This window comes from Saccopteryx leptura, chromosome 3 (genome assembly GCF_036850995.1).
Source record: "Saccopteryx leptura isolate mSacLep1 chromosome 3, mSacLep1_pri_phased_curated, whole genome shotgun sequence".
Taxonomy (NCBI): Eukaryota; Metazoa; Chordata; class Mammalia; order Chiroptera; family Emballonuridae; genus Saccopteryx; species Saccopteryx leptura.
The window spans coordinates 15,304,470-15,881,185 of NC_089505.1; the positions used below are offsets into that span (position 1 = coordinate 15,304,470).

A 576,716-nucleotide genomic window follows, 5' to 3' on the forward strand; every position below is an offset into this window, starting at 1 on the left:
CCACCCTGTCCCATTCACTCCAGACTTTGCATCTCTGCTTTTCCTCTTCTCTGACCTAAAATTTGAGTATTTTCCTCAATATCCATTTCCCTTCTGCTGCCAATAGAATCACACTTTTCTTTTAAACGACCACCTCTCTTAAACCTCTAATCCAGGGGTTGGGAACCGTTTTGGCTGAGAGAGCCATGAACGCCACATATTTTAAAATGTAATTCTGTGAGAGCCATACAACGACCCGTGTACCTTATACATTATCCAATAAAAATTTGGTGCTGTCCCAGAGGACAGCTGTGATTGACTCCAGCCACCTGCAACCATGAACATGAGCGGTAGGAAATGAATGGATTGTAATACATGAGAATGTTTTATATGTTTAACGTTATTTTTTTTTATTAAAGATTTGTCTGTGAGCCAGATGCAGCCATCAAAAGAGCCACATCTGGCTCGCGAGCCATAGGTTCTCAACCCCTGCTCTAATCGTGCTGTTTGGATGGGACTGATCCTCTCAGAGGTGGGAACGTGACCAGGTCTGCATACGCTGAATCACAGGGAGTTGTGGGGTTGGGGACTTCCTTGCAGCCCTAAGGGAGGAGCTATTCTCTGCCTGGACTGCTAAACTGACAGGCTGGCAATCCACCGCTGCTGCCTGCCACTACTTGCTTCCTGAAAATGCAGGGAGCTTAGGAAAGCAGCATGAGACCACATCCTGATGATATCACTTGGTCTTGATCCAGCCTTCCCTGAGCTTACTTCTTGCCTCTTTAATTACGTATTCCAAACATCAATCCCCTCTCAGCCACCACCCCTCTTTTATTTTAGAGAGAAAGAGATAAAGAGGAGGGAAGGAAGAGAGAGAGAGAGAAGCATCAATTTGTTGTTCCACTTAGCTGGGCATCTATTGATTACTTTTCACACATGCACTGACCAGGGCTCAAACCAGCGACCTCCAGGTCAGCCAGCGCTCTCAGGCTTGAGGCAACGACCCGGTGCTCCTGGTCAACACTCTCTCCACTGTGCCACTGGCCAAAGCCCAGCCCAATTTTTTTTTTTAAAGCAAGTGAGCTTGAGTTTCTCTAACTTGTAGCTAAAATGATCACAACTTTACAAACTAAACCGGATTCATTCAAACCTTTAATCGTTTGCTCCAGCACAGAGATGCTCTCTCTTTCCTGAGTTCTCAGAGAACTCAAAGTTTGTGTTACGCAATTTTAGACATTGTTCTACACTTGCTACTCTTGAAGCGCTTCAGGAAACTGTGAGCTGAGTTGTTTTGTGTACCTAGCGTTTTTCTTTTCTCCCCCACCCCGCCGTCAGCCCCCATGTGTGCCACATTTACCAACGCAGGACAGGGAGAAAGCTAGGGGAGGCGTCTGCGTCTGAGACTCAAGTCCCCACTGCTGCCCTCCCCACGCCACCCCTCCCACCTCGCCTGCCATTTATCCTGAGGCCCTTGCTAGCTTGTTGCCATCAGAAAAGAGCCATCAATATTAACAAAGAACTTCCAGTTTTTCCCTTAGACCACTAAATTGCCTTTTACTCTAGGATGATTTGTGCAAACAGAGCTAAGTGGTATAGAATTGTGCAGATCATAATATTCTAAAAGGAAAGCAAAGTTCTATTTTAAGGGAAACTTTGCTGAAACAATACTGAGGCCAGTTATTTTGGGATCATAAGATACTTTCATACCTTAAAGGAGACATTATCCTGTTTCCTGTATAGTGGTTTGCAGGAAATTGTGGTTATTAAAAAAAATAAAACTGTTGTAATTCCATTGTTTTACTTTGTTTTCTATGAATAATTTTCCTAGCCCAGTCTATTATACAACTTCTCTTCCAGTGTTTAAAGTGTTAAGTTTTAGCATGTCCAAAATAGCAGATGATATTGTGACTTGCTATCAGATGACTTGTTCTCTGAAAAAGTCAGATTTTAGCTCTCTCCAGACCAGCAATTTTAGGATAGAAAATTCTGTCCAATTCGAAAGGATCTGAAGAACTAGGTGGAGTTTCACTTACAAGCATACGTGTTAAGCATTTACACTCAACCATCCCACCAAACTAGCCTTCCTCGCCCCTGCAGTCAGCCGTAGATGAAGGAAGAGGCATGGACTGCCTGCCCATGAATGAATCCCTTCTGCAGAAGCAGGAGCTGTAAGACTTAGCAACTAAGGGCTAAGGGCAAGGGTCTCACGGGTCTCAAGGTCTGGGCGACTCTTACTAAATATACTATTTTATCTATTTATTTTAAAGAGAGAGAATTATCGATTTGTTGTTCCACTTGTTTAGGCATTCGTCGGTTTGATTCTTGTGTATGCCCTGACTGTGGATCACAGCCACAACATTGGCATATTGGGACGACTCTTGAACCCACCGAGCTACCCCACCAGGACCACTAAATGCGATTGCTAAATGTTAGAATGTAGCAGGGTATTTTGCAGAGGCTGCTGTAACCTGACGAACTTGACTATAACCCAAATGGTAAATTTAACCAGTTGCCAAGAAAAAAAATCAACATGTAATGAACCAAATAGTGTATATAAGCAATGGCTAAGCCTCCCTTCAGGGAGACAGGTTTGGATGTGTATCCCCTGTCTCCTTTACTTGCTGTAAGTAAATAAAACTAATGACAACCATGTCTCGTTCTGAGGTAGAGCATCCCAAGCAGTGAACCCCGATGGAGGTACGTGGGATAGGCAAATTCAGAGTGGCAGAAAGTAGGGTAGAAATCACTAGGGACTAGAAGAAGGGGGCAATGGGGAGTTACTGTTTTACTGTTTAATGGGTACAGAGTTTGTTTGGGATGATGAAAAATTATGGGATGGACAGCAGTGATGGTTGCACAACATTATGGATGTACTTAATGCCACTGAATGGTACATTTAAAAAAACGGTTTAATAATACATTTTATACTATGTATGTTTTACAACTAAAAAACAAAATCAAGGCAAAAAATACTAAAAACTTAAAATAAAAAAGGTACTGCTAAGTTCCCCTGTCTGCCTGTCACAGGGTTACTGGGCAGTAAATGTAGTTTCCTGTCCCTCTTCTGACCCCACCCTGCCCCCACCCACACCCCCCACACTTCGCTCTCAGTATCCATTTAACACTCCAGACAATCCATATACCTCGTTTAATCTTATTGCAGAGAATGCTATTCCAAAACATCCCAGAAAGAAATGGCAAAGTAGTTGCAAGACTTCACTCAAGTAGTTTTCTTTCTGTCTCTGGTCTCGTCAATTTCCCCCTCTCTACTAGGTCATTCCCATCAATAGATACAGGACTGTCCCGTCATTAAAACCAACAAAACAAGCACCCACGCAACAACCTTGAGCCCATCTTCCCCTCCAAGAACTGCTCCAGTCCTTTGCTTTTACTCTTCCTCAGAGCAAAAGTTCTTCAGAATTGTCTGGTCTGTTTCTCCTCAGCTCTGTCCTTAACCGCTACCATCTGGACTCTGTCTCCGGCGCACAACTGAAATGACGGTGTCAAAATGACCAGCGATACTCATTTGCCCAAACCAGGGATCTGTCCTTGGTCTCACCGTGGCATTTCGTGCTGGACCACTTGCTCCTGAAACACTATCTTTTCTTGGTTCTTTTGGCTCCACCCCCTCCCAGCTTTCTGCGCACTGTGTGGACTGTTCCTTCAGTAGCTCTTTCTCCTGTGTTCTCAAGTTTGAAGCCCTTTTTCTTCTCTATATTTTTGCCCTTGGTGATCTCATCCTGTCTGACGGCTATAAATTTTATTCATATGCTGATGACTTTCAAAATTATATCTCTAGTTCTGACCTTCCTCTTGAACACTGGACTCATAAATCCAGTAGCTGATGGGACGTCTCCAAAACTGTCTGATAGACATCTCAAATGTAAGAGGTCTGAAATAGAACCTTTTATCCATCCTAACCTTCCCCCTCACAAACATGTCTTCCATCATCTCTCCCACCTTAATAAATGTTAGCATCATCCACTCAGATGCCCACACCCAAATCCTGCAAACTGGAGACTTGCTTAAAATCCTGCAGTGGCTTCCTATTGCAGCCAGAATAAAGGACACACTTTAGACGAGGCTATCAGAGCCTGTGTGACGTGGTCCTTGCCTACTTATGACATCATCTGGCACATGCGCGCCTTCTCTCAATGTGCCACATGATGGGTCTTCTTTCTCCAGTTCCTGTGACACACTAACTTAGGTCCAGTGTTCGTGCCAGCTGTTCCCCTTGCCTGGAAGGCCCTTTTCCAGATGTTCATCCAACTGGTTCTCTCTTATCTTTTAGGTCAGTGCTGGAATAGCATCTCCCCAGAGAACACTTGCTTTACTTTTAGTCTAAAGTAATGCTTCCCCCAACCCTTTCCTATTGTGTCACCTCTTCCATTTCCCAAGCGTTCTTCATTATCTGCAATTATCTTGTGTGTTAATATTTTATCTTCTGTCTCCTCCACGTAGAATATAAATTCATGAGACTGAGGATGTCCTCTCCCTTGTTTACTGTTATGTTTTTGAACAAGAACAAGGCTAGGAGTCAATAGGTGCTTAACAAAAGTCTGTAAGTGAGTCAATGAATAATTCATTCTCTAATCTCAGAAAAGCCCTTGTCCGAAGCTTTTAGGAACCTGGCACTATATTGACTTCATGTCTATGCTAAATTCAGCAGCCTAGGCAAGCGGAGTGTCCAGGCTCTTGGAGGAGCAGATCTATTATAGATGGAATATATACATTACAGTTATGTAGAAAAGGGTCTACATTTTTATTTATTTTTAAAAATGTATTTCTAATTTGAAAGAAAGAAGGAGGGGAAGAGACATCAATGTGTTGTTCTATGTACTTATGCCATTCATTGGCTGGTTCTTGTATGTACCCTGATCAGGGATTGAACCCGAAACCTCATCAGGACATCTCCAACCAACTGAGCTACCTGGCCAGGGCGAAAGGTATATATTTTTAGAGTTGCTCCCAAAAGCATGAGGACTGAAGTGAAATAAAATGTCTGGGGTTTGCTGTAAAGAGGAAAAATAAGATGGATGAAAAAAATGTGGCAAATCTCGATCATTGTTTATCTTTAATTTGTTGTACCACGCTCTTTACTTCTATTTGTGAAAATTGTCTTAATATATTTTCTAATATAACAGTTTATAAAGATTCGGGTTGAGAATAGAGTTAGAAAGGTCCACTCCACCTGGAACCCCAGGTGAGCAAGAGCCCAAGGCGACAGACAATGCTGTGGCAGGTAGGCTGGGTGGCAGGTGGTGGGTGGGCCGCCCCTCATTTCAAGGCAAAACCAGGGTGGCCTCCGGTCTCAGCTGGGATTTGAGAAAGGGGAGTTGACCCCTGTAGAACTCGTTTATTCCCTTTGTTAGATGGCTGGGAAACCCTGCGGCTCCTTCTGGTGGTCCACCCCGCTCTCCAGCCCACGGAGGGCAGGCTGAGTGACAGCAGCCTCCACTTGTGTGTTTGTGGCTACTTAGTTCTTGCTACTCTAGGGCAGGCATGTGATAAACAGTGATTATGGGTAAAGTTTGTGATGTTTGTTTTCCCCAAGATCAAAACTCTATCTCCCCTCTGTTAACATAAGCCATCAAAAGTTGATCTGTATTTAATTTTCCCTGGGTGGTCCTGGGTTGACATCTTGCCCTTTTGTCTCACCCTAGGAACTTGGGAACCCAAGCTTTTTTTCCATCTGCTTCTGAGACAGCCCGCCTCCCGCTGCTGGCCCGGTGGTTTCAGCGTGGATTCTGTTTTTTCGAAACCTTGTCTAATGTTACAGGGAACAAGAGATCCTTACATTTCATGTGAACACTGTGAGAGAAAAGCATGTGTCCTGGCCACATTCGTGCACAATTGGTCTGCATTCATGAGAAAGCTACAGAGCCAGCGCCAGGTGGAAAATGTGACCCCTCCCTGCCCCCACTTCTTAAAGGCTCCCCCCCCCCTAGAATGGGGGAGACTGCCCTGCAGCTTGAAACGTAATAAGTGAACCACACTTGGGAGCAAATACATAGGCTCTGAAGGCTAGCGATCAGTAAACAGACCCTGCCCACCCCGTGGCAGCTTCTGCCAGAGTGGCGAAGAGGAGGGGAGGTCAAGACAAAATGTTTCTAGAACAGCTTCTGGGGAACCTGAGCTCAGCGCACTTTGAAAGCACCTTTGCACACTGGAATTCCTCCCGGAGGCCACTCCTCTTTCTCCAATAACGAGCACAGGTGAGTGGCCAGTCTGACCACTCTGAAGAATGTGTTTCATAGCGAGGCCAGGCTATTCCGAGAAACGCAGAACTGTGCCCAGGCTCCGGTGCTCAGTGACCAGTCACAACTCACAGGGCCCACCCGGGCCAGCGGGGAGGAGCGCGGAAGGTCCAGTGCCCGCCCCCCCCTGCCCCGCCTTCTCGCACTCACATACTTGCTTTGTTCCTTACCTTCTGGTTCTCTCCGGGCTACAGGAAATTCATGTTGGAAACTGAGCAGTCATTTGAAACTTCTTATCATTATCCTTTTCATTTCCCTGGAAGTCCGGAGTCTGTTCCTATTGGAAATCCTCAGAAGGCTGGAAACAAATCAGAAAACAGAGCTCGTGTGTAGAAGGACTATGAGGTGGGCATCTTGAAATCATGACACCTATGGCTTTATAGGGTACACATAAAATGTATATACCAACGTGAATATAAACTTTATGCTTCATTTTGCCCAAGAGGAAGAAAAGGATGAGAGTAAATGAAAATTGTGCCCTCACATGTGCCCTGTGGTGGAGCGCCAGCAGACACTCAGGATGAATTTGGACTCCAGTTGTCTGGACAGCGCCCCCTCTCGGACGGCCTTTCGTTGAGTGCGTGCTCATGTCTCTTTGCGGCTGACAATCACGATTTAAAAGGTTCCCACTCATCAACTGAGAATCTGCTAACATGAAACCACCTCGTGCCTTGGAATAAAACTGTTCACGTTTTCTTTTTTTTTCTTTTCTGGGCTATGGATGAAACTATACATGTAAAGGTCTGGGACCATGCTCACCTGCATGTGCATATGAGTCACACCTGAGCCTTCCTGGAGATGGGTTCAGAGCTAAACTCATTCAGACATGACCGTGACATCTGAGGTAGGGAGAGTGGGCTTGAAGAGCTGCCTATAAGCAGTCTTGCTTTTCAGGTGAGGCAGAGCTGCTTGAACTTCCCGACAGAAGCTCTGATGAAATACAGGGCAACCCCAGGTCTCCTTGGCATGCCCCCACCCTTTCAGTCCCCTCCAGTTCCTTACGGTCGCTGGAAATGTCTGGATGAAATAAACTGTGCATGCTGGTTTTACGGGTAAAGTAAACCAATAGAGCTAAAACACTTAGAATGGCAATTGGCACATAATAAACGCTATACACCATTTATTTCAAAATCTGGTTTCCAAAGCCATGTGATCAGATCTGGTTGCCTATCTGTCATCGATTGAGAAACATTGGATTTGAATCCTGGTCCTGTCACTTGGCAGCCCCGTGATTTGAGGCAAGTTAAATAATCTTTGTTTGCCTCAGTTTCTTCATCTGTACAATAGAAATAAAAACAAAACCTTGTACTATTATTTTGAGGCTTACACGAGTGAATAGCAGAACTCTCAGAACAAAGTCAGCATACAACAAGTGTTAGCTTTCATCATGATTGTAGCTGGAATGACATACAATAAAGTGTTTATAATAGTATTACTGAGTGGCAGAATGATGGATGGATGACTAGCTCGTTTTATGTTGAGTAAGTTTAAGCTTCCTACCAGAGCAGGGATACATAGTTTTGGCATTCATGATCCCTGTGCGCCGAATCCTGTGCTGGGATAATAGTAGCTGCTCAGTAAATAGTAAACTCAGCTGTCAGGACGGCACTGGCTGTTCAGCATCCCTCTTCAGTGTCTCATATTTTCCTACTTAGAAGGTTTCTGAAACAAAATTAGTAAAGTGAGATGATCTAAGTAAATACCAATCAACATAAACGTGGTTCTCACAAAACTGGGTGTCTTTTTCAAGACTCCGTGTGGGCTGAGATGAGAGGTTCTGGACTTGCCCTCTCAACCGAGGCCCCGCTGTGAGCCCGAGCTCCGCGGTTCCCCATAAAAACAACAAACTACTAGTTAATCATTTGCATGTGTAGCCCAAGTACGAGTGTCGTCCTCCCCACTCCCCCCGGAATGGCAAGAAAATGAGATTTTATGGAAGTAAGACCTGGGTAGGCAGTAAAATTGGCAGATGAGAAAAATATAAACAGCAGAGAGCAGGATTACAAGAACGCATATATGGTATGATTCCATATGCATGTAAAATTACATACATAAATCTATATGTGCAAATATGTATAGAATGTCTTAAATAAAATATAAATGATGGTAATCTCTGGCTAGTGGAATTTGAGGTGATTTTTTTCTCTGGACAGACAAATATGTGAACATGTATGCTTGCTCACACACATATATGAGAAAAAATACATTTTTTTTGGTTAAATGCTCATTAAGGAAACTGCTCCGTTCAACAGACTTCAAAAATTAAGTATAATAAAAATTAACTCTAAAGATATCAAATCTAATGACTAGTAAGGTTACCAGATCTAACAAATAGAAATAGGTGTATAGGATACCCAGTTATATCTGACATTTGACAAACAATGACAAGTATATTTCACATAATATTTGGGACATCACTTTTTCTATAGAAAAACAGAAGGAAAGAGGCGACACTCCTACTATGATTTATATTTTTTTCACTTTCTTTTCTAGAAGTAGGTTTTGTTTCACAAGGTCAAAAATTATACTGTGTGTATACAGTTTTCATTCATTTACCAAGTTTTTATTGAATCCCTTCTATGGATCAAGCACTGTGCTAAGCATTGGGAATATTCCAGGGGTAACACACCATTGATTTTGCCTTTACTTATCATAAAATAATATTTTTCATTACATATTTTCTATATAAAACAAGTTAAATAAATGTATATTTAGCCACTGAATTGGAATAGTCCATTTAACTTAACCAGTCTTCCCTTGTGAGTTAATTTGTTCATGCATTTACACTGCTCTGAATTCTCTGTGTGTATAAAGATTTTCTCATGCTTTTTTGTTTGTTTGTTTTGTTTTATTTTTTTGTTTTTTTATTTTTCTGAAGTTGGAAACGGGGAGGCAGTCAGTCAGACTCCCACATGTGCCTGACCGGGATCTACCCGGCATGCCCACCAGGGAGCGATACTCTGCCCATCTGGGGCGTTGCTCTGTCGCAATCAGAGCCATTCTAGTGCCTGAGGCAGAGGCCATGGAGCCATCCTCAGCGCGCAGGCCAACTTTGCTCCAATGGCTGCGGGAGGGGAAGAAGAGAGAGACAGAGAGGAAGGAGAGGGGGTGGGGTGGAGAAGCAGATGGGTGCTTCTCCTGTGTGTCCTGGCCGGGAATCGAACTCAGGACTCCTGCATGCCAGGCTGACGCTCTACCACTGAGCCAACCAGCCAGGGCTGTTTTGTTTTGTTTTTAGTGAGAGAGACAGGAAGAGGGACAGACGAGGACGAACAAACAGGAAGTGAGAAAGATGAGAAGCATCAACTCATAGTTGAGGCACCTTAGTTGTTCATTGATTGCTTTCTCATATGTGCCTTGACGGGATGCTCCAGCCAAGCCAGTGATCCCTTGCTCAAGCCAATGAGCATGGGCTTCACTCCAGTGGCCTTTGGGCTCAAGCCAGCGATCACTGAATAATGTCTCTGATCCCGTGCTCAAGGCAGTGGCCTCAAGGTTTCAAACCTGGGTCCTTAGCATCCCAGGCCAACTCTCTATCCACTGTGCCACTGCCTGGTCAGACAATTTTCTCTCTCTCTCTCTCTCTTTTGTGAGAGAGACAGAGAAAGGGACAGACAGGAAGGGAGAGAGATGAGAAGCATCAATTCCTTGTTGCAGAACCTTAGTTGTTCATTGATCGCTTTCTCATATGTGCCTTGACTAGGGGCTACAAGCAGTAACCTTAGGCTTCAAGCCAGCAACCTTTGTGCTCAAGCCGGAGAAAATGGGGTCATGTTTATGATCCCGTGCTCAAGCCATTGACCTCGTGCTCAAGCTGATGAGCCTGTGCTCAAGCTGCGACCTTGGGTTTCAAACCTGAGACCTCTGTGTCCTAGGCCGATGCTCTATCCACTGTGCCACCACCTGGTCAGGCTATTTTCCCATGTTTTAACATTATTTTATTTTTATGATAGAGATCTAAAAATATTATTTCACTTTTACAATAGATGGAATTTCATATCAATTTGTTTAAAAAGGTTAATTGACTAAAATGACATAGTTTGCCTGTTATTTCTTTGACTACAGGTACTATGTTTGATCATCTTTCCATATACCTGTTCACTAATTTTACTTACCAGATTGTCTTTTTTTTAAGGGGTAAGGTCTTAGTGGGGTTTATTTATTTATTTATTTATTTATTTATTTATTTCAGAGACAGAGGGAGAGTCAGAGAGAGGGATAGATAGGGACAGGCAGACAGGAACGGAAAGAGATGAGAAGCATCAATCATCAGTTTTTCGTTGCAACACCTTAGTTGTTCATTGATTGCTTTCTCATATGTGCCTTTGACCGTGGGCCTTCAGCAGACCGAGTAACCCCTTGCTCACGACCTTGGGTCCAAGCTGGTGAGCTTTTTGCTCACACCAGATGAGCCCGTGCTCAAGCTGGCGACCTCGGGGTCTCGAACCTGGGTCCTTCCCCATCCCAGTCCGACATTCTGTCCACTGCGCCACCGCCTGGTCAGGCTTAGTGGGGTTTTTTATTGACTTTATGAACTCATATAAAAAGGCTGCTAACTTTGTATCATATTTATTTGCATATTCAATCTGTTGGTGTTTTATTTTTGGTTATTGCTTTTATTTTCATATTTGACCTAGAGCAATTTAACATTGTACCCAGCCAAATCTGTTCATCTTTAGATTTCTTTAACTGTTTTCAGTATAGAATGTCATTTTCTGTCCATATATTTATTATACATTTAATTCTATTTTATTCATTTTTATATTTTAAAATATATTAAAATCTTAAATCATCTGGGGTTTATTTTGGTGTAGGTTTGTAGTGAATAGCTAATAAGATTTTCCCTTAAATGACCTATTAATGATTCCCAAAGAAAACTCCATTTTTAAAATCTTTCCCAGTCCCGGTTGGTTGGCTCAGTGGTAGATCATCAGCCTGGCATATGGATGTCCTGGGTTTGATCCCTGGTCAGGGCACACAGGAGAAGCGACCATCTGCTTCTCCCCCTCTTCCCCTCTCCTCTCTCTCTCTCTCTCTCTTGCAGACATGGCTTGATTGGTTCCAGCGTATTGTTGCTGAATTGATCCCCAGCACTGAGGAAGGATCCATGGAGCCTTCACCCCAGGTGCTAAAAATAGATCCCTTGTGAAGATGGTCCCAAATGGAAAGGTCATTGGCCTCAGACGAGGGTTGCTGGGTGGATCCCAGTCGGGAGCATATGGGAGTCATCTCTCTATTTCCCCTCTTCTCACTTGGAAAAGGACAAAAAAAATCTTTCCCGTTGATTTTTATGATGACTTTCATATATTTAATTTTTCATGCAAAAAAGTTTATTTCTGAACTTCATATAATATCCGTTTGAGCTGTCTGTTCAGTTGAATACCATTATCACATTGTTCTATGTTATAAAATCTAGTGCCATTGATTATATAGTATTTTAGTATAAAATATATAGAATGCAAATTATTACAGCTTTATAACATATTTTAAAATGTTATATTATTCTAACTCTAGACTTTTGTTTCTTAAAAAAAAAGACAAGTTGTATAAAGCCTTCATTGGAATTTCAGTTGAAATAGCATGAAAGCTATAAATCACTTTGATAACAATGGAGAGACATGTCTCCACCTAGGGAAAAAGAATTTATTCAATTCTGCTCCTATTTTACATTTACCTCATTGTGCATTTCTTTCTTTCTTTCTTTTTTTTTTTTTTTCCAGGGACAGAGAGAGAGTCAGAGAGAGGGATAGATAGGGACAGACAGGCAGGAACGGAGAGAGATGAGAAGCATCAATCATTAGTTTTTCGCTGCGACACCTTAGTTGTTCATTGATTGCTTTCTCATATGTGCCTTGACCATGGGCCTTCAGCAGACCGAGTAACCCCTTGCTCGAGCCAGCGACCTTAGGTCCAAGCTGGTGAGCTTTTTGCTCAAGCCAGATGAGCCCGCGCTCAAGCTGGCAACCTCAGGGTCTCGAACCTGGGTCCTCCACATCCCAGTCTGACGCTCTATCCACTGTGCCACCACCTGGTCAGGCGCATTTCTTTTATAAAGGTTGTGCTTGAGTTCTCATATCTTTCAAGACTGAATCCCACTAGATCCACCCTGATCTACCAGATTAGCTCTACTTTTGTCTGTTTTATTTAGTATCTCTAAGTAACCTTTCAATTACTAAAGAGTTCTGTGGTTTACTGTGATTTGAAAAAAATCCCTGGACTAGTCAATGTATTTAACTTTCACTTCTGAAAGTCTTGACTTTTTTTTGATTGGACACACTGCTGCCTAGAAAGAAAGCCTGCCTTTCCTAACTTCCCTTGCAGGTCCAATGGCCGGCCCGTGAGACAAAAGCAGAAGTATGGTTTAACATTTCTAGAAAGGCTCTCCCAGAAGGAAGGGGCACCTTCCTACTTGACTTCCTCCTTCCTGCTGGCTGGAATGCAAACAAGAATGTGAATGCTGAAGCGTGAACATTTTCTGGGGCCATAAAGTGGCACGCAGGGTGGAACGGCTATGGTGGGTGGGACAGCAGGATCCTGGGCCTCTGATGATCGTAGAGCTGCCATACGGGTCCTCAAATGCCTACCACTAGTCTATCACTAGAGTTCTATTTGATTAAACCACTGTTCTCTTGATTTTAGTTTTGTTGTTGTTTAATGAGATTGAACCTAATTCTAACTGCTGTAAGAACTCTGTTATGGGTTGAATTATCTCCCACCAAAATTTTTATTTTGAAGTGCTAACCCCTAGTATCTCGTGACTCTTTTTGGAGATGGGGGTCTTCAAAGAGGTGATTAAATTAAAATGAGTTCATAGGGTGGGCCCTGACCCATTATGACTGGTGTCTTTACAGGAAAAGGAGATGAGGACACAGACAGACACAGAAGGAAGACCATGGGGAGAAACAGGGAGAATATGGCTATCTGTAAGCCAAGGAGAGAGGCCGCAAGAGAAACCAATCCTGCTGACACCTTGATTTTTGTTTTTGTTTTTGGTTTTGGTTTTTCTGTTGTTTTTTTTTACAGAGACAGAGAAGAGACAGAGAGTAAGAGAGAGGGATAGATCGGGACAGACAGGAATGGAGAGATGAGAAGCATCAATCATTAGTTTTTTGTTGCGCATTGCGACACCTTAGTTGTTCATTGATTGCTTTCTCATATGTGCCTTGACCACGGGCCTTCAGCCGACTGAGTAACCCCTTGCTCAAGCCAGCGACGTTGGGTTCAAGCTGGTGAGGTTTTTGCTCAAACCAGATGAGCTCGCGCTCAAGCTGGCAACCTTGGGGTCTCGAACCTGGGTCCTTGGCATCCCAGTCCGACGCTCTATTCACTGCGCCACCGCCTGGTCACCTTGATTTTGAACTTCCATCTCCAGAACGGTGAGGAAATAGATTTTTGTTGTCTAAGCCACCGGCTGGTCCATTGTCATGGCAGCCCTGGAAAACAAATACAATCTCTATAAAGGAAACTCAAATAAAGCAATTGACTTCCTAGTTTCTTAGTTACTTTAGAAATAGTTGAAAGTAATTTTTTTTTGTAAAAAGGGCTAGAATTACCTTCATTAATCCGTCTCCCAAATTTTTTGGAGATCTGTATTCCTGATATGCCTACTTCTTATTAACATGAACAATATAAAGTTTACAGAAACACCCAGATATATCTTGTGTAAATGCGGTTGACGTGTACTGGAGGGGTGAAGAGGCAGGGACTTGAAGGTTCACTCACGGGACAATAACCACCTACTCTTACCCGACGTCTGTGTGAAAATCTACCTGTGATCACACGATCACGCTCACATAGTCTCCAAGCACTGGAACACGTGAGACATTGTCCCTTTGAAATGAGGGGTGGCAGCTACAGAGGACAGCACTGATTCAGGTGTCCGTTCCCTGAACACAGAAAGGAAAAAAAGAACTTGATATATTTTTTGCGGTATCCCAGCCTCCCAAGAAGACTGAAGCCAAGCAATTTCTAGATGGAAAGTATCGTCACTGTCGGTCTCCCCAGGCTGCCAAACAAAGTGCACAGCTGGTGGTTTAAAAGAACAGAAATTCACTGTCTCACAGCTCTGGAAGCTGGAATTCGAAATCAAAGCTTTGGCTAGGCTCCCTCTGAAACCCGTAGGGGAGAATCCTTCCTTGCTTCCCCTCTACCTCTGGGGATGACCAGCAATGCTTGGCAATCCCTCCTTGGCCTGTAGATGCCTCACTCCACTCTCTCTCTGCCTATCATTCCATGGCTGTCTCCTCCCTTCGTATCGCTCTCTGTGTCTCTTCTTGTAAAAACAGCAGTTGTATTGGATTAAGGGCCCACTTTTATTTCAATATGTCCTGGTGTCAAGTGATTATATCTGCAATAACCCTATTTCCAAAGAAGGGAAACTATCTCAGGTATTGGAAGTGAGAACATCATTGTGGTGTTCTAGGTTTTTGTGTCTAGCTTCCAATTTAGGACCAACGAGAGAAAGCCAAATACGCTTCTAACCAATCACAATAAAACACCTGACTTCTGATTTTTTTTCTTTTAAAATATTTTAAAATTGATTTTTAGAGAGAAGAGAGGGAGGGAGAGAGAGAGAGAGAGGAAAGCACTGGGTTGTCATTCCACTTATTTATGTGCCCTGACCAGAGACTGGACTCACAACCTTGGCACACTGGATGACATTCTTTTTTTTTTTTTTTTTCATTTTTCTGAAGCTGGAAACAGGGAGAGACAGTCAGACAGACTCCCGCATGCGCCCGACCGGGATCCACCCGGCACGCCCACCAGGGGCGACGCTCTGCCCACCAGGGGGCGATGCTCTGCCCATCCTGGGCGTCGCCATGTTGCGACCAGAGCCACTCTAGCGCCTGGGGCAGAGGCCAAGGAGCCATCCCCAGCGCCCGGGCCATCTTTGCTCCAATGGAGCCTTGGCTGCGGGAGGGGAAGAGAGAGACAGAGAGGAAAGCGCGGCGGAGGGGTGGAGAAGCAAATGGGTGCTTCTCCTGTGTGCCCTGGCCGGGAATCGAACCCGGGTCCTCCGCATGCTAGGCCGACGCTCTACGGCTGAGCCAACCGGCCAGGGCCATTGGATGACATTCTAACCCACTGGGCTACCTGGCCAGGGCTAGGACATCCTACTTATAACTAGCTGCCTTTAGTTTTTTTATCAGCAGCCTCCAGCAGGCAAAGCTGAAGCCTCCCCTCTCTTCTGCCTGCCTTTGAGTCTCTGCCAAGTGCAACTCCCTTGCTATGTCAGGCTCTGGATAAATACCCTGTGCTTGTTCTCGTTGGGCTGGTCTTCACTCACTCCCACAATTTGTAAACTGTTCAAATAAACACACCAGAACTATTGTGTGATGGGTCCTTTTTTTTTATTTTTACAGAGAGAGAGAAAGTCAGAGAAAGGGATGGATAGGGACAGACAGACAGGAACGGAGAGATGAGAAACATCAATTCTTCATTGCAGCACCTTAGTTGTTCACTGATTGCTTTCTCATATGTGCCTTGACCTGGGGGGGGGGGGCTACAGCAGAATGAGTGACCCCTTGCTCAAGCCAGCGACCTTTGGGCTTAAGTTAGCAACCATGGTGTCATGTCTATGATCCCATGCTCAGGCCAGTGACCCGTGCTCACTCTGGTGAGCCCATGCTCAAGCTTATGAGCCCCGTACTCAAGCTGATGTCCTCGGCATTTCGAACCTGGGTCCTTCACATCCCAGTCGGACGCTCTATCCACTGCACCATCACCTGGTCAGGCACAGGTCCATTTTTTGTATAGTCAAAGAAATGCCCATTTATTTCTTTCCTTTGTGAGACCAGTTCACTAATCTGCATAGAAAGTGACCAATCCCCACACTACCCTAAAGAGCAATGGTCACTATGGAAGTCCCCAAGCCCATGTTGCTGAGTTTTATATGCACACTGCTATAAGAAACCTTGCCTGTTGGCCGGTTGATATCAATTTGAAATTACTCAGCTCGAGGTTGACATTTGACTTTACTAGAACCACTTGAGTCATTTACTGAAAGGATAAGACAGTATGTCATATTCAGTGTGTAACAGCCATGTTTTTCTTGGCCGGAAGAACAGACCCTGTAGTCAGCCTTCTTTAGCTTCCATCAGCCTCTTGGCCAACCTTCGATGGGCTTATCCTTTTAACTTTAAAATATCTAATTTTCTAAATCCCAGAGCTCAATTTTTCGAGACTTCCAGAAACCTTGATTAAGCAATGCAAGTTTGAGTAGTTCGCCAACCTGCTAGGATTGTCCTGGTAGGAGATTACGGGTTTAAAATAAGTTATTTAATCCTAAAGCAAAGTTCTCAAAAGTTTCAGTGGCTTTTTACCAATATGGAGTGATGTCCAGATTTGTGAGCCTATCAATCAACCGTGGCTTGATTTCCAAACACTGTTCTCCTCCCAGGATCCTGTGCGCCAGGAATGCGGAACTACTTGCCCCCAGTCCATGCCTCCCATCTGTTCTCCTGGTTTCTCCTGCCCAGGGCACCACTCTACATGCCTCATGTGGGTTGGTGGCCATATCTCTCATTCTCCAAGTCTAGCATCAGCTGTGGGAAGATCACAGTGGGGGGGGGGGTAGGTCTGTGCTTTATTTCTCAGTTGTGGGATGCTGGTCACACCCGCCCACCTTTCTGAGTCCTTTTCATCATCTGTAAACCAGGTTTAATAATAATTACCAAATAGGCCTGAGGATTTAAAGAGAAAAATGCTTATTAAAACATTCCCAGCTTAATGTTCTCTCTCTTGACATGGGTGGTTAGCCAGGCATTTGCTTTGTGATAATTCATTGAGCTGTATATTTATGTTTCTGCACTTTTCTGTGTGTATTGACGTCAATGAGAAAGTTAGAAACAGCTATACAGTCCAGCTCAGTAGGTAGAGACTTAATAAATATGATAACTATTGGCTGTCTTTCTCCCTTCTCTCTCCTGCTGGAGGGCAGATGACCCAGAGCTGGGATGGATGGCGAATGCAGGAGTGGCAGGTCAAGGTTCCCAAGAGTCTACGTGAGCCTCCTGGAAGGACTGAGGGCAATCTGATGACATTTAAAGGAATCAATATGCAGGAGGCACGGAGTGAAAAAAAAAAAAGCATTAAGGAGTGGGAAATATTCTCTAAGAAGAATGGTTACAAACAGGCTCAGAGATTTCAGCTGACTGCCAACTTGAGCTAAGTGAACAGTCTAGTTCTATGGCCCTCTTTAAAACAAACAAACAAACCCCAAACCAACCGGAACAAAACAGAAATCTCAGTACAATGTTTCCATGGAGGTGTAATACTCAAAGCCAGGTGGGAGATGAACTCACTGGTTCCTGGATCTGGCAGGTGGCACCTAAATGGTGAGCATGTGGTCATGGAAGCCTCTTCTTAATCGGGCCTGGACCAAGCGACTTTCAACTGGTGTGCTGCGAGACTTTTTAAAGCATGCGATACCTGACTATTTAGTCAAGGGCACTGACCTCTTTTCCCTTAGATTGTCAAATAAAAAAAGTGACAACAGCCAACACAATAGCCGTCTTGTATGAATGATTCAAAATCATACCCATTTTTTTTTTTTTGTCAGATCAATAAAAAACAAATTTTGGGGGCATGCCACAGAATTTTAGTAGTTAGTTTACATGCGCCATGAGATGAAAAAGGTCGAAACTCATTAGCCTAGATCAATGACCAGGTACAGAGTTCAGTGGCTAGGACCCCAAGAGGGATTTAAAACCACATCGTACGCTGATCTGGAGAATTCAGCCTTAAATACTTGGAGGCCTTAATATATATGAAATGATTTTGTCAAGAGTGGTTAAGTTTATTGTATGTAGTTTCATAAGAGAAAACTGGAATTAATAGACAAAAGTCGAGCGAGGCTACACATATGAAGGACAGAGGCAGCTCATAGCTGGGGCCCCCAGAGAAGAGAATGGGTTGTCTGTCTGTCATCAGCCGTATTTAAGCAGAGGCTCTGTGGCTATGCACCAGTTTATGTACATAAACTGGCCATTGTAGATTACATTTTTATTCTGGGTAGGTTGATAGATTATATGTCTCCTGTCATGGTTTTTTTTTTTTTTTTTTTAATTTTATTTATTCATTTTAGAGAGGAGAGGGAAAGGGAGAGAGAGAGAGATAGCGAGGGAGAGAGAGAGGAGAGAGAGACAGTGGGGAGGAGCTGGAAGCATCAACTCCCATATGTGCCTTGACCAGGCAAGCCCAGGGTTTCGAACCGGCGACCTCAGCATTTCCAGGTCGATGCTTTATCCACTGCGCCACCACAGGTCAGGCCTCCTGTCATGGTTTGAATGAGTCTTCCCAAATAATATGTTGAAGGCCTAACTCCGGGTACTTGTGAACGTGACCTTATTTGAAAGTATGGTCTTTGCAGATGTAATCAAATTAACAAGAAGTCATTAGGGTGAACTATAATATATACAATCTACTGGTTCCAATGACTGGCGCCCTTATAAGAAGAGACACAGCAGCAGACAAGGAGAATGCCATGTGAAGACACAAATGCTTCGAGGGAAGAAGGCCCTGCGACAACAGAGGCAGAGAGTCAAGCTAAGCAGCTGTGAGACAGAGACTGCCGGGGTTTGCAGGGTCAACCGGAAGCGGAAGCTGGGAGGGAGAGCGTGGCTCTGCCTGGATCTCAGGTTCTAGCTTCAGAACCGTGGAAGGGAATACAACTCATTGTTTTAAGCCCCCATTATTTATTGTGACAGCAGCCCCAGGTAGCTGAATACACCTTCCAAAATCCATTTCCATTCACAACCTCTGAATCCTTACTGATCAGAGAGCAACAATACAGGTAGGCCTGCCTTACAGGCCTTTTACCCAGACAGATGGGGGGCGGTGGCCCCTCGTAGCCACCCCTACAGTGAGAGTCTCATGGGCCAACCTTCTTCCCCTCGGTGCCTTCGCCAGCAATGCCCACGGCGGCCCAACCCTGGTACTCAGTGCCACACTTCTCCTTCCTGTCCAGCCCTGCTTTCTGACCTCGTAGAGCTCAGGGCTCAGAGTTTCCAAGTTCTGTGAGGCTCAGGGTCAAGGTCAGGGAGCTACCACAGCTCCATCTTGCTTACAGTAGAAATCAACAGGCTTTGGGAGCTCTAACCTGGAATATACAGGAAAAAGCGCTCCAAGTTGCAAAGAACTCCCTACAAATGAACTTTTGGAATACAGTCATCGGAGAGTTCAGGGACAGCCTGAGTTTGACACTTGGGCTCAGTGTAGAGATAAGGTTTTAACATTGCAGCGTACTGTAACATTCAACGGTCCAGAAACACGCTGAAAGAGCTCGTAAAGCAACTCATTTTTCCTCCCACTGAAGCCCAGGAATGTCCTCTGAGGACATTTGCTGAGATATGTGAATGATTTGCTTTTCAGAAAACTGTACATCAGGACCTCCGTGCGGTTTTCGCACAAGCCCAGCCGGTCACGCACAGAGCTGCTCGGGGGCCTGGTCCGCCTCGTGGGGCGACAGACGGGGCTGTGTAGGCTGAGACTCGGACCCAGTGAGGGAGGGGATGGAGAAGTTCTCCCCCAGGACAGCAAGTACAACGTGGTCCTCCCCCTGACCTCCTTAAAAGGACAGCAGGGACTTGAGTCCTTGACTCCCTCCAGCCCACTGTCCCTGACCTGTGTGCTCTCGCCTCTGCCCCCTGTACCCTATCAGCCACACAGCTCAACTTTATCGCTTGACATATTGGGGGTTCCACGCAAGACTGCATTATATCTTTTACTTTATTACTGATTGATTTTAGAGAGACAGAGAGAGGAAGCAGGGAGAGAAGCATTCATTTGTTGTTCCACTTGTGCCTTCATTGGTTATTTCCTGTATATGCCCGGACCAGGGATCAAACCCACAACCTTAGTGTTTCAGGACAGCATTCTAACCAACTGAGCTAACCAGCCAGGGCCAAGATTGCATTTAAAAAGACAGCCCTCAGCTAACATATGGGCGCGTGCGTGCACAAATCTGGAAACCACTCCTATGGCCAGGAAGAGCATTGCAGTGGGTTGAATGGTGCCCCTCTCTCAAAAACAGATATGCCCTTGCTTAACCCCTGGAGCTTGTAATGTTGCCTTCTTTGGAGAAAGGCTTTTGGCTGATGTAATTCAGTTAAGAATCTCAACCTGAGATCTGGACTGTTCAGATGGGCTCTAAGGTAAGGACAAGTGACCCTGTAAGAGACAGAGCAGAGGAGAATGCCACATGAAGACATACGAGTCATGCAGCCACAAGCCAAGGAAGGCCTGACCCCCAGAAGCCGAGAGAGGGACAAGAAATGGATTCTATCCTACAGTCTTCCCAGGCAGTGTGGCCTGCTGAGCCCTTGATTTCAGACTTATGGCCTCCAAAACTGAGAATAAATGTCTGTCGTTTTAAGCCACCAAGTTTGGGAACCCAGCGGAACAGCTGTGAGGCTTTGGAATGTACCTGCGAGAGGGGACACCAGCCTCACTAGTGTCTGCTGGGCCCTGCCCACCCCCGAGCCCTGGACCTGCGCCCTCTTTGTGTACACCAATGATCTCAGCATCGGGTGAAAAGAAACATTATAATCCTACTTCGGGGAGTCCATCCTGAGGAAAGGACTAAGAAAACACGCAAGGCTTGAACTCTATGTTCATCACAGTGCTATTTGCAATAAAAGAAAGTTGGAAACAATCTGAATATCTCACCATAGGGGACCAATTAAAAAAGAATGGTGCAGCCATATAAAAGAATCCGATGTAGCTATTAAAATAACATTACAGAAATGTAACTATTGATGTGAAAAGATGTTACCAATTTACTTGTATAAAAACGCATTATGGTATGATCTCATTAAAAAAATACATAAGTGCCGTGTTTGAGGAAAGCATCCTAGGAACTTGTTTGGAAAACAGGATTTAGGAGGAATGCAAAGCACCAACCCTTCGGCCTGGAGACCGGAGTTTCCCGCCTGCTGTGCTGTGCGACAGATCCGGGACTTGCCCGGAAACATCCGGCCGGATTCCCAGCCTCTCCCCAGCCCCTGCCCGCTCTAGGCCGGCCAGCCCTTCTCCATCCCTCTCGCCATGAGCCAGTTTCTTTTTTTTTTTTTTTTTTTACATTATGAATGAGCCAGTTTCTTAATCTATCCTGTCGCTGCTGTTTCTCCTGACTAACAGGGGATTTGGTACAATTGGGTGATTTTTGTATACTGACAAAAAGTCTCCTTCCTTTGTCTAAGTCTGAGGTCCAGGGGAGGTTCTGTCGGCAACCAAGGACTTCCCGGCTTAGCCATGAACGGGCTTTTCCTCCAGTTGCAACCCAAAGTTTTACACATATCCTTCTGTCCCTATGGAGGTGACCTGTACCACTAAATGTATAAATGTAGATAAACAGGATTTTACTATACACACACCCCCAAATTCTCTGTTTTGTAGATTCTACAGTGTCTAATACATCACACCCTTAAAGCTGTTCATTCATTTATCTATATATGTATAAATATATTTCAAAAATCTGGACATAAGGTCAGCATATACTTAGGCTCAATATTTAATGGTGAAATTTAAATATAAGTACATAAAATGTGAAAAGTGAGTACTACCCTCCTCAAACATACAAGTACATATATTATGTATAAATACATAGAAAAATCTGGAAGGGAATGTTAATAGTGGTTTTTCTTGAGAGAGTGGGTGTTTTGGATTCATGTGCTTCTTTGTGTTGTCTGTAAATAGCATGTAATTGATAATAATAGTGAAAGTATTATTAATAGTAAGAAGAAGAAAAAGCAATGAAGACATTTCATTTTGGGGAAGAATAAAATCTGAAACTTGTCACCAGCCACGAGGTTAGGAGGGTTATTTTGCCACTTGGAGGATTTAGGGAGATGGGTCTGAGACGGGGTTAGTACCATGATGGGGGTGGAGGGCCAGGAGTAAGCTAGAAAGCAGGGGGGACACTCAATTCGACCACTGCGTGACTTGTCAGAGCCTCTTATGTGCGGATACCACTGCCGTCTCCACTAGGCGAATGGGGTCACAATTCCCCTCCCGTCTCATGGATCACTGAGCTCGAGACATATGACAGTGCTTCTGCTCCGAGAAACACAGGGGGGAAATGTTGAAACGCTCTCTGACGACAACCAGCCCCGATGAAAAGTGAAGAGCGAAACTATCCAGACACAAAACAGGGAAGAACACTTCCCGTTGGTAATGTACTGCTGAGAAAGACGGGCTGCCAGCAGCCAGCCGTAGGCTTGAACACAAGCCACAGCGCCCTAGGACGTATCAGAGGGCTGGTGAGTGAGGGTGGGGAGGGAGGCCGGAGCAGCCTGGGCCCCGTGGCCACCTGGGCTCTGCGTTTGGGAAGGAACGCAGAGATTCTCCAGCGGGTCCTGAGAGAGCAGCGACCGGCAGTTATAGGAGGTGATCACGTTATTTGAAGAGAGCCAACATCTGAAAATATCGACAGACTTTAGCCAGACATAATCTGTGTTCAAGTGTTAATGTGCATAGAAGGAAGTTTGCCAGCAAATGACTTCCTTGTGCTGACTGGTGGGGAGAAAACCAGCTCTTCTCTCTCTCTTTCTCTTTCCTTCCTTCCTTCCTTCCTTCCTTCCTTCCTTCCTTCCTTCCTTCCTTCCTTCCTTCCTTCCTTCCTTCCTTCCTTCTTCCTTCCTTTTCCTTTCCCTTCCCCTTCCCCTTCCCCTTCCCCTTCCCCTTCCCCTTCCCCTTCCCCTTCCCCTTCCCCTTCCCCTCCCTCCCTCCCTCCCTTTCTCAATTTCTTTCTTTCTTCCTTTCTATTGACTTTAGAGAGAGAAGTATTGGGGGAAAGCACTCATTTGTTGTTCCACTTAGTTGTGCACTCATTGGTTGCTTCCCCTGTGTGCCCTGACCAGGGACTGAACCTGCATAGTGTTTTGGGATGATGTTCTAATCCACTGAGCTACCCTGTCAAGGCCAAACCAGCCCTTTTCCAAACCGGGAGGCCAGTGTGCAGCACAGCACGGAGGAGGCATTGCTCCAGAAAGCCCTGTACAGACTGCAGCCTCCGTTGAAGATGACTTACCTGACTTTCCCTTTCCTGCCCACATTGATGACCGTACTAAATGTGATGTTTCTCTTTTTTCCTCTCCCCTCCCCCTTAACTGCGTTCTTCTCTCCCAGAATGAGCCTTTAGGAACCCAGAGGCATGAACTGCATTTGCAGGTCTGTCTCAGGCTCTCGGGGGTAAAGGGCAGGGTGGCTGGAAGTCCATCCCGAGCCTGCACAGGATGCAGGAGGCCCTCGACTGAGAGGAATGCGAGGGGCCATCCTGCGTTGGTCGGACACGCTCCTGACCCTTCCCTTCCTGCCCCTGGACTCACCGGCCCCTGTTCCCCGGCCCCCCACGGCGCCCTGTCCTTTCTTCTTCCTGTTGTTCCTCCCTCTGCTCTCTCCCTCCTCTCTCTCCGTACAGGACATTGAGTGTGAGGGCGGCTTTGTGAAGGTGCTGTTTCAGTTCTTTATGGCTCTTCTTGCGTGTTCTCTCCCACCCTCCAGGGCTGACATCCTCTCTGTCCTGGGAGACCCAGAGCAGCCCCCCCTGGGGCCGACCCGCTCCCCCCACCACACTCAGACTCCGCTCACAGACATTGACTTCCATACCTCAGGCAGGGAGATTTACCTGGGAGGTCTGTGGGCCCTGCTGGGTCCCAGCTCCTCTGAGGGGGCCTACGGTCTGGTGAACTTTCTCTAAAAACCAAAACAACACAAAACACCCAAGTGATGCGTGATACAGTCACTGACAGCGTCTGGTCAGTTACATATGGACACAGCTGCCTCTCTCCCCAGGTCTAATCTCAATCCTATTTATTTCATCATCTTAATATTTCTCAGGTACGTCACCTTTATTTTCTTTTTTTTTCTGAAGCTGGAAACAGGGAGAGACAGTCAGACAGACTCCCGCATGCGCCCGACCGGGATCCACCCGGCACGCCCACCAGGGGCGACGCTCTGCCCACCAGGGGGCGATGCTCTGCCCATCCTGGGCGTCGCCATGTTGCGACCAGAGCCACTCTAGCGCCTGAGGCAGAGGCCACAGAGCCATCCCCAGCGCCCGGGCCATCCTTGCTCCAATGGAGCCTTGGCTGCGGGAGGGGAAGAGAGAGACAGAGAGGAAAGTGCGGCGGAGGGGTGGAGAAGCAAATGGGTGCTTCTCCTGTGTGCCCTGGCCGGGAATCGAACCCGGGTCCTCCGCACGCTAGGCCGACGCTCTACCGCTGAGCCAACCGGCCAGGGCCGTCACCTTTATTTTCAAAGCAACCAGGTGGATAAAACCCAAACTCTTAGTCAAGAGTATATAACTAGTATGTCAGCATGATTGTCTAAATCCGGACGCTTGAGCAAGTGACAGGGGCACCAGCCATAATTATGATGAGAAGCAGGAGTGGCCGGGCCGAGGTGGGTGCCCACTCTCTGTGTTAGCCCCTCTGAGATCTGGCCCCGCCTCACCTCTCCAGCCTCCTCTGAAGACTCTCCTCCTGGGGCCCCACCACGCCCACTCCCACAGACCCCAGGCTTCCAGTTCTGCTCGAAACTCCTTCATGTGACTTGCTCTCTCTTTCTCTTAACTCCAGAGCCTTGATAACATTGTTCCCTCTGTCACCCTCACACAGCCAGGTCCTCTCAGTCATGGCCCAGCTTAGACGTTCCTTCCTGGTGACACCTTCCCTGTCCCCTTGGGCCCTGAGATTGGGCCAGGTCATCCCAGCGTGAGCTCCCGAAGTGCTGTGCTCTACACTGCGTACCGGGGCCACGTTCCCCTGTGACATTCTGCGTACTGGGCCATGCCTCCTTCCAGGAGGCTGGAAGCTCGTTTAGGGTGGGTCTAGATTTTGTTCTCTGCTGTACAGACCATCCTGACTTATGATGGTGAGAATCTGACATGCATTCAGTAGAAACTGTAGTGTTTTAAATGCTGATCTTTTCCAGGCTAGTGATGTGCAGTATGAGATACTTTTGTGATGCTGGCAGTGGCCAGCAGCCTCAAATCCCTGTCAGCCATGTGACCAGGAGGGTGAACCACTCATATTCTACAGAGCACTGTGTTGCCAGAGTTTTTGGACATCGTGTTTTGTGTTTTCTCATCCCATCATGTCTACAAAACGCCCGCCTGCGTTTCCTGTTTCTGGTAAGAAGAGGAAGGCGATTGCATATGCAGGGACTAACTTGCTCAGTCAGGGGCCAGGACAATCACTCAGCACGAGTCTGTCTCGCAAAGCAATGTACGCAACACTATTAGTTACTCCACAAAGTGCCTTTAACAAATAGTCGTTGCGCACGCACGCACTGCCAGACGTCCTGGGGAGTCCCGGACACACAGGTGAAGGAGGGCCTGTCCTCACCCAGCTTCCTCTCCAGCCGGAGCTGTTCCTCTCAAGGGCAATTATGTTCCCTGTGGCATCTGCCCTGAGTGGGCTTCTCTCCCCCTTTGATTTCCAAATCAGAAGTGACTTTAGACACCTTTCAAGTGTTAAACACTTTCTGCATGTTGGCAAAACAACAACAGCTACAAGAACCATGAAGACGAGACTCGGACAAGAGCCCTGGGTCACAGCGGCTAAGCCCGGTGCCCTGGGCCTGGCTGCCATCGTGCTGGGGCCCTGACACATGCTGGACAAGCCGCTTAAACTCTCTGTGCTTCCGCTTCTGCGTCGGTAAAACGGGGACGAACACCTGTGCCCTGTACATGGTGAACGCTCAGGAAGCATCGCTACCGGTAGATGGTCTGGTCCATGGCTGCGCCTCTAACGTGGGACCTGCAGGCCAAGATCACGGCAGGAAATGGGCAGGCCCGTCGGGAGCCTCCGAGCACGGCGTGCAGGCTCAGCCTCCGTCTCTGTCTCGGGTCTGTGGTTGTGGAGAAACGTTGGAGCGTTAGGGCCACCTGGAAATAGCTTGAGGTTTGGGCAACAGCCACTCTCAAGTGTTGTCCCAATCAGAGCAATCTCGACACTCAACTTGGGACAAAGTAAATAGAGATACAGCAAAAGAGGCTGGGGGTCATGGGGAGACCAGCTCAGAGGATGCAGGGGACCCTCTTCATCAGAGATCTTTCAATGAGTAAAGGAACCTGGTTTCAGAAATTCTGCAGAGGGCCCTGATGTCGCCTGCCAATCACTCTCAATTCACAGTGCTTAGTGCACATTGCTTTCGCACAGAGAGCAAGAATATATATATATATTTTGTATTTTTCTGAAGCTGGAAACCGGGAGAGACGGTCAGACAGACTCCCGCATGCGCCCGACCAGGATCCACCCGGCACGCCCACCAGGCGCGACGCTCTGCCCACCAGGGGGCGATGCTCTGCCCCTCCGGGGCGTCGCTCTGCCATGACCAGAGCCACTCTAGCGCCTGGGGCAGAGGCCAAGGAGCCATCCCCAGCGCCCGGGCCATCTTTGCTCCAATGGAGCCTTGGCTGCGGGAGGGGAAGAGAGAGACAGAGAGGAAGGAGGGGGGGGGGGTGGAGAAGCAAATGGGCGCTTCTCCTATGTGCCCTGGCTGGGAATCGAACCAGGGTCCCCCGCACGCCAGGCCGACGCTCTACCGCTGAGCCAACCAGCCAGGGCGAGAGCAAGAATAATTTTGACAGTAGAAGCTCTGTTTACTGGATGAGCAAATTAGAGAATACCATTGTTTAAGGTGAATTTGCCCCAATGTCCCCATTTATTTATTTTTTTCTCTCATTACAGTTGACACACAATATTATACTGGTTTCAGGTGTACAACATAGTTATTAGACATTTCTATAAGATACAAAGTGATCATCCCACCCATCCTGTAAGTCTAGTACCCATCTGACACCATACACAGTTATTACAATATTCTTGACTGTATTTCCTCTGCTGGACCTAGCATGCATATAACAGTCATTTATTAAATATCAGTTCCATGAAAAGAAGAAGGAAGAAAGGAGGAGGAGGTGGAGGTGGACGAACAGGAGACTTAAAATAGGGGATGAAATTTGGGACTCCATTTTGTTTTACCCACGGTCACTGCACTACCATTCAACGACCTTGGCTACTTACAAGGTGTGGGGCTGGAAGCCCTGGGCCCTCATCCCAGCTTCCCGTCCACCTTCCGTTTGACTTTGGACCACAAAGCACCATTTCTGCAGCTTCCTGTTTTCAACTTTCAATAGAAGATAATACTAGGAATCCACAGATATGTGTTGAAGTTTAAATATAATCTGTATAAAATAGCTACAAAAATTCAGTGTGTGTTATAAACATCCAGAAAATTTTTTGCATGTAAGTGTAGAATTAAGAGAACTTTATAAAAGACGTCATAAGTCAAATTGGCAGCTTAAGGTAGAAGTTATGTCTGCTCCACGAAGGACCTGGTTAAGAGCACTTTTACTTGCCTTGAGCATTTTGTTGTCTGGGTCACCTACAGTCCTGGTGTCTGAAACATCCAAGGCCTGTGCTGCCTGACCAGTCAGTGGCGCAGTGGATACAGCGTTGGACTGGGACATTGAGGACCCAGGTTCAAAACCCTGAGGTTGCCAGTTTGAGCGCAGGCTCATCTGGTTTAAGCAAGGCTCACCAGCTTCAGCCCAAGGCCCTTGGCTTGAGCAAGGGGCCATTTGGTCTGCTGTAGCCCCCCGGTCAAGGCACATATGAGAAAGCAATCAATGAACAGCTAAGGTGCCGCAATGAAGAATTTATGCTTCTCATCTCTCTATCTTCCTGTCTGTCTGTCCGATCTGTCAAGAAGAAGAAAAGAGAAGAAGAAGAAGAAGAAGAAGAAGAAGAAGAAGAAGAAGAAGAAGAAGAAGAAGAAGAAGAAGAAGAGAGCCTATGCTGCTCTATGGGAAGGGGGTGCAAGTAAGAGGAGGTACCATGTTTTGCTGGATTTGACCTCTTAGCCAGAGACGTGGGAAAACACAGCCTATTGGACTGCCCCCAAATCCTCCCGTGCTTGCATTTTTAACACCATGTTACAGGAACAATGTCATAAAAAGAAAAGCATCAACACAGATTACAGGATATCAACAGCACACACATATTTTGAACTAGAAGACCTTTGACATCAATAATGAAATGAAATTCTGCTTCCATTCTCTGTCTTTTCTTCCCAATCTTTACCTCTCTGCTAAAGCTCTAGGCCCTCCCTTTTTTTTTTTTTTTTAATTTTAGAAAAACAAAGAGAAACAGAGACATCGATTTGTTGTTTTACTTACTTATGTATTTATTGGTTGAGTCCTGTATGTGCCCTGACCAGGGATTGAACCTGCAACCTTGGTGCATTGGGACGATTCTTTAGCTAACTAAGATACCCAGCCAGGGCCGCCAGGCCCTCTTCTGATTCCTACCTCAACCCATTCTCTGTAGATGACTGACCTTGCTTCCCACTTCACAGAGAAAGCAGACAAAAAAAATGCTTGATTTTGCAACTTCCGGTCTCTCATCTCCACCCCACCATGGAGTTGTCTCTTTCCACTTTCATCCTCCGCTCCTGACTCAAGGAAAGAGGTGTCATTTTCCCTGTACAATCTAGTACTTCGGCGCATTTGGGATTTTATTCTCTCTGTTTCCTGTGGAAATTCATTCTATGAAGTCAACCTTTTCTTGTGCCTTTAGCCTCTCCTGCTCTCCATGATGCCTCCCCTCAGACCACGGATGGGTCCCACACAGCTCTCTAATTACTGATCTGTTTTCTCTCTCCCTTGGGAGCTAAGCTTTTGGAAAGAGTGGCTTGCAATTGTGGTCTTTGCTTCTTTATCTTCCGTGCCTTTTATTGGTTCCCCAACCCGCTACCATCTGGTTTCTTTTTCCATCACTGCACAAAAATTGCTTTCACTCAAGTCAAGTCGTACTGGAATAGGGTGGTGTCCTTACAAGCAAAGGAAAAGAGATACAGAGACAGACACACACGAGAACACCAAGGAGCCGCAGACGCAGAGATTAGAGTTCTGCAGTTTCAAGCCAAGGAGCACCAACGATTGCTGACACTCCCAGAAGATAAAGGGGGTAAGGAAATCTCCCCTGGGGACTTTACAGCCAGCATGTCTGGCCACATCTTGATTTTTAACTCCTAAGATCCAGAAATCAATGTGTTAGTAGGACCAGGATCTTTCTGAAGGCTCCAGGAGAGGGTTCTTCTTCAATCTTTGGCGTCCTTTGACTTATAGAAGCATCATTACTCCAATCCAACCATTGCCTTCTTAGTCACATGGTGTTCCCCCTGGTGTCTGTTCCCAAGTTTCCTTCTTTGCATAAGGACAGCAGTCACATTAGATTAGAGGCCACCCTGATCCAGCATGACCTCATCTCAACTTGATTCCATCTGCAAAGACCCTATTTTCAAGTAAGGTGACATTCATAGGTTCCAGGTGGACATTAATTTTGGGGGCACCCTATTCAATCTAGCACAGCGGATTTTATTGCAGGTTATTTTATATCTTTTGAATAGCTATCTACTCACTAGGTACTTGATGCTTATTTGATGCATATTTTTTTACTTAATTGCAGGAGATTCAAAATCCCTACGCAAAACACAGCACCAACGGCCAGCTGTTTGGCTCCAACACTGCTTCTCCTTCTTTGAAGCCATGATTGCAATAATTCTGGAGGCCGTAAACCCCCTAAGGGCAGGGAAACTCTTTTCCTTACCAGTGCAACTGCTCTACCTGGCTCTCAGTAAATGTTTGCGAAAGATTGGGTATATGGATAAGATGAGACGAATGTTTCCTTTAGATTGAAATGACCTTCTGGAAATCATTTTGAGCGATGACATATTTGGGCACGAAGAATGGTGAACAAAAGAATAGAATAACTCTCATGTATATATGCTTTTCACACTCAGAAAGCCTTCTGCATACAACTTAATCTGAGCCTCAGACACACATGAGAGAAAAGCTGAATCCCAAAGAAATAAAGTTTCTTGCTCAAGTTCATGGGGCTAATAATTGGTTGGTCAGAACCTGAGTCTCCTCGCTACTGTTGGGCTCTGAGTCTTTTCTTGCTTTCAACAAGCAAGGTTCAGATGAAACACAGTCTTTCTTCTTCATCTGTTCAACCCAATGTAGCGTGAAAGAAATTTCCATGAGGAAAGAAGACCATATTTTTCTTTGAAAATGTCAAAAAAATACACTTCAACACAAGAAAGTAAAATTCCAATTTGTTCTGGGAAAATGAAGGTTTTTTCCCTAAGCTAAAAGCTAACATTGAAATATCTACATATTAAACATTTAACATTTAAAGCATTTGCTTTAAAAAATTGGCCCCGAGAGCCTGAGCAGGTGGCTGCACAGTGGATAGTGTTGGACTGGGACATGAGGGACCCAGGTTCGAAACCCCGAGGTTGCCGGCTTGAGCACGGGCTCATCCGGCTTGAGCCCGGGGTCACTGGCTTGAGCATGGGATCGTAGACATGATCCTATGGTCTCTGGCTTGAGCCCAAAGGTTACTGGCTTAAAGCCCAAGGTCACTGGCTTGAGCAAGGGGTCATTCGCTCCGCTGTAGCCCCCTGGTCAAAGCACATATGAGAAAGCAATCAATGAACAAATAAGGAGCTTCAACGAAGACTTGATGCTTCTCATCTCTCTCCTTTCCTGTCTGTCTGTCCCTATCTGTCCCTCTCTCTCTTTTTCTCAGTCAAAAAAAAAAAAAAAAAATGACTCTGAGATACTCAGATCAGATGATCTCCAATTGCTATTATTCAATGGATTTAAACATTTCTGTTTCCTACTTAGGACACCCTATCATCCTTGGTGATATTTTCTATGAAACTCTAAATACAAATAAAATTTTTCATCTGATGGTCTGTCTGTATCAGTGATTTTCAAACTTTTCTATCTCATGGCACATGTAAACTAGTTACTAAAATTCTGCACACACCAAAGAATATATTTTGTGCCAATCTAAAAAGTATTGGTATAATTTTGATTCATTCACAGCCGAGAGCTATTGTGTTAACTATTGCCATTTTTTAAAATTTGACAATTTTTAAAAATTGACAATCTAAGGGAAAGGAGGTCAGTGCCCTTGATTAAATAATGGATATTGAATGTTTTAAAACTTTTGGTGGCACACCAGTTGAAAATTGCTACTCTACCTGAGCGCTGGGCACACTGTGATCTGTAGCCTGTTTTTGTATAGCTTGAGAACTCAGAATGGTTGTTACATTTATAAGAGTTGTAATAAAAAGTAGAATATGTGACAGAGACAGTATGTGGCTTGCAAAATCTACATTTACAGAAAAATTTGCTGAGTGAGAGAGAGTGAGAGAGAGACAGACAGGAAGGAAGGGAGAAAGATGAGAAGCATAAACTCAGTTGCTGCACCTTAGTTGTTCATTGATTGCTTTCTCATATGTGCCTTGACTGGGGGGCCCCAGCTGAGCCAGGGACCCCTTGCTCAAGCCAGAGCCCTTGGGCTTCAAGCCAGCGACCATGAGGTCATGTCTATGATTGCACTCTCAACCTGGTGACCCCGTGCTCAAGCTGGTGAACTGGCACTCAAGCCAGATGAGCACGCGCGCAAGCCAGCGACCTCGGGGTTTCAAACCTGGGTCCTCAGCAACCCAGGCTGATGTTCTATCCATTATACCCCTGCCTGGTCAGGCACTTGTCATTTTTTTTGATTGGATGATCACTAAACTTGTCTTCTTGCCCTATCTGCTCTAATTTGTCTATTCTTTGAGCAGTCTCAAAATGGTCTTTCTGAAATGTAAAACTGATCCATCACGTCACTCTCCCGCTTAAAAAGCATTCTTCTAAAACATGGGGCATCAGCATTAATTCTGTGTTGCAGAAAATATGTTGTAAAGGAAATTATTTCTAAGCTTTCAAACTACAGAATTTATAGATCAGAGCAATTTAAACACATTCATCTGGGTGCCGGCTGTGCATAACCTCTCACTTGACGCCTGAATTAATGAGTTAATATCACAGGCTCCAGGTTCTACCCAGCTGCTTTACCTAATTGGATGCAAATTAAATATGTACACTTAGCAAAATGTTTTGGAAACTTTATAATCCCTCAGAGGAAACAAACTTCCCCACGTTTGATATGGCCAACCAGTTCCCTTCGGCACTAGCATGAGATAATTTTCTTGAGTTTTCCACGCTTCATCACAAATTAAGAACAATGAACTCTCCTTACACATGAGCTCACACAGGATGAAGAAACCGAGAGCCCAGCCCAAACTTAATTCACGTGAGACCAGGTAAACCTACTTTACTTCAGCAAATGCAAAACGCCAAGTTAAAATGCGCAATGTTTTAAAAAGATATCTGGCCTGACCAGGCGGTGGCACAGTGGATAGAGCATCGGACTGGGATGCAGAGGACCCAGGTTCGAGACCCTGAGGTCACCAGCTTGAGCAGGGGCTCATCTGGTTTGAGCAAAAGCCTACCAACTTGAACCCAAGGACGCTGGGTCCAACAAGGGGTTACTCGGTCTGCTGAAGGCCCCCGGTCAAGGCATATATGAGAAAGCAATCAATGAACAACTAAGGTGTTGCAATGCGCAATGAAAAACTAATGATTGATGCTTCTCATCTCTCTCCGTTCCTGTCTGTCTGTCCCTGTCTATCCCGCTCTCTGACTCACTGTCTCTGTAAAAATAAATAAATAAATAAATAAATAAATAAATAAATAAAAAGATATCTGTATCTCGGTGCTCCCTGTCAAAGACTGATCTTCAAGGCTGCACTGGGGGTCATGGGCTGGACCACTTATTTTCTTCAACCTCAGTACAAAGACCAAACTCCCAATGATTCCCGAGTGTTCCCCACTGGAAAGTAAGTCATATTTTAAAAAATACAATTTGATTTCTGAAGCCCAGACAACAAAGGTTTTTTTTTTTGTTTTTTTTTTCTGTATTTTTCTGAAGCCGGAAACGGGGAGAGACAGTCAGACAGACTCCCGCATGCGCCTGACCGGGATCCACCCAGCACGCCCACCAGGGGGCGACGCTCTGCCCACCAGGGGGCGATGCTCTGCCCCTTCGGGGCGTCGCTCTGTTGCGACCAGAGCCACTCTAGCACCTGGGGCAGTGGCTGAGGAGCCATCCCCAGCACCCGGGCCATCTTTGCTCCAGGGGAGCCTCGGCTGCGGGAGGGGAAGAGAGAGACAGAGAGGAAGGAGAGGGGGAGGGGTGGAGAAGCAGATGGGCGCTTCTCCTGTGTGCCCTGGCCGGGAATCGAACCCGGGACTTCTGCATGCCAGGCCGACACTCTACCACTGAGCCAACCAGCCAGGGCCAGACAACAAAGTTTTAAGACATGAATCAGAAGTTCTCAAAGTTGAACCTTTCTCACTGGGCCTGTTCGAGGCAGCCCTGCCCCTGACCTGGCATGTGACACTCTGGGGGTGGGACTGAGCTCTTCATCATTGTACCTTGACTTTTGCTCTTTTTTATTAAGTCTCTTGAGATAGCCACTGATGGAAATTTAACTCAAACACACAGAATGGAAAAGAGATTTCATTGGCTAGGTAACTGAAAAGTTTAAGAAATGGTTCCGCTTTCATCATGATCGAATCCAGGGACTTAAACAAATGGCCTCGGGATACGTCCCTTTCTTTCTTCTTTCTTTTCTGTTGGCTTCATTCTCAAGATGCCCATGTTGAGGTGGCACCCTGGCACCTTCAGGCTTTTTCCTACCTTCTCAGCAACCTCAGTGGAAAAACTAGTATTTTGTTTCTATAAAATCTCTCTCCCCTCAAAGTCCTAAGTTCGGCTTTCACCAGCCTAACCAAGGTCACATTTCTGTCCCTAAATCCATCCTAGTGACTGGCAGCAGTGGGTCACTAGCTCTTACCTGGAGCCAGGAATGGAGGTAGCTCCACCAGAATCGCCCAAGAGTCGCGAGATGTGGTTCCCCAAAGGAGACGTGTGTTTCTACAGATAAGAGGACAGATACCCAGTGGGCAAAAGCGAAATCTGTCCTCCGTGTTCCAGGATATGAGCTGGTGGCACATAGAAGGTGGTATGTTTATCACACACAGAAGGAGTTCATTTATGTGTGTGCATGTGCCTTTTTTTTTATTAGAAGATGGCATTTCTGAACTTTATCACTATCCATGTGCTAATTTGGTAATGAATGACAGTTAAGCTTATTTGTGATAATATGGACTGTCAAGCTTCAGGGACTGATTCTCTTCTGAAGGAAATGAGCACTAGTCTGATTGTCAGACCACTGTGACTGTCAGTCACTTCTGAAGGGCCCAGCTCCACTGCCTTCCTCACCGCGTTAGCTCTGGCCTTTCTCGGAGCCCTCCTCCCAATTCTCTGCAGTTTAGGACGGGCTGGCTACTCGGTCTGATTTCTCAGCCTTAGAAAGGAGAAGCCACAAATTGATTATAATTTGTTTGTGTTTGGAGAGTTTAGAAATGTGTTCTTTGGACTTCACACTTGGCCTAATACACCCAGTGTACCCCTGCACATGCACCCTACCCTCACCCCACGTCACTCATGGTAAGATCACCACATTCACTATTTGCAAAGTTCTGCTCTTTATAAGCGAATCATTCACATTCCTTCATCTTTATAGGCTTATTGGAGAAATCTAAGATAGGATATTTGAATGGAAATGTACCTCCAAATCCATATCCTTTCCCATTGGTTGGTTGAATCCATTCCTATCATTTCTTGAAGATGGCCAGTCAGTACTGTCCAAGCACCTCGCCTGAAATAAAAGTCACTGTTAGAGATGCCCCAACCCCTTTCATTGCAGAACAGCTCGTATTATGAAAAGAGTTCTCTCTTGCCTTGATCTCAACTTGGTCTCTCTTTAACACCTGCTGCTTCTAAGAGCAGAAAGCAACTTTTGAGGAATCTTTTCTTTGTGCCCTTTTTAGAAATGGATCAGAGTTTGCACTTCAAACAATTTTGGGTGTCTCTTTACGAGTCGAAGGCTCATCATCTTTATTTCAGATCAGTAACAAGGCACACTTCTGGAATGTGTATATGATTTTTGTATAAACAGTCCCTAAACTCATGGATCAACCTGACAAAGTCTAGACTCAAGAGTTTGTTTCAAGGAGGGGAAAAAAAGGCCATTTATGATAGAAAGAATTGCAAGCCTATAAATTGTGCTGAAGTGTGTTTATATTACAGCATTAGGGTTTAAATAAAAGTAATCTAAGAGTCAACCAAACTACAAGTCTTAGCTGTGGAAGCAACCTCAGCAGGGTCACTTGCGATGACAGGTCACACTTGCCTTGATTGTGCACACAGCAAGTACAGACTTCCTAGCAGATGGCCAGCGTATCAGGACATTGCTCCAGGGCATACAACTTTATCATTATCAGACTCATCTTGAGAAACTCGAGTCAAAGAGATAAATGACTGCCTCCAGTTAGTCAGAGACCTCGTTTCAGGGGTCAAGAATGCCTGTGATCACTCTCACCTAATCCAGGTGACAATTTACAGCTGATTCATACGAACCTGTTGACATTGGCCAGTACCTGAAAGTGACTTCCCATCTCACAAGACAGACAACAAGTTCACCTGGAAGTGGCCATACTAGTGAATTTTCATGAGATTCTTAGAGATGTCTGTGACATGTCTCCTGTCCCTACCCCCACCCCATGATTACCCAGAACTCCAGAATCATAGCTCACCATCAGTCAAGGGACATAATTTGCTCCGTATCTTTGGCTTATGTTAAGGGGTTCTGAGCAAAGCCAGAAAAGTGGGACAGAGGGACCAAAGTAATATATCCAGGCAAGGCACTAAACACAATTCCAAGAAGAAACCATACGAGAAAGTTTGTGGGGTTTATAAAGGAAATCAATGATTTATGAAATCTCACAGCCTTGTGCTAAATATAATTTGAAGGCAAACTGCTTTATGCCATATGTGTGTAATTACAAATACAAACTATATATAATGTATATCTTTAAGATCTATAACCTATTAATATGCGATGCTGGAACTACTTGGAATCCTCACTGAACTTATAATTAGACGAGCAAAAATGTACAGATGGTATGGACTGTTGGCTCAGAGATGTAGATAAATGCCACTGTCCAGACTCCTGATGTGTCTTACCTGGACCACTTTAATTAGCTTCCAATTAGTCTCCCTGCCTCTTGTCTCTCCTTTCCCTAATCCATCTTTGCTGAAAATACTTCTGTGGCTCCTCAGTGTCCTTGGAATAAAAATCATACTTTTAATATGTCATTTGGGATTCTCTAAAATCTGGCCTCAACATACCGTACATTTCTAACCCTATTTCTCACCGTGTCATCAGTCACCAGATGGATCCCATTTATCTGTTAGGATCTACCTGAGAATTTCTTGATCATGAAGTTTTTATACCGTGAAGCACATCCCTACAGATATTAGCATTAAGGCAGAATTCTGGAGGGGCAGCTTGTATTTAACAAAGACGTCCACACCTACCTATGTATCCTGTTCTATGTGAAGTTCTTAGAGTGTGGCTGACATTCATCCATTGAGAAATGGGTCTATGTTCTTTCTTCTTGAATATGGGGGAGGCTATAACCACCATAATCAATGGAGTATGGTGGAAGCAAAGCTGTGTGACTTCTAGGTTAGGTCATAACAAGGATATAACTTCTGTCTAACTCTTTCAAGATGCTTGCCCTGAATCTCAGCCACCATATTGTGAGGAAGCCCAAGCCACATGGAGAGGCCATGTGAGGGGGTTCCAGACAACAGTCCCAGGTAGGCCCTCAGCTGATAGGCAGCATCAATTGTCACACAAGAACAAGCCCTCAGACAATTCCAGCTCCTACTCTGCAAGTCTTTCAGCTGAGGACTCAGTCCTTGCAGAGCAGAAATATAAGTGTGCCCTTTCTAGGACTTACATTTTTGACCCACTGAAACTGTGAGAGATAATTGTTGCTTTAGGTAACTAACTAAGGCTTGGGGTAATCTGTTATGTGGCCATCGTTAACTAATATATATACTTACTTGGTTTTACCCATACCAGGTAACAGATCTTGGTACTTAGTAGTAAGTATCCAATGTGGAAATCTCTATATAAAGGTATCAGCAAAGGCCTTTTGAGTTATAGATTTTATAGGGAAATAAAAGAGAAAAATTTGAATTTTGACTAAAAAAGAAAGGCTCTGTGTTTGTATGTTTAGCATCTGCAATGTAAATATATATAACAATGCACAGATGCCACTGCGTGGAGTTCCGATCCAGCGATCAGTTCCTCTTCACTGAGTCCTATGAGGAGTGTTAGCCATCGGGGATTGAGGAATAAAGCACATTTAGGTGTAGGTTTCTGTATTCGCACTTGATCTGCGCCACTATTGCATTGATTGTGATTCTTTCTCCAGGCTGTTTGTTGGGGCCTCGGTTGCTTCTTGTATAAGGATCTTAATACTATTTTCAGATGTCTGCAAAGATGATTGCTCGATGTGGCTTGATTAGCTCTGTTAAAGATCTGACTTATCGTTAATGTCTACATAGCATCATTGTATGAATGTTCCAACAGTTTTTTTTGTTGTTATCTAATTCCTAGGTCGATTTCAATGCTGTTAGTCAACACATGTAAGTTCTTCATGGTTTTGCCATGTCCTATAGCAGCCAACACTCAGTCATATTATTGTTGCCTTCATTTCTTTATTTATTTTTTTTAGGTGAGAGGAGGGGGGATTGTGAGGTCGACTCTCGTAGGTGCCCCATCCAGAATCTACCTGGCAACCCTTGTCCGGGGCTGATGCTCAGACCAACTGAGCTATCCTCAGTGGCTGAGGCTATATTCTAACCAAATGAGCTACTGGCTGCAGGAGGGGAGGAGGAAGAGAAAGGAGAGAAAAGGTTAGAGGGAGGGGGAGAGAATCAGATGGTCGCCTTTCCTGTGTGCCCTGACTGGACTCAAACCTGGGACATCCACATGCTGGGCAGACACTCTAACCACTGAGCCACTGAGCCACTGGCCAGGGCCACCTTTCTTTCCTGTCTTCCTGCTTCTCTGGCTGAAGGCCACTGGGCAAACACGACTGTCCACTGTGTTTGCTCAGAGCCCTAATGATTGCTGTGATTAAGGGTGACAGAAAAGGTCATAGTTAAGACAGATTTAGAGAATATTTGAAGGTCAGTGAATCTTCACTGCATGGTTGAAAGTTAGCTGATGTCTGCTTCAGAGCAGAGACACTCAAAAGCTCGACTCTTCATTGTTTTAATGGCAGGGAATCATAATAAACATAATCTAACAATGCCTATTTTCTCATACATATTTTAATTACACTGACATGAAGATGTGTCTGGTTCTTTTGGGATTTCAAGGAGTGTAGGGTGAAATACTGAAACTCTTGCAGGAATCAAAGGAGGACAAAAACACCCAGACAACTTGATGAAGAAAGTAGGACTTATTAAAGCCGGCAGAGCACGTGAGAATTACAGCTCCAAAACACGGGCTCCTCAAAGTTGGCTTTCTTTTTTTTTTGTATTTTTCTGAAGCTGGAAACGGGGAGAGACAGTCAGACAGACTCCCGCATGCGCCCGACCGGGATCCACCCGGCACGCCCACCAGGGGCGATGCTCTGCCCACCAGGGGGCGATGCTCTGCCCCTCCGGGGCGTCGCTCTGCCGCGACCAGAGCCACTCTAGCGCCTGGGGCAGAGGCCAAGGAGCCATCCCCAGCGCCCGGGCCATCCTTGCTCCAATGGAGCCTCAGCTGTGGGAGGGGGAGAGACAGAGAGGAAGGGGGGGGTGGAGAAGCAAATGGGCGCTTCTCCTATGTGCCCTGGCCGGGAATCAAACCCGGGTCCCCCGCACTCCAGGCCGACGCTCTACCGCTGAGCCAACCGGCCAGGGCCCAAAGTTGGCTTTCTTACAGTTTATACACCTTTACAGTATCTAAGCAATGGGCATGTAACTTCTTTGCTGAAGGTTTCCAGGACTCAAGGAGAGGGGAGGGAAAGTTTTGGTGGGGTAAACAAGGGGAAGGAGTTTCCAGATCACTGGCTATAGTTACATACAGATCCTGCTGTTCTTGCTTTGTACCGTAACTATGGGATATAGTTAATTTATCACTGTCTGACTCGGTTACCCCTGCTGGCTCCTTTCCTTTGGATTCCTTTCGTTTCTTCCTTCTCAGGGAAGAGGGGGCCTGCCCCACCTTCCTCAAAACCTGTTGCAAAGCCCTGACTTTGCGAGAGCTGGCAGGTCGACCGGCTTTCCTGTCCTGCTTTCCTGCCCGCGAAGCTGCTGCATTGTCAATGAGAAGAATAAACTGAGCAGAAACGGCTTCTGGCTAGACGTAGGTCTTATTTTCCAAGCTAATAGTTTTTCCAGGGAGACAGCTCCTTGGCGGTTTGGCTCTGACATTCTTCCTGGCTGAGCAGCCCTGAGCGCCGGGCTCAGGGTCCCGCAGACCGGAGTCCAGACCCCACTTGTCCCACATGCTCCCTGCACGGGAAGAAGTCACTGACCTTTCTAAGCCTCAGTTTCTTCTCTCTCAGATAAGGATAATCATACCAGCCCCTGTGGGTCCTTGTGAGGATTAGATGAGGTCATGCTGATAAAATGAACCAGCAGAGAGCCTGGTTCATGAAATGCTTTCAATAAGTGGTCATTGTTATTAATCCTCGACTCTCAGAGCTGAAAGAGACTGTAACAGATATTTCTTTTCAAATTTCTCCTTGTACAAGTGAGGTCCCCAAATGAAGACCAGAACAGTGAGATGACTTGTTCAAGGTCCCATGACTAGTTAAGAGTAGAATCTAGTCATCAGAACCACAGCCGACCTAAACCCCAGACACAAAATGAATAAGAATGAGGTGAGGAGACAACATTTGTTTCATGTCAATCGATGTTTTGCCGTTGTCTAAATCAACATACTCTAAAAAGCTGTTTTCATTGTGGAAAATACACAGACCGTAAAAGTTACCATTGTAACCAGTCCAGCCCGGTTCTGTGGCAGTAAGGACATGCACGTGTAACCACGTGTTGGGCAGATAAAATGTATTATGCTCACTTTGTTAAAGAGGCCATTGCCCAGGTGATATTAATGTGAGTTGCGAATCCTTGTAGCCTGGGGCTTGGTTTTGGGATTAAGCCTTTCCCACCCTTTTTGATGTGGGGTGGTACAATCCAATCATGCCTCAGAGAAGTGACTTTGTATTAGAGACTTCCCTATTATGTATATTGGATTAAGGGTTTGGATTTCTACACTATAAAATGGGGTCGGAGTGGGAGCTTGTGCTCTTGGTTCCTGAGATTATCATTAGAAGAGAGAGCAGAGGAGAGCAGAGAAAAAGGCCACGTGGAGGAGGCCAGGAGAAGCAGCCAAGATGGTGGAGTGCTGAGTGAGATGCCAGTTTGTGTAGAGTTTGTATTTGGGATAAGGAAGGAGATGGGGAACAGAGGTGAATAAGTCTGGTGAGCTAGAAACCTTTGATTCTAGGTGTTGGGCAGATAAAATGTATTATGCTCACTTTGTTAAAGAGGCCGTTGCCCAGGTGATATTAATGTGTGTTGAGAATTGTTGTAGCCTGAGGCTTGGTTTTGGGATTAAGCCTGTCCCACCCTTTTTGGTGTGAGGTGGTACAATCCTATCATGCCTCAGAGAAGTGACTTTGTATTAGAGACTTCCCTATTATGTATATTGGATTAAGGGTTTGGATTTCTACACCATAAAATGGAGGCAGAACGGGACTTGGCTCTTGGTTCCTGGGATTAGCATTAGAGAGCAGAGAAAGGCCACGTGGAGGAGGCCAGGAGAAGCAGCCAAGATGGCGGAGTGCTGAGTGAGATGCCAGTTTGTACAGAGTTTGTATCTGGGATAAGGAAGGAGATGGGGAACTGAGGAGAATAAGGCTGGTGAGCTAGAAACCTTTGATTCTAGGAAACTCGGATAAGTCAGTGGCTTTGTGAGCACTGAATGTGACTGGGTTTTGGAGCCCAGTGTGTATTTTTTACTTGCCCGCCGGGTGCAAGCTAGAATTAAAGACTATGGCCCATCAGTTTTTGGCTCCGTTGTTTCCTTACCGACTGTCCGAATCCAATGCGAACCTGCATGGGCCAGGCTGCTCTGATGGTGGCCCTGGCCCTGGCTCTTGGCTTTATGCTAGGAAACTCGGATAAGTCAGTGGCTTTGTGAGCACTGAATGTGACTGGGTTTTGGAGCCCAGTGTGTATTTTTACTTGCCCGCCGGGTGCAAGCTAGGATTAAAGACGATGGCCCACCAGTTTGTGGCTCCGTTGTTTCTTTACCAACTGTCCAAATCCAATGGGAACCTGCATGTGAATGGCCACGATGGCGGCTCCTGGCCTTACACCACGCCACCATCCATCTCCAGAACTTTCTCTGGCTTCCCCAGCTGAAACTCTGGACCATTGCACAATCACTAATGGATGTTGGAGTCAGAAGACAAAATAAATTTCCAGGGTTTCCTAGCAGATCGTTATGACTTAAAATCTTACAGTTCTTCACCTTCCTCTATGAGTGGACTGTCGCACTCTTTTCAGTCACTTTTACTCAGGAAAGCTTGAGCATTTGGGGGCCGCAGGGTCTTTCTGTTTTCACGGAGACCCTCGGCTGTGCGCTCCCTCTGCCCTGGGCCGCCCGGACAGGAGCCCTCTGGGACCCGGGTATTTGCAGCATGTGTTCTCATGTCCAGCACTCTCCTCGAGTCCCCGGAATCAGCCATCGCTGTGGCGGGTCATAGAGAGGGTTTGGCATTGATGTTAAGCAATGGTTAAGAGAAGCAAGGAATGTTCTCTTGTCACAGGAAGGGGTCAAATCCTACACAATACATTGAGGAAAAGAACAGCCTCAAACCAGTAACTACAACTCACACTGAAGAGAGCAATCAGACATGACGAGGCCGTGGCACAGTGGATAGAGTGTCAGATTGAGATGTGGAGGACCCAGGTTCGAAACCCCGAGGAGCGTGGGCTCACCAGCTTGAGCACGGGGTCACTGGCTTGAGCATGGGATCACAGACATGACCCCATGGTCTCTGGCTTGAGCCCAGAGGTCTCTGGCTTGAGCAGGGGGTCATTTGCTCTGCTGTAGCCACCCCCCCACCAGTCAAGGCATGGGAAAGCAATCAATGAACAACTAAGGAGACTAAGGCACCGCAACGAAGAGCTGATGCTTCTCATCTCTCTCCCTTCCTGTCTGTCTGTCCCTTTCTGTCTCTCTCTCTCTCACACACACACACAAAAGAGCAATCAGGACATGGGGACAGCCAGACCCGAGAACTCCTGCAGCTGGCCAGGCTCTTGTGCAACCACAGGTCCAAAGCCCGAGAGGTGCTCCCCTGCCGGGCACTCTCTCCTCTCCCTGCAATGGTTTCTATCAGGCCTGACACCAACTGGGCAGGATGTTAATCAGACCGACCCAGTGGCCATTTCAAACACTTTCCTGTATGTCCTTGGGGTCTGGAGGTGGACTGCTTGGTTAAGAGGTTGGAAAGCTAAGGGAAACAGAAGGTTAAACTGGTGATGCACTCCCAGCAGAAAACCACCAGGTGCCGATGGTAACAGCAGACGAAATTACAATAACAAAAGAATAACCAGGTCCATTTGCTCACAGCTGTGATTCGAATCTGCAGGGGCCCGGAAGCTGTACTGGTCAAGCCAAGGGACCCCTGGGAAGGACGCAGCCTCAGCCTCCCGCTGGGGAATGTGCAGGGAAGCTTCCTGCCCTTCCTGAGCTCCAGGACTGGGTTTCCTCCTAACCTCTGAGCCATTCTGTAAGTTCCTGTTACAGCGACTGCAGAACTGTGAGTTCTTCTTCATCATTTTCCCCCGTTAAATCTCAATCATGCATTAAAAAGCCCTGAACTCTGCCATGATGATATTAATAAGAATAATAGCTTAACTAGGGAGCACTGTATTAAGCACGTTACAATTATAACACATTGTATCTTCATGACAATCCTAGAAAGCAGTTATTGTCATTATCATATGATGTGGAAAGTGAGGCATGGTGACGACAAGCACCTTGCTGAGGTCACAAGGCCGGAAGCAGAGAGCTGGAGAAGAGACCATGCACACTGGTTCTGCCACTCATTTTGGACTCACCTGCCCGAGACGGTCATGGCCAGGCGATCTGCGGTTACACTGGTCACGTCTGTAAACTTCTTGTATACCTAGTATCCGTGGCTGCCATCACAGCCTCCTGGTCTACGTAGGTTTGCATTTGATCGTGATAGATGGTAAGGAATCAACAGAGCCGAGAACTGGTGGTCCATCTTCCTTTATTCTAGCTCGCACCCGGCGGGCGAGAAATACACACAGCGGGAAATACTTCCTGTAAAGCCAGTAGCCACAGCCACCATCACAGCCGCCTGGCCCATGCAGGTTTGCATTTGATTCGAACAGACGGTAATGAAATGGCAGAGTCAGAGGATGGTGGGCCATTCTGTGTATTGGTGTCTCACCAAGACAGGCAAGCCACAAGAGAAGCCAAGGGAAAAGCAGAAAACCTGCTTTTCCCATAGAGGGCAAGGGATCAGGGAGGCCCCTGCAATGGTGATAGCAGGAACCGAGAGAGAGCCAACTCCCGGTCTGCCCCATGGTATAGTGTAGAAATCAAAACCTTTAATTCAATATACAAACAAGGAAGTCTCTGATACAAAGTCACTTAGGGTGGGAAAGGCTTAGTCTTAAAACTAAGCCTTAGGGTATAACAACCCTGCCGGCTTACAGCCTGTCTCCCACACCCAATGCAAACTATAAGCGAGCAAACTTATATATCATATTTACAAACTTATTTGACCAACACTTCCCTTTCCATTCAGGGCTCCCAAAGCCACTGACTCATCTGAGTTTCCTAGAATCAAAGGTTTCTACCTCACCAGTCTTTTTCCCCATCTCCTTCTCCTTCACAAACTGGATTCTCCTTCCCTTAATCCGCCATTTTGGCTGCCTCTCCTCCACATGGCTTTGCTGCCCTGCCTCCATGGGCTCTTCCTAGAACGTAATCACTCTCACCCAGAACAACATGGTCACTCCCCAGATGGCCTCCCTGATCCTCCTTTTAAAACCTTTTAGCGGGAAAGCCCTCCCCAACACACATTAGCACAACCACGCCCATCCCAAGCGAGAAGGGCACTATTATTATCACCTAGGCGACGGCTATCCACGTGGGCAGCGCCATCTTTAACAAAGTGAGCATAATATATATCTCATCTGCCTAACACTTCTAAAGGTGTTTAAAATCAAAGTTGTATGTTGGAAATAAGTGCCATTACACTGACTTTACATACAAGCCAATTATAGTCACTCTAGTAGCCATAAACAGTCATGCTAATAAAAATCCTGTTTTTTTTCATTTTGTGCCAAAATAAATGTAATATACAGTTTGCTATTTTAACCATTTTAAGTGTACAATTCAATGGTATTAATTTCATCACAATATGGTGTAACCATCATCACTATCTAACCCTAATCTCTTCATCATCCAAACAGCAACAATATACCCATTAAGCAACAACCTCTAGCCCCTGTTAACCTCCAACCCACTTTCTGTCAGTGAATTGGCCTATCACTTCATACTGCATCACACAATTTCTGTCCTATGATGTCTGGTCTATTTCACTAAGCACAATGTTTTCAAGGTCCATCCATGTTGTATCATGTGTCAGAATTTTATCTGTTGTATGTATATACATTTTGTTATTCATTCATTTGTTGATGGACACTTGGGTTGTTTCCCCCTTTGGCTACTGTAAATAATGCTGCTTTGAACATGGGGTACAAGTATCTGAGTCCCCGTTTTCAATTTTTTCAGCTTATCCCTAGGAGTAGAATCATGGGATCATATGGTTCCTCTATATTTAACTCTTTTTTTTTGCTATAAAAATAAACAGGTTTAAAAAATCAGATAGACTACAGCCCTGGCCGGTTGGCTCAGCGGTAGAGCGTCGGCCTAGCATGCGGGGGACCCGGGTTCGATTCCCGGCCAGGGCACATAAGAGAAGCGCCCATTTGCTTCTCCACCCCCACCCCCTCCTTCCTCTCTGTCTCTCTCTTCCCCTCCCGCAGCCAAGGCTCCATTGGAGGAAAGATGGCCCGGCGCTGGGGATGGCTCCTTGGCCTCTGCCCCAGGCGCTAGAGTGGCTCTGGTCGTGGCAGAGCGACGCCCCGGAGGGGCAGAGCATCGCCCCCTGGTGGGCAGAGCATCGCCCCTGGTGGGCGTGCCGGGTGGATCCCGGTCGGGCGCATGCAGGAGTCTGTCTGACTGTCTCTCCCCGTTTCCAGCTTCAGAAAAATACAAAAAAAAAAAAAAAATCAGATAGACTACATAACTGCCTATCTATATAACCTCTGTGTTCAAGTTTCTCTGTTCTTCTGCACATGGGAGACAATCTCTCCGGCAATGAAGTAACTAGACCCCACCTTTACTTGCTTAGTCACATGTCTGCTGTTATCCAGGTTGCTGCGGGCCTTCGCTCGGACTGCTCCTTGTTCTCACAGGCTGGGCTCACTCTCTGTCCTCACCAGGGAGTTGCCCTGGCTCCATCTGGGAGTTGCCAGCCCCTGCCAGGTGTGTGGGTGGTACTGGGGCCACACGCTAACCCTGACAAGCCCAGGGGAGGCCTGCATGGACACCTCGCAGACTCAGAGACCTAACGTAACCACTACAGTAACCACACAGGATGGTCTGAAATTAAAACTTTCTAACTAAAAGCAGTTCATGGTGCGTAGTCATGTCCTAGGTGTTAAGCCTAATCCGGAGGGACTCGAAACATTGAAGACACGAACAAAATCTGTCGATTCCACACCAAAGCTTTATTGTCTAGCTTGGCCAAACGGCGGCAACTCTGACAGAAATCTGAGGGAGAGCGCGCCGGCCCTTTGTTCTACTTGGTTTTTATAGTTTTGCAATCAGGAAGTACAGAAGCAAAAATTGTAATTAGGTGCCCTTTACCACTATTGGTTATAGTCATATGCCCTTTAATATGATAGGACTATGTTTAATTTGCAAGCCATACATCATTTTGGAGAAAACAAAATTTACAAGTCAACACAATGGTAGAAAGATGTCTCTTTACATATTAAAAGGCATTCCTATATTTTCTAATGTTTATCCGCCATCTCTCTGTCCAGAGTCACACACATGAACTATATGCATTCACATGGGAGAGGTAGTTTCGGTGGGGACAAATGCCCGCAAATGGCTCATTACTATAAGAAAAGGTTTATTTTGGCTTTTCTCTTCTTGCACTTGGCTAGTCATTCACCCCTTTCCCCACAGGTGTGGTGGAATGTCAGGGAATCCATGTTTTCCTTCCCTTTGCATTTACAATACAATGCCAAGGGCCATTCTGGTTTTATGCCAATCACACAGTACAGAGATTATTCACAAAATTTCTCTGTACACCTTAACCCAAATTAATAAAATGTTCTTCAAGCCTCTTAAAATATTAGTATTGATTCTGTAGCTTTTGGTACTCTACAACACCTGCGGGTGAGGTGGCGCAGTGGCTCCTCACTAGGGAGGCACTTTTTCCTAACGAAGGTCAATGCTTACCTTAATTGAGCCTCTCTGTTGTCTTTCGCACCTGCAATAATGTACCTGATAACATGTCTTTGAAACATGAGGGCAATCTTTTCCTGTCCCCTTCAGGGAAAGCATCCCACTGGAGCAGAAACCCACACTCCCTCTCATTGTTATTATTATCATGTTAATTAATTTAGTATCTTATTCCTGCCTCTGTGAAGGAAGTTTCAGAGTGCACATTTTCACTTTTTATCCAATCCCAGAGATTCGCCAACCTCTTCGCTTTCTCCCACCTCCCTAATGGATCATCAATTTCATGCAACCCCCTTACATCTTCCCCTTTGATTCTGATGTATAAAATAAATGGTAAAACGGCCATTTTCTGGAGCATTTTCTCAATCTGTTGAGATTTTGCTTCCCAGCAGTTGTCGACAGTTTGACTCAAATAAACTCATAAAAAATTCTTCCAGGTTTGGAAGTTTCTTAAGTTGACAGGTGTCTGCACAGGTGAGGACAGGCGCTGAAATCGCTGCCCCAGTCAGAATCTGCTAAGCTCTGAACTTCTCCCCCTGGGGTTCTCCTTGAGGAACAAGCAATCCCGCCCCTAACTTGGGGCTTCGTTCCTCAGGCTGCCTGCTGAGACTTCCTTAGGGTTTGAACTCAGTTTCTTTCTGTTGAGTACCTTCGCGTGTTTGAAGTGGAACAGCTGGTGGAGAAGGGGGGCCCCCTGGGAGGGGGCCACATCATGCTTTACCCAGAAAACTAAATTTTTTTTTCTTTTGTGACAGAGACAGAGAGACAGAGAGAAGGACAGACAGGAAGGGAGAGAGATGAGAAGCATCAATTCTTCATTGTGGCTCCTTAGTTGTTGATTGAGTGCTTTCTCACATGTGCCTTAACGGGGGGGGGGGGGCTACAGCAGACCAAGTGACCCATTGCTCAAGCCAGCGACCTTGGGTCTAAACTGGCGAGCCTTGCTCAAACCAGATGAGCCCACGCTCAAGCTGGCGCCCTTGGGGTTTCAAACCTGTGTCCTCCGCATCCCAGTCTGCTCTCTCCACTGTGCCACAGCCTGGTCAGGCTGAACTAATTTTTAATGAAGGACGAGAACCCCAAACCATTTACTACTTAGTCAGTTCTTGCTCCCAAACTGCCACTCGGTAGGGGAGAGTGTTCTAAAAAGTTTTTTACCCCCAGAGAAACAGGGAGTCCCGGGTGAAGGGCTGACGGTGGGGTGTTATGCCCATGCACCGTGTCTGGAGGTTCCAGGAGGACCTCAAAAGTCTCATCGATTGAGTGCTCCTTGCTTTTTTTCATGTTGGCCAGGGCTCTGGTCACTTGTGCCTGGTCGACTTCAGATTTGTCAGAAACTAGGACCCCTCCCTGGTCTGTCTCTCCCTGCACCAGTTTAGCTCCGCCCCCTCCGCCTCCTCTCGGCCAAATCCCACCCCGCCTCTCCCTCAAGCCAGCTCCCTTTGGCTGACCGATTCCAGCTGCGGACCAGTCGCTCAGCCCTCCGGGAGGGGGCCAACCCTGGGGGGGGGAGGGGCTCCTACCTTCCGTGGCCCCCCTCCTCCCTAATTGTTTAGCACTTAAATGGGTTTTTCTGTTCATCTGTTGTTTGTTGTGAGTTTCTGTCTCTGTCACTTCTGTTTATATGTATTTACAATCAGTTCAATTATCTGTACTAATGGCTAGCGAGGTGGCATGAATAATTTAAAAATAATTTACATTTGGTTTTGGAATGCATTTCTGTACTCACATTTGAGTTCGGGGGGGAGGTGTCTGATATTCTGGGAATTCACATTTCAAACTCAGTAATGAGGCCACAGTGTAAAATACCTCGGGAGGAATGGAGAGTCATTCAGCAGTTTCCCTCTGGCCCCTGAAACGTCCTTCAGCTCACAAACCCCACGTTGAGGGTGGAAAGTCGCCCTTCCCCTCGAGTTGGCTTGTTCTGGACCAGGAGAGCCTTCCCAGTCCATTCAGGGTGTCTGTCTGGAACACGTTGTCTCTATCAAGGGGGCGGGGGTGATCAACAGGCTGACTTGGAGGCAAGTTATCAGGGCTCATGTAATTATCTCAGAAAGAAAAATTCCTTAATTGTAAGACTTTGCCAAACGAGCACTCATTAACTATGGCTGCTCATCAGCGCGCACACACAAATGTAACCAGTCTGGCTGTTTTGAAAAATTGTCTTTGCCACCCTCATCGTGAAATATGTAAGCGGCAGGATGTCTGATTGGAAATATTAATTGGCTTTCAGCGAGCAGGGTCCTCGCACACAGAGATGGCCAGACAAGGCTGAGTTAACAGCTGACATGTGCGGCGCTGTGCTGGACACGGGCTCGGGGCCCTGACCACCCCATGAGAATATTTAAGCTGAGCTGATTTTTTACATAATCGCTCTAACCTCAAACTGAGCCTGGGCAGTTGGGTCCCTATCCTGTGAGCTCTGCCCTGCCGAAGCAGAGGGGCCTGTGTGGGCTGTTTTCAGACCAATCCCGCCTTTAGTCTCGTTCTAATCGTGGGATGAAATACAGTTGGCAAAGTATCCGAAAGTTGGTATTTTAAAAGCATTTCAGGAAACTGAAGTATGAACCTAGAGTGCTATAGAGAAGGGAAGCCTCACCGTGCAGTGTGCTTTTATAAAAAGGAACCCAAAACATGAATATAAACTTCCCCGGGCAGAGAGGCAAAAAGCTGCTCCCGCGCGGCCAGCCTCCTGCAGTGGGCAGAGGATCCTGCCAGCCCCCCCCCGCCCCCCGGATCCTCGCAGTGGCTTCTGGGACCCTTTCACGGGCACCTGGTCCCCAGCCTCGATCATCTTCCTCAATCCACTGAGCGGAGCATGAGCCCTGGCCTGGGTAGGCACTCCACTCATCCTGGATGATCAGACCAGATACTGGGATGGGAGATCTTGGACTTGACTGACCCCATACACTTCTTTGTTGTCCACCAAACCTTCCTAAGAGCTCTGTGGTGGCTGAGATAGCCTAAGAAGTGACTTGAGGAGGCTTGGGAGCCCAGGGAAGCCGTGTCAGAGAAGGGCAGGGGAGAAACGCCATGGAAACAATTCAATTCCTGGACTCTGAAGGGGTGTTGGGAATCATGGGGGTGCTTAACATGCAGGTGGGGCCCCCGGGGCCCAAGATGGACGGTTATACATGTTTACTCATTCTTTCAATGTGTCTGGTTAGCACCTTTTAAAAAACTTATTGATTGATTTTAGAGAGACAGGAAGAGGAAAGAGATTGAGAGAGAAAGAAAAGCATCAACTCGTTCCACTTAGTTGTGCCATTTAGTTGTGCACTCATTGCTTGCTTCTTGTATGTGCCCTGACTAGGGATCAAACCTGTGACCTCAGTGTGCTGGGACGATGTTTTATTCGCTAAGCCACCCGGCCAGGGCCTGCTAGTGGTTTCTTACATTTCAGTTATGGAGCCAGAGAGGAATCAGGACATGCTCATCTTGAGAAGATTTCTAACTTAAACCCACCATGCCAAAGGTCATGTGGTTTTTATTTTTCTCATGCCTTGGCCTCAAAGGAGAGTAGATAACCAGCTATTCTTTAAAGTAATACCTCCAGCCTATGAATGCCTCCAGTCATCATGCGCTGGTAAGCCCATTAACTAACCTGCCAAAGACCTTTCTTGCCAATGAAGACTGCTTCTCACTCAGCAGGAGTTACTCTGGTAGGTGAGTGAATGAGAGATAGTCAATCAATCAAATACTAGTTATATTACCTAGTGGAGTGCAGATGAACCCCCATGATGGAAAAGCAGATTACAGTTCCCAGCAACACCTGGATGATAGGTCCTTCAATGTGAGTGTTGAAAACTGTCCCCCATCTGTATTCAAGATGCTTTCCCCCCCTTTTTGGCGAATTGGTGAGTTGCTTGGTAAAACCAGGTAAGAAGTCACTGGTCTAAAGCCCTTAGATTAGGTTTCTAAAATCCTCCCTTTCCCCCCCATGAAACATTTTAAAAATAGAAGATGAAACTCTAAATGGCAGAGGAAATTAATAAAAACCCAAACAGCAGAAGCTTAAAAAAACCAGTTCACGCCCTGGCCGGTTGGCTCAGCGGTAGAGCGTCGGCCTAGCGTGCGGAGGACCCGGGTTCGATTCCCGGCCAGGGCACATAGGAGAAGCGCCCATTTGCTTCTCCACCCCTCCGCCGCGCTTTCCTCTCTGTCTCTCTCTTCCCCTCCCGCAGCCAAGGCTCCATTGGAGCAAAGATGGCCCGGGCGCTGGGCATGGCTCTGTGGCCTCTGCCTCAGGCGCTAGAGTGGCTCTGGTCCCAATATGGCGACGCCCAGGATGGGCAGAGCATCGCCCCCTGGGGGGCAGAGCACCGCCCCTGGTGGGCGTGCCGGGTGGATCCCGGTCGGGCGCATGCGGGAGTCTGTCTGACTGTCTCTCCCTGTTTCCAGCTTCAGAAAAATGAAAAAAAAAAAAAAAAAAAAAAAAAAAAAAAAAAAAAAAAAAACCAGTTCACGAGAAAGACTGCTTACTGAGTACATTATAGAGAGCACAAATTTACCGGGAAAACCTTGTAATCCTCAAATAGAATTCTATATATAGATAAAACACGACTTTACTGTATATTTTGGGAAGTGTACTCCCAAAGAAAGGGCAAAGATGGGGTGGGTGACACTTCAGAAATGCCCAGCGAAATTATTTGTGTGGGGACAGTCTTTTTGTGAGAAGGCTTTTTAGATAGTTTACAGTGTTTTGGGACAGATTAAATTGTGGATAAAGATACATTAACACAACTATGAGTCTATTCACAGCACAGCAACTAACGAGCAGGGTCACTGAAGGGTGCAGTACAAGAACACCCAGGAAAGAGCCTCTGGGGAGGACGCCTACAGGATGTGCCAGGGGGACATGGAAGATATTTATGGTGACTATTTTACGGACACTGCTTAGAGGACAATCACTTCTTGTTTGCTTCTGAATCCTTGGTTTTGTCTTAACTTTTATATAATTTTATATTATTATAGGAAAAAAATAAGGACAAAGAAGGTTCAGGAACCCCCCGGGAGTGGGAAGGGGGAAGGCCATAGAACATTCTTTACTGTGGAGTAAGGGTTGAACAAATGGAAAAACGTTCACCAACACCTGACTCTTAAGAGGAATTTTCTTTGCCCTATGGGACTTCAAAAGCTGAATGGCCACTGAGGTTCATTCATCGGTGGAAGAAACAGGCATAAACCCATTAGTTCTTAGGTAAGTGATGTGAATGAACTTCACTGGCACTGAGAAGTAGTTCTGGATATGATGAGACGCACTTTGCTCCAAAGGATGTTAGAACTCTCCGACAGTCGGAAGATTTCCCAATTGACCAGATATTTCTGTGTGTGTGTGTGTGTGTGTGTGTTTTCTTTTTTCCTTGTTATGTTTATAAAGAAAGCTCTGGTTGCATTCACGATTTTCCAGGAAATTGGTGTCAGGTAACAACCCCAATAGGAACAGTTACCTCTGGAGAGTCGAGTTTTATCTGGCGCCGAAGCTTGCTGGTTGGTTTTCTAAATACATATTTATTTTTAGTTCAAAGACAAAACAGAAGAGTCCAGGGTGAGAAAATGTTACCTTTTAGTTCATACTCTTTTAATCGCTGCCGTCCTCACACAATAAACATTCTCAAGTGTGAGCAGTGGGGAATAACGTCAACTCTGCAGAAACAGAAAATAAATTCGTTCCTTTCAGACTCGGTGTGGAGGTCTCTCCCTGAACACCGTGCTTGGCTGCAGAGAACGGTCTTGAAGGAAGAAATCTCTGGCCTAGTCCACCATTTCTCCACATTGCGTAACGAGTATATTTCAAATTCATTTTCTTCTCCAACTGCAGCCAAGAGGCAAGGAGTAGTTTGAGTTTCAGGAGGCTGAAAAACAGGAAAAGAAACGTTTCTGTGGTTTCAAAACGACTTTTCTCCCTGATGTTAAATTGTGAATATTTGATAGCTCTTTAAAGTTGGTTATGAAAAGAAAAATTCAAAGGCAGGTACGCGAGTCTATTCACAAGACAAGGCTGAGATCACAGTTTGCAATGTTTTTACTTAAAAGAGTAGTGGAGAATCCCATTCTGCACTCCTGTGACCAAGTCAGCATGGAATCATACGCAGCATTCTAAATGTCTTTTACTTGGGGACCTTGGAAGAAATTTCATGACTAAACTTGGGATCTATAGTCCCCAAGATCCTGTTGAGTGACAATGTTCAGGATTTTATTTTTATTTTATTATTTTTTAAAGATTTTATTTATTAATTTTATAAGGGTGAGGGGAGCGAGAAGTATCAACTCATAGTTGCTTCACTTTAGTTGTTCATTGGTTGCTTCTTGTATGTGCCTTGACCCGGCAAGCCCGAGGTTTTGAACTGGCGACCTCAGCATGCCAGGTTGATGCTTTATCCACTGCGCCACCACAGGCCAGGCTGCATTCGGGATTTTAGATTAGAAATCCTGTTGTCTTTGATTCCAGTTTCTCTTTTATAGTAAGCACAGACAGCATGCTCTAAAAAATGCATTTAGGATAAGAACGAAGTGAGTAGTCCTAGAACTTAGTGTTGTTAAAATTTGGTTGCATTTTCTTAAAGGAATATTAAGACTTCCTGCCACTGTTAAATCCTGCAATCTTTAGAAAGAGAAGTGATCAAACTGTATTTAAAAAGAACAAGGAAAACACCTAAGTTCTAGAACATAATGTGGTTCATCACTGCAGAAGAAATGTAAATGCAAGTATTTATTTACCGGGCCAAGAGTTCAAACCCAGCTGGAATATAGCAAGCTGGCTTCCCACAGATGAAGGGCGGGTCTGGAGCCAGAAAAGATGCTTGATTTGCTTCAGAACACAAGAGGTGATGGAGACGCAAGACTATGAACTGCAAATACTCCCCTAATGTCTGAGTCAAGTCAGGGAAGTAAATAAAACAGAAACATTACCAGCATCATAAACATTAACAATAAGAGAATATTGTGGATGTTGGGGAGGGAGGTTTGTCTGGTGCAGACCTCACCCCTCTGCTCAGAGACAAGGCCAACCTCACTCTGGTAAGGCTCGGTGACTCCTGGGGAGGAAAGAGGGAAGGTAGGGGCCTAAGAGAGAGGGGGGTGGGCTCTGTGGATAGAGATGACCTGAGGCTGGGACAAAGCCTTCCATCTCCAGATGCAGTGTGTGTGTGTGTGTGTGTGTGTGTGTGAACAGCTGATGATCAGCCACATAACTTCTGTAGCCCACGGTTTTGTGTTTAAAGGGGCTCAGAGTATATGGTTCCACACTTCAAGAATACACGATGGCATCATGGGTTGGCAGAAATATATAAAGTCTGATTATAGATTAAAAAAAAATCAAGAGATGTAATAGCCAAGACGAGAATGTGAAAATGAATCAGTACACACTGTTTATTTAGCGGGTAAACATTTTGGAAGATGGATTATATAAGACGTTTTATCTTGGCATGGGAACAAGAAATCTAAAAGTGCCCAGATTCACAGAAGAGGAAGAGGCAAAGTGACTGAGTGACTGACCACTGAGGCAGAGGCTGGAGTGATGTGGCCGTAAGCCCAGGAATTCTGGGAGCTGCCACAAGCAGGAGGAGGCAAGGGCTGGATTCCAGAGACACTGAAGGGAGTGTGGCCTCACCCCAGCTTGACTTCACTCTACTGATACTGACTTCAGACTTCTAGCCTCTAGAACTGTGGAAGAATAAATTTTTGGTGTTTTAAGCCACCTTGTATTTTGCTATGGCAGCCGTACGATATATACCATTAGGAGACGGGAGGATGAGCTCTCTCTCCTCTTTATTAAACAAAGAAAATTGCATTTTATTTACCCTTATAGTATTAGTGGTAACACTTGACTTCTCTTTGCTCAGGATAATATTTTATTGGTTCCCATTGTTGAATAACAGAGGTTAAAGTTAAGTATGCTACCACAGTGACTTTAAAATAGAAACGAAAAGTTAACCTCAGTAGTACTGGTCAAGTTGAAGATGACATAGTCTGACTACTTTTCTTTACACCTGAAAAGTGAGTAATTCAGAATCATTTACATCATGAGGTTCTTTAGAGTCGAGGAGAGTGTTAGTCTATTTCTCCTAGTGAAGCCACAGGGTATAGGAAGGGCGTGCTTATTAATCAGTTTGAATTCCGGTAAAAAATTTCTTGTGTGGTGCAAAGAATTTCAGGTTTGGTTAAAACTCATCCCCTGCCTTACAAGTTCTGATTTTTCTTTTCTTTCTTCTTAAAAAATTTTTTTTTTTTTTGCCATTTCAAATGAGCTGTTTTAATTCCCAGTGGTACAGAATTCGGGATAGAACAAAGACTGGACGGTGCACTTGCACAGGATTCTGGGCTGGGTTTCCTCTGGCCTCAGAGCTCAGGTGGAAATGGCAGAGCGAGAACTGAAGAGGTGAGCCACTGCACAATCATCATCATCATCATTATTGTTATTATTACTACTATTTTTACAAATGTTTATTCTTAAATATACAACGAGCTCCAGGACAACACTTTCTAGCTATCGGTGGCAAGAGATGTTCGGACAGGGAATCCAGATGTTGATGTTCGGACAGGGAATCCAGATGTTGAAACAGAGATGGAAATGAAGATCGCCACTGCCCCAGGCACAAGGAGCAGCTCACTCTGTGCCGGATTTCTAATGCCACCTGAGGCCAGGGCCCTTCCCCGCGGCCTTCGCTTTCAGCCCTCCAGTTCCTTCCGCTCCCTTTTCGCCTCTGCTCGAACGCCTTATCCTCCTCGTCCATCTCCCCGGCCTCCTTCTCGGCCACTGCAGGGGCCTCTTCTTGCCGCCTTCGCAGCCGGACACAGATGGTGCCTGTGCCCCTCCCCCAAACCCTGCCACCAGAAGCTCCACATTCTGATTTTTCTTAACCAAGTAGTAGATGATAACTAATGCCATACTGGAACGCTTATTGATTTTTTTTTTTTGTTGACAAATAATTTCTTCTATTTCTGATGAACTAATCATGTATAGATTTAGTTACTAGAAAATTTCATTTTTCCTGAGTTTGCTGAAATATTATATTCCTTGCCATATATATATATGCCATATATAAAAAATAAGATGATTAGTTTCTGCCTCAACCCCTAAAAAAGTGTCCTGGAAAACTTTCTTTAAAAGGGAATAATTAATTTTACAACTGCAAAGCTTCAAAACATTCCATTTTCATTAGGAAAGAGCTACTTGGTACCATTTTTTAGGTGTCAATAAGCTGTTAAAGATGTCATCTTTATATATATATTTTTTTCTTTGTGTTTTTCCAAAGTTAGAAGCGGGAGGCAGACAGACTCCTGCATGTGCCCGACCAGGATCCAACTGGCATGCCCTGCCCTCCAGGGGGTGATACTCTGCCCATCTGGGGCATTGCTCCTTTGCAACTGGAGCCATTCTAGCACCTGAGGTGGAGGCCATGGAGCCATCCTCAGCACCTGGGCCAACTTTGCTCCAGTGGAGCCTTGGCTGTGGGAGAGGAAGAGAGAGACAGAGAGAAAGAGTAGAAGGGGAAGGGTGGAGAAGCAAATGGGCATTTCACCTGTGTGCCCTGGCTGGGAATCGAACCTGGAACTACCACATGCTGGGCTGATGTGCTACTGCTGAGCTAGCTGGCCTATTTAGACCTAATCACCACCATCTCTCATTTAAGCCTATTTTGTCCCCTGCCCAGAGATGGGGAAGAGGGACACGTTCTCCTCAGAGGATGGCGTGGGTGGTGGGCTGAGGAAACACAGTGGTGAAGAACAATTTTTGAGCTGTTCCATGAAAAGATAGAGATTCAAGCCCCAAACCACGGAGCACAGGTGTTCCTCCAGGGAACCTCAAAACCCTGTGGTTTGCAAGTTGGGACTAAAAGGCCCTGTTCCCAGAAGGACTACAGGCAACCACACTCCAGATTAATCAATTATTAAATATCATTGAAATTTTCTGCTATAAAGGCAATTTAAGGGGAAAAAAATGAGCTGGTATACTTGTTTTTGTATGTGCAATTCAAGAAAACAAAATCTTTGGTAAGTAAGCCACATTTATATAGCAGGCCCAGAGTCATTCTGATTCTGTACTAAACGCAACTTCGCACACCAGGACAAACTAGAGTATCTGAATTCTTCACGGACCCTGCCAGAGTTTACTGTGTTCATCTGAATCCTGCCAAGGCTCAGAAATATGATGAAGGTTCAGAATGAGAAACCCTCAGGGGGCGAAAGAATGACCCTCCCTAAACCCGATCATCTCCCAACAAAGGATGCAGGATCAGTTTCACCGGGACACACAACTGATTTTAATTAGTTCTATTTGGTGACATCCAAAAGAATGACTCACAGCCCGACTGTAACAATAATGAACGCACTACAGGGAAGCCTTGGAAAGCAGGGGGCAAGGGCTCGGGTTCTGGGGATTTCCTGGCATCTCCTGTTCACACTAAGTCTCATACAATTTCCTAGAGGGTGAGGTAAGCAGGAAGGAAAGGAAGTTGTCACCCACTGAGTGTAGCCTTCTCCCACGTGGGACAGGTCCTGTGACATGTTCCACTGAGTGCGGACACCTATCGGGAGTCTGACCACTATATGAGTAAAGCAACTGACTGGACATGTCCTCTTCCCTTGCCCAAACTTGTCCAAGTTGACTGTCATTCAAGCTTGACCACTTCTATTTTACGCCTTTTTAATAGCCACAGACCTCTGACCGTTAGAAGTGGTCCCCAACGGCCGTGTGGGAGAGGCCACAGGAAATAGAAAGAATGTTTGCGGGATGGCTGTGTCGAGGAGGTCCTGAGAAGGAATGTTTATTCTGTATGGTGGTTTTTATCTTACGACACCGGATCCATTTTCAATTGTTCAAGCAAGGTCAAGTGATGGGGTTTTGAACTGCTGCCCACCAAGGCTAGACCAGGATTTGGCCGTTGACAAAGAAGAAAAAAGCTTTGGACAAGTGAGTGGGAAAGTGTCCTTCAGTGAGAGGGTTAGGTAAGAGATAGCCCTACTATACTTTGACGACAATGAGTTTTGACAGTCATTGCTTTTAATACCCGCATAATTATCTTTTGTTATTAAAAATATATACCACCTGGTTATCCCCAAATTATGGGTCTGTTCAAATAGCTGGTTATCAACTTCCAGGAAGGAAGTTCATTTATCCCGTGACTAAAATGAAAAGAACACCCTTTAGGTTTGGGGCACAAAGAATGGGGTGAGACTGAGAGGAAGCAGAGGGTTGAATTGTGGCTTTTGTACTTAATTGCTGTGCAAACTTGGGCAAGCTATTGATGTCTCTGGGCCAAAGTTTTCACAGCTCTGAAATAAAAATACTACCCGTCTCACTGGGTTGAAGCTAGCGGGGCACGTGAGAGGAGACAGCAAACTGCTGAGAGCCAGGGCTGAGCAGTGGAAAGACAGCCGTGAGGGGCGGGGCGGGGCGGGGTGGGGCGGGGGCGGGGCGGGGCGGGGGCGGGGCCCTCCCTCATCCGCCCTGCCTCCGCGAGCCCAGAGGAGGGAGCTGATCTCTCAGGACAGCACCTGCCTCCAAGGGGCGCTGTGACCATCCATGCAAGGTGCTTGGCACGGCGCCTGGCACACTGGAGGTAAGCACCGCAGGCCAGGGCGCTGACTCCCAGCCCTGCTCAAGCTTGAAATCAAACCCAGCGGAACACTCGTCAGGAAACACGACCCTCAGGATGTAAGTATGCACGACAGGAAAGCTAAGGACGTGTCCCTTGGCATTACCCGAATCTTGAATGCAATAATTAAGGTATAATTGGGTTTCTTTGACCTAGTGGGAGAGAAAAAGAATGGACCAAAAGGCTGAAAAACTACGGTCCAGGAGAAATGCAAGGGGCGCCCACACACTTGTCCTGGGAGAAGACGGCGAACGGCAGGAATGCGGCAGAATGGGCTCCTGACGCGGAGAGGAAGATCAGTCCGGACAGGGGTCAATTTCCAGTTTAAGAGAAATGATATTGTTAGTCTGCCAAGGCCCAGCTGGGAGAGCCGAGACATGCACTTATGTGCACTTACACACACACACACACACACCCACCCACACTCATACCAAACAACCAAAATAACATATCAAAATTCAAGTTTATGGGCCTATGTACTAAAAAAAAAAAAAAGTTTCCCTTAATTTATTATTTTTTGGAGTTTTCTTTTGACAGAAATATGAAATGTAGTCATGGTTAAAATTAAATACAACTCCCATGCCTCAGCAAAACACAGGCAGACGACACGAAACACCACACACACATAACCCAAACTGAACAACTCCACACCTACACTAATGTAATTTCATCTAAGTCAGGGGTCCCCAAACTACGACCCGCGGGCCACATGCGGCCCCCTAAGGCCATTTATCCGGCCCCCGCCACACTTCAATGAAGAAGGGGCACCTCTTTCATTGGTGGTCAGTGAGAGGAGCATAGTTCCCATTGAAATACTGGTCAGTTTGTTGATTTAAATTTACTTGTTCTTTATTTTAAATATTGTATTTGTTCCCATTTTGTTTTTTTACTTTAAAATAAGATATGTGCCATGTGCATAGGGATCTGTTCATAGTTTTCTTTATAGTCCGGCCCTCCAACAGTCCAAGGGACAGTGAACTGGCCCCCTGTGTAAAAAGTTTGGGGACCCCTGATCTACGTGGTCCCTTACTTTTTTCACCGTGGCCCAGGTCTTCAGTGTTTTAGTAACAAAGACTTATAAAAAGAAAAATCTCCCCATGTTGGCCCCTGGCAGCGAGGCCAGTGGAAGTGAGGGTTCCCTGTGCCTAGCCCGGGGCCACCTCTCCACGACAACGGGAAGGAAAGGTCCTCGGGTCAAGCACACCCGTCTGGAAGGCCCGGAGCGTGCGGGCAAGAGGGCGGGGTGCAGGGCAAAGGAGCGGGAACAGGAGTGAGTGGGGAGAATGAATGGAGGGGGTGCTTTGGGGGAAGGGCTGTGTCCTGAGAATAGGGTGAGGACACGTTTGATATATAGGATGGGGAAAAGCAGCTCTGAGCCTTCAGAACTTCTGATCGGGAGTTTTCCAGGGAGGACGGCTGGGAGGGTGGTCATTTTTCTTCAGGATGGGAGCGAGGAAAGAAGCCCGCAGGTGTGGCTGCGTGGCGAAGAGAAAGGGGTCCCAGCTGTGCGCCGCCTCGCCAGCTCCCAGGGAAGCCCAACCCTCGGAGGCAGTGGACAGAGAGCCATCAAGACGTCTAATTTCTGCTGCCCTGTCCAGCCTGTGCCTCACAGGGCCCTCTGAACGATACATCCCATCTTTATGTGTCTTCCCAGTGGCATTAGAGCGTCATCTACCTGTTGAACCACAGTTGAGTGTTACGGGCTGAATGGTGTCCCCCCAAAAGATAGACTGAAGTCCTGACCCTCAGTACCGTAGACAGTGACCTTATCTGGAAACAAGGTCTTTGCAGATGTAATTAAGGTGAAGCCAATGGGGGGGGGGGGGACCTAATTCAACACGACTGGTGTCCTTACAAGAAGAGAATGCCATGTGAAGACAGACGCACAGGGCGAATGCTACACGCCGTGGGGGAGACACTGCCGCTGTAAACTGAGGCACACGGAGGGCTGATGGCAACCACCAGAGGCCGGACAGAGGCCAGGAAGGGTCCGGCCGGAGTCTCAGAGGGTGCGTGGCCCAGCAGACTCCTGACTTGGGACTTCTAGCCTCCAGAGCTAGGAGAGAATAAATTTCTGCTATTTCAAGCCACCCACTTGTGACCCGGCAGCCTCAGCAAAAGAATACATTGAGATTCTCCTACCACATGATTCCAGCTCTGTAACGAAGAGATATGTGGTATATGTAGTTCATTAAAAACGATAGCAGATATTAGTTTTAATTCTGGGGAAAAAGTAATCGGTTTATAGTGTTCTGTTGTTAGGCAAAGAGATGCCTTAAAACACGTCTCCACTCACAGATGATGTGATTTGACTTTCACACCCTCCAGGGAGTGATTCTTAAGTCATGGGCTCTTATTAGGAAGAAATTCATAGTAACCAAGTCAGGAAATTATTTATCAGACCTTTCTTTTCTTTCTTTTTTTTTTTTTTTTTGGTCATAGACATAAAAAAAAAAAAAAAAAGTCAAACCCAAATAAAACTAAAGAAAGATTTGGAAAAAGAAAGAAACAGTAGAAAGCACAGCAGCCTACCTGAGCCGGGAGCCGTGACCGTCTCGCTCCTTCAGAACAAGCCTTGAACTTGCTCTGTTTCCGTGTCAAGGTCTATGTCGTAGAAGCAAGGCCGCGTGGGCAGCCCGGGCATGGTGCTCATCTGGCGGAGAAAACACAGGTGCGTGGGTCAGCAAGCGCGGCCACGTGATCGCCGTGCCTCTAACGACGCAAATTAAGTATCCAGTTCAATCCCGCTTTATCTAGCTCAGGTTAGAGACACATCCATCATCTCTTTAAACTCCACCGTCTGCTAGTTCAGTCTTTGAGGAAATGAAATGGAAAAGGCAAATGTCGACTTTTTGGAAGTTGAGACCTTCTCTCCCCCCTGACAGTCTCACAGCACACTGCAGCTCCAACACAGGGATTTTTTCAAACCTTTTGATTCTAAAGCAAATCTTAATGCTGAAGCTTCAAAAGATGAGCCCCTCTGGTTGAAAAGGACGGCGGCTGTGGGCGGAGTGGACGATGGCCTCCTCACCCCCACTTACAGTGTGTCCAAGTCACAGTTTTGTAACACAGCTCTGGGGAGTGCGGTTTACAAACTCCTGTTCTCCCGAGAATGATCCGTCTGGCCAACCTTAGCAACAAGAACTGACGTGTCCTGAGAGCTTACTACGTGCTAGGCACTGTGCGGATTTTGTGACTTATTTTTTCCTCCCAACAAGGCTAGAGATAGGTTCTTTTATTAAGACCACGCGACACAGAAGGAAACAGAGGGTTCAAGGTTCAATGGCTTGCCCGAGGCCACCCAGGTAGTAAGAAGCAGAACTGGACCGTTGACTCCATGCCAGTGATCTCAAACGACTCATTCAGCGACCATCGCTGGGGGTGCACCCTATGAGCTTTCCACGGATAACTTAAGTCTCCCCGACCCTAAGAGGTAGGTTCGGATGTTAGGCCCACTTGATTGAAGAGGACAGTGGACATTTAGGCACAAAGGCTGCGCTCAAGGACACAGCTAGTTAGTGGCAGAAAGAGGATTAAACCAAGCCTACGCTCCTCACTGCTTTGCTGCCCTGTGTCCAGATCAGAGTGCAAACCACGCTCCTTGACATTGTCATCAGAAACCCTGGGAGCGTTGAGGAAGAGACGTGTCCCCGGTGGTTCTCACACCGAACACTGGTCTTGGATCCACATGGCGAGATTCCTGGACGATCCGCTCCTATCGACCTTAGTAGTTCCTGCTGGACTTCCACACGCACTTTTCGTACAAAGGATGCTCGTAAAGCAGTGTTGCATCCATCCTTCCAAGGGAAGACACCTGGGAGTCTGCTGAGCCCGGCTCTTCTGAGAGCTAAGTGCTGTGTCAGGCAAACGTCTGCCTGGCCCGGCGGGCCAGAGAATGCTTGGAGAGGAAGCCGCACCACATGGACACTCAGTGGCCTTCAGGGCTCCCGTCTGGCAGAAGGGGCTGTCCAGAAGCAGCCAGGTGAGGCCGCTGTGATGTCACTCACTCCCCACTTCCTTTCCAAGGGGACTCGGGATTTCTCTCTCTGCCACCCCCCTCCTGCCCTTGTGATGCTGACACGCTTGCTACTCAGACTGGGGTCTATGGACCGGTAGCACCGGCATCACTGGAGGTGGTGGAAATTCTAATCCCAGATCTCCTGAATCAGAACCTGCAACTGTAGCAAGGCCGCAGGGGCGCAGGCCCAGGATGCCTCTGCCCCCCACTCTGCCCTCTCCCCGTTCCCGGTAGCACCGGGAAAGGAAGCTCGGTGGCGGGGCCGGGGGGTCTGTGCACCTGCAGGCCTCATCGACCACCTGGACCAGGAGAGCATCAGTGAGGGGAGCCATGGGAGTGCTCTGCACGCGGCCGGACGCATACAACACTGTGATAGACGGCGGCTAGCTCCTGTCTTGCTAACTGCACAGGACTGACTGTACGTTAGATATATTACGGGCTAAAAAGGCGTCTGGGACCTGCCTGGAATATAGGTACCATTTATAACACGTCTGTGGGAAAACGTGTTTTGGGTTTCGAACAATTCACTAAATTATAAAGTGTACAACTTGCTCGAAGGTGGGGACTTCCTGTACTTTAAAACTGTAGGCATGCGGATGGCTTTGTACCCTCCTGAGGCTCCTGTTCCTAGCAGGGGGGTAACATTCTTCTATGGTCACTACAGTGGCTGCACGTGTCCGAGGAGACCCCAGAGAGAAAACCTAGGCTTGCCTGACCTGTGGTGGCGCAGTGGATAAAAGCATCGACCTGGAACGCTGACATCACTGGTTCGAAACCCTGGGCTTGCCTGGTCAAGGCACATATGGGAGTTGATGCTTCTTGTTCCTCCCCCCATTCTTTCTCTCTCTGTCTCTCTCTCTTTCCTCTTTCTAAAATGAATAAAAATAAAAATCTAAAACAAAGCAACCTAGGCTTACTGCTTTGGCACTGGGACACTGAACACAAGGGACACTGGGTGGGAACTGCTCAGATTTTTTTCCTGTTGCCCAGGTACAACTCACACCAGGTATGCCACAGCACTTTTCTTGTCTAACTGCATTCTGACATGGACATTTTAAGATGCCTCCATAATCCGCACGGGGCTACGAGTTTAGAAAAACCAACCAGCATTTTATAGTTTAAGAGAAAGAAAGGGATGAACATATTCAATCACAGCAATGCTGCCCCAGCCCGTAAATCTGCTCGACGGGACGTGACCCAGCCCTTCCGACTGCCGTGTCTGAGTCTGCGGCACCAGGGCGGCACTCGGTGTGAGGCCCGGGAAGTCTAAATCCACGCGCCGTGAGAAAACCCACGAGAACCCGAAGGCAGTGCATGCGGGCGCCTCTGAGCAAAGCTACCACGGAAGCTTCTGTTGCAGCTAACACCATTGCACCCCCTGCTTGCTTGCACACTATTTTTGTAGACATGAAAATTAACTTTCGGCTCATGCAAGCCCAAGGCGGACAGAGGTGGAGTGTGACTCATGGAAGTCCCCAAGTTGGCCTACTGCAGGGGTCCCCAAACTACGGCCCATGGGCCGCATGCGGCCCCCTGAGGCCATTTATCCGGCCCCCGCCACACTTCCAGAAGGAGCACTTCTTTCACTGGTGGTCAGTGAGAGGAGCATAGTTCCCATTGAAATACTGGTCAGTTTGTTGATTTAAATTTACTTGTTCTTTATTTTAAATATTGTATTTGTCCTCGTTTTGTTTTTTTACTTTAAAATAAGATATGTGCAGTGTGCATAGGGATTTGTTCATAGTTTTTTTTATAGTCTGGCCCTCCAACAGTCTGAGGGACAGTGAACTGGCCCCCTGTGTAAAAAGTTTGAGGACCCCTGGCCTACTGGGTGCCCTGAATCAGAGGATGCGTCATGTGGCCATCCCGACTCTGCTGCAGAACGGGGAGCTAAAAGCAGCCGAAACATTAAATGCCGGAAGTGTGGAATGGCTTTCCTCTATTTACAATTTGTGGGAGGGGGTGGGGGAGAATTAATTTAATCAGAAGATTCCCACGTTCCTTTCCAAGGATAGAATCATCACTTCCCAGAACATGATGGCTTATTTAGAATAAGCAACAACAGACAAGAATCTTCAGAGATGAGGGACAACGTGCCCTGTAGATAAAGAGCCATCTCCAATAGATCAACTCTTAAAATAAATCTTCTGCAGAGCGGACACAGTATGGAATTATGTTAACAAGGCCTAACACATTCTCATCAAACTCTCTCTCAATAAAAAAACCAACAACAACAACTAATATCAAAGGACTGCAGCCCCAGACAAGAGTCAGGACAACACGACAATCAAGAACTCAGACAGCCCTTGGGAGTTGACCTCTGGCCCCACGCCTGGGGTCAGTGGTGATCTATGTTGACTTTATTTGTATGCCCTCCAAGGAGGCCTTCTGCTTAAAATAACGAGGGAGCCACTAAATTGTACTTATTTGTCACGCTGCATTAATGGATTCTTCTACAAAGGCTGAAAATCACGGGCTTCTGCCTTTCGTGACCCTCATTTTTAACTACAATGAATCTTTCAAAACTTTTAACGATTTCGGGGTAGGCTTATTTTGGAGAAATGATGACTTCTATGGATAGCCTTTAAACTTACATTAAAACTAGTAAAAGTCTCAAAAAAATTACAAGAAAAACTAATAAAGAAAATATTCAGATACTTAAAAGTAGTCATAAAATGTGAAAGTAGAATATTCTTTAGCATGAGTAAGAAAATTAAAAATTCTGCTTCATGGTGATGGAATCATAGTTTCTACTTCATCAAAATATCGTTGTAGTTAATTTTGTTGTGTTTGTGAAATAACTTCTTTTCAGACGTCTCTTTAAATCTACTATTTTTGCCTACTGAATACATCATCCAGTTTTATTTTGGAATAGAAAAGAAATGAGCATTTTTTGTACTCACATCACTTTTGTTCCTAAGTTCATGATCAGAGGTGGAATCCCTTTTATTTCTTTCCTCCTTAACTGATGAACAAACCCAGCTGATATAGAGCATCTCATTTCAAAAATTGCAAAACAGCCAACAAGAATGGTTAACTATATTATGATAGCTTAAATAAAAAGATTTTTTTTTTGATAAACTAATAACAAAAAATTCACATCCTTATTACTCATTGCCTCTTGGTCTTCTGGCTTGTTCCTTTTCTAAGAAAAAATGGGTTCATTAGTTTTACAAGATTTTCCCCTAATTTTTCTAGCTCTATAATTTTTTAAAGATTTTTAAAATTTATTCATTTTAGAGAGAGAGAGAGAGAGAGAGAGCGCGAGCAGTGGGGGAGAGGAGCGGGAAGCATCAACTCATTGCTTCCAATATGTGCCTTGACCGGGCAAGACAGGGGTTTTGAACCGGCGACCTCAGTATTCCAGGTTGACACTTTATCCATTGTACTACCACAGGTCAGGCCTAGTGCTACAATTTAAAAAAACTAATATAAAAATGTTTCAATTACAATTGATTTACAACATTTTATTAGTTTCAGGTGTTATATAACATTGGGTGAGATGTTGTTGCTTTATAAATATGAACATGAATTTTATAGACCAATGGAGATTTTAAAGGTTATTATTCTGCCACTCATTCTACCTAAAGAATAGGGTTATCAGTTATCGGAAACACTGTATTATTACATAGAATGACAGAATTTGATTTTAAGATACGTAGTCCAAGAATAAAATTAGATTAATAAAGAAACACCAATGGCAAAATTACAATGAGCTAAAACTAAAATCTAAACATTTCTTTAAACCTGGAGCCAAAATTCCATGCACTTATTATTATAATAACATATGAACTAAATACGTACAGGATTTTTTTTTGTTTTTGTTTTTGTATAAAATGGTGTGCGATCTTTAAAAGGGGGCATGAGAAATTCTGTACTTATACTGTGGATTAACATAATATATAATTTAAAAAAAAGAATTGTAGCAATGAACAGGAATAAAGTAACACATTTTGTAAGCTCAGGAAATGAAAAACAATAACAACTCTAATCTCCAGTGACTGCTCAATTATCTGCTTTTCTCAATCAAAACAAGTCAGCTTTCTCTGAACTCTAGTTTCGGCGCGTCAGCTTCTTACTTCATTGCTTTGCTCCTGACACAAGAGCAAGAGCCATTTGAAGTGCCGTGTGCCTCCCTCAGCTGCCCTCTCACTGACCCTGGTGGATGAAAGCTGCCCATGATGGCGCATGCTCACATTCTGAGAACGTGGCTCAGGCATCTGACAAGCGTCTGAGTAATTCTCTAGCATGTTGCAGTAGACTGATCCCATCCGTCCATTAGCTATTTTCCCGCAGAACCCAAGCCGATCAGGTCTGAATTTTTCATACACTTCTATATATAAACAACACAAGGCATCAATGGAGATGCACTTGACGACAGCCAACAGTTCCAGCAGCATCACCTGCCTCCGAGCTTAGAATCTGTTTTGCGCCCTGTTTTGACTAAAACCTCACGTTTACTCCCCCCTCCTCCTACCCCCACCTTCCTACAACCATGCTACCGATTGCAGTGTCATTTTTTTTTATAAGCCAAAGGTAAATCTGGTCCGTAAATGAAAATGTCATTTCAAGCACAGATGTGGTAAGATGACAAACAACGTTTATTCCACCCGCCGTTAAGACAGTGGCGGCGAGCGGCTTGGGGTGGGGATCACAGTCCCCACCGAAGCTGGGGCGGGCCGGGGGCTTCCCGGCAGCTCCCCAGCCCCGAAGCCAAAGCCAGCGGGGGTTTCCGCAGAGAGAAGGACGAGGCCTGGCGATCTGCCTGACGGAATAGCATTCTTGGCTCTTTTTGTGTCATTCCCACCCAGTACTCAGGGACACTGGGAAATAAAAACTGTTCCTAATGGGAAAGATCCAATAAAATTGGTTCTCAGGACCCAATGGGTTCTGAGATGGTTTTAAGTGCTTATTACCCAAACTTATTATCCAATGGTATGGACTCCTCCCCCATTTTTTACTTCTATATCAAAGGTTGGAAATACGATGGCCCACAAGCCAAACTGGGCCAGTCACCTACTTCTGTAGAGAAAGTTTTATTGGAAACAGAGCAACAGTCACTTGTATGTCTGTTGTCGGCAGCTGCTTCTGTGCTGTAACCACAGGGCTGAGGACAGAGACGGTATGCCTGTGCAGCCCAGAACATGTCCCGCCTGTCCTTTTACAGAGAATGTTTGTGGACCTCCGTTCTAAAAGACCATGTTACAGACAGAAGAGTTTAATAGAAACCAAGAAAATGAACTTGAGAAGGACATGAGTATTCTACAGCTTGCCCTAAAGACACTAGTTTTTTTTAAAAATTTTATTTATTCATTTTTAGAGAGGAGAGACAGAGAGAGAGACAGAGAGAGAGAGAGAGACAGAGAGAGAGAGAGAGAGAGCGAGAGAGAGAGAGAGAAGGGGGGAGGAGCTGGAAGCATCAACTCCCATATGTGCCTTGACCAGGCAATGCCCAGGGTTTCGAACTGGCGACCTCAGCATTTCCAGGTTGACGCTTTATCCACTGCGCCACCACAGGTCAGGCAAGACACTAGTTTTATAATTTGTAAAGTTCAGATGTCAACTGGAAGGGAGAGGTTGGTGATGGTACAGGAATCTAAATGGCTGCTTCACTAACACACGCGTTTTACCAAAGTGAAAGGCCCGGGGCATGAACCGGGGATAGTCTTGCATTCTTAGTTTAAAATATATTTAAACGTAAGTGGCAGGATGTTAAGTTACAGTATTTTTTACATAGCCTCTTCTTCACAGATTTCAATTTACAGAGTTCAACTTTGCAGAATGTAATTCATAAATTCTCATTCATAAAACCTCATCTGTAGAGTCTAGATGAAAGTTTTACTTCGAATCTAATTTTCTTTGGCTAGGAAAACACCCGAGTTCTTAGAGAAGTGACATCTTCTTGCACCAAAGGGCACAACCTTCTGTTTCACTTGGGACAGAAGTGGTGAACTTACCCCTGTGTCACCTGAGGGCTGAAGAAAATGGCACCTGCTTTTGCTGACTAAGAGTCAACATAGAGCAGGTCCTCTGTGTGGCTTTGAGAGTGGCCCCTGCTCACTGGTGACTAGGAGGCGTTTTCTCCGGACGGACACAGAACAGACGAGCTCTGATCAGAGAACGGTGAGATGAAAGTTGCGGCGATCCAGCACCTGCAAATGTCCTCTGAGGTTTGGCCCTTTGTCCAAATTTGGCTTGTGTGTCAAGTGGCTCCAGAGGCCCCAGTTGGCTCTGGGATAAAAGGGTCACCAGAGAGATCTTAAGAGGGACACGATCCTTACATAGGCAGTTAAACAGAACCAAGGACACGTGACGTTTACGTAAAGAAACACGGAGGCCACGGGAGGAGGGTCGTTGCTATTGGAAAGCAGGCTAGCTAATAATAAGAGGGGGGTACACCCCTAATATGAAGAACCAAAGTTATAAATGCAGGGGCAGGACTTCAGCAGGGAAACAATGCAATGGGGAATCTGGTCAAGGGTGAGGGGTGGTCAAGGGGAAAAGCAGAGTAAGCTCGACTCGACTACACGGAGTCTGAATGTAGTCCGGCCTTTGCCACGAACGGCCAGCATCCGAGAGTCCTCCGGCCTGTCGGGCCAGCATCCGAGAGTCCTCCGGCCTGTCGAGCCAGCAAGGGAGTAACGGGCATGTTCTTGCCCACGGGCATGTAGTTTAGTTATCTACCCATACAACCTGGAGGGCCCTCCAGGGGGCACCCACAAAAAAAAACAAACAAAAACTGCATCTCACTAAAAATTGTGTGGTCTCCATGGACCTGGGTTTTTGGGCCTTAAAACGCCAGTCACTTTGGAATAAAACCATAGCTAAAAAAAAATCACGGGGCAGATAGAAGTGGCTGAACTTCAACAAGCAGCCGGGACTCACCGCTCCCCCGCCCCCCACTGGACGCACCAGCCCCAGCCTCCCGGTTTGCATTCCTCATCTTTCACCACGACAGTCCCAAATTATGATTGATGAAAGGACTACAATAAAACCATACCGTCGTTCTAGCCCTTTCCAAAGTTTTAATGAAATCAGGCACACTGGCACAGGTCCACAGGAAAGGAATCAAAGCTGGATACCAGGATCAATGCTTCAGAGCCACTGAGCTGAGCTCGAAAGAGCGAAGGCTGTGGACAAGGACTGATGCTCTTCCTAAGGACCCCGGTGACCCCTCACGCCCATGCATCACTGCTGATCACGGGACGCGTGGGGGCCGCGGTCACGCTCTGACGTCAGCGCGGGCTTCAGTTTTTAGCTTTTCTACACTGTCAGGTTTAACTGTCTTCAGCTGTACATAAATGATTTTTAAGTTAAAAAATTTATGCGATTCGTAGCAGGCTGAAATATTTCTTTTTTAACTTAGAAAAAAAAAATAATAATTGGGCTGTCGACTCAAGAATATTGAGAGTCCCCCGGGAGCAGCGGATGAGAACATGAAAAGCCGGAAAAAGAATGAAGGTCAGAGAGTGGACCCCAACGGCATATGGATGTTGTAACCGAACCCTCCGTTCCAGGAGAACGTGACCCGCGGCAACGGCTCGGGGCCACAAGGAAATGCTGCAGGATCGGCAAGATCTGGAGGCGTTATTAACCATGTCCGAGAACCCAAAGTGAAAAATGATACTGGAAAATCCTGAGGTGTCTCCGTCTCCATCAAGGATAAGATCTCGGCTCAAGTTCCCCTTAATGGGTCACTGGGCAAAAGGCAGCAGTGCCTGCAAAGTCACAGTGTGGCCTTTCTACTTCATTGCGGTCCCAGGCAAGCAGGCCGGCTGCTGCAGCTAGGGCAGCTAGGAGGACCGGCCGGCACACACTTTCCTCTGTCGTCTTTTGATTTAATCACAACAGGGCTGTTGTTTACCCAGAAGTCGGCCCTGTTGCCAATGGAGTCAACCAGAGTTGTGTTATCTGTTTAGCATTACTCATCTCTTTTATGTGACCATGCCTGAGAATAAACTTGTTATTCAAATGCTACTTTCAAGTGCTCTTGGATCTCCCTCAGAGCCTCACTAAAAGTTACAAGAATAACTATCCTCTGTTCGCAGGCACCAGAAGTCCCCGTGCAACACCCGGGGCGCAGCAGAGCTCATCTGCTGGTGTCTGCCCGACAGCAGCCGAAAGGGGATTCGATGGGGACGCCGACCGGGCAAGCTGCCACCGTGTTCTGGTTTCCGGAGCAGAATGGACCGCACGGTGAACGTGGGCCGCTGGGTTTGAGAGAATTCACTCCAGGAGTCCACGGAGTTCCATATATAGTTACCTACCTGTATTTAAGTTGAACACACTCTTATTTTCAGCATCATCCGCTGGTATCTATTAATTATGAAGCTAACAAAAACTGTGATTAAAAAATGATTAAATGATTTTAACTGGCTAAACTAATATAATTTGGTTTTATAATAATCAAATTGATCCGTTTTTAACACTAATATGAACTACAAAGACCTACACACACTGCTTTAAGGAGCTGAATATGAAAGCAGTAAGATGAGCCTGACCTGTGGTGGCGCAGTGGATCAAGCATTGACTTGGAATGCTGAGGTGGCCGGTTCAAAACCCCTGGCTTGCTGGGTCAAAGCACATGCAGAGAAGCAACTACCAGGAGTTGATGCTTCCTTCCCCTCCCCTGTTTTCTCTCTCTGCTCTCTAAAACCAATAAATAAAAATCTTAAAAAAAAAAAAAAAAAAAGAAAAGAAAGAAGGAAAGAAAGAAAGTAGTAAGATGAGTAACTGTAGAAATTTTGTGGGAAGAAGATGAGAAATCCTAAATTTGAGAGGACACAGGCTTGGGGGGTGGGAGGGAGGGAAGGACTCAGGGGCTCACAGAAGAATGCACTCCAGCTGTTGACTCTCTGAAAGGGCCAACAATAGAATAAGAACCAACCCACTATTCCTATGTTTCTTTTTAAGCCAGAACATTACTGTTTAAAAGCCCAATGCTATCAGCCATTATGAGTACAGAGACCTCTTTTTGAAATAGAAAATTCCCACGGGACAATCTATTCGCCATGAAAATGCATAAGGAGAAAGAGCTCCTATAAACTGAGTGTTAGGCTTTTTAATTACTTGGTATGTCATACAAGCCAATATCTACCTATAATGAAACAAAGAGTAACGTTTGCCGCTGGGTGACAGCTGCTTTATTCACGCTGCAGATCAGGCACCAGGCACTGTCCGAGTGGCCCGGTCTTCTCGGCACGTGGAGGCCACTGCACGGTGCGGTTGGGTCTGCCCTTGTCCTGCCCTCAGGGTGGGCATGACAGTCACCCCCGGGCTGGACGTGGTGATGGGTCAGGCCTGGGACATGAAGCCAACAGGGTTGTCAGGGAACTCCCGAGTACTGATACGAGCTGGTGGAGGGAAGGTTCCTCTTCTGTCAGGATAGTGTGTCTGAAGTTTGAACTGGTGATATAGAGGGCATCACTCTGAGGGAGGCAGGGCTGAGGAATGGGGAGCAGAACCCAGAATCCTAACTCAGCTGTGCTAAAGCCAGACGGCCAGGACTTGTCATCTGGGTCAGTGTAGCCCCTCTTTTTGTGTAAGTTTGAGTTGAGTTTCTTTTACTTGCAACCAAAAGAGCGTTCTGACAAACACAGCGAGCGCCAGGCCTCACTGGTGGAATGACCACGCAGCCCGCGCCCAGGGCCCTGAGCCTGGGGACGGGGGAGCAGGCAGGGGACAGAGTCCAGCAGACGCCACCCTTCTGACCAGAAGAGACGGCCAGCCTGTCCACGCTCATTTGTGAACATGTCCTCAGCTGTTAAGACTTGATTAAACCACCCCAGAGAAAGAAAACTGTAAAGAAATGGGCTGGAGGTCATCACCACCACCTGCCGTCTGCCTCTGAGAGTCTCTTTTCCTTTGTTCATTTTGTTTTGTTTTAAAATTCCAGGTATGAGTGAAATCATTTGATACTTGTCTTTTCCCATCTGACTCATTTCACTTCGCATGATATTCTCAATGCTCATCCACGTTGTTGCAAATGGCAGGTTCTCACCTTTTTAATGGCTGGATAGTATTCCACTGTGCGTGCGTGCGTGTGTGTGTGCACGTGCGTGTGTAATACCACATCTTTATCGTGTAGTATATACACCTCTTGAACTATAATGCACACTTTTAACTTATATAATGTTATGTCGCTGTTTCCTCAATAAGAAAAGAAAATATTAACACATTTTTCAAGATTAGCAAACATTTGCTCCCTTGAAAAGTTAAAAATGATTCGGTTTAATATTTTAATTTTTTTTTTTTTTTTTTTTTAAACAATGGTGAGCATTACATCAATCTTTACTAAATTGGAAAAAAAACCCCCTCTATTTTCAACAAGTTAAAAACAATTAAACACTTTGAAAAAAAAGTATCAGGAATTTAAGAAGAGGCATAAAGAGCCCTGGCCAGATAGCTCAATTGGAGCACAGATGTGGTAAGTAGAGGTTGTGGGTTCAATCCCCGGTCAGGGCACATACAGCAACAGATCACTGTTTCTATCTCTCTCTCTCCCTTCCTCTCTCTCTCAAATCAATCAATACATTTTTAAAAGTGGTATAAAAAGAAAAAAAAAATTAAAAGAAATTTTTTGGATTTAGGACATGCAAAGTGAATTTCTTTGGAAGTAAATTCTATAAGTGAAATCAGAGTTTTTTTAAACAGACAATTCCTCAAACTGACTCTTTTTGCTAAATATGAACCTTATTTTCATCCTTTGATTTTTCCAGACTTTAAAATAGTGTACTTTTAAGACAAACAATTTAATTATGTATTTTGAGAAACTCTCAGTCTGTGAGTTCATCCAGGAGTGGCCTGGTCCCAGTGGAAAGATTCATGACAAAGATACACTGAATATCTTTTAATATTCTAAGTAGCATGTGCCGAAAATGAACACTCCCAGAAACGCTCTCTTCACTTCCTTTACCAAAGATCATGTTACACTGCGCTTCATTCAAATGGTTGCCCTCTTGAAAAGAAAAATTGGAACACACTTCAGATCTTAAAGGTGTATTTCAAACACTTCATTAACTTCCAACTTGTGGCCAGATAGTATATAATACAACAGCTGGCGTTACTTTTCGCTTCCCATTCTTGGCATTTGGATGTTTAATTATTCTATTCACCTAACTGTCTAAATATATTTGCATAAGTTTGCAATAGTATCAGATGGTAGGCTTCATGAATTTGTCAATATTATTTTTGGCTAGCTTAACAGAAAGGAAACATGCTATGCTAAAAGCACAACATTTTGAACAGGGAAATAAGCAAACTGCCCTTACATCTGCATAAGACATGTTTGTTGGTAAAATATGAAAGAAAAGAGAAAGACGGGCGTTCAGCGACATTACTCATCTTGCAAAATAATCAGCCTCTCTCCTATGCTGTGCTGCACAGCATCAATTAATCATGTTTGCAAGATGGAAGAACAAAGACTGTTTAGATGACAAAGGAGGCAGTAGATGAAGCTGAGACAGGAATAAAGATTCAAGGGAGAAATATTTTGATTCTTTTTAAATGTATATCTTGAGACTATACAAATGACTGCAACTTATTCTAAAATCTACATTCTACCATTAAGTTTGGCTTTGCACACGTTTCACAATACCGGGAGACAACTTTTTAAGGGCACCAAAGAATAAAATCCCAAACACAAAATGAATAGGCAGCAACCTCATCTTACAATTCTCAAGTTCCACTTTACCCCTTACCAGCGCTCCAGCCAAATAATTAACTTGTTTTGAGTTTGGCTTATTTTTATTTCTCATATTCAAGGGGTCGCCCTGCCCACTCTCGACCTCAACACACACTCCTCATCTACAAGCTGTCTTTCATCTCTTTCCTGGCTCTAGAATATAAGTAACATGAGGCCAAAGACTTTGTCACATTTCTCTTTTTAATAATCACAGTTGGTTGAACACGAATGGTTGACTTACAGGCTGCTCAGAAATTCCTTCCTGGTGGGGGGCCTTGCTGTGGTCAACTGGGCTTCTGACGGTCCAAGGGTCGGGCTCCTTGTGAAATAAGTCGCACTAAGCAAACTTACAAAGGGCCTGTTTTATAGTCTAAATGTCGTGTTATTCACATCTGGACCATGTATGATTTTGCTGTTCTGGGAGGTGGTACAGATGACGGGAAAGACTTGAAACAGAAAACAGTACAGCCACGCCCCATTGTGGGGGCCTCAGTTTTCTCATTCTTGTATCGGGAGAGGGGAGCTAGAGATCACTAGCACGGTGGTTTGGAAACATGGTGTGTGTGTGGGGGTGGCTTTCTCTCCGTACAACCTTGGTTTCTAGAACCATTTGAGGTGTGAATGGCCCCAGGACCTTTCATGTATCACATGGGTCTCTATTGAACCCCGCTGCCCAGTGGACATCTCCACTTGAACTTACAACAAATGCTTCACTCAACATGTTCAAAGCTGAACTCATTATTGTGCAGAAAACAAGTGAACTGAGCAGCTGAGGATGCTCTCCTCGGACCGACCCGCGAGGCTGGTGTCTGAAACCTGGATTTCGGCTAGCAACACGGTTTATACTGAACACCCGCTTTCCTTCTGGGAGTCAGGAATTTGGTAGGGGCCAGGTAGGGCGCCTTCACAATGAGCCCCCAACTAAAACCCTAGGGGCCAAGTCTCTAACGAGCTTCCCTGGTACAGAATGTGTTAGTTCACATGGGTTGTCACAGTTGGATGCTGGAGGAATTAAGAATGTCACCTGTGAGACTGCCCTGGACTTCCCTTGGCTCATTTTGCCTTGTATCCTGGTGCTGTCAGAAATCATAGCCCCGAGTATGACTACAGGCTGAGTTCGTGAGTCCCTGAACCTGGGGGTGGTCTTGGGTTCTCCCAACAGTTCTCTTCCTCTAAAAGTTGGTTTTCCTCCTTTATCTAAGGAAAGGATAACCAGACCCTCCAGGGGATCGAGTCAGAAATCTGAGCTATCTTTGAGGAAATTCCCTCCTGCCCTCTCCTGTTCATTCTACCCCCAAAGATCCCTGGGACCCATCTCCTCCTCTCATCTCCCTGCCTCTACCTCAGGGTATTTCCTGTCTCCATTCCTCCCTCCAGCCTGCTGCCCGAGTGATCTTTCTAAAATGCAAACACAGCCTGACTAGGTGGTGGTGCAGTGGATAGAGCGTCGGACTGGGATGCTGAGGACCCAGGTTCGAGACTCCGAGGTCGCCAGCTTGAGCACAGGCTCATCTGGTTTGAGCAAAAAGCTCACCGGCTTGGACCCAAGGTCTCTGGCTCAAGCGAGGGGTTACTCGGTCTGCTGAAGGCCCACGGTCAAGGCACATATGAGAAAGCAATCAATGAACAACTAAGATGTCGCAATGCGCAATGAAAAACTAATGATTGATGCTTCTCATTTCTCTGTTCCTGTCTGTCTGTCCCTGTCTATTCCTCACTCTGACTCTCTCTCTGTCTCTTTAAAAAAAAAAAAATTGCAAACACAATCATGATACTGCTCTGATTACAATCCCCAGGACTTCAGAATAAAGTCCTGAATCCTGAGCTTGACCCTGAAGGTCTTGTGTGGCCCGGGCTCATGATGGCTGAGAGAGCATGTAGAATTCTAAATTCGCTGTTGCCTGTACAGGCCATCACCATGCTACCAGAGCTCAGCAACGCTCCCTCAGCCTTCGTGCTTTGCATGCGCTGCGTCCCTGTCCCACGTCACCTGGCTGACTTCTCCTCATCCATCACCACTGGACTCGGGCGACTCCATGCCCAGCCTGACCTCCCCAGCCTCCCCAGTGCGATCCATTCCCCTGAGCTCCGCAGCACCTGGAGTCCCTCTGTCTTTCAGAGGGAAAGAGCTTGTTAAACGTCTGTTTAGTCATCCTCCGGGACCCATGGGGGACTGGTTCCAGGAACTCCGTGGATACTACGGTCCACAAATGCGCGAGTCCCTTATTAGCCCCTTGCATCCATGTGGTCCACATCTGTGGATACAGAGGGCTGACCATATTTAACTGGAGCCTGTGAACAACTCAAGGGCAAGCGCAGGCCTTTGCTGTTGTTTGGTTGTTGTTCCTCACGGCTTAGTGCAGAGCACTCTTCAATAAATATTGAATGAGTGAATCAAAAATAAGGCACTTGTGTGGTCCCACAGGGAAGCGTTCACTGAGCTAGAATGACCTAATGAATCATTACTGTTTGAGCATCAGGAGTCTATCTAAAGGACCAGGATTAGTCATTCCCAATGCGCGGACGCTCTCACTGGCCTCTCTCTGCGACGACAAGGAGACTTCAGTCTCCCTCCTCCCTTTTCTGAATCCCACGCGGTCCTCCACCTCCCGCTGCCCACCAAGGCAATGCTTCTGGTGCCGAACTATGGAAATATCAACGGAGTTGGTTTTCAGGAGGTTTATCTGAATTGCTCCCCACAAATTCAGTGCTGTTTATCTTAGAGATGTCCGCTCGGTGACCTTGGCCTGCTTTGCCCTTCACTTAAATTCTAATGTCTTTTTCCAAGTCTCTACTGTTCCCTCCCTCCGTGACATGAGGAATTGGAGCCTGGAACCGCGCAAAGCCAAAATCCATTGGAAGCATAGAGTTACTTGTAAATAAAATTGATGACTCCTCGGTGTATTATGTAATACACTGGGCAGGAGCCCTTCATCCTCTCTCACGGCTGATCTATACAAGCCCACGGGACAGAGCACACAGCCAGCTCCCAACGGAGTGTTCTGAAGGCAGTGTCGGGTACACCCGAGAAAACACTCTGGGAAAGGCCGCCCTCGGTATGGTTTGATTAGCGAGAACACTTAGTATCTCCAAATCATTTTCAGGACTGAAAATCATTTAACAAAATGCTAAGCAAAGACACTTACTACTTCAGGAGGTACCTAACAGCTTTAATAGCATTTTAATCCTTTGGTAGCTGTCTCATAAAAAGAGCAATATTCTCAAATTTTATGTTCTGATTTTATAAAAATGGAAATCAACATCTGGTTTAGAACTACAGATGCTTGGAGCTAGAAGGGACCAGGGCCCCCATCCCACCGGAGAGGAGAAGGAGCTGCTCCGGGGCGGAGGAGGGACTCTGAGGCCAGATGTCCCGAGGCTGTGTTCCAGTGTGCGCAGGACGGCACCCCCTGCCCTCACACCCCCCTGCCCTCACGGGCACACCGTCTCACGTTTGGTTAAAAAAAGAAAACAAAAAGTTCCTTTAGAAGCGTTGAGAAGTGCATAATACTATTTTTTTTAAACAGTAAAAAACAACCCTTCCACACCTCCAGATGCCCCTCCATAGAACTCACTTGGCCAGGCCACACCCAGCCACGGAGGCAGGTGCAGGAGGCCTCAGAAACCAGCGGACCAGGCCTCTGCCGCAGGCGAATGACACGGACACCCATACACTATCATTTCCCTGATACATCTCTCCCAAAATACCGGGTCAAACGGGCCTCGGGAGCTGACTGCCATCTGTCATGCCGAAAGGCTTGCAAACGTGCAACGGAATTCCTGATTCTTGCTGTCAGCCAATAGGGCATCCTTAAAGGCAAGCAAACAAAACACGCATTTCTGCAAGGCGTCCAGGCAGGCCTTCTGTGAGATCAGAACCGCAGCCTCCACCCGCAGGACAAAGGCCCCCAACGGATGACAGACCTGGACAATCAGCGCTCCCACACTTCCTGCTCTCCTGCGAACCCCAACCCGGCCCTGACCCTCCCGGGGGGAGTCAAGCTGCCCTAGACACACAGTTCTCTTATCTCTCTTGGTGAAGCTATTTATATTTCATGAAAACAGCCCTGTGGCCAGTCAGCTCAAGCTCTCACTAGGTCTGGAAATGAAACAAGAAAAGGAGTGTAAACCAAGCCCTCAGGGAGTAAGACGTGGGCTGTCCCTGAATGAGGAGGAAAATCAGGACTCTGGGCATTGCTTTCCTCAAAGGCAGGATCATGCCCCGGAGTGTTTTAATAGAGAAGGATAAGGTCAGAATACCATCCTATCGTGTGTGTCTGTGTGGATTTTTCCCCGTTGTAAAGTCTAGATCTATTAGGTCTCGGAACATTCTCAGGTAGTATCATTATTTATATTTTTGTCCCCTCATCTACTGTATGTCTTTTTCAGAAGCTGGAGGTTTTCAGCAAAGGACTTGAGGAGTCTGACCAATAAAAAAAATTTAAGAATTAGATAGACAGAAATCAGGATCATGGAAAATATAGAAACTGATTTAGTAGGACAGTAGATACGTGGGCAAGGCATCCTACACTTATAACAGCCGAGCTGTTTGTTACTGTGCAATTGCTGGGCCTGGTCTTTGGGACTCAGAGACAAACAGGATGAGGTCCCCACCCACCCAGGACTGATAACTTTCTCGGGAAACAGCCACGTACCCAGGCCTCCTCACTAGGAGCTGTACATGCTATCCCACGGGAAGTCCCGCAGGGCAGAGGGGCACACAGGGCCCGCTGGACCCGCAAGGACTCTCTTCTGTGAGCTTTCCAGAGGGGATCCCGGGTAAGTGGACAGTGTCCTTTAGTGGCACATTGGTAAGGCTGGACACTGGTTCAGAGGAAAAGACTGCGGAGTCTTCAGATAATCCGCCAGAGATAGCATTTTCCAAGCAGCCCTTTGATAAAAAGTCAGGAGGCTGGCAGTCCAGGGCCGTAGCCTCTGGGGACGGCCTGCAGTGAGTCTGCTCTATCCACTGACAGTGCGTTCCCAGGCCAAGCAGATCAGTCATTGAGCTGGCAGGGTGGTCAGTCCGTTTGTGAAGTCAAAGAACCAAATCAAGTCTCTTATCTAAAGAGATGACTAACCCATTTCGGGAGGAGGGGGGGGAGGGTCAGGACTTCTCTCAGAACACAGGCTTGGGCCAGCTTCAAGCTCATTAGCTAATGGGTGGCAGAAACGGCAAGATCCCCACTGGTAAAAGGGGCTGATGTTTTCTGGCTTAGGAGATACTCACAGCAACTTCCAACCAGAAAAGCCACAGTCAAATTTCAACACATCACAACGGAAATTCTTGCCTTTTGAGCAACATAGCTTTCTGCTAACCAACCAAAAAAAAAAATTATTGATAGTTTACTCTATGTTCTAAAATTCTATAGGCTCTAAAAGGAATGGTTAGCAAGTACGAAGGTTCTGCTCCCATAAGGGTATTGGTTCTACAGACGATAATTTGAGGCCGCTCCTTTTAATTGGATTATTACCCGAATCAAGGGTCACTTTTGGTAACACACAGCACGTGAAAATAAGACCATATATTCAGTGCGAAGGTGGTAAAGCATTTCCAACAAAGCAACGCCTGGCTTGAATCTTGGTTCTGCCACACAGTAGCTCTATGATCGAGGCAAGTCACTTATTAACCTCTCTGTGCCTTGGCTTCCGTGTGTAAAACGGGGCAGCGACATTACCCACCTGGAAGGGGCACAGTGAGAATGAAATAATACACACAGATGGCTCAGAATGCCTCCTGGCCCCTAGCAACCGTGTATAGTCAATGTTAGCTTTGACTACAGTTTCAATTTTTATTATCACTATAATTTATGTAAATACCCCTCACTTCTACTTGCTTTATTCTATGCATTTTCACATTGTTAACATTATGCTCTATACATCCTCTATACATCTCCTTCATCTCCCCCACCCCAAACTCAGTTACTTCTCCAAGCCAAACATAAACACAAAATCCCTGTGTGTATTTAGAGGTGACCATGCTGGTCCTAAAACTATCCAGATATTAGTATCTTTCCCCCCTCTTTTCAACGAATCCTCTCTAGATTACATATAGCGTTTAGCAGAAGAGAAAGGATTATTCTGGGGTTAGAAAGATGTCAGCTCAGGTGCCATACAGAAGATACAGAAAAAAAATTATACAATTGAAGATCTGTGGAAATAGGCAGAGTTTTTGTTTTTAAAGTAATAATACATAGAGAGCAGCGCCAGGAGAGGGGACGGGGTGACAGGTAAGACGCAGGGTGCACTGGAGATGAACTGGACACCTCATCACCGTCCTCAGCTTGAGCCTGTGATCACAGAGACGGGCTGGAGAAGGATTTACGGGCATGTGTTTTTTTAGTGCGCAGAGACTCCCATCATGCTTTCCACGAACCATTAACTCTTTACCGTTCAAATAAAAGAAGAATCTGTCTGAAGTCCTAATTCGTAAGCTTCATATTATTCTTCCTGAAACTTTCTGTTCTTTTCCCAGTGATGTGGTTGCAACAAGAGTTTTTTTTCTCTTTTTCTGTCTGAACTACTTCCTACCCCCAAGAAAGATGTAAGTTTCCAATTTAAGCCAAGAATGAAAAAGAAAAGTGCTTCAAAGAAGCCGACTGGGTGTCCTAGTGGAATCCCATTGTTAGGCGGTGCCGCTTTCTCTCTCCACCAAACCTCTGTCTCCAAAAGGGAGCACATTCCCTCTTTTATGACAAACTTATCAAAATTAAAATAACAACCTCCAGCTGTCAAAACCTTCAAGAACAAAGCCAGTTATGATTATTATAAACAACAATACAATGGACCTAGGAGCTTGGCCGGCCATGCTCAACTTGGAGAACTGACTTTTGTACATGAGCCCTTGTTATAAGTATTTTCGGGCCAAAACTTAAAATGGTCTCTTAGAATGAGACCTAGTTGGGATTTACACTCCCAACTTCCAAAAGAGAACTTTTCACATACCATTGTGACTTTATAGCTTCGATGACAAGTTAACTCTTTGCCACCTGGACATGTCTCAACCATGCCATAAAAAAGGGCGGAGCACAGATAATGAAAAGCTAGGCTTCTGGTTTCAGTGGATTTATAATAATTGTGACAGAACAGCAAATAAGTTGAAAATGAAGGATTCTAATGGATCGAAAATATTTGTGCAAGACAGACATATAATGTACGGTGCCTCAAAGAGAAGAGATCGGTCCCTTTATTTGCAGAACAATTCTCTTCGTTTGTGTAATGGAGTTTGAAACACCGGCTCATTCAGAAACCAAGCAGAGGTATGAATGGAACAGACTGACAGCTGTCAGACGAGAGTTATACAATATACATACATAACACATGGATACAGACAACAGGGTGCAGAGTGTTAGCCCGAGGGGAATGTGGTTGGGGGGAGGTGGAGGTGGGCCAAGGGGGAAAATAGGGATGGAAACATACCTCGCTTGGGGCCACGAGTGAACAATACAGGGTGCACATGATGTTTTGTTAAGTTGTACAGTTGAAACCCGTATGGTTTTGTGAATCAATGTCATCCCAAGAAATTCAATTGAAAAATTCAATTGCTAATATAATAAAATATTACTTATTCATTGAAAAAAGAAAAAAAAAAAGACTACATGGATATAGAAATGGTTTTTCACCACCCGCTCCACAAGGGATCCCGTTGTGCAGAAACAGCTCAGTTGTTGACGCTCCAGCCCTTCCCGGTGGCCAGGCTCTCACAGCCCTTCCCGGTGGCCCGCTCCAGCCCTTCCCGGTGGCCCGCTCCAGCCCTTCCCCGGTGGTGGCCCGCTCCAGCCCTTCCCGGTGGCCCGCTCCAGCCCTTCCCTGTGGCCTGCAGTGGGAGCCATCCTGTGGAAGGGCTCTCCCAGCCGGTGTGAGGGAAACCCCAGAAGTTTTGCTTTTTCTGCATTAGAGACGGTGGAGAATGGCTCAAACACTGCATCATGGGAACGTGGGGACTGGGACGCAGGTGACAGCCTTGCATGCCCCTGGGGGCCACCATTCACACAGAATGCTACCAGCGGTGCCCTGGAGCTGTCTGAAGCAGAGGCCTTGGAATGGTCTGACTCATTTCCTCTGCCTTCAGGGTCAAGTTCAACTCCAACCGCAGCCTGCAAGGCCCTCAGGGGTCAGGCTCCTGCCCCCTGCTCTCTGTCTGAAACGCTTCTCCCCTGCCGCCACCCCCATAAACACTGCTCTTATTTTTGGGACCCGCCAAGGGCTCTCTTCTGGGAGATTCTCTGCATAGCTGCCCCTCCCCACAGACGACACGAGCGCTCCCTCCTTAGTGTCCCTCTGTATCCTGGAACCTTGCGCACTGGCCTGCACGAATGGGTTTGCCTCTGGCAGCACTATGAGCCTGGAGGCCGGACTGGGCGTTTCCTGTCTCGGCAACCAGCGCCCAGTGCACATCAGACATGCAAGAATGTCTTAAATTAGAAGGAAACTTAGAGATTGTGTATCCTCTCAATGTCACAACTCAAATTTAGCCCTGACCTCCCTCTTGAGTTCCAAGAACTAACTTATACAGGTCTGATGGATGATGTGATGGGAAGTGCAACAGGCGCCTCAAACAACGTGCTGCTCACCAGGTGATCCCTCACCTGCGGTGCCAGTGCCCTGCCCACTCTTTCCAGGTCCTCCGGAGTCGTCCTGGACCCTGAGCCTCACATTTCATCTCGTCAGCTCCCGCGACTTCTACTGGTCTCCCGGCCAGGCACCCCTTCTTCCCCACTTCTGCCGTAACCACCCCTGTCCTGGCCCCGTAACATCCACGCAGGCCTCGGCACAGGCCCCTCAAGGTCTCCCGGCCTCAGTTTCCCCCTCCTGCAGGAGGTTGCTGCTAGGGTGGTCCTCGGCCCACAGGCTCTCAATACCCCCGTGTGTCATTCAAAGCCCCAAACTGACCACCCTTTCCCGCCTACCCGAAGACCCACCGTGGTCCTCGCTTGCCTTGGAGTTCTATTGCATTTATCACCTCTGCTTCCATTTTTTGGCAAGCAAACTATAAAAGCCATTTGTATAATTTTTCAGGCGTTGACGCCTTATTTATCCAGAGATCCTGCTGCCCCACCCCCACCCCCCCCACTCCCCAGGGCGGCATCCCATTTTATGCTTCCTTAAAGCTCAGTGCTCAGCACACATACACACTTACTAACCCACGGAAAAGAAAATGTAGCATGTTCAAAATCGAAGTTATTCCTGAGCCCAAGATCTCACCAGTCTCAGTATCCATAGAACATTAACCGCCCCCCCCCCCCGCCCCCACCATGTGGGTTACCACAGACTCTGCTCCCAGGCCTCTTTGAGGACTGACCAGTGATGTAGGCGAAGCACTCGGAGGAGCGTCTGAGCTGCGGCACAAACACCTTACGATGACGGCGCCGACTCAGACGGAAGTGAGGACCGAGACACAGGGACGTGAATGCGGATGAGCCGTTTCCATACAGATGGCCACGCTGCCAAGCAATACGAGCCAGTGGGACATTTGATCTCTAAGTCCACAGCGAAGCACGTTAATAAACATGTACAGTTTTTGGATCTGGTTTTCCAGTCTGGCCAGTTACTACTGGTTTGATAAGAAAGGCTGGGGCACTGATCCCGGAAGGTTGGAGTTACGAGCAGACAAAGCTGGTGGGAGCTTGAGCCTCTCCTGGTAGCACCTTTAAAGATATGCTTCCCCAGACCGGGACCGGAGACTGGGCTCCAGGGCTGGTGAGTCCACACCGGCACAGGACTCCTTAGAGCAGGGGTCCCCAAACTACGGCCCATGGGCTGCATGCGGCCCCCTGAGGCCATTTATCCTGCCCCTACCGCACTTCCAGAAGGGGCACCTCTTTCATTGGTGGTCAGTGAGAGGAGCATAGTTCCCATTGAAATACTGGTCAGTTTGTTGATTTAAATTTACTTGTTCTTTATTTTAAATATTGTATTTGTTCCCGTTTTGTTTTTTTTACTTTAAAATAAGATATGTGCAGTGTGCATAGGGATTTGTTCATAGTTCTTTTTTATGGTCCGGCCCTCCAACGGTCTGAGGGACAGTGAACTGGCCCCCTGTGTAAAAAGTTTGGGGACCCCTGCCTTAGAGAGTCACTTGGTCCCCACGGAGCTGGCAGGCCACCACCACTCTGGGCTCCAGTGGTAGAGTCTACACTAGACTCCCACTGTGGAAAAGTCAAGAGAACGCCAGGCATGGTCACTACCGGGAGGTGGGGGGCGGATTAATAGGAGATACTCGGCAAGCCAACACAGCGAAGACAGGACACCAGAGGGGATAGTGCGCTGGGGCAGGGGTGTGAAATGCAGTGACTGGAGGCAGCAGGTGTCTCGGGGCACCGTCCCCCTAGTGCAGTCCCGGGGGACAGTTTAGAGCTTGGGCAAATCTGTTTTCAGAAGAGAAACACAGATACATGTGGGAATTGGAAGATGGATTTTGGGAGGCGCAAGGAAGCATGGCAGGTCATTTTTCCTGGGTCCTACACTTTCCAGAGCGGATTCTTGGGGCTGGGATGAACCTCAAACAGGATATCCATGATATTATAGAATCAGGAACGTGTGTTCCTAGCCTAGCTCTCCCCCCTTTATGACAAATGGCCGGGGCACATTCTGAATGCAGGTACGCAGCGAATTCCTACAGGGGGTTGGCGGTGCGACGATGAATTTTCATTGTGGGCCTTGCAGGGACTTGATAAATATCTCCATTTGATCATTTACCCCAATACGAATTACATCCTTAACAGGACTTGTAACAGTTTTACCCTTGTTCCCTGATTTAATTAGATCTGGCTATCCTCACTGGTATAAAATGTTCTGAATTTTCAATGATAGCCAGGAGAGACTAAGGGACACCGATTCTCTCAAAAGCAATGAAAATATTTTATGGAGAGATGTAATACGTTATTTATTTTAACATTTAATCCGACACCCACAGCGCAGGATTTAATGAACACGCATATGGTTAAACCTGCGAACTGCTGTGAGTCTAGATGTTATCAATTATATTTCCTCTGCAAACAAGAATCCCAGTTTTAAACTGTGACTTGTTTTGATAATAGAAAAGCTTCTCTCTCTATGCATCCATTCCTACCACACCCTCAAACTGACCCTGATGGCCTCCGGGCCATTGAGTTTGGAAAACTGGTAGTTTGGTCTGTATTAATTTCGTTTTCCTTGTATAAATTGCTTAGCTGCTTCTCATTACATGCCTCTTAGTAAAACTGGAATATCAAAGTCTAAGAAGTGCAACAAGGAGGCACGGAAGAAAGAGCAAGTCCATGAGTACCCAATAATTTTGTGGGTGCCTTTCAGAAGGTCTAAACTGGGGTCCGCCTTGATGGTCAGTTTCATGCTCTGAATCCACACTGAACAGAGGGCGAAAACCAGCAGGCTGTGGATGGAACTGGAATCACTCAGCATTATTTCCTGGCCGAAACCGATTTCATTTAAAGTAATTTTATATTGATGCTAAAAATAACAGCATCCAAGTAGGGGAGAAAAGATCCTCTGAACCAGTGGACCGGACCTAGATAACCTTAGTGATAGCGAGGTGAACGTCACTGTCGTGAGTCACAGAGCTTCCTCTGTCTCATCTGTCTGACAGAGAGTTTCTGGAAACCGAGATGGCTGCCGGTCACCTCCCTTTCCCTTACACATGCTACCCTGAAAAGACAGGAACGGCTTCTGTCCCGTTGAACACACACGTGTGGCTTCCTCTGGACGCCGGGAAGGAACTCGTGGTCACCCAGCGATTGTACAACCTGTTGTAGGGACGTCAGGCGAAGAGGAAGCCAGGGGCGGCCTGGACCAGGGAAATGACATGTTTGGGAGAAAGCAGGAAATTCTGATGGGGAGATAAGATAGAGCAGTGGCGAAGGGACCCCAGCTGGCTGTGGAAGAGGAAACTGACAAGATGCCCTGGAATGGCGTGAAAGCGTACGGGATACCAAGACAGTGAGGCCCGGATGGGGAGGGTGGTGGGCAGGTAGGCCTGGGGCAAGTCTGGTTTACGGCAGGTGTCGGGTTGACCAGGACGAAGGAGCCCGGGAGAGAGGAAGGCGGAAGGCCGTTTGCGGAGACTTTAAAAAAATAAGCCAGGAGGATCTTTGTTAATTTGTGGGGACAGGGGTGGGAAGGCAGGGAAACGGGAGGGAAGGCAGTGAGGAGGCGTGGGTGGCTTCGTAGGAAATGTGCCCCAGGCTGAGCGTCCGAGCCACAAGTTGGGGTGCACGGAGTCCCATGGGATCTCACAGGCGGGTGGGCTCTTCCCTACACGGGGGCTCGTCCACTGCATGTCAAGTGTAGCTCAGGGAGTCCATGTTTACCGTTCTTCACTATGTCACTGGCCATCAATCTCCGGAGAAGGGGGGGAGTCATGCATTTGATTTCAACCTACAAGATCTGAAGGAATTCACCTTCACGCCTGAGCGAGTGGAGCAGGTTTGAAGCCCTGCCTCCCTCCACAGAGCCGCCCACGGGCGAAAACACCCCCCACGGAGCCTGCGGGACAAAACGTGCTTGCCCAGCCTTGGGGGCGAACGGAAAACAGAGGGGACGAACTGAGATGCAGGACAGAACGAAATGGCAGCAACAGTGCTGGGTGGGGCCACAGCTTTCCCTTTCGGGGCCCCCCCACCCCGGTCCTGTGACTCCCCACCCAGCATTAGTCCGGGATGACATCACTGACTTCCCAAACACGCTCCAGCCGTTTCCTGCTTTCCAGAGTCAAGCCAAGCAATGCATCACGGGGGAGTGGGGGTAGGGGTCACCTGCATAGAGAAGTGACCGGGTCAGGTCACACAGAGTAGGAATGTAGGCCACACAGAGGTCTGTTTGTTAAGGGACTGGCCTGCTTTAAATGAATTCCACACTGAGATGGGCCCAGCCTGCGCCTGCCTATAACAGCAGGAGGAAAAACACCTGCATGCGTCTGCAGGCCCCAGGATCACAGGTCACACCCTCTGCTCCACAAGAGCGCAGGGACCAGGGGGAAGGGTGCGGGGAGGGAGGGGCGGGCAGGCTGCCCAGTGAGGACCACAGCCCTGGACAGGCTCCGGGCCTCTGAGCACTGCCTCTTACTCCCCGGCCAAGGTGCTTTTCTCTCCTTATCAGATGTGACACAGAGGCACCGAGAGTCTATTTGTCAGCAGCCTCCGGGAGCCACCCTGACCCAGGACTGCTCTAACTGGCGCCGACCACCCCGTAAACCCCGTAAGACGCTGTCATCCTTCCTGGGTGAGGGGCCAGAGTGCTTAACTCCAAGATGCTAGCCCAGATTCTTGTCCTAACGAGCTCTCAGGTCCTGATTTTATGTCCTATGCTTGTCAATGAAGAAGACTTGATATTCCGGAAGACTTCACGTCCAGAGGAAGACTTCTAGGTTCTTTAGGAGATGCTTACTGCCTCAGTTTGATGTCAAAGGGTAGCCCTTCCTTACCCCAAGAGCTGAAGTCAAAGGGATGTCTGCTGGGAACCACATCCGGTCAGACACCTCTCCATGCCAGCTGTCTGGACGATGCATCAGTGCGTGAAAAAGGAGGGACTCATCCTCTCTCCACCCCAAAGGCGGTAGGCAAGGCGGACCCCGGGACAAAGCAGCAGGACAAACACTACCTTGTACACTGCTCACAAAAATTAGCGGATATTTTATAGCTTCATCTTCATTTTGAAATATCCCCTAATTTTTATGAGCAGTATATTTCCTTAGCTGAATTTGGGGGTAGCAAACATTACAAAGAACTAAACAAACCACACTCAGGAGCACATTTCTTTAAAAAAATAAATAAATAGGCCCTGGCCGATTAGCTCAGTGGTAGAGCGTCGGCCTGGCGTGCGGGGGACCCGGGTTCAATTCCCGGCCAGGGCACATAGGAGAAGCGCCCATTTGCTTCTCCACCCCCCCCTCCTTCCTCTCTGTCTCTCTCTTCCACTCCCGCAGTCAAGGCTCCATTGGAGCAAAGATGGCCCGGGCGCTGGGGATGGCTCCTTGGCCTCTGCCCCAGGCGCTAGAGTGGCTCTGGTCGCAGCAGAGCGACACCCCGGAGGGGCAGAGCATCGCCCCATGGTGGGAAGAGCATCGCCCCTGGTGGGCGTGCCAGGTGGATCCCAGTCGGGCGCATGCGGGAGTCTGTCTGACTGTCTCTCCCCGTTTCCAGCTTCAGAAAAATACCAAAAAAAAAAAAATAATAAATAAATAAAAATAAATAAATAAAATAAATAAATAAAGTGCATTTCTTATAGGAACATTCTAGCTCTTTGTCCTTTCTTTAGTGTCCCAAATTTAGGTGCTAAAACATGGCAAGATGGCCCGGACGGAGAGTGACCGAACACACAGCACACGTGCCGAGTCTCTTGTAACCAACTGGCCCAGTTGAGTACTCTTTCCCCCAAATACCTTCAGTTCATCATCCGCCTACTTATTGTATACTCATGTTATAAAGTGACATGTGCTCAATGTAGCGATTTAAAATAAACAGAAAAGTTAGGAGAAGGAAAAAAGTTATTCCTAATATCAAGGCCTGATGTTAAGATTTTGGTGTCTGTCTTTCTGGTCTTGCTCCATATGGCATGTAATTAACTTCTCAATAATATAATTTTATAAACTTTGCTTACATATTAATATTTTTCTGTCATGAAATTTATGCCAAATGATTAAACAGCCCTTAGAAATTATAGAAACTTACAGACAATATCAAAACAATCAGACCACAGTTCTAAGACCACCTACTAATTTTTTTATTTTTTTTTGGCATGAGATTGTTTTGGAGTTTTTTGTAAACGATTAAGTTTATTGAACACTATAAACCATAAGCTTTGAAAGAATTTTGGAAATGTAACAGAATAATCTGTAGACTATAGAGCTGGAGAATCATAAAAATAATTTGCTCTTTTCTCCCCGCAAATGTCTGTATTTGCTAAACTATTTCTCAGAAGGAGCTGTACTAAGTGGTGATGTGCTGGTTAAGAATCCGGTACTGCCTGACCTGTGGTGGCACAGTGTATAAAGCATCGACCTGGAAATGCTGAGGTCGCCGGTTCGAAACCCTGGGCTTGCCTGGTCAAGGCACATATGGGAGTTGATACTTCCAGCTCCTCCCCCCTGTCTCTCTCTCCTCTCTCTGTCTCTGTCTCTCTCTTCCTCTCTCAAATGAATAAATAAAATAAAATAAAAAAAAAAATTAAAAGGAAAAAAAAATGCTTCAAAAAAAAAAAAAAAAGGAATCCAGTACTATTTTGTAGTTTTCAACAGTGTGCTGGAAAGAACATATAAGCATAATATCATTAAAGAGAGGAAGCATGCACATGAGGCCTACTGTTATGTAAGAAAGGAAAAATCAGCCACCTACAGGAAGATGGAAAACCCTGCCAATGCGCCCTGAATGGCAGCAAGGGTCTCAGAAGTCCGTAAGCTCAGTGATCCATACTTCTATGGGCTTCTCTATACAGATAGCACGGGGAACTGAAATGTGCTAGTGAAGTATCTAGACCAGTTAACGAGTTACTATTTTATTTATTTTATTGTGGTGGTCAATGGCAATTAAAAGAGTCACTAAATAGAACACAAAATAATTAAGTTATACAGCTAAATCTGGAGGAGAGAAAGCTAAACTCTCCAGCATTTCACCACCTGATCTCCCCAAATCAGCAAGATGGCCATTATTGGAGGAGGGACTTGCTTGTGTTGTGATTCTCCACTTTTACACCTATACTAGGTAGCCAGAGGGGCACGCCTCCCTTGAGGGCACACTGAGCCCAAAGTACTTGTGCGGTTTCATTTACTACAGTCGATCATAACGCCATCAGGAAAAGCCTGATCATATCTACTGCCAGGTGGCTCACTATACCCCCCTCACCCTGCACGCTGCGGGTACAAATGAATAAATGAATGAATGGATCAACACTGCATAAAAATTGACACACCTTCCGATTTTGAGGTCTCAGTTAGGGCTTTCCTTCTGGAGTGTGGATCCATGAATATGCATTTCAAAGACACTCGCAAGGCACATGCTGAGTGATTAAGAGTCAGAGTGACTCATTATGCAGGGGTTTTCCCACCTGCAGGAGCCAGTCCCTCCAAGGTCCCCATGTAACCTCCCCTTCCAGTCATCTCAGCAGGAAATCACCGCACCAAGTCTCCCATCCGGGTGATGAATGTTGGAAGCATTTTAGCAGACTGGGGCAGGGCCCAGAATGGGGTCAAGTAAAAGTAAATACCAGCCCTATTAGGCAGGCCTGGCCTCCAGCAGTACATCTGCACCACACACACAGCTTGCGGCTGCCTCACCGCGAGCAGACCTTTCAGGCCACGGCCTCCACCGCGAGGCAGTGCCCTGAACTCCAGGGACATCTTTAGTGCTTGCTTGTTTGCTCCGAGCACCACCACTCACTGCCCTGCTCTGCTGTGGCAGGGGGGCGCTCCGACCAGCGCTAGAGCCACGAGGGAGGGGGCAGAGGGCTCTTTTCAGCAAACCCCCGTGGGCGGGAAGCTGCCCCTCTGGAGGTTCCTACTAGTCACACAGCAGAGGGGCGCAGAGGGGTGGGTGGGCCGTGCGCTGTGGCCAATGATTCTGATTTCCCAGAGCTGGTCTCCAGGGGTGGTGGACTCACGTGGTGTCATTCACAAGCATGGGAGAAGGCTCATAGTATATATTTGTTTAGTGATCTTCCAAATTTTAAATTATGATTTTTATTGAATGATTATTGAATGCTAAGAGATTGGTTGTCATTTATTGGTTCACAATTTCTACACCAAACCATTTTCTTTATTAACGGACTTGCACCTACCTCAATGAAGTGTAAGCTGCCTACAGTGGAAAGAGGTTCTTCATTTTGGGGGTGACCTGCGGGGCTGAGCACAATGCCGAAGGCTGAATGAATGAATGAGTTTGTTGGGTGAACGACTCTGGGATTCTGAATCTGTACAGGACAGGAGGACAAGACAGGACAGAGGAGAACTATGCTGCTCTCCCCTCCGTTACGTCCACTGTTCCATGGCCTTGTCCCTCTCGGTGGTCTGGTCTCGGCCTGTCTTACAGGTGACCCCTCACTCCTAAGCACACGCCTTCGACTTGAGCAATGAGGGGCGGCCGCCACCAAGGCTATTCTAAGAGGTGTTAAAAAGCAAGTTCTTCTCAGTCCACACTTTTGTTAACTGAGGTATAATTACATTACACTTAAAAAAATTCACCTGTCTTAGGGGTGTAGGTCTGTGAGTTCTGACAAATGGATATAATCATGGAACCACTACCACAATCCACATACAGAGTGTGTCCATCACTTCCGAAAGTTCCCCTTGCAGCCAGCCTTCTCCTCCCCTTGGACCACTAATCTGAACTTGTCACCTTCAGTTGTGAATTTCCCAAAAATGTCATTCAGTGCATATTTTATGTGACCTCTTCCCCCTCTATCCACACTGCTGCTCCCAGTTCCTAGCTGCAAACGCCGCCACCAGCTCTGGTGGCGTTCCCCGGTCTCCCCCATGCCCGCCATGGTTCCTTCCAGACTGCTCGAGGGCTCCTGTACCTCGGCCACCGGCTCTGGTGGCGTTCCCCGGTCTCCCCCATGCCTGCGATGGTTCCTTCCAGACTGCAAGGAAGGCTCCTGTACCTCAGCCACCGGCTCCTATACCTCGGCCACCGGCTCTGGTGGCGTTCCCGGTCTCCCCCACGCCTGCTATGGTTCCTCCCAGACTGCTCGAGGGCTCCTGTACCTCGGCCACCGGCTCTGGTGGCATTCCCCGGTCTCCCTAATGCCTGCCATGGTTCCTTCCAGACTGCTCGGAGGACTCCTGTACCTCGGCCACAGGCTCTGGTGGCGTTCCCCGGTCTCCCCCATGCCTACCATGGTTCCTTCCAGACTGCTCGAGGACTCCTGTACCTCGGCCACCGGCTCCTGTACCTCGGCCACTGGCTCTGGTGGCGTTCCCCGGTCTCCCCCATGCCCGCCATGGTTCCTCCCAGACTGCTCGAGGGCTCCTGTACCTCGGCCACCGGCTCCTGTACCTCGGCCACCGGCTCCTGTACCTCAGCCACCGGCTCTGGTGGCGTTCCCCGGTCTCCCCCACGCCTGCCATGGTTCCTCCCAGACGGCTCGAGGGCTCCTGTACCTCGGCCACCGGCTCTGGTGGCGTTCCCGGTCTCCCCCACGCCTGCTATGGTTCCTCCCAGACTGCTCGAGGGCTCCTGTACCTCAGTGTGCCCTGTACACTGGATGTTTTCAGAGTACTGTCCTCTTCTCTCTCCTCATTTCTCTGGGGCTTATCCTTGCGTCTCTCTCCCTTGCTCCACGTCTGCCTTCACTTCTCATCTCAGAACACTTAAAACCTTCCTCCCTGCTCCTTTCCTCCGAAGGCTGCGATCTGTGTTTCCAAATAATTCGCAGACTACGTTACTTATCCTGCTAACCCTCTCGGCTCTCCCTGTCCAGGCCGGACTCGCTCTGGACACGCCAGTTGGCCTTCCTCCTGTGTTTCCTCCATGGCCGATGGCATCGCCATCCTCAAACGAAAGGTGTCCCCTCTCTCTGGACGCCACGAGTAGACGGCTCCCAAACGATGTCTCCCGTCCACCCCTCTCTCTGTGTTTACTCTCCTGCGGCCACAGTGCCCACCACGACTCTGCCTCAGCCGGTTTGACTCGTCTCCTGGGTCTGGGTTGTTGCCCTCTGAACACGCCACACATTGCTACCTGGGCTTTTTTTTTTCTTTTTTTTAAACATACTCATCAGACCACATTCTTCTCCTTCTTATAAAAGTAAAATCAAGCAACCAACCGCAAAGCCCAGGTTACGCTGCCTCAGCAGCGTGCATAAGGAAGTCCTCGTTCCCTCAGAGGGCAGGTGACACCCTGCCCTGTCTGGCCAGCTTGTCCCATTTCTCAGCCTCCGCCTCCCTGTTCAACTCCGGCCCCGCTGGACCACCTGGGAACAGCACGTCATGTCTTCTGTGCCTTTTGAGTCAAAACTCACTGTTCCCGCAGCCAGAGGCTGAGCCCTCATGAAGCCGCCTGGGTTCTCCCACTCTCCGGCACATGCCCCGCTCCTCCCTGCCCTGGGCAGGACTGCCCGTGGTCTCCCTCATGCTGAGGGCATTCAGAATGCCAGCACCTCCTGCTCCATAGGCCTCTGTGCTCCTCACACCTCTCCTCTTAGTGTTCCCGGGACCCACATGCAGTCAAAACTGAAAACGTTCTGCTTAATGCTACGTGAAATGTGTGTGACTATGACCCTGGCTGAGTAGCTCAGTTGGTTAGAGCGTCATCCCAGATACGCCAAGGTGGCGGGTTTGATCCTTACTTAGTCAGTGCACATATAAGAATCAACCAATCAATGCACAAATAAGTGAAATAACAAAACGTTTCTCTCTTTCTCCCTAAAATAAATAAAATAAAATAAAATGTGTGACCATCAAGGTAAGACTTTAGTACTTCTTTTTTTTTTTTTTCCGAAGCTGGAAACGGGGAGGCAGTCAGACAGACTCCCGCATGCGCCTGACCGGGATCCACCCGGCATGCCCACCAGGGGGTGATGCTCTGCCCCTGTGGGGCGTCACTCTGTTGCATCCAGAGCCATTCTAGTGCCTGAGGCAGAGGCCACAGAGCCATCCTCAGCGCCAGGCAATCTTTGCTCCAATGGAGCCTCGGCTGCGGGAGGGGAAGAGAGAGACAGAGAGGAAGGAGAGGGGGAGGGGTGGAGAAGCAGATGGGCGCTTCTCCTGTGTGCCCTGGCCGGGAATCGAACCCGGGACTCCTGCACGCCAGGCCAATGCTCTACCGCTGAGCCAACTGGCCAGGGCCAAATTTAGTACTTCTTATGCACTTTTTGCCTATCCATTGCTTGTTTGCATAATAATAGAACCACATGGTTTATTTTTGTTTTCTTCTTTTTTTCCACAGGAGAGAAGGATGATAGAGATACTTCAGCATGTGTCCTGACCCAGGATCCACCTAGCAACCCCCATCTGGGGACGATGCTCTGCCCATCTGGGGCCATGCTTGCAACCAAGCTATTTTTTTTTTTTGTATTTTTTCTGAAGCTGGAAACGGGGAGAGACAGTCAGACAGACTCCCGCATGTGCCCAACTGGGATCCACCCGGCACGCCCACCAGAGGCGATGCTCTGCCCACCAGGGGGCGATGCTCTGCCCACCAGGGGGCGATGCTCTGCCCCTCCGGGGCATCACTCTGCCGCAACCAGAGCCACTCTAGAGCCTGGGGCAGAGGCCAAGGAGCCATCCCCAGTGCCCGGGCCATCTTTGCTCCAATGGAGCCTTGGCTGCGGGAGGGGAAGAGAGAGACAGAGAGGAAGGAGGGGGGGGGGGTGGAGAAGCAAATGGGCGCTTCTCCTATGTGCCCTGGCCGGGAATCGAACCCGGGTCCCCCGCACGCCAGGCCGACGCTCTACCACTGAGCCAACCGGCCAGGCCGCAACCAAGCTATTTTTAATACCTGAAGCAGAGGTGCCTGGGGCCGATGTGCTCAAACCAATTGAGCCACTGCCGTAGGGGGAGAGGATAGAGAGAAAGAGGAAGGGGAGTGGGATGGATGGTGCTTCTCTTGTGTGCCTTGACAGGGAATTAAACCCAAGACATCCACATGCCAGGCTGAGGCTCTACCACTCAGCCAACTGGCCAGGGCCAGCACATGGTTTATTAAGAACATCATTATGTTTCCTATTTGGGCTTGAATAAGTTTGTAACAATAACAACAACAACAACAACAATAAGGATAATGATGATTTAGAATTTTTGTTGTAAATCTAATCCAGGAGTCATGGTGAGAAGTCAAATTTCAGCCACTGATGGCTCCCAAGGGAAGACTATTTTATCATTCATTATGTGGCTACAAAGAAGCATTTTATGTTTGAAGTCTATCATCACGGATTTTTAGGATTTTTAAACGCTTTGATAAGTTTACATTTCTTTGCTATCTCCCCTCCACAGAGAACCTGAAATAACATAACAATTATCCGACAGCAATGTAGCCCATGACAATAACGTCCCAAAGGAGAACAACTCGTGTGACTCTCTGAGAAACAGGGTGGAGTGAAACACTTTCCCCAGCCCTTGGTCGGGGCTGGGCTGGTCTTGCCTGGCATGAGCAGTCCCCTCCATTTATCTCAGGCCTCAGTGAAATCTAATCATTTTGAGAGCAATGTTGTGAAAAAGACGGAGAAGCACTGTACTGAGCCATCCTACCATTTAAACAGCAGACTGAACTCTCCCACGTCATTCTGTTCTGTGTTCTCTGAGCAAATCAGTTTTATGACTCAAGCGATCTTGAACATGATCTAAAATAAATAAAGAAAGAAAACTCCAAACCACCACGGCAGAGGTGTTTTTTATGGTAGAAGAGAATGTTTAGAAAAGGAGCAAATACCATTAACTATTTCCCAATACCTGATTTGCAGCGTGTTGGCAGAGCATAAGGATTTTCGGTATCATGACGTCACAGATGCAAGAAGGTTTTTGGAGGATATTACTCACCGTTCCAACCAAAGGGTAAATGAACCCAGCGCCGATGCTGGCCCGGACGTCACTAATGGGTAAAATGAAATCCCTGGGTACACCTTTCTTGTCGGGTTGGTGAGAAAGAGAAAGGTGGGTCTTTGCCATGCAGATGGGCAAATTTCCAAAACCCTGTAAGAAAGGAAAGGAAATGTGTTCCCGGAGCAGAAATGTTAGTCCCTTGTACTTGTTGAACTTGACTCCATACAACCCTTGCAGCTCAGACTCCGGCACACAGTAGGGACGTGTTACCACCTGCTCACCGAGCGAGAAGATGGGGCAGAAACTCACTGCTCCGTGACCCACTCCCAGCAGATTGAGGATGTCTGTTATTTATTTCGAAGAATTCTCTTTACGGGAAGGCAGCATTATGTGTGTGTTTGGGGGGAAAGTCTGACTATTTGCAGGCAAAGCCGCAGCAGCAGCTATAGAAATCACTTTCCAAGGATATGAACTCAGAAAGGTAATCTGGAGAAAGGCTTCGTAATGAGGCTTTTAGTCACGTTGTTCACTCGTTCTTGGCGGCTGTCAGGAAGCAAAAGGCCCCTTTGTGTTGGTTTATGAATCATGGCTATTTGATCTGCGATTACATTATAGGAACGAAGATGAGGTCACTACTTAAGCCTCTTATTTTTTAAGGACCAAAGGCTTCGACTGACCCAGCGTTCCAAAGGTGAAAGAGCAGGAAGTCATATGTGGTGTCTCACAAAAAGGACAGTGTCCTCGCTGCCTGGTTCCGATTAAAGGGTACATAGTGGCCCTTTGGAGACTTTGCTAATTAAGGGCAACCACATACTTGACACATAACTTTTAAGGACTATTCCCTTGGTAGATAGAGATAAAAGGAATGCAATCTTCAGAATTTCTTATGATTCAACTTGGAACTATTTGAAAAATTTTTGAGTATTATTGATTGGGGGTGGGGCTCTTTTCTTTCTGAAATGCTGTAATACTCTGATGCACTGGTCAGCATTCGGCTGGGGAACAGGCATATTTGCTCTGAAACGGTGCCCAGAATTGGGGGTTTTTAGAGATCACTCAAATATTGAGATAATTAAAAAAATTTTTATTTTACTTTTCAGTTATCGTTTACATTCAGCACTATTTTGTATTGGTTTCAGATGCATAACACAGTGGGAAGACATTGGAAATAATTTTAGTAAACTGATGTCGCTTTGCCAATTTAAAATTTCGCCAGTAGGAATATTAAAAAACAACAACCAAACAAAAAACCACCACCCAATATGCCATCTACCATCGCTGCATTTCTTTATCCAAGAAAGCATGTTTTTAAGATGAAAAAAGAAAGGACCTAATATTAGAATAAAAGATAGTCCTTTAAATATTGTTAAAAACTCATTTTTAAAAACCTCACAACAATGACTTATTTTATACATTTCATTGCACAGGAGTGGCAATTTCACTGCAGGGCAATGCCTGAATGTACAACGTTTGGAATTTTTTTTTTTCCTAAAGCACAAGTCAAGGGGGTATGCGTGGAAAATTCTAAGAAAAAAATGAGTTGTCGGTTGTCTTACCAAACCTGGGAGAAAACTGGTTGGCATTGGTAGCATTTAACAGAATGTCAAATATGATTTACAAACAGGATTTAGGAGTGGGGGAATTAAAAAAAGAAAAAAAAAAAGATGATATTCCTAACCAAGCTCTTTATCAAAATGCTTTTGAAGTGCTCTGACTTCTATTGAGCAAACGGTTGGGGCAATAGAGGCATACAGTCCTTCTGCGTAGGGTGGCCAAATGCACTATGGGAGTCCATTAACCGTGACCATATTAGGACCAGATAATGACACACTGTTAAAACGCCACCACCTTCATAGCTGCTTGGCGAACTGCCTTTGTTTAGAGGTGGAAGAGGATGGAACTTTCGGTTTTGGTGAACCATCTCAGTGCTGAGCCAAAGGCCCGTCTACATCAAAAAGGACATCTCTATGCTGCACTCATACTTGCCTAACCGCGCACCACGCTCACATTTTTAAGGTAGTTAGACATCCGAAATGAAGAGGAAGCGCTACTGGTTACCTCAATTGACCTAGAGCCGCACATCTAAGGACAGTTTCAATGGTTCTGGCTAATGGGGTGGGAAACTAAGGATCACAGGATCACAGACATCACCCATATTAGACACATTGACAACCACAAAGTCAACAAGGTGTATGTCAGAGGCTGTGTACTCTTGTCATAATGTTCTAATTACAGTCAATACCCTACACCCAAGGATATTATTTCAATCTTTGTGGACCACAAAGTAGAATAAGAGAAGTTCAGCTGGTGAGATATACAAGTCCTCAAGTCAAGGGGACTATTTCAAGGGCCAAAGGTGGATTGTTTTCCCCTCCGCTAGAAGTAAAACTCTCACCTGCTGTGTGTAACGATCGATTTTGGACTGCGCGTCGGGAGAGAGCTCGATATCTCTGGCTCCGTAGACAGCCTGGGCAATGGTTCTTATCTTTTCCACAATTGGAAGCTGGAGAAACACAGATGACAGCAAAATCATTAACATTAATCTGGTCTGAGAATTGAGGGAAAACACTGAGATTTTCTGCGACTGTTTAAAATTCCCCACCAGTTTCCCGCTTCAGCAACTGTGGCCTTTGAAGCAAACACTCTTCTCCTCTGTCACCTTTAAATCCTGACATATTCCGGCCAGAGGGCAACTGGCAAATAAGAAGCCTTAGATGTTCAGCCAATTTAGAGGTTGCTTATCTAGTTCATTATTTTTATCCATTGCAACATTTTAAAAAATGTTGTATTTCCTATACTTCTTAATGGTCTTATAAGTCAGAACAAGAGTCTCGTAACTATATATATACATGTAGTGCTGATGTCAAAGCGGGTCTCAACTCCAGTTACATGACAGAGCACGTAGCAATCCTAAAGAACAGCTTATTTTTTTGTGAGTGGGAATGGGTTGAGATTTTAATATACCTCAATGCTGATGTGATCAAACATTTTAGTAGGAAATCGAAGGCTGAACCTAGTGTCACTTTAGCAAATTATGAGAAATCTTAAGAGTATGGGAAAAATCTGAGAAGACTAGATCTAGGTAAATAAGTGTGCAGGGAGAGGATGAAAAATTGCCCATAATGCTACATGGAAAACATGGATGCAGACTGCTGGCAACATACTAAAAGTCATTTTAAGAAATAAGAATGATTCATTAAGAAAGTATTATGTCACAGATAGAGTGATTCTTGAGGTAGGCCAAGCATTTGACAAAATCGTTCAGACTTTTGCTGTGGGTAAAGAATACAGGCATAGTGCAGTTCATTAGTGGGTTTATTCTTGGGGAAAGAAGCAAGTGCTGACAGAGTGGACGTCACCCAAGGAGCCTGCCTCAAGGACTTTGCCTAGCAATGGCAAATGCTACATTCGTATAAACGACTGTTGATATACATAGGAAAGGGAATTATCCAACGGGGGAAAAGAAAAGCTTACTCCACCTCCCCAATCTGATAGAACCCAAACCTGCTTTAAAATGTGGTTTTCATTACTATCGTTTTTATTACTGTCAAGTTGTTCTGTGGCCTGGAACTTAAATATTGGACGTTTCAACAAATAAAAAAGAAATGAAGATGCAAGTCATCATCATCTTTCAGTGAAGGACATTAGAGGATCCGAATCACTGGAGACAAAGACCCTGTTCGTGGGGGAGGGAACTCCATGCTGCACAGATGTCAGCTCTCACAAACAATCTATTAGTTTCCGTGTAATTCCAATGAAGCCCCAGGAGCATTCTTCGTTACTTGGCCAACAATTCTAAAATCCATCATAAAGAGTAGTGGCATAAATAGGTAAGATAACATTAAAAATAAATAAAACCAAAAGAACAAAGGCAACGGGACATGCCTTATCACCTTACCAGGTATCAATCATACTACAAAACTATCCTAAGTAATTCCATGTGGTGTTGGCACAGGGCTAGATGAATTAATCAATGAAAGATAAGAAGGCTCTCAGAAAGACACCTCAGCAGGTATGGGGCAGAATAGAGTAGAAACGGCACGAAATAGGGAAAGGGATGCCTGTCCAACTGACTTTTGGCAGGAAAAAAATAAAATTAGATTCCTAACACACACCAGGCCCCCTAATAAATCCAATATGGAAAAAGGCATAAATTTCAAAATTAAAACTCTAAATATTGGAAGAAAACATTGGGAACTCTATGGTCTTAAGATAGGGAGCAAGGTAACAACAGAATACATCCCAAAGGAAAGGATTTATAGATCTGACTACATCAAAATTTAAAACATTTTGTATAAAAGAAAAAAGGCTCTACAAACAAGGTCAAAGAATTGGGATCAATCTGGGAGAAGATACACGCAAATATTTAAGCCAAAAGATTAGTTACTAGAGTGGATTAAGAAACTCCTCCCACAAATCAAAAGAAAGACAAATATTTAATAAAGGGAAAATAGAGTATGACTAAGAATCATATGAAAAAATGCTCAATTTCATTAATAATCAAGGAATGCAAACTACAATAATGAAAAACCAATTCATAGCCTTTAGATTAGTAACACTGAGAAGTGTGAGGATTTCAAGTGTAGGTGAAGATGTGGGGAAATGATCCTTTTAAGTGCTCTTGATTGAGACGCTAATGTAGGGGTCCCCAAACTTTTTACACAGGGAGCCAGTTAACTGTCCCTCAGATCATTGGAGGACCAGACTATAAAAAAACTATGAACAAATCCCTATGCACACTGCACACATCTTATTTTAAAGTAAAAAAACAAAATGGGAACAAATACAATAGTTAAAATAAAGAACAAGTAAATTTAAATCAACAAACTGACCAGTATTTCAATGGGAACTATGGGCCTGCTTTTGGCTAATGAGATGGTCAATGTGCTCCTCTCGCTGACCACCAATGAAAGAGGTGCCCCTTCTGGAAGTGCGGCGGGGGCCGGATAAATGGCCTCAGGGGGCCGCATGTGGCCCGCGGGCTGTAGTTTGGGGACCCCTGCGCTAATGTCACTGACCATGAAAGCATCCTAACTGGTCTCTTCACTTCTAATACATTCTCCATTCTGTCGTAAGCCTAACCTTCCTAGAATATACCCAAGGAAGAAACTCAAAAAACTTCAGCTTCTACCCATGGCCTACTAAAGAACAAAATCTGGTGCTGACATTTAGGAGCTGTGTGAGATCTACTCTAAAGCAGGGGTCCACATGGTTCAAGAGTTACAAGAGACGATCAAGTCCAGGTAATGATGTGCTCAATGCAAGCCTGAGGAGACGTTTTACATGAACCTCTGATGTCACTTCAGCACAAGGAGCTGATGGGCACTGAAACGCTTGCTGGTGACGCTGCATTTAAGCCGTTCTGATCTCTTCTCAGGTCAATGAATGCCTTGCAAGAAGCAGGCCTTTTGAAGAAATAAAAGTTAACGGGAAGCCGAAAGGCATTTCTAGCACCTACACAGCAAGCACAATGACCATGCTTTGCCAGGGAAGTCGGCTCTCAGGATACTGTGTCCCCCAGGCAGTGTCCCCATGGCATCCAGTCCCTCTGCCTGTACCCCGACCCATCCTGGGCCATTTGAGCCCTCTGTGGGCACCATGGGGCAGGAGGGCTAAGAAAGAACACGATCCCCTCTAACCTCTCTAAATGTGTGTCCCTCTCCCTGACATGGGGACGTGAATCCTCTACTGATCATCGCTTTACTGCAGCACAAAGCAACGCAGAGAAAGAGCTGCAAGTGTCGTGCTATACAGAACTTAAGTGATATTATTCCGGAGTGAGGACAATAAGGCATTATGTTTTCTCTGGAAGTAAAACAAAATCACAACAAAAGAGATATTACTAGTCGTAAGGTAGTTAATGAATAGAATGCACTATTTATTTACTGCTCTCTATGATCTGAGAAAGAAGTTGGTGAGTGTAACTCTCCAGTTAAGTTAATCGTTAAAGAGCTCAATGGGAACAAATGGATGACTAGTGAAGGTATTAGTGTGAGTAGGGATTTAATTGTGTATTATTAAGTTTTAAATATGAAAATACTGTATTTCAAGAAATATTTAATTTTTTTTAAGTGACAGGAGGGGAGATAGAGAGATAGACTCCTGCATGTGCCCCAATGGGACCCACCTGGCAACCCCCATCTGGAGCCGATGTTTGAATCCACTGAACTATTTTTAGCACCTCAGGCTGACTGCTCAGATCAACCAAGCTATCCTCAGTGCCCCAGGGGCCGCCACTCAAAGCAATCGAGCTAGTGGCTGTGAGAGGGGAAGAGGAAGTGAAGAGGGAGAGGGTGGGGGAGAGAAGGAGATGGTTGCTTCTCTTGTGTGCCCTGATCAGGGATCGAACCCAGGTCGTCCATACATCAGGCTGACACTCTATCCACTGAGCCACAGGCCAGGGCCAATATATTTAACTTTTAATTGTGGTAAAACAGACATAACACAGAATTTACCATGTTAACCATTTTCAAGAGTACAGTTCTGTATTCTTTAGTACGGTCACATTGCTGTTAAACCAATCTCCAGAGCTCTTTTCATCTTGGAGAACTGAAACCCTGTACCCATCAAACACCAACTCCCTTTTCTTTTTCCGCTGCCTCTGGCAACCGTGATTCTCCTTTCTGTCTCTCTGACTTTGTCCCAGGTCCCTCATGGAAGTGAAATGATACCCAGAGAATGTATGTCCTTTTTGCATCTGGCTTTCCACTTAGCATAATGCCCTCAAAGTTCATCCATGCTGTTGCATGTGTCCAAATTTCTTTCCTTTTTAAGGCTGAATAATTTTGCATTGTACGTATTTATTGCCTTTAAAAACCCCGTTGACCCGTCAGTGGACATTTGGGTTGCGCCTACCTTTTGGCTATTGTGAATAATGCCGCTGTGACCATGGCTGGACACCTATCTCCCGGAGACCCAGCTTTCAATTCCTTTCGGCGTAAGGAAATAGAAAGGTTTTGTCAACAACTAAACTGTCTTCCTTTGTAATGTTTATCTGAAAGTGTTTTGGGAATTTCAAGCAGGTGCCAGGTTGACTTTGTGAACCGTGTGGTCGTGGTTTTATTTCCTGTAGGAAAATCGCAACCTCCCACACACGACAGATGACCGGAACAGAAGGCAGGGTGGAGAGCAGGAAGCAGCCAGCGGCCGAGGCCCAGCCGGGAAGCCTGGTTCCCCTCACCCTTAGTTTCTGACCCGACCTAACTGTACAGTCTGCACTTCGGATGCCCCAACCTAGCCTCCCTGACCCTGGAGAAGGTGCGGATGCCCCAGGCTTCCTCCCAACAAGGGACTAGAGAATGGTTTACTAGCCAACATGCTGAGTAAACCAAGGGCTGCAGCTCAGTGGAGCTAGAAACCCCAAGACCGAAGTTCTCTTGGGCCTCCTACGACAATTTTTCTTTTTCACTTACCCATACAAGTACACAAATGGGAAGAACATCTCAGTTAACCTATCTTCTGGGTTTAATACGAAAACTACAGACTGCCCTGATAAGGCAGTTCCCATTGCATACAATCTGTTTATGCTGTGTCAGCAGGCAACGGACTTCCTGCTGTTTCCCTGCTTGATTTGGGGGGAGAAGTGTAATCATTAAAGGAAAAACCAAAGCCAAGCTCAGTCTAATGATCCTGATCTGAATTTGATATTCTCTGTGGTAAACGATAGCTTCTATAAAACAAATAAATGGTGACTGTTTATGCATTAATCATCCCTGGATTTCCCCTGGCTCCCTGAATATTTACTAATTTATTTAGTCACCACATCTTTCATCCTCATATCCCTAATGACGAGGAAGGTGGCACGCACTCGGGCCACTTCATAAACGTCTGGTGAGCGAATAAATAACCGTCTTTGGCAAGTACTTGCAAGATGTCACACGTGCAAAGAACTTCAGGGACTTGGTGTACAAAGAACTCGTGATGAAGTGGGGACAAGGATACTGTAAACAAGTGTGACAGAACAGTGTGTGATAAGGGCTCTGTGTAAACATTCTATCAAAGGTGGAGACCACTGATTGCAGGAAGGCATGGACATCAGCCAAAGCAGCGCAAAACATAAAAAAGGATCCTGAGTCATGCCTAAAGGACATGAAAGATCTGAATAGGCATTGAAAGGAAAGATTATTCCACACAAAGAGAAAGGCACAAGTCAGGGTGTGAATGGCAGCAGACAGAAGGCTTATTCTGAAAATAGTGACTATTCTATTGTTGTAAAGTGGTGTTCCGCTGGGTTTACGTAGAGACACCAAGTCCAAATGAATTTTTAGGAGTTTTATTAATAGGAAGAGATTTAATATGCCAACCGCATATGGCTAACACGGGGCATAGCTGACCCAAATCATGCATGCCGCGCACAGCCCTTGGAGTAGGTTATATACCTTTGATCACATGCAGGTTGGCAGGAAAAGGAGGAGGGGGAGAGATGACACAATTCATTAGCAAGCTTATAACATTCGTCTACAGCAGGGGTAATCAACCTTTTTATACCTACAGCCCACTTTTTTTTTTTTTTTTTTGTATTTTTCTGAAGCTGGAAACGGGGAGAGACAGTCAGACTCCCGCATGTGCCCGACCGGGATCCACCCGGCAGGCCCACCAGGGGCGACGCTCTGCCCACCAGGGGGCGATGCTCTGCCCCTCTGGGGGGGGGGGTCGCTCTGCTGCGACCAGAGCCACTCTAGCGCCTGGGGCAGAGGCCAAGGAGCCATCCCCAGCGCCCGGGCCATCTTTGCTCCAATGGAGCCTTGGCTGCGGGAGGGGAAGAGAGAGACAGAGAGGAAGGAGGGGGGGGGTGGAGAAGCAAATGGGCGCTTCTCCTATGTGCCCTGGCCGGGAATCAAACCCGGGTCCCCCGCACTCCAGGCCGACGCTCTACCGCTGAGCCAACCAGCCAGGGCCTATAGCCCACTTTTGTATCTCTGTTAGTAGTAAAATTTTCTAACCGCCACCGGTTCCACAGTAATGGTGATTTATAAAGTAGGGAAGTAACTTTACTTTATAAAATTTATAAAGCAGAGTTACAGCAAGTTAAAGCATATAATAAGAATTACTTACCAAGTACTTTATGTTGGATTTTTGCTAAGTTAGGAAGAATAAATTGGTAGGGACCAGGTTGACTACCACTGGTCTATAGAATTTATAAAAATATTTCTACACATTAAAACTTACAAGGTAATACAATAGCAGAAAATGTTATTCTACATATGAAAAGATATTCCTAAATTTTCCAGTGTTCATTTGCCATTCCTCTGTCTAGAGGTATACACATTGATTACACGTTTTCAGGAGGGGAGGGGGAGTCTACATGGCACCAGGGGTTAAGCTTCCAAGAATGGCCCATCAAAGAAGGAAAGAGAGGAGAGGAAAAGATTCGCTTAATCTCTCCCTCCCCTCCCCACACCTGGCTAGGTGTTTACCCCGTTTCTCACAGAGGTGGGGAGGGGGAATCTAAGTCTCCCCAGCACAAAATCTCTTTACAATACATTGTTGTTGTCTATCCTGAGTTGGTGCAAATCACACACAAGTATAAAGAGCATATTCACAAAATCTCCCTGTATGCTTAGCCCAAATTATAAAAGGCCCTTTAAGCTTCCTAGTAAAAAGGGGGTTTTCTACACAGTATGTCTCTGCAAGCCAGAAAAACTCTCTCTTTCCTCTCCTAAAATATTAATGTTAATTTTTCCATTCTTTGGTACCTTACCACACTATTTGTATTATGCTTGACATACTAATATGCTACGCCACAAGACCTGGTGTCTAGACCAGTATCTTTGATCATTTTTGAACTAACAGCATAATTAAATCTTCATTTTCACCAAGAATATAACCCTGAACACAGTCTACATTAATGAACTCCCAAACCTCTCCAATGCATATTTAGGAAACTGAAATTGTGTGAGTGTGTGCGACAGAGACAGAGAGAGGGGCAGACAGGAAGGGAGAGAGATGAGAAGCATCAATTCCTCATTGTGGCTCCTTAGTTGTTCATTGATTGCTTTCTCATGTGCCTTGACCGGGGGCGGGGACTATAGCAGACCGAGTGACCTCTTGCTCAAGCCAGCAACTTTGGGCTCAAGCTGGTAAGCCTTGCTCAAGCCAGATGAGCCCCCGCTCAAGCTGGCGACCTCGGGGTTTCAAACCTGAGTCCTCTGTGTCCCAGGCTGACACTCTATCCACTGTGCCATCGCCTGGTGAGGCTGAAATATTCTTGAACAGAGCTGTCCAATGGGAACTTTCTGTGATGACGGAAACGTTCTATCTCTGCTTTCCAGTCTATTGGCCACTAGTCTCAGGAGGCTGTTAATGTAAGAAACGTCCAAACCGGCAAAAAACTTTTATCAATTTATTTGAACCAAAATGATGACAACGGCTGGGAATCAAAATCTCAACAGCTTGAGAAAATGCTCCAGAAAACGGCCGTTTCACCACTTATTTTATACATCAGAACCAAAGGGTTGCCCTGGCAGGTAGTTCAACTGGTTAGAGCATGGTCCCAATACACCAAGGTTGCAGGTTCGATTTCCGGTCAGAGCACATACAAGAGACAATCAATGAGTTCACAACTAAGTGGAACAACAAATATACCTTTCTCTCTCTCTCTCTTAATCAATAAATTAAAAAAAAAAGACTCAAATGGGAAGACTAAGGAGGGGGGTTACATGAAATACATCGGTGATAGATTAGGAAGGCAGAAGAAAGCAAAGTGGGGAAAGCTCTGGGATTGGATAAAAAAATAAAAGAACTGACACATACTTCTCTTACACAGGCAGGCATAGGACAGTTCACACTTAACAAAGAACACAATAACAATAACAATCAAGGGAGTGGTGGTCTCTGCTCTAGTGGCTGTGCCCTGAGGCTCAGGAGAGCAGAGCACTGTTACATCTCAAAGGCATGTTACTCTCCCATTTCCAAGGCTTGTTATCAGGTACTTTCTGTATTATAGATGCAAAAGACGACAGACAGACTTCCTTAAGGTGAAGACTGATCTTTATTAGGGAAAATACAGCTCTAGGACATGACTACCCACCACAAACTGCTTTTTTTTTATTTTTAAATTTTTTAAAAAATTCTTTATTTAAAATAGACTAGATGTTTTTACTAGCACAAACTGCTTTTAGTTTAGAAAGTTTTAATTTTGAAACTAAAAACAGTTCATGTGGTTACTTTATTAATATAAAAAAATTGTTGATTTTAGAGAGGGGAGGAAAGGGAGGGTGGGAGAGAGGGAGGAGAGAGGGGAAAGGGAGATGGAGGGAGGAAGGAAGAGAGGGAGAAGAAAAGGGGGAAGAGGGAAAAATAGAGTGGGAGAGAGAGAGAGAGAGGGAGAGAGAGAGAGAGGGAGAGAGGGAGAGAGACATAGTTTTGTTCCATTAGTTGTTTCTTGTATGTGCCCTGACCAGGGATCGAACCTGTAACCTTGGCGTATTGGGATCATGCTCTAACCAACTGAACTTTAGGTCTCTGAGTTTGTAAGGCTGTTTGTTATGTAGGCCTCCCCTGAGCTTGCCAGGTTTAGTATGTGGCTTCTAATTTGTCCACATGGCGGTTAAGCAGATGAAATGTGCCTAGTATAACTGAGGAAATGAATTCTTAATTTGGTTAATTTAAATTTAAGTCACTTGTGAGCAGTGGCACAACACAGAAAATAGATAGTTATGCCCAACTGTTTTACTGCTGTGGTGTCTCTTCCACAGAATGGGCACACCAACAGAAGTGGAGTGACATCATAAATGTAAGTTGGAGGGCATGGTGGCCTTCACGCTCCATAACATTCACTTTGTAAGCATGGCGATCTAGGCTCATGGAAGTTGAGTTACTCCACGTGAGAGCAAACCCTTCTCGAAAAGGTCTGGGAGAGCCTGCTGGAATTACTAAGCTATTTAAGACCTGCTTTTTGTGTGTGTGTGTAATAAAACTGATCTACAAATTCTAGAAAAGCAGTTACTGAAATTAATTTTTTTTTTTTTTTGGTGAGAAGAAAATGGGCAAAAATAAAGTGGAATAGAACGTGAAGTGAAATAGAAGACAGTTGAAAGCAAAGCTGCTAGAATGGAAGACAGTAGGAAGCGTGAAGGTCTCCTGCCAGTGCGGCTTCGTCTCCTCAAGGTCAGGCTCCGCAGCCAGCAGCCCTGCGCGTCCCCCGGAGGACCCCCGGGGTCACCCCACTATGCATGAAGGTCTCCTGCCACTGCGGCTCTCCTCCTCAAGGTCAGGCTCCGCAGCCAGCAGCCCTGCGCGTCCCCCGGAGGACCCCTGGGATCACCCCACTATGCATGAAGGTCTCCTGCCACTGCGGCTTCGTCTCCTCAAGGTCGGGCTCCGCAGCCAGCAGCCCTGCGCGTCCCCCGGGAGCACTTCCTGTCACCCCACTATGCATGAAGGTCTCCTGCCGCTGCGGCTTCGTCTCCTCAAGGTCAGGCTCCACTGTCAGCAGCCCTGCGCGTCCCCCGGAGGACCCCCGGGATCACCCCACTATGCATGAAGGTCTCCTGCCAGTGCGGCTCTCCTCCTCAAGGTCAGGCTCCGCAGCCAGCAGCCCTGCGCGTCCCCCGGAGGACCCCCGGGAGCACTTCCCGTCACCCCACTGTGCATGAAGGTCTCCTGCCACTGCGGCTTCGTCTCCTCAAGGTCAGGCTCCGCAGCCAGCAGCCCTGCGCGTCCCCCGGGAGCACTTCCTGTCACCCCACTATGCATGAAGGTCTCCTGCCACTGCGGCTTCGTCTCCTCAAGGTCAGGCTCCGCAGCCAGCAGCCCTGCGCGTCCCCCGGAGGACCCCCGGGAGCACTTCCTGTCACCCCACTAGCAACACTCCACTATCTCTCCATAAGCCTGCGACGCTGAAGTGTTCGAACATACGGCAGTTTCTTCAGCAGCCACGCTGAATAAAAGTTACATTGTTCTTTTGTTTGACCAAGGCCACAGCGTGGAATTCGCATGAATTAAACGTTCCTATGCCGTGATATCGGCAAAATGTATTCCAATGCCCATAAAACATTTAAAGAGAAGGATCAATGAATACACTTGTAAGTTGAATAGATATCTCTGGACGTAGTAAGGATTTCATTTTGTCTTTTAAATGAAGCATGCATTTTAAATGACCTGCAAGTCCAGTTTGGTAAATAGCCTTTCCTATACTTAAATATAAAAGTATAACATGAAACCATCACTGTTAATTTATCCGGAGCAAACGCAAGGTGCAAGCGGTTCATTACAACACACCCCCAGGGTCACGGGAGCAGCTCCGTGTTGTTACTGAGAACAACAGATCCTGTATCTTCGACACAAAGCATGTCCTTGGCCAGGAACCAGCGCATTCGAGCCTCCAAAGATGTACGTGCCGACTGCCATGCGTCGGCCACCGAGTGTGACTATCCTTGCTGGCTCGGTGACCCCGAGCAGCAAGTTCACCCAAAGGATCTCACTCTCCTAAGGCAAGCGGGAGGGGACAGCTGGGGTCTGGGAAAGGAAGAAGGCTCCTCGCTAGAAAAATCTGCATTGGTCCATGCGAAACGTTGACAAGAAGGAATTCACGCGGGTGAGCTTTCATACTGTCAAACAACAGGCCGGCAAGTCAAAGGAAAGGACTACAGCACGTCTTCAGACAACATTGGCTTGTTCATTGTTTCTGATGAGATGTGTGGAAGCTTGACTTGTGTGTGTGTGTGTGTGTGTGCGCGCGTGCGTCCACCTAGCTTTTTAATTTTTATCCAGCTGTAAACAGATAGTAGAAGTAACACAACACCCAGCACCTCCAGGCTGGCTTTCCTGACACTAAGGAAGACTGATCAATTTAACCAGCACAGACTTAGGGGTTTCTGGTCACGTCGTGCCCCGTCTGGCCACTGTTGGTCCTCTTTCCATAAACCTTACTTATAAATCTCAATGTGTTATAAGAGTGGTAGGGATCAAAACAGGTGCTGTTTGGGTTTTATTTTCAGGTGTAAGGAGCCCCTGTTTTTCACAAGTGGCTCTTTTTCTTGATTGTACAACAGGAGTGAGATTTCCTTCCCAGACCCGTTGGAGATGTGCTTTCAAAGGAAAAACAAACAAACAACAACTTGGTCTAAACGTCTCACTCAAGAGCCAAGCACACTATTTTCATGAAAGGAAAAAGACACTTTTCTGATTAAAATAAAAAATACTACTAAAATAAATCCCCAAACTTTCAGATACTGGGGTATTATGATAAGCCTGGGCTATTTTGAGTATTTTTACCCCCAAATCCTAAGGTTGTAGTCTTTTCTTCTGAAGTGGTCTGTTATATGTAGTACCTTTAATGAGAACATCTGTGATGATATTTAAATGATGCTCCTTAGTGCTTGCTCTGTCAGCTAAGAGAATGGATACTGCCCTGATGCAGACCTCTGGGGTTTCCTGAGTTTACCCCACAGGGGCCAGGAAGGAAGGGGTGGAGTGGAGGTGGAGGGTGGCCAGCGAACACCTGGGGGCATACTGACACTTCATTTTGTTTTTAAATAAAAGTTTAGGCTCTTTAGCATTTATTAGTATAGTCAAACCTCAGCACCACCCTCTGAAGCTGAGTTTGCTCCCGTTCCACAGGCACTAAACTGAGGCTCAGAGAACAGACGTGACTGGCTTAGAACCACACAGCTATTGGACGCCGGCCGGAGGGTCACCTCCACCCGCCTTCAAGAATAACAAGAACAATCCAGGCTTCCTATAGTAGCAGCATATAGTGGGGGGCCAGAGTATAATATAGTGTATACCAAACAGGGCGTGTAATCAGGACAGCACACAGTGTCTGATACTGTGCTCAGTGCGTCCTGAGCGCACACATCTTCACAACAACCCTCTGAAGTAGGTAGGATCTACCGCCCCATTTCACAGACGGTAAAACCGAGGTGCTGCCCTGGCCGGATGGCTCGGTTGGTTGGCGCATCACCCCAAAGTGCAGAGGTTGACAGTTTGATCTCTGGTCAGGGCACATACGGGAACAGATGGATGTTTCCCTCTCTCTCTCTTTCTTATTCTCTAGCTGAGCGGGATACAGAGGAGAGGGGAGGCGCAGTCCTCCCTGGAAGCAGGTTGGCTAACAGAGGGAGTGAGCGTCCTGCACAGACCCAGCAGCGAGGCGAGGCCAGGACAAGGCCAAGCAGGCCAGTGGCGGGGCTTAGGACAAACAGGCCTGAGTGCTGCAGTCAGATTAGAGTAGGGAGGGCGGGGCCACAGCCTCCCTGCCCCTCCCTGAGGCAGGGCCCTCACACCACTGGGGGCCGGAGCTAGTGCCTGTCCAGCAGGGCACTGTCACCCCAGGTGCTGCCTCCAGGTGAGGGTGACTTCTCCAGCCTTTCCCAAAAGTCTCCGAGGGCCCCTCCTTCCTCCCCACGCCACTGCGTCTAGGGCACTGCCCTTCACCCCCTGACACTTCATTTTACTCCCCTCAGTCTTCCGTGACTGGCCCACCATTTGAGAGGAAATAATTCACTTCTAGAGACTTCTGTCTTGGTGACATTCCATTTTTCACGTCAGAAGAAAGCACTTCAATGAAATGACAGGAATCTGTGCACCACACACACAAATAAAACAGACACAGAGCACTGTTTTTCTCATCGGGGGGCTACTTCTAGCACCAAAGAAGCAGAGCTGGGGGGGCTTCGCCGGAATCACACAGGGCTGAGTGGGATGTGCTGAGGAGGCGGCTGGTGCCGGCAGTGGGGTGGTGTCCCCTGGGACCTGCCAGCCGCCCGTGAGTGCCGCAGGCAGCGGCCGAGGAGCTGGCGACAGACGCTGGGCCCGAGGAAATGCAGCAGAGACCCCAGAAGCCAGTGCTGGAGAAGAATCTCGTCTGGACAGAGATGCCGGGCGAGTCTGCAGAAGGGGGTGGCGTGGTCGAGGGGGGCGATGCGGGAATCGGAGCGGATCCACGGGAAGGGGACAGGGAGAAGAGGCCCGTGAGGGCTGAAGTGGCTCCAGCTGGACGACCAGAGCTGGGTCACCAAGAAGAAAGAACATGAAGGGGTAAAGGAGGAAAAGAAATGGGTTTCTGAATAAGATGCTTAACTTGACTGGCAGATGTAAGGGGCAGCTGGCTAGAGAAGACTCCAAAGGCTGCGCTGCACAGATGGGGCGGGAGGGGGAGAGAGGGGGCGGGAGGGGCGGGGCCACGCAGACCAGGACAAGCCTGACAACAGGGAGCCAAGGGCCAGAGGGCGTCCAAGGTCCCCTGGGGGAGACGACAGTACAGGGACAAGGGCAACAAGAAGAAAGGGCATCCCTTCTCCTTGGAGGTTTCCTCGCTATTACCCTGAAATGGAAGCAACACACAGAGACGTGCAAAAAATGTCATTGTCAGAATAAGAAACAGGAAAAAAAATGTCACTGTCGGTTTTGAAATTCTATTAATTAAAACTATTTATACAGTGTGAATTTGTACCTAATGCCACAGAACTGTGCATTTAAACATGGGTAAGTCTGGCGGTGGCACAGTGGATAGAGCATCAACATGGGACGCTGAGGACCCAGGTTCAAAACCCTGAGGTCGCTGCCTTGAGTGCGGGCTCATAGACATGACCTCAAGGTCGCTGGCTTGAGCAAGGGGTGACTGGCTTGGCTGGAGCCCCCCGGGCAAGGCACATATGAGAAGCAGTCAATGAACAACTAAAATGATGCAACTATGAGTTGATGCTTCTCACCTCTTTCCCTTTCTGTCTGTCTCCCCTCGCCCCTTGCTAAAAAAAAAAAAAGTTAAACTGGGAAATTTCATTTATGTGTAGTTTTACACAATTTAAAAATACGATCTACACACTACAAATTCATGCATATAAGTAGTCATACAAATACAATTTTATTTCTTTAAAATTTGAGGCTCCAATTGTAAGACCCGGGAGTCTCACAAAAGGATCTCTTAAAACCCCACCAACTGGCACACGTTCAAGTTTGAATACTTAAGAAATATAAAATAATTCCTTAATAATCTACCCCCCCCAATAACCTCCAGAATGTCTGTCTTAAAAAGACCAGCGGAGGGGGAGACCCCCAACCATGCAGGCAGAGCGTAGAACAGTGCGGAAAGGAGGGACACCCGCCTGTGGCCCTGGGCGGAGTGCTGGGCTCCCTCCATCCAGCCCCTGCTGTGCCCAAGACCATGGCTTCACACAAAGAACAGGAAAGGCCTTTTAACAAAAACACACAGTGGCCTTTCTTACTGTCAAAGTGACACCTCAGAATGTTTGTGAGGTGAGAGGAAGGATATCGAGATGATTTTGAACCTTAACTCCTGGTTTAACAAACAATATTCAGACTGACTTGCCAGCTGACTCTCAGTGTCAACACATCCTCTGCAAAAGCAACTGACTTTTATTCTATGACAAATAGTTCTCAGTTCTAATGGAGAAAAAATGCTAAGTGCCTTGCTGTGATTTGGTGGTGCATTTCTTTCTTGGTGCACTTACAAATCTTGGCTTCTAATTCCTGGTTTGAAGCCACGTGGACAGAAAACCAGTCCTAGAATCTGAAAAAGGTACCTGAGTTGCAAGGGAATTCTTGCAGGAAGCCCTCTCTCTTTCTGAAGTGACCGTGAGAGGAAAAAGGCTGACTGCCAGCTTCCTATGTTCCAGCATTTCCCTCCAAGACCTTTATTTCATTTGGTCCTCACAGCAACGAGGGGAGGTCAGTGGTACGGTCAGGTACTATAGATAAGACAGCGGAGGCTCAGAGGGATGGGTCATCTTGCCCAAATTTGTATCGGCAGGAGATCAAATCTCATTAAGATTTTTTTTTTTTTTTTTTTTTTTTGGTGCCGTGACTCGGATACGAACCGTCATTAAGATTTGACTGTAATAGCCTGACCAGGTGGTGGCGCAGTGGATAGAGCATTGGACTGGGATGCGGAAGGACCCAGGTTCGAGACCCCGAGGTCGCCAGCTTGAGCACGGGCTCATCTGGCTTGAGCAAAGAGCTCACCAGTTTAGACCCAAGGTCACTGGCTCCAGCAGGGGGTTTCTCGGTCTGCTGAAGGCCCGCGGTCAAGGCACATGTGAGAAAGCAATCAATGAACAACTAAGAAGTCGCAATGCGCAACGAGAAACTGATGATTGATGCTTCTCATCTCTCTCTGTTCCTGTCTGTCTGTCCCTGTCTATCTCTGCCTCTGTAAAAAAAAAAAAAAAAAAAAAAAAAAAGATTTGACTGTAATATTGCATGACCCCAAAGCTTCATCCTTCTTACTCGAAGCGTCCATTTGCTATGGGGGAAGTCCCCCACCTTCTCTGAGCTTCTGTTTCTGCACCTGTAATGCACACCCACGGACTGGGTGAGGCACGCTTGAAATGAGGTGCAAAGGAGGGACGTTAGCTGGCAAAGTGCAAACACGGATTAGTTTTTCTTTCTGCTGTCCTATTTTCCTGGGTGCTTGCAGATGCGGAGATATTATAATTAGTCAACTATTAAGATGGAATTGTAAAATGTTATCGTACAAAAGAAAAAGTCACAGAGAAGGTGATTTTGGGGGGAACTCATCAGCTTCTTAAAGGGGGCTGTGGTGGTTGTAATATTGATAAAATACTGTGGAAGGGAGTTAGACACCTGCAGAGCAAGGAAAACGAGCCAGGTACAGATGTCATCAGAGCGGAAAGCCGCAGGTGCTTAGCAACAGGCAAAACTGGGAAAAGGAGGAGCAAACCCCTGGGGTGGCCTCTCCTCCTCTAGCATATCACTGGTCATGCGGTTTAGACCCCTTGACCTTTCATATCGCTGGTCACGTGGTTTAACCCTCTCCTGACCTTTGGTCCTCTGGCATATTTCTAGTCATGTGGTTTTAGACCCCCTTAGAAGAGGAACATGGGGCCAGAGAATAGCCTCATGTGACTCCCATACAAGCCCTTGCACAACCACTCCCGTAAAGCACTAGGTCCTCAGGACAATGAGGTTCTGACCAACATCAAATAATCTTAAGAGCAAAGCCTTAGGTCTCTTGACCACAGAGACAGACTTTTGGTCAAATTAGAAATGACATTTAGGTCTCAGGTGTGTTCCAGGCCCAGAAAAGCAGCAAAACCAGATGGAGTGATGCCACGGCTGAATATCAGGACCAGGTGCAATGACTAATAACCTTCTCCCCTGGGTGCTGACCAATCAGTAGAAACCAGGACCCTGAAAGGACACACCTGGAAAGCTGATGCATATTCTGTTGAAATCCTCCCTTGAAACTACAGCTAAATTTCCTACTTTAAGAAAACAGATAAAACCCCTTATGATAAAGAAAGCCAGCATGCTGCCCTTGGAGTACACCTGTGCCCTGGTGTGTACGTTGCTCTCTTTCTTCTAAAATCTAAGCGTGCCCATGAGACTTGCAATCAGGGGAGCAGTGGGCAGCGGCAGACTGTCCCAGGCTAACCCCCTGAACCTGCCTCAAGGGCCCCCTTTTCTCTGACTTTTCAGTGAGCTACATGCAGTCCTGCCTTGGCTCACTTCTATCACTGCAACTTTTACTTCTCAGTAAGTCCACACAGCACAGTGTGGCTCACTTCTTTGCTATAATGTTTCTAGACAGTCAAAGCAGAGCACTATCTAGGTTCCCTTCTGTGGCCTCTTCTATCCTAAGCTCTTCCTTAGTTTCACTGTCCCCAGCTTTCGTAAGTGTGCTCTCAAAATCACCTGGACTCGTGCTGTGAAATCTTTCCTGCAGGAAGTCAAGAAGCCACACACTACAGGTCAACCCGAGGGAGGCATGCTTTGGACCCAGCCCCTTTCTGGTGACAATATAGTTGAGATAATATGATGCACTGTATTTCAAATGAAAATATATTAATTCCCACATGTTAAGTTTCCCATGAGCAATTAGGCCACTGCACTGTATTCCATAGTTTTAAAATTAATTCTGAATTAATCAACAGCTGCCTCCAGTATCCTAACCAGAAGTTGCTTACTCTTGAATTAGGAGATGCTCTGATAAAGAAATGTGCAGAACTGTTCTCTAGAGGAGTGGCTGCTTAACTCCCATTTTCTGTCAAGTTTAGCATAGACCTCCCAGTCAGCAGTATAGCTTGCTTCTTGCTTTCACCCCAGGCTTCCCTGCTGTTGTCTGGCTTCACAGTGTCTCTGACGTTAGGTTTTTCTACTTCTCACTGTTCCTCTTTCCATGGGGGTTTTTGTGTGAGCGATTTCTACTCCCAGCACAAAAGCAATCATGCCTGGAGCTCCTACACTATTTCAACTTCCTCCAAATGATCTCAGGTGTCTTTCTTCTGTAACACAAGCCTGGGGTGGGGGTGGAGCAGGAAATAAGATGCCATCGATCCTGTACCGAATCCAGTCTTAGTGGGACAGAGTCGGGGAGGTCACAGAAGGCACACGCAAGCCCAGGCTGCACTGAGATGCGGAGGCAGCAGGATGATTCATCCAGAAGCGTTTGATCACCTCTTTCTTCCTGCAGAGCAATTCCACACTATCAAGCTGCCAAGCACCAAAGGGGTTAGTCGTGGGGGGGGGGGGGGGGACAAAGAAAGGGAATAGAAAGGGTTTCAAGAAAAACATGACTTAGTCTCTAAAGGTTCTCCAGCACAAAATATTCAAGACATCAGGGGAAGAAAAAGTATGAGCTCTGTTATTGACAGCATCAACAAGTTCCGATCTCCATACGGTTACAGGACAAGACTGGAAACAGGCTCCCCTTCTCTCTCTTGTCTGGCCCGTGTGCAGAACACGGCTCTGAGGGAGGCAGCACAAAGTGAACCAGAACGGTAATAACTCTTCCCACGGACCGACATGTAACACGAGGCGGGGAGGCTCATCATCACATAAACAATTATGCAGCTCAAATCTAATTTCTGTTATAAGGAAAGGGAGTAGCGCACGCTGGCAAAGGAGGTAAGAATCCTTGCCTTGAGGCCACCTATCAAATACAGGACTTTAGACCACATCAGTATAAATTTTCCCCCTTTCCACAGGGGAGCAGACATTTTAACAGCATTATCTCCATGAGGAATGGGAATTCAGGGAAAGGAAAAGGGTTCATCTTAGGGTGAGCGTGCACGTCTGAGACGGCAGGACTCAGACAGCATAACATCTCTTCTATTTTCCGACCTTTTCACCTGGGATGATCTCCTTGAAAAAGAGACACACTAAAACCATTCATTAAAAGCAAAGCAAAGCAAACAAACAAACAAACAAATCAACAAAGAACTACCTTTGCCCCTCAGAGGGGGTGCTTCACAATCAGAGGGTCACGGTCTGCGAGCGAGTTTCCTGTCAGTGGTTTGTGTCAAAGGGCTGAGGGTCGTGTCAGGGGCTGAGACGCCCCCACGAGGTTTCCCTGGGCGGCAGGTGCGGACAGAAACACCAGCTCCCCTGGGCCAGCCACCGCCTGGTCGGCTCCAACACGCCTGCCGTGCCCACGCGCAGGGCTGCCTCTATCCCTGCCTGTACCTGTATCATCTCCCGGGTCTGAGCACCCACAGCTTCTCATCAGAAAACACTGTTCTTCACGTTGCACCCTGCTCTCTCTCCTCCCCACGCGTGCTCTCTACCACCTCTGTAACCCCGAACGTTCTGGTCTCTCCATAAAGTGGCTTTACAACACGGCGCACCCGTTCTGGGCTAACCATCCCAACACATTCCCGAAGTCCTTCCTTCCACAAGCATTTACCAGAGTGCGGACAACCTCCCTCATTCAGCCGGGAGGCCGGGCCCACCACCGTCCTGTCTCCCCTTCCCGTGGGCCTCTCAGTTTCTGCCCCTTTAGGCAGTATCTTTCCTGTTCCTGCCCCCACTTACGAACACAGTGCTGAACTGTGAAGAAGAGAGCAGGACTATGGCCCCCATCATTCCAAACCCTCTGCCAGCTCCCCCGGTTTCGGACTACGGGACTCCGGCAGGTTATTTGATCTGTTGGTGCTTTAGTTTCCTCATCTGTCAAATGGGGAGGGCGGAAGAGAGAGCAACAGCTCCTACCCAACGGGAACGTTAGGATTAATGACGTTAATCCACAAAGTGCCCACTGCAGCCGGCACTCAGAAAGCCTTCCTCGGAGAAATCTTTGCATAAGGGTCAACGTCATGCTCCGCTGATGCCACGCTAGACTTCAGACGATGCTGCTTCCCTCTTTCCTCACTCCTGCTGCTGCTCGCCGCCCTCTGAGCAGGACAGAGGCGTGGTGTTCCTGCTGTGACATCTGAGAGACAGACCCACAGAGTCTGGGGCAGACGGACGGAGGAGCGGGGTAGAAGCAGTCAGCGTGCAGATGAGCTCTGCGGGAGAGCAAATCCAGGAGCCAGAGCTGGAGCCGCAGCAGCCAGGACGGAGACGTTCAGGCGGCCGCCGGGATAAACTGAGGGCAGAGGGGGCTTCTGACTTTCTTAGTGAAGTCAGATTAAGCTCATTATCCAGATACGTTTAAAAACATAGACGACCCAGCATCTCCACTTCTGGGTACAGATCCCAAAAGAATTCAAAACAGAGTCTTGAAGTATTCTTTTTTTGTGTGTGTGTGTATTTTTTTTTTCTGAAGCTGGAAACAGGGAGAGACAGTCAGACAGACTCCCGCATGCGCCCGACCGGGATCCACCCGGCACGCCCACCAGGGGCGACGCTCTGCCCCTCCGGGGCGTCCCTCTGCTGCGACCAGAGCCACTCTAGCGCCTGGGGCAGAGGCCAAGGAGCCATCCCCAGCGCTCGGGCCATCTTTGCTCCAATGGAGCCTTGGCTGCGGGAGGGGAAGAGAGAGACAGAGAGGAAGGAGAGGGGGAGGGGTGGAGAAGCAAATGGGCGCTTCTCCTGTGTGCCCTGGCCGGGAATCTAACCCGGGTCCCCCGCACGCCAGGCCGATGCTCTACCGCTGAGCCAACCGGCCAGGGCCTTGAAGTATTCTTACACACATGTTCATAGCAACCTGAGTGGCCAGTCACAGATCAACGGATACACGAAAGGTGGTATAGGCATACAATGGAGTATTCAGTTCTAAGAAGAAACGAGGTTCTGACATATGCAATAACATGGATGAATCTTGACATTGTGTTAATGGACTAATTTATGTCCCCTGAACATGTGTTGAAGTTCAATATCCAAGGTGATGGCATTAGGAGGTGGGGGGGTCTTTCGGGGTGATTAGGTCATGAGGGTGGAGCCCTCATGATTAGAATTAGTGCCCTTATAGAAGAGCCCCGACAGAGGTCCCTCACCCTTTCCACCACGTGAGAACACAGTGAGAAGACCCTCCCCTGACACTCACTCTGCCAGCGCCTAGGTCTTGGACTTCCCAGTTTAAGAATTGTGGGAAATCAATCTCTGTTGTTCAACTATAGATCCATCTATAGATCTCGAGCTATAGCAGAAATAGACAGAGGAGACATGACCCATGATTTCAATAGCCTGAAGAAGTTGCTCAGAAGCCCTGTTCCTGTGCGGACCCTGAAAGTGGGAGCCACTGAACCCTGTTCTCCAGAGCCTCACCGGCCCCTGCTACGGGGAAGCAGAGCATCTTCAGGAGCACCGGCTGAGGGCCGAGGAGCTGGGGTCGGCCCCGGGCAGTGTGACCCTGTCAGATGCCTTTGCCTTTCTCCCTCAGCGTCCTTCTCTGCCTGTGGGCTGTTGTCAAGACCAATGAGATGAGCCGTACAAACCTCTCAGCGCAGGCCGGGTACCAGTTAATGTGCAAGAGACGTTTGCCACCATTACCGGTGTCGCGGGACCTCACCTGGACATCGTACAGGAACTGGAAACGGCTTCTTTTACTGGCGGCCTCTCTCACAGCCCACGCCAGGTCCACCGAGCCCTTCCCGCCGCTGGACCAGTGGTGGCAGGGGACCGCATCGAAGGCGCCGGCCCGCTTCGCCAGCTCACACACTAAGTCAATCTCGGCCGGGGTGTCGGTCCTAGTGATGGAAATGGCACTGATTGGGCATCTGCATTCATTTAGCCATGTTTTAAAAGAAAGACTAACCATTTCTATAGAACTTTGTTCCCTAACACTGAATATATTTTAAACATCAAAAGTGGTTACATCGTGTTTAAATAAATCAGACTTACAGAAAAGCATGGGGGGAAAAAAAATCTCCTCCAACATGACTCAAATATTTCAAGTTGTTAAGGGTTTTATTGAGAAAATTCCATAACACATCCCTTTGATCACCCACAGCCTTTTGGACAGAAATGCTGGGTGGAATTAGAAAAAAAAAAAAAAAAAAAAAAGGCTGAAGAAGTGTAAGTCACTATATAGATTTCATTTCCCTAGTCACATCTGAGAACACTTCTGCTGAAATGAAACCACCAATCAGACCAAACCAAACAAACAGAAAGAGCAGAGGATTTCTGCATACTTCTAGACGAAGCAGAGAAAGACCAGACAGCCCAGGACATGCGGCTCGTTGGCACGGTGGCCCAGCCCCACGGCCACATTTAAAGGGGGAGGCCTGACTTACTTGAAGACATTCAGAGCCACCACGACGGGAACCCCGAAGAGCTGAGCGATCTGGATTTGCTTCTGGAGATTACAGCAGCCGTCCGCCACCAGCTGGATGTTCTGCAAGGAAACCAGACCCCGTGTGTCGCCTACCACCGCACCTGCCAATCTCAACCAGCAGTGCCACCGGGGCCTTTTTGCTCCCATCTTTGCCCACTTTATGGTCCTTGAAGCTTTTCAAGAGCATAGAACCCCTTTCCCTCTAAGGGAGATGGCTGAGGAAGGAGGCAGCTCATTTTCAAAATACCGTCTAAAATTCTTCTGAGTCCAACGGCATACTGGGCTCTTGAGTCAGGCAGTTATTTCTGCAGGTGACCAGTGGCCAGGACACAGGCAATGTGCCCATGCCTGCAGGTTGGTGGACTAGAAGGCACAAGGCCCAGGGAGGGTGCGCAGAGCTGTCCAGCGGGTCCCTGCTCAAACCCCTGGCGCCACCTGTAGGAGCTGAGAGGTACTGTTGCCAGCAAACCAAAGTCTAGAGGAGTCCAGTAACTCAGGCACGTCATAAAGCCAATGGCGTGTATTCTCTGAGAGTCAGATTTTCCCATCACCCCTAAAGACTACATGGGTATAAGCTTTGCATTTGTTTTTGTGCTGGGATCGTGAGCTTGGGTAGGGAGCAGTATAAAGACCATGTCTATCATTTCTTCTTTTTTTTTTTTTTTTTTTTTTTTTTTTCATTTTTCTGAAGCTGGAAACAGAGAGAGACAGTCAGACAGACTCCCGCATGCGCCCGACCGGGATCCACCCGGCACACCCACCAGGGGTGGTGCTCTGCCCCCCAGGGGGCGATGCTCTGCCCATCCTGGGCGTCGCCATATTGCGACCAGAGCCACTCTAGCGCCTGAGGCAGAGGCCACAGAGCCATGCCCAGCGCCCGGGCCATCTTTTGCTCCAATGGAGCCTTGGCTGCGGGAGGGGAAGAGAGAGACAGAGAGGAAAGCGCGGCGGAGGGGTGGAGAAGCAAATGGGCGCTTCTCCTATGTGCCCTGGCCGGGAATCGAACCCGGGTCCTCCGCACGCTAGGCCGACGCTCTACCGCTGAGCCAACCGGCCAGGGCTATCATTTCTTAAGATTGAAGAGTTCACCAAATGGACGGTATCCCTGCCCCTGATCACTTTCTCTAGGATTATTAGAAAAGCACTTTTCTAAGAGGCCGTGGGTGGAGGACTCCACCGCTGACTGAGTGGTTAACTTGATTTGAATGATTCTCTACTTCAGCCTTTTCAAGCAGTCACTTACCTCCTCTGTGTATTCTCTCTTAAGAGGGACCCCAGCAGTGACCTAAGAGACAAAAGGAAGAATAATCTCATTAAAAGTCTTACTCTAATTGATCAAGATCTGAAAAGAGAAAAGCAAATCACAGTCACCATTGGGGAAGGTACCAGATTTCCCCATGTATAAGACGCACCCTTTTCTGAAGAATTTGGGGTCTAAAAACTGGGTGTGTCTTATACTGTGATTGTAGTTTTTTTCCTTACATTTCTCCCTTTTTTGCACAGATAAGAAGTATTGTATGAATTTTATGATGAATAAAACTGAATTCAATAACTTTATGTAATACATTTCCCCCCCCCCAAATTTCAGGCCCCAAAATTAAGGAGCGTCTTACACACGGGAGCGTCTTATACATGGGGAAATGCGGTACCTATTAAAAGCACATTTTGTACTTTTAAAACCAGTAACTGGCAGCCCGGGCTGAGCATAAAGTCTGTGGGAAGCTTTCAAAAAACACTGATGCCTGCGCTCCACCCAGATCGATTAAAACAGGGTTTCCGGGAGTGGGACCCAGGGTAATATATATATATATATTTTTTTTTAGAGAGGGGTGGAGAGAGAGAGAGAGAGAGAGAGAGGAGGAGCAGGAAGCATCAACTCTCATATATGCCTTGACCAGGCAAGCCAGGGTTTTGAACCGGCAACCTCAGTGTTTCCAGGTTGACGCTTTATCCACTGCGCCACCACAGGTCAGGCGGGTTAGTAATATTTACACATTCCCCCCAGGCAATTCTAATTTGAGCCAATATTGAAAACTTTCATACTGTTGGCCATTACCCTGGAATAAAATGGAATTTATAATATGCTCAATACCTGATTGATACAGAGTGCACCATCATTTCTAAATAAATTCTAAATCATTTTAAAGCAATGCCATTACTATTGGGGGGGGGGCCTGGGTTGGCAGGGCAGGATACAGCTAAAGTAGAGTTGAAAGAAGGCAGGTGTCTTGCTCAAGGTTCTAGAGCAAATGAAAGCAGAACGGGGACTTCAGTGTAATAGGATTCTGAAACCCAACTGAGCACCTTCCCACAATCCCACACGGTCCGTGTCCATGGCTGCTACTGGTTTTGGTGAAACACTAGAAAACATTCTGATTTCCTGAGGACCTGGTGACTTGATCTCAGTGGAAGAGGCTTTGAGGATATTAGAAATCGTTTGGAAAGAAGTTACCCCTGTGACAGATTGCTTTTGGATAGTGTGTGCAAACAAAGTGTTTTCAGATGGGTTTTCCCAGCAGCCGCGTTCACGGAAACACTGAGCGAACTTTTCAGTCGGAAGAACTGAAACGCTAAACTGGAAATAGACTGGGTAGCATGGCTGAGCTTGCACAGATATAAATGCTGCGGAATCAAACAGGGCACAAGCAGGAAGGGGGGCTCTATGCAGAGACCAACAAGAGGGCCAACCAAACCAGAAGACGGTTCTTACAATGACTAACAAAGTCAACAACACTCTGGGAAGACTTTTTAAAAATAAAAAATGAAAAAACATGATAACTATTTTGTTTGTTTTGTTCATTAGATTCCACATATAAGCGAAGGTGGAATTTGTCTTTCTCTGACTGGCTTATTTCACTTAGCACAATGCTCTCCAGGTCCATCTATGCTGTTGCAAAAGGTAGCATTTTCTTTTTTTTTTTTTTTTAATGGCTGAGAAATAATCATGTAAATGTACCACAGCTTTTTTATTCACTCATCTACTGATAGAAATAAACTAACAAATAAAACAGAAACAGACTCAGAGATATAGAGACTAGACTGACAGCTGTCAGAGGGACAGGGGGGTTGTGAGGATTGGTGACAAGGGTGAAGGGATTAAGCAAAGCAAAGACAAACTTATAGCCGTAGACAACAGTGTGAGAACTGGGGGCGGAGACAGGTGAGGGAGGGGGAGGAGGAGAGGAGGGGAACAGATGGTGATGGAGGGAGAGTTTGACTTGGGGTGGAGAACACACAATACAATATGCGGACGACACATTGTAGAATCGTGCACCTGAATCCCGTATAATTTTATTAACCAATGTCACCCCAATAAATTCAATAAAAAGTAAAAAAAAAATTATAACTGCATAAGCTATAGACAGAGTTAATATAATATTATGACAAACTTTATTAGCAATACATTTAAAAACATTAGTAGAGAAGTTCAGAGGTGAAACTTATTAAAGCTCATTTAAAAAGAAATAGAAAATCTAGACAGTTCTTATTCATTAAAATTAAATTTGTAGTTAAAAATCTACCCCTTACCAATAAGTAACAGGCCCAGACAATGTTATAGGTGAATTTTTCCCATCTTTGAATAAACAGATTACTTTAATGTTATAAAATCCTTTATAGAGTATATCAAAGAGAAGGAATATTTTCAACTTATTTTATGTGGCTAATATCTCACTCATCTACATGTAAAGATCCTACTTAAAACATTAGGAAAACAATAAGTAAAATTCAGTCATTCATAAAAAGATATCTCCAAGTAAGAATTACCCGAGGGGATATAAGTTTCATTTAATATTTGAAAGTTAAATAATATAATTTGCAACACTAACAGATTAAAGAGAAAATCCATGTCATCTCAATTGATGAAGAAAATTCTTTAATACCTAGTTTGATTAAGAAGTCAGCACACTAGGAATAAAAGGCAATTTCTTTAAAGTGATAAAGAATATATACTAAAAATCTATGGAAAACATCGTACTTAGTGATAAGCTATTAAAAGCATTTTTCTTTAGATCAGGAATAAGAAAAGGATGCTCACTATTACATCCAAGAAGTAACCACTATGAGTCGACGCTTCCCGCTCCTCCCCTCCCCTTCTCTCGTCTGCTCTCTAGAATCAGTGAATAAAATCTTAAAAAAAAAAAAAAAAAAAGGTTGAAGCCCTTTGGGCAACAAACTGTAAAGCTTTATTAAATACATTTAAAAAGACCTAACTCAGGCCCTGGCCGGTTGGCTCAGCGATAGAGCGTCGGCCTGGCCGTGCGGGAGACCGGGGTTCAATTCCCGGCCAGGGCACATAGGAGAAGCGCCCATTTGCTTCTCCACCCCACCCCCTCCTTCCTCTCTGTCTCTCTCTTCCCCTCCCGCAGCCAAGGCTCCATCGGAGCAAAGATGGCCCGGGCGCTGGGGATGGCTCCTTGGCCTCTGTCCCAGGTGCTAGAGTGGCTCTGGTCGCAGCAGAGTGAGGCACCGGAAGGGAAGAGCATCGCCCCCTGGTGGGCAGAGCATCGCAACCCGGTGGGCGTGCCAGGTGGATCCCGGTCGGGCGCATGCGGGAGTCTATCTGACTGTCTCTCCCCATTTCCAGCTTCAGAAAGAAAAAAAAAAAAGACCTAACTCAATGAAGAGATATATCCCATGCTTTTAGAAAGATCCCCAGATTGACCTATTGATTTAATGCCATTTCAATAAAAAACCCTAACAGATTTTTCAAGGAGCTTTATGAGCTAATTCTAAAACAATATAGAAGAAAAAGGGCCAATCACAAACCAGGCATGCTCGGAAAAAGAGAAGGAGCCAGGGAGCTTGGCCTATAGACTGCCAGTGCAGCCCAGGCACTCTCACAGGTCACTAGAATAGTTTGAGTGAAAGTGGGGGGGTCCCAGAAAAAGACCTACCCTGTATGGAGAATTGATTTATGACTGTACAGGCTTGAAGATCAGAAAGGAGGGACCATGTCAGTAAACAGTGCCAGGCCAATTGTTATTAATACAGAAAAAATGAAATTAGATCTAGTCATTGCACCGTACACCAAGTATCAGCACTACTGGCGTGACGGTTAATTTTGTGTGTCAACTTGGGAGCACAGGGTGCCCAGATATTTGGTCAGATACAGCTAGTGCTCGACTTATGAACACGATTGGTTCTGACAGACCGGTCGTAACACAATTTGGTCATAAGTTGAGTAGGCTATATGTACAGTACTGTGAAATGATGTTATAAAAATCTTTAAGTCATATTTTATCATAATTTTCTTTCATTATTGTACCGAGTCTGGGATAACACTTGAAATGGTGTACGTGGAGATGGTAGCACTGCCGGAAGCTGGTCCTCACTGTCGTATGCCCAGCTGGGCAACGCTTGCGCCGCCATACGCGGAGCAGTCGTGGCTAGCGATTGTGGTCGTAAAGTTGAATGGTCGTAAGTTGCATAGGTCGTTAAGTCGATCAATACCTGTACTATTTTGGATGTTTGTGAAGGTGTTTTAGAAAGAGAGTAACATTTAAATTGGTGGAATCTGTGTGAAGCAGACTGCCCTTCACACTGTGGGTGGGTTGCACCCAATCAGTTGAAATGTCTGATTAGAACACAGAGACCGTGCAAGGGAAAATTCTCCAGTAGAGAGCCGTCAGCCTGGGTCCGGGGCTGAAACACTGGCTTTCCTGTTGGCTCACTGTGCAGATTTTGGACTTGTCAGCCTCCATAACCAAACGAGCCCATTCCTTATAATAAGTCTTTTTATACAAGTACATACCCTCTTGGTTCTGAAGAGTCCCCCTTGATACACTAGGTTTGGAGAACAAGTTGTAAAATGGAACTACACCAGAATGTTAGTTCTTATGTTGCCTTTTGGAAGACAGGATATGAATTTCAAACGACTGGGGCTAAAATGGGCAAGTTCGAGGGCCTCAGGATTTCCCACCGCACAAGTTATGGAAAACAACCAAGCTGAACAAACATAAGAGACAGCCATGGTTATTTGTGTAATGATATCAGAAAGGAAGTAGAAATTATAACGATCAAAACCATTAGCCCCGAGCTGATTCAAGCAAGAAGAAATGACCCTGAGATGGATAATAGGGAATATAGGATTAAGAAGATGAAAGCCCATTTATTATTCAACTGTTGGAAACATTTCCTGGATACAGACTATGCCAGGCACTAGGGATACACAAACGAGCAAGACACGGTCTTTACGTTTAAGGAATTCAAAGTTGAGCAGGGAGACACATATATAGACGTTCTTAAAACAGTGGTGCAGGAGGTGCTACTGAAGCCCAAGAGAGCAATGCTCCGCTCCGCCTGGCTTCCTGATCCTCCCCTTTATTATCCTCCACCTTTATCTGCGGCCGGAGCCCTGTGACAGTCAGCGCTGGCCCGAAACCATGACTTTCAGTGAAGTGGAAGACTCAGGCGAGCAGAAAATGCAACCACTGTCAAACAGTGAGCACATGCATTAAGAGGAAGAGAAATAAGGTTATAAATCATGCAGAGAATTTTTATAGGAGAGAGACTAGAGAGTGTGGAAAAGCACTGAACGAGAAGCCAAGAGACCTTGACTTTGACATCTGGTTAGTCCCCTAACTGGACTTGGGATACTAAGCAAGGCGCTGATTCTCTGCAGCTCAGTAAGCCCTTTGATTTTTATATACTTCAGGGTACAAAGTAAGGCTGATGAATTTCAAATGCATCTTATACCAGCAGAAATAGTTTTCTTGAAAATGGAGGTTGGTGCCCTGGCCGGTTGGCTCAGCGGTAGAGCGTCGGCCTGGCGTGCGGAGGACCCGGGTTCGATTCCCGGCCAGGGCACACAGGAGAAGCGCCCATTTGCTTCTCCACCCCTCCGCCGCGCCTTCCTCTCTGTCTCTCTCTTCCCTTCCCACAGCCAAGGCTCCATTGGAGCAAAGATGGCCCGGGCGCTGGGGATGGCTCTGTGGCCTCTGCCTCAGGCGCTAGAGTGGCTCTGGTCGCAACATGGCAACGCACAGGATGGGCAGAGCATTGCCCCCTGGTGGGCAGAGCGTCGCCCCATGGTGGGCGTGCCGGGTGGATCCCGGTCGGGTGCATGCGGGAGTCTGTCTGACTGTCTCTCCCTGTTTCCAGCTTCAGAAAAATGCAAAAAAAAAAAAAAAAGAAAAAAAAAAAAAAAGAAAATGGAGGTTGGGATATAGATACAAGTCTAAAAAAAAGTCAAGCTGTGATTGTAGCTCTACGTAGTATTTTGAGCCAAACCAGAATTCTTGAGGAGTTATGACCTTATAATATGTTATGTCAGTCTTTCACTTGAAAGAATAATGGAACTTTAGGCTAAAATGAATGGTTAAGAGTGGACTTGGAATTCAGAAAATGTTTACCTTCATTAGTACGCAGCTCTGCACGGTGGACAGATAGGCGGTTTGAATCTAAGTCCCAGTCTTTCTGGTCTGGCTCTTTGAGGGCCAGGTGACACCATCCATGTTCCCTAAACCCATCAAACCTCAAGTTTCTCATCTGTAACATGATGTAAAATAAAGTCTGCCTCTCCTCAGACACAGACTAGCTAGAATAAATAAACCAGGCATAGCATTTGTCTTGCCATATCATAATCGCTGAGTATATGATTTTTGTGTTCACAGTATACCTAAGAAGTCAGATTGGGTGGTTTGTCTAACAGACCGGCAGTATAAATGATAAAGCCACTCCAAACTATTTTATTTCAAAAGTGATCAATCGGTATAACACTCCATATTCTCCCTTTGTAAATACCTAAACATAAAAAAAGAAAGGAAACACACTACACTTGTGTCTGTGGAAACGAGAAAAATTTTCTCTCAGATGTGTGGAAATTCTGTATCTAATAAGAGAGGTTAACATCGAAAGTTGTTTTTGAAAGAGAGTTACAAAGTGAAGTCATAACAAACAGAAACAGAAGGCACATAGTTCCAGGTGAAATCAGTGAACTGAAAAGCTGTACACAACCTCGCCCTCCGGAGCGATCAGCCCAGTCCGTGCGTGTCCCGTTCAGGAGCCAGAGCCTCTGTCCTCCCATTACCGGGGGTCACAAAATGTTGACATGAGCTTCAGATATGAATCTTAGGGCTAAAAAGTGGCTACGTTATGCTCCTTTCCAAAATACATAACTGCTTAGCAATAACACTGAGGGTGTTACAATTTACTAGAACCTACTAAACTTTTAGCACCCTGTCATGGTGATCTGTGAAAAAAAGAGACAGTCTAGAAAGAACACTGGAGTTACTAAGCAGGTATGAGTTGTACAAATGCTCAATTCTGCTTTATCTGGACTTTCCCGTGTGTGTTTTTCCGGGACGGGGTCTGGGACTTACGCTTGGCCCGCCTCCATGCATCTTCAGAGCGCGCACTGTCGCCACCAGCACGACTGCGTTGGGTACCAAACCAGAAGCTCGACACTTGATGTTGAAGAACTTCTCCATGCCAATGTCAGCCCCAAAGCCAGCTTCAGTTACTGCGGGGAATCAAGTCGGAAATTGGCTATTATCTTCTAAAAACAACAGTGTAGGCTTTTGGCAACCATTGGAGTGGCTCACATTCCAAGGACGGCTGAAGTCCCCCACCGCCTCAGGTTACTCCCCAGCACTGCGTCCTGCTCATATGCGAAGGGACACTGATGTCCCCTCAAGTTTTAGAAAATGTCCCACTGCCTTACATTCCCTAAAAAGACGGCTCTCGGTCTCACACCGGCATGCCGTAAGGATTCTTTGCCAACGTCTAGCTTTTCCTTCCCAGTATAGCAACTCTGAGCAAAAGCTTTTCTTAGCACAGATGGGATTTTCAGCTTTATAATCAGGCTCCAAATTATTTTAAAGAAACCACTGCTAGCACAATTAGCATTCTCACTCCTTATTGCCTACATAGAATCAATCTAGTTTTTATGAAATTTTAATTTCTTTTTGTTACAGTTAATGGCATGCATTGGTTTTTAAATTGGATAGAGTTAAAGGTCTACGACTCTTGGATTGAACATAACCACAAGGCAATTAATGTTTTACAAACATCACTTTTACATAATTGTAGTTGTTTTTAAATATAAAAAAATTATTATCTGATAAAAACACCCTCTTATTTTGTTTTAAGATTGAATCATGGCTTCTACGAGTAGGCGTAAATGTAAGAATAGTCCTGACACCTTCTGTTATCTATGTGGCTGTTACACACTTCAAGGTCAAAGGCGCAATATTTTATCATTTGTAACATGTGTATATATTGCCTATTTTCAACTTCCCCTTGGTTATCAAGACAAGAATTGGGTTCATCATATTGTGTGTCATAATTGTGAGGAAATGCTTTGTGACTGGACAAGAGGAAAACGCAAAGGAATGCTCTTTGGTATTCCCATGGTTTGGCGTGAACCTAAGGACCACAGCAGTGACTGTTATTTCTGTCTGATCCATACAAAGGGCATTGGCAAGAAAAAACGGCATATGATCGCATATCCTAATATTCCTTCAGCAATATGACCTATCCCACACTCTGAGACACTCCTGGCTCCAGTTTTCATTGGTTTTATTTCTTTTAACGACTAAGAAAGTGAACATGGTGATCAAGTGTATTTTGATAAGATGCATGAGGAAATGGTTGTAGAATCTGAAGAGTCTTTTTCTGATGCCAAGCACTCATTAACCCCTCAGCAGTTTAGCCAACCCGACTTGAATGACTTAGTAAGAGATTTAGAGATTTAAGCCTACCAAAGAAAGCAGCTGAGTTAGTTAGGTCCAGGCTTCAAGAAAAGAATGTACTTCACCAGTAAGCTAAAGTATTCCATTTCAAGAAGCATGAACAAATTTTTGTGGACTTTTTTTCTGAAGACAAACACTTTGTTTACTGTCATGATATCAGTAGTCTTCTCAGCCAGCTAGGTGTTACCACTTACAGTCCAACAGAATGGTGACTATTTCTTTTTTTTTTTTTTGTACTTTTCTGAAGCTGGAAATGGGGAGGCAGTCAGACAGACTCCCGCATGCGCCTGACTGGGATCCACCCGGCAACGCCCACCAGGGGGCAATGCTCTGCCCATTTGGGGCGTCACTCTGTCGCGACCAGAGCCACTCTAGCGCCTGGGGCAGAGGCCAAGGAGCCATCCCCAGTGCCCGGGCCATCTTTTGCTCCAATGGAGCTTTGGCTGCGGGAGGGGAAGAGAGAGACAGAGAGGAAGGAGAGGGGGAGGGGTGGAGAAGCAGATGGGCGCCTCTCCTGTGTGCCCTGGCTGGAAATCGAACCCGGGACTTCCGCACGCCAGGCCGACGCTCTACCACTGAGCCAACCGGCCAGGGCCAGGTGACTATTTCTTGACAGCTCTAAACAGAGTCTGAAATGTGATCTCCTACACAACGGTAATGTTTATGCAGTGGTTCAAATTGATTATTCAACTCATCTGCGAGAACATTATAATGACATAAAAATTGTCCTCGACTTTCTGAAGTATGAGGAGCATAACTGGATCATTTCTGTGGATCTTAAAATGGTAAATTTCCTGCTAGGACAACAGAGAGGTTTCATGAAGTATCCTTGCTTTCTGTGTTTGTGGGACAGCCGAGCTCGGGAGAAACACTGGACACAGAAGGAGTGGCCGAAACGTGAAGCTCTGGAAGTAGGGATGAAAAATATTGTGAATGAACCTGTAGTTAATTGAGACAGGATCATTTTTCCCCCACTTCACATCAAACTTGGCTTAATGAAGCAGTTTGTTCAGGCTTTGAATAGAGAAAGTGAATGCTTTCAACATATTATTTCTGCTTTTACTGCCTTGTCTTTTGAGAAGATAAAAACAGGTGTATTCGATGAACCTCAAATTTGAACCCTTATATGTGACAAAGAATTTGCCAAGAAGATGAATGAGGAGGAGAAAGCAGCATGGCAGTCTTTTGTGGCAGTTACAAAGAACTTCCTTGGCAACGAAAAAGCAGAAAACTATGAATTTCTGGTTCAAAGGATGCTGTTGGCTTTCCACGACAGTGGATGTAACATGAGTTAAGATTCACTTCCTGAACAGTCACCTTGATAAGTTTCCTGAAAATCTTGGAGCTGTTACTGATAAGCAGACTACTGCTGGAACATCAAACGAGATTGTCCTTGCTCAGGACACAAATTTTTGCCTGAATAGAATTTAAATAAGTTTTGCATAAATTTTATGATTAAAAGAAGTGTTTTAATATGTTCTATTTTGAAATTGTAGACAAATTCTGATACAATCATATCTTTTAGAGTATTAGTGTATTTATTGCATTATATAAATTATTCTATTTTCACAAAGATGATGCCCAAGAAGATATTCTACTTCATTATGTTAAACTAAATGTTGAAAAGTTTACAATAAGATAAAAACCAAAAAGCTTGAATTGCAAAAAAACTGTAGCTTACTGAGAAAAACTAATGTCAGTTTTGAGATCAGCACACTCGAATAGGTAAAAACAAGTGTTTTTGTGGATGCAACAGAAATTTTTTTCCCCAGTGTAATTTATGGCTGTAAGTGGCAGCTTATAAGTTTGCTATGCTGTTGTACCAAGATTTACAAAATGTTCCCCCTCTTATGGGATATTTGAGTTGTTTCCAATATAAATAATACTATAAAATATCTGTGCAGATGAGCTTTAACCTCTTTCAAATTATATTCTTGGAATATATTCCCCAGGGTGAGCGTATGGGGCCAGAGTATGTAAAAAAAAATAAATTTATGACTGTTGATATGCTTTTGACAAATTGAAAAATAGTCCTTTAAAAATATTCAATTTGGAATGAGCATAGCTACAAGTCATTTTTTCCTTTATTATATTTTCTTTGAACCAGCAATGTAGCAGAACAATTTAAAAAAGCAGAAGTGATTCTTTTTATACAGCATTTGGGACAATTCTAGTGACTTTATTAGTGGTGGCCCAAACCAGAGATGGTTGGCAGAAACGATCCCTATGTCCAACGGTGCCCCTGGTAACACCAGCATTAACTTTAGCACGGTGGTGGCAGAGTGGACCCCAGAGGAGAAATATCCAGTTCACTTTGTCAAAGGTCATTACAGAGTAGATTCTGATTAGGGGAAAAAACCAGATGGCAAGGCCATCAGTAGTGGATTACTGGTGACTGTCCTGCCGGTCAGTATCAAAGACAGACCACAGACAGGCACACAGACAGACAGATACCTGGGATCCAGCATCCCTCCCAGCAGTGTGGTCTTGCCAAGTATTTAGTCTGTTTCAGTCTTATGTCCTCATCTGACATGTTGGCAGGATTAAGGGGACAACACATGTACAGTAGTGAGATACTCCTTTCTGGTGCTTAGTGAGAGCTCACAAAACAGTTGGCATCATTATTACCAAAAGAACAGTCCTCCCACTTGCTCGAAATCATATTAAATTCTTAAGCATTTATTGAATTCTTGCTAAACCCAAGCAGTCTCCTGTCCCTTCTTTAAGTCGCAGTCCAATCTTCAGCTCAGATGTTCCATTTCCCGGAACCTGCATGAGCCTCTCCGGCAGAGTCAGCTGCCCCTCCTGCCCAGATTTGCTCCCGGTTTGCTCCCTCCCTGGTGCACATCTCACTCTGCAAGCAGCACCCGAATTAGACGTGGGTATAACTCCCACTTGGAGCGCCAGGGACCATAACTTACTCATCGTTGCATCTCTAGCACCTAACACTGTCCCTGGGCACATATAAACGAATTAACCAAGATATGAAGAGACTATTAGAGTGAAGAAACTATTTCTCCGTTACTCAATGGAGAAAGATAGCTAGGCATACAACGCAGAATTAGACAGAATTAAGTGTTCTTACACTTCCCTATCAGACTTCTCTTTCTCTCTTAAAATACAAAACAGTTTTAATAAGAGGTATAAATGTCAAATCTGAGAAAGATAAGGCAGCTCAAATGTCTAGATAGGCCAGCTACACTTAAATTCATATTTTAAGAGACAAATTGGAAAAAAAAAAGTCATAACACAGAGAACTTCAGTTAGGGAAGAAAACAGGATGCAGTAATAAAGGTCCGGGGACTGTGGCTTCCAAATGCAAAGGAAATATGGAGGCAAATAACGTGAAGAAAACAGGAGCAAGTGCCAAATTCTTATACTTTGAAAACCGTCTGCAACTATGTAATCACGGTGCTATTTGCTTTCAAATAACCAGGCTGCTAAAGAAAACAGAGGGTGTGGAAAAGGTAAGCTGCTGGGCGATCAGTAATTACAGCAGTGAGAACACTTGATAAGGTGTCATCAACAAGTATGAAACAGACGAGGTGGGGTGCTGTGTGTCTGTGAATTAGTACCTCAGGGGGTCTTGATGTGAGAAGGGGACAAGCCACTCTTATCAGCGGGTTCTGTTTCCTAGGCACTTCCTAGGAATTGTCAACATAGACAACCTGCAAGTTAACCTTTCTTATGATCTGAAATAAGCATGTGTCCCCTTTTTCCATTCGTTGCTCTTAATACCTTATAAAAGAGATATGGGCTGAAGAGATATTTAACGTTGATTTTAACATGGACTTGTTCTTGAGTCGTGAAGCAAGCACACTTACTCGGACTTGGCGTTCCTGAAAAGCATATAATGTACACTTCTGGAAGCTGCATATTTAAAAAAGGCTTGCAAGAAAATGTTTGCACATGCCACAACAATTATTTGTCTTGGCAGTCTCTTTCAGGCGGGGGGTAGGGGGGAGTATAAGGTTATGGCTAGTCAACTTAATACGTGAATGAAAACAGGAAACCCTGCCTGATTTACTGTGTAAGCACAGAAGCTCTTAGATAGTAATTCTGTAGCATGGCTTAATTCAAACTTTAAACCCCATAGTTTGCTCAGAAAGGAAGTATCAGTGGGCCAGGATGGGGAGGGACTGAATCTGTGGACAAACACTATTTGCACAGGAAACAGAGCTTTGGGTTCAGCCGGAGAGTGAAAACCAACCTTGGACAACAGGCGGTGGGCTTCTCGTGCTGGTCCGCTACAGCACCTGCGTCATATTGTCCAAACCGATCAGAAATAACAACAAACAACTGCACACTCCTGGGAGGCACATCTGATGTCTATGAAACCCTTCCATGGGGCAGAGAGATGATTTTTATACCTCAAATTATTCTAGCGTGTCCCCAATTTGCAGTACACACAGAAGAAACTTTCAGTGACAACTAGGACTTGGATAAGTTATCAATGATCTGTTAATTTTTTAAATTAGCAGGCCTTATAAATTACGGATTCAAGAAATTCTAGAGCCATAAGGGAATGAACCTCTTCGGTGTTCCTGTGTGCCGGGCAAGTGACCACCTTGGGATAAGAGCCCACCGCGGCGTCCCCCGCCCCACAGCTCTGCTATCTGCATTACACACTTCCCGCCCCTTGGCATGCCACTCAAAAGCGCTCTTGATTAAACACACACATTTCAGAATTTAGGGAAAAACTTCCCATTCACCACTTTATTGGACTTCTGTTATTCTGCTTGGCGCTGAAAACCATCGATGTACTCGTGTCTTCATTTTGTGAGGAAGCAGTACCCTTGGAACATGACAACGACGAGAGAGATGAATTAATTACGTCCTTCTGCCCTTTCCTTTATCACTTTTTCTTGCTTGCCTTCCTCTGGGTATTTTAAAAATTAAATTCAGTTTCTCATTTACTTCTGAACGGTCTCAGGTGTTCGTACCTTTACTGAACCCATTTCTATGGAATCGCACGCCGTAAGTGCAGGTCAGCGGTTCTCATCTGGGGACAGCTCTGACCCCCAGGGACATCTGGCAATGTTGGGAGGCACTTGTGGTTGTTGTAACTGGCATTGAGTAGGCAGAGGCCAGGGATGCCGCTACACATTAAATAGTGCACAGGGGAGTCACACCCCCAAAACAAACAAACAAATCAACAAAGAACACACCAGAATTAACCATGAATAACGCCAACTGCAATTGAGACGCTCTACTGTCATTCAATCATAACAAAGGAGGCTTGAACTTTTTAGATACTATTTCTGGGAATGTTACAAATGTATTAGATGTAAAAATGAAACAAACTGTACAAGATTATGATGTTAATAATAACCTTATACACCATAAGGTCCTGATATATGAATAATCACAGTAAAAATTCTACTCAGCAGTCTCCTGTGCAGCGTCAACAGGGCACTCACGACAGCCTGGCAGTTCCTGGTGATGACAAGTAGCGTCTTGCTGGTGACAGCTGCACTATCTGCATAAAGAAGCAGGGAGGGATGGATAGAAAGAAACACAATGGGATGACACAGGTGATGGCCATGGCCAGTCTTCTCGCTAAGCAGGGACATATATGAAGGAAAAGAGCTGTTCCCCTCAGAGACCGTTGCACAAGGAGAGGCGGGAACTAACATTTACAGGCTGTTGATGAGCCAGGCACGTACGTATAGACATCCCGGTCTCATTTCACTCTCCATCACCTATGATCTCTCTTCACCCTCCGCTTACAGCTTAGGAAGCTGAGGATCAGAGCATCTCAACACGGTCACACAACTATACGATGACAGCCTGGATGGACTGAAACCAAAGCCCCTCCGAACACCGTCTAAGTGGGTGTCCTTCCCATGTGCCTGTTCAGTGTGGCCACGGATCACACAGCCTTTCTCAAGCTCAACTGCTGGTGCGTTCTGGTGCCAGTGAAAACCCTCACACCCTGTACGGCAGTATTTTGATCAGAAGAAGCTCTCAATTCTCTTCCTGAACTCTGACAGGTGTGCCCAGACTTATTTTCTAACTGCAACATGGCCCTGCTGTGACCACAAAAAGTAGGTAATCCAGAGTCTTCTTCATCATGACATGCTATTTTTCTTTTTTTTTTGACTGAATCCGGAAATTTGTTTTCTCTCTCGGAGCAGTTCACTTAGGGAGGACACATCATGGTCCTCTCTGCGTTCTCCGTCGCCGTGCCAACAGCACCGCTCGCTGGGCAGCAGCAGGGAGCGGAACTGGTGGACAAAGACAGACCTCTGGGGGGAGGAAGCTCGAAGACCTGTTCCCTCTGGGTGTGGCACCAGCTCCAGCAGAAATAGGCCCCCTGGTAAAAAATACTCACCCCACAGTCTCTGCCCCTGAGAACCAAACAGTCTCCTGAGGGCCAGGAGGCATTTCACCAGCTTCCAACCAGGTGAGTCAGACCCCGAGCCCGGACTTCCCAGCCTCCTCCACCCAGGCATCCGCCCTCCCATCACTGGCTGGGGACGGGAGCATCTCCAACTCTCCAGCCTGGGCTTTCTAATTCCCAGACCACGCGTTCCTGTTATCACCGCGAGCACGCAGTGAGTGGGAGACAAGGGAACTAATATTTTCAGATCTGAAATTTTCATTTTTGCTTTTACACTGGGGAAAATAGTCTTTGGACTCTGAGAGTTAAGTGCAAACACCAAGATAACTTTTCCTAGGGTTTCTGGCCACTGGACATGCCTGAATATCGTCACCAGAATTGCAAATTGAATTTCCAGCTTGCTGGGTCACCAAGGGGTCCTTTATTCTATGTGTACTCCGAAGATTAGAACTTTCAGGTTTCATGACCACTTTATAATGGCAATAATTTTTCTTTCCGTGATACACACAACAAACATACAGAGCAAATATAAAACACATTGAGTTTCCCATTACTTTTGGACACGAACTTGAATTTATGGACTGTGAGAGTTCTCACAGAAGAGCTAGTCCTCACAATCAGCTTGGCTTAAAATGGGTTGAGATAAGACATACATCTGCTCCAGGCAGATTCTGCTAACTTAATCCTCAGAAGAATTTCTTACGAACAGAGGGAGGAATAAAAAAAAACTGTAGTTTTCATTCAGTCAGCACTTTTAATTTCTCACGACACACCAGAAATAAAAATAAAGCTTTTGTTCAAGAAGCAAGGTAGAGAGGCTGGACTGGATTTCATTCTGAAGCACTGTGGGATATAATTCCTGAACAACGCTAAAGGCAATGGAAACTGGATTCTGCAAACTGCCTTTTCTGCCCTATGTAAACACGTCTACTCGGCTACAGCTGCCTGCAGATCAACTCAGGGAGAGTGGAGTTCAAAGTCACAGAAGCACATGAATTCTGAACTGGAGCTTAAGGTGGGCTAGCCTTTGAGGATTTTTAATTATTTTTTTTCATTTACTAAAAGGAAACTAAGGAAACCAGGATGAACCATTCAACTGATTACAAGGGAAGCTTAACCTTATTACTACAGCCGAAAAACAAAACAAAACTGCGCTTAGAACACAGTAATCTTGTGGCTCCAACTCATCTCAAGTCTATAAAATGTTACAAAAAAATGAAATCCTTTGCGGTTTGGGATTTGTCTACTTAATCTAAGCTCCTCTTTGATTTTATTAAACGTCTTCGCGTCAAATTTCCATCGAGTACACAGATCAAGCGACACAGCTTGGGGGACCTAGAGGAAGAAGAAACCAGTAAAAAACCCCACACACTAATACTAATACTAATACTAATACTAGTACTAGTACTAATACTAATATTAGTACTAATACTAATACTAGTACTAACACTAATACTAGTACTAATACTAATATCAGTACTAATACTAATACTAATACTAGTACTAACAGTAGCATGTGCCCCTCCTCTTTCCCACCATTTTGTTGGTGACAGTGCTTACACTTATTAGAGGCAGTTTGGTCCTCATGTAGAGCACATGAGAAAGTTATGGGGGTTTATTTGGAGGAAGAGAAGAAGACAAGCAAAGTATGAAAAGGACACAGGTCCACTGGAGCCATAGGTTTTTGGCAGTAATGAAAACTTTGAAAATACCAGTAACACCATATAGGTGTGTTTTGATGTCAGGACCTAGAATTTCCTCCCTTTATGGAGTTAATTAGTGACAGACACGGGTTCACATGATTTGGAACCATCATTAAAATCTTGTTTTGTACAGAGATTTTGGCCAAAGTGAAATTTAATTTTAGAAAAAAAGGTTTCAAATAAAAATTAAATTATACATGTTATTTTTTTTACTCCCGTTAGAAAAAAATCCAACCGAACTGAATTCCCGGACCTATTATCCAAAGAGTTCCCATCTTCTTGTAGAGATCATGCACATTTGTCCAGCGTGATTGCTATGAGCAGGGTTTTAACCCTTCCGTTTTCAGCAAACACGTGGCGTCCCCAAGTCCCGGCTGGAGTCCGGGGAATGCGGATGACTGCGCGGGGGCAGAGCGGCTCTCTCACAGCCCTGAGAACTGGACGCTCGGAAGATAACGCGAAACAGAAACGAAATCTGAAAAGCCCTGCTGCTCACACGCCTTACGCTGAAATGACGGAAAGATGAAACCGAACACGTTTTAGGGAGCGGTTTATGGAAATAAACCCAGGCAAGGAAGAAAGTATAAACGTCATAGCAAGTGAAACTACGACGACTGAGTTTGAAAACAGATTAAATAGACCTCCATTCCTAGTATGACAACTTCGATTATAGAAGAAATTGAGACAGAGGGAAAACATTGAACACATGAAAGTAGGCAGATTCTACAGTATATTTACTAAATACAAGCAGGCACAGCAGGGATTTTTGAATTGAAGGTAGAAAACCATTCATGTGTCACTAAATCACTGTTTAGTAGTCCTTCCTAATCCTTGCAGATACAGTCCCAGGCCCTAGAGGATGCCTGAAACCTCGGATAGGACCCCCCCCCCCCCATGTTTTCTGTTCATGCTTTCCACCCACAGATTGAATGCCTTTCCTGCTTACCTAAGCACTTATCACACCCTGGGGCCGTGACGCTTGCAGTTTGAGGTGGGACAGCAACACGAGCATGACTTTCTTTTTCCTTCTTCACAATTTTACAGATAGAAGATTCATTCTTACCATAGGCCTTAGTAACCTCAGCATACAATTTTTTTTTTCTTTCCTCATGAAGTTGAGAACTTTCACCTTCTCACAATGAAACACTCTATGTCTTCTCTTGGGCACATCTTGAGTTGCCAGCATCACTATTCTTTCTTGCGCTTTGTGGTAAGTAAAATAAGGGTGACTTGAACACAGGCACTGCGACACCAGGACAGTCAGTTTGATCACCGAGACGACTAAGTAACTAACGGGACGGGGCGTCTACAGCTGGAGATGCTGGACAGAGGGATGACTCACGTCCTGGGTAGGATGGGGCAAGACAGCAGGATATTTCAATGTGCTCCTCAGAAGAGAGAACCATTGAAAACTTGGGAACCATTTATTCCAGGAGATTTCCACTTAATCTAATCGGACCATGGTTGACCACAGATAACTGAAACCACAGCAAGTCAAACTGTGGCTAAGGGGAGACTATCATAGCGGGGTGCAACTAGCATTATGAAAATATCAAGAACGGGAGGGAAATATTGGGCTATATCACACATAGTAAGAGAAAGCAGCACTGTTTCATAAGACACTTGATTCAGTTCTTACACACCTACACACACAGTTGTGATATAAAAAGTATTTCCGCCCAAACATCCAAGAGTCACTGGCCTAGACTCCATCTAGCAGGTTTCTTATCTCGGGAGGGAAAAGACTGACCTGCTGGCCTGGTCATGTCTAGGGCTCCCGGTCTCCCACAAGAAAGATGAGTTCAGTTTAGTGGTCACTCAGGCCCCGCCCGTCTGCTCAGCACTGGTGCAAACAGCACTGCAGCCCCCAGGCACAACCCCTCTCTGCAGTGTCATCACCCAGCTACTCGTCTGAGGGTCACAGATGCCGCGTCACTCTCACGGATCCCGTGGCTTTATTTTTGGGCGTGGAGGCAAGAACTGGCCCATGTCTCTTCAGTTTGACATGGACGGTAGTGTATTTTAACCTTAAAAAGATTCAGTTTAACAGAACACATGAAGACAGGTTAAAAAACCACCAGGAACTCAGATTGACTTTTGTAAAAAAAACCCTCAAACTAAAGATAACAGCCTTGAAAAGGAGGCATGAGCATATCTTTTCTCTGGCTTATTTTCAAGATAACCTATTTCTCTCTCTTTATAAAGTGAATATATTATTAGGAATATAGTATTACTGATATATTATTGGGAAATTTGATGAGAAGAAGATCTTTTCCCCATTTTCACTGTAGTCGATGTTCCTGGCGAGCTCTCTACAAGTTGACAGAGGATTGGTGCCCTAGAGATATTCAGTCAGAGATATTTTATAAGGAAAAGGTAATAAAGCGACAGGAATAATTCTCATGTTCCCAGCTCTCCATCTTTGCCCTATCCGTAAGCCCAGAAAGAGCTAAAACCAGAGTCTGGTGTGACTCTCAAGTTGTCTGAACAAAGAACAAACCCTCATTTCTCCATCTCTCTTCCCCCCTCTTAGCGGATCCCCAGGCTGGCCTTAAGCTAGAAGGGGCTACAATTTGGGTGGTGAAACAGCTGATAAAAGTACGATTATTTGTATTATACAGGAAAATCCTAAATATATTCAGATATTTTATTATTATGTTTATTATACCGGCAAAAGGTAAGCATTAAAACAAGGGTTCATGATGTCCATCTGGCTTGCAAATTTCTGAGATGGATTCCTGAAGGACAGTCACGGGCTGTCCCCACAAAGAAAGCATCTCTGCCGACAGCTTTTCTTTTCAACATAGTGAGCGGCATGCTCTAAAGACACTCCTGTATCCCGATCTTGCCAATTAACCTAATGTGGAGCATGTCCTCAAGGCATTAACATTAAAATAAGATTTGAGATCTGCTCTCCTGAACCTTGCCTGGCCACCTGGCAGATGTCAAAAGGAAATGTAGACAGTGACATGGATTACTTGGCATTAACTCAAGTGTCTAGAAAAACCTCTAGAACAATGTCATGCTAATGGTGGATTAGCAACTCACTTTTCTATTTGAAGGAGTCCTAGAAAAACTGGAAAATGCCTTAGCTTCTCTTGCAGCTAGGTATGACAGTGTGATCAATGTTATTAATAAGATATAAACAGAAGTTTTGTATGTGACTTTGAGGACGGCTCCTGAAAAGAGAGTGTGCATTTCTTTTCTCTTTCACCTTTTTTCACTGTTGCTATTATTTGTTGGCGAACATAATTCTAACTGATTCATTTGTAAAAATGGAGCCTACTTAGAAACATTATAACATTTCTTATTTCTATCATTTCATTATTTGAACATTATGCAGTGTTCTCCTTCTCCACATTATAGTAACTCTGGGGCTGAAGTCAAGATTACAATTCTAATTTAGAAAAGATGTGAGATTTGCTCCAACTTTTGCTGGCGAGGATGCTGAAATTTTGAAGGCTGAAAATGCGGTCGTAACTCTTTGATAGATGCTACACCACTGAAGGTAACTGGGAGAGTCTGTTCACAAGCTCCAGGCACAGAATTAAATCAAGACAGCAGGCACCAGCACGTGTGTCAGTTTGCAGTAGCACAGAATACACGTGTGGGACTCCAGCTTTCCTGCTCATCACACTGCAAGGTCTGGTCTCACTCTAAATTCTACCTCCTCTGTGAGTGTGTGTGACAAAGAAATGGCTTTTGGAGGCCAAAAGCTATTTTCAAAGTAGTTTTAAACATTTTTTTTTTAGAAGTTATATCATCACAGTATAACCTGACTCTTAAAAGTAAAAATGATCCACAGTCAGCCAAAACATTTATGCAACTTCCTAAAACAAAGAAAAAAAAGGACTAAACAAGATGGGGTTAGGAATCAAAAGAAGGTCCTCAGCTGACTGGTGTTTGAAGTTTGGGATGTTTGTGTGCTAAACACTTGAACGTATGAAATAAAACCCATTTACTGGTACGTGCCGCACATCCCAGTGTGGAAAAAGGAGTATTTAGTGGGTGTGGGAGCCGTCCTTACTGCCCCTGGAGAGCAGGTTACTGTGGGAACCACTGGGAAATCTCACGGCTTTGCTCCTTATTCCCAGTTCAGTGTGCAGAGGGCACGTCTCACCCTGGCCCAGTCAGTCGGCCCGATTCCTCCCGTCAGCTGTTGTCCACACCTCCACCGCTCATCCCAAGAGACACGGAGAATGCGGGTAGCTATCTCTATGCAAACCACACTCCTGCTGGAAAGTAACCGAAAGCCGCTGAACGAAACAGGACTATTAAGATCCAGATTTAGCTCTAGCTCCAGTCAAGGCTTGGCCACATACCAATAACCGGTGCCAATCTACGGCTCTAGCCTCTGCCTGTCCCCTAGATTACGGACCCGCATTCCCTTCTCCATCCGCCTCTCCCACCACGCGTTTCTAACTAACACTAATATTCTGCCACCAGAAGAGCAGAGACGGAGCTGCAGTGTCCCCCTCCCCTCTTATGAGCCTGGTGCTGATTCAGGGCGTGTTTTCATACTTCTACGTAAGTAAAAGGCATAAAGGAAACAGTGTTGTTCCTGTGGGTTTAAGACACGTTAGACTGTACTTAAAATTCCGCAATCTGCTTCTTCATTCAGCAGTGGAAAGGCCCACAAGTGGCAGAGCAGCTCCTCCCTAACTGCTGTTGGAGTCCAGTCCGGGGAGGGAGTCCCCGCTGAATGAAACCTTGACCTCTCCTCGCCTTCACTTACTCTCTTCAGCGAATGACCTGTCTGATGGGGGGGGGGGGGGGGGGTTGGAAAGAAACACCTTCTTCCAGTGGAGTCCTGGTAACACTTTACAGAACCATTCTGGAAGTCCTCATGGATTAGAAACGCCACTAACTCTTCTCCAGGACTTCTAAGGAGGTGGAGGATATAACTCCAGTTCATCTTGTCTGCGCTGTCTCTGTGTTGACCGAATTTTCTCCCACCTCTGTCCTGCATCATTGGATTGTGTCATAAACATTCTTCAGGGGTCGCCTCATGTGACATCTCAGGAGCATCTTATTGGAACCACTATTTAAAAATTGTCAATTTATCTCCACAGGTAATTGAAAGCATAACATTTCAGATGATCATTTATTCCCCTCCAAAATGACGTCATGTCCCCATGAAATTCAGCTCCCCACATCTTCTATTGCCGGGAGACTGTCCCCCGAAGCCCCCAGCACCTCTCCCCCCACATCCGTTTGCTTAGTCTGTGCACGCTGCCTCGACTGCTTCTCCCTAACTCTGCATGTCAAATTACTTCAGATTTTTCATGTCAATTTTTTCTTTTTTAAAACAAAAGTAACACATTCTAACTGTAAAAATTTCAAGACTACTAAAAAAAAAAAGTAGAAAGCGAAAGTCACAATGAACCTGTTTCACACAGATAAATAAAAGTAATTATTTGGTATACTTCTTTCATACCTTCTCATTTCATATAGTAGATAGTTATTACATAATTAAAAAAATTTAAGCTTATTTGTTAATTTTAAAAAGAAAGTGAGAAACAAAGAAAGAGGGAGAAAGTGACAGAGAAAGAAACATCAATTTGTTGTTCCACTTATTTATGCGTTCATTGGCTGATTCTTGTATGAGTCCTGACCCAGGATTGAACCCACAAACCTCTGGCATATCAGGACAATGCTCTAACTAAATGAGCTGCTTGGCTCCTCCCAATCATATATTATAAATATGGTTTTGCAACTTGATTTCTTTAATACTAAACATTTTTTCTTGAAGCTTGAATTTTAATTTTTACATTAAAATTTTAATCTCTCTATTGTGATAACACAACTCTAAAGTTTATGTTTTTTTTTTTTTTTTTCTTTCATTTTTCTGAAGCTGGAAACAGGGAGAGACAGTCAGACAGACTCCCGCATGCGCCCGACCAGGATCCACCTGGCACGCCCACCAGGGGCGACGCTCTGCCCACCAGGGGGCGATGCTCTGCCCATCCTGGGCGTCGCCATGTTGCGACCAGAGCCACTCTAGTGCCTGAGGCAGAGGCCACAGAGCCATTCCCAGCGCCCGGGCCATCTTTGCTCCAATGGAGCCTTGGCTGCGGGAGGGGAAGAGAGAGACAGAGAGGAAAGCGCGGCGGAGGGGTGGAGAAGCAAATGGGCGCTTCTCCTGTGTGCCCTGGCCGGGAATCGAACCCGGGTCCTCCGCACACTAGGCCGACGCTCTACCGCTGAGCCAACCGGCCAGGGCCTAAAGTTTATGTTTTAAAACTAAGAGCCAGGCCCTGGCTGGGGTTGTTAGCATCATCCAGATACGCCAAGGTTGTGGGTTTGATCCCCGGTCAGGGCACATACAAGAATCAACCAGTGAATGCATGAATAAGTGGAACAACAAATCCATTTTCTCTCTCTCTCTTAACAAAATCAAACAACGGAATTAATAGCTAAATTTCTGAATCTCATTGAATCATTAGTCCATCCATTTGCCACTATTTTGAAATGTCTGTTTGAAATAATTAATTTCTACATATTATGAAACAGTCTACTTAAGGATACTCTCCAGGGTGTTCTTTTTTTCTTTTTTTTTTTTTTCATTTTTCTGAAGCTGGAAACGGGGAGAGACAGTCAGACAGACTCCCGCATGCGCCCGACCGGGATCCACCCGGCACGCCCACCATGGGGCGATGCTCTGCCCACCAGGGGGCGATGCTCTGCCCATCCTGGGCGTCGCCATATTGCGACCAGAGCCACTCTAGCGTCTGGGGCAGAGGTCACAGAGCCATCCCCAGCGCCCGGGCCATCTTTGCTCCAATGGAGCCTTGGCTGCGGGAGGGGAAGAGAGAGACAGAGAGGAAAGTGCGGCAGAGGGGTGGAGAAGCAAATGGGCGCTTCTCCTGTGTGCCCTGGCCGGGAATCGAACCCGGGTCCTCCGCACGCTAGGCCGACGCTCTACCGCTGAGCCAACTGGCCAGGGCTTCCAGGGTGTTCTTTTGATACTGGTTTTTATATATGTGTATCTATTATTGTGGCAATATTATCTTGTTTTGATCTAGAGTTAGGTAAGTCATCCATCATTATTTAAAACAAATTTTTTTTGGTCTACTCTCAATAATTTGTTCTTCTAGAATTTAGACAAATGTTATTAATTTAATTAGGAAGCTCATCTTCTTCCACAGCTTTAATGGTAACTATATAATATAGTATAGTATTGAAAAGTACAGCATGGTTTAGTATAGTAATTTTATAGTCATGTACATGTTAGTTTGAGAGAAGAATAATGATTGTTCAACACCGATTATTCCCATCCAAGGACATGGTGTGTACCTCATCATTGATTCAGGTCTTGCTCTGTGTCTTTTAATCAAGTTTTATAGTTTTTTTCTTCTTCTATACACTCATTTGTTGTTACATTTACTCCTAGGCATTTATAGTCTGAGGGATACATAAAAATAAGATATTTTCCCCATTACAACATCAGATTTTATTGCTGATATAAAAGAAACCTATTGATTTGTACATATTTACATTGCATCCAACTAGCCAACCAAAATTTTATTACTTGAAATAAGCGACTTGAATTTTTTAGCTATACAATCATACTACATATAAAAAACCTGAAAAATCTGTCTCTTCCTTTCCAATATTTATACATTGTAATTGTTCTTGTTTTATGACATTGGCTGGAACTCCCAGAATAATGATGAATATAGTGGTGATTGTAAGCATTCTTGTCCTGTTCCTAAATACATTAGCGTGCCTTGTAAGGGCTTCACTAGTTAACAGGAGGCTGACTGTCCGTTTCTGTTTTACAATTCTATTTAAATTCTTCTATCGCAGGAGGTCTTTATCATTCCACTGAGATATCTCTTGCATCCCTAAAGCTACTTCACTCTGCTTTATTTTGAACTGTACAGGATAATTCTTCTTAAAACTTTAGGTACTTTTTTTTTTTTGGTATTTTTATGAAGTTAGAAGTGGGGAGGCAGTCAGACCGACTTCCGCATGCGCCGGACCGGGTTCCAGTAGCACGCCCACCAGGGGGCGATGCTCTGCCCATCTGGGGTGTTGCTCTGTTTACTCTGGAGCCATTCCAGTGCCTTGGAGCTATTCCAATGGAGGCCATGGAGCCATCCTCAGCACCTGGGCCAACTTTGCTCCAATGGAGCCTTGGCTGCTGGAGGGGAAGAGAGACAGAGAGGAAGGAGAAGGGGAAGGGTAGAAAAGCAGATGAGCACTTCTCCTGTGTGCCCTGGCTGGGAATCGAACCTGGGACTTCCACTTGCTGGGCCGACCCTCTACCACTGAGCCAACTGGGTACAGTCTAGGTACTTTTTAATTGATATTATTTGTATCGAAGTATTGTATTAATGGTTAAAACAACACTTATGGTTGAAGCTGGTGAGAACTGAGACTTTTAGAGAGCAGTAATAATCAATGTTTCTTTCTCTACCCCCCCAAGAGATGGAAAAAGTCCACGAAAGGATCATCTATTCCTTTAGTAATGATCAAAGTCTTAATAGTTCTTGCTCAAAATTCTATTACATTTTCTTTGTGTGAGAATAGCAATACAATGTTGTAACTTTGTAGTTATGAAAACATTGTTAAAGCTTAAAAACAACCTCTTCTCACTGCAATTTTCTAAATGACAGTTTATGTATTGGGTGAGGGTCATTTAACTCTTTTCAGGCTAAGGGTCTCAGCTAAGCTGGGGTAAAAGAGCCGTCATATTTTTAATTTTAAAATGTAATTTTTACATGTACTTCTAATTTTCAAATGTACTTTTAAATGTAAATGTAAATGTAAAAGTCATTGTGCAATGGATATTTTTTTTCTTTTTTTTATTATTGATTTTAATTTATTGTGTTTACATAGATTCTAGTGTTGCCCTGAATGCATCCCTCCACCCTCATGCAATGGATATTTAAAAAAAAAAACTTCTCAAAAAGCCTATGTCATTTATGAATTTTAAGACTCAAGTTGAACCTCTGGATCACATTTTAAAGTCATTTTATGTTAACTTTCATAGCACTAATCTCTGCAAGACAATGTTTTGACAAGGGTCCTGTTTAATTCCACATTTTATGATGGTAAGCAGAACTACATTGTGAGCACATTATTACTTAGAATATATATATATAAACCATAAGTAGGGATGGGCTAGATACATTGTTGAAAATAAATTTGAATTTTGAAAATGCAAACGGTGAACGTCAGGTTAGAAGTTCAAAATGTCTTTCATAACTTTGTTCAAAACATTTTACTCTTTTTTTAATTTAATTATTCTTTTAATAAATTTATTTAATTATTGCTTTAACAAACCATTAAGCAAATGTGCCCAAATTCACCATAAAAAGCCAAGTGGAAATTTGGACATGTTTACCAGTAGATAAGTGATTCAGTAAACTGATGTGTAGTAGTAATTTTTCATGCACAAAAACATTTATATAGTGCCTGTTATGTGCTATGCACAGTGCTATGAGATGATAATACGGAATGAAAGCAAACGTTTTGAAATTGGCAAAGCATAATGGTAAGAGGAAAGTCCCTGAGGTCAGGTGCATAGGTTCAAATTCCTGGTAACTATGTCCCAACGCCATTATCACATACAAACACTGTACAGCACCAGGCAGGTCCTCAAGGAAAGTGCACTCTTGTTACTACTGACAAAGTAACAGCAAAGACTTTTCCATGCCAAGAAATGCCCCATGCGGTTCATACACATCGTTTCTGTAAAGTTGCCTTAGGTGTCAGGTCCTGCCATTTCCCCCAGCTTTACAGGAAGAACACGGGTGTGGAAGGGTTGTCAGCTCCCTGTGGAGAGGGTCCATCTGGCCTCTCTGTGATTGGGAGGGGCTGCTGGCATTTGGTGAGTGGCCCCGGGTGCTGGGCATCCTGCAGTGCGTAGGACAGTCCCACAAAGGTGGGTCCCTGCCACGCAACATCTCCCTCCAGACACTCCTGCAGGAGAAAAACCTGTTTATGATGATATAAAGATAGAACCCTCCCCCAATCGGTTTAATATAAAATGAAAAATATTTTTTCAGGCTATCGATATGTACTGGACTTTCAAGGAATGCACACACGAATGAACACCGAGGGAAGATGAACCTTTCTTTCTTTCTTTCACTTTTTTCCCAGTAACTTCACTAAGAGCTGTTCAATTTTTCAGAAATTGTATCGCCCAATGCCAGTCACCACTGTGCCTTCTGAGTTGCCAACAACACACGAATCCTTCTGCACTTGTGGCTGTCCCGTGCACTGACATATTTGCAAGCACTTGACCACTCAGAATACCTTCTAGTATAGTTGCAATATTTCTTCTGATACACACTGAAATACAAATTGTTATCACAACATATTTTTATATCACTACTAACACATTTGACTGTGTTTTTGAAATTATGGATAGAAAGTTATAGCACCAGAGTTTCACTTTAGTATTTGTATAAAAAGAGGAAATGGGTGTGTTAAGTCTGAGAACATACTGGGCTACAGAAATCGCTCAGAATCCCAGAGCTGATACGGAACAGAGCCAGGATTTGAACCGGGCGCGTCCCTGGAACCCAAGCTGGTAATTCTCGTACTTCTGAGGGGAAACTATTATAGTTTCCTAGATGGGCTCTTTGAATTGGGGAGATGTGTATTAGATAGTTACTCGGAAGCTGGGGATACAGCAGTGAACAGAAGGGACAAGAGTCTCAGTATGCTGTGGATTTATGTCCTGGAGGAGGAGGAGGGGGAGGAGGGGGAGGGGAGGAGGGGAAGGAGGGGGATGAAGAGGGGGAGGAGGAGAGGGAGGAGGGGGAGGAGGGGGAAGAGGGGGAGGAGAAGGAGAAGGGACGAGGAGGGGGAGGAGGAGGAGGGGGAGGGGGAGGGGGAGGAAAAGGGGGAGGAGGAGGGGGAAGAGGGGGAGGAGGAGGAACAGACAGCATGTGAACACACATGCGTCGGCGGAGGCAGCAGCGCAGGAAACCCGTGCGGGAGGGAGGGCCCTGTGCTCTCCGCGGGCATGCACACAGGCCCCTCCGCCACAGGCAGAGGCTTGAATGAGGCAGGGAGCCAGCCATGTGGTTATGAAAGCTCTGAGTGTGCCAGCAGCGCAGGTGCAAAGGTCCTGATGCAGACGGAGGCCTGGACCAACGTCTCCAAACCAGGCGCTAGGCAGGCCGAGGGCAAGGCAGGACCAAACCCTGCAGGGTGTGAGGGGAGGTGGGCGGGGGCTGACCGATGCTTCAAAAGGACTACTCTGGTGGCATGACAAAAACAGATCCCGTGGTCAGGATGGGGTTGGGGGTGGCTGATACAAAGCTCAGGCAGAGATGGTGGAGACGGGGACCAGGTGAGGCGGCCCATGACAAAGGTGGTTGGGTCATATCCATTCTGATGGACTGGGTGTGGGGTGTGGCTACAAAAGGAGGCAAGGAGGAGGAAACTGCCACTCACTGAGATGGGGAAGCAGGTTTGAGACCTGAGGAAATGGAATCCAAGTGATGGTTCAGGGATTTTAAATCTGAGGAGGCATCTGGGTATCTGAGCCCTGCGGTCGAGGAAAGGTCCCGGCCAGAGGATGAGTGTGGAGATGGCCAGTACAGTACGGGGCGGGAAGACAGGCAGGCGAGGAACGGATCTGAGGACGGGCCCTGGGGCACCGCAAGGTCTAGAGAAGATGGCGCTGCAGCAGGAGAGACAGCGCAGGAAGCGCCCCTGGGGGCCGAAGGCGGAGGCCAGCCGGCCAGGCTGATGTCTGGGGAGTGCTTCAAGGAGGAGGAGGGAAGAAACCCTGTCAGATGGAAAAGTAAGAAGTGACCATCATCAGAGCCTTGGAGAGAACAAGTACCCAACAGAAGGAGGGAAGAATGAGAGGGCAGCAGGAAGTGCTGTCACCAGGGAGACAGAGGGAAGACAGTGAAGACCCCAGAGGGGACAGTGGGGGTGGGGGAGGTCGGGGGAGAGCGGAACAGGAGAGAAGGTTTTAAGTTTGACTCTTTTCAGAACATTGCTCTCTACGTAAGTGCTCCAGATCAAACTGAGTAACTCGTCTCAATAGGATTACACTGTATTCCCTCATGTATAAGACACTCCCGTGTATAAGACGCACCTTAATTTTGGGGCCCGAAATTTGAAAAAAAAAAAAAAAAAGTATTAAATAAAGTTATTGAACTAGTTATTGAACTCATGTTTTATTCATCACAAAACTCATACAACTTCTCATCACTGTCAAAACTCCCATGCATTAGCTTGTCCTCATCTGTGTCTGATGATGAATCACTGTCTTCAACAATGAGCTCAAAAACAAGCGTGAAAAAAGCAGGAAGTGCAAGTAAAAATATCTATAGCCAATATATAAGACGCACCCAGCTTTTAGACCCATATTTTTCTAAAAAGGATGTGCCTTATACGTGGGGAAATATGGTAACTGCCCTTTATAAAGAAACCCACATAGAGGTATGAAAGCATTAGAACAAAATTTCAATGATCTTTGTATGAATTTATTAGCAATGACTTGAAATTTCTCTTTGGTACATTTTCTGATTCTTCTCTGAGGATGAGAGTAAGACTTCAATGAAGGGAAGTTATTTCTGAAATTGTCTTGCATTATGTGTATGTAGGCTGTTACCAACATATTTGAAATTTCCCTACGTGAAACTCTGGCACAAGCACACCAGGAGGTAAGAGCAAGAATGGTTGCTCATCATAGCATTTATTTCTTATAACACAGCAACTGGAAACAACTTAAGTATCGGTTGACAAGAGAACAGATAAATAAATGGCGGTACAGTCACAGCTGCTAGATGCAACTACTTGGGTAAGTCTTAGAAACCTGTACGTATTAAACGAAAAGGGCAGGTTAGAGAAGACACAATACCACATTATTTTTGTAAATTCCAAATGGTTTTCCTGATACTTTAGTGAGAGAAGAAGACTTTTACATGAAAAGCTTGTTTTGGTTTGTTTTCTTGCACGATGTGTTTGGCATGGTAAATATATTAGAACATATCACATACAGGTCAGCTTTAGCTCTTGGGATATTTCATGAGAACTGGTTGGAATTTAAGGGTTACATTAAAATGCAAACTAATTTAGTTTAGTTTAGTTTTCTCTCTCTCTCTTTTTTTAAATGAAATCCTTGACTTGGGCTCTTGATGATATTCTGACTTAAGACAAGTTGTAAATTCAACCACAGCAAATCACTTATAAAAGCTGCCCAAGTAAGTTCTGCATTATTTACTAACACTTTCATGGGAGCAAATCAATTTAAAGTGTAATCAGATGCTACAGTAGATGGACTTATGGACTCTATAGTTTTGGTTAAAAGTAGCATATACTAATTGACTTGGCTACTCCATTTTTGTGTTTTTTTTTTTTAAACACAAAAAGATTTGCCTTTCTCCCCTTGGCAGTGATGATCTTTTCCAAATAAGGAGCCAAATTCCCTAATGTTTTGGTTAGCAACCCTTTTGGCACTGAGCGTACATTTTAGATGTTAAATATGCCAGCTGACTTTAAGACCATATGTTATTTATTTTAAGGCCACTGCAAAGGCTCTCTGTATTTCTCAACAATTGTCATGTTTAAGTTTCTTCTACTCTTTTGCATTCCAGGGTAGAGTGAGGCGTAGGGAGAGAGAAGTGCCCTGGAGGACACCATATGCCTGTGGATTTGCTGGGTTGCAGAGTGTCTTGCTTCCTCCCTGGTAACTATGCAAAGCATGTAAAACAAGGCTTTCTACAAGGATTCCCCTGACCCAAAGGTGGGTGACTGAAGTACTCAGAACCCTTCTATAGATAATGTCCTTTAAAAGAGAAGGGACACAGTGGTAGAATGTTGGCTCGGCGTGTAGAAGTCCTGGGTTCAATTCCCGGCCAGGGCACACAGGAGAAGTGTCCATCTGCTTCTCCAGCCTTCTTCCTCTCCTTCTTCACTATCTCTCTCTTCCCCTCCCACAGCCAAGGCTCCACTGGAGCAAAGTTGGCCCGGCCACTGAGGATGGCTCCATGGCCTCCACCTCAGGTGCTAGAATGGCTCCAGTTACAGTGGAGCAACAGCCCAGATGGGCAGAGCATCGCCCTCTGTTGGGCTTGCTGGGTGGATTCTGGTTGGGCGCATGCGGGAGTCTGTCTCTCTGCCACCCTGCTTCCCACTTCAAAAAATTTTAAAAAAATCACTGCACTTCATCCCCAGAACAAGCCTTAAGGTATGTAAAGAGAAAGCAGGATCAGGGGAGGTTAAGCAACCTACCCAAGATCACAGCCAGCACATCGGCAGAGGGCAATTCAAACCCAGGAGGCTGGAGCCTGCAGTCTTTTTTTTTTTTTTTTAATTAAGTGAGAGGAGGGGAGGCAGAGAGGCAGATTCCGCATGTTCCTTGACCCGGATCCACCTGGCAAGCCTCCTGCTGAGAGATGCTCTGTCCATCTAGGGCTGCTGTTCTGTTGCTCAGCAACGGAGCTATTTTAGTGCTTCAGGTGAGGCCATGGAACCATCCTCAGACCCCGGGACCAACTTGCTTGAACCAATCAAACCATGGCTGTGGGAGGAGGAGAGAGAGAGAGGAGGAGGAGGAGAAGGAGAGAGAGAGAGAGAGAGGAGGAGGAGGAGGAGGAGGAGGAGGAGGAGGAGAGAGAGAGAGAGAGAGAGGGGAGGGGGAGGGGCAGAGAAGCAGACGGTCATTTCTCCTGTGTACTGTGACCGGGAATCGAACCTGGGACTTCCACACACCAGGCCAAAGCTCTACTACTGAGCTAACCAGCCAGGGCATGGAGCCTGCAAACTAATATGGCTGTTCAGAAGAAAATCATCTCTGTTATACTGATTTTCAATGTATTGTAGCAGAAATGAGCAATAAACTATATTGATATCCAAACGAATCCCTCCAAAATTAGTCTAACTCAGTATTACTTTAACTTAATTCGACTGAGGCTTTAAAAGATCAGGTTGTAAAATCTGATGCCCTTCAATTAAAAAAAACCAGTTCCTAAGTTTTTAAAAATGTTTATGAAATATTTGATATATACAAAAGAACATATGAAAGTTGGTAGCAATAACCAAAAACCCTGAACATCATCAGTGTACAAAATTCAGGATGGTAGGCATCCTAGTAGGGATGCAGAGAAATGGGCTCAAGGAGGGGCCATGATTTCTAATAATTTCTTATCCCAAATGTATCCCAGAAACAAAACAAATAAAAGCTAAACTTCTAATTAAAATTCTTCATTGTTTTACTACAATAAAAGGGAGTTTATTAATAGTAAGTTTGTAGTTACTTACTATTCATTTGTTCTGTATTTTTCTTCTGAAAACCAATTCTAGAAAATATATGCTACCATCGTATATTTCTTTTTGTGTTGAGCCAGATCATAAAGGCCTTCACTTCGTTATCTTGATTCTAAAGATTCTTTCTTCCTTATCACAAAAACATGTTTGGATTAACTCATATTTAATGAATGTATTAGCAACAGCATATGAATCAAATAGATAAAATGAAAATGTTTGGTATTCCAAAAAGAAATTTTATCCAAAGTATCTTATAAAAATAGAAGAGTAAATAGACAATATAGAATTTGACTATAAAATTAAACCCTTTCATTTTTCTTTTTTGACTGAGAGAGAGAGAGAGAGAGGGACAGATAGGGATAGACAGGAAGAGAGAGAAATGAGAAGCATCAATTCTTCGTTGCAACTCTTTCTTGTTCCTTTATTGTTTTCTCACATGTGCCTTGGCTGGTGGGCTCCAGCAGAGTAAGTGACCTCTTGCTCAAGCCAGCAACCTTGGGCTCAAGCCAGTGACCATAGGGTCATGTCTATGATCCCACACTCAAGCCAGTGACCCTGCGCTCAAGCTGGTGAGCCTACACTTAAGCTGATGAGCCCGCACTTAAACCCTTTTTTTTTCAAAGGGCACTTTTACGACATGTTCAGAATTGATCAATATGGGCAGGAAGAGGAGAGATTTTCATTTCTCCAGAAAGACCAGGTACCCCTGGTAGGTAATGCTAAGCATCGACAGATGAAGAGTCAGGGAGAGGTGACGCTTGGAACTCCTTCTGGAAGGTCCCTAATCTCTGCAGGTGATAAGCAGAGCTGGAGGAACCATGCTTTAGGCCTCTCTTTCTTGGGGAGGCAGAGTGGAGGGTGACCCACCCATCCCCAGGGTGAATGGATTTAAAAGCAGTTCCGGAGGCAGGTCTCAGCCGGAAACAGCTGACAGCCGCCTGCGCTGGCTTTGAACACTCTGGGGCCCAGGAGGAGGCGAGCAGAGTTCCCGAATGATTTAGATCTCTGAAGCTTCTGGCCATCCCCCCACCTTTTAGGGCTGGGGTTGACAGCCACCTCTGAAAGAATCTCCCAGGAAGGAAGATAGCACAAATTGTACGAATTAAGAAAAAGAGTCACCAAAAACACACATAAGTTCCGAGGTGATTAAAGACCTAAATGTAAGAGCCAACATTTTACAAGCTAATATAGATTAATCTTTATGACCCCAAAAGCAGGAATCATGGGGGAAAAATGTTGGAAAGAGAAAAGGTACAATGGACACATTTAAAAGATAAGTCACACAGGGAAGAAGATATCTGTAACACGCGGTGGCAAAGTCTTCCTACTCAGAATATATATAAAAAAAAACAGCTATAAAATTCGTCAGAAAATAAAACGGCCCGAAAGAAAATAGGCAATTCGCAAATGCTCTGAGATGTCCTTACATATGTTTGCATTCACAGCTATAATGAAATTCCATTTCACTCCCCTCAGATTGGCAAGGCTTTGAAAATCTAATAATACAAATGTGGGGAAGAATGGGGAGAAACCAAAATCTCATAAATAATTGGGGGTTAGTAGAAATTGGTACTTGGAAGAACAATTTGGCTTTATCTATTGATTCAGAGCATACTTACAACCCTCACCCCCCCCCCCCCACTCCTCGGTGCAGACCCTAGAACACGTTTTGTACGTATTCTCAGAGGCATGAACCAGAATGTTCCCTGTAGCTTTATTTGTATGGCCAGAAGTCCGAGGACTCTAAATGCCCTTTGATGAACAATGCAGAAAACACGTGTGTGACATGCAGCTAAGGACGAGGACGCTGGCGGTGAGAAGGGGGCTCCTCTGGTCACGGCGGCTCGGGCAAGTGCAAACAGGTAACACCGAACGAGAACAGAAATTTACGGAGCAGCCGTTGGCAGACAAAGGGCTGTAGGTTCCCATTTTTCCTTCCTTCAAAAATGTTTTTAATGTTTAAAAACAAGTCAGAAGAAGAACATCATCACATCGCATGGGAAAACGACATGCAATTCAGCGTCAGAGCCCACAACTGAATCTCTTCGGAGCACAGCCTCCCTCGGTCGTGCCTGTGTGATCTGCGCCTTATCTGGGCCCCTGCAGTGGAATTCTTGCACAGAGACGCTATGACTCACAGAGCTGGAGATATTTATTGTCTTGCCCTTGACAGAAAAAGTTTGCAGACCCTGCTAGATAGAGCACAATGCTGAGAGTAGCATTTATTAATGTATAAAATGTTAGAACATAAAATACTAGGAAATCATGCCGCCTATCCTGTGGCCCCCAGATTTCTGTGCTGAGATGCCACGAGGTACGCAGCGCTCAGAGGGGCCAGGGGTTGTGTCACAATCTGGAGGGAGACGCAGCGCGACGTGGCACCTGGCGGCCCACGCAAGTCCCACCAGTGTGAGTCGTTCGCCGTTTCAACGTCATCGCTCCGTGTGCCTTTCAATGACGTCATCATATCTTAGAGGAGTGAGATTTCTGGGGGTTGCCATGGCAAAAAGCAAGGGCTGTGTGAAAACCAACGTGGAACAGAAAACAAGGTTCGGAGTGTTGGCTGAGCCTGGGATTGAGAATCTGTTCGGGGCCCTGGCCGGTTGGCTCAGTGGTAGAGCGTCGGCCTGGCGTGCAGAAGTCCCGGGTTTGATTCTCGGCCAGGGCACACAGGAGAGGCGCCCATCTGCTTCTCCACCCTTCCCCCTCTCCTTCCTCTCTGACTCTCTCTTCCCCTCCCGCAGCCGAGGCTCCATTGGAGCAAAGATGGCCCGGGCGCTGGGGATGGCTCCTTGGCCTCTGCCCCAGGCGCTAGAGTGGCTCTGGTCTCGGCAGAGCGACGCCCCGGAGGGGCAGAGCATCGCCCCCTGGTGGGCAGAGCATCGCCCCCTGGTGGACAGAGCGTCGCCCCTGGTGGGCGTGCTGGGTGAATCCCGGTCGGGCGCATGCGGGAGTCTGTCTGACTGTCTCTCCCCGTTTCCAGCTTCAGAAAAATACAAAAAAAAAAAGAGAATCTGTTCGGTACCGCACGGGGACACCCGTCTCCTTAAGGAGTTAAGGTGGCTATGTATTAAGATTGAAATATCACTATTCTTCTTTCAGTTTATATGCATTCTTCGTTCAGACAGCTGCTCAGTCATTAGGACATACGTATCCACTGAGTTGCCTGGACCTAACGACTTCATGAATGGAAGTTTTCGGTATTTATTCCTGCCTGGGGCGCTGTGCAGCATTGCCGAGATGCCCGTGTCCCAGGCAGAGCAGGGCTGGCATCTGCTGGAGGTCGTTTGTGGAGGAGGCTCGGAAGTGACAACCCTCCCCCCCCCCCTAGATCAGGGGGGTGGCTTCTAGAGAGGCGGAAAAGGGAACGGGATCAGGGAGGGAGCCACGGGGACCTCAGCTCTGTTGCCAATGTTTTATTGAAAGAGAACTAAAGCACACAGCCATGTGTTACGGTTTTCACAAAGCTGAGTGGTGGAAACATGGGCACTTATTACACTGTTCTGCGTACCTTCCAGAATACTGTATACTCAGAAAATTCACCTTTTAATGGTGGGGAGGGCAGAAGATCAGCTGACAGAAGGAAAGAGGGCTGCACCTTCCTACAAAGCGCAGGAAGGGAAAGGTCAGAAAGGCCAGCTCGGGCAGTGAGCGGAGAGTGAGACTGGGCACCGTGTGACGCAAGAGAAGTCAGAACACCAGGGACAACAGAAACAACCTTCTCTTACTAGGTTCTCTTACTAGGTTTTCGTCACTATAGATAGAGGGTTAAAGAAACACTACTGGTGGTTACTGTAGGTTAGCGCATAGCCTTCATTTCAGCCAGGGTCTCCCACAATTCTGCACTTCTCACCCTTGACTTAACCACGGATATAATCAGTAGAGAGAGAAAAAAAATTGGAAGTGTAAGAAAGACGACGTGCAGGCTGAGATCAGTATTTCTAAATAATGTAAACAGGGCGCGGTCCGGAGAATTAAAACTTCAAAAGCTGCACGGTCACTTGACATGAGATTTTTTTTTTAAAGGGTGGACGAAATGATAAGAATGTTTAGTTTGGCACTCTTCTACCAAAATAAAGGGATATTTAAAATTTCAGAGCAATAAAAATGGAAGCAGAGGACAAGTCAGTAACTGGGTGTAACCACCAGCAAGCACAGTGTCCTGAAACCCAAGTAGGAAGATTTAAAGCTGTTTGCAAAAAGGAAGAGGGGGAGGGAGCAGCGAGGAGACAGTCCTCAGAGGGGGACTCAACAAGATGCCCTTTATTAACAGCACATCAGGGAAAGAGGTCTTGTAACATCCTAAGAGGAAAAGGAAAAAGGAACCCACAGTATTCCACAACTGTTGGCACACATTACTATGTATCAGCGCAACGTAATTATCTTGGTGCAGTTTTTAACTGTGACCATCTGCTGTAGACAGGTCATCTGAAACAAATTAGGTACTTTTATATGGAAGTGGCTGGGAACCAGATAGAGATGAGAAACATCAGGGCAGGCAGAAGAGCCAAAGGATCATCGGCGCAGGTTTGGTGAGAGCAGCCCCGAGTGATGGCAGACGTACACGTGTCATCACCCGAGCTTCAGTGGCAGCATCTGTGAGGTGGGGATCGTAACACCCACCCCTCAGAACTGGTTATGGATGGAGTGAGAGAGCCCCCGATGGCTTTAGCTTTAGGTCTCAAGCTCAGGAACGGTTCTGAGAATGGGAACATTTATAATGAAAACATCAGTGAGGCTTTGTTCCCCAATCCTACTCAGTGTGCCTTGGACTGGCCATGGCTACTCATTCAGATCTCTAAAGCCCACTCCTGACGTTCGGGGCCACGCCCGGTGTGTGATTTAAGGGTGGGGTGGGGTGGGTCTAACTTCTCTCTTCTGCTGCCTCATCTGTTTCTGCTCAGGTACCCAGGGGAACCCAGCCTGGGTCCGACTGTCCAGAAGGCAAGGAGAAGACTCCCTCAGTTAGGTAACTTCTAGACATGCACTTTGGATGGGAGTGCTCAGTGTCAAATGTGGATGGGACATGGAAGGGCACCATTATCTTCACAAAGATCACCATAAAGGGGAAGGCTAAGCAGCTCACCACGTCCGTCAGGCCATGAGATGCAGACCCTGGGCCTTTATCTTTTCCGAGTCCTGAATGCCTTTTGAGGATTGAATGAGAATTGTGGAGTTTCCCCCCCTTTTTTTTATTCAACTACGTATTCTCATATAATTATGCATTTAATTATGGGAAGGGGTATCTGGTGATCATCATCAGTTAAGAATCCCCTGGCTATAAAAATGTCGGCTGCATTCCATGGGGGAGAAGGCAAGGTATTCGTTCAAAACTGGAATCAAAACCAAATCAAGGGAACAGAAAATAAATTTTAGAAACGGAGGTTCATGTGTAAGTTTGAAATCCCTACAAATAGTTTAAATATGAGATGAGCTTTAAAAACGTAGGAACTCAACTGTTGTTATTCCTTTCTTTCTTTCTTTTCTTCCTTTCATAAAAATAACACACGACGGGGCTCTGAGGCCAGAGCAATGCTTGGTCCTGACAGTAGCAAATGAAGTTGCGTGGATTCCCTTGAGAACTGTGACTAAAGAAGTTGACACAGAAATCACAGTGACCACAGCACTTTCCCTGGATTCCCGTGAACTGTTTTGCCTTAGTCTGGCAAATTTCTGCAACTAATTAAATAAACTTTATTCGGTTTTAAGTCTAAATGGAATATTGGAATCCATTATCTTGGAGTAATTATTGCAGAGTAGACAAAATAACTCCTTATGCGTGCCGGGATGGAACAAAAAACTAGATTAAACCGGCAGTACGGGGAAAATCCTGTCGAAGAGACAGATGCTCACCACCTCTTAAGGTTCCTGGTCAATCAACGTGGTCCTTAATCTCCTCATGCGTCGGACTCACCAGCTTGAGACTGTGTTTACAGGTGTGTCCTTCACTCCATTAGAAACCACCGCAGGCTGGGGAACGTGTCTCAATTATCTTCGATTTCGGGCTCCTATATATTACCTGTCGTGTCGCAGAAGCTCAATAAATATGTTTCAAGGTGAATTATTTCAAAGACCTAAGTATTATTTCAGTTATTTCCTTCCTGGGTATTACAGAGAAGTGAACCTGCTGGATCATTTGCTTTTTCTAAGTTTTACCCAGACACTGTCAGATTGTGCTTTTTTTCTGTGAACTTGGCCTTTTCAAATCTTTTGCCCATTTCCTATTGGACTGTTTGATTTTTCGTATCACTCTGTATGTAGCCCTTGGGTGGTTTATATATTCTGAATGCTGTTCTTATGCCTCTCCTCTTTGTGAATGATTTCTTCCAACCTGTCACTTGCTTTTTAACCTTGTATCTTTTATCATATATAATTGATCTTTGTAATGTAACCCAAATTATCGATCTTTTTCTTTTGGGTTTGACCTTTTTATATCTTAAGAGAGACAGTCTCCTATTAAACTATGGCTTTTTGAAAGACACGAATTCTACCTTGGGCTTCAGGTAAACTCATGCCACTGCACATAATTTCTGTAGAAGGATGTTGAAATGGGGCTCTTTCACTTTTTTTGAAGCCCCCCAATGGTGTCACTTGCTCACATGCCAAAGCATGATGCTAGACTGCAGCACTGGCAAAGAAATTGTTGGAAAATAGATTTTTGCATCCCTGAGTCCAACAGCCGCCTTGAGGTTTTAAAGCACTGTCGAGGTTTGAAGCCAGGAGAGGATTTCTTCAAAGGGAACTGTCACGTGACGAGCCCCACCTCCCACCTTCCCGTGGGAAGGATGTGAAGCTTCCCCCCTGTCCTCGAGCTAGTGGGTGAGGCTGGAGAACGACTGGAAAGCTGAGTGGTGTCTCTGCCACAGGGGACACAGTGGGGGGCCGGGGCGTATACCCAAGTCCACAGGCTGAATGAAACAGAGGGCCGTGTGAGGACTCAGGCGCACTCCCACAGAAGGCGGGTCGGAGGTCAACGGTATACATGGTGCCTGGAGACCAGGTGTGGAAGCGGCAGGATTGTATAAAAGGGATGCTACCCAGAGGGCTTCCGCCGAGAGTGAGGGACCTTGGCTGGAAGACAGTGGTTTGTCTGAGGTTGCACAGTGAGCTGATATGTTCTGCATGCCCCATCAGCATATACCTTTAAAGATGCTTTGTCATGATAACACATATTCCATACCTACGCAGTGACAAAGTAAGGACTGGCCCAGAGGCTGAGAGAACCCCCTCAGCGTAAGACAGAGAGCTTTTCTTTCTAGAAGCTCTTATTCGCAGGGTGAATGCATTAGAACCACCACTTCACAAAAGCAGCCAGCTTTCCAGCGCCCGCCTTCACCCAGCCTCCCTGTCCATTAGCTCCACAATTAAGCCGTGATCAACCGGGCAGGTCCATTTAGACAGCACGTCTAGCCCCTCTCACGGCGGGCTTGGTTGCGAAGCAGCAAAGTGCATGAGAGCTGCAGAGCACAGACCCCTGAGGAACGAACTAGATAAACCCCCAGTTGCTCCTGGCTGCGTGTCTGAGGAGCTCCTGAAGCTGTCTCAGTAACCCGGAGTGAACTCGGTGATGGCCAAGCACGGAAGTGCCCGGCTAAGTTCCGTCCAGCAGAACCCTTTCTGATAAGATAACTCCCTTCTGAGTTGGACACAAGGCTGCTCACTGGTGTGAAAGAAGCAATCGTTAGACTCGTGGATTACAAGCAGCCGTGTGCTAAATGGAACTTACCTGTCAGCCTGTGAAAATGTGCCACTGTGGTCTCTCAATGTCAAATTACAGGTGTCACCCTATGAGTGCTTGTTTGTCTTTTGTTTTGTCACAGCCTGAACATCATGGGAGTATCTGGGACTGACTGGGTAAACTTTACGGCAGGTGCTCCCTCTCTCTGGCTGGACTGTCCAACAGAAGCCAAAGAGAAACAGGTGCCACAAAGGGGAGCTTGACAGCAGCAGAGATTTGAAGTCCCACCAGTGACAATCCCCAAGTGTACTGGCTGGGACCCTTCCCTCCATTAGACCACACGAGACACTCGGATTTGAGGAAGAGCAAACCGATTTCACTGTAACTTATTAACAATGCTATTGCTGCTAATAATGGCTGACACCGAACGAGCACTTCCTCCTGTTCAATGATACACACCATTAGACAGCACATTCCAGAAGGGGCTGAGTCTGTTCTGCTCACCACTGCATCCCCACCTCAAAGTCACGTGCCTTGCGTACGGCAGGCTCTCAATGTATGCCGAATGAGTAATCCCATTTAGTGTTCACAATAACTGAGTACAATATTGTGTTCACCATTTTACAGATGAGAAAACTGAGGACACGTCAAAACGTGTTGAGGTCTCTCAGCCAGCAAGCAATCAGAGCTCATACTCAAACCCATACGCATTTGATATCAGAATCTATGGCTCGACTAAAATATCATTTCACTGGCAGAGCCCAGACCACAGGCTTTTCCGATACCAAAACCATCTATGGAAGATGGGTCGAAAAGAATACACTTATATTTCACGTCAGTGTGGATATTACTCTATCCCAAGCCTTTTAGATTTCTTCAATACTCTGCAACAACTACATTTCAAAGAAATGACTTACCTACAAATCCTTCTTTACCCACCAGTTTGAGGGCAATTTTATCAGCCAGCACTGAAGAGTTGCCGTGGGCAATGTTGGCAAAGGGGCCGGCATGCACAAACACGGGCGTCCCCTGCGGAAGCAGGAGAACCAGTTAAAATCCCACAGGACAAAGGCGAGGTCGAGCTGGGGCACAGAAGGCGGCGTACACTGTCGAGTACTTAAAAGACTCACCCAAGCCATTCTGCTTTCCTGGGCACTGCAAATGCAATGCACAAATTCTCTCAAAGAACGTGAAAACACCCTGACTTTTTCAAAGGGCCCAGTTCCTTACGCACTCTAAAACGGTGTTATTCCACATTTCATGCTGCATCAAGGGGGAAATGCACTAAGAATCAATGACCTCCCACAATGATTTTGATAAGCCACTGTGGTAGCTGCTTTCAGTGACCATGAAATAAACTCCTTACCTTATTTCACATTACCTGGCATTATATATTTAAAAAAAATGGAATTAAGACTCTGATCTAAGAGGCTTATTTAAATATATTTTTTTTCATTAAGAAATTAACCAGTTCCCTCATTCACTGTTGGTGGGACTGTAAAGTAGTACAACCATTATGGAGGAAAGTATGGTGGTTCCTCAAAAAACTGCAAATAGAACTACCTTATGACCCAGCAATCCCTCTACTGGGTATATACCCCAAAACCTCAGAAACATTGATACGTGAAGACACATGTAGCCCCATGTTCATTGCAGCACTGTTCACAGTGGCCAAGACATGGAAACAACCAAAAAGCCCTTCAATAGAAGACTGGATAAAGAAGATGTGGCACATATACACTATGGAATACTACTCAGCCATAAGAAATGATGACATCAGATCATTTAAAGCAAAATGGTGGGATCTTGATAACATTATAAGGAGTGAAATAAGTAAATCAGAAAAAAACAAGAACTACATGATTCCATACATTGGTGGAACATAAAAATGAGACTAAGAGACATGGACAAGAGTGTGGTGGTTACCAGGGGTAGGGGGAGGGAGGACAGGGGGAGAGTTAGGGGAGGGGGAGGGGCACAGAGAACTAGATAGAGGATGGCGAAGGACAATCTGACTTTGGGCGAGGGGTATGCAACATAATCTAATGACAAAATAACCTAGACATGTTTTCTTTGAATATATGTACCCTGATTTATTAATGTCATCCCATTACCATTAATAAAAATTCATTTAAAAAAAAAATAAAATAAAATGTAAACTTCATGAAAAAAAAAAAAAGAAATTAACCAGTTCAAGAAAAGTATAAAGCAAGCATAAAAATCAATTCAATTCACGGCAGGCCAATGACCTAAGGACACTTAGGTAAATATAAAGTCTTTACATTCACAATGATAAGCCTATTATTCTGATTTTTAAAAATGCTGTTTAAGCATTTGTCATTGTAAATTGTGTTATATGTGAAAAATCTGATAACCATTATGTTTTAATTCTTTGAACAAAAATCTGTACATTTAAATTAATGTCATTTCTACACTTTTCCTTCCTCAAGGAGAACAGGCTGCAGTCCTATCCACAGCACTTATCCACACCCGTTAAGAGCGCTCAAGCTTTATTCAGAGCCCGGCCAGGGCCACCGGGGTCTGTGCACACGAAGCCTCAGCTCCACCTGTGAAAATAGAGGCCGCCCTCGCCCTGACACGGCGGGAGACGGAGTGACGTGCGGGAGGTGGGGCTGCCAGCCACGGGACATTCCCACGGCCCACGAGGGGCTTGCCGGCTGAACAGGCTTCGGAGCTGAGAGGGCTGAACAAACGCAGGAAGAAAGGGAGTGAAGGAAAAATCGCCTCTCAGGATGAAAAAGACAGGGTTTATTAAAGCCACGCTGCTGTGAGCTCTCTGTTTGCTTTTCCCCCCCAAGTCCTCAGGAGGGACAATACCAGGATCCTGATGAGGTCACACAAATGTATGTGGAAATGAAGTTGGGACTGTAAAACCCCAACACATACGTTCATGGCTATGGATATACGTAGGTCTCGTGTCTAGATCGACCCGTCTCTCTGTGTCTGATTCCTCACTTCTATTTAAAGACAAAGTGTCTGTCACCTCCCAGCTCTGCCAGTGCCAGCGTGTCGCTGTCTGAGAAAGCTAGTGCAGGGAGGACAAGGTCACAGGCTCCACCTCGGGGGGAGGGGCACTACAACCCTGACCGTGGTGGCCATCTGCCCAACACCCACCAGGCACTGGTCTCCAGTGGGGGGACAGGTGACAGGGTGTGGCATACTCAGCATAAACATAACACGATTCCTGATATGACCGCTCCAAGGACTAGATCAGCAGCATTTTAAAATTCATTTAAAATTAAAGGCCCTGGTGTTAAAACTCCCAGCATGGAGTCTGGACAGAAAGATGCGAATAGTATCATTGTTAGACATTCAACCAGGCACCTATGTTCACACACTCAGCTGATGTTTGATGCTAGATGATACAGTACACAGTTAAATACTTTGTCTAAAAAAGTGCCATGGCTAATACCAAGATATAAAACTATCTATCACAAGTTTGGTATATTTTAGGGCCTCTGCGCTGGATGTCTGTCACCCGGTCCCTAGAGGGCTCTTCCTCCAGACACCCTCGGCCACTCCGATCTCTGCTCAGGTGTCACCTGTCAGACGCCACACCACACGCCCACATCGCTCTCTGCCCCCTCCCTCCCTCTTCTTTTTCTTCCTCCATCCTTGCCACCAGTTGAGAGGCTCTGCATTGATTTATTTCCCTGTGATCTGGCCCACCTGCGAGGGTGCTCATCGAGGGCAGGGACTCCGGGGCTTACTGCATGTCCCAGCACCCGACGAGGCCTGTCCGATCACAGGCTCAACAAATAGTAAATCTCCATAATAACCTTGTTAGGTCAGTCACTGTGACTCTCACCATTTTACATGGGAGAATGAGGAGAATGAGATTATTAAAGCGCTTGCCGAGGTCACCGTTAGTAAACGGCAGAGTTAACACTCAAACTCAGCTTTGTATCAGCTGAATAGATGAATAAATGGATGGATATTCTGCTTGTCTCCCCCCAACGGGATTGCCCTCTGGTCACCTCCACTTCCCTTTGTCCCCATCACAACATGAAGGAGAAACAGATGTTTGCACCACCGATGGAATGCATTTCCTTCCAACTCCACTGTTCGGTGACATCTGGAAGGGAGCCAGAAATTGGCCGTTGTGGGAACATTTACACCATAGAAATTGGCAAATGCTACAAATCAGGTATTTCCACCCCAGAGCACTGGCTCTTAAAACACCTACCAGTATACCACTATTTCCCCAGACCTCGACGCCCACCCTCCCACTTGTCTCTCTGTCAACCCGACCCATAGACTGCCTCCTTGTCTGTACCCAAACCCTGGGTTCTCATCAGCTGGGATGAGGGAATTAGATCATCCCTACATCAAATGAGCAAGATGAGTGACTAAAAACCCTAGATGAAACAGATACTCCGATGAGGAAATGTAGGTTCAATGAAGGCAAGAGCAGGAAAGTTATACAGAAAAACACTCTCATAAGAGCAGAGCCCAGCTTACTCTCCCGGAAAACATTCCTCAGCATTTACTATGTGTTTTGTTCGGGAAAAACAAAAATTAAAACATTCATAACCTGATTATTATGGGAGACTAAGTGAAAGTAAAAAGACAAAAGAAAATATATGTAAGCATGGCTACACAATTTAGATATTAAATGGACACTGAATTTCCAAGTTTCTACTCTGGTCAATTAGTACTTCATTAGCCACAATATGAATTACATTAAAGAACATATAAGTACATTTTTAATTTTTTTGGATGACCAAGGACTGTTCTCCTGATGTTCCCGTGGGCTCATATTGGCTGGAAATGCTCATACTGCATAGGGACACACAAGCAATCTAATTAATGCAAACTGTCAATGGTTTCTATAAAAAGAAAATCACTTACTTCTAGGGTCTGCATCAGATTGGGTTTTATTGCATCTTTCATCAAAACTGTCAAAGCACCTGTCACCCCCTAAAAGAGAGAGGAAAAAACCCCGCAATTATTTAATCGCTATCAAACTATCAATGGAATTTTTCAAAGAACTATAACAAATAATCCTAAAATTTATATGAAAGCATAAAAGACCTGAATAGCCAAAACAATCCTGAGAAGAAAAACAAAAAAAAACCAAAACAACAAAAAAAAACAAAGCTGGAGGTATCACGTGCCCGAATTTCAAATTATACTATGAAGCTACAATAATCAAAATGGCATAGTTACAGCACAAAAACAGACACATTGATCAATGGAACAGAACAGACAGCTCAGACAAGAATCCATGTGTACATGGTCAATTAACATAGGACAAAGGAGGCAAGAACATACAATCAGGTCAAGACAGTCTATTTAATAAATAGTGTTGGGAAATTTAAATAGATACATGCAAAAAGATGAAACCAGATTACTTTTGTACACCATATACAAAAAGAACTCAAAATGGATTAAAAACTTAAATGTAAGGTCTAAAACCATAAAGCGTCTAGAAGAAAATACATAGGTAATCAACTATTTATAGCTCTTAATACTACTTTTTTGAACATGTATCTCCAGGTAAGGGCAACAAAAGAAAAAATAAACAAATGGACCTACATAAATAAAAGCTACTGCACACTGGAAAGAACCATCAACAAGATAAAAAGGCAGTTTGCTGAATGGGAGAGGACATTTTCAAATGATATATCAGATAATAAACAACCAAAATATGTAGAAAACTCATACAGCTCAACCAAAAAATAATCCAGTTATGGCCCTGGCCGGTTGGCTCAGCGGTAGAGCGTCGGCCTGGCATGCGGGGGACCCGGGTTCGATTCCCGGCCAGGGCACATAGGAGAAGCGCCCATCTGCTTCTCCACCCCCCCCTCCTTCCTCTCTGACTCTCTCTTCCCCTCCTGCAGCCAAGGCTCCATTGGAGCAAAGATGGCCCGGGCGCTGGGGATGGCTCCTTGGCCTCTGCCCCAGGCGCTAGAATGGCTCTGGTCGCGACAGAGTGATGCCCCGGAGGGGCAGAGCATCGCCCCATGGTGGGCAGAGCGTCGCCCCTGGTGGGTGTGCCGGGTGGATCCCGGTCGGGCGCATGCGGGAGTCTGTCTGACTGTCTCTCCCCATTTCCAGCTTCAGAAAAATACAAAAAAAAAAAAAAAAATAAATAATAATAATCCAGTTACAAAATGAGCAGAGGAGGACCTGCACAGATATTTCTCAAAGGAAGACAGGGATGGCCAACAGACACATGAAAGAATACTCAGCATCCATCATGAAACACTACGGAAATGCCAACCAAAACCCTACGCTATTCCCTTCTGCCATGTCAGAATGGGTATTATCAACAAAGAAACAAATGACCCGTGTTGGCGAGGATGCGGAGAAAAGAGAAGCCTCGTGCACTGATGGTGGGGCTGTGACTGGTGCAGCCGCTGTGGAGAACATGGAGATGCCTCAAAAAATTAAAAATAGAACTATCCTGTGACCCAGCAATTCCACTCCTGGGTATTTATCTGAAAAAAAATTAAACACTGATTCTAAAAGAGCTGCGCACCTCTACGTTCACGGCAGCATTCCTAGGAATAGCCGAAACATGGAAGCAACTTAGGTGTTCATGATAGCTGAGTGAATAGTGACGAGGTGGTACATGTACACAATGGAATATTACTCAGCCACAAAAAAGAGAATGAAACCTGGCCACTTACACGGGATGGACAGACCGACCTATCGTGGTAAGTATGACAAGTCAGAGAGAAAAAAATACCGTATGATTCTAGTTACATGTGGAGACTGAAAAACAAAACAAATTAAGTAAACGAAACAAAACGGAAACAAGCTCAGAGATACAGCGAACAAACTGATGGCCATCAGACAGGAGGGGGGAGGGGAGTCGGGCAGAAAAAGGGAAAAGGCATCAGAAAGTACACACTTCTAGTTACAAAGTAAGTCACGAGGATGTAACGTATAGTATAAGGAATAGAGTCATTAATATCCTAACAACTCTGTACGGTGGCAGATGGTCACTAGACTTAGTGTACTGATCACAAGGCATATAAATGTGGTACCACTATGTTATACACCTGAAACTCACATAACACTCACTAAATGTCAACCATAATTAAAAATAAATTAAAAAAATTTGTTTCTCCTATAAAGAAGGACACTGAGGTTGTTGACAAAAGAGGATCCATTTCTCACCTGCCCGTCCCCTAGTTGGGCATCCCCACAGGCTGCGCTACCTCTGGGTTACTGTGACACAGCACTGTGTCCCCGCCCATCTCTCCCCGCCTGAATGGATGCTGACCAGGCAGGACGTGAAGAGTGATGGAGAAGTAACAGTCATTGCACTTTTTTCAAAGCCTTCATTAAGGGAGCTTGAGAGGTCTGCCAGAAAGCAGATCTTTCAGTCCACCTACAAGTGTTTTATGGCAATTATGCTCATTATTTTGTCATCAGCAGGATGTTACTACTGCTTGAAGAAACAAGAAGGGGAAGTGCAACAAGGCTTGTTCACAGAGTGGGCATGAAGAGGGGAAAAGGGAGCTCCTTAAAAGCACCCGTCCTGGTCTCCCACAGACGCCTCCCAGCCTCTCATCCCACAGACAGGAGGCACTCCCAACACTGAGCATCTCAGGGCTTCAGCCTCTCATCCCACAGACAGGAGGCACTCCCAACACTGAGCATCTCAGGGCTTCAGCCTCTCATCCCACAGACAGGAGGCACTCCCAACACTGAGCATCTCAGGGCTTCAGCCTCTCATCCCACAGACAGGAGGCACTCCCAACACTGAGCATCTCAGGGCTTCAGCTTCTCATCCCACAGACAGGAGGCACTCCCAACACTGAGCATCTCAGGGCTTCAGCTTCTCATCCCACAGACAGAGGCACTCCCAACACTGAGCATCTCAGGGCTTCAGCCTCTCATCCCACAGACAGGAGGCACTCCCAACACTGAGCATCTCAGGGCTTCAGCCTCTCATCCCACAGACAGAAGGCACTCCCAACACTGAGCATCTCAGGGCTTCAGCCTCTCATCCCACAGACAGAAGGCACTCCCAACACTGAGCATCTCAGGGCTTCTCGTGCTGCGCCTCATGCTCTCTGACTGCCCGGAACGAGGCTGCCTCCTTCCGGTCCTAAGAAGCTCTGGGCTGGGTGCCCGCTAAGCCCCCTGCCCTGGAAAAGTAGAGAGAAGGTTAGAAGTCTAAGCACTACTGGAAAAAGTGTGTGAAGGAAGGCCACATGGTTAAGCTTAAAAAAAAATCCCTTCCAAGGTTTCTAAAGACACTGGACAAGTGTCTTTCTTTTACCCCCCCCCCCCCCCCCCCCCCAGTTTACATTAGCATTTACTTGAGGTGTTGTACATTCTACAGGTTTGAGGACAAGTGTCATTTAATAAATCAGTCTATTGTCAGAAGGCTATCCTGTGAGCAAAGGCATGTGAATATAGCTGTGAAAATATTCAATGGCAAGCAACAGCTCTTAACATCAGCGGGTAGAATCTAGAGAATGTCATCTCTCCAAAGCGCACTGGTTTATTACTTTGTCCCCCTGCGATCAGCAATAACAGTACATTTCTCTTATGTGATCAATTTCCATTTTTATGCTATTTCATCATTTAAGTTCTCGAAGGAAATCCAAATTCTTTTCTATTTGATTGTACAAAACAGGCATGGCAAGAAATGTAAGCCAGCTAGTAGAAACACGTTCACCTGTTTTATTGTAAAAGCAGGGGGGGGCGGGGGAGGGGCGCCCAGAGGGGGCGCAAAGAAAGCAGGTCTCTTCTCCTGACGCAGAGCGTGTGGAGGAGAACAGCAGTTTGCCTGCTCTTCTGCCACTATCCTTGCTTCTACCTCCTGGTCAAATGCACCTAGCTCGAGAAACTACGGGAGGAAGGAAACTCGGTGTTTCTGTCTGGATTTTCTCAGGTGGGTTGCCATCTGCTCGGATTTCCACACCGCATCTCACCTTTTGCTGCTTCTTGCACACAGACTGTTATCAAACCCATGCAAAAAAAAAAAAAAAAAAATCTTTACCACCAGGAGCATCTCTGGGGCTGTCACGTCCACTATGAGCTAGGTCACCGGTTCCCTATCCCACGTCCACGGAGGGGAAAGCTCGGACAGTCTTTAAGGGGAAGTCAGAATCAATCACCTATTCCCGTTTTCACTGCAATACCTAAATTCTCTGGACCAAAAGAAGCTGTCAGGGAGAATCTGACAGCAGAGAAGCTCTGAGAGTCTTCCCTTAATTTTCTACGGCAGACTGGCCACTGACAGTTCCAACTCAGTGAACCGCAATCTGCAGAGATCAGGCATTTTTTCAGAGAAGAAACTCAAAAGATAACTCAAGAGAGTAAACTGCGTTTGTTCCGGATCCAAGATTTTTATCACACAGAAAAAAAAACCCCCACAAAGTTTAGGGAAATACTATTTGAGGATTAAGTTTCAAATTATTCCTGCCACGTATTTATCGTGTACTTAAAGTTAATAGGATACAGCAAAATATACTTACACAGAAACTGTACTGTGTCAGTTCAGATAGAAGTGTACAGGGCTTGACAATTTTTGAAAAGCAGTACTTTTATATAGCAAGCTGAGCATGGGCTTTCTCTCTAAGCTTTGCAATAAGCTTTCCATAGAGCTGCTGATACAAACATAGCTATTTCATTTACTTGACAAAGACCTAGGAGGTGAGTCAGTCAGATACATTTCTTCCCAAGCAGCCAAAAAGTAATCAAGACATGTTGGCAAAGGATTCATAGTATGTCCCAAGCTTTTGGAATTAATGAAATATTACCTTGCCTTTCCCCTTCCACAACCGTTTTCCAATTTGCAGTGTGTATTTTACATTCCATTATTGTATGTGACTCAAGACGTGGAAAGTAAGCTTAGGTTTAGAGTAACGGCTGTTCAATAGGCCTACGTCCCACCTACGTCCTGATAAACACATACAAGCAAATAAAATAACTATACCACTGATCGGGTTTAAGTCAACAACGCGGATGGTTCTTAACAAGAACAAAACGATCAGTGTGCCACCTGAGAACAGGAACTCAAAACGCTTTACAGAAAGCAGCAGTCCACTCAAAGAGGACGTAGATGAGCGAGGCTACGTAAGGTGGGACCTGCCCGCATACTGTGCAGCCCACACTGAAGGCACAGACTCCAGCAAGCCAGGGTGCCCAGGGGGCAGGCTGGAGCCCAAAGTGTGCCAGATGAACTGAATCTTTCCTGTCACGAGGGTGGAGCCACTCTTGTTCCTTTGAAAGGTGAATTGCCCTCAATTTAAAGCAGGCAGAGGTCACACTTTTGAAAAAAGCTGTGGGCTGCAGGACGACCCACCCCAGGTGGAGCAGAGATCAGGACTGGCAAGAATCAGGAAAAGCTTATGAAATAAATGTCAGGTGCTGTGGTTGCAACCAATGACCAGCAGGGTATAAAAGCCTGTGAGAGCATTATGAAGGTGTGTAAACACACAGGCTGGTGAGGGGGGAAATGTGTGTGCCGAAGTTCTCTGAATTCCCAGTTCACACGTGCAGAAGAGAGGAATAACTTTCATCACCACATACCAAAGGAACGAGGACAGCGAGCTCTCTGGAGCTGCTGAGATGGACACACTCACCAAATCGTCTGCTGTTACGGGCTGCCCGTTTTTGTCACTGGCCACCACCATTCTTCCTAGCCGCTCCTTCATGTCCTTGAGGCTGTCGGTCAGGGCCAGCACCGCCATGATCTCGCTGGCCACCGCGATGTCAAACTGCGCCTGAAACGACAAAAGTGGAGGTAGCGGTCAGCTGCAGGGCTGTCTGGGCGGCCCTTTCCACAGGAAGCTGTATCTCAGCACTGAAGTTCCTGCAGGTCTGGGGGTTTATCCTCGATGGACCACTCTCAAGAGCACACGGTTTCTGAGCATCTCGAACACGCAGGGCCCTGGGCTTGGTGCTCTCTAGGGTGGCCACAAGCTCCTCTGTGTGCGCTGCTGGCAGGACTCGGCCTGGCTGGGCCCGTTACAGCAGCTCGTGGCACTATTTGCTTCTGTAGCACATTTCAGACTTGTAATGAATGACTCATGCGATTACCTGTTTGATGCGTGTTCCCACTGGACTCTAAGGGCCATCACGGCAGAGACCCTTTGAGGAGGGTTCACTCCTGAATCCCAGCTTGGAGGACTGAGCGTGAAACCAGTAAGCACTCAATAGGTATCGGCTGAATAGATAAACAGCTTGCTGACTATATCTGATGTTGCTCATCGTGGTGTCAAGAGGGCTGCACCTATCTGTCCGGGAAAGAGACGAGGAGCAGACAGGGAAAGAAGATGGTCCTGAGGCCAGTGTCCCAGAGTTAGAGCTCGCCCGGCAGCAAGGGTACCCTGACCTGTGTCATCCACCATGTTAAAGGAGGACACAATCAATTTTCAGCTGTCCATGAGGGCATGGCCACATCAGCCTCTGAAGAGCCCAGCAACGAACACTGGAGAGCAACTGCTTTCTGCAAACCCCCCTGGGTTTTCTTACTCTCCTGGCTGGGGACCCAGGCCACAGGCGGACGGACCAACAGGAACCAAAGGAGACACGAGGACAGTGAGCTTCCTCCTCCTCCTCATTCAGCCCCTGGACAAACAGCCCCATTACTCCGGCTGAATTCTCTCCCTCCCAAGGGGCAGGGGAGCCAGACAAGTTCAAGCTTACGTGAGAGAAAGTGGCTATGCCCTCGTGGGATCGCCTGATGGAACATTTTATCGTCCATTTCCTGTCACTGACTACAAAGGAAATGAAGGAACCAAGGAACTTTCTGGCTACTTCCTGAGTGAGATTTCATTAGTCATCGATTTAGTGAAACAATGTTACCTGAAAGTCAAATGCAACTATATTCAGTTATTATATTCTCCATAGAACCCATTCCAAACATAAGTGATTTTCCACTATGATATTTAGAATTCTCTCTACCACCATTCCATTATAAACAGTGCATATAAAAAATGACTAAAAATAGGGAGACCTTCTATATAAAACATGAGGCTAGACATAGTCTTGAAATCACCTGCATAAGTAAGAAGTGGAATTTGTAACATATATGCAAGTTCTTCATTTGTAATCATTACTATTTCAAATTTATATATATATATATATAAAAGGTCTACCGGAAAGTTCTGTCCGTTTTGGAATAAAACAAAATACAAATTTTTCTTACTGTCAATAAACTTTATTAAATAATATAATTGCCATTATTATTAATGATTTCTTGCCAGCGTGAGGGTAATTTGTATATCCCATTTTTGAAAAATATTTTATCTTTTGATGCGAAAAAATTGAACCAGTGCTTGTTTGATATCTTCTTCATTTTTGAATTTTTTGCCCTTCAAAAAATTTTGTAAGGACAAAAACAAGTGATAGTCGGAGGGTGCTAAGTCCAGGGAATATGGTGGATGCGACAGACATGCTTCTGTAGCATTTCTTTCTTGTTGAAATTCGTAAAAATTACAGTGGCATAAATGAACTTTATCAGTAGCCATGGGTACACTATCGCTTCACACATAAGACTAACGTGAATCAACTTTGTTTTAGTTAATTTGCTACGTCAGTATGTATACATTAAGTGATAAAAATAGAGAGGCACACATGCGCCAAATAAACATGTGCTTACGTGTCGAAACTTGTTGTGATAGAAATGGACAGAACTTTCCGGTAGACCACACATATATATATATATAGTTAGATTTTATTTATTGATTTTTAGAGAGAAGAGAAAGAGAGTGAGAAAGTAGGGGGAGAAGCGGCAAGCATCAACTCGTAATAACTGCTTTCTGTATGTGATTCGACCAGGCAAGCCCAGGGTTTGGAACCAGTGACCTCAGTGTTCCGGGTCGACACTTTGTCCACTGTACCGCCACAGGTCAGGCTCAAAATTTTATATCTTGAACTACATAAAAAAGTGAAACAAACTGGACCAATATAAATTTCATTGTTATTCATTTTATTGACTTCTATAGAGATGGCTGCTGATTTTTGTTTTGCAAATAAAATATTTCAAACGCATATAAATGTTAAGTGTGATTATTTTTACTGTTTATCATAAATATAAACAAAGGACATTAAGCAATGTCGGCAAGAATGGGAATTGACATGGAAATATACATCAACATTTGAAATCTGCATCCTCTATTCTGCAGTTATGGAGCTGGGAATCTGTCCCATTAGTATGTGTGCACGTTACCTTTGTGTATCAGCTTACTGATGGCAGTTCAACACTGCAAACGCCCTACGCGTCCACTAACCCTTTGAGTAGCACAAAAATTCATGTATATCCTTGTGCCACCTGACCTCCAGAGTATAATTGATTGATTTTAAAAATGTGTAAGGCAACATTTAAAAAAGGTAAATGTATGTTCTTCTGGTTTCCATAAATTGGTTAGCAAACAAACATGATTTTAAGTTAATAAAACTGTAACTGGAACTAAATTTAGTTTTTGAAATAAAAAACGCCTCACTCCTGGGGGTTAGAGAGCATGAAAACAACTCACTGCTCCAAGGGTTCACAGGGAACTGGTTAATCCATTATGGCACATCTATAAGATGGAGTATTCCATAGCCATTAAAAAGTGATCCTAGCCTGACCAGGCGGTGGTGCAGTGGATAGAGCATTGGACTGGGATGCGAAGGATCCAGGTTCGAGACTCTGAGGTCGCTGGCTCAAGCAAGGGGTTACTCGGTCTGCTGAAGGCCCGCAGTCAAGGCACATATGAGAAAGCAATCAATGAACAACTAAGGTGTTGCAAAAAAAAACTAATGATTGATGCTTCTCATCTCTCTCTGTTTCTGTCTGTCCCTATCTGTCCCTCTCTCTGACTCTCTCTGTCTCTGTAAAAAAAATAAAATAAAAATAAAAAGTGATCACATAGATTTCCCTTTACTGACATAAAAAGATGTCCTCAAGAGGGTCTTAAGGTTTAAAAAAAAATAATTGAAGTTTTTAAAATCCAATCCCTTTTTATTTAAAAACAAGTATACATAAAGCAATACAGGCTATATAACCTTGGGCAACTTACTTAATATAATATGCCTACTTTTTCTCATTTGTAAACCAGATTTACAAGCTGACTGCGCTAACCTATGTCATGAGCCTACTGATACAAGGTGTGTCGTAGGCATTCAAATCACTGCCGCTATTAGTCTTCCCTCTTTGCCAGTTACAGTAAAAACTAGGCAGAGAAAATGTGAAAGGCCCCCCTTACTACCTCCTTTCTTTCTCAAACCTCTTCCCGGATGTAACTACGTCAAAGGTTGGTATATATCTTACTGGCTTCCATTTTATGCATTTATATACATATATGAACATGTATGCTGGCTTTGCCTTAACATACACATGATTATGGTATATGAGGTTTACTTCAATTTCTTTAGCGTTGTTTTTTTAACCTTTCCATTTCACAATGGTATGAGAGCTCTATGTCTCTCCCACTACGTGCAACTTATTATTTTCAACTGCCACACACATATCTGTGACATAGGAAGAGGCAGCAAAGATACGTGACCATTCCTACTGATGAACATTTAGAGTGTTTCAAGTTTCCACTATTACAAATGATGCCGCAATTAATATCCTTAGACATAGATGTGTTTCGCACCTAGGCATATATTTCTCACTTCCTCCGTTTCCTGTGACATTTACAGTCCTGGAGTAGAAATTGTTGGGTCATGTCAAAATTCAATACCAACAAGCTGTCATTCAAGAGTCTGGACCCATTTATATACCCACGAACACTGCATAACTGCCTCTTATTTCTCTGCTTCCTCACTCACATTGAATAGTAATTTATGCTCTGATGAGCTCATGGGTAAATACTTCACCTTTTTAACTTGCGGTTTTACGATTAATGATTGGCATTTTATTTGTTTCTGTAAATTGTCTTTGACTTAGCCTATTCATTTATCTAGAAAATACTTATTGAGTATCTATTACAACCATAAAACCAAGCTCTGAGAGCACCGCGGTGAACAAGAGACAAAGACCCCAACCCTCGCGAGGCTCGTGCTTTAGGGAGGGAGGCAGAAAACAGACAAGATGAGTGAGGACAGCGGGGAAGGAACAGGGAGGACAGGCAGCCAGTTTTAAAGAAGGTGGCAGGACAGGCCTGAAGGAGAGCAATATTTGAGTGTTAACTTCTGGAAATAATTTTTATGTCTGGCACATCAATTCTTTGTTTTATCTACCATATTTTTCACTCCATAAGATGCACATTTCCCCCCCAAAAAAGTGGAGGGGAAAATGCCTGTGCGTCTTATGGAGCGAAAAATACGGCATTTTATTAAATATTTTAACACACCATTTGGTTCAGAATATATATATATATATTTTAATTTTCCTCCTGAAAACCCTAGGTGTGTCTTATGGTCAGGTGCATCTTATGGAGTGAAAAATACGATATATTGCAAGTAATCTCCCCTCGTTCTTCCTGGTCTTTTTATGTTTTCATATGCCATTTTTTTTCATAAGCTAGATTTTAATTTTTTTTATGTCAAAATTATCTCTCCTTTTCTTCCAATGAGAATAAAAGTCAAAGTGATTCTTTTTCTTTTTCACTAGGAAAACTTAATAATATAAAAGCCATAAATCTAAAACTGTCTTAAAATATAAAATTTATTACAAGAAAAATAACTTCGAGGACTTCTGCGCCTGGCTGAGAACTCACCGAAGGAATTTATATTCCCCAAACGCCATTGTCCCGCACTGGGGACCTATGAAAATCAAGGTGGACATCATAATTTATCTTCCCTGCTCTGGATTTGGGTAATAAGACATTATTATCCTTAAAAATTCCTCAGGCTGTTCGCCAAATAACGAGGTGTTCTTTTTCCCCTCTCGTTTATAAATTTGAGTCATGTGTCTGAGATTTTCATTTTTTTTAGTTGTCATGTAGATGTAGCAACAACTGGGTGGGTCTGCAATAAAATATGTGAGGAATGACATTCGAGGGACACCCTGAGTGGCTCATCCCAGAAACACAACTAAAATCACAGAAGAAAAGGACGCTAAGATGATACAGGAGACTTCCTGCCGCCTCCTGACCCCTCCCAGTCCCGCGGAGGGACCGGAAACGACACCCTGGCGCGGAGGGAGACCCGAGGGCCAGTGCAGGGAGCCCAGAACCAGCCTGGGCCGCGGTAAACCAGTGCGGCGCAGAACAGAGCTGCTCCTGGGAATCAGAGGTCACCTACCTGCCGGGAACACCCCTTCTCCGTGTTTGCCTGTCCAATCGTTATTTTTCGTAGAAATCGGTCATTTGTATCCAATACTGAAAGAGAGGAGAACAGAGATTATTCAACCAGCAAGTACGGACTGGCTGCCCAGTGTGAGCCTGGCAGTATTCGGAGGGCAAGAGACAAGGCCTGGCTTCCCCAGTGCTGACATTCCAGTGTGGGGACATGGGGAGGGACAAACCAACAGGGAAATGTCAGCCAGTGGTAAGTGCCGTGAGTCGAGAAAGGAGGTGAGGCGACAGTGTGTGTCAGCGTGTTGGGGGGGGGGGGGCGGTGAGGGGCCACTTTTGACTAAGCACATTGGAAAAGCACTTCTGACGTGGCGACAAGCTGAAACCTCAGCCCCCAGACGAAGGCAATTAAGCTTCTCAAAAGGGTGAACACTGAACCATCAGATGACCCAGCAAGTCCACCTCTACACATCTGTCCGACAGAAGGGAGAGCACGGGCTTGAACAGATGCTTGCGCACCCACGTTCATAGCAGCATCAGCCACAAGAGCTGAAAGGGGGACACAGCCAAGCGCCTGACGAATGAATGAAAAACGAAATGTGGTATCCACGTACAATGGGATATGATACAGCCAACGCGACAACAGGGGCAGACGCTGCAAACACGAGGCATGATGAAGTACGCTAGAGGGACCAACACTGTATGATTCTAGCTAGACTAGGCAGATTCACAGAGACAAAGCGGAACAGCGGTTACCAGGGGCTGGCAGAGGGGAGTTACTGCTTAACGGGCGCAGAGGTTTCGCTGAGATGATGAACAGGTTTTGGATATAGATAGTGGTGGCGGTGTAATCGTTGCAAGCCTTGTGGATGTATTGAATGGCACTAAATTGCACACTTACCAATGGTTAAAATGACGTAGGTATATTTAACCACAATAAAGAAGTAAAGGAGTTTGGGGGAGGGAGAAGTCAGCCATGCGCTGAGCAGGCACCGCGTCTCCTCATCTTTTATTTTTTTAATTGGCTTGTTTGAATTACACTGATTTGCATTTTGTTTGCGAAAACTAGATTTGGTTTAGTGAAAACTAAATTTACAACGCCAGAAACAACTCCAGAAGGGCTGAGACGCCACTAACAATTTATGTGGCTTCAGATAACAAGCTGTCCACACTGACAACTCAGACCGCCGACGGTGACGGCCAGGACGTATCTGGGGACCAGAAGCACCTGCAGGGTGGACACGCTAACCCTTCCTTTCCCGCTCAGAGCACGCGCAGACCTGCCCACCTCTGTGTCCCCTACTCAGCTGCTGCATCTCTTTATCTACACACAACACGCTCCTCCCCCACACGCACATATAAACACCCAGACACACTCACACACACACAACACTCATCACACACGCAAAAACCTGCTTTATGATTTTAAGGTATTAGCAGAGTATGTCTATACAGACAAAGCAATGCTTCTCAATATGATTTCTAGTTGGTGCAGAGTCATTTAAAGTGAAAATACTTCCTACTTTCATATGTGGTATGCATAATCTTGGCACAAGATTCACATGATCTTACTGTTGGAAATTCAGCTGTTTTGTATGCAGCAAAGAGAAACACAAGCAAGCCCCCCACCTCCACAAAGTGTTGGCAAGAGGAATTGTGACCGGTGGGTGGTCGCGAAAACCAGCCAGGGGCGTAACAACACCCCAGCGGAGCAAGGAACCTCACGTCCACACGCTGGAGAGGTCCCAGGAGAGCGTGGGGTCGTGTGACTGTGTCAGTGATGCAAGAGAAGAAACGTGAGGGTGGAATTCTGACACAGAAGATGCCAGGACATCAGCCTAAGTGAGTGGTTCAGAACTCCCGGCCTCCAACTGGCTCATTCCAGGAATGCTCACCGAGGGCCGCTTCTGTGCCAGGTCCCGTGCTAGCTGCACAGGGCTGCAGAGGTGAAGCAGCCACTGGTCTCTGAGCTGAGGCGTTTATTGTCAGAGGGGAGATAAGCAAGGTACATGTGAGGGCGGGAGGGGGAGCCATCTGTTCCTTCACTTCCTGCTCCACCTGGCCCCGGTAGTGCCGCAGTGCCTGTCTGGAGGGACATGCGGAGTGCGCCCCACCGCTGGCTCAGGGTCAGGTGGGCCGAGGTACAAGCGCAGGGCAGCCCCACTGTTCTGGTTTCAGTGGTTTCCCTGCGGCGTGGTCAGGTGCCGGGCAGCAGGAACCTGGAGTCGGTTCACTGAAGGAGGCGGCGGCTCTTGGCCGGGGGACCAGGTGTCGGGACACACGGCTGGGAGAGGGAGAGGGGCAGACGGGAGCTCGTGGAGGTCCTGGGCGCAGAGAGGCGAGGGCTCCCGGTGCTCTAGGCACAGCAAGCTGGCCCCACGTCTGCTGTGTCTCTGGCTAACGTCAAATGTTTCTGGAATATTCCACGGGCTCCTGATTCTACCCCATGGCCAAGCACACATGGCCTTTAAGCTTCAGATATGAGACCACAGGATGCAGGAAGCGTTAGAGTTCTCACACAGGCTGCAAGGAAAGGCGCGGCCATTCAATAACGATGCCTCTCTAGTTATCAAATGATAGAGGGATCTAATCACATCACAAGGGTTATCCCATTTCTAAGTCTAAGCCCATATTGCCTTAAACAAACAAACAAACCCTGCATTTACTGTCCTTAATTCATTTCATGGAGAGTCTAATATTTTATATTAATTCATGGAAATAAGAGCTAAACTATACATTAAATATCATTCTAAAGTCCTCTGGATCCAGGTGGCTTATCAATAGCAGTAACATTTTCTTGGACTTTAGTGCCTTAAAAAATAATATAATTCTAGTATTTATCTGCTGATTATTTGGGAGGTGCGTTAGAGCTGGGAAGCGCTCCCACGGTGCTGTGGACCTGTGCAAGGCGGACGCTGGAACTGTGACTGTAGTTTACAGAGGAAACTGATAAGTCATGTGTTGAAAGTTGCACAGCTTGTAAGTGGCAGAGCCAAGATCGCATCTCTGTCTTTGTCTCTGCACCACTCAATTCTTAATGAGCGGATTCCCAGAAGGGAAGTTTGCATGAAGGGGTGGGCCTGGGCTGTGTCCAGGATGGCTGGGGCAGGGAGCCGGGGCGGGGACAGCCCGGCCAGGGCAGGCAGAAGGGCGAAGGTAGGCCCCCTGCCTAGACGGGGAGCAAGAGTGTATGGGACCCCACTACAGGGGTCCTGAAGGCCGAGCCACATGATGGCAATTTTGTCCTACTTGGGATGGGGAAGAATTTTGTCTCCCAGGTAGAGCAAGGCAGTGAATGGACAACGTCTCTACAGTATGAACCAAATGAACTGGGAGATGAAAGGAAGAAAATAGGGTCGTGGGTGGAGAGGGCTGCAGGAGACAGAGACTTAAAAATATGTAGGACGAGCAGCCAGAGACGAAAGAACTGAAGAAGAAAATTCAGTGACCCTCCTTGACGTGTGGAGGGCACGGGAGTGGACGTGACTGGGCCCAGTGGAGCAGTTGGCTGAACAAGGGGCGAAGTCTTTTCTCTTAAACAGGAGACGGAGATGACAGGAGAGGATGAGGAAATAAGTCAATGGAGGGACGAAGACGCACAAGCTGGGCGGACAAAGAGAGAGAAGAAAACGGGGTCTCGGTGACACTGACCTCAGGGCTTCAGCTGGAATACCGACCCCCCCCCGCCCCACCATCTGGAGATCTGCACCCACCTCTCTGCCACGTGATGGTGGAGGGGTCGATGTTGAGACGGCAGAATTGACTCATTTCCTCTTCTGTCAGTGCGCCGGGATCAGTCTTCTTTATTCCCAGTTTCTAATGATCCAGAATAAAGAGTGTGCAAAGTTATTTTTTAAGAAGGAATAGAAAGCAAGCTGTAACCAAAATGATCCCTCTTCCTTTACTTTTCTCCATGACCAGAGAGCCTTTTTTAAAAACTGAACTGGAACTTGGAGTAAACTGTAGGTTAGGTCAACTCATATAAATAAATGCCTAAGACCCAATATCTCCTATAAGTGGAAGAATGAAATTTGTAATATGCCCTTAACAGGACGGATCTGCAAATGTCACGCTGTTGGTTGGTACCCAACGACCGCGGGCCATCTCAGCCGAGGTCTCCATCCTCCCTGGGCACCCCGTGCTGAGCTCGGGAGGGACACAAACTGCTGTCTGTATGACTGATGCTCCTGTTCATTAGTTCTTCTTCTGCAATGCCAATGCCAATAACTTAGGTAAACTCTATGTGTGTGTTTCCCAAACCAGTTATTTCTAACTCAGAGAAAAAACACTGAAATTATTAATGCATTCGTTTCTGCAAAGGGCACATTCTGAGAAAGCGGCTATGAATGAAGCAGTACAAGGAAGGAACCGGGACCACACACTCTCCACGTTGTAGCCGCTGAGGAGGGCGTTTTGGGCGTTATTCCTAACAAATCGAACTTGGTTCAATAAGGAGCAAGCAAGTGACTTTTTTAACCCTTTGAGCAGGACGAACGTTCATGTACGTCCTCGTGCCTCCTGACCATTCAGAGCACAATTGTACAAAAACTTTTCTTTTAAAAATGTGTAAGGCAACATTAAAAAAGGCAAATGTATGCTCTTCTTGTTTCCACACCTTGGCTATCAAACGAACACGATTGTGAACTCAAAACTTCTGGCTTCGACCATGTTTCTGATTTGTCTGTAGGATATTTTCTTTCTAAAGAACCGTGCACTGGAAACTTACTTTTAGCCGAGCAAGTTGAATGTTTGAAAATTCTCGGACCCCATTCACTGAAGGAACCAGGCGATTATACAGAGCCTAACAACACAAAACAAAAATAAAACCCCACCAAAGTTTTAGGGCCAACCGTAAACTTGGACAATGCACAGGATACAACCAAGTTCATTACATTTATAACCAAACTGTTTAGATTATGGAGCCTATTAAAATTCTTGGCTAAGATAAGCAATGTAGACTTAAGTTCTGTCATTTTCATAAATCTGACTAGATCTGACATAATGCACATGGCAAATAGTTTGCATAAATACATATTTCTTGATCCACAGCCTTATAACTATCAAATTAATATTTATCTGAGTTTGGCTCCAAAAGCTCCCTAGAGAGTTACTTTAATTGGAGGTAATCAGGACCCTTGCAAAAGTTCCAGAAAATCTCACTTTTAACCATGTCTTCGTCCATGCAGAGATAGCAACTGGTAACCTGTTCCTTTCAGGTGTGTATGGTCTACCTCTCGGACTGCGTGCATCTGAAGCCCTTCAGGGGGGTCTGACCTTGTTCACGGCACACCTAGGACAGCTACATGTAAATTAGTCTTATAAAGCTCTCTCTCCGATCCCTTCAGGATAGAACAGAGATTAGACCTAGGGACAGAACGAAGAGCTGTGGCACACCAACTATCTTCAAAACGAAAGACTCTTCTCAGAGAATACTTGGCTTAAAAAGCACAATTAACATAATGCTCTCAACAACTTGGCAGTAGTCCTAAACTCCCTTGAGAATCTGAGCAAAGTATGGAACCCCTCCCAAGAAACAAGGACACACATAAATTCACAAGATGTCGAATAAAACTTCAGAGAGTTTGGAGATTCCAGAAGCTTCCCCACAAACTCCTTAAGAATACAGGGATTCTAGGACAGGAGTTCCCAAACGGCCAACAGGAAATCCTCCCCCACCTTATCAGTTTGAGTGTTTTCATGCAAAATCCTCGCGTCGATGGCGGCAGCCAGCAAGTTATTGGCAGCGGTGATAGCGTGGATGTCCCCGGTCAGGTGAAGGTTGAACTAGAAACAAAATGAAAACATCTTTCTACTTGTTTTAAACAACTATGGGAGTGTTCAAGGACTTTTTTTTTTTTTTTTGTGTGTGTGTATTTTTCTGAAGCTGGAAACGGGGAGAGACAGTCAGACAGACTCCCGCATGTGCCCGACCAGGATCCACCCGGCACACCCACCAGGGGCGACGCTCTGCCCACCAGGGGGCGATGCTCTGCCCCTGTGGGGCGTTGCTCTGCCGCGACCAGAGCCACTCTAGTGCCTGGGGCAGAGGCCAAGGAGCCATCCCCAGGGCCCGGGCCATCTTTGCTCCAATGGAGCCTTGCTGCGGGAGGGGAAGAGAGAGACAGAGAGGAAGGAGGGGGGGGGGATGGAGAAGCAAATGGGCGCTTCTCCTATGTGCCCTGGCCGGGAATCAAACCCGGGTCCCCCACACGCCAGGCCGACACTCTACCACTGAGCCAACCGGCCAGGGCTAAACAACTATGGGAGTGTTCAAGGACTTTCTGAGGGAATAAAATATTATGCTGATGACATAGCCTTATAATGAGCTGAGCCCACAAAATAGCCTAGGTCAGAAAAAATCAATGTCGGGGTCTTCCACTTGACCATAAAGATCTCCTACACAGACCTATTGCCACAAAGTCTTCCTCTGGTTAAGGGTCAAGTATTCTGAGAGACTTTGTGATTGATTTCTTTATTTTGTTCTCCTTATTTTCATTTTTATGCATTGCTTTAGAAATGATACCACATCAAATATATTTTGGAATGAGGCAGGGCATGAAACAAACAGGAACAATAGAATAATATAAAATATGACAGAAAGTCTGAGAAGTAGAAAATACGTCGTTCTCACAAGTCTATTAATTCTGCTAGTTTCCTTCCAGTGCTATGTGCACAAACGACTATTATTTGCAAAGTCGGCATACTTAGAATTTGGTACTTGCTTTTTGAAAAGACTTACTATTCTGTAATAATCTTGTTTATGTATAGTTACAGTTCGTCGGGCTGTATAATTGAGCAGATGTAGCAAAAACAGTTTGGACTTCTACCATTGGTAATTTAAGTGGCATCCACATTTTTACTTTTTAAAGAAGTCTACAATTAAAAATAAGTTGCTAAGAAGCAATATATTTCTAGCAGTGTGGCTACTGGGTAAAAGGATCTTGATAATATGACCACATTGCTTCATTTTTTTTTTTTTTTGTATTTTTCTGAAGTTGGAAACGGGGAGACAGTCAGACAGACTCCCGCATGCGCCCGACCGGGATCCACCTGGCATGCCCACCAGGGGGCGATGCTCTGCCCATCTGGGGCGTTGCACTGTTGCCTCCAGAGCCATTCTAGCGCCTGAGGCAGAGGCCATAGAGCCATCCCCAGCGCCCGTGCCAACTTTGCTCCAATGGAGCCTTGGCTGCAGGAGGGGAAGAGAGAGAAAGAGAGGAAGGAAGGGGGAGGGGTGGAGAAGCAGATGGGTGCTTCTTCTGTGTGCCCTGGCTGGAAATCTAACCCGGGACTCCTGCACGCCAGGCCAATGCTCTACCACTGAGCCAACCGGCCAGGGCCCCACATTGCTTCTTGAAAGGTTTGAAGTACCACTGGAAAACACTACCAAGTCAGTCACTTCAGAAACAAAGTAACCTTTGGGCTGAAAAAATAATTTATTTGATAAAGTAGTGGCGTATTGTAAGTTGCCTTTCTTTCATTTCTTGGAAGGTAAAACATTTATATTTAGTGGTTAAAGTCTTATTTTATAACATAAAAATGTATGATCAATAAAAATATAAAAAATTAAATATGTACACATATTTTATATTTGTAATTTGAAACACTGAGATCCTAACACCATAACAGTTTATACCTTCGCTTTTACACTTAATGTTAATATGACCAGACCAGCATTTTACACTATTAGTCTTCAAAATATAGTTAATTTTATCCTGTTATTAGACATTTAAGTTTTTCCCCAATTGTTTAATGCTATAAACTGCGAAGATAAACAGGTTTTAAAATTAAATCTTTGCACCAGCAATTTTTCATTAAGATAAACTAAAAATGGATTTATTTGAGCCAAAGGGTACAAATATTTTTTTGTTTGTTTTTGTTTTTTACAGGACAGAGAGAGAGTTAGACAGGGACAGACAGACAGGAACGGAGAGAGATGAGAAGCACCAATCATCAGTTTTTCGTTGCGCGTTGCGACTTCTTAGTTGTTCATTGATTGCCTTCTCACATGTGCCTTGACCACGGGCCTTCAGCAGACTGAGTAACCCCTTGCTGGAGCCAGCGACCCTGGGTCGAAGCTGGTGAGCTTTTTGCTCAAGCTAGATGAGCCCGCGCTCACGCTGGCGACCTCAGGGTCTCGAACCTGGGTCCTTCCACATCCCAGTCCAACGCTCCATCCACTGCGCCACCACCTGGTCAGGCGGTACAAATATTTTTAAGGCTCGTGATACGTGTGTCTAACCCTCTTCCAGAGAAGATTTACCAATACTTCCCAGCAGTGTATAAAAGTGCCCTTCAGTCTCTCTCTGCTAAAATTTGGTACTATTTTTAAAAATCCAACTCTGTAAATTTGACAAGTAAAATAATAACTGATAGTCATTTTAATATAAACATTTGATTATTAGTGAAGATAAACATTCACTGATTAGTTACTATGTCTTTTCTGATGTTTCTATTGAATCCTTTGCCCATTTTAGAATTGAGGTATAAGTTTTTCTTCCCAGCTGTCCATTTGATCTCCACTTGGAGGGCCACAGGCCCCCAACAGGACTCTTCTGACGACTACCCCACCCTTCGCCACCCAATAGGCAGCCTCACACCCATTAAATCCCTGGTCCCCCATTTCAATAAATGATTCTACCGACTTGCTCCACCCAGTAGCGTGAATATCATCCCTGAAACTTCCCCTCTTCTCACCCCCCACATCTAATTCTGCAAACATCGGCAAACACGTCTGAAATCATTGTCACCCCTTTTTTCCATCCTCACGGCCACCATCCTGGGCTAAGCCACCACCATTCTTTCTCTGGGCTACTTGCCCAGTCTCCTTACTGGACCCCTAGGTCCACTCAGGCCTGCATCGATCTATTCCCGACACAGAAACCAGAGTGACTTTTAGAAAACCCTGTCAAGACTCCTTTAATGGCTGACCATGAGACTTCAAACCACACCCAGCCTCTTGGCTATGAACTTGGATGGCAGGCGAGAGCTGGCCCCTGCCCATTCCTCTACCTCGTCTCCCTCCGCGTCCCGCTGGCCCTCCAGCCTGGGCTGGTGTCCTCTCGTCCCCCCTGACAGGTCAACCTCGCCGGCCGCAGGCCTTTCCCCGAGCGGTTCCCACTGCCCGGACGGCTTTCCCCCCTCTTCCGGGGGCCGCTACCCCTTCAAGTCTTAGTATTTTCACTTTCACTTCATCAGTCCATTGGGAATTCTTTGCTAACATTTCCCCATGAACGTTTACTAAGTTTCCTCCAGTACGCACCGCCTGTTAATTGACAAGGTCAACAAACATCTTCTGAGTGCCAAGCACTGTGCTCAGACTGGGGACAGAAACAAAGATGTGGGAGGTCCTTGAATTCAAGGAACAAACTGTGTGACTCTCTGACCTACGCAACGATCATAAGGTACTTCCTGCTGTCTAACGCCCGACTCCAAGCCAGGCAGCCGAGGCCATGACAGACGGACCCCAGTGCCCTTTCAATCCTTGCGGGCTAAACCCTGAGCGGTTCTCCGGGGTATGGTCTCCACCCAACCTGGTCGGCATGCATTCATTAAAACCGGCGTTTCCGCGGCAAACTATGAAGCGGCAACAGGCAAAATCCACGAATCGCTCATAACAATAAATGCCGGGTTTTGGTTTTCAGAGCCTTTAGGACTTTGGAGTTGAGGATCGTGGGCCTGTGTTTCTGGGAGCACAGAAGTTAAGGTGTGTTAAGGGAGCACAGGAAGGAAAAGCAGTGACACATGACCCATATCCCTTTGAGACCTTACCTCCTCCATGGGAATGACCTGGGCGTATCCGCCACCTGCAGCTCCTCCTAAACAACCGAGAGAACAGAAAATGAGTTGTCGAGGACAGTGACAACGCAGATGAACAGAGCCCTGGGGACGCGGCTCCCAGACCCACCAGGGAGGCACGTACCCCCAGGACGAAATAAATACAGCAACAGGTGGCAAGAAACGCAGTCATTTATCCAAGTAGGACAGGAAGGGGGGAAAGCTCACGCTATGTCTAACTCTGCAGTTGAAGGACTTCCGTTTCCTTGTTTAAACAAAGGGTAAAAATAATACAGCAAGTGTCACTGCAGCAAATGTGAGATTCTTTTATTTATTACTAGATCTACGTGGCTATGCTTCACTCAAGTTGCACATGAGTTGAAGTTTCAAAAATTTTTGTTAAAAAAATCAATCTGATAAACTCACACTAACATTATAAATTTCAATTTATTTCAGATAATAATACATAGGATTTGCCATGGTGCTTATCTCTCAAAATTACAAAGGTATTACATTAAAAAGACTTATTTTTACTAAAAATATATCATTTCATAGCTTATCCTGTTTTGTTTTGTTTTTTTCCCTACATTACCGCATTAGGTCCTCACAGTAACCTGGTAAGCCTGACTTATGCCTTTTTACACTTTTACAGCTGCAGCTCAGAGAGGTTTTGACTGGCTAAAGGTCACACAGCAGTAAGAGACAAGTCATGAATGAAACCTTTACCTTCTTGCTCCAAGTCTAGCATTCATTCCACTGGATAATGCATGACATTCTATAAGTTACCAGTACTTAAGGAGTGAGCAGTTACTAATATTTGCAAGAATAATATAAATATAATACTGCTAAAATCCACATAGTGCCAAGAATAAAGAGTCATTAGAGCAATAGATGCTATTGTAAAGTGAGTTGGAGAATCATTTCACAATAAATCAGTGAGAGAAGAGTAGAGAATGGGACGGGGCCAGCTCTCAGCCCAACCACAGCCAAGGAGGAGTTCCAGCACAACTCTGTTCCCAGCCAGTGGGTTTCCAGAGCTCCTCAGGCCCCACCCAGCAGCTCAGAACAAGATGAGACTTGGGTCAAGCCGAAAGGGTCAGGGCTGCTTGAATGAAAAGATCTTTCATCATGGTTGGGATGCTACAACTCCAACATACATGGCAGAGTTTCAAAATTGCTTGGGAAAGAAGGTTCTGATGAAACAGAAGGCATCTGCTCAAGGTTGGACTCCTGAGCAAGAACTGTTCAGGGAAACCAAGGGGATCGGCCTCTGCCAAAACCCCCCACTGCAGGAGGACCAACTTGGGGGGACCGCCACCTACTGAGTGTGGAGGCGGGGCTGCATGTAGGGATAGAATGTACCCGTTTTTCTGATAAGTTTTAACTCCACATCTGTTGATGATGTTCTTTTTAAACTTTGAAGATCTTACTCCCCAATTTTGCTCTAAAAAACATGCTAGCTGTTTAAACAAAGTACCTTTAACTCCGAAAGTCGGCCCTTGAGAGGGCTGCCTCAGACAGGCAAAGGAGTTGATGTTCAGGTGTGCGGTCAGAGCCTGGACGAGCCCAACAGTAACGGTACTTTTCCCTTCGCCAAGAGGGGTGGGCGTGATCCTGATTTGGGAGAGAGAGGGAAAATAAAAGTGAATTTAAGACTATTTCCTAGACAACCTATGCAAAATAAATTTAAGGTACCAAAGCCAAATCAGAGGCTATTAGGAGAGAACATACCATTCCAAAATACACTTAATCAATTTTCTTAAACCATATGGTCTACCCACATCACACAGGCCACAGCTTAAGTTAAAGTAAGGATATAGACACAACTTGATCCGAGAGACAAAAAAAAAAAAGTTATTTGGCGGTGGTGTTAAGAACATCACCTTCAAGAATCCACATAGAATCATCCATCAAAATGGTTTCAAAAATTAATCCCACGTCACTTCTTGCTGATAGGTACTTTGGCATTTGTTATTCCAAGGCCATTTACTTGGGACAGAATGTGGGCACAGGGCCTAACTCAGTGGTCCGTGAGCGAGGGCATGGCTCATCTCCCAGGATCAGAAGAGATCCTAATGCCTCCACTCATCCATTTCCTTCTGGATATAGTGTCCAGGGTTGTCCCCATCATGTTTGAAAACAAGCAGCAACAGGAGCTCATGCTTCCAGGGTGGCTCATTTTTAGGCAATTTATATAAAGTTAGAAAGTCATTTCCCCTAAAGAAGAGATGCCTGCATTCCTCTAGCCTCCTATCTCTTGGAGTCAGACACACTAAGCCTCATCCCTTCCCATACAACAGCCCTGCAAATATTTAGAAAGAGTAAGTCCAGAGCTCCTCAGTGCACTAAGGAGGTCGCCTGTGCTCTGGGGAGCTTATCGTTGGCTCTAACACCCTACAAAACAAACATTACACGTTCAGATATAACAATATCACAGCATCATGTGCTAGGACAGGTGTGTATTACATTCCCAGGTAAGGCCCCATACAATTGTTCCTTAGCATATTCTAACGAAAATACCCTTAACTCCAAAATAAAGTTTTAAAAACTGTCATTTGGGCTTACAATATTGTCTTCTATGAGTCAGATGGTGTGAGTCAAGTTGTTTAGGATACTCAACCACAACAAAACTGATGATGAAGTTTTTTGACCTGCCAAATCTAGTGACGTGACCACAAAGAATTAATGCCTTTAGATACATCATCCGTAACTATCTCAGACCACCCGAGCCATGCAATCAATCATTCGTTCAGCAAATATGTATTAAGTACCACTCTATGCCAGGTTACTAGACCCCGGGGTCTAGTATGACCAAGTTGGACTCCACCACTGCCCTCATGGAGCTCATAATTAATCACAGACAGATAAACCGGCAATTACAATGAATGTGATAAGCACTAAGACAGGAGAAATAGGGCAATTAGACTGTATTATGAGAGCACATGGGAGATCTAACTAGATTTGGAACAGCAGGGAAGGCTTCCTGGAGGAAATAATTCTAAACTGAGACCTGATAAGTGAATAAATATAGCCAGACAAAATTGAGGGTGGGTTCGGGGTGGTTGGCACGCTAGCCTCTGTGTTATACTTATTGGGTTAATTATTTTTTATCCCCATTGGAAAAATGAGGAAACTGAGGCACAAGGCATTTAAGTAACTTGCCCAAGGTCACCCAATCAGTAGAACTGGAAATCAAACCCTCGCACAGGTTATTTCCATAGATGGAAATCATTAGCTAACATTAGCTGTCTGAAGCATGGATAAGATCAGCCGGTGACAGTGAATAGAGTTAGAAAAAAGATAAGAAACCCTGAGGAAGAGGCAGGGGTGTGAGAGGGAGTCTTGGAGAGAAACCGAGGAGGTCACTGGTAAGGAGCTGGTGACCCAACCTGAACACTGCTGGGTGGAGTGACCCTTAGACTCCGCCAGCCACATGATACCTGGTCGGCACAAAGACTCAACAGTTACACGAAGGTGTTTAGGCTCTGAGTCCACTCCCTTTTTAACTGAGCACTTACTGTTTGCAGAGGAACCGGGTGGTTTACTTAAGCTGCACACGAGGGATTACATTTTTGGTCCCAAGGATGTGCTAACATAGTTGCCGGAGCCGGCCAAGAGCAGACCCGCCCAGCGATGACCTCCGCAAAGCTCCAGCTCGCCCTCCAATTCCTAATTAGAAACACAGGGCCGCTTAGCTTCCTGCCAACGGTTCCAAGTCAGGGAAATCAGAGAGTAGGAAGTATTTATTGGGGGCAATAAAAGAAGAGCTACAGTAAAAACTTATTTCACCTCGTTCCTGCATATGGCATCAAAATGTGCTTTAATCGCTGTCCCCGTGTCCTCGGCTCAGATTCCAATGTATCCTGTTGACCTAGAAATCAAGCCCCGTGCCAACCAAATTTCTTTGTGTATAAGAGCTAAGGGTGTATGGAGACAGAACTGAGATTTGGGGTCATTATTTTTCTCTACTCTCCCCAGCAGACTGATCTGCTCCAATCTATTACATGTTTATCCTACAACTCTCCAGGCGGCGTTACGATACGCTTCCTGACACCTCGCCTCACTTGCCAGGCCACAAGCTTGCTGAGGTGAAGGTTTATGCCCATTCTCATCCGTACAGGGTTACAGAGGGGCACAAAACCGTTTCACAAAGCCATTTTAACGCCTTTGGCTGAGACGAATGTTTCCTGTCAACCACAGTAAAAATGGAAGTGCTCTGTGCCAACTTGGACACAGGGCGAAGTTGGTCACTTACTCAAAGATCAAAGAGATTGCTTAGGTCATGGTAAAACTGAACTGTTCTCCGAATCTAGAATCTATTGCTCTTAGCCGTGGATCTAAACATAAACTCCAAACACGATATGCTCAAACAGCCCCCGAGTGCATTTTCCTTCCAGGCATCTTCACGACAAGGAGTGTTTTTAAAAAGCCTTTTATTATCTAACGATAAACTCCTCAGTATGTTCGGGTGTGTCCCTTCACATGTGATTGAGGGAAATGGGTCAGAGGTCCTGTCTGTAGTGGTTCCTTCTAAACACCTTGGTTCTATCGTGCAGGTCACACCAATAAAAGAAAAACTCACAGATATTTAAATTGTTACCTAAGGCAGAAAGGCACAATCTTAGAAAAGCCTATAAAGCTTATTTATTTATACACAGACCAAAATAAGGGGTAGAAACAGTTAACAAAATAAAATCATCAAATCAGGTATATGGTGATGTACAGGAAAAAAGAGGGATGTAAATAATTTTAATTTTTCTTTAATGTGAAATTCAGTCTTGTCACAGACCGAGCTGGGCTGCTCTGTCTAAGCTATTCAGAGACATTCTAGAAACTTCTGCACAGAAATCAGGAAAGGGCCAATGGGGACAGCTCCTGAACACACAATCAATGCCCTACAGCTGCACTCCGAGTCAAGTTCTCAAACAAATTCCTTTTCATTAGTGTAACTGGGAAAGTATGTAAAACTCAAGAGCCCGTAGATTCTCTTGGCATACTTCCCTGAACGATTCCCAATACTTCTCCTTCTGTCAGGCAAAGCAAATAGAGTGATGTGTAGGTATAAATACCATGCAATGTGTAGCTGATGAAATACAGATGATTCTGACAGAGTAAGAAATTCTCAAGCTGGAAGAAGAGCTTTTCAAAATTAATCTGTTCTGCTCTTGGGTTATTACTAGCAGGGGGGAAAATATTAATCCATCGTTTTATCTATCCATCCCGCTGCTGATATATTTACATCGCATTTACACATACATTGAAACGTACAATAACGAATATGTTGTTATTTATTTAAAAACCACGTGGGCATTTGAATTCTAAAGCGTGGAGAGAGCTCTATGTGATGGGCTTCAGACAGAAAGGGCAGGACACAGAGTGGGATGTACAGCATGATCTCAATGTGTAAAAAGGACGAATGCACAGATGAAATCCTGGGAGGAGATATAAAAATTTCTTAACACTTCTGAGTAATGAGAGAAAGGTTTCATTTTCTCCTTCTAGTTACTCTTCTTTACATTAAATTCTTATACAGTGAGCCGGCATTATTTTCAGAATAAAAAAACACCTTCCAGAAAAAGTCTCCATCTGATGGAGGGATCATTTATATTTCCAAAGAAGGATACAATGGTTTGAAAATGTCGCTTTTCCATAACTGACTTGATCAAAAGTAAGAATATGGAGGTGATTTTTGTTTTATTAAGTGAGAGGTGGGGAGGCAGAGAAACAGACTCTTGCATGCGCCCTGACCGGGCTCCACCTGGCAAGCCCCCTACAGGGTGATGCTCTGCCCATCTGGGGCAGCTGCTCCACTGCTCAGCAAGTGAGCTATTTCAGCACCTAAGGCAAGGCAATAGAGCCATCCTCAGTGCCTGGAGCCAAATTGCTCAAATGGAGCCATGACTGAAAGAGGGAGAAAGAGAGAGAACATGAGAGAGAGAGGAAGAGAGAGAGAAGGAAGAGTGACAGAGAAGCAGATGGTCACTTCTCCTGTGTGCCCTGACCGGGAATCAAACCTGGGACATTTACACGCCAGACCAGTGCTCTACTGATGGGCATCATTTTGGGAGTATAAATAAAATCTCTGTTTTTTAAACTAATCTCAAGCATCCAGCTTTGAAAAGATGAGGTGACAAAGGCAGTTTACACACTTCAATACCATTTGCTGTGCTGACGGGAGGACTTTATTCCTGTCTTACAGAATACGGTGTGGTATATAGTTTCGAAAAAACTTCAAGCTCTGCTGCAGATGCGTATACATCTCAAAATCCTACTTTTACAGCTGTTTTTCTTCCCCAAAGCAGCTGCAAGGAACACAGCTTAATGTTTGTGCCTTCACAGGCCCTCTGTTCAGTAAGGGCACTTATACCACAATTGCAGGAAAAGAACCAATCTCTTGGGGTTAACTGTGTACTTGAGGATTCAGGTTTAATTTTCCTTTCTCTCTATGACAAGGCCGCCTGGCTTCCTCAGCTCAAGTGCACATGTAAACATTAGAGAGAGGCCGTGCAGAGCGGTGTTCTCTTGGGCGCAGGCCGGCGGGCAGCTGCTGTCCTGTTTAGCCATGTCAGTGGTCACTCTCCAGCACACGACTGGGGGCCAGGCTTCGGCAGGAGGATTTCAGGCGAAGGATCTGCTAACGATACCAGCAGAGCGTTTGTTGCAGAAGCATCCATTCTGCGTTCCTGGCGAAGGGCAGGGCCCTGTCTATACCTGTGTTTTCATTTGCCATATATATATATATATATATATATATTTTTTTTTTTTTTTTTTGTATTTTTCTGAAGCTGGAAACGGGGAGAGACAATCAGACAGACTCCCGCATGCGCCTGACTGGGATCCACCCGGCACGCCCACCAGGGGCAATGCTCTGCCCACCAGGGGGTGATGCTCTGCCCCTCCGGGGGGTCGCTCTGCCACGACCAGAGCCACTCTAGCGCCTGGGGCAGAGGCCAAGGAGCCATCCCCAGCGCCCGGGCCATCTTTGCTCCAATGGAGCCTTGGCTGCGGGAGGGGAAGAGAGAGACAGAGAGGAAGGAGGGGGGGGGGGTGGAGAAGCAAATGGGCGCTTCTCCTATGTGCCCTGGCTGGGAATCGAACCCGGGACTTCTGCACGCCAGGCCGATGCTCTACCGCTGAGCCAACTGGCCAGGGCCTTCATTTGCAATATTCAGAAGCCCAAAACAGGAAACCACAGTCACTCCATGAGAAAAAAAATGCCATGTGACTTTTTCTTGGTAAACTGAGAGTGTGTCCCCCCCCACCGCCCTGAGTTTTCCTGAAGTCCTCCTTCCATAAACGGGGTGAGGTACGCAGCAACCGCGCCCACCAAGGTCACCCAAGGCCCGGGAGAAGGAAAGCAAATCCAACGATAAGACGCCGACTTTGCTTTGGAAGTTCTCAAGGTGCCAGTGTGTTTATTCACCGCAGACAAACTTGCAGCGAGCACATGACCATAAAGTGTCACTGACTCAGTGTGTCCTGCAAACTCGGGGACCCAGAGTCCTCTCCGTCAGCTGGCTCATTTCACAGACTGGCCCGAGGGGACCCACATCGCTCAGCAAGGAGCTTTCCTGTAGCTCAGTTAGGGGACATTCGGGTTGGGGCAGGGTTGTCCTAGGTCGGAAAGGACCCTAATTCAGGCTGGAAGTCCAACTCAGAGTGAATTGTGCAGCCCGAAGAAGAAGGCTTAAGCCACAGGCAACCAAGGTGCTGCAACGAAGTACCAATCCCTTAAAACCTCCATGACTCTGGAAGACCCCGGTGCTGATTCCTCTTACAAAACAGTAACAGAAGGAGCCAGAGAAAAAGGAGGGGGTAGGGAGCGTGGAGAAGAACGAAGAGGAGATACGAAGCAATTATTATACCATTAAAGAGGTGATATTCTGCATGATATGTTGTTTTTTGGGGTACTTTTGAAACACTGAATTCACCTCTAGGGATTTTTCCTAAGAAGACATTGGATAAATGCATGAACATGCATCCCTAAGGCTGGTCATTTTGGCAGTTTATAACAGCCAAAAATGGGAGGCATGTTAGGTGCCCAGCAGTAGAGAATTGGTTAAACGAATTATGGGACATCCTTATGATGTTTTCAAATCATTTTTCTGCCTCAATTGACTTGAAGCATTAGAAACATGTGGCTGGGTCACAGCATGCTTCTCGGTGCTGGGAAGATGTAGAAAGTGGGACCCACCCTCACCCTGGGTATTTCCACCTCCCGCTCTGCTGGGGAACCCCCTTCCTTAGCACTTTATGAATCCTGGATGCGAACAGTGAAATGGTATGTAGCCATGAAAAGAAAAGCGATAATGTGGCTCTGTCTTGACTTGCACAGTCCGGGGTGTGGAACACAATGTCCAACGATCAAGTCGCCGCTGGAAGAGCCATGTAAGTGATCTCATTCGTGAATGACCGTATCTGTGTCACGATGGTCTCAAACGCTAACGGCCGTTTTCTCTGGGTGCTAGATTTGGGATGCTTCACTCCCTTGTTTATACTTTCTGTAGTTTTGAAATATTTCTACAATGACTAGGCATGATTTTTATAACCAGAGAAAGAAATGAAGCACTTACATTAATAATTAAATATGTAAAGCAAAGTTAATAAATGAGTCAAGTCCAATTATAAGAAATGTCTCCGCCTGTTTAAGAAGTTTGTGTGCCCCAAGCTTTGGCCTATACATCATCAGAAAGCTTGTGCAATGAAATTTTAAAATGTTCCCTGAGGTCACACTGAATAAATATTTGAAATCCCTTGTTTTCTATCATTTTTTTTTCCAGCTAGTGAATGTATTTCTTTTTTTAAAAAAAGAGAGAAAATAAGGCAAACACTCCTTTTCATAAATACTGTGCATCTGTCTTTGGTCCAACATCAATTTCGAAGTACAAGAAAAGAGAAATATTTGAGTTTTTATAATTCAAATACATCTGTAAGAAAATTTAAAAACATGAGCAGGAAAAACCAAAGTTTCAGGGAATTAATTATCCGTCCATTTGCCATTAAAATGCCATTTCTAAGTGGAACACAGAAACAACCTGCTCAGTTCCAAAAGGGTTTCCTTTCAATTCTGACTTTAATTTTCATCCTGAAAAACTAAAGGAAAAATCCAAGGTGGAGAAAGAGCAAGGGCGATCAAAACACAATATGAGAAACAAAAAAAATCAAGTACTGAATTAGCAACCTGTTAAACGTTACATTTTGTGGAGGCTAACTTGCTGCCTGCGCACTGAAAAGAAACACTTAAGTCTCGTCAAAGGAAGGAATGCCAAGGGCAACCGACAAGTTAACGTCAAGTCTGAGAACGGGATAGATTTGAGGGGTGTGATGACAGCTGGTCGTACAGGGAACAGTTTGATAAACACGTCTTCTTAGTAGAAAGGATTTTAAAGCAGTCTTACCCGGCAACTAAGACGTATTTTCCATCTGCTTGATCCTTTAACCTTTCCAGCAGGGACAAACGTACTTTGGCTTTGCTCTTGCCATAGATTTCAATTTCATCTGCAAGCAATCCTATCTCCTTGGCAAGGACGTCCACAGCTTTTGGAGTCTGTGCTCTTGAAATCTCTATGTCACTGGGGAGAGGGGTAAACATATAAGAGGCAAGAGTCTTTTCAGCTTAGGTGGTCGCTGCTAGAATGAAAAACAGCCACACACCATGCCAACAATCAAATCAACACCACGGCTTCATGGTCCCGTCTCCCAAGCAGCCCTAAGCACAACTGCTAACAATTAATGCACATGAGAAAATGGTGTATCACTTTAGAGCAGCCACTCCTAACAAACAGTAAAGATCCTAGAATTCTGCCCAGGTACCAGGATAACACCTGTGCCCTAGAATAGGAGGATGTATAAATCCTTCATTGACCACAGTGCTTTCCATGGTCATTGCTGTGTCTGTTAGCCACAAATAGATGGGTTACTGTATAATGTTACTCTTACTGGGCAAGCCCCATGTGTCTTCTGGCTTTTCAAAAATGTGGAAACGCTACTTTGTTTTATCTGTGTCCACACTTTCCCTCTCTCTTTCCTACTTCTAGTCCAAAATCATATTCCAAAATATTTTATTAATTACACGACTGTCATGGACCCAAACCCGAAGCTCAGTTTCAGACACAGGAGAATCTGGGCGCTCTGGGGTATCACTGGGCAAACACGCTGTTCTATTTTCTCATCTGGCAACAGGGAACACCGCTGCCCCTCCCTTCTCAGAGAGAGAGCCTCTGGGGTTCCCGAGCTTGGCCATGTTTGCACTGGGGGTCAGGCCGCCCATCTGTCTGTGAGGGAAACCTGGCAGGCCCAAGCCAGAGTGGGGGGAGCAGGCATCCTGGAGCCCGTCTTTGGGGTGTATAGCGGGCTCTGCAGTGGGGGGCAGACCCTCCTCTCCTCTGGCGGCAGATCCCTCCCTGTTCTGGTTTGTTTCTGTTGCTGTTGCTGGCAATCTACTCTCGGTCACATCGGACCCCAACTTCTTCTCCACGACCCCACGAGATAAGAGTCAAGCTACCTCCAACCCCGACTTCTCCGCAGGGTGGCAGAACAGCTGAGAGTGGGGAGAGGGCACCGTGGACCAGATGTGGGCTGAGCTCTGTGCCCCCAGCCAGGGTCTCCCTTCCCCAGATCCTGCCCATGCTCCTGCTTCATTTTCCGTTCCAAGCTACCCCTCCCCCCCAGTCTCTGAAACCAAAGAGCTCACAGTTGGAAAATCTCCACGGTTTTCTCTCTTTACTGGCTAAAAAGTGACAGTGACATCGTTTTGATTTTTTGAGTTATTTATAAATGACTCAGCCTGCCTTCCTTTCCCTAGTGGCTCTAGAAGTCAAATTTGGTGAAGCAATTAAAGCACTTTTTCCCCCAAGTAGAATTTATAATATTTTGATTTAGGCAAAGATTGTGGCGCACAATTTTCTGGAGTCCATCTCAGACATTTTTCTCTCTGTAAGTAGATTTCACTCATTTACGTAAAATAATTAAGGTCCTAGAACGACCTAAGTAACTGGAAAAGGATTTTATGAAACAGATTACAGAACTGCAGCAATGAAATTATGGAAAACAACATCCCCTGGAATTTATGCATTAATGAGCACAGAGGATGACTAAGATGTTTAGATGTTTAGTCTATTTCAGGGGTGAGAGCACAGCCTGGTGGGTATAACGGAACCACAGTGTGTAGTGACTGCCCAAGGAAACCGAGGTCAAACCTAAAAAGCAGCGGGTATGGGAAGTGAACCTTAGTCAATTACTACTGACGCTGTTTCCCAGCAGTGGCGATCGGATCGCCTGGGGCAGTGGGGCGGGGCCTCCAGCGTGGCGACAGGGGCGGGGCCCACTCCCTGAGCTGGGGCAGTCGTAGAGGACCCGCTCTGAGGCTGCAGAATGCACTGCTCTGGCTCAGCTATCTTCCCTAACTATGCTAAAAATGCTGAGACGATGTTCTCCAGTTTGTATTTCCAAATTTACAGAGAGAATATGCAGCTTACACTTCATTAAATCCCACTCTGAAGAAACCTCCATCTGTACCAGAGCAGAGCATCCTGCCAGACGGTGGATAGCACTGTGTTCTGAAGAACGCTGAGCCTGGGCCCCACGCAGACTGGTGTTCGGCTGGGGTTGGCTGTCTACCCCCAGAGTAGAAACCCTACATGGCCCTCAAAACCAAGATGGCACATGTTGGGTATTTCTAACCCTAAAAAACATATTCCAATGACTGCATTACTGTATTTGGTCACATCTAAGAGACCATGATTTCACGAATTATTAAGAAAAAAAAACAACCCTTGTCATTTAGTACAGGATTCATCAGTGACAGTAGGTACATCCTGGCTTCAGAAGTGAAAAAGGAAACACATTAGAAACGATAGGATGTGGTCAACATGTTTCATTATTATTTAATGTTGGAGTACTTATACGATAGAAAAAAAATAGTGTGGCCGTTTGATTCGAGAAAATGACCTAGCACCAAAGCCCTATACCACAGGTCACGCCCCACACTCTGTGGGTCACTGTGGAGGTGAAGGCACTGTGATGAGCTGACATCGGTACAGACCCGCCGCCCGGATACCTTGGCACTGGGGAGAGGGGCTGGAGTTTCAAGCAGTGCAGCCTCCACCTCGTGTACTGCTGTTCACGGAGCCACCTCCGGCCACTGCTGACCATGTTCTGCAGCAGGGACAGAAAAGAACACGTTAGGAGAGTGAAAGCTGGCAGGGCGCGCCTCTGAACTGTGAAAACAGTGTTCGGGGACGACCTGCCGTGAGAAGTTTATAAACTGGCACAAGGACGCAAGCGAATACCAGGCATAATTTTATTCTCGTGTAATTATATTTGTTGTTCTTTCTTAGTAAGGAAAACGTAAAAGATACAGGTACAGTCTGTGTTCACTAAGACGTCAGGCGCACAGGTTAAGATGAGAGAGCGGGTTCTGCATCTGAGTTAGAAAAGGAAAACATAAGAACGCCTGCAGGATCAGGCTGGAGGCTGCCTTCCCCAAATCTGCAGCACCATTTCAAGTACTGTCCCTGCAAATGGAATTATTAACGCACGCAAGCAAAACTTGGCTTTGGTTGAAATGTAACATGATCTTTGCATTCCATTTTGAAGTAAAAACTTTTCACTGTGCACTGCGATGCACGTAAGAAAGAAATGAGCTAAAACCCGCTTCTGTTTAATTCTACTGTGGCACGAATGCGAGGTGCAGGCTTCTGCAGCGGTAGCTCGTGCCTCTGCGGGCTGTCACCGTCACTGTAGGTGACATTCAGGCCAGCACAGGTAAGAGGCTTATGTAGTGGAGACCGGGAGATCTTAGGCTTTATGTCACATAGATGGTGCTGGTTCAAGAGTGCCCTCAAATTCTTTAATAGTCCTGTCTTCAAGCAGTGAGCCCAACTCCCTTCCTCTTGAATGGGAACTAGACGGGTGGCTCTCTTCTACTGAACAGGAAAGAGGAAGTGGTGGCACGTGACTTTGGAGACCAGGTCATAAAACATACTGCAGCTTCCTCCTCAGTTTTCCCTGCAGAGCAGTCATTCTGGGGGAAGTTAGCTGCCACATTGTGAGCAGCCCTACAGAGAAGTCCGCATAACGGGGAACGAGACATCCTGCCTATAGCCAGTGAGGAATTAAACACCACAGGCCAGTAGCCACATGAGTGCGCCATCTTGGAAGTGGATCCTCCAGCCTCAGTCCAGCCTTCGGATGGCTGCAGCCCCGGCAGACATCACTGCATATGAAACTCTGGGCCAGACCCATCCAGCTGAGCTCCTCCCAAATCTCCTATGTGATGTAATAAATGTTGGTTGTTTTAAATTGTTAAATTTCTGGGGTCATTTATTACATAGCAATAGATAACTAATAACAAACCCTGATTGGCTTCCCTGTCCCATACTTGTCATGTGATGCAAGGCAAGTAATTTCATTTTTCTAAGTCTCCATTTCCTCATCTATCAAATGGGAGGGCCATTATCTAATAGGATTGTTGCGAGAATTAAATGACATAATGTGTGCAAATTGTTTAACACTGCGTCTGCCAAACAGAAACACTTGTAAAATATTAGCCGCTATTAATCAAAGCTCCAAACGCAAGAATTTCCAAGTGGCCACGTCAAACACACCTGAATCCGCAGAGCTGCCGCCAGGAGACTCACATCATTTTCTGCGATGGGACCACTCGAGTGCATGCCCAGAGAACCAGAGCCAAGCTTCCCTGTGAAAAATTTCAGGAAAGAAAAAGACTTTCAGTATATCGTCATTTATAACCAAGTGCTCCTGGTAAAAAGTCAGCACACTGAGTCATTGATGTTCTCAGTTTCATCCCAGTAAGCTAGAACGCCACGGCAGGCGCAGCTACAGGAAGGTCACCAGTCCCTGGCACCAGCTTGGGGCTCTCGATTGGGCCACACACTTTATAGAGTTAGAATGGATTAAAATCTTGCCTCTACTGCTTCCTAGCAACTGTGACTTGGAGGCCTATGACTCGATCTGGGTAATATCCAGCTCACAGACTTTTGTGAGAATTGAGTGGGATACGGTATGTAAAGTGCTCGGCATGTGGTGTGTATGTTTAAACAGTATGTGTAAAAGAAAAGCGATGTCACTCTGGAAACGAAATATAAGGAGGGGCACTAAGCACCTACAGGAGAAGGTGAGCAGAGTGTTATGTGAAAGGTCAGGCCTTTTTGTTTTTTTTTTTAAGATTTTATTGACTGGTTTTACAGAGAGAGGAGAGAGGGAGCTGGGGGGAATGAGAAGTATCAACTCATAATTGCTTTACTTTCGTTGTTCATTGACTGCTTGTCGTATGTGCCTTGACCGGGCAAGCCCAGGGTTTTGAACCTGCCACCTCAGCATTCCAGGTCGATGCTCTATCCACTGCGCCACCACAGGCCAGGCGATCAGGCTTTTCAAAGGTTATTTTAAAAAAATCTCTATCATAAAAGTGATATGACTAACTTCCCATACAAACTGAGAAATTTTAGAATCTTAATTTGGGGGACTACCTGATTTTCAAAACAGAGAGGCACTTTTTATAAGGCTTCCACTTTTGCCCTCTTTTAGTTGGCACTCTAAAGTTTATAAAAAGTAAACACGCGTGTAAGATGACGTAGCCTACATCCCCCCTTAGAGAAAAGAAACATTTCTGATGTGACTTTTCTGTATTAAGAAACTCTCTCCCTCTTTCTGGCCACTTCACTTTTAAACGATCCATTTTGCTGACAGAGTAAGTGTTCTGTGATGTTCTATTGTCAAATGTATTAAGGGTGTTGGAAAATCATATCCCTCAGGTATTGTTTAAAGATTAGCAACACTTCAGTTTTATAAATCATATTCGGGCAAAAGCCAAGAGTCTAGCAAATGAGAGAGACTTGTTTTGTTTTGTTTAAATCACTAGAGATCTGATCTGAAAGTCTTGTCCAACCACTACAGAAAAGAAATATGCTTCTCTTGTTCTTATCTATATCTGTAAATGATGGAGACACAGGAAAAAGCTACATTCTAGGAACTGGTGGTATCAATTTAGAAATGCATGTTCCCGGAACGGAATCACAAATACCCATGTGAATAAAGAATATTTTGTCGATAGAATTAGACAGTGAATCATCCCTTCCATAATCTCAACCACTGACTTGCACACAATAGAACGTGGCTATAATCAACACAAAGATGAAAAAACACAATACAAAATACACATATATTTTAAATCTTAGAAGAATCATGTAGGAACCAATAGTTCTTTTTTGAAGAAAGTTCATTGAATTTCAGTAATGCTTTTTTATATCATATTATTTTCTTCTTCTATTATATTCCATCCAATAAAATTAAGTGCAATGCCTTTTTTGAGTGTGTGTGTCGAAAAATGCATGATGGTTATCTTAAGGTGACTGGTTCAGAGTTACTGTTATTTTCTTCCATGTACTATTCTGTATTTCACAAAATTTCTAACGTGAACACTATATTGCTTTTGTAGTAAGATCAATGCATCTTAAAACTAAATGAAAAATTCTGAATCCAGAGAATTTGAAGCAATTAAGATGGTTACTCGGCCAATTAGGAATATATCCTTACTATTAAGTTCATGGCTAGAGAGAATGGAGAAAGGAAGACATATCTCACCCTCAGCCTTTATGGAGGGTGGCCCCCATCCGGAGGGCTGTCTACACTTGGCCTGTGAGTCCAGCTAGGGTCCCTTCCCAAACCAAATGGGTCTTCTCACTTCCCACTAAACACTCCCCATTAACTCACGGCTCCTCCAGGGACAAGTCAATGAATCACATTAAAAGACAGCCCTTCACTTATAATTTTTATTATAATAACCAAACTCTCCACAATAAGAAACTTTAAGGCTAAAGTGTTATACTATTTTCCCTGGAAATCAGAACAGGCCTTTTCTGACAGGAGCTATTTTGAGTTCACCCCGGGAATTTTGCCAGAATAAGTCAAGTGGGCGGGACCACGGCAAATTCTGCAGCCTTCCTGCCATCGCTGTTATATAGAAACGTTTCCGCTTTCTTTGCAGTCTGGCCGAGGGCACCCTTCTCATCGAAAATGCACTGTATGAACCCACAGACTGGATTCTAAATATTTTCTCCCCCTTCTAGAAGAACAAGCTACCAAAAAATTAATGTGATGGCTTGAAAACAGAAAGAGCTAAAAATCACAAATTAGTATAGAAAAAACCAAACCATGGGAGATTAGTTTTTATGTTAAATGTATAAACAAGTTAATATATTAAGTTAAATACATTCACAGTAAAATGCAATAAATATAATTTTGGTATAATTGTTTTGACAATGTTCAAGAGTTTCTCACTTGTAACTTAAAACATCTGAATTCCATTAGCAAATGACTATATTACTATTTTTAAAAAGAGTACAATGTAAAAATCTTCAGAGAAAAGAATATAATTAAAATATTAGTATTAATTTATATAAGGAGCCCTTTTGAAATCATTGAATCCAAATTAAGAAGAAATTAGTACAGACTTGTTTATTCTAAATGGCTAAACCTTTTAAAAAAGTAAAAAAACATTAAATATATTATATTGAAAATGAATTAAAATGAAAAGAAACGGGCAATAATATATCTCAGGGATAGGTCTAAAATATCTAAAATTTCCTAAAAAAATAAGGAAAACGAGTAATAGATGCAATAAATTTTAGAATAATTAAAGTTTAAAAGTCATAAGCAAATATTCCAACTCTCATAGGATAATGATTATATTATATGCATGCCTAATTTCTCTAAAATTGCCTTTTTACTTTCTTAAAATCTCACTGGATTGTCTTCCTACTTTGGGCTTGATTTCTCAAATATAAACTTACACTCTGTTAACAAGAATCTGAAAGTTACTTTGTGTGCTGGTGGTGTGACAACAGTGAAGCAGAGAGAGGAAATGGACCAACACTTATTGGCAGCTATGATGAAAGAGGCATGGCATTGGAGGTGGGCATCTCATTTATTCTTTCCAATAGCCTTGCTCCCATCTTGCCCACAAGGACAATGAAGAACGGAGAGCTTAATTTATTTGCTCAAAGTCACACAGCCTGTATGTACAATGCAATTATTAATTAAACAACCAAAAAACCCTCGTAATGAACTGTCTCTCAGATCCCTAACAGTCCCCCAGGGTCCTTCAGCTCATTAGCATGAAACCTGGGATGCCGCCCAGAGTTCTGTCCCCACCCCACACTAAATATAAGTATTTTCGCTTAACATGATGCTATAAAACCATTCCGACCCACAAAGTCGCTCTTTTAATGCTGTTCTTTGACCCTGAGACACGAGACCAGTTTCTTCTCTCTCTCGTTTGGTGAATCGGGAAATAAGTCCTACTATTAGGGTTCAAAACGGTCTTGTTGTAGCAAGCAGAACCCACTTCCTTCATTTGAGATAATTATTTTATGAATAAAGATATTAGTTACACTTACAGCTAGAAAACTGACCATTGTTATGTCTCTGTTTTAAATCTAAACAGAATTGTGCCATAGAAGGGTGAACAGATCCAAGAAGTTCGGTGTAATTGTTTTTCCGAGCACTGCTTCTGGGATATCAGCCATCAGGAAAACCTCCCCAGAGATCAGGTACTCAATAAAATGCCTCTCTGGAATTACCTCATCATAAATCACCATAACCCGTCTATTTTTACGGGGGTGGGAGGGTAGGAAAATCCTGCACCATTAAGATGAGGATGAAAATGTCATTATACAACCCTGCCTTCATGCAATCACAAGTTTATTAAAAATTCTTTTGTTCTTAACTTGAAATAAAAGCACCTTTCCTTTTAAAAATGACTGAAAAAAAGTCTGTTTATTTCGTCAAAGGGGCAAGATTATATAATTGGGGGGGGGGAGCTCCTTCCCCAGTGTACTCATAGATTAAATGTGCATACTAATCAAAGTTGTTAAAATGTTGACTATTGAGGAAGGTAATGTTATCATAAATGGTACGAACTGGAAAATGTTCGTCCATTTCATCAGCACAGCTTCTAAGTGGGGGTCAAGCTCAAGGAAGTGTCTCTAAATCTACAACCAACTGAAAACTGTAATCAGAGACTAATTCTGAGCTGAGCCCACATTTATTCACTCACCCAACACCCAGTATTAACTGAGCACTTCCTTACTATGTGTCAGGAACTATCCTGGGCTCTTGGCACTGAAAAACAGCAGGAAAACTACTACTGGATCAGATAAATTTAAAATAAACTAACTGCCATCAGTCCACACAGAACTGATAAATGGAAACAGAAGGATGCGGTCCCCTCCGACCCTCAGAGAATTGTTATACTGAAACCTGATATTTTAAAGAATGTCTTGAAAAAAGAAAAACGGTTCTAAAAAGAAATTTATTAAAAACAAGGCAGAGTTGCATTGATAAAATATGTCACTTTCATATAATCATGATGAAGGGGGGCAGAAATTCCAAAAGAACATGGAAATAGACTCTCTTATCTCCAGCCAGGACTATACCAAAATTGTCCTAAATATATATATAAACTCTTATAAAAAACTGCAAGTAAATATTATAGCAAAGAAACATTCATTAGAATAAATAATGTCGTAACTGACTTTCCTCATCCAACTAGGACTCTGAGCAGAGGGGTCAACCTGCCGTGCCTAGCACTTTATGGGTTAGGGACTGACTTTTTTCAGGGGGAAAAAAGTTATATCCAGAGACTATATTTCAAAGAGGTCATTTAGAGCAGGTTCTCTATTTGTTAAAAAGAAAGAAAAAAAAAGGCCATTAATCCCACAATTAGAATACACCTAACTGCTTCATTCATCCACGTGCTCATCACCCGAGAGCTCAGTACAGGAGCACCCCGCAAATCCCTGAGCACGCACCCCCCGTGCCCTCCCAGTGCACCCCACCCCTCAGCCCCCAGGTCTGTCATCTGATTGCTCAAGTCTTGGAGAAGCTACATTTCCTAGAGGGGAAGATCCAGTATCTCTCTTTGAAGAAAGAGTGATATGAATTTCAAAAATGCTTTTAGTATGTTATTTTTTTTTTCATCTAGAATATCCCATAAAGTTAAGTTGAATGTTTTTTAATGAGAAAAATGTAAAATCATTCTCTCGAGGTGATGGGATCAGAAGTTATTTTTTAGTTTCTTCCGGACACTGTTCTCTAAGGTTTCAAGATCTAAATAAAACTCCAGTGTGCGACCGGCAAGGTGGACGAGGACAGAGGCCTCCAACTGGTCCGGCCCCAAGTTCTGGCCCTGGTCAGGGAAACCAGCACTGTCCTCCAGGACGGCTCAGGACGGTCCTCCTCTCCACGCCGAAACCTGGAGGCCACCCACCGGTAAGCAGGAAGGCTGTCCCTCCGCCAGTGTCCCTTGCCTCTACATGTGACTCAGGGACTCGAGGAGGCGGCCCCAGAGTGTCCATCTGTGAGTGAGAGAAGGGCACCCCTGGCGTGCTTGCTCCTGCGGCCCCGGGCTGGGTGTGCCGCCCATGGCCCAGCCTGAGTACCCTAACCAGGCGCCTGGTGTGGTCCCGGGCATTCCTGGATCCCTTGGTGAAACACCATCAAATATCAGCACTGATGCTAATACCACCTCTGTTTCTAACGGCGACTTTCACATTGTTCTGAGGTGCCTTTGGGGGGTCTCACAGGAGGCACTAGGGAGACAGGAGGGCTTGCCTCCATTTTCCACCCCTCCCAGCAACTGTTTCCATCTATGTTGATGTTTAGATGAAATTTCTTTGAGAGGCAGGATTCTGTTACTTCTCAAAAGACCCTAAAAACCACTGTTTCTAGCTGACCTCACACATGTACAAATTATCTAGCTTAGGCCACAGGTGACTTGACTGCTTGATGCCAGAGGCCAGCAGGGAGGAGATGGCAGTCACTGCCCTTGGCATCTTGGCTTCTCCCTGCTGGAAAATGTGCTCCCCACGTCAGCAACCTCAGGGTCTTGTGCACTCTTTTGAATAAGGTGACACATCTCATAACTGTCATATTTATTTTGATTAGCAGCCCGCCACCTATTTGAACACATTTACCTGAGAGCATGTCATGGGAACAGTTGAGGACAGTAGTTCCCGGCTGTATCCAAGAAAGGGGAATTTCTTCCGGCTTGGGCGAGCCTGAGACCACAATGTCAGCCTCGAGAAGCTGGAAAAAGAACAACGGCACACACGTTTTAACCTGTAGCACAAATACATGTCAGACGATTAATGTCAAGCGATTTCAACGTAAGAGGTCCTTGCAGGGCCCGAGTTCCACACGGATGACACGGACAGAGTCCTGTTAGTGTCACTGATTCACTAATGACGCCCATATTAGCACTGACAGAACGTGATTATTACGTTCTAGAAAGAAAAAGAGACATTAAAAGTTTCTTCAGGGTAGTCACCTCGGCCTGTGGACTCCGTGTGGTATATATAGTCTTTTATATGTTTTCATCACTCACGGCAACATCAAGAAAAGGGGTGGAGCAAAGAAAACTCTAGCAATGGGCCCTGGCCAGTTGGCTCAGTGGTAGAGCGTCGGCCTGGCAAGCGGAAGTCCTGGGTTCGATTCCCGGCCAGGGCACACAGGAGAGGCGCCTATTTGCTTCTCCACCCTTCCCCCTCTCCTTCCTCTCTGTCTCTCTCTTCCCCTCCCGCAGCCAAGGCTCCATTGGAGCAAAGATGGCCTGGGCGCTGGGGATGGCTCCTTGGCCTCTGCCCCAGGCGCTGGAGTGGCTCTGGTAGCAACAGAGCGATGCCCCGGAGGGGCAGAGCATTGCCCCCTGGTGGGCGTGCCAGGTGGATCCCGGTCGGGCGCATGCGGGAGTGTGTCTGACTGTCTCTCCCCGTTTCCAGCTTTAGAAAAAAAAAAAAAAAAGAAAACTCTAGCAATGGAAGGAGGAGACGGGAAGACACACCGGGGTGGGTGGCATCCTGATTCATGCCACAGCGTGGGAGGAACACGAGAGCTGATGTAGCACCGAGGCCACTCGCAGATCTGACCAGCGCAGGGGGCCTCTGGCCTGCACCATCAACCTCAGAGCCATAAGGAACTTCTACTAGAACTAGGGAAGGCTTTTCAAGAGCTAGAGAAAGAATCTCATTTTCTTTGAAGGCCCTGGTTAATCTCTCAAAACACTGCTCATCTGGGGGGGAGAGAGGGGGACAGAAGGCAAACGCTGCCACAAAACACACGCATCACGTCCGTCCTGTTCAGACTCTGACAACACGGAGCTGGAGGACCATGTCTGGTGGGAAGGTCACGTCTAGGGGCAGGGTAAGCGGTTGGCTCTGAGCTCCACCAGAGAACGAGCTCCCACCTGTCCAGGTAACCAACGAAGCAACCGATGATCTGAAACTGAATCCATGTTTGGAGGGACAGAGGCGGAGAAGGAATCTTAGAGCCTTAGGGAGATGGGGGGGTAGCTGCACCTGCACATGGCCACTTGGTGCTGTCAATATCTCACCGAATACCCCAAATATGTGAGGGTGCTGTTTCCTATACCCATTTAACAGACAAAGAACTGAGGTTCAGCAAGTATAAGTATCTCTGTGGGATGTCCTGTTTGCTCGGATGGAGCCAGTCTTGGAATCCTCCGGGAGGTAGGAAGAGAGGGAAGCCGCCTGCCCTCTACTCTCCAACACGGACGGCCCTTCCTCCATGACTCTTGCCACAGACTGCAACGCCCTGCTGCTGCCTCCTCCCCACCGCCCGGTGCTCCACACGTCCGCCCCCATCCTCGGCTTGCACAGGCCGATCGGTGAAGATCCCAGCGGAGGAACCGAGCCGGCTCCTCAGCCTGAGAGTCTGCACCACCGTCTGGGCAGGAGACGGCGTCAGCTAACGTCTCTTCGGTATCTGGGACCAGAGACGGCAGCGAGGGGAAGCAGACCCGTGGCAGTCCGCCCTGGTGTACGAATCAAACGGGCAAGGCTCAGGGCAGCTCCAAGTTGCCCCGACAGAGGAGGAGCAAGGTAACAATGTAAATGCATGTCTTTTCAAAGAGCCAATAAAACCAAGAAACATCCCAGAAACATTCGATCAACTTGATCACGCACACAGGACAAAGTGAATTAACACCCACCGAGCGCCACGAACGAGCCAAACAGTGTCTGCTGTGTTCCGGTCCGGCGCTCTCTGGAGGCGCAGGAAGAAGCCAAATTCTTTGAAGTGGTGTCTCAGTGGACCGACTGTATGTATGCACCACATTAAAAAGACAAGCCCCTGCTAAAACAGCCATTCTTTTCTTAGGCGATGTGGTCACACTACTGTAAAAATGCAGTAAGACGTTTAAAGCCAACGTTACTGACAATCTAGGGTGTTAATGCCACACGTGTTCTCTACTGATAGACCTGAAAAGCTGCTAGACCCTTGGGTGATGTCCTATTTCAGGGGAAAAGTGTTCTTATAGAAAGAGGGTTTTACACATCTGAATAAGAAAACGCATCTCTTCATCTATCTGTACCAGTGCAGATGTTCAACTGCAGTAAGGCTCAAGAGAAACACAAATGTGTAACGCTTGAAAATGATCAGCAGATTAGAAACACCATTTTGCTATATTTTCATGCACAATAGCAGCAGAAAACAGAACATGTCAAACATTTATAAAAAGTTAATATGTACAAGACTGAAATGCTCATTTTGGAAAAAGCTACTAAGAATCACAGGCTCACACAAGTCCCCTAAGAACACTTGGTTTCTTCCTACGTGTGGTGTCTTTGATACAACCTGTTCTTTTCATTACCTATAAATCTCGGCCATCTCCTTCCCACCCCTGAGCTCTGACCTGAACACAACTCTGAAGGGGGCTGTGCTAGGAAGCAGCCGGGGACAGGCGATCCCACAGAGGAAGGACGAAAACCTCCTCCCTTAGCAATGATCACATCAGAGTTGCTAATTCTTTCTGGAAGGGAAAAGTGCTAGATGCTTATATCAATAAATAACCCACTGAGGACCAGGGAAGATTTTAATGAGCTAAAAATTCAAGGAGACTCATCGTCTAACTGGCAGTTCCACTTTCCTCCTCCCAGATGGGAAGACGCTGGCCAGAGCCTGGCTTGAAACTTTACCTCCCAACAAAATATTGCTTTCTCTGCTGAGAATTGAGTAGAAACAGCTTAAAGAGAACCGCCCACTCCCCAGGCAGAAGACCAAATGTTAAAACAATAGCAAGATGCAGAGACGCAGACATTTATTTAACACGGAGCATATGGGAGGGCCGCAAAGCTTAGACGACATGAAAAATGTTTCTCCCTAACTCATGGATTTTTAAGAGGGGTGGCGGTGGCAAGTGTCGGAACATGAAGCGGGAGGAAAGACGTGATTTGCAAAGTTATGAGGAACATCCTAATTTTGTATTTAGCAAATACAATGCATTTATTTATTTATTTATAAGGTGAGAGGGGAGATAGTGAGGCAGATTATCATTTGCACCCCAACCAGGATCCACTTGGCAACTCTATCTGGGGATGATGCTTGAGTACCAAGCTATTTTTAGCACCTGTGGCTGATGTACTCCAATAGCGCTATCCTCAATGCCCAGGGCCAAGCTCAAACCAACTGAGCCACTGGCTATGGGAGGGGAAGAGGGAGAGAAGGGGGAAAGGTGGGGGGAGAAGCAGATGGCCACTTCTCCTGTGTGCCCTGACTGGGAATCGAACCTAGGACGTCCATATGCCGGGCAATGCTCTATCCACAGAGCCACTGGCCAGGGCTTGCAAACAAAATGCATTTTAATATTTAAACTACAGAAAGTACAGCCTCACCATCCTTGGCTAGAAGACAGTTTACCTTCTGCTATTGATATATGTCAAAAGGGTACATTTGAGAATCTCAAGTATGAGAATTGTATATACTGTATTCTAAAGCCTGGGGTGGGTTAAAGAAAAGTAAAAAAAAGGTTGAGAGCTATTTTTGAAGAATTGTGGTTTATACTACTTGAGACTACAAAACCTATTTCCATGTCCTTCAAAAGTTATCAGCACAGTTCAGAAAGTAAAGCTCAAAATGAAGAACAGTGCTTTAAAAAAAATCAACAGCAGGTGCTTTCTCCGGCAAAGACGGGATTCTAAAATTACACTCCCTCGGGAGCATAAAGGTGACCCAGGCTTCTTTAGTGACCACGCTCATTCACCTGCCACCTCTCGTGTGACCCATGGACACTGAGGTCACTGAGGATTGAAAAGGAAGTCCCAGCCTATGGCTCCACAATGTAGGCGCACAGGACAAACCTGTGGCATAGGGAAAAAAAAATGACGAAACACTCAGTTGCTACTGATCTTGCCCGCACAGTTTGGAAAGTAAGTTTTACTGGTATTTCACACCTGGATCGACACCGGCACCCTTGATCAGTCCCTGTGTTTGGCTGGGCAGCTGTCACACACAGACGGAATAGGGAGGACTCCCCAGGGAGGCGGCCTCTCACTTTTAAGGGACAGGAGACACATGGTGGTTTGTGTGAGCCCAGTTAAGTGGCTTTCAAGATCGTGTCATGTTCCACGGAAGGCTCTTCCCAGAGCCCTGCAGTTGACAGAGGGCCCCAGAATCTTAGGTGGCATGGAAGTGCCCGATGAGCTCATGGCAAAGCCCTAAAAAGAGGTGTTTTTCTTTTTTTTATGGAATATCATTTTTTTTTTTCAGTAAATGCCAAATTTCCACATTTGCTGACTTTTTCTTGGTAACAGACAAGTCGCGGGCAGACTGAGCTACTTTCTTTGGTTGCCCTTACACCATGAGACACGTTTTAGGCAGACGATTCTGGAAGCTGGGTGGAGAAGGGGGCGGCGCGGGTGAGAGGTGAGGAGACGGCTGGGCTGGGAGGAAGCCGGATGCCCTGGGCATGGAGCTGAGGGTCAGGAAGGAGGGGGACCCAGCTGGGGCTCCAGCCACACACAGATGTAGTTAAATCCGGCAGCTCGGGTACGAGCTCCGAGGGAAACAGGAAGAATGAGAAAAGGGGCCACAGGACATCTCCGGAGAGGACTCCTCTTAAGTGGTCAGACAAGAGGAACAAATGACACAACTCTGCTGTGCCCAAGGGGAGGTGTCTTCACACAGGTGAAGGGGAAAGGGTGTGGTTGACAGGTTTGAATGGCGCCCAATGGGCAAGCCAGCTAAAAGCAAAAATAATAATAATAATAAAAATAAAAAAGATTAAAAGTCCATTTTGGGCAATCAGGAATTCATCACTGACTTTACTACAGAAATGGGCACTGGGAACCACACCTGGTAACTTCTTGCCCTTTGAGTGGAGTGTGTTCTTTACACTATGGAGATTTAATGCAGGCAGGGTTTTCACGAGCAGAACCCTTCTTTATACATATATTATTCTTCGAATGTCTAATTTCTTGTTTGAGTTAACAGAACACCGACAATAAGATTACTGCTTTGTACTCATAGATCAAAATCCGTATTTTCCCGAAAATACAAAGCACACTATCAAATAGAAAGGTTAACATGGCTGCGTAAACACTTCAAAATAAGAATGTCCAACCCATTTCATTCAGATGTTGTAATACTTTGGCAAGATGGGAGAATGACAAACCCAGCAAGAGGTAATTCCCCCCCAATTCATGCACCCCAAGTGATCTCATCCTGGGAGAATCTTCCTTTCAGGAACTGGAAATGTTTCTTTTTTCCACTGTCCTCCGTGATCAGTAGAACAGATCACTGGCCTTGAAAATTAAGACCTACCTTATGGTTATTTCACAAATCAGAATGACTATGGGCCAAGGAGACAATGAGGGCTTATGATCACAGCGCTTATCTACCTTTCCCCCCCCCAAAAGCTAATAAATGACCTTCCTTTTTCCAAATGTTCCTAAGTCCACCTCTTACATCACCAGTCAACGTATTTACTGCTCCGTGAAGGAGAAAAGAATATCAAAGATACATGGTTGTGTCCAAAACGATGGAAAAAACAGTTAATCCCTCTTCAAGTGACCTTGACACTCCCCTAAGTTATGACAGATGATAAAAGGAAGCACAACTCAAATCTAGTAATGACTTGTCAAAGATAGTTCCCTTCTGCACAGCAGAGGAAAGACATAAACTCAGAATGGAGGGCGGCGAGGCGCAGAAAGACTTGGTGCACGCATGTGCGTGCGGACAGGGAACCTAGCGGGACAGAGACTCGGAACCATGTGGCAAAAAAATGAGGAAGTGCCCAAGTGACAGTTTCCAGAACCAGCCGCACATCACAGAGGCAGGACAGCCCCCCATGATTTACGCTTATGCTGCTAACCACGAGCTTTAATGTCCACAGCATGTGCGAGCGAATGCAAATTGCTGTGGCCGTGGAAACTTAGCTCTGCACTCCCTGACACATTCACGCTCTCCAGGTCTGGACCTCGGATGGCACATCAAGAGTCCTGCATGCTACGTGCTTCCAGGAACTCTCGGGGACTCGGCTGCTTCTGCTGAGAAGTGAGGACGTTGCACTTGACAGCAAGGATGGGAAGAGTGCTCTGGGTCCAGTCCCAGGCTCTGGATTCCAGTCTAGGCTCTGTTCCTTTTCACCGATGACCATGGTGAAGGAACCCTGCCCGACACCTGGTTTTCCAGGGTTTTCATACAATTAATGAGATAATATACAAAGAGGCCTGGGAAACTAACTCTATATAAATATAAGGTGCATTACTGTCATGGTATAGATTATGTTTAAGACCTTCCGATTAAAGTATTCTAATTCTGTATCCTTAAAAAGCATTAACACCAGAGAAGAAGGGGTGAAAACTGAAGCCAGGCTCTGCTGATGGGGCAGAAAGGGGAACAGGGATGATACATAGGGCTGGGGTGACATAACTGGCCTGTTCTCTGAGGACACAGCCGGGAGCCCGCATCCTTTTGTGCAAGGTACACCTTGGACCATCTAAGCCTATCCGGCCTGGGGCTTTACACGGCCCCCTCTTGATCACATGTCCATTAATTTCAACAGATTCTCTCAAAAATCCTGTTCTCAACATTGCTAAATTTAAGTGGCCTGATTTGGGGGCTCTTATAAAAGTCTTAGTCACCCCCTTTGGGGGTATTAATAAGTAAGGCACGGATGAGGCAGAAGCAACAGTGAGAAGAATGAGAGCTGACACCCAAAGGCACCTACAGGCCTTGAATATTAAAAAAACCTGTCAAAGCAAGCACAGGGGCCTTCATTGCTCAGGTCACCACATCACACGTTACTGAGTAACCCTGGTATTGGTTTGGCATAAGATATGTGGTCTTCTGGGGTCAGGGGCTGTTCGTGCCCCCCCCCCCACAACAATGAGGCCATCCTCCTGCCCTGCCCTCAGTATGGCGGACATTTTCCCTCTGAGGACTGAGCCCAGAGGGGTGGTGAGAAGCCCAGGCCTCAGGGAGGGAACAGCACTCAGTCTAGTTCAGCTTCCTTCTCTTTAAAAGGGTGTCTGTCGGATTATTCACTGCTGGCATAAAACAACAGTGAACTCAACAGTCTAATGTTCTGATGTTCCCAGTACAAGCTGTCAGGTACTTTGGGTTTTAAAGACCGGTGATTAGACTTGACGTTGATTATCTGGAATAAGAGCGGAGGACACAGGGCAGTGAGGGAAAACACAGGCTATAGTGTCACCACTATCATTTTCTAAATTGTAGATATTTGGAATTTGGAGTGTCTTTACTTCTCTGAGCCTCAGTTTCCTCATCTGTGATACCAGGGGAATGAGAGTCCTGCCTTGTAGGATGACGGTGTGGACTCAGTGAGAAAACGGAAGCAAAGGATAGCATCTGGCTCACAGTAACCACTGACTCGATTCGTGTTAGCCACCGTCATTGCTGTTATAGTATGATACTGGTTTAAGTGAAGCCCCTCCTGCTAAAAAAAAATTATCCTGCTCATCTGAAGCCTTAAAGGCTAGAAGACAGGGGGATGGCAGGTTTATAGTGCTGGAAGGAAAAAAACCTGTCAACCGAGAATTCTATATCCAGCAAAACTGTATTTCAAAAAAATCTGAAGAAGAAACTCATTCATTTGCATATTAATAAAAGCCAAGAGAGTGCATTAGCACTAGACTTGCCCTACAAGAAATGTGAAAAGCAGTTCTTCAGGTTGCAATGAGGGGACATGAGATAGTAACTCTAAGCCATATGGACAAAGATCTCCAGAAAAGCCAGTATTATTGTATTTTTGGTTTATAACTACACTTTTTATTTCCTACAGGATTTAAAAGAGAAATGCATCAAAAATTATAAGTATAAAAAAAGAAAAGGATTATCTTGTAACTCACTAATCTAGTCCAGTTTAAAAGCTAATGTTTTCCCCCACCCCTATCTTGGAAAAGAAATTATTTTTTTTTTTTTCAAGATTTCACATGCCCAACACAAATATATTTAGAATTTTCCAATTCACTATAAAAAGCTTCTTATAAGCCATGCTATGCTCTGAATTTAAACTGGTAACAACTTTGTGATCATTTAGCTTTGCTCCCAAACAAGACAATTTGATTCATCAAATGTGAAAGACCTGTGTTTTTTCCCCGTTAGTTCTAGTCCTGAGGGTGTCTGTGCTCAGAAGAAGGAGAAAGAGATCCTCTGAGAAAAAGAAAATAAAACGGTTCTCTTATTTCTAGGCTGTTTCTTATATACGCAGCTGGGATGGACACAGTTTGTCACAGCTGGAGGCCATTTGCCATCGTGGCCCAGCTGTGTCTCACACAGATGCAGAGAAGGCTCTCAGCTGGGGTGGGAGCAAGCAGGCACCACACACGCAGAGCGCCGTGCTGCCGGTCACCCTCTTCCCTGGAGAGGGTACCACTCTGCCTCCTAACAACTAGATGCAGAACATTCTCTCACCTCGGACTGTGCTCGGCATGAAGGTGAACAACAACTCAATAGGGTGAAGAAGAGGATATCTCCAGATCTAGGACACTTCTCACTGGGCGATGGCTCTGTCCCATCCCCACATTGGGGTCACTTCTAGGGGCCTGGGAAGCTGAGTGTGGGGCTGGAGCAAGTAGGTTATTTCTTAGCCCTCTGCAAAAGCATCACACCCAGCGCTCTGCTCACCGACATCTGATGCTCCATTGCATGCGGCTCATTTGGACAAATGCCCAGACATTCTTCCCCTCCCCCAAACATAAATGCATAACGCATCTCAGAGCTCAGACACAAAGCAGGAAACGGATTCTTAATTTTCAGGGATACACTCAGAAGGGCATCGGCGATAAAGCTACCACATACAGGAACCTCCTGTTTTCTGTAGAACTCTAAAGTGGCCAATCTCAATTTCTCACACTATGGCTCCATGGAGATTTTATGTGTTGTTGGTATTCAAAGACTATCCTTAGATTAGGCAGGCGGATAGACAAAGGATCTGTTTCTATTTAATCAACTGGATGTAACTGCTCCTCAAAATTGTAGGACATGGAAGGGATAATTGGTAAACCAGAAATCCCCAGCAGACGTGATTTGAAATAAAGTGGCTTCCGAGCAACAGAGGAACCATGCGAAGGCAGAGGTCCACAGCTGGGGACCAGAGGGCTCTCCATTGCGTTAATTAAAGGTGATAACAGCCTGACCAGGCGGTGGTGCATTGGATAGAGCACCGACCTGGGATGCTGAGGACCCAGGTTCAAAATCTCGAGGTCACTGGCTTGAGCGTGGACTCAGCTGGCTTGAGCGTGGGCTCACCAGCTTGAGCGCGGCGTCGCCAGCTTGGGCACAGGGTCACCGGCTTGAGCATGGGATCAAAGACATGACCCCATGGTCTCTGGCTTGAAGCCCAAGGTCACTGTCTTGAGCAAGGGGTCACTGGCTCAGCTGGAGCCCCCGGAAAAGGCACGAATGAGAAAGCAGTCAGTGAATAACTAAAGCACAGCAACTACCAGTTGATGCTCCTCATCTTTCTGATTGTCTGTCCCTGTCTGTCCCTTCCCCTGCTCTCTCACTGTCTCTCTAGCAAAAAATAAATAAAAATAAATGGTGATAACACTCTTGGTGAGGACCAGAGGGGGAGCTGGGCCTGGCCGACACCGGGCACCCACTTTCTCTCAGACCTTGTCTTTCAGTTTCTCTTTGGCTGAGTTCACTTGGCTTCCACATGCCGTCGGAAGCCTCACAGAGCGACTCCCTCCTTCCCCCCAGCCATGCAGTGAGGCAGGCATTCCAGGCTTCCAATGAGGGATCCTGGACTCGGCTAGGCTTCATCCCCTTACAATTTGATGGACCCAACTGCCTTCCTACATGGTGGGTCAATTACACATCTGTACGGTGAAACGCGCCAGTGTCTTTCCTGACTCACCATTAACAGCAGCCCAGCTGTGAATGTGGATATTAATATTAACAGGCGCCCAAGTCTGTGCTGAGCAAACGCACACAATTTTTGGACCCTCAGAGCAGCCCTGTGAGGTAAGGAGTACCATGATCCCCATTCTACACACGAAGAGACGAGTTCCCAGCAGTGAAGCGAGGGCTAAGGCTTGAACTCAGAGCTGTCTGTCGCCGAAGCCTATGCTCCACTGGTTACCGAGGACGCAGATGTGCCTGACTCCAGACCTTCGAAAGCAGTTCCCACTGGCTACAGGCAGGCCGGGATTACTTGCAGGTCATCCCAAACGTGAAAGGTTGGAAGGGGTTTAGGAGGTGGTAGACAGGACCCTGGTGTTACATGGGCATGCCTTGACCCAGAAACCCCTCTTTGGAAAACTCCAACCAGATGCCCAACAGGGATTCTCGTTCCATGCCAGGTACAAATAAGCACGTAAGAAATGACTTCCAAAGATAATTTCCTTCGACATAGTAGCCACAAGCCTTTAGTTTCCCTAACGTATCACTGCTGATCACACTGAGAAGCTAAGTGGACAAGGATCTTAAAACGCACTATTATTTACTGCTGATGAAATTAGATGCAAAAATCTCAATCTGTTGTTGAACTAGTACATTCAATGTTTCTCATGGTGAGTGATGCTCTTCCAAGGGTGTGGCGGGAGTGGACACAGCCTGTCCCACTTGGGAGCCCCAGGACGCTAACATATGCCTAGATGCTCTCTGAACCATATTAACTGCCACTCTTTGACTGTGGTCTGCAGAGGGCCTACTGACCATATGAAACAAGGCATAGGAATAGTGAAAAGTCAAAGTCAGACAGAGAGGTATGGAGACATTTTGGTGGGAAGGTTAAGTGGTTGGTGACGTCCTAAGTACTAGCATGAAAAATGGTGGGATGGGAGCCTGTCATTCGTAAGTAGCTAGGCAGAGAGGGCCAAATACCAGACACCAAATAAACTTCAAAGACAAGTATGGGGAGCCCCGAACCTTTCTTTCCATATTTTTCACTACAAAGACGAGTCAATAAAAAAGAGTGAGAGCTGACAGGCTCCGAGATTCACGGTGGTGCTGTTGTAAGTACCAAGGACTCAGGAAACAAAATGCGTGAGCAACGTGAGCTTTCGGAGAGAACCTTCTTAGATTTATGAAAATGGAAATGTTACCCAGTTTCTAGATTCCCTAGAGAGTAAAGCTACTTAATCGTTCGCAAAGTTAGAACGAGATTTATCCCAGAGAAGTCAGGTGATTTATTTCCACAATAAAAATTACTTTAAAAGGTGTCTTTGTTTTTCAAAAATACAGATACAGCGAGCAAAAGTATCTGTGACAGCTGTGAAAACATTCCATGGCCAGCGAAGGCATTTTTCTCTCTTTTACCCCAGCTGTTCAGTGCAGGGCAAGGTTTGTTTTCCTCTTCTCTTCCACTAAGCTTCCAAAGCAGAAATTCCGGGCTCTAAATTACAAAGCACTGCCTTCGAATTTTCTTGACTAGGCTGCCACCATGTGGTGAACGCTAAAGAAAACCGAACACAACACAATGGTTTGCTTTGAGTTGCAAGACCAACTTCCTGAGCTGTCTTAAAACAAGAAAGAACTAGATAGGTTTGACCCACTTGCCACTCAAACACTTGAAGTCCCAGACGAGATGCCAGCCTTCCCCGGGCAGGATGACCACTTGTCTGTGTTCATGCTCACGCAGAAACATGGCGGAGATGTACTTTCAGATTTTGTTCTGTGCTAATTTATTGCACTTGATGTGCTTTGACATTACGTTGCTGGATGTTTGTGAAATGCGTTGGGATATTTTGAAATTAAAAACTGTATTAACGATTCAAGACATAAAACTATACATATATAAAAAGATAATGTAACATACCTGGACACCCTATCCATTGTCTAGTGTAAGAAAAAAGACATGACCAATACAAGTGAAGGTCCCCAAGTCTCCTCCCTATCTACACCACATCTTTGTTCCTACAAATGGTTTCCCTAACTTGGTTCACACTTCCCATTCACTTCTATATGCTTTTATTTCATATGTGTGTAGCCCTACAAATATATACCAGGTAGTATTGTTATTTTGACCTTATGTAAGTGGTGTTCATGAAATGAAATGTATCCTTCTGCAATATTCATCTTGCTTTTTTCAATGAATGCTGTTTTAAAAAGTCCCTCCATATTGATATTTACAGCTTTAGTTTTCTCTCAAGAGCGTCGTGTTTTTGTTCTTGTGCTTCCATATAAATTTTAGAATCAGCTTGTCAAATTCTACAAAACAATATTATGTCGGATTTTGATTCAAACTTATAGATTAATCTGGGGAGAATTAGTATCTTGAAGATATTGAGTCTTCTTATCCATGCGTTTATTTGGGTCTTAATGAGTTTCATTAAAATTACATAATTCCTTTCAAATGGTCAGAAATAACTTTTGTTAAATTTGTTCCCAGGTACTTCATATTCTTATTGCTATTAAAAAGTGTAAATTTTGCCCTGGCCGGTTGGCTCAGTGGTAGAGAGTCAGCCTGGCATGCGGAAGTCCCAAGTTCGATTCCCAGCCAGGGCACACAGGAGAGGCGCCCATCTGCTTCTCCACCCCTCCCCCTCTCCTTCCTCTCTGTCTCTCTCTTCCCCTCCTGCAGCCAAGGCTCCATTGGAGCAAAGTTGGCCCGGGCGCTGGGGATGGTTCCATGGCCTCTGCCTCAGGCGCTAGAGTGGCTTTGGTCGCAACAGAGCAATGCCCCAGATGGGCAGAGCAACGCCCCAGATGGGCAGAGCATCGCCCCCTGGTGGGCATGCCGGGTGGATCCAGGTTGGGCGCATGCGGGAGTCTGATTGCCTCCCCGTTTCCAGCTTCAGAAAAATACAAAAAAAAAAAAAAAGTGTATTTTTTTTAAATGTAATTTCCTAACTGTAGATGTACTATTTAGAAATGCAATTGGTTTCTGCAAGTTCATTTTATAACCAAGAATCCAGCTAAACGGTTACTAGTTCTCACAGTTTTTAATAGACTCTTTTGAACATTTTTAGGTAGACAGCCATATCATCTAGGATTAAAGACAGTTGGGTGTCTTCCTTTCTAATCATTATACATTTTCTTTCTTTCTTTCTATTACAGTTTGTCTACGAATTCCTATAGAGTGCTCATTAATAGTACTATAACAGGTACCCTTTGTTTTTCCAAATTTAAAAAGAAACATTTCTAATATTTCAATATTAAATGAGATACTTGCTCTAAGTTTTCATAGATGTTTTACTGAATTAAGGAATCTCTTTAGATCCCAATCTAAGAGGTTTTCTACATAAAGGATACTAGATTTTATCACATGACTTTTCTTCAGCTCCTATAGTAAGTGTCTAGTTTTTAACCTGATGATATGGTAGATTACAGTAATAGCTTTCCTGATGTTAAACCACTCTTGTTGTTGTTGTCATTCTTAACATGGCTGGTGTTCTCTCTTTTGGTCTTGATTATTTTGGCTAATGGTGTGTCTGTATTGCTAGACTTTTACAGAAACCAACTTTGGGCTTTGTTGATAATCTCTCATATATATTTGTTTTCTGTTACATTAATCTATGCTCTTCATCGTATCCATCTTTTGAGTTTTTCTGCGGTTCCTTCCCCAACGTCTTACGTGATATATACGTAGCCTCTACATTTCCGGCCCTTCTCCTTTTCTAATGCAAGCGCTTAAGGTTCTGTTTCTTTTTTTTTTTTTTTAAATATTTTATTTATTGATTTTTTTAGAGAGAGAGACAGAGAGAGAGAGAAGGGGGAGGAGCAGGAAGTATCAACTCCCATATGTGCCTTGACCAGGCAAGCCCAAGGTTTCGAACCGGCAACCTCAGTGTTCCAGGTCGACGCTTTATCCCACTGCGCCACCACAGGTCAGGCTCTGTTTCTAACAGGTGTGATGCTTACCTTGCTTTGCAGCCGAGCCGTTTTCCACTGGGAGGTCATCATCATGGAACCCTTCCTCTGGAACAGGCACTGGAGGGTGGCTTCCAAAGACCCATGGGCTCCCACTACCAAAATCTTCTTTCCCTCTAAGTGGACACCTGTCCACCAAATGGAAAGTAGCATTACAATCCAAATATCAGAGCCTCTCTAAGATACAGCTTTAATGGAAAGAAAAATAACCTTGTAAAACTAGGCCCTCGGAGCACCGCCCCACAACAATTAAGCCAAATTTACTCTTTCTTTGCAAATGTTATGGTAGAGTAACCAAGAATCACCATCCTATTCATCCCAAGGATGAAAAAACACTGTCTATATGAATTATCTGAGATTTGAGCCTTATAGCCAGTGTCCTAAAGGTATACCTTGAAAGTTAATCTTCTAATTGAACTTTAGTAAATATTTTGGTATTTTTGTTTGACTGTTGCTTGTTCAGGTGAGAGGGAGGGGCATTTGCCTCTTTTTTCCTCAAGCTGTAGTAGAGAAAAATTTAGTTAGTTGAATTTTTACATACTCAGCTAGAGTCCTGTCAATGTGAAAAATGTCCAAACCTGTATAAATTTTTGTGAGTTTATTTGAGCCAAACTGTCAACAATTGCTGGGAAGCCAAGTCCCAGTGAACGGAGAGAATGCTCCAGAAAGTGGTGGTTTCACCACTTCACACAGCAGAATTAAAGGAGAAGACTAGGGGTTCCGTGAAACCCATTGGTGATAGAGGAGGGAGGGGGGAGAAAGCAAAGTGGGGACGTCCCTGAGACTGGAGAAAAAATAGAAGGAACAGACACAGACTTATGCAGGCTTCATAGTTATCAGTTAACAATTAACATGATAATAATAACAATGAGGTGATTTGTGCTCTCTGCTCTGTGGGGTGGTTATGCCCCAAAGGAGCTGGAAAAGAAGATTACTCTTACATTTTCTTTCTTTTTTTTTTGTATTTTTCTGAAGCTGGAAACGGGGAGGCAATCAGACAGACTCCCGCATGCGCCCGACCGGGATCCACCAGGCACGCCCACCAGGGGGCGATGCTCTGCCCATCCGGGGCGTTGCTCTGTCGCGACCAGAGCCACTCTAGCGCCTGGGGCAGAGGCCAAGGAGCCATCCCCAGCGCCTGGGCCATCTTTTGCTCCAATGGAGCCTCGGCTGCGGGAGGGGAAGAGAGAGACATAGAGGAAGGAAAGGGGGAGGGATGGAGAAGCAGATGGGCGCCTCTCCTGTGTACCCTGGCCGGGAATTGAACCCGGGACTTCCGCACGCCAGGCTGATGCTCTACCACTGAGCCAACTGGCCAGGGCCCTACTCTTACATTTTCAAGGAATATTATCAGGTCATTGTAGATGCAAAAAGACAACAGGCTCAATTAAAGTAAGCATGGACCTTTGTTAGAGAAAAATACCGCCCTAGGACAGAACTGCTTCTACTTATAAAGTTTTCATTTCAAACCATCCTGTGTGGTCACTTTAGGTCTCTGAGTCTGCGAGGCCACCAGGCAGGCCTCTCCTGAGCTGGTCAGGTTCAGCATGGGGCCCCTTTTCCCTCTATAGTCCATAAATATGTGAGACACCAGTAACAATTTACTCACTAAATTTAATAACCAAGAGGAAGAAATTATTCGTGTATCTGTCACGAACATAAAAATACAACATCAAGGGGGAAGTGATGGAAATTAAATACTTATGACTCAGAGATACTGCTCACTGATAAATCCCAATCTCGGTCTCTATGAATAGACCCTAAACCAGTGGCAGTCAACCTGGTCCCTACTGCCCACTAGTGGGCGTTCCAGCTTTCATGGTGGGCGGTAGCGGAGCAACCAAAGTATAAATAAAAAGATAGATTTAACTACAGTAAGTTGTTTTATAAAGATTTATTCTGCCAAACTTAGTGAAAATCCGACATAAAGTACTTGGTAAGTAATTATTATTATATGCTTTAACTTGCTGTAACTCTGCTTTAAAAATTTTATAAAGTACAGTTACTTCCTTACTTTATAAATCACCATTACTGTGGAACCGGTGGGCGGTTAGAAAATTTTACTACTAACAGAGATACAAAAGTGGGCGGTAGGTATAAAAAGGTTGACTACGCCTGCTAAACTATAACCAACAGTTTCCTCATTTAAGTCTTCTTTTTTAACATAGAGAGAGAGTCAGAGAGAGGAATAGATAGGGATAGACAGGAATGGAGAGAGATGAGAAGCATCAATCATCAGTTTTTCATTGCGACACCTTAGTTGTTCACTGATTGCTTTCTCATATGTGCCTTGACTGTGGGCCTTCAGCAGACCAAGTAATCCCTTGCTCAAGCCAGCGACCTTGGGTCCAAACTGGTGAGCTTTGCTCAAACCAGATAAGCCCGCGCTCAAGATGGCAACCTCAGGGTCTCAAACCTGGGTCCTCCCCATCCCAGTCCGATGCTCTATCTACTGCGCCACCACCTGGTCAAGCTCATTTAAGTCTTAATGATAACTCTTATAAAGGTATCGCATGTTGACAGATTTGAAAAGTTAAAACGACGCATTTTTCACCGTGTTTATTTTGACTATTTTCAAAAGAGAAGTTGAGAATTGGTTTAGAACAGGTTATCTTTACTGATTTCTCTTGTAAATTGCAAACTTCCTATATCATTCATATCCCTCCAATGATGGTATAAATAAAGCCACGTTTCAACTAGAATCTTGACACTCTAGAAACAAATCCTTATTAAAAACAATGTTAAGTACCAATAAAGAGAAAACAGCAGCATTTCTGAAAGAGCATCGTACCTGACTTCTCAAGAAGTTCAATTACAGCTCTGGCAACAGGTGAAACAAAGCATTCGTGGGCGTCCCCCCGCACCAGCTTCCCCAGGTTCACGTCCGTTACTCTGAAACCAAACAGAAGGCAACCAGCAGTCAAACTGGTCAAAACTCACTCATCTGTAATTCACATGGATTAATCCCCAATAACATCCAAGTCAGTGGCGCCTAGGTAGATATATTAAATAATTAAATATAAGTTAAAGAGTGGGAGGAATAAGAGCCATTAGCTTCTTAAGAGTAGCCCCTCAGGAAACTTCACGGTGGTTCCTGAGTCTAGATAACCTGGGGTGTTCTCATTCTGCACTACGAAAGGACAAGTGTGGTTTCTGAAACATGTCATTTTCTTCTACAGAATTTAAGAAGCCCCGTTAACTCCCTAAAATATTATGTGATATTTAAGTGATACTGAATTTTAAATGATATTAAATAGTAAAATGATTTCTTTCTTAATTACTGCCATGGTTGAAACAGATCACTAAAACCAGCACAGCAGAAAAAGGGATTTAGCGATTCCAGTGGATTGTTTCCTGTTTTCTCACCCATCCACATCTTTCTCTGGCTTCAGGGCGTTGAGGACTTTGTTGCTGAACGAGTTCTCAGAGACCTGAAGGGCCAGGCCGTGCACTCTGGTGTCTTCATTAATCTTCAAGATCTCATCTATGATCTGAAGAGGAAAAAAACCTAAAATAATCTGTTTTGCAAGAATAAGACACAACAAAAGAAGCTTTATGTATATATACATAAATGTATATATGATACATACATTGTCGTTTCTTTTTTTACCCCTTGTCAAATACTTGGAATGAAGAAATCTTATTTTCCCTTTATGTCATGTTTAAAAACTAAAAAAAAAGAAAGAAAGAAAAAGAAAAAGAGCCTGGCTGAATTTTTTAGTGACTTCTCAGTCTTTGTTACCACTTTGCTCTCGGCCAGAACAGAAGAGAACAGAACAAAACCAAAGCTCAACAGCTAGTAAACTTTAGACAGGCAGAAGACAATTTGCTGTCAACAATCATATTTAAGCCAAGCGGACTGCCAACTCTCAGGGAGGCCAGGAAGCAAGAATTGCGAGCATTCCACCTGGCCCGGCCAAGCCTGTGGTTCAAACACAGTGTGTTCAATAAAAGCTTACTAATCATGACATGCAAGGAGGCGTCACTCAGGCCCTCATGGTCTCTGGACCTGAACGGCACACAGAAAGCATTTCCAAAGGCTGATGATAGATCTTTTTTATGGGAAACACTGAAATAATTCACTATTTTTGAAAAAAAGACTAAAGTACAGTTTGGGAAGCTAATGTAATAACTAATGAATGGCTAGGTATGACTGCCAGCAATGCTCTGCCCTTTCTAGTTATCTCTATTTTTTATGCCAGGAGAGAAATGATTCATTTCACTTAATAATACTACTTGTTCATAAGAGAGACAGCTCATGAATACGGATCTTCCTAGGAAGTGTTGGTATACCATTTTTTTTCAATGTCTAGCAGAAATTACTACGGGAAGAGAAGAAAAAGCTATTCACTATACAAAATTCAGAAAGAAAATCTCATTCATTCATCATTCTTTCTTTATTCAACAAATGCTGGCTGTTCTGAGCACCTACTCTGACCAGGTCTAAGTAAAGGAAACTAGAGTTGCAAACAAAATTCCTGCCCTCATGAAGCTTATATTCTAGTGGGGAAGATAAGACCAATAACAATAACACTATATTCTTTGGAAGTGGTAAATGATGTAAAGAAAAACAGCAGGTTAAACAGGGTAAAGGGCTAGTTCAGTGGCGTCAGGTGGGAGCTGGTCAGAGGGAGGGAGACATCTAAATAAAGTCCAGAATGAAATGAGGGCCCTCTGGCGACCGGTCTGTAACTAGGATGTGACAGAAGCAACAACAACAAAATCTTAACAAATTAAGATCCTTCCTCTTTTCCAACAAAACACCACGAGGCAAATCCACATTTATTGGTATTTCAAAGAAAAATAGGGTATAAATGACTCCTTGCTAACAAATCAGTCATGGAAAATAAAGAAAAGTACAACGCAATCAATATGGTGGCAAAACACCCTCAAGTAACGTGGGTTCCACCGTCAACAATGGTTATCCTTTGAAAAGCAGACAACGCACTTCTCTGCATTTTTTGTTAATATTGGTTTGACGGGCGTCAATATTTGTAATATTATCATGGCAAGCGTGGCAGAAACTTATCTGCCTGATATCTGGTTTCCTTTCTTCCTTAGAATAAACTCTTGATTTTTAGTTGTGATAATAAATGACCTAAGACCACCTTGGTGTAAAGACTACATTTCCCAGCTTCCCCTGCATCATGGACAAGCAATTAGGTTCAGGCCAATGGAATGAGAATTGTGACTCACAAGAGAGGTCCCTGAAGGGAAGAGCCTGGGAGGCCTGTCTTTGGTCTTTGGCTTTCCTTTAACTTGCTGGTGATAAGGTCCTGTTGTACCGAGCCCCATGATTCTGGGGACAGCTAAGAAATCACCCCACCCTCTGTGTACCACAAAGGCCAGGTTGATGCTCAAACCAACCGAGCTATCTGACCAGGGCCAGGTTTGGTTTTTGTTAGAATGATGAGACGTGTTGAGCTGAATCTGACACCCTGGATATGACGCTGCACGACAAAGACGGCTCAGCAGCAAGATCGAAGGTGCCCGAGTGTCTAATGAATTCGTGACGCCAGCACACCAGCCAGGGGCTGCCTGCTTCTAAACTTTGTTCACGTACAAGAAAAGTGAACTTCTGTGTTATTTCAGACTTAGCTCTTTGAGGGTTTCTATCACGGAAAGTCCAACCCAATCTTGATTTGCCCTAGCGTGAAGGAAAGCTGCCACAGAAGGTCCAGTGTCCTCACCACTCGTCCTGGGGGTGGCTGCTCCCCCCCAGGCTGCAGACGACACTTGTGAAAGCTGTTACTCCCCGCTGGTAGGAACCACTACATCACACGCAGCATAAGTGAAAGGATCTTATGGGTTTTTGTTTTGTTTTTTTATCAGCTGCCACTGAAGGATTTACAGAATGTTAGCCTGGAAAGGACCCTGAAGATTACCCCATCCTGTTCCGCCACTGTGACCCAGAGAAGCCAAAGGAATGGCCCAAGGGCTAACAACCCAGAACTAACTGGTCTTCAGACAATTTCTGCTCGATGACCCTGCTGTTACCCTGAAGAAACACAACCAAAGTCACCACGTCAGAGCCCACGTCCTCAGCAGAAACAGGCAGTAGGGACAGATGGATCAAGGAGCATTTATTTCGGCTAGAGGGAAAAGTGAATGCTTCCCTCTGAAGGTTCAGCCACAAGAAAAGGCTCGATCTGTTCCAACCACAACTAGGAGACGTTGACAGGTATATCAGGTCTAACGAGGAGAGCAAAGCAAGGGTTCAAGTGCGCCGCTGTAATTACCTCGTCCTCGCCGCTCTCTGGAGGAAGGCAGATGTGAGTGATGTTCAGACCAGCCTGAAAAGAGAACGTGAGGTTATTCTGTCACTGCGAGAGGGTGTAGCATCAAAACACGAAAATGAGCTGTTGAAAAGCGACAGTCCTCACCTCCTCAGCCAAATCCTGGTTCACTTCCCGCATCAAGTTATCGTCGCCTGCCTTAGGAGAGGGGAGTGAGAAGGAGAATTAACAACAGAGAAGCATGCTGAAAAGGCACAAGACAAAACAGAGACTAATTCTGCGATCATAACTGATCTAATTACAAAGATGATAGGGAAAGTGCACAGAGGGACTCTTACTGCTCATAAAAGGAGACTACAGGCTGGTGGTATTCATCGGCATATCAGCTTCTCAGGCTTTCCAACTGTGTCTTTTTCTTTTACATAAGAGTCCCCCTAAGGCATCTATAGCCAGATAGCCTGTGTCCCTTTCTAAAGGAGGACACAGAACACAGGGATTAGATGGCTTGCCCGTAGGTGCAAAGCCGAGTCCCAGGCTCCTGACCCACTTGACTTTCTCCTCCTCTCTCAGGCCTACCTTTGAAGGGGATGTGCAGGCAGACCCCAAGGAATGCAGGTGACTTGAGTGTAGCTCTACAGTCTCAAAAATCACAGCGTTGATGGAACCAGACACTGTTATTTTGACATACGAAGCGCATGCCAACCACGACAGGAGCAGTCCAACTGCTGTGCTGAGTTAGTTTACAGGCTTGGCTCACCTCAATATTTCCCTGCACCTGTCATCACATGGGTGTGCCAGAAAGGATGGCAAGTGGTGCCAGCAGCAGTAGGACACGAAGGGGCCGCGGCCAAAAGATGCACATGGAATGCGGAAGAGATCCTGACATGAATGACTTTTAGCCCTTCGAACTCCTGGCAAGCTTTCAAAGACTTAATAGTGAGGTTACCCAATACCATGTCTCAGCAAGCGTATGTCATCCACAGAAACAAAGGGGAACTTTTCCCTTCGACTCACAGGAGATAAGCATTTAGGAGCGGACCACAATAAATCCTCTGTAATGGCACCTCTGTGAGCGCTAACCTCCTGACCTCTGAAAACTACCCACCCCAGGGGAGAAAGACCCACAGCAGACAAGTTCTAGGAGGGAGGTACCTAACCTGGGACCTTGTGGGAGCAAAAGGACCATGGGGAGGGAATGAGAGCAGTTCCAACTGAACACTCTCTTCCCTCCATTAAGCCCGAATGGCACTTTGGTGACAAGAAACGCAGCTGGCCTTTTGTATACACTTATCTTCTAAATCGAAAGGCATCCTGAAATAGTAAGACACAGCCACGTTCTCCACTTACCTGAATAATAGCAAGAACCGGCTTAAAGGCAGGGTTTTTCTCTTGCAATAAACGCAGAACCTCTTTTGAATTTTGAATGACATCTCTACACCGAGAAAGAAAAACAACATACCGCGTCTTTGTTAGAGACTCGACAGGACGGATACAACACATTTCCCTAGAGTGTTCGTCACTGTAAGTGAAAATCACTAGACCACGTACGGCTGTGCCGCACGTGTGGGAAGTGTGCAGGGCAGGGCAGGAGTCTGCTGCCATCGGGAAATACTAACACAGGGCAAAGAGTGGCAATCTCACTTTCAAAGCAAGCCCCGGTGAGCACACTAGAGGTCAAGAGTAATTTCCTAGGGGTCTCTTTTCCTTTGGTATTTTCCAAGTTTATTGTAATGAAAAGTTTGAGTTTCTTTGTGAAATAATCCCTTTCCTGCACCCTCTGGAAAAAAGAGTTTGGGGTCCAGAGAGAAAGCAAATGTTGGTGGAGGGACGGTTGTGAAGACAGGGGCATGGGAAGGTTGTTGGAGAAGTGGTGGTTTAGGACAGATTCCAGGTCCCCGCGTTTAAAGAAGGAGTGGGAAGGGAGCAGAAGGCAGGGCCCGGGAAGAAAAGGTGGCAGAAACACTGGAGATATGTCAGAGTTTGATAGTCTCTTAAGGCCTCTTAGGAAGAGAGCATTTCACTCGTTTGGACTCTGCACAAAGTATTTGGACCTCCCAAAAGCCCCAGCAGGGGCTACCTGGTCCTAAGCACTATGGAGGGTAGCACAGTGCAGCTAACCATAAATAAGGTGGGACAAGTCTCTTTCTGAGCAATCCCAGAGCCCAGCTTCACCATCCTTACGGAATGTTTCCACTTGCACACGAAGTTGGCTTTTCCCCCTCCTATGATAACACTGGGGAACAAAATTTTTGTTGCATCCACAAAAACACTTGTTCTTACCTAATTCGAGTGTGCTGATCTCAAATCTGACATTAGTTTTTCTCGGTAAGCTCTGGTTTTATTGCAATTCAAGATTATAGGTTTTCATCTTATTGTAAAATTTTCAACATTTAGTTTAACATAATGAAGTAGAATGTCTTCTTGGGCATCATCTTTGTGAAAATAGAATAATTTATATAATGTAGTAAATACACTAATATACTAAAAGATATGATTGCATCAGAATTTGTCTACAATTTTGAAATGAACATATTAAAACATTTTAATCATAAAATTTGCACAAAACATTTAAATTCTATTTAGGCAAAAATTTGCATTTGTAGCTCTTGCGTTTGTGTACTTGTTGAGGACAATCTCGTTTGATGCTCCAGCAGTAGCCTGCTCAAGATTTTCGGGAAACTTATCAAGGTGACTGTTCAGGAAGTGAATCTTAAGGCTCGTGTTACATCCAATGTCGTGGAAAGCTAACAGCATCCTTTGAACCAGAAGTTCATAGTTTTCTGCTTTTTTGTTGCCAAGGAAGTTCTTTGTAACTGCAACAAAAGACTGTCATGCTGCTTTCTCCTCCTTATTCATCTTCCTGGCAAATTCTTCATCACGAATGAGGGTTCGAATTTAAGGTCCATCGAATACACCTGCTTTTATCTTCTCGAAAGACAAGGCAGGAAAAGCAGAAAGAATATGTTGAAAGCATTCACTTTCTCTATTCAAAGCCTGAACAAACTGCTTCATTAAGCCAAGTTTGATGTGAACTGGGGGAAAAATGATCCTGTCTCGATTAACTACAGGTTCATTTACAATATTTTGCATCCCTACTTCCTGAGCTTCATGTTTTGGCCACTCCTTCTGTGCCCAGTGTTTCTCCCAAGCTCGGCTGTCCCACAAACACAGAAAGCAAGGATACTTCGTGAAACTTCTCTGTTGTCCTAGCAGGAAATTTACCATTTTAAGATCCACACAAATGATCCAGTTATGCTCCTCATACTTCAGAAAGTCGAGGACAATTTTTATGTCATTCTTACTAAGTCATTCAATTCGGGTTGGCTAAACTGCTGAGGGGTTAATGACTGCTTGGCATCAGAAGAAGACCCTTCAGATTCTACAACCATTTCCTCATGCATCTTATCAAAATACACTTGGCCACCATGTTCACTTTCTTCATCCTTAGAAGAAATAAAACCATTGAAAACTAGAACCGGGAGGGTCTCAGAGTGTGGGATAGGTCATATTGCTGAAGGAATATTAGGATATGCGATCATATGCCATTTTTTCTTGCTGATGCCCTTTGTATGGATCAGACAGAAATAACAGTCACTGCTGTGGTCCTTAGGTTCACACCAAACCATGGGAATACCAAAAGGCATTCCTTTGCATTTTCCTTTTGTCCAGTCATAAAGCATTTCCTCACTATTATGACACACAATATGAGGAGCCCAATTCTTGTCTTGATCGCCAAGGGGAAGTTGAAAATAGGCAATATATACACGTGTTACAGATGATGAAATACTGCGTCTCTGACATTGAAGTGTGTAACAGCCACATATATAACAGAAGGTGTCAGGACTATTCTTACATTTACGCCTACTCAAAGAAGCTATGATTCAATCTTTTTTTTTTTTTTTACAGGGACAGAGAGAGAGTCAGAGAGAGGGATAGATAGGATAGGGACAGACAGACAGGAACGGAGAGAGATGAGAAGCATCAATCATCAGTTTTTCGTTGCGACACCTTAGTTGTTCATTGATTGCTTTCTCATATGTGCCTTGACCGCGGGCCTTCAGCAGACCGAGTAACCCCTTGCTCGAGCAAGCAACCTTGGGTCCAAGCTGGTGAGTTTTTTGCTCACGCCAGATGAGCCTGTGCTCAAGCTGGCGACCTCGGGGTCTCGACCTCTGAGTCCTCCTCATCCCAGTCTTATGCTCTATCCACTGCGCCACCACCTGGTCAGGCTGATTCAATCTTAAAACAAAATAAGAGGGTGTTTTTATCGGATAATTTTTTACATTTAAAAACAACTACAATTATGTAAAAGTGATGTTTGTAAAACATTAATTGCCTTGTGGTTATGTTCAATCCAAGAGTTGTTGCCCTTTAACTCCATCCAATTTAAAAACCAATGCATGCCATTGACTGTAACAAAAAGAAATTAAAATTGCATAAAAACTAGAGCATGTGCCAAAAAACGAATTTCAGATTTGGAATCAGCGATGTAGAAATATATAGAAACAGTTCTAAAACTTCATGCAACAGAAAATGAAAAAGAAAATTGTCCCCAGTGTAATAAAGAAAAGGCTCAGCCAAGGCAGTGCCCACATTTCGGCATTTAACCACCTTTAAATTTTGTTTTCTCATTCTGACATGGTCTTGCACGCACATGACAGCTTTCAAAAAATGCAAGATGAAATTCCAGCCAGGTAACATGAGAAATAAACCGCCAAGGGCAAAGAGCCATGAGTCAGCACCTCCAGGTTTTCAGAGAGGAAGTTGAACACAACTGGAGGATGCTGCTCTCCAGCAGGTGGACTAGAGGAGAGGGGTGTTCAGAAAATGTCTAAGAACTTCAAAACGCAACCAGGACGAACCGTTCTACGTGAACCCGGCTAGACGCCAGAGAACAGGTGGGCATGCGACTCTTCATGACCTGTGAAGATTTTTGTTTTGTTTTTAAAAGCTTGCGATGAGCAACTTAATTTCCAGTGAAATAACCATATTACTGTGTTGAATAAATGAGACTATATGTGAACATTTATAACTCACCTTATAAATGAGCACTAAAATCTTCTGTCCAATCATGGGAGACTGAAGGCTATGTGCTCAGCTGTTTCCCTGCCTCCATGACTGCTACTCTGGACCAAGTTGGGCCCTTGTTTCTATCTAGTTCTGGAAGGCACTGTTCAGTGGGAGACACCTGTAACATGTGTTAGCTGAACATAAGGCTGCCAGAATAATGACCATGTTTCTCAGCCTCCGTTGCAGCTAGCTACCCATGGCCATGCAAAAGAGTCTGGGAAGCAGTAGTTGATAACGTTATTAAAAACTATCAATTTGGCCCTGGTGGGTTGGCTCAGTGGTAGGGCATCCGCCCAATGTGTGGATGTCCCGGGTTCGATTCTGGGTCAGGGCACACAGGAGAAGTGCCCATCTGGTTCTCCAGCCTTTCCCCTCTTTCCCTCTTTCTCTCCCCCTTCTGGAGCCATGGCTTGACTGGAGCAAGTTGGCCCTGGAAACTGAGGATGGCTCCATGGCCTCCACTCGGGTGCTAAGAAGACCTCAGTGGCTAAGCAACAGAGCAACGCCCCAGATGGGGAGAACATCAGCCCCAGATGAGTTGTCAGGTGAATCCTAGTCAGAGCACATGCAGGAGTCTGTCTCTCTGCTTCCCCTCCTCTCACTAAAAACAAACAAACAAACAAACAAAACAAAACAAAAAAGCCCTACCAATTTAAGTACATCCCTCTACTGATCTTATTTTGTTGTAAGGTACCAAAGGCTACAGAATTAATATTAATATTTTAGGAAGCTTAAAGAACATTTTATTAATTTGGGCTAGGCGTGAAGAAAGATTTTATAAGTGTGATTTCTATACTTGTGATTAGCATAAAACCAAGATGGCCGATGGCATTGTGTTGTAAATGCAGAAGAGGAAAGTGACTTGGATTCTCTGACCTTCCTCCATACCTATGGGAAAATGGGCGAATAGCTAGCCAGGTATAGGGGGAAAAAATTAAATTAAACCTTTTCTTATACCAATGGACCATTTACAGGCATTTGTTCCCATGGAAACTATTGATACCTCTCCCCTCCTGAAAGCATGTAGTTAATGTATGTATCTCTGGACAAAGGAATAGCAAATGAACACTAGAAAGTATAGGAATGTCTTTTAGTATGTGAAGTGACATTTTTTGCCATTGTGTTGCCTTGTAGGTTTTAATGTGTAGAAACGTTTTTTTTGTGAATCCTATAGACAGATGTTATAGACTTGCTAATGAATTGTGTCCCATCCCCCCTTCCCTTCACCCTTTCCCCAAACCCGTATAGGAGAAAACAAAAGGTATAGGTTTGCTTACACCGTGATGTCAGGTTATTTCTCCGCCTATGTATAATTAACGGTATATAACCAACCCCGAGAATATTAATGAGATGTACGATTTGGGACTTTGGAACTGCCCTGTGTAAGATATATGCGGCCGGCATATTTAATAAATTTCCTCCTTTAATAAAACTTTTCAAAAACTTATTTGGACTTGGTGCCTCTACGAAAACCTGCAGAATTGTGGATTGGGTACTTTACAACAATTTATTAATAATATTCTATAGTTCAACTTTTCAAGTTTTTCAAAGGCAAAAGAGGTACCTGTACATAAATACAGTAAAGATTTCCCAAACAGTCTCTTCCCAAAAGAAATAATGCAGATTGGGAGCACCACAGAGCATTTAATAAACCAGTGCATTGGCAATGAGTGGATACAATTTATATAATAGTAAAGGCAGTAATGACAAAGCTGCTAATGATGGCTAACATCACTGGGTTCTTCCCATGAATACTTCCATGCACTTTCCCTCTTTTAATAACAGCTCCACATAGCTACATAGCTAGAGAGTACATTTCTCAGTTTTGCCCACATTTTGATGGGGTCATGTGACTAATCTCTGGCCAACCGGTGAGCACTGGCCAGAAGAGGAGCTCCATGCAGCTAAGAGAAAGGTACGCCAGCAACCTGGTCCCCTTTCCGCCATGCTGGACGGGAGACCTGGAGTAGTGAGCAGGTATCACAGGGTGGTCCTACCTTCATTGGACTGCTTCTCTCTGGATGCTAAGGTCCTCAGTTATTTGGGGTATTTTGTTACAGCAATCTAGCCTGCTTCCTATTTATGCATAGGTCTGATCTGGGAGCTTTAATTTTATTTACTCTGTTACATCCAATTTAAGACAGAAGAATGAAAGACATATTGTTTTATAAATTACTGAGAAAGAAAAAAATGTTGCCAATTGAACTATGGTAGAATGTTTCCTTAATATAATGCTTATTCTGTAAGTATCAAAAGCATTCTTTTTTTTTTTTTTGTATTTTTCTGAAGCTGGAAACGGGGAGAGACAGTCAGACTCCCGCATGCGCCCGACTGGGATCCACCCGGCACGCCCACCAGGGGCGATGCTCTGCCCACCAGGGGGCGATGCTCTGCCCCTCCGGGGCATCGCTCTGCCGCAACCAGAGCCACTCTAGTGCCTGGGGCAGAGGCCAAGGAGCCATCCCCAGCGCCCAGGCCATCCTTGCTCCAATGGAGCCTTGGCTGCGGGAGGGAAAGAGAGAGACAAAGAGGAAGGAGGGGGTGGGGGTGGAGAAGCAAATGGGCGCTTCTCCTATGTGCCCTGGCCGGGAATCAAACCCGGGTGCCCCGCACGCCAGGCCGATGCTCTACCGCTGAGCCAACCGGCCAGGGCCTCAAAAGCATTCTTTTAGATTCATTTAGACAGATTCTTTTTTGGTCATATACCACTCATATACTACATGGAAAGGAAACCATACCCAAAACACTGACTGAGATATTCTTAAAACTTCTTCACATTCAGGATCTGAATCTTCTGAGTGACTTTTTTAAATTCAGAATCGTTGATATGTCAACCCCCCCCCACACACACATAATATCACCCTCTGTGTTATCAAGAGTATTAGTGATACATTTCTTGAAAGACAAACTCATTTGTCCCCGGGGCTTTGGGTAAGTTCCTGACATCCACCCTGCACGTTTTGAGGCTGGCCCAGTCTTGCTTCCATCAGATGTCAATGAAAAATTGTCAGACAGGAACCAGAAATCACATCATTTCCTAACATGGCCCTTCCATGACTTGTTGACAGAAACACTGGCGATTAATTGCCAGTTCCTGGACCAGTGACAGGTCACTATGCTTTTGAAGGAGCTTATTGTTTAAATTTTCTGATAAATGTCTATGAAACAAATCAAGAACTAACATACATTGGTTCTTGGACGTCTATTCTGGGCGACTTCTCAGATAGGCCCACCTTCCCCTTTTCTCCAAGTTCTGAGGACTTTCTTAGAGAAAAGTTTTATTAGATGATGCACATAAGTCAACAAGGTACAATGAAGTGCATAGCTGTGGCCAAGTTCGCACAGGTACAGGCAATGACAATACACTGTGACTAACACCTGGCCAATGATTAAAAAAACATCAGCTGAAAGATAAATACCAATTTTGGAGATATTAAAAATGTGCTTCATAGAATTACTCAAGTATAGTATTCCACAACAACCTTATAAAGCAGGTGACACTACGGTTTCATTTTTGTACAGGAAAAACTGAGATCAGATATCTCGCCTAAACTCTCATAGCTATTAGGTGGTCAAGTCATATTGCAAAGCAAGGTACCTATCTCTTTCTTTTTCTTTTTTTTTGTATTTTCCGAAGTGAAAAGCAAGGGGGGTGGGGGGTGGGGATTGGGGTGGGGGCAGACAGACAGACTCCAGCATGCGCCCCACTGGGACCCACCTGGCATGCCTACCAGGGGGCGATGTTTGGACCCTCTGGGGTGCTGCTCTACTGCAATGGGAGCCATACTAGCGCCTGAGGCGGAGGCCACAGAGCCATCCTCAGCGCCCGGGCCAACTTTGCTCCAAAGGAGCCTTGGCTGCGGGAGGGGAAAAGAGAGATAGAGAGAAAGGAGAGGCGGAAAGGTGGAGAAGCAGATGGGCGCTTCTTCTGTGCCCTGACCGGGGAATCAAACCCGGGACTTCCACATGCAGGGCCGATGCTAGGCACCTATCTCTTAACCATAATCCTATGAAGCAGTATTTCATTGCACAACACTTTCTTCTCCAAGTTTAGAAGGGGAGCTGCAAACTAAAGCCCACCCACTAAGAATGACTTTTACATTTTAAATAAGTTTTAAAGAAATACGAAAATAATAATGTTTTGTGGCTTGTGAATATTATGTGAAATTCAAACGTCAGTGTCTGTAGATAATAGCCAACATCTGCTGAGGCCTTAGTATGTGACAGTTCTTGGTCTGTGCATGTTGTTTACCTTCTCTTTTGTAACCCTTCCCATAACCCTTTGCAGTAAACACAATCATTTCTTCCATTGTAGTGAGGGATTGGAGGCTGGCCAGTCCCATGCAGCAGGATCCTAAGCCTACTGACCACTCATCTCTAGGTCAGTCATGGCTTTCAATGAAAGAGAGCATAAACAAAACCCAGAAATGACCCCACATTTTGAGTCCTCCATTCACTCACCATGGCATAAGTGCCTACTGGGGGGTCGGGAACCGTTTTGGCTGAGAGAGCCATGAACGCTACATGTTTTAAAATGTAATTCCGTGAGAGCCATACAACGACCCGTGTACATTACGCATTATCCAATAAAAATTTGGTGTTGTCCCGGAGGACAGCTGTGATTGGCTCCAGCCACCCGCAACCATGAACATGAGCAGTAGGAAATGAATGGATTGTAATACATGAGAATGTTTTATATTTTTAACGTTATTATTATTCTTTTTTATTAAACATTTGTCTGAGAGCCAGATGCAGCCATCAAAAGAGCCACATCTGGCTCGCAAGCCATAGGTTCCCAACCCCTGGCCTACCCTATAGTATAGCAGGTGACAGGTCACTATGCTTAGGGCCTATACCACTCTCTCCAGAAGGAAGGCTCTAGCAAATGAACAAGAGAGACAAGGCCCCTGACAGACCATACATGAACAAGAAAGTTTCAAAGAGTGAAGAGTTACCCAGAAAATAAAACAGGTCTTTGCTTCCCATACTGTCTTCAGCCCCTCGCCCGTCAAGATGAGCTCAGCTGTACGCCGGTTAAAATCTAACGACCTCAAGAAGCCTAAAATAACAACATTCAGAACCAGGACCAGATAAAGGACTCCAGAGAGTCATCTTTCACATTATGAAGGGCCTTGGAAACGGGCGGGGGTGGGAGGGGGCGCAATTGGCAATTAAGGCACTTTTAGAATGAAGGATAAGAAAGAGGGTGTGACCAGATAGAAGGTGACAGAAGACAATTTAACTTTGGGGGAGGGGTATACAGCACAATCAAATGTCAAAATAATCTAGAGATATTTTCTCTCAACATATGTACCCTGATTTATCAATGTCACTGCATTAAATTTAATTAAAAAAAAAAAAAAGAAAGAGGGTGTGAGTGGACTGAATTGGACCGCTTGCCCTAGGAATGCTAGTGTGGGGTGGGCAGGAGGCAAGGGTTTTGCCGCCACCTCCAGGCGTGCCTGAACGCCTGGCTCTACTCGGTCTAGGCCCCCAGCTAACACTTTACCGGAAGGGCCGATAGGGCTCCCTCCCCTCTCTCACAGAGGGGCCAGGAGGGCTGATGACTGGCGGGTGAAGGCGTGTGTGTGTGTGTGTGTGTGTGTGTGTGTGTGTGTGTGTGTTGGCGGGAGAGGGGGATAGGGGGATTAGTGGGGGAGAGCTGGCGGGTGAAGGCGTGTGTGTGTGTGTGTGTGTGTGTGTGTGTGTGTGTGTGTGTGTTGGCGGGGAGAGGGGGATAGGGGGATTAGTGGGGGAGAGCTGGCGGGTGAGGGCGTGTGTGTGTGTGTGTGTGTGTGTGTGTGTGTGTTGGCGGGGAGAGGGGGTAGGGGGATTAGTGGGGGAGAGCTGGCGGGTGAAGGCGTGTGTGTGTGTGTGTGTGTGTGTGTGTGTGTGTGTGTGTGTGTGTTGGCGGGAGAGGGGGATAGGGGGATTAGTGGGGGAGAGCTGGCGTGTGAAGGCGTGTGTGTGTGTGTGCGTGTGTGCGTGTGTGTTGGCGGGAGAGGGGGGTAGGGGGATTAGTGGGGGAGAGCTGGCGCACAGGACGTCTCTGGCGGGGTCAGGGGAAGCTCGGCCCAGGGCTCCCGCACTTGCCCTGTGGATCGGAACAGAACTTTGAAATACAGCGGGACAGGGGATTCCTCGCCCACCCTGCAGCGATGCTGGGACGCGTCCGCCCGGACTTCTCCGGCCGCATCCTGCTTACTATCGGGCAGGCCCGCTCCACGTTAACTCGCCCAGAAAAAGATCATGTGCACCCAAAACGCTCGCTACTCGCAGGAGGTGGCGGCCATTCGGAGCGGGCAAACTTCACTCCACAGTGAGTCGCCGGCTGCCAGCCCGAACCCGGGGCCCCTGCGCGGGTAGGCAACGGAGCTGGGCCGATTCGCTTCTCCTGAGCCCGGTCCGGGTCCCGACCCCGACCCCGATCCACGAGCGAACGGGCCGGCGCCACTCCTCCTCTTCCTCGCCCTCCCCCGCCTCCTCGGCCGCGCCGCCCTTTCCTGCCCGGCCGCGCCCCGCGCGGTTGCATCAGAGCCGGCGCCCGGGGCGCACGTGTAGTGTGTGCCGCGCAGTCGGCGCTGCGCAGTGCCCGCCGGGGATGCCCGCGCCCGCCCGGTCCCCCCGCGCCCGGACGCCCCCGTCTGTCCTCGCGCGCCCTCCTCCGTCCCGCCGGCGCCCCTACTAAGTTGGCACCAAGCACTCGCGGCGCCGCGTCCTGCAAGCCCCCCACGGAGGCCCCCAAACCCCGCCAAGACCTAAGCCCAGCGCCCCCCCCCCCGGGGTACCCGGCCGCGCCTCTGGGGACGTGGCGGCGGCGAGCGCAGGACACTCACCTGACGATCGAGTTCCGCGCCGGGGGGGCCCGGCTGCCGGGGCCCTGGCTGCAGCCAGCTTGGGTGTTCTGCTGCCGCCGCCGCCCGAGCAGGCCCTCGCCGCCCGCACAGCCGCCGCCGCCGCCGCTGATGGCTCGGCGGGGCACTCGGAGGCGGCGCGGCGGGCCCGCGGGCTGCGGCGGGCAGCGGAGCTGGCGCAGGAAGAGCGGCAGGCGCGCGCTCATGGCGCGGGAGGTGCGGGCGGGAGGCGGCTGGAGCGAGGGCGACAGGTTCTCCCGCCACGCGGGGATGCGGCTGCACAGCACGGAGGCGTGGCGGCGGCAAGTTCCTCCCGAGGGTGGCGGGGCGGGAGGACCGGGCCCGCGGGAGCCGGCCGGTGGCAGGAAGGACCTCTCTTCCTTCCTAGGCGAGCAGGAGCCCCTAGGGGGCACTGCGCCTAGAGGCCGTGAGGTGGGCGGGGGCCTGCGCGACGCCGGGCGGCCGGTTGGAGGTGCCCGGCAGTCCCGGACAGGATTTCTGGCCTCTTCATCACTACTGGAAATTTGGCTGGCAGTAAAAAACCGGGTGGGGCCCACGCCGGCCCTCAGCAGTCCACCGTTCCTCTACCTAGGATGCTGACGCCACCCTGCCTTCAGGTGGCAGCTTGCTTCCTGGAAGGGCACCTGGGCTCAGCCTTGAATACCAGAGCTTGCATTTATTAGGCCTGCGGTGCCCTAACAGTAAAGAGTGTGGGGCCTTGGAGTTCAGATGCTGACTCGGTTAGCTTTAGGCAAATTACTTAACCTCGGTGAACCTGAGCTGCCTCAATTCAATGATACTTTTTCATAATCTTATCAGGATTATAATTCTCAAGTAAAGGTGGAATAAAACTGGTTCAAATGATAAACACTGATTTTCCATTAGCTAAGTACTGTATCAGGTGCTGTAGAGACACTTCACTTAATCCTTAAAAATGTAGTGTGTTGAGTAATATCCTGGTTTGCAACCTCAGGAAAGCGGTCCAGAGACATCATTCAGCTGGTGTTTCGGCAGAGCTGCGAGTGTGCCTGACGTCAGCCATCACACTCTTAATCTTACACTCCTGTCTATATTTTTTATTGTAGGATGATGGCCACATCTGACACACAGTGTCTTCTTTGAGTATAAGGATAACATCTACAACCGTGTGAGGTAGGTGTTGACACCATTTTACACAGGAGGAGACAAAGCCACAGAAGTAATGCTTGTACAAGCATGTATATGTGGGAAAACAGACTTGAATGGCACATTCACCTACCGCCCTGATAATCTCGGGGGGTCAGAAAACCCCAGGGAGGCCTTTGTCTCATTAAAAATGGGAAACCGCCTGACCAGGTGGTGGCGCAGTGGATAGAGCGTTGGACTGGGATGCAGAAGATCCAGGTTCGAGACCCCGAGGTCGCCAGTTTGAGCGCGGGCTCATCTGGTTTGAGCAAAAAGCCCACCAGCTTGGACCCAAGGTCACTGGCTCCAGCAAGGGGTTACTCGGTCTGCTGAAGGCCCGCGGTCAAGGCACATATGAGAAAGCAATCAATGAACAACTAAGGTGTCGCAATGCGCAACGAGAAACTAATGATTGATGCTTCTCATCTCTCTCTGTTCCTGTCTGTCTGTCCCTGTCTATCCCTCTCTCTGACTCACTGTCTCTGTAAAAAATAAATAAATAAAAATTAAAAAAAAAAAAAGGGAAACCATTCATTCACCAGACATCCACTGGACACTAGTGAATGCAGACCACTGGTCACAAAGATGAAAATCACCCAGTCCATATGGGGTATATGGGAAATCTTTGTATCTTCCTCTTAATTTTCCTAAAATTAAGTGAACCTAAAACTGCCCCCCAAAAGTCTTTCTTTTTGACGTAGAGAGACAGAGAGAAATAGAGATAGAGATAGAGAGAGAAACATCAACTCATTGTTCCACTTAGTTGTGAAATTGATGACCCCAGGTTCCAACTAGGAACCACAGCACTCTGGGTTGGCACTCTCCCACTGTGCCACCTTCTCAGGCTGTTTTTTTTCTTTTTTAAATAATCATAACAATCAAGTTCCTTCCCTTAGGAAGTTCTAATAGTAATTCCACCACAGTAGTGCCAGTCTGCCACTCCACCTGACCAGTGCTGACAATAGCAATGTTTAAAAAGACTGTGGAGACATAGTACGTAGGAAATGTCCAGCATAGACAAATCTGTAGAGACAAACAAACAAACAAAAACAACAAACCATTGAAGGTTTCTTACAGCTGGGGGTGAGGGAATGCAGGAATTAGTATAGCTAATGAGTACAGGGTTGCTTTCTGAGGTGATTAAAGTATTCCAAAATCAATTGAGATGATGACCGCATAACAAATTTGTGAATATTCACAAAACCATTGATTTGTACTCTTTAAATGGGTAGATTCTATGGTATGTTTATTCTGTGCTTGAGATAGTGTTTGGACACATGTTGAAGAAAGTTTTCAGTATAAAGATTATATAATCTGATATGCGTGTGTGTCATATATAGCAGAATATATATATATATGTACATATATATATCAGAATCTGATATATCTATATGATATATATCAGAATTTGTCTATACCAGGCTCTGTGCTAGACATGTAGTTAAGGAATCCACTTGAACAAAACAGACACAGCCCAGGTAGCACAGAGTTTACTGTGCAGGACTGTAGAGGACACCACATGTTTATGGAAAGTTATGAGGATGATGGTTCCTAGTTTTGTAAGAGTACCGAGAAGAGGCCCCTTCCTAGATGTGGAGAATCAAGAAAAGCTTCTTGAAGGAGGTTCACTTGAAGGCAGTACATTCTTAAGGATGAGTTAGGAGTGAAACTAAGAGAAGGACAGCTGCTGAGAAGGACGGTTCTGAGTAGAAGGAACTGCATGAGCAAAAATCCAGTGCGCAGGACGACTCCACCTCTAAGCTTGATGTGTTGGATTGTAGGCGAAGGAATAGCTTGTCCTTAAGAGAGCCTTAAGGGGGACAGCATCCTCAAGGAAGAGCCAAGTTTTAGTTTTAAAAAGGAACTACTTAATTACAAAGACGAGGACATGGAGGAGTTTAAGCATGGAACTTGCGGCGATCCAGAGCGCTCGTCAGAGAGGTGAGGGTGGATGGGAGGCAGTGAGGAGCCGCTTTAGGGGAGAGAAAGCAGGACAGAGAGGTGAGCAAGAAAAGTGACCAGAAGGACCTATGTCCTGGGATGTGGCCCAACCTAACAGGGATACGAAGCATGGAGGTTGAAGTAGTCCAAATGCCAAGTGACACACTCAGCAAATATCAGGAAGGTTACAAATGTAGCAAGGACACTACTAGGACCTTTCGAGGGTCAGGACAGGTCGCGCTTCCATGGGAGCTGTAGTCCCGGATGGATGAGGAGACTGGTCTTTCAGGGACTGACCACCTGACGCTGGAGTGATGTGAGGTTTGAATGTGCTGGAGAGAAGCTCGCGTTTAATGCATCTTTTCTGAAGCCCCAGGGAGTGGCGTGGGCACGGGCTCTGTGTGTTTAGGATGGAAGGAACGGGCCCAGAAGGCACAGCCCTGATTGCTGGGAGTGCGGATTAACACACACCTACTCTGGTCTGCAAAATCTACGTTATTACCAACCAGTTCTGCAGGCAAGGTCGTAGGTGGGGACAGTTGGTTCATCCGTCGTTAACCACAGCTGATAATATTCTTAGAATAAGTTACTAGATGTATAATTACTGGGCTAAAGATCCTGAATTTCAGTGTTATTGATTCATATCACCAAGTACATTTCTGCAAAATTTATACTGACTTATGTGCTCATTTAATTGGTAGTAATCTTCTTTCTCCATCCTTGACAATTTTGGGTAATAATTTTTTTAAAAAACTTTGCATCTCATGGATTTATATGATTGTTCTCAATCTCCATGGATCTCTTGCATGTTGCATTTCTTTCTGCTTTGTATTAGTCTTGTTCCAGCTATTGTTGCAAGGGTACTGGTATAGCAAACACCCTTTATAGAGACCAGGCAGATATTATCAACTAGTGAAGTGGACCTGGTGTCAAATTTCTCCCCAAGAAGCAGTAGGCTCTGCAGACTTTCTATAACATGTGTTTATTTTATGTTAAGAGCAAAGTGTTTACTTGCTATCTAAAATATTTCCATTCAAATGTTTCACCGTAGCTTTAAATTTGCTGACAAAGTCTCTATAGTAGAGACCAAAGCAACAGTCTTCCTGAAGGTGAAAACCAGTCATCACTTGTCAGGGTGATTTTCACCTTTAAATTCTCTCCTCAGATCTCACAGAATCGGCTCACCAGAGTCCAGATCTAATTTTTCTTTTAAAGAAGCGAGAAACTTGGATATTTTTATTGTTAACCTTTTTAAAACTGTGCAAGCCCGGTTCGGCTCCTGGGCCGTGCATTTCCAGCGTCTGGTTTAACTGGTCTACAGACTTTAACTAGTCTGTTGGGAATAAAGTGTTGTCAGGAAACCAAGCTTTGTTGCTTTTCGTAGAGACAAAAAGTGGACTTTTGCCCGTGGACATGGGCAGCCACGGTACAGGAGACAAGTTTGTCTTTTGGCACGAACAAAAACCTCAGCATTCTGGGCCCTTCCCCCACCTGCCGACCTCAACTCCGCAGCTGCACACTGGGTTGCTGTGTCCTCCTCAGAGCATCTGAGCCGATGACTGGAAAAGGCATTTGGTTCAAACGAGCTTTCGGAGAAGTTCTCATGTGACTATGTACAAATTCTTAGCTTCAAAACTTACTGGAAATTTCACTCAGAGGAAATTTCTTTGGAATTCTATCAGCCAAGAGGAGGAGAAGGGGATGGAGGTGTTTTTCCCCAACCTACCAAAGAGGAACTCTAAAAATACTCAAAGTCAATGACGTCAGATTTCAGAGGGGGGCACTGTGAATTTTCAAGAGCAACTTAATCGCTGTGTTCTTACCTCCCCCCTTGGTGTCTCTTGATTGTGTTTTTCTCATTTGGGGGCTCAAACAACTTTTTGACTCTATGCAGTCAATCATTAAACATTCATTGTATTGAATACACACCTGCAAATTGTAAGGCACCGTGCAGAGTGGGCATCTGCACCACAAGGGGTCAAGTGAGCCACCTGCTGAATTTTAGGACATGCTTCAAAAAGAAGTATTTGACCTCCTATAAAGACTTTTCAAATATGCTCTAAACCAAACATTGCAAAATTTTTTTATTTTACAGTTCTATGTTTCGCTTGTGCAATAATATTTGGTACTTATTAAATAAGCTTTTAAATGCAGCATAATTCAACATTATCTTGGTGTCTCATGCTCCAAACAACTAGTAAAGAAAGAAAAATGTGAGAGAATGCTTATGTCTTCATATATTTGTTTAAAAACAAAACCACTGAAAAAAGCATGCATAAGAAAGCTCCAGGTCTTAGCAATAGGACAAGGTTTAAGTTAAAGACATGTAGACATATGTAAATTAGCAAAAAAGTTAAAACAGTGCCTTTTCTTGTAGTCCCTTTTGGCTGACAGAATGGAGTGTGGCTACCACCGTCCAGATAGAGGGAGTTATGAAATAAAAGGCTGCAGGAACTCTTCAAGTATTGTTAATATTTGCTTTTCAAAATAGACATTTAAAAAGTTTTTTTTTTACAAAAGAAAATTTAGACAGTTATTAAATGTTCCTGTTTAACAGCTATATTTATAGCTCATTTTCCTCCTGTTGTTTTCTTTAAAATTTTTTTTCTTTGACATAGAATTATAATTTAGGCACAGAATTTACACAGGGCGTGGTTTCTTTTTCTATTATCTTTTGTTCCTCTAAATTGAATTCTTATGATATATATAAGAATATATGTATATGCTATATATCATATATAATCCCATCTACTTTCAACTTCTAGCCAGAGGAAGATAGAGTAAGTCTGAAGGATCCTCAGCATGAAGTTAGGAACTTTTAGCTCTAAAACACTCTAAAGACAAAATTTAAAGCCATCTTCCTCTATATGAGGAAAGTTAGGCAACACGTATTTTCATTATACAGAGTAGAGTGTTACTTCTATTGGGAAATAAGATTGCTTTAGGAGGTGTCTACAATCAATTAAAATCAACCTCTTTTGTTTTCTGTAAAAGTTTTGTCTATCAAAAAAATTCAGAACATGAAATTACGTGAAAAAATGTTTGTGAAAAAACTTTTACATTGATTGTTTTATTCAAGGATGAAATAGTTTAAAAGGTGTCTTGTTACGACAAACTGAAAACAGAAAGATAAAAGATAATCTAGTGATAGATCTAACTAAGCCACCAGTGAAAGAAACAAATGCCATCCAAGACGTGACTCTCACCATTTCTCAAGTAATCCAGATACTGAAAATGGTCTGTTGTTGAAATCTTGTATATCATCATTACCCTGAACCATTTTCTGCACGGATCAGAAGGCAAGACAAAGTGTTTTAATTAAATGTTATTTGGAAAAAGCTTGACCTTTCTAGAATAAACACATTAATTCACACTGTAGTTAACTTTGTACTTTATAAACTTTATTAAATAATGAGCATTACTAACTTTCATTAACTTATATACAATATTTAAACTATCTTTTCCTAGATGCATTTTTTTTGCACAAATAGAGTAGGTGAAAAGTGAACTGATAAAAAAAAAATGGAACCTTCAGTACAGAGACCTAATAAAAATGTGACACACTTTGAAGTACATATACCCTTTTCCCCTCAATTATATACATCCTCACCCCCTCGTTTAAAAAAACTATTTTAAACAAAAGCACTTAATTGATAACTTTGGGGAAAAGTACAAATGTGATTATATATACACACAGCTCTCAAAATCTGCATCCTGGCCAACAGAAGTGATCTATAAAACTAGAGACTTGTCCTAGAACCTAAAGGTGACCACATTGATGTTTTATATAGTCAGACATCCAGATCGTGCAGTGGGGTGTATCCAATAGGTGACATCAAAGCTGTCAACAAGACCCTGGTGTTAAGAATTTATCATTTTTGAGAGTAAGACACCACAGTAATAAGTAATAACGGACACTATATAGAATTCGCGTCCTAGAAACGAAAAGGCAGAAATGCGAGTCTGCGTTCTTGGGACCAGAAGAGTCAGATAACTTTATTTTGCAACACACTTGCAAATTCCTCCAGCAAGCCTAAGAACATACCTTCTCACAACGCTTGTCTTTTCTGATACTGCTAATCTTGAAAACTCATATCACGCTTAAAGAAAGGAATGGAAAGAAGAAATGTTTCCAGAACCAAGCCATTTAGTATGGACTTTGTTTTCCAAACGACAAGAAACAAGAATAGTATAGAGAAGCTAGAAACTTGGGTTAGTTTTTTGTTACTTAAAAAGAAAAAGGAATGTCTTAGATACCTGTCTTTACAATAATGATGGTCACATTTTACTTCAAAAGGGGGGAAGAATTAGGATAAGCTGTAACTGACTCAAATCAATAGCATTGCTCACCTTCAAATGAAAAGCTCAGACCCCTTGCCCTACACATATTATCATATCTTATTAATGAAAACTGAGAGGGTGGGGGAGGGTAAGACTGCTTAAAATGAGAACACAGAGGACACTGTTTGAGAAACCTTGTTGTTGCACTGACTGGAGTCTAAAAAAATAGAATATTTTTAGAAAGGAGCCACAAAAATGCCTTCAGTTTCTCCTTAGCTTCATGGATTTTGCTTTCGACTCACCAGGTTTTGCTTTTGTCTTTAGTTTCCTTCCACAGAGCATTATAGTAACACAATCTATCACGGTGGACTGTTGTTTAAAGACCATAATGACAACCTAAAAGATGTTATTAGTCAGGCCTTGTTAACCAAAGATTCAGTTCCTTTATTTGCCTCAGAACAATGGCAAAAGGCCTCATGCTATGTTTACTTTAGGAAACAAATTTCATTAGAGTCAAGGAAATCCTGCAGGCTGGAATTGGGTCATCTGCCTGAGTATAAAACTCATGACCGTTCCTATGAAAAACTGGTCTGGAAAGGGTAACTGTAAAGTGCTTTGTTTTATTTTAGCTTGTGGTCCATTTTGTGTTGATTAGAGACAGGCTCAAAAAAAGAAAAAAAAAAGTGACAGTTCTATTCCTTCCAGCACCTTCAACTGCAACATGAGCAGATCATTAAGCTGTTCCCAGATGTCTACCCATCTTTCCTAATCGTTCAGTCAATTTACATTTTCTTGCCCTTAGTTCTCTTTAAGCCATGGAAGGAATCATGTGTGTGTCACCCCAGGAAGCATTAAATAAACAGGATGAGCAGCACATTCTCCAGGCCTTGTCCAGGAAGCCAGGTGAAGATTTTTGCTTAGAGAAAATGGGTCTTATTACATTCTAATTTCCAATAGTCACACCATTCCTGCATTATAACGGACTGACATAGGAATACTAGAATAGAAACCCCAGAACAGGTCCCCGTAGACTATACTCCAATGAGCGATCTTTAGCTGAAGCTATTCTAGAGTCTTGTCACAAATGGAACAGAAATGTCAGATATAATAAGCATAGTCCTTTAAACAGCTTTAGTTTCCTTTTCTTTTAGAAACATATGGAGAAGCCTTCTTGCTGTCTTTGAGTCCTAGGATAGAACTAGTCATGGCTTCCAGATAATGAGAGAGGAGTGTTGCATTTCTTCAAGTCTGGGCACTGTTGTCAGACTATGGGAAAAAAATATGACCATCTTGATGGGAAAAAACAAAAACAACAAACCTGGAAATTTTCAAGTAAGACTGACTTACATGAAACATGAAGACAGCCAGCATCAGAAAACAGTGAGAGCCTGACATTGGCTACAGTACAGTCCGGGCTGGATCATCAGCCGTTTCAAAAAGTTGTGCTGTAAAAGAAAGTACATTTTACACCTCTGGTTATTACAAAACTGTTTTAATCTGGTACATAGAAAACACCTCTCAGGACCTGTAACTCACGAGCTATGAAGACGTTAATCTGGACAGCTAATACGAAGAACCTTAGGCAAAGCTGCTAGAACTGAGACACTGAAATTTCTCCCTTAGACTCTGGACAATGTTTTGCTGGTTGGGAGACGGGCCCCTCCAAAGATAGTCATTCAGTTTGTCAGAATCACTGTATGGTGTCAGGTAGGGAGAAACCCCAAGTTCTCCACTTACTGGCTTTTTTGGAGGGCACGGACTATTCAAAGAGTAAGGTGTGGTGCTGCTGCTGACAGCATCAGGAAAGTCAGCGTCCACAATCTTCAGGTCGGATTTCTTTCTGCGATTGTGAGACAGCTCTAACTCTGATTCCTCTTCTTCGGACTTGATTTCCACATAGTCGTCTTCATCTCCTTCAGTCTCTTTGAAATTGGAATAATAGTTCTGTGTAGCTATTTGGGCGTTTAAGGGTGAATTTCTATTTACTACCAGAACTTTCTGGGAGTCTTGGAGAGTGAGATCTGAACCTTTTCCAGAACCCTGTTGACATGAGTCACCTCTACCTGGCAGCAAATCCTGGTGACTCTCACATCTTGAACTTTTGTGTAAGGACAGCAGCTGTTTCCTTCCTGTTTCATTAGGATAGCTGATGGAGTCCACGGATTTGTTGATCAAGATTGAGGAAGATGACTGGGACCTGTTGTAAGGCTGAGATTTAGCACTGATGCCCTTCCGACCCAAAGAGTTATACAGATGGCCCTGGCACGAGTTCTCTTTGTTGGGTTGGCTGACCACCACGCTGTGTCTCTGCACGGAGCCCGGGCGATGGTCAGAGGTTTGAAGAGAAGGCACGGAGCAAGCTGTGGACAGCTCTCTTGGAGTACACTTTGTGTTGCTCTCCAGTGTGGGGTATTTTGACTTCAAGTCTTGCTCTGGCCGGGGACAGAAATCTGCTAATTCTCCATTACTATAAGTTGAATGCAAAAGCCAATCCTCACTACCATATTGGGCCTGGGAAGGCGATGTACATCTGAGGTGGGAGGGTTCTTGAGGGCAGGCCCAGCCATCCTTCCGGGTCTTAAAGGGCGTTTCTCTGAATACAATCTGGTCATACAGTTGAGAATACTCAGCAATCCTGGCACCTGGAAGGCAAATATCAAGACAAGAAATACACAGAGGATTATTCCTACATGAGAAGATTAAAGAAATAAGAACACAACCTTCTAACCTATTAAAAAATGAAACAAAAACAGTTGGCAGGGCTTTTAAGTTTGAGGATGACTAACCATTACATACTAAGCAACATACACTAATAAAGTAACCCATAGTTTAATAAAAAAATAAAAATGCCACCTACAAGTTCATTTAATTTGATCTAATTCTAGGTTATTTTATTTCAACAGTAACCCCATAAGTGTTTGCTGTTTGTAATGAAAATTTCTAGTGTTCTTTACAAGCATGAAACAGTGTCAGTGCTAAAAGACAGACATCATAAAAATAAGAAAGTCAGCACAAAACCCGGTCAATGAAAAATAACTCAAGTACTTATTAAAAGAAGCAGGACCGCAATCCACCATGGAATGGCTACGCCTGGCTTCTCACCAGTCCTGACTGCTTTCAGACAACGACTCCCAGAAGAGTCTGTTCTCTGCAGCTGTTCTCATACTTCTTGTTTCCAGGCAGCCTCCCACGGCCACTGTCTGGGGAGGCAATGTCTATGGGAGGTCCTCCCCTTCCAGCACTTCAGAACTACATGCATTGATTGACCCATACATTCTTTCCCAACCCCAAGAAGATGAGAACTGAAGTCTGTGCTTCCAAGACATTAAGAATGAACCATCGGGCCCTGGCTGGATGGCTCAGTGTACAGAACGTCAGTCCTCTGGGCTGAGGCGGCACATATGAGAAGCAATCAATGAGTGCACAACTAAGTGGAATAATTAAATGCAACAAGTTGATGCTTCTCTCTCCCTTCCCCTCCCTCTCTTTCAAATCAATGGAAATGCTTGGGGGGGGGGAGGGGAGAAATGAACTATCTGTGCATATAACCAATACTCTAATGCCTCTAGTATTAGTTCCAGAACAGGATTTGACTATTACTGACACGAAAGCTATTGCCACTTCATATTAAGCTACGAGGCTGTTCTTCTCTGCTCCCCTTGTGAGGACAGACTTTCTAAAGACATGGATAGAGCATTCTTTTGGGCCAGGAATGATTTAAGAGAGAGAACTCAGAGATGTCAATTTCAAGAACAGTTTCCTTCTGAACCCCTAATCAGCTACCCACACAACTACCCTAGAATCAAAGAATTCCATGCATCCTATAAATCACGCAAACCACATCTCCACAATCTCTATGAAGGGAATCTATCCCATATAGGATAACCAGCAAGTGACATTATCATTTTCTTCTTCTTTAAGCTATTTATATTCTTAGTATCCTGTGGTTAGTACGTTATTCCTTCAACTTAAACTAAATTTTTAGTTCAGCTTCTGCCATTTCTTTTGAGTCTATCTTCTACGAAGACAGAAAACAACCTTCTGTTACTGTGTGCCTTTTCATTGCAAACCCCTCAAGTTTCTCGCTCCCTGGTCCCCAAAATCAGGCTAACTAATCCATTTAACTTCTCATTGTAGATCCTATATCCAGGTCATTCAGGTTTTCAAATCCAAATTCCTTGGTATGACAGAGATTATTAATTTAGAATGTCTAGCAATAAATACTTGAGTTATTACTCCTTCAAGGGCATGGTAAAGACTCTCAATACCAGTTAAGAATGGCAACCTATTAGGAGGCTGGAAGTCTACATGGACACCAAGGTACCCATGTTAGTATTCCTGAAATCCACATGCTGCATTAACTGTGAGACCCAACCAGAGCAGCTGGACCTTTAGACATAGTCACTGGTGAGCAGTCCTACCTACAGGCAAGCTTGTTCTGCCTGAGCTATTCTTACCTGCACGACGGCCAGCTCAGTGTCGGCCAGCGGGGTCAAATCCCCTGAGCCTGATCCCACAGCTGAATCAGGAAGGCTCTGAGCTTTCACAAGTTTCCAAGAAAGTAACTTTGGCGAAAGCAGTGAGAGCTAATTTAAAAATTGGGTCACACTATTCTAGTATCCACATGTAACCATAAAGTCTTGTAAGAACAATTAGCTCTTGACTTGAGAACGTAGTGGCCCAGATCATCTGAAACCGTATGTCACCCAGAGTACCCTTAGTATTTCTTATGCCTTTTTCTTCCTTATCACACTCTTCTTCCTGTGCTGAAAAACGTCCTATTTATCTCTCAAAACCCTCCATAAGCCCTAGGCCTTCAATAAATCCCTTCTTAACTGACTTTTTGTTTCTGAAGTTTGTACTTGTATATATTTAGTGTGCAACCAATACTTAGTCAGGGGGTCGTCAAACTTTTTATAAAAACTACCCACTTTTGCAGTGCTGGTCAACCTGGTCCCTACTGTGCAACCAAACGGCACCGCGATTGGCCCACCATGATAGCTGGAATGCCCACTAGTGGGTGGGAGGTTGACCAGCACTGCAAAAGTGGGCGTTTTTTTTTTAATTTATTCATTATAGAGAGGGAAGAGGGAGAGAGAGAGAGAAGGGGGGAGGAGCAGGAAGTATCAACTCCCATATGTACCTTGACCAGGCAAGCCCAGGGTTTTGAACCGGCAACCTCAGCGTTTCTAGGTTGACGCTTTATCCACTGCGCCACCACAGGTCAGGCAAAAGTGGGCGGTTTTTATAAAATGGTTCGCCATCACAGGGTTAGGCACACCTGCATGTACATGCCTGCATGCACACACACACTCTTGTGTTCCTAAGTTGTTTTATAAAGTTTAGTTTATTAATCCAGCTAGTCCATGACCTTCTACTCTTGGAGAAAAATCTCTATGGAGCACCAAGCATAGGTCAAGACAGAAACTGGTCTCAAGAACTGCTTAATTACTCAGATAACTTTTGGACTCCCTCCTTTTATTTTAAGCATAGTGTTGAAAATGCTTTCCCTCAGACCACACCCCCCGAGAACGGAAGGGCGGCCTAGAAATCAGGGGCATGGCAGGGAGAGGGGAAACAGGAAGACAACCTCCGATACAAAAATGCTCCCTAGAGCTAACTCATACTGAGCAGAGTTCATCTTTGGGTAATAATAAAAAAAAAAAGTTGGCTATTTATAAATTTGGAATAAAAACTATCTCACAAGTAGATAACATACGGTGTCTATCTAAGTTTTGTGGGGTTTCTGGTCTCTGTTTGACCTTCTGAGAGAGTCTATTACTTGCTGGAGGCCAATGTGGACGCGACAAGCTTCCAGAGATGTGGCTATCTTTAGATTCTCTTAGCCGGATGTGTAGGAAACAGCCAGCCCAAGGTGACAAGGAAGCCTAAAAAGCTCAGTGTCAGCCAGCGGGGTCAAAACTCCCCATCATCCTTCGTTCTGGCATTAACAGTCTTTACAGAATGTGCACTTTATCATTAGGTGACAACTCAAGGTAGTCTCTGCTTTATTTCTCTTTTGTAAGTTTAAAAGGAGTTTTCACGATTCCAGATAAAAATTTGAAGGGATGCTTACTGAGATTAGTATAAAATACACTGTTTTCAAGACAGAGGATTAAAATCGGTGTCTGTGATGTTGCTTGCAATGCAGACCAAAGCGTAAAATAAAATGTCCTTTTGCCTTCCCTATTTTGCTCAAGGAGGAAAACTCCTCAAGCCTGTACGGGGTTTTCTCCCATGTAAAACATCACAACGAAAAGGAACCTCAAGGCCTTACCGGCCTCAGAGACGAGCAGGAGGGAGGCCTGACGGAAGCGGGTGGCCAGCAAGCTACGTCAGACTCTAAAAGGTGGGAGTGACTAGAACCTGGTTGGGTGATTTCTAGGCGGAAATCTGACCCAGGGCCTGTAGACCCCGGCTAGAGAGTTCAATAAAGGTGCTCGAGAGTTTCGGCAGGTGAATAGGGTGCTCCTCCTTCCGGACAACACCGAGAGCAAGCTCCTGGCAAAGTGGCAAGGCCCACACGAAGAAGTCTGGAGAATCGGTCCATTCGATGACGACGTCCTGTGCCCAGATAAACAAGAGAGAGAAAAGGAGTCATCACGTCAACCCATTGAAAGCCTGGTGGGCACAGGAAGTGGTCTCGATCCACCCAGATGGAAGATGCCTCAGGTCCAAGAGATGGAAGGCTCTAGGGACGACTCCACTGTCAGAAGACGACTCGGGAGAGACCTCCTCCTCTTTGTCGGGGAGAACACGATAGCAGCCCACGTGTCGAGAGAGGACCCAGACACAAAGCTGAGAAAAGATGGGACCCCCAGACACCAGTCGGCAAAAGAAAAAGAAAAAACCCGAAGTGGAAAGCAAAAGAAAACCATGAAGGGAAAGCTCCTCATACTTAAAAAAAAAAGCCAATTCAAGGAAGGTATAAGCCCTGGACTCAGTATTGAAGGAAGGGCTTCTTTCAGGGTTGAGTTTTGCGATTTAATGTATGGTCTATGTTCAAAACCACCTGGCTCAGGGGAGGGACCGCTTTCTGACAACAGTCTGTCGGCATAACCCATTATCAGCAGAAACTTCAGCATTGCATTTTCTCTCATTCTGGGGAGCCCTGGCCCAGATTCAGTCCAGGGTGGCCCGGCCAATTCACGACTCTTCCCATACCACCTACAGTCCGTCTGCAGCTGGAACTCAGCCATGTTTTCTACGTATAACAACCAACCAGCTTGCCAGTCTAGCATTGCAAAGGGGACACGAGCTAATTCAAGCATATTATTGCAAAGAGAAAAACATATGCGATCTGTCGCTCTCACCCTTCATTCAAAAAATCCCTATATGAGAAATCAATCAATGAACAACCAAGGAACCGCAACGAAGAATTGATGTTTCTCATCTCTCTCCCTTCCTGTCTGTCTGTCCCTATCTGTCCCTCTCTCTGACTCTGTCTCTGCCACAAAATAAATAAATAAATAAATAAATAAATAAATAAATAAATAAATAAATAAAAAATCCCTTTTAACCTTTATTTGAAAAGAAGAACATCTTAAAGAAAGTCTGTAAAATCCTTCAGGTAACAATTCTGGAGCTTAACTTTCCTCTCTGTTAAGAACTTTTACTGTAGGATTAGCTCTAGGAAAAGAGCAGAGCTCTACAGAATTCTTAAATACTCTCAAACTTAAAAAACAAAATAAAACATTCCTTATAGATTCTTTTTGTGTAACTTTTGTATTCATTTAGGATTTGGAGAACTCCTTCTTATTCTCTGGTCTCCATGGAGATAAAGAAACCAATCTCAAAGAAAGGTGGAGAGTGGCATCCACCCACCTGGCCCGAGAGGCCATGTCACCATCCAGCTCAGTACCTGAGTGTACCCTGATACCGAGCTTTTACTTTTAATGGGAAAACTGTCTCCTCTCCTGTGATACTGACGTGGTCCTTCATCAGAAAATCTATGGCAGGGATTCTTAAATATGATTGAAAGGCTACTCTGATTTAAAACGCTAATTCCTGGGCCTACCCCCCAAAATCTCTCTGGATCTGGAGGTGAAAAGATCCTCAGGTGGCAACAGTGCCTTTTCGTGACAATCGTGTGCTTGCCTGATTCCTACCTAGGCTTTTACCTCCAAGGTCAGCCTGAAGTTTTGTCCTGCAGAACCCTCTGGAATTTAGCCAGGAGGCACGTACTTCTTCACAGAGAGAAGAGTCAGCCATGAACACCTCATTCTTTTAGTCCTAATCATACCTTATCATCCCTGAGATCTGGCTTAGTTCTGCCCCACAGAGGAGGCCCGACCAAAAGAATTCAAGTTCTTGGAAGCGGATAAGGGAATAATACCAAATGACACGGCATCAAATGCATTATAGCAGCCATTAAAAAAAAAATCAACTAGTAACCGAGATACATGAGAAAACAACTAAGTTATACTGTGACCGGCTTTAGAAGAAATGCAGAAAGGATTCCTTTTTGTCTATGAGGACCAGTAGGCATTTTTGTTGGAATTCTGGAGCAAAGCGCAATCCTATTCCTGTGCTTCCAAACCTTAAAGGCGTATATGAGTTACTCCTCCTACCACACTGGGTGCACGGGGAGAAACTCTAGCTGCCGTGGGTTAACCTGATCGCTGTTTTTCGCGGTTCAGATCATGTTGGAGAAAACTTCTTCAAACATCAGATCTGTAGTGACAGCGTTATAAGCAAAGCAAAGCCCTCCGAAACCAAATCACCCTCCGGCTCGTGTTGAGTCGCTGAAGAGGCGATGGGTCTGCCCTTGTTTGCGGGTGAAGGGAAGAGGGCTTGTCAACCCAAGAGACGCCTTTTGGGATATTGATTATTTTAAGCTGGTTGTTTTTAAGAAAGGAAAGACTCAGAAAAAAACCTTTCACCTTCCCCTTGACTTCCTTAAAGGAATTTAGACAGAGGACCTGCTTTAGGAAGGGGGCCACTATTCTGTCATTTAATAAGAACTCGTGGTAGACAGGCAGGAACCTAGCCAGGCCCCGCCGTTCCAAGTTCTCTGTGTCCCACCGATCAAGATGGCCCCCAAACATTTATTTACCAAACATCGTTTGTCTCCTTGTCAGTTGCCATTCTGCCCTTTGAAATCCCAAATCATACCCACCCCGCTTCTCCTTAACTCCGGAATGACGTACAGGCCTCAACCCCCCAGCGTGTCCGTGAGTCTCACATTCTCAGGGCATCCCTACAAGTACACCTGTGTACATTCTGGACATTCTCTCCTGTCAATCTGTCTCATGCCCATCTGCTGATCAGCCCAGCCAGAACTCAGACAGGTGGGAGGACAGTGAGCGTTTTGACAGCCCACAGAAGCGAGTCTGTGGCCTCTGCCCGTCTGAGTGACAGTGTGCTCCTGGTGTGAAGGACCTTGGGGACCCGAAAGCCGCTCTCCCATCTCCCTCTCAGGAAGGAGGACAGGCAGTGTGGGGGAACCTACCGATGGCCGGCCCTCCTTGCTTCTTGTCTTCCAAGATGGCCGCCAGGTCTTTGTGCGCAGGTTTCTGCTGGTGGCCGGACAGCGGCTGCTCCACCTCCGGGCTTTTCACTTTTAAAAGCTGATTCGCCTTCTTGATCTTCTGACTGTACTGCCTCGCCATCATAAACACTCTGCTCCGGGTCTTATCTGTGGCGTCCAGCCCAGGGTCAGGGCTGTCCAGCTCCGTCTGGGACAGACTGCTGATGGCCAAGTCATAGGGACTCTCCATGGGAGGCAGCTCGCTGGCCAGGGAGAGCCGGTTCAGGCTCACGAAGGAGCTGTCTTTGGCTATGAGGTCTTCCTCGAGCGGGCAGCTGGCCCGGCCGGCCCGGCTGGGCCTGTCCTTGAGCGGCGTGAGCAGGGCCCGGCCCTCGGGGAGCGAGAGCGTGGACAGGGCGCGCCCCGCGTCCCTGCTCAGCTGGGGCGTGCTCTCGGCGTGCGGCCGGTCCACCACGTCGTCCTTGCTGACCGGGAAGGCGGCCAGGAGCCGGTCTCGAGCTTTGACTTCGTTTTTCTTGATGTAGTTTTCCAGGTCGTTCCAGATTTCGTCGACCTCTTCGGACAGCTTGTCGGATATAGACTTATCCGCGATGGACAAGTTGCAGCTGAAGGAGTTATACAGCAAGCTCAAGTAGTCGCCGTCGGAGGGCCCTGGGGGGTAAGGCGCCTCGTCCTCGCTGAACTGCAGGCTGTCCTGGGACACGAAGGGCCTCAGGCTGTCACAGCACGCGAAGTCGGCGTCCAGACCCAGGAAGGTGCTCCTCTTGGGACGCTGGAGGCTGCTGCCCGTGAGATCCAGCGCGGGCGGGTCTGGGAACCTGATGGTGTCGTAGATGTTTTCCTCGACCGCTGCGAGGTCGTGGGCGCTTGGGGCCGGCGCCTCCCGGCCTGTCAGAGGCTCCTCCCGCGGCCTGGCCGGAGGGCCCTTCTCGGGGCCAGCTTGCCCCTTTGAGAAGGCGAGCTCCGGGGTGCTCTGGGGCCGAACAGAGTCCCTGGTGGACTTGGGGGGAGTGGATTCAGCTTCTTCCCGTCTTGCTACCATCTGTTTCAAGTCTTCATAACTGATGTTATCATAGACGTGGTCTATATCGTCAATAGTCAACTCGATCGATGACCCGAAGGGAGTCATTCCGTCCTGCCCCTCGGCTTTGGGGTCCTTCTGCCGTTCCCTCCGGGGGCTGTATGGAGAGCCGTCACTGTCCCTGATTCTTACGTCGGGAGGGCACGTGTTGCTCTCGCCAGCACTGCTAGCCCGTCTCACCACCCGGTGGCCGGAACTGGTGGTCTCTGCGGACTCCACCTGTCCCATGTGCCAACTGCAAGGGCGACTCGAAGTGCCGTCTTCGCACAGCCGGGCAGAGTTCAAGTCCGAAGAGGAGAAGGATGGCACGAACATCTGGTAATCGTCCTCGTCGTCCTCGTTCTCCTGCGGGGACCGTCGGCTGGGAAACAGGGCTTGCCTGATCTGGTGGTCCGTCCAGATGTTTCTGACCGCCCCGCCGCCGCGAAGCACGCTGAGAAGGGCGGAGCTGCCGGGCTGACTGTTCCTCTGGACGGGAGGCGGCCCTGCCGACGTCCGCTGGGGAGGCCCCTCCTCTCGGGCAACCTGAGGAGGAGAGGAACAGGCTGATTGCATTGCAGCGCCACGGGCACGGAACTTACGGCCTTCTCCTGCCTTTACACATAGCCTATCCCACCAGACCGTAGCATTCATCAAGAAAGTGATCGGCAAACACTGTTGATTTTAACCGAGTTGAAAAGCACTTCAGACTTTTGCGAAAGGGTCAGAAAGGACGGGAACTGGTACTTCATTAGAAAGAAGGTAGGCCATTTAGAGACACCCTCCAACGTTCATGTTCACAACCACTCTATGGATTAGAGATGAGTGTTGCAGTTCCACAGCAAGGAAATCTAGACTCATAAGAATTCAATAACAAGCTCTCAGTGGTCAGTAGAAAGGTTAGGAGTCAAACCCAGGTCTGACTCCAAATCCCTTACCCCAATGCAGGGGCTCAGCTAAACACAGAAACTTCTCAGATACTTCTAAAAATTCCGATGTGCGCTTGACAGATAACATTATATGAATGCATGTGTATCGGAGTCAAGGGCCATGCTGTACGATTTCTATCTGGGGACTGACTCCTAGGAGTCCTAGCATGGTTTGTGGTATACCAGAAGCCCCTGTCAGTGATCTGACTGCACACCCCAAGGGTTTCCCTTAAATCTGCAGCCCCGCCATGAACCTGACCGGTACTGCCTGGATGTACAGGTTCTAGGAAAAGAGCCTTTGTTGCAGGAATGTAATTTAACCCACGATTGACCTAATGAAATTTCTACTTTTTTTTTCAAAATACACTTAATGAAGTAATATTTAGATGCCTGTTAGGAAGTAAAATATGAGTGACGTTAATGATGTCTAATCAAAGGACACAATGGGGTCTTTCATAACTGGGGACCTTTCTTGATGGAGATCAGTTGTGCAGACGGGGAGTGGATTACCCTCTGAGGTGCTCAGTAGGCATAAAGATTAGCTTCAAAGAGTTAATTTGGAGAGGTAAAGACCCATTTCAACTAATTAGCATCGGGGCATATTTTCTGATCAAAACACTGCAGTAATCTATTAGAAACGTCAAGTTAGCAAGAATTTTTCATCACTTGTCACTGAAACCTTGGAATATATATATATACCTGTCTATCAGGAAGGGCAAGAATAATGTTTTCTATTACAAATTGAAAACAAAAAAAAATCCAATTATTTAATCTTTTGTTCATTTTTTTTCACATGACCTATTTGAAGTTCTCCAAACAAATGAATGAACACATATATGCATATGTGTGTACACACAATTACATATGTGTACTATATTTATGGTTCTATGTTCTTTTCCTCTTTACTCTTTAGTATCTCTCCCATTTCATCTTACTTAGACTCCACTGGTATAATGTTTATAAAATATAACTACATTTTATAAAATAAAACGAGTTAGCATTAACTAGCTAAATCACAACAAAACACTTTGAAAGTTTTTACAGAACAATTTTGTTAACAGCCAGAAAACTGTCTTAAAAAATCTTTCATTCCAGAAAAATTCCCAGCTGTTTTAGGAACTTAGGAAACCTGAATTGTTAACATCAAAGTATATCTTTAAGGAAACTACACTTGAGAGGAGGACAGCAGTTCTGCTGTGGAAGCTGAAACAGCATCAAATAGATCATCTGGGGAACTGAAGAGACTCTTAGCGTGAGACATCACCAGCGTCTGGGCGGGGCCCAGCACAGAAGCACGCGCCTTACATCCTTCGGTTCCCTAGAGCCGTGATGAGCCTCTTTCCCCCCGTTTCCCCACATTCTCAGCATTCTGGCTATTTAATAATGATATGATAATAGCTGTCATTTATGAAGCCCTTGCTTTGTGCCCAAGATTGTACTAAGTAAGCACTTTTGAAAACATATTATCACACTTAAACTTTATAACCATTCTGTAAATTTGGAAACTAAGTCTTGGTAAAGTTGACAGCTTGCCTCTAGTCCTACAGCTTCTAAGTGGCAGAAATGGATCTGTAGCCATGTCTTAATGCACAGCTTCCGTATGGGCTGAGGCTCTTCCTCTGTGTCCCTGCCCCTGCGCTCTCTCTCTCTCTCTCTCTCTCTCTCTCTCTCTCTCACACACACACACACACACACACAGATATGTATACACACATATACATACACACATACACATACACACAGGGCACTGCAACATCTATTCTGAGAAAAATATTAAGATATTATTAAGGAATAGGTCCTGTTATAAACTCTTTAGTCATCAGTAAATCTGTTCTCCCTGCGTTTAGTTTATGTTCATTACTATTAGGAGGTGGACTTTTACCCCTAAGCAAAAAGTACATTGGTGCTTTTTTTTTTCTTCTTGTTTTCAGATTTTATAGTCTATAGCTCATCCCCATATAGAGACCTGGGTTGTGATTGTAGAAATTTTCCAAGATGCTCTAGGACTGACAGAGCAATCCCCCCACCTGGGGCAGGGTGGGCTTGGCTCCATGATCTCAGAGCGGCTGCCTTAAAGAGCAGGGTACCCCCCTCACCGCCAGCATTTGTTTATGAAAGCAAAGTAGATTAAAACATCGAAATCTCATGTCGTATATCAGGGCTATGAACCAATTAATGTTGATAAGTTTCAAAAGCTTCCAAACAAATTTATGCACAACCTGAAGAATATCTACATGCTCTAATTTTGAGAAAATCACTTAAAAGAGAAGACTGTATTGAGTTTTAGACATTTAATTGGAACTAATGGAAAGAATTAGCGTTTATAAATAGGGTCACACTGGCCTGGTTCTAAGGTGTGATGCAAGTGAGAGTTCCACAGTTAACCGGAAGCCACAATCAGCTCTCTAAGACTTGCTCATTGAGACAATGGATCAGTGAACATTTTAGGCATGGTGTGTGTAGGTCAGAGTATCGTATCTATCCTTCAGAAGTCATAAATTTGGAGAGACCTCTTCCAGTGGAACATACCATTTTAATTCCCCCTTTCCTAACCTCTTATCAGAGGAAGAAAAATAAAAAAAAAGCTTGATAGAGCAAAGTTTCATTAGATGATATAGGGTCACAGCTCTTACATAGCCAGCAGGACCAATTCTCAGTGGGGGAGCTTTGTGACCGAAGGCTAACGCTTCGGGAAGGGAGCAATACTCAGTGCGGGAACCTCGGCCGCACGTGGGCAGAGGCCCAGGGCAGCGTGGGACGGACCCACGCCAGTGTGTGGGGATCGCATCCCCAGGTGACCTTACAGCTTCCGAGGTGAGAGGTAGGGCAGCGGGGCGGAGAAGTACTGCCTTAGTTCTGAGAGGGGACAAGAAAGTCCTCACTTAACTCTGCTTCGAAATATAAAATAATTGTGTACACTTGGACCACAGGCTGGGGATGAGATATGCGAGGGCACCTATAATAAGTGCCTAAAGTAAACATTTCAAATAAAAAACCCAAAACCATAAGAGTGCTTACCTTTTGGATGTCTTGTGTTGTTTCTGAAAAATAAAAGATTAAAAAAAAAAAGTTTGTGGATTAAAGATGTATCTCACATATAGTTAAGCACTCATATTTTAAAGCACTTTTAAACTTATTGTTCCTAATTAAAGCCCGAGAGGCTTCTGGGTCCTTGAGACCTAACTTTCAGAAAATGCCTGTCTTGGTTACATAACTGTATTGTGTTATCTTGGTTATATGACCCAGACCATAGGTAAAACAACCTTCCCTACATGTGAGTGTTATCTTCCTTAATCCCCGAGAGCAATGGACCGATATTCATGTCAGTAAGTTTCAAAAGTTCCCTTCCCCGCAAATATGTGTTACCTGAAAAAAACAACACAACAACCCACACGGCCTAAGCCATGAACATCCCGTAAACATGTCTATGCTCCTGTTAATTTTAAAACATTTTATTGGTTACATTTCTCAACAGGGTCACCTTGGTGCTGCGCTAAGGAGTGGGACATCTGGAGTTCTGGGGCTAGATCGGCAGGGCCACGTCCCTAAAGACTCTTCCAGTCACCGTGATATTGGGTATCTCCTCTTTAAAGATTGCTTAATTACAGAAGCATGCAAAGTGAAACATGATCGAACCCTTTCCACACATCCCGGCCCGTAGAAGTCACCCAAGTCAACAGTCTGTCGTCTCTCCAGACCCCTACCCGCGCCCCATCCCACCACAGAGCACGGCTGTTTCTTCAAGGTGCAGTATGCAACACTGCATTTCCTGCTAAATCTATGTGGGCACTCTTGTCAGCGGACAGAGAGGGACGGCTTTCTGTCTGACAGCTGCCAAGTGTTCCCTGGAATGCACCTTTTACATGTAAGTGGAAATTACCAAATTTTGCCCCCCAAAAAGGTCACAGACATATGCACACCAGAAGTTTCAAAGTGCCTGTTTTCCTGTCTTTTGGTCAAGCTCATGGCTTTAGCCCCTCTATCTGGCTTAAATGTCTGATATTTCTGATTACTAACATGGGTGACCATGTATAAATTTTATTGGCCATTTCTGTTTCTTCTGTGAAACCGCCCAGTTGTATTGTCTGCCGTTTCAATAAGGGTCCTTTGTCTCTTCCTTTTGATATATAGGGTTTCTTTTTATAAGAGGGATATTAACGTTTTTATGCCTGTTATCTATACTGCAAACATTTAATGTCATTTGGCTTTACACTTTATAATGGGGCACTATTACTTATAGAAGTTAATCAAATCTGTCAGTCTAGACTTCATCTGGTGGGATTTATTTCTTGTATGGTTTGACTTAGTAGATGGTTTGACTTTGCCCGCCTCTACCTTATTTTTATTCAATAAGAATGAAAATAAAAAAGATATTTTAGGACTTACCACTGGTCTTCAAAACTTTATGTGATCTTGAGGAAGGTTCTAGGAGAAAAAAATAAGGCCAGCATTATTTGCAAAACCAAATCAAGACCTTCCTTTTCTTAAGTAAATTATTGGTTTATGGGCAAATTAATTTAGCTCTAGACATTTTCTGTAGAGTTTACCTAAGCCCCCATTGCACAGACACACTTAGCAGTGAGACATTCACTTCATGAAAGCTGTAAGAGAAACATGAAGTTGTGCCATCAGGAGTCACGTGGCAGAATATCAACCCTATCAGCTAGTTCAGCAGTGTCCTTAGCTCGAACTACCACCTGTGTAAGCTGATGATGTTCAATTTTATATTCTTACGCTGGACCTCTGTCCCAAGCCTCCGAACTCAAACGCCAACTGCCAGTCTGACATTTCTCCAGCGTTTCCGCAGAGCCAGCACGCACGGCATTTCTCGACCTCAGTTCACGTCTCCCCCCACACCTGCGTCTCCGTCTGTACTTCTTACCTTGGTTGTCACCGACATGACCCTCCCAGGGCCTCGTTCTAAAGTGCTCCTGTTTTCACCCACCAGTCTGTGGGGTCCCAGTAATGCCCGTCCCAGTCACTGCTGTCTCAATCCAGCCTTCTCCGTCTCTCACCCAGACTGGAGGGACAGCTTCCGACTGGGCCTCCTGCCTACATCGTTTTCCTCATCCAGCCTGAATTCTGTTTTCCAAAGGCAAACACTTCATTGCTCGCTCGCTATCCTGCTGTAGCTTGCAGGATCGAGTTCAAACCCTCTGCCTGCCCCCCCCCCACCTTCCACAATCAGGCCCCTCTGTGACCCCCGGCACGGCTCCCTTCATCTCACCTTGCCCACCTCCACCTCCACCTCCATGCCCACCTCCACCTCCATGCCCATCTCCATGCCCACCTCTACCTCCACCTCCATGCCCATCTCCATGCCCACCTCCACCTCCACCTCCATGCCCATCTCCATGCCCACCTCCACCTCCACCTCCATGCCCATCTCCATGCCCACCTCCACCCCCTCTGCCTGTCCCCCCCCCCCCCCCCGCCTTCCACGATCAGGCCCCTCTGTGACCTCCGGGCACAGCTCCCTTCATCTCACCTTGCCCACCTCCATGCCCACCTCCATGCCCACCTCCACCCCCGCTCCTAGCTCCAAACCACACTCCAGCTGCTCCAAACAGCTGGCAACAGGCGTCCCATCTAAGATAGGCCTCTGCGCGAGCACTTCTCTCCCCGCCTGCCTCGTGGGCCCCTAGATCCCGTCCGGGGGCACCACTGGTCCTCTGCTCTGGGAAGCCCCCTCCCTCTCCTTCCTAGAGGACTCCCCTCGCTTCTCTGGCCCCCACGGCTATGCCCTACGGACTGCTTGGTATTGAGTCACCTTTTCTCCTCTTTCACTAGACTGCGAGCTCCTCGCAAGCAGGTGTCATGTGTATTATTTATTCTTGCATCCCGGTCCTTAGCACCGATTAGGCAGTGAATCAAATGAAAAGAATCCAAGGGCTATCAAAAGTAATACGACACGGAGTCTGGTTCAGCAACTGTGTGCTAACATTTTAAGTTTGAATAATCTTTGGTATCACTTATAGGATACATTCTACTATTCGGTATCACTTATAGGATACATTCTACTAGCGACCGTCAATAGGGGTTAATTAAGTACCTGCCTGTGCATTAACCCTTGGAGCAGTGAGTTTGTTTTCATGCTCGCTGACCCCCGGGAGTGAGTTGTTTTTTGTTTTTTTTTGTTTTTTTCAAAAAATGATATTAGTTCCAGTTCCAGTTTTATTAACTTAAAATCATGTTTGTTTGATAACCAATTTATGGAAACAAGAAGAACATACATTTGCCTTTTTAAAATGTTGCCTTACACATTTTAAAAGTAAATCTATCGTACTCTGGATGGTCAGGAGGCCCGAGGACGAACATGAAGGTAGGTACTTCTCAAGGGGTTGAGGATAAGCTGCTATGCAGAGCAGAGTTACTGGATTACTACGTGGTACAGTCACTGGAAAACAGAGTGAAGGAGCAAAGAGATTTCGAGCGGCAGCTTGCGAGCCCGTCTCAGTGCAGCCCAGGTGCACCCACCTGGCCGTGAGCTCCCACGTGGAGGAGAACGCCTTCCTGTCTGACGGAAGGGCGCTTTCATTACTAGACCCCCTTACTTATTACACTTCGATGACAACATCCGACTCACCAGACTTTCTTCTCAGCCGGTAGGGCGTGGCGAGCGTTTTGGACTCTCCGTCGGGACTGTAACAGAAGCCTGGGTGATCTGCAAAGACAGCCGCACACATCTGTCAGGACGCGGCGCTCAGGGACTTCCCGGGACGTGGGTATGACTGGTTTGGATAGCTACGCATTTATTCTCTTTCCTCACACATGACGTCCCTTCTCCCACAGCTGGTGTTGAATATGGATCTCAGGACTCTGTTTACGTGCGGATGGACATGCAGGAGTGTGTTAGGAAGTTAAGCGCTCTCTCTCTAACTTCCTACTGCCACTAGGACGCATAGAGGTCAGGAAAATAAGACACCCTGAGGCTGAACTTGTTACCAGGGCCCCTGGCGGATGGTGGTAACGGGCTGCAGCAAAGGCAATGTCGAGTGAAGCCACCTGGAGGGTGTCCTGAGGCACTGTGCCCGGCATGGTGGAGGACAAGCCCTCTCTGTCCCTGTGGGAGCTGTCCTCTAGTTCAGTGGCTCTTCATTTTGTCTATACTTTTTGCTCCTTTGAACATCCGATGAATGCTTTAGGTTCTCTAACCAGAAAAGAGATTTTCATTTAGTTCCATAGTTTGTCTTTTTACCCCCTCTAAGGGGTACACAAACTTTGGATTAAGGAAGTATGGTCTAATCTTTAAGCATTGCCACACACTCGATGACCATCTGCACACCAAAGCCCTGAGGGTAGCAATTCAAGGACAGAATGGTACACCCGTCTTCTTCCAATTGGGGTTAATGCTCTTCAAAGCCATCTAAAGTTCTAGACAGTTCTGAGGGTTGTAAAGACCACGTACACATCTCCCATGTCAGCGGTAAAGGTATATAAAGGAGGCCATCTGGACCAATAGACTGGCCTGCTCTATTCATACTCAGCCAAGTCCAAAGTCAGGGTAGGGCAAATAAGGTTATTTTCCTAGGCAGGGCTGCTCTGGCCTGGTCCTGGGCCCGCAAGAGAGACACGTGGCACCAATTTGTGGCTTGGAATTATTCTGTGCACCATGAAATCTTAATGGTTTCCAAGAGCTAGCCCAGATCCTGGGGATAAGTAAATCATTTTATTGAACGAAACTCCTCACAATGAGAGCCAGCCTCTCCGGATCCCCTGCCTTTCTCCTCATTCCCACGTGGCCACCTCTGACCATGCCTTCTCTTCAGAGTACTTTTATTAAAAAAGAAAAGAAAAATCTTAGAGATTTCCACTGAGTAAAACGTGGGGAGTGAGAGACCACAGGGCAGCGAGCCCCCGCCTCCCACTCGGGGTGGGGGGGCGTACTCCTCAGAATGTGTTGGACGTGACACGGGGACTTGCAGCCACCGGGGCCGTGGCAACCAGCATTCCTCTTCGGGAACATTTCTTCTTCCTTCTAGAGAGTTAACAACCAGGCTGGCGGGCGAGTGAGTCAGTGTGCACCTGGAGAAAGATCCCTCAATCCTAAGTGAGCTTGGAAGTTCCAGGTGAGAGTTGGTCAGGACCTGCGGTCATTCTTTAGGGTCACTACTTCTCTCTGATTCCACTCTGCCGTTACACCAGACAATCTTTCTCGTGCACACCCTTCTTTAATAAAGGTGGGTGATCCAGGAGGAAGAAGACAGTGAGCGGAGAGCTGCTATTTTTACTTACACTTGACATTTTCATAAACTTTAAGAGAGAAAATGTGATAGACACAAGTAGAGAATGAAAGTTCAAACTGCGTTAAGAAAACCCAACTTACGAGTGGCATCCATTTCAAGTATCGCTTGCTTGGCCTAAAAGAAAGAAAGCGTAGCTATAATTGCAATTTCTTTAAAAAACTTTTTTTTTTTAATTTCTGCTTTAAATGACCAACCCTAATATGGGTCTTATCTCACCTGAATAAGTGGTTTTTGAAAACCTTAAAAAAAAAAAAAAAAAAAAAAAGACCCCAAGAAACCTCATTATATCTTTTAGGCATTAACATGGAGTTCAAGCGATTCAAACAGATGAGCGAGCATCCCCATGTGGGGAGCAGATGCCACACAACTGGGGCACCAGAGCTAAACCCCAATCCCCACCTGGCAAGGGAAGGGGGAAGGGTGACGGAGAAGGTGGGGTTGAGAGGCGAAGGGAGGGAGGGGAGGGCGGAGAAAGAGAGGGAGAGAGAAACAGGGGTGGAGTGAGGGGGAAGAAGGGGAGAGAAGAAAAAGGAAACAGCTCATCAAACATTTCCAAAACCTGGCTAATCATTAGTGTCTGCTGGCTGGCTTATAAAATGTAGACTTCTGCCACCCAGCCCTGACCTAGTGAACTCAGCCCCGGCCTGCTGCCCACCTGGCCCGCCACGTGCCACTCAACTATTCTGAGTTGATTGCAAAAAAGGATTGCTGGAGGTTTTCTGTTTTCCTCCTTCCAGATGCTACGAGTTTATCCCCAGCTAGCTCTCCTGGCTCCTACAGCACCGCACCTACCATCCTTCTGTGCTCCAGAACCTTCCGGGGCTGGGGGATGAGGTAGGAGTGTGGTGTGGGAGAGGGACTCTGAGGGACATGGTGGGATCCCTGCTGGGACATGCACATGGCGGGTGCTCTCACATCTCTGGATGTGTTCCCTCCGGTGGAAGACGGGAACAGGACCTACCTCCCAGAGTCACTGAGAGGACCAAATGGTAGGCACTCAGCCCAAGTGAGTTACCATCCACGTCCCCAGGGGCCGGGCCTGATAGCCTCGACTTTCATTTCTCCCTTCCACACCTACGTCTTCCCGCCTCAGCCTCGACCTCCTGAAGTGTCACGCTTTGAGGCTTTTAAAAATTGTTATTGCTGACACCTATTATTGATGTTTTGGGGAATATAAAAAGATAATCATTTTGTCCAAGTGTTCAAAGAAGAAAAACATTGGCTTGGGTAGCTTTTTTTTTTTTTTTTTTAATTTTATTTATTCATTTTTAGAGAGGAGAGAGAGAGAGAGAGAGAGAGAGAGAGACAGAGAGGGAGAGAGAGGAGAGAGAGAGACAGAGAGAGAGAAGAGGGGAGGAGCTGGAAGCATCAACTCCCATATGTGCCTTGACCAGGCAAACTCAGGGTTTTGAACCGGCGACCTCAGCATTTCCAGGTTGATGCTTTATCCACTGCGCCACCACAGGTCAGGTGGCTTAGGTAGCTTTTTTTGCTTCTTTAATGTAATTTTCATTTTTCAAAGAGCTGTGTAATGGAACCTACAGACGTTATGCTAAAGATAACTTAAGCATAATTGCAGCTGTGTTTTTGCCACAACCTGTGATTTCACAGTAAAAATATTTAGACTAAGTGGCGATCGTTTTGTTTAACAAAAGGGTTAAAAAAGAAGTCTCGATGAACTCATCATAACTTTGAGAAAACAAATGCTTGGATTTTTTTATAACAGTGATGTTTTTATCATTCAGACTTTGAGATTATTAGAATTAATTTCAAACACAAATGTTAGTTCAATTTCTGTGAAGAGCATTTACAGAACCATGTGACTATATAAAATGCAAAAGTCTCTGCCTTCACCTTTATTCTTAGTTAATCTGGACAAGGTTAGTTTATACACCAATATGACCAAGCACTTTTCTGGCATACTATGAACCTGACGTCAAGAACTCTTTTTCTTCTTAACATTTAATTTCAAAAGGTGCTATTCTCACATTTTCCACTAGGGGTCAGACAGGGACCATCACAGAATTAAAAGGACTGGGAGGAGACTGGGAGGAACTACACTGAAGAATATCCAATAGCTGTTAACATTATTAGACTAGTGATACATTAAAAAAAAACAAGATTTTATTCATTGATTTTATGGGGACAGGAATAACGAGAAGTATCAACTTATAGTTGCTTCACTTTAGTGGCTCATTGATTGCTTGTCTTAAATGTGCCTTGACCCGGCAAACCTAGGGTTTCGAACTGGAGACCTCAACATTCCAGGTCGTCGCTCTATCCACTGCGCTACCACAGGCCAAGCTGGTGATACATTTTTCGATGTTTTAAAAAATTCCCCATTATGTATTTCTTTTATTTTATTTTTTTAATATATTTTTTTATTTTTTACAGAGACAGAGAGAGTCAGAGAGAGAGACAGGGACAGACAGACAGGAACGGAGAGATGAGAAGCATCAATCATTAGTTTTTCGTTGCGCATTGCAACACCTTAATTGTTCATTGATTGCCTTCTCATACGTGCCTTGACCGCGGGCCTTCAGCAGACTGAGTAACCCCCTTGCTTGAGCCAGCGACCTTGGGCTCAAGCTGGTGAGCTTTTGCTCAAACTAGATGAGCCCTTACTCAAGCTAGCGACCTCGGAGTCTCGAACCTGGGTCTTCTGCATCCCAGTCGGACGCTCAATCTACTGCGCCACCGCCCGATCAGGCTATTTCTTTTATTTAATAGGAATAAATATATTTTGATAGCTTTAAGAAAAAAAGTAATAGTCAAGGAAATAAATGAAGAATTCAAACTAATAATCTGCTTAAATAAGATAGAAAATTATTATAACATTCTAGCGGATAAGGTATATTAAATAAGGGTGAAGACTTGCTGTTTGGAGACAGCAGACCTGGGTTTGAACCTGGTTTCGGGCCTGTACTAAACGTACAAACGGGGGCAATTTGCTTCACGTCTCTGAGCCTCCATTTTGATTTCTCTGCAACAGGAAGCAGGGAAAATAAGGCCTTTCTCACAAGGCGTCCTGCACACAGTGAAGCAAGAATCTGGGGTGCTGAGCACAGTGTATGTGTGCTGTGGAAGGGGCAGCTGAAAAAGAATTAGCTTCCACAAGGATCAGGAAGTTGGGTTAAAAAGTGCAATTCTCCTGTGACCACTTTAACACCGAGAGGGAGAACTGCCTGGCACACAGGTCTAGTGTGGGAGAGAGAGGACAGGTACGTAGGTCGGTCTTGCTTTGTAATGGCCTATAATTGCCTTCTGGAATCCCTTCGGTAGTGTTGAATTCCCAGCAGACAGGCAAACAGTGGGTGGGGCAGATCAAAGACACTCCGCCATTGCCCACTGCAAGGCGCAGGTCGGCAACCAGATGACTAAGCGTGAAGAAAATGCAGCCACCTCTCTGCCCGAGCTACCTGGCCTCTCGAAACACCTGGTGACAGGAGACTCCTGTCTCAAAGCACACACCTATGCGCTTTCATTTCCTGGGTACATTTTTTTTGCTGACAGCCCCTGAGAAGGTGTTGCTAAATGTTCTTTAAAATATCCAAAGAGCAAGCTAGACTCTCCTGTCTTGGGAACCTCAGTTTGCCTGATTCTCCACCCAGTTCTGCTCTCGTGACCATCATCCCATTTCCTGCCCCACTCCACCCCTCCCCGCCTTAGTGGGCAACCCAGGCTCCACCCTCTCCCTAGCGCTTTGCCACATGACCCCTGACAACCCTTTCGCCCACTCCAGAGCCGCGGCACACAATCATGGCTGCCCCCATGACCTTGCTGCCACCCAGACCGGCCCTACCTCGAAGGCAGGACTCTAAAGGTCCCTTCTTTCACCACAGATCTCTATATTCCCCTCTCACCGGTCCCCACCGTGGGGAACCCATGTATACCATGGGTCCTCAGCACCAGCTTCTGAGTCGCTGAGCAGGTCTGAAAGTGACCTCCTCACACTGACTCACGGTGGCCAGCTTCCGTTGGGTCTTGGATGCCTTTCACAGCTACTGCAGTTGTCCCCACTGGCTCGCTGGTCCCTGTTCTTTAACAGGTGTTCTGACCCTTCCCGCTTTCCTTCCGGCACCAACCCCATTATCGCCTCATTCGCCCAGTAGATGACATTACCGCCTTCAGTAAAATGAGACCCTCGGTCTCCCCTCAAATCCACCCGGAAGCTGCTCGATCCTCTCTCGTCTTTCCTCTCTCAGCCCAGGAAAGATGGTTCCGACCCTTTCCGAAACCGAGCCCTAGCCCTGCGCTTTTGTCCCCTCCTGCCGCCTCCCCAGGGTCACATTCCAAGGAGCACCCTCCTCTTATCTGGACTATCTCCTGCTTCCCTGCCTTCTTCCCCTCTGTTTACTGTGTCCCCGACATTCTTCACCTGCCGAGAGGGGCTTGCTTTGATCTGACCTTTCCTCACACCACCACCTTTTGTCTTTTCTGAACTCTGTTCTTAAAAAAGAAAAGCCTGCTCACAGTCTGTTCTTTCTCTGCAGCCTGACTGTAATCTCTCTCCTGTCTCTTGGTGGGCAAATCTGGTATCTACTTTTCTGTTTGAATCTTCCTTTTTTAAAAAAATATTGATTGATTGATTTGAGAGAGATAGAAGGCGGGGGGGAGAGGAGACAGAGACAGACAGAAAGAGAAAAAAACAGACAGAGAGAAAGAGGGAAACATCAACTTGTTGCACCCATCCACACACTCCCTGGTTGATTTCTGTGTGTGTCCTGACTGGGGATCAAACCTACAACCTGGAGATTCTTTCCTTCCTCTGTTACCACACCTTTGTCCTCCTGTTCTCGTACCTCAATGCCACTCTTTCTCTGCTTGTTCTCCAAACCTCCCACCCTGTTGCTGAGATCACTTAGATGTTGCGATTCCCAAGGCTTCCTCTTCCTTTACACATTTTGATGGGCCCTTCTTTAAACTCCCAGGACTCCACTTACTGTCTGGGTGGAAAGAGCCTCCAGGTCAGCAGCCTCCAAGACCTGAATTTCCACCTGCCGCTGACCCGCCCCTGCACGTTTCAGTGCTCTGCCCACTCGCTGCCGTTCCCTTTGTGAGTCTATTTTGCAACTCACAATACCATCCTCTTGGCTCAACTCCTGACTCATCCTTGACTTTTATTTTTCCTTCTCCTTGTGCACTTTGTGGCAAAATTCTGTTCCCCCTGTCTCTGTGATGGGTTTTTCATCTGCTCCCCTTGTCTGCTGTGGCTCCCTGGCAGAACCCTTCATTTCTTTTCTAGATTATTGTGGTGGCTGGTTAATTCCTCTCCTGTCTCCAGTCTCACTCCTCTTGCTCATTGTCACACTGTACCCAAAGTTACACTCTCAGCACATGGGACAAACCATGCCACATCCTTCTTCCAAAACCTTCGGTAGTTCTCCACCATCAGTACAATCCAGATTCCTTAGAGTGTGGGGTCAAAGCCCTTCATAGCCTAGCTGCCTTCATAGACTGCCTTCCACTTCTCCAGCCTCACCTCTAGCTCCATCTCCTGAGGACTCAGCCTTTCTACCTAGGCATTTCTGTTTTGTTTACACTGGTCCCCCAACTTAGTTTTCCTTTTCCATTTTCCCCACTTAATAAAAATACTCCTCACCCTTCAAGATACAGAAAGGCATTTCCCTTCCTCTCCTCACTCAACTGTAATTGAACACTTCACGCGCCCACAACACTTGGCTTATACTTCTTTGAATTCATCACGTTTAGCCAACACTGAAATGACATCGGGCTCGCTCCCTCGTCTTCAGATTCCGTTGTGGCTGAGTGTGGGTCTGGATTCCCTTACCTTCCCACAGAACCTCAGCCAGCTCTATTCACTGCAGGTGCTCAGTGTACCTTCGGGTAATTCTCAGAGCTCCCTTATTTTCTAACATATTCTCTAGACATTTAGTTATAGTCCTTTCCTTATTTTTTCTTCTTTCAAGCCCCAAAGGAAAAACAGCAATAATTTAATAAAACCCCAAAGCTCTCCCGAGTCTCCCTACATGGGAGGCTTCTCTGTATAAACAGCCGGTGTCGTCGGGGTCCACGCAGTCTCTCTCCCACCCTTCTTTATTTAGAAGTTGAACATTTATTCCTGCCAGGCTGCCCTCGGAGGGCCTGTCTGTTGGCCTCGCTGTCTTACCTTCGCTGGAATCTTGGCCGCATGATTCTCCAGGATGAGTCTCTTCAGGTGCAGAACCCACAGGCGTTTGTCTTGCTGCGACTTTGCCTGCAGGAAGGAGATTGGGACAGTCAGCCAACTCCCTCCCGCCTGGGCCGCAACCAAGATCCAGACGCTCCTCTAACCCTCTGACAAGACGGGAAACCCAGCGTGTGCCCGGAGAGCTCTAGCAAGGCCGCCTGGCGCAGAGAGCGGGCCCCGCAGGGCCAGGGCGCCGAGGACCCGGCTCTTACCTGCACCGTGTGCTGCAGCTTGGGGTTCTTGTAGTGGAAGACGCTGAAGCTGAGCGGCTCCTTGGGGATCACCTCCACCAGCATGAGGTTGCCGCACTGCGGGGGAGCAGAGACAGGCTGAGCGCCCGGGCGCGGAGGGGGCGGCTGAAGGCCCGCCCGCCCCGCCACCTGCACACCTACCAGGATGTGAGCTTTGTACGTGAACGTGTCGTCTCTCTTCTTCGTGATGAGAAGCAGCTTGTCGAACAGGAAGAGGGTCCGCTCGTTCTTGGCCCGCTGGAGGCGGAAGGTCCCTTCGAGCACCAGCTCCCCGTAGCTGGTCAGGTCCGGCCCCTTCCAGTTTGTGAGCAAACTCTGTATCTCCTGAAAAACCGCGGATGTCCCAGGTGAGGAAACAGGAGGCGAGGACACGCGGCTCAGTTCCGGAGCCTCGACAAGGGTGTCTAAATATCCACAACCGAGTCTAATGGCGTCTAATGAGCCATGCCATGAATCTACACGTATAGGTGGTGTCACTTAAGGGTTAACAGAAATGAATCAAGCCGTTAGTTGACGAGTTGCCAATTACTTATTTCCATTCTTAGATAAGCCCCTTCCTCTAGCTGGTGGAGCAGTTCTGTCTTTCAGAAGCTACATAAAGGTCACTGGTGTGTGCCCGTCTCAGACAGGCCTTCTTCCCCTGACTCTCTCACCGCCTATTCTCCGGACAAAGCCCTTCAGATACTGACTTGGAAAACTTCTTCCAGAAACAAGTCCACACCACATACCACTACCAACTAAAGCCTGTGGAAATCATACAAGACTCATCTTCTCAGAAATCTCTGTTATTATTCCCATTTATTTGGGGAAAGAACGAGATCATTTCTTCACCGCTGTTTTGAATGGAGCTTGATAAAAATAAATCAATAACGGGACTTTGAAGTTTTGGGGGATTTACTGTACAGCCACATCAATATTTTTTAAGGAAGCTGATTTTATTACTTTGAAAAATAAAAATGTTCACAAAGAGCACCTACTTAAGCAGCCCCCAGACAGCCCCAAGCTTCTTCGGGGGAAAGCGGAGACGGGCAGGAGCGGAGATGAGTGTGTTCAGAATGCCAGGCAGATTCAGGTATGAAAACCCAGGCATTTAGCCATTTTTGGAAATGCAATAGACATTATGGCCACAAAACATTTGAACAATGAAGCATTAAACCCTTTCTTACCGCTACAGAAGACAGAGATGGCCTACAAGATCAGAATATCACCTTCCTTTGATTTCTGATGGTCAGTTACATCATCCCACACTGCCTGCCTAGTATGAAACCTAGAATGTTTTCAAACTTATGAGCCAAATATGTATCTTTTCTTCCTGAGCCAGGCATAGGGGCTCTGCATATCAGGGAGTCACTCTGAGTTTCTATGGCTCACCCCAGGGACACCCTGGAGGTGGGACTCACTCTGGGCTCACACAACCTTTTGTTTTTTAAATAGTACTGTATTTCCCCAGATATAAGATGCTCCTGTGTAGAAGATGCACCTTAATTTTGGGGCCTGAAATTTGAAAAAAAAATGTATTACATAAAGTTACTGAGCTCAAGTTTTATTCATCATAAAATTCATACTATTCCTCATCACTGTCAAAACTCACATCCATGAGCTTGTCCTCATTTGTGTCTGATGACGAATCACTGTCTTCAATAATGAGTACAAGAACAAGCACAAAAAAATGGGAAATGCAATTAAAAAAATCTACAACCACTGTATAAGACGCACCTAGTTTTTAGACCCCAAATTTTTTGGATAAAGGTGAGCCTTATACATGGGGAAATAAGGTATGTCTTTTGAGGTGCCCAGGATATGACCACTGGCTTAGCATGTATCAAAAGTTTTCAAGGCTGTAGGGCTCCAATGGTGGTGCCGAAGGAACCTTAACAAACCCTCACCTGTCTTATTCTAAGTATGAGGAATCTAAAATAAAGTGGTGGGTCTCACACCAAATGACATCGCGAAGGACCTGGCTCCAGAAATAGCCATCCTTTCTCCGAGTCCCCTGTCCCCACACCACACATATACCACCCGTGACTGTGCCTGAACTGGTGGTGACAGAGGAACAGAAGGTACCCCCCCTCCATAAACAGCTTAGAGAAAGTTGCTTTCAGCAAGAATCACTTATTTGTAATTGACATACTGTCTCAGGAGACTCAAATTTTTTCACTTGGGTTATGAAAGGGGCTAGGAGAAAACTATCAGCTTAAAAGTTACACAGGGCTTTCTCTTAAATCCCACAGTAAACAAGGATGGCATTATGGGTGTCCTGATCTTTCTTCAGGGAGAACAACAATGAGACCATGAAGGAAATGCTGTCCTTGAGCGGCCTTAGCATCTGATCAAGAAGAGAAGATGCCAGCACCCCAACCCCTCTTCACCCCTCCCCCCTCCTCCCCCTCCCTCCCCCCATCTCGGGGGCTCACCTGCAGCCGGACCGCATGCTCGTGCTTCCTCTTCATGTCATTGATGTGCCAGGCCACCCGCTGCATCGTGTCTATGGCATCCAGCACCACGTCATAGCCTTCTGTGTCTTTGTCGAGGTGATTTTCTATTTCCTTAAAAAAAAAATACCCCATGGAGGGGGAGGATGTTATATTGAGTGGGACACCTGAATCCATGTAAACACAATAAATTAAATTTAATAAAAATAAAATAAAATAAAAAGAAATAAAAATTAAAACAAAAAAGTGCCCCAAACTAGTTATTTTCCATATTCTTTCTTCATTTAGTCAAACAAATGGCATCTCTTTGATTAGCTCCTCATCTTTTATTTTTGCTTATTTATTGACATGCCACCCTCATTCTTTAAGATTTTAAGATAACTTACCAGAACACAATGGTAAGATAGGAAAGAACATGGAGGTGGGGGAAATAGAAGTGGAATAGAATTTCATGACAAGGAAGATAAAACATGTCATAGGCCAGCAAGCCTTATAGAGACAGTATGGTTATTATGAAGATATGAGAGTTGATATTATATAATAGTTGGGATGTCTGAGCTTCCTGGTGGCCAATGTCATAAAGTTCCCACTCTTACAAGATGGAAAACATACTTATTTTTTTCCCAAAGGAAGTAAAATGTCTCGCCCAGGACTTAATATGTAACAGACTTGCAAAGATAGTGGATGTTATCTTAAAAAACAAAAACAGAAAACTTTTCTAGCAAGTACATTTTTGTGTAGTTAAGGCGTTAAAGCCCCAACGTAGTTCACCAAAAACAGTCCTTCAGAGCACCGAGGAAGATGTCCTGGTTCAAGGTTTCACTCTGGACGGTCAGTACTTAGTGTAGCACCAGGATCCCACAATCCCAGGGAAATGAGAAAGGGACACAATCTCTGCCTTAATTTTGTCCAGCACGTAAGACACGTGTCCCTAGAATTCTCAAGAGTGTAAGGACAGGGACTACTGTACTGCATAGCTCCTTTAATCCTTTACCTGTTCAACAGTGCCTAGCAGAGAGCTCAGTGATCAGTAGATGCTCATTAAATTGAAGCCCATATCTTTTTATTTTTTACAAGGACAGAGAGAGAGTCAGAAAGAGGGATAGATAGAGACAGACAGGAACAAAGAGAGATGAGAAGCATCAATCATCAGTTTTTCGTTGCAACACCTTAGTTGTTCATTGATTGCTTTCTCATACGTGCCTTGACCGTGGGCCTTCAACAGACTGAGTAACCCCTTGCTCGAGCCAGCGACCTTGAGTCCAAGCTGGTGAGCTTTAGCTTAAACCAGATGAGCCTGCGCTTCAACTGGTGACCTTGGGGTCTCGAACCTGGGTCCTCTGCATCCCAGTCCGACAGACTATCCACTGCACCACCGCCTGGTCAGGCGAAGCCATATCTTTTTAAAACAAAAACTACAGTAACCCATACAAATGTAAAAACAGTCAGAAGGTATTATAGTCTGTTTGATCATTTCCATGACATTCATCATGTATATTCATTAAGTTAAAGGATTGGAGGTGAATCTTATGTATACTTTATGAAGATTAGCTCCATTGTTTAATTAATTTATTTTTAAACAAGCTTATACATTTTTTTTCTATTTGTTGATTTTAGAGGAGAGAAAGGAAGGGAGGAGAAGAGAGAGAGAGAGAGACAGAGAAAGAAATACCGATGTGTTGTTCCACTTATTTATGCACTTACTGCTTGACTCTTGTATGTGCCCTGACTAGGGATTGAACCCACAACCTTGGTGTATCAGGAAGGTTCTCTAGCCAACTAAGCTACCTGGCCAGGTTCTAGTTCTATTATTTTATAATCATACTTTATAAATCTTTATTTTATTGAGCATTCAAGTTTTCCATCTAGTTAGAAATGTGAAAGGAATTCACACATTCCACACTCAGAAAGCTCCTATAAAACTGTATCACCAAACTAACAACTCCCTGGTGAGCTCCAGATGGACAACAAAGTTTTAAAAAAATGTTAATTTCTTCTTTTAGTCTGAGAGGCAACCTTGTTCATCAGCAAACAGACCCAGGAGCACAGAATGTATTCTTATGGGTCTTCATGGGTGACTACACAACTTTGAAGTGACATGAATGACACAGAAGGAACACTCTAAATCAGTGCTGGTCAACCTGGTCCCTACCGCCCACTAGTGGGCATTCCAGCTTTCATAGTGGGCGGTAGCAGAGCACCAGAGTATGAATAAAAAGATAGATTTAACTATAGTAAGTTGTTTTATAAAGATTTATTCTGCCAAATTTAGCAAAAATCTGACATAAAGTACTTGGTAAGTAATTATTATTATATGCTTTAACTTGCTGTAACTCTGCTATATAAATTTTATAAAGTAAAGTTACTTCCCTACTTTATAAATCAGCATTACTATGGAACCGGTGGGCGGTTAGAAAATTTTACTACTCACAGAGATACAAAAGTGGGCGGTAGGTATAAAAAGGTTGACTACCCCTGCTCTAAATAAACAGTAAAAGCAAAAATACTTCAAAGACAACCGGATGTTAGTTTTCGATTAATCTAACTACTATTCTTCCCTTTCCCCTTCATTAGCAGACGTTAAAGACTGAATGCTTGTGTCTCCCCCAAATTCCTATGTTGAAATCCTAGCCCTTAATGTGCTGCTCTTTGGGAGGTGATTAGGTCATGAGGTGGAGCCCTTACTGGGTTAGCGCGCTTATAGACAAGACCCCAGAGAGCTGTCTTGCTTCTTTAATGCAAGTGAGAAAATAAGGAGCTGTTAGAAGTCTGTGACCCAGAGGAGGGCTTGGCCATGCTGGCACTGTGATCTTGGGCTTTCAGAAACTGTGAGAAATAAATGTTTTTGCTTAAGCCACCGAGTCTATAGCACTCTGTTATAAAGCCAGACTGACTAAGACACTAGCTTTTTTTTTTTTTTTTTTGTATTTCTCTGAAGCTGGAAACGGGGAGAGACAGTCAGACAGACTCCCATATGCGCCCGACCGGGATCCATCCGGCACGCCCACCAGGGGTGACGCTCTGCCCACCAGGGGGCGATGCTCTGCCCCTCCGGGGCGTCGCTCTGCCGCGACCAGAGCCACTCCAGCGCCTGGGGCAGAGGCCAAGGAGCCATCCCCAGCGCCTGGGCCATCTTTGCTCCAATGGAGCCTTGGCTGCGGGAGGGGAAGAGAGAGACAGAGAGGAAGGAGGGGGGGAGGGGTGGAGAAGCTAATGGGCGCTTCTCCTATGTGCCCTGGCCGGGAATCGAACCCGGGTCCCCCGCACGCCAGGCCGACGCTCTACTGCTGAGCCAACCGGCCAGGGCCAAGACACTAGCTTTTAATTTACAGAATAACAGCTGATTTTTCTATCAACTAACTTTTTGTAAGGCTAGTGACTTGCAACATCTGGCACGCTTATGCAACTGAGATCTTAGATTAATGACCACGTTACAGTCTAGAACAGTGGTTCTCAACCTTTCTAATGCTGTGACCCCGTAATATAGTTCCTCATGTTGTGGTGACCCCAAACCAAAAAATAATTTTGGTGGCTACTTCATAACTGTAATTTTGCTACAGTTATGATTCGGAATGTAAATACCTGATATGCATTATGTATTTTCCGATGTCTTTAGGCGACCCCGCTGGGGTCGCGACCCACAGGTTGAGAATCGCTGGTCTAGAAGGCCATACTTAGAGAGCATTGGGACATACTAGTCTTAGATATCCTATTAGCAGAGCCCCACAGAAATCCATTCTGGGACTAAGATGTTATTAGTATCTAAGATAGTATTAGTATCCATTTAACAATTAAAGTAGTATCCCTGACGTGGTTCACAGGACATGAGATTCCCCAAAGATGAGCCACCCAGGCAGAGAAAGTTAAGAAATTCTGATAAAGTTGGAACATCAGAGTTCTTAAAAATGTAAATGTATGTGACCTGAGCAATCCCAGAATGCTTATCTAGGTCAGAAACCTGGAATCATTTAAAAAGAGATACATATAAATTGCAGACATGTTGACATGGAGAGGAATCTTATATAAAATAATAAATATAACAGTTCCCTGTGAGCCACAGGGAACCTGGGCAAGTGACAGGACTGGAACTCAGACAGCCTAGCCCCAGAGCTCACCCCTAACCACTGCACTACACTGCCTCTTCTCTCTCCTATCGCACAGGCGAGCCAATCCTACCTACAGAGTGAAAATTACTTTCAACGAAACCTTTTTCCATTTTTATCAACTTCCTTAGACGATAAGAAATGAGAATGTGAGTGCTACATGGACCTTTGTTTCTAAAGCCTCCTTGAATTTTGTCCAGATAATGGGGAATGACATAAAGAAAAGGTCCCCTGCGGTGATGCTCAGCCCAGCTGTCAGGTCACTCATCACGCCGCTCACCTGTCTTCTCCCCTTTCAGCCCCTTCTCTTTGCTCATACAAAAGCCGGTCTATGACAAATCGCTCTCCCTCCCAACTGCCTACCGAATCTGGGCTCATGGAAATAAAACATAAAAAAAACAAATCCCAAACCTGTTTTTCATTAAGACGATAGCTCCCTGCCTGAAACTGTCCCTGCCCAGAGTGAGGTGCTCCTGAGCCTCTCAGAATCAGAGCTCAGATGAATCTTTCCTTGGCTGCTGTCAATGCGGCTGCAGGCCGGGAACATAAATATCTCTAATTCCTCAAAGCAGATTAGTCAGTTGTAAAGTATGAGTGTGGAAAACGTTTCCATATGTCCCCAGCCTTTTCTGATGGGTTTTTTTTTTTTTCTTCCCCTGAACCTAATATATACACACAAAATCCCCCATCTTCTGGAAAGGACTCAAGTGCAGACAGAAACTTACATGCAAAAGGAGGTGATACTTGAGAATCCGCTGAACTGGTTTCAAGAGATAGGACCCCAGAGGCAGTGAGTGTTTCAAAGTTTCCTGACGTTCCCTGAAGAATTTGGCCAGGCTCTTGTTCCTCATACACTCCGTTAACACAGCCACAGATCTGCAAGAGGGGTAAATATTTTAATCTAAATTGTAATGCTTCATGCGGGGATTCGAGCTGTAAATGCCAGTGTAGGGAAGCAACAGCGCTGTAGCTACGAGGAGGCTTCTGGGTAAGTTAGACAAAGGTGTCCTCTGGGTGGGTGAATTAGAAAAAGGCACTCTAACGGCAGTGGTCACACGTAGACACGGTTTCTGAGCAGCAAGCTTTCCTTCCAGGGATTTGGCCCCTGTGAGGACAGGGCTTAGCAAAAGGGGGTACCTTTGTACTAAGAAAAAGAAGCTCCTTCTTCCGAGTCAATTCAGCCCCATGCCAGACATTGTCACCCCTTCTGCTGGTCGCTTTTGTATAGCGCACAAACTTCATGACATCACATGCAGGTCTTTAGAGACCTTGTCCCACAGGTCAACTTCCCTTTGAGAATCTTTTTTAATTTAATTTTATTTTTTTTTAATTTATTCATTTTAGAGAGGAGAGAGAGAGGGAGAGAGAGAGAGAGAGAGAGAGAGGGAGAGAGATGGGGGGGAGAGGAGCTGGAAGCATCAATTCCCATATGTGCCTTGACCAGGCAAGCCTAGGGTTTCGAACCGGCGACCTCAGCATTTCCAGGTCGACGCTTTATCCACTGCGCCACCACAGGTCAGGCCCCTTTGAGAATCTTGACAGAGATTTCCTCTTTCCAGCCCCAAGTGGCTCTGCTGATTCTAAAGACGGTTTCTGAGACACTTCAAGGAGCGTGGGTCATGGAGTGTGTCAGGAAAGAGGGTCAGAACGCCTTCTCCACCCCAGCTCCCCCAAAGGTAATAAAGATGGCTCTCCAAGCATTCTAGGGGAGTGGGTGAAACGATGCTCAGATCTACACAGAGCAAGCTGGTGGGCTTGGGTAGTCACACACATACATATAAATTAAAATTGTATGGTCTCATGACTTAGAAGGAAGCAGGTGGAAGTAATTTCTTCCCAAGTCAGTAATCTGTTTTCAGGATTAATTTGGAAAATCAGATAAAGCCAAAGAACAAAATAAAACTCGTTGGAAGGAAGTGAAATGCAGGTCTCTTAATTAAGCTGTTAGGATCCCTTTAAAGCCTGCCTGCTTTGAGAACTAGCTACTCATACAGGCTTATTTCTCCCCTCACTTGAAATTTCAAAACTTTTTTTTTTTTTCATTCTATAATGGAGGAACTTTTGCCAGTTTCTCCATAGTCCAAATCAGCTGCTCAGTTGCCATTGGCCACATGGAGCTCTGGTCCAAGGGCAAGACACCCTTGGCAACACCCCAGGGCACCCTGCACTCCAGTTTCAGGGCATAAGGAGATGTCTGAGGACAATGACCGAACTGAGTTGGGGCAGGGAGGGGAGGCCTTGTGTCTCTTCAGTGGAGAAATCACTGGGGTGTGACTGGTATGAAGAAGGTGGACATCTGTCAAGGAGTGCTGGCGACATTTAATATCACCAGCCTGATCCGAAGGGGGAAGAAAAAGTTGTCAGATGGGCTGAAACACCTGGCACTCCTCGCTAAGGACAGGGGAAAGGAAACCCTGGGCCTCAGAGCGCAGACTGATGGGAGGAGGCAAGGGGACAATGGAAAAAAATTTTTTTATGAATATGAAAACCAGAGGCAAGAACTGGACATGCCTACTTCACTGTCAATGACCTCAAATAATCTTTTTTTTTTTTTTACCAGAATGGCTTTTAAGCATCTTTAACTTAGTTTTTTCCTCCTTCAAGTCAGACTCAAAACAAAAACAAAAACAAAAAAAACCTACTTCTTCCAAGACATTGCCCTTAACTCTCCTCACTGGGACTCACTCCTCCTTTATCTCAGCATGTTTGCTTCTATTGCACATTCCTGGGTTTGTACCACATTCATGTGTATTCATTAATTTGATCTTCTGCAACTCGCTATTGCACTATTGCATTCCGCTGGGTTCTGACCCTCAGAAGAATATAAACTGCTAGAAGGGAACCTACTTCTTATCAACACCCGCCAAATTTGGAACCAGGCTCCGTGAATGACAGGAACTCTTAAAAATATCCGATCCTGCCTCTGCCCTGGCCCTGAAGCAGGAAGCCTCCTGTTTGAAAACAGGCCTTTATTTTGTCCTCTCCTTTCTTATTTCTAAGTGAGGAGGATCTCAAGATAAACTTCCAAAATCGCAAAGTCGTTAGTTCTGTCTTCAAATGACATGTTTCCAGGGAGATTTATACAGCCCCAATCTCCCAACAAGCCCCCAAGTGACCCAGAGCCTGATGCTTGGGTCCAGGGCTTTGTTGATTCTACGGAGTTTGAATGTGTTTTCGTTCCCCCGGGAAGAAGTTACGAGATGCTGACTCTGTCATTCCTCTGCAGGAGGGTGTGGGGGACAATGCTGGTTTTCAGCGGAAGCCCATGGGTTTGGTTGGATCCTACGATCTCCGACAGCCTCAGCACAGATGTGGAAACTTGAAGTTGAGAGAAAGCGAGATGAAGAATGGATTACCTCTTGCATACCTTGGACGGAGGGGTCGGACAGGGGGCCTTTCACAGGGGTATTATCTAGAGGCACAGAAACAACGGACAGCACTTGCTTACGGCAAAGATACGCCTTTCAAGAAAGAAGTTTTATGTTTGGGACGTGACTACCTACCGTGACCTGCTCAGTTAAAGATTTATGATCAGATCACTCTGTGAGGTTACCTTCCACGGAACATCCTATAATTTCCCGATATTCTCAGCCTGGAAGTGGAAACTTCAGAGAGCACGAACGGCACTTAAGTGAAACCGTGTGAAGTATGGGTGGGCCTACGGGTATGCATCTGTGCTAAATGTACTAATCTGTACGTAATTTTTGTTTGTTTTGTCTGTTTGTAGATAAACTTAGGAAAAGTATGGCGGGCCACCGACTGAAGAAATCACCACAGCCCGGTGTCCTGACCGATATCTGGAAGCGGAGACCGAGGTCCCCCAGGGGAAAGTGTCCTGCCATCAGGATGTCTGAGCCTCTGGCTTCATGCCTTTAAACCCACACTGGCTTTCGGGGGCCCCTCAAGCAAGGGTCCCGGTTGTCTTCACAGCAGCAAGACTAGGGACTCAGTCTGCTGGCTCCTCTTCCAGGCGGGGCCCACCACCCACGTGATCCTTGGGGACGTGTCTTTACCACAACTGGGCACAGAGCATGCGAACTGTCCCTGGCTCTCATCTTCTGGGCTGGTTCCGGGGATAACCACTCAAGGATCATGTGGTAAAAATGACCATCAAAAGGCATGGTGTGCGGATCACAGAGCTCCAGAACCTTCCAAGGACGTGGTGGCATGAGGTCTGGGGTTGGAGAATCCTCACAGGGCCACTCCTCAGTCACGTGACCCTTGTGAGATCAATCAATACACAGTGCAGTGCAGACGGGCAGGGTGACAGTGAATTGGCCAAGGCTGAGGACATACCACGTGCCCAGTGCTATGACGGCTGGTCTGCTTGGCTTTAATCCCTGGATCTCTCTCGGTCGCTGGGAAAGCTGAATGAATTCAGCAACATTTGTATTTACCGCATTTTACATGGTGATTTAGGAATCAATAAATGCCCAGTAAGTGTGTTTTGCACAAAAAAAGAGACTCAGACAGTGTGACCCATGGCCTCAGGCCTGACTCCCTCACTGACATGGTCACTGTGTTGTCCAGGGGGTGCTCTCTAAACCGCCCACCTGCCAGCACCCCCAGCCTAAGCAGCACGGAGCGGGGATCCATGAGACGGTGAGTCCTCTCTTCTCACCGCAGCTTAGCATGGTCTTTCCTTCCCCCGCACCCCGTGACAAAGCTTATACAGTTCATACAATTTATATAGCAAAAATATAACTCTTTTCTCTCCAGCCAGATTACATAGAGTCAGTAGCAGCGCTTCTGAGATTTTTAAAAACATGGCACGCCCACTAAAGGGTTAACAGACAAGCCTTCTAGCCACAGTTTACTTGGTTTTCCACTGAAGGACACCTAGCAACCTCTTTGGTCTTCTTGAAGGTCTTTCATGAGTTTCCCTCTTCTGGCTCTGCTGGGAGCCCAGAGCCTGCCTGTGTCAGCGTCTGGGTCCCCCTGTGACCCGCTCTCAGCAGGCGTTCTCGCTTCCCAGAGCATCCAGCCCAGTGCCAGGCACGGAACGCCTGCCCCCAACCTACCCTGGGCTGACTGACTTGAACAGTAGGAAAGGGAGGAAAAGGACTCCCCCACGTTCACAGAGCGTACGTACCTCGGATAGTTAGTGCAGTACTGGGTGTAAATGTGGAACTGTTCACTCTGCAAGGAAACAAAAGAGACTGTTATGGGCAGAAAGGCAGAGACATCGGCATTCATTTACAAACAATGAAAAGAAACAGCATTGCCGCCTTTAAATGCATTCCTCCCTTCACAGGCGCCTGGCTCCTGAGTCCCTGTGGCAGTTGTCCGTGCCTTTCACCTCCCCTGCCTTCTATCTAGACTCCACACGCGCTTGGACTCATCGGAGCTCACAAACACGTATTAAGCATCTGCTGTACCGGGTAAATGTGAAGGGAAGTAGGAAGAGGTGGAGAACCAAGTTTCCGCCCAGGTGTTCAGAGCCCTCGGTGGATGTGCAGGGTAGGCGAGAAATATAAGTAGGTCCTTAACATGTCACATGGTAAGAACGCGTTAGAAGTTTGTGCAGAGCAAGAGAAAGCAGCTATATGTGTCTGCAGTTATGGCCGCCCACTGTCTCCCGCACCCTTTTCATGGGAAAACCGCTCTGCATCCTTGAACATTGAACTTAGGCTTTATTTCCTCTGAGGAGCCTTCCTGAAAGCTGAGCCAACTTGCTCCTACTCTAAGCTTCCTCAAAAACCCAATACTTATCTCTCTTGTGGCATTTACCAAGGGATGGTGACATTTACTGTGCACCTGGCTGTCTCCCGCTCTAGGCTGTGCGTTCCTGCAGTGTGAGTGCTATACTGTGTTCATTCGTACACAGTATTTGTGGAACTACTGAACCCCCCTCTCGTCAACGAAGCTGAAAATGACTTGAGAACCGGATCCGAGTGTCCTTCCTCATCGGTATGGATCTAGCATGCCAGCAATGCCTCAGATGCAGTGCGGCTGACTGACCAATATGGGGTTCTTGCCTTTCCCTACGAGCATATTCCCTGCTTCCTACTATCTCTTAGTCTTTCTGATGTCTGGTCATATGCTCAAATATTGAGAAATATTCAAGTGCTCTTAAAGGATAACTGTTTTAAAATGGAAAACCACGACTTCCAAGCAAATATAACATGAACCCTATCAAAGATTTTATTTAACCTCTTAATTAATGAGGAAATTAGTAAGATATTACAACTGGATCAAGGTATCACACTTAGGTCAGTGGGGAATGCTGAAATGAATTTACAAATGACCCCAAAGTAACTTTTTTCTGCAGAGATGGGTGGGTAAAAAGATCCACTGTCTCTCTACAGGACAGTATTCACTCACCTGTCTGTGGTCAAGATCACTTATTGCATGTTGCTATCAGTTATCGACAAGTTACAGAGTTGTAAACTAGTTTGAAGACAATGAAAGGTGCAGAGACCCCACGGAGGGTTATTGAAGGTTTTCTATGGAAAGCACCCAATAACCTGTTGGTCAATTTCAAAGTCTTTGACAGATTTTTTTTCCTAAACTGCCAAGGGAAAGAAGTTTGCAGATGGGTGAGTGAGGTGGCAAAAGCTAGGCTTTTAAAATTTTGAGTGTGAAACTCTCAGTCAGATAAACAATTCAAGGCCAATGATTTATTCTCCACAGTACCTTTTATTTTAATTTTTGGAACTTGAATGGTTTAAGTTTTTTTTTTCTAATTTAAAAGGAAGTTCTATTTAGAATCCTTTTTGTTAAATTCAAGTAGGATTAGATTAATTATTTTATTAGAAAACATTTCAAACATATATAAATGCAGAGAGGATGGCAAAATGAGTCCTCAAGTATCTATCACCCAACTCAAATTGTAGGCATCATTTCATTTCATTTGTAAATATTTAGTACATATCTCTACTATAAGGACTTCCTTTTTTTTTTAGGTTAGAGGAGGGGAGATAGTGAGGCAGACTCCTGTATGTGCCCCAACGGAGATGCACCTGGAAACCCCATCTCAGGCTTATGCTCCAGTACTGAGCTATTTTTAGTGCCTGAGACCGATGCTGTCCAACAGAGTCATCCTCAGCGCCTGGGGCCATGCTCAAACCAATCAAGCCACTGGCTTCAGGAGGGAAGGAGGAAGAGAAGGGGGAGAGGGAGGGAGGGAGAAGCAGAGGGTCGCTTCTCCTGTGTGCCCTGACTGGGAATCAATAAGGACTTTTAAAAAGGAGTATCACTCCAATGCCATCATTATATATAAATAATTCCATAATATTATGAAAGTTCATCAGTCATTATTTACATTTTCTATTCTCTCTCTCTTTCTCTCTTTTCTTGTTTGATTTGGAATCCAAATAACATCTATACACAGCCACTGGCTGGTATCTCTTAAGCCTCTTACAGATTAGCAGTAAATTCCCCCCTCTTCTTCTTCTTGCAAATTAGTTGTTGTAGAAACCAGATGGTTCATCCTACAGAGTTTCTAATAGTCGCAATTTTGCTGATTCTATCTCAATGGCTTCCTTTAATATGTCTCTCTGTCCCCTGCACTCCTTGATAAAGGAAGCCTGTTTGGATTTAGGTTCCATAATTTGGCAGGAACACATCATAGGCTGTATTGCATTTCCACTGGGAGGCCACAGTGGCTGGCTGGCTCTCTCTTTTATGATGTAAATAACTGTTGGTAATTATTGCCTAGATTTATTCATCCCTCAGAGGCTGCAAATGGTGATATTTCTATTATTCCTTCTTCATTTATTAACTTCCTTATATTAACTACTTGTAACTCTGCAGTTTACGGTTTGTATGGGAAAGGCAGGATAAACGCTTGGTTCTTTTCCTCAATTTTCAAAATAAAGCATTGCCTCTCCAGCATCTTGCAAAGGGCTTGGATTTTATATTTTTTTTTAGCATCACTGTGAACTCATGAATATAAACATAGTTACTGGTGTGCAGTCTTTCGAGTTGATTATTCTTGCGGGTGTGCTCACATGATTCATGCTTGGCCTCTTCTTCAGTGTTCGTGACCTGACCTACAGCCTCCAGGGGCTTCCTGGTTTTCTGGCGTGACAAGACGGTCCAGCCGGTCCTGCGCATTTCCTCCCCACGCTCGTTCTCCTCGGAGCCCTGGCTCCCTGGGGCGGGAATCGTATTTGTGTGGAAACCACAATGTGATGAGCGTCAGGGCTGCTCTTGCTACTTGGTTTGTCATTTCTAGGCTTTTTCAGTGAACAGAGTTAGAAAAATGGTGTTTTGGTTTTTTTTACAGATAAAATGCATCCTTAGCTCACACCAACACTTGCAATTCAGACTCACGACTATAGCGTTTTTATTAGCCTTATTCTTAATCTGTATTTTCTTTTTCCTACCAATTCCAGTCCTAAAAGACACTACTAACATAAATACTCACTTGCTTTACCCCACACTACACTCAATCATTTTAGGATACCAATACCAACACCACCATAGATGAGATCATACCGGAGATCGGTTAAGAATGTATTCAGTGAATTTTGTCCACAGCATATTTTTTAATCAGTTGGAATTTCCTCTGCGTGGTTATGTCACAAACCAGATGCATAATTTGGCTCCTTGTTCCATTTTGCTTTCAAGTTTTGGAGACAGCTTTTTTTAAACGTCAATTTTGCTTTATAACTATGTGAAATATGCACGTGGTTTCACAGTCAACTCTACAAAGAAAGGCGCATGCGAGGAGCCTAGCTCCCATTCCGGCCAGTCCAGCTTCTTTTCTCCCTTCCCGGCCACATGACACTGTTTTATTGTACAGCTTATGCTCCTTTATTTATTTTTTTTTGTATTTTTCCGAAGCTGGAAACAGGGAGGCAGTCAGACAGACTCCCGCATGTGCCCGACAGGGATCCACCCGGCACGCCCACCAGGGGGTGATGCTCTGCCCATCTTGGGGCGTCGCTCTGCCGCAATCAGAGCCATTCTAGCGCCTGAGGCAGAGGCCACAGAGCCATCCTCAGCGCCCGGGCAAACCCTGCTCCAGTGGAGCCTTGGCTGTGGGAGGGGAAGAGAGAGACAGAGAGGAAGGAGAGGAGGAGGGGTGGAGAAGCAGATGGGCGCCTCTCCTGTGTGCCCTGGCCGGGAATTGAACCCGGGACTCCTGCACACCAGGTCGACGCTCTACCACTGAGCCAACCGGCCAGGGCCTCTTTTGTTTTTTAAATACACATTTAAATACAAGCATATCCTCCCCATTCCTAGATAAATAAAAACAAGTCCTGCTAGTGATTCACAACTTTGAGTGTATTTCAGAATCACTTGGATGCCAGAGTTGCACTGTGGAGTTTCTAATTATTTAAAAAATTGATTTTAGAGGGAGAGGCAGAGGGAGGGGGAGAAAGAGAAAAAGAAGAGAGTGATCAATTTGTGGTTCCACTTATATATGCAGTCATTGGCTGATGCTTGTATGTGCCTTCACTGGACATTGAACCTGCAACGTTGGTGATTCGGGACGATGTTCTCATCAACTGAGCAGCCTGGCCAGGGCTGGAGTTTCTGAGTTAGTAGGTCTGGGGTGGGACCCGATAATTTGCTTTCAAATTTTCACTGGGGCTGGGCCAGGGTGCTCATTCCTCCAGCACGCCTTGCCCACCCTTGCAGTATATAGATATTCCTTATCATGCTTTACTGCTTCACGGCCCTCCATTGTGCGGTTACTCAAGTGGCTTCTTGTTTATGGACTTCTGGGCTGTTTGTATGTACATATGTACATAGATACAGGTATATATATATATACCCATGTTCTTATAAGTTATATATATCTATACATTGTAACAATTACTACTGCAAAGAAGAGCATCCCCTTATTGAATTGTTGTCACTGTATCTTTGGAGTAAGATCCCGGAAGTAGAATTGCTGGATTAAAGGGCACATTCAGTGTGGTTTTGCTGGATAGAGCCAAGCTCCCTTCCAGAGGCTCGGTGTCGTGTTGCTTCCCCACAATTATGGGAGTACCTGTTTTCCCATGGCCTCACCAATTCAGAAGGCAGCCGAATCTTTAAGCACAGTAATGTAAAAAACAAATCTAAATTAGTTGCCAACTTCTAAAAGTTATATGATAAAAAAATGATTTCTGGTTTCTCCGGAATAAGTAGTAGATCCACTGGTCCTGGGCCCGCAGGTTTATGTGACACTTATGTCCCCATGAGACCAGGCCAGTACCCAGATGACGACAGCCTCTACCTGGGCCCATTCATGCACTGCATCCACCTGTTGAGCTCCTGAAAGCACCAGAGCGTCCAGACCTGACTCCACAGACAGGAAAAGCAAAGTGATTTGCCCAAGGTCGTCTAGTAAATTAATGTCAGATTGGAGCCTTTCTCTGGTTTTGCTCTCACACTCTCTGCTTCTCACTTTTTCCTGCTTTCTGCTTCGCTCAACCTGGGATTGGACAATATCTGGTTGACGTCCCTTAATTTTTGAGAGGTTTAGGATCATTTGAAATACCAAACTTAAAAACAATGACCCCAGTGAAAAGGTTTAAATTACATCATGTATTTGATCTCAATAGACCTGTCCCTAATAAAGCCTCCAGATTTTCATGTAATTAAATTCCTATGCATTTTGTGACCTCATGACTCTAGTCCTATATTATTTGATTTAAATTAGCTATATATTCTTAATCTAGAATCAAATGCACATATGCTCTTAGATTTCTTGAACAATTCAAAAAAATAGTTTTACACAAAACTAAAAATAACTCATATATTCGGTGGGACACTTGAATCTATGTAAACACAATAAATTAAAATCAATAAAAATAAAAAAAATCAATAGCTCCCAGTTAGTTAATCCTTAAATTCCTATTATGATATATGCTACCCCAAATCCTTTTCAGAAGTATTTAGTGAAAAAAAAAAAGCAATGCTAAAGAAATTATGCAAAAATAGATACTGCATTCTGGTTATTCAACTCTCTCAAATTGCAATTAGAGAAAATGTAGAAATGAGATGTTTAATTATGAAAGAACAAAAATATAAGATAGGACTGTTCAGTTGAGCGTATAAGGCACTCAAATATTTATTGCATGAATAACGAGAGGAAAAAATCGGTATGATTTGAGGGTTTCTTCTGCCACATGATCTCTCTCTCTGTGTCTCTTACACACACACACACACACACACACACACTCCTGAGAAGTTTCCCTGGACACTATGAGAAAGGCTTATTATGTAGAGAGCACATAGCATACGGGTAAGGTAACATTGACCTGATATGGATATGGAACAACAGCACTTCCTGGGGATATTTCAGTAAGAGAGTGTGTGCGCGCGCGTGTGCGCGTGCGCGCGTACGCGCATGAATACATGTCTGGGCACTGAAGGGAGAGAGGCACCAATGGGGAGGAAGGCCTGAGTCACGGGACAGGTGGAGGTTAATTAGGGGAGCTTGGGTCTCTGAAGAAACTTTGTCTCCTTCCTACTTGTTGCCCAGGGTCAGCTCAGGTGACAGTGAAGATAAGGGATGGAAATAAGGGTGAGGTAAAGGCTGGAAACAGGCAAACCTATTCCAGGTGCTTCTAGAGTCCTAAGAGAGCAGACGGATGCTCACCGGGAGGCAGCGTGGCCTGCCCAGTAGGGACGTTTTATCTCTGTCCTTCAAAGAATGGCCTCTGGACTCCTGTTCTTTTATGGGCAGGTGAGCAGTGTGCCCTGTGCTCTCCACTCCTCAGTGAGGATTTCTGTGACCCCCACCGACCACAAAGCCAAGGTCAAAGACGGATCTCCATGGGGGCCCCAGTGATTCAGACAAAAGCCAAAGTCAACCGCCAGCTCCCCTTTCATTAATGGCCTCTCAATTAAAGCAATTTTCCACTCCTCCCAGGAGCTGGAGCCGAGCAGCTGGTCGTGTTTCAGAAAACGTAACATCTTCTAAATGTCAGAGCGCTGAGTGAGAAGCGGGTTGCGCCAGATCCCCGCGCTCCCCTCGCGACGCCCCGCTCACACAGGGAAGTGTGGAGTGCCGAAGCCGGTCTTCTAATTAAACCTGGCACTATTACAATGAAAAATAAGATTTGGGAGTTGGCAGCATAGCCCATAAACAAACTTTTATGTGAATAATTAAGCCCGAGCTAAGCATATGCTGGCCCATCTTTAATCAGCTTGTGATTACAGTTACCAGTAAGAGCCCGAACGGTTCCAAGAGCCTCTGTGTTGTTTATGTGCTGTGGTTACTTTAACATACCTCCTTTGATATACTTGGCGTGTTCTTTTGCCCCATTTCTCCCGCTTTCATTCCCCTTCTCTTTTTTTTCAAATTCCTACCCTTTAGGAGAATTAATTATGACACAGGCAACTTGTGAAAAGAATCGTATGCAACCATGTGTGCACAGACATTTCACAAGTTAACACACCCACGCCCACACCCACCCACAGAGTCAGGAGCGTTTTATATACAAGGCCATCAATTGCCTATAAGGAACCACACTTCTAAAACCCACAGTGTTATGTTTGGATCCAAAACTATTGCATGGATCTGCAAGTCATCACTAATGACCTGGTGGAACGAGCCTAGAGCCAGGTCAGGTGAGGAGGATACTCCAAGTTCCCATCGGATTCAAATTGGACTACAAATCCTGAAACGAGGTGCTAATTCTTGGCTGGACCCCAAAGTGTGGTCGTGAGCTTTGCTTAAACCCTTGTACCTGTGAAACCACAACTGCAGACATCATACCAAGTTGTGCTGCAAAACCATTTCTGCTGGGAATTTTGGAAAAAATGAAAACTGTTGAATTCTTTTTTCAGAGAAACTTAAAATGGGATTCTATACACAGCAGGTAATAAATCCAGAAAGTAATGTTGTAAAAGGGTTACCTTGAATGTTTCAGAATTCTGTCTCTTATCTGGGCACAGAGTATGAACCAACTGCCATATAAGCTTTAAAAGTCAAATCCTTTCCTTGTATTTTTCTAAAACCATTAATGCAGCATGAGAAAAATGTAGGAAAAAAGAATGCATTTTTAAGATGTAAGAGATTAGCCCTGGTCGGATAGCTCCATTGGTTGGAACGTGAGCCCAAAGTACGTAAGTTGAGGGTTCGATCCCTGGTCGGGGCACATATGGGAGCAGATCTATGTTCCTCTCTTCCTCTCTCTCCCCCTTCCTCTCTCTATAAAACCAATAAAATTAAAAAATAATTTATAAAAAGGATGTAACAGATGAAATTTGCTTCTCCTTACCCCCTAAATGATAACTATATAGCCTTGGCCAGTGCCATAGATATTATATAATAAAGTATTTATAGTCTAACTGGTCTAGTGGTATTTTATATTTATTTTCTAACATTCTTCTAGTCCAAACTTTCCTTTCCCCAGATTTAAAGTATTTTCCTAGGAAAGATGACTAACATCATTCAGTTACTATACAAATTCCAGAACAACTACTAAGTTAGTATTTCCCAACTTACTGGGGACAGTAACAAATTTTTGTTGTTGTTGTTGCTGATCAAAATAATAAATAAACGTTGTAGTCTGTTATCTGTCTTGGCTGGCACAGAGAAATGAACCTTGCTTACCTTGGACACAAAACATTCTGCTATGGCCACAGGGTCACTTTCACAGTTTTCCAAATCTTGCAGCAGCTCACTAATAAAAGAACAATAGAAAATATTAGATTGTAGTCTTATGGCTGAGGACATTTTAGGTAACCTAGAAGTTCACACATTTATATGGCCTTTACAAGGAATCCTATTTAATTGGATAACTGAGGACCTATTGTCATTATAGCCAAGGTTTAGATAAGGGACTTGCCCAAGGTCATGATGGAACAGGAATTTAAACAATGGTCTGATCTGTAACTCTTCCACCTGGAGATAAGCTCTGACTAACATTTTCTCACTGTCTGCACAGGCATAGCAGGTACTGTGCAAATACTAAGAGCAAACGTATCAATGAGCAAGCTGAGATATGTTGTCTGGTCTACGGGCGCTTGGAATCCATTGGAAGAGTCAGACGTGCAATGAAAAGTCACACTAAGAGATACAAAATTTTAAACAAAGATAGTGCTCTATACGAAAGATATGCTAGGGAACAAAACAAACCAAAAAAAAGAAAAGATATGCTAGGGAAGAAAATATCTTTTCTTAGATGTAAATCTACATTACTTTTTAACGATTCACTATTTGAAGTAACAGTGTAATATTTCATTGGCTGGGCATAGCATAATTAATTTCATTTCCCACTGTTGGATAAAATTCAAATGGAATTGCTGGGTCAAAGGGCATTTTCAGTGTAAATGTTAACGCATTTCCAAATTGCACTTCATGTAAGTTGTAAAATATATATATTTTACTATGTCAAGTGTTTATTTTAATTAGCTGTGCATTCCAGACTTAGTAAAGTGAGTTCAAGTGTTCTACAGGAACTTAAATAGCCCTGCCTTGTTTCCCACTTTCCAGCGCCACGTTCTAGAAGCATTTGCCACTGTAGCTGTCTCTGCTGTACGTATCCATGTTTCTAAACATGCTGATACTCTGTTTTCATCATTTTTCAGTTCTATCAATACATAATATCTACTTCTGAATTTCCCCAAACCTGCCCTCCCCCCACCTTCTCAGTGAAGTCTGTTATGAAATTGATTAAAGTTAGAGCTTACACTTTAAATATTCTCAGCCCAGCCTTGCAGTATACCAAAATTACATTTCCTTTCTTGTACAACCATGTTTTCCCTTTTCTATTTTTTTTTGCTTCGTATCAAAGTATACGCTGTTAATTTAGACTCAGACTTTGAACCAGAAGCATAACTCTTGTGTCACCGTGTGCAAACATCAGACTGTCTGTTGGTTGCATTCTTGCCAAGTGACCTCCCTCTCGCAGCCCTCTGTCCTCCCACGCGCCGCTGAGCAGGTCGCCCTCCGGACCTGCTGGGTTCCCCCCAACACCATCCTGACAATGTCTAGCTCCTGGGTTGGAAGCCTTGTTTCTGAGATACCATTTCAGATGTATTCCCTCCTTTGGGAGATTATAACGCCCAGCAGCTTTCTGAGGAGGGACAGTAGGTGGTATATTTTCTGAGATGTCTAATTTCAAAATGTCCTCCCTTTATACTTGGCTGATAACGTCAGTGGATATAGACTTCTTGGTTGGAAGTCATTTCCTCTGACACTATCTGTTGCCTCACGAATTCCAATGCAGAATATTATCATTCTTATTTATGACGCAGGCTCCATCTGACCTGTTTCTCTGTTCTGAAAGCTTTTACAGTTTTCTCTTTGTTAACATGATTCTGAAATTCTGTGAAAGGTGGCAACGGAGTAGGCTATTTTCATGAACGGAGCCAATTTGAATATTTGAGAAATACTATTTAAGAAAAAATTTTATTTATTGATTTTAGAGAGAAGAGAAAGAGAGAGAAGGGGGAGGAGTGGGAAGCATTGCTTCTCATATGTGTCTTCTTGACTGGGCATGCCCAGGGATTCCAACTATTGACCTCAGCATCCCAGGTTGATGCTCTATCTACTGTGCCACCACAGGTCAGGAATTGAGAAATATTTTTGAACATCAGTTCTCAAAGTGATGCCTGGGATCCTGAGACCCCTTCCGGAGGTCCAAAAGGCCACAACTTTCATAAAAATACTTAGACACTATACTTCCATTTTCTCATGGAGGACAGAGGACTTTTCCAGAGGCTATGTGACCTGTAACAAATGAGAAGTAGAAGCAAATAAGAGAATCCTGCTGTCTAGTAGTAAGTCAGACAGGAAAGAGATCAGCAAAAATGTATAAAACAACCTCCAATGTGCCAAAAAATGTTAATGAGAAGAGTAGTAAAATTCGTTTTCTAAAAATCTGTGGGTTTATTACTGTCAATATTGAATAAATTGATATTTTAACAATTTCTCAGTTTTAATTTCTATCATGGCAAATAAAACATTATAAACCATAAACAAAAGAAAGCCTTTCAGGTCCTCAGTAATCTTTAAGCATGTGTAGGTCCTAGGATCAAAAAGCTAAGGACTTCTGTCCCTGAGTGATGGCTTTGATGTTTCCTTCCCTCCATTTTCTTTTCTTCTCTCTCCTTTTGAAGCTCTTATCATTCACAGTTTAGAGTTCCTATTCTTTCTCCATGTTTACTGTTCTGTTTTCTGGGAGACTTAGACTTTATTTTCCATCCTGTTTTATTGAATTTTTTTCCTTTTTAAAACCTGATTTTTAATTTCAAAGTATTTTTTCTATTTTTAAAGTAAGTTCTTGAGATGTTTCCGTTCATACTTTTACAGGTATAAAATCTCTTATCTCCAAGGATGATATTGTTGTTATTATTTTGGATTTTTCCTTCCCGCTCCTTGCTTATGACCCAGCTCCTTTTTAGCTTCTGCCATTCTGGTCCCCTAAGTATCCAGGGAGCCTCACCTGTCCTCTTCTATTTGCAGGTGAAACACCACAGAGCTGACCACAAGCTCTGCAGAAGCACAGCTTGTCCTGGGTGCTCTTCAACCCAGCAGTGGCCCTCAAGCTGTTGGTGTGAGAAACTATTTACACTTTTAACAGTTCTGTATGTGGATTATATCTGTTGATATTGCCTATATTAAAAATTGAACAATTACAAAATATGTTCATTCACTTCATAATATAATCATATGTTAACATAAATAACTTTCTGTAGAAAATAGACTTTATAAGACCAAAAAAACATTAGGCAGAAGAGTAGCATTGTTTTACATTTTTGCAAATCTCTAATGTCTGCCTTCACCCAGCTGGAGCCTTGTATCTGCTTCTGCATTCGGTACAGTGCAATCTGTTGTTTCGGTTGAAGTATATAGAAAAAAGTCTAGCCTTACACACTATGCCACTAGAAAAGGGAGGAATATTTTAATAGCCTTTCAGATAACGGGGGGGGGGTATCTTTTTTGGATATGATACTGAAACTCAATAACTGCTAGTTTCTTAGAGGTTTGCTGGAGTCTGAAATATATCCATCCACCTGACCAGTGGTGGTACAGTGGATAGAGCATCGACCTGGGATGCTGAGCCCCAGGTTTGAAACCCTGAGGTCACCAGCTTGAGTACAGGCTCATCAACTTGAGTGTGGGATCACTGGCTTGAGTGTAGGATCATCGACATGATCCCAAGGTCGCTGGCTTGAGCAAGGGGTCACTGGCTCAGCTGGAGCCCCCCCTCCCCACTCCCCGTCAAGGCACATATGAGAAGCAATCAATGAACAGCTAAAGTAATGCAACTACTAGTTGATGCTTCTCATCTCTCTCCCTTCCTTTCTTTCTCTCTCTCCAAAACCATACCCACGTACTCTGTTACTTTAAAATCCATTGATCTACTTTGCACTTTGAAAGAATCTTTTACCAAATGTATGGTTTCAGGATAGTCTCCATTTCAAACATTCTTTCCTAATATTGTCATAAAAACAGGCCCTCCGTAAGATTGCTTTTAGTTTGGAAAAACATAGTTCTAATATTTACATCAGTATCATTTATAGGAGAATTTGAGATCTTGTTCCCTAGCATATGTCAACAGTTTGGCTCAAACACACTCTTATGAACATTCAAAAAAAAATCTTCTATAGAAAGATGGGTGCAATTAAATTAAAGACAGTTGAGATCTTGTCATTAGGACCCAAACACTAGATGGAAATAGAAGGTCGAAGAAAAAGAATAACCAGGGATGTAACACCTCGGGGCTAGTGTTTCTCATTAACGGAAGATGCAGTGCTTTGGATATGGGTTTTATGTCCAGGTCTTTCAATACAAATCCTTTTTCTGAGCACAGAATAATTCCCAGCAGCGTCCCTCATGTTACTTCTCATAGCTTCATAGAAACGCTCCTTGACAATATTTAACTCCTCAGGTTCTAAACTGTCACATTCATCAGGCAAGCCCCCCTTTGAGCGTTAATTTCATCTCCAGCGTTGACTTGCTGGAGAGAGCAAGTGTCTCAGGGACCCGCCCACGTTCCAGGTGAAGCTCACAGGAAAATAAATGATTGGCACTCATTGCCCAAGAAGCACAGATGTGGGAGGCTGCCCAGACACCTTCCACTCCCAGCCCCTAATTTCAGGTGAGGAAACCATGGCTCGTTAAAAGGGAGGTGGCTTACCTTTGGTCACACAGCTAATAATTAATGGCCTTGGCTGGGGTTAGTGGCAGGCCTCCAAATCCTGGCTCTGTGCTCTGTTATAAACACATCTATCGAAAGATTTCTTTCCTGATTGACTCAAGAAAGCCGAGGGCTAGACTCGGCATCATGAAGTCTTCACCGTGATGGAGCCTGCTGACACGGGAGGCCAGCTCTCCTTACAGTGCTTTTCTCAAATAGGATGAATGCACGGAAGATGGGAACGGGGAGGAGGAGGAAGTAATGGGACTCTGTTCGTGCCCTTGTCACCAGGATTATCATGCTGATGTAGGTGGCCCACCAGCTCGTTTGCTCTCAGTTCACAAAGAATAACTACTGGAAGCCTCCTGTGTCAGGCACTGTTACAGACACTGGGTCTGGGAGCGAAGAACAAGGTACAAAGGCCCGGCCGTATGGCGCTCATGCTCCCATCCTGCGGGAAAGTGTTCATAAATGAGTCAATAAACAACACAGCACCAAACAGAAAGCAACAAAGGTGGGCAAGGATGGGAGGAACTGGAACCCTTGTGCACTGTTCGTGGGATGCAGAATGACACAGCCGCCATGGCAAGCGGCATAAAGGGTCTTCAAAAAATTAAAACAAGAGAGCGACCATAGGAGCCAGCGAGCCCCCAATGGGGCATTTATTCAAAAGAACCAAAATCAGGATCTCGAAGAGATACAAACACTCCCACGTTCATTGTAACAGCACAAAGCCGAAATGTGGAAAAAAGTTAAATGTTTGTGAATGGATCAAAAAAAAAAATGTGGAAGGTGGTTGACATGCACAATGCAATATTATTAACTTTAAAAAAGAAGGAAATTCTGCAGTATGCGATAACATGGATGAAATTCGAAGGCGTTATGCTCCGTGAAATAAGCCGGTCACAGAAAAACAAATACTGTTATGATTCCACTTCTATAAGGAATCTAATAATAGTCAGACTCCTAGAATCAGGTAGGAGAGGGGCTGCCAGGGGCTGGGGTAGGGGAAACGAAGCAGTCGCTGAGCACTGGGCACGGCTTCAGTCAAACACAACGAATAAATCCTAGAGGTCTGCTATACAACATGGTGCCTAAGTGAACAATTACCTATTATACACTTAAAAATTCTTTAAGAGGGTACATCTCATGTCAAGTATTCTTACACAATAAAATCAATAATTGAAAACCCATTTTGCCAAAAAAAAAAAAAAAGGTCCCTAAATGAAATTACAGGAGAAGCTCACACACCATAACACATTATCATCACTTACTAAGAAATGTTGTGTGAAAAGGAAGACAGCACAGAAACGACCTACCATGACATCGTATTAGGTAGGTGGGGTGATAGAAGCAAACAGACAGGGTGGGGTGAGAGAGCCGCTGAGCCCGGGGCCAGGGGGAAGGGTGTAGGAAGAGTCCCAGGAGGCTCTCTGAGGATGCGACACTTGAGTGTGGGGAGGGTTACAAGAGAAAGTCATTTAAGAAACTGGTTGTGAGTCCAGGACAGGAGGAGCTTGGCGTCTTCTTGTGCGAAGTATAGAAAGGAAGCCACTGTGGTTGGAGTTTGCCGAAAAACAGAGTGTGGAAATACAAAAACAAGATTAAGTATAAAATAATATGCCATGTATTATGGGCGCACAGATGGGGCCGTGGGATGTGGTTTATCAGCCACTGAAGATACTCCCTAAAGACCAGAAACAGAGCTGTCCCTCTCGAGTTACAGCCTAACGGGGCCCATCGCATCAGCACAACTAAAGAACAGCTTCACGTGTACATTAGCGGGAAGGGTGACTCATAGATGGTGTTTTGTACTCAAACTAAAATGAGAGCCATCCTACCTTCAGGTTTTGGGTATTTTCCCTTTTCCTTAAGTAATTGTTCCAAAACTTTCCTCCTTATTGAGTAGGACTATAGAGAGGAAAATATGATTGTTTTATTTGAGCTCAAGCTCCTTGTTTGGATGGGAAATGAGAAGAAACACTGTTCTGTTGTACAGAATAGATTACGTACAAAATATTCTCTGGCTGCTGCTGTGAACTTGAAGTTGGACTCTGTATTTTGACCTTGAAGATTCCACGGCCTTACACTGAGTTAGACTCAGGAATGGGGCCTCTCCCCTTCCCATTTTGCAATGGACTCTGAGCAGCACTCCTCTTTCCCACCCACCTACGAAGGTCAGCTGGCATTTTAACTGGTGGCATCCACAGAGGCACATGTGGATGTGCAGACAGAACATGGGGTGAGAATAACATCACTAAATGTTCCATTAATTTTACTGGTCCATTAGCAGTGGCCTTGAAAAAAGCCTACAGGTAAGGATGTTTCTACCATTGTGCAGAAGTTAAAGGCATTTTAGTGGTGTGAAATGTACTAAAAGAAAAAAAAAAATAACTGTCCCCACTTTTTCTTGCTTTATCTATATCCCACAATTCATCTTCTAAATTATATTTCAAGGTAGAAAAATAAGCAAATACATATAAATATTTTTTGGTCTTAAGATATGTTACTTGCTCTGTGAAGCTTTCACTAGTCCCTCAGATAAAATTAACTGCATGTTCCTCCGAGCTCCAAAGCACTTTGTTCATTCCTTGATTATATGCCTTGCTGCCCATGAGCTACAATGGTGTCATTCATTTCTCTACCACTAGACTCAGCCCAGTGCTTCACACACAGTCGTCATTCCACATAGGCACTGCAGAGTTGAAGGGGAAAAGGAAATTTTTACTCTGTCTTTTGAAGAAGGAAGGGAACTTTGATGATTTTAATTTGCTAAAAAATAATTTTGAAATAGAAGTTCAATAAAAAGGAATGGTCTTTTATTTCTTCATTCTTTCTTCTTAAAGGAAGATTCAAGTTACAGTTAGATCACTCTTCTCTATTCTTAGAGAGCGATGCTGTATAAAACAGTCGGCATTTCTTCTTCACTTGGCAGTGAAAAAAAAGGTTTTAGGGGCAAGTTAAAAGGGGGAAAGTGTTTTGTGGGGTTTTTTTTTTTTTTTGCCTGACCTAGTTTCTTGACCATGTGAGGATTTCTTCCAGACAGCAAACCAAAGACTTAACCATCTAGGCTATCATAAGAGAGATTTGGGTGTGCGTGTGCACATACACACACACACACACACACACACATACACACACACTCTAAATGAAGTCTCAATTGCATTCTAAAACATTTCATGTTGGAAGATTTTGTGGATTAACAATTTAAATCTAGTCTTAAACCAAAACTGAACAAAGACAGATCAAGGAAAGGATTATATGCTATTGTCACTTATGAACGTGAGTGAAACAGTTCTTTAAAAAATCAAACTTATCATTGTATAAATATATAAAAATGTAAAACATCATGACCAGGTAGGTTTATTCTAGTAAAATATGTAAGAGTCAAATCAGAATGTCTATTAATATAATTTAACACATTATGAATAGGAGAGAAGTCATATGCTAGTTTTCTTAGAGGTATATTAATTATTTAATAAAATCCGATATTAATTCATAATAACATCTTAGCAAAATAGAAAAAAGAATTTATCTAAATCTCAGAGCAAGCATCATACTTAATGGTAAAACAGTAAAACATTTTTGCTAATATCAGAAAGAAAATAATAATGCTAACATCTCATTAACGTTATATGGTGGGATTACCCAAAGCAATAAGATAAGGAATGAACTCCATAGGGTAGAACTGTAAAAGAAGACAAAAAAAGGGTCTCATTTTCAGATATCACTATCTGCATAGAAAATCCATATATATGTATATACATACACACACACACACACACACACCACTATCAGAACTAATGGGACAGTTTAGAAAGTTAGTTGGATACATTATTAACATATAAAAATCAAAAGCATACCTAGATGACAATAATAGCCAATTAAAAATAGGAAATTTAAAGTTACATGTATGAATATGATAAAGAAATGATAAAACATTATTATAGGACATTTAAAAAGGCTCAATTAAAGGGATGTATGTTTATGGATAGAATGACTTAATATTATAAAGATGTCAATTCTGCCAAAATTAATTTATAAATTAAATGCCATTTCAATAAAAATTCCAATCAAGTTCTTCATTGAACTTGGCAAACTAATAACAATAATCACTTGGCAGTATAAAGAATCAAGAAAAGCTAAGCCAATGTTGAAAGAGAGCAATGTGGGCTCAATAATTAAGACAATGTGGTATGGGCAGGGATGATCAAACTGATGAGACAACGCTAAGTCCAGACAAAGACCCAGGCACACATGCTAACTTGACATGGGAAGAATGAGGAACTACAAATCAACATGGAAAGGCTGTATTTTCTTTTAATTTTTTTTTTAATTTTGAAATTAAAATTAAGGTTGTGACATTTATCAATAAGAGTGTATAGTATTTGCTGGACCAGGCGGTGGCGCAGTGGATAGAGCGTCTGACTGGGATGATGAGGACCCACGTTCGAGACCCCAAGGTCACCAGTTTGAGCGCGGGCTCATTTGGTTTGAGCAAAAGCTCACCAGCTTGAACCCAAGGTCGCTGGCCCCAGCAAGGGGTTACTTGGTCTGCTGTAGCCCCACGGTCAAGGCACATATGAGAAAGCAATCAATGAACAACTAAGGTATCGCAACAAAAAACTAATGATGGATGCTTCTCATCTCTCTCCATTCCTGTCTGTCTATCCCTGTCTATCCCTCTCTCTGACTCTCTCTGTCTCTGTAAATAAAAAAAAAAGAAAGAAAAGAGTATATAGGTTTTGCCTGACCTGTGGTGGCACAGTGGATAAAGCGTTGACCTGGAATGTTGAAGCTGCTGGTTCAAAACCCTGGGCTTGCCTGGTCAGGGCACCTATGGGAGTTGATGCTTCCTGCTCCTCCCCCCTTTCTCTCTCTCTCTTTCTCTCTCTCTCCCTCTCTCTCTTTCTCTTCCCTTTCTAAAATGAATAAATAAAACCTTAAAAAAAAGAGTACACAGGTTTCAGGTGAACATCTCTATAGCATTTGAACTGTTGATTGCATCGTGTGCCCATCACCCAAAGTCAAATCATTTTCCGTCACCATATATTTGTTCTTCTTAATCCCTCCATTCCGTAACCACTTCACTTTTATCTATGTCCATGAATCTCAATTTTATATCCCACCTATGTATTTTCAATCACTGGTGATGGGACCATTGCCTAGCCATGTGAAAAATAGGAATTAGGAGTCCCTAACATATACCATACATACCTCCATCAATTTTAGTTAGATTAAGGATATATGTAAAAGCAAGATTTCAATACTTTTAAGAAAAAATAAATTTATGAACTGAGAATGAGATAATTTCTAAATACAACACAAAAACCACATACTATGAAAAATACATTTATTTAGTGTAAGCAAACTTATGAATTATACAACTGTTTTCCAAAGAAACCACAATTAAAGTTAAAAAGACAAGTCTCTTACTGAGACATGATTTGCAACTCACATAGTCCACAAAGCTCACGAACCAGAATTCATCAGCAACCCCTACACAACAATATGGAAAAGAAACATCCTGATGGACCCATGAGCAATGAATATGATCCAACAGACAAGAAAAGAAGCTTGGTCTTCACTGAAATCGCAAAAGGCAAAGGAATATATTCCCCCAACGGAATATCACACAGCAGTTAAAATAAACAAAGCAGAGCTATAAATCTCAAAGACAATGGGGAGTAAAAGAAATGTGTAAAACATTGACACAACTTATGCCATGTTTGAAGTAAATGAAAGCATGTTACATATTTTAAATAAATACTTACATACATATATACTATAGTTATGCCAACAAAATCATACTTGGAAATGAAACACCACGTCTTGGACAGTAGTTAAGAGTTATAGCGGCATACTGAGTGAGAGTATACTGGATTTCCTGAGCCAATTCTGCATATCTCTTCCTAATTCCATGTTCAGTGACGTCTGGTTAGCAGCTTGAAATCTGCTGTCGTGGGAATACTGCACTGTAAAAATCGGTAAACGCTATCCACCTCAGGTTCCCTCTTCCTTGTCCTCACCCTGGAGAACTGGTTTACCATCATGGTGCCATTCTCTCCGGTGTGAAATGCAATTGGGAGGAGTACACATGGGCTTCAACATTATTTGTAAGTTCTTTATGCTTTAAAAGCATAAATTTCTAAATTTTTTTTTTTTTTTTATGTTTGGGAGAGACAGAGAGAGTCAGAGAGAGGGATAGATAGGGACAGACAGACAGGAAGGGAGAGAGATGAGAAACATCAATTCTTTGTTGCAGCTCCTTAGTTGTTCATTGATTGATTTCTCATATGTGCTTTGACCGGGGAGCTACAGCAGACTGACTGACCCCTTGCTCAAGCCAGCGACCTTGGGTCCAAGCTGGTGAGCTTTTGCTCAAACCAGATGAGCTCGCGCTCAAGCTGGCGACCTCGGGGTCTCGAACCTGGGTCTTCCGCATCCTAGTCCGACGCTCTATCCACTGCACCACCGCCTGGTCAGGCAAATTTCTGAATTTCTAAAGCAAATACGGCACAAGGAAAGACTTTGATAGAGTGAGCGTGGTTCATGGCTGCGTATCATATTACTCTATGCTATTCTGCATGCTGGAAATATATTCTGGAAAACAAAATCTAGTCAGTTGAATTTTTCAGGCCAGCATAATACCATTTTCTTTTTTCCCCCCTCTTTAATTTTAGAGATCTAAATCTTGCTTAGTTGGTCACAATGATATCATATGATGTTGAAAACCTGGACCTGAACTAACAATAGAGACTTTAAAATTATTTCAAGCCCCAACCATAGATTTGCTGGACAGTTGTATCTTTGAGTTCAACTGATGTAGGGTGGAATGTAATAACAGATTCATAAGAGGCAGTAAGATAGAAAGTCACATCATAATCTTATTTAGCCAAATATAATAGCAAAGGCATCTGAGCTCTGAATTTAGACTCCAGACTTAAGAGGAAGGAAATAAAAATGAAAGGGACAAAAGAATACAGATAATTCAATGGTGAATGTTTATCAAGAAGATATTCTTGAAAATAATAAAAATGAAATAGTAATAATAATACCGATAAAGATCTGACAAACCCAGGTATTCATACTAAGCTAGGCTGGGTTTCCAGCTCTGTGTCCTGGGGGCAAGGAGCCTTCTACATGGTACAACTGATTCTTTGTCCGGCAGAGGCATACCTGCTCTCTAAGATGTGCCTCTGATGCCCCTCAGAGACCTGAGGGGTAAGTGAGATCACACATCCGCAGGGGGCTATATAAATCGTGATCTAAAAGGGGGATAGGCTAGAGCACGGTCACATACAATTGTGTCACTACCCTGACGCCTCATATATCACCACCAGGGCACTAATTCATTCTGGCTTGGGTTATTTTAGGCATGTCTGATTTCCTCTATCAGAGAATGCCAAAGACAAAAGAACAGAGAACCAATTCAGGAACAGAAAGGTCTTCTCAAGTCTTCCAACTGTGGCCAACTGGGCTCCACTGCCAAGGCCCCATCTTGTTGACACAGGCGGCGACTCCATTCCTTTTTTTTTTTTTTTTTTTTTTTTTTGTATTTTTCTGAAGCTGGAAACGGGGATAGACAGTCAGACAGACTCCCGCATGCGCCCGACCAGGATCCACCCGGCACGCCCACCAGGGGCGATGCTCTGCCCACCAGGGGGCGATGCTCTGCCCCTCCGGGGCGTCGCTCTGCTGTGACCAGAGCCACTCTAGTGCCTGGGGCAGAGGCCAAGGAGCCATCCCCAGCGTCCGGGCCATCTTTGCTCCAATGGAGCCTTGCTGAGGAAGGGGAAGAGAGAGACAGAGAGGAAGGATAGGGGGAGGGGTGGAGAAGCAGATGGGTGCTTCTCCTGTGTGCCCTGGCTGGGAATCGAACCCGGGACTTCTGCACGCCAGGCCGACGCTCTACCACTGAGCCAACTGGCCAGGGCCAGCGACTCCATTCTTATCTTTCTTTACATTAGAAGGTACATGAGGGTTTGAACTCCAGGGAGTATAAAGCCCTTCCTGGATCACGCCACAATGGGTTTGGAGTCAGAGAAGCCCAGAAGAGGCACGTAAGGTGATCACACACACACACACATGGAGCTCTATGGCTGCTGGCATGAAGTAAACACTGGATAAGCAGTCATTGCCATCAGCTCACAGCCAAACCACAGGGAGACGGAAGCCACTAGCTCAGCCTTCTTCCCAGCCTCCCATAAAAGTGGTGGGCTCTGGAAGGCTAGAAGGATTTCACCATCAGCCACATGGAGGCTGCTCTAACACTAGCACATTATATGAACACGTGGACTCTACATTCCCTAGCTCAGCTTTATGGTCTTTCTCTATTTTCTCATTAATGTGTTTATTTGATCTAGATAGTGTTTCTTAACCATGGTACACATTACAAACAGCTGAGGACATTTTAGAAAATGAAGATGCTCTGGCCCCACATCAGACCAATTTATTGGAATTACTGGGTGTAGGATCCTATATATAATATAATATAATATTAATATAATATAATATAATATAATATAATATAATATTTATAATATAAATATATATATATATTTAAAGCTTCCCAGGTGAATCCATCCAGTGTGTAACTCAGGTTAAGAATCACTGTCTTGGGACATGCAAACTGGTTTTCAAAGTCTGCTGAATCAAATGACAAAGATGTTGCAACACTGGCACTTTTGACATCCTAGGATTTCAAAAGTGAAGGATGAGTTGTTGCAATTCAACAAACACATCTCCCAGAGGCCAGGCCTGTGCTAGGGGTTAGGGGCTCACAGGTGGCAAAGGAGATGTAGATCCTGCCCTCAAAGAGCTCTCACATATACCAATTTCAGTACAAAAAGAGTGGACAGATTTATAATTTGCATGTATAGTTGAGTCACACAATGACAGGACACAGTAGAACTTTATAATGAGATTTTACTATAACAAAATCAAGGTCATCGCTGGTTAATATTCTGGTGTTTCCTCTGGCACTTCAGGTGAATGAGCTCACTGAATGAAGCATCACAATAACCATACGAGGCGGACATTCTTAATGTTTCTATTCATTCTTTCCTTCCATGAGAGCTCTGACGCCCCCTATGGGCCAGGTGCTGTTTTATGCACTTGAACAGTAAAAAGCAGATTCCTGTCCTCCGGAGTGTTTTGTGAATGGGGGTGGGGAACAAAGAAATGAGAGACCTATCCGAAAAATCAAGTACATCCTATGTTAGAAAACTTGCAAATTCCAGGAAAAAAAGGAAAGATCAAAGCAGCTAAGGTGTGTGTGTGCGCCAGGTTAAGTGCATTGAGACAGTAAAAACTGAGCAAAGACTCGAACTAAGGAGTTATTATTTCCTCGGGAGTCATTTATTCTATTCCATCAAAGGCCACGCAAACCCAGATGCTCTGAAAACCAGAGTCTGTGCTCTTAACCTGCCTCCGTCCTGGTCTTCCAAGGAGTATCACACGACGTTATGATAACTGGCTCACTTGTCCAGTCCCTTCAGCTCCTTGTCTGTCTTGTTTACTATAGAAATTGTCCAAGCCCAGTGCCTGCTACATTGTACTTACTTAATCCCTGCTTGAATTAATTGCTTTTAGTCTTAATTCTTAACTAATATGCATTAATATACACATAACGAAGTATTGTGTGTTTACCGTATCCTGCCGGCTCCCTGGGCAGAAGAGAATTTTCAGAAAGTGCAGTGGAGGTGGGGATGCTTCGGACTAAGCTAGCAGGTATTTCTGGCTGCCCCATTCATTGTGTGTCATGGAAGAAAGATGTCACTGCTCTGTCGGGGCAAACAGGTCTCTCCTCTGGACCAGGTGGATGGAGCGGGACAGGATATTGAATAAATGTGAGCCTTGTATACAAACAGGAAGGCTTCACGGCACGAGAGCCCACAAAACTTTATGAAGTCAAATCAGGGATTCCAGGTCAAGTTTTCTTAGGTTGCATTCATTTGAGAGAACCTCATAATGTCCCACTATGAGAACAATGTTTTGAGCAGTCGCTTACCTATTGAAGTGGTAGATATCCTGTATGTTTCCAAAAAGGGCTGATCTTTCTTCCGTCCCCAGAGGAAGTTTCGTCTGGTCCCTGATGCAGTCAAGGTAGTCCTGCGAAATCAACGAGAAGGATGTCTTAAATCAGGGGTCCCCAAACTTTTTACACAGGGGGCCAGTTCACCGTCCCTCAGACCGTTCGTTGGAGGGCCAGACTACAAAAAAAAACTATGAATAAATCCCTATGCACACTGCACATATCTTATTTTAAAGTAAAAAAACAAAACGGGAAGAAATACAAGTAAGTAAATTTAAATCAACAAACTGACCAGTGTTTCAATGGGAACTACGCTCCTCCACTGACCACCAATGAAAGAGGTGCTCCTTCCAGAAGTGCGGTGGGGGCCAGATAAATGGCCTCAGGGGGCTGCATGTGGCCCGCGGGCCGTAGTTTGGGGACCCCTGTCTTAAATGCTGCTGCCCTTCCCCTGGGCACGTTTGTAAGATGTACCTTTCATAGCAGTTTCAAGAAATTATTGCACTAATGTGCTCATTAACTCTACTATGAGAATTCAGTTCCTCTATGATTAATGATGATAATGCTCAACATATTTATAGAATTGGGATTTTGAGCAAAGAGAGTGTTGTATATATTAATTATCTACCCATTAAAATGTATTAATTTCCCTAGATAGATAATATAATGACCACATTTACCAATAATATCAAAGTTTGACATAAAAACATGGCCTGTTGTTTCCTTGAATGATATGATATGACATCATGATATGGTAAAAGATATTCTAAAATTCATACAGTGAAAAACCATAAATACAGCTCTTAAAATTTCTCATCACAAGAAAAATGATTTGTAACTACATAAGGTGATGGAAGTGAACTGAACTTACTGTGTTTAATTAACACACTATATATGTTGTACACCTTAAACTAATACAGTATTATTGTATGTCAATTATATCTTAATAAAACTGAAAAAAAAAGTAAGAATTGATTTAAACATAACCTGTAAGTTAGAAAGAACTCAACTGTTAAGGGATAGAAATAGATTCTTCCCCAAATACCAAATTATAAAAAAAAAAAAAACCAAACCCCTTTTTTAAAAAAAAAAAGACACACAACTCACGCTATATAATAGGCTATGTTAATGACCCATGGAAAACTTTGAAATGATTTATTTTTTGTTTTAGCATAGAAACAGCTTCAAACAGAGCTAACTGGGGCTCGGACCCACAGTGGGTTATTAAACGCACGAGGCTTAGAAGCTATTTGAACTGCTGAGAGAGGGAAAGGCCTTTCTGCCCACCAGTGTGCTAACGAGTTCATAACCGAGCGTTCCCCTTCCTGTGGCAAGGCCTGGAGAAAGAGCTCTGCAGGAGGCAAGAAGACAATAAAGAAAAAGAGTGGAAACAGCTGAAATAACGTAAAATAAAAAATAAATATAATCCTCTGCCCTGGGCTGTGGCCCTCTACCCAACGTCCGTCACGGGGCTTCGGTGGCTCTGAGAGGAAGTCACTCTGTGAAGAGTCAAGCGGGGCCCTGGCGTGTGGGGGACCCGGGTTCGATTCCCGGCCAGGGCACATAGGAGAGGCGCCCATTTGCTTCTCCACCACCCCCTCCTTCCTCTCTGTCTCTCTCTTCCCCTCCCGCAGCCAAGGCTCCATTGGAGCAAAGATGGCCCGGGCGCTGGGGATGGCTCCTTGGCCTCTGTCCCAGGCGCTGGAGTGGCTCTGGTCGAGGCAGAGCGACGCCCCGGAGGGGCAGAGCATCGCCCCCTGGTGGGCAGAGCTTCGCCCCTGGTGGGCGTGTCGGGTGGATCCCAGTCAGGCGCATGCAGGAGTCTGTCTGACTGTCTCTCCCCGTTTCCAGCTTCAGGGAAAAAAAAAAAAAAAGAGTCAAGCGGACCCTCAAAATCCCAGCACGTCACCCTCATTCCAAAGTCTAGTCGCAAACACAGTTGGATTTAGATGCAAGTTGCAAAAGGCGAAACTGAAATTTCAGAACCATCAGATAATTCTTTCTTTTTTAATAACCCACATCCATTCTTTTGTGTGCTTTACATCCCACAGATGAAAAAACAGGCAGGGTTTCTTAACTTTCTCGGTAGCATATTTCACAGATGGCATCAAGTAACTTTCCATTCCAGTTTTTTTTTTTTTAATATTAAGATCACTGTGATACATGAACCAATGTTCATATATATATTTTTGAAACAAGCTTTGTGGTAACATCTGTTCTTCTAAGAAAGTGGTCATCTCAGTAAGAAATTAGATTCACAAGACTTAAGTGTAGTTGTCATTTAAAAACCACAATGGCAAAGACCTAGCTAGTCTCCTTACTTTTATGAATGGAACAATTCTAAGAGGCTTACGTATCTGCACAGGATACAGAGTTGGTGATCAAACAAGAAATACTGAGAGAGGTTAGAGTTGATGTCACAGCATTATGAACATGTGAACCCTAGACTACATTCCCTCAAAAAAAAATACACATATTCACTAATATTTTCATAAAATTATACATGGTCCCAAAGGTTGGGCTAACTTGCACGGAATGGCTATATTTGATAGTTGCTTAATACTTTGATCAACATTTTAAAAGAACAAATTGTATACAAAATTAAGAAGGTAGAATAGCAGGATATGAATGAATACGAAGTGGGAAAGTAAGTCAGAAGGCTATGGATGGGCTTGGTCCATACCAATAGCAGGATGAAGGGAGGGACAGAGGTGACATGTGCACACCAAGTCCACCTGGCTGGCCACAATGACATTTAATGAGAAAATGAACAGTCCTTTTTCTCACTTCCAAGTGCGAAGCTCGCTCATTTGCAGAAACCTGAAACTCAATTCTTCATGTGGGGGAGAGATGGAGTTAAGGGGCTTGAAGAGTTTCATCTGCGGTGGGAGACAAAGAACCCTGGGGGGCCCATTGCCAACTGAGAGCGGTTCAAAACCCCAGGGCCTGTGGTAGAGCAACTAGATTGTAAAAGCTGCTTATTTTCTGAAATGGTTGAGAAAATAGATCGTTTGGAGTCCAAATTTTTGGTAGGCCACTCTAGAAAACAGATCAAAGTCATATGGCCACAACTTGTTCTCCCCAATGATCATCATTAAGTTCTTTAAATATGATACTTGAACCCTAAACCAGTTACTGAAAACTACTGTAGCATGCACTGCATTAACAGCTGTAATCATCGGAGGCCAAAATGAGAGGTTTGAAGCTCAGTGATAATAACAGCTCGTTCTGGGCTCAAATGACAGAGCAAAGACACCAATGAAATTATTAGAGCCTGCCACGCTGCTTATTAATTTTATTGGCTTAATGTTAGTGCCTCCTGCTACAGTACTGTTAACACTGTTAACAGTGAAGGATCAATTTACAACTTCTGCAATGAAAACAATTATTCTCCAAATGGATCAAGGATTTACTTTGGGAGGTATATAGATACACCTCAAAAGAACTTTTCACCATTTGAATAATATTGTTATATAGCTTTAAATTTTGCCTAAAGCATATATTTTCCTATCAATATATGCCCTTAAGATCTCCACCATTGTAATATTTGTACATAAATATCCTCTTCTCATTAATTTTTCTTCTTTCTTTCTTTCTCTCTTTCTTTCTTTCTTTTAGGAGAGAGACAGACAGACAAGAAGGGATAGAGATGAAAAGCATCAGTTCTTCATTGTGGCATCTTAGTTGTATATTGATTGCTTTCTCATATGTGCCTTAACCAGGGGGCTCCAGCTGAGCCAGTGAACCGTTGCTTAAGCCAGCGACCTTGGTTGGACTCAAGTGAACCTTTGCGCTCAAGCCCATGACTATGGGTCATGTTAATGATCCCACGCTCAAGCCAGTGACCCCCTGTTCAAGCTGGATGAGCCTGCTCTCAAGCCGGTGACCTTGGGGTTTCAAACTTGGGGTTTCCTCTGCGATCCAGGCCGACATTCTATCCATTGTGCACCTCCTGATTACTTCTTGTAATGTTTATTATTGAATATATTCGATATGGCGCTATTGGAGGTGTGGGAAATGAGCAGGAGCTGGTTTGCAAACTGTTGGTCACTGATCTGCAATAATGTAAGTGCAGAAATTGAGAGTAAGCAGGTAGAAACTTCTTTTTTTTTAATTTTTTAAAATTTTATTTATTCATTTTAGAGAGGAGAGAGGGAGAGAGAGAAACAGAAAGGGAGAGAGAGGAGAGACAGAGAGAGAGAAGGGGGAGGAGCTGGAAGCATCAACTCCCATATGTGCCTTGACCAGGCAAGCCCAGGGTTTCAAACCGGCGACCTCAGCATTTCCAGGTTGACGCTTTATCCACTGCGCCACCACAGGTCAGGCGCAGATAGAAACTTCTATAGCACTTTGACAGACTGAGACTTGTCCAATCTAATGATAAATTGACTAGAGAGAGGTGCAGATTCATTTGAAAGTGGGGAACAGGGGAGTATAAACGTTGAGATGTTGGGCTATAAAGGAAAGACAGTGGAGGGGCAGTAACGGGGAGAGCTGTAGGACCAGGGAGGATCAATCGATCATCCATCCACTCATCCATGAATCCATCCATCCATCCATCCCTGAGTCCATCTATCCATCCATGAATCCATGCATCCATCCATCCATCCACCCCTGAGTCCATCTATCCATCCATGAATCCATGCATCCATCCATGAATGAACTGGCATGACAAGAGAGGAATAACCAGCCATGATGAGCACTGAAGAAGACAGAAGAAGACTGTCCGAGCTGAGGCAAGGGGAAGAGAGCAGTGGTGAAGGACAGAAAGAGGGGCCCCTCTCCTGAGAAGTCCGGGCAGGGAGCACTGTCTATTCAGCTGGGGCAGGGCTTGGCCAAGTCAACTTTGTTTTTTTTTCTCGACCTCTTTTTCTCCCTGAATGTCATTCTCCAGAGGTAACTCTAGTAAATGATGTAGTATGCATGATTCTGGGCTATATTCTTGGGCATATTTATTATATTTCAAGAATGAGATTCTAGATTTGATTCACAAGTTTGATTTTTCCATTCAATGGATGTAAATACACATATTTCTAAAATGTAAATACAGTTCTTTCTCATTTTTTATAATGGCTGCATTGTATATAATGTATCGATACTTAATAAAGATTTTGGGGGGCATATCCCATGTGCTAGTCACTGTGTGAGGGGGGCATTCAGCAATGAGTAAGATGGGATCCCAGCTCTTCCAGGTGCTCACAAGAGAGTAAGGGAGAAAGAAGTCACAGCATAACAATGTAAGTGTTAGAATTATTTGCAGTGCTGTGAGAGTATTGAATACATTTTTTATTATTAATTTTACTGCAGTGACATTGATAAATCAGGTACATATGCTCAGAGAAAACATCTCTAGATTATTTTGACATTTAATTATGTTGCATACCCCTCACCCAAAGTCAAATTGTCTTCTGTCACCTTCTATCTGGTTTTCTTTGTGCCCCTCCCCTTCCCCCATCCCCTTTCTCTCCTTCCTCACCCCCTCCCTCCCCGCCCCCTCCCATTACCATCACATTCTTGTCCATGTCTCTGAGTCTCATTTTTATGTCCCATCTATGTATGGATTCATATAGTTCTTAGTTTTTTCTGATTTACTTATTTCACTCAGTATAATGTTATCAAGGTCCATCCATGTTATTGTAAATGATCCGATGTCATCATTTCTTATGGCTGAGTAGTATTCCATAGTATATATTATATGTACCAAAGCTTTTTGATCCACTCGTCCACTGACAGACACTTGGGCTATTTCCAGATCTTCGCTATTGTGAACAATGCTGCCATAAACATGGGGGTGCATTTCCCTTTTTGGAACAGTTCTATGGTGTTTTTAGGGTATATTACTAAAAGTGGGATAGCTGGGTCAAAAGGTAGTTCGATTTTTAATTTTTTGAGGAATCTCCATACTGTTTTCCACAGTGGCTGCACCAGTCTGCATTCCCACCAGCAGTGCAGGAGGGTTCCCTTTTCTCCACATCCTCGCCAGCACTTATTCTGTGTTGTTTTGTTGATCAGCGCCATTCTGACTGGTGTGAGGTGATATCTCATTGTGGTTTTAATTTGCATTCCTTTAATGATTAGTGATGTTGAGCATTTTTTCATATGCCTATTGGCCATTTGTATGTCCTCTTTGGAGAAATGTCTATTCATTTCTTTTGCCCATTTTTTGATTGGATTGTTTGTCTTCCTGGTGTTGAGATTTACAAGTTCTTTATAAATTTTGGTTATTAACCCCTTATCAGATGTATTGTCAAATATATTCTCCCGTTGTGTAGTTTGTCTTTTTATTCTGTTCTTATTGTCTTTAGCTGTGCAAAAGCTTTTTAGTTTGATATAGTCCCATTATCTTTCTTCCAAATAAACCACTAAACAAGGTTTATAGTAAAATTTCCTGCTGTAGTCCGCAGATAAGGTTATCAGGAGTCTGATCTTCAAGTCAATCTCTCTTCTTTCTCTCCCCACATCCATGGAGACGTGGGGAGGGAAGTAGAGCCAAAGAAATGGGTGAAAACTGGGGGTCTCTGGCCACATCCTCTGGCTGGAAACAAAAGCTCTGATTGTGGGAACAATGTTTTCTGCTAAGTTAATATAATGTAGTCCCCATAGCACAAAGAACTGTCCTGGAAATACAATACATTGTCAACAGGACAAAATCTCCCTGGCAGTATTGTTGGGGGTGGGGAGAGAGGCGGGGCAGGAAGAGACAGGGAGAGGAGGGAGAGAACAAATGGGGTGGGGAGGAGAAGGGAAGATATGGAGGAAGAAAAAGGGGGGGGGTCAAGAAAGGGGAGAGAGAGAGAGTGAAAGAGAAGAAAAAAGAGAAGGGAAGAGGAAAATTCAGAGAAAGAGAAAGGCACATGCATACATTTGAGAGAGAGAAAGAGGTCTAGATTAGAGTTAAAAGCAGCTCCTGTTGCTGATATATCAGTTCCCTTTCAGCTTTCCTAACTGATGGCATAGAAGCTGATCTGAATCGGCGATACGAGGAAGTCAGCGTTGATGGCTCTGAGATACTGGAGTAAAAGAATAAAAAACTGGGAGCTTCCAGCCTCCTTTACCTTCTGTAACTCTTCCAATACATAAGACATCAGTAAAAAAAATAATGTCAGGCATGGCCTTCTCCTCAAGCTGTGACAAATGATACATGTGCCTGGTCAGTCTCCCTTTGTCCCCATCTTCCCACTGGAGGAAGAGGTTTAGGAGGAACCTCCCAGGGAGGACTGACAGCTAGACTGTAGAGGGGGAGGGTGGGCAGCTCTTCTAGAAAGAGAAACTCGGGAGGCAGAGAGGGAACTGGAGTTCTGTTGCAAACCAGCAATGTTGAATAGGAAGAGCAGTAATAATCTTTGCATGAAGACAACTGGGAATACTTGGTTTCTCCCAAAGACTTCATGCAGAAAATAGTTGTAAACTGGCAGTCTACAGCAATCAAAGAATATAAGCAAGACATTGAGAAACAGGATTAGCATTCATGTATTACAGTTCACAGCTGGGTGCCCATTTTTCCTTACACTTCTGACCATTACGAACCATCACAGAAACTAGCTGTCTTTATTTACTTCATATTGTTATCAGGAGGAACAGTTTGATGTGTGCAAATGGAATGAATCTAAAAATGTTACAATAACAAAAGGCTTTGTACAAATATAAGACTAAAAATAATCCTATATTGCCCTTCATTATAACAATGAGAAAATTTCTGACAACAGTCCTTTCTGTAATAACACAGCAGAAAAACTTATTTTTTTATTGCTTTGTTAAACATTTATTTTAAAAATCATGCTTAGAACTATCAAATTACATGGACAATATTCTCATATATAAGAGCTCTTCTTAAAATATGAGAGGTGGTCACACATGCCCAGGAAGAGGTCTTGCTGCACATGCACACACACACACACACACACACACACACATATATTTCTTTTTTGTGACGGAGACAGTGAGACAGAAAGAGGGACAGACAGACAAGAAGGGAGAAAGATGAGAAGCATCAATTCTTCATTGCGGCACCTTAGTTGTTCATTGATTGCTTTCTCATTGATTGCTTTCTCATATTTGCCTTGACCTGGGGGGGGGGGGGGGCTACAACAGACCTAGTGACCCCTTGGGCTCAAGCTGGTAAGCCTTGCTCAAACCAGATCAGCCCGTACTCAAGCTAGCGACCTCGGGGTTTCGAACCTGGGTCCTCTGCATCCCAGTCCAATACTCTATCCACTGCGTCACCACCTGGTCAGGCTCCTGCTGCATACTGAAATACCTTTCCATTCCTATTTGAAACCCACCACTGCTTTTGTTCTTTTTTCTTTCTTTTTTTTTTTTTGTATTTTTCTGAAGCTGGAAACGGGGAGGCAGTCAGACAGACTCCCGCATGTGCCCGACCAGGATCCACCCGGCACGCCCACCAGGGGCAATGCTCTGCCCATCCGGGGCGTCGCTCTGTCGCGACCAGAGCCACTCCAGCGCCTGGGGCAGAGGCCAAGGAGCCTTCGCCAGCGCCCAGGCCATCTTTTGCTCCAATGGAGCCTCAGCTGTGGGAGGGGAAGAGAGAGACAGAGAGGAAGGAGAGGGGGAGGGGTGGAGAAGCAGATGGGTGCCTCTCCTGTGTGCCCTGGCCGGGAATCGAACCCGAGACTTCCGCACGCCAGGCCGACGCTCTACCACCGAGTCAACCGGCCAGGGCCTGTTTTTGCATTTTTAATCCTGTCATCATTTCTAGCTACCAGGCCCCTTCCCCCCACAAAAAAAAATTGGGGGGATAATCTCTGTGCTATTGAATACACAGAAATATATAAAATATGCTCAAATCTTCAAAATGGACAACCAGAGAGTTTGTCAGAACCTTCCGGAGCAAAGCCTAGCTCGAGGCTCCCTGTGGGTCCCGAGAAGATGGGGAAGTGCAGGAACTTGATCAACCACTCCCTTGAGAATGAGCCTTCCGGATGCCTCACTTTTCACCTGCTCTGTTCTAGGTTGTCCTCCTCTCTGGGGTAACTGTACTCAGCACGACTTTTTCTCTGCCTTCTTCCTCTCCACGTTCCACACGGGGAAGGAAGCAGACAGATACCACGAGACGTGGCTCTAATCCCCAAGGGGGAAACGGTGAAGCCCGACAGGTGGGGAGGGACGGGGCGTCCTGGCAAAGCTCTGAGCACCTGAAAGTAAGACACTGATTCATCTCAATTATCATCACACTCCTGCAGGTGTAATTTCAAACGTGGTAATTAAGGAAAATTAAGTAAAGTCCAAAGAGTTTTGTCTGTGGGAAAGAAAATAAAAGCTCAGTGAAGTAAATGTATAGCGTTAGAGCACCTGAAGTTCACCTCCTCTTCACTATTTACTGCCACCACCACTATTAGTATTATCGTTGTGATGATTATGTTTATTGCTTGGTCCTGAGCTCCCTGCTTTAATGCATTATCTCATTAATCTTTGACAGCAATCCCAGGAGGGAGGGCCCATTATAAATCCTAGTTTTCGGAAGCTTAGAAAGGTTCCATTGCCCCCCACAACTCCAAAGTCATCCAGATGCTGACTGCGGCCTGGGCTCTGAACCCCTGCACTACTGCTTCCAACCTTTTAGACCTAATACAGCATCTTTCAACAGCAGGAGAGGTTTGCTGTTGACCCCGCCTGGGGACTAACTGTGGCTGTTATTAGGTATAGGGTAGGAGCCCACCAAAGATGGCGGCGCTCCCTGACGAGACACCTCCCACGTGTCAGGATCTTCACAGACTGCATATGTCAATTTACATGCAGAACCTGCTCCTTCCTGTTTTCATCAACCACACCCCAGGCCCACTTATCCGTCCACCAACACACACCAGCATTCAACCACCCGCCACTGTGCTTTCAACCGGCTCACGCCTTCCCGTCCTGTTCCCCAGTACTCTGTCTTCCTTCCCACGCATGCGTGGTTCTCTGCTTCTCCAATCGTCTTGCCTCTCCAATCGTCTTGCTTCTACGCCAGCACCCAGGTGGCTCGGCCACCGCTCTGTACTTGCATGACTCTCTCCATGTCTCTCATAGGCTGCCGCCCTTTACAAAACCAGGTAGTACTTGGAACCATTGCAAACGGATTCTTCCAGCTCTCCCTGCACCTTGATAGTCTTACATACATAAGAACTTTTTACATGATGAAGAGCCTGGGAAGCAGAATGTCTGAAAAGCTACAGTATGAGGAATCAGTCTGAAGTGATGATAGGTCAGAAACGAGGCGAGATAGCAGCTCCCACGCCTGGCTTTCATCAGAGGGAGAGGCTGACCACTGAAAGGGTAGGTAGCAGGCCCTGCTGAGGCCCCTGGGTGAGTCACGGTGCCCACTGCCACACAGGGAGCCAGCCTGCTGGCGTAACTCCGGGCACACTCTGCTGACGGCAGTCAGCCTGGGTCTTACCACTGGGGCTCCGATGTCTCTGCAGAACTCCACACATCACTTAGGTACCCTGGTGGCCTAAAAGCCTTCACTCAACATCGAAACATGGCCATTGATTTCTGCAGCAAAAATGCTTCCTGTTCACAGGCCCAGTCCTCACCCACACTTCCCCTGAGGACTCCTCTCCTCATTCTTGGTCACCAGCGATTTTGAAATAAGCACACCTAAGAATGGCCCATTAAAACAGAGGTTCCCACGTACACACCACCAGTTACTGTATCCTTAACCTAGCCATGCATTGGACAGTCATGAACTATACCGCTCACAAAAATTAGGGGAGATTTCAAAATTAATATGAAGTGATAAAATATTCCCTAATTTTTGTGAGCAGTATATATATATATATATGACTTATCTAAATGAGCTGGAACATCTACCATCTTCGCCTGAGACAGAAACTGTAATATAGGTAATTCTTGTAGCAACTGGTCTGTATACAACAGGTGCTCAACTAGCATCCCCTAGGCCTAGACAGATAGGAAACAAGGTCTTAGAGACAAAAGCCTAATGGTATGTGTGCTAATTTACTTGAAACTCTGACCCTGTTACAAAATAAAAGTTTCAACCAGGCCAAAAAGGCAGGGGCTACCTGGACAATATTAATGAGGGAGAGGAAGAAGCTGGAAGCCATTAGCTGACTATCTACTGACTCACAGGGATGGATAATAACCCTCAAGGTCAAGCTATTCTACTTGAAAATTGCAATGCCGTGAGGCTGTAGATATTAATATAAAGAATCTAAACAAGGACGGTCTCTCGATGGGCAGTTTTTCAATGCGGATGAATGTGATTACAGTCTGGCGGCATTAGGTAATCCAGAGCTAAATATGGAAATGCATAGGCTAAGCTGTTCCGTTCATTGTACTGAAAACAATGAGTAGCCCCAAGGGCATATTTTATTGCTACTCTGGCTATACCGTTGTTGATCTCATCACAGTAAGATCTCAACCAGAAGTTATGTATCAACACAGAATCAGCCATGGGCTTGGCGTGGTGGTCTGGGGGGGGCAGCAGGGAGAGGCACTGTTCAGAGGGTAAAGTGAGGTGGGTCAGCAGGACAGGATGCCCCCCCCCAAAAAAAACTTGTCCTTCTGTCTAAGAGTACCAAGCCTCGGGAATAGGGTAAATGTGATTTCCTCTGTCATTTGGAGGCCTGGTCGCAATTTGTGCCCTTAGAGTGAGATGTGTGATTTGATGAACGTTATTTTTTTCTCTTCTCTGAAATCTAAAGCACAATGGCCATGGTCATCTTGTTACTTAGAACAGAGAGAAAGATCGTAAGATGTTTCCATAAGTGATTTTTTCAAGAGGTTGTATAGGATGAATTTGTACAGCAGCAATTTCACTATTGGAGTAGAAGTACAGTCCATGCTTGTTCCTGACATAGATGCTGTTTCCTTGTGGGGTGAACTCCTCTCCCAGGACAGCAGATGTCCCTGAGGACGGAGTGTGGTACCGGGGACAGACACTGGGCTCCTCGGGAGGCCTCAGCCCCAGGCTCAGGGAGGTGGTGGTAGGGATGGGCGCAAGAGCAGGACCTTGGGCAGGGTACTGAAGTTGCCGACGCTCCTCTGTGTCTGCTGTGAAGCAGGGAAAGTAGAGTTACCCACGTCTCACCTTCATTCACAGAGTCAGATGACAAGGTCCACTCAAGGAGCCCTGCACGGGGTGCCCCCCTCGCACTGGCTGGTAGTGGTGCCTACTGTGTGTCTGCTCCTTGTCCAGGTTCCTCCTTGGCAGTGCAGGAAAATAGCCAGACTGGAACCTTTTAGTTCAAAAGTGAAAAAACCCTATCTGCACACTGACGAATCATAGTAGGGAGCTCTCCCACCACTTTGCTCTGCCACGGGAAGGCTAACCAGCGTGAGCAACTTGTTATTAACCATCATTGTCAGGACAGGGTCTGAAGGTCGCTAGGGGAGACATGCACCAGGATGCCTGTGACCTGGGCCGCACCCCTGCTACGCAGCACACAGTAAATCCTGCCTCTTCCGCCTCGCTCTCTTTTGACACTGCCCCTTCCTCTCTCTCATCGCTGCTGCCTCAGTTTTGTCAATCTCCCACTGGGACCACTGTGAGGATATTCTAACGAATCCCCCTATTGTGGGTCCTATCCGCTCCAACTTTTCAGGGCGAATCCGGTATGATCTTTCTAAAACTCAGATTGGACATATTCTTCCTGCGTCATATGCCATGACTTGTCACAGCCGGCAACCCTGGGGGGGTAGGGGGCTTCAAGGCTTGCATCCCTGTCTTCCATTCTGGGGTCTTCTTTTTACTACTTTCTTCCCCCCTCCCATTCTCGCCCCACCCCCACCCCGACCTCCCCAGCACAGAGGCGCTCTTTGCTTGTACTTTCAGGCCTGTCCCTTGACCCCAGTTCTCACATGCTTCTTTGTCTTCTGTTCTTACTGCCAAGATCATCTCTCCCACTGTCATAATCCGCTAACTCCTCCTTCAAGATTCCCCGGGAATCTGTCTCCAATCCCTCCCTCCCCTGTCTGGGTCAGGTGCTCCTTGCTGCATTTCTACGTATAATTCCACAAAAAAAGGAAGCTCGGTGATCATCCGGCCTAGAAATCTCCAAGTGCTTCCTTCTCTGCTACAAGCCTGCAAGGGACCCTTGGCAGGGCTTATGCTTAGCTCTCTCAGCACTGACCATCTGCAGCATGAGCAATGGTGGAAGGTTCCGGAACACTAGGTCAATCCTCTAACAGGGCAAAGCGGAGCCCGGGAAGGCGAGGGTTAACTCAGTCCCGGGCTGATCTCTCAAGCTAAGTGGCCAAAGTTGTATTGAACTGTAATCCAACCCAGCATTCCTCTTCGGCTCCCCCTCCCCCACCTTTGTCTCAGGGACGGGTTCTTTTCAACTCCAGCGTTCCTCTTTTAACTCTCCTCCCGCCCACCCAACTCCCCCTTTTTACAAGAGGAGAAACGCTTCCCTAATCAAAAGTAGATTAACTCTCACCCCTTTCTCTAGGGGCATTTGCATTTGGAACACCACTTAGGAGGCTATCCACAGACCCTGGGGTTGAGTGATTTATCCCCTGCCTCGTGGAGAGCGGGCAGGACAAAGGCCGGGTCTTTGCAGCAACTCCGCATTTATAGTAGCTGCTCTGCTCTGCGGCCAGCGCCGTGCCCTCCGGCCCTATCTCCCACTTCCAGGTCCTGAAAGGTTAACAGCACAATTCTAAGCCCCACTCTACAGCCGCAGAACACTTGTAACATTTCTTGTTGCTCCAAAGAGGGGGGAAAAAGAAGAAAGCTTATTTCAGAAGAAAATATTTTCAAGTGTAGTTTAAAAGAATGGCTCATGCCACCTCCCCCAACTCTCTCTCTCTCTCTCTCTCTCTCTCTCTCACACACACACACACAATGTCCTTTAGGCAGCCTGTGGAGAAAACTAAAAAGTAGTTTTAGTGTGATTTTGCCATTTGAACCCACAGACATAAGCTGCAGCCTCTCTCCATATGCCCTACTTTTGAGGGGAGGAGGTGCCGATGATTCAAGCCCAAGAATCATGATGAATTATTTTATATTATTTTATATTCGTTTAACCAAACAAAGAATGCTCACATTTAGAACAAGCATTCCACTTGGCTTTGGGCTGGAGAGACGCTGGTGGATTCTCATCGTGCCTTTATTATTTTCATAGTTTCTTCCCTTACAGAGTGAGGATGGGTCTCACTTTTCATCAAGTGTCATCTCTTTTGTGAAGGGACCAGCCATTGTACAAGACCTTCCTCTAAGTATTAAACATTAATGACAATCAATGAAATTCTAACACGTTCACCAACATGGATAAACCTGGGAAGACTTCTTTTAAGTGAAATTAGCCAGATAAGGAAGGCCAAATATTGGATGATTCCAGCAACTGTGTAGATAGAAGGTACAGAAGGGGAGAATGGGGGTTTACTGTTTAATGGGTATAGAGTTTCTATTTGGAATAATAAAAAAGTTCTAGAAATGGACAGTGGTGATAGTTGCACAACAATGTGAATGTATTCAATACTGATGAATTGTACACTCAAAAATGGTCAAAGCCCTGGCCGGTTGGCTCAGTGGTAGAGTGTTGGCCGGGCATGTGAAAGTCCTGGGTTCAATTCCTGGCCAGGGCACACAGGAGAAGCACCTATCTGCTTCTCCACCCTTCACCCTCTCCTTCCTCTCTGTCTCTCTCTTCCCCTCCCACAGCCAAGGCTCCATTGGAGCAAAGTTGGCGCTGAGGATGGCTCCATGGCCTCCGCCTCAGGCGCTAGAATGGCTCTGGTTGCAACGGAGCAACACCCCAGATGGGGCAGAGCATCACCCCCTGGTGGGCTTGCCAGGTGGATCCCTATTGGGCACATATAGAAGTCTGTCTCTCTGCCTCTCTGCTTCTCACTTCAGGGAAAAAAAAATTAAAAATTGGTTAAATAATGGTGAATTTTACCTTATATATGTTTTCATCAGTGAAAAGTATTCAAAAAGTCAATTATTAATATTAAAGAATCACTTTGTTCATGAAGGCCAGGCATCAGACAATACATTTTAGGTGCTACACCAAACATAAAATTCTCTTGCTATTCAGCCTCATTGGTAGGGACTCCAGTTATACTCTGGGCCATAATTATGAGTAAAATTCACCGGAGGGATCAAGGTGAGTCTGCGCCCATTCTAAATGGCCTTACGCTACTTAATCTAATAGGGGGTTCTTTCTTCTGCTCCTTAGTGCTTGTCTCACCCACCCCTTCCAACCCCCTCCCTTTGCTGTGGGCTAGGAAACCAAATAATTAAGCTCATTTTCAACATGCAGGGTAAATAGGCCCTTCGTGGGAGCTGGGGGCCTCTCCTTGGGTAAAGACAAGGATTTACTGTTTGGCTTTGAAATATCTATTTTGGCTGCTGAAAGGACCTCCTTATTTCCTGCTTCCATTCTTGAGAGCTGAGGCTGGTGGAGATGCAGTCGCCAACCATCCTTAGAGTGTGGCCTTTGACTTAGACTCATTTACAGAGGATGAAGCTGAGGTCAGCCTGGTCGTTTGTCCATGGGTACAAACTGACCATGAGCATGGCACCCGAGCCCAGGCCAGTGCCCTGTTCCTTAAATCAGTCTCACGTTGATTTCGGATCAAATCAAAATTCTGAAAAGAATTCATCCCACCATTGCAACCCTTAATGGTATCAGAAATAAATCACAATAACACATAGGTAGGACATGAAAGCTAAAAACCACCAGATACAGCCTTTTGAAATCGCCAAGTTAAAATAACTTTCGGAACTAATACTTTAACATAGATTAGAAAGTACAGCAATATTATGATACTTTAAAACCTGCCAGAAATTATTGGCCTTGTACATATAATACCAATTACATTAAGAATAATAATAATAATAATAGCTCTCATTTGAGTGTTTACTGTATGCCTAGCACTTTGTTAAACATTTGGCATGGATAGTCTTATTTAATTTTCACAACAATCCTGTTATTCCCTTTTACAGGTGAAAACAAAACAAAACAGAATTTAGAGAAATCTAGTAACTTGTCCGAGATCCCACAGAGAAAGGGCAGAGTCAGGGTCTGGATTCTGTTCTTGCAGATTTTTAGCCTTTCATCATTTTGTTTTCATCATTTGTCTCCATGGGAGATGGGGAGGGAATCTGTGCTGCCTTTAAATGCCTGATGTTTCCATTGTAACAAAGAGGGGAGGGAACCCCTTCGGGACTGTGGACCTCAACCGTGATTGCTCACTGGAATCTGGAGAGCTTTAGGAAAAACTGATGCGGTGCCACACCCCGAAACTCAAATTTTATTTAGCCCAGAGTGCAGCTTAGGTGGCGGGAGTTATGAAAGCTCCCAGGTGATATTCAAGTGCAGCCTCAGCTTTAGAAACAGCCCTGAATGTTTAGCTGCTCCTCCTAAGCCAGATTTCGTAGGTGATAAGTATTCATGGCTCAAGTAACAGCCCCTTTGAACCTGTTTATGAAGGCTTACGATCTGTGGTATGAATCTAGCTGATGGCCAGTTAATTGTGTGTGCCTCACAAGGGATCGAGCTTTCTGGTGTTTTACTTTTCTTTTCTTTTTTGCAAGTAGGGGTTTTTCTTTGAGTGGATTTGCCCACCAAAAGTAGTTTTTGAACATTCTAGATACTTTGGACTGTTAGTACATTCACACATATTATCGGTAACCCTCTTATTTCTTTTCAATGGAACCTGGAACTTCAGAGCCAGCTCTAACTTCAGAACAGGAATTGGAAAAATAAAAGGATCCCAGCGTCACCAGTGGTCTGTTAATTATCACAGCAGATGAGCCCAGACAGACTCTCTGGTCTTGTAGGAGACAATTTCTTACCCTCAAAGGCTACCTATCTCTGTGCTGGAGGGAAAAATAGCAGTTTCACAGGTTGCTTTAGACTTGTCCCAAGAAGTTCCAAGGTGGTATCCCCGATGGTTCCCACTTCCCATGCGTGTCACCACTCTGGTTTTGTCTAAACTATGTGGAGGTTAGATGTAGAAGTGACATTCTCTTCACTAATGTTCAGGTCAATTTTATCCTTGTGAATGGCTGAGATGTAGGAAACTGGGCAGTAAAAGTAAGAGCTTTCCAGAAAGTTTCATTAACAAGAATGTATGAGGGTCCTGGCTGGTTGGCTCAGTGGTAGAGTGTTAGCCTTGCATGTGGAAGTCTTGGGTTCGATTCCCAGTCAGGGCACACAGAAGAAACAACCATCTGCCTCTTTACCCCTTTCCTTTCTCTCTCTCTCTCTCTCTCTCTCTCTCTCTCTCTCTCTCTCTCTCTCTCTCTTCCTCTCCCACAACCATGGCTCAGATGGTTCAAGCAAGTTGGCTCTGGGCGCTGAGGATGGCTCTATGGCCTCTCCTCGGGCGCTAAAATAGCTTGGTTGTTTAGCAATGGAGTGGTGGCCCCAGATGGGCAGAGCATCCCCTGGTAGGGTGCTTGCTGGGTGGATTTTGGTTAGAGCACATGCAAATCTGTCTCTCTCCTCCCTGCCTCTCACATAATAAAAAAAGAAAAAAGAATGTATGAAGACATGAAGACACTCCTTAATTGGTATATAAGGAACACTTGATAAGTGCTTCCTGTTTTTTCCAGTTGTTTCTGAGTGAAATGGATGGGGGCAGGATGAGGATATAGTCCTAGCATTTCCAATGCTCAGCTGCAGGGTCTATGGCTTTACCAGCAATCTTCTGTTTAAGTGCTTCCACTCTCCTGGGTCTGTGCTAAGTAAGCACTTCCCGGGCATTGCTCCATTCAGTCCTCACTAATCCCCTGAGGGTTGCAATATCTCTTTCTTTTTAAGGTGAGGAAACCACTGATTATAGAAGTTAAGTAATGGTTTAAGCTCAAAGGTAGAAAGTGACGGACAAGGATTTGTAACCAGTTGGAGAAATCATTTGGTTCTCTGAAGAGCCATTCTCTCATTATCTCATCAAGGAGATAATTCATTCAGCAAATATTTACTGCTAGCCTACCAGATACATTGCTGATACTTTCTGTTCCTAGAGAACTGAACCAACACACTTCACCTTTGCAGAACCTAGAGTTACTAAGGCCTCACCAAAGTATTTTTCCAGTTCTAAAATTTGGTGTGATTCTACTTAATCAAAAATTCTGTGCACTTGGAAACAATGTTAAGTGCCCATCAAAGGAGGAATGAATAAGCAAAATGTGATATATCCATTTAATGGAATATTACTCAACCTTAAAAAGGAAGAAAATTCTGACAGAGCTATTGCATAGGTAAAACTTGGAGACATTATGTTGAATGAAAGAAGCCAGACACAAAAGGCAAATGCTGTATGATTGTAATTCTGTGAGGTGTCTATAGTCGTCAGATTCACAGAAACAGGAAGCAGGACGGTGGTTAGGGGAGGGCAGGAAGAAAGGGGAGTTGTGTTTAATAGGTTCCGAGGTTCCGTTTTGCAAGATGGAAAGAATTCTGGAGATCCGTTGCACAACCTTGTGAATATACTAACGCTACTGACCTGTACACTAAAGATGGTTAAGAGAGTAAAATCTGTTATGTGTATTACTATTCTGAAAAATTGAAAGAAAGCCGGCCTGAGGCTCGGGGGAAGGGGAAGGAAGAGCTGTTGTTCATTGGGGACACAGTTTCAGTTTGGGGTGATGGTTCCGGAGATGGTGGTGGTGATGGTGGTGCGGGAATGGAAATGTACTGGATGCCACTGAACTTCACACTGACAGTGGTTAGAATGGCAAATCTCATGTATGTTTTACCGCACTTAAGAAATTAAAAACTTCCATGCAAACCGCTATATAGAACAGTGCTATCCCCCATGAGTGGCAAAGTAGTCTTGGTGGGCATAGGAGAAATCAAAAATATAAAATGGTCAGAGGACAGATAATCACACTGCTCACAAACATGAGGGGATCAGGGACCGTGCAGATACGCCAGTACTTTCAGCCTTTTGTATAGGGCATTTTCACCAATGAAATAAAAGTTGGTTTTATGCCTCATTTGCATAATCAAACAACTATCTTTGACTTGTTGTTTGCTTTTCTGATGTTCTTGTTTAATAAAATAAATCAAATGCTTCTTTTTTTATCGCTTCATATTTATTTTGAAATATCCTCTCATTTTTGTGAGCAGTATATTAAGTTCTGTTGGCTGATGGGCCACCCATCGTATGCATCAACTCAAGTTGCCTCTTCCTTTTCTGAGTGTTTCAGAGCAGGTTTGCTTTCACACACACACACACACACACACACACACACACACACACACACACTCAGACTTGTCACAATACCTGGATAAATTCTTCCATATAATTTGTTTCACAAGCAACATCTACTCTTTGGATGAAATTTCTGGCCATGGGAAACTTCTCCCACCTGAAGGTGGGTTGGTTTAGAACATAATTTTAAATATAACTTTCTACCCACTCGATATAATTGAATATTCAAGATGGCACACACCCAAAGGCAGCAGGATTTGAGCCCAACTGAACAGGACCTGTTTTAGCAAATCTTCAACAGCATTCTGCTTGTGGGCAGGCTTTGAAATATAGTGGCAGTTCTTTAGCAGACTGGTGATAATAGCTACTCCATCACCAGAGTTCACTGAAGTTTTTGAAATGCCTTTTCATTTAAAAAAATCAAAATGTTGCCTCAGAAGAAAAGGCCGATAGAATGGGAAGGGGCTTTTTAGTTGCAGGCATGTGTACAAGTGCTTGATCACTCAAAAGAAATTAATGTACTCAGTTATGTCTGTGAAAAGTATAGTTTCTATTTTCTTTTTTCCCCATTTACGTTCTAAGTCAGCCCTCTCCCTTAATACATTGTCTAACTGAATCTGCAACTGTAGGTGGAAAATATTCTAACTTTAACATCAGAAATGCTAATAGTTCCCTTTGAAATTTTCTTGGTGCACCAAGAGTTTCATAGACTCCAAAGGCTATCTATCGTTTGTGAAAGAATATTTGATCAAATTGTGCAAATCTTTTCAGTAAAAGAAAAAAAAATTCTATTTGTGTTTATAAGTAATCATGTTTGCTGAACTAAAATTAGAGTACAGATCTATTTGTTAGTTTTAAAAAATACGAATAAATTCTCAAACTGCTAAAGAAGCTTGAAATTCTCTTAAAGCATATTTTCTTATGACATGGGAATAAAAAATGCATTATGGATATTTGTCACTGTCTTTATTAGTCTTAGTTAACATAAATGGAAAACCATGTCTTTTTAACAACTGGTCTAGTATTTTCCTCAATCCTCTGCTCTGAGCACAGGGGAGGGGAGAGTGCTGAGACCTGTTTGTAATGAGTATAACACCTCGAAAGAGTAAATACAGTGAGTTCTGCTCTAACATTTGTTTTGAAAACACAAATTTGTTCCCACATGATTAATATATTAGGGAACAATTGGAACTTAATTTAAACTTCCTAATTTTGCCTTTCTTTTTAGACAGGATTTCATCCACGAGAAACACGAGGTGAACACAGAAAGCTGCTCCTGGTTCCAGAGCTCAGCCCAGAAATCCACACACTCTCAGCAGCTTACCAGCTCAGTCCACGCTGTGTGTCCGGGGCCACAGCCACCAGAGCAGGTGCAACAACTTTGTGCTGGTGACAGGTAACCCTGTTTCATAACAACTCCTAAGCTGCAACCCTGCTAGTGGCCTGCTCTCTACTTTTTCTCTGTCCTCTTAGCCTGTCTTACATTTCCCCCTTGTTTTCTCCTCTGTACTGGTCTGTTTTCTCTTGCTCCCTCTGTCCTTTCTCTCACACGGAGGGTGACTGACGTATGGGAACTAGGGGCTTCCACAAGAGAGTTCAGGTTTCTCGTGGTGAAGTGTCGCATTTACTAGAATACGTGTGTATTTCTGAACTATTGAATATGTAGAAAACTGCCTCCACTTTTGTTAGGTTCCTATCTTTTTATTTTCTAAATGTGTCACCGTGACATTGTTGAGTGTTGCGCTCAGCACCCTTTTTCCTACAAGCCTACCTCCTCCCACGTGGTTTCGCAGTGAGTGACCTTTAGGAGCACACATGTCATGCCACGTTCCCGCAGAGCCTAACGTAGGCACTTCAAAACCTATTCCTTTCTTTCCCCTGTTTCATCTGTACTCTCTCTTCCTTGTATCTTAGACATTTGTGACGGGTGTTAGAAACAATCTCTATCTATGAACAATTCTCCGATCACGAATTCTTGTGAGCTGGGAAGAATGCCCTACAAAGCCTGACTTAGGGCCTCTAATACCCCGGGCATCCTTAGACTGCCTCAACTATTCATCCCTGCTCCACGTTTCAAGAATGAAGTCATAGGTCAGGATTGTTAAGAATTCAAGGGTGACCTCTCCACTATCTGAGATTCAGTATTTCATGAGGAAGACACTAAGGAATGTTACTGCATCCATAATTATCATATGAATTGATGATTTTTATACTAATGCTACAAAGTCCTTAGTAATTTGAAAACTGTACTACAGTAAAGGTTAACAATATACAGTTAACCCTTGAACAACACAGGGGGCATGGGTGCTGACTCCCGTATGATTGAAAATGTGAGTATAAATCCTGACTCTTCAAAAACTTAACAACACCAGCTATCCCTCTGTATCCAAAGGGGATTGGTTTCAGAACCCCCTACAGATACCATAATCTGTGGATGCTCAAGTCCCCTGTATAAAATGGCGTAGACCAACGCATGGAGGCAGCCTCCCACATCCGCGGACTCCCAGCTGCGGTCAGAGATAGTGCAGGTGGTCTGTGGCCATACCACGTGGAATGCGCTTGATCTCGTCTGATCTTGGGAAAACAGTGCAGGTATTTACTGAAAACAATCCACATATAAGTGAACCTGCACAGTTCAAATTCATGTTGTTTGAGGGTCAACTGTAAGCAGTACATATATATTTATCCATGGTATATTTGCTTTCTACAAGTTCATCTCTGAAAAAATGCAAGTTGACTTCAACTTCTTATGGAAGAGCATCCATAAAGACGCCAGTCGATCTGGGGAGTACAAGGCTTAAAAATGTATTAAATCAAGTTTAACACCTTACTTTTTCTTTTCTTTTGTGTGTGTGTGAGAGAGAAACAGACAGACCAACAGGAAGGGAGAGAGATGAGAAGCATCAACTTGGCGTTGGAGCATTTTAGTTGTTCATCGATTACTTCTCATATATGCCTTGACCTGGGGGCCCCCGCTGAGCCAATGACCCCTTGCTCAAGCCAGCGACCTTGGGCTTCAAGCCAGCAACCTTGGGCACCAAGCCAGCGACCTTTGGGCTCAAACCAGCTACCATGGGGTCATCTCTATGATCCCATGTTCATCATTGATTATTTTTTTCTTTAAGTGCCCATAATTCTCATTTTGGCTTCTCAGAATGGCCACTGAAATGAGTTTTTTAAAAGGGCAGGGCAATAAAAAGGAGCAAATTCAATGGTCTCGCAAACTTCATCAGCGTGGCAATGAACTCACAGTTTCCAAGCAGCATCCTATCAGTGAGGTCTCTAGTCTGTTGCCCCCATTGATGCCAGAACACTATTTCCAGAATACTAGCAAGGTAAGTGAGACCTCTGCTAGACCCAGCAGCCCTCTTTTTAAACAGAAACACTACCTGGTGTTCAATAACTCCAAAGAGCCCTATTGGCAGGTCAGGTAGACAGCAATGACTAGGAGAGCAAAAGGGGGAGGTAACTGCGAGCGATGGGACAAGGGGTAGAGAAAAGTGGAGGTGATAGAGACCCGTAAGGGGGGGGGGAGAGGAGCAATAGAAGGTACATTGGTCCGAATCTGTTTTAAGCCCTAAATGAAGAACTCAATTTAAAACATTCTATGGCGTTATTATTATTTTTTTAATTTATTGAGTTTTAGAGAGAGGAGAAGAGAGAGAGAGAAGGGCAGGAGAAGCAGGAAGCATTAATTCATAGTAGTTGCTTCCAGTATATATAATACCTTGACGAGGCAAGCCCAGGGTTTTGAACCGGTGACCTCAGTGTTCCAGGTCATTGTTTTATCCACTGCGCCACCACAGGTCAGGCTATAGGGTTATTTAGTAAAGAAGGTAACTATAATCTCAGCAGTAAGCATCATCAACATCTTTCTTGCTTTATGCTTTATGTATTTTTATTTTTAGCGATGGTGCTGGGAATACATGATGTAGGTTTTACAGTGAAGACGTCTCCATTACAGTGGACCCTGGAACAACATGGGGATTAGCGGTGCTGACCTCCACGCAGGAAAAATACATGTATAATTTAAGTTGGTCTTCACATCTGCACATTCCCAATTGAGGATCAAACATACTGTTTTTGATACCAAGTCGGTTGAATTCATAGATGTGAAACTCCTAAGATATGTAGAGTTGACTGTATATTTATTAAAGAAGATCCATATATATGTGGACCCACACAGTTCAAACTGGGTTGTTCAGGGTATATATATATATATATATATATATATATATATATATATATATATATGGGTATACACACACACACACACACACACACACACACACACCAAGGTAAATATAATGCATTGTATGTATAGTGCATTGTAGAGATGGCCAGTTCATTGAATGTTATCTACCTTCTTTGGGCACATAGCTAGAATACATCTTCCAGCCTTTTTTAGAGTTTGACTACCTGACCAGATTCTCACCCGTAGAAGGAGAGGAAGGGTGTGAGCCACTTCTATGCCTGCCTCAGAAACCTCCAAAATGCATGGCCCCATGTCCTCTTGCCATAGTACCTAACTGAGATGGTGCAGACCACCCCAACCTCAGAAGCCACAGGCTGAAGGTCACAGTCTCACCAGCGTGGATCCTTGATGACTGTGTAGAGGAGCACAACTCCCACTGCCCTCAGCACTAACACATGGATGTTACAGGAGAAAGAAACGAACTTCTGTTGTATTAATTCACTAAATTTGCAGGTCTATTTGTTACTGTTGGTTAGCCTACCCTTATACACTATGTGTCCCAAGTGTTTTGAGTAGTAGGTCTCACTCATTCAGGACCATTTTGCTTCTCAAGGGGTATCTGTCAAAGTCTAGAGACATTTTTGGTTGCCATGAGTGGGGATGGGGGTGGTTCTGTTGGTACCTAGTGAGTAGAGGTCAAGTTTGCTGCTAAACACCCTACAATGTGCATAACTATCCCCCGCAACCAAGAATTATTCAATCCAAAATGTGTATGGAGCTGCTGTTACAAAACCCTGCTCTAGAGAGTTTAAGAACTTTGAGAGAGGACCAAAATCTTTGAATTCTCTGCTAGACTCTAAGAGCTTTGTGATAACAGTGTGGACTAGTGGAGTGGTAAGAGATGGGGTCTTTGAATGGAACCTGGGTTCCCTTTCCAGCTGTACCACAAACCATTAAGGGACCTAGGACAAGTTCCTTTATCCTTTATACAGTCAAGACTGCTGTGATAAATGGAAAAATTATAATGGTACGCACACGATGGGGCTGAGAGGCTATGAATGCTTAATCCAGTGCCTAATAGATGATAAATACTCAGACAACAGTTGCTGTTAATACTATAATATTTTTGTGGGGTTTTCTGTTGTTGTTTTTGTTATTAAGGCACATTTCTAGAAAATTTAGAAGTAGTAGCCATGGAGTATATTAATAGCTGCTGGAAGCTATGAGGTAGTGCAAAACCACAAAGTTTAAGGCGTCACATTGTTAACACTTGCTGTCTACCAAGCTTGCAAGAGAATCTGACCAATGTGGGTATTTAAAAAAAAAAACAAAACAACTTTCCTTAGTTTTGACTCAAAGTCTGGTCATAAATTAAGATTCGGCTATAAAAATTTTTATGGACTTGCGTAACCTAAACTGCCATCAGTCATTAAATACACATGAATCCTTGTGAGAAGCCAAGAGCGGGTCTCGCGGAGCCACTCTGCAGACCCCAGCTCACTCGGCTTTCCCTGAACGCTGCTCACCTGCAACCATTGTTGCTGCCCGTTACAATCAACAGGAAGGTATCAGCAGGACATTCAAAGTGGGCAAACCCCTTAGGCACAGAGAGAGGAAAAAGGCCCTCCCAACCGGACTGCAGAGTAGAAGAGAATGCCACTCAAAACCGCTGTGTTCCCACCTTGCAAGGTTTTGTCACTGTTGTGGTGGCAAGAGATGAGACTGAGACGGGATAGGGAGGAAGGGAGAACAGGAACAATGACAGCAACGAGACATGAAGATGACGAGGCAGTGAGATTGGGGGATTACATACAGTGATTAGATGTGCTATTTGAGGAACAGTATTTGAGGAAGCAGAAAACTAGTTAACAGTTTTTTTGTTGTTGTTGTTTATTTGTTTGAGAGAGAGAGGTGGGGGGAGAGATGAGAAGCATCAACTTGTAGTTGCGTCACTTTAATTGTTCATTGATTGCTTCTCAGACGTGTCTTGACTGGGGAGACTCAAGCTAAGTCAGTGACCCCTTGCTCAAGCCAGTGACCTTGGGATCCTGCTGATGATCCCATGCTTAAGCCAGTGACCCTACACTCACGCCAGATGAGCCCATGCTTAGGCCTGTGACCTCAGGGTTTCAAACCTGGGACCTCAGCATCCCAGGTCGACACTCTGTCCACTGCACCACCACTGGTCAAGCTCTTTAATAGTTTTGCTTCTAAATTATCATAGATCTTACATGGTTTTAAGATAGATCTCATTCATCCATTTTGATAAAAGCCCTGAGAGGAAAGAACAAATAGAGACATTCAAACAAAAGTGTTCAAATGCCATATAAAAGAAAAAGTACATTACATTGTGCCAACTACCACGGTGTAAGTTCTTTATTAAATCCGCCCACATAACAAGCTTTCATTAAAGACAATTCATGCCAAGTCCTACCGTGTAGCACCGAACACATAGTTCCCTCAGCGTTCACAAACTTTAGTCTCCATGAACCTCATAAAAAGTGTTAATATAATAAGTATTATTTAACCTGGAGGGAAAGTACTGCACGAGGACATCTGCAAGTACCAAGACAGTACAATCCATGACAAGTCACCTCTTCCCAACAGCCTCCTCCCTTGTTTCAAGGCCATTCTCCTCTTGTCAAGTGTCCCGAGCAGTAATGGATGGTCCAGGGAAGGCCCGTGTGGAGTCAGCCCTTTAGAGCTAAGGGAGACGGGGCAGACACACACACTCCCCTTTCCACACCTACCAATCCTGTCTCCAACAGGATCAATAGGAAGCCATCCTTCATCGGGAACCACCTCAAATCCTCAGTATTGTCCTTCAGGGAGAAATGACCTGGGACAAAAGCCAACTCAAATTTCATTCCACCCAAGTCTTAGTCACCTCGCGAGTCTAAGAGCCAAGTCGAGTAAATGGGAGTCACTGCACCAACTCCCTTGGCATGGTCCTTTCCCATTCTGCACAAATGCAGGAGAAGGCTTGCTTCCCCATGGAAGAGAGTTCCTCTTCCAACGAGCTGGGTCCCTCCATACTAAGAGCGGCTAGTCTTTCTTCTAAGCTCTGGCAATGGGCAGAATAGATTTCAATGTGTTTTACGTCACTATGTGTGAAAAGTAACTTCCTCTCGTCTACCTACCATGACACTGTCTACTATCACACAATGATCAAAGAGTAAATGTAGACTAATAAACACAAGAACAGGGGTGGGGGGGAGGGAGAAGTCAGAGTACATCATTCTACTCCTGGTTCAGCAACCGCTTCTGAATAATGCTGAGTGCTTTCAACAAAGACATGCTTAAGGCTTTGGCTCTTCAAATTTTAAATGTTATTGTTATAATACTCAATTCTTAGCTTGTGAACACACTGTATGGATAAAAGTACTTGGAAAGAATCCTAGCCCTCTGGAAAATAATAGAAAAAATAAATATGTGTCACAAATATGTATACTTTACCCACTTTTTTTCATAATACACATATCCTCGACACTCCCAAGCTGACTTAATTTAGCATCTCTTACAGTTCAGAGATGCCATTTCATAGTAGGGATGTAACTTCTAATTACACAGCATTATGTAATACGAACTATTTAAAACTTTCCTAAAAGGTTAAAACAGGCCATGAACAATATCCGGGACCAAATCTTATGAGGCTCTCAAAGGCTCTTTTGTAGACCACTTAGAAAGATTACAGTAACCCACTCTACCCACGAGAGCCCCTGCTCAGTCAGTCTAAAGTCTCCGTAAATATGAAAGAGACCCTTATTTTCTACTGTCCAACTATGGAATTCTGTCTCTCCACAATTGTATCACTGGCTATTTTACTTTTACTTTGAAAATTTAATTTCTTTATTATCTAATTTTGTCTATGCATGTTATTAGGAGCCATACATAGAAATGGAAATAATGGCTCCATTGTTCCTTTGAGTAAGGGCAACAGTCAAGACCTCACCTCCCTCTCTCCCTCAAATGTCAAGTGCACAAAAGTAACTGAACTGGATGTTGGGTGAGGAAGCAGGGGATAGAGTAGCCATGATGGTGGGTGGGGCAGACGGAAGGGTCTAGGGAGTAATTCAAGGACTGAAGATCAACAGGAATAACAATAACATTTTTTTAGTTGAATGTTCAGAAACCATGAGGAATTTGTTTCTGAATCCCTAAACAGAATGGGAAAGGAAAAACACCTATATATTTGAGATTATTTTAATATAATGTATCTACATATGGGTATGGCCTTCTTTGCATATGTAACCAACAACTGAGAACCCTGTTGCCTAAGTAAAGTTGGAAGAATCTCTTCTCAGAAATAAATAACTATGATGATATCAAAGATGCCAAATCCCATTATTAATGTCTCTCTTTTTTTAATGTCTCTTAAGTCAGTGTATATATCAATCATCTTTTATAAAAATGCTTCTGTTTATAAATCCTAAAAACCAAATCAGAACCTGAACTGTGAGGATTATATATGAATATGTTATACAGATCAAAGGCACTACTCATGGGGAAATTCATTAAACTTAGAATGACTATTGAAGGATATTAGTTAGATAGGATTTAATAAGCAGAGTACAGAACGTATGAACTATTCTACTGCATACATGGGAAGTGACTTACTAGTTTACCTCTACAAATAATTAGACTTTGTTTTTCCCCCAGAAATCATAATTGCTGAGATAGAGTAAACTAACAAAAAACTCCACTTTTTTTTTTTTTTTAGGTGAGAGGAGGGGAGACAGTGAGACAGACCGCTGCATGTGTCCCACCTGCCACCTGACAACCTCATCAGGGGCTGATGCTCCAGTATTGAGCTATTTTTAGCACCTGAGGCTGATGCACTCCAATGGAGCTATCCTCAGCACCAGGGGCCATGCTCAAACAATTGAGCCACTGGCTGCAGAAAGGGAAGAGGGAGAGAAGGGAGTAGGGTTTAGGGAGAAGCAGACGGCTGCTTCTCTTGTGTGCCCTGACCAGGAACGGCATCTGGATGTCCATATGCTGGGCTGACACTCTATCTACTGAGCCACCAGCCAGGGCCTGAAATAGAAGTTTTACTGAAACTTTCTTAGCAAATATTCTGTCTTGATCGTCTTGATCTTCCCTCTTTCCCTCCTTCCCTCCTTCCCTCCTTCCTTCCTTCCTTCCTTCCTTCCCTCCTTCCCTCCCTCCCTCCCTCCCTCTCTCTCCCTCTCTCTCTTTTTATTTTCCTCATCACCAAAAGAAATTTTCTCGGGGAAAGGAAAGGATTACAATTTGGAACCTGCAGCATGGCAGCTCCATGCAAGTTTCCTTGATCTGTTTTTCCATTCATGTTTTACCTTCTACTTTCTCACCCAAGATGCCTCAAGTAGCCCAGAAAAAGCGAGAGTGTTCATGGAATACCAGTTAGTAACTCAAGGCTTCTCTCTCAGTATAGCAAGTTTTGATTCGGTGGAAAAGTTTCCAAGAAAGAAAGAAAAAGGATAGACCAAAGAAAGCTTTTGACAACTATAAATTTCCTGAGAGGTTGTAAAAATTTTGGCAGTTTCATAGGTATTTTTTCTCAAGTACAAATGACATCATTGTTGAAACTGAAAAGCAATTGGCCTGGCTTATTTGACATTTGGTATCACATATTGTTTTGGTTGAGCATCAATTGATTTTTCTATTTTTACTAGAAAGTTATGTCATAACTATTTTTAAGTAGACAGTGTCTGGTTCTATTATTAGTGGAACTCAACACACACTCATGCCTTAGAATTTAATTTTATTTTTTGCTAAAGCTATAAGAATGTATGTATTTGGTAGAGAATGTTCTCATCAGCAAATATTCTCCTATACTCTGAAACATTTTAGATTGAAAGTCTAAAACAGGAAGTAGGTGCTAACAAATGAGAGAATTTGGTATATTACCAGGCAGCAAAGTGGTTATAGCTTTATAATATCTAAATTTGCCTTTAACATATTAATATTATAATTGTTAATTGAGAATGAGTTCACATCTGAGCTGCTCTGGTCATTCTTACTTAATCCTTAAAAACCTATCTATAAATCAAAGTCAAATTAAATTAATAACTGAATTTCCAGAACATGAAAGCTGGCACATTAGCGGAGCTCAATTTGCACAGAGTCAAATAATTGATGGAAACTTGACTATAAAAGTGAACAGAAATTCCCAAGACAAGACAAAGCCCACAGTTTTTCTCTACCCTTTACTACCTTCTGCCAAGTGCCAACCAATATGGAAAACAGCATAGAGCAGCAGTTCCCAAGCTTGCCTGCACATTAGAATCACGTGGGATCTTTCAAAATACTACCCAGGCGCATGAAATTCTAGTCTCGGAGGTGGACCCAGGTATCAGTATTTCTGGAAGCTCCCAGGCACCAGTGGGTAGTGTGATTAAGGTAAAGGTAGCCCGATGTGGCTCGGTCCAGGGACACCTAACACTTGCAGTTCTAGAGGCCTAAGGTCCTACTCCATCCTCTGTCTACCCCACTATCTGCCAGGCACTCAGATCTTTGCTGTAGGAGTTGTTAACACAACACATGGGTGAACACATTATCCTCATTCTAGCTCCTAACACATAATCAATTCATTAATGCAAATATGTAGAGGATTTTAACACAATGAGTGGCACCCTAGGGTTTCTCTTAAGTTATGATCTGTTTAAACGTTCACACCACTTCTGCATCTTTAGGAGACAATACATCCCCGACATTTGGCTTGGATCTTTTATCTTGCAAGCATATTCGTCCTGCATGACCAGCTTTAAAATAAAGTTTGCACCCTGGCCGGTTGGCTCAGCGGTAGAGCATCGGCCTAGCGTGCGGAGGACCCGGGTTCGATTCCCAGCCAGGGCACACAGGAGAAGCGCCCATTTGCTTCTCCACCCCTCCTCCGCGCTTTCCTCTCTGTCTCTCTCTTCCCCTCCCGCAGCCAAGGCTCCATTGGAGCAAAGATGGCCCGGGCGCTGGGGATGGCTCCTTGGCCTCTGCCCCAGGCGCTAGAGGGGCTCTGGTCGCAACATGGCGACGCCCAGGATGGGCAGAGCATCGCCCCCTGGTGGGCAGAGCGTCGCCCCTGGTGGGCGTGCTGGGTGGATCCTGGTCGGTGGCATGCGGGAGTCTGTCTGTCTCTCCCTGTTTCCAGCTTCTAAAAACAAATAAAAATAAATAAAAATAAAATAAAGTTTGCCTTACCTCTACGATGCTTTTTAAATCTTGCACATAAGTCCTTTCAGTCTCCAGGATTTCCTGAACAACTCTGTCCACGTAGAGCAGCTTGGGACTGGTGGCCGGTTCGGCGTTTGTTTTGGTGGCCCCGTGAGCCTCCGCTCTCCGCTGGGTCCGGGGCTGCCTCTCGCCGCCCTCGTCCGCGCCCTGCTGCCCGGCAATGCGGTCCCTCTGCAGCTCGCTGCTGGAGAGCGGCCTGGCTGGAATCAGCTCCAGCTTTATGGCCCCTGCTTCCTTATCCTGGGGAAACAAGCCCAAGTGGCTGTTTGAAACTAAGGTCATTCGGCTGCCAAAGGAACCGTGGCTGTCCCGGGAAGAAGCCGAGGACGATGTTGAGCCGAAGCTGACCGGCCGGTCGCTGTCCGAGAGCTCCATGGTCTTCGGTTCTGGGGAGCGGGAATTCCTGGCTGTGGTCTCGGGGTCTGGATCTTCAGGAACAGCTAATGGCACTTTAAGAGGCAACTGGTGGACATCTACACACATTGAAAGAAAAAAAAGGATAAGATAAGCAAGGTTAAGTATTTTCAAATAACAAACAGAAGATTTCAAGGCGATTAAAACCCAGCCCAAATATAGAGTCAAAAACAAAAAAAGGCAGCAAGTTAGTAATAGAAGGACATGCAAAGATAACGGTCATTGGTTGAGTTGCAAAGTTAAGAGCTTCGAAAGCACCACCTGGGACCGTGTGGGATGTGCCATCGTGGGCACTCCCCGGACCTACTGAACGTCAGTCGGCTGTCTGTCAGATGCCAGGGCCATGTGCACACGCGTTAATGTTTGAGAGGCACTGCAACCATCGCCTCAAACGTGACCACCTGGGATGACGAACAGATGCAGACTGGCCCCGATTTTCTGAATTCAAAGCCCAGCGGTCAGGGCATAAGGACCCCAGAGCTTTAACAAGCACCACAAGTGATTCTTATGTACTTAAAATGCGCCCGACGTGATTCCAATGGAATTTTGCGAATCACTGTTCTGCGTTTCGGGCATTCCATCTTAATGCCGCAACATCGAAAGGCTGCATCTTGGAACCCCCGCTACCTGACTTAAGAGGCGCTGACGACCTTACATGTCAATAGTACACATTACAGAAAGTCTCACATGGACAATATTTTTCTAATCCTTGGCAAGAAAAACCAAAATATTAAGACCCACACCTCCCCCTTTCAAACTTGCCCTCTCACCACATGTCTCTAAATCTCTACTTGAAAGCCGACATTCCATTTGTGGTCTGTATGGAGCTACGATATTATAGAGTATATCTGACTAACCACAACACTCGCTATGTAAAGTTAGATAATATGACAGTGTAATCATATAATTAAATAATTAATAAATATAGGAATTACATTACAGAGTGTCCGTAAAGTCATGGTGCACTTTTGACCGGTCACAGGAAAGCAACAAAAGACAATAGATATGTGAAATCTGCACCAAATAAAAGGAAAACCCTCCCAGTTTCTGTAGGATGATGTGGCAGCATGTGCGCATGCGCAGATGATGATGTAACACCGTGTATACAGCGGAGCAGCCCACGGCCATGCCAGTCGAGATATGGACGGTACAGAGGAAAGTTCAGTGTGTTCTATGGCTCACTAAATTTGAATCCGTGACCAAAGTGCAATGTGAATATTGGCGCGTTTATAACGTAGCACCACCACATAGGAATAACATTATTCGGTGGGATAAGCAGTTGAAGGAAACCGGCAGTTTGGTGGAGAAACCCCGTTCTGGTAGGCCATCAGTCAGTGACGAGTCTGTAGATGCTATACTGGATAGCTACCATAGCTACCTAAGGAGCCCTAAAAAATCTGTGTGTGAGCCCACATCGAAATGCACTGAATAGGTATGAAACTGGGAGAGTTTTCCTTTTATTTGGTGCAGATTTCACATTTCTATCGTCTTTTGTTGCTTTCCTGTGACTGGTCAAAAGTGCACCATGACTTTACAGACACACTGTATGAGAAAATGATGTATTTTTTTTAAAATGGGGCTGTTTGTGTTTATTCTTTTTTAAGTTGATTTTTTAGAGAGAAAGGAAGGAAGAGAGAGAGAGAGAGAAACATCAATTTGTTGTTCCACCTATTCATGCATTCATTGGTTGAGTCTTGTATGTGCCCTGACTGGTGATTGAACCTGCAACCTCAGCATATTGAGACGCCATTCTAACCAACTGAGCTACCCTGCCAGGGGAGCTATTTGTGTTTGGACGAGGCCACAGGAACAGAATATCTGCCAAGTGAAAAGGTCACAATACCCATAGCTCTGAAATTATGGGTCCATAAAGGCTCTACATGAAATTTAACCTTTTAAAAGCTATTCTGGTTAAACACAAAGTTCCAAATGTTTTCATTTGTAAGGCAGGGTCAACATTTTCCCCTGTGATGTGATCCCAGATTTATAGAAACAGAATGCCTTGCAATAAACAGTGTGATAAGAAGTTTGCTTCATTTTGGTAGAGTACCTGACCACCAAAAATCCATGTTTATGGGTTTTGTTTAGAAAATTAGAAGAGTGAAATTTATGTTTGGACAGTTAAAGGAAGATAAGTACAATAACAAGAATATAGATTAATGATCATTTTTCAAAAAGGAATGTGAATTTCTGTTGACTCTATAATAAATGTCATTAAACAGCTGGTACTAATATTCCTAGAATACAAAGCATCCATCACATCTGTATCCTTCAATGTCCTGACTTTTGCTAGAGAGTTTATATCTGGCAAATATCAGTGCCAACTTATAGTGCAAATTTAAAGTTACTGAATATAAAGAAAAGGAACTAATGGGTCAACAAGAAAGAATGGTAAGAAATGTGTAGGAAATGAGTTATTTATCAGCATTAACCACTACCACATGGCTTAAGTTTGCCACAAATTTTTAAAGCTTTTGCAATACTCTTTTTCTGCTTGCTCTATAACAACTTTATGGCCTATAAAACATGGACTAGTTATAGTAGTTAAATTGCACTTGCACTAAAAAGCATGATCCAACTGTAGTGTGGCAAAAATCCAAGAAGCAGCCAGGCATTGAGGTAAGCTTGCCACAAAGGATGCTTGCCCATATTTGGGATTGGTGTTGAGAAAGTCCTGGACAGTCCAAAGTAGGAGCAGACACGAGAAGAATTTCTTCCTATTGGCATCCACTATAACCATAACCACGAGGTTGATCTCACTTTCATTAACTTGGAAAGTATATGAGGATTCCTTAAGGTTTCAAGGGTCGAATGAGTCTGAGTTAGGACCAAACATAACGGAAGCCGGGGCACTGGGAAGGCTCTTGAGCAACCTACTCCCATAGATCTGGAGACACCAGTCTCCGGGGCAAGTTCTGGTTTTCTGAATCAACCTCCTCTCCAGGATAGAAAACTATATTGAATAGTTACATAAGTCTTGGCAGGTGTTCATTATCAGGAACAGTAGAAAATGAACACAACAGAGACTCATTTTTTTTTACTTACTTTCACTCTAAGTTAGCTAGCCAATATTGGGACCAAGGGATGAAAAGAGGGAATTAAAAAGCACCGATGTTTTTTGAGGAGTTCATGTTGGGCTGCTTTTATACTCTCAAAGGTAGGCCAAAGTGGGAGGCGAAACTCAGGTCCCTAGGGGTCACTTCAAGGATGAGTCACATAGCAACATGAATCGGGCCCTGTTCCAAGGAACGACACCCATGTTGCCACATCAGGCCATGTACAGCTGATCCTTGAATGACACAAGTTTGAATTGCGTAGGTCCACTTATACGCAGGTATTTTTCCAATATTACCTGTACTCTTTATGATTGGCAGTCTGCAGATGCAGAGGGCCGATTGTATGTATTGATCTACGCCATTTTATATAGGACATTTGAATAGCTGTGGATTTTGGTATCTACAAGGATCCTGGAACCAAACCCCTGCAAGTACTTAAGATTTTGGAGAGTCAAAAGTAACATGTAGATTTTCGACTGGGCTGGGGTCAGCGCACATAACCACATCGTTCAAGGGTCAACAGTATTCTAGGCCACTGGACTGACAAGCCTACTCGTCAGACTGCCAGCCAGGCACTGTCTAAAGCAGAATGCTTGAGATATCTGGTAGCTGCAGCATTCAGCCAAGCTTACTACCTCAAACTAAACACCTTCCAAAATGACCAATGATAGAAATGAAACACTTAAAGCTAGATTGTATAATGGTGTATAATACAAGGCTGTGTTTGCTAATGGATAACATTTTTCATGTTCATTCATTGCTTAGAAGATAATTATAGTTTTCTCATGTAAGGAAATATACCTCATAAAAACTGTCTAGTCCTGTTCTCACCTCCTTCAAAATAATTTATGATTTCTACCCTGTCTGGCCTATTCTTCCTGATGCAACTCACCAATTTTTAATATTCATTTCTAGGGCTCCAGTGATCAACATAGCAGCCAGTAGCCACATGTGGCTATTAAGCACTTGACATGCAACTAGTCTAAATTGCAATGTACTAGAAATGTAAGATATACACCAGATTTCAAAGAGTTAGTAGTATGCTATACAACCAAAAGTATAAAATGCCTCATTAATAATTTTATATTAATTACATGTTGAAATAATATTTTGTAATAGCAGGTAAAATAAAATAGCTCCTTAAAGTTCTTTTCACTGGTTTTATTTTACTCTTTTTTTCCCCTTTTTTATTTTTAACTTATTGTCTTGATATGGTTTCAAGTGTCCCACTCAATATAACACCCTTCATTTTACTTTTAATGTGGCTACTAGAGAATGACAAATTAGCTATGTGGCTTGCGTTATATTTTAGTTGGACAGCGCTGGTCTAGAAATATTCTAGATAATTCTATGATTCTGTAAGATTTAAATTTACTTTCTTATCAATATTTGCCTAAATAATAACAAATGGAGAGGTGCCTATAACTTGAAGTTTGTCTTTTCTTTTTTAAGCTCCATTCATTCATACACAATATTGTCACAAATTGGCCAAGACAGGGCTGGGCGACAATGACTGCATACTAGATACTGGGGTGATAGATTTCCACGATACACTGAAACATGACCAAACTGCAGAGCAGAAAAGCTTTCCCCCTTCCTGGAGTGAAGGATGTTGGCAGGTGGTATCAACATCTGAGTAATCTGATGCTTTCCTTTCCTTTCCCTGTCACAGCCTCTCTCTCGTTCTTACCAAGTCCCACACGCACCCCTAATAATTCAGCATCTTCTGTAAACTTGCCAAACACTGATAATGGCCCGTGTCAATGGGTATTTTGACCATGAATACTCTAAAATCAGCTGGTTCTATCCACCTGGAGGATATTAGTCCATCTGACCTTTGGTAAACCTACAGATGTTGGTGGTGGAAGCTCAGGTAGGTCGAGGGGCCTTGGAATCCTAATGATTCTTACACCTGGAAGTACCATTATTAGCCTAAAAGCCACCAAAATAAAAATATTCCTTCTCGTGCCATATTCAATTAAAAAAAAATGGTGGCACGACGATCATGTAGATACACTTTCACACATTTTACTTCATGACACGTCCCTCTCTCTCATTTTTCCTCAGTGAAAGAGCTTGAATTTCTTGGCTTGTCCTTCTTTGCTCTTCAAACTTCCATGATTTTAATTGCTCTCCTTTGGGAGGTCACTACCAGAACCCAGAATAGCTCTTCTTGGATCTAACTTGACTCTTGGGCTGATTTAGGGTTGAGGCAAACTGTCCATGGCAAGTAAAGCCCAAGCTTCCTGTGACCGTGTTTACCTGTTGAAGGAGGGACTGCTGGGTCCACAGCCAACCACTCCCTGTCCCAGCTCCCGAGGCCAGCTTGACCAGGCCAGGCTGAACTCTGTGCACAGCAGGGGCCCTCAGTCCTCAGCATTTCCAAGTTCTGTTCATTGCTATTCTAGGCTGCAAAGACCTCACTGGCTTCATTGGCAGGACAGTCATGAAAACCGAGAGAATGTCTTGTGCTTAGGACCCACGACAAAAATTATGGAGCTCCTTGTTACGCTGCCTGTAGATAGCTCAAAGAGAGATGGCACAAGACAGACTGAAAGGTAAGCAAGACGTTCTTCTTGTCACCCTGCAAAGTTCATTTAACACAGAGCCAGTCCTTAGCAGAGCCACAAAGCTGCAAACGACCAACTTCAGGATTTAAAAAAAAGAGAGACTCAAACATCTTTTCCAAGTCACAGTTATAAGAAATATACACATTGATACATTTCAAAGACAATACCCAGTATCTGGAGAGAAACTGTCTCCTCTCCACACTTCTGAGACAGTGGACAGCTCAACAGACAAAACCCCCAGATAGCAACATGAATCGCCATCTCTCGGTTTTCTAAAATACCAGTGTGATTCTTGCATTAATAGCAGGGACAGGACTACCACGCCACGTTCTTTAAAGTTCAGCATGTGCAATCCAGGGAATAAGACTTTCACAGTTATTTGCAGCTGTTTGGAAGTGAAGAAGTCAGCAGTCTTGTTACCATGTTAATTTGTTAGTTTGATCGATGGTCTATGGTTACGCATGACGTTTACATTGGGAAAGCGGCGTGATGAGCGTTCAGGAGCCCTAGATTTATCTTGGCAGCTCTTCTGTAAATTAAAAATATTTCCAAAATGCGTAGTTGAAAAAAATCTTGTTACATTGAAGAGTCAGTAAAGCAAGTATTTGAACAAGAAGATCAAGAGCAGGAAAGACGTTCTGCAAAAATGCTCTTGTTAAAACATGAGGTGAGAGGTTGAATGAAGAACAAAAATTCCTTCAAGGTGTGAAGTCTCATACCAGATATTCAGATGATTTACTGATTGATTCCTAGGCTCTTCCATGGGAACTAAGAGGCCCAAGGGCCACTGCAGCTGAGCAGGGGTTAAACGAGCGGGTCAACGAGGTTTCTATATTAGAGAGAGTGCTTTAGCCGAGTCAAGAGTCTCCCCGTTGGAGGGCACAGGCCTGCGTTTTGGTTAAAAGAGGACCTTTGGAAATTCCCTTCAGGCTTTTATGCAAATGCAGCTAGTTTTACCTTGACTGTGTGTTTTTTCTGTGGTGGTGTAGTGTGGGAGGTGAAGGAGATTATGGGGTGGGATTAAAGCGAAACTATGGGTTGTGTTTTTACAATTTCAGACAGGACTGTTAGCTGTTCAGTAAAATCCATGCCCTTGGCCCTGGATGGTTGGCTCAGCGGTGGAGCGTCGGCTCACCGCATTGGCGTGTGGAAGTCCCGGGTTCGATTCCTGGTCAGGGCACACAGGAGAAGCGCCCATCTGCTTCTCCACCCTTTCCCCTCTCCTTCCTCTTTATCTCTCTCTTCCCCTCCTGCAGCCAAGGTTCCATGGGAGCAAAGTTGGCCCGAATGCTGAGGACGGCTCCATGGCCTCCACCTCAGGTGCTAGAATGGCTCCAGTTACAACGGAGCAACGCCCCAGAGGGGCCAAGCATCGCCCCCTGGTGGGAATGCCAGGTGGATCCTGGTCGGGCACATGCAGGAGTTTGTCTCTCTACCTCCCCATTTCTCACTTTGGAAAAAAAAAATCCACGCCCTCTTCTTTTTTAGTAAATTGAGTTCCAGCTGCGCACACTTCCCAGCCTTCCTGCCATTAGATGTGGCCCAGGGGTCAGGCTCTCACCGATGGACATGACACACGTCCCTCCAGGGATCAGTCTCTCAAGCATCAGACATTGTTCATTTATTAGTCCCTCTTCCCATTGGAACCCAGAAGTGGCAGGGACCTTGCCTGAACCACAGATAGGACACTAGCGCATGGTTCTCAACCTTTTTCATCTCATGGCACAGCTAAGCCAATTACTAAAATTCTGCAGCACACCAAAACATGTATGTTTGTTGATTTGACCAAAAACAAAAAAAAAAAGATATAATTTTGATTCATTTACATTGGACAGCTATTTTTGTGTTTGCTGTTGTTACTTCTTTTACTTGACAATCTAAGAGAAAAGAGGTCAGTGCCCCTGACTAAACAGTCAGGTACTGCAGGTTTTAAAAATTCTTGCAAGCACCCGGGTGAACGTGTTATGCGGTGCACAGATCATGGATGATGGATGGCACACCTGAAATCTATGTGGTTTTATTAACCAGTGTCACCCCCAATAAATTCCATTAGAAAAGAACTAAAGAGAAAAGAAAACAAATCCTACCATAAGAAAACAAAGATTCTTGGGCGTACCAGTGTATCTGCTGCGGCACACCAGTGGAAAATCGCTGCCTAGAGTATGGCGGAGCAAGGAGACCAAAGGCACCCTGTGATCACTGGGTCTGGACATGCTCTGAGCCATCATATGAAAGTCTGCTTATCCTGAAGCTGACGTGCTGGAGAAACCAGGTGGTGAGACCACACTGATACACAGAGAGATGCTTAAGGGACCCCAGCTGTGCTGGCTGGCCCCTGCTGTTTATTTCCGGTAGGCACCAGACACATAGGTAAGATGCCTTCGGGATGACAGCACTACCATTTCTGACAGCCACTTCATGAGTCCCTGAGTCTAAACCACCTAGCAGAGCCTCTCCTCAATTCTTGACTCCCAGGAGCCTTGAAAGAATATGAATGACTATCACTGTTTCAAGCCACGGGGTGTTGGAGTGATTTGTTATACAGCAAACAATAACCCAACAGTCTATTATAACAGATCAGCCTTACCATAAAATGGCACTGCTTTAACTCTGTATCAAAATTATCCTCAAAAAGAAACAAACAAACAGAACAAAGCCTCAACATGTATTCACGTGTTATTACTTTTAAAAATTTTGTAGAGGGAAAAAAATAACAGGGAGGTTAGGCAACTTTGTAGTCAGAATTAAACTGTGAACCAGAGAAGGTGGTTTCTGATTTCGAGTCCAATCTTCCTTGAACTTGGATATAGATGCATATAACAGTAGGGCGGGAAAGGAGCTTCGAGATCAGGAAATGAAGGACTAAACATGAGCTACTTGTGTAAAGCCCACAGCACCAATGAGCCAAAGGGACCTTCTCAGTGTGTGCATGCATGTAAAGGAATAAATATGTGTCCAACTGTGTGCAGAAAGAACTCAGAGGACCATCCAGAAATTAGACTATGATACAACACTCTCTCCTTCTCTCCTTTCGACAGAGAATTTCCATCTCTGCCCTGCCTGTGTTTGTATTTGCAATTTTGGGGTTTCTGCTTTCCTCACGTGTGAGTTAGGCAGCCAGACACTATGATTCCTCAGGCCTCATCCACCCGTCAGGACGTGAGTGCAACCCTGAAATAACTGCATTATAATGCTACAAGTGCACTCATTGCCCACTCCTGGCTGGAATCCCAGCACAGGCAGTAACCACAAAACAGCAAGTTTCTTCTACCTCCCACTCATGGCAGGTCTTGGATGGTGAAATATAAATATATATATAACTGACTTTCCAAAGGCTACAAAACTCTATTTTTAATTTAGATTAAATACTAATCTACACTCCAGCTTCACTTTGAACAGCACCTTCCTATTAGCGTAGAAATACAGTCCCGGGGCAGTGACTAAACAATGAGAGTGATCTATGCAGGCTCCATCTGTACTGAATGCAGGCTCCATCTGTACCGAACACAGTCGGTTCCAAAAACGTCTCTGTGCAGCCGAGAGGGAGGCATTAGGCTAAATGGCATTTTCTTTAAGAAAATTAAAAAAAAAGGAGGAAGAAGAAGAGAAATCCAAGTGGCTAACAATAGCACGCTGAGTAAATAATTCCATCCATAAAGTACACTAAACATTTTCTTAAAGAAAAAGGAGGAAGTGAATTCAAAGTGTCTAACAATAGAGATCTGGGTAAATAAATCCATCGGGAAGGGCCAATATAAAACTATTGAATGTCATGTCCTTTCATAGGTTTGAGGGTGTGAAAAATGGTCATTATATACAGCTGAGTGAAATGGGTGGTTTATAAAACATCTATAACGTGATGCTAACTTTGAATTTAAAATGCCCCTTATTTATAATGCACATTTGAAAAAAAAAGATCTGAAGGTTATATAATAAAATGTTAACATTAATTTTTGCAAACTAAGAGAAGAGATGCTTTTACTTTGATATTTATCTGTAAATTCCACTTTTCTTTAACAAGTGTGTTACTTTTATAACCTGAAAAATTATTTAAGGAAATTCAAATCACAGCCTTAATTTGTATCAAATGTTTTAAATTGGGATAATTGACTTTATGTGCCATAGGATTAAGGAAAAGGACTGTTGAATATAAACATCTTTCAAATATATTGAGAACACGAAGTTAAAATAATAAAACACAATAAAATCAGATTCCAACAGCTCTGAATGAAATCGATTCCTCCTTCTCCCTTCTTATTCCTCCTAACAAAAGTATTTCTTACTAATCAACACACAACATGGAGACTGCAAACGTTTACTTAGTCAACTTTGGTGACGACTAGACTCAGACTAAATTTCATCACTACAGTTGCTAAGCCTGAAATTTGCAAACATTTATTTTGCACCCCCCGCCCCCCCTCCAGCCCAGCTAAGCTTGCATGAACCTCACAAAGAAAGCACATTAATATGCTGAGGATTCAATGCATGGCAACTTCAGATTTTAGTGTTCGCTCCAGAATCGCAAACATGAGCTCTCTAGATATTTCAGTCTTAAGGAACAATCAAAACCAAACCAAAACTAGGCACCCCCCCCCCACCCCCCCACCCCCGCCAAACAAACATTTAAGACACAATGCAGTTCAGAGGGATGAAAAAAAAAATCACCTTCTAGGTTAATTCCATTGTTGGAGAACTCCTTTCTGCAGATCGCATTTATAACAGAACAGCTGTAATATATCCAGGCACGCTGCTGCCCCTGCCAGCGTTGGGAAGAATCCCCCTCCCCCGCGAGAGCTTCTGTGGACGGTGTGGACGGTGCCCGGGAAGCCACACGGCTGTCGGGGCATTGCTTGTTGGGGGCACATTCACTTAGCACCTACCTTGCTCTCCCAGCCTAAGCCACATCGTCTGCCTTCAGCTGACGCGGTGACCTCCCTGAGGCTCAGGCAGGTAAAACAAGAAGCTTTTACTAGTCTGTGCAGCTCCTTCCGTCGAAATATTGCATGAGTCAGCTTTTATCTCTCAAAACCCCGACACACAAAGGCTTTACAAAAACCTGATTTGCAACTTTCTCACTGCCTTTTTCCCCCTAGTGTGCAGACCACAGACTTCAGCATCACCAAGAGCCTTAAATGAAACATGACATCATTCAATTGAGAAATAGGACAATAGACACCACTGTGGGTGACTTGAAAATGCACACTTCGCTGAGCAGCACCCCGCGCCTGCCCTGCCTTTATGGACATCAAATACAGCCCACGCTGGCCGAAAAAGCCCCGGATTTACCTTGCTGGCCCCGGCCGCCGCCCTCATTAAAGTCCGCAAAAGAAGCAAGATCTTTGGATAGTTCCAAGTGCACTTCCTGAATTATAAGTTTGTTTCAAAGTCAACGGACGCATCTTGAACAGAAGCTTCACGGTACCGTCTGGGGGCGGGGGCGGGGCGGCGAATAACACATCTGAAGAAAGTTTCATTTAACAAGATATCTAACAGTTTTAAGTAAGCAAAGGGAACCAGGAACACACTGAAGCTTGACTTTTTAAAGGACACTATGTAAAATCTATTCGAAGACAAACACCCACAATGTGAACTTGGAGGCATTTCTTAGAAAAACGTCCTTTTGAGTTCATAAATGCTAAGAAGTAAAGACAGAAGAGCTAGCTCCCAACCTTAGCAGGAGAGAACTTCATATTGTTTGGGGCTTCAGTTTCCTTAAGCCCACCTGTCCATCTTAAACTACTAACTGTATTTTTATGTAAAGATTCAAAAGGTTCACATTTGAAAAGATATTGAGTTCTTTAGATGAAGGTCTTCAGAAGTCCAAATATGTTACTGGAAATGAATACCATTGCATCAGGGGGCTAAAATTCAAGCTATGGCTTATGCCCATGTATAGACACCTAACACTCAACTCAGAATCAAAATCCTTTAAAGAGATGTTTCATTTAAAGCATTCATTTGCGGTTATGGAAAATAACATTAGCTGATCATCTTTAATGTAACCATCTCTATCATGCCTATTAAGTGATTTTAAACTAACAACATAATAGGATAATTTGTCTTAATGCCTATTTCCTTCAAGTAAGGCCAAACATATAAAGGGATATTTAAATAAGCCATCTGAATGGAAATTTATCAGTTCAGAAGACAACTTGATCCAATCGTTTCTCCCCCACAGAATTTACCAGTTTGATGGAAATCACAGTATTATGGATGCTGAAAAGGCAGTTTGAGAGGAAGGGTCCGCCTTGGGCTGTGGGGACTCGTTAGCCTTCGTTCTGAGGATCCACAGAGATCTCTCTTGCTCTCCACATGACATCCCCCAGACTACGTCTGACTCCTTGGCTTCTACTTAAGAGTCAACTCAGGTCTTAGAAGCTCCGTCTGACCTTCCGTAAGCCCTCCAGCCCACTGCTCTTCCCACTGGTTGAGGCCGTTGATTATACTTAGAGTAACGATCACAGTTAACGCTAAGTATAAAAACTTTTTCCTAATTGTCTTTCTCCTGCCCTGGACTGTCAGCCAGGGCCGCAGGGGATCTATCCTGCAGATCAGGGGTCCACGTGGAAGATGACAGAGATCTCAATTCTTGGATGAGAAGCTGCTGGCTTTTCGGCCCATCTGCTTTCTGGGTATATCCTCAGAGCACAAATTAACTACTTTTATCTCTCAATAAAGTATTATTGTACAGTACTTGGGATTTTTTTTGGGGGGGAGGGAGAAACAGTTTTTTAAAAGCCATTTCTGAGAGATGCTGTGTATGTGACCAGAGAACAAAACCAGCAAACTCCTTGGCCTGCGGATGCCGGGCAGTCTGTCAACGCCGCCGCCTTGGCGACTCGGCTTCGGAGGACAGCCTGACGGGACAGCACGGGCCATATGTGGTCCCCTGGCTCAGTCTCTTGTTAGTTCACCTGCAGTTCTTGCTTTAGTCAAATCATCCCCTTGGATCAGGGGAGACCTTCTGTGTCCCTTGAGAGTAACTGAAACCCCCCTGCCAAATGGCATCCAGAGTCATGGCGGGTTCACTGCATTTTAAGTCTCGTTTCCTTTACATTGGAAGCTTTTTTCAAGCAAGGAACACATACACACACACACTTTTTTTTCCCCCCGTTACATTTACCCCAGTAGTAAGTATTCACTGGATGAATTAACCACTGCAGAGTGCACAGGGCTCGGTGAGGGACAGTGCAGACACTCCAGAGCAGAGAAAGAAAAAGGGAAAAGAAAAGTACATTTCTTGAGCCACAGGCACGGCCTTTCCACCCGAGAGCAGAGGAGCCTTCTGCGCCTCAGTATTTCCTTAAAGCCCCGGTCCCACCCCAGCTCCGCACGGTGTTCTTTCTGGTCCTCCCCCATCCCACATCCCACATCCCGCACACGGTGTTCTTTCTGGTCCTCCCCCATCCCACAGCCCGCACACGGTGTTCTTTCTGGTCCTCCCCCATCCCACAGCCCGCACACGGTGTTCTTTCTGGTCCTCCCCCATCCCACATCCCACATCCCGCACACGGTGTTCTTTCTGGTCCTCCCCCATCCCACAGCCCGCACACGGTGTTCTTTCTGGTCCTCCCCCATCCCACATCCCGCACACGGTGTTCTTTCTGGTCCTCCCCCATCCCACAGCCCGCACACGGTGTTCTTTCTGGTCCTCCCCCATCCCACATCCCGCACACGGGACACACTGGACTTTTCATACCTCTGGCAGGGGCCGGCTGGGTGGCCACCGACTTCCCTGCACGCAGCTGCATGAACCCCAAGGTATGCGACAGGCACAGGGGTGGTCGCCTGGTGGCTTCTTGCCGCCCAGGGCATCCGCCACTACTAAGAGGAGGTGAAAAGATAGTCTTTGCTCAACAGTATCTTGCTTTAAACGCTAGTGAGATTGGCCACAGATAAAATGCACATTTACGGTTTGTCGGGTGGAAAAGGATATTCTCACTGGAAAGCGGCTCTTATCACCTCCCTCGCAGTCCTGGTCACCCCAACAGGAAGCAGGGTTGGGGTCCCAGCACCCACAGGACGTGGGTACAGCCAGCAGGACACAATCCAGGCAACAAGGTAAGTGCGGGCCCACCTTGTGGCCTAATAGGACGAGGACCAGAGAGCCCCGCCATTGAAAAACGCCCCTTCCCAGAAATCCACCATTGGGCCTGGGACTCTACGCCAAGGAGCCCACTCGTTTTGGTTTCAGGTAAAAGTCCAGTCAATGAAAACTCAAGTATCCTCTGGGACCGGTGATGGAGTCACAGTCACAGTCATGGGAATTAGCCTGCGTGTCCTTCTGAGGAACGCTCAGTCTTTTAGGAAGGAGGCGGCAACGGGGCAGTCTGCAGGGACAGGGCCGAGGCACAAACAGCCTGCAGTTCCTGGGGCTGGACCAGGTCCGACCTCACCAGGCACTCTGCTGACTCTGCAGCCGGGCAACGGCTCCAAGCAGCTGTGCAACGAAGGACGAAAGAATGGCCCCGGGAGAGGAACGGGGGCAAAGGCGTGCACACACTTCTCAGATCCTGGCTAAGGTTGCACTTCCTCTAGTCAATACTGGATAAGGCCGACGTCAACAAAAACAATCTTACCTTTTTGGGTACAAAGGCACCAGAGTTCTAAGGGGTACTTCACAGTCCAATCCGTATTTTACATGTGGCAAAAACAACTGAAATGCTGGAGGAGGGGGTGAACCTATCCATCCTGTGACTTAAGACGCCACCACGGGGACACATATCCCAGGACAAATGGTAAAGCCAACAGTTTTCTAAGGTACAGGTCACTGACAAAACATTCTTAATTTTTTCTATCTCTTCTAAGTTCTTTTTCTTTGAAAGAAAAAGGCATTAGATTATATTTTCTAAGCGCATACCACAGAGTACATGATAAATATTAAAGTCAACTGCATGCCAAGAGGTGTCACCCCCCCCCCCCGGCACTGCTGTCCTAGAAGGACACATTGACCTTCCTCTTGAAATTGAAGCATAATGTACTGACACCCTCTGCACTGCGGTGCTGTTGATTAACAATCTATATACATTCTTCCAGACACTCTACTGTAAACCCAGAAAATGTCACCAACTATAAATTCTCTCTGGCTATTATTATACAAAGAAAACAATATATTTTGTTAAACAAAACAAAGAAAAATCTAATCTGTTTCCTCTACCAACGGACTATTTTCCAAGTGAAATCATTTTCATGGTAAGTGAACTTACAAATTGAAAAAAAGTGTTTCTTCCTAGCAGAAGACATAGGTGGAAGGCAGACAAAAGCACTCAAGTATAGCAGAAATGAAAAGGAAGCACCATTCTTTTTCCGAGTCCTGGAGTACTGAATCTAACAATGGAAACCGAACTACAGATAATAGTTACTAGAACCAAGTTCTCCAGCTGAAAATATAATTCCTCATCCCTTATTGCACTAAAATGTCGGTGTTCAGGCATGCTCAGAAGAGTTGTAGAAAACGACTCTTTATTTTTCATTGTAGAAAACAACTCTGTATTTGTCATTATTCACAGCACTTTCTCACACCCTGCCCCCTCTTACCTTACAACTGTGTCACAGTTGACTTCATCACCTATCAGTCAGCCATGAAAACCAACGGGTTGGCCTGTAAGGACACACGTTCTTGGTCTAAAACTCGCGTGGATCCAGGAATTCCTCCGTGGGCGCACTTCTCTGCCCCTAGGACCACCACTGACTCTATTTTTTTTGCTCTGTTCTTTTATTAGGATATTTTGGTCTTTATTGTCCAGAGACAATGAAATCAAGTCTTAGTTATTCCCGAACTGAACAATTTTTAGATATCAAGCAAGCAATATGTTACAAATAGCCTCTGGCTTTCGATACTAGATCAGTCCCATCTTTAAGGACACATGGGAGGACTCTGTGCGGAGCACAATGAACTAATTATCCCTCTAAGAATGCAGTCTGTTTCCAGACACATTTTTTTTTTTCTTCCAGGAGATAACACACATCTAATCCATTCATAACGAAAGGCATGCAACACAATCTATACTTTGAAAAACACTCTTTAAAAAAAATGCACTTGAACTTCTAGCAGGGGACTTGGATACTCTGCTGAATTCCTGCACCAGTATTTTTCCAAAATAACAATTAAAATGATCTATTACAGATTCAGAGTAACACCATAAAGGCTCATAACCTTCAGGTGAGTTTGCAGAGCCACGTTCACATTGGGGCAGAAAGGAAGGACATCCCCTCGGCCAGCCCTTCCTCCACAGCCCGGGCGGTGTGTGGTGGGGAGGGCTCGGCTGGACCTGTCAGCTCAGCCCTGGTCTGCAGCCCTGGGACGGTGGGTGTGGAGACAATGACCAACAGCAGCAGCGCTGAGCAGCTGGGCCTGCAGGGGAGACACTGGGGAGCCGCTCAGAGCAGCTGTGCGTCAGTCTCTGAGCTGTTCGGAATCTTCCTTGCAGCAACCGACATCCTTGAGGAGGGCCACCACCGGCGTTCCTCCCCCACTCCCAAGCCCACTTTCCATGTCTCAGTAGCTGACAGCTTAACCTCTAGATACAGGATCCGAGTGCAGATGGGTTGCGCCCAGGGGAGGCTGTCCAATTCCAGCCCTGACGTGGGGTGGGGTGAACTTCCGTTCCTTTGGCTTCTGAGCCAAGTCGTGAGGACAATTCCATTCCAGCAGAAACTTGTAAAAGGCCAAGTGTAGATCCCACTGCAGGAGAGAACTTACTCCTCTCCGAGAGAGCTAAGATGACTTTACACTTTCCAGGTGTTTTATTTTTAACTGAAGCGACAGGAGCCCGCTGCCCTTAGGTATATTATGAGAATGGTCTCAAACACCTGTCTTTGCCCGTCAGAGCTCTGGCAGGGACAGTGACACCCACCTGTCCTCTCCTCCCCATTTTAGAACTTCAACCACTTTGCCACCCTCGCTACCTGGGGCCTGCTCAACACCACGCTCCACGCCGGGCTCAGGCACGAGACGAGGGCTGTGCCTTTTGGAAGCGCCTGTTGAGCAGGCTGAACGAGCATCAGGTAAATAAGGACGAGTGTGACGAGGGCGCCGAAGCGGTGTGGGACGCCGCAGCTGTCACGGGAACTGTGTACAGAAGCGTCTGCTCTGTTTTCCTAAGCTGTCCTTCCCCTTATTTTCACACTGCCCGTCAAGTGCTATGTATGAAAAGGGGACAGAAACTTGATGTTGACCGTGGAATCCAGCTCAGCGAGGTTGCCTTCCCTTCTATTTCCTTTTCCAGCCCAGAGAGTGAGCTCTGTTGGACTCGCCTTTCATCTTATATTTAATTACTTGGTATCCAAGCTCAGAGCCAAACGTGCTGCAAGTTTCTGTGCATCCAAAGGCTTGCCTAATCCCTCGTTCCCACAGAGGTGCATGAAGTAACTTGTTTATGTTCGCAGAACAAAGGGAAGGAAACAGGGCGCTCTGTAAGCCGCCGGCTCCATCCTCATTGGGCCAAGAAACAAGTGTCACCAAATTCACTTTGGTTTATTCTGAATAAAAATGTTCGTAACTTTACCAGTGTATGAAAGAGAAAGAGAGAGAGAGAGAGAGAGAGAGAGAGAGAAAGAAAGAAAGCCAAAATATTCATCTAGAGATTTGAGAGGTGGGATTATGGGACATTTTCTTCAACGAATATGTATTATTTGTGTAATGAAAGTAGAACAGAATAAACTGATGTGATGGTTACTCCCCAGGTGTTGCTCCCGGTCTCTCTCTGCCCTGCTCTGCCCAGGCCGGCACACCCTACCCCTGCTGGCTGGCTTCCGGCTGGGTTTGGCTAATGGGAGACACCGGTATTAAGAGGCCAGGGAAAGACAGGGGCATTTCTTCCTGCTCCCCGGCTGAAGAGGGGTCCGGTGCTGAGCAGCCCGACCTCCACAGTTCCACCACTCACTGGGATCTCAACTAGATTATTCCGGTGTGCCTCGGCGGTCCCTGTGGGTTGTCCCAGGGAGTGATGGTTAAAGCTGCCTGCCGTGGCCACAGCCTCTTGGCTTCACACTTCCTGCCGGCTCCCGCAGCCACACCACCTTCAGTGAAGTAGCCCCTGCGTTCAACTCTCCGTGAGGACCAGCTGAGAGCTAGGTCCCCGCCAGGTCCCCCGCTGATGCAACTTCATACTAACTCCCGAATCTCTGGTGTGCACTGCTGATGACAGCTTCACTTGACAAGCTTGGTCTTAAGCACTAAGCGTGTGCCAGTGAACACAACAGGTAAAAAGTCCCTGCCCTGGTGGAGTTTATGTGGAGGAGGGGACACAGGGGCTGACAGCCTCGGATATCAATGTATCGATGGCGGAAGCAGGCTCTGAGTCTTGCCAGTCTAACCCTTCCTCCGGTGTGTGAGCCATCCTTCGCGACAGCTCATCGGGCACGCGCAGTCTCTGCTGGGGTACCGTCAGCTACCAGGCGTGTGGTCCCTGCTCAGACAGTCCAGCACACTTGGGGGCAGTTGCTAACCCTTGAAGCATTTTCTCACATTGAGCTGAACTTCTTCAAAAGCCACTAGAGGAAATACCTAACAAATCACACCTTGCCTCCAGTTTAAATTTTGTTAATTATCTGAGATGCTATCAGGTCTCTCTTCATTCAATTACTTATTGGGAAACTACCCTTAGGGATACCTGGAGGCAGGGCTCAGTGGCGTGGGGGGCAGGGTTTGCTCCCTGCGCTGTGAGGAATGTGGGACAGTACTTACAAACGGCAGCATTCTCTGACCACCGGCTCCATGTGTCTCAAGAGCCTGCATTTCTATGGCGTTCACCAAGGGGTTTTCAGAATCTTAACAATCCTCATATCAACCTACTTCTTTAAAGACTGTGGAAAAGTATCATTTTTAAAGACAACCCTCTGGGAAAGAAATGCTCTCCCCGCTCCTCCTGCCTACGTCATACTTTTAGATACAGCGAGAACACTCTGTCCTCAGAGGCCCGAGTGTGACCAGGGAGGCAGACACTGAACGATCACACGACTAAGTGACTGTAAGGAAGGCGTGGGGTGCAGTGAAAACCTAGAGGGGGACCAGACCTAGGTCGGGGTGGTCACGGAAGGCTTCCCTGCAGAAGAGATGTGTGACATCCGAATGCTAAGAAGGGGTTAACCAGGGGAAGCCAGGCAGAGAGAGGACATCGGCCAGGTGGCTTCACTTCTGGCCAGTGCAGACTGCCTGCATACTTGGCGTTATGCCCACAGTGACCACCCAACCTCGATAGTTTTTCTGGACAGTCTTGTTTGCCAATGTCCTGTGCATGCCACAATAATAACCGTGGGTGCTGTAACAATGCCCCCTCATTAAAGTAGCTCGTAGTTTCCTCCTCTGCCTTCAGGTGACCCTCTCCTCTGTACACGTCAGCCTCTCTCCTTGGCCTTTCTTACTCTTTCTTCAGACACTGGGCAGAGCCAGTGGGCAGTGACCATGACTGTTCTCGCCCAATGGTCTAGACAGGGCCTCTTACAAGGTGCGGCTTCAGTAAATCACAACATAAACCTCCCTGTCCGGCACTTTTATCAGGTATAATCAGATTAAAGTGAACATCAAAGGAGCCTTAAAGGAACTGGTTGGCCCTGGCCGGTTGGCTCAGCGGTAGAGCGTCGGCCTGGCGTGCAGGGGGACCCGGGTTCGATTCCCAGCCAGGGCACATAGGAGAAGCGCCCATTTGCTTCTCCACCCCCCCCTCCTTCCTCTCTGTCTCTCTCTTCCCCTCCCACAGCCAAGGCTCCATTGGAGCAAGGATGGCCCGGGCGCTGGGGATGGCTCCTTGGCCTCTGCCCCAGGCGCTAGAGTGGCGGCAGAGCGACGCCCCAGAGGGGCAGAGCATCACCCCCTGGTGGGCAGAGCATCGCCCCTGGTGGGCATGCCGGGTGGATCCCGGTCAGGTGCATGCGGGAGTCTGTCTGACTGTCTCTCCCCGTTTCCAGCTTCAGAAAAATACCAAAAATAAAAATAAAAAAGAAAATAAAGGAAGTGGCATCATGAAGGACAGGCTGGGGGAGGGGCTGTCTCACTTGGGCTGCCTTGCCACTTCTAGGGGACAGGTGGCTTGATCTTGTACATTTGAGCCTTGAGTATTTCCCAGGATCAGTTGATCGCCATTCAAGAACACCCAGAGCCAGGGACAACCACCCAGTACCCATACGGCTGCTCGGGTGTCTGTCCAGAGAAAGACGTGGCGAAATGGCAAACCCCAGAGGGTTAAGCTGCAGCAGGAATACCGGGGAATTCGGTTGTTAGGTCTCCACCGTGACTGCTGGTTATCATCCGAGTGAGGTAGCAATAAAAACCATCCCCAAAGCTGACCTAATGTTGCTCAATCTAAACCATCATTTACTGCTGATGAAATGACACGTGGAAAGGACACAGGACCTGGAGTTGAGCTGTGTGGAATCTCAGCAGTTGTTGACAATTCCGTCACCTTGGGCAAGTCGCTAAGCTCTTTGGGTTCCAGATTGCTTCTGGATTAGTAAAATGAAAACTCTACAGTCTATGACGTTTAAGAACAGTTTCCTAATCTAATCTCTGAATCTAAGATTCCATGTTTTGAATGATGTGTTGGCACAATGACCGAACTCTACAGCTCTCTCTTAACAAGAGGCTCTCCTATAACATGAGGATCCTAAATGTAGACCCACTATTCCAGTCAGCTGACCATGAGCTGATGGGAAAACCAAGAGTATGTGACCTTTGTGTAGGGAAACTGCTTTAAATTACCTATAATTCCTTATGTGGCCAAACTTCTGATAGACACTTAACTCAACTATTATCAACAGAAAGGTTCCCCGCAAAAATTTTGAACATCATCTGACAGTAGGCGAATGTCTAACACCAAAATTATGCTTTTTACTTATTTAGTGACCTCATCTCCACTTTCTGCAAAACTGCATTCTGAAAACCAGGTTATAATGAAGATTACAGAATTAACTCATTTGACCACAAGGGTATATATTATATAATTTGGAGTTGCATCTCAACCAAGTACCTGACCTAATATACTCTTGGAATAGAGATAACATAAACGTTGATATAATGTAAAACTGCGAAAATTATACTCCTATAATACACAGATAATGAAAAGTATGGCTTGTTCTAACTGATCTGAGGAGACCATATACTTTAAGTACATATGCAATTATGGTGATTAGAACAAATTCACTGTTAACGGGTGTCCTGACTGATCCTCCATGGACGTTGGGTAAGACTGGGAGATTTTTGTGCTTGTCCCCCAACCTGGAACCTCGTTTAGTTGCTTTGATTGACTCAGTGACTGATTGACTTTCAGGTCTATTTAAGATGGTTAAAAAAAAAAAAGAAAAAAGAAAAATCTGACAATATCTGAAACTGGGATTCCGATATTTTGAGGTGTAGGTGACAGATTCTGTGTGGGGTGCAGAGGATGGGGCTGAGAGTGATGACTGGGTGGTAATGGTAGACTTGGTGTCCCTGGGAGAGGCTGGGGAAGGAATCAGCACAAGGACAGAGGGTCAGGGGAAGCACTGGTTTCTGATTTCATGAGCAACCACTACGCAGGCTGACCTCACCCCAGTCATTCTGGCAGCCTGTGAATGCCCCAGAGAAAGAAGAGACTGGGTGGTAAAGAGAGAGAGAGAGAGAGAGAGAGAGAGAGAGAGAACAGCTGTAACATCTGAAGCAATTTAGCTGCGGAATTTTTCAAAGAGAAGAAAAAACAAGCCATAGAGAGAGGTGCCATCAGCAGCCTGGGGGTTGGGTGGCCAACTAGATGAACTCCCATGGGGAGCCTGGAGACTGCGTATCTCAGACTCCGAGTACCTCCGAGTATCCCAGGGACTTCTGGGAAAGGACGCAGCCCCGGGTCGCAGGGCAGGGGACTGGGGAGCCAGGGAGGCATGGTTGGGCGTAGAGGGAAAGGGGACGAGGTCTTGTCCAGGTGCTGGTGAGAAGGGATAAGGAGCTTGTAATGTTTAGTCTTTTAATGTGACTTAGCCGGTACCAGAGGCCCGGGGAAGCCTGGTGTGAGCTGAAGACTCACTCCCCAAGCTTTTGTGATCTGAGGTCAAGCAGGCAGAGGGTGACCTGAAGATTTGTTTGTCAACACTGGGTTTAAATGTCTTTCAATTGAGGAAACAAATTTTTAAGAAGTCAGGATATTTCACATACACATGCATTTTTTATTTTTTTATTGTTTGAGAAGCAGTTGCCAAAAAAAGGAGGAAGAAACATCAGTCAACACCATTCTTACCTCCCCAGGGGGCAGCAACAGGTGGCACTAAGCTTGCTCTCATTATTCTGGCCGTGGGCTTTCCAGTTTGCCGCAGTCCCCACCACTCCCATCTGTGTGACACCTGTGCCCCTTCACTCCCTTACATACCGTGCCTGTCCCTGGATCCTAGAGAATTTGACTTTGGGTTACAACACAGACACATTCGGACACTACACTATATCTAGGTTCGTAGTCCTAGAATGAACCAGGTTACCAGAAATAAGCTGGTAAGAACAAATTACTTCTCGTCAGTTGGTAGATCCTATGAAAGTTAAACAAAGTATTAAAACTAACACTTGTTGTTTGTTGTACAAGATTAGGCAAAAAATAAAAAAAAATTTAAAAAGTACTCTAAGATCAAAACCACCATGGAAAGATTTAGAGAAGGGGTAAGGGACAAGCATTCACGGCGGAGGGGTGGGAGGCTGTTAATTGTAGGGCAGATCTACATCGTCTCCACCATTGACCCTCCTGGCTTTCTGTTTTCATTTTTTCACTCTTTATAATAATCCAAGTCTTTATCCTGGTAGCTCTTTCACAAACCTGCAATACTTCAATAACTGCTAGAATTTGTTCAGGGTGTCTATGAAGGAATTAAGAAAGAAGAAGCAGTTTTATTGGTCATTCTGCCAAACCAAATACCCCAACAACTTGGTGTCATACTTTCTGACATTGAAAAATCTTGGGACAGTAAGACAAAAAACCACAGCTGGAAAGACAACACTTTGAGACGTCTGGCCACACTGGGGGGGGGGGGGGGCGGCCATCTTAGACCCTTCTACAAATATTGAAGTGGGACTTTGTGTTTGATACTCATCTCAAAAACAAGCCAAGATCAACTATAGATGTCAAAATTTACATATCATATCCTAATCTCATAAAATGTTCTTTTTTCTTGTACCTTTAAAAAAAAGTTAATAGGACAGAAGTTAAGACTTAGAACTGGAGATCCTCGTCCCATCAAAATAAACAAGGGCTGGAAGACAGGGTTTATGGGCAAGAAAAAAGAGAGAAATAAGCAGGCCCCTAACTTGGAAGAGAACTTGTGCATTTGACACTGAGCATTTAAGAAGACACCCAGAGGCATTAATCATCAGCATTTTTCCTAGAAAGGGGGGGAGGAACCCCATCCTGCACCCCATACCAATGTTTATTTCTTTCTGAACCCTGGAGATAAAATTTTAATACGCAGTGGTCTCAGTGAGGATTTGCAGACATACCCAAGTGTTTCTGAAGAAGAAACCCTCTGATATGTGATATCTTCCCTCAGGAGCAGAGGGGGGGAGAGGGGGTGTGGGGGGGTGGAAAACCAGAAGGAGCTACCTTCCCCTAATCCTGATGAGAGAGAAGCAGGAAGCTTCCCCGAGGGAAGAAGCAACTCCAGACTGAGATGGGCCAAGCAAGTCTAACACACTTCAGATACTTAACTGGCTTGTGTTTCTCTTCACAATTTTGAAGTGCATTTAGGGGACTGTGCTTCCATTTCAGCATGCCTCTGGGGTGGACTCGGGTGTCCAGGCTCAGGGGAGACCAGACATGCACAGTGAGGGCCAGAGCGGAACAGGGCTGGAAAACCCGGGTTCAGGGGGCTCTCTTCTGAGGCGCTTCTCTGGGAACCTCATAACAGCTCCATGGCCCTGGCCGGCTAGCTCGGCTGGTTAGAGCATTGGCCTGATATGCCAAGGTTCTGGGTTTGATTCCCAGTCAGGGCACATACAGGAATCAACAAATGAGTGCATAAAGAAACAAATTGATGTTTCTCACTCATTTGCTTTCTTTCCCTTCTTCTAAGGTCAATAAATAAAGAAAAAAAATTCCACTACATGATTTAATTTAAAAACTTCTTTTGAAGATGATGAGCAAAACCACTTATAATTTATGAAAATGAGTGCTCTGATGACATTCAAAATATACTTTGCATTTAAATATATTTTGTAGACAGGGATTTTAATCTATGTAGACATTTTAATATACCTGTTATCACAACGGTGTTGTACACCCAATGCCTGACAAATGAAATCACCCGTTGTTAGCCTATGCTCTAAACCAGCTTTCTCCCGGGTGTTGTCTGACACCTCTTCAATCACTGTCGTGGACTGAATGGTGTGTGCCCCCCAAGCCCCTCAAATCATATGTGAAGCCCTACAGTTTACATCATAGATGTGACTACACTTGGAGGTAGTTATATATGGAGGTAGTTAGGGTTAAATGGTGTTGTAAGCATGGGGCCCTAACCTGAGGGGACTGGAGTCCATGTAAGAAGGGGAAGACACATCAGAGATCCCTCCTTCTTCACCTGCACAGAGTGAAAGCCATGCGAGGACACTGAGAGAAGGCAGTCATCTGCAAGCCAGGAAGGAAGCCCTCACAGCATTCTGCTGGCCAACCCTGCTGGCATTCTGATCTTGGACTTCCAGCCACCAGGACTGTGAGAAAATAAATGTCTGTTGGTTAGACCCCCCCAGTCTGTAGGGCCCAGGATGTGCTAATATAGCCACCATCGGCTTATTCTCCCATCCAAGTACTAACCAGGCCCTGACCCTGCTCAGCTTCCGAGATCAGACGAGATCGGGCGTGTTCAGGGTGGTATGGCTGTAGACCATCGGCTGTATTCTCAACAAGAAACCCGACTGCTGGTTCTGGCCCGGGGCACTGAATCAGAGTCTCCAGGGATGGGGACCCAGAAGGGGCAGGGGCATGGGCAGCTGAGCTCCCTGTGTGTAGTAAAGGTTGAGAACCATGGTTCCCAGGGGTGTTCACAGTGGCTGCCCGCCCCAAACTCCTCCCTCCATCCTCCCTATTCCACCACTGCAAAGACTGTATGGGGTCACTGATAAAACAGAGACTTCAAAAAACTTAAAGTTAGGGTCCCCCAAAGAGGAATAGAAGATTATAACTAGAACTAATCAGAAATCAGGTGGAGGGTCAGGGTGAGATACCTTGCAGGAAAAGCTACCTCTATGCCTAGTTTTGGGTTTGTTCTGAAAGGACCCCCGCGAGAGTGGCTCAACTCCATTGGGAGGAGCTGATGAGGAGTCAGGTCTGAAGCCGAAGGTAAAATTAAGAGTGCAATCGCGCTATGGGTATTCCCCACCCTCGGGGCCAGCGTGGAGGGTGTGGGTTGGGGACTAGTGAGTGTGCATTTGGGATCCTGGCCATCTCTTCCCTCACTTCAAAGAATCAAGTAAGATTTATTTCCAACATTTTAACAGGGAAAAATTGCAGTTAGACCATCAACTGTAGAAGATCCTTTCAACTCTGCAGTTCAAAGGCCAAGAGAAAACAAATTCTCGCTATGGTTAAACTCTTTCTTAAACTCTTCATGCAAATTACCAGAGTAAAGATTCAATTCTACTAAGTCAGCCAAACTGAAAAGACTTGAACTTAATTTAGTTGTACTGTCAAGGATCACAATAGCATATAAGCAAAGTCAAAGGCACCGAGTAGTTCAATGATATTAAAATGTTACACAAAATCCTGCATGTCTTCAAAAATCAAGGTATGAAACAATAATCAAACACCATTTTAAAAACCAGCATATTTTCTTCAGGGTGATACCCATACACTAGGATTTTTTCTTGAAGTAATTCTTATATATATATTTCCAAGGTCACAGCTTTGTCATAAGAATGTGACCATAACTCTATACTAAGGTACTACATGATCCTGGACTTGAACTTCAGTCAAACTCAGTCTTTGCAATATCAGGGACCATCTTATTTCATGGGTTACCATTTGATTTAGGTGATATGTAAGTTATAAAACGTCCATCATGGCGCATGGTACCCAAGCATAGGAAATAGAGCTGTGCGCACCCTAATTCCTATTGTTGGAGTCCCAGAATGTACCAGCGGGAGAAAAGTCTGCCAATACGTAGTGTGTGAGAACTTACTATGTGCCAGGTACTGTTCTACATGCTTCGGGTCAATGTCTTATAAACCCCTGATGTCAGAGCTATTATCTCCATTTTGTGGGTGAAGAACCCAACAAGGCTCTGTAGGTCGTTTGGGTAAACGGTGCTTCTCAGCAGGGGCACCAGAGTCTGAACGTAGGCGGTGAGATTTCAGAGCCTGTCCCCTCAATCACTGGGCAGTACTGCCAGATAGGTAACCTTACATCACAGGGTCTACAGAGTCAGAGGGGTTGGGATGTGGGCCTGGAGTTCAAAGAGGGAGGCCTTTGAAAGAGTTTCCTGCAAATCTCCCATTTCCTAGAAGAAGAGGTTGACCACAGGAGGGAGGATGGCCCCAGGGAAGCCACTCCTGTGCTTCTCAAGGCTCCATTGGCGTCAGAAACACCTGCAGGTGTTGCTAAACACAGACAGCAGGATCCCACCCCCAGAGTCTCTGATTCGATGGGTCTGCGGTGGGGTCTGAGCATTGCTAGCAAGTTTCCAGATGGTGTTGATGCTTCTGGTCGTGGGACAGAAGAATCGATGACCTACTCAGTCAGCGGCTGAGCCAGAAGGAGACTTCTGCTTTCTCTAGCCTGCCTCTTCCCCAGGAATGGTAGATACCAGCTGCTCTGTAACGGGGAGAGGCAGAGGGCGGCTGGGCAGCCTGCTGGAGCAGCTCTGAGTGCTGGCATGGGATGCTTCCCCCTCCCAATTTAGATGAGAGACATCTGGAAGCTCCTACCTGGCATGTCATCCCATGATTCACTCCACTATTGGTACTTGGTAATGACCCTCTCTACCTACCCAGCACGTAACCAGTCTGAAACAATACAAACCTGCTTACTCACAATAATAAAGATTATTCTCACTCTGAGCTAGTTACCAAAACTTGTGATCTGAAATTTGGCTCTTTCAGTGCTAAACCTAGCAGGAGTTAGCACAATTGGCAGGGGCTAGGGATGATTGCTGGGATTCATTCTCAGAAGGGAAGGACGAGGATACAATTTCAAAGTTTTCTTCTGTTTACATTATAAGTCAAAAGGAAACTTTTTTTTTGTTTGTTTATTTGTTTAGCTAAGAGGATCCATCGTCTTTCATTAAGGTCTCTCATAGAGTGAACTATTTTGCAAGTAGGGACATTAATTACTGTTTACACTTGCCATGTTTAAAATTGTTTAGCTCTCATGTTGTCACGGGGTGTTCTGAGGTTTACGATATTTAGTGAGTGTAAGGCATGAGCCTGGCACATATTAGGTACATACAGAATGTCACTGGCTCTCAACATTATTGATCCTGTTCCTTGAGAGGGCCCAGAGCTTGGCCTGTTTGCTGGGGCCAGCAGGTAGGACCAAATGGCATGCGCTGAGTACTTGAGTAGACAGACCTCAAAATCAAAACTCTGTCTTCCCTGTTCACCAGTGATTTAGAGAGCAGGACACTCAAGAAGCATTTATGCAGCACCTACATTTACAAGCAATTATCCGTTACCCACAAAACCACACAAGGACTTAATACTCGGCAGTTACTTACAAAACCAAAGCATCTTTTTAGAGTATCTCTTAGGCACTAGAGACCTCATGTAAGGCTTTTAGAGAATACTTACATTAAAAATTGTTTTTATAATAACTATGTCTCAATAAGAAACTGGGGGAAAATGGAAAGAAAAAAAGAAAAAAGAAAAGGAAAGAGAAAGAGCGAGAAAGAAAGAGAAAAGGAAACATTCAATGAGGTCTCCTGTATCCTCTACCCCGTTGCCCCCAATGGTACTGTCTTGCATAATTGTAGCAGAGTAACAAAACCAGAACTCTGACGTCAGCCCAGTCCACAGAGTGCATTCAGATCTCACTAGTTTCAAGGACAGTTACATTTTGGTTGTGAATGACATGAAAAAAAGAAAAGAAAAGAAGATGTAAAAGTGACAAACATGATCACTATCATCTAATGTTACTTCGAAACTGGTCTTTGTGCTAGCCAGGACAAAAAGATAAATGTTAAGCACGTAAGTGGTACAAATAAGACTCTCACTGAAAAAAAACCCCAAAACTTTAAAAGAATTATTTTAATCATACATAGTACAAGAAATATTTCAATTATCATCATATTCACCAGTTTTTCCAGTTAGGTGTGGATGCAAACAGGTATTAGTGAAGTCAGCCTCCTTTAAAGTGAGAGGTGAACCTAGGATTTGATGCACACAGATTCCAAACCCGCTGAAACTCACACACAGTCCGCACAGCTGCCGTAGAAGAACAAAGGAGCTGTATTGACTGGTCTGGGGTGGCGTGCAGGAGGCACCTGGCCTTGGGTACACGTCCCTAAGTAACCTTCAGGTATCCTCGTTACTGTATTTATTAGAAGTTAGTGTTCTCAATGGTTCCCCAAATATTCTTCCTAGCAGTCTCATTTTCATATATATGTATATGTGTGTGTGTATACATATATATATAATTGTTTTTATAATATTAAATTATAAATGTAATTTATATTTTATGTAATGTAATATTACATATGTAAATATTAAAGCTATTTCAATTACTTGGAATTTGTAAGGTTTTAAATTTATTTATTTATTCATTTTTTTTAGAGAGGAGAGAGAGAGGGAGAGAGAGAGACAGAGAGGGAGAGAGAGGAGAGAGAGACAGAGAGAGAAGGGGGGAGGAGCAGGAAGCATCAACTCCCATATGTGCCTTGACCAGGCAAGCCCAGGGTTTCGAACCGGCGACCTCAGCGTTTCCAGGTCAACGCTTTATCCACTGCGCCACCACAGGTCAGGCCTAAAGGTTTTTTAAATTTATTTATTTATTCATTTTTTTTTAGAGAGGAGAGAGAGAGGGAGAGAGAGAGACAGAGAGGGAGAGAGAGGAGAGAGAGACAGAGAGAGAAGGGGGGGGAATTTGTAAGGTTTTACTCTATCTCATTTTCATAATACATAGTTCGGTTAGGGAGTCAAACCATTGATATGCTAACAACTTCCTTAACGAACAACTATCTTTCAAAATTGATATAATATAATGTAGTTCACAAATGATATCCCAGTTTGATGCATTTGCCTATATATTTGGTCCTTTGCTCGAAATATTATTTTTTTTTAAAAAAAGATGAGGAATCCCACCAGAAGAACAATGTGTCTTCTGAAGATCGTAAGAAGCAGTTCTCTAGGTCTACCGAAGAGCTCTAGAATGACTTTCCTGAGCAGGCAAAGACGGGGTGACATTATTGGTTCTTCTCCCTAAGAAAGCTGCTCTGGTATTAGGAAACAAAACACGGCGTTTTCCCTTTGCACAGAGGGGAGCGGCCTGTGTCCATCTCCCGCCAGCGAGGCCGGCCAGCGTAAACAGATGTTTCAATAGATGGAGGAGCCAACTCCTCTCCATCGTGCACGAGGAGCTGGCAAGCCCCACTGGGGTCAGCTGAATTCTGAATGACCAAGCAGAACTTCTCAGAGGGCTCCCTCCTTTGCGGCCAGCCCCCGGCGAGATTCTGAAATAGGAGAAGCTTGTCCTGGACCAGACACCCCGACTCACTTCCCAGTTGAGTGTCCTGAAATCTCCCCGCTCCCCTCCTTCTGCCCACCCAGAATCCTTCCTTCTAGGGCTGGTGGCCTGAGGTCAGCCCCCCCCACAATGATCCTGAGGACACAGGGAGAGACTCAAATGACCTGCCCAGGGCACAGAGCTAGAGAGCTGGAGGCTGACTCCATGTTCAGCGCTCTGTCCGTGTTCTGTACATCAAAGTAATTGAAAATGGCCATTTCTGAAGCTCAAAAATTTACAAGTTGTTTGTAATGGTCCTTACTTTTTTCAGAATCACCTCCGAAATAGACTGTATATCGCGGATAGTCTATTTCGATTCCTGGAGAAATTTTAAAATGCTTATAAGTATTCATATTTTGTAAAGTATTTCTGATAGGGACATATGGTTTCCAACCAATCTTGAGCAAAATACAGTGCAGTGTATATATACATATACATATATACACGTATACATATACATACATATAAAATGAAAAAAAAAACCACCAAAATAACCAAAACCAAGGAATTTTTCAGTGATCATAGCATAATTTTTGCATATTTTCTTGGCAGTTCAAAACGAATTTTATTTTTTGATATACAACAAAGTCTTCCATTGAACAGATAACACATAAACAGAAATCCACCTCTGTATAAGCTCTCCAGTTGGGTTTCTAGAACCCCCACACCACCACCAGTGGACTCAGCCTCACACACAGGATACCTTTCAGGAACATTCACCTGGGCACCTGTTTCCTCTGCAGAAGATTTCTTACATCTCTGGGCTTAGAAAGCACTGGTAAAATTATGCTCATGAATCAGTTGTTCATCTTTCGAGGGCTGGCTGGCTTCAGAGTCCTCTCGTGCATTTTGCATGGAGATACTCTTGTTCAGAAACAGAGCCCCGAAGTGAGATCAAGGGTCCTTAAGGAAAACAGGCCACAGGAAGAAGCAGGGATGTGTCCCTGAGGAAGGGAGGGAAGTGGAGGTGCACGTCTGTGTGTGCGTGCACACGCGTGTGTGTGCGTGTGTGTGTAACTAGAGTCTAAGTCAGGGGTCCCCAAACTATGGCCCGCGGGCTGCATGCGGCCCCCTGAGGCCATTCATCCGGCCCCCACTGCACTTCTGGAAGGGGCACCTCTTTCATTGGTGGTTAGTGAGAGGAGCATAGTTCCCATTGAAATACTGGTCAGTTTGTTGATTTAAATTTACTTGTTCTTTATTTAAAATATTGTATTTGTTCCCATTCTGTTTTTTTTTTTTACTTTAAAATAAGATATGTGCAGTGTGCATAGGGATTTGTTCATAGTTTTCTTTATAGTCCGGCCCTTCAACGGTCTGAGGGACAGTGAACTGGCCCCCTGTGTAAAAAGTTTGGGGACCCCTGGTCTAAGTGTTTCATGCAAGATTAGCAAGTATCTAAATGATATCCTCTGATTTCAAATTAAAAACTGCAGATTTTGTTCCAGAGCTGGCCACCTGCCATCACCGTGGGCCTTAAAAGTGGCTCAGGGCTTCGGGGACAGGGGGAAAAGGATGTCACTCTCAGAGCACAGCACTTCTCCCAGAGGTGGCATAACTCTCAGTCTCTTGTTTTAGTACAAATTCCACTGCCAGACTTTCTAGACTTTCAGCTGAAGATATCAAAGAAGCAATTTAAAAGATATATGGGCCTTTAAAAAGTATTTACAGAGGGAAAACATTCCAAAATGTTTTCTGCGACCTGAACCCTTCCTCATCACAACCTTGATAGAGCGCCAGGCCGTGTGACACCAGCTCAGGCTGATAACCCATTTTCTGTATTCTCTGCACAACCTACGAAGGAGCACCCCACGTTCACGTGACTGGTTGTGAAAATAGTCAAGAAAACAAGGAATTAACATTTCAGGGTGAAGATTCTAAATTTGAATGGTTAAGTTGGTGCTTTCCCCCCTCTTCCTTCCTGACTAGTGTGATGTAAATAAGTACTCGTGGTCCCCTTACCAACATTTTCACACAAAATCCCCTTCCATTCAAGAAATGCAGGGCACATTTTGTTTCAAGAAAACTCCAACAGGCAAATATAGTCCATCACAAACACGCTAGGGTCAGACCTCTGGAATAACGGACATTTGAGTGCTCGTGGTTGGTGGGCACTACTGTGAGCACTGGATCTACACTGTCTCATTCAGTCCTTATAAGACCGCTATTATCCCCATTTCGAAGACGGGCAATTTGAGGTTTAGGCAGGCTTTGTGCTAACCCAGAGTCACACCCCCAGTCAGCAGCAGAGCCGAGATTCCAGCCAGGTCTGTTGACTCCAAGGCTAGAGTGCTTAACCACTGCCTTATACTTTTACATGTTAACAAAAGGAGTATCAGCAATTTTCTCTCCAAGGAAAAAATACTTTCTGAAGTCCAGGGTCCCAGTCTGTAGAACAGAGATATATTTCCAGTAAATTCCTAACATTTTCTATAACCTTATCTCAAACTAAGACAAGCTAAAGGCAACTTTGCATCCAAAACATGAACAATGTGCTTGCTATATTTGCAGCTTTCGAGAAGTTTTTCAAAATGATCAAATATGAAAAATTGTATTTTCAAAATCATCAAGCTAAATTCAAGTTCTAGAAGAATAAAGCTAAAAGCAACCTCTTTCTAAAAGAAAAGAAAAAAAGGAAACACCAAGGTCAATTTTCAAGTGGGGACAAATATTGCTCTTTGGAACAGAAACTTGTTGCTGAATCTCACCATGGAGCAAAAGGCTATAAACTTTTGAAAAAAAAAATAAGGTTCACATGGAAACAAAATCCAACAGCAACTCCAATACGGAAACCAATAGATGCTGTGAGTCTTCCCAATTCTTTTAAAAGCCAGTGTTGGCTATTAAAATGTCAGTGGCAGAATAATAAAACACCATTATTTCTAGTACTATATTCGGAAATGCTTACGCTGAAGTTTTTAGACTTCAGTTTTATAAGAACTTACTAGCATAGAGGATGGATGGAAAGGGTGACTGACAATGATTAGGCAGCTCTAGTTACTAGGAACTAACTAGAAAACCACTGAGAGAGGAGAATCACAGTCATGGGACCACAGCTAATCAGTAGTAAAAATAGCTGACACTTATTGAGTACTTATGACATGCCAGGTACCACCTGTAAGCTTCTTTTAAAAGAATGAACTCATTTATTTCTCACAACTACTCTAAAAGTTAAGTATCACTGTCATTCATCCCTATTTCACGCTTGAGAAAAATGAGCACCCAGAGACGAAGTACCTTTCAAAGTCAGACAACTCGTAAGTGGTAAAACTGGTATCGGAACCAGACTGTCTAACTCGGGGACTGAAATTTGACTCCTCTGCTATTACAACTCCCTATAGCAGACTCCTTGATGCAAGGACAGGGACCGTCCCACACAGCTGAACTCACCGTGGATAGAGAACAGGAATTTCTGACTTGTTCCTTTGGCGAGGGCTCTCAGAACCTGGACTTGTGATACCTCTGTCTGATAGTTCAGTCCCGTTCAAGAGTCCAAACCCCAGGTCAACTTAGGGAGGACGCGGCAAGGTGAAGATGAGCGAAGCAATGCATACCCACAAAGCGGCACCAGTCGGGTGGGGAATGACTTTTACATAGCCTTTGTGTCTTTGAGTTGTGGTTTTCGCATCTTTTACTATTTCACCTTGTCTCTTAGGCCAGTCACAGGTTCCCTGAGATCCTGACTCAGGCGATTCATGGCTCTGCATCCCATGGCTCTGCATCCCATGGCTTTGCGCAAAGCAGCTGCTTCGTAGATCTTGTTACACGATCTACAGGTGCCATGGACGCCTTCCTGTGGAGGCTGAGCACAGAGCTGGCTCTTCGTGGATGTGAAGTATGGGAGTGTTGTGGGAAGGGGGTTGAGAAGGCAGCCAAGTGTTAGAGAATGAAGCCATGATGGTTGTGAGGGACAGAACTCATGGGGAGTGGTTGGCCTGGACCAAGAAGTTGTTCTCAATTGACCTACCAAACAGGGTAGGTCTTGACACAGGGCCTCTCTGTCTCTCCCAGGGAAACCAGACATCATTCCGTAGGCAACACGTACGGATCATTGGCTGATGACCCGGGGGAGGAAGGAAGCTGATAAGGGCTTTGCTGACATAAGAGCTTCCAAGTCTCAGAGTTATAATGATCAGAGAGAGAGAAGCCAAAAGTTAAGAAGCATTTTCAGGAAGCAAAAGGACAATGAGTAAGTCACACATATATTTAATTTATTTTAAGGTGCCAAATAACAGGCTACCAGTGTACACATAAGTATTTACCGAGAGACAGCGAACCACACACACCTACCTCTATTCCCTAATCTAGTGAGCTCTAGAGAAGCTTCTACAGGTTTCTGTCACTCCTTTTCCAGCAGGACTAGTCTCCCATCTGAGCCCAGAGTGCAGAACAGGCAAGCAGGCAAAGAAGGCCACGTGCAATACAGTGCAGAGATTAGTAGCAGGGGATCGGAGCTGATGAGGTCTAGGATTGCATCCAGCTCAAGAAATCGTGATTACTCATGTGAATTTGGGTCACTGTTCAATCACTTTGGGCCCCAGCTGCTGCACGGGTAAATTGGGGGAACTTCAGCACGGGCACCGCAGACTGCTGAGAGCACGGGACGAGACAGACGTGTACGTCCCTCAGCCAAGTGTCCTGGTGCCGAGCTTTTCTAATGCGTGCTTTCTTATATATTCTGCATTCATCTACTTGGCATCTATTAATTATAGGGCCAAGCTACTAGCCCAGGTTGTTTACATGTCCCCTGAAATCCAGAGCACATACCCTGAACCACCCCCTCATCTAACTCTCACATACAGAATAAGTGTTTCCCTGCCCTCCTTACCCCAGGGCCCGGCACCGACTACTGCGGACAGCTCCTGTGCGCCCAGGTCTGCTGGAATTAGACGAACCAGCTGACGCTAAGCAGTTCACCTGCCCTGCCTTGCGCTTCCCGTGGAAACCCCAATAAAGGCTCAGCCTAGGCGTTCCTCAGTGCTTCCCCCGTGGCCCGGTGTGGCCTGCCGTGCCCACATCTCTTGGGAAATAGGAGTACATAATAAAAACCTTTCAGTGGCATCAGTCTTTCTGTGCTGTCATTCAGTCAACTCTTTACATTAAAATCCATGGGGCCCTGGCCGGTTGGCTCAGTGGTAGAGCGTCGGCCTGGCGTGCGGAGGTCCCGGGTTCGATTCCCGGCCAGGGCACACAGGAGAAGCGCCCATCTACTTCTCCACCCCTCCACCCCTCCTTCCTCTCTGTCTCTCTCTTCCCCTCCCGCAGCGAGGCTCCAATGGAGCAAAGATGGCCCGGGCGCTGGGGATGGCTCCTTGGCCTCTGCCCCAGGCACTAGAGTGGCTCTGGTTGCAAAAGAGCGACGCCCCGGAGGGGCAGAGCATCGCCCCCTGGTGGGCGTACCGGGTGGATCCCGGTCAGGCGCATGCGGGAGTCTGTCTGTCTCTCCCTGTTTCCAGCTTCAGAAAAATACAAAAAAAAAAAAATCCATGGGTATAAGCATTGAGGCAAAGCTCACTAAATAATAGCTAGAATAGCTTTTACATAGGTGATTAAAATAAAATCAATTTAGTTTAAGTCTCTTCTATCTACCCTTTCTCTCTATCCTTACTGTCCCTTTCATAGTTTTGGCCCAAATCGTTGCAATACCCTCCTCTTATTGTATCTTGATAAACTCAACTTCTTGCTTCCTAAGACCATTTCTTTATATAGTTATCCTCTAAAACTCAGGATGTAGATGACCCTCTAACAGAAAAGCCTAAAATAGTTATAGTTTGTAGATCAAGTCCAAGCTCCACATCTCGGCACTTGGGTCTTCTAAGGTCTGGCTAGGAACTGCAGCCATGTTGGACAACTCAAACGTTCCCCACAAACGCCACAAGCTTTTCGTACTCTGGGCCTTTGCTTATGCTAGTGCCTGCTCTTGTAATGCTCTTCCCACTCTTCTCTAAGTGTGGAAATCACAGCGCACTGAGGGCCTCTGAATTTGCTTGCTACTATAATTTCCCTGATAGTATATAACTAGATTAATTTTGAATTTTCAGTTTGACTTAGTAGAACCTTCATTAGCTAAAAAAGACTAAAAGAAAAGTCTGAGAAGAGCAAATATTTATACTCTATTAGCCCTAATTTCAGAGTTGGAAGTATTTTCAAAGATTTGGAAGGCCTGGTTCAAGTTTACTTAACATGGTAAACTGTATACTGTCTATTGAAATTCATCATTTCTCACCGATATCCTCTTAGCACTTAATTCTGCCTATTCATGTAATATTTGTTGCCTTTCTTTACGTTTATTTTCTCTAGATTTCAAACACCTTTTTGAGGTCAAGGATAAGCCTTAAATTTTTTTTTTTTTAATCTTTCCAGCATGTCTTATGTACAACAGATGCTTGGTGAATATTTATTATTTCATGGGCCCTATGATTATTCTAATTAAAATAAGGGGCTCTTATTAAATGGTAATTACATAGTTAATTATGGGGAAATATGGGAAAAGGACTAAATACCTGATGCAAACTAAGTAAAATTACTTAGGGCTGAGTATGAGTCTATTAAATTACATCAGAAAACAGTGACAGATAGAGTAAATTATTTTAAGCATTATTTTCATATTTAGTCATTACCATTAATTATAAAGTAGGGTAAATTTTAATTTTGATTTCCAAAGAGAAAATACTTTTAGGTTATAAACAAACCATAGACCAAGCTGCAATGTGTAGAGTCTGAGTGGTCATTTTTCCCATGCCTGAAATGGCTAGGCTATCCCATGGGGTAAGGTAAAAAATTCCAGTTGGAATTTATACAATAGATGCCTAAGTAGGCTACTTCTAACTCCGCCCAGTCCTATAGAAGGAAATAGGCCATGTCCTGGCTGGACAGGACCAGATCCACCCCTGATCCCCTGTTCCTTTGAGCCTAGGCTGGAACTCAGTGAGGAAATCAGGTTTGAGTAGAACTCGGCCATACTCTATGGCCACCTGAAACTTTCCAAAGGTCCTCAATAAATATTTGGTGGTTAGCCGACTCTGTCATCGGACTTTCTTCCCAGCGTAATTGTTGAAAAAGAAAGTTGGCTGAGATTTACAGCTACCTCTTCTCACGAGGTGGGTGGCTGGGCTTGGGAAGGAATGAGAACCATTCGATCGACACAAGGAGACGCTGTCCCACAGCCGACGTCATGGAGGAAATAGTGGTTTAGAAAGAATCTCAGAAATCACTCAAAGATGATTACAAGCTGTCACTGAGAAATGAGGAAGGAAGGGCTTTCTCTTCGACAACTGGGTGTACAGCTCTCTAGTCAGAAGTTATTATTTTAAAGCAATGGTAGTCTGTATGCCTTTAAAATGTAAAAAGTAATAATAACTTAAGTACCTGGGATGACTTACGAAGCATTCAGACAGATTACACAGGCCACAGATGAAAACCAGGCTCCTTACTGTATAACATGCTGCATTCATGTTTCTAAAGTCACTGCTATCAAATAGTCATTGAACAGCTGCTCTACGCAGGACACTGGGCACCGTGCATTTCTAGGGCCACAGAGCTGTAACCGGGCTCATCGATTAGATGAGGGGGGCACACCACAGAGCAAGCATGCAATGTCTGCTCATAGGAGAAGCTTCAGTCCATGACACACTGTCCTCCTGGTGCTCACAGGGGCTCACGCAGAGACCAGAACTTCCGAAATAGCACACGCACTGAAATGAACGTTTCCACTCAACAAAGCCGATAGCTTAGCTGCAATTCAAAATCTGCGAATGTTTGGTCTTGGTAGCAGGTAGGGAAACTATCTATAGCAATGACCTCCTTGGAGGACTGTCAAGTCCTAAGCACGAGTTTGTCTTGCATTCCTTGTCCTTCCTCTCATGCTCTCCACACCTTTGCAGAGAGTCAGAGTACCGTAAAAGCACCTTTCAGTGTGCTGACTGGTGGGCCGCCCACCTGTGAGTGTGTGCATCCTGACTTTACTGGGGCACAACTGGTAGAAACACAGCTAATATTGTGTACTTTTAAAAGGTTTTTTATTCATTGATTTTAGTGAGAGAGAAAGAGAGAGTGAGAGTGAGAGAGAGAGAGAGAGAGACAGAGAGAGAGAGAGAGAGAGAGAGAGAGAGAGAGAAAGAGAGACATTGAGCTGCTCCTGTATGTGCCCTGACCAGGGATCAAACTGGCAACCTCTGTGCTTCCAGACGATCCTCTTACCAACCGAGCCATCCAGCCAGGGCAACATTTTGTACTGAAAGATGAAAACCAAGTCACCCCAAATCCACCTTGGCTGTCAGTTTCCTTACTCCAGTGAGGTCTAAAACGGTTTCTGGAAGTTGCAGCAACTTCTGTTTTCGTGTGACGGCTCCCAATTTCTCAGCCCAGCACTCACGGAGAAGGTAGACAGGGCCAAGCTCATGAGTTGCAAAGACTTGTCTCAAGTCACATTGCTTAACAGCTGGCTACTCCGGTCACCCTCGATAAGAAGCATCCCCAGATAGTCACTAAAGGCGTGGACGAGGCACAGTCAGATCTCCTGCGGGACCCTCTGACATGGCACAGTGAAATATTTATAACATACCTATTCTTGCTATTTAGTGATTCTATGGAGTGTGAAACAATGGCAACTATACATTTTTATGTCAAAAGAAAATATCACTTCCCAGAGAACAAAGAACGGAAGCAGAAGGACCATACAATTTTGTATTTAGTCTCTTTCCTGATACCTAAGAGTAAAACCTTAAAAACCATTCATCTGTCCATCCCGGGACAAAATTATTGAATAATTACTCTATGCCAGGACCTGGATGAGGCATTTAAAAGAAAATATATATTTTTTAAAAGATAAATCTATGGCCTTTGCTGTTAAAGAAATAACTAAAAATAAATACCTTCCTAAGAGTCTCCTCATGCTGTGAATAACTTAAATATAGAGACGTCAGTAGACTGAAAAATGCCTGAAGATTCCTTCATGACTAGGTTAGAAATGAAGATATATTCAAGGGAATGAGAATGAGATATAAAGGAATTAAAACCTACCATCCCATAAAAAGAAATAAAATTCTAATATATGCTATGGATGAATCTTGAAAACATTTGCCAAGCAAAATAAGCCAGACACAAAAGACATACAGGAAAATATTGTAGGATTCTATTTATATGAAATATCTGGAATAGGCAAATTTATGGACACGGGAAGTAGAATTAGAGGTTACCAAAGCGGGGGTGGGGGTGGGGGAGTGGGGACTGGCTGCTTAATGCGTACAGAATTTCTGTTTGGGGCGATAAAAAAAATAATTTTGGACATAGATAGTGGTAACATCTGCACAAAATTGTGACTGTAATTAACACCACTGAATTGTACACTAAAAGTGGTTAACATATCAATTTTTATATTATATATATTTTACTACAACTTTAAAAATCAATAATGTAATATACCAAAACCCATTGAATTGTAACTTTAATATGGCTGAATTGTATGGTGTGTAAATTATGTCTCAACAAAGCTGTTAAAAAAAAAAAGACCATTTTTTACATGCTAACATATTATACTTTGTCAGCTCATAAAGCTCTGAATAGTCTTAAATAAATTGACTGGGAGCAGAACAGAGTGATCAACATTTGAAAGACTGTGATTCATACTTCTTACTGAGTGCCTTGGTTTTACAAATAATTACGGATCCTTCAGGCCCTAATACAGAAGAGCCCTCTATCATTTGGCTAGCTGGTTAACCTTGCAAAGAATATTCAGTAGACCATTTTAAAAATAATCTCTTGGCTTGACTCTTCCTGAACACAGTCAACCAGAAAAGCATGCCTGGAAATCACTGTCAGAACCAAACAAGTGACCACATTCCGTTTTTACACCTCTTGATCATAGATTAGCTACAGACCAGAGCATGCCAGGACCTAGAGAAATGCCAGGTATATAATGGCTTTTTGACACGTTTGTTGAAATGAAAGAACAGCTGCATTTACTGCTTAGGAAGCGCTCAGGGCCCTGGGTCAGATAAAAGCCCTTTGAGGGGCTGGCTAGTCAGCCCAGGAAGCCCTGGGAGGGGGTTACTTCTGAGCTCATACTCGCTTCCTCTCTCTGCTGGCTCAGTGCTCCTTTTAGAGATCACAGCAGCAACACCAAAGCGTTCCCTTCTACAAAGTACCATTAAGAAATCCAAGGTCTAGACACAAGAGAATGAGGTCAGGATTTCAAAAGTATTTCCATTCCAGTGAGAATTTTTTTTCAGAAGAGGCCCATAATAACCTGTTGAACTAAGTTAACAGGTGAGCCACAGTTTGGTTACTAGTTCTAGTCTTGCCTCAAAACAACAGTAACAAAACAGAAAGTAAAAATAATGAATGGAGAAACCCAGAAGTGAACTACTTCCACCGTTTCCCATACTAAGGGTAATAAAGTAATACCATTTAGATAGAATTTGCCAAAAGTAAGTAAACCTTTTCTATCCTACTAGTCAAATATATATATAAATAACATGCGACAGTGGTTATATATTAAAATAAAAGCTTTTAAAAAAAATAAGGTGGGAATGACAATCTTTTTACTGTGTGGCTATTGAAGGTACCCATTATGATTTGACTAGAAAAAGAAAATAAACCTCCCGCAAGTGAGTTAGTTATCATACCTGAGAAGGAACACAGACTCACTCTAGGGTTTCAATTCTATCTGAAGCGGAGGGAAGGCTTACAAGCTCATTATCACTTTCCAAAACCCTTAAAAGAAACATCACCCTGTCTTAGCAAAGTGTCACAAACATACCCTGAGTCCGGATCCCATCTTGGCTCTGTGGGATAGGAAGTCTGGAGTCAGCCCTTCGAGGAGAGCTTCGATTCCTCCATCCTCTGACCAGGGTCCCCACCATGGTTGTTGACAGCATGCTCCCTGGGCAGCTGTGGCCCCGCGGGGCGACCAGAGCAGGTGGACGGCCTGTCAGTCTGCCACCCTCAGGAGAATCCTGTCCACCTGGGACACGGTGTTACACCCAAGGCAGACAGGTCGGGGCAGTTCCACCCGCCTGCATCCTCCACCCACAATCTCATCCAACCTGTGTGCTCCCTCCCTTGGGAGGCCCAGGCAGAGTCTGGCCGATGAGGTGAGAAAATGCAGACAGCAGCAAAAATCAAAATGAAGACACAACTAGCGTCAATCAATACAAGAGGACGATGGTCAATGTCACGGCCATGCCCATCTCCTGTATATGAGAGCTTTTTCTTCTTTTCTCATTTCTTCACTTTTCACCTAAAAAAGTCAAGTCCAATTTTTTTTCATCCTATTTTCTCTCCTGAATTGGAAGAGCTTTCAGGCAATTGTTTCTCCAAAGAGAACCATTCTCCCAGATAAACAGAATATGCACAGTATTTCTAACACTCTCCTGAGTGTTCCCTTCCCAGAATTTTATCAGCTGTTGTGGATAAGGAAAGTTGATGAAAGGAATTTAATAAAAATTCACCAGCATGTAAAATTCCATAGGCTTTTTAAAGATGAATTGATGCCAATGGCCCAATTCTTCTCTCTCCTGGGAGCTGGGGTTGCCTCATACTGAGTAGGTGGGACCTGAGTTACACCCACCTAGCACATTGCTCACACACACCCCCTACTGGTCAGGATGCCAGGTGCACATGGGTTAGAGACCATTGACTGCTTTAAAGCAGTGAAAGGGCAACTTGTAGAAAGTTCTAGAATCCTTTGAGTATCTCCATATGCTATATTCATACAGCCTGGGTGGTACTAAGATAAAATTAACTGCAGACATCCTTACAAATTCTGCTCTTATTTACTGTCTCATGACTCCCATGGGTTACGCAGATGGAATGATCCATATCTGATTTCACTCTTTTTCTGCCTTCTCCAGTTATGCCTCATTTAATAAGATCAAGGTTTTTTGGGGGTTTTTTTTGCAGGAGGCAGGCAAATACCCCCCCTATCTCCCCCCCAAACTGACCATAGTTTTTCTTAAAAAGCAGTAGTGTGTGAGGATACACATTTAAACTTTCCCTCATTTGCTAATTATTTTGACAATTCTAAAATCAGAAAAATTTTAGTATCCTGGGTTCAGTGTTTTGGGGACAGCACGATGACAGGGGTGGCAGCTGGGGAGAGGGACGGGACCCCTTCCCCTGCGAGGCGGGCCTCCCCTTCCTCAGACAGCTGGGAGCTCCCTCTGCTAGGGGCAGTCGGGGCAAAGGACAAAGGCACCTGCAGCAGTCTCTCAGTTCCTGTCACCTCCCTCCCCACTCAGAATCATGAAGACAGGCTGGACCTGCCTTCTGTGGGGGACACACCTTGTGGGAGTGGGAGTGGGGTGGCATCAGGGGTAGGACCACCACGGAGCCAGGGTCTCAAGCCTGGACTCTGGTCTTGACCGGGAGATGAAGGGTTAAGTAGGGGTCTTGCGGACGGTTCAGGGTCACCCCTCAGGGGACAGAATCAGGAGGCGAGAACACAGCATGGGCCTTGAATCATCTCTCTTAAGAAGCCTGCGTCCAGTTGCAGGAGACTGACCCAGCTGGGGATAAGGTGGGGGAGGGGTCGCAAGAGAGGCCCTGGTGGGACACGCAGACACCATCATCCCTGGACTGAGGTGGCAGGGGTAGCACAGCGATGCTGAGGGCGAAGGACCCGCCATGAAGACCGTGAGGAGCTCCTAACACTGGCCCAGGGGAAGCTCCCGTGAGGCCTTCCTGCTGCCATGTATCTGAAATCCCCCATAAACAACAGACACGCATCCCCGGCGCACTGACCAGACGTACAGGGTGGGAGACACGGAACTCACGGCCATTTCTGAAGGACATCAAACTGTCCCAATTCAGACACGGCAACCCCTGCACAGCCGCTGTTCCCAGCCAGCAGAGGTGTATGGAAGTCTGGGAGAAAGGAGGTAACTGGAGCCCACGGATGCTTCCGATAAAATTCCCCAAGCCTGCACCTGTGCTGTCACGTGGGTGTGCATGCCTCCGTCGTGTCCCCAGTCCCCGAGGCACGCACACAGCCCTCCCACCCTCCTGCACCCATCCACTTCCTTCCGTCTGTCCCACTCAGCCAGCCACCCCCAAACCTCACTGCGTGTCAGAAACACTCCGTAAACCCAGGTTCCTGCCTCCTGTCCTGAAAGGGCCACTCTCCCGGGTCTCAGACACTCTCCCTGGCGCTGTCCCTGCAGCTGCTTCTACTCCCCGAAACCTGCTTTCACTGCCGCCTGGAATCCAGCCACAGATGATATGAAGGAACCGGCTTACTCAGCCGTGGGCTTCTCGAAGTCAGCGCCTGGAACCTGTGCTGTCACTGGGCCCAGGACACAGTATGCTGGGTGAAGAGAATCCACACCGCGGCCAGGCGGCCGGCAACGCCCGCCCCTCGTCTCCACACCGGCCGGCTGCCTGACACCTCGTGCTTCCATGAGCCCCGTGCTCCTTGCCACTACCACCCATGCCACCCGGGGAACCAGGTGCCATCTCATGACATCACCTTGCCTCTTCTCCAGCCCAGACCCCTCCGAGTCCCCACATTTCACTCGCCTGAGATGTTCTGGTCCAGAACCTGATCTGCCAAGGCAGATGTCTCCTGTCCCTTCAACTCCACAAAGAAGGGCTTCATCTGGGCTCCAGAGGCCGTAGGTCCCCAATACTGTGGAAGAGCGATCTGAACGTGAACTCAGGGCTCAGCTCCCAGCCTTTGCTGGCTGTGGCAGGTGGACACTCGGTACCCAAGGTTTTCCCCAGCAGGAAGTTGAGCAATGACCGTGACTGCTCTGGGAAACACAGTCAGGAAGAGGAAGCGGAGTAATATCCTGCCTGCGCGGGTCAACCCACCCTTTCCAACGCGCGCACATGCACTTCCTGCCCCTGACCCGCCTCGGCCGACCCTGTTCTTGCATCAAGACATTCTTGCAGCAAAGGGAAAGAGCTCAGCCAGGAGCGCATGAGGTCATCTTTCCCAAATCACTCTTATTCCAAAGACGCCCTTCCCCCTCCGCTCATGAAAAAGGTCACACCAAGGAAGGAAACACCCTTTTTCATTAGACAGCATATCGGGAAAACCAGAATCAATGCTGAAGGCTTTTCAAAGGCCAGTATGGCTCACAACAAACTTTAGTTCATAGATGCTTGCTTCTAATTTCCCACGGCGACTGTGAGTTACCAACTACTTTGCAAATGCCATAAACATAACTACTGTCCACACCCACCTTCTACAGCGGATAGGGGCTCCATCGGGCCACTTGCTTCTTTGTAATCTCTTGGGACTTATGGTCGCTCTGGCTGGGTGCACAGAGGGCGCCTAACACATGCTGACTGAAAAAACGCACGTCAGCTGGAATGACATGGTGGTCAGCAGTCACAACGTGCGCTACGCCATCAGAATAAGAGTGGCTTTTACCTCTGGACCAAATATCTGACCTCCTATCATTACTTCAGGAGGGCGCGGGTGGGGTGAAGGTGGGGCTGTGTGGGGGGCATCTCTTCCTGTCTCTTTCCGACCACGCACCACCCACTCCTCTTGGGAACAGGAACCAGGAATTAGATCAGCGGGTGTAGAAGGCACAGCCGGGCAGGGTAACCTCATCCCATTCGTTGGCTCTTTTGGCAGAGAGCTGCCCACAGTGAGCACACGCCCCATTTTACTTCTTGGTGCCACACGTGTGACATACGCAAATCCGCTCCTGCCTGGGGCAGACTGCCCCAGCTCAGCCCAATGGTCGGAAGGCTTCTGAGGTGAGTGTTAGGATGCCCAGCCGCCCGCAGAGAGAAGACAGCATCGTCAACGTCAGCTCGATCAGGAACAAAGCTGGGCGTTAGTCTCCACCTGCCTTACTTACTCTCTGCGCCAATTTCTCGAGTTGGTTCAGAACCTGGGGAGGGAGGAGAGGGTTTTTACTGTCCCTACCACAAACCAGAATCTGGTGGATTGCTCATGAAGGTGGCACCGGGGAACAAGATTCCTCCTAAGATTGATGCTCCTGGCAGAGGCTGGAAGCTGGGCCACCAGTGTTATTTAGAGATCTACAACAGATTGTTCGCTGCCCCAGCTTTTTATGTTCCTGCAGTTGGCTTTGTTTTTTAAAGCCTTGTACCACAAGCAATTTTTAGTTTGCCAGCTGACTCAGCTTAAGATGACTTTGCCCACAGGTAAAGAGTGCTTTCTAGAAAGTCAGGCCTGTGGGCATCAGGCCCTCAGCCCCCTAGGCAGATGACTGGGTGGCCTCAGCAAGTGCAGGCTTAGCACAATGGTAGGGAGCTTCAGGAGGCACGTGACCAGGGCTTGCCCTGGACCCACCCAGGTACAGGGGTCCCAGAGCAGGTACCGAGGCAGAGTCCGCTATAGGAAAAGGGGAGTCCCTGTGCGTGCAGGCACCCTGGACAGCAGAACTGGAACAAGACTGCCAGGCAGCAGTGTGGTTCGGTTGCAGCTTCAGACGGTTACCGCCAGGGCCAGCCACGCAGCAGCAGCCCGCTGCCCCATAGTCCGGTCTGTACTCAAGGCCAAAAGGAGATGGAGGAGGACAAACTTTGTAATTTGGCGGCTCGTTGATAGGTTTCAGTCTCCCAGCACTAGGGGATCTCAGGTGGGCTTTAGATCGCTCTGGTCCTCTGACTCAGAGACCTCAGAGATTCTGCTCTGGACCTGGCCGAGGTCTTTGGCCCTGCAGTTAGGGAAGACAGCTGTCCACAGATGAGTGTTCCCGAGGACGGGACATAAAACTCGTCCTCTAAAGTCGGAAGGTGTGGGGCCGTTTGGGTTTGCATAGTTCTCAACATGAAGAACATGGAGGAAATTCTACAAATTTTTTAAAAAAGAAAAATAAGCCTGACCAGGCGGTGGTGCAGTGGATAGAGCACCGGGCTGGGATGCGGAGGACCCAGGTTCGAGACCCCGAGGTTGCCAGCTTGAGCGCAGGTTCATCTGGTTTGAGCAAAAGCTCACCAGCTTGGACCCAAGGTCGCTGGCTCGAGCAAGGGGTTATATGGTCTGCTGTGGACCCACAGTCAAGGCACATATGAGAAAGCGATCAATGAACAACTAAGGTGTCGCAATGAAAAACTAATGATTGATGCTTCTCATCTCTCTCCGTTCCTGTCTGTCTGTCCCTGTCTATCCCTCTCTCTGACTCTCTCTCTGTCTCTGTAAAAAAAAAAAAGGAAAATAAAATGAAAGGAAGATGCTCTGTTGGTATTTATTTTCTCTAAGCGATAAGAACAACCCAGGCTGAACCATTGGGGGCTAGACATTGTCCAGCACTCACCCAAGCTCCACAACAACTCACACTGACTCCCAAACACTGCACGTATGGCCCTCGGTCCTCGGAGTTGTAGTGCTCACATACGGGCAAACATCAGCCCATTGGGTCGTTACTGCTAATATACATCAGTCCCTGAGAAAGTTAGTTGGAAACTCATACAGAATTTGGATTCTCACACACACAAGGAGTCTTTGCTCTCTAGAGATGTTTATTAGCTGCCAAAGGTATCACTCCTCTATCTGCCCTAAGAGTAGGAGACTATGCTCAAACCTCATCTAGAAAGATGTCTCCTTGATCTTCCCCGGGTCCTTCTCCTCCAGCAGCAGCTCTCTTCTCTTCAAGGGCGAAAATCACAAGTGGGTTATCTCTTCTCACCATCTCCACCTCTTCCCCCAGCCCTCCAATCTAGCTTTCCCCTCACCCTCTACAACCACCGAAATAGCTTTCTGTCTAGATTGCCACTTGGTCCATCAGTCTCTTTCTCATATAACTTCTTGGCAGTGTCTGACACTTTTGGTCACTCCCATCTTGAAGTACTGTCTCCCTTGGGGACCATGATCACTGATTGTCCCGATTTTCCACCTACCTATGTTGACATTCCAAAGTCTCCTTTGCAGACCATCCAATGACTCTTCTGAGCACCAGACCAGTGTAAATGATATTTGATATCTCAGCTTTGAGATTTCACAGGTAACCGAAATGTAACATATCCAGAACGAAACACAATTCTTCCTCCCAAGCCTGGTCCTCTTCAAACAAATGCTACCACCATCTGCGTGGATATTCCTGCCAGAAATTTGGGAGCCATTGTTTCTACTCTTTCTGTTTCATTCCAGATACTCAAAATCATTATCAACTCCAGTTAATTTTTTTTAACTTCTTCAGTTTTTCTCTCTCAACATTTACTTGTATCCATCCATCTTCACCCTGGTCATCTTTCATCTGCACTAGTACAATGTTCTAAATCAGTGGTTCTTAACCTTCCTAATGCCGTGACCCCGCAATACAGTTCCTCATGTTGTGGTGACCCCAAGCCAAAAAATAATTTTGGTGGCTACTTCATAACCGTAATTTTGCTACAGTTATGATTCGGAATGTAAATACCTGATATGCATTATGTATTTTCTGATGGCTTTAGGCGACCCCGCCGGGGTCATGACCCACAGGTTGAGAACCGCTGTTCTAAATGTTGCCCTGGCCTGACCTGTGGTGGTGCAGCGGATAAAGCGTTGACCTGGAAATGCTGAGGTCGCCGGTTCGAAACCCTGGGCTTGCCTGGTCAAGGCACATATGGGAGTTGACACTTCCTGCTCCTCCCCCCTTCTCTCTCTCTGTCTCTCTCTCTCTCTCTCTCTCTCTCTCCTTTCTAAAACGAATAAATAAAATTAAAAAAAAAAAACTTTAAATGTTGCCCTGGAGGGCGTAGGTCTACCACACCATAAACATTTCAATTTGCAAATCTGATGCCTCCTCACCCTTTCCCCACCAACGGAAAACTCTTCCATGCCTGTTCGTTTTTATCAAGGACAATGATCAGATCTTTAACATGGCCTTCAACACCTCACATGTCCAGTTCCTGCGTCTTGCTAACCTCACCGGCCTCCTCTCCTGTACGACCCTAGACTCACTACTCTTCTCTAAGTTCCTCCAGAGAATCAAGGTCTCTTCACATTGCCTTTCTGCCACGAACAACCTCCCACTGCAGCCATGACTGAGCAGCGAGGCCTCACTTCAGTCACCACCTCCTCAAGGCAGTGACTTTTTCTTCCTAGCATTTATAATTTACAGTGAATATGTGGGTTGTAGTAATCCCCCCAACTAACCTACTCTGCGATTTATTTTTATTTACAGGGACAGAGAGAGAGAGTCAGAGAGAGTGATAGATAGGGACAGACAGGAGCGGAGAGAAATGAGAAGCATCAATCATCAGTTTTTCATTGTGACACCTTAGTTGTTCATTGATTGCTTTCTCATATGTGCCTTGACCGCGGGCTTTCAGCAGACCGAGTAACCCCTCACTCGAGCCAGTGACCTTGGGTCCAAGCTAGTGAGCCTTTTGCTCAAGCCAGATGAGCCCATACTCAAGCTGGCAACCTCGGGGTCTCAAACCTGGGTCCTCTGCATCCCAGGCTGAAGCTCTATCCACTGCGCCATTGCCTGGTCAGGCTGTGATATTGATGATGGTGGGGAAACATGTATTTTTGGCCTGTGCATATTCATTGAGTATTTGTAGAATAAGCAAATAAGTGAATAAATTAACAACCATAGTGCACGGGGGACTTTGGCATAATGAGGGTGCACATCTTTTCTATTATAGCTGTTGTAATTATTAAAAACACGCTATTGTTATAATTAGATATTAAGTTCTATAAAGAAAGTAGCCCATAATTATAAAATCATTCCCATGGGAAAGTATCATCTACTTTATCATACCATCTTTATTTTATGGATTCTTCAAAGAGAGCACTGTGGTAAAGTGTGGGCTGCCTACATTTATCCCATACTTAGATTTAAGATTAGCATCTCCTGGGCCCCTAAGAAATCATGTTTATACCGTTGAACATAAGCCATAAAGCTCAAGAAGTATAACAAATGAATCAACATCTCTTGCAGCTTAGTATTCACTATGACATTAGAACTTAAGTTAAAGTATATTAATAACTGGTAAAGTTGAATTTGATTAAAAACACAGCCATTCAAGTAAAAACAACAGAGCCTTCTCATATCAAACCCTGAATATAGCTGTACAAATAATGTCCTCATTTATTTTCTCCTCTATAAGACAAGGCTACCTTCCACTAACACTAACGTGGCACCTTCACTTACATATGCAATTTAATAAGAATTTGTTTAACACATTGGTTTTGTAGAAAATGATTAATATCCCCTCCCTTTTCAGGGATTTATTATCTATTTTCTCAGAAATAAAGGGTGATGTGCTTAGACTGATTTCCAGTTTACAGTTAATTGGTATTTAGAGATTCCAGGCTTTAACATCTATAAAATCTGCTACCCAAATAGAATACAACTCACGTTTTCTAACCATATTTAAAAGGCACCCAGAAACGTTTTGTCTTTAACTCACGTAATCATTCATTTGCTCATGGATGGCTGAAAAAGATTCCCAAGAAAACCTCAACATTTGGCAGCTGGAAATAACCATCTGCTTTAGCAAAACCTTTGTTATTTGTAAATCCGCCCTGAAATCTGAACCCCACAAAACTGTAGAACTCTATATTGGATTGGTGCAGAACCCTGAACCAGGGAATGTGCCAACCTTTCTCTCTCTCTTTAAAAAGGGAATGTGGATTAATTACAAGGCGCTGATTGACTTGGATTAGCCTTTATCCCTGTCTGCAGAAAATTAATTCCTACCACTTACATCAATTAGATTGGGTCAAGATGGGTAATTCAGGCTGAACTTAATATAAAAACTTCTGTTTACTAAGGCATCTGAAGTTAACGTGGATTATTCCTGTTAAGGAATAATTCTTGTTTATATATGGAGCATTATTAATGGCATAAGGAGTTAGAGTTCTCCATGCTCACCTCATAGAGTTATTGCAACTTGCTCAGGCCCTGCTGGGTGCAGGTGTTCACTGAGAGCAGCTTGAAAACATTGGACTGGAAAAAGTGGGGAAACATATGTACCTTTTTTGGTCCCATTTTGTCTTGAAGCATCAGATATATTCATACTAACATTTAAGGGGTCACAAATATTATTTACATTACAGACAACGGAACACATTAACAATAACTCGTAAGGCTTCATGCTTTACTCTTGCAGAAAACATTTCAAAATAGGTTTTTAAATTAATAAATAGTTGGCTAACTGGATTTCCTAGCTAATGGAATTTGGGTAATCTCATGTGGGTTGCCTCTTTTTCTTAGCGACTTTTTCATCTCCCAATAGTCTAGACCAGGGGTCCCCAAACTACGGCCCGCAGGCCGCATGCGGCCCCGAGGCCATTTATCCGGCCCCCGCCGCACTTCTGGAAGGGGCACCTCTTTCATTGGTGGTCAGTGAGAGGAGCATAGTTCCCATTGAAATACTGGTCAGTTTGTTGATTTAAATTTACTTGTTCTTTATTTTAAATATTGTATTTGTTCCCGTTTTATTTTTTTACTTTAAAATAAGATATGTGCAGTTCATAGTTTTTTTTATAGTCCGGCCCTCCAATGGTCTGAGGGACAGTGAACTGGCCCCCTGTGTAAAAAGTTTGGGGACCCCTGGTCTAGACCCCTCCCTTGAGGCCACTAGAGACATATCCCTCCCACAGTTCCCGTCTGCTGAGGTTGTGAAAGACTCCCAGTTGGGCAGCCCAGAAATTTGTTCTTGTTTCTGTAGACAGCAGAGAAGTCAATACAGACGTATAATTTTTATCCATAATTTTAAATGGCTGTAGCTACCACTATTATTAATCCAATACTATAAAAGATTGTATTACAATTAACTATATAAAGCCTAATATATTTTGCCTCAAGTTAAACGAAAAACAGATAGTTCGGACATAAGATTTTGGAATTTTTTCCACAGCACTCTACATGAGGGATGGTCAGGTGTTGTGAACACAGGTGGCCCCTATGCTAGTCTTGTGTCTGTGTGTATCAGAAAGGGACCCATATCATGAAGATGTCCCCAGAGGGGAGGATATGGGACTGTTTCTAGAGGAACACACAGGAATAAATAGGAGTCAACAGCTTGGAGCTGGGGGTGGGGTGGGGGCAGGAACAGAGTCCCCGGTACACAGACCCAAGGTGCTGACGGGAGGGCTGTGAGCAGCACAGTAAGGTAGAAACTGGCGTGTGTGTGTGTGTGTCCTTGGGCTACTTACTCGATTAGCATCGGGTATTGTACTCACATTCACATAAATGTGAGTGTGTATGAGTGTGTTATCAAGTCTCAAATTTTTGCTACCCATATTTTCTAATTTTGTTTCATTCTGTTTTAGCTGTAAAGGGTTTTTAATTTTATATAAATACATTTGTCCACCTTCTGCTTTTAAATTATTTTGCTATCAACAAAAATTCCTCCTTTATAGTTGACACTGTGCTATTCCAAACATATAATTCTTTAATTCATAGAGAGTTCGTTGAGATTATGCATATATTTTATGGTATGAAGTCTGAATTTTAGGTATTTTTTCCTTTTCTATTATATCTTGTGGTCAGTAGCTTTATTTTTACTAGTTTTTTTTATTTGATTCATCTATTTTTTATTGATATCTTATCACGATATCTGCAAAAAGTATTTATGTAGGTTCATTTTTGCTGTTTGATTTTATCATCTTAGATTTAAATAATCCTTGTGCTTATTCTTCTACTAAGAAAAAAGGTTTTATCATTAAAGACAAGGGGCCAAAAAAAACTATCTCAGAAAGGGGTAAATTACTCAAGATACCCAATTGTACCAGAAATATGAAAAACCAAAGGATGAGCTTGTAGGGGTAGAAACCCCCTTCTCCTAAACCCCTACCCCAACATGGGAAGTATGAAAGAAAGAACAAGAAAAATAGCACCAAGGTAAGAGTGCATGTCAGCAAATGCACCGGAGGGCACGCACGTTGGTGTCCAAGAGCTCTGGGTGTAAATCCTGCTTCTGCCACTTAGGAGCTGGGCGACCCTAGGCAAGTTCCCAAAGTCTGTGAGTCTGTCCACAATATGCATTAATAAATGGTGCAAATGGAAGCAAACTGCAGACTGAAGGGGAAAAGAACGAACTCAGGAAGGCCACTGTGGGCTGCTGTCGCAGGGTGGGGTAGGCTGTATGGGCGGAGCACTTATCCCACCCTATTTCCTGGCACACGGTAGGCTCCCAAAATGCTGCTGTGATTATTAAATATTTCTCAACTGGCCAACTTCACCAATTCATAGAAAACTTTTGAGTTTACCACTACATTTTCAAATAGAAAACAGTTCCCAATTTGCATGTGCCCTTTAAAGGAAACATGGGAGGTGTAATCTGGCACGATGCAATTTGAAATAAAAATGAAACCCAGGTACCATAGGTGTAGTTGTACAGTAATTTGTAACAATAGCTTGAACTCAACCAGCTCTGTAAATTTAGGTGCGTATCATTCTAGGATGAGCTCCTATAACTCCCTGGTAACACGCTGATTCTGGGAAAGTCAGGGAGAAGGCAGCTTGTTCTCTGAGGTCAATAATTCTGTTATTGTTACTACAGTAAAATAGCAATGATTCAAAATCCTCAAGAGATGAGAAGATGTGCTTAACTAAACTTTCTGGTCACTTTAAGGTTAACAATAAAACTTTCTTTCAACCCTTGTTAATATTATGGGAGGGGTCATGCAAGTTCTCTCCTCAATAAGCAAGTACGATGTCCAAACTATAATTTCACCTTCCTCTGATGATTCAGACTCTTGCTCTGCCTTAGGGTCCCCTCTGTGAACAAGGAGCATCACACCAGACTCCAGGAAGAGACGGGCGAAGCAGCTAATAAACGCTGATAGGAGGGCACATGGCAAGAGGTTATTTTTCCCCCTTAATTAAATCCCTCATGTCTAACTATTTGCATGTGTGGTAGGAAGGGAGGGTTAGATTTTCTTCTAGAAATAAAGGTGAGAAAATAATAGCACATTAAGGGCTCTGGCTTGCCTAGATTTTACTCCACTATAGGTGCGTGTGATGCCCTAAATGAGAATCTGGTGCCCTGAGAAGTGTTCGTGAATATATTTCAGCATCTAGCAGCAAACATTGCCTGCAGAAGGGCAGAAGAAAACCAACTTTGGCTACCAAGCTCTTTGTCTAAACAGTTAGGTCCTTTTCTAAGACTAGAACGTGGCCTGAATTAGTTACAGTTCTGCGGAGGTCCCGATTACACAGAATGTTTAAAAGTAATGCAGTACTAGCCAGATGGGCAACTGCTGGATAATAAAAGGATCTTTGAATAGAATGGCGCTTACCTTAAAAGCTGTTTTAGAACTTGTATTCATGATAATTTGCTCTTTTAAAGAGGATGCTAACGGTTAATTTTCCGTGGCATAAGGACTGCAGACAAATGCCAAAACTCTATTCCCGGACCTAAATTATATAATCAGAAATAGAGCATTCGAACTGCACATCAAATAGTCTCCTTTCTGGCAGACTATGAAAAAAAAATCAGCTTCAATGTTTGAAGTAGGCATTTGTTTATGTAATGCAACCAACTATGACTGCCAAACACAATAATTAAATGCTTTAACAAGTGAGAAATCTTGCCAGAATATGTAATTTGAGGGGGGAAATAAGCAGAGTTGATATGTAGCAGAAAATGCTGAATTATTTCTTTCATGCTACTCAGAAGCAGACACACGTGCTGTGAGTCTACCTGCAGAAATACTAAAAGAGAAAGGGCAGTGTCAGAAGGGACCAGTTATTTTATTTAAATATTATCTAATCTTGCAAAAATGAATTTTCACCTTTCTTTCATTATAAAATTGCCTCTGTGAAAATGAAATTAAACATCTACAGAGAAACAATAATATTTTTTTTCTTCTGTCTTTTGAAGTATCAACAAAAATTTTATTCACTTTGGCTGTGCCTGTATTTCTCCTTTGCACAGGGTAAAAGTCTAATTTTTTGAGTCTATGATAAGGTAGTGTTTTATGGCATTTAATTCTATAAAATAAATGGAGTGTTTTACCAACTCATCTTTAAAATGTTTTTGTAATTCTAAGGTCTTTGATACAATATCTGTTATAACATTCAAAGGAAAAATGATAACATAAAAAATAGCTGAAGATATTACACTCAATGCTTTAATATTGCTTAAAATAATGGAAAACATTCCTCAAACACGACATATATTATAATCAACTTAGAACATTTCAAAAGGTAAAATTTTTATGACATTTGTAAAATCATCCTTAATTTCCACGCTGACTCATCTTCAGGATCAAACAATATAAATATTCTCTGGCTTCCCCAGGGATGTTCAGGAAGAAAGGGGAAAATACAAGAGGCAATAGCAATTTCTAGAATTTGCATAGTACCTAAAATCACCTGGTAACAATGACTCATTCATATGGACATCGATGGACTCAGGCTCTAATACTCTCTCAAATGTAGAGAAAACCCAGGCAAAGAAAGTCTTCACACCACTTACAAAAGGTCAGTTAGGTAAGGGAAATACTGGATGATGACTTCTGCTATCGTCCTTCCTTTCCCTTACCCAAATAGTGGTCCCTTGATAACATCCATACACCTTTTATGTGCCTGGTAGTGTAATTTCATTATATCAAAGATTCCCCTGGTCCAAGAGACCATTAGCTCTTGACTAGCCTACTGACAAAGACTCCTAACTGGTTACCTTTTTTTTCACTCTTACCAGCAATTCATTCTCCACCCCAGAGTCAAAGTGAACCTTCAAAAAACTAAACTAGATTACATCACTCCCCTGCTTAAAACCTGTAAATACATTCCCATTGCATTTAGAATAAAAACCAAACTGCTTAAATGGCCTACAAGGACATGCATGATGTAACTAACCCTCATCTACCCTGTGGCCCCATCTCATTGTCCTGTTTGCCTACTGCTCACTGGCCTCCAGCCTCTGTGGCTTTTAATCATCCATTCTTTCGTTCATTCCCCAGCTTCAGACAGGCTACAGTGCCTTCCTCAGTCTCCTCCTGCCAGGAAAGCCCAGCCTCTTAAAAGTATCCCATTCTCTTCATTCATAGCCCTCACCACAAATTGTAATTATACACATATGATGGTCTTTAAAATTATATTTCAGCTCTACTAGACTTATATTGAGCTCCCTGTGAGTGTCAGTTCTAACCACTGCATCCTCAGCACCCACTATTGTGCCTAGCTTATGGAGACCTTCCTGAATGCTGGCTTTGTAGAAGACTGAGCAAGTGAGATAGGGAGGATTCCTGAGTTCGACCAATTCCTCTGACTTGACCAATTCCTTGACAGTCTTGGGCTTTGGTTCCTTCTTACCTTAACAGCCTTGCCTTTTCTTTTTCAAAGAACCATGTTTTAGTATGAAGGAAAGTGAAACAACGTAGACTTGAAATGTTACATCATGTGCCTCAGCCAAATGGACTACTATTTGGGGTCAACAACTCATAGAATCTTAGCTAGGAATGCTTATGGGATCCAGAGTAATCCCATTACCCATCAAACAATTAGTAAAGCCTAAAGTTTGATGAATGAACATACAGAATGTGAAGACATTTTCTATAACCTTAGCTCTAGGGCTGATGTGTTGGCACACCTGCAGGGGGCCCTGTTCACAGGGGGTTTGTGACCAGCCCTTGATGGGGTGTGGAGAGCAGTTCAGGTCTGTGTAGTTGTCGGTGGAGGCCCTGCTCAGACCCCCAGTGTTGCCATCTGGATTATTTTTGCTCCTAGGTCTATTCTTCGTTACAAACCCCAGATTTACTTTATAATGCTTTTAAAAAATATAATTAAGTGGGTCATATTCTTTATAAATTCGGTGAAAAGTCAGCGAGACTATGAAGACAGAATGTACTTAATTCATTTTTTTATTAGAAAAACATCCCCATTACTGATTTTTGAACATTGATTCTTGTTTATTTACTTTAAAAACATAAGCACATGTGAAAATAGTGTATAAAATTTTTTTCTTGATTATTTTTCTTGCTATTTCTACAAAAATCCATGGGTTTATGAAAAAATAAATAAACATCTATTTCGTTGAGGGAGCTGGGATAAAAATCAATAAAGCCGCTGCTATCCCTAAATACAAAAATCCCTTAGTGATTCCAGAAATGATTTCAAAAGGAAATGAGAAATACATTTTAAGGTCAAAATCTGGGTTAGCACAATGTCAACATGAAGAACAACGTTGGAAAGAACCTGATCAAGTTTAAGAATCATTCCCACAACCGCTTCGCAGGATTCTGCCGCAAGGAACTACATAAACACACTGCTCCCAAGAATCGGGATCAGGGACCGTGCAGGTACTCCAGGCCTCCCAGCCTTTTGTATGGGGCATTTTCACCAAGGAAATAAAGTTGGTTTTGCATCTCGTTTGCACAATTGAGCAACTTTCTTTGACTTGTCATTTGCTTTTCTGATGTTCTTGTTTAATTTAAAAAAAATCAAATGCTTGTTTTAATTGCTTCATATTAATTTTGAAATATCCCCTAATTCTTGTGAGCAGCATACTTGAAGTAACTGACAGCAAAGCAAGGTATTGAAGGGGACATAGGCAAAAATTTACCCCAAAGCCCATCTCATGGTTTTACGTGTTAACTAAAGAATAACACATGATTCCCTCTCCTCTGAGTGAAGCCATATAGGTTCAAGCAGAAGTAATTGCGAGGGAGTTGGTCATCACAGGAGGTCAGGGACTGTCCTCTGAAGAAGCTCAGATGACATCTCAGCTGCATTTTCACACCCCCCATCTGTTCAAGAAAGTCATCTCTTCTTTCTCTTTGCTCCTATCAATTTGCATCATAAAGACACATACACCCATCACCCAGCTCAACAACATAAGCCCGGATGGTTTTAGTCTCCCTTGATTTGAGGACTAGCTCTAAGTAGGGAATCTTTTTTTGCTCTCCAGAATCCACCATGTAGTTTGCAAATGTTCAAGTTAAAAAAAAAAAAAAAGAACGATGGTTTTCAAAGTGATCTTATTTTAGCCATCCAACAAAACTAGGTGGGGGAGGAAAGAGAGAAGCCCTGACAATAAGGCTTACGTTAAATGTTAAAAATAAATTAGAATTAACAATCGCTTTGAGGCCCCACTGCCTGAAAATAAAAATATTACTTCCAGATGCATGGAATATATTGGTCGCAATACTTTGCGCTAATTTTATTTACATTTAAAGTCAAAATGAGACAAATTCTGTTTTGTATTACTTTGCACCAAGTAGAAGGGCTGGGGAATCTGTCTTTTGTGTCATTAGAAGACTAAAATACTTTTCCAAAAACCAATCAAAATTTAAATACGTAAAAGAAACACAAATGTTTAAACCCTTATCATATAGTATACTTTCCCCCAAATAATCAGCTTATTTTTAAGTGATTACGTAGGAAGCATTGTGGTTTTAAAGCCCTTTGTGCAAGTAGTTCAGGTCAGGCCTGATTAGGAACACTGGCTGGAAGGCCGAACTCTCGCTTGGTCATCAGCCAGCAGGACTCCATGGAAACCAGTGAGTCCCAACACATCAAAGAAGAGTTCAGCACTCCAGAGCTGCCTGAGACCATCCAATAATAGAAACGATGCTCAATATGGGTGCAGTTTCTCAAATGGACCGTTAAATTTTATTGGAGAAGAACTCAGAATCTAGAAACTTACAAAGGAAATTGTTGGCTCTCAAAAAACCCCACAATTCCTTCTTTGGAACTAGACTACAGGGAGTTGGAAACTATTTCAGGGAGCCATAAAGAACCAACTCATTTTGCATTATGTTTAGAAGGTGTTTCGGTTGTTTAGGGCTCCCATGACAATTTATTGTTTTGTTTTTAGCAAAAGTCCCAATGCTTTCTGCCCTGTCTTGGCAGGTTACAGAGAGCAGTGAGGTTCTCGGTCAGTGGATGTCTAGGTGCCAGGACATGGCAGTGCAGGGAACCAGAAGCCTAACCTAATTCATAGAAAAGCTTTCACACCAAAGGCAACCAGCTTCAAAAATAACAAGCAGATTTTTAGACTCAATCTTCACTTTCATATTCTTGCAAAGACCTATTTGTATGGCAGTATTTCAGCTACTCTGTGTACAAGTCATCTTCAAATACATCTGCCCTTTTTTTTTGCCCTGGCTGGATGGTTCTGTTGGTCAGAGCATCGTCCAGAAGCACAGAGGATGCCAGTTCGATCCCCTGGGGATCATACAGGAACAGATCGATTCTTCTGTCTCTCTCCTTCCCTCTCTCTCTAAATTCAGTAAAATAAACATTAAAAAAAAAGAATGAATAGGGACAAAACTTCTGCCCTTTATATCTCTTCAGACACAGATCCCACAGATAGACGGGAGGTCTTGAAACCTTTCTATACCCACTGGGAAATCGGTCAAAGCACTAGTAGCACTCGATGGCAATCAGATAGTATCTCTACTTGTTGTTGTCGGGGGACCGAATATCAACTTTAATTCTAAAGGAGGGTCTGTTCTATATTTTACAGCTCCACTTTTCCCCCTGTGACTGAATTTAGTTTCTCCAAAAGCCCCTGAGCAGCACAGAGGCTGTGTAAGGAAAACCATGTGATAGCAGGTACTTTCAATGAAAGAAAATATTTCTGCGTGAATTAATGAAACATATTGTTTAGCAACATCTGTGGCAAACAGGGAAAACTACACTACTGTGAACAAGGAAAATTAATTATGCTTTGGGAGGTTGTCAGTGGATTCTGGGCTTCAAACTACTCTTTTACAAGATAACTTCTATTTGTTAGATTGTGTAGAATCAACAGAAATGCATTCTGCCCAAACCCCATTTCAGTGTTGTATTAAGACAACATAAGGCTGTCTCTTGTCATTTTGCTGAGAACCCAAGATTCAATTGAACACATACTAGAAACAAGTCACCTTCTTAGTGTCGATCCCTAGTCAAAGACTAGGTACGCATAAAGTCACATGTGGAAATTATTTTGAAAAGTCTTATCTATAGCAATATTTTAAAAAGCTGGTGCTCAAATATGTGAGGATGCTAGAAACTTGAAATCTTAGTAGTTAGGTAACACCTACGAAGGTGATACCAACCTGACCCTAATACTTGTTTAAAAAGGCCCAATTTTCACGTTGTCAGATTTAAATTGTTGGCATCTTCAGCTCCAAGCAGACAAGTTTAACAAACGAATTCTTTCTCTCTCTTTTTTTTTTTTTTACAGAGACAGAGAGAGAGTCAGAGAGAGGGATAGATAGGGACAGACAGACAGGAACGGAGAGAGATGAGAAACATCAATCATCAGTTTTTTGTTGGGACAGCGTAAGTTGTTCATTGATTGCTCTCTCATATGTGCCTTGACCATGGGCTTTCAGCAGACTGAGTAACCCCTTGCTCAAGCCAGCGACTTTGGGTCCAAGCTGGTGAGCTTTGCTCAAACCGGATGAGCCCACACTCAAGCTGGTGACCTCGGAGTCTCGAGCCTGGGTCCTCCATGTCCCAGTCTGACACTCTATCCACTGTGCCACCGCCTGGTCAGGCAACAAATGAATTCTTAAAAACAAACAAAACCACCTTTCTCATTACTCATCAGTCTTAAAAAGAATGTGTGTATGAACACATACCCCCTTTGTGAAGAAAATAAAGAATCTTACAAACACAGTTGGTGTGATGGCAATTGAACTAGGCGAGAAGACCAGATATCTTGATTCCAGCTCAGTTGCAAGCTTCTGTGCAAATCTGATGGTGTTAATCTGAGTCTCCATTTCCCTATAAGCAGTAGATATTTAGGACTATATCTTTTCCATGTGGCTGCGGTGAGCACAGAGAGGGCTAGCGATGGGTCAGCTCATTGGTTTTCTGAAGGTCAGATTCTGCACCAAGCAGAGAAGGGCATTTCATGAATAGGGAGAGGTGACAAAGAGACACAGGTTAGCAGTGAATGCACCAATATGGCCACAGCTGCACAGAGTCAGATTAGAAGCTCTTGAAGTGGGGAGCCAGTGTTATCTGTGGTGACCTCAGCTTGTTGAGAGGAAGAGTAAGCTTACCTATGTCCCTAAACTCTCTTCCCTGGGCAACGCTCCAATTTGAATATATTGGCTTACTTCAGACAACCACAACACTATCAAGACTGCAGAAAGTAGAACATTCTTCATGACCCTTTAATACTTGCCCATGTTGTACGTCTGCATTATATTTATATAACTTGCCTCTTTTATCCAGAGTATTGCTAGAGTGGAGGAAAGACTCAGAAACATATCTCAGTTGCAATGTTTTATTGTTGTTGTTGCTTTAACAGGGAATTCTTGCTCCAACAAGAACATTTCCAATATGGAAAGAAGGAATATAACCTCAGATCATCTAGGGCATAACTATTCCAGTTAAGGGATAGAAGCAAGTCACTTTTATAACAGGCAGACAGGCCCACCAAGGCCAAGTTTATACATTACAAGTTCTTTTGGCCTTACCTGAGCTTTTCTCCTATTACCTGACCTTTAGGGTCCACATACTACCACAACCAACTTCCTTGGTTTGCCAAATCATAAGGAATAAAGGGACAAATGCCACAGCAGCTGGGGGACTTACCACTTACTTTACAGCTACAGGAAACAACTGCCTCTCCCTAGTGGTCTCTGCTGGTGCCTTTATGGAACTGAGAAGACTGATCAAGCAGGAAGAGAGCTCCCTGCTTAGCCTTGACATGAATTATTAAATCAAATTATTGGAGCCCTTAAAAATATTTCAGTTGGATTTATTGGGGTGACATTGGTTAATAAAATTATATATAGGTTGGCTCAGTGGTAGAGTGTCTGCCTAGTGTGTAGAAGTGCCAGATTTGATTCCTGTACAGGGCACACAGGAGAAGCGCCCATCTGCTTCTCCACCCCTCCCCCTCTCCTTTCTCTCTAACTCTCTCTTCCCCTCCCACAGCCAAGGATCCATTGGAGCAAAAAGTTGGCCCAGGCGTTGAGGATGGCTCCATAGCCTCCACCTCAGGCACTAGAATGGCTCCGGTTGCAGCAGAGCAACGCCCCAGATGGGTAGAGCATCGCCCCCTGGTGGGCATGCCAGGTGGATCCCAATTGGGCGCATGCAGGAGTCTGTCTTTCTACCTCCTCGCTTCTCACTTCAGCAAAATAGAAAAAAAATTATATACATATATAGGTTTCTGGTGTACAATTCGGTAATCCATCATCTGTACATTGTACTGTGTGTTCACCACCCCAAGCTAAGTCTCCTTCCATCACCAGTTTCCCCCCTTTATACAGTTCTCCCTCCCCCACCCCCTTTCCCTTATCATTAAAGCCTTGACATGGGTAAGAAAAAAGTTCTATATTTTTTCTAGAGCTTTTCCCCCCTAATGACATAGTATTGTTGGGGAAAAAGGACAAGAAGAAATTCTGTCCTGTAGTGACAGTGGCATAAAGAACTGCAACTTATTTAAGTAACGGGCAACCGACAAACAGATTGTGTCTAAATAATTCTGAGTCCAGACTCATATTTTGGAGTCAGGAACACATTTTCCCATAGATATAACATTATAGAGAATAAAGAGGTTACAAAATTGCCTACATTGGTCTATTTAACTTGGGTGGTAAATACCACAAAGAGCCAGTCCTTCTAATTACAACCTAGTTCTGTCCAGCTATCCAAACCAGAAGCTGGGAAGGCATCCTCAGCTGCTCAAATATTGGTCTATCGTCCTTGAGCCTGTCTCTACAACCTATGTCTGAGTCCTAAAGATAGAGGAATAGAGAACTGAAAGTATTTTCTACCAGAGTAATTTTCACTTAAAAGTTCATGAGCTATTAAAAGCATCTCCTCAATTCTGTACAGAATATAGTATGACTATATGACATGCTCCAAAGAATAAAGCACTAACTGACCTCAGAGCAGGCTCTGTGCCTGAGTGATTCTAGATGGTAGTGTCAGCTGAACTGTGGGCACTTTTCAGCCATAGAGACCTTGGCAATATACACCAGAAGATGAAATTAACACCATAGCTGTTCATAATATGAGACATGCTCTGCCTTCCCCCAGGAGTCGAGAAATAACTAGAGGAATTTTGTAGAAGGATGGACAGTCTGCAATAGTATGTAGGGAGAAGAGCCAGAGATGGATAGATTACACTCAGAACTATGTTTTACTTAGAAAATAAGAATGCAATAATTAAGCATTTATGGACACTGTTAGTTGCTTACCCAGTGTCTATTCTCTACTTCTCCCTTCTCAACAATTTATTCTGTTTAAAAATCCACCTCCCTGTCCCTTCTCACAGGCACATGGCAGAGGTGCAGCTGATCCCACTCCCAACACCTCTGGTGGATCCTGACTAATCTAAGCCCATCAGTGCATGGCATTCTTAGGGTGGTTCTTGCTCTCCATGCTGTAAGTGGCCTTATCCGATTGGAAGAGGGACTTGTATTTCATGGCTGGGGAGAGGTTCCTCAGTTTCTCCTGGTGCATACGGACAAAGGAATCTGCTCATCCACTGGTGTTTAGTGGCCATCCTGTAATCATTTAGGAGAACCTGCTTGAGAAAGATTCCAAGAAAAATGGCAGAGCAGAAAGAATGGAGAAGCTTAAATATTCCATGATGTTCCTGAGTCAGCAAGTCAATGAGCCATTAAGGGCCATACTTCCCCAAGAGCAGTTTAGTAATTTCCTTTTGTTTTAGTACATTTGAGTAAGAATGTTTATTACAGTTGAAAATGTTCTATTAAAGTGAAAGAAGCCCAGTGAAACCAGTAAGCCACGGGGAATATATACCTTGGGGATGGGGAACGGGAGATAAAAGATGTGATAAATATAAATGTGCTTTGAATGTTAGAAAAGAAAGTACCTTGCATACTTCCAGGACTTTCTCCCTGAACTTTCACTGATAGAGTAAAATAAAAATTCTTTAGGATGTAAGCCCTTAATTTGCTATAAATATAAAATATAAAATGCTCCTCATTTGCTCTAAATGCTTCCACATTCAGGAATCACATTATCCTGAACCAAGATACCTTATTATTTAACTCAGTTACTGAGCAACTGCACAGTACACAAGAGTGAGCAAACCTAACTTGCCTTTAAGGCTAAAACCTGGTGGCGGTTGGGGGACATAAAAGTCCTCTCCATTTATCAATGTAAACATTTAATGTTTAAATTGGTGCTCCAGAGCACGGATGATTTGTTTAATCGTAAGTGTGGACGAAGTTCTGAGAAGTGGCTGGAAATGAGAACAAAAAGTTTGCTTGGCTGTCATTCATGACGGTCGGAAGAATGATCACGGAGGAAGAAAATATGTGAAAGTGTTCAATATCCCCCAGCAGGTCAGCTGGGCATGTCAGCGAACTTCCTTCCCATTTGTCTCTTTGTACTCTAAAGCAGTGGTCCCCAACCCCTGGGCCGCGGGTTGGTACTGGTCCGTGGGCCATTTGGTACCGGTCCGCAGAGAAAGAATAAATAACTTAAATTATTTCCGTTTTATTTATATTTAAGTCTGAACGATGTTTTATTTTTTAAAAATGACCAGATTCCCTCTGTTACATCCGTCTAAGACTCACTCTTGACGCTTGTCTCGATCACGTGATACATTTATCTGTCCCACCCTAAAGGCCAGTCCGTGAAAATATTTTCTGACATTAAACCTGTCTGTGGCCCAAAAAAGGTTGGGGACCACTGCTCTAAAGTGACCCCATGAGCATCATAACTGTTTTCAAAAGTGCCCGTTTCTTAGATAGGAGAGCTCATATTCATAAAAAAAATTATAAATATGAAAACTGACATTTTATTTTGCATCACATAGTTGGAACACATGGTGGAGGCTAGTCTCTAGGTATACAAAGTGATAGAACAGTTCATTGAGTTCCAAAGAAAGAAACTAGCATTTTCCTATTCATGGTTCAGGCTCACTTAACTCGACACACAGGCAGAACCGATTCAAACATGGAGCATTTACCAAAAGACTCCTGGTAAAGGTTTTTTATTTCTGCAGGAAAATGTGTTTCAGGTTCTAACGGTATATACAGGGTGGGGCAAAAGTAGGTTTGTGGGGGTTGGTATGGAAAATAATATCATAATTAAGAAATAATAATACAAGAATAAACTCAGTGTTTCGCATTCTCACAACTGTGAAGTTACTTTTGCCTACCCCGTATGGTTCCCAGCTCTGCCTACAAAACCTTTTCAACCCATAATGATGTTCAATCATTTAATTAAAAATCTTTTTAACCCATAATGTGGGCTCTAACCATAGCTTCCTGGTGTCTTATGGGAGACTATACGTCGCAGATAACGGGGAACCCTAACCAAGAAGAGGAACTGCTGAAAGGAGGGACAGGCAAAGACTTCCTTATCCGCTCTTTCCTTCTCTCGTTTCACCTAGCAAATTCTCAACCGGGCATGGGTGATGGAGCAGGACTTCCACAATATATCTAGTTCCCCTTTCTACAGGTGGCTCTTCTGAACTGTTCCCTCCTTCCTCCTCTCCCCGAGAGGCTCAAACAGGCCACCATGCTCATGGTTTCCCGTCCTCCTCTCGGGAGACGAGGCCTTACCCATGTTGTTCATTTCAGAGCGTTCCAGCTAAGCTCTTGCCACGAAATAAATAAGAATACCAAGTCTCAGAGTTTCAAAATTAAAACTGGGTTAAAATTTAAAAAGTGTATAAAATTTTAAAGTGTTATACAGTTGTTTTTCTTTTTCTTTTCTTTTCCTTCTGAAGTAAGAAGCTGGGAGGCAGAGAGACTCCCACATGCGCCCAACTGGGATTCACCCAGTATGCCCACTAAGGGGTGATGCTCTGCCCATCTGGGCTGTTGCTCCGTTGCAACCTGAGCCATTCTAGCGCCTGAGGCAGAGGCCATGGAGCCATCCTCAGCACATGGGCCAACTTTGCTTCAATGGAGCTTTGGCTGTGGGAGGGGAAGAGAGAGCTAGAGAGAAAGGAGAGGGGGAAGGATGGAGAAGCAGATAGGTGCTTCTTCTGTGTGCCCTGGTCGGGAATCAAACCTGGAACTTCCACACACCAGAGCAATGCTCTACCACTCAGCCAACCAGCCAGGGCCCTATACAATTGTCTTCTATTATTGTGGTTTTTTTCCATGAAAGTGAAGGAGGGAGACAGACAGACAGACAGGGACAGACAGGTAGAAAAGGAGAGAGATGAGAAGCATCAATTCTTTGTTGCAGCACCTTAATTGTTCATTAATTGCTTTCTCTTATGTGCCTTGACCGGGGGCTACAGCTGAGCCAGTGAGTCCTTGCTCTAGCCAGTGACCTTAGGCTTCAAGCCAGCGACCTTTGGACTGAAGCCAGTCATATCCATGATCCTGCTCTCAAGTTGGCGACACCGCACGCAAGCTGGTGAGCTGGTGCTCAAGTTGGAGACCTCGAGGTTTTGAATCTGGGTCCTTGGTGTCCCAGGGCAACGCTCTATCCATTGTGCCACCACCTGGTCAAGCTTCTATCCTTGTTCTGATATGTCAATGAAAGTCCCGAATCACTCTCATACATGATCGCTCACATCTGAATCAATCACTATAGGTTTATAGCTCATGTGTGTATCTCTAAAGTCTATAATTGAGATACATCACCTAATAAAAAATGTTGATGCCTCATTTTCCAGTTGCGGGAAGCTCTTGAGGAGATGAGGTTTGTCTGGAAGTTTAAGAATTTCAACTGTTTATGGGAACCATGGAGAAGAATGTTAGTAATGGGAACTGGCCCCAGGTGGCCCTGACTGTATTTCTGGTACAGAACGGGTTACTAGGCTGTATGTGCTGCAGGATTCCCCACCCATACCCTTATGTCTAATAAGGAAAAAATACACTCCAAAATATTTTTCAACTGAGCTTTTGGAAAACAACCCTGGCTGAGACTGAAGACTGTTTACACATAACATATGCTGTCCATACACATAATTTTCCTGACTGAATCCTTATGAGTTCCTAGTCTTTCCCTATAGAATCCTCATCTCAAATGTTCCTATGTTCTATAAAAATTCAATTTTTTTTTTTTTTTGGAAAAAGCATTTTGCTAAGAGAGAGATCCTTCTAGATCCCAGCAGCGGGGCCTGCTCTCCGCGCCCTCTGAGGTTTTATTCAGCATCGTCCCACAGAGAGACGAGCGAGGCTGTGGGCACAATGCCAAGAATTCAGTCACTGAGCCAGGGGTTCCACGGGGGACACCTTTCCACAGCCGGAGCATGGTGGTGGTAACAGTTTCCCACTCCACTCCTTGACCTCAAGAGCACGAATGTCATTCCCTGGGGAAGAAAGGCTCTTCCAAAGGACTTCACACAGTTCCATTCCACAACCTTAAGTCTGGCAGACTGGGGACACCTCTTTCTTCCTTAGGTAAATATTTCAACAAAAATGACTTTTTCTTCTACACAGGCAGCATATTGTCAAAATTAGTAAGAGTTAGTTTGTTTAAAAACAGACTTAGTGCAAGTGCACTTAAGTGTGATTTTTGGGATGGGACACACATGCTGGCCAGTGGAACTTGCCTACAACTTGTTTCAAATGATTTTTTCTTTCACCAACCCTTCTATTGTGTAAAGAGGGTGCCCTCAAACCTCCAGGAAAGACCATAGAAAATAAAGCATGGCATTTTAAACACTGGCTCTGAATATGCAGTGATTAAATAAAGCGAAGAAGCCCCTAATTAACAAAACCATTCCTTCGGTTTAAGAGGGCCACCACATTTTATCTGTACACAGGATGCTTTATGACGTGACCTCAGGCTGATTTTTACAGGACCACCCTGCCCACCAGACTCTCCCAAAGGAAAACCTGGCTGGGGGGGGGGGGGGAAGGAAAGGAAAAGTTATCTGGACTGAAGGGGCAAAGAAGAAAAAGGAAAATGCACCCAAGGATGAATGTAAGCCCAGGAATTATGAAGAAAGTGAGAATAGTTCCTAATTTGGTGTTATGCCAAGAAAAACAAAACAAAACACATGACATGTTTTAAGACTTCTCCGGGTTTAAAAGACAGTTTTATCAGAAACATTGGACAGCACCATTTCTTGGAGCTTTAAAATTTACTCTACAATATTCTTCACATTCAGAACGATGAACAAAGAAATGGGGGTTAGCCATGCCAGATGGTGGCACCAACCCGTGAACCTCCTAGACTAAAACCAACTCAACTCACTGACTTTTTAATAAAGGTACATGAAATTTCTGAATATTGAGTCAGAAGACTCTGTGAAGAGTTGTATATAAGGCGCCGGGCTACATGCCGCACATATGACCTAGCCCTGCTTCTACATTCCTTTAGTCCATTAGAGCGAGAATTAACAGCACTCAAGAAGGCATTTCAAGAAGGATTTTCAAGATCACAAAGCAGTGTCAAGAGGCAGCACATAATTAAAATTGCTAAATGAATTGTTCAGAGGCTAACTGATACAGCAGCTTGGAGGAGGGGGCAGATAAAATCAGGTTGGAGTAATTTAAAAAGGAGGAGAAATTTGAACTGAGTTTAAAAGGACAGATAAGGTCCAGATAATAGCATTACCGCTACCGCCTTCTAGCTCCATTTGAGAGGCTGCCAAGGGCCGGGCTCCCGCGGCCGCTGGCATTGTTCACGTTCTCTCCAGATTGGCAGCAAACCGAAGTCAGGTCACTGTCATGATTTCACGGATGAGGATGGCACAACACTTGCCCGGGGCCTCCCAAGAGGAAGGCGAGCCAAAATCCCCACCTAGGACCAGCTGACCCAGAGCCCCCGGGTTGCTCTCACACCAGCTCCAGGAGATATGAGAGTTCTGGGGTGGCACAAACCACACTTGTCTAGAACAGTTGATTTAAAGATGAAAGAAGAAAAAAAAAAGTAGGAGCACAGGGAACAAGCAACAACATGTTGCGGTGAGTTTTGGACCGCAGACCTGGTATAATTCACCCAGCACTTGGGGTGGACCAGGCTGGTGGGCAGAGTGAACTGGATATTTCAGAGTTCAGGAAAACCAAAGAGAAAGAGGCTCTGGTTCTTCCGCCCAGAGGTGGCAACACGGAAGCCTGCCTGCACATGGCAGCTGGGGGCAGCGTTTCCCATTCCGAGCAGTAAAGAAGCTGCCGGACTTGGACTTGCACAGGATTTGTAACTCATCCTGTTTCAAAAATTACTAGTCGTGTGACTGTGGGCAATGGCGTCAAACTCTGAGAGCTTCAGTTTTCTAACCCATACAGTCCAACTCATGATAATAACCGCATAAGGCTAGAAGAATCAGAAAAAGTATATAGTATGATATATAGTTTGTGGTAAATGCTCAAACGTCCCCGTTTTTTTTTTTTTTTTTTCCTTCACGAAGGCTATGGAAACAGAAGAGAAGAGACAGATGGTAAAGTAAATTTAGTGAGATTTGGTGGCAAATTAGATATTGGGGTTTGGGGTGAGGATGAGGACAAGAGAAAGATGTCAAGTCCACATTTGAAATGATAAACCTGCACAAAAATATCTTCATTTTTCTCAGAGAGGAGTTAGGAAAAAGTGGCAGTTTTAAAAACAAGTGATCTTAAAGGCGACTGGAAGATCCCCACTTGAAAACACCCAGAAAATGGTTAGAAATGAGCCAGGAGGCTTAGGAAGAGAATGGAAACCAGACAAAAACAATTTGGCAATCATTTGCCTGAGAGCCTGGTTGCTATAATATTCCATTTATGAGGACCTTGTGGAATGGCTAAACTGTTTTCCTTCGCATGACTATACTTTAGAAATCAAAGGAATATATATGAAGTTACAACATTTTAAGAAACCAGACCCCACATTTTTCTAAGACAAAGAATATTAAAAGAAAATAGCCTACTTAATACAGGCCTTAAGATCAATTGCAACTCCGTGTCTCTCAATTTTAAAACACAATGATTGCTTTAATACCCTACTTAACTCTAAAACTCTATCACACACGTAATCTTTCTCCAGAACAGGCTTTCCTTATCGCATAGGAAAGGCATGAGGGTGTAAGGGAATAATAAAACACAGATTTCCAAAAGAATGCAGACCTTGAAAAATGCATCTGAAAATAGGATGGTTGGGATCTGAATGAGAGAGAAGATAGGGGTCAAGAACATAGGGGGAGGTGAGGTGGGCTTTATTCTGTCAACATGAGTACGGGTCTTAATTACCGAAAGCTGAGGGGAGACTTCTGTTTAACTGACTTCTTAAGCTTGGTGAATCTGGTCCAACACGTCTACAAGTTTCTCAAATATTACAACTAATTCTCTGTTCCAGACACTAGATTCATTATCCACTGCGGCTGAAAGCAGAGCCGGTGCCTCTGAGCGCGTCTGGTTCTCTTGACATTTTACGTGATGGTCTTTCCACACCTGTAAGATGGTCCCTGGCAGGTCTGCCCAAGGGTCGTTGTCAGCTGCAGATGTGAAAAACCTGAAACCTTCATGCTATTCTATGTGGCTTCTAAAATACAATTACCTAGTAAGAGAATAACTTGTTAACCTTTAGGTATCTAAAGCATAACACAGCTTTGAAACATATAGAGGAAAAACTGATAGAGATAAAAGAAAAAAATTGACAATCTACTAACACAAAGGAGAGTGCCAAGACGGCTCTCCCTGAAAATGACAGGCCCAGCAAAGAAAACGTTAGGTAAGGATATTGATGATTTGAAAAACAATGAAATGATTTTGATTTAATTCATAACTTTATACCCAATCAACAGAAAACAACCATTATTTTCAAAAACATAAAACATTCACAAGTGAACTATTTATATAGGAGGTACATCTCGTTGGATTACATTTCTAACCTCTCGATGCTCTAAATTTCTGGTACCACTCTATCCCATGCTGCTTCGCGGGACTGGTATTTGTGTGCGCGCGTTACCTCCTCTGACTCAATTCACCATCGTCGCTACAAGGGTAGAACACTTGTGTTCTTGCCTTTGCACCCCCCACAATGTTTCGTGCTTCATACGTAGTACTTGATATGAAGTGGGCACTCATTTATAAAATGATCTTCCTGGCACAGATTGCTTTTAACGCCGTATCAGTAACAACTACGCTAAGTTAATTTGTGCTGTTTCTTTTCCAAAACTGTGTCACGTAAGGATTTCGTCAGACTCTATCCGACGTTATTAGACTGGAAGTAGTTTATTTATTTATTATTTTTTTAATAATTTTATTTTTAATGGGGCAACATCAATAAATCAGGATACATATATTCAAAGATAACAAGTCCAGGTTATCTTGTCGTTCACTTATGTTGCATACCCATCACCCAAAGTCAGATTGTCCTCTGTCACCTTCTAGAAAGTAGTTTAAATAGCAAAAGATCTAAGGAAATTTTCTTCTGCGTTAGAATTTCAGATGACTGAATGTCATCCTTTGCTGATCCCTGAGCCAGTGGCTTAGCTAAGTGCATCAAGACACCCCACACGCTTTAGATGGGACACACAGGTCAGAGTCACACCCTAACCAGCACACTTGAGGGCGGTCCCGTGCTGCTTACCCAGTTGGCGCCCTTGGAGCTACTGTATGTCTCCTCCTACAGGGACAGGTCACAAAATGGCTTCAGTTCATTTATATTTCTTCTATAACTGATGTCTGTGTTCATGCTGCTTACTTCTTCTTTCCCGTACTTGACTTAAATCTGCATTTACCAAACTACTTGCCACGGAACAACATAGCAATAAGTTAAAAAAAAGTAGTAGGTGGGCCAGGTTGCTGTGGCGTGGCAGAAGGTATTCCACGGTCCAGTAAGTATGAGAAACCCTGCTATTAATACCTCCATGTTGAAACATACTGTCGAGGGCATGACAGGAAAGGCTCGGCAGATTTTGCTGAAAAAGAAACTCATTGACTCTCCTTAAACCCCAAACTTATTTGACCAGGCAGCCCCTCCCCCTCCTTGTTTTTGACAAAAACCTACTGTCATAATTCCACAAAGTTGAGGATATAGTGTCTTGAAAATTCCCTAATACTCAATGTCAGAAATGGGAACTGGATCCTCATTCCAAAGGCCATCCCTTCACGAGAAAACACGTACATTTTTCTTTAAACCTGTGTCCTTTTTCTCTTAGGAATGGTTGGGGACCTCCACATCCCCTTCATCAGACATCACAAAGGAACCACAAGGAGGAAGTCTTCCCCTCTGGCCCCCACGCTCCCCAGCCCTATGGGTGTGGAGTCTCTACACCAGCTTAAGGCATGCAAACTTCTAAGTGATAGTTTTAAAAATATTTAAATTGTGGTAAAATACACACAACATACAATTTACTATCTTAACCATTTTTCTTTTATTTTAGTGAAAGGAGGGGAGGCAGAGACAGACCCACATGCGCCCCGACTGGGGTCCACCTGGCTAGCCTACTAGGGGGCGATGCTCTGCCCATCTGGGGCCCTTGCTCTGTTGTGACCCGAGCCATTTTTTAGTGCCTCATGGAGCCGTCCTCAGAGCCCAGGGCCAACTTGCTCTAGTTGAGCCCTGGCTGCAGGAAGGGAGGAAAGAGAGAGAGAAAGAGAAGCGAGAGGGGAAGGAAGCGAGAATCAGATGGATGCTTCTCCTTTGTGCCTTGACCGGGAATTGAACCTGGGACTTCCACATACCGGGCCAATGCTCTACCACTGAGCCAACCAGCCAGGGCCTTTTAACCATTTTTGAGTGCACAGTTCAATAGTGTTAAGCATATTCACACTGTTGTACAACCAAGTTCCAGAACCCTGTGATAGGAGACACATTTTAACAGAGGAGAGGTGCCTAATACTTAAGAGTCAAATCTGTACATTTCTCGGAATGCCATGATTTTGTGCTGTATTTTTGGTAACCACAATATTTAGTTATTATGGCACTTTTCACCTTTGATTATTTATTTAAAAACAATAATTTCCATGATCCCACTATGTCAAGAAATCATCAAGGGATTTTGTTACAGAAGAAACTGAGGGAAAGCATTGCAACAACTTCTTGAAGATTCCACACAGCACCAAGTCCCTGTCCTCTGGCGCTGTGCCGGCATTTGTACTGATGGGTATATTATTAGCAACGTCTAGCTCAATACAACAGCTTATTTATTCACATTATGAATAATTTATGCTGTAGCCACTGGTTAATTCCTCTATTAGCTGCCTTCCAACAAATCCATCTGCCCTAAGTAAGGCACTTAGAAGGCCCTGGGAATACAGTGGCAAGGTTACTTATAGGACATGTGAAGGGATGTATAGTGTGGACTCCTCCCTAAGCATGCCTTCACCATGTTGTTTGTAGACTTAGGGGTGAAAAGCCACAATATTGCAATCCCACAAAGCCCTCAGCTTCAAGACTACACACTTCTGAGTTGACTCGGAACCAGCTACCGACCTGGGATGGGTTCAATGTGAAGTCCTCCCGCAACTGCTCATGAAGAGGCAGTCAGAGTCCTCAGACAGGGGCATAAGACACTAGGGCGACACTGACTTTCTAGAGAAGAACACAAGCACACAGTGGGGCCACAAGGCACCATGATGGCAGCGCTTAGTCAAGCAAATATAGGGGGAAAACACCATTTGTGAGCTTCTGTATCTTCACTAACAGCACCTCACTTTCCTGTTCCTCCACTCAGCTGTCTAAGGGGCTTGGCATTTGCAAGCAAGAACAGTCAAGGCCCTGGCTGGTTGGCTCAGCGGTAGAGCGATGGCCAGCATGTGGAAGTCCTGGGTTCGATTCCCAGTCAGGGCACATAGGAGAAGCGCCCATCTGCTTCTCCACCCTTCTCCCTCTCCTTCCTCTCCATCTCTCTCTTCCCCTCCTGCAGCCAAGGCTCCCTTGGAGCAAAGCTGGCCCGGATGCTGAGGATGACTCCATCGCCTCCGCCTCTGGCACTAGAATGGCTCCAGACGCAATGGAGCAACGCCCCAGATGAGCAGAGCATCGCCCCCTAGTGGGCATGCTGGGTGGATCCCAGTCGGGTGCATGCGGGAGTCTGTCTGCCTTCCCACTTCTAACTTCAGAAAAATACAAAAAAAATAAATAAATAAAAAAAAGAACAGTCAAGATCAGGATGCCTGAGTACCCTGGTGCCCACTTTTTGCCCAGGGACATTTGTTTGGTATCTTTCTTCTCCTCGGACAGCTCTAGGCTGTGGACTTCTAGTGGCAGCTTCTCCCTGACACTCTCTCATCAGAGAACTGGGGCAGGTGAAACCCTGGGTAAGGACGCACTGAGAGTCAATGCAGGGGCCAGGATACTCAGAAAAAAAATTAAGAGTATCTGAATGTGCGTGTATTCGTATATATTTTTAGTGGTACTTCAAAAGTGCAGTCTTGAAGCTGAATCACACACACATACACATCATACCAACAACAAAAAAAACCTAAATAATGCATTCTGTTCCTCTAGGGCAGGGGTCCCCAAACTTTTTACACAGGGGGCCAGTTCACTGTCCCTCAGACCATTGGAGGGCCGGACTATAAAAAAAAAACTATGAACAAAACCCTATGCACACTGCACATATCTTATTTTAAAGTAAAAAAACAAAATGGGAACAAATACAATATTTAAAATAAAGAACAAGTAAATTTAAATCAACAAACTGACCAGTATTTCAATGGAAACTATGCTCCTCTCACTGACCACCAATGAAAGAGGTGCCCCTTCCAGAAGTGTAGCGGGGGCCGGATAAATGGCCTCAGGGGGCCGTATGCGGCCCGTGGGCCATAGTTTGGGGACACTTGCTCTAGGGCAGGGGTCCCCAAACTTTTTACACAAGGGGCCAGTTCACTGTCCCTCAGACGGTTGGAGGGCCGCCACATACAGTGCTCCTCTCACTGACCACCAATGAAAGAGGTGCCCCTTCTGGAAGTGCGGCGGGGGGGCCGGATAAATGGCCTCAGGGGGCCACATGTGGCCTGCGGGCCGGGCCATAGTTTGGGGATGCCTGCTCTAGGGTCAACAAACTATGCAAAATAGGTTCTGATTTTTCAACAGTTTCTGTAGATTAATACCACCTAATCAAATACTATTAACTGTTGGTTGATTTCTTCTGTTTATACCCCTGGACTTAGGTCTTCAGTAGCTGGAGCTCAATTTGATTAAGTGATACCTGTGGATACGCTGGCTTGCTTCCCCAGAGAGGACAGCTCTTACCTATGGTTTGTATGTAACAGGTTGGTAGACCATCATTTTATATTGTATCCTGTAGATATTTTTTGTATAAATGTCCAGACACTTGCCAGTCTGAGAACTAGAAGTTTGGTAGTTCACTTATATACCCCCAAAACAATTTCAGAACACTTTAGAGGTATCTAACATGATTTTTCTTTGGAGGGTGGGTGAGGATGTTTATCATTTAGTAACATGCGATTTACATTTAAAATAAATAGCTGTTCTAGAAATACAGGGATCGTTTTCTTGCAGGGGTGCTGGGAAGAGGGAGCTTGGGGTAGCTTGAACCAGCCTGAGACAGGATGGGTTGAGGGGAGCCCAGGAGGACCACTAAGATGGATAAGGTCATTGGATTATCTTTTTTGTCGTTGTTCTAGAAGACTACAACGATTCCTTCCAGCCCAACCGTCTGTTTTTTGAGGAAAGGATAAATTGAGTCTCAAGATGGGAACTGAGCAGCACAAGGTCACCTCTCCAGGGACTGGGGACATGCCCTTCCAGTGCCCGGTCTCCACTGTTACTACCACAAACCAGAGGCCTGGAGCCTTGATATGTGGAGAAGGGGGTTGGGGGTGGAGGCAGTAATGACTCTTCCAGAGGAGGGAATTACCGGTAGCTCATTCATTCTTTCAGCAAACATCTCCACCTCTTTCATATGTCTGTCTGGCTTCTTCTGAAATATAGAGCAACGAACAAAACATTCAAAGATCCTGTCTCTCAGGGAGTTTCTATTTGAGTGGGCACCTATTTTGAATAAGCAGTCCCTCAGACATGCAGCACACTTACTTTCAATCAACAAGTGCCTTTTCAGAAGGTATTCTGTGCACAGTTTATATGGTCACTGCCGTTGGAGGGGAACAAAAGATATTTCCCCCAAAATTAGATCATGGTTTAAGAAACAAACAAAACCAGGTCAGTTGCAGTAATTGAAAATGTCATACACGCAAGAATATAGATCAGCAATTATGGAAGAAATAAATAAAATTCTAGACCCCAGCAGTAGCGAGGAGGCGGGGAGGCACTTTCCGGAGGAATGCTCAGCCCTCAGGCAGAAACGCTCGTCCAGACCGGAGTCCTGAGTCCAGTCTTCCTTTCCCTTCCCTTGGCTTCCATAGCACATTACACAGCAGAGTATCACCGGGTCTTTCAGAGGAGAACTTTGTTATTTTATTCTAGAAAAACATAATGAAGGACCACAGCTATCTAACCTAAAAATATGTCATTTCTTTCTTTGTAGCTAGAACCGTGCATCTCACTGGTGGGCAGACACGTCGATAAACTCATTTACAGAGAAGATAATCACTTATGAATAAAAATGATTACTCCTTTCCAGGGGAAAAAAAAAGTACTCAAGTAACTGCATCTGTCACGTATGTAGAGCCAGCCCGACTGTGACCCACTGAGGACGGCACTCTCGGGCTTTGTGTACGTATGTAGAGCCAGCCCGACTGTGACCCGCTGACGGTGGCACTCTCGGGCTTTGTGTACGTATGTAGAGCCAGCCCGACTGTGACCCGCTGACGGTGGCACTCTCGGGCTTTGTGTACGTATGTAGAGCCAGCCCGACTGTGACCCGCTGACGGTGGCACTCTCGGGCTTTGTGTATGTATGTAGAGCCAGCCCGACTGTGACCCGCTGATAGTGGCACTCTCGGGCTTTGTGTATGTATGTAGAGCCAGCCCGACTGTGACCCGCTGATGGTGGCACTCTCGGGCTTTGTGTACGTATGTAGAGCCAGCCCGACTGTGACCCGCTGACGGTGGCACTCTCGGGCTTCGTGTACGTATGTAAAGCCAGCCTGACTGTGACCCGCTGACGATGGCACTCTCGGGCTTTGTGTACGTATGTAGAGCCAGCCCGACTGTGACCCGCTGATGGTGGCACTCTCGGGCTTTGTTTATGTATGTAGAGCCAGCCTGACTGTGACCCGCTGATAGTGGCACTCTCAGGCTTTGTGTACTTCGGATTTTTCTTCCATAAAAACATATTAAAAATTATATTTTACGACTGCATTGGTATAAAGAAAAATATAATTCAGGCTGGATTCATTATGATAAATTCACTACTATTGTTTTCATTTTATCTTGCTTCTAAAAGAAATTAAAATTAAAACATTTTTATGGCCACTAAAAGCATCAGAGACCCTGGGCACTGTGCCTAATGGATAAGTCAACTCTCAACCACAGACTCTTAAGGTTTAAGTTACTCAGCATTATAGTCATAAGTTTGGCAAAAGATCTTCTGGGACTTTCTTGCCAGTAATGAAGATGTGCAGTAAGAAAACCATTGTTTTACCAGTTAACAAAACACCAATGAACTCTGACACAAGCAAAGTCACCTTTACTCCATTAAAATACCATTTGTCTCAGTAATAACTTTAAGTACGTCAAGAAGAATAGTGTAGTGTATCAAATATTTATAATTCCAATAAAGCATTATTATTTTGCTGGTTAAAAGCAACAAAGTTCTAATCCATTATAACACTTCAGCTTTTTGTTGTCGTTGTTGTTCTACTATTTGTTTAAACAAAAAGACCTGGTATAAAATTGAAAATATAAACTTGTAAATAAAAAGTGATGATGCTAGGCCTACCAACCCGAGTTTCTTCATATGTTCCTACTGTCCTAGAAAGCATTCGATACGTAATTGAACAATGTTAGTTCAACATTTCAGGTCTTGACAAATAGCTTATAATGTGATCAGAGTATGATAAATTGAAGTTCTTTGGAAAGAAACAGAGTAAAATAATTGCTTAAACTTAATAAAAGGTCATATCCTTTTTCTTCCTTTGCCTTTTTATCATTCTTTGTGGCTTCTCAAATACTACCATCACCGAAGTGGATTGAGATTTTAAATCTCGAAGAAAAAGATGGTAAAAAGAAAAAGAAGGCCCTGGCTGGTTGGCTCAGTGGTAGAGCGTCGGCCTGGCGTACGGGAGTCCCAGGTTTGATTCCCGGCCAGGGCACACAGGAGAAGCGCCCATCTGCTTCTCCACCCTTCCCCCTCTCCTTCCTCTCTGTCTCTTTTTTCCCCTTCCACAGCCAAGGCTCCATTGGAGCAAAGTTTGCCCGGGTGCTGAGGATGGCTCCATGGCCTCCGCCTCAGGTGCTAGAATGGCTCTGGTTGCAACAGAGCAACACCCCAGATGGGCAGAGCATCGCCCCCTGGTGGGCATGCTGGGTGGATCCCTGTCGGGCGCATGCGGGAGTCTGTCTGACTGCCTCCCCGTTTCCAACTTCAGAAAAAAAAAACAAGAAGAACTCTTCTGACCAATGAGAAGCATTTAAAATATTACCTAAAGACTGACTCATTAACTAGAAGCTCATGGGAAGAAATGACTCTAAATATCATTTTCTCTTCCTCACTCCATCTTTATCCTTCATGTATGTATTTTGAAGTATGCATTTTCTTTCATAATTCACCCTGTTGTTAGAATATTTGTTATTCTCTTACAAAATAGTTAAGAACAAGAAAAACTGTGCCTACAGTGTACTTACACACAAAAATACCTAACAAACCTAAACTTTGAGCACATTAACTTTCTAACATGGTTCATAGTCAATGGCAGAAAATGAAAACAGCTCACTTTTATAGCTGCAGCCTCTTCGGTGTCATCACCCACGGACTCCTGATACCCGTCTTCACCTGTTGTGGGAACACAAAGAGCAAGTTGCTAAAAGTAAAACTTATATATATTACTTCTCCACATGGATGAGAATCAGGGCTCATTTTAAGTAGCAAATGGAAGGTTGGATTCACAAAGGCCAAAATTTCCCCAGGAAAATGCCACACCTATGTTATTAGCCTATAAGAACCTCTAAAACAATAAGCATAAATAATTTAATTTAAAAAAACCTTACAGGATATGATATTAGAAAGTTACTGCTGTCCAATCTTTGATTTTTCTCCTTCCCTTGAAATATTCAGAGAATTCAAAAGAGATCTGAACTTTCAACAGCACTTAATAACTAAGTTCATTGACTTGCCAGATGCCAGGAAGAATTTCCCCTACCTGGAGGAATGAAACCATGAGGAGTGGAAAGAAAATGAACTACTTCGCTTAGTCTCAACCATCGTATCCCTATCTCCAAAACACAAGTCCTCCACAGGATGGAACAACTTTCTAAGGCCATGGCTACTCTACTCTATTCTCCATGGCTGTATCCCATAATTCCTCTCACCTTACATTTTCGCAAGGTAGCTGGGGTAAGGAGCATAGATGTTCATGGGGGTGATGTTTACATCTGGTAAAATTTGGGGGTTGCTGTTTTTTTTTTCTGGTCACTATTTTTGAAAAGGAAAAAAGCATATACATTTTAATGCTTGTAGACTTTAAAAGAACAAACAAATGTGCCTAACATTTATCAGCTGGGTATCTTCATGAAAAGTTATTAAAATATTCCAGTTACTGATGAATAAATCAAAATAAAAAGTGAAGAGTAAAAAAAGTAGTCCCCGAGTAGTACTGGTGGACAGCATTAAAAGCAGATAAAGAAGAATCAAGTATGCTAATTATTCTAACAATTGTCCAAATTAAGTGCAAACTTTCAAAGTTTTTGAAATAAATTAAATTAAGAAATTTACTAGACTAATTAGCCCTATTTAAGTCTGAAATCCTAGGTCATGTCATCAAATGTATGGAAACGAGCAAGCCAGTTGCATTTTGTATATGGGAGTAAAAGAGGTAGTTTCATCTTCTTTTTAATTTGAGAGAACAAAGAAATAAACTAAATTCATAAACTCAGTAAAGTTGAAAATCAGCAATAAATATAAGAAAGGCAGAACTTGAAATACAAGCAGTGATCTGGCACTTTTATATTTAAAAGTAGTAGCTGGTTCATTAAAGAATGAAATAACTTGTAGATGAATTTCAGGCAAATCTAGTAATAAAATCCAACATGAAACCAGAACTATTATAGGAATACATCACAGGCATGAAAGAGATTAAAAAATTTTAAAAAGTGCTATATAAATTTATTCACAAGTTTGTGAATAAATTTAAATATCTCCTTGTGAATAAATTTAAACATCTCCATGGAAATAGTTTTCTAAGGTCATATTTAATTATTAAAATTGAACCAAAAATATAGTTTAGACTCAAGGATTAGATTATTCCCAAACCACATAAAGAGCTTTCAGAATTTGAACAAATGAGGCTCCTTTCTTTGATGAAGCTAGCACAAGACTGATAACTAAATCCGATAAGACATAAAGAGAGAAAAAAGGTGTAAGAGGCTTGTTTGACTTAAATAAAACAAAAGAGTACTAATAAAGTGCTCAGAAAACTCAATTTCTAGTATAGAAAAATAATAATAGAATAATATATATTGAGCTTATTCTAGAAACACTCTATAAGTAGATCTGCTATGCATCATCAATAGGTCACAAGAGATCAATACATATTCATATTTTCAAAATGGTACAATGGCATGTGATAAACTCAGCCCTGATATCTGAAGGTCTCTTAGTAACCTAGAAATAGAAAGATCACCTACCATTATTTTTTAAAAGATCTAAAACCAATAGACGATTTTATTAAAAAGTCAGAATGAAATAAAAGATGCTCACAATGCAATAGTAAGAGGACACAAACGAACTAAATCACCACCATCAGCAGGTGACAAGGTTGAATACCTAGAAAACTCTAGAGAACTGTCTGAAACATACCCAACTGGAAATAGTAAAGGTGCTGTAAGATAATTTGAGAAAATAATATGTAAACAGCAATGTTTTTTTCATCCAGTGGCAGCAATGACTAGTCATAAATAGATGAAAATGGAGAGCCTGAAAATAGATATTAAACAAAATTATGCTTGTGATAAAGGATCTCTATACAAAATATATAAGGAAACTGTAGGATAATGCTTTCTTTCCTCATGAGAAATGAAAAGTACAAATATACTTTTACAAAAAGGGGGAAACAGTATCATTTAGCCAGGAAATTCAATATGAGGTAAACCAATGAATTTATATTTTTGGTCTGTAGAAAGTGCACTACCATTATAGGAATACGAGAAGAGCAAGAGAGCTTTTACAGTGATGCTTATTTATAGGTGAATACTTGAGGGGCTCTGAGGCTGTTCTATAAATTCAAGATAGGATTTTAAACACACACACACACACGCACACACACACACACACACACACCCCACATTAAGAATATTTGATTATCCGGCCTTAAGCGTAAAATCCGCTAATACGTCATACTTAGGACATCAAATAAAAATAGACTTTTATATAAAAAAAACCCACCTTTTGAAAGTTGGGGGGATGTTATAAATAGCCATTGATGTTATATTTGAGAAAAGAAAATGCTGACTGTGCTTCACTGAATCTTGGTAAAAATAGGTCACGTTTTATTGCTTTTGGCCGAGAATAGTGCTAACCTTATAGTCTGAAGTGTATGCAAGGTGATGTTTAAAATAAGCTATGCAGACAAAACACAACTAATGTGCTTTTGAGAATAAAAATAAATAAAAATGTCAGGGTTGGTTTTGTAAAAAAAGGGATACAAATCCAATATGTCACCATGTCCTTTTAGCTCCAATGTCTAAAATTAGCTTATTCTTAATTTTAGACAACAGAGTGCAGAGAGAGACTAAAAGCTTTGTGTCTCTGACAATAACTATGGGATCAATTCTAGATATTCCAAAATGAATGTTAACAAAAACTACCCACAAAAGAGCCCAACTTTGCTGTTCATATGGAGGACAAAATAAAAGCCTTGTTAGTTAGCATTTAGAGGACCATCATAACCAGGAACTAGGTAAAAACAGTTTCTAATGGCCTGAACTGGTGTTGTTTAGATTTAAAAGTCATGGCTGATTTTAAAAAATAGCACTTCTACTTATGATAAGGACTATGAAAATAGCCAAAGTATAAATATCTTATCTAAAATGTCTACTATTTGAAATATAGGAAACCTTAAGATTTGTTTGTAAGCACAAAATTTGTTACCTTTATTTCTTAGGTAAAACACATGAAATTCGTAGAAAAAACCAAGTGAGGGTGGAAATCCACATGAGAGGCTACGAGAAATCGCAAGACTAAACCAATGCACACTATAATATTGTTAGTAATACAGCGAAAGGATGGCAAATCTCCGAATGTTCCTCCCATGAGTATCTAAAAGTACTCTTTAAAATCAGTAACACAGCCCTGGCCGGTTGGCTCAGCGGTAGAGCGTCGGCCTAGCGTGCGGAGGACCCGGGTTCGATTCCCAGCCAGGGCACACAGGAGAAGCGCCCATTTGCTTCTCCACCCCTCCGCCGCGCCTTCCTCTCTGTCTCTCTCTTCAACATGGCGACGCCCAGGATGGGCAGAGCATCGCCCCCTGGTGGGCAGAGCGTAGCCCCTGGTGGGCGTGCCGGGTGGATCCCGGTCGGGTGCTTGCAGGAGTCTGTCAGACTGTCTCTCCCTGTTTCCAGCTTCAGAAAAATGAAAAAAATAAATAAATAAAATCAGTAACACAAATGGTCAAGTAGACAAAAGCAAAGTGAGTATTTTTGAGAGGATACACAATTTGATCACGTAAAACCCAAAAGGAATCTCTGTGGACTAGAATCCTGCTTCCGCCCCATCCCTGCCACCTTGGGTTACCCTCCCTCCACATGTGTCCATTCTGATTGCTGGGTAACCCAGGTCAACCGCACCACAAAAACCACGTTCTGGCTTCTCCCTGCCCTCCTTTGAGCTGCCTCAACTCCTTCCTAGATCATGAGCAAGTAACAACAGCTAGTAAACCTTCTTAAACTGGTGGTTCAAAGCAGGCGGAGTAATATCATCTGTTATTTTAGAAACTCGATGTCGGACTACCCTCCTTCGGGCAACCATACCAGTGTTTCCCTCCCCCTGTCCCAACTCCCAGCCCATGAGCTCTGAATGACATCAATTAAGCTAAGCCATTCATCATGTCTCACCTCCCTGATTACTGTGATTGGTTCATGGACAGGCACATGGCTCAAGCCGGACCAATCAGGACCAGTGAGTCCTAATTGGGGGTATTTTATTAAAATTACTCTTCCTGTTCTTTCAAGACACAAATAAGAGAATTTAGAGGCCAGAGCTGCTCTAGCCATCCTGCAAACTGGTAGGGCCTGAAATTAGCAAACAAGGAGGAATCTCACATTAATAAATTGTGTGCTTTTGAAGCAAGAAATAAGCTTACACATGCACCAATGTGACTTGCTTTTTGTCCACTCAATATTATGTCTGTGAGATTGCTCCATGTTGCTTTGCTGACTGTGTAGTGCAATTGTTTGCACTGATGGTATTTCATTGGATACTTTGTGGTATATCTGCATGTTCTACTGTTGAACCTTTAGATTGTTTCCATTTTTCCTCTATTAAAAGCAGTGTTTACATGGCTGGGATTTCATGTTTCTACCTTGTATTTACTTGAATTGGAACTGCTGGCTTGTTCATCTTACACATGTTGGACTTTATTGGGTAATGTCAACATTTTTTTCAAGAGTAATTGCACTGATTTACAATTCTACCCACAGTATATGAGATTTCCTTTTGCTCCCTATCATGGCCAATGTGATACTATAAAAGTTGCGAAAACCTCATTGTCTAAATTCCTACGGCTTTATAACAATATAAATAACATCTCTAAATTTCTCCTACCTGTTCCTTTTTCTAGATTCTTTTGGCTATTTCTGGATCTTTGCTCTGTATAAATTCTAGCCCCACTGGGGGGCTCCAGCCAAGTCAGTGACACCCTTGGGCTCAAGCCAACGACCTTAAACTTCAAGCCAGTGACCTCTGGGCTCAAGCCACCGACCATGGGGTCATGTCTAAGATCCCATGCTCAAGCCAGCAACCTGGCACTCAAGCTGATGAGCCCGCACTCAAGCCAGATGAGCCCACACTCAAGCCAGTAACCTTAGGGTTTTGAACCTGGGTCCTCGGCATCCCAGGCCAATGCTCTTTCCATTGCGCCACTGCCTGGTCAGGCAGACTTGGTTTCTTATTTATTAATTCAATGAGTATTTAGGACCCTATTAAGTATAGACACATTTCTATTCTAGAGACCTCAAAACACTCTATAACTTTCTTACAAAATCAAGTCAATTTCTACTTCTAATTTGATATCTCTAATTGACCATTTCTTGTTTCAAAAGAAAACCAGTGGGTCTTAACCACTTAAAAAAAACAAAACCTTAGCCCTGGCCAGTTGGCTCTCAGCGGTAGAGCGTCGGCCTAGGGTGCGGAGGACCCGGGTTCGATTCCCGGCCAGGGCACACAGGAGAAGCGCCCATTTGCTTCTGCACCCCTCCGCCACGCCTTCCTCTCTGTCTCTCTCTTCCCCTCCTGCAGCCAAGGCTCCATTGGAGCAAAGATGGCCCGGGCGCTGGGGATGGCTCTGTGGCCTCTGCCTCAGGCGCTAGAGTGGCTCTGGTCGCAACATGGTGACGCCCAGGATGGGCAGAGCATCGCCCCCTGGTGGGCAGAGCGTCACCCCTGGTGGGCGTGCCGGGTGGATCCCGGTCGGGCGCATGCGGGAGTCTGTCTGACTGTCTCTCCCTGTTTCCAGCTTCAGAAAAATGCAAAAAACAAAACAAAACAAAAAAACCCTTAGAATTTAGGAGAGGAGGCTATGGAGAAGGGGTACAGATCTTTCAATAGCTAGTATTCATTGGTTTTCTAACCAGCAAAAACACTAGTTGTACCCATAATTTGATCAAATTACACAGTGAGTGTCTGATGTGTGCCAGGCACTGTGCCACGCACAGGGTTACAGAATAAGTCACGGTGTCTCTGAGGAATGCATCTCGTGTTACAAAATGAACATGTTCTTAGAAAAACTACATACATCAGCAATTTTTAATACGTTGAACTGTTTTCAGTGGCGTTTTAACAGATATCTTAGGGAAAATCTGTCAAAATGAAGGTTGTACCCACTCAATCCGATGTGACCTTGGGTCTGCCCCCTTACTGAGGCGCTGACCGAATGCTGCACAGAAACAATATTTATGAAATGAGTTGAGTGTTTAAGACAAGTTCAGTTTTTAGTTTGAATCAGTTTATCAGTTTTTGGGTTCCACAGGTTCACACAGCAGTACTAGGTGTAGAATGAATTAAAGTTCTTCATACATTATTAAGATATGAAGGCTGATTCTGGATGCTTCCCAAACCTGGACTATATATATTTCATGGCAAATTGGCTCTGATTTTTTTTTTCTGACAGAGAGAGAGTCAGAGAAAGGGAGAGATAGGCACAGACAGACAGGAAGGGAGATGAGAAGCACCAATTCTTCGTTGCAGCACCTTAGTTTTTCATTGATTGCTTTCTCATATGTGCCTTGACTGGGGGGGGGGGGCTTATAGCAGAGTGAGTGACCCCTTGCACAAACCAGTGATCTTGGGCTCAAGCCAGTGACCTTGGGCTTCAAGCTAAGGGCCTTTGGGCTCGAACCAGCGACCATGGGGTCATGTCTATGATCCCATGCTCAAGCTAGCTACCCCGTGCTCAAGCTGGTGAGCCTGCACTCAAGCTGGATGAGCCCACGCTCAAGCCGACAACCTCGGGGTTTTGAACCTGGATCCTTCGCATCCCAGTCCAACACTCTATAAACTGTGCCACTGCCTGGTCAGGCTAGCTGTGATTTTTTTTTTTTAAAAAAAGAACCCCACAGCAGACAGGCAATAACAACACTGCGATACCAGATTTTCATGGCCCAGACCTTAGACTTTGCCATTTCTCATTTGTTTAGTTTTTTAAAATAGACTACTAGTTGGCAGAATTAAGTGACATAGTATTGTTAAATCTAGTACTTCATCAGAGATGAAAAGTTCCAGTAGGTGGCTTGTTCCTTATATTCCTCTGTAGGTTCTTCTCTTTCTTATTCTTAAAAATATAAAAGCAAAGTGGGCCTCTTAATAAGAAAAGCTGGCCAATTAGAATGGGGCACTCCAGCACCATTTTCCTTTGTTTTTCAATACTGGAGATGCACTAGGCAAAAATGAGAAATAGTGAATGTTTCTTGAATGAATGATGTACATTCGAGTGCTGTTAACACGCTAGAGTTACAAAGAAAATCGCCAAGCCTCTGCCGAAGACAGCAGACTTTGAAGGAAGGTATATTAATGAACAGGTTGGATGGTGGCTACATCACAAGTGCTAAAACATAGTTATCAATACTTTCTTAACTCACTTCCCTATCACTCAAGCAATCTCTGCCACTCTCAAAATGCCTGGAATGCATCTAGTGTCAGAGCACCAACGGTGAACCAGGCATGGGGACTGAGGACCAAGCAGTGACTTAGGACAGACACAGTCCTTCCCCTTAGGGAACCTGCAGCCAGTGGGGTGGGCATGGGGGTGGGGGGAGGGTCACAGATTTAGCCAGCGACCATGTCCAGAGGCGGCTTCAGTGATACAGTGTGCTCTTAAAAGAATAAAAAAGAACACAACTCAAATATTAAAATTGGGGGCTTAGTCACACACTGTGGTAGACAGTTAGAGAGACAGGAATGAGCAAGGACGATGGGCCCTGCACAGAGGTCCCCAGGGCAGAAAGACCTGGGTGCCTGGCAACAGGGAAAACAGGGGAACAAGAACCTCACCCTCAGGGTACCCTTTCCTCCCCTAGCATATCGCCGGTCATGTGGTTTAGACCCCCTAACTTTTCATGTAACTGTTCACATGGTTCTGAACCCCTTTCACCTTTCCTCCCCCGGCATGTTGCTAATCATGCATGTTAAACCCTCTTAGAGGGGGAAAAAGGGGAGGGGGATAGGGGAATAGCCCTTAAGCATTAAGCCCCCAGGACAATGAGGCTCTGACCCCATCAAATACATCTTGACCTCAGCTGTGTTTCAGCTCCGGGCCCAGAAACGCAGCAAAACCAGACAAGCGAAGCCATGGCTGACCTCAGGATCATCTGCTCTGACCAACGACCCGTGCCCTGGTGCCGACCAATCAGTGGAAACCATGACTCTGAAAGGACACACCTGGAGAGCTGATGCACAGTTTCTTGAGATCCTCCCCTGGGACCTCCCCTGAAATGTCTACCCTTAAAAGCCCTTAGGATGGAAGACCCAGCTCGCTCTCCCTCCTGGGAGCACACTAGCGCCTTTCTCTTCTCCCTCCTCTTTTCTCCCAGGCCCATTACGTCCTGAGCCCATTTCTTCTATAGCTCACTTCTTCTACCTTTGTGACTTTCTAAATAAACCTTCTCTTATAGCTTGAGCCTTGTCTTTGAATTCTTTCTTAGCTAGAATTCAAGTACCGAGGTCGCTGAAACAAGGTCCGGTCTGATTCTACAGGTCTGGTCCCTGGTGCTGTTCTTCACTGCTGACATCACCAGTGGACGGATATTATGGGTAAGGCAAGACTTTCCAAAGATCCTCAAGTCCAGATAGAAATAAGGAGAAGAAAGATGACTATGAAAATTAAGGTTTTAGCAAGTTCAGTATTTAATAAAATGGACGAAGCTACAGAAATGATGAACACTTCTAAGCAAAAAAAAATTATAAGCAACACCTTTTATAGATGAGAGTCCGAGAGCTTCTTTCAACCTAGATTAATAACGCTAAGCAACATGGATGTGTTAGCAAGCAGCAAAAGTGAACAATGTCAATGAATAAAGTGAAACTCCCTAAAACGAGCAGAATTCAGATGGCTGTGGTTTTTCATGTTAGGCTGTCTCAGAAGTACAATAGATTTTCGTAAAAGGAAACGGAAGATACCACTTTTCTTATGCTAGTTATTTAATAACGCAGCAGTCTGAGAGACAGCTTTAGAAATCGGAGTATGTGATTAGCTTTAGAAATCGGAATTTGTGATTGCCTGTTAGTTTAATGGCAAAGTTATTGATTGTTTTTCATGCCAGACCTTCAAAATAAATAAACAAACAAACAAGCAAATGAATAAATAAATAAATAAATAACCAGGCTTCTGCAAAAACACTGCTGTTATTCAAGCGACATGTGGAAAAAAAACCTGTTACATCACTTTATTATATTTGGAAAGGTAATTTCCTTTCACTGAAGACCTCTTTTTTTTAAACGTTTCCACATCAGTCAAGAAAAATAGGCTTTGACACAACAGTTTTTAAAAAATGAACTACCAAATATATCACAGGATTTTTATTTAACATCTGTCTTGAGAATATTCCAATGAGCTTTCAGGTTCAGGGGAGAAAAGGAAACATAAATACGGGGGGTAGGTTTCCAATAAAACATTTTACAGTTCTCGCCGAACAGTGATTTATTCATACACGGTCCTCGCCGTCACGGCAACCCTACTTCCTGGAAATCTCTGGTTTTGCTAATGTGGTCTGTTTTTACTTCTCCAAGGAGGGGAAATGCTAAAATGGAATGAAGTAGCCCCTGAGGAACAGAGGAGGGTGGTAACTGACATGTGCAAAGAAACCCTGTCATTTTCGATCTATCCCGGAGAAAACGGTATTTCTCTTTATTCAACGTGTCATTAGCATATGCAGTTGTGCTCGCACATTTATTTTTCTGATTTATAAGGTTCAAACTTAATGTGGATACCATTAAAAAAAAATAGTTCAGGGAGTCTGAACGTAACAGATCATCTTTTCTGCATAATGTTTTTGGTTTCCTTCACAGAAAAGGACTATGATTTTCTTCAGTCTAACTTGCAAGTTTAGACTATCTTAAATATGGTTTGTAGATGGTGTGGTTATATTGAGTGGGACATTTGAAACCATATCAACACAATAAATTTAAAAAATAAATTAATTTAAATAAAGAGAAGCAAAATGTAGGCAAAATATGGTTTATTATTTAATAATTAATTTTGTGTAGAGTACATGTGTGGGTCCTAGTTTCCCGCACCATGAGCAGATAAAACATTTCTTCAGATTCTGTTTCTGTACATTTCTAGCCCAGATACTTGAGTATAAAACCGAGGGCAAAGGATGGGACTTTTGTCACACTCAGATATGCTAGAGAGAACATACTGCCACAGATGTCAGTATGTACCTGAAACACAGTACTGACAAAAAAAACTAGAATATACCACCGACTGCCATAAAATTAGAATTGTATTTCTCAACCTTGATGTTCAGCAAGTACCGATGTTGAACATCTGTGCCCCCAATATAGCCCACGTGTGCCTCCTTTTTGTGCACAGCAGACTTCCCAAGCTCAGCACATGGTGGCCGCTTGCAAATAATTATTAAATGAATAACTGAGTGCAACGTGCTCACTGGATAGGCATGCTAAGCACGGTGAGTCCAGATGATAAATGCAGACAGGACAGATCTTTCAGGGAAGGGACTAGAAATTCTGGAATATGGAAAATGATCAAAAGTATCCCTGAAATAAGACAGGGTAACTGGGGCCCAGAACTCAGGGCCCAGCGTTAAGTAAAGGCGGGATACTTTCACTGTTACAACAAGGGGCAGGTAGGTGATAGTTATTGGATTTTGAGGCAGGCAATAAGTAGCCAGTGTGTTCTTGGCTGACTTCTATTTTCTCTGGGAAGTAATTGACAATATCATCTTCTGAATGTGGTAGGTAGGAAGGTGTAGCTGGGAAGATCAAGGAGGACTAGAATTATGTCATCTGCAAGAGTCAGGCACGGCTGACTAGAGAAAAATAGTCTTTCAATATCACACTCTGTGTAATCAACCACTAGGTGATAGTGCCTTAGGTGGGACATTGGCCTGGGCATGCGCTTAGCGGAGAGCATGTAGGACAGGTGGGTGGTGTCAGAGGGAGGGCCTTGGCTTTAGAATCAGGAGACTTGGGCCTGACCAGTGGAGGTGCAGTAGATGAAGCATTGACCTGGAACAATGAGGTCGCTGGTTCGAGACCCTGAGCTTGCCTAGTCAAGGCACAAATGGGAGTTGATGTTTCCTGCTCCTCCCTCTGCTTTCTCTCTCTCTCTCTCTAAAAATGAATAAATAAAAATCTAAAATTAAATTTAAAAAAATCAGGAGAATTGGGTCCAAGGCCAAACTCTGCTAAAAAATGAGTTGTTGGACTTGGAGGAATCAATCACTTCTTTCCTTTAGACCTTAGGTTTGGCCATTTATAAAATGACTACATTTCATAAGAACTTCCAAGGTGGCCTCTAGCTCTGAAAGGGTTAAATGATCCTAAAACACCCAGTAAATGAGTCTAATGGCAGCACAGTTCATCCAGAATAAAAACCTAGACTTGGACAGGACCCATTTCTCCTGCCTTAGTCCATGGCTTCATCACTTTCTGACATGGACTGTAGCACAACCACCCCTCTGGTCTGCCTCCAGTCCTACTGCCATCCTGTCCGCTACATGACAAAGATGATCACGTGACTTCTTTGCTTCAATCCCTCACAAGGTCCCTGGACTGCTGTCCGGATGAACCCGGGCCCCTCAGCCCAGCCCGGGAAACCCCTCACCATCGAGAGAGTGAAGGGTTCCTGCCTCACTCTCCACTTCACTGAAATGCCAACTTGAAAACTGTTTTTCAGAAAAAGAGAAAGATTTTGCTCTATTAAATCATAAACAGAATAAGGATGTTCTAAGCCCCTAAACATACCTGTCACGGAGATTTGGTCTAAGCACTTCTCAGTAGCAACAGTGAGAATTTTGTGGTTGAGTTAAAATATACTAAAGTGAATTCCTTTCACTTTTCAAGGGGAGTACAATGTAAGCTGAAGCCTTCTCCAAAGAAATGGGCTTTCCAGAGGAAGTGAAGAAAGAATATAAATAACATCACCCCATTCATTAAAAGAATGGTATTCAATGATGTTTACACAAGTGGTTCTCACCCTTTAAACTTAAGTCTAAATATATTTTAAAAGCTGTATGTAAAGTAGTAATTTACTGAAGCCAAGCCACAAAGAAATTTCAGGAATGTATGCAGGTTATATAATTCCATTCTCTGCTACATGAAGAGAATTTTAATAGTTTCTATTCTGGTCATCTATTGACTAATTGTTAATTAGAATTTTGGGAAATAAAATAATTTGAAAATTTAAGTTTCAGTCCAATTAAGTTTCTAGGTAAGAGATAGAAATCGCCCTTAAGCAATGATTAGCGATTTTTACACACTAGGTACCCGACCGACAAGGGGCAACTTCTACCTGGCGACCAGAACTCCCCACTTTCTTTCTCCCGTGCTTAAGAATTTTCTTGTCCTCTTGACACCCTTATTTACTTTCATTTTAGAAATCCTACTCTAGTTGTGGTGACCCTCAGCAAGAGAGAGGGAGAGGCAACGACAAGAAAGGGTTAAACAAAGTTCAGTGAAGGTTATGAGAAAGGGAGGCTCTTCTGGTTGGGGGGGCGGGGTGGTCCCAGGACCCCTGTGTAAATGGGTGGAGGGAGGACAATCAGAGGGGAGTTGGGAGATGGCGGGAAAGACATTCAAAATCAGCAGGAGAGCATAAGAAGGTAGACAGACTAAATTGTTCCAAGGAACCAAGATAGGCAACTTAGTTGAAGCTGGCATATTGGTGAAAAACAGTAATGCTATATTTTATCTAAATATTAAAGAAGTGTTGGATCCTGGAAAAGAAAAATTCTAAGCAATCCAAGATCATCTGTCAAGATCATCATTGTCAAGAACAATACTTTATTAAGGTCTGAAACAATAGTCATAGATATCATATTTATATTTCTTTCATGGAACAAAAGAACAAGAATGAGAAAGTTCTCAGGTTATTAAACAAATCGATGCAAAGACAGAAAACTCAATGAACTAAATAATAGAATTTATATGGCTAAAGACTCATCTAGTAGGCTGCAAATTTTAAGCCAAGAAAATCTCCACAACATGCAGCAGCAAGCAAATAAAGAGAAGGAACACATGAAAGACATGGAGAACTGGCTCCAAAAGATCCAAAGCCCATCTCCTGGAGCTCTAGGTAAACAGTAAGCATTAGTGGGGAGGAAAGATCCTGAGCTAGTGGCTACTTCAGATCAATTCAGACAAAAAATTGTATTCAAGAAAAAAAAAAGATTATTTGTGAAATATCAGAACTAAGGACAAAGCAAAAATTCCTAAAAGCTTCAAAGAGGGAGACAGATGGAGAGACAGGTATGGACGTGCACACATGTGTTCTCTCTCTCTCTCTCTCTCTCTCTCTCTCTCACACACACACACACACACAAACATACACACACATACAATCAACCGAGTGATAAGAATCAGTCTAGTGCCCTGGCCAGTTGGCTCAGTGGTAGAGCGTCGGCCTGGCGTGCAGAAGTCCCGGTTTCGATTCCCGGCCAGGGCACACAGGAGAAGCGCCTATCTGCTTCTCCACCCCTCCCCCTCTCCTTCCTCTCTGTCTCTCTCTTCCCCTCCCGCAGCCAAGGCTCCATTGGAGCAAAGATGGCCCGGGCGCTGGGGATGGCTCCTTTGCCTCTGCCCCAGGCGCTAGCGTGGCTCTGGTCGCGACAGAGCGACGCCCCAGATGGGCAGAGCATCGCCCCCTGGTGGGCAGAGCGTCGCCCCCTGGTGGGCGTGCCGGGTGGATCCCGGTGGGGCGCATGAGGGAGTCTGTCTGTCTCTCCCCGTTTCCAGCTTCAGAGAAATACAAAAAAAAAAAAAAAAAAGAATCAGTCTAGCACCAGACTCACTGACTACATTAGAATGTAGGTATCAGAAGAGCAACGCCTTCAAAGTTGAGGAACTATTGTTTTGAATGCAAACTGAAACTATCAATCAAATTAAAAATCAGACATTTCAAACACATAGCAACAGAGTTTAGCATCCATGCATATTATATATGAAAGGCTACTCAAAAGGACTGGTCTGCCCAATAAAAAACAGGAATCTGAGGAAGAGAACAACATGGAATGAAAAAAACAACAACAGCGGAAGCCAAAGATAAAGCGCAAGTAGAGGAGTGTCTATAAGCAAATGAAGCCATTGGGGAAATCTCCTTAGAGCCTCGGAATTCAGAGATCCGGGATGAAATCGCTTTCTCTACGGATCTAACCCTATTACATGGCTTCACAGTGAGTAATATTGGCACATTGGCCTTCACATTTTAGAAACCATCCATAGACAAAACATTTATAGTTATGCTGTAACAATAAGTATAACAAAAGTATTAAACCATGATACTGTAAAAAATTATAGTCTAACACATTAGGAGATTATAGATAGGGGCCAACCCCTACCCCCCAAGATCTAGGGGGGTTCCCGGACGTGGGACTTTCAGTGCTAAAATTGGGAAAGTCCTGGGTAAACCAGGACCAGTCGTAGGAGAGGAGAGATGAATGAAGGATACCAATATCCTCATTCTGCAGAGCAGAGACTGCATGTGCTTTAGGAAAGAAACACGCTGGGGCCATCAACTCTAACACAGTAACTGTGGGGAGTGGCTCCGCTTGAGGAATGGGGTTTCATGTTTGATTTCATCCCCTTGCGAATGATTTAGATTTTTAAAACAATACATCCAATTAAAGTAGAATAAATCAACTCTTATTCATGTAGCATCTAACTTCTAACAAAGGGAATGTTTCAAAATGAGAGAGACCTCGGGCTCCAAACAAGGGAAGCTAAGAAAGAATGAATGACTGACGAAGCAAGGGATTTTTATCTACACTCTGATTTGAAAGCAAGAGTATCAACAACATCAAGGACAGGAAGGTCTGTTCCCTTGTCCAGGGGCAATGTCTGTGCTCCCGCGAAGAACGGATGGTCACAGGAAAGGACAGGAGGAAGTCCTCAGTGAACCAAAACACAGGACCAGCTGAGCCAAATTAATCACGTACAGGCTGTCAGATGCTACACTGGGTCAGCCAGAGTGGCCTTGGGCCCTCCACCAAAAGCTGCTCAAAGACACGCTGCTTCCTCTCTGTTTGTGTGATTATACATATATGGTATATGTATTATATATGTTATATAATACGCATACTATATAGAAATAATATAATACATTGTATGTGATGTTACATATTACATAAATAATTATTTGTATGAAATTATTTATAATATGTAATATATGTGTGTGTGTGTGTGTGTGTGTGTGTGTGTGTGTATATATATATATATATATGCATGCAGTGGTAGGATTCAAATAGCTTAACAATCAGTTCTCTGCCCTAATGACTGTTTTAAGTATAAAACAATTATATATCGAAAGGTAGTTTATTATTTCATGCATTTAATGCTTAAATAAGAATAATAAAAAGGATACACAAAGCTAGATTATGTTACAAGAAAGAGTTTTAAAACATTAAAATATTAAATAATGCCTGACAAAATACAACAAAACTGTTATTTAAGGTATTTCCATATTGCTTCTTGATTGGTGTCCTTACTTGCAATTTTTTCACCGATAGACGGAATGGACATTAATATGGGATTTTAGAATATGCTGTTGCACAGATGAACGTTAAAAAATGAGTAAGGAATGTAAATTCGTGATTTCCACATTGGGGGGTTGCCCAGGCACCTACTTTAGAGAGAACCATGATGACAAGTGCCATTTTAACAACTGGTTCGCCGAACTCAACAAAAAGTTAGGTATTAGTTCTGCCGAACTGGTGCAAACCAGCTGAATCCCACCACTGTATCTACACTATATATTACACTAACATTTTTACAAAAGCAATGAAGGACATACCATGATCTAGTTGTTCAATGTTAAAACTGTTACTCACATAAAAATTAAAAAAATATATAGTGCTTCTTTTCATGAGCATTAACACTTTGAAGTGTGTCTAACGACCCTGAAGAGGGATTCATATCTATAAATACATGGTCTTTAAAAAAATGTTTGGCTTTAAAGAGAACTCAGATCTTAGGTGCGCTGATCCATAATTATTTGCACAGGAAGCCATTAACTTATTTACAAATGATAACACAACCATGAAAGATAATAATTGTTTCATTCCCTGAAATTTAAGTATGCCCGCTGTTAACACCCAAGATAGATAATATTATTTTAAATTTTAAATAGAAAAAGCCCAGAGTCCTGCTTTTTGCAAATCGCTAACTACCAAGTATGCATTCAAAATCCACTGTGAATGTTGTAGAGCAGGGGTCGGGAACCTATGGCTCACGAGCCAGATGTGGCTCTTTTGATGGCTGCATCTGGCTCTCAGACAAATCTTTAATTAAAAAAAATAATAACATTAAAAATATAAAACATTCTCATGTATTACAATCCATTCATTTCCTACCGCTCATGTTCATGGTTGCAGATGGCTGGAGCCAATCACAGCTGTCCTCCGGGACAACACCAAATTTTTATTGGATAATGCATAACGTACATGGGTCGTATGGCTCTCACAGAATTACATTTTAAAATATGTGGAGTTCATGGCTCTCTCAGCCAAAAAGGTTCTCAGCCCTTGTTGTAGAGCCTGGAACTGGGGCCCTTGTACATTTAACAACTTGATGGGTGTCTGCCAAATCCCTACACAGCTATTATGTTTCCATATTTATGATGCACTTGACATTTTAAAAATATACCTGTTTCAAGATGTAGCTTCTGATTAACATGAAAATTAAATGTGGCTAAGTTCACTTACATTCCCTGTAAAACCACGAAATCAATTTTGTATCTTAAAAACCCCAAATCCAGAAACCTAGCAAATCCAAAAAGTCCACATTCATAACTCATTGGAAATGGATATAATAATGACTAATATGTTTGAACCCATGAAAGGAATTTTTAAAAATATAGTGCCAGATAAGCTGAGAGGTTGGTCCAACAGGTTAAGATGACTGAGGTTAGAAACATTAAAAAGGACAAAATTAGACTTAAAGAGACACATTTCCCAACCTTTGAACTACATATAAATTATAGATTGTTGGCCCACAAATTCCAAAAGCAAAAAACAACAGAACTACGATTCTTTTCAAATGTCCATCCATGGTTTTTCTGCTTCTTATTTTAATTAAAAGATCCCCAAAATTCTTATTCAGTTATTTCAGGGCATTGAAAACATTTCAATGTCGTTTATTAAAAGCAAAATTTGCAGTAGTTAAGTATCTACAACTCCCCCAAACAAAAATTTTAAAAAGTATTGAAAACTGCAATTGACTTGCTCTCCATTGAAACATACTGGGGTAAATTTTGTGAAATAATGTAGAATGAATGTGTGAGATTCAAAGTAGGCTGATATAAGCCTTCTCAGGGTAGGAACCATATTTGCCTACATTTTCATTTCCTTTGATAGCTCTATTGAATATTCAAATTAGATAGGATTGAGAACTAATTATTTGTCTAGCAACTCTAGCAGAAGAGTCACTCTACTTTAAAACTTGTGTTGTTTAACACATCTGCATCTAAAAAAAAAACACCCCACAAACACAAACATTCCCCCAACTCTAGTTGGAAGGATAACATTCTAAAAATTCCCACCCACCCTACCCTGAAGTCAGTTACAAACCACAGAAATTGTGATTCGTCACCAGGTAAAGATGTTGGTGTTTGTAATAATCCATAAAGTATGAAAATGATATGTACCTCCAATCATTCACTGTATTCTCTACAAAATGAAGATTTATTTTTCAATTGTTTCATTACTTCATTACTTTGATGGTCTTCTCCCAGAATTAGGGTTAGAATCTAGAAAAAATTTTTTATTCAATGAGAGCAGGGAGGCAGAGACAGACTCTGCCTGCACCCCCACCAGGATCCACCCTGCGGTGATCTGCCTATCTGGGGAGTAGCTCTGTTGCTCAGCAACCAAGCTCTTCTTAGTGCCTGAGGCAGAGGCCATTGAGCCATCCTCAGTGCTCAGTGACAACTTGGTCCAACTGAGCCATGGCTGCAGAAGGGGAAGAGAAAAGAGAGAAAAGGGGCAGATGGAGGGGAGAAGAAGCAGATGGGCACTTCTCCTGTGTGCCCTGACCAGGAATCAAACCTGGGACATCCACATGCCAGGCAATGTTCTACCACTGAGTCAACTGGCCCGGGCCAACATTATTTTTTAATTCTATATAACCTGAAGACCTATTAGTGCTGGGATAAGCTGTCCCTGTCTTGAGCCTTGGTCAACCCCTTTCACAGCCCCTCTCTGCCAAAGCGTTGCCTCATGAAGCTTCTAACTCACCTTGTCCCCTGTTCTCAGAAGACAGTCCATGATGTTGAGGAAGATGAGCACATTGGGAACTCTGGCCCTCAACTTCCTGAACGAGTTACAACCTACCTCTGGCTTCACTCTTCTCTACCGTCGTCCTGCCGGCAGAGAGGACAGGACAGTCGGAACTGAGGCGGGACACCTCATCCCAGTGTCTTCAATCTCGTCTGCACACCACTCTCCCCCACACGTCCAAACCTCCCCTCTCCATGGGCTCAGCCTACACACACGATAGCAGCTCACCCACACTCTCATGCCTGCATACCCCCCTTCTTCCCTCGGCTGTACCACCCTGTTTACTCATCCAGGTGGATTAGTATCACTCTTTACGACCCTCTGTTTCTTTATCTGTCCCTGAGCCCGCCTCCGCGTTCCTCTCCTTCCCAGCACTGAGATGCGGCTGCGCAGGCTTCAGTGGCTCCGGATCTTGATTTACCGCGTCCAGCAAAGCCTTCAGTCTTGTGTCTCCAACTGCTGGGGGACAGCTCCATGACCGTCTCTGGGTTAATCACGCAGCAGCGTCAAGCCCCACATCGCACCTGATCCTTGCCAGCTCTGCTCTGACTCCTGCAAGCCTCACACTGCACACCCCAGCAGTGCCTGTGGTCACCTGTGCTGACGCGCCTCCGCCTGGTGTGCCACCCCACCCTTCTTACTTGCCCGACTCTCTCCTCCCTCAGGACTCAGCTCTCACACCAGTGACCCTCACACAAGGCTGTAGCTCCGCCTCTTCCTTACACCTGTGACCTCAAGGGCAGGGACCTCGTCTCACCTGTGGCACCTCCGGCCCGGAGTCATTACTCAAAAATGCGAAACTCAATTATGAATCTTCAAAGGAAAGCTTATTCATTCTTTGGTTTGTTCCAGAAGTGAAGTGTGTGTTTTATTTTGTTTTGGCTTAGTAAAAATAAATAAATGGAGCTTTACAAAAAAAGCATTGCATAAGGCATTTGCATAGAATAGTTTAAAAGCTTAAATAAATAATGAAGTCATAGCCCTGGCTGGGTGGCACAGAGGTCACAGGTTCCATCGCTGGTCAGGACACAAACGAGAAGCCACCAATGAGTGCACACCTGCAGGAAATATCTACGTGAAACGAGTTTACTCTTTTTCTCTCCCTCCTCCTTCTCTCTCTTCCTCTCTCTCTCTTTTAAATATTTATAAATGGAAAAAATTTTTTAAAAATAATTGTCGTTAGTAAAATATCAACCAAGTTGCTCGTTTCCTCAGAAAAATGCTTGGTAAATAGAAAACTGATCATAGTGCTATGTCATACTGCCATTTCATAGCAAATGTCTTAGAAAGTATTCTTATAACAACAGTTCCAGGTAGCGTTCTTCATTCATCCCCTTGCCTTTTAACCACGGATACCCCTACCATCAACAGCTCTTGTACAAGAGTAAAACGTTTGAAGAACTATTTACTGTATCTCTGTTTATTGCTTCCTGAAGTTGGACTCACAAAGCAAACTATAGGTGTTACAACTGATGAGGCACCTGAAATTAACTTCATTACAAAGCTTATCCTCTAAGAAACACTCAATGTGGTTCAAGTATTAACTGCAAAAGGCAGGCTGCAGCCTGGTATGTAGGATAGTAGGATCCCATAGTTGAAAGAAAAATAAAAATAAAAACAACGTGCTTGTAGGATATTGTTGGAACAGTATGAAATAAAACATGACAAGGGGTTGTCCCTGGCTGGTATGGTTTAGGTTGCTATGTTTTCTTCTTCAGCCTCAGTCCCAATTATCGTGCATCTCTTACATACTCTTTTTCAAAAAGTCCTTTAAATAATCAGTAAGCTGAGATACGCTCCATGGACCTCAGAGCCCTGCCACCCTCTGGGACCTCTTCACACCACTCACTGGAGCAGTGTCCTCCTGAGCCCTGAGATCAACCTGACACTCTGGCCAGCTCCGTAAGAAAACAGTGACAATGTTTCTGAGGGCTAAGCGGCTTCATATAATCACGTAGGCTAGAAGCTGAAATCCAGGAATTTGCATACTTGGGCCTGACAAGGTTTTCTAAGCACTTTCTACATGTTCAATGAACATCTGTACCTCACATTTATACCTAACTTTTCAAGATTGCGTTCACAGGTCGCCTCCTCTGGGACACTTTCCCTGGTCAGTCTGAGCTGGACCGAGTGCCTCTCTTGCTTGCTCTTGAACTCCGCACACGTCTACCATTCTGGTGTTCTCTCCCCTGCACTGCAATACTTTAATCCTCTCTGTATTCCCAACTAGACTGCGCTCCAAGGGGGTGGCCATTTTCCTCTTTAGCTCATCACCTGCAACACCAGTACAATCCCTGGCACAAGGCAATACAGATGTTCAATAAGCATCGACTGGATGAACGAACCCACCGGTGCAGAGCACTCCCCTCGGCCCTGGGTACTGTGGGGCGGTGGCCCTTGCACGATGGGAATACACATTTCTGCCTACCCAGAGCCATTTGTACAGAATACCAACTGGCCTAAAAAGTGATCAGGAGTCCTTTTAATTAGATGGGGATAGCCCAGGAATGGCCATGGAAGGGTTGTGTCTTAAAGCTTTCGCAGGTCTTCAAGATGGAAAGAAGGGGTTATTTCTTGAAGGTGAATGTTGGGAGCAAGGGTCAGAGGCAGGAAAACGAGAAGGTGTTTTTGAGACAAAGACACACCACACACACGAGCATATTCCGCATCTCTCTAAACCTAGCCACCCTTCCCACTTGGCCTCATTGCGCCACTGCCTTTCCCATCCTTACTCTCTGTCTCCCTCCCTCTCAGATGGAGCACCTGGAGAGCAGGGAATATGCCGCTCCTCTTCAGATCAGCAGTTGAGTCCATTTGCTGTTTGACTGTGTTCACTTCCTATACTGACAATACATCCCATATGGTCCCCTCCATACTTTTCTGTTACTTTGTAGATTGCTCTGTATGGATATGACCTTTATCCAACTACATGTAGAGAACAGGGTTATAACTTTAATTACGGGTATTCCCAAAGGGCCATTCACATGGTGGTTGAACTGATTTATGCCCAAACAAGAATCTCACCGAATGTGCAAGAGACAGAGCTATGCTGCAGCCAGTCATAGAGCACACTGGTCAAGGAAGTGTTCACAGTCAAGGATGCACCTTCAGGCTCTGCTGGATCCAGGAGCGCTTGGTACTTGAGCAGGCTGCTTCTCCTGGCCATGATTTGTGCCTTCCTCTGATAAACCCTACAATTGCTGTTAGAAGCTTAGTGAACTACCCTGCAAGGTCTCTAGCCCTGTTTGGCAGGCATTCACATCTTGGTGTTGGCAGATACGTTATCAGAGGGGAAGACTCCCATCCTTTCCCCCTTGTCTCCACCAGCCAAACAGTCAGGAGTTCTCACTATTCACTTAGCTGAACTGCATACATTTATTAGAACAAGTTTACATTGTGCTTGTAACCATGAAAAGCTTTGTTGCCACCACTGAATAGCAAGTAGTAGATAGAAGCAAACTATTCAAAAGACAGAGCTTGTTCTCTGAGTCGTGTCCCCCCAGGCAGCTGACACTCACCAGGGGACACTGACTTCAGGGTAATCTGGACCAGCAGAGCCTTATCGCTTTTAAATGTCCATTCTATACACAAGGAAAAGGCTATTTTGTTTTGTAATAATTCAGAGAGGTTTTATGAAAAAGTAATTACAAGAATGATTAGTAAGGGTTTTTTTTAATATTAAAAATGACAATATCACAGCCTGTGTACACTATGCAAAAGCTGATCCTTCCCAAGAATTAGAGGCCCCTGCCACCAATAGATGGTGACCGTGGAAACATAAAAGTCAACCTTATTATTAAGTCTCAAGCTCCTTTTTCTTTTCTCAAAAGGAAGGTAGTCCCCTTTCATCCTATTCATAGTCAAATGTAAATAATGTGGTTTAGATTAGTCCTTTAAATCTTAAAAAAACCAAGAAGATTTCTAAATATGAGTATGCCCGCATTAGTAATTGTTCTTCTTGTATCTAAATAGTTCATATAAAAATCAGAGGACTGGAATAATCTTTAAATCACCATTTAGGTCAAAGACTTTGGGATTTATACATGGTAATATTTTTATATATGTAATATTTACACAAAAACTATGTATACTTATGAGCATAAATATGTATATAACACACACCTATATACATATATCATTGTTCTGAAAGTCGACAGTAGAGACACAAAGAGCCAAGGAGTCTAAATAAAATTCAGGAGATTGGTAGCCAGAATGCACAAGTTGCTCCCCAGCATATAATAAGCCCTTTATAGTCATACATTGATTCTCCCGTGACAAAAGTATTTCTATTCACCAAAATAATGGAGATCCATACAGAGCCAACTAGCTTCACCACATGACTTTTGGGCAAAAAAGAGTGATGACTGCTATGAAGACCATGAACATTTAAAAAGTTCTCACAAGTCTCAAGTCAGATCAAAACGTATGTTACCACTCCGGGTCTCCATAGAGGGGCTCTCATCGGCACCACCCACCTTCTGCACCCAGGTTTCTATATGGCTTTAACTCCAGTTCCCCAGGACCCTCGGCAGCTTCAGCTTTCATACTGAGGGTCTTTAGAGTCTCCTTAGCCTCTCTCAGCATAGACCACTGGCATTCACGCCTCCGAGTGCCCCTGGAACCCTGCCACTCACAGGACGGCCCAGGCACAAGCGTCCTTACCGGGGCCGTCAGCCCTGTGCCCGACCTCCTGGATCAGAACCTGCACCTCAGCCAGCTCCCAGGTGACTCCCACACAGAGTAAAATGGAGAAGTGCTCCTCTGGGCTCGACCACACAAGGCAGGGCTTCATGTGCGGTCTCTCGTTGCCAAGCAGATTCTCTCACCACAACTTCTTCACAGACCCGCTTAGCCTATCACACACACACGTGACACCTGCTGTCTATCTTTAGCAGTCGAGAGTGGTCTCTCTTCTCGCACCTCATCACAGACCGCTCCTTCTGCTTTCTGTCCAGGGGCTCTCAGCGGCACCTGCGCTTTCTCTTCTTCCTCGGCTGGTAGAAACCTGCAACATCTGCCCTGGGCCATGGCAGCAGACTCAGCTCTGTCTCTCCCCTCCTTTGTTTTAGGTGAGAGGAGGGGAGATAATGAGGCAGACTCCTGTGTATGGCCCATCTGGGATCCACCCAGCAATCTCATGTGGGGCTGATGCTTGAGTACTAAACTATTTTTAGTGCCTAATGCTGATGCACTCCAACAGAGCTATCCTCAGCACCCAGGCCCACACTTGAACCAATCAAGCTGCTGGCTGTGGGAGGAGAAGAGGGGGAGAAGAGGGAGAGAAGAGGGAGACAGAAGTGAGGAAATGGTCACTTCTCCTGTATGCCCTGACCGGGAATTGAACCTGGAATGTTTATATGTTGGGTGGATACTATCCACTGAGCCAGTGGCCAGGGCCTCAGCTCTGTCTTTCTACCTTTCCTGCCCTGGCCTGTGACCACTATCCAGGCCACCCAAGTCTGACCTTCTACTAAAGCACCAAAGACCCTGAGTGTAGCCCTCTGGGTACCCGTTTGCCAAGGCAGATTGTACAAGTAGACAAAAGAATTAGACTGAAAGCAATCTTTCTATTAATTTCTTTCTAGTGACAAAGATAGTAGATGCACACTGGGAAAAGTTTAGAGAATTAAAAAACAAACAAGAGAAAAGCATCACTTATAACTCAGAGACAATCATGGCTAATACTGTAGTATTTTATTTCCAGTTTGCCTGTTTGTTTATAATCAGAATGGAGATTAAACAATTTAGTGTCCTCTGACCTTTTTTTCCCCACTGTGTATTGTAACACTGGCATTTTTTTTTTTTTTTTAGGAGAGAACTTTGAACTGTTGACCTTTTGCTATTTGCAGCAAAAACTCTTCAGAAAATATCAGCAATGCCACATGTTTGCTTATTTTAGATTCCAGAGAGTCCAGAAAGTTGCAGGAGTGTTCCGATTCTCCATAGGCCAGAGGACAGGGACACTGTGGAGGGCAACCTGGTGGCAGAGGCAGAGAGAGAGGACAGCCAGCCCACGGGAGCAGCAGGAGCTGAGAAGCCCTGGCAGGAAGCTGGCCCCTACAGAGGCCTGATACCCGCTCTCTGGGGCCTTCCCCTCCTATGCACCCCTCCACCCACCAAAAACGTCTTCTTCTCAGCACTCCGGTTCCATCCTTCATCCTGTCTGCAGGAGCCTTCAGCCGTGCTCCGGAGCATTGGGAATCCTCCCGCTGGCCACGTGGGGAGTGACTGCTGACAGGAAGGGGCAGCTCTGAAGCCACGGTCGCAGGGGAAGAAGTGTTTGGACGTGCAGACTTAGAATGTGTATCTATCTCCTAGAACGCTTCCTGTCCGTGGTAGTTCAGTCCTGCGGGCATCTTGTTAGGTGACGATGCCATCCTGCTCTCACTCTGGCACAAGTCTTCATGCCACAAGACATTGTCAGGCAACATGTGAAATAAGGGGTGGATGTCGTGCTGGGTCTCTTGGGGTCCCATCTCTCTCTGCGTATAGGGGATGGGATGTCTCCAAAAGAATAACATCATCCATTGCATCAGCCGCTATGGTCCTGTCTGTTCTTCATTCGAAAGCAGACCTAGGAAGGGGGGCGCTCGATGAAGGGCAGGTGGGCTTGGTTCTTGGTTTTAATTAGAAAGGGAGGGGATTGTGATGATCAGCTATGATGCAGTAGAGACAGATGGCTGCAAAGTTGGAGCTGAAGTGTAGACTTCCTTCCAATGACCTGGGGGCCACAGACTTGGGACAACACAGACACAGACACCTGCACTCCATGAACCCGTGTATTTCTGGGCACGAGAGCTTTTCTTTGCCTCTCTTATTCTTCCATAGTCGTTAGTAAAACCTTCCAGAGTTTCAGCTTCTCTTCAGATGAAGAGAAGTTATCAGGCTCCCATGGAAACCACATCAAAGGCACTGACGTCCTTCTTGCCACCAGACACAATAATGGACTTGGAGCACCTTTCCTGACTTTGCAGCAGTCATGATATACTTTCTCCACTGGGCTCTCAGAATAAAATAACTATCAAATGGTCAAATCCAAAGTGAACTATTGTTAGCACTACTATATTTGGGCTAATTTCCTGCTGTTCTTTTTTATGCAATATTGACTTTTAAAAAAAAAGATTATTTCACATTAATTTTATCTTTGCTTTTCTAACATCTTAAATATTTTACTTTTGTCCCTGCTAGTTCTTAGGAAATCTTACACATAATAGTCTCTTGTATGAATGTACCATATGTTACCCAAGCCTTTATTGTTAAAACTTTAGGTTGTTTATTGTAAATGTAAAACCTCGTATATAATCAAGTGTACAGAAAGGTTGATTTCTTTAGGGTATTAATTCTAAACATGGAGTTACTGGGTCAAAGGGTATGGACATTTGAGGCCTTGATACAATTGTCAAATGGTTTTCAGAAGCATATACTTCAAGCAGCAATGTGTTCCTGGGCTCAATCCTTTATTTCAAGCTGCCCCGAGTACACACCACCAGGATGTGCTGAGTACACACCTCAAGCCCAGAACTGGTGTGAATTCTTCCTGTCACGTCCAAAGTGGCTGCCTGGTCAGTCACTCCACTGTGGCCAACGTCAGTCTATCTCTAGGCTCAAACCCTCGATTTCTTCTCTATCCGTCCTTCAGCAGGTCACCCTCAACCCTCAGCATGTGTACGCGTGCCCATGCACACACACGTGCACACACACACACACACACACACACACTCTTTCTCTTGGGTTCACGCCTCCATTTCCGTTGCTTTTCAGCCTGCATGGAGGACTCATCCACACAGGATGACACTTCTGCACTCTCACTTGTCATCTGGACAGAACTGTTCTGGCATTATGCGTCTGTGAGTCACCTGGCGGTATTGTGACAACGCAGAATATTGCTCTACAGGATAACACAACGACTGCACAATCACTTTATTCTCTCGACTAGATTATAAAGTCTCGAACAGGACGGGCAGGCTAATAATCAACTCTATTGAACTAAATGAATTCAACCCCGAGTTCCTCCAGTTGAGTCAAGTTAATCGATAAACCAGGTGGGGAGCGTAAGACACAGGGGGGGCAAGGACAGGAAGTGTGCGTGTGTGTGTGTGCGTGCATGGGCGTGTGCATGCCAGTGTGTTTTCCTACCTACACACCATCCCCAAACAAATGCCCATTTGCTGAAGACTCCTTGAAAACCAATCTCACAGGAATCTAAAGAGAAAGCAGGATCAGAATGCTGTGTGTCAAAAACCGCTACCTAGGCTGTTCTGCCCAGCAACGGGGGTTTCTACTCCATCAACGTCCTTTGTGAATTTCACACCAAGAAAAAATACACGTATATTACACAGCAGTGGCAATTTACAACGAAACAGAAAATCTTACTCAAAGAAAAAAAACAAGCAGAAACATACTACATTGCAAACCTCTTCAAGTGGGAGTCCCAACGCCCAAATCGCTGCTTCCCTGCCCAGTTTTACTACAGAAACAGCCTTTGCTCAGACACTCATTTCAGTATGACCAAACCTGTACAACATTCACTCTGGGTGCAATGTGTTTTCCATATGTCATGTGTAAGAAGAGTTAGATTTGCAATATTGCTTCGGAATTAAGATCAGGTTCTATTTAAAAATCCCATTATCATGTGGTTACAAGGATATCATTAAAAATAAATATTAATAGAAGTCTGGATTTGTCCTTAAGACATAGAATAAAGCCTGCATTCCATAAAACTCCCTGCATATTACATAACAACATGTTTGAAAGCATCAAAGCAGAAATTGTTTGTTAGACTCTATAATCCGGGATTTACGTGTCTAATGATTGCAGATGGCAGTCAACTCCACCAATACTGCTGAAGGCAAGCATGTGATGAAAACCTTTTCCAATTGTGGCCAGCACGTGTTGACACAGATATTTCTATTCTGTTCCATTAGGCAGGGCACACAGAATCCAATGTCGTTAACCCTATCATCCTAACAAACAAAATCTGTGTCAATGTTGGATTTTTCAGATATGTAGTAAAGTTTTTAACTTCATTCTTGCAGACTAGATTAGTAAAGACCTTGTTTTTTTTTAAGATTAAGGTAAAAAAAAAAAAGTGCAGTTTCCCAGAAGGAAACCATATGCTTAAGTTTTCTTTTCAAAAATGATGTTACTGCTCATTAAAAAAGAAAGAAAGAAAAGGACCACAGTTATTTGTCAGTTCAAGTTTCATCTCTCTTTACTCTGAGATTTGTATCACAATTGTCCATGGAAACGTTCCCGCTTTTCATGGAAGAAACCAGGATTTCCTTACATTCAAACGAAGAAAAACTGTCAGGTCAGAATCCAGACTGTTGCAACGTCAGTGAAATTCAGTGGTAGAGGTAAAGATGACTCTTGCCTCATAGGTCAAGTTATTTAAGAACAGATTTTGTAGGACATGGCCGGGTGAATTGGTGGATAAAGTGACACCCCGGCATGCCACAGGTCACGGGTTTGATCCCTGGTCAGGGCACTTATGAGAAGCAACCACTGAGTGCACAACTAAAGGGAACTTTGTTCCACGACTGAGCAGAACAATGAGTTGATGCTTCTCTCTTTCTCCTCCTTTTTCTTCCTTTTCTTCTTCCTCTTCTTCCCCTTCCTCTTCTTCTTCTTCCTCATCCCCTTCTTCCTCTTCTCCTCCTCCTTCTCTTCTTCTTCCTCTTCCTCCTCCTCCTCCTTCTTCTTTTTCTTCTCTCTCTCTCTCTCTCTCTCTGAAATTGATGGAATTTTTTTTAAAAAGCAGATTTTGTAGCTTATGAGTAGCGCTTCGGAAGAAAAATGATTAAAAACTTTCTTCCCATCTCTGACTGCCACCAAAATGCCTCTCAAGACATAAATATTTTTCATTTTTCAAATAAATATTTTGTCCAGAATTTGACACGGTATAAACAAGCATGTCTGTTTATGGACGTGCTGGCTTAACTTGTTGTATCACATCTCCAGAAGCGGGGTCTGGGAGCAAACCCTTCCCTTGATGTGTCACCAGAGAAGTCGCCATGCCAGGGAGTCTAGACAGTGGCTTTTCCATCTTCCCTTCCTCTCAGCGCGGCCCATTCACCATACAGCATGGCTCGTTTGCTACTTTTCTTGCATAAGCTTTCCTGGGTTTACTAAAAATTGAGTGCAAAGGTATTTAACTTTAGTTTTCTATAGTCTTAACTTAAACTGAAGGTGAAAATCACACACACACACACACACACACACACACACACACACGTGCAATGTTTTAAGATGAAAATGGAACTACTCATAATATTTGATAGAATTTGTCCCTCAGGCATACCAAACAATGGGCTGGAATTCTTTGGTATTGGGCCTTTCAGGCTTTTGAAATGGGATTGATAAACATTTGTGGAACGTGCTTTATTGACCTTAGTCATATCCCATAATACTTAAGTAGTGTCATAACCAAACCTTTAAAACAAAAATCACTTGCCAGTAGGGCACATCTGAGGAGTCAGCGGTTGTGGGCCCTTCCTCGCTACCCCGAAGCAGCAGGCAGTGACTAAAGCCCATTTCACAGAGTCCCCGACGCCTCCCTCCACAGACACAACCGCACAGGAGACCAAAACCGACTCCTGATCGCAAAGAGCTGGACGGATCTTCCCAGGCCGCTCTGCCCCACCCTCAGCCTCCAGGAAAGACCACACTGAAACTCAGCCAGACCCGGAACACTGACTTTCGCCTCAAGACCTCTGGAGTGGACAATACCCTCTCTTTGGGGAAATAGGCTACATTTCTATACACCCTTCTTACCAGAAACAAAACACGGGCTTTTATTTTCATGACTCGCAGGAGTTCTTAGATATTTTGGACATTAGACTCCTGTTTATTTACTGGGTTGCAGATACGTTCTGAGTCTGTCTCTATTATTGGTGATTTTGCTTTTTTCATTGTCCTCATGATGTTTTTGTTGCCACTGAACCATCTGAAAGTAGTACACAGGTATCACTTCTCACGGCAACATTTCATCCTGAATCCCCCACAGTGACGTTTTCCTATGACACCACGGTCCGGGACTTTACCCAAGGAGGTTGACACGGAGTCCATCATGCCAGCTAATATCCAGTTTGTGTTCAAGGTTAACATTGTCTCTTAAGGGCTGAATTGCAGCTCCCAAAATTTATTTGTTGAAGACCTAACCCCCCAAGACCTGAGTGGGTAACTGTCTTTGGAGATAGAGTTTTTAAAGAGGTAATTAAGTTAAGGTGAGGTCATTAGGTTGGGCCCCGATTGAGTCTGACTCCTGTCCACATAAGGACCTCTGGGCAGACGCACACAGGGAAGACCACGTGGAGGTACAGGGAGAGCACAGCCATCAACAACTTAGAGAGCGAGGCATCAGAGCGACATCAATCCTGCCAACGCCTTCAACATGAACCTCTAGCTTCCAGAACTGTGAGAAAATAAAATTTGGTTGTTTAAAGCTACCAAGTCTGTGGTACTTTGTTACGGCAGCCCTAGCAGGCTAATATTCTAAGATTATTTTACAGTTGGTTTTTTTTTGTTTGTTTGTTTGTTTTTAATCTTTGACTCAAGCAAGGTTCACTCATCACATCTGGTTGTTATGGAAAAATTATGGGCTTTTATGTCAGACAAGCTGGAATACAGTTTCTTCCACTGTGCAGGGTGGCTTTGAAGTGAGTTCCGTGTTTCTGGGCTTCAGTTTCCTCCTGAGGTTAGACCATACAGCGAACCCTGCTAGCTGGTGGCAGTCGGGCCAATGAGGGTAGCAACTGAGGACAAATCCAAGCTAACTGGTGCCGTTTTCAGTAAACGTCCCTCCTTCACCCATGAGGAGTTACAATCTGCATGGGGGTGAAATGTACATGATTAAATCATTTTAATTCATAATGGAAGGCACTCACTTTGTTGGTGAACACTTTGGAAATAAACTCATTTGTTCTCCATCATACATCTATGAGGTAGTGCTCTTTCCTCCTTAAAGAATGTAGCAAGAAGGATAACGGAGGCTTAGGTGTTGAGAGTAGGGGAGGGGAGGGGAGGGGAGGGGTGGTGGAATAAGACCTCAAGGACAAGGAACAGAAAAAGATAAAGTAGGAAGGCACCAGGATGCCCGAGGCCCAGGCACTTCCAGAATGCTTGGAACACATGTCAGTAACGGGAGAAAGAGCTGGAAGAAGAGATTGAGGGTCAGAGTGAGACCTGTATAATACATTATGCCGGGACAGGAGACCACTGCAGGGCTTGATACGAGTACTGTACGCTCTGTAATGCTGCCTGTGACACTCCTGAGGAGGTGAAAGCTACCGATGCTCCCACTCTTTGGCTAAGAGCTCTTATATTAGATCCATGGTTCTCCAACTTTTCTCCAGACCCTTTCACATTCTTCAGAACTACTGATGACCCCAAAGAGCTCTTGATGGTGTGGGTTAGGAATTCTAATATTTATTATATTGGAAACTTCACCTGAAAAAGTTTTCAAGATGTCTGTTAATTTATTTTAAAGTAACGATCATAAACCCGCTATATGTTCATATGAACATCATCTTAATGAAAAATCATATTTGTTAAAAACCAAAACTGCTTAGTAAGAAGAGTGGCATTGTCTTACACATTTTCTAAGTCTTTGAATGTCGGGCTTTATAGGAGACGGCTGCATCCTCACATCGACCCCTGCGCTCACTGTGTTGTGACAGCATACATCATGTGGTCTCTGGAAAAGTCCACTGTACCCTCCACAGAGAGTAAACAAGGCATATAATGTCTTAGTATTTTTATAAAAATAGTGTGGCCTCATGGCCCTCCCCAAAGGGTCTCAGGGACCCACGCATGGAGCCTTCAACATACTCTAAAGCAGGGGTCCCCAAACTTTTTACACAGGGGGCCAGTTCACTGTCCCTCAGACCGTTGGAGGGCCAGACTATAAAAAAAACTATGAACAAATCCCTATGCACACTGCACATATCTTATTTTAAAGTAAAAAAACAAAACGGGAACAAATACAATATTTAAAATAAAGAACAAGTAAATTTAAATCAACAAACTGACCAGTATTTCAATGGAAACTATGCTCCTCTCACTGACCACCAATGAAAGAGGTGCCCCTTCCGGAAGTGCAGTGGGGGCCGGATAAATGGCCTCAGGGGGCCGCATGTGGCCCGCAGGCCGTAGTTCGGGGACCCCTGCTCTAACGACCATTGACCTAAAACCTGATGATGTTAAAGGGTGGGGGATGGGGAAAAATGTATCAGGAGCAAAACCCAAAATGCCCTGCTAATGCTTCTTACTAAGTGATATTTAAAATGGTGCCTATGTCCTCATAAAATACTGCCAAAAGAGGGCACCATCATTGTCCCCAAAGGCATAAGCTCTCACCAAATTATGTGATGTTCCCCGCCCTCCCCACGGTTATTTGACTTGCAAAATGAAAACACACACACACACACACAAAAAAAAACCCCTTCCCATCTGTTTTCCTCTTTCTGGCTGCACCTGTGTGGGTTAAGGCACGATAACATCAGATGTGACTTCAGTGTCACTTGATAAATTACAGTGGGTTGGGGTGGAGAGAAGTGAAACTTCAAGAATGTGTCCCTGACATACAGGATACTTAACAAACGACAGAAGTGGCCTCCGCAAGCTTGCTCCCTCATTTCCTATCGAACAACAACAAAAAAATGCTAATGAAGTCCCCATATCTATTGGACACAACAGGAAGGGGCCCCTCCCCTCTCGCAGCTGGAACAATGAGGGGACTAGGTCTTTCTCCTTCCAGGGTGGAGGCTGCCACTATGCAATCCTCTCCCCCAGGGTTTTCTGTTCAGTAAAAGGACCTTACACCCTTCCAGGCACATAGGAGGTATTGAAACAAAGATTTGTTGATTTTTTTAATTTCAATTTCAGGGAAAAGCTCTAAAAAATAATTTTTAGGGAAACATCTCCAATTTTGAGTGGTGGTAAATACCACAAGCACATTTTACAGTGACCCTGCGATAACACTGGGGAACAAAATTTTTGTTGCATCCACAGAAACGCTTGTTCTTACCTAATTCGAGTGTGCTGATCTCAAATCTGACATTAGTTTTTCCTCTGTAAGCTACAGTTTTTTTGCAATTCAAGATTGTAGGTTTTCATCTTATTGTAAAATTTTCAACATTTAGTTTAACATAATGAAGTAGAATGTCTTCTTGGGCACCATCTTTGTGAAAATGTAATAATTTATATAATGCAGTAAATACATTAATACACTAAAAGATATAATTGCATCAGAATTTGTCTACAATTTTGAAATAGAACATATTAAAACACTTATTTTAATCAAAATTTGCACAAAACTTATTTAAATTCTATTCAGGCAAAAGTTTGCGTTTGTAGCTCTTGCGTTTGTGTACTTGTTGAGGACAATCTCGTTTGATGATCTAGCAGTAGTCTGCTTATCAGTAACACCTCCAAGATTTTCAGGAAACTTATCAAGGTGACTGTTCAGGAAGTGAATCTTAACGCTCATGTTACATCCAATGTTGCGGAAAGCCAACAGCATCCTTTGAACCAGAAGTTCATAGTTTTCTGCTTTTTTGTTGCCAAGGAAGTTCTTTGTAACTGCCATAAAAGACTGCCCTGCTGCTTTCTCCTCCTCATTCATCTTCCTGGCAAATTCTACATCATGTGTGTATCCATCAAATACACCTGCTTTTATCTTCTCGAAAGACAAGGCAGTAAAAGCAGAAACAATATATTGAATGCATTCACTTTTCCTATTCAAGGCCTGAACGAACTGCTTCATTAAGCCAAGTTTGATGTGAAGTGGGGGGAAAATGATCCTGTCTCGATTAACTACAGGTTCATTCACAGTATTGTGCATCCCTACTTCCAGAGCTTCACGTTTTGGCCACTCCTTCTGTGTCCAGTGTTTCTCCGGAGCTTGGCTGTCCCACAAACACAGAAAGCAAGGACACTTCGTGAAACCTCTCTGTTGTCCTAGCAGGAAATTTACCATTTTAAGATCCACACAAATGATCCAGTTATGCTCCTCATACTTCAGAAAGTCAAGGACAATTTTTATGTCATTATAATGTTCTTGCAGATGAGATGAATAACCAATTGGAACCGTTGCATAAACATTACCGTTGTGTAGGAGAACACATTTCAGACTCCGTTTAGAGCTGTCAAGAAATAGCCACCGTTCTGTTGGACTGTAAGTGGTAACACCTAGCTGGCTGAGAAGACTACTGATATTATGACAGTAAACAAAGTGTTTGTCTTCTGAAAAAGTCCACAAAAATTTGTTCACGCTTCCTGAAATGGGATACTTTAGCTGACTGGTGAAGCACATTCTTTTCTTGAAGCCTGGAGGCTAATAACTCAGCTGCTTTCTTTGATAGGCCCAAATCTCTTACTAAGTCATTCAATTCGGGTTGGCTAAACTGCTGAGGGGTTAATGACTGCTTGGCATCAGAAGAAGACCCTTCAGATTCTACAACCATTTCCTCATATATCTTATCAAAATACACTTGATCACCATGTTCACTTTCTTCATCCTTAGAAGAAATAAAACCATTGAAAACTGGAACCGGGAGTGTCTCAGAGTGTGGGGTAGGTCGTATTGCTGAAGGAATATTAGGATATGCGATCATATGCCATTTTTTCTTGCCGATGCCCTTTGTATGGATCAGACAGAAATGACAGTCACTGCTGTGGTCCTTAGGTTCACGCCAAACCATGGGAATACCAAAAGGCATTCCTTTGTGTTTTCCTTTTGTCCAGTCACGAAGCATTTCCTCACTATTATGACACACAATATAATGAACCCAATTCTTGTCTTGATCGCCAAGGGGAACTTGAAAATAGGCAATATATGCACATGTCACAAATGATGAAACATTGCGCCTTTGACGTTAAAGTGTGTAACAGCCACATATATAACAGAAGGTGTCAGGACTATTCTTACATTTATGCCTACTCGAAGAAGCCATGATTCAATCTTAAAACAAAATAAGAGGGTGTTTTTTTTATCAGATAATAATTTTTTACATTTAAAAACAACTACAATTATGTAAGTGTGATGTTTGTAAAACATTAATTGCCTTGTGGTTATTTTCAATCCAAGAGTCGTTGCCCTTTAACTCCAATTTATTCAATAAAAATGCATGCCATTAACTGTAACAAAAAGAAATTAAAATTGCATAAAAACTAGAGCATGCACCAAAAATCAAATTTCAGATTTGGAATCAGCGATGCAGAAATATATAGAAACAGTTCTAGAACCTCATGCAACAGAAAATGGGGGAAAAAAAAATTGTTCCCCAGTGTAACACATCGTCTGGAAGCATCTATGTCTCTCTAACAAAACCTGCCTGCAGGCGCCCAGGGAAAAGGCTCCTGCTGACTCCACAGTGGGGAGAGGTGAGCTGGTGGGGTGGGGGGTGAATCACCTTCTGAGGAGCGGACACCTTGTCTACCTGCCTGCAGGGTGGGCCCCCAGGGTCCAACTTGGCCACCCAGCTCAAGAACAGTGGCATGGAGAGCATGGAGGGGAGAATTCTGGAGGCAGCTCAATGCTGAGAACCTTCGGGACCAAAGCCTGCCCCGTGGCAGGCGCAGTAACCTGGGGAGAAAGGGCACAGCGCGGGCGCCCCACACACTGCCCCCACATGGGAACACAGCCTGGTATCGCCAGTTATTGTGATTTTTCCCAACTTCCAAAAAAAGTCTGTCACTGGGGAGGCTTCTTCTTTGTTACTGTGAGCTATGTAACAAACCATTATTCTTTGTCTTTAGACTAAAATGACCACTCATTGTACAGCACCTAGCAGAGCGCGCCTTATGGATAGTAAATGCTCAGATAACATTTTTGCTTTTAACGAGATACATGCATTTAACAAAGCGGAGCCCGACGGCCCTCAGTAGAATACTCTCCTCCCTCTCCCTGCGTCCTCCTATCTGGTATAATGTGAGCACGTGCTGGGTGGCACAACCGAGTGTCCCTAGAGGCTGACAGAATCCTCAGGGGAGGGGGCGTGTTGAGGACCAGTAGGGGAAACAGAGGCTCGAATGTGAATGGAATCAAATGTGCCTCTTTCTTCTACAGCTCAAGGTCAACTGCACTAACACGACTAGACAAGAGCAATGAGAACCACACCGTGACACGGGACAACCCCTGCCACCATGTCGTGAACTGTTAGGTGTTCAAGGGACAGATGCGACCTGGAGAGCAGGCTTCATAAAATCAGGAGGACAAGCTGTGTTGCATAAGTGACTACAGATGGATATCTTAATAGCATTCGTAATTAGATACATCATTCTGGGTCCCTATTAGTACTCAAACCACTATCTATGTTTAACTGCCGTTTCTCAGTTTTCAAATTGTGCTCTCGCGTTGGTTAGAGTGATCTGCATAACAGAGCCCTCTGAGACTAGGTAGAGTGATAGAGTCAGACTTACTGTCCCCCAGCCAGGCAGCAGCTCCATCACCTCAACGGTCTGGGGTGCAAGCACAAGGCACCCACAAACCTCATTACACGCTAGTGTGCAATGAGAGCTTGCATGCGAGGACTCATTGCTTGCCAGGCGCTCACTGCTCTAAGCACATTACCAGTATTAACTCAATTACTCCTTGCAATAACTCAGGAGTGTGTTACTATTATTAAAGTCATTTTAAAATTAGAAAACAGAAGCCCAGAAACTGAAGTCAGGAGCCCAAGAAAAAGAAGCCAGAGGTTTTCTTTCTCTTACAGAGGCAGGATAAATTGCATGGTTTTATTGACTACTTCTTTTTAACGTCAGCATGTGAGATTTACGTGGGGAGCGGTAAGAAAAAGAGTAAGAAAGAGTCTTCCTTCTCCAAACGGAGTTCCTTCTTCATCCTGTTACCCTGCCTGACTTTTCTTCAGTCATTCCTGCTGAGATCTGATGTTGATTCGTTTCTGTCTCCTGCAAGGAGTGCAAACGACCCCAGGGCGCGGCCTCAGTTTTGTTCCCCCTGTACCCAAAGTGCCGCACAACGAATGAATGACGCCCCGCGCAGATCAGGCACCCGGGCATTTACTGAATGAACACTCACATACACACACTCCGCATCACAGCAGGAGTCTGGACGACTTATAAAAATAGCTAAGTCAGCCTGACCTGTGGTGGCGCAGTGGGTAAAGCATTGATCTGGAACGCTGAAGTTGCCAGTTCGAAACCCCGGGCTTGCCTGGTCAAGGCACAGATGGGAGTTGATGCTTCCTGCTCCTCCCCCTGTTCTCTCCCTCTCTTTCCTCCCCCCGCCCCCATCTCTCTCCTCTCTCTTTCTAATAAAAATGAATAAATAAATAATATAAAAAAATAAAATAGCTAAGTCAGTCAGAAAGATCTGGCAATTTAAAAGACAAGCAAAATAGAACGCACAACTGGCCCCGTTCCCTCCCACTTGGATTAAGCGTGTGTGGAGGGCCCTGTGGTCATAGAGGGAGTGAGAGTGTTTACGCAGAGCCCTTCCCCACTTGTACAAACAGTGAAGTGGTCTAGGGGACAAAGGAGAGGCCAGGTGGCCACAGCAATCTCCACTGTGATCAGGTCCCACCAGGTCTGGCCTGGGTGTGACAGGAGTGGGCAGAGCTGAGCGCGGGCATCTTCCTGTGGTGAGACGAAGTCTGGCTGCCCAGCATCTGGGGCTTCCTGCCTGTGGCCAGACAAGGACTTTGAGGAGCCCACGTTTGGAATTTTTCCTAATGAGCAACCTAAATCCGCAATTTTCTTTCCCTTCTCCCTCTCTCTCTCTCTCTCTCTCTCTCTCTCTCACACACACACACACACACACACACACACACACACACACACCCTCGCAGATTAAAAATGCAACAAAAATGATAAAAAAAAAAACCTTTACAATGGAAAAAAAAACCAAACAAAAGTAAACACAAAGACAAAAACAAAAATAAACACAATAAGAATATAAAGATGACTGTGATAAAATAAAACACATTTATACAGAACATAGAGCAGCATAAATGTTAGTGTTACTTCTACAAAAACATCCTTTTTAACTTAAAACATGTCTTTTGGGCAAAATAAATCAACTTATGCCCCAAACTATAAGCAGTCCAAGCAGCATTAAATGGGCTGTCTTCAAGAGCTTCCATGGTCCCAGCTGGACCCCGGAGCTGGTTTTTACAATCTGCTCCTATGAGGAGCAGAGAAGTGCCGTCTGAGCCTTGGGTCTCTGGAGCTGTGGGCAATGTAAAGTGGCAGGGAGACAAAGAAAAGAACTCTTCTTCTTTCAGGTCTGATGAAAGGCAGCAGGCATTTCATTTCCTTTACCCTTCGGCCTGTTCCACGAGAGCCACCCTTGGGTCTACCAACCCTGCCTGCTCCTGCACTGCGCCCTGCCTACTACACATCTGTTCCCCCGGGATAGAGGGTCTCAGTGGGTATTGGGCATAAAGCAGTTGACAGTGAATCCATTCAAATGAAAATGGGTCACAAAACTACATCTACTGTTGCTGTCTTTGACTGCCCTGGAAGGGAGTGTGAATTCCGAGGCTGTGTGTTCTGTCGGCTGAGCCCGGGCAAGGATGGAGAAAACCAGAGCAAACACCTCTCCAAGGGCCGGGATGAGGCAGGGGCGAAGCGCGCAGGTGGGAGAGGCTGATGCAGCCAGGAGGGCCGGCCCTGTGTAGAGGAACCCTGAGCACAGAACAGAGATGACCTTTGACCCTCTCCACCGCCTCCACCCCACCCCCCGCCCCTTTAAGCATACAAATCTCTCCAAAGGTAGGATTTTGAGCAAGGTTATCACTTGAGTCCAAAATGTCTGGGATCTGTCCCCCACGGAAGTCTAAACTGCTTTTTTGCTTTCCAGAGCTTCTTCCCTTTGATTTCTGAACACTCAGGTTCTTTTTTCCACGAGGTTAACACTCTCTGCTGTCCCTCTTCGTGACTCCTGTCACCCCCAAGTACGTAAAAAGCCAGGGGGTAACCTGCGGGGGCTCTGCAGCGAAGGCTGGGCGGGGGCTGCTCCACCGCTGTGGGTCGTGATTATCCTCAGCAACTTGGAGACCACCTTTGTTTAGTTACCTAAAGGCGTTTACCCCACACGTGCAGGGAAATGACCTCTGCTTTGCAAAGTCTCTTTTGTCAGGGTGCAAACTTCCCAGACGGCTGCTCTGTGCCCTTCGGGAGTCCACACTCTCCCTATCAAGGCCCTTTTCCTGGGCAGCTCACAGAGCCAACTGTTAAACTGCAGGAATTCTGCCAGCCGGCTGTTAAAGCCATCAGTAAAACGGAAATAATACAAACTTAAAATTAAATAAGTGGTACTAAATAAAAACAAAGGTAGAAATGCTCAAACCTCGTCACTTCTTGATTATTTTACCGTGTTTTACTCTTAACTAGGTTCCCGAGGTTACTGACATCTATTGTATGCGTCTGGGAGAAATGCTACATTCACAGTGTGCTATTCACATACCTTCCCAACCGTGCATTCCACGGTGTCACATTGGTAGCATGACAGCAGGCACAGCGGGAATACTGACACCGGGAAAGTCGGCAAACCCTACAAATCAAAGCTTGATTTGTTCTCTTCCTGTCTAAGAAAGTGATGGGGAAAATGTCAGGGATACAGACTAAATATAAAAGTGTGTTGTGTCTGTAGCTGTTACATTGTACAAATAGCACCAAAACAATGAGCCAATATTCACCCAGCAGTGGGTTCAGCAGAAGAGTCACTGTGTGTTGCGTCTGTGATGAATGAGTGATGCTCTGACATACATCTTCATTGTTTCGCTTTGTCTTTCTAACGTGAAAGAAAAGAGCTAACAATATTCATGTCGAAACTACGTTCCCTTATGGGTAGGCTGGTTCTGAATAGAAGCAGTTGAGCAAACATGAACATAAGCATTCTATGAGAGGCAATGTGCATGTTTGTTATTGTTTGTTAATTCTGTGCTATACATCCTTTGTATCAGTACAATTTGTAGTAAACTTATACGTATACACTCACACGCAGAGTCTCCACCCCTCACCCCACCCCAGTGAGTTGTTAAACATTTACCCACACATGCCTATTAGCTTTTCATGTCCCTGAATTTGGATGTATTCCCTCGCTCCTTAAGACCTGTTCCCACACCCCAGGCTCTCCACAAAACAATGCTTGCTGATATGCCCATCAATAAGCTGCAATAGATTGTCTGTCAAACGTCCTCAGAGAATGGAAGGAAATCCTTTGCATTTACAAGCCCTGGTGAGCCCGCTGCTGCTGGGCTTCTCAAGCTCACTCTCACCAGTGGGAAGCTTTATTCACCGCCCACCACCAGCACCGCTGTTCTTAACATTCTTGGGAGGCTCAGAAAGAGATAAATACCTTTAAATGAGACCCAAACCTTACTGAGTTCTTTGGGAAATAATGCCAAGGAGATTTAGAGTTCTGGACTTCCAGAGACTTCATTACCTTAACACACAGCCTTCTTCCAAAAGTTCCCTGCCATTGGAATAGTTAAAAAAAAATACATGTTTATTTTGTCTAGTAATTAACTTGTTGATTATTGCCCATAGATTTACTTTTAAGTTGCACTAGGACATCAAGCTTGATTTTGGAATCCCAGAAGGAGACAATTCCATTGACTCAACTGTAGAATAAAAGTGCTGCCTTAGCAAAAACTTTTTACAAAGGAAGTCCCTTCATTCTTCCCTGGGCCACCGTGAAAACAAGTGTGATTAAAGTGATTGTTGTTCTTCAAACCCAGTGAAGCATAATGGAGTCTATAATCTTCCCCAGAAACATACCACCAAATGAGTGTTTTTTTTTAACTTAACAAACCAACTCAGGATACCCTCTTACGAAGGATTTCCTGTAATTCTCTGGGAACATGCAATAGAAGAAAATTCATAGAATTTCAATTTCTGAAAGTATACAACATAACTCAATCACACTTCTTCACCTTCTTAATCTTGGCAAAAATCTTCGTTATCCAAGTTCTTCATTTTCTTTCTGATCCTCTCTTTAATATTTATACCACCCTCCCTTAATTTAGGTCTTAATCCTAGGACCTCCACATTTACCACTATATATTTTTTTAAATCATACTAGATTGAGAATATTGCACCCTCAATCATTTCTTTGCTTAATCAATCCAGTCCAAATGTGGAGTCCGTCAAGCTGATGTCTAATTACCAAACCTCTGACAGAAAAGCAAGTTCTTACAAGACATTAGGCTGAAGGAGGCAAATAAACCATATTAGTTTTCAGGTGCTTCCTGATGTCACTATGAATGACTGACATCCTATGATGATTAGCATCTTGAGAAGTTTCCTCTCCAGAAGAAACTGCTTCTGACTCTTAGTAAACAACCCCTGCCAGAAAGAAATGTTTGTTGGAAATGCCCAGCCATTAATCAAACACTAGCATCTAATATGTATTTATACTTAAGCAGGGCATTCTACCAGGTGTTAAACATTTCAGATATGTTTTTTCCTTTAGAGAAGACACCCCAACACTCAAGTACTCTAGTAGCTACCGTGAGCCACAGCTTTGCAAGACACACAACAGTACAGTTCAGTGACTCTGGCCATAGGCATTCCTTCACTTCAGACTGCCAACTGACCTCATAAGGTCACCTTCTTTTTTCTCTTATCAAGTGAGTTGTCCTGGAACTAGCCATTCTTTTCTTCAATAATACAATCCTCAGTTTTCATTTGTTTGTTTGTTTGTAACTCTCAGTTTTAACTAAGTAGGTGACTGCCCAAAATTAAGATGACATCTCTCAGGGCAACAAGATAGAAGGAGCTTGGGCTCCTATGAGCAGAAAACTACCTACAGTACTAGGTTGGGATGCATTCAGAGCTGTGTGTCCTGCCTCTTCCCCACACCTGCAGGTGAATCCAACCCTAACTCACCCAGCAAGTATACCATGAGCATAATATCAGGAGCCAATCTACTGAACACTGACCCCAATGCTGCCATTGGGTAGCTGGTGTCTTTGGGCAAGTTAGCTAAACATTTTTTTTTTTTCATTTTTCTGAAGCTGGAAACGGGGAGAGACAGTCAGACAGACTCCCGCATGCGCCCGACCGGGATCCACCCGGCATGCCCACCAGGGGCTACGCTCTGCCCACCAGGGGGCGATAATCTGCCCATCCTGGGCGTCGCCATGTTGCGACCAGAGCCACTCTAGAGCCTGAGGCAGAGGCCACAGAGCCATCCCCAGCGCCCGGGCCATCTTTGCTCCAGTGGAGCCTTGGCTACGGGAGGGGAAGAGAGAGACAGAGAGGAAAGCGCGGCGGAGGGGTGGAGAAGCAAATGGGCGCTTCTCCTGTGTGCCCTGGCCGGGAATTGAACCCGGGTCCTCCGCATGCTAGGCCGACGCTCTACCGCTGAACCAACCGGCCAGGGCAGCTAAACATTTTTATACCTCAGTGTCCTCATCTGTGAAATGGGAATGATTGCATGTATTCAAAGTGTTTGTGAGCATGAAATCACGGTATGTTACTCCTTGGTACAGCAGGAAATCACAGGACAGGGGGCAAATGGGACCGAGAAGGCGAACCTTCATAACCATCACCCTTGCCCCCTGCACTTCCTTTTCTTCTCCCCATCCCTGACCCAGAGGCCCCGCCCCTTCTGGTCACCTGATTCCTTACATAGAACTTCCTCTCTGTTCTTTACAGCAGACATCACCCACTGTAATCCCTCCCCAGTCTGATTTTTCTCACAAGATTTTCTAGCCTACGCAGATTTACATCTCTCTATATTTGTTGAGAATTCAAGCAAATACCTGTTATGAGATTTCCTCTGGGGCGATTAGGAAAGAAGAAGGGGCTGTGATGGAGGAGACAGGGACATAAAGCAAGGTGCTAGCTGGCAGAAGGGTGCAGGAGGCCCAGCCAGAGCAGATGAAGCACTACGTACTGTACCGTGGGGCTGGCATGTGGGGAGGGGCACAGACGTGGGACACAGAAAGGGTTGCATGTCCACGCTCTGGTGCAAAGCTGTCAGAGTCGGAGGTCATGTTTCAAAGCCCTGCGGGATGTGGAGAGGGACTGTGCTCTCCTGAGGTTACAGGTTGTACAGCTCACTCACCTGCCACAGCAGGTCGATCTCCCGCAGAGCCAAGTGCGGGGTCGGAAATAGAGGACAACTACTCCAAATCACGCATCGAGAAGGCAGTTCAATGTATCATATTAGGTGAACGGCGGAGAGGGAAACTAACGCTGTGTCTAAACTTATTATGAGAAGTGATTTGCCAGTGTGTGAGCGACAAGGCTAGCGGTGACCTCAGAATGTATGGGGGAGCCCAACGTGCCTGACAGTAATCTTACGTAGACAGGAATCGAAAGTGTAAACCGGGCTTCCATCCGGGTTAGCACTAAACCTCATTTTCATGTAACTATTGTTCCCCAGTGTTCACGCAAAAGAGAAGGTAAGGCTCTAAGGATTTCTTTAAATCTCATTAGTAGCAGTAAAAGCTCTGCGAGTCAACCCTCCAAAGGGCGGTGCACTGCTCAGAAGTAGAACTGCAACGCCACCTTCCCATTCCACAGCGGACCACGACCGCGGAAAACGCTCGGGGCCAGCCTGGACAGAGGGAGTCTGGACGGAGGGGCAGGGGGGCCTGGGGAGGCGACACTGCCGCGCCAGCTTCTGCTTGGTAGCCCCTTGCCCCAATCAACCCACGGGGCTCTTCCCCTCTGTTTTCAGATCTCTTGTCTTGGAGAGTGCCAACAATAGTGGCTTTGTGACAAGGGAACGATCACAATTGTCCATTAAACAGCTGCTAAAGGCCAAGTACTGTGTAACAGTTTATTCACTATTTTTACATGTTCATAACAACCCTATACAGTAGTTATAATTTCCCCCCTTTCTGTGTTGAAGAAATAGCTAGGAAGGAGTGCAATTCATATTCAAAAGACAGGCACGCAACTCTAAAAGTATGAGCCACACGATTTTTATTCCCTGTTCAAGAAGGGGAGGAAGAGAGATTTCTGAGCCCTCTGAGGCAAGAGAGGCAGGTGCAAAGGCAGCCCAGCCCAGCCCAGGTTAGAACTCTGAAGGTACTTGCTCATTAGAAGACACGGAGTTTAGTTACATAGTTCTTATAAACACTAGAGCCATGCCTCAGCTCCATTAGGAGTCAAGTGGGCTTTCTCTTATTAGCCCAAGATCACAATCACTATTTTAAATATTTTTATGGAGTTGTCCTCCAAAAATAAAACTTAAGAATACAATCTATTCACTCACTCGCTTAAATATTGCAGTGCCTAGTATGTACTTGAGATGTGGCAATGAACAAAACAGACAAAAGACCCCTACTCTAGCAGGCAAATTAGACTAGGAAAAGGGTAAGAGCTCTATTAAGGAACTACTATTATTTTCTTGTAGGCATTTCAATAGTTGGTGGTTATGTGGAAGAGTGTGTCCTTAGCAGTTGGAAATGCATACTGAAGTATTTGTGGGTTAAACAGAATCATACCTGAGCTTTGCCTTTAATATCCAAAGTGGGGGAGGGGCCACCAACTGAGGAAACATATCAAATAAGATTGGCAAAATGTTTCTAATTGTTCAGTCTGGAAGATGGGCTCATGGGGCTCATCATACTGTTTTCTCTACTTGTGTTTACTTGGAAATTTCCTTAATCAGAAGATGAATCCCTCCCTCCCTGGATCTTCGAAAGAGAAACAAACATTAATTTATGGTGTGGCAATCAGCCAGACACACAGGGTATGCAGAAAAATAAAGCAGGAAAGGGAGATGGGAAATGCTCAGAGGAGGCGGATAAATATAATATTACCACATGCATGTAGCCTGTATTTATTTTCTACATATAATCTAGGAAGACGTGAGTTGATAATGTGTATCATATCAGCAAAAGGCATTAATACATACCACGCTGAATAAAATGGAAATTAAAGGACACCCAGGCTTCTGAGAAACAAGAGAGAAATTTGAGTTTTATGAAAAAATGTGAGTTTTAAGGAAACGTTGATGAAAACAATGGCTAACATTTACCTAACTTTTCTATGTGATCAAGTTAGGTTTTGCAAGCACGTTCAAGACTGGCTGGATTTGATCCTCAGCCTAACCCCAGAAGCTGGTACTGTTTCCCTCATCTCTAAGATGCTGCCCCTAAGCTTAGGGCGTCTACACAGCTCGTCCAAGGCCATGCACACTCTAAGTGGTGGAACCGGTTTGAATTTACTGTGATGGATACACAGCATGTAGATAAATGAAGGGTAAAAGACTAGACATAACGATTCAGCGGTGACTCGGTGTTTCCTGAGTGTCTGCCACACACGCAGCGTTGTTTGGTGCCATGTATCCCGCGGAGGAAAACGGCAGATGTGGGGAACAGCCAGGAGCTCGCTCTTCTGGGTAGGAGGCCACTGGAGAGCGGACACTGCAGGCAAGAGGCCCAGTTAGACCCCTAGGAAGCTTCTGCAGGAGCACAGGAGTTTGAGGGCACGGATAGAGGAAGGAGTCGCTGCGCAGGCTTCGCCACCACTTCTCTTCCTGCGCACCCGCCGCCACCACCACCCTCCCACCCGCTCCCACCCACGGCACCCTGGGCTGCTGAGCTCCGTTCCCAACGCGGTGCTATTCCAGTGTCCTGAGAGCCAGCGCTCACCCAACTGAGAGGCAAGAAGTGGCAATCGCCAAGGCGATACTGACTGATTTCAAGAAACGGTGACGTTCTTCTCTGTGCGGGGCATTGTTCTAAAGCATTGGATCTACAGGGTGAACAACACAAGGTCTCTTTTCTCATGAAGAACGCACAAGACACAAATACATCCTTTGTTAGGTGCTAATAAATGCTATACATAAAAACAAAGTCAGGTGGGAAGGACGCGGCTTGCAAAGCTGTCTCTGACAAGGGGACGCGTGAGCACGAAGCTGGAAAAAGAGACAGTGAGAACGTGCCAGGCGGAAAACACTCTGAGGTTAGAGCTGTCTGGAGTACCAGGGACCTCAGAGGCCAGGCAGCCTCGGAAGAGCGAGTGTGTGGGGAGCAGAGGATGAGACTGGGGCGGCGGGCAGAGCAGGGGCCGGGCCGGCGAGGGTCTGTGGAGGCTGTTCCGTGGACTTGCTCTTGACTCCGAGGGAGACAGGAAGCCATGAGAGGAGTCTGCATTAGCCAACCTATACCTATGCACAGGATCACTTTGGCCTCTGGGAGATGGTGGGGGGCATGGGTCTAAGCAAGGAGACCAGTTAGGACCCTACTGCACCAATCCAGGGAGAGAGGGCAGTGGACCGGGCCAAGTGGGAGCAATGAAGACTGGAGACGTGGGAGGATTCTGCATGTTTCTGGGTGAAGCCCACAGGGTGGATTGCATCTAACGTGTGGGGAATATGACCAGAGAAACGTTGAGGACTCTCTAACTGAGCCTGTGATCTCTCCCTGAAGTGCTATCAGCAACCTTCCTTCAGGGTGAAGCCCCTAGAAGGGGCCTCTATGAAAATGCATCCGCTGGTCAGGCTTGCGTTCTAGACAGAGCCACCCATGCTGGCTCAGCAATTATTCTACTTGTCTGGGCAAGAGACAGGCATCCGAAAGGCTGAGAGGGGGCAGGAATAAGTGAATAGGGCTGAGAGCTGTGTAGGAAGTTGTTGCTAACTGACTGGACAAGGCAGGAAGGGGAAGGAAAGTGGTTTGCTGTGACCAGTGAATTGTGCTATTAACTAAGAATTGGATAAAGGGGGGGGGGGAGCCGTACAACCCTAGGAAGTTAGAGGTAGGTCTGGAAATAGAGATTATGAATCCAATTCTGGGTGGGTGACTTTGAATCTGTTGTGCAGAAGCCAATAGATAAATCCCAGGAGGCCTGCAAATGAGAGTAGAAGGCTCAACAGGCCAACTGCAGTTTTTCTTTTGATTTACTTTGAAACACAATAGGGCCTTACTATCTGAGCCAGAAAGTTTAAATCAGAATATTCTAAGAGGACTTTCATTTCATTCTTTTCGAAGAGGCATAGTAATTAAAACAAGGCTACCAGAATACATTCCCTAATAACATGATGGGCTCCTTCGAAGACCTGTCTTCATAAACTCAATTTAAAAATAAGAGCAATTTTTGTACCAACATTAAACAATGTGGTTTGGCTATATTTGTGTTTTTTGTGGTGTTTTTTTTTTTCCAGTAAGAGGACTAAATTTTGAATAAGAGAATAACAAATACAGACTTCTTAAACTTGTTTTTATATATTTCTGTGCTCTAAGTTGGTAAACTAGAATTAAGGTTTTCATCCAAAACCCACATGTTAGCATTGAACAGGAGACTTTTCCACTCGACTCTTCAGTGGAAATAGAGACCTGGACCAAACTTCAAGTCAGACAGTTGGTTCAAGGTCAACAGCATGCCCAGGCACATGGTCTCTGCTGGGAACACGAGAATGGATACGGCATCATCTCCATGTCTCAGGGGAGTCACAACCCACCAAACGGTCTGAGGCACCCTCCCCATGCCAAAGAAGGCATGTTTGTTTATGGGGTTAGAGTAGGGCTGATATCCTGTCTGGAAATGCATAGCAGTCACTCAACTGGCTTGGAACATTAGAAAGATTTCTTACCACTACAGTTTCTCTGATAGTTGTTTCGATTCCAGAATAAATACTGTTGGGATTCCAAGTGCACTACAAGCCAGTGAAAGTCAGGCAATGGACATAAATATTTATAGAGTACCGCATTTCCTGCAGACCCACACAACCTCCAGAGCAACGGCTACTGGACTCCCCTTACAGAAAATCATTTGAACAAAAACACTTCCCTGGCCCTGGCCGGTTGGCTCAGCGGTAGAGCGTTGGCCTGGCGTGCGGGGGACCCGGGTTCGATTCCCGGCCAGGGCACATAGGAGAAGCACCCATTTGCTTCTCCACCCCCCCCCCTCCTTCCTCTCTGTCTCTCTCTTCCCCTCCCGCAGCCAAGGCTCCATTGGAGCAAAGATGGCCCGGGCGCTGGGGATGGCTCCTTGGCCTCTGCCCCAGGCACTAGAGTGGCTCTGGTCACGGCAGAGTGATGCCCCGGAGGGGCAGAGCATCGCCCCCTGGTGGGCAGAGCGTCACCCCTGGTGGGCGTGCTGGGTGGATCCCGGTCGGGAGCATGCGGGAGTCTGTCTGACTGTCTCTCCCCGTTTCCAGCTTCAGAAAAATACAAAAAAAAAAAAAAAAAAAAAACCCCAAAAAAACAAAACAAAAAACACTTCCCTAAAGAAACCTTTATGAAGTGTTAAGTAAGAGTACCTTTGGATTTCTCCAATGGGTTTTTCTTTCTTCCTCTTTCCCTGTATTCTTCTTTTTCTTTTTTCCTCCCTCCCTCCTCCTCTTCTTTCCTTTTAATATATTTAGTTACTCACTCAGAATTTCCTTTCTTCAACTGATTTGTGAAAACTGAGGGGTTTTTTTGCTTAAATTTCTTGAAGTTCATTTGAACTAGTAGAAAACAAAATACTTTGTTCAGCCACTTGTACTCAGGAGCTAAGAGTCTCGTGAGGGAAGGCAGGCCCCTAGGTGGCTATGGGAAATACCACTCCGTGTGTGCATGCCAGGAATGAGGAAGCGAGGACTGAGGGAGCTGGAAGGGAGGGGTGTGCTCTGAGGGGCGTGTGGGGAGGTAAGCTTATCGGTCAGGCTCACAGAGAGCATCCCTCATGGCCAGTTGCTGCCTTGGTTGCTCTTCTTAGAGAGCCAAGCATCCCTCATGGCCACGTGCTGCCGTGAATGGAAGTGAAAGATGGCGATTAGTAAGCAGGTAGGACAAAGCAAGGGAGAGTGGCCACGCTGCTTCCTGATTCCCATCCGTTCCTTCTGGCACCACATCGCCTTGGCTGACATTTCAGTGCTGAATCAACCTGCTTCTCACCGCCTCTTCTGTAGCATCTTCTCTTCGCCATTGCCATAGCTTCCCAACTGCCCTGCCTGAGTGACAGCCGGGCACTCACTGGATACATCCCTCCCCTGTGTCAGACCCAACAGCGGCTTTGCACGACACTTTTCAGTCATGGAAAAAACCTCTGAGAGTCTGACCAGGCGGTGGTGCAGTAGATAGAGCATCAACTTGGGATGCTGAGATCCCAGATTCGAAACCCTGAGGTCACCAGCTTGAGTGTGGGGTTGCTGGCTTGAGCCCAAATCCCTGGCTTGAGCCCAAGGTTACTGGCTTGAGCAAGTGGTCATTGGCTCAGCTGGAGCCCCCGTCCCCACCCCACCCCTGTCAAGGCACATATGAGAACCAATCAATGAACCGCTAAAGTGCTGCAACTCTTGAGTTGATGCTTCTCATCTCTCTCCCTTTCTATCAGTCTGTTTCTCTCTCTCTAGAAAAAAAAAAAAAAGACCTCTGATACTATAAAGCCCCGCACAGTCTCAGCACTGCCACCTCTCAGCTTCCTCAGCTGCTCCTGGCTCGCTCACACACACAGGCTGCCTTTCTTTTCCTGGAACTCAGCGCTTCCCTCTCTGTACTTTTTTTCCTCTGTGCCTAGAATGCTTTTTCCTCAGAGCTTCTAAGGATCAGTTTTTATTGTTTGAACCTGGCTCAGTAGTACGTGCTCACATGGGCCTTTCTGACTGCCCAGGCAAATAGAGCACCCTGCCCCAGCTCAATCCTCTGCCTTCTTTTCTTTAAAGCACTCATTACATAGAATCTGCCCCCTACCCTGATCTAGTCTCTTTTGTTCATCATTGTACCCCCTGAACTTGGAAAACTGTATTTGTTGAATAAACTAGTTCTAATCTGAATTCCCAAGTGTAATGAAAATGATGTTGCCACCACAGTGAAACAAACAAAAAATGTGTTTCTCTTCCCTCTCTCTTGCCATTGACTTTGCCTCAGGAAACTGATGGGCCTTCTCCTGCAGCCGGATAGCTTTTCCCACTATTTTCATGTGGGCTTACTGTTCCAACCCTCTGGTAGCAAAGAATAAAACTTAAGCGGGAAACCCAGAACACATAATCAAAGAGCTACTATCTATGAAGGGCTTATTACAAACAAGGTGCTATACATACATTGTGCATTTAAGCCTATAACATCTTTATTATGTGGTTTTTGTTCCCATTTTAGAAGACATTTTCAAATAACTTCCAAATAACATATACAGACTGCCGAATTTCAGACTCTTCCTGCATTTCAACTCTGAGTATTCAGACCTTAGAAAAACATACTTGTTTCTTTCACGCATACCATTTTCCCCACAATTAATGTCACAGAAACAGTGCTTCAACTAGTATTATAATAAGTAAGCCAAAAAAGTAAGAAAATATTAGCTTTGATTGCTATATCTATTATGCATATTGAAGTAGAGTGATACTTCGGTTTTCATCAGTAACCAGTCCAAAAACAATCGGTGAAATCCAAAACCGACAAAAACCGAGGCAATTATTTCCATATGAACCAATGTAAATCCAATTACTGTATTAGCACTTGCAATCAATAAAAAAAAAAAAGCACAAAATCACTGGAAAGCAATGGGATTGTTTGGCTAGATGCGCGGGATGATGCTCACACCACGAGAAACAGCACCACACTGAGCAGGAGAACGCATGGTCTTCCTTTTTTCCAAAAAATGAGCAGTGAGGTCACGTGGGCATGCCGATGAGATCTGAAGCAACCGACAAAAACCGAGACAAAATTTTCGTGAAGAAAATCGACAAAAACCAAAACTGATGATAACCGAAGTCAACAAAACTGAGGTATTACTATACTGAGTAAGAATTTCCTCGGCCATGAATATGGTCTATGTTTCTGACCATTTGCAAAGTGTTTTCTGCATCTATTAGTAATCCAAAACCAAGGAGATTTTTAGAATAGTTATAGCTAGCCAATGTGTGCTAGTTATTTATATAAAAAGCTACAAATAAATACCGCTTAAGTTCCCATTTGGAAGTTTCTTAAAGGTCGGGATTAGATTAGAGAGTATCACATCTTGATTAGGTAGACCATAAAGCAAAACCAATCCTACTTTGCTCCTCGGGTGGGTGTATTCTGGATTTTGAAAGGCATTGCTATTATGGAGCTCATTACAAGTCCAATAGTATAATTTGCTTTCCTATCAGGATATGTTCTAAAGAGAAAGACAGAGAGAAAAATATAAGACTTGTTTTATAACGCACATTTTGGAAAGCATCTGGATTCTAAGTTGCTAAAGGTAATGTTTCATTATAATAGGGTACAGCTATGGGCCACAGGGTTCCACGGGCCACAGGAACATTACTTTCTTTGCCATTTTAGTTTCAAGATCAGATCTCATTAAGTACTGTGATAAAATGGTGTTCCTTAGAGTTTAATCTCAACAACTGTTATGGGGGGGGGAATAAGCATGTATCTTACAAAAACAGTAGTGAAGAGAAGTGGAAAAAAGCCAAGACCACCAAGATTTTCCTCCATCACTATCTTCCAAAAGCATCCAAATATCTCCCCAAGCACTTTCCTAGACAGAGCCAAGCGCAGTCAGCTCACCCGCACGCCTGTCTCCCGTCTGTCCCTGCCCATCTCAACGCCCTTACAGCCCGCCCTCATCATCCTCAGCAAGTAACTAAGTCTCTAAAAACTCCCATCTAGGATAGGCATGGCATGATGTAAGGCAAGGTTTTTCTTTTACAGAAAAGGAACTTGTAAAGTCTATGTCTCCCCCAATATGCTCCTCTCACACTCACTCAGTAATCCTTTTTTTTTTTTTTTTGTATTTTTCTGAAGCTGGAAACGGGGAGAGACAGTCAGACAGACTCCCGCATGCGCCCGCCCGACCGGGATCCACCTGGCACACCCACCAGAGGATGACGCTCTGCCCACCAGGGGGCGATGCTCTGCCCCTCTGGGGCGTAGCTCTGTTGCAACCAGAGCCACTCCAGCGCCTGGGGCAGAGGCCAAGAAGCCATCCCCAGCGCCCGGGCCATCTTTGCTCTAATGGAGCCTCGGCTGCGGGAGGGGAAGAGAGAGACAGAGAGGAAGGAGAGGGGGAGGGGTGGAGAAGCAGATGGGCGCTTCTCCTGTGTGCCCTGGCCGGGAATCGAACCCAGGACTTCTGCACGCCAGGCCAACGCTCTACCACTGAGCCAACCGGCCAGGGCCTCAGTAATCCTATTTTTGACCCTTACGTTTCATACTTTATGTATTTCATTGACCCAGAATTTTATAAGTGTGAGACGCCTGGATATTGAAACTGTAAGCTGTTTCAGACCAGCTCCCATATCCTCCTTGGAGGCGGCTATAATATTCTAGCACAACACAGATGCTTAAACTAATAATAGGTCTGCATGGTTAAAGGGAACAAACACAGGGTCGTATATTCACAGATTACAGTTCTTCCTCTCTGCCAGCACATCAGAGAGGTGCAGATGTTAGCGTTTGAGGACTGTCTGTAATCACAGGGCCACGGGAAGCTGAACCCTGGGACGGCCCGGGACCAGCCCCCCCAGCCCTGCCTGGCAGTCTCCCTTCTCCCCCCTCCCCCCTCCCCCCTCCCCAACTGCAGGTCAGGTCGGAGACAGCCTTCCGCCTTCCTAAGGCCGGGCTCTGGTGCCTATGCACCCCTGCAATGCCGACCAATCGCCTTTCCTCTGCATCTACTCCTTTCCAAAGACTCAGGTTTCTGCTGGAGTTGGTGTCAGCTCTGAAGACCCCCCCAACACACGAAGGCTTCAGTCCCATGGGAAGGCGGAGGGAGGGAGGAGGAGGCTCTGGGAGGAAAACGTCTGCACTGTGCTTCCTCCTGGGCCAAGGGCTGACCGGCTGCTCCCAGCCAGGTAGGACACAGGAAGGGAAATTTGTTGGGGTCTCAGTCGCAGAGTTGGGAGAGGGGAGGGGAGCTAAAAAGCACCCCAGCGGAACAGATTCCTAAAGGGTATTTTAATTTCAACATGGGTGACATGTTGAAATTAAAATCAAACAGTATGAAAGCACCCTTACTTACAAGCTAGAAATGGCCAAGTACCAGCAAAGCTCCCATTGAGGCATCCTGAACCTGGCTACAGAGTCTTGGACAGAACGGGGAGCCGGAAAAGGAGAGACAGCAGGGCTCCACGCTGGGTGCAGGGAAAGGTCCTGAGGACGATCCAGCGTTCAGAGAGAGAGCGGTCAGAAAGCAGAGGCTTCTGTAGTGCGTTACATTCAACAGGGAGGAAGGGGTGTGGGAGCAGACTGGAAAAGAGGACTGCTTGGAGCATGAAGGCCCAGAGCCTTGCCAGGAGAGGGAAGGCGGTTGGCTCTCCTTGCTGAAGAGGCCTCTATGGTCAGAGCGATGATCAGCCCCTTGAGATACGGGGAGCGGAGTATTTATATCAAATTAAATCTAGAAAACAGAAGGCAGTGAGCTCTGAGCTAATGCCTTCATTGCCCTTCGGAAGGCATTTGTGCACATTAAGGATTCACACTCGCTGCAGACAGCTGCCAGAAGGAATTACTTGGCTGCAGGAGATGCCCAACTTCACTCCTACCCAAGTACGTGTAAGTCAGCGTCACTTAAACAGGATTCACTGCTGCACTTTGTTCATTTAAAACTTTGACGAACACAGCGGATCACAAATATCTTACAATATTTGCCTTTACTATGTTACTATTTAACTCCTAGCTAAATACAACTCAGGAAACAGAGGCTCGGTTACTGTGTAAATCGTTGGAGCAGAATACTAAACATCCATGGAGTAAGACTAATTCAGTCAATGGATACTTACTGAGCATAAATTTCAATGCATTTGATGTATGTTAAGATACTCCCCCTCCCCCCAACTTATAGATGCATCTTACAGGAGGTGGTATCAATTTTATTAACAGCATTTATTTTCTTAGTGGTACATTAAAAAAAAAGCCTTTGTAAAGTATGTGACCTTCCAACCACTAGGGTGTACACCTGAAACTAACACAAAATAATATTAAACGTAAAAAGAAAAATAAAATAAATTTAAAAAGAAAAAAAATAGCATATTTTAAAAGTATCTTAGATATGATGGAACAGGAACTTGGCAATATCATTAAAGTTGCAGTTCAAAAGTTGCCTTCTCCGAGAGGCTTCCTGGAGCACCAACCAGCCTACGGTGGCCCAGCTGTCACCTTGCTTTTCCCGCCTTGCTGGTCACATCTCCACGGAGACCGTGTCTCTCCCGTTCACTGCTTGGCCTGCAACAGCATCTAGGCATAGTAGGTTCTCAATAAATGGCTCTGGAATGAAGGGAAATGACCATTTATTGAGCACCTACTGCGTGTCCAACCTTGAACTGAATGCTTTACAGAAGAAAAATCCATTCTAGCCGCTTTAAAGTTGGGGGAACCTGTAGCAGGTTACGTGGAGAAGCCAGGATGAGACCTCAGCTCAGCCCAAATTCAAAGCCAGACATATACAGACACCGTGTTATACTGTGCATCATAAACATGTCCTGGAAAGTCCTGTGCTTAATTTTGTGACCGGTCCAAAGATATATGGCAAGATCCCTGAGGCTACAGAGATGGATAAGCTGTTCGCCCACACCTGCAAGGCAGTATTTATCTACCAGTCACCACATTCTCCTGTCTAAGTGCTTCATGCACAGGGTCCTGTGTTAACACAGAGGTGGAGCTGCCTCCACGTCTGCCCGACAAGATGAGGAAAGGCTCCAAGGAAGAGATGGAGATTGAAGCTTCCTGTGGAAGTGTCCCCACACCGGCAGGAGGGAGCACAGCCCACCCAGGGCTCTGTGAGTGATCTTCAATGTTAGGGACGTACGGTATATGGGGGAAGAGCCAGAAGAAAAGTGGGTACGAGAACCTTGGGTGCCATGCCCGGGGGTCTGAACTTCATTTCATATGATCAGTGATCTCCATCAATAAGCTGTTTCAATGTGGGCTTTATTCCACCCCAGCCAAGCCTCTCTCTCCATTCAGCATCTAACTCAAGAAAGAGTGTTGAAATCGGGCACTGCCATTCCTGTATCAACTGATTGCTAAGTCTTACAGAGACTTCCAAGCCCAGTGGTAAAGAGAAAATGAAGGAGACCAGCTGGCAAAAGAAGTGACAAAGAAGATTTGGTTGTGAGTTAGTCTATATCAGGTCAGCTCAGAGAGAGCCTATGAAATTTGTCATTTTGTGTCTCCACAAATATAGTATAAGGGATATCACAAACATAACATGTTTCCTTTCAAATAGAGTTGGACAAATGAGCCTACAGCCTGTTTGGTGTGGTGCTCAAGCAAAGACTGGTGTTTACATTTTTAAAGGGGTGCAAACAAGCAAACACACCACCACCACCACCCCTATCAAAGAATATACAAGAGAGACATTACATAGACCACAAAGCCTAAAATACTTACTATCTGGCTTTTTCCAGGAAATGGTTTACCGCCCCCTGACCTATCATTCTCTCCCATCTGTATTCAGACACAGGTCATTTAAGTGTCTGATGTGACCAGACACACAGAGAACTAGCTTCATTTACCACTTCAATAATTAGAGCTAATTTCATGGTACGATGATATATTGGGTTAGTAATTCCTCTTACAGCAATTCTCAAGTTTTAGTTTTTTTTAGACTCACACCCATTTTAACGTCGTCTTGGATATTTTAGAAAGAGGTCCTTCTTACGGGGACTTGCTAGCTTCGGGCAGATTCTGTAATGGTTTGATCTTCCCCTTGCTGGTGATAAGCGGCTTCTGTAGACTCCGTGGCACACTGGTCATTAACACTTACCAAAACAACTTTCTTAATTAAAGACCCATGAAAACCCTGACTCCCCTCCCACCAGCTTAGTACATCAGGTGGGCGTAGCTGGAATCTTTTTAGAACTTAGTCTAACATTAGCACGCTTCAAGGTGCCTTTCCTCCAAGATGATGGGGGAAGGGGGAAGAAAGAGGGAAGTTGAAGATGTTCGCTTCCATGACTCAGCCTGGTTTAGTTTTCCATCAAACAGTACCTCAATATTTACCAGAAGAAGATGTTTAAGTTTGGAAAATTTTACTGGGCTTGTAACTCATTGAAAAAAAACATTATTATTATTATTATTATTATTATTATTATTTGGTAGCGTTGTGTACACAGACTGAAAAGCTACTCCACCATGCCTCAAACATGGAAAGTATTGTAGATGAAGTGTCCCGTCAGCTCCCAGCCACTGGGATGGGGAACACCCTGGTGACTTGAAGTTGTTCTGCAGCGTCTGGATAACCCGTGGCCCAGTTACTGTGCCACCAACCCGGGCCCCCCTGCTCGGACGGTTCGGCTGTATGTATTTCCATCATCTTTGCTCAAGCATCTGTTGCTTTTCATCAGCATGAACAACGTAAGGAGGAACATGTAGTCATGTCTTAATTACTTGACAGCTGGCTCTGCTTGGCCCAGACGCCCGTGGCCCTCAGTGCCTGGTTGGATTGGGGTCAGCTTTTCATTTCGTAAAGCAGGTTGATGCAGGCTGATGGAACATGACATTCCAGATGCCTGCCACAGGGGAACTCTAGGCTGCTCAGGGTCTCGGTCTAGAGCAGGAGTCTCAAACTCAACTCAGCATGTGGACCGCAGAGCAAGATCACAGCCGTTCGGCGGGCCGCACTAGGTCTACAAAAGGCAACTGTTATGCAACACTTTTCTCACTGCAGTTGAAAACAAAAAAAAAATCAGTACAACAAGCACAATCGTACATGCAGTTTACTCAGTGTCACAAAACGACCAGAAACTGTAGTTCGCATCACAACTGCTGTTAACTAAGCTAATATCTAGCTAGGGTGCTAGAGAAATGAAAAATACAAGTAGGCCCCTAGGCTTACTTAATTTTATCCAAAATATTTTGAACTTCGTGGATTAGTCTGCGGGCCGCACAAAATTGTTCGGTGGGTCGCATGCGGCCCGTGGGCCGCGAGTTTGAGACCCCTGGTCTAGAGAATGTTTCCATTCCCATTCAACCACATTTTTCCTAAGCCAAAAGAGACAGTGATTTTTTTTTTCTTATAGAGTGAACCATTGCATTTAATTAAAACTATGCTTCTACGTCTCCATCATTTCTAGGTAGACGGTTCAGAGGAAAGAGAAGCGAGCCTGGGTTAAATTGGCAGAGCTGTGGAACCTCCAGCAACACCACTCATTCCTGGGACTCGGCATATCAACAACTATAATCGTTAGAGCACACAACGTGCCACGCTCTGTGAATTACTTCATTAATCATCATCTACGCTCAGCATGGCTACAGAGAGAAAGGCCATTATTTTCTAAATTACAGAGGAAGAAATGAGCAAAGGTGAGATAAGCTAGAGAGAGTAATCATCCATGACTATTACATTTTCCTGATTATAAAATAGTCTGTGTCTAAATCATTTCCTAGAGGGGTCAAGGTCTCAGTGCTAATGAGCCGCAGAGGCAAACTTCACACACAGGTCGGCTACTTCCAGAGAGCTCGGTCTTGACCTCTAAGACTCTCTTAAACCTTTAGGATGTTGGGGCTGAACTAGATTATCCCAAGATTTAGGCTAGCCCTTACATTCTAGCTCCAATATCCATGGATCTCATCATCCCGAAGGAGGGTTAAAAGATGACAATTGTTTAAAAGACCAACTACCAGCAATGAAAGGCAGGAGGGGACAGAAACCTGCAAAAACTGGATTGTAGCCATTAAGAATCAGAACACACACACACACACACACACACACACACGTATATGTATATGTATATGTATATGTATATGTATATGTATATGTATATACAGTGATACCTTGAGATATGAACAGACCAACATACGAATTTTTTAAGCTACAAGCTGTGACCTGGTCCATATTTTTGTTCGAGATCCAAGCGAAATTCCAAGATACGAGTCGTGATTCAGGAAGCTGCCACTAGTTGGCGCGTTGGCACATGAGTACAGTATCAGCAATTTGATATATGGGTTGACTGACTTACGAGCTCAATTACAGAACGAATTAAATTCATATTTCAAGGTACCACTGTATATGGCACTGGCCAGGTGGCTCAGTGGATAAGCATCATCCCAGTGTACTGAGGCCACAGTGTTGATCCTAGTTCGATCCCATGTATAAAAAAACAGTCAAAAACTACACAATTAAATGGAATAACAAATTGGTGCTTCTTTCTCTCTCTCTCTCTCTCTCTCTCTCTCTCTCTCTCTCTCTCTCTCTCTCCCGCCCTGCTTTCTTCCCTTTCTCTCTCTCTCTCAATCAATGGGGTGGGGGAGACTCAGAGTATAGATCCAGGAATTGCTTTTAGTTTATTAAAGGCTTAGAAGACAGAATGGTGCTGAAGCATTTCCCATGTTTATGTGTTACACCACGAACCATTACATTTTAATTAATTCGCTTTAAAAACTCACACCCTTACAGGAGGAGTACTGGTTGTTCCTGGGTTTGAAAAATTAGGCCACTTTCTATTAGTTTGTTAACAAGTGATCATTTACACTCCGCAAAGTGCAGATCGAATCTCCCGCGGCAATATTTAAGCTCGGATTTGGTAACAATCACTCCTATTTAAAAAGCACTGAAGGAAGCTGGTGCCCATAGCAAAGATGGAGATGAGCAGGAAAATGTGATCTAGGAAAAGCAGGATCAGAGCATGGATCTGACAGTCAGGAAAATTTCTCACTGTGCTTTGCCCTTTTAGCAGAGAGGCCCAGAGAGCAACTAACTACTGGAGGAAAAGGGAAGGTAGCTTCGGATGCCCTGCTGAAGATGAAGCCAGTGAGAAGGGACTCTGGGGAGAACCATTTATTTCTTCAGGTGGTTTGATGGCTTAGACATAGGGCCTCAAATAAGACAAGAAGCCAAGTGTGAAATTGGGAAGACAGAGGGTCACAGTCAAACGCTCACTTTTGTATCAAAGTCCTAAATATTGTAGAACAAATAAATATTACAGGAATGGGGGGGGGGGAGGGTGTTGAGCATGAAGCTTTAAAAAGCCCGTGGTTCATATAAATCACTTTCTGAGCGAGGCAGCCAAGGCCACGGAGGTGGGGGAGCTTGCTGGGGTCTCACCCCGCAAAGCACAAACTGCAATGGAGTCTTCTTATTCCTTGACGCGATGGGGTCGGAAATGTTTCAATAACATTTAATGAAAGTCCAAAGTCTGTACATTAGTTAAAAGTATGCTAACCACAGAAAACTGAGAAGCCAGAAGATGCCGATTTTAACACCTGATAACCACTTTTATAGCGTGACGGGCCCTAGCTGGGCCTGGAGTTCTCTGTTCCATGACAAACCTGACCTAGAGTCAACATTCTGGCCTCCTCCTAGTTTACATAGGAAATACAAGGTCGTTTTGTCTCCAATCCGTCGGAAAACCCCCAAACCAACTCTGCCTCTGAGATCGCCAGTGTCTTTTGTGACGCCGGCTGGAAACAGCCTCCCACGGGACTCACGCTCAGCGATTTCAAAAATATGTGCAGTAGCCGCGGCCACCTGAGGGCGATACAAAGGGAGCGCTGAGGACCAGAACTTAACGAAACGCTGCTCTACAAACAACACTCCACCAGCGCATTTTTAAAAAGTCACCCACTTCATGGTTTCCAATGAACGGAATACAATTTAACAGCTTAACGACTTTTTCCAGTTAGACCCTCCTTAGGCTTCTAGTTTGAGAACCTGCCTCGCATCAGAGGACACAAAGAGGGGCGAGCAGCGGCGTCCTCCGCAGACCCTGGCCGTCCTCCGAAGCCACAAGGGTCGGCCAAGTCCCAGAGCAGACCGGTGTTAGCTGTACCCCCGGGACAAACGAGCCACAGGCGTTCGACACCCCCCACCACACCCCCGCCCGGGCATCTCTGCCGAGCTGGGCCCGCGGGGCTCGTCTCCACAGGCAGGGACCCTCCAGGCCGCCCGCGCCGCGCCCTGGCCTCCGGCTGCCGCTGCGGTCACCGGCGCTGCGGGCCAGGCACCGGCCCGGCGGCCGGGAGCTGCTCCGAGCTGGCGGGCGACCGGCCCCGTTTGGGGACTGTCCTGCTGCAGGGCTGGGGCTGGGCTCTGGAGCACTCCGGGGCTCACGGAGAAGCCCATTTGCGGAGGAGCCAACGCCGCAGCCGCCGGGGCTGCGGGTGGAGGGTCGGGAGCGCCGAGCCCCCGGGTCGCGGCAGCGCCGGGCGGGGCGGGCGGCGGAGGGTCGCCCCCTCCAGGCGGCCGCGGGCAGCGCCGTGCCTCCAGTCCCGGCGGCGGGGGCGCTCCCCAGCCCCGTCGGTCCCCAGCCCGGGGGGAGCACGACGGGGACCGGGGAGCGGGGAGCGGACAGTGCTCCGCCCGCCTCCACCTGCAGACTCGGGGCTCCGGGCTCCGGGCGGACGGTGCCTGGTCCCCATCCCATTCCTCGGGGCTCCGGGCGGACGGTGCCTGGTCCCCATCCCATTCCTCGGGGCTCCGGGCGGGCGGTCCCTGGGTCCCCATCCCATTCCCCGGGGCTCCGGGCGGGCGGTCCCTGGGTCCCCATCCCATACCCCGGGGCTCCGGGCGGGCGGTCCCTGGGTCCCCATCCCATTCCCCGGGGCTCCAGGAGGGCGGTCCCTGGGTCCCCATCCCATTCCCCGGGGCTCCGGGCGGACGGTGCCTGGGTCCCCATCCCATTCCCCGGGGCTCCGGGCGGACGGTGCCTGGGTCCCCATCCCATTCCCCGGGGCTCCGGGCGGGCGGTCCCTGGGTCCCCATCCCATTCCCCGGGGCTCCGGGCGGACGGTGCCTGGGTCCCCATCCCATTCCCCGGGGCTCCGGGCGGACGGTGCCTGGGTCCCCATCCCATTCCCCGGGGCTCCGGGCGAGCGGCCTCCTAGCTGGAAAAAGGACCCGGGGGTGAAAGCAAAGCCGGCGCTTACCCGGAGAGGGGCTGCCCGGCCGCGGGGGTCGCGCTCGCAGGTCCGGTCCGGGAAGGGGCGACCGCGCGCGCGGGGCCGGCTCCGGGGGCCGCCGAGCGAGCGCCCTGCACCGCCGCCGCTCGGGCTCGGACTTCCTCTTCCTCGGGCTCGCCCCCGCCGCTCGGCCGCGCCCCGGCCCGCCCCTCTCCGCGGAGCTGCGGGCTCCGCCGGCCGCTCGCGCAGGTCGCCGGCCCGCCTCCCTGCTTCCCTGGGGCGAGAAAGGTGGCGAGCAGCAGAGGGAGAGAGAAAGCGAAAGAGATTAAGCACTTGGACTTGTCTCTGGAGTCGTGCCAAAGAGAGCAGTCAAATTACAGCCCCAGGGGGGGAAATGAAGAAAAAAAAATTCCTGCTACTGTTTTTGCAGACACATCACTTTTCTTCATTTTCCAGGATCTTCACGGTTTTTTTTTTCTTTAAAATAATAGCAAGAATAATTATTTTAAGTCAACCTTCTAGTATTACACAGAAGCTGGGGTAATAGGTAAACGGAGAGGACACTCCTGTTCTTCAGGCCTCATTACCCTAATCACCTGAGTTAATGTACCAAATAACCTTTGCTTTGAGAAAGTAAAGTGAAAAGGAGCAAAGAAAGACTAACCTTTGTAACGGCCACATAGATGTTTAAAGGCACAGCTGGGTGGTAAAATTATGACCTGAATCAAAGGTGATTTCTTCACACCTCTCTCCCTTCAAAGGCGAACATGCGTATCAGGTTTACCTACTGGCTCCGTTGGCTTTGTAATTTTTAAGAATGCACTTCCATATTACCTGCTCGCAGGCTTTTAATCTAACCAGTTACTAGCTGTGTGGCCTGGAGGGAATTATTTAGCCTCCCTGTTCCTCGTTCCCCTCATCTGTAAAATGGCGAGAATGGTAGTTAACGTTCAGGAAAGGCTTCGGAGAGGACCCGGCGCATAATAAAGTCTGGATTCATGTTAGTTATTATTGTTGTTGGTCTCCCCCTTTTATCTGTTTTTATGCATGCACGCGGTTATAGCAATTATAATAAAGATTTGAAACAAAGTAAGGTTTTGCGCAGGAGGGCCACACAGTGGCACAGCTCTCTTCACACAACGCACCATTTCTGTTCTGCTTTGTAGTTTCTTTTGTCTCCACAACTGACTTGTACGACCTGAAGCTCTGAGGTTGGGCTATGCTTGGAATACAGTGACCACAGACGATTTGCAGTAGGACGCAAGCAGACATTTGCCCTCCTCAAAGCCAAGTTTCAGTTGGTCTTGTGAGGTCGACAGCACAGGTGCTGGTTTCTTTTCACAGACTGGAAATTTAGGCTCAGGCGGCTTTATCAGACCCTTTCCAGCACCTGCAGATCACACAAAACCCTGCCCGTCACCCCATCTATGTTGTTACTTGAAGAGAAGTGAGCAAAGCACCTCACACAGGTACAGCACTTCTTGGTCTTTTTCAATCCTGTGCACCAGATGCTGGCCCTCATCGGACACTGGAAAGGCCTAAGGCTCAAAGAAGCTAACTGATGAGTGCATCTGTGTGTGACAGATGGCAGCTGGGGACAACTTGAAGACAAAAGGTGTCCTGATTCCTTGCAAAATGCTCTCTCTGCTGTTCTACACCCCGTCCCACCTAATCACATGTCTCTTAGCACAGATGACTTAGAGCGAAGCAATGTGACCTGACCGCCAGCCACAGACTCCCACTTACAAGCTGCTCACCTGAGGCAGATAACAATTCTGAACTTTGGTTCTTTCTCTACTTAATGGTTATTATAGTTGTTGCCCAACCCACTCCACTCCACCTCAGCTTATTAATGAGGTAGGAAGTGGGAAGTGGAAACAGGAATGGGAAAGCTGTAATTGCTGCTGAGTGCCACGCACAGCACCAGCCACCCAACCCACCTTGTCATCCTGATTCCCAAATAAATGTGCTCCGCCCTGCTGGTCATGAGAGAGCGGCCGTGCAATCACCTGGTCTGATACACTGTGTCTAGTTGACCTGCGAGTGCCCAACACTTAGCTCAACTCCTAACTCGCAAAAGATATAAAATGTTGAGAAGGTAGGTGATTGGATGGGTCAATGAGAGGGCAACAGAAAGAGTTGCGAAAATGCAAAATAATAAGTTGTGAAAATGCTGTTATGTAGCATTCCATAACAGTAACACGTTACTCCCCTCTTTAAGGAAAAGTGGCCAACAAAATGACTTTCTAACGCTGCATCCAGTATCAGGAAGATTCTTATGGTGAGAGGTCTTCCTAACACGAATATCAGCCAAGGTCAAAAGAAGGAAGCAGAAACCACTTAAAGTATTTATAAAACGAAGACTCTAATACAGGGAATTGGCTCCACAAGTGATGGAAAAACCGAGAATCCAAGAGACGACAGTGAAGCAGTCCAGATGTGAACAGCAACAGAAAGTCACCACCATCCATAGGACGGAAGGACAGGGAGAGGGGGTTCCAGAAGGAAGCTGTCTGTGGGAGTCGCAGAACCTGGCATTGTCTTACACAGTGACAGAGAGGGGAGAAATGCCCTGCTTTCTCCCTTCCTTCACCCTCCAGTCAGTACATTCCATGGGATGAACGGAGCTGTCAGGGGAACTCGGAACCCTCAGCCGACAGCTGTCCTTCCTGCCACCCCTGCCATCTCATGACGCGGAGGAGAACAAGGGCAAGAAGACACCCGTGTGCATCCAGCCCAGGCCTAGCAGAGGCCTCGGGTCAGACCTTTCTCTTTCTCAGATAAGATTGATCTATCAATTAGATTGCTTTGGAGAAAATATTTTTGCCTTTTTAGATCAAGTGTCTCCCATATCATCTCATTTATTCCACACAGAGACCTGGTAAGGTAGATACTGTAATCCCTCCGTCACATGCAAGGTCATAGAGACTCAGGAAGTTCCAGTGGCTTGCTCAAGGTCACCAAGCTGCGCATGGCGGAGTGGCTTTCGAACACTGAGCTGTGTTCCAGTTCTCTGGTGTGTCCTCCTAACACAGCTGTTCCCAATGAAGGGCAGGGCAACCACACACAGTCACATTTCAGGGTCACCAATCTACTGCGCGCATATGGGAGTTAATGTTTGCAAAGGCTACAGAGTTAAAAGGCTGGATCACGCCTTGCTTTCCTTTTAGGGCTTCTGATGATAACTTTTACGAGGCTGATGATAGCTGCACTGAATTTATGATCAAACAAGATCAGAAATAATATGTCCCTGGATTATAGGAACACCCTAGGAAAAACACAGGTAGCATTTATCTTTTTTTTTTTTTTAAAGTAGATCTTTCTTATTTTTTATTTTTTTATTTATTCATTTTTAGAGAGAAGAGAGAGAGGTAGAGAGACACACACAGAGAGAGAGAGAGAGAGAGAGAAGGGGGGAGGAGCTGGAAGCATCAACTCCCATATGTGCCTTGACCAGGCAAGCCCAGGGTTTTGAACCGGCGACCTCAGCATTTCCAGGTCGACACTTTATCCACTGCGCCACCACAGGTCAGGCATATCTTTTTTTTTTAAAGCTATTTCAATTTCAAATTTGGTTTAAGCTATTCAATTTCAAATGACTTAGAATATTCTAACTGTGTTATAATGATTAGGGTAAGAAAAAGAATTTATATATGGCCTCTTGTAGGGAAGACAGAAAACCAGGAATGTAAGCACGTGCACATGGATGACCTGTGTCTCCAAATTCCCCCAGCCAGGAGTGGGATGAGCGTCTATGTTGGGGCTCCTTTTTCTGAAGACTTTAATTAGTGAGAAGATTGAAAAATTAAGAAGCTGTACTAACCCCAGTGAGCAAAAGAAAGCTAAAGTAAGAAATGTGCATGATTACTAGTATCTAGCTGAGTTGGACCTAAAAGTAGGTAGAGGAATTTGAGACCACCTGGAAATCCTGATACTTGAGAATGTCTCCATTGTTGACTGCTACACAGCACCTGAAATTTCCCCTCCCTCATAGCCTGGTGGAGTAAGGCTGTCCAGCAGACAGGTGCAAATCCATTCTCTCTCAAGGAGACTAGAGCGAAGGATTATCCTGCTCGGTATCGCAATAGCGGAGTGAATGCATCTGATCTTCTCAGAATGCACAATTTCCTGCTGGTAAGAAAAGTCTCAGCAGAGCAGGGGTCCCCCAGGTACCAGCCAGGCCAAGAAGATAGCAAAGGGGCACCAGGAGAGGCAAAAGCAATGGCAGAAATGTGCCTGGGTCACAGAAATGTGTGAGAATGGCAAGTGTAACTAGTTCAAGGTCAACATCACCATTTTACCTGTTCCTCTAGTTGCCTACATTCCCTCAGTGCTGACCAGTATAGATAAGTAAGATGCATGTTTATATGTTTTGTAAATATGGATATTTGCAGGAAAAATGTCCCAGAACTTGAAACTTTTCAACTTAAAGTTAATTCATCTTGGTTAAACAATCCAATGTTTTTACGCAGAAGGCCCAGACATATTTGTAACAGAACATTCTTAATTGTATTATACCAAGATAAAGCAACACCAGACAGTTGATGCTTTTGCTTAAAATTTAGCATTTCATTGATGCATGAATAAAAGTAGATCCTGTGAAATTGCCTTTGACTGTCCATCCAAGTTCTCTAGAAAGTTCCATATTGTGAAAAATTATTGCTGCCACAATGGGCAATTTCAGTTTTACAAGGGTGATGAAGACCAAGATGTGAATTTCTTCCTGTCTCTTTTTTTAAACCTATCTATCTATCTATCTATCTATCTATCTATCTATCTGACTATGTATCTATCATCTACCTATCTATATCTTTTTTAAACAAATACATGAATAATAGTAAGAGAGATGGTTCACCAAAGGGCATCAGAATCACAGTGCCCTGGAGTGCTGGGCAAAGCAGAGCAGAGCACCAGTGAATGGCGCCACCTGTAATGTTACTGGTCTCAGGGATTCCTGGGAGCTCTCCCTTCTCACATTCAGCCGGGTTAGATGTTGGGAGGTGTAATGCAAGAGGTCCAGACCCAGAAAACTGGTCTGGTGCTGTTGTGGAATCCCAAAGGAACCACAAGCAGGACCAGATGGAGCAGGTTTTGAACACAGAGCTTTTATTACTTCCATACAGGGGCAGCACCAGTGGCGGCAGGTCAGTGAAAGCTCCGCACCCTGTTGGGGGTGTGTGTGTGTGGTTTTTATAGCTAAGCCCTGAGCAATTGCTTAAGTGAAACTCTGTATGCAGGCAAGCAAGCTGGAGAGCAGGCAAGCACAGGGTCAGGGGGAAGCATCGGAGCTGTTCTGTGCGGTTTTTCCGTGATAACATCTGGTGACTCAGTTCCATTGTTCTGAATAAAACCTTAGTTACAGCCCTGGCCGGTTGGCTCAGTGGTAGAGCGTCGGCCTGGCGTGCAGAAGTCCCGGGTTCGATTCCCGGCCAGGGCACACAGGAGAAGCGCCCATCTGTTTCTCCACCCCTCCCCCTCTCCTTCCTCTCTGTCTCTCTCTTCCTCTCCCGCAGCGAGGCTCCATTGGAGCAAAGATGGCCCGGGCGCTGGGGATGGCTCCTTGGCCTCTGCCCCAGGCGCTGGAGTGGCTCTGGTCGCAACAGAGCGACGCCCCGGATGGACAGAGCGTCACCACCTGGTGGGCGTGCCGTGCCGGGTGGATCCCGGTCGGGCGCATGCGGGAGTCTGTCTGACTGTCTCCTTCTGTTTCCAGCTTCAGAAAAAAACCCCAAAAAACCTTAGTTACAGTTGTACTACTCTCTGTCTCATGGCCCGTGGTCAGGATCTATGACCACAGCACCAGGAACTGGGGAGGGAAGGGTCATGCCCAGCACCGGTGCTGCAGAACCTCGTGTGCGCTGGGGAGTGTATAGGCTGAAGGAAGAGCACCTGGGAAGCTCAGTTAGTCCCTGAACTGACACAAATTTGTAGGAAAAAAATTTTTAGCCACAGAACCCCTTGTATGTTACTAACCTACAAGTGGTGTTTAGTGATTATTTAGTTCTTTTTACTTCTATACACTTTTTTTAAAGTATGTGTGAGAGAGAAACAAGAAAGTAATGAGTAGCATCAACACATAGTTACAGCGCTTTAGTTGTTCATTGATTGCTTCATATATATGCCTTGACCAGAGAGCTCAAGTCAAGCCAGAGACCCTTTGCTCAAGCCAGCAAGCTTGAGCTTCAATCCAGTGACCATGGGATCATGTCTATGATCCCACACTCAAGCCAGCAACCCTGCGTTCAAGCTGGCAAGCCCGTGCACAAGTAGGCGCCCTCAGGGTTTCAAACCTGGTACCTCAGCATCCCAGGTCGACTCTCTATCCACCACGCCATCACCAGTCAGGCTCTTCTATGCAACTTAAAACTTAACTTACTGCCTGTGAGGAAAGGAGTTTTACATTCAAGATCTGAATGCAAGTGCTGTAGAAAGGGATAATAGGGAACTGCATAATTATAGAGAACAAACTGATCGTCAGAAAATGGAAAAGCCCCATAATTATACTTACTCATTAACGCCAAAAAAGGTCTTTGAGACTGTAAATTGGCAGTGCGCTTTCAGACACAACGTCATCTTAGCAATAATTATCGAAGGCCATCACCGAGGTTCCACAGCAAGTCTTTAGAAACTGCTGGCAACTTTGGAGACATGGGAGAGTCAAAAGAGTGTTATTTCCTCTTTTTATTTCCATTTGAAATGATGGCAGGTTATGTTTCCTGAAGAATAAAACATACCTTATTCCAGGCAGGAACTCTAGAGAGAAAACTTCCAGTGAAACCAATTGTTAAAGGTTGTTCTTGCATCAACTGAAAAATGTTGTTTAAAATGTTTGGTAATAGAAATAAAATAATCTAGAACTGGATTTTCATATTACATATTTAATGAATTAACACACAAACTTTTAAGTGTAGCTTCACATAGCTCAATCTTGTAAGGCAAATTTAAACTTTAAAAATTAAATCCCATGCAATGTTCACAAAAAAGAAAATTCATTCTGAATGGGAACAGATATTTAAAAACACAAAGACCTAAAATGTAATAATTTAATATGAATTTAAAGTGAGAGAAGCTGTTATCAGTATGTTTGACGATGCTCAGTTTTGGAAGAACACGTGGGGAGCAAGAGTCAGCTAAACAGTCAGTGGAGAAAGGCTTAATTTCCATTTTGTGTCTGGGAACTCCTTGGAAAGTGAGCCCTGAAGATGACATCATTCTAACCCCAGGATACTGTTCTTGATCAAGTTAGCATGATGCAACTTTCTGATTGGCTAAAATATTATGGTAAACTGAGATTGTATCATATGCGACTTATAATAAAAAAACTCAAGCTCATTGTTTCCTCCAAATTTGTTTGTTACTTAACATTAAGTCATTGATTAATGATTTTATTCATCAACTTCAGCAATCAGACTCTACTAATGTCGAGTATTCTGGATAAACTTAGGAACTATGAAGAACAAATGAAATACTTTAAAATATATATTAGCTCCTTCGTGATACATCCTAAAAATTTAGAGTCACATTTTCCATCAAAGGCTGGTGAGATCTGTTCCATTTGTATGTATCGCCCACTTCCTTCAGAATAGAAACAAACTCTACCTCCCCATCACAATCACATTTGCAAAAGCGTTTCTGTCTCTTCCTACAGATTTATTCTTCCAGACCTCCCTCCTTTTTTTCTTTTAATTTCTGAGCCCTCATTCCCTTGAAAACTCAATCTATTCACATGAGCAAACCCTTATTCTCATTTGCATTTTCCTTCTGGCTTAATCAGCAAAACTGGATTACATAATATGAACATATAATGTATAAATTCTGACATGTTCCACTTTTCTTTGAAATTTTGTGATAGAACAAGTTAAACCAGAAACCAAAGAAACATCATGCTTTTTCTGAATTTGCTACCTTAAAAATCATTCCTTTTAAAAATTGGTTTCTTTATTTTTATAATTTCCCTTGACTTATTCACCATAGTTGGACAGTTGACATAAGTATAGTCAACCTCCCCCCCCCCCCCAAATATCTGGACAGAAATATGATAGACGATGGAAACCCTACAAATTACACAAACCCAACTGCTTGTGTAGATCACAGTCCTTTGTACTGTGATTAACTTCAGCACACTCCGTATTCTGGTTTCCAAGTCACTTTTTCTGTAATTACAGAAGGACTTTGTTTATGAAGAACCCAATTTCATGATCACTTTGCAGCAACCCAATACTTTCCTGAGAGTTGACTCTCACATTCCTAGCAAGACATTTTGAGCTCCTATTTCTTTTAGGAAATGTATCTTTTTACCTTTCAAGAACAGAAGGGGTATTTTAAAAGGATTCAGCAAGTAAAAAAAAAAAAAAAAAAAGGAAGAGAAAAACAACAACAACCTCAATGTTGGGCTAATTAAATTAACAAATGCCTCCTGTTATCTTGCAATTAAAAAATATACTACCTAAAGATGAAGCGCTACCATTTATTTCTCCTTCCCAGGCCTTCTAGTCTGACTGTAATTCAGGTTGTCCTGATGCAATTCCCTGGTTGGGATATGATCAGGTGCAGGCTCCCACCCACTTTACATGACATCGCTGCCACCCTGATCGTCTTAGGATACTATTTGCCTAGCTAACAACACATAAAGGGCACTTGGAATGGTTGAAAGCAAAATCAAAGGGCGTGGACAGGAAGGATTGTAACCCAGAGAGGAAGCAAAGACTTCTGAGGGGTGGGGAGATTTGTCCAGTGGCCTGCAACCTGTGCATTCTCTCTCTCCACGCTGCCCTGTCACTTCTCTCTCCAAGCCACCCCCACCCCACCCTGTCTCTTTGCTGTGGTCCTGTCCAGGAAGCAGGCTTTGCCCTGGGCTCTCACACCCAGCGGGATCTCACATTGGAGGAGAACATGCCTAATTAAATGTCAGCATTGTCCAGACTTGCACAGGGGTTACGTGGAAAAAAATGCAGCTAGAGTTTAGAATTATAGCTGAGGAAGTCTCTCTACTTACACACTCAAATTGCAAGCTTGATAAGGAGTTGATCTCTGTATATCCTGTTTTATTTCTGGTGCAAGAAAATAATCAACTCACTGTGGACTATCACGGAATGTGGGTCAGTTAGGTACCAGATTATCCTAAATCAGGATGATTATCCTAAATCAGGCCTGAGACAAAGGTATTTCCCTTAGGGGAGGGTGATGGATGTGAACCCTCATATTAGTTAGTCTTATTTTTTTTCACAAATGTCTTAGTAAGAAAGGCTCAAACACTTATGGGATGTCTGCATATGATTTGCAGTTTATTGGTTAAACATTTACTTACATTAGTTGCTCTAAAAGCAATAGATGGATCACCCCATAATATGTATATGTGAAGTTTCAGTTAGTTTCTTGTTTGATGACTTCACAATATTATATGTTTAAGGGTTGTTAAAGAAAGATGCTTGAGCCAGGGGGACCCCACTTTCACCTTGCTACTCAGAATGCTCCCACAAGGTAAGGAACACCTGTCCTCATACAGGAAAGGCTGGGTGTCCCTCACTGCAATGTACGCCAGCCACCCCTTGACAGACTTCAGTGATTCTCTACTTCAGCATCAAGTTCAAACATCTGAGTCCGGCATTCAAGGCCTATGAATCTAGTCACTGGCTGCTTACCTTGCTTATTATTATTATTATTATTATTATTATTATTATTTTATTCCATCTAAACTCTTCAATTAACCAAATCTACGAATCAGCAGTTTTCCCATGTTGTATGTGAATTTCTGCGTTTGGCGCTGGACTGGGCTCTCCTGTGTTCTTTAAGGTGCTGAACGTTTCGTCCGAGGAGAAGTTCTTGTACATCTTCCATTAGGTTTTATAAACATCCCAGATACAAGTTCCTCACTCAGAATGTCCAAACCTCGTTGCCTAATTGTCTTCCCTCCCAACTGCAACAAGAACCAGAACACTGTACTGAGTATGAACTCAACATGTGATCATAATATGTGATCACAACATGTGACCACGGTAGAATAAGGCAGGTGAGACGTTGACATTCACAATGGTCAGACCGGCATGCACACCATTCTTTTCTTTTTTAAAACTTCAGCCAATGAAACTGATATAATTGAAGCTACTATTCATGATAACAAAATGATTCTCTGATGGGTTCTTTAAAGTCACAGCTTCTACACTAAAGTATTTTTTTGTGTATGTGTATCTATCACTGTTATTGCTTGGCTCGCCTTAGCCTTTTTTAAAAACAATTTTATTTTTTCAACTGCAGTTTGCATTCAGCTAACTATATAGTTAGAGGTGGAAAGGCAATATTTTTACTGGAAAAGCCCTACACTCACTTGTCAGGCTTGGTGTGGGAGCGATGGAGGTGGAAAGATGCGGTCTGGTATTGCCAAAGACTGCCCCTGGCTGGCCACTCGGAGGGGCAGTCCTGGGGGTAATGGCCAGCCAGCCGAAGAGCAGCTGTACTGTCTCAGTGATGCGTAAGTGCATTCATTAAATTCACCCTGCATTTGCTGAGCCGCAGGATGTGACAGGACCATGCTAGGTACAGGTGGGCAAAAAGATGCTGTCCTACTCCATGGAATTGTCACATAATGGGGGAGGGAGTGATAGACTTCAAATATCCAAATCAGTATAAATTGCCAACTGTGGAAATCAAAGGATATTATGAGGATGTATAGATAGATATTAACCTACTCTAAAAGTTCAAAAAGAGATTGTCCCTAAAACCATCCTTTGAGCCAGATTGTAAGAATAAGTAGGAGTTAATATGGTCAATGGGGGCCCTGGCCGGTTGGCTCAGCGGTAGAGCATTGGCCTGGCGTGCAGGAGTCTCGGGTTCGATTCCTGGCCAGAGTACACAGGAGAGGCACACATTTGCTTCTCCACCCCTCCCCCTCTCCTTCCTCTCTGTCTCTCTCTTTCCCTCCTGCAGCCAAGGCTCCATTGGAGCAAAGATGGCCCGGGTGCTGGGGATGGCTCTGTGGCCTCTGCCTCAGGCGCTAGAATGGCTCTGGATGCAACAGAGCGACGACCCAGAGGGGCAAAGCATCACCCCCTGGTGGGCATGCTGGGTGGATCCCGGTCGGGCACATGCGGGAGTCTGTCTGACTGCCTCCCTGTTTCCAGCTTCGGAAAATGAAAAAATATATATATGGTCAACGGGAAGGGTGAGGACAGAGAGCATTCCCTGCAGAGAGAACATATGCAGTCAGTACAAAGGCCCTGAGGCAGGAGGAGGGCGTAGCCACTGGGAAAAAGGCTGAAGGACCGTGAGTGGGGAGGGGACCCAGTCAGAGGGTGTCACATTGGATGGAGGCTCTGAGTAATGGGCTGCAGGGAGCAGAGCCGTTGGGGTGGATGGGCCAGGGGTAGGAACTTCAGGTCAGCGTGCTGTGGAGACTAGGGGTTGTGAGGCCAGTAAGTTTGCAACCCAGGGCACCTTATCATTTTCTCTGAGTTTCACTTTCTTGATCTCTAGAAAAAGGTCACACTTGGAGGGAATCCAGGATTGATTCTTGGCTCTCCTACTTACTTAATATTAAAAGTTGACTACTTTCCTCTTCAGCTTTTTTTTTTTTTTTGTATTTTTCTGAAGCTGGAAATGGGGAGGCAGTCAGACAGACTCTCCCACATGCACCCGACCGGGATCCACCCGGCATGCCCACCAGGGGGCGATGCTCTGCCTATCTGGTGTGCTGCTGTGTTGCAACCAGAGCCATTCTAGTGCCTGAGGCAGAGGCTACAGAGCCATCCTCAGCGTCTGGGCCAACTTTGCTCCAATGGAGCCTTGGCTGCGGGAGGGGAAGAGAGAGACAGAGAGGAAGGAGGGGGGGAGGGGTGGAGAAGCAGATGGGTGCTTCTCCTGTGTGCCCTGGCCGGGAATCAAACCTGGGACTCCTGCACGCCAGGCTGATGCTCTACCACTGAGCCAAGCAGCCAGGACTCTCTTCAGCTTTTTTATCAGAAAGTGAGGATAATTATTTCTGCCCAGTCTGCTTTACAGTCGTTGTGAAGAGGGGAAAAATTAGATAATGAACGGGAAAGTATTTTGAAAAATTGGGAAGCATGGCATAATGCAGTTAATAATATAATATGAATAACACTAGCGATAAGTTGAGTTCCATCAGTGGAAATGTGGATGCTCTGGAGGATGAAGTCATGAATAGAGATGGAGACAAATACTACACTGAGAGCTAATTTTTGTAATCCGCAATGGAAATGAGTTAGTTCTTTATTACACGTTCATCTATTGAGGCTAGTTCTGTGATTAGCCTACAAGTTGTCTTGTCCACTTGGTTGAAACCAAATAGAGCTGAGTTTGAATCTCAGCTTTTCCACTTAATTGCTGTGTTAGTTTTCTATTGCTGCATAACCAATGTCCACACTATTCGTGTATTATAACAACATTCACTTATTATCTTACAAGTTCCATAAGTCAGAAATCTGGCATGGTCCAGCTGGGTTCTCCGCTGAGGAGCTCACATACAAGGTGGTGGCTAGCTATATTGTCTGAGGTTTGGGGGAAGAACATACTTCCACCTTCAATTAGATTGCTGGCAGAATCCAGCTTCTTGTGGGTTCTAGGACTGGGGTTCTCTTTGTAGGACTAAGGTTCTGGTTTCCTTGCTGGCTATTCGCTAAGGGTCATTCTCTGCCCCTGGACACCTCTGTCTGGTTCTTGCATGTGGCCCCTCCATCCTCCATCTTCCAGCCAGCAATGGCACAATGGGTTCTTTCATGGCTCAAATCTCTCTGACTTTCTCCAGTACCATGCAGAGGAAGGAAGCTCTCTGCCCTTAAGAATTTATGTGATTAAATCAGGTTAATGGATAATCTCCTTATTTTAAGATCAACAGAGCCACATGGTATAACATCATAATAGGAGTGATATCTCATTATATTCACAGGTTCCAGGGAGTAGGGCTCAGAACCTTAGGAGCTCTTCTCAGAACTCTGCCTACTGTCATTTCTCGAGGTGATCCTGATGAGATTGTTCCCTCACTTCTATTGGTCTTAGTTTCCTCATCTGTACAATGAAGTGACATCATACCTTGAAGCATCACTGTGTTGACAGGTAAAATAAGATCGACATTGTGCCTAAAACACGGTCGATTTGCGACAAATGCAAATGCCCTTTGCCTGGTATCTCACGTTCAGTTTCGGACCTTGAGAGCCTGGCTAGCTCCTAACTAATGGTAGAGGAAATTTTCTATAAAAAACAAGAGTAATGGGTTCTCTCCATTCCAAGTCTGGGTGTTCTTTCAGAGTTTTATGCTACTGTAATTGCATAACCAAGATTTGATTTCTCTTAAGTAGCTCAGAACTGATGTATGATGCATGCAGGAATAAATTACAATCTTGGACAAGAGAGGAACTTGCCAAAATTCAGCCTTGGGGTGTTTATGTCTGATCTTTAAAAATAAAAAAAAGAAACATGTTATGTCTTGGCAGTAAGAGTAACTTCTTGGTGGTGGTGCTGGGCAGGAGGAACACAGGAGTTTATATATAAATGCTGGTGTTTAGTTGGTCCTGTAAATTTTACGGGTAAATTCCCTCAAAGCCTACTTGCTTTTAAGACCGCAGAACCTAAATGAAAGAAAGTATGGTTCTACCAGACTTCTTAAGTTGGAAAGACATCATAATCTGCACTGTGATGCTTCATGCATTCCCGCCATGCAACAGTAAGTTTTTATAGAGCCCCTGTCTTTATTAATATGAATTTCAACAAAAGAGCCAACAGCCCTTAAATCCATCAGCTGGCCGTAAATCTAAGCAGCTGTGTTGTGAGTCACTCGGAGACCAGCTCCGTGAATGGACTACTGTGTTTCCCCCGGGAGACAGAGCACACCCGCCCTGAAATGGTCAGTCTCCCCTGAATCAGTAATATTCAGGTTGGGGGAAGTGGGATCTGTAGCTCTTCACAAGGCCTCAGAGGCGATGTGGTAGCAGAGGATCCGCAGACCTAGGCACTGGCATTCCCTGGAACAGAGGAGCTCCAACTGTAAATTCTAAGTGGCCTTTCAACTGCCACTGTCCCTCCTTTCTGCAGCACCAGAAAGGAACAAGTAATTTCTGCATATTAAGTTGCCTCATAGGTGCATTTGCAGGGTTAATATAATAACATGGAAAAAATGCTTTGACTGGAGCATATTTTCTGGTGATTATGCATTTTCTGTGCTGCACGCAAACCCTAAGCCATAGATAATGACTAATGACACGGTCTTGGAGGAGGACAGACAAAAAGAAACATGATGTGTGTTAGTTCAACCGCACCAGCCAGAAATCGTCCAATCCACAAATGTTCTTCTCTCACTCAATTCAGTCGGGTCTGGATTAAATGAAACCTTGGGAAGTGGGGAATTATGGCTTACTGAACTTCTGAGTCACCAGAACACCCTTTCCTTTGCAATACATTGTGCAGAAAGTCATTAGACTTTTGTGTTTAGACACAGTCATTAGACAACAGTCTGTTGGTGTTTTAAAATGTCTTAAAATAGCTGGATCTTTTTCACACTGATACCGTAGCTCAAGGTCACCTTTCTGAATACGAATTCTTACTGTGGAATGCTGAGGATGACCTGCTGAGGGGGGGCGGAGCTGTGCTCAGGCCTCATTGGAGACATCACTTGAAAAATCAACCCGTGTCTCTGATTTGTTATTTTCTTTTAGCTTAACGCCTTCTCCATCAATGGAACACATGCAATTAATATATTTAACTGAGGTCTACTTGGTATCTGGATGACTGACACAGGCTCTATTGTCTAGCATGTTTCAATAGTTTGAAAATTGACAAAATCCATACTATGTACTACAGAGTATATAAAGGAACACAGGAACTGGAAAAGAAAATTTAATAACACTACCATGAGAGATTTCTACATTGCTACATACTGCTAAGTACTTTGCTTGTATTATTGTATTAAATATAACAAAGGACCCTAGGAAAAAGATATCATATCAACATCATCATCATCATCATCATCATCATCGTCGTCATCTCCATTTTGCTGATAAAGAAATGGCGCACCGGAGAGGTGGGGGATTTTCCCCGGGTCACCCAGCTAGCTAGAAGGCGCTGGGGCTCACGTGGGAGCGCCTTCTATTAGACACAGACGCTAAAAGGCCGCGGGGCACGTACCCTGCGGAGGTACGTAAAGCAGGGCACGTAATAGCCTCCTGGCTGGAGGGAAGCTGTGCTTTAAATAAAGGCAGGCTGACCCGACTGGAAGGCTTCTTCCTTGAGATGGGAAACCACACCAGATGGACGGACGACGTTATACTGAGACCCTTTGTTTGGGTTTGGTTGAGACCCAGCACCTGGCGGGGTGTGGCCTGAGGCCTGCCAACCTCTGGGGAGGTGCACAGAGAGGCCACAATGCCTGTCACTGCAGGCAGCTGCTCAGGGTAAGCTACTAAAAACAAGGTGCTCCTTCTTCCCTTAGCTAGGCTTGAGGTGGGGTGGGTGGGAGACTAGGGCGGAGGGCAAGGTGGAGCTCTGTTCAGGAAGGAGCCGGAGAGTTCTGCAGAATCCCAGGACGGGGATGGTCCCACGAGGCACTGCAACACTGCCCCTCCTGGCCGTCCTGAGAATGACAGCCAGGGTGAGCGCAGGGTTCTGCCTTGTGTGTATGCCTGCAGAGGTGCCATCGAGGTGCCCAGGGGCCAAGTTTGTCACTCTGAGGCGTGATAAAGGGAACACGAAACCATCTCCTTCAGTCATCTGGCTCACATTCCCCTGGAGATAACCATCTTAATAGAAATCCTGAACGCTTTAATATGGAGCTTTAAAACTCAAAGTTATAGCCTGACCTGTGGTGGCGCAGTGGATAAAGCGTGGACCTGGAAATGCTGAGGTCGCCGGTTCGAAACCCTGGGCTTGCCTGGTCAAGGCACATATGGGAGTTGATGCTTCCAGCTCCTCCCCCCTTCTCTCTCTCTGTCTCTTCTTCTCCTCTCTAAAATGAATAAAAAAAAAAAAAACAAAAACAAAAAAACAACAACTCAAAGTTATAGTTGGGTGTAATTGACAATTGTGATTTACAAGGCTGACATAATATAAAGTTATTTCAGAATAGCACGACGTTCCCTCTTTTAAAACATATTCTCCTGACGCTGCCATATTAGATCGGACCTCCGATCCCAGGGTCCTCCGTGCTGCCTCGCCACTGACTCACGTGCAAGAGAGCAGCTCTGGGAGAGGACGGACTGAGGGACAGCCAACACCAATGCCTTTGGCGGACCACTGGGACACTGTCATCAGGCGTGATCAGATATCGATGCGGTGCTAAGCAGGGGTCCCTAGCTTCACTGCACAGGAGAGACAGTGGGGAAAACTGCCCTTGAGGAATATAAAGTCACTTCAGAAACAGAATCTCGGAGGGAGGTTGGAAGGTCAAACTATTTTCTCTTCATATAGCAAAGCTCAACATCGAAGACCTCCAGGTTTCACAGAAGCCCTTTAAAAGAGACTAGGAGAAGAAAAACATCAGGCACCTGTCCTATCAATATCTTTGAGCAATGGTAATATCCGTGCAATGACCTCAAGATGACCTCATGGCGAACTGGGCTAAAGAGCCACCTGAAACCTATGAGAGGACTTGATCATCTTCATAAAACCTGGCCCCCAAGCAATTTGTCATTTCCCTTTGCAACGAAAGCAGGAGGAATTGTTGTAATATTTGACAGTAACCAACACCGACCACATAGAAATGAAAAGGAAGATGAATTCCCGGGAAGGGTGACATGCCCCCAGCTTGCCCTCTGATGAAATGTCACAGGGGAAATCAGCTGTGTCACTTTGGGAAGGCAAAATAAGAATCAGTAGCAAATGCATCTCGACTGAGAGCTGATCCTTGGTCACAGGTGACATAAAAATGCACTGTAGAGCGTCGGCCTAGCATGCGGAGGACCCGGGTTCGATTCCCGGCCAGGGCACATAGGAGAAGCGCCCATTTGCTTCTCCACCCCTCTGCCGCGCCTTCCTCTCTGTCTCTCTCTTCCCCTCCCGCAGCCGAGGCTCCATTGGAGCAAAGATGGCCCGGGCGCTGGGGATGGCTCTGTGGCCTCTGCCCTAGGCGCTAGAGTGGCTCTGGTCGCAACATGGCGACGCCCAGGAGGGTCGCAACATGGCGACGCCCAGGATGGGCAGAGCATCGCCCCCTGGTGGACAGAGCATCGCCCCTGGTGGGCGTGCCGGGTGGATCCCGGTCGGGCGCATGCGGGAGTCTGTCTGACTGTCTCTCCCTGTTTCCAGCTTCAGAAAAATGCAAAAAAATAAAAAAATAAAAAATAAATAAATAAAAATGCACTGTAACTTTTGAAGTTTTAGGCTAAGGGAATTGACACTTTCACTAAATCACAGGACGAGCAAAAGAACTCAGAAATGCTCAAAAGATGTGGTTATCATCCAAATGAAGAAATCTTTTTTTACTGTCAAATCTGTGAATAATTCACCTAAACATTTCCAGTCTATGAGTTGCCTAACCACTTGCTTGCCCTCCTCGATGGAAAGCCCCTGTCTGCAAGGCTTTTAAAGTACCCCGTGTCTCCTGCTGTGAGAAAAGAATTTTGAGTTCAAAGAAGGCAAGAAAATCTCCCCAATATCGCTATCAGATTGGAGACCTGAGCAAGCCACGGAGACAAACTCCGTCATCCGCGGGCAGAGACGGGTTTTCTTTAATGAAAGGGTGGGTGAGAGTGGCCGGAGCCCTCCGCAGCCTGTGTCCCTGCAGCGGGCGGTGGCGGAGGGTTCTCCGTCTCTGAATTAGCAGCACGGGTGCCAGCCCTGTGACTCCACAGGTTTGCCCCTTTGTTTACACCTGCTAGGTGTGCTAACGATTGTGTGGAGTGGGGGCTCTAGAAGAGATTTCCAGAAGGACGCAAGAAATCCAAGTAGGAAAACAGGATCAACTCTGTCCTTCCACGTCTTCCAGGGTATGGAAGGGAAGCTCAAGGTTAAGTGGGCAAATGCGTTTATTTACAGAATATGAGAGGCTTCATATTTCCACTGCAGCCTGCACTCAGGGTTCTGTTCATCTTCCACCTTTAGGCTTTTGGAAACCTAATTTCAAAACCACAGAAGCACTACATTTAGGTTTATGAGCACAAAACATAATTATAAATTGAAAAGTTCGGGAATAAAAGTTTTCAATAGAGAACAGAATAGGGTAATAATGGCTAACTCAGTGGAAGGATGGGAATGGATGGATGAAGGAAGGAGGCTGGAGTAGGGGCTGGTCAAAGGGGATTTATAAGATTTTATTGTTTTACATGGAGATCATCTTTTACTCATCGGCCTTATTCCTAGAAAGCTCTATAGGCTTGCCAATTATTCTTACACTTCAACATTCCCTACGAAGGAGTCCAGCTGAATAATTCAGATTTGGGGAATTGAGTATATGCTTTTTGACCAAAAGATTATGTTATTACTTGTTATTAATAAAAGCAAGCAGCCTATTGGAGTTCCACGGAATTAGAATTGTTACATTCTCCCTACAGCCTTCCCACAAATAGATAACAGTTGTTCTCTTCCTCCTCTAGGGGAAGACCGCCCCAAAGCCTGATTTCTGGCTCCCATTGGAAAGCTGTTGTTGCAGGCCCCACTGAGTCTAGTGGCAGACACAGATAGGAGGCTAGGAAAGTCCCTCCATCCACTTCACGCAGAGGAACAGATTCCGGAACCAGATAAGTAGAGGCGGGGCAACACGGAAGGCAGCCAGCACCTTTCACCTTGACCTTCCTGCTTTCCCAACCAGCCCAGGGCTGCTGGAGGCGCCCATGTCCTTCCCAGCGTGGCCCAAACATCGCCCTTGCTGTGGTTCTTACTGTTCTTTTTTATGTACCTTGTGCTGCAAGCCGAAGAAAAATCCCTCCCTGTTTCCTGACTATTCATTCCCATGTTTCCCTGGAGCATGCCTTCTTCATGCCTCATCTTCTGCCTACTGAAATCCTACCCGTCTTCAGGGCCCATCCATCTCCACTGCCATCTGCCCAGACTGCCCATCTCTTTCTCCCCCAATCCCTGTCATCGTCTGAAGTTTCCTTCTGTCCAGTTAGAAATGCACATGTCTCATTGTCCCTAAGAGAGTGTGAGCCCCCAAAGGCAGTGTGGTGTTTGAGTTACCTTCCGTTTCTCCTCTCTTCTCATACGCCATGCGTTATTTTTGGATCTGTAGAAACAGAAATGGTCAAGGAATTTTCCCTATACTTCTTGAGCTCATAGTTTAGAGATATAGATTATTACCACCTGGGGATGTCCACACCAGACAGAACCCTGATTCTGGACTTAGCATACCACATCTATCTGCCCCCTTAAAGTATCAGAAACTCATTGAACACAAAAGCAATGTTTAATTAATTTATTTATTTCCCTTCCCTTCCCTTCCCTTCTCCTTCCTTCCTTCCTTCCTTCCTTCCTTCCTTCCTTCCTTCCTTCCTTCCTTCCTTCCTTCCTTCCTTCCTTCCTTCCTTCCCTCCCTCCCTCCCTCCTTCCCTCCCTCCTTTCTTTCTTTCTTCTTTCTTTCTTTCTTTCTTTCTTTCTTTCTTTCTTTCTTTCTTTCTTTCTTTCTTTCTTTCTTTCTTTCTTTCTTCAGACATTTAAAAATAAGTCTGTGATATTCTGTGGAAGGTTGTTCTCATTCGTTGGAAAGAAGCTAGAGTTCTGTCATGTCAACGAGTTAAAAGTTCTTGTTCTAGCCTGGAACTCTTGCCTTATCAAAATGATGGCGACATTTTAGGTGTCACATTTTGGCTAGAAAGAGAGCGAAGTTTGGGAGTAAGAGGTGTAAAGCTGGTGTCCAGCCTTTCCTGCTAGCACTTAGAGTCACCTCCCAAAAACAGCCAGGAGCTCGGCTCTTGTAGAAACTGCTCCTGGTGCTCAGCTCCATTTCCTGCACCCACCAAAGACAATTTGAAGTGAAACTAATGAGACCCTATTTCAACCGATGTTAAGTAATTAATATTTTTTACTTTCTGAAGTGCAATAGCTGTACTATCCTGGAATTTTGAACAAAAGTTAAATTTGGGTTTTTGCACAGAAGAAAGATAACATCAGAAGCATAAGCATGATAGTTTACCAAGGGAATTTCTCCTAAATGTTTTATTTGAGGCATGGAGCAAGCAAGCACGAGCCCACACACTTCACAGATGGGAAAACTGCGGTGCAAGGAGTAGCTGGTTCTCTCTGACGACTTGTTCTTTCACAGATGCCACACTCGGCGCCTATCCCCTGCTGCCTCTCAGGGGAAGCAGTGAGGGCGACAGGCAGGGCGGACAGACGTGCAGACTATCTTGGGGTGAATGCAGAGGCTGCTGGCACAGAGCCAGCAGGGGACAAAGCCAGCACAGCTGCTGACCAGCTGCCAGCACAGCTGTTGCAAGTACCACACCCCTCCCCAAAGGACCTAGCAGGGCAGGCCTGCCTGCTCTCCTGCTCCGCCTTCCCCAGGCGGCAACCAGGCCTGAGCTGTCCCCCCTCCACCGGGAACACCAGGAAACCTGCTGCTGTCGCCCTAGGCCACATTGCCGAGGGGCCCCTCCACCTCCCCTCTCTTCCGCTGCTTCTGAGTTTTCACCCCGGAGGCAACCACGCGGACCCTGCAATAAAAGTTTTGGATTGTTCTGTGACTGTTCCCTCACCCTGCCTCTGCTGGCTGACATTGCTGACCGCTGGTCCTTGAGCCGGGTCACTGCACAGCCTGGAGTGATCCCCAGTGATGCTGGGAAATGGACCTGTGACCTCTGCCTGCTGAGGGTCAGGAAACTTTCTGGTGGTGCACAAGTTGGTCAGAACGCTGTCAGCAAGGCCAGCGGGAAAGTGCTGACAACTGCGGGCTTCTGCAGAGCAGGCTTCTCGCCGGAAGACCGACAGCTATCTGTCCTTATCACAGCTTGCCCGCTTCCACAGTCCGGCCGGTTGACTTTGAGTGAGCAAATTGCAGTGGAGGTCATCTTAAATTAACCAATCACATTCTCCAGGTCATTTTCTTAAGGAAAGAGTTGAACCCAAAGAGCAGTATGTATTGTTTGGAGAATAATAAATCTTGGTTTTTCTTTCCATTTTTCTCTTCCCTTGTTACATATGCTTCGGCACCTATCTTATTGTGTTTCATTTATATTTAGTTTTCTATCTGTATATTTAATTTACCATGCAATTAGACTCTCCGGATATATTTATAAACACTGCTTTACTTACACAAATACTATGGGTCAAGTGCATGTGCCTGGAGATAGCACAGGAAGTCTCTGGTGCACCGGAGGGCGTGGTCTGTTCTGGAAGCTGAGATACATGCGCAGATAGCCACACCACCAATAGCGTGCAATAAGTATTTTTAAAAATACTCCACTAAAAATTGCTGTCCGCATGTAGAGAAGATTACTTGCAGGCGGCCTGATCGGGGGTGCTCAAGAGCTACGACGTTTGGACCCTGAATTGAGTACTGATGGACTCAGGTAGCGTGGCATTGATTCTTGTGCAGAGTCCAGTGCAAAGTGGACCATCCACAAATCCAGGTAGGACCCAGCGTGAATACTAATGTGAACACAGTCACTGACCAGCATCCTCATTTTCATTTATGGACTTATTCGGCAAATGTTTATTGAGCATCTGCTATGCGCCAGCCATAGTTCTAGGTGTTGGGGATCCAGGAACAAACTAAGCATGAAAGTCCTGCTCCCACTGAGCTGATCTTTCAGTGGCAGGAGAAAGACGCAAACAAAACTATCACATACCCGGCGATGTTAGGCCCTGGAAGGAAAACTAAAGCAGGGTATGGGGCCCAAGAGAGACAAGAGAAGAGTTATCTTAAAGACAGTGGTCAGGAAAGTTCTTCTGACAGACAGAATCCTGATGACACCGCCATGTGGATTTTAGGGCTGAAACAAGCCAGGCAGAGGTGTGGCAAGTGCAGAGGCTTACAGAGAGAACACGCTGGGTGTGTCCAGGGGGGCACAGATGAACCAATGCGGGGAGTGCTCAAGGAAGCCAGTGGTAGGAGATGAGACTGGAAAAGGGGGGAGAAGAACGAGGCATCAAACAAGTCATTAAATTTACATCAGGGAGAGATGAAGGACAGAGTGAGGGAGAACTGCAGGCACAAAGGTAGAGAAGGAGGGGGGAGGTAGAGGAGGAGAAAGAAGGAGGTCACGGAAGGCTTTGAAAGGGGAGGTCCCATCTGGAGGCAGACGTGCAGCGGACGTGCAAATTTCAGGAGATGAAGAAAAGACTGAATGGGTGGACACGGGCTTAAAGATTTTAGCAGGAAAATGACCAAAATGACCGAGACTGGACAGCAGGTAAGTAGATAAGGGTTAAGATTAAGCATGAGATACTGTCTCGGCATCCCTGGACATATCCGTTAAGGAAGAGAGAAATGACCGCAGGCCTTCAGCAAGTGGCCGACGGTCCTGAGCGTTAAACTGAACCCTCCAAGCTCTAAGCCAGGGTTCATTTCCGCAAGGCCTTGTGTCTCTGGCCTCTTTCGGGTGCTTTGGGCCTGAAGCAATACTAAATTATGTTAAAATGTCTAGTGTGACTAAATGTTCCTTTAAAGGTAAACTGACAAAAAGAAATATTGATTCATGGCCTGAAAAATGAAAACTTTAGCATCATGAAATAATCTTTCTTTCATCTTTATGGCCCCATTAGTTACTGACAAGTCCCAGGATTTGGCAACAGACCTCTTATCTGGGTCATTCGTCTTAAACAGTTCCAACCAGCCACCTCGTTCTTCACAGCTTTCATGAGTCGAGCCTCTCGACCTCTCCTGGTTGAATGGTCCATAGATTTCCTCTTTCCAGAAACTAAGCACCTTACTCTCATTACCATCCAGACTATGAAGGAATGAACTTTCAAGCTGGACCCACCCACGTTCATCACTGCATTTATTTGGAATCCACAAGCTTGCCTGCTCAATACCGAAAGAATCAAGCCCATTTTTAAATCTCCTGTAGACTGAAACCTTGGAATCGTGCTCACGATACAATGGGAACTACAGTTTTCCCTGCAGTTAGGCGAGGTCTTTCAGGGTCACGCTTCCCTGGCCGATGTTTTGTAACACGAGAATTCAGCCATTTTCAGAGCTGTTGGCATATCAAAGCACTCTGAGAATGAACTGAATATGTGTTTCCAACGTTTGTTTCTTTTACTCAATTGTACTCCATTAAGGGTGCCTGAGACAGAGACAGACTTCTTATCTATGTCCACACAGTATTGAAAGGCAGTGACACATTCCTTTCATAGCTTAGTGAAAAGGACAAACAACGACAACAAAAGAGGACTAGTTAGCTCACCTGCCAGAGCACGGTGCCTTTTCCTTAAACTGATATAGGAAGACTCTAGGATGGGTGACTCATCGGGACCCTGGGTTGCCAGCTAATCGCGCAACAAGGGCGCTCCGGCACGGGAAGGCCAGTCCGCAATTTCAAATCAGATCCTAGAAATCCTCCCTACCGCCTACAAGTGCAGCTCTGTGAAGGACTCCCCAAAGTGTTAGAAACTTTCTGTCCACGACCCAGAAGGCCCTTGTCCATCAGTGACACTGACAGCAGAATCTCACTCATCCTGTCACCCGCTGGCATGGAAGACCTGCCCCCCACCAGCGCGCCCCGGCCCCGTGCCTGTCAACACCCCTGATAATGAGGCCCAGGCCACAGGTGAATTGCTCTCCTGCCTACTGGATGACAGCTTCTGTCAGACCCCCGGTGGCAGCCCTTCCACTGTCTTCTCTGCTCCTCAGGGCAGGAGGATCGGAGGACAGGACGTTTCTGCCTGAGCGGGGCCCCAGCCTCACCGGCAAACTATCTTCTGCCTGTTGAACCAGATCGAAGGTACTCTATAGCTTTCCATTAGAAAAGAGAGAAGTGTTGCTTCCAAAATAATTTGTTTAGAAAAGTTTCTATCACCTGTCTGTATGGACTGGGGAATACTTTGAATTTACTTACATAAAATAAACTAGGGAAATGAAGCAATTATCCAAGGGGGAAAATATACTTTTCGTTTCAAACGTTCAGGTAATTAAAGCTCAGACATGTATGTCTTGAATCACGAGAATGATTTCTCCAATTCACTGCTTGACTTTGTATGTGTGGACACAAAATTGCACAGTATTTAAAGCATCTGTTATCCCCAGCAATAAACCCAAGCCTCTGTGAACTCACTTTACGTTAAGAAGCAGTGTCTAGAACCACTGCAACTATGCCAGCCTTAGTGTTTCCAGTGCATTTTCGTTTCATTGAAGTCAGAGAGGAATTTGGTTTAAGGATAATGTGCCATGTTTTTATGATAGGACTTTTCCATTGAAGCGTGAGGAAGGAGGTTGTTATCTCATGCTATTCATGACAAGCCCTTTCATTCTGCCTTGAGGGAAGAAAGACATATAAGTGACAGAGTTGCGCCTTAAAAAAAAAACCAAACGTAACTTTCAAGGGCTGCAGTATTTCAGTTTGTAGAGTGTTAGCATTTATCGTTGACTCTGTACAAGAACTGTGTGATGTGGTAAACACTTTCAAACTGATAAGGACTAAATCTACAGTGAGAGCGTAAGAGTGTCTCAGGTACCAAAGGTTACTGTAACCTCTAGCTTGCTTTTAAAAATGATCTGACTTTGGGTGATGGGTATACAACATAATCAACAGTTCAAATGCTATAAAAATGTTTGCCTGAAACCTATGTACTCTTATTTATCAAGGTCACGCTGTTAAAGTTAATTTTCTAAATAAAATAATTTTTTAAAATCCTAGAGACAAATGTTCTGGGGAAAAAGAGGGGTAACCGTTTAGTTTGGAAAGGGGAAACAAAGTTTTGGGGGAAGAGAAACCAATTCTATAAACATGTATTTATTCCTATAGTATTAAATTGTCCCCTTCACTGCCTTTTAAAAAATCAGAATATAAGCATCTCAAATATTTTCTAACCCAAAAATGATCTTTTGGTCATCTTACAATATTCCAAGCTTCTTCTTTCTAGCATCCTTCAATTTAGCAGTGAACTTATTGACAAAAATGTCTACATTTCTTCTACTTGATCCCCATTTACTAATAAATCCCTTTAAAAAGTTTCTGCCAAAATGAATGTAGCAAACATACAGAAAAAACCCCCAGAAGCTGTAGTGTATAACTCAGTGGGTCATCATGAATGAGCACACGCCAGTAACAACCCGGGGCATGGGACAGAAGGTTTCCAGCCTCCCAGAAGCTCCTCTCCTGCCCCTTTCTGACCTGTAACCCTTCCCTCTTCTCCAAAGGAAACTGCTACTCTGACTTTCAATGTCGTGGATGAATTTTACATACTTTAAATTTTGTAAAAATGGAATTATACAGTACATAGACTTTTGTATCTGGTCTCTTTCCCCAAATACAAGGCTTGCGAGATTTATCCTTTTTTTTTTTTCTGTATATGAGTAGTTAATCATTTTCATTGCTGTGTAGTATTCTATCATATGAATGTACCACTGGTTATTAACCCATTCAAAAATGAACTGGTGACTAAGTTGTTTCCAGTTTTTAGCTATTGCTGCTATGAGCATTCTTTTGGTGCATACATATGTATATCTGAAACCTGCATAATAATGTTAACCTGTGTAACCCCAATAAAATTCAATTATATAAAAAAAGAAACAATATTCAATAGATCAATAGTCAAGGACCTGTTCTAAGTATTTTGCATTTCCATAGAAACTTTAGATTAAGCTTGTCAAGGTTTATAAAAACCATGCTGGAATTTTCACAGAGATAATGTTAAATCTATAAATCAATTTGGAAAGAATTAATATCCCAACAATATTGAGAGTTTTATTTTTTTAACTTAAAAATAGTTTTATTATTGATTTTAGCAAGAGAGAAAGGGAAAGAGAGGGAGAGAGAGACAAGAACATAGATCTGTTCCTGTATGTGCCCCGATCAGGGGTCAAACCAGCATCCTCTGCGCTTCGGGACAATGCTCTAACCAACCAAGCTATCCAGCCAGGGCAATACTGAGATTTTTCAATCCTTAAACATGATATATTTCTCCACTTATTAGGTCTTTAAAAATTTCTCTCTGCAATGCATTGTAGGTTACAATGTGCAGGCCTTGTTCATATTTTGTTAAATTTATCTTGAAGTATTGTATTTCTGATGCCCAAATAAATGGCATTGTTTTAAAAATTGTTTTCCAATTGTTTGTTGCTAGAATATAAACATAAAATTCTGTTTTGTGGACTAACTAAATATCGTGTGACCTTTCTAATTTTTTATTACTTCTAGTATTTCTTCATTGGCTTCATAGAATTTTCTATGTACAAATTCATGTCATCTGTGAATAAAGAGGGTTTAAAAATATTTCTTTTTAATCTAACCGACTTCTTCTTTCTTGTCTAACTGCAGTGGCAAAGACATCAAGTATATTGTTGAATAGAAGTTGGGAGCACAGACATTTTTGCTTTGTTTTCTATCTTAAGAAGAAAGCATACAGGCTTCTACCATTAAGTTTAATGGTAACTGTAAACTTTTCCCATATCAGATTGAAGAAGTTTCCTTCTATTTTGCTTAACTTTTATAATAAATATGCATTAATTTTTTTCAATGATTTTTCTATACTTATTAATATGATTATATGTTTTTTTCTCCTCTTTTCTGCTACCATGATGACTTATACTGATTGATTTTTGAATATCAAACCAATCTTACATTCTTGAAATAAACCCCAGTTGGCCTTGATATACTATTTTTTTCATATATTTCCTGGAATTGATGTGTTGGTGATGGGTTAAGAATTTTTGCACCTATGATCTTGAAGAATGTAATCTGTATTTTTTTCATCACTGTTATATTTTTTTCTAGTTTTTATGTCATAGTAATGTTGACTTTATAAAATGAGTTTGGAAGTGTTTAATTTCTTCCTTGTGTATTCAATAAGATCAAAGTCTGGAGTTTTCTTTCTGAGAAGTTCAAATATAAAATTAATTCCTTTTATTGACATAGGGTTGGTTATTCAGGATTTTTATTTATCCATGAGTCAGCACTGGTAATTGGTGTATTTCAAGGAATTTGTTCATCTTATCTAGATTATAGAATTTATTGGACTAAACTTGTTCATAATATTATTTTATTGCCTTTCAAAGTCTGCTGTATTTGTATTGGCATCTTTTTTTTTGTACTTCATGTTGGTGATTTATGTCTTCTCTCTCTTTTTTTCTTGATCTATCCAGCTTAAATGTGTCAATTTTATCATTCTTTTTAGAGAACCAGCTTTTTCTTGCATTAACATTTTCTGATAGTTCTTTATTTTCTATTTCACTGCTTTAACTATATTCTATAATTTAATTTCCAAATATTTTTAGGTTCTCCAAATATCTTTTTGCTATTGATTTATAATTTATTTTTACTATGGTCAGAGAATATGCTTTGTACAATATAATTCTTTTGAATTTATAGACTTTTTAATGGCCTAGCATATGATCTACCTTAGGGAATGTGAATACTCTTTGTGTAGAGTATTTCATGAATGTCAATTAGGTAAAACTGGTTAATAGTATTGTGCATTTACTTATTCTATGAACTACTGAGGGAGGAATATTAAATTATCAATCTATATTTATGGATTAGTTTATTTCTTTTTTTGTCTCTGTCACTTTTTGGTTCATGTATCTTAAAGTTCTGTTATTAAGTGTGTGTGTGTGTATATATATATATATATATATATATATACACACACACACACATACATACATACATACATACATATATATTCTCAAGATTGGTGGCCCTTGAGGAATTGTTTTATCATTATGAAATGTCCCATATTTAAGACTACCATTTTGCAATTGATTTTTGATTTATCATATCACCTTCTCTTTTTTTCCTTTCTACTTTTGGATTAATTGTATAGTCTATATTATTTTATTTTTCTCATGTATTGGCATCTTACCTATACTTCTTTGTTTTATTTTTTAGTTGTTGCTCTGAAGAGTTCATTATTCTTCCTTAACTTTTTACAGTCTACCCTGAATTAATATTATACTACTTCACATACAAGAACCTTAAAAAAGTATAATTTCCACCTACCCCCATTTTTATTCTATTGTCATTTTACTTTTTTATAAAACCCGTACAATATTGTCATTATTTCTGTGTTGAACAGTTCAGATAGCTCTTCAAGAAATTTAAGGAAAAGTTATGACAAAGTAATCATTTTTGTGCTCGTCATTTCTTTCTGTGGATCCAGTTGCCATCTGATGGCATTTACCTTTAGCCAGGAGAACTTCTGTCAGTATTTTTGTAGTGGAATTATGCTAGAAGCAAAATATCTTAGCTTTTATAGTGTCTTATTACTTTCCTTTTAATTGTGGTTAAATACACAGAACATAAAATTTACCATCTAAACCATTTTTAAGTATAAAGTTCAGTGGTGATAACTATATTCACATTGTTGTGCACTCAATTTCCAGAACTCTTCTTATCTTGCAAAACTGAACCTCTGTACTTATTAAACAACAACTCACCATTCTACCCCCTCAGCCCCTGCAACCACCCTTCTACTTTCTGTTTCTATGAATTTGACTACTCTAGGTACATCATAAAAATGAAATCATGTTTTTTGTTTGTTTGTTTGTTTGTTTGTTTTTGTGTGTGTGACTGGCTTATTTCATTTAGTGTAATATTCTTCAGGTTCATCTCAATTGTAGCAGGTGTCAGAATTTCCATCTTTTTTTTTTTTTTTTTGTATTTTTTCTGAAGCTGGAAATGGGGAAAGACAGTCAGACAGACTCTTGCATGCGCCCAACGGAATCCACCCGGCACGCCCACCAGGGGGCGACGCTCTGCCCACCAGGGGGCGATGCTCTGCCCCTCTGGGCCGTCGCTCTGTTGAGATCAGAGCCACTCTAGCACCTGGGGCAGAGGCCACAGAGCCATCCCCAGCGCCCGGACCATCTTTGCTCCAATGGAGCCTCGGCTGCGGGAGGGGAAGAGAGAGACAGAGGAAGGAGAGGGGGAGGGGTGGAGAAGCAGATGGGCGCTTCTCCTGTGTGCCCTGGCTGGGAATCGAACCCGGGACTTCTGCACACCAGGCCGACACTCTACCACTGAGCTAACCGGCCAGGGCAGAATTTCCATCTTTTACAAGGATTAATAATACTCCATTGTATGTATACAGCAAATTTTATATATTCATTTATCCCTCAATGGACACTTGGGGTGCTTCCACCTTTCGGCTACTAAAAATAATGCTGCTATAAACATGAGTATACAACTATCTCTTTGAGACCCTGCTTTTAGTTCTTTTGGGTATAACTCAGAAGTGAGAATGTTAGATCATATGGTAATTCTAGTTTTTTATTTATGAGGAACTGCCATACTGTTTTTCACAGCAGTTACACCATTTTTTCATTCCCACCATCAGTGCACAGGATTCCAATTTTTCCACATCCTTGCCAACACTTGTTATTTTATTATTCTCTCTCTCTCTTGTTTTAGAAGCCATCCTAATAGCTGTGAGGCAGTAGCTCACTGCAGCTTTGATTTGCAGTTTCTAGTGACTAGTGATGTCGAGCATCTTTTCATGTGTTTGTTGGCCATGTGTATATCTTCTTTGGAAAAACATCTATTCAAGTCCTTTGCTTAATTTTAAATTAGGTTGCTTCTTGTTGTTGTTATTAAGTTGTAGGAGTTCTTCATATACTCTGCATATAAACCCATTATCAGATATATAATTTGCAAGTATCTTCTCTTATTCTGTGGATTGTGACCTTTGATGAGCAGAAATTTTAAATTTTGATGTAGTTCAGTTGATCTATTTTTACTTTTGTTGCCTGTACTTCCCTTGTCATATTCAAGAAATTATTGTCAAATCCAATGTCTTAAAGCTTTCACCTATTTTTTTCTAAAAGTTCAGAGCTTTTAACTCTGACAGGGTCTTACAATGGGTCTTTGATCCATTTAAGTTCATTTTTGCATATGGTGTAAGGCAGTGGTTCTCAACCTTTTTCATCTCATGGAACACATAAACTAATTACTAAAATTTTGTGGCACATCCAAAAATATACTATATTTTTGGCTGATCTGAAAAAGATAGGTATAATTTTGATTCATTCACACAGATGGCCATTGTTGTGTTGGCTACTGTTAATTTTTTATTTGACAATCTAAGGGAAAAGAGGTCAGTGCCCCTGACTAAATAATCAGGTATCACATGTTTTAAAAATTCTTGTGGTACTTTCATTGAAAATAGCTGGTGTAATATAAGGGTCCAACTTCATTCTTTTGCATTTGGATATTCAGTTTTCCTAGCATCATTTGTTGAAAAGACTGTCCTTTCCTCAATGAATGGCATTGCTACCTGAAAGAAAATGATCTGGCCATATATGTGAGGATTTATTTCTGTTCTCCATATTTTATTCTTTTGGTCCTTATGTCTGTCTTTATGCCAGTATCACACTGTTTTAGTTACTATAGTTCTTTTGCTTATTTTTGATGGATGTTTTCTTTGACTATATTATCTTAAAGTAACAGATTTTTGTTTGTTTGCCTTTTTGGGCACTATAAAAATGTCATGTATGTTTCTGGTCTTGATTGTTAATGATAAGCATCGACCACCATCATTGTTGTTGTTCTTGTATACCTAGTGTTTATTTATTCCTTAAGGGTAGTTGAAATGTGTAAATAGCACAATAAAATATTTACTTAGACTTGTAGGTTGCAAGATGGGTTAAAGTCTTTGTATTTTAGCTTTTTACTAACCAAAGTGGTCCTTTCCCCATTTTAGCTGAAAATGTGAAAATTTACTGATTGTATGTTAAGTAGTCATTTAGATCTGATTTTTAAGATGCATTGAAATATCTGAGTTGGTTTCAAATGAACCGTAGATCGTTATAGGTAGGTATTTATAGGCATAGGGCCCTGGCAGGAGAGCAATACCTACTTCAGAACTAGTTGTGGAGTTCTATTGTCTAACAGCTGTTTCAAGAGCTGAACTGGGAATTATTCCATATTCAAATGGCAGGTGGAATGTTTACATTGATAAGACACTGTTACCCAGGAGAGGTGTCACCAAGTCCTCACATTCTACTTTTGCACTGGGATCTGGGGATGACTGCAGAGGTGGCTATCTACTCCCTCTAGTGATGCTCCTCCTCGCCCCAGCATGTCCACGGGCTGCAGTCGGGGCCTAGAGTACATTTCTCTAACATCAGATTTAATATCTTGTGTAAAACACCAAATAGTGCTGGGGCATCTCAATAGCAAGCCTGCCGAGGTGAGGAGCTGGCTCTCCTACATTCCTCCTTGTCTGAACCCCACCTCTTCTGGGAAGAGCTCTCACGAAGCACGTATATTCACAGGGACAGGCTCCAGTATCCGGCACTGGCTAAGTCCGGACCCAGAATAGCTCCTACACCTCAGAATGGAAACCAGACTCACCCCTGCACCCTCTTCACACTGCTACTTTCCCGGGCTTCTCTTTTCATGAATGGCACCCTATAAACTCAGGCTCTCCTGCCAGAAGCTTTCATCTATTCTTCATTCCTTCCTTCCCTCGACAGCATAAACAGCACTCTGAACTAATTTGCATTTGACTCAGAGACGGTTGGAGCTACAAGGAATTTGGGGGCTGACAAAGCCAACTTTTGCACAGGTTAGAGGTCACAGGCCAGTCCTTTAAGAAACAGGCCACATTCAGTGCCGTGGGGGGGGCAGCTAGGAAAGAGGTAACAGAGGACCATAGGGCAGAGCAACAGGTTTTGGTTTGAGGGAGCTGTGCCCAGAGGTGTCTGGTATCAGCCAGGACCTGACAGTCCCCAAGCAGGGAACAGCGAGGCAGCAGCTTGTAGCTTTCCCTCTCAGTCTCCTTCCCGCCCCGCTTTTCCTGACTGGTTTGACAAAGAAGAGGTGTAGTCACTCTGGAAGAATTTTCCAAGGCAGCGAGTGGGTCAAGAGCGGGGCACTTAATTAAAGAGAGAGTGCCCAGATGGGCTTTCTAGTCATTGGAATGTGGAGAACTTCATTACAGAGTGCGATGAAAAATTCACATAAACAGACTCCCTGGGAAATGAGGTCAATTACTCGAAGTACAATAATATAAAGACAGCCTAGCCAGAGCTCCAGGTCCCTCCTCCCTCTCCCTGCCCCCCACTCTCTCCTATTCTTCGCCTTTCCCTTACTCCCTACTTTCCAAATCTCTTGGAAGCAATTGGAAGGGAAGAAGATGAGACAGAGGGAGAGGAGTGATGACCAAACATGGGAGGAGGGGTAAAGTGAGGGACAGGAGCGGGGTGAGAGCCACGGGCTGTGCGGGTCGGAAAGGGGCATGGGGGTGGTGAGCTTGCTCAGGTCGGTGACATCCTCCAAAGTAGGAATGTCTATAAATAAGCCCATAGCTTCAGTCTTCCTCAAAGGAGAATGCATCCTGGTAGAGGGCTTGCTGGGCTGGGTGTGTGGTCCATGACGAAAGCACTGAGCTAGTTTGATTGGCTGGGCGACCCTGTGCGAATCTCCTTCTGGGTAAGAAGTTCGGGTGAAAGGACTTGTGTGGTCCCCTCAGCTCTGATTTCTCGCATTTCATAAGATGAGATGGAGGCAGCACCTGGCTGGGGATCGATCCTTCAGGACTGAAGTTTTATCCAATAGTCGCCCAGCATGTGCTATGAAGGGGTCAAGAGTGTGAGAACCTCTTGTCTGATCAAGACTTGATGGTGATGAAGAAACACATTTTCATGCGACATCAACTCACTAGAACCAGAAGGGCCTGGGCGCCAAAGGTCTGCAAGGCATGGGTGAGACTTGGTCTAAAGGGTATGGGAGCCTGTGGACAGGCTTTTAAAGCCCCTGGTAGCCTTCCTTGGAGGGATTTTTGAGTCAAGACCTTCAGAGGCACTAGAATGATGCATGGATGTTTCTCTGTATGTGGTTGACCCAATCCTCCCACCGCTCCAGGCCTTGGGCTGCTGCAAGGTGGGGTAGGTCCAGTAGAGCTGTGGCTCCTCCCTCTGCTTTCTTCTGAAAGTCAGAGACATCACCGTGTGCCTGCAGACATCATTCTAGGCTGGACGTGCTGCCAGGACATAGAACGGGCTTGTTCTGCCATCAGCTCAGATCATGAAATGAGCCTAAATGCCACCTCCATTTGCTTGTGGCATATGGTTGGCAATCTCTTCAACTGCCAGGGCCACCAGGAAACACCACGGGACAAGGAACTAGGCAGTTTATTGGGTCATCTCCCTTTTCTCCTTCAGATGCATTCTCTACTCTGATCCCTCCTGCTCTATGCTTCAGGAGCTGACCCCTAGGAACTGAGCCACTGGGCTCTCTGGCTCGCTAATACCTACTGGGTTTGGTCAATGGGAGACCAAGAGTAGGAAGAGAGTGAGATCTGGGTATGGGCTCCATAACTTCCATTTGCTCCTCCAAGTTCACTTTCTGCATCTTTAAGATTTATAGAGAAAACATAACTTTAAAATGCTACATGGTCACAGTTGCACATATTCTAACTGACATCATATATGTATGTGATCACTACAACAATCACCTCAAGGAATTCAGGAAAGCTGGTTGGCATGGGCTTTGATGGGCACCTTTGAAAACCTCTATCAGACCTATGCTTCACTGTTCCCCTTTCTCATTGTAATTACCCCCAGCCAGCAGAGATGGAGCTTCAGATCTTTCTGTGGCTCTCTCTCTTGTGGTCACTGGCTATTTCAGTTGATTCCCTCGTGTCAAAAACCAAATGGCTCAACTTTTGATCCTTCACCACACCGTGACTTCCCATTGTCAATGAGCTTCGCATTTTGATTTACATTGAAACTAAAGTCAAAGGCATGTGGTAGAGAGTTTGAGCTTGAAGCCATAACATCAAGAATCTATTGTATCTTGCCATAGTTCCTGCTCTGAACCTCCCACAGGCGATCTTTGCCAATCTCTACATTTTCTGTTTGCCAAATATACATAAGGATTGAATATGAGACACCCCTCTAAGGTCACGAGATTTCTCCCCTACCAAAACACTGCTTCAAAATCCACCTTATGCTTAGTTTTCAAACAAGTTTTCCCAGGGATTGCCTTAGGAGCCAGTTTCTAGCCACGTTAGAAACCAGCTTCTCACTTTCTGGCCACAACACAGGTGCCTTTGGTCTTCTTGCTCTTCATCTCCAAGGACTGCATGCTCCTTGACCCCTTCTAGCCCTGTCTTCTCTTCTCTTCTCTTCTCTTCTCTTCTCTTCTCTTCTCTTCTCTTCTCTTCTCTTCTCTTCTCTTCTCTTCTCTTCTCTTCTCTTCTCTTCTCTTCTCTTCTCTTCCTCCCTCCCTCCCTCCCTCTCTCTCTCTCTCTCTCCCTCCCTCCCTCCCTCCCTCTCTCCCTTTCTCCTTCCTTTCTTTGCCTCCCTCTCTCTCTCTCTTCCTTTATCCTTCCTTCCTTCACCTCCCTCTCCCTCCATGGCAGCTGCCTAGACACAAGACACAAGGGCCTGGAGAAATGAGCTGAGCAGGTATTGGTGCAGAGTTGAGATGAGGACAGGACTGAGTAGTGGAGGACGGGATTGAGTGGCGCCCCGGCCCCAGAGGATGAGGGAACTCCTTACAAAGAGCAGAGCTTCCGGAAGCCAATTTATTGTCATTTATTGTCATGTTTACCAAAATGTCCGTGACAGTGGCTGTCTGAGAGCAAGAAACCACATCCTTAGAGAATTAGGAGGTAGTTCTGGAAGACTACATTCCTCTCTGTCTCTAAGCTGATGTGCGAAAAGCAACTTCCAGTAGGAAGGAAAGAAGAGAATCCTGGACAAAACATAAGCCAACATACAACAAATCAACAGAATGTGGTTTCACTGCTTATACAGGAAACTTTGTCTTCAGAACAAACATTTTTCTGGGCCTGATCACAAATTTGCTTCTCCTCTGGATGAGTCAGCTTGTTCGTTTTTTTAATCCATCAAGGCTAAGCAAGCTAAGTAAACATGAGCAGCTGAGTTTTCACGTCTGAGCAAATGCATGGGAAAAGAATAACAATTATAAGCTTAATTATCGGTTGTAAATTACAGACGTGCACAGCTGCCCCCTAAAGGAGTGTGGAGACTGAGGCAAAATGTTGATGCTTAAAATCCAGCTGTTTGGTTGCTTTTGACAATGGTCAAAAAGCTGTCCCTAAGCTGCAGAAATGTCCGGTCTAGAATCAGATGGCTTACAGGTGTAGCTGCATTTTTTCTCTCTCTCTTTTTCTGGGAGATGTTCTCTTAAGGGGGATAACTTATCTTCTGATGGTCCACGTCAAGAGGATCAATGTCAGGAAAAAACAGTGTTTGTTTTCTTTTTATTTTAAGACTTCCTACTTTTGGCATCCTTCCTAGGATGGCTTTATCTCAGTGCTGAGACCAGGAAGTCAATTGTGTCGGCTGGAGTACCCCCCCCCACCCGCGCCCCAGGCAGGCAATGCCTCAGGCTGCAGACAGCCCGCTTGCCTCTGGCGCTCTTGGACTGTTTGCTGGGGTCAGCTGGGGCTTTCCCAAAAGTCCAGGTCCAAGAGTCTCAGCGGGCTCACGATGTTTCCACCTTGTTTGCCAAATATTATTTTTCTTCTTCAGATGGGGTTAAGTTTCATCTTACTCCACATCCTCCCCCCCCCTTTTTAATTAGTCTCTATCTTGCAGTGCTGTTAGCCAAAAGTTGGCTAGCTTCAACCTTTGTGTCCCAACAAGCCAATATTTTCTCAGTTTTGTTTCTAACAATAGACAAGACACTGTGAACATCCAGGGAGTTCTTGCAAAATATTGTAGCGGTGGGTGGATGGGCTGAAGGGTGTAACTAACAGTACTGTTTGGTTTCGTTCTCCAAGTTCAATCGTTTCAAAGATTTTCTTAAAATGTTATTCTTATTAAAATGACTCAGAAAAATTACTTCATTTCTTTGTGGTTCATCTATAAGACATGACTATTTTCCCTCAAACTTAGCAGTGCCTTACTTTTCAAATGTGGCCTTTTGGAGTGTTTTTTTTTCCAGTACATTAAATTTTTTTTTCTTTTTTTCCAACTGAGTGGAGGGGAGATAGACAGACTTCCATATGTGCCCTAATTGGGATCCACCCAGCAACCCCTGTCTGGGGCCGATGCTCTGCTCATCTGGGGCCATGCTCACAACTGAGCTATTTTTAGTGCCTGAGGCAGAGGTTCCATGGAGCCATCCTCAGTGCCTGGGGCTGATGCACTCAAACCAATGGAGCCATGGCTGTAGCAGGAGAAGAAGGCAAGAGATAGAGAGAGAGAGGCCGGAGAAGGGGTGGAGAAGCAGATGGTCCCTTCTCTTATGTGCCTTGACTGGGAATCAAATCCAGGACATCCACACACTGGGCTGATGCTCTACCACTGAGCCAACCAGCCAGGGCCTTAAGAATATTTTGAGCTCTAAAAATAAAAAACAAAGAATAATATAACAAATACTACACACATACTATTTTTCTCACCAAGAATCATTAACTTGGCATTAATATATTTGCTTCTAGCTTTTTTATTTTAATTTTTTACTTTTAAAATAATTAAAGCATGACAGATAGTAGCTAATGTTGACTTTAAACCACCATTGTTGGTCTCACTCACCTCTGTTGTACCTACCACCCCAACTAGGCAATTACACCATGAATTTGATGAGTGTGGTGTGTGCACTTCAAGCCCACCTGCAATTTTACATGTAATGTATACCCATAAAATATAGAGTACATTCTTATGTGCATTTTGACTTCTACTGAAGCACACAGCATGTATGTGTGTGTATGTAAAGCATACATATGAAAAGTTACAGGTCAATACATTTCTATACAGCAAGCAAATCAACCAAGAAGACCCCCATAATGTTACCAGTCCCCCAGAAGCTTTCTTTGTGTCCCTTTTACTCACTACCAACCTCATAGTGTAGCATATGTTAACTGTGCTTGTTTTTAAATTCTAAGTAAATGGAGTCTCTTGTGGTTGGCTTCCTTTGCTCAACATTGATGCGAAATACATAATGCTTTTGCAAAATACCTGTAGTTCACTTATTTCTATTGCTATATAGTACTCAATCACATCAATACACTACAACTGATCCATTCTGCCGTAGATGGGCATTTGGGTTGGTTCCAGTTTCAGGTCATTATGAACAGTGCTGCCCCAAACATTCCTGTGCAGGGTTTTTGATGTTCGCATATACATTTCCATTGGGTACAGAAATAGAAGTGGTTTGCTAGATCATATAATTATAACAAGCTCTAATAGGCACCGCTAAACAGTTTTTACAAAGCGCTAGTGGCAATTTACACTTCCACCAATCTGGGTTGTTTTAAAATTTACTGAAACATGACCACACTGTTGTCCTACTATGAAATGGTGCTTTGTGCAGTTCTACATCTTATTTTTATTCACCCAATTTTGTATGACTCATTCTAGTTGACATATACGACTGTACCTCCAAACTGTGACTTTTCTGTTATTTGTGTACATCACATTTTATTAATGCACTTATTGATACACGTTACCGTTAGATTGCCTTCAGCATTTTGCTTTTGCTAAGAATGCTGCATTTGGCCTCCCTCTATAATCTTGGATACAAGGACAAGAATGTGTCTTAAATAAGGATGCTCCGTGGTCATAGGTCTGGATTCCCAGACCTTCTCCCTGGTGGTTCTGAGTCAGTGGGTCTGGCTGGTCCTCCAGGAATCCCTTAACCACCATTCCAAAGTTCTCACAGCCGAGGAGGTCTGGGACGTGCTGCCCTGGGTTATATATTCCAGAGAGGAATGGTCTAACGGAAGGCTGGGCACTTACTCAATTTGATTAGTTACCACCACCTTGCTCTCTGAAGGGACTAGTCCATTGACTTGCCACACAAGCTTCGCATAATAAACATGTTTCTCCCACATACCTCATATTTGTTATTTTCAGACATTAAACTTTTCTATCCATCTGAGGGCTCAAAGGTGGTATTTTGTTTTCAGCAATATTTCTCTGCTCAGCACAGACAATAACACTTTCTAGCACTAGCAGAGCAGTATGGGCCCACACTGTTTCAAGCAGTTGATTTGTATTAATTCCTTATACTTCCAATCCTCGCAGGCAAGGCGCCACTTTACTAAGTTAGGAGAAGCGGACACAAAGGTCAAGTTACCTGACCAAGGTCATTGACTATTACATTCCTTCCACTCTAAATTTCTTATTAATACCCTTTACCCATTCTTTTCAGTTGTGCTGCCAATCTATTTTGTAGTTGATTTTTATGATTAAAAAAATAATAAATGCTTTTTTGTGTGTCTATTATACATGTTGCAATAACTTCTCCCAGTCTTCCACTTATTTGTGGAGCTTGTTTATGGTGGGTGGCATCTTTACATTTTCCAAAGCACTTTCATGTATGCTATAGTAAGATTCATTCACTCTTGAAATATTTATTGTTCACAGTACATGGCATTGTTGAAGCCAGAAAGCTTACAGATATCTCTGCCATGACAGAGCCTATGCTCTAGTGGGTGATAACAGAAAATACACCATCAACAAATAAAGTGTAGGCAAGCTGGTGATAGGTATTATGAAAGAAATAAAGCAGAGGAACGGAACAAGGGTGGCTGGACATGTGTGGACTTGGGGTGAGGAGAAGAGAGAAGGGGAGGTCATTGCTCTTCTGTGTTGGGTGTTTGGGGAAAGCCTGTCTGGCAAGGTGGCACTTGGGTGATCTGAAGAAGCATGAAACGAACCTGTAGATTTCTTGGTGAAATCTCCAGGCAGAGAGAAAATGCAGCACAAAGGCCCTGTGGTATGTTTGGAGAATAGCAAAAAGTCTAGTGTGGTTGGAATGGAGTGAGCAATGGGAGAAGCAGTAGGAGGTGAGGTCCAGAGGAGTAGAGGAAAGAAAGGCAGGGGGTATGGGGCCCTGGAGACCACTGTAGATACTTTGGCTGTTCCTCTGAGTTGTATAGAAAGCCAGTCGAGGTTATTTAATCTTTGCTGGCTCTGAGAAGTTCCATAAATTGCAAGAATTGCTTAGTAAATGGCAGAGCTGAGTGTGACATCAGAACTCTGACTCCCGTGTCCTTTATCACATCACAGCTGAAGTCCCCCTTCCTTCCAACAGGAAGGAGCTAAGAAGAGGCTGCCTATCTAAATGCAGAAAGACCTGCTAGGGTCACCAACTGTCCTGCTTTGCCAGGACTGGAGGGTTTGCCAGAATACAGGACTTTAAGTGCTAAAACTGGGACAGTCCTGGGCAATCTGGGACAGCCGGTCACCCAAAGAGTTGGCTGAAAAGTGGGCAGCATTTACTAATCAGCTGTTCCCACCCTGGCTTCTCCAGGGCCCTTACGTGCTGCTGCTTCGAGAGGCTGCTCAAGCTCTGGAACCTTCCCAAACCAGCCTCAGAGCCAGAATTCAGGGCACTGTTGGTGCTCCCCCGTTTGAATGTCAGTGGAATTACAGAGGATAGCCCCTGGGTGGTGAGATTATACAAAACTTTTACTCCTCCTGTCTATGTACAGTTTTTGTACTTAACATTATTTTGCACCATTAATAAATACTACACTGGTAACCAGGAGAAATGAGATGTGGTACAACATTAATTCATCTTTGTTAGCTTTATGCAGGGCCATCACAGCTCCCAGAACACAGTACGTGTTCAATAAAACTGTTTTGAACCACAGCCCTGTATGGAGCAGAGCACTTCTGAAAACACCAGTAATGAGCGCGGCCTCTGGAAGATGAATGTTATCTATTAGTGATTCTCAAACTTTATTGTATCAGAAAAGCCTGGAGGGCACCCTAGAACTTTTATCCCCCCCCCTTCCGGTTTCTGATGCAGCTGAGCTGGGTGGGATGCCCTAGTCTGTGGTTACAATGCTTCCGCTTCCGGGTGACGCTGTGGCTGCAGCTGCTGGCGCAGCGGGAAGGAGAGCCACATTCGAGACTAGCTGATCTAGTAAATAATTTGTTAATTAATTATTGAGGTTTTTTTGTTTGTTTTGTGTGTGTGTGTGTGTGTGTGAGAGAGAGAGAGAGAGAGAGAGACTGTGGCCATTTAATAATCAGGTATTATTGAAAAATTGAGTTCCAACCCTAAACTAATGTAGCTGTGAATGGATGCCCATTTCATTCCCTATTCAGCAATCATTTGTCGCCCTCTCTCACTACTGACTGGAGCCACGTAAAGATGAATGGGACACGGTTATTGCCCTTTAGAGACTTCTAGAAGCATTAAATCGTTGTTGGTTTTTGTTTTTGTTTTTTTTAGTTCCTAACTGCCCGAATAAGAAATTAAATTTAGAAAGAAAATAAGAAACTTTAAATAGAATATGTTGTTCATTGTCAATTCAGGAAAGTCGATGGGCTTTGACAAATGTCCCACAGGCTCACATGCAGGGGTGTCCTTTATGAATTCAGCTGTTCAGAGTATCAGGCACATGAGTCCCACTTTACGGACTCAGGCCAGCCAATCAAATGGAATCACGGGCGGAAAATAACAAATGTAAAGTCCTATGGTCCAGGGTTGTTGTTTTTTTTAAGTCAATAACTCAAGGGCAGCTCATGTGTAAAAGACCTGGGAGTTTTAATTGGCTTCTAGCCCAAATCCAAGTACAGCAACTCAACTTATGTAGCTTCCTAGGGATACATTTTACAACCAGTTTATTTTGGAAGGTTTACTAGGAAGTAGCATTGCTTAAAATTAGATTTCTATGGGCTCTTTGTGTATGTGTTTATACACACACACACACACACACACACATACATATATACATAAATGTACACTTCTGTGCACAGTAGGTGATTTGTACATTTTGCTTTGAAAATTTTCTTGTTAAAGTTATGACAGCCAAGCTCTTTCTGGTAGTGTTTCTGAAGTGTGGTCAGTGGACCACCCCCAGTGTAAGCATCACCAACAATCTTGCTAAACATACATACAGACTCCAAGATCACTGGGCATGGACCCCACAGTCTGCTGTATTTTAACAAACTACCTCAGGTGATTAGTTGAACGTCCCCTCCTGGGTGGGCCCTTACCTTTAATCCCCCCCTCAGTCCTCAAGTCACCAGATACAGGGAAGTGTGGCCACCACGTGAGTGGCTGGAGAAGCAGCTGAGGAGGCCGGGAGCTCTGGCCATTGGCGTTTGTCCCTCACACGCTGTGCAGTGCCTGTGACAATACTAGAGTCCACAGAGGAGGGGAGAGATGAGTCCTACGAAGGAAAGAGCTAAGAAGTAAAGTTTAGAGATAGCACAGTGAAGGGCGCTGGATTCAAGAGGGAAACAACTAATTTTTACGTGCCTTCCAGCAGATTCTTTTTTTTTTTCTTTTTTACAGAGACAGACAGTCAGAGAGAGGGATAGATAGGGACAGATAGGAACGGAGAGATGAGAAGCATCAATCATCAGTTTTTTCATTGCGGCACCTTAGTTCATTGATTGCTTTCTCATATGTGCCTTGACTGCGGGCCTTCAGCGACCTTGGGCTCAATCAAGCTGGTGGGCTTTTGCTCAAACCAGACGAGCCCACACTCAAGCTGGCGACCTTGGGGTCTCGAACCACGGTCCTCCGCATCCCAGTCCGACGCTCTATCCACTGCGCCACCTCCTGGTCAGGCTAGATTCTTGCTATAGTCCATTGCTTACAAATGCCCACCCATACTGCTTGATAATTCTGGGAAGTGTTACTTAATAGCTAATCCCTCTCTTTAACAGTCAGGGTAGAGGCGGAGATTGTCTTATTTAACGACTCCCTCTGCTAAATGCCTAATCACACCGCCCCGCTTTGTGATCTCACTCTTCTCACTGTCATCATCTGCTACTGCCTATGGTCGTGTCCTCCTCACGCTGCCTGCCATTTCTGGATCCAGGACCTTCAGTCCCACCCCTTTTCGGCTGGCCGCAGTGCAGCACCCCATCGGTGAATGTGCCGGGGCCAGGCTAAGCCTATCCTTACATTATTTCCTGTACCCCTCACAGCACATACTAGGCTACGAAGGTCCCACTCTTCTCCTCGTCTCACAAACGAGGAAACAGGCTCAGAGTGCAACTTGTCCGAGTCACAGAACGAAGCCCATGCGTTCCTCCGCGCGGCCACACCCGGCCTTCACTGTAGCGGAAGGACTGGTCCTCCCCCGCGCAGACCGCGGCTTCCCACTTCCTCCGCTGGCCACCCTTCCCTGACAGATCAGAAGAAAGGGATATTTCATCTCTGCTCCGAAACTAACAAAACCCTTTTCCTTGATCCAATTCTTTTCTCTTCTATGAGGTTCTTCTCCCTGCCATTTCTTTTCTTTTGCACCTTTGATCATTTTTTAAAATTGAGATATAATTGACATATAACGTTATATGATTTTCAGGTGTACAACATAATCATACAGTGTTTGTATAGGTTGCAAAATGATCACCACAATAAGTCTAGTGAACTTCCATCGCTATACATAGCTATAGTTTTTTTTTCTTGCCATGAAAACTTGTGAGACCTACTCTCTTAGCAACTTTCAAATATACAACACAATGTTGTCAACTGCAGTCACCGTGCTGTACGTTACACCCCCCGAACTTATTTCTCTGATAGCTGGAGGTTTGTTCTTTTTAACCCTTTTTTTCCCCGCCCCCACCTCCTTTGATCATTCATTCTCCACTCATCCCTTTTCCTTAAAAAGGTTTTTGCTTATTTGGTCTCTTGTGTAAAATAACATTTAGCTTGGGTAGGCAGTCCTTTTGAATGACGTAGTTAGCAGAATGGGGACCTGCTGAAGCTCTGACTCTGAGAGGGGGCAGGAGACACAGTAAGTATCGCGGGGACACGAGAGACGTGCCCGATGCAGTGAGAATTCAGGGAAGGAGAGAGCACCTATCACCAGCCAGGTGACAGGAAGTTCTTGTTGATGACCTGGGCTGGAAGGCGAAGTCACGGAGAATTTCTGCCGGCAGAAATTGGAAAGGAGGCACCAGGCAGGGGTGATAGCACAAGAAAATCCATAGAGGAGGAAAGCCTGGAGAGTGTCTGCAAAGGGCATTGGACCGGTTTGAGTGGGCACAGAGTGCAGTGGGGCGTCGTGGAGGGTAAGGCTCTATTGTAGAGAATAAGCCATCCTGAGATAATATCTCATAGGTAATGGGCAGAAAAGTGACACTGTGGGAATGTCAGTGAGGGAGATTATTTTGGTGGCGAAGTGCAGGACAGACCCGAGTGTGGCCATTTCGAAGGGGGAAGACCAGTCGGGAGGCTGCTGCAGGCGTCCAGGTGAAATCCGGGCTCCTGTCCTGATGTTGGATGACGTCAGTAGTTAATGGAGTAAAATGAATGTTTGAGAGACATTTTGGAGGTGAAATTGCCTATTGTCTTGGGTAAAAGGTACAGGAATATCAAAGGTATCTTTGAGCCTGAGCCCATGCAGTGCGAAGACAGCTATGTCTAATGGGAATGGAAAATCATGATGGAAACCAGGCTGGGAGGGGTAGGCCACGAGTTCTGTTCTGAACACGGTCAAGTCTAGGCTTCAGTGGGACATGCAGGATGAACCCAGCAGGCCTCCAGGTTGAAATTTGGCTGGTGGAAAGCAGTCAGTGTTGGAGGTACCCAGTCAAGAACATTTCACATGTAGGTGAAAGCTCTTAGAAAAGTGTCGAACCCTTAGTAAGGGCTCCAGGCATGAGGGCCATGCTACTGAGCATGATATAGTAACCTCTTTAACCCAAACCCATTCTTGCTTGTGACGAATGCTCAAGAAATGTCAAAGAAATGAATCAATTACGAGATGCTCAATGCATGTTTGCTGAACTAAGAAGTGAATGAAAGAGCCCTGGCCGATTGGCTCAGTGGTAGAGCGTCGGCCTGGCGTGCAGAAGTCCCAGGTTCGATTCCCGGCCAGGGCACACAGGAGAAGCGCCCATCTGCTTCTCCACCCCTCCCCCTCTCCTTCCTCTCTGTCTCTCTCTTCCCCTCCCGCAGCGAGGCTCCATTGGAGCAAAGATGGCCCGGGCGCTGGGGATGGCTCCTTGGCCTCTACCCCAGGCGCTAGAGTGGCTCTGGTTGCGACAGAGCAACGACCCGGAGGGGCAGAGCATCGCCCCCTGGTGGGCAGAGCGTTGCCCCCTGGTGGGTGTGCCAGGTGGATCCCAGTCAGGTGCATGAGGGAGTCTGTTTCTCCCCGTTTCCAGCTTCAGAAAAATACAAAAAAAAAAAAAAAAAGAAGTGAATGAAAGAAATAAATGACTGGATGACAAGGTTACGAAGTCCTGTGTGGATGAAAGAGAAGAGAATAAGAATGAGGACCCCCCACTGAGAGTCTAATGCGGAGTGTGTTTTCACAGAATGGCACCCAGTACCTGCCGAAGTCTTTGGTAGAAGCATGGCCGGGTTCTGTTCCACGAGCGAGCTGACTCGCACAGAGCAGCCAACGTGCCCTCGCTCTGCCCCCGGGGATTTCTGGGCCACAGCAGAGGCTTTCTGGCTTGTGAGCCCCTGTTTCCTGGCTGCAGCCGAGTTCTGGGCCATCTTTTGTTTCATTCAGCTTCAAATCAGAAGATCCTCTTGGACGCTGGCTCTCAGCTGGGAAATGGAAACTATTTGTGCCGCCATGAAGGAAGCTTTCTGCATCTGGCAGGGTCTCTGGGTTGGAACCAGCATCAAGAGAAAATTAGGAAATAATCAAGCAGGCTGTGGTCTTGGTGTATTTCATTGTTAGTATTCCAGTTATTGGGAGGATGTCTAAAGCTCTTCCTAGTTTACTGGCTTGAAAATTTAAAAAAAAAAAGGTCTCCGTGTAGCTCAAATTCAGCAGTGTGAGCGTCTCAGCGAGAAGGTCTGTGTAAGAATCTGTGAATAATGCAAGATGGCAGGGGTGATAAACACGGCCTGTCGGGGCGTTTTTCCATTTGCTCATGCTCTGCTGGCACGGCTGCCCCTGCAGAACAAAGCCTGTTTGTGCTTCTCAGAGCACCCCTGCTGCACTTTCGAGGGTTTTTCTTGTCCCCAGCAGCCTGCTGGAGGGATTTTTAGCCCTTTCCTTCAAACAAAGGACTAAATTAGGCCACTGTTTTGCTGGCATTTCTTATGCTAAGCGGCATCTCTAGCTCATAATTTTTGCATATTCAGTGGTAGAGGCAGAAACCAGTGAGGTATATTAAAGGATAGAAAGATCTCCCTCTGCCCCCAAACGTGTCCCCAACCCTGGCGCTGGAGTATCTGGAATACGACTATGACGTTGATGACGTTCATAATGCAGACGCTTCCTGTCCCGCTGCTCCTGCTCCAGGGTCCTGTTTTTTATCACCTCCAGTGGGCAGTGATCTGATCCAGCTTGGGGGGCTCCGAGGATGAGGATGCCACCCCAGGAGGGAGCCTGCCGCAGGGACAAACAGTGCTCATCATTTTAGAAAGTTCTAGCTCACATTGAATTAAAATCTGCCTCCCTAGGTTACAGGTAACACTTCTTCCATGCAACAGCCCTTTAAGTGTTTGAAGAGAACGAGTGCGTCTCCATTAGCCAAACAGCGTGGCATCAGCCATGTGCCATTGGTCATGATTGCTAGTACACACTGAAGCAGACCTTGTCCCTCTCTCTCCTCCTTCCTCTCATTTGTTCCTTTTGTTCCTCCCCACAAATATTTCTGCATCTGTCTGTGCTAGACACAATATAATTCGGACACTTCTATTTGGAGGGGAAGTGCAGAATTTACTGTGGACCGAGTAAGGTCATGACAGAGCATAGACTTTGGAGTTATCTGGGTCTGAATTCAAGTTCCAAGTCCATTCCTCCATTTACCGTGACATTCAGTCAAGTTTCTTAACCATGATGAGCATGAATTTCTTTATTTATAATGGAGACAATAGTCCATATATTTGCCAGTATAGACATAATACACGTAAATGGCTTGCCATGTCACCTTGGCTGAGTAGGTTTGCAACTAATGAGGATTATTGGGCCCATCGTATCATGCTATTAGGTCAGATAAGAAATTCGAATAGTCTTGATTATTAAAATGTATCAGTTACAAATCCATACATCTGTGAGCTTATTCAGCATGCCATTTGAGTTTTTTTTAAGTTATTGATAAAAAATGTTGGCTAAGATGTGGCTTCGGAAAGAGCCCTATGACCCTGTGCAGGGACATCATCCTCTTGTACTTTCTTTCCTTAATAAGCATTGTTTGGTCAGGGACAATGAGTTATAACTAGAACTGTGCTCTTTTCTGGCCTATATTTCTCTATCTTGTCCACATGGTTATTGAGAACTCCTGTCAATGGCTCTGCTAAAATCCAGGTCGTCTATGTCTGTATCATTCGCCTGACATAGTAATCCAAAGGTCCTAGTTCTCTCGTGCATCCTCTTTTCAAAGGCAGACACTCCTTGGGAGGGCTAACACGTTGCATTAATTCACACTGATATGGTTGTGACCTAACAGCCTTTCTATTGACTCAGGTGGGAATGCAGAAACCGCTGCATACTGGAGGAAGGAAGACAAGGTTGTTAATATAAATGTTATAAGTGTGTAGTCACAGCAGACTGGGGAATGAAAACATATGCTATTGACTTAGCAAGTGAGCTCAGAATGGACCCATGCACAGATTCACACTTACAACAAGATCAAGATGTGCAACTGATTACATAGTCGCTGAGTATTTCAGTGGATGCTGACAAGTTTGCTCTTCTCGCCCCTCCTGTTCTAAGAATCACCAAACCCAACAAGTGTGGTCAAATGTACTTTCCGGTCCCTTTCACCAGCTCCAGCAGGAGGCGTGGTTGGCTCCTATTTTAATGGATATTCTAGCTCAGTGCAACCCTAAAAGTCCCATTAATAGTGATAAAAGAGCCAGCATTTATGGAGGGCTCACTTACATGCATTATTTTGTAATCCTCACAACAAGCCCATTGAGGAAGGGATTGTTGCCACCCTTATCTTACAGCTGAGGAACTGAGGCTCAGAGAGGCTAGACAACTTGTTTAAAGCCACACAGCTATGCAAGGAACAGAGCTAGGCCCCATCCCAGTTCTGCTCCATGCTAAAGAACTCTTAATCTTCATACAAATTATGCCCACCAGTCTCATTTTAGGGACTCGCTGTTTGACAACCATGTTTACACTAACAAGGCTTTCGTGCCTGCTCCTTGGAAGTGCCGTCCTCCTGGATATTGGATGCTATTATGTGCCCTCCCAAGTGCCTGACCAAATGTCCTCCCAGGTGCTCCAATGACCAAAGTCGTCTCCAGTGGACTCCCCCCCCAATTCAGTCCATGGCTACACCCAAGGAGACATCTGCTGTCTGGAATTCACACTGCTGGGAAGCCGCCCTCAGAGTTGTTTTGGAAATGGGCGGTGGTGTCTTGGAATAGCTTGACTGGGGGATGAATCTCATTACTAACAGAATTGTGACCTTTCAGCAGAATATGGAAAACGGCATTGACATAATATGCACAAGTGATGTCAGTGCTGTGATATGGGAGGGAGAAGGATGGCCCATGGGGGATATTTATATTAGTGATATCACCAGCATTTGTTATGTGGTTTGAATTAAATAGAAGCCTTTGAGTCTAAACTCCACCAATGAGCTCTCAAAAGTTCCCCTTGTTTTGTCTGGTGTCCCTTCAGCACTCAATCTGCCACATTTCCTGGCTGCACAGAGTCCTTGATATGATGTCTTTGTTCTGATGGCTTAAACTCAGAAACAAGAGGGCCTTTATCTTCAATCAAATTATACTCATATTGATCCAAGGTACAGGCATGTTCTAATGAGAATAGGAAGGAACGGGATGGTTTCAATTAAGGAGACAGGCAAGATGGAGCCCAAATTATAGATGCCTTACCTTGGTCGGCTTAGAGTTACAAAACACACACACACACACACACACACACACACACACACTCTCTCTCTCTCTCTCTCTCTCTCTCTCTCTCTCTCTCTCTCTGAAGCTGGAGAGAACATGTACTGAGACAAATACATTACAAAAACACAAACACGGTTACATGACCCTTTGGCCACTTGCTGAATATATAGTTGCTGGTCTGAACCTGAAGGCCTTTAGTTCTACCAGGTGACCAAGGCGCAGAGCAGGGGCTCTGTCCCGGGCTCCCAGCTGTTCCTCTGCCCAAGCTCTAGCACCTGAGTAGCTGTGCTAATAATAGTCCTAATAATAAAGCGAGAACAATAGTCCATATCCTCACATTCCATTTACAATGCATTTTAATGCTCTTACGTGTGTTGCCTCACTTGACCTTTTCAACAACTCTGTCTGAGAGATAGAATTGTTGTCAATATGGAGGCCACGAATGTCCCCCTTTGACATATGAAGAAACAAACCCAGAGTGAGGGCATTTTCCCACAGATACACACGTGGTGAGTGGTCAGTGCAAACTCTGAGGTCCTGAGGGGTGGGCAGCGGCTGCCTCTCCCCGAGTGGACATCAGAGCACAGAAGGACACACTCTCTCCTGAGTCAGGACTGAGCACAGATGCTCTGCACAAATGTCCCAACACAGAAAGTCTCACGTACCATCCCCACTCTACGGGTCAGTGTGTATTGCGACAGGAATTAGCAATTCATCTGGGCAGAGTTCAGTAAAGCACTCCAGATACTAGGGCAGAGGTGGGATGCTACATCAGTTTGCTTTGGCTGCTGTGACTCAGCCACCGCGGACGAGGGAGCTTTAATAACAGAGGTTTAGTCTCTCCCAGTTCTCGATGCTAGAAGTCCAATTTCAAGGCAGCAGCAGGGTTGGTTTCTTCTGAGGCCTCTCCCCTTGGTTTGAGGATGGCTGTCTTCTCTCGGTGTCTTCTCAGGATCTTCCGTCTGTGTCCCAATCTCTTCTCTTATCAGTGCACCAGTCATATCAGATTAAGCTCCACCCTAATAACCTCATTTTAAATTAATTACATCTTTTAAAACTTTATCTTCAAATATCATCACTTTCTGCTATACTAGGGGTTAGCAGATCAATATATGAATTTCGGGGGTGGGATATAATTCAGTCAATAATAGAGAGTAAGAAGAACATAGAATGTAAGGAGAAGAAGAAGGTACATAGGGCCATCTTCCATTCATTCATTCCACAACTATCGAGCGTCTGCTCTGAGCCAGGCCCCACGCTCAGCACACTGACCCAGCAGGCTCAGAAGGGCAGTAGACCGCCACTAACGCTCAGTGCACAGAGCTGAGAGGAGCTAAGCCCGGCACCAGTTCTCTTTGGAGAACTTGTTAGAGCCCAGACACTTGGACCTCACCCGAGAAGTTCTGGTTCTGGTTTCAGCTCGAGAATTTGCATTTCTAGCCACCTTCTTTATGAGGCTGACGCTCTTGATTCATGGACCACACTTCGAGTAGCATTGCCAAATAACACACTGGCAATTTGTCCTTTTCAGATATGACTCCACTCACATTATTTAGCAACGTCAGGATTATGAACACTATCTATCCTAAAAGCTGCCTTCCTGAAGTAGACCAAGGGTACAAACCAAGAGAACAGTGATCACTTTGCAGACTTGCGAGCTATGGTTATACACAAAGCACATGCAGTCCATTTTCGGTTCCCCTGTAATATTTTTAATCTTCCCCTGTATAGGTAAAGACCATTAGGAGTAGTATAGTGCCAGTCTTCATGGAAACGAAGAACAAGTGACCCACATGTTTTATTGCTCGGCACATCCATAGTTATTCTTTGGCACATGTACAATCAGAAGGCAATCAACATTGCTGAGGAAGGAGAGCGTCTTGGCACTGGCGGGACGCACTTCCTAAGTGCTTAGTGTTGAGTATTTGAAGCTAAAAGAAGGGTCTGTGTTCTGAAACTTCATTTGAAAGCAAGCCATTTTGTATTCAGTACAGTTTTGCCAAAGAAATAGTCATAGTTGGTTCACAAAAGCCCATTTAACCTGTAATGCGACTAAAGTTATTTACATCATTCCTAACCACTGCATCTTGGAGTAGAATGCATTTCTAGTTACAACCAAGAATGCCCAAAGCAAAATTTCCTTTAATGACTTTGGTTGCAGAGAAGGGAAGAAATATCCAGTAAGTAGAACTGAGATGATGGGCGTCACAATTTGTGAGAACAAAGGAGCAATTAGAATGCAGAAGTCAGGACCAAGGGCACCAGGCTTAAATACTTCTGAGCTTATTCATTTGTTGGAGCTATTTATTGGTATGCTAATTATTTGATAACAGAGATTATATGTACATTAACATTTACTACTCTTGAATTAATTCACATGTGTTAATCTGGTCTCCTCAACTAGATTATAAAGGTCCAGTACCATGTATGATATCGATACTGCCTATTGCCATGGCTTCTTGAAATCAATTAATTACACTATTCAATGCCCCCTAGGTTCATTCAAGGCTCACCAATCCAGTTATAAAGAGTAGTAAAATCAGGTTATGAGGTTGGCTTGGGGTTTGCCGGGCAAAGGCCAGCGGGAAGACAAGGAGATAATAGAGTGGAAGGTGCTGACAATGGCAAGAGGCAGATGAAAGTTTCTTCACTGGGTCATTTGCTGCCAGTAGTTTAACTTCAAAGAGGAAGGAGGAAACTGGACAGAATCATTTCCTTTGATCTCATGGGAAATCAGACTGAAGGAGAGTAGGCACCTATAAATAACTTAGTTCACCACCGACTGTTCTTACGGTGCTAGGACAGGTCAACGCAGGAACAAGGAGAAAGGTCAGTGAGATTACTAGACATTCCCAAATTGAATAAGACAAGTGCCCATTCTGGCAGCTTCCTGGAGGTGAAATGGGCCTTGAGCAATTAGTGAAATAAGTTGGACTTGCTAATGAGGTGTCCCCCTTTCTGGCCGGGCTGTGGTGGCTTTGTCAGGATATAGCCCACAGTTACCTAACTCTAAAAACTTTGAAATTCAGGTAGACCCTAACTTAAGGAGAAAAAATTAAATGCCTTAATTGTTTTTTTTTTTTTTTTGGAAAGACTTTGTTATAGGAAAAAGAACACTAAACTAGCAGTCAGAATATCTGTGTTCTAATCCCTGTTCACTCTCGTTGTGTAGTTAAGAAATTCAACTCACCTCTTGATATCTCAATTGATGATCTTCAAGTCTTCTTCCAGTTCTACTATTTTGTAATTCTGCTATTACTCTTTGGGGTTAACAAAGAGAGAGAGAGAGAAAATAATATTAGAAAAATAATATTAGGGAAAGGGACAAGTATACCTATTATCATCATTTCTATTCAACAGTATATTGGAGGTTCAAGCCAGTATATTAAGGGAAGAAAGGAAAAATAATGTACAATTCTGAAAACAAAGAAATAAAATTGATGATGTGACTATATGTAGATTTATGTAGAAATCCAGGTAATATTCAGCAAATTATATTATTAGAGTAAATAAAGGAGTTTATCATGGGCTGGGCCTTGTGAGAAACTATAAAATCAATTTCATTTCTACATGCCAGCAATAAATTACAAAAATATTTTTATAGTTACAAACTATAATTTTAATGATTCTATTTAAATTGTATAAAAATATAAAATGCTTAGAAATAAATCCTAGAAAAATGTTCAATAATTCTTTGTAAATAAAAGAGTATTATTAAGATAAATTCAAGGCACCTAAATAAATGGGGGGATATACCATGTTTATGGATTGTCAATATTGTAAAGATATCAGTCCCCCTCAAATTGATTTATATATTCAATGCAATTCTAGATCCAGTAAAAAAAAAAATCCCAACAAAATTTATGAAGAAGAAAAATATGTGAGAAGACTTGCTCTCTTGGTTATCTAAACCTATTATAAAGCCTGGTATTGGTATAAATATAGTCCAATGTGCCATGCAACAGAACACAGAACCCAGGCACAAACACATTCATGCATATGAATGTTTTATTAATGGCAAAGGTGACAAAATAGAGCAGTAGGTAAAGAATGGTCTTTCATTAATGATGCTGCATCAATTGGATATGCATATGGAAGAAAACAGAGTTGATTCCTTTCTCATACTATACTGAAACCTTTCCAGTGGATTGAGATTAGATGTGATTGGTAAAACAAGACTTGATAGGATAATACAGAATTATCTCTCTGTTACCTAAGCGTATAGAAATATTTCTCAAATAGAATACCACAACACTAACTACAAAGAAAATATATGTAGAAAAGAGAGAGAGACCAGGATAGAGGCTCAGTTAATACAAGTCAAAGACAGGGGAAATACACTAGCGATTTTAACTGAGAAAAACAACTAGAAATAGAGGAAAATTCAGAAAGTGAAGTGTGAGAACCAGAGAGAAGAGACAGTGGGAGAAGGGAGTGCTCAACAGTGTCAAATAGAGGTCAAGTGATCTAAGGACTGAACGTGCCCACTAGTTTACTGAGAAGGAAGACATGGGTTAAAACAGGTTTAGTGGAGAGAGAACCATGAGCCAGACTGCACAGGTTGAGGTATGATGGAAGGTGAGGGAGTTCCAGAGAATAGAAATAACCCTTTGAAGCGTTTCATTTTTGCAGAGAGGGTAGGAGAAGACATAATCATTAAAGTGGCTAGCAGTTAAGAGAGATTATTGTTCTTTTTTAAAATGAGAATGTTGAATGTGTTTGATGCTAATGAAATAAATTGTAGTAAAGCAGGGGGTGGGATTTAAGATATCAGAGAGAAAGAGGGTGAGGGGTAACAATGCATGAAGCCCCTGAGAAAATAGGGAGTATGGGATGTATCTGAAGTACAGAGGAGAAATTAACTTTAGGTAGCCTAAAAGTACCTCTCCTTTGAGAGGAGGAGGGCCGAGGAAAGGACATAAGTGAATGCAAGTCAGTTCATAGGTTTGGTGTGAGAATTGAGTGGTTTTCCAATTGCAATATTCTATTTTCTCTAAATGATAGCAGTTATGAATACTTGCAATGTCCTACATTATTCTAAACATTTCAACAGTCTTATTGAGGGGCTATTCTAGTATGATCTCCATATTAAAGCTGAGGAAAGGGAAGCATGAAAATAGTTTCACTATTTTGCCCAAGGTCACTTGGAGCCCGGATTCCCACCAGGTAACCTGGCTCCAGAGCCACAGTTTTAACCACTGCTTCCCCTTGGAGTTTGTCTTCACTCTCCAGAAAGGAGAGGATTAGACAGGAAATGCTCTGTGTGGAACACGTGAGAGCGTCTTCTGAGAAAATGCAGAGAGCTTCCCAGGTGGCGTTGGGGACTCTGGGGAGGCAGGACACCATGCTCTGTTGGCCCAAGTGAGAAGAGCTTCTGCAAATGTTCCGGGTCAAGAGCAAGCAGAAACAACAGTGAGGGAAGAGCTCTTTTCATGGGGATCCAAAGAATAGAAGCCCTTCAGTGCTGACACTTGGTGTTGCTAAGTTTTCATTTTCTGTTCTTCTTCTTTTTTTTTTTTAAGGGAAGGAAGAATGTTTTCCTCTCCAGAATTACCTTTTGGAGATATAGCTAGAGGGAAATTCTAACTTCAAATTCTCTTTTGATATGTGAAAGTGAATAAACAGAATATAGTAGGCCTATTGACAAGAGGAGAGAAAACTAAGTTATTAGGAAGTGGTGAAATGAAATTGTGGACTTACAGACCAAACTATGCAACTTTAATTTTATAAGAACACCACGCTTCACAGAGAACTGTTGAACAATCAGTATTATTTATAGCTCTAACCAAGCACTTATGGTCACCTGTAAGTCAAAAACTGTGACTCAGACTTCCAGTGTCAATAAGCTGGTCAGACATAAGCCTTACCTGATCTCCACAATCCCCTGTACATCAATGCTCATTGTCACTACGCTCTAGTTGACTGACTGATTGATCAAATGACAATTTTCCAAGCACAAGCTAGATCTTAAAAAATTGAAATGAGATTGGGACATAACCTAAGAAATTTTTAATATGTTTATTAGTAATAAAAAAGAAAATGCACAGTGAATTTTCAAAATGTGCAGATGATACAAATCATGTTTATATAAGTCAAATGTTGATCTGACATTAAGGAACCAGAAGGTCCCCAGAAACTTGCAGAGTGGCTGCAAGAGTAGTGTTGAGTTTGCAGGTGAGTATGTGTAAGTCAGTTCATACAGGGGACTGTCTCATAATTAATAAATGCTGATATAATTGTCACAACCTAGGAAAGGATTTAGGAGTGACTTATAGAATGCTAAACCCATTGACCTGCTGGAACAAAAACAAAAAACAAAAAAAATCCAAATCCTAAACATTACCAGAAAGATTATAGGAAAACAGGACAATGGCTCCTCCAGTTGACATAATTTTCTACACCCTTGAAATTCTACAATGAATAAATTATACTCATTACCTTCAGAAAAGATCAGAATGGACATATAAGTACAGTTTTATGATTTGTTTTGACATATTTCTGCGACAATAAACCTGGTACAGGAAGGTCTGAAGCAGAGACCATTTGGAAGAGGCGTTCCTCAAGGGACAGCAGCCAAGAGGGACATGCAGAATCTCTGCTGTAAGAACACAAGGCACGGGGAAGTAAACTCGTGCAGAGGGTCAATGAGCAGTGATAAGTCAGAATGGAAATGGTGAGAAAATACAGCCAGGACTAGAGGATGAGAGGATGTTGGGACAATCTGGATCAAGGAGAAGAGTTCAGGACTACGGTCACGGACACCAATTCTCCTTTACAAAACAGATGTGGCCACTAAAAGAACAGGCATAGAGAGCAGGCCAAGGCCATCCTGGATTATTAAGGAAAGTGGATACTTTCAGCCTATTGTCCTAACGTATGAGAGATGATCACCATGTCCTTTAACAAGGAGTAACTTATAGCCTTTGTCAGACAGCGAGGCCAGCAATGGATCGGACGAGGCCCTGTGCCCCTGCGGAAGATCTTGTTGTAGAGAGTTGTGAACTCCTAGAGCCCAGGGCACACCTTTAGTCAAACACGGACAGCAAACGTCTTTGACACCGTTGTAAATTACTTGACTCCATATTTATTTCGATTCCCCTGTATGCATGCTTCCTTCATAGAAGAGGTAACAGAAACAACTGAAAATCCCCTTTCTTTTGGAAGAATCACATGCTTTTGCTACCTCTCACATGGAGGGAGAAATGTTGGCTCTTTTTTTTTTTAATTCTAGTAAGTACTGTGCAGCCTCTCCATCTGCCTGGTTTGTGGTGAGTTGCGTGCAAATTGAACTGATGAAAATGGCCAGATTGGCCTCTAAAACCCCCGTGAGAAATCCATTAGCTGCCCCCAGCAAAAGGAACCGTTCAGTTACAATGACTATTTTAGGGATTTTTTTTCTTCCTGTTTTATGTCTGCTAATCAAGATAATCATAAAATGATGTGACATCTCACAGAAAGTCTTCCATCCTATGAAATAATGTCCACATGCTGTGGTTTTAAATTATTTGACAAAAGTCTCTGTCCTAATGATTAATTTATGCTGCATATTTCTCTTCATAGGCTTTTTCCCATTGTCAAACATTATAAGGAAATGGTCCAGTTATTTTGGAGATTTCTACATTTTTTTAAAAAAATGAATTTAAATTGGTTAATACCTGATACATCTCAGGTGTACGACACTATAATTTGATATCTTATACTCTGCAGCATGCTTGGGATTTTTGTATTTTATTCCTGCCTCCCAACTATATTTCAGTGTCAGAGAATTCTAGATTGTCTCTTCTGTTCTGGAATAGCAGCTATTTCAGAATTATATGTTATGTTTCACTCTTAATAGAGTAGAAAGAATATTTAATGGTCTCTAATTTTTATAGAATACATAACATCGTAATATTTTTTCAATAGGGAAGATGACCTCCCTCAGAATATTTAACCTACTCCCCAACTCTTTATTTTTTTATTTTTAATTTTATTTTTATAATGGGGCGACATCAATAAATCAGGATACATATATTCAAAGATAACAAGTCCAGGTTATCTTGTCGTTCAATTATGTTGCATACCCATCACCCAAAGTCAGATTGTCTTCTGTCACCTTCTATCTAGTTTTCTTTGTGCCCCTCCCCCTCCCCCTCCCCCTTTCCCTCTCCGTTTCCCCCCTCCCCCGTAACCACCATACTCTTATCAATGTCTCTTAGTTTCACTTTTATGTCCCACCTACGTATAGAATAATGCAGTTCCTGGTTTTTTCTGATTTACTTATTTCACTTCGTATCATGTTATCAAGGTCCCACCATTTTGCTGTAAATGATCCGATGTCATCATTTCTTATGGCTGAGTAGTATTCCATAGTGTATATGTGCCACATCTTCTTTATCCAGTCATCTATTGATGGGCTTTTTGGTTGTTTCCATGTCCTGGCCATTGTGAACAATGCTGCAATGAACATGGGTCTGCATGTGTCTTTACGTATCAATGTTTCTGAGTTTTGGGGGTATATACCCAGTACAGGGATTGCTGGGTCATAAGGTAGTTCTATTTTCAGTTTTTTGAGGAACCACCATACTTTCTTCCATAATGGTTGTACTATTTTACATTCCCACCAACAGTGTATGAGGGTTCCTTTTTCTCCACAGCCTCTCCAACATTTGCTATTACCTGTCTTGTTAATAATAGCTAATCTAACAGGTGTGAGGTGGTATCCCATTGCAGTTTTGATTTGCATTTCTCTAATAGCTAAAGAAGATGAGCATCTTTTCATATATCTGTTGGCCATTTGTATTTCTTCCTGGGAGAAGTGTCTGTTCATGTCCTCTTCCCATTTTTTTTATTGGATTTGTTTGTTTGTTGTTGAGTTTTATAAGTTCTTTGTATATTTTGGAAATTAGGCCCTTATCTGAGCTGTTGTTTGAAAATATCATTTCCCATTTAGTTGGCTGTCTGTTTGTTATCAGTTTCTCTTGCTGAGCAAAAACTTCTTAGTCTGATGTAGTCCCATTCATTAATTTTTGCCTTCACTTCTCTTGCCTTTGGAGTCAAATTCATAAAATGCTCTTTAAAACCCAGGTCCATGAGTTGAGTACCTATGTCTTCTTCTATGTACTTAATTGTTTCAGGTCTTATGTTTAGATCTTTGATCCATTTTGAGTTAATTTTAGTACAGGGGGACAAACTGTAGTCCAGTTTCATTCTTTTGCATGTGGCTTTCCAGTTTCCCCAGCACCATTTGTTGAAGAGGCTTTCTTTTCTCCATTGTGTGTAGTTGGCCCCTTTATCAAAAATTATTTGACTATATATATGTGGTTTTATTTCTGGACTTTCTATTCTGTTCCATTGGTCTGAGTGTCTATTTTTCTGCCAATACCATGCTGTTTTGATTGTCGTGGCCCTATAATATAGTTTGAAGTCAGGTATTGTAATGCCCCCAGCTTCATTCTTTTTCTTTAGGATTGCTTTGGCTATTTGGGGTTTTTTATAGTTCCATATAAATCTGATGACTTTTTGCTCTATTTCTTTAAAAAATGTCATTGGAATTTTGATGGGAATTGCATTAAATTTGTATATTGCTTTGGGTAATATGGCCATCTTGATTATATTTATTCTTCCTAACCAAGAACAAGGTATATTCTTCCATCTCATTATATCTTTTTCGATTTCCCTTAACAATGGTTTATACTTTTCATTATATAAGTCCTTTTCATACTTTGTTATGTTTATTCCTAGGTATTTTATTTTTTTTGTTGCAATCGTGAAGGGGATTATTCTTTTGAGTTCGTTCTCAATTGTTTCATTGTTGGCATATAGAAAGGCTATTGACTTCTGTATGTTAATTTTGTATCCTGCGACCTTACTGTATTGGCTTATCGTTTCTAGTAGTCTTTTTGTGGATTCTTTGTGGTTTTTGATGTATAGGATCATATCATCTGCAAAAAGTGATACCTTTACTTCTTCTTTTCCAATATGGATGCCTTTTATTTCTTTGTCTTGTCTGATTGCTCTGGCTAGAACCTCTAGTACCACATTAAATAAGAGTGGAGAGAGTGGACAACACTGTCTTGTTCCTGATTTAAGGGGGAAAGCCTTCAGTTTTGTGCCATTTAATATGATGTTAGCTGATGGTTTATCATATATGGCCTTTATCATGTTGAGATATTTTCCTTCTATACCCATTTTGTTGAGAGTCTTAAACATAAAATTGTGTTGTATTTTATCAAAAGCCTTTTCGGTGTCTATTGATAAGATCATGTGGTTTTTGTTCTTTGTTTTGTTGATATGGTGTATTACGTTAACCGTTTTACGTATGTTGAACCATCCTTGAGATTCTGGGATAAATCCCACTTGATCATGATGTATTATTTTTTTAATATGTTGTTGTATTCGATTTGCTAGTATTTTGTTTAGTATTTTAGCATCTGTATTCATTAGAGATATTGGTCTGTAGTTTTCTTTTTTTGTGCCATCCTTGCCTGGTTTTGGTATGAGGGTTATGTTGGCCTCATAAAATGTGTTTGGAAGTATTGCTTCTTCTTCAATTTTTTGGAAGACTTTCAGTAGAATAGGAACCAAGTCTTCTTTGAATGTTTGATAAAATTCACTGGTATAGCCGTCTGGGCCTGGACTTTTATTTTTGGGGAGGTTTTTAATGGTTTTTTCTATTTCTTCTCTACTAATAGGTCTGTTTAGGCTTTCTGCTTCTTGACTCAGTCTAGGAAGGTTGTATTGTTCTAGGAATTTATCCATTTCTTCTAGGTTGTTGAATTTAGTGGCATAAAGTTTTTCATAGTATTCTACAATAATTCTTTGTATATCTATGGTGTCCGTGATGATTTCTCCTCTTTCATTTTGGATTTTGTTTATATGAGTTCTTTCTCTTTTTTCCTTGTTAAGTCTTGCCAAGGGTTTGTCAATTTTGTTGATCTTTTCAAAGAACCAGCTCCTTGTTCTATTAATTTTTTCTATAGTTTTTCTGTTCTCTATTTCATTTATTTCTGCTCTGATTTTTATTATCTCCTTTCTTCGGCTGGTTTTGGGTTGTCTTTGTTCTTCTTTTTCTAGTTCCTTAAGGTGGGAAGTTAAGTGGTTCACTTGGGCTCTCTCTTGTTTGTTCATATATGCCTGAAGTGATAGGAACTTCCCTCTTATCACTGCTTTTGCTGCATCCCATAGATTCTGATATGTCATATTGTCATTTTCATTAGTTTGTATATATCTTTTGATCTCTGCACTTATTTCTTCTTTGACCCATTCATTTTTTAAAAGTATGTTGTTTAGTTTCCACATTTTTGTGGGATTTTTTTTCCTCTTTTTTGCAGTTGAATTCTAGTTTCAAGGCTTTATGATCAGAAAATATGCTTGGTACAACTTCAATTTTTCTGAATTTGCTGATGTTGTTTTTGTGGCCCAACATATGGTCAATTCTTGAGAATGATCCATGTACACTGGAGAAAAAAGTATACTCAGTCACTTTGGGATGAAATGTCCTGTAGATGTCTATCATATCCAGGTGCTCTAGTGTTTTGTTTAAGGCCACTATGTCTTTGTTGATTCTCTGTTTGGATGACCGATCTAGAGCCGTCAGCGGTGTATTGAGGTCTCCAAGTATGATTGTATTTTTGTCAGTTTTTGTTTTAAGGTCAATAAGTAGCTGTCTTATATATTTTGGTGCTCCTTGGTTTGGTGCATATATATTAAGAATTGTTATGTCTTCTTGATTCAGTGTCCCTTAGCCATTATGAAATGGCCATTTTTGTCTCTGAGTACTTTTGCTGTCTTGTAGTCAGCATTATCAGATATGAGTATTGCTACGTCTGCTTTTTTTTGGATGTTATTTGCTTGGAGTACTGTTTTCTAGCCTTTCACTTTGAATTTGTTTTTATCCTTGTTACTTAGATGAGTTTCCTGTAGGCAGCATACAGTTGGATTTTCTTTTTTAATCCATTCTGCTACTCTGTGCCTTTTTATTGGTGAGTTTAATCCGTTTACATTTAGTGTAATTACTGACACTTGTGAATTCCCTATTGCCATTTTATATATTGCTTTCTGTTAGTTTTGTGTCTTGTTTGATCCTTCTCTTTCGTTTTTCTATCTTTTGTTTTTTTGGTTGTATTCCATACATCTTTCCTCTGTTGCTATCTTTTTTATCTCATGTGCTTCTGTGGTGGTTTTTTCAATGGTGGTTACCTTTAAGTAATGAAAAGGGTTCCTACCCTGTTCATTGTAGTGCACTATTTTGTGAGTACTTTTGCACTCCATCGTCCTTTGCTACTGTTAATCTCCATCCTCCCCCCCCCCTTTCTTTTTGTTGTTGCCACAGTTTAAATTTGGTTTTATTGTGTTCTTCTTGGAGCTTTTACTTGTGGCTTTGTTTTTTTTTTTGTTCTTTGTATCTGATTGGAGAACCCCCTTTAGTAATTCCTGGAGTGGGGGTTTTCTGATGATAAATTTCCTCATCTTTTCTGTATCTGTGAATGTTTTTATTTCTCCTTCATATTTGAAGGATAGCTTTGATGGGTATAGTATTCGTGGCTGAAAGTTCCTCTCTTTCAGGACTTTAAATATTGAGGTCCACTCTCTTCTAGCTTGTAGAGTTTCTGCTGAGAAATCTGATGATAATCTAATGGGCCTTCCTTTATATGTTGTATTCTTTTCCCTGGCTGCCTTGAGAATTTTTTCTTTGCCATTGGTTTGTGCCAATTTCATTATGATGTGCCTTGGAGTAGGTTTGTTGGGGTTAAGAAAACTCGGAGTTCTGTTTGCTTCTTGAATTTGAGGCTTTAGTTCTTTCCACAGGCTTGGGAAGTTCTCTTCTATTATTTGTTTGAGTATGTTCTCCATTCCATTTTCTCTCTCTTCTCCCTCTGATATACCTATTATTCTTATGTTATTCTTTTTGATGGAGTCAGATAATTCTTGTAGGGCTATCTCATTTTTTTTTTATTTTTGAGTCTCTTTCCTCTTCTCTCTGTTGTGCCTCAAGTTGCTTGTCTTCTACTTCACTAATCCTCTCTTCTATCTGGCCTGTTCTATTAGCTAAGCTCATTACCTCGTTTTCAGCTCGTGAATTGAGTTTTTAATCTCTGTTTGATTTGTTTTTATAGTTTCAATTTCCTTTGAAATATATTCTTTGTGTTCATTGAGTTGTTTTCTGAGCTCCCTAAATTGCCTTTCTGTGTTTTCTTGTATATCTCAGAAGATTTTTAGGATTTCTATCTTGAATTCTCTGTCATTTAGCTCCAAGGTTTCCAATATATTAAATTTTTTCTCCATAGATTTTTCCTCATCTAGCTGTGTTACCTCTCTTTCTTTTGTATCCATAATATTCGATTTTCTCTTCCTTAATGGCATCTGAGGGTGGTTTTGTTGATAGTATTAATGAGATTTAATAAAGAATAAAGAGTTAAAAAATAAAAAATTGAAAAGAGTTGTTTTTTTAAAAAAAATTAATAATGAAATAAAGGAAAATAAAATAAAATAAAAATTAAAAAAAAAGGAAATTATTCCCCCCCTCCTTTTTTCCTCTCCTCTCCTCTCCCCTCTTTCTTGAGAAAATCTTGTGGTGAACTGTGAATTATATTGTATTAAATAGAACAAACGATGCCTGTAATGGAGGGCCTGACTTGGGGAAAAGTAATAAAGGGGGGGAAAAAAAAAAAGAAAAAAAAGAAAAAAGAAAAAAGAAGGGAGTATGGACCCACAAAGAGCAAATAAGGAAAAAACTTGGGTCAAGAATAAAATGATTTGCTTTTAGGTGTTGGTTGACTAAGAGTTATGATGAAAGGATTAAGAGGGAAACAGGAAAATGGGGGGACAAATTAAAAAATTACTATTGTATTTAGTGGAACAAGAACTAGATAAAATGGAGAGCCAAGGATGGGAGCACTGCTAGTGAGTTAAAAAGGTGAAGTAAAACCCCCCCAAAATGCCACAAACATAAGTTTGAGTCCCAGATAAGATAATTTGTTCATTATTGAGGTTTGAATGAGAGGAGACGTAAAGGAGAAAGGAAGAAACTAATATAGAGGGAGAAAAGAAAGAGAGAGAGAAAAAAAAGAGGGAACCACTAAAAGAAGAAAAAAGAAAAAAGAGGAGAGAGAGAGAGTTAAGGGTTTTGGAGTGCAACCCTCACAGAGATGTAACACTTATGGGTAGTATAGTTCAAGGAGAGGAGAGAGTAAGACCAACAGAGAGTTAAACGACAAAATTGGAGGAGGGGAAAAAAAATCAAGAATGAAGATAAGAGAAACAAACGAACAAATATAATAAAACGGGATAGGTTATAAAGTCTGCAGATTATTCTTGATTTTGAGAGGTTATCTTCTTGCTTTTTCTTTTCTCTCCCTCTTCCTGGTCGGTGACTCTGTACCTCGGGTTCTGCCCCTTTGGCACGCTCAGGTAGAGGTTTGCAGTTGATAAGTCTCTATGGCAATGTCATGTATTGTGCTTTAGTCTCATTGGCAGTCGAGGCTCATTAGCATTTATAGGCTCCGCCAGTGAGAGAGTCTGTGTTCCTGGAGCCTTTCTCCTAGTATTTCCTTCCTCAATTAGTAGCCTGATAATCCAGTTATGGGGTTGCTGCTCCCTCTGCCTGGATAGTAAGAGGCTCAAAGAGCTGGCAACTCTCCACTCTATTCCCACTCAGCACAGGGCTCTGGGTAAGGCTCAGTCAGTCAGAGCTGCTAGCATAATCAGGCGGGGCTTCCGCCCACTCAAAGACCTCTGGCTCTGCCACTCTGTCCGGTAACACGGGCGGGCGCCCATTCCTGGGGCACTTGGAGGAAACTCTCGCTCACTATCTGCGCGCGCAGACCAGGATATCAGGCCGGCAGTCTCACATTCTGAGTGAAAACCCCACCTGCATGGAAAAGTTGCAGCGTTGGAATTGGCTCTCGCTCCGTGTCCGTGCGCGGCTTTTTCAAGGTGCTGGGGCGGCCCGAGATTCTGCTTTTGGCCCACACAAAGGCCCCTGACTCTGCCCCTCTGTGGGATAACACGGGCGCACACTGCCGAGGCACTCGGAGGAATCTCTCACTCACTATCTGCACGCGCAGACCAGGATATCAGGCCGGCCGCCTCACCCTCTGAGTGAAACCCCTGCCCGCACGGAAAAGTTCCAGCGTTGGAATTAGTTCTTGCTCCCTCCCCGTGTGCGGCTTTCCCAGGGCGCTGGGGCGGTCCGGAGATTTTGCTTTTGGCCCACACAAAGGCCCCTGACTCTGCCTCTCTGTGGGATAACATGGGTGCCCACTCCCGGGGCTTTGGAAGGAATCTCTCGCCCACTATCTGCGCGCGCCGACCCGGAGATCGGGAAAATGGCTGCCCCACTTGTCTTTCTTTGTCTGGGTTTGGCGCGAGTGTTAGCTTGTATTGCCCGGGTTGCCACAGGAACAGTTTTTCCTCAGCTTGGATCTCCGTGCCACAGCCTGGTTTGGCCGTTTGTGCCGCGGCCTGGGTCTATTCACCCCCTTTGCTCGCCTTAGTTTCTATATTCTCAGTTCCCAGTGAAAGCCGCCCTGTTTAGGTTAGTGAGGAAGGCGGAGCATTTCTTACTCTGTATTTCCTTCAGGGTTTGATTATATATTTAGCCAATTTTTCACTCGACCATATCTTCAGGTGTATTGCGAAACATCTGGAGGCTCCAAGGATAGGTTTTTCTGTTTCTGGTTGAAGATCTTGTTGAGTTTTGGGGGAGATTTATCGGTATGGCTTCCTACTCCGCCATTACTCTGACGTCATCTCATCCAACTCTTTAGATTTAGTGGAAATGAGAATTTGGGAGGACATGAAATGACTGCCTATACTTTGTAGTGTAGGATAGTCGGCACACAATGAGAATCAGATTAAATTTTCTAAATAAATTGCATTAGGAAACTGAAAGTTTCATTTTGGGGGGGGGGAAATCCAGAGAGAGCATCTCTGCACTATGTGGGGACTTGAATGGTGTTCTGAGCCCAAATTTGTGACTTCTGGGGAGCAGGGACGTACCTGCCAGTGTGATAAGATTACAGCAGGGACACTTGGGGGTACAAAGAATCACCACATCCACGTGGGTGTGGATGCCGAAGATAGGTCAGGTCACAGATACTTTTTACACTCAGGTAGTATTATTCTTATTAAACTTGTGTGTGTGTATTCCAGGAGCCCCTCTGGTACATATACTTGTGTTGGGTCACATGCCCCCCACGTCCCCACCACAGGCATTTATGCCATCTACGAAGGTGAAGTGTTTCTGGAGAATGAAGACACATACAGAGGGTATACAGCATCAAGGGAAAGGCACACGGTCAGGCCATCTGTCTGGGGAGAGAGGAAAGGAGGTGAGTGCTTCTGGGGGAACTGTACAGAAATATGGAGTCTTAGGGCTGAATTAGTAAAAAAATAAGTGTGTTCTCAAAACCAACACAGCAAAGGTTGGAGCCAGGACAGGCTTCAAGCTTCAAGCTTCAGGTGGGAGGCATGAGTTGAGACCATGAATAGAATGCACATTAAAAAGAAGGCACTCTGGAACCAGGGCCGAATTGGAGTATGGTAAGTATTCCAGGAGACACAAGCTAGGATGCCTGATTCTTCGTTTGGGAGAAAACCAACAAAATACAAATGAGACCCCGAGGGGAGCACAGAAAACAGGATTTTATGAAATGCCGGATTATGTTTCTGATGATTCTGTTTTCTGGTTAAGACTTGCCAGGTTAGCCTTCCAAAGCCTACCCACCCTGCTCACACCAGTTGGTTAGCAACCTCTGGTGGGACCTGGGCCAGAGCCTTCCGGTCCAAACAGATGATTGCTTCCAGACGCAAGGCTGGAGAATTTTTCCACAATTTTCTTTTTATTTTTAAGTGAAAAATAAAAGCCAAAAAACCCACAAGGATTTCTAAACTAATTTCTAAACCAGTATGCAATTTGATAAAGGTTCTAATTTTTATATTTAGCTAGAGGACCCATGTATAGAAAATTTTAAGAACTATATAACGAAGAGAAGTGATGAACCAGCTTTCTGATTTTCAGCTGTTACCAAGTCCTGCGCAGAATAACCACCCTTAAGTGTGTCCCATGGGTTATTGAATGTCCTGGAATTTGTTCCGAGCTCCTGAATTTGTGGGTCCTCCATGCAGTGTTGCTCCCAAAGCACCCACAGAAAGTTTCCCTCCAGCCTGTGCCCGGGACCAGGAACGACCCGCATGTGTGGCCTTGTCAGGGGGAAGCCCGCATCGCCCTCAGTTGTGAGCTTACTCCACAGAAAACGCTGGCCTTGGAAAAACTTTCTGTCCTGTTGTTATTACCACTTAACACAGACAGTTTATGTCTTAATTCAAGGGAAGCCTCCTGCAGCCTATCGGCCCTCTAAAAACACCGCCGGTAACACCAACTCTCCTGGTACACAGAGAACCGGTCAGAGTAACCTGATGAATGTTAGGGTCTTTTACATTTTTATTTTATTGAGGTACAACTTACAATAAAATGCACCTATTTTAAATGTGCATCTCCATGATTCTGACAAACGCATATACCCAGGTCACCCACACTCCTGTCAGGATGCAGGTCACTTCCCTCACCCCGAAGGGAACCATTTGCCCCATTGCCATCATTTCCCGGGCCCCAGACAACCAGTGCTTTCTGTCACTGTGGATTAGTTTTGCCTTTTCTAGAATTTTCATGTAGACGCAATCATGCTGTGTTTACTCTTGTGTCTGTCTCTCTTTGTTCCACGTACTGTTTTGAGATTCATCCATGTTGCATGTATCAGGAGGCCCTTCCTTTTGGTGGCTTTTTATGCATGTAGGGAGGGAAGGAGCCTTTCTTAGGCAACCGTGTACTTTCTGTTAAGGAGATTTTGACAGAGATCTGAAATTCTGTTTTTTCTGGGCACTCTGGCATATTCCAGTAAGAAAGAGTAAAATTCTATATGTCTTCTTTACCTGAAACAAACAGAGATTTCTATATGACCTTAGATACAAGGGAAGACAAATTAAAGCACTGGGTTAAAATAAGACATATGTGTTGAATTTTAATGCACCAACTATTTTTAGAACATATTTTTCTGTCAGTTAAGGTTATGAATGACTGGACTCTTGCATGTGAAATCCTTTAATCCCAGAACTAACAAGTGTAATTTGTGGGTGTGATTTTACATTTTTCTTAAAGTCTCTATCTAGGCTTTGTGTTTAGACTATCTGAGAACAAGTTTTGGGGGTTTTGGGTTTTTTTTTTGATCCATTATCAGGTTTAATTTTAATTGTTAGAATAATGTTGAGAAGGAAATAGAAGTTCAACAAATATTTATCGATCATTTGGTTGACACATGGGCAAGTAAGTTATCATTCCTCTCTCCATAAACTTGTAAGCCAGGAGGGAGTAAAAGACGTGTCCAGAAAGAGCTATAACTGCAGGAGAGAATCCCAGGCTGCTGCGGGGGCTCAGGGAGGACACAGAGCTCAGGGAACACAGAAAACTTCACAGAGAAGAGTTTGACTTTGGATCTGAGTCTTATTAGAAAAGTAGGACTTTGAGTAAGTGAGAAGTAAGGCCATTCCCGGCAAAGGAAAGCTGCTTTTTATTGGGTGTTGGGACTATTATGTGTCAGGACTGTGCTACCCGCTTTGCTCATCAGGTCTCAGTCCTCATAAGAACTCTCCAGTGTGTGTTACTATCCTTACTTTATGGACAAGGAAACTGAAGATGACAAGGCTATGTAACTTGGCTCAAGTCCTACAACTTCTAAGTGGCAGAGTTGGGATTTGGACCCATATTTGTTTATTTCCAAACCCTATGCTTTTGACCACAAGCTTTTCTGCTGGACTCTCTCCCCGTTCCCATAGCTAAGGCGACCTTCCTGGTGGCTCACTCACCTGAGTCATCACTGTCCTCTGTTGACTTCCTGGTCACTCACCCTCTTCCTAGAGGACTTTGGCATAAACTACCACAGCCTTACTCTGTCATCACTCCTGGGTCACTGCAGTGTCCATGTGGACATCACACACACAGCGACATCATCTGAGTCTTGATATCCTTCTTTCTGGTGGTTTCTTTTCTGCACCATTTCTGCTACCCAGTTGTATCTCTACACCCCGGATCTGTTCATCACCCAGAATGGTTTTATCGCTGAAATCTCAAGCCCTACTATTCCTGTATCTGGCCACACATTCTCTCAGCTTTGTCCATCCTACACCTGCTCTTGACCGTACCTGTTACTCATCCCTCTCTATATCCCAACCTACCAGCTCTTTCCCCATCTAACTTCTTGATCTAACATGGGCTACAGGATTGATCCCTTAAACCCCTGGTTGGCAAACCGCGGCTCGCGAGCCACATGCAGCTCTTTGGCCCCTTGAGTGTGGCTCTTCCACAAAATACCACGTGCAGGTGCTACCTCCATAAGGAATGTACCTACCTATCCAGTTTAAGTTTAAAGATTTTGACTTCCAAAAGAAATTTCAATCGTTGTACTGTTGATATTTGGCTCTGTTGACTAATGAGTTTGCTGCCCACTGCCCTAAACTAATTCTTTCTCAAAAACCTTCTCAGCTCTTTACCCCCCTGTTCTCCCTGCTCCTGCTCAGCCCAGCAAAACCCCTGAATTATTCTGACAACTTATCACTAATGCTGCTGTGTCACTGGCACACACCACACAACACTATATATTGAGTCTACTACACCCTCCTGGTCTCTGCCGTAGTTGGACCTTCGCCGCCTCTCAACACCCTTTTCCTGGTCCTCTGTCAGCCTCTCCCTTCTTACCGCTCAGCAGCAGCTTCTCACCTTTCCTTCTGTCCCCTAATCCCTACCCAAGCTCAGTATTCAGCCTCGGCCAAAGACACGTCCTACTTCATCAAGAAAACTAAAGTCGTCAGGTGTGAATCACATCAACTTTCTAGAAACCACGTCAACTTCCTGATCACCTGCACCACTGCCGTCTCAGCACGTCTCCTGTGAGGAGCTCAGAGACCTGAGAGGTCACCTCCCTGAGCATCCCCGAGTGTCTCCTCAGCGGGCTCTGCTGACACTCTCATTTCAGACTCTCACTGCCCAAGTTCACCGCCACACCTGCAGCCCAGCACTCTGGGGCGACTTCAGGAGTCGCATGTATTGCTAGTGCTTTGAACCTTGATAACAACTGAATTTGAGCAGCGTCTTTTTTCAGACAGATTGTAATTTTGCAGCCAGGAGAAATTAAATTGACTTGACAAATCCCTAAAGTAGCAAGATTTTTTTTTTTTTTTTTTTTTGCATATTCATCCAGATTGAAGAATATTTAAGCATTTTCAGAATTTTACCATCACGGGCTGCTGGCCCCGGCAGGGGAAGAATGTCGTGTCTCCTCACATATAGCCCAATCCATTACAAGATACGGGCGGCCCTTCCAGAAGCTCAGACGCCGCAGAGGGAGCCAGCAGTTGTTACTAGCCAATAAGAGCATAGCTTCCCTTCTACTTGAGTTATCTTTACTCCACGCTTTCAATGGGTAAGGAATTGTAACCATCCCAGAAAAGGGCCATTTTTGTGACAATATTTTAATACTGTAGAACAGCCTGAAATAAGGATCTCAAGGAGTGAAATATCTACCTTTATTTTGTAATCATACTGAAAGAGACAGGCTATAAAAGCAGTACGGGTGAAAGACGGCCAACAAAGTAAATCTTGAAGAAACACACTGATTGTTCTCTGGGTGGGGTTTTTTGGTCTGTTTTGTTGTTGTTTTATTTTATTTTGTTTTTTTCAGTACTGCCCCAGAAATTCCTGATCTTGCATTTCAAAATCAAGCTTGGAGACTAGTCCAGCCATTTCCAGCTCCCTGTGTACAAAGCCAGCCTGGTTCTGAGCACGGCACAGGTCCTGGGGTTGGGTGGGTGCGTGCTTCCTCTGTGGCAGGATTCTAGCCGACTTTGGAGCCCAGGTGATTCAATAGTGTAGAATCAAAATCACATATTTGACTTTGTGAATCATGGTAATCAGTTGCTGATGCTAAATCTGAAAACCCCAGAAGGTGCCGTGGTCCTTGGGAAAATCTGTCTTCTGACAGATGTGCTGATTGGTCCTTACCCCAGTGGGGCTCCGGGGAAAGGGAAACTTCTGCCAGAGGACATACTACAGAAGAACCTGAGACTCATCTTTGTTAAGGTTTCTGCTGTAATGAAGTTATCCAGCAAGTATTCCAAAAGCAAAGGGCACGCTGTTAACTTTTTGGCTCTATCTGGTGTGTTGTCAAAATTTGACTGGAAACACAAGAAGCCGTATCTACCACAAGAGTTCCTGGCTACCACAGCTGGAGGGTTTCTTGGTGCCCTGGGAATGGTGGTGACTCTTTTTGAATGTTCCCAGGTCTGGGAAGGGACAAACAGTTGATGCAGATGTGATAGAAGGCACAGCATATGCTAATTCTGTGCTGTGGTTACATGCAGAATATGGACAATGTCCACCAAGCAAAAAGAGACAATATACATGATGGGGCTGCACCCTTCTGTAATATCTACCAGCTCTCTGATGGGAAGCTCATGGCCGTGGGGGCCTTGGAACCCAACCTCTATGAGCTACTTCTGAAAGGACTCAGTCTCAATCCCTCAAAGTTGCCCAAGCAGCTGAGTTTGCTAGACTGACTGAGGCTGAAGACACTCGTTGCTGGCACTTTCGCCCAGAAGACGCAAGAAGAATGGTGGGAGGTTTGTGCAAAACTGAATGCCTGTGTGACCCCTGTTCTGACATTTGATGATATTTCTCAACCCCTGAAGAATGAGGAGCAACCTCCTTTTACCATGGATTGACAACAGATGGTAGCTTCCCTGCTGATTCCATTTTTCCCAAAACTGTCCCTCCCACATAGAATTCGGTCCTAGGAGGACACTCAGAAGAAATACTTGGAAAATATGGATTCAGTAAAGAAAAAGTAGCCCAGCTCTATGCTTTGAGCATCATTAAAAGCCGTAAATTAACAGCTAATCTATAACATTTAACAGTAAAACATACTGTTTGGTTAAGTAATCCGGTGAGCTTAAGTCGATGGGTATGATTTGGGGAAGTCATGAGTGCTTTCAATCGAGGAGAGTTCATTCCTGTGTTAGGATGAAATCTCACACTCTCAGAAAATTTGAAGAATGCTGGCATGTTTTAGTCGTTAGCTTCCTGTCATCTTTATACCCAAGAAAGGCTGTGGAGTGTATATGTATGGTCATTACTCTGATTGTAATCCAAACCAGTGACACGTGATGGGTATTATGCCCGAAGTAGTTTTAAAATATTGTCTCATGTCTGGAAGTTGACACAAGTTTCTGTATGATCACACTTTAAAAATATGGTAAGTCTTGTTTTCTTGGTTTTGGGCTGGTGGTGGGGGAAAAAGAAAAATATATTTAAAATTTAATAATTACAATGTGTTTTAAGGTGGGACAGGATGAAAAAATAGTAAAATAGTAGTAGCTATTTATACTTTGAGAAAATGTAAAATCAGACACTTTAAGACTCAGAGTTCAGACAGGCATGTACAGTGCAGTATACCAGGTTTGCACATTGCTTTGGTTTGAGTGTTTGTGCCCTCCCTCCATTCACATGTTGAAATCCTAACCATCCAGGTGATAGTACCAGGAGGCGGGGCCTCTGGGATGTGCTTTGGACATGGGGTGAAGACCGCAAGAATGGGATTGGCATCCTCATAAAGGAGAGACCCCACAGGCTCTTTCTACCATGTGAGGACATAGGAGTCTGCCACCTGAGAGAGAGCCCTCACTTGACAATGCTGGCACCCTGATCTCAGACTTCTAGCCTCCAAATTATGATAAATAAATTGCTGCTGTTTACAAGCTGCCCAGTCTCTGGTGTTTTGCTCTAGCAGCGTGAGCGGAATACGAAACACATCATCACATTGTGTGGCCATGCCACTATAATCTGGGTATCCGGTTCTCTGTTGCTAGACAGGTAGGTTGTTTTCAGTTGGCATAGACAATCGTCTACCAGGGGTCCCCAAACTTTTTACACAGGGGGCCAGTTCACTGTCCCTCAGACCGTTGGGGGGCCGCCACATACAGTGCTCCTCTCACTGACCACCAGTGAAAGAGGTGCCCCTTTCCGGAAGTGCGGCAGGAGCTGTATAAATGGTTTCAGGGGGCCACATGTGGCCCGTGGGCCGTAGTTTGGGGATGCCTGCATTCCCATGAGAAATATCCCTGGAAGGGAAATTGCTTGGGCACAGCATGTTTAAATACTACATATATATAATATATGTATATATTACTGACTGGCCTCTAAAAGATATGGAAACATATTCTTCCAATAGTATATGAGAGTCCATATTTTTGCATGCTTGCAACTTGGAATAGTTTGAATCATTTTCGTCTTTGCCAATAATTTCAGTGATGACCTTCATTTTGTTTTCTTTGTCAAATTTGCTTTTCTAGATTACTAGTGAGATTGAGCACCTTTCCATGTGTTTCTTGAGTAACCGTGTTCTTCGTTTAGATAGTAATTTATGATTTTGGACCTTCGCGTACTTTTAGATTAGAATATTGTCTTTTTTGTTGCTTAAATGGGAACATTTTGTCTGCCATATATGCTGTTCATATTTTTCTCAATTTGATATTTCTTTTTTAACTTTGTTGATAAACTCTTTTTACTGTGCTTAAGTTTTAAATTTTTATGGGCTCAATCCTGAAAGCATAAAAATAAAAAATAGCTTCCTGTTGTGGGAGATTGCAAAAATGGCCTGTTTTTCATGCCTGTGTCTATGCCCTTTGCAATGCTACTCTGTCACCTTTCCCATCAAGAGATGGCATCTCTGTCCCCTCTGCTGACCTGTACTGGCCAATGGAATGCAGAAGTGATAATGGGCAGCATTTGCTCTCTTTCTTGAAACCCTACCTCTGCCATTGAAAAATCCAGACTGTCCTTCTGGAAGGTAGGGGACACATGGCCTAGTCGCCTTCAACCATGCCAGTATCCGGCCATTTCTTTTACCACTGACTTGAAATGTCATGGTTTTTACTAATTAAATTTACATATGCACAAGGGTTTGCTCTTGATTCTATAATATGTTCCACTGATTTATTTTCTTATAGCTGTGCCAATAATACCATGTTTAATATCTGAGTTTTAGAGTATGACTTGATAGCTGGAGTCCTCCAGAAAGTAATTTAGGAAACCAATTATTAAAGGGGAGAGATAGTGTCTTAAATACTTCTGCATCCCTGTAGAATCCAGCTGACTTTTGTGAACATGGTGATGATTGCAAAATATTTTTTGAAAGAGGAAACATTTGGTCTTCTATATTGTAAATCTGTGGCATTCGCTATACTAGAAAAAAATTGGGAGTCTGTGGTTTACAAAGATGGCATTTACAATCATTATCTCTTTTCATCCTCACAACTCTATAAGGTTAGCCATCTGAGAAAGGTTTTTTTTATCATAATGATGAAGGAAGAAGAAGGGGAGGAGGAGGAGAAGGAGGTAAGGAGAAAGATAACATTCACTGAGTGTTTACCCTGTTAGGGTCTATATGAAGCACTGTACATGCTTTACCTTATTTAACTCTGATTACAACTCTGGGATTTAGTACTACTGTTATATCAAGTTTTCAGAAGACAAAGTGAGATGCAGAGAAGTAAGTAGATCAAAGTCATCCAGTAAATGAGAGCATCAAAAATCTAAATGAATGTGAACACAAGGAAAACACCCAAAACATTGAAAGAAAAACATATCTAAAGTTTAGCAGTTGTTTTCTTTTGATAGTGGGATCATGACAATTTCCAATTTTTTCTCATTACTTGTGCTGTTGCCCTACTTTCCTATAAGGAACATATTTTATTAAACATAAATCTTATAACAACAGAATATCAATTACTCCTAAAAAGTGGGCCCCTTTTATCATTGGAATCTAGTGAAATCCTATAAAATAGTAGGTAGTTTTCTTTCTCACCCAGCCTGCTTTGGTATTCCCTCCCATGGGAGTATTTTTTTTGTGTGTGTGTGACAGAGACAGAGAGAGGGACAGATAGGGATGGACAGACAGACAGGAAAGGAGAGAAATGAGAAGAATCAATTCTTTGTTGCAGCACCTTAATTGTTCATTGATTGATTTCTTATATGTGCCTTGACTGTGGGGCTATAGCAGACCGAGTGATCCCTTGCTCGAGCCAGCGACCTTGGGCTCAAACTGGTGAGCCTTGCTCAGAACAGATGAGCCCGCGCTCAAGCTGGAGACCTCAGGGTTTTGAACCTGGGTCCTCTGCATCTCAGTCTGATGCTCTATCCACTGTGCCACCGCCTGGTCAGGCCCCATGGGAGCTTTTCATTGGAACATTCCACTCCTGCTTGGGATCCTACTTCTGGATCACTCTCTGGTCTTTAGCTTTATAAAGAGTGAGACAAGCCCTGGCTGGTTGGCTCAGCGGCAGAGCATTGGCCTGGCGTGCGGGGGACCCGGGTTCGATTCCCGGCCAGAGCACATAGGAGAAGCGCCCATTTGCTTCCCCACCCCCACCCCCTCCTTCCTCTCTGTCTCTCTCTTCCCCTCCTGCAGCCAAGGCTCCATTGGAGCAAAGATAGCCCGGGCGCTGGGGATGGCTCCTTGGCCTCTGCCCCAGGCACTAGAGTGGCTCTGGTCGCGGCAGAGCGACGCCCTGGAGGGGCAGAGCATCGCCCCCTCGTGGGCAGAGCGTCGCCCTTGGTGGGCGTGCCGGGTGGATCCTGGTCGGGCACATGCGGGAGTCTGTCTGACTGTCTCTCCCCGTTTCCAGCTTCAGAAAAATACAAAAAAAAGAAAGAAAAAAAAAAGAGTGAGACAAGATCAGTGAAGAAATTTCATATGAAAAAGCAAATAGCTGACAAAAAGTTTAGAAGGTACAGAAAAGATTCTCTTTTTCCCCTCTGCCAATATCTGCTTTTTAGGCCCCCTTACCTGCGTGTGAACAGTGGTGGTTGTTGGCACTGTCTGGCTGTATTTGTTTTATTATAATGGTTTATTATAATGGATTATGAGCATAGGGACAGAGGCAGTCACCTTTAGCCCAATTATAAAACAGAATTGGACTTCTGAAAATGGGGGGAAGCTGGGAAGAAATGATAATTTGACAATACAAAACAAAGAGACAGAAAAGGGAGAATGAAAGAAAAAAAGAATGAGATAAATAAAAGTCATAAAGCCAGAAGGAAGAATTAAAATTATTCATTGGTAGGCCCATTAAATATGATTTGGTTGAATTCATGAATGAAAGGACCAAAGCAGGTACTTTTTGTTTTTAAAGACTGCACATAAAGTTTAAGGAAAGAGAGAAAACAAAGAAATATATATACAGTGGTACCTTGAGATACGAATTTAATTCGTTCTGTAACCGAGCTCATAAATCAGTCAACTCGTATATCAAACTGCCGATACTGGACCCATGTGCCAACGCACCAACTAGCGGCAGCTTTCCAAATCACGACTCGTATCTCAGAATTTCGCTCGGATCTCGAACAAAAATACGGACCAAGTTGCAGCTTGTATATTAAAAAAAAAAATTGTATGTTGGTCTGTTCATATCTCAAGGTACCACTGTATATATGTCAAATATAAAATTGCCATTCCTAATTTCTTTTTATTTGCAACAAGCAAAGGGGAATTTATGGTTATAAACTCTTAGATCAAATAGAAACCTTAAACTATTGTACTACATCTTGATGGTGGTAAATCTGGGCATCTGGGGAGATGGGTGCTTTTCTCCTTTCCTTTCCTTTCCTTTCCTTTCCTTTCCTTTCCTTCCCTTTCCTTTCCTTTCCTTTCCTTTCCTTTCCTTTCCTTTCCTTTCCTTTCCTTTCCTTTCCTTCCCTTCCCTTCCCTTCCCTTCCCTTCCCTTCCCTTCCCTTCCCTTTCCATTCCTTCCCTTTCTCTCTCTCCCTTCCTTCCTTCCTTCCTTCCTTCCTTCCTTCCTTCCTTCCTTCCTTCCTTCCTTCCTTCCTTCCCTTCCTTCCTTCCTTCCTTCCTTCCTTCCTTCCTTCCTTCCTTCCTTCCTTCCTTCTTTCCTTCCTTCCCTTCTTCCTCTTCTTCTTCTTTTTCTTCTTCTTCTTCTTCTTCTTCTTCTTCTTCTTCTTCTTCTTTTCTTTCTTTCTTTCTTTCTTTCTTTCTTTCTTTCTTTCTTTCTTTCTTTCTTTCTTTCTTTCAACAAATACTAGTTCTATGGTTGAACATTTACATCTTATGAAAATAATTAAGTATTGAGATGATCCAGGAAGCCAGTTTGAAATCAGCTTAAAGGTAAAAACAGTAGTGCTCTTCCTGGTTAAGATTCCTATTAGACTTAGTTAAAATTATGCACAGTAAAATTAAAAATTAAAATTGAATGGTTAGCCATGCTAAGAACAGAGATTTCAAACAAGTCAAGTGAAACAAATGAAAAACTAAGACCAGGAAAAAAAAGAATCAATCCAATAAAAAGCAAGAAAAAAGAGAAGAAAAAGAAACAGAAATAAGAGGGAAGAGGAAAACAATCAAATTCATTTAGTCAGTCATACTATGGATTGCCTACTAAAAGCTAGATACTGTTTTAAGAACTAGAGATACAATAGTAAACAGAATAAAGATACATGCTTTTATGAAGCTTCTGTCCTTGTAGGAGGGGGGACATACTAGTCCAGACAAATAATAAACCATGTGGCATGCCTTATGATGATGAGCACAAGACAAACAAGTGCAATGGATATGTCAAGAATGGAAGAAGGCTTGTGAGAGATGCCTCATTAAAAAACAAGTATTTAAAAAATATGGGCCCTGGCCGGTTGGCTCAGCGGTAGAGCATCGGCCTGGTGTGCGGGGGACCCGGGTTCGATTCCCGGCCAGGGCACATAGGAGAAGCGCCCATTTGCTTCTCCACTCCCCCTTCCTCTCTGTCTCTCTCTTCCCCTCCCACAGCCAAGGCGGAGCAAAGATGGCCCGGGCGCTGGGGATGGCTCCTTGGCCTCTGCCCCAGGCACTAGAGTGGCTCTGATCACGACAGAGCGACGCTCTGGAGGGGCAGAGCATCACCCCCCGGTGGGCAGAGCGTTGCCCCTGGTGGGCATGTCGGGTGGATCCCGGTCGGGCGCATGCGGGAGTCTGTCTGACTGTCTCTCCCCGTTTCCAGCTTCAGAAAAATACAAAAATAAATAAATAAATAAATAATATGAAAAAGTAAATAATTGAACCATGTGGAGACATGAGGGAGGAGCAGTTCCGACAAAGTAACAGCAAAAGTGAATATCCTGAAGGTAGAATGTGCTTGAGGAGGCCACATAGAGCAGGGGAGAGAGTGGAAAGAGGTGAAATCAGTGGTGACACAGGACTGGATCCCGTGGGACTTTGGAGGGGAGGAAGATGATCTGATATTTTTAAAAGAGGGTCACTCTAGTTGCTGTGATGCAAACAGACTGAAAGAGGGAAAAGCAGCGACTAGCTGGGTGCCTTCTGCAGTAACCTAGCAAAAGACAACTTGGACCAGTGGAAGTGGCCAGAAAGGCTGAGCAGTCTGGATAGATTTTGAAGGCAGCATCTACAGGATTACAATAAATGTAAATACAATAAACCTGCCAGTCAAAAGGCAGAGATTGTTAGTGTAGATAAAAAAATTGCTCAGTGACATGCTGTTTATAACTGCATTTAAAATATGATGAACAAACAAATGTTAAAACGAAAAGGATGAAAACACTATGAGGCAAATATCAAAGGATGATGGCCATGACTATATTAATGCCAGCAAAAGATAATTTCATGCTCTTAATCTCTGCCTCTTCTTTCTCTAAGTTTGGCATTTGTGAACCCTGTCTTCCCAAGGGACTGTCTCTTTGGGGATAGGGAAGTCACACCCTCATTTGGATCCACGCGCAACTTAAAACAGTCTGCAGTTGGTAGTAAGCACTATGTAAAAATTCCATTAAATGTCCTTTACCTACTGATTTCTCCTCCATCTGAAATGGTAATTGATTTAGGAAGAATAGAACTGATCATTTCTAAGGTGACACCAAATAAAGTCATTTGTTGCCTCTGCCAATTTCATCTCTTCCTGGGGACTTGACAATGATGCTCTGTGAGAAGCTTAAAAACCAAGGGTTCACATTCAGCTTCTCTTAAGCAAGATTTTTCTATGTAGTGCAGGGTGGTGATGCCAAACACATGCACTCCCTTTGAACCAGCACACCTGGGTTTGGTCAAAGGTACAGGAAGCTGGCAATGCCTGGCTCTGGCAAGCTGGGAAGTTTCTATGAAAGGAAAAAAGGTTGAGAGAGCACAGCAGGGTGACACACTGGCCAAAGCCAGCTGGAAATGCTGGCTCCCTCAGTTCATGAGACGCTTTGAAGCTCACCTGCCCCTCAGAAACAATAATGATATATATCTCATATTTAGGATTAATAGCAATTATAAATTTAATTTATGTGTCAGTTCCAAGTGTATGATAACTACATTGGAAATGTTAGCTATTATGACCACACAAGTACAAACTTTAATACATTTATTTGTTTGTTTGTTTGTTTTGAGAAGCAATAAACTTGGTAAAAGTCAGCATTTGTTTACAGAGAGATGAGGACAGAAGACTGGAAATACATACAAGCTAAAATACTGGACATACCACCAATGGAAGCATCCACAGAAATGATGATAAACTCTCCTAAAATTATCATGGAAGTCAATGAGAAGTAAGAAAATAAAAACTTAGTTTTCTGCTATTTTTTTTCCAAATCATGATTATTTTTTTAAATGAGGGGAATCTGCTTACTACTGAAAATTAGAGTTTATTTTAGCGACAGAAATTAGAACAGTATTATACTATCACAAAAGTTTATCTGAGCTCCTCCCCTACCATCTGGATGCCCTGGAAGCCTTGCATGTGCCGATCTATGAATGTCCCACCTGCTTAACTCCTTGGCGTCTTCCCTGTTGAATGCGCAAGAGCCTCCTTCCCACAGCCAAAGCCTTCCCCTCACACATTTCCCAGTTATCTCAAGTTCGCCATTTATCCATCAGACAGTGCCCATTGCCAAGCTATAATTTTGATAAGAATTTTATAGGCTGTTTGTTAAATACATGTTCCTGGGTTTCCACTCTAGACACTGGATTTAAAAATCTGTAGTGAAGCCAGGACTGTTTTTTTTAAAAGATTACCCGGGCAATTCTCTTATGAGTAATCCAATGACCACCCATGGAAAAACACTGCTTTAAGAACAGTGTACGTACATCTTCGCTGCTTAGAGTGTGGGCCACAGGCCAGCAGCATCTGCAATAGATGGAGCTGGTTAGAAATGCAGACTCTGGGGCCCCATCTGGGATTTTCTGAAACAAAGCCTGCCTTTTAACCAGCTCTTCAGGTGATCCGTGCGCAGGGTCAAGTTTGAGAAGTGCCGATTAGACCAGGGGTCCCCAAACTACGGCCCGTGGGCCACATGTGGCCCCCTAAGGCCATTTTTCCGGCCCCCGCTGTACTTCCGGAAGGGCCACCTCTTTCATTGGCGTGGCGCTCATGTACAGTACTACTTCCGGTGACACAGAACACACGCGTTATATGACGCACGTCTGGTGTGCGGCTGCGGCGCCCCACATCACCGGAAGCAGTGTGAAATAACAGCAGAAGTAGGAAGAAAGGCAGAGCACTATAACCATTACTACACAGTACAATGGCCCCATACTCCCCCAAATGTACAACGACATAATGGCCCCTATAACCTCCCTTTGTCCAAAAGTCTCCCCCCACATTACTACACACCATGTTTCCCCTATTTTAAGACCCTGTCTTATATTAATTTTACCCCCAAAGGATGGGGGCTGTCTTATTTTTAGTTCCCATTGAAATACTGGTCAGTTTGTTGATTTAAATTTACTTGTTCTTTATTTTAAATATTGTATTTGTTCTCGTTTTGTTTTTTTACTTTAAAATAAGATATGTGCAGTGTGCATAGGGATTTGTTCATAGTTTTTTTTTATAGTCCGGCCCTCCAACGGTCTGAGGGACATTGAACTGGCCCCCTGTGTAAAAAGTTTGGGGACCCCTGGATTAGACCATACAGAAGCAATATGTCTACCATACATTTCATTAAGGGCTAGCTATCATTGCTTTGCGGCTCTACTGAAACGTTAAAGTTCTTATTGAGAAATATCATGCGCCATCAACAGGTCTCCAATGACCTTCTCCAGAACATGAAGGGGTTTTATTTGTTTGTTTGTTTGTTTTTTTTTTTTTTTTTTTTTTTACTGAGATCATTTTATCCCGCCTCTTGCAAAATCGTCTTATAAGGCTGCTGGCTCACCAGGAGAAGACTGTGCTATTTTCAATCGAATAGAATTTTCTTAATGTTACATTTTACATATCAGGTCGGTGCTCTTACTAAGTTCACACATTTGATTTGTTGCATAAGCCAAGACACCAGGGTTATCCCCCAAACAAATATCTCATTTTTCTGATGAAATCAGGAAGTGCTTCTGGTGTCTAAGGGATGAAATGTCTCATCTTACTGGGAGGGGACTGAAACTGCTTGGCCAGGGGAAGCCAGAACATCTGTTCCAGGCATGATCCATCCTGTTGGCTGGGCTGAGTCAGCGGGGGCGTTTAGGATAAAGCACTGGGCCTTCATCAGAAGACTTTGCTGTGGCCATCAAGAATAATTGCAGGACAGGAATCCAGGACACAACCATAGGGAATAGATACACGCTTATGAAAAAATGATTATTTCTATCACTGTGGGCTAGAAAGGCCCATGAGCCAGTTCAGACTCTGATTTTTCTTTTGCTCATTTTTTTTCCTTACTCACTGGAAATAGACTTTAGCATATTTCTGAAAGAACATCCTCACCACTGGAAATTACCTAAAAGAATAAACTGAGTATTGTGGATAATGAGAGACAAGAAAAGCAAGGCAGCCCTGGCTGGTTGGCTCAGCGGTAGAGCGTCGGCCTGGCGTGCGGGGGACCTGGGTTCGATTCCCGGCCAGGGCACATAGGAGAAGCGTCCATTTGCTTCTCCACCCCCCACCCCCCCTTCCTCTCTGTCTCTCTCTTCCCCTCCCGCAGCCAAGGCTCCATTGGAACAAAGATGGCCCGGGCGCTGGGGATGGCTCCTTGGCCTCTGCCCCAGGTGCTAGAGTGGCTCTGGTCTCGGCAGAGTGACCCCCCCCCGGAGGGGCAGAGCATCGCCCCCTGGTGGGCAGAGCATCGCCCCTGGTGGGCATGCCAGGTGGATCCCGGTTGGGCGCATGCGGGGTCTGTCTGACTGTCTCTCCCCGTTTCCAGCTTCAGAAGAAAAAGCAAATAAATAAAAAAAAAGAAAAGCAAGGCAGTGAAGTTGGATTTTTGTTCCAAAGGCATTGTGGGTACTTTATGTGTATTTTAATCAGTTGGTAATTCTCTAGAAAATAAAACGTGGTGTTTGGCATTTTGTGCCTCTACCCCATTAAAAATTCTCCTTGTTCTCACGTAGTGGGTTATAGGGAACATCCAGAAGGCCAGTCATGAGCAAAGACAGAGGCCACAGTGCTTCTGAGGCTGGTGATGTGAGGGTTGGGGCCAGGGTACTCATGTAACTTACTTAAAAAGCCTCCCTCCTCCAACCTCATCTCAAATATACCATTTTCATAATATGACATATTGCGGTTGTGTTCATCAGCCTGATGACTGGGTCTTGACTAGGATCCTGCTCTTTCCCATCGAGAGCTCTCTATTCAATATGAATCTGTTTTCTAAACAAAGATAACGAGTTACCATTTTTTATTAGGGGCAATAAAAAAATACAAAATTTGGCTGCAGAATAACCCAAATGTTCTTATGAGATGAGAAGTCACAGAAGTAGTTTATTCAACTCTGAGCTAATCATTGACAGGGTTATATTGCCGAGCCCCAACCTTGTGGTATGCCGGGAACTGCAGGGAGGGAAGCACACTGTGCTCTCTGGCAGCAAAGAATGGTGGTGGATTTGGGAGGAGTAGGTGATGGGGGAGGGGGGGGGAGAGCGAGGGAGGAACACTGACTGGCGCAGAAAGGCCAGACAGTGAACTTGAATCTACTTCATTTGAAGATAATCATCCAGTGGTTGAGTTCAAATCTCCCCTATGTTAAATCTATTCCATCTTTTGTGTTCATATGAGTCTTAAAATAATCTTAAGCATTACAAAACGTGTAATTTCTAAATCAAACTTCTAAATAGTTTAAGCTAACTAATTCTGGAAAAAGGGAATTTGGAGCTGAGCTGGTCAATGTTGAGCCAGGAGTCCTCAAACCACCAGCCAGGACTTGCAGCCAGCTGCCGAGTAGCAGTTGAGGGAGGAAACAACAGATTTGAGAATTACCAACAGTCATCCTTATAGCCAATCCATACTCACAAGTGGGTAACTTATTTCCCAGGCTCCAGGGAGAAGTTGTCAGGATACTTTTCTTTGGGCCTGATGGACGAGCAGTTTCTCTCACCTAGGAGTCACAAATCTGGACCCCACTATGCTTAGCTACTCCAAAATACAGACCTTGAGAGACCAAGGAACTTGTTACTAGGAAAAACGTACACTCAGTGTGCAACAGTCTCCTTGGTCCTCAAATACGTACATACTTAGTATGGTGGGGGTGTGGTGGGGAGTTCTTTGTGCCCAGGCAGCTGCAGCCCCATTCTGAGCGCGCGCGCACACACACACACACACACACACACACACACACACACACACACACACTTACCTGTCCTTCCCACCCTGTTGTGCTTGCCAAAGCCGTAGAGTTAGGTTTCTTTCTGTCTTTCTCCCTGCCTGTTCAGATCCCGTATGGGGTGGAGTCCTGTGCTAAACCTTAATCAATTTAACCAGATCTTTGAGTGGGCATTGGAATCATCTGCAGGGTTTTTTAAGCCCTAGATTTCTGGATCCACCCCCACATCAGTTCTGATTCGGTAAGGCTGTGGTGAGGCCCCAGAGTTTGCATTCCCTAAAGGTTCCCAGGTGAGACTGATGGCTGCTGGTCTGCAGACGGACATCACTTTGAGAGCCAAGATGAGGTTGGCTATTCATTCAACAAGTATGTACTGCGCTTTCACTCTGTCACCTACTATAGTAGGTACAAGGGATAAAGAGAAATGGCGTTTATATTCTAGCTGGATAAGTGGATGTTAAATAGTTGCATACATACTAATTGTTTTCCTACAGTCATGATGAGGAACATTACTAGATGTTATGTCAACAGATAACAAGGAACTTAAGGATAGCAGAAAAATGCAACCCTGAAAAAATAGTTTTTCAACTGAATTCTGAATGAAACATTTATACTTTTTGTTCACGCATCCATTCATAATCCCCATTCAAGAAAATAAAATTTCTGCATTGGAAGTAAGCTTCATGAAATACCCTGACCCTTTGGAAGGACTGATAATGGGAATATCTTACCCTGGAAACCTGGTTTTAGTTTCAGCTGATGTGTTATTAGAAATAGGGAGTAAAGGGGAGTCAGGGAGGTGAGCTAAGGTAGCTGTGGGCTTTGGGAGCTGCATGCCTGAGCCACGGTGGATCTGGTCACAGAGCTAGAGGCTGGACTTGTAGGAGGCGCCCTAGAGGTGGGCTAGTCGGGGCTTCCCACGCCACAGGTGAAGAAGCTGGATCTCAGGGGACCACATGGCTTACCCAGCACAGCTAGCATTGAACTGGAACCCCCACTCTGCCTGCAGGACTCTGCTATTCGCCTCAGTAGCCTCTGCATAGAAGACATGTCATCAGAAGCCCAGCATGTGCAGAAGGACACGAGGTGGAGGAGCACACTAGGGCTCAGATGGGCTGGAAGGATGTGAAGGACCACAGAGGAGGCGGAGCCAGTGAGGGGTGGAGCCAGTGAAGGGCCCAATGGGAAGCACTATGTCTCAAAATATATGGAGAACCATAGGAGAATTTTAAATGGAGATGAGAACAAGTTATGAACTCAGAGTTTGAAGCAAGTCACCTAACATTCTATTAATCTGGAGGACACAACACCTGTCCCGCCTACTGGAAAACCTGGAAATTCTCCAGTGAGGTGATTGCTCGTAGAATACAATAAATGTATACATAAGAGATATCGTGATGGACTTTCCTGCATCAGTATAGTTGGGTCCCCTCACTAACCAGCTAACCTTTCTGGTGCAATTTCTTCACTTACATCCAATAACGGTTTGATTAAATTAAATGAACTATAAGGGCCTTTCTTAACATATTCTAATACTGAGGTAAGTTGAAAACAAGGATTTATTTTAAATTATTATTATTATTATTTTAAACTTTTTTTCTCTCCAGTGGAGGAATCAGGCCAGGCAGCTGCACAGGAAAAACGGATGTTTAAAAATACATTTTGTGGCTAAAGTGTAGTTTTTTTCCTTTTCCCGGTTCCTTTTGACCTGTGTTTTGGTTTTTCGTGTGTGTGTGTCCCTGGATGTGAAAACATAACTGGATCCACATTCATTTCTTAGGCTCCCTAAACCCGTCTACTACATCAGTGCCCGGAGCACCTGCCAGGACTGGAGGGGGCTGCCGCCTGCTGTCCCATGACTGTCACACCCTGGAAAAGTCAGGCCAGCATTTCTGTTCTTTTTTTTTTGTATTTTTCTGAAGCTGGAAACGGGGAGAGACAGTCAGACAGACTCCCGCATGCGTCCCACCGGGATCCACCCGGCATGCCCACCAGGGGCGATGCTCTGCCCACCAGGGGGCGATGCTCTGCCCATCCGGGGCGTCGCCATGTTGTGACCAGAGTCACTCTAGCGCCTGGAGCAGAGGCCAAAGAGCCATCCCCAGCGCCCGGGCCATGTTTGCTCCAATGGAGCCTTGGCTGCAGGAGGGGAAGAGAGAGACAGAGAGGAAGGAGGGGGAGGGGTGGAGAAGCAAATGGGTGCTTCTCCTGTGTGCCCTAGCCGGGAATCGAACCCGAGTCCCCCGCACGCCAGGCCGACGCTCTACCGCTGAGCTAACCGGCCAGGGCCAGTATTTCTGTTCTTTTTTTTTTTTGTATTTTTCTGAAGCTGGAAACGGGGAGAGACAGTCAGACAGACTCCCGCATGTGCCCGACCGGGATCCACCCGGCACGCCCACCAGGAGAGATGCTCTGCTCACCAGGGGGCGATGCTCTGCCCCTCCGGGGCGTCGCTCTGCCCGCGACCAGAGCCACTCTAGTGCCTGGGGCAGAGGCCAAGGAGCCATCCTGAGCGCCTGGGCCATCTTTGCTCCAATGGAGCCTTGGCTGCAGGAGGGGAAGAGAGAGACAGAGAGGAAGGAGGGGGGGGGGATGGAGAAGCAAATGGGCGCTTCTCCTATGTGCCCTGGCCGGGAATCTAACCCGGGTCCCCCACACGCCAGGCCGACGCTCTACCGCTAAGCCAACCGGCCAGGGTCAGTATTTCTGTTCTTGAGCCATTAGTGACACGATCTCAGCTAAATGCGTATAATGTTTTCTCAAAAATCACGTATGTCCCTGAGCAGATGGGATTAGAGGTCTTTGGAAGCTCAGGGAAAGTCCAGGTGAGAGGTCAAACTTTCTCATTTGCACAGGGGCTAACACATGGCCCACGTCATGTCTATGAAGCTGATAGTTTAGCTGAAAACTGAGTTAATGACTAACTGGGCTAAGTGACTCAAATAAAATCCCCACACTTTCCTGTGGTCACCTTACAGGCTGTTCTGTGGGCTACGCTGCACGCTGGAAACTTGCATAATGTCATAAACCAACGTTACCTCAATAAAAAATAAATGTGAAAATAGTACCTTTAGACCTTTGACTATTCAAAGGAGAGTTTGAATCTCCGGTGTTTGCGTCGGGAGTCTTTGTGAAATAAGGAGCAAATACAGCATTATTTTATCCGTTTTGTCGATCTTGAGAGTCGCTAGAAGCTTCCATATGTGGTGATGTTGAATGGGGGAACTCCACAGGGTGTGAGCCAAAACTCCTTGGCCACAGTGAACTCGCTCTGTACCAGTTGCTTCATCTGCCTCTGGATGAAGACTTGTCATTGTCACCTGTAAAAGAGAAGGCAAGTGGAGAGGAGAAGAGAGGGGCGGGGAGGAGGGAGGAGGGAAAGAAAGAAAAGAGGATGGGAAAGGGGGAGGGGAGGAAGAGAGCAGGTGGGGGTGGGGCAGGAGAAGGGGAGGGGAGGGCCGAAGGTAAGCCTGAGCTGTGATGTTGTTTTGATGGGGCCTTAGTTAATCCCAGAGAGTTCCGAGTTTGGGATGACCCTTCAGAGTTGTCCTCAGTTGTGGTCAGGGGATTAGACCTTTATTCTCCCACATGTTTCAGCCATTGGATATTGGCCTCCCCAGGAAGGGGTGTGGCCTCAATCGGGGCTCTCTGCAGAGACCAGCCCTTCCTGGGCAGCTGGTAGCTAAGTACTCCCTGCCAGCAGCACTCTGGTGGCTGGGACTGAGTCCTTGGTCCTATGTTAGGGCATCATAGCGTCCACCGCAGGGGGCTGGCAGAAAAAGGCACACTCCCTTCTAGCTGGGAGAGATGAGACCTACCATTGGCATCTCCCAGTGGACATGCCAGTGCAAGCTCATCCTCAGTGGGTGCTGTTGGGTTTCCTTGCAGACCCCGCTGGGACCTCTTTGCCCGGCAATGCCTCTGAGTCCAGCTGCTTGTGGTTCCTGAGTGGGCCTGGCTGTGGCTGCTTGCCTGCTCCTGGGACCCCTTGCCCTTCCAGGGGCTCCTTTGGAATGGGGATCTTGTCAAGATGAGTCATGGCTAGATCATGTCTCTGGAGTCTGTGTCCTGTTCCTTGGAAGAATGTATCTTTGTCTCACTCTTGGAGAACAACCATTCTGGTTTTCTCTTGTTTGTTAGCACTGAAAATCTCACATCCCAAGAGGTCTTTTGGTCCCAGACAAACCATGGATGATTGGTCACGTGAAACATATGGGCCCAAAGCAGCCCCATCCCACGCTTCGGCCATGGTGTCACGCCTTCAGGCTTTTCAGGTGTGAATCAAACACCAGTGCTCATGCCCGTCAAACTCCAGGGACTCGTGCCAAGCCTTCCAAGGAGGGCCCAGGAGGCCCCTACTCTGGCTTGAGATGCAGGGCATCCACCTCCCCAACAACTCAAGCAGCTCCTGGAAGCAGGAGAACAGAACTTGACCGCTACCGCCCCAAAGAACACCTGCCTCCCGCCAGCAGGTCCATGGCCCCTAACATCTTATCTAGCCTAGAAGTGGGTAATAGGCCTACACCTTACAAACCTGTGAGTCGGTTCAGGATGCGTTAGGTGAACATTCTGGGTTCAAGTCACTGAGGGAGCATGTAGACGGGGGAGGCATTGGTGGGAGGGCTGCTAACAGTCCCGGCAAGTGAGCCAGTCAGGAGTCTGCTCAGCATCAGTACTCGTTTCACCATGTTTTCCTTCCAGTTCTTTGGCTGTGGGCCAGAAACTTTAAGAGAGCTATGTGCACAAGGATTATCTAAGGATTCTGTTAAAAGTATAGATTATCTGCTCTTAAACATGAAAAGATGCTCAAGCTCATTTACAATAAGAGAAGTACACATTTAAAGTATAGCAAAATACCATTTCTAACCTATCAAATTGACAAGCATCTGACACTCTCTGTTGGTAACACTGTGGGAGAAATAGGCATTCTCCTACCTTGTTGGTCTAGTCCCTATGAAGAAGTATCTGACAATAGCAAACAAAATTACAGGTGTGTTTACACTGTAACCCAGAAACTCACTTCTATCCCACAGAGACACCGGTACACATAATAAATGACATACACAGACAGTCATTTATTGTGGCATTGTTTGTAATAGCACAAGAATGGAAATAACCCGCCCTGGCCGGTTGGCTCAGCGGTAGAGCGTCGGCCTAGCGTGCGGAGGACCTGGGTTTGATTCCTGGCCAGGGCACACAGGAGAAGCGCCCATTTGCTTCTCCACCCCTCCGCCACACCTTCCTCTCTGTCTCTCTCTTCCCCTCCCGCAGCCAAGGCTCCATTGGAGTAAAAATGGCCCGGGCGCTGGGGATGGCTCTGTGGCCTCTGCCCCAGGCGCTAGAGTGGCTCTGGTCGCAACATGGCGACGCCCAGGATGGGCAGAGCATCGCCCCCTGGTGGGCAGAGCGTCGCCCCATGGTGGGCGTGCCGGGTGGATCCCGGTCGGGCGCATGCGGGAGTCTGTCTGACTGTCTCTCCCTGTTTCCAGCTTCAGAAAAATGCAAAAGAAAATGCAAAAAAAAAAAAAAAAAAAAAAAAAAAGAAAAAAGAATGGAAATAACCCAAGTACAAAACAATTAGAGAGTGGTCATTAAACTCTAGTAGATACACCATATGGAATATTATGCAGTATAAAAAATAATGGGAATATTTATATACTTCTAATATGAGGGGACTGTTAGGATCTAATGTTGAATGAAAAGAAAATGAATAACAGGCTACAGATATATATTTAAACTTTTGCAAGAAAGCGGGAAATAATATATGTTAGTAGTTGTGCATATTTTCACATAGAAAAACTAATGAATAATGTAAGGGGCCAGGGGGCAGAGGGTGACTGGGGAGGGCGCTCAGGGGAGTACTCTAAATGCTTTGCTTTGCAAATGCTTTTATACATTAATATTTGAACCATGATAACTAATAGCTAGTCAATAAAACAGTATAGAACTATGTAGACTTCCAAATGCCCACTCCCAAGTCTAAATCACTGGCTCTAGGATGAGGCTCAGAGTTCTGTGTTTTTATGGAGATCTGGAGACAGAGGAGTCAGGAAACACGCACTCGAAAAAATGTTCGAGGTGATAAACTTTCTCCTCCATGATTTGCTTAGCCTTCTGGCCTAGCCATTCAGTTCAGCTGAATTAATAAATCTTTTATGGCACAACATTTCTCTCCAAGGCCCCTGGGGAGGGACCAGTAGGGTTGACTGGAGAACCCTAATGGGATCAGCGGGTGCACTCAGCGGTGTGGAGTGAGGTCAGAAACCCATCCAGAAAGTGGTCCCACGTCCAGGAGGGCTGTCCAGGCGGTAGACAGCCCATGGGGGAGGCTGTGTGCTCCTCCCTGTCCTTAAAGAGTCCAAGGAGGTTTTTTAGGAGTGTCCACATTCTCAATGGTATAGAAGCAGCAGATCAGAGGCAAATTAGGAAAAATTAAGTGTTGGCAGCTGGGATGGTGTTTGAAGTTGAATTGTGTTCCCTAAAAAGATATGTTCTAGTCCTGACTAACTAACCCTGGTATCTGTGAATGTGACCTTATTTGGAAATAGGGTCTTTGCAGATGTAATCGAGTTAAAATGAAGTCATGCTAGATGAGGGTAAGCCTTAAATCAAATATGGCTGGTGTCTAGGAAGAGGGCAATTTGGATACTGAGGTACAGAGACACACAGGCACTCAGGAAAAAAAGCCATGTAATGATGGCAGAGGCAGAGGTTGGAGTGATTCAGCAATAAGCCAAGAACACCAGGGATTGCTGGCAGCCACTAGACGTGGGAAGAAGCAAGGAGGGATCATCTCTCAAGCCTTCAGAGCGGGGGTCAGGAACCTTTTTGGCTGAGAGAGCCATGAACGCCACATGTTTTAAAATGTAATTCCATGAGAGCCATACAATGACCTGTGTACGTTACACATTATCGAATAAAAATTTGATGTTGTCCCGGAGGACAGCTGTGATAGGCTCCAGCCACCTGCAACCATGAACATGAGCGGTAGGAAATGAATGGATTGAATACATGAGAATGTTTTATCCTTTTTTTTTTTTTTTTTTTTTTTTTGTATTTTTCTGAAGCTGGAACCGGGGAGAGACAGTCAGACAGACTCCCGCATGCGCCCCACCGGGATCCACCCGGCACACCCACCAGGGGCGCCGCTCTGCCCACCAGGGGGTGATGCTCTGCCCCTCTGGGGTGTCGCTCTGCCGCGACCAGAGCCACTCCAGCGCCTGGGGCAGAGGCCAAGGAGCCATCCCCAGCACCCGGGCCATCTTTGCTCCAATGGAGTCTCGGCTGCGGGAGGGGAAGAGAGAGACAGAGAGGAAGGAGGGGTGGGGATGGAGAAGCAAATGGGCGCTTCTCCCATGTGCCCTGGCCGGGAATCGAACCCGGGTCCCCCGCACGCCAGGCCGACGCTCTACCGCTGAGCCAACCGGCCTGGGCCCATGAGAATGTTTTATATTTTTAACATTATTATTATTTTTTTATTAAAGATTTGTCTGCGAGCCAGATGCAGCCATCAAAAGAGCCACATCTGGCTCGCGAGCCATATGTTCCCGACCCCTGCTTCAAAGAAAGCATGGTCTTGCCGGCACCTTGATTTTGGACTTCCAGCCTCAAGACCAGTGAGAGAACACACTCCTATTGCTTTAAGCTAACCGGTTTGTGGTAGTTTGTTATGGCGGTCTTAGGAAACTAGTCTGGATGCAGAGAGAGAAAGTAAGATACCCTCACACAGGCCTGAAATGCTGGAGGATGGTGCTGCTGGGTGTTTGGAGGGGTTCGATAGGATGGCAGGCCGGGTTTTAACTCGCCAAGTTTTAGGCATCGGTGGGCACAGTAAGGGAGACACTTCAGAACTGACTGACACTGTGCGTGGACACTGAGGATGTCGCAGGGGAATCAGCCTCCCTTTGGTGCTTCACCATCTACCAGCCAAGAGCTCGCTGAGGCCCTCTAGTTCCAGGGCCCTCGGTCTCTCGGGATGATAGAGAGGTAGAGGAATGAAATCCCTCCCCTCAAGAAGGTCATGTGATAAAAATGAGAGGTGGGGCCCTGCCTGTGGGAAGAATCATCCCGAAAGGCACAAATACAGCACAAATGGATATAAATTTAAACTTTAAAGGAGGAGGATATGGTACTGCAAATATGCAAATGTAGCAACTGGCTTTCCAAAAAGAAAGCTCGCATTTGTAGTCTTTGACAATCTCTGTGTTGGAAATAGTTCTCTCCCGGCCAATTTCAAGCCCCAATCAAGTGATGGGGCTACTGGAAGGCAGGAGGGAGCGTCGCTGACAGTCGGCCCTCCCTGTGTGTCAGCTTGAGCCAGTCCGAGGGGGCTGCAGGGCCCCGCCGCCAGCAGAGCTCGGAGGGCCAGGGAAGGAAGGTTTCAGGTAGAAACAGAGTCTTAGCAGGTTTTCAAGGATGAGCAGATTTCGGAGGAAGGGGAAGAGGCGTCCCCAGGAAGTAGCCTGAGTAAAGGGCAGGAGGGGCAATGGGGAGAAAGGCCATGAGCCCGATGGACCCGAGTTCACGTCTCAGCACAGGCGCTTGTATGCTGTGTGATACAGGCTTATTCGCACATCTGTAAATGGTACCCATCACACAGGGTCACATGGCACAGGCATGTTCCTTGGTACATAGTAGATAGTCAAAGATGTCCAAGTTGTCCTCAGCAGTGAGCCAAATAGTTGTGTTGAAATGTTTGTGTAGAGCTGTAGGTGTAGATGAAACACCAATCATAACACACATACTCATTTATATAAATATATAGACATATACATGTATATATATATGCACATGCATGGATACATGTACATATATGTATACTACATTATGCATACACATGTATGAATACAAACAGTATAAACATACATACATCTATGCATGCACACACTCATGGGTCTCTGTTTATTAAGACAAAGCTATGTGGTCAGACATAGGGAGGTGTTTGATTCCAGTGAATGTGTGTTAGGAGACTTCCAGAACATGACATCACTCTGTTTAGTTGTTCAAGGACATCTGAGGGATGAGAAGCCCTGAGGAACTTCGGAAACATCCCGCGGTGGCCGTTGAGGCTACAAACAACCCCAGCAGGACCGGAAAGAGCGCTCGCTCAGTGGGGCCAGGTTCCTTCTAGACTTATTGACACAAGGGGTTTTAGGTCAGTGTTTATCCTTCAGGAAGCAACAGGGAAGCAGGAATCATTCTGCGTTCTGTCAAGGGTGCAAGCAACTGGAAAAAATTCCTGACATTGAACAAAAGAAAGTGTCCATGAGGCGATGACTGAATGAAGCAGGGACATCTGAACGTGTCTTTTGTTTCTGGTGGAGTCACTGGGTAGACAGAAAGAGCTGCTCTATGGTTGGCTCATTTCTCATTTAGAAACTTGATTCAAACTTAAATTCTTTGGCTGCAAACTGGAGTTCAGACTTTGGCCCCCCCAGGAGCCAGGCTAGATGGGTAAATAACCCATCACCACTATTAGAGAAACAGTGATATAATCTGATGTTTGTAATCTTATCTATTTATACTCTTGTGAGTTCAAGGAATGAAGAAAGATTTTTGCATTTGTCTGGCTATTTATGTACAGAGCTTTGATCTCGGTCTGGGACTCCATGCTTAACAGTGATGAAGCTACTGGCTTTTGTTGTGGTGATTGTTAATTAGTTATAACAATGTTCTTTTTTCTCTTTGGAGAAAAAAAAGAGTTTGAAATTTCTTAATGATAGCAGAGATAGATAGATAGATAGATAGATAGATAGATAGATAGATAATATATTTCAGTGAATTGGTTTATAAGACAGATGCTGATGATGTAGGTTACAGGTAGAATTTTTTTTAATTTTATTTATTGATTGATTTTAGAGAAACAGGAAAAGGGGGAGAGAGAGAGAGAGAGAAAGACACATTGATTTGTTCACTTATCTACACATTCATTGGTTGTTTCTCATATGTGCAAGGATGAACCTGCAAACTTTAGTATGTCGGGACAATGCTCTAACCAACTGAGCTATCCAGCCAGGGCTTGGAATTTCTTTTTCCTCAGGGTAACCTCAGCTTTTGTCCAAAGGCCTTCAGCTGATTGGAGCTCCATCACATTCTGAAAAGTAATCTACTCAAAGTCAACTGATTGTAAGTGTTAACTACATCTACAAAATACCTTTGCAAAAATACCTAGATTAATGATTGGTTGGATAACTAGGTACTATAGCCTAGCCAAGATGACACATAAAACTAATCATTACACCACCCAAACTCAAATCATTCTGTTTCGTAATACTAAGATCCTCTTGTCTGAGTGATTAAAGAAAGAAGTGTTCTTTTTATGATATTCAGAGTTCCCTTTGGTGTCAGAAAGATGTTTGACTTCTTGCCATGACATGAAGAATGTTTCCTAGTCAAAGCTTAGCTGTGTCTGGGTGGCCAAGGGCTTAGTCAAGTCCTAGCCTCCTTATCTTAAAACTTTTTAAGAAAGGGTTTGCAGGTCTCCATGTATTTTATTCTCATTCCTTTTTAAGGGGTATAATTTGGCTCAGAAGTGAATCCACAGTTCTTAGCATTTTCTGTCATTGACCTAAATGGGAGGAGCCTCAACAATCAGAGTCCGGAAGTGTAATTCACTAACAGCCACGCTGCTCCCGCAGTGCTTCCCTTTCGTCAACACTCGCTAACAAACCCAACTCAGAAAGTCCTGATTTTGTGGGGTCTCTCTCTATAATGACCTTCAGGAACTCAGCGAGGCTCCCAGCCTCAGTTGACCTTTCACTTTGATTCCTGCTGTGTGACTGAGCTCTGGACTCTACAAAAGAAACTTCCAGGCCTGGTCCTTAGAGACACCCTGCTCAGCCCCCAGCCCTCCCCTCTCCAGCCATGACAAGCAGGAAAGGTGTGAGTTCCAGATGGCAGCCCTGTGACAGGGCTGTCAGGAGCCTACGACCGCAAGGTGAGCAGAAATAAGTGTGGATTGTGTTGACTCATGAGCTCTCCCAATTTATTTGTTACTGCTGCATACCCTGTTTTATACTGACTACATTCATACCTTTGTCTTTTCCATAACAGTTGGGTGCCTCCTGAGGTCCAGGACATAAACTTCTTTTGCATTTCCTGTAGTACCAAGGATAATATTAAACTTACAGCCACTTGCCCCCATAAAAACCTTCTGGTGTTGACGCGGCTATGAGGGTGATGAGGATTCCAGGTTAAGAGAGGAAGAGACGGAAACTCCCTGGCAGCTGAAGCAGCTCCAGGAAAACCATGAAAACAATTGTTTGCTTCCATTTCCTACTCCCTCCTAATCTCCCCAGTTCTTTTTCTGAACTTGCTCGTGTTGTTTTTCTAAACCCTCAGAGAGCTGGTGTCTAAGTGTAGCAAACCAAATGCAAAACAAAAATAAAAACTTAAGAAAATGTGAATGATTATTTATGAATCAAATATTGTTGCCAAATGATCCCGATGCTCAGAGTTGAGCGCTCGCTCGAAGGAAAAATGAGACACATTCCTGACTAACCAAAGCCAGCCCCACGGCCCTCTGTGAAGAGCCCGCCAAGCTGGGGAGGCTCTGAGGAGCACATGGCCCCACGCACGGAAACCGGAAATGGTCGTGGGAGACATCTTTGGGCAAGTGGAAGAAATGAAGACAAAGACAGCTTCCCAAATGCTGGAGTCCTCCGGTTTCTTATTTTGCAAAATGTCATCTGGACATTGTGTTTTCCCTTTGGTATGCGTGCGTGTGGCAAAGACATCAGCGTCTGTTTTCCCCTTTCTCTTCAGTAACGGGACCACCAATACTTAGCTGAGCACGTGGCCATACTAAGTATAGGCTGTATTTCCCAGCCTCATATGAAAGCTGTTTGTAGCCACAGAATTAAGTTCTGGACTGGGTGGTTGCAGGAAAGTGATATCTCTAAGTTCTAGAACAGGTCCCTAAAGGGGATAGGGGGCACTTCTTCTCCTAGTTACTCATTCAGCCAGAGGCGGATTAGGTTGGTTGAGGTCCTGGTGCGGAAGAAAATATTGGGCCCCTTACATTAGAAAAAAGTATAGGCCTGACCTGTGGTGGCGCAGTGGATAAAATGTCGACCTGGAAACACTGAGGTCGACGGTTCAAAACCCTGGGCTTGCCTGGTCAAGGCACATATGGGAGTTGATGCTTCCTGCTCCTCCTTTCTGTCTGTCTGTCTGTCTCTCTCTCCTCTCTAAAATGAATAAATAAAAAATATTAAAAAAAAAAGTATAAAGTTAGGGTTTTGCGAGGCCCTGCAGAAGTCAGGGCCCAGGGCATGCGCCCGGTGAGCCCGCCGTTAAATCCGCCTCTGCATTCAGCATTGTGATATAGGTGTAACAGCTAGTGCTCCATCTTGGATCAGAAGAATGAGGCCCAGACACTCAGCTTGGTGGAACAGAAAGCTGAGGGCACCTGGGTGGGACTCAGATGATCCTAGAATTTGCATAAAGCCCTGACCCTCCTACACCCAGATTTTTGCACAAGGGAGATGTGCAAGCTACACCCTCCTATCATGTAAGGGACCTTAAAGTTAGCGGTGACTTGAGTCGAATAAACAATTTTCTAGCCTGGGTAAACGATTTTCTAGCTTGGTTAAACGTAGTGCTTATTGTCCAAAACACACACACGCTTGGTCAGTAATGCAGACACAAGTGCTGATGTATGTATGTCAATCTGTGGGGCACATTTTTTTTTGATGGTCCAAGTGCTGGAAACTTTAGTTTGAAAAATCCTTCCACTGAATGTTTGCATCCCAAAAAGGTATAAACATGTCAAATTCATAGTCCTTCATGGCAGTAAAGAGTTTACACCTCAATCAAAATTTAAAAATAATTAGCATTTGCATTAAACTAAAAATCAGGTTGTAATTTTCAGACTATAAACAAAAGTAGCTTTGCTTTGTCAATGTAAAAACCTTCCAAGCCTGCAAGAAAATTTTTGAGTTTTTTGAGCCAAACTGTTGACAATTGCTGGGAAGCAAAGTCTCAACTGATGAGAAAGTGCTCTGGAAAATGGCGATTTTACCACTTATATTATACGTGAGAATCAAAGGGAAAGATGTAAGGGGGTTACAGTGCATGGAATTGATATGTGATAGGTCAGGGAGGTGGGAGAAAGCCGAATGGGGAAGTCTCTGAGATTGGATAAGAAGTAGAAATGGACATATTGAAACTTATTTTACATAGACAGGCATAAGATAGTTAATAGTTAATTAACATGATAATAACAACAATGAGGGGATTTGTTAGTTCCTGCTCTGGTGGGATGCCTGCCCTGAAGGGGGGCAGGAAAAGAAGATCCCCACATTTCAATACCAGGTATGTTATTGTAGATGCAAAATACAGACAGGCTTGATTAAGGTCAGCATTGACCTTTGCTTAGAGAAAAATGCCTCTCTAGGACATGACTACTGTAAAGCCAGTAGCCACGGCCACTATCACAGCCGCCTGGCCCATGCAGGTTCACATTAGGTTCAGACAGATGGTAATGAAACAATGGAGCCAAGAACTGGTGGGCCATTACCTTTAATCCTAGCTTGCACCAGGCGTGTGAGAAATACACACAATGAGAAAACACTTCCCTTTCCATTCAGGGCTCCCAAAGCCACTGACTTATCCGAGTTTCCTAGAATCAAAGGTTTTTAGCTCACTAGCTTTATTCGCTTCTGTTCCCCATCTCCTTCTCTCTGCACAAACTGGCTTCTCCTTCAGCACTCCACCATCTTAGCTGCTTCTCCTGGTCTCCTCCACATGGCCTTTCTCTGCTCTCCTACAGCATGGGCTTCTCCTAGAACATAAATCACTCTTCTTTAATGCTAATCTCAGGAATCGAGAGAGCAAACTCCTGGTCTGCCCCACTTTATAGTGTAGAAATCAAAACCTTTAATCCAATATACAAACAAGGAAGTCTCTAATAAAAAGTCACTTATCTGAGGTATAATGGGATTCCTCATGAGAGTGCACCACCCCACATCATGCAATCAGTCAAGGGTGTGGGGAAAAGCTTAGTCTTAAAGCTAAGCCTTAATCTATAACCACCCTGCCTGCTTACAGCCTGTCCCCACACCCAATGCAAACTATAAACGAGCAAACATATATCATATTTAAAAACTTATTAGACCAACAACTACTCATCATGACTGCTTTCATTAGGAGAGTTTTCATTTCGGACCATCCTGTGTGGTCACTTTCGGTCCCTGAGTCTGCGAGGCCACCGTGCAAGACTCACCTGAGCTGGTCAGGTTCAGTGTGTGTCCCCTTTTTTGTCCACAGCTCTCGGCACTATGTTGTTGCTTTAACTATTATGAGGTTAATGCTTAAAAAGATGAGTGAAGCAGAGTAGTAGTTTCTAAACCTGAGTGCACACACTCACTATTAAAGAGTTTATAAAGGTATGAAAGTCATGTGCATTCCTGGTTAAATAGTTCCAATTCAGATGGAAGGGAAAGAAAGCTTTAGGTTTCTGACAGTTTTACTTTACAAATTCAGAATGATAAATGATATCAGCACAAAAAGTCTTCTTGGGGCCCATTGCTATGTGACAACAAAAACATATTATAAGACAATAAATATGCGTGTCTTAGCTTGGAACATTTTCCTTTCTTAACACCAGAATCAGATTCAATTAAATAACCAATTTAATTCTGTGACAGTCCTTGAATATCTGCACGTGTCAGGCTCTATGCAGATCTCTGATGACAGGAAGACAGATGAGACGTGGCCGGGCTGACATCCAGAGTGCGCAGTTCATCAGACACCCGAGGGCACGGACAGCCATAATGTGATACAGAATGTCTTCAAGTCCTCAGCTCACGTTATCAACAAAATGCTCTAGAAATACAAGGAAGCAGGTAGTCTTCTCTGTGATGAGAGAAGATAGCTGAGGAAATCTTGCAGAATGAGTAGCATTTCTCCAGACTGAGGGAGTAGAAGAGATATTCCAGAAAAATAATAGCAACTGCAAAGGAGCAGAGGGTTTTGTTACATTCTGGAAATTATGGTAGTTGGGACACAGTTGTGAGGCACCAGCCACCATCCCTTCTGGCAGCCAGGAGAAAGAGTGCTTTAGTCCTGGGCAGCTCATGGCAGCACACAGCACCCTCTATGTTTCTATAAGCATGTTCGAAAACATGGTTTCTGTTTGAAACCAGTGAGTGGAGAGAATCTACTGCTTACACACCTGTCAGGGCTCCTCAATGTGTTCACCCTGAAGCCCAACCCATCCCGGGCCCTTTAGGCCCATCCGCAATCTGGCATCGATCTGCGTTTCCAGTCTCCTCTTCTGCCACACTCCCTGTCTCCATGCCCTAATTGCAGCTGCAATGCCAGATGTGGTGTCTTTGTTAGAGCCGATTAATACCGCGTCAGGTCCATGGTATGCAGCCCTTGATTTAGTGAATGGTTCCTTTTCCACTCCCATTAGACAAGAGGGTGAAAAACAGTTCTTACATACAGGATAGACAAGAGTAAATATTTATAGTTTGGGCTTAGATCTATGTTAACTCTCTTGGCAACTGTCATACTATATCCATAGGGACCCAAACCACCTGGACATTCTGTAGACTATCACATTAGTCCATCGCACCAATGATATTATGTTAATCAGATGAGCAAGAAGCTGGCTAGCTGGCTAGAAATGTTGGTGTGCCCCATAAAAGTGGGAGGTTCAATTCTATGAAGATTCAAGGGCCTGCCACATTATTAAAGTGTTTAGGGGGGTGCCAGAAATTCCCATCAAATTAAGAGACACATTATTGTATTTGTTACTTCTCAAAAAGGTGACACAATTCTTGGTAGGCTTCTGGCTCAGGAACCAGCATATTTCACACCTGAGAATGTGGCCTGGCTCATTTACTAAGTGCTAGGGAAGGCTACAAGATTTGAGTCAGGCCCAGAACAGGAACAGGCTCTACATAAGTCCAGATGAAATGCAAGCATCCCTGAGGCGTAGGCTGTTTGATCCAGCAAACATCACAGTATGAGAGGTATCTGTGGTGGGAAGAATCACCATGTGGAGTCAAACACAAGCCCCAATGGGAGAACCTCAATGTAGAACTTGGGAGTTCTAGAGAAAGACCATGCCTTCTATAGGAGAGAATTCTACAGCGTTGGAAAACCATCTCCTGGTGTGCCACTTGTCACTGGTAAAGGTAGAACATTTGACCATGAGACATCAAGTATCCACGTGCTTAACGCTGCCCATTGTGAGCAAGGTCCTGTCAGACTCACAAAGTCAAAAGGTTGGGTAGATCCAACAGCAATCCATTTTCAGATGGAGTCGTATACTCAGGACTGGCAGAAAGCTGGGCCAAGGGATCTAAATAAGCTGTAGGCCAAAGTCATCCAAAACAGAAACATCTGAGAAACTGTCATAGCGAAGAGGAAACTGAGGAGACACGACAACTAAACGTGATGGATGGGTGGACAGAAGGGGACACTGGGCAAAAACCAGAGTGATCTGCCTAAACTATGAACTTCAGCTAATCATGATGTATCAACACTGGCCACTAATTATCACAAACGTAACGTGCTAATGCAAGATGTCAATGATAGAGAAGATTGAGTGTGGGGTATACGGAAATTTCCTGCTATCTGCTTCTTTTTTCTGTGAACCTCCAATTGTTCTAAAATTTAAGCCTACTGATAAAAAATATATATAACAAGAAGAACGGAATTTTGACTCATTTCACAGCATATATAAAAATGATCTCAAAATGGAATTTCTAAGAAAGACACATTTAAACTATGACGACAGAAAACAGACCAATGGTTGCCTGGTGGGGGGGGGGGGGATTAGGAAGATCCACTAGCATGAGGCACAGGGAACATTTGGAGTTGATAGAAATACTGTATGTGATTGTGGTGGCTATGTATGCATGTACTAGTCAAAGGTCATCCAAATGTATGCTTAAAATGATACATTTTATTGTAAGGAAACCATACTCCAATTGGAAAGCTTATTGTAAAAAAAAATGGTTCCAACAGTTCATACTCCTACTAACAACATACGAACAGCCGTTTCCTGATGGCTTCTGTATCCCTAGTTAGGATTGTACCTTTAATTTTTTTGGTGAAAAGTGTAATTTTCAGTTTTTGAGATGAGCTACTGTGGGTGATATAATAGGCATCTAAGAATGAAGACCACGCTATGGAGTTATAGACTACACGTCATTGCAAATGAAGCCGTTGTTCATGCATGAGAATTACAAGAGTGATCATTTATGCTGCTTCAGCCCGCATTTCTAAATAACTATCCTAATATTCTACTTCTCCCTAAAAATGTCAGCATCTCAGGTTTGTTCCAGTCTTGTAGTCAACATCCACCTTTTATTTTTTGTCATTATGCTTACTGTTCTCGAATTCTAGGTGCACATAAACATGGCAGAGCTTTAGAGCTAAAGTGTGGAGCTGACACCACAGAGCTGCTCAGCCCAAGCACCCCCTGTCGGCATCCTCTTCCCCTTCTGGACATAGACCATTGCTGTTTCCTCACCTGACCTGTGGTGGCGCAGTGGATAAAGCGTCGACCTGGAAATACTGAGGTTGCCAGTTCGAAACCCTGGGCTTGCCTGGTCAAGGCACATATGGGAGTTGATGCTTCCAGCTCCTCCCCCCTTCTCTCTCTCTGTCTCTCTCTCCTCTCTCTGTCTCTCTCTCTCTCCTCTCTAAAAATGAATTGCTGTTTCCTCAATTTTCTGAAAAGCATTAGACAAATGCTGCTTCAGGGTGGGCCCCAGCCTCCTCCTGTCCCTAAGCTGCTCTTACGAGGAAATTTCTAGATCCATGGCCCATCTTAGAAATCACACGGCGCGACCTTCCCGTTTTACAGAAAACTCTCTGTAGTCACACAGCCTGTAGTGGCGGGTGGATCTGGAATTTCGCACTCCTAACACCTGGACGGCCACTTTCTGCCACACTGCACGGCTTCCATAGATGTGGGCACCCCAAAGCTGCAGCTCTTGACCTGGCAATGCTTCGGGGCGCACTGAAAATACACGATATCGTGAGCTTCTCCAAATAGCTTCATCTGAAGAAAAAACGCTTGTGATGTTTAAGATTTAATGAACAACAAGATAATGCACTGGAGGATTCCTGTGACATCTGTGAGGAGGGCAAGTTTGTTTGTTTAGTACAATGGCTGTATGTTTGCTTAGAACCACCCTGGTTTCTGATTTGATCCTGGTTTTTTGGGGTTTTTTTGCATTTTTCTGAAGCTGGAAACAGGGAGAGACAGACAGACTCCCGCATGCGCCCAACCGGGATCCACCTGGCACGCCCACCATGGGGCGAAGCTCTGCCCACCAGGGGGCGATGCTCTGCCCATCCTGGGCATCGCCATGTTGCGACCAGAGCCACTCTAGCGCCTGAGGCAGAGGCCACAGAGCCATCCCCAGTGCCCGGGCCATCTTTGCTCCAATGGAACCTTGGCTGCGGGAGGGGAAGAGAGAGTCAGAGAGGAAAGCACGGTGGAGGGGTGGAGAAGCAAATGGGCGCTTCTCCTGTGTGCCCTCGCCGGGAATCGAACCCGGGTCCTCCACACGCTAGGCCGACGCTCTACCACTGAGCCAACCGGCCAGGGCCCTGGTTTGTTTTTAAATGGTGTCTTTTCCCTCTGAAGAAGTCCTAGTTTGAAAGAAATGATATTATCACTGCAATTGCATGAGATTCCTAGATAATAAGCAGCCTTGTCTCATCTGCTAATTTTTTATTACAGAAATAAGTATTTGGGGAGAATGGCTTATAATTACCTTCTCAATCATGCTAGTTGGGAAAAAAATAGCATGATTCTCTCTTTTACTATTTTATGGGGAAGAAACAATTCAGCCAATTTAGCTGCTCAGTGTGATCAAGCATTACCTGGAAACAGTGCTTTAGAAAACTTCCCAGATTCCAAGTGTCCATCCATCTGCTCTCCATACGCAAATTACGGTCTGACTCGGAAAGAAAATATTTTTGATAAGATGTAGTGTTAAAGCTCATTAAATTGAACTCGTATACAAATTGAAGGGTTTGAATCTTGCTACCCGTGAAATCCTCAGTTTGACAGTTACACATGTACTATATATATGCGTTTGAAAAGCCTCTTGTTATAACTTTGGTTCAGTAGGACTAAGAGGAAGGCCTGACCTTCTAGAGACTGCCTCGTGCCAGGGCCAAGTCTGGTGGAAGATGTCCCCTCTCGATGCGCCACTCAGACCACAGGGCTGCTCAAAGCAGGGAACTGTGCCTTTCTCTCTGAGTCCCGTATTTACCAACCGTGATGCTTCTTACCACAGGTTTTTCCATAGACAGTGATCCCGTTAAGGACACTTTCATTCAGCACAGTCTAGTGAGGTAAGGCGGTGAATCCATTTCTGAGGCTACCATGACCAATACCACAGACTGGGTGGCTTCAGCAACAAAAATTTGTTTTCTCACAGTTCTGGAGGCTGGAAGTCTAAGATCAGCGTGTTGGTTTCACTCTGCCGTCTCTCCCGTGGCTTCTAGATGGCCTCCTTCTCCCTGTGTCTTCTCGTGGTCTTTCCTCTGTACATATCTGTGTGCTAACCTCCTCTTCTTAGAAGGATACCAATTATATCAGACTAGGACCCACCCTAATGACCTCATTTTAACTCAATTACCTCATAAAAGGCTCTATCTCAAAACATAGTCAACATTCTGAGGTACTGGGGGTTAGGGATTCAATATATAAATAGGGAGGGGGGGAATTTGCCCAAAACAGGCAGTAACTAGGATTTTCCTCTAACCACCCTTGAGAAGCATTGCACAATACTGTTTTACATACTTCTCACCAGCCACCTGGGAGGGTTTGTTTCAGACAAGAAAAAAAATAATGCATCAATTCCCTCATGGTACAGATGAGAAATATAAAGCCAGTAGCTACGGCCACCATCATAGCTGCCTGGCCCATGCAGGTTCGCATTTGATTTGGACAGACAGTAATGAAACAACAGAGCCAAGAACTGGTAAGCCATCATCTTTATCCTAGCTTGCACCCAGCAGCCAGGAAATACACAGTGGGAAAACATTTCCCTTTCCATTCAGGGCTCTCAAAGCCACTGACTTATCCGAGTTTCCTAGAATGAAAGGTTTCTACCTCACCAGCCTTATTCACCTTTGTTCCCCATCTCCTTCTCTCTGCACAAACTGCACAAACTGGCTTCTCCTTCAGCATTCCGCCATCTTGGCTGCTTCTCCTCTCCTCCACATGGCCTTTCTCTGCTCTCCTTTCTCTGCTCTCTCCTCTACGCTAATCTCAGGAACCAAGAGAATAAGCCCCTGATCTATCCCCATTTTATAGTGTAGAAATCAAAACCTTTAATCCAATATACAAATAAAGAAGTCTCTGATAAAAAGTCACTTATCTGAGGCATAAATGGGATTCCTCATAAGAGTGCACCACCCCCTATCATGTAACAGTCAAGGGTGTGGGGAAAGGCTTAGGTTTAAAACTAAGCCTTAGGCTATAATGACTTTGCCAGTTTACAGCCTGTCTCCCACACCAAAAGTGAGCAAACATATATGTCATATTTAAAAACTTATTTGACCAACAACAAGCAAGATGCATGATCAGTCAAATGTGTTCCCATGAGGACCACAGCGTGGCCTGGTGCAC

At 44.6% G+C, this 576,716-nt stretch overlaps 2 protein-coding genes, 1 long non-coding RNA gene and 1 other non-coding gene across 8 annotated transcripts; 2 read left to right on the plus strand and 2 right to left on the minus strand.

Moving 5' to 3' along the window:
- Window positions 1-52,217: 52,217 nt before the first annotated feature.
- MTHFD1L (methylenetetrahydrofolate dehydrogenase (NADP+ dependent) 1 like) lies at window positions 52,218-239,126 on the minus strand. Its single transcript, XM_066372996.1, has 28 exons — window positions 238,737-239,126; window positions 228,178-228,262; window positions 226,978-227,028; window positions 226,834-226,887; window positions 223,961-224,085; window positions 223,386-223,486; window positions 220,586-220,722; window positions 206,437-206,548; window positions 200,047-200,138; window positions 198,498-198,595; window positions 195,838-196,011; window positions 187,917-188,053; window positions 186,434-186,480; window positions 182,339-182,446; window positions 181,389-181,463; window positions 180,376-180,478; window positions 176,670-176,746; window positions 171,077-171,217; window positions 165,375-165,443; window positions 161,420-161,531; window positions 128,162-128,301; window positions 121,084-121,125; window positions 119,800-119,900; window positions 119,076-119,253; window positions 97,818-97,925; window positions 95,420-95,572; window positions 60,791-60,911; window positions 52,218-52,513 (listed from the first exon to the last, which is right to left on the minus strand). The coding sequence occupies exons 1-27, from the start codon at window positions 238,958-238,960 to the stop codon at window positions 60,822-60,824; spliced, it is 2,934 nt and encodes a 977-aa protein (XP_066229093.1). The 5' UTR covers window positions 238,961-239,126; the 3' UTR covers window positions 52,218-52,513; window positions 60,791-60,821.
- LOC136398726 (uncharacterized) lies at window positions 237,965-264,279 on the plus strand. The gene is made up of 4 exons (XR_010750040.1): window positions 237,965-238,219; window positions 239,840-239,906; window positions 261,095-261,484; window positions 264,222-264,279. It is a non-coding gene; the product is annotated as an uncharacterized lncRNA (long non-coding RNA).
- PLEKHG1 (pleckstrin homology and RhoGEF domain containing G1) lies at window positions 245,239-474,937 on the minus strand. 5 transcript variants are annotated; one of them, XM_066372992.1, is made up of 17 exons: window positions 474,779-474,917; window positions 414,635-414,693; window positions 337,421-337,926; window positions 306,892-306,992; window positions 292,346-292,415; window positions 283,934-283,980; window positions 279,567-279,717; window positions 274,721-274,852; window positions 272,448-272,630; window positions 272,268-272,363; window positions 271,996-272,082; window positions 265,946-265,979; window positions 264,206-264,283; window positions 262,006-262,044; window positions 260,638-260,660; window positions 255,592-257,236; window positions 245,239-248,782 (listed from the first exon to the last, which is right to left on the minus strand). In XM_066372992.1, exons 3-17 carry the CDS (start codon window positions 337,826-337,828, stop codon window positions 247,719-247,721), a joined length of 4,158 nt encoding a protein of 1,385 aa, XP_066229089.1. In that variant the 5' UTR covers window positions 337,829-337,926; window positions 414,635-414,693; window positions 474,779-474,917; the 3' UTR covers window positions 245,239-247,718. The 5 variants fall into 5 exon arrangements, with proteins under 5 accessions (XP_066229089.1, XP_066229090.1, XP_066229092.1 ...); XM_066372993.1 differs by lacking the exon at window positions 474,779-474,917 and adding an exon at window positions 437,739-437,811; XM_066372995.1 differs by lacking the exon at window positions 414,635-414,693 and having other exon boundaries at window positions 474,779-474,937.
- TRNAP-AGG (transfer RNA proline (anticodon AGG)) lies at window positions 420,216-420,293 on the plus strand. The gene has a single exon. It is a non-coding gene; the product is annotated as a tRNA-Pro (tRNA).
- Window positions 474,938-576,716: the final 101,779 nt, after the last annotated feature.

Bases quoted from the DNA above. Each gene is read 5' to 3' on its own strand.
- MTHFD1L (XM_066372996.1), bottom strand. From the start codon at position 238,960: ATGAGCGCGCGCCTGCCGCTCTTCCTGCGCCAGCTCCGCTGCCCGCCG. The intron at 200,139-206,436 runs GTAAATGTGTTC...AATTTTTCACAG, and splicing joins TTCCCATGACATGCTCTCAG to GGAAGCTTGGCTCTGGTTCT. The intron at 119,901-121,083 runs GTAAGTGACTGC...GTTTCCTTGCAG, and splicing joins AGAGAGAATACACAGAGGAG to AACATCCAGCTGGTGGCGGA.
- PLEKHG1 (XM_066372991.1), bottom strand. From the start codon at position 378,024: ATGCTGTCAACAACCATGGTGGGGACCCTGGTCAGAGGATGGAGGAAT. The intron at 274,853-279,566 runs GTAAGTTTCTGT...TTTTTTTTTAAG, and splicing joins AGTATCACCTCCTTTTGCAT to GAAATAGAAAATCACCTCGA. The intron at 272,631-274,720 runs GTGAGCCCCCGA...GCGGTTTTTCAG, and splicing joins AGCATGCGGTCCGGCTGCAG to GAGATACAGAGTTTGCTCAC.